General features: G+C 41.4%; 7 protein-coding genes and 3 long non-coding RNA genes across 28 annotated transcripts; 5 read left to right on the forward strand and 5 right to left on the reverse strand.

The window, feature by feature from the left end:
- Positions 1-21370: 21370 nt before the first annotated feature.
- UTP25 (UTP25 small subunit processome component) lies at positions 21371-38728 on the reverse strand. Of its 2 annotated transcripts, XR_010070241.1 has the most exons (13): positions 38574-38728; positions 37314-37353; positions 35868-36117; positions 34876-35082; positions 32659-32747; positions 30872-31282; positions 29570-29789; positions 27324-27526; positions 26154-26336; positions 25396-25508; positions 24730-24975; positions 23206-23948; positions 21371-23111 (listed from the first exon to the last, which is right to left on the reverse strand). XR_010070241.1 is itself a non-coding variant. In XM_063328548.1 (12 exons), exons 1-12 carry the CDS (start codon positions 38672-38674, stop codon positions 23702-23704), a joined length of 2310 nt encoding a protein of 769 aa, XP_063184618.1. In that variant the 5' UTR covers positions 38675-38728; the 3' UTR covers positions 21371-23701. The 2 variants fall into 2 exon arrangements, 1 of the variants encoding a protein (XP_063184618.1); XM_063328548.1 differs by having other exon boundaries at positions 21371-23948.
- A 14-nt stretch (positions 38729-38742) lies between these two features.
- LOC134512797 (uncharacterized) lies at positions 38743-41668 on the forward strand. Of its 3 annotated transcripts, none has more exons than XR_010070242.1 (4): positions 38743-39139; positions 39327-39383; positions 39623-39825; positions 41352-41668. It is a non-coding gene; the product is annotated as an uncharacterized LOC134512797 (long non-coding RNA). The 3 variants fall into 3 exon arrangements; XR_010070244.1 differs by having other exon boundaries at positions 39331-39383; XR_010070243.1 differs by lacking the exon at positions 39327-39383.
- Positions 41669-48138: 6470 nt separating this feature from the next.
- MRPS10 (mitochondrial ribosomal protein S10) lies at positions 48139-56322 on the reverse strand. Of its 4 annotated transcripts, none has more exons than XM_063328551.1 (8): positions 56240-56322; positions 53369-53427; positions 53198-53270; positions 51848-51987; positions 51267-51375; positions 50049-50138; positions 49678-49773; positions 48139-48438 (listed from the first exon to the last, which is right to left on the reverse strand). In XM_063328551.1, the coding sequence occupies exons 1-7, from the start codon at positions 56273-56275 to the stop codon at positions 49687-49689; spliced, it is 594 nt and encodes a 197-aa protein (XP_063184621.1). In that variant the 5' UTR covers positions 56276-56322; the 3' UTR covers positions 48139-48438; positions 49678-49686. The 4 variants fall into 4 exon arrangements, with proteins under 4 accessions (XP_063184621.1, XP_063184623.1, XP_063184622.1 ...); XM_063328552.1 differs by lacking the exon at positions 48139-48438 and adding an exon at positions 54474-54783 and having other exon boundaries at positions 49449-49773; positions 56240-56287; XM_063328553.1 differs by lacking the exons at positions 48139-48438; positions 56240-56322 and adding an exon at positions 55865-56233 and having other exon boundaries at positions 49448-49773.
- A 554-nt stretch (positions 56323-56876) lies between these two features.
- TRERF1 (transcriptional regulating factor 1) lies at positions 56877-159078 on the reverse strand. 8 transcript variants are annotated; one of them, XM_063328545.1, is made up of 17 exons: positions 158998-159078; positions 129344-129399; positions 88259-88356; positions 78881-80528; positions 78210-78256; positions 77347-77497; positions 76164-76412; positions 72469-72838; positions 71808-71868; positions 70933-71072; positions 70099-70202; positions 68812-68887; positions 63864-63952; positions 62920-63033; positions 61925-62113; positions 61219-61427; positions 56881-60559 (listed from the first exon to the last, which is right to left on the reverse strand). In XM_063328545.1, exons 4-17 carry the CDS (start codon positions 80258-80260, stop codon positions 60238-60240), a joined length of 3501 nt encoding a protein of 1166 aa, XP_063184615.1. In that variant the 5' UTR covers positions 80261-80528; positions 88259-88356; positions 129344-129399; positions 158998-159078; the 3' UTR covers positions 56881-60237. The 8 variants fall into 8 exon arrangements, with proteins under 8 accessions (XP_063184617.1, XP_063184616.1, XP_063184615.1 ...); XM_063328540.1 differs by having other exon boundaries at positions 56882-60559; positions 78210-78259; XM_063328541.1 differs by lacking the exon at positions 158998-159078 and adding an exon at positions 158767-158952 and having other exon boundaries at positions 56882-60559; positions 78210-78259.
- A 99-nt stretch (positions 159079-159177) lies between these two features.
- Positions 159178-160875, forward strand: LOC134512798 (uncharacterized). Its single transcript, XR_010070245.1, has 2 exons — positions 159178-159250; positions 160092-160875. It is a non-coding gene; the product is annotated as an uncharacterized LOC134512798 (long non-coding RNA).
- Positions 160876-175879: 15004 nt separating this feature from the next.
- Positions 175880-234912, forward strand: UBR2 (ubiquitin protein ligase E3 component n-recognin 2). 3 transcript variants are annotated; one of them, XM_063328555.1, is made up of 47 exons: positions 175880-176026; positions 180190-180449; positions 183198-183276; positions 184834-184947; positions 188176-188303; positions 189310-189448; positions 191100-191162; positions 192400-192520; positions 195616-195723; positions 197402-197490; positions 198173-198271; positions 200795-200958; positions 201048-201147; positions 202191-202319; positions 203086-203269; positions 204312-204373; positions 205195-205305; positions 207193-207258; positions 208657-208779; positions 209153-209216; positions 209501-209625; positions 210970-211022; positions 211278-211380; positions 211961-212009; positions 212394-212548; positions 213840-213942; positions 214693-214802; positions 215028-215108; positions 215867-216048; positions 216748-216947; positions 217917-218010; positions 219487-219648; positions 220003-220100; positions 220692-220764; positions 221586-221734; positions 221841-221896; positions 222311-222407; positions 225023-225090; positions 225615-225750; positions 226380-226470; positions 226998-227128; positions 228813-228921; positions 229168-229224; positions 230469-230546; positions 230839-231009; positions 231701-231802; positions 232591-234912. In XM_063328555.1, the coding sequence occupies exons 1-47, from the start codon at positions 175949-175951 to the stop codon at positions 232730-232732; spliced, it is 5256 nt and encodes a 1751-aa protein (XP_063184625.1). In that variant the 5' UTR covers positions 175880-175948; the 3' UTR covers positions 232733-234912. The 3 variants fall into 3 exon arrangements, with proteins under 3 accessions (XP_063184625.1, XP_063184624.1, XP_063184626.1); XM_063328554.1 differs by lacking the exon at positions 198173-198271 and adding an exon at positions 198346-198444; XM_063328556.1 differs by lacking the exons at positions 198173-198271; positions 208657-208779 and adding an exon at positions 198346-198444.
- A 10574-nt stretch (positions 234913-245486) lies between these two features.
- On the reverse strand, positions 245487-255585 carry PRPH2 (peripherin 2). Its single transcript, XM_063330976.1, has 3 exons — positions 255000-255585; positions 252009-252255; positions 245487-245723 (listed from the first exon to the last, which is right to left on the reverse strand). The coding sequence occupies exons 1-3, from the start codon at positions 255578-255580 to the stop codon at positions 245487-245489; spliced, it is 1065 nt and encodes a 354-aa protein (XP_063187046.1). The 5' UTR covers positions 255581-255585.
- Positions 255586-267778: 12193 nt separating this feature from the next.
- TBCC (tubulin folding cofactor C) lies at positions 267779-269059 on the reverse strand. Its single transcript, XM_063328563.1, has one exon. The coding sequence runs from the start codon at positions 268906-268908 to the stop codon at positions 267898-267900; it is 1011 nt and encodes a 336-aa protein (XP_063184633.1). The 5' UTR covers positions 268909-269059; the 3' UTR covers positions 267779-267897.
- BICRAL (BICRA like chromatin remodeling complex associated protein) lies at positions 269057-316079 on the forward strand. 4 transcript variants are annotated; one of them, XM_063328559.1, is made up of 13 exons: positions 280026-280513; positions 294662-294710; positions 297452-297500; positions 297584-297652; positions 301850-303550; positions 305344-305443; positions 306615-306712; positions 308542-308603; positions 308730-308875; positions 309037-309131; positions 310569-310671; positions 311483-311940; positions 315888-316079. In XM_063328559.1, the coding sequence occupies exons 1-13, from the start codon at positions 280180-280182 to the stop codon at positions 315897-315899; spliced, it is 3276 nt and encodes a 1091-aa protein (XP_063184629.1). In that variant the 5' UTR covers positions 280026-280179; the 3' UTR covers positions 315900-316079. The 4 variants fall into 4 exon arrangements, with proteins under 4 accessions (XP_063184632.1, XP_063184631.1, XP_063184629.1 ...); XM_063328562.1 differs by lacking the exons at positions 280026-280513; positions 315888-316079 and adding an exon at positions 269057-269096 and having other exon boundaries at positions 311483-315843; XM_063328561.1 differs by lacking the exons at positions 280026-280513; positions 315888-316079 and adding an exon at positions 278909-279285 and having other exon boundaries at positions 311483-315843.
- A 24323-nt stretch (positions 316080-340402) lies between these two features.
- On the forward strand, positions 340403-468175 carry LOC134512804 (uncharacterized). The gene is made up of 14 exons (XR_010070246.1): positions 340403-341738; positions 342015-342300; positions 345309-345388; positions 356831-356897; positions 358827-358925; positions 370956-371078; positions 399583-399723; positions 404321-404388; positions 405436-405568; positions 421133-421215; positions 421361-422483; positions 464873-464979; positions 466925-467080; positions 468006-468175. It is a non-coding gene; the product is annotated as an uncharacterized LOC134512804 (long non-coding RNA).
- The last annotated feature ends 86836 nt before the right edge of the window (positions 468176-555011 follow it).

The following is a 555011-nucleotide window of genomic DNA, read 5'->3' on the forward strand; positions in this document are numbered from 1 at the left end:
TGCTTCTGGAAAGGAAATAAGCAAACATTTGCCATCACTGCCTGCGAATGATGGCAGTAATAAGAGTTATTTAGTAATAGACTTATTTAGTAATAAAACTAATGGGGTGAGCCCTTTAGCACTCCATTATTTTGGTTGCCCAGCTTTCCATATAATATCTTGTTTTCAATTGCCTATAGAGTTTCCAAATTTAAAACATTTGCCCAATGTTTTCCATCTCTAGTCTCAGCTTTATGAGTAACATTTTGCAAAATTCAGACAAACTTTTTTGCTGTTTGTAAGGGTGTGCTTTGGGGAAAAGATTGCTTCAATGACGTTAACCTCTTAGTGCTTACCTTTCTCCTGTCTGTTGGCTCCCCTGCTTCCCTTGTTCAGTACAGGGATTTGTACCAAGTCAAACTCTAAATCCAACAAACTTTTGTAGTTCCCTGCGGAAGACACAGTAAACTACCATTTCCACAGAAGCAGCAGAATCTGGAAGTTTGCTCTGAAAACGTCAGTGCATTTAATTAAACGTGCCCACATTGTCCTGAAGGAACCAAAGGCACCAAAACACATTGTGAATGGATCTTTGCTTTCCTGGTGCATCCTTGTTTTCATTGGAGACTTCTCCGATTCAGAGCACAGACTGAACAGAGCTCTTAAATCAGAATCACGTTTATTTTTTTAAGGAAAGCCTTCTCTGTAAAACTCATATCCTTTATTTTAGAAAGTGCAAGATGTGCACAGTAATAGATGAGGAGCTGTAGGGAAAGAAAGAATAGTGTTCTCAATAAAGAACTGGGCAGGCCTTGGAGAGCTGTTTTTTATTGCCAGCTCCACCACACGCTGCTCATGCTATGCTAGACAAATCAACATTTTTGAGACAGATATTCATTATACAGCTGATAAGAGAAAGAAAAAATGAAGCTCATGGTTTGTTTTAAACAATAGTTTCTCATGGGTTATCTTTACACATTTTCTCGATTTCAAAAAAAATTTTTAAAACGTTGGAAAAGATTGATTTTTTTTGATGCTTTGGGTAGGAATGAGACAAGGAGAGAAAGAAAAAAGCCATGCTTCACTTTCATATGTGCATAAATTAAGATCATAAAGCAAAAAATTTCAAAGGATCTGACTTTCAAGCTTTCAAACGCATTATCCCATCTGGCTTACATTTTGCCCAAAGAAATAGATTTTGCTGTCTGGGGACAGGGAGAGAACAGCACTTCGGAAGCACGTTCAGCAGAGCCTAACCAGGCTTTGACCTGTGAAGCTGCGCTCCTACACTGATCCATGGTGACAGTACAAAAGAGTGCGTAGGAGGCGAGAGGAGGCGTATGGTTGATGAATCCATGCCAGTGTCGTTCCACCGGCAAAATCCCCTCTCGGGGAAGGGAAGCTGCTGCAGGAGCTCCTGCCCGCTGAAGGCTGCAGCTGTGTGCATGGAGTACTTATGCTAATTTTGCCCAACCTGGGAAAGGATCGGGGGCGGCTTTATCACCGACACAGTATACCACTGCTAAACACTCTCATTTTTGCTCGGGGCAGTGAACAGAATTAAGCTCCAAGAACAGAATCTATTAATATGAATGGAGAGAAATAATCAGTTTATTTTCTACCATGCAACTTGGAGATATCGGAGTTTTTCCACTGCGTTTTAAGGTCCTGTTGCCATAGTAGGCATAGAAGTTCAGAACAGTGAACTGCTGAAGGGACCGGCTCCAAGGAGTTACAGAACAGCGGTTCAAAAAAGAACACAAAGGCAATTACAGAAGCTGCAGGGAAATAAAATAATTTTTCTTTTATCACAAGGCTTGCAGTTTCTGTTTTGACACTGGTGGCACAAGAATAAATGCCAAGAAAAGAAATTTAATCTGCATTCAAAGAAATGTGATTTTAAAAAGACAGATCAAACCATATTCTCAATACATGGTGACAGTGTTCTCGAAATCAAGGTCTGCTTCATGTAAAAATAGCCATGGATTAGACCTACCTCCTGAATTTTATCCTAGGATCAGTATTTTATAGAACTACTAAAACTGATGTATTTTCCTCTAAAAAAGAAAAAAAATATTATGGATTATATTTACCTGGTACTCAGTTCTTGTCAGAGGTTATTAATGCACATAACAAGACACTATGTCTTTAGATACTGCTTTCGTTTGAATCATCTGTTATGTAGCTTTCTAAAGTTAATTTCAACACCTGGCAAGCTGAGAGAAATTGCTATTATGGGACCCTTTTACAGCTTGGGAAGGCAAAGTTAACAAACTTATAACTTCCAAGTACTTACACAGGCAGTCCATTTGCAGAAGAACTACATAATGCTACATTTGACTCCAGTTATTCTTAATAACATGTATTTTTTAGACAGTGGTGCACTTCTAGAGGCCAGGCCAAAAGATCTTGTTGAACCAATGCTCATTAAAATGTTGAATCTTTAATAGAAGCAGGATGGGATCGTTACTATAAAACTATATAAAAACATACAGTGCTTTGATTCTGGATATATTCCATTTTGCATCACTGAAGGTAAATCTGTTTTGCAGATGCAGAATGAATATGCCTTTATATTTCTGCTAGCAGCCACCTTAGTTTACTGCTGCTAACAGAGAGGCTATCACAAATGCTGTGGTTTGAAATATAAGAACAAAAACCTCCCAGGTCTCTGGGGTGGGAAACTACAGTAACAATTATCAGCTTCCCGTCTTTGTTCTCGTGAATTGATGTGGTGACACATATTTGCATTTCTCTGATAGCAAATGATAGGGCATGCTAATAGCTATTTAATAGTTGAACAATTATTTAAATTCAGGTTAACCCTAATTACATTTTCTGTTAAATGCAGTGAGCTGTTTCCCCACCTCCAATGGAAAGAACCACGTGGTGAGGCTTACGTGCAAAGGAGGGTCTCTAAAGCTTTTCTTATACCGATTCCTTGGGGAAGTCATTGCTTTTGACTTCTTGCCTCTTTCCCCTGTCCTAGGAAGCTAAAGGATTAGAAAGGATCATTACAGGAACCTAAAGGGACAATATTAACTTTGCTGGTCCTCTTTGGCCTGATAGCCCACTGGACATATCCACCTAACCCAACCAATAAAAAAAACCCTGGGCCCGAACTCTGCAGTAAAAGCTGGATGCGGGGCAATTAGAAGGCAACAGTTCTGTTCCACGCCACTGTCTTTTTTGTGGAAACTCTGATATGACCCTCCAGTGGAGGGCTGCACAGGCAACATCACATCCCCAGGTGCAGAAGACATCTCTAGAAGCCTTATCTCCTAAACAGCTTGAGGAAGCCAGCAGACCTAGAGAACCTCTTTTGCTGACCACAGCTGAGGAAAATTTTATATTCAGAAGCCCTTGCTTATTTTTGTCCAGCAAAGAAGCAGCAAAAGCCTATAAGTAAAAACAAACTCTCTCTGCATCTCAAAAAAAGATTAAATGATTCCCTCACATATTCTGGAATGTCAGCCCTGGTTCTTCTTTACCCTCTAATTAGTTGATTTCTGATGGATAGTTATTGAAACACACACATGATCCATCTCTATTATGTAAGTGAAGGTTTTATTTGGTAAGCTTTGAGATGGTGTAATCAGAAACACGGCCATTGTTCATTCTCACTGTTGACTAATTTAATTTAGCTTTAAACGTGTGACTAATTTTAATACTATGGGAAATTAATTATGTTTGTGTTCTAATGATCAGTATTAACCTAATTAGTGACCATGAAAATTCCCAAGCAAAGCACCTAATTATATTGGAATTAAGATTGTAAATATTTTCATCATGGAAAACTTCCAGTAAAACATTAATGTGCTGAAAGGCTACAACCACAAGAAGATGTGCAGCATTTGTAAAGTGACTTCCGTAATGAGTTTCTGATTGCTAACTCTGCAACACAAGGCAACAGTGTTTGAAATAAAATAAATAAAATCATAGAATGGTTTGGGTTGGAAGGGACCTTAAAGACCATCTAGTTCCAACCCCCCTGCCATGGGCAGGGACACCTCCCACTAGACCAGGCTGCTCAAAGCCCCATCCAGCCTGGGCTTGAAAACCTCCAGGGATGGGGCATCCACAGCTTCTCTGGGCAGCCTGTTCCAGTGTCTCACCAACCTCACAGTAAAGAATTTCTTCCTAATTTCTCATCTAAATTTCCCCTCTTTCAGTTTGAAACCGTTACCCCTTGTCCTATCATTATGCTCCCTGATAAAGAGTCCCTCCCCATCTCTCCTGTAGGCCCCCTTTAGGTACTGGAAGGCTGCTGTAAGGTCTCCCTGGAGCCTTCTCTTCTCCAGGCTGAACAACCCCAACTCTCTCAGCCTGTCCTCACAGCAGAGGTGCTCCAGCCCTCTGATCATCTTCATGGCCCTCTGCTGGACCCGTTCCAACAGGTCCATGTCCTTCCTGTACTGAGGACTCCAGAGCTGGACGCAGTACTCCAGGTGGGGTCTCACCAGAGCAGAGTAGAGGGGTAGAATCACCTCCCTTGACCTGCTGGTCACGCTTCTTTTGATGCAGCCCAGGATGCAGCTGGGCTGTGAGCGCACATTGCTGGTTCATGTTGGGCTTCTCATCCACCAGTACCCGCAAGTCCTTCTCCTCAGGGCTGCTCTCAAGCCATTCTCTGCACAGTAATGCACAGCAAGTAACTTGGAAAGGAGCTGCTGCAGCCTGGCAAACACAAACCCATGAAATGGGTAGAATAAAAGAACTCCCCTGCCAAATCATGAGACAACTGTTTTTGCAAATAAAAGGACAATCTCAAAAAAAAACCAGCATTATCTTCTGTCTTCCAGGATACATATGGCCTTCCTAACCTAAGCACAAGTCTATTGTGAAGAGCTTGCGTATACGGTGCCCACAGAAAATGTCTTAAGTCCACTTTTTTCTTAAAAAATGTTATGCTCTGCTATGTTATGCTACGCAGTCCTTCTTGTAATTAAATGACACCAAATAACCAAAAGAACCATTACAGTTCCCCCGGAATAATATAGTTATTCATACCTGAATCCGACCCTCCTTTCATTTACTTTGTTATAAAAAACATTCTTTTACATTACTTGCTGCAAGCACTGTCCCAGATTTAAGCAAGTTTATAATACAAGGAACATATTGCTCAGTATGATCCCCACAGGCTACCTATCATTCCCAGGTACTGGGATGACTGCAATTAAAGTATTTATTTAAGATAACAGCTTTGTATTGCATTAGAAACTGATCTTCCGCTTAACCAAATGGTATCGTTTTATGTATTTGTGTGCAGGTCTCTTTTGAATGCTTTTGCCTATCTATGCTGCTTGGAGTGAGTGAGTGAGTCTTCCCCAGACATGCAGAAATAATACTTGGAAATCTAACTCCCAGCTTTTGTGGGGCTCAGGCTGAATGGGGCAGGCACTAATTCTCTTGTCACCTCCCAGCTCTTGGTTAAACAATTTATCTCAGTTACCAACTGTATGCAAAGAGTGCCAGAAATGTATCAAGTCAGTATTACTTCTTATCAATTATGCATTGTCTCCAAACACAATGCAGTTCATGGAGTCTAAAACACAAACCAGAAAAATAGAGAATGAGTTCCTCCAGAGCTGCACCTTATCATTTATGCACAAGATAAAGATTTTCACTCTGAAGTACAAATTCCTCTCTTTCCTTGTAGCTTCTTCCTTTTTAACCTTATCCTGTAGTTTATAATCTAAGTTACATATTTAAAACATAGAGACAACTAATCTATTAATTAGTGGAAGTAATATCCTGAGGAGATGCTGGCTCCAGTAAACTATTGGCTTACCCTATGGAAGAATTTGTAAGGAAGATTTTTGGTTTCCTGTTTCTTTACATATACATTAGCTGCATTACATATGCATTTGTGCCTGAGCTCCCCTCTCCTGGGTAGTAAACACACCTGCATCTCCCAGTGTTACTGCAGGTGCTTGTATCTGTGGATTCATTAATGGCTGGCTGTGTTCCAGCATATGCCATGGGCTGTTACTGTTTTATCTTTCGCTCGACTAGCTTTGGTACCTTATGACAGCGTATCGTTGATGGTAGCATTAATGACTTGAGCAGTCCCAAGCTGAAAAGATCTCTAGTAAATGCTTTATGGAGTGCAGGAAATAAGCAAGTCTTAAAATAATATTCCAGTATTGATTTGGGGGGACTGAAGTCTTAAAAATCTGTACCAGTTTTCAATATCCCAAAGTATCCTACGAAATACATCTATTTCCAGAGACTTGTATCATACAAATCTCTACATGCATGGAGGTGTTTTTCAGTCACCTTTAGGTACTAATGGTTGAAATCCATGCTTTGGAAATCAATTTCCCCTGACATGGAAAGCTTGGGGTTTTTTTCCCAAACATGCAGAACATAAAAAGCTATGGGTATTGTGTAGGCAATTCACACATGGAATGAATGTGTTTGCTATCCTGGCTTTTTGAAAATCAACAGGTTGCATCATTAATCATATTTAAAACTCATTATCATGATGAGAAATAAAGCAAAGCCAACTTTTTTGATTGATGGCTATTTATTAATGGAAAGCTTTTATTGCTATATACTTAATTTTGAAGCTACTGACATGAAATGTTTTAAGTACAATGTATGACTGAATTAAAATTTCATTTTAGATAGTGCTGATCCCTAAAACCTCAGTCAGTCTCCTTCAATCACACTCAATAAGTTCAAACATCAGTTTGGCTTCAGCACTCTATTTGTATCAAGCTTATATGCACAGGTCTAAAAAAAAATAATAAAATCCTCTAAGCTCAGAAGAAAATGGTTTTATGTTTGCAGACACTAAACTTAAACAATTGATTAAGACTGCATTGCAGATATTAGTAATAAACTCTTAATTACACCTTGGAAAAGTAACTATAGCTTATCAATTTTGCTATTATTTATCATTATGAAACACCTCTCACTTCATTTTCCACAACCACAAAAACCATCTAGGCTTTAACATTTTTAATTCAACTTGTATGTCCCAAAATGGTGGAATAGCACTTGAATAATTAAAAGCACGAACAGAAAATGAGAGGGCTAAAGCCATTCTGGAGCAATGCAAACACCAAGTACAACTATGATGTGGGACCTGACTTAACATCTTTGTTCAAGTAAATTTTCCAGGGGGAAACAAGGTTAATAAAATAAATGCAATACAGCCTCAAAGGAGCGTAGCCTTCTTCTGGACATCAGTGTATCTACTCTGATACACTAAAAATAAACCTTTGCTTGCTGCTGAACACAAAACTGAGCACAAACATGCAAAGGAAGCCTTGCGTTACCCTGGTAGCAGAGAGGGAATGAATGGAGACACGTTCAGGGACACAGCTTGGATATTTTTGGGCCCCACCAGACCAACTGATTGTTTTCCTTTTCAAGGTCATTTGCAGTGCAAGTAACTTAAAACATCTCTAAATTATTCAGGGAGACTGGACCTGCACATAGCTGATGAACAACTAGGGAGCATTAAGTTTACCTTTGGAGGCTTTCCATAGCTGTCCGGTGGCGTGTCCAGCAGGACTGGATCACCAGGACCATCGTGCTGCTCCTTTTCTCATGGGCAAATTCCAAGAGGAAGCTGGAATGCTGTCCTGCATAGCAAGAGTTTCAAAAATAGTTTTGCACTGCACAAATTAAAGCACTGAGAAGTTTTCTATTTTGAACTGGAAAAAATGAGGATTTGCCAATGCCACGGAAAGGCAACAAGTTGAGGATGATTTTGAATCTTTGTTCTTTCATCCAGATAGATAGAAAAAGCAGCTTTTAAAGTTCATTCCACCAGTATCTGGAACAAACCCAAACAAATATAATGGTGCATATAAATTCACCTTTGAGTCAGCATCTCGTGTTTCAGCACTTCTAGTCACAGCGTCTTTCAAAACAGTACATCATCCATATGCTTCATACACATCTTTTACCTTCTCAGTAAATCAGAAGATGGATGCTAAAATTCAGAATGCAACCTTAAAAATTCCCTTGGTTTTTTTAGCAGGTTTTATTGATACTGCTGGTTGAACATATTTTGTAGTGGGAGATGGCAACCTCTCCTTTATAATTCAGACAAATAATTAATTGGAAATAAGACATTATCAAGAGAGGAACATTTGCAGAGGCTAAACAGGAATATTCTAAACTAATGGTGAAAACCAAAATGTATGCAGAGACAATAAAGAATAAACTCCTCTTCACTGTAATTGTATGCAGTATGAGCGCGGTATAAAAGCATCACATGGGTTCCAGTCCCACAGGAGCTTCAAAATGGTGTTTTTGTTTATAAGGAAAATGGATGGGGTTGAGTTTTTTATTAAAAATCATAATAATAGTAATAATTTTTACAAATGTTTGTTTGGTCAGGATTTTTGCCACCAGGAAATAACCTCAAGATCAGTTCCCAACAAAACAGATTTCCTTAAAACACATTTGATAGTAGTTAGAAGAAAACAGAGACTGGGCAGGACTCATGTACACTGTAACTGGTATCTTCGTGAGCTTTATATTCAATCTCATCCTTTGATCTTTTCTTCACATTGAAGGAGGATAACTGATAAAGTTTGCTAAATTTCATATGGTGCATGATCAAGACCCTTTACTTGTATAACACTCAAATAGCAAACAATCATGTTTTTTAAGGCTTGTTACTGCCACTTTATCCATGTGGACTATGACTGCATTACTGCATGTCTCAGGGGTCGCCCAAACCAAGGGATGACATTCAGTCCTAAGCCACCCTCCCATCCCACTAATACGATGCCCCTTCACATTTACTGTAAGAACATAGTTAACTGATAAAGCAAAATTAAGAGAATGAGGCCGCAGAGTCTCATATCTGGAGCTTGATAAGAATGTTGCGCTAGGTAATCCTACATGCTTGTTTGGGGTTTTATTACAAAATTGAGATGAGCGTCACCAGCTGAGTTGTAATGTACTAATCACGCTACCACTCCCACTTACTTTCAACTGAATTTGAGTATGAACAACCCTCCCAGATCTTGAGAATCACAGCTTAATGCCACAAACATACTTTTCCAACTCTACTCTTACTCAAAAATCATCTGCTTTGTACTCACAGCTTGTCATCTTTACTATCTGCATCTAAGCACCCTGGTGTAAACCTGACCATTTCTGTTAATGTTTTATAGGCAGCAAATGCTTTATACTTGGCATTTTCAAGTCTCGCAGAGGTCAAGAAGGATGGAGGATTTGCTGTATTTCCAAACAATCCCTCTGACGACAGTTGGAAATGTTAACAACAAGATGAAAAGTTATACCTGTTCCTGATGAAGATTCTGAATGCAATTTGGTTTCTTCCTTCCATTAGGTTAGGGAGAAAATTAATCCTATAATTCATCTGGTGAATATGAGCTTTAGGAGAGCCGTCAATTTGCAGCTTGTGACTGAGCTAAAGGGATGCCAGTTTTGAATTGTTTGTTCTCTTCAGTCCAGTCCTCTCTATTTGACTTTGAGCTCTTACATTAAGCAAACATGTTTTTCAAGTGCATTTTATAAATTAAAACAAGTAAATGAATCTGAGGTGTGTGATCTAAGTCAATTTATCTTACATTTTGAAATGCAGCTGTGGGTCTCGGTACTCAAGTAAGAAAGTTTCTTCATCATGTCATTCCTGTAGTTCAAGAGCAGGGAGGGCATAAATTGGCAACGACTCCAACCTCTCAGTTTGACTGCATTAATAAGCTACTTTAAAAATTAATAGTAGCAGTAATACCTAAAGATCCTAAAATTACGTATTTATTAAACTATGTAATATTTTTGTAAGATAAACAAGAGTATATTGGAATAAGTTCTCCCAGCAGTGAAATTTAATCACTTAGAAGCAGAAATTAACTGCTTAACACAGGGGGCGAGTACTATACTAACAGTTTAGGACAGGAAACAAAGAACGTAATTTCCCAATAAAGGTTCACCCAGAAATCTGGGAGGCAGCAGGTTTCTTCAGGAGTAATACCGGGTCTTTAGACCACACACCTGAGCAGCAAAAGGTTCTGCAGACTTTAGGAGGGGGCAAAGAAGTGGTGAGCCGAGCTGCCAGCTGCACAGTGGAAAGCTCCGTCAATCCTTCGGCACTGAAAGCAGCTGTTTCCTCCTTCTCAACAGATATCTGTAAGCACACGATTTCTTTTTTTGTTACTTCTGATTGACACTCTGCTTCCACAAGATACAAATATTTTGTGTTTGCTCATAGAAATAAAAATACTTAACTATAGAATTTGTATTAAAATATATTTCAGAGAATTTAATATAAATTTACTGGATTCTTTTAATATCACTTTTGAACATTTGTTCTCTAAAGTAGCAAAAGAACCTCAAGAAATTTGATTTCCAAGTGTCATCTCTGAGGGGACCCATTGACATAAGCATTTCTTCTATATTTTGGTTTTGCTGTCAGTTATGGCTGTTTTGCAGCATTTTTTGACACAGAAATGTTAAACCTTTTTCTTCAGATAGATGCTGGAGTGAGAACTTGCGTCCTCTCAAGCTCCTCCAGGAGCACACTATTCCTCTTTTCCGTCACAGTGTCAGCCTGCCTTAGCAGACGTCATGAACAGCCTTCTCCATTCTCAAATGTGAAATTTTAATCCTCACCTTCAGGACTGGCATCAGCTAGGAAAACATTAATTTCAAAGCGAAACAAGAAAATGAAATTTACCAGCTTTGTGGGACTCTTCCTGGACATTGTAAGACACTAGAGCCACAGCACTGAGGACATCCAGAAGACTACTCTGGAGACAGCACTAATGCTTACAGGGTAGGTGTTCCTAGTGTAGGTACACCACCTCCCAAAGTCTCAGACATCCAAACCTGCAAAGCGCTACAGCAACTTCTCCCCTGCACACTGCCCACAACGGCCAAAGATACTGCTCTCTTTTTAGTCAGCACTAACATTTTACAGGATAGTGATTTCTTAGTGGGACAACGTCTTTCATTTTTATTCACAGAAAGTCTCCAAAAACTCAGAATAGATGACAGGAATTAGAGAGGAGGATGAGTAATTCAGTGGGTTGTATTTAGTTAGCGAATAATGATATCCTTGCTGAGAGAAGCATGTTTTCTATGTTTATTCCTCGGATGACAGCAAACTGCCTCTAATTATTGTTATTGTACAACTACAGAGTGGGGGGACAGGAAGGGGTAGAGTTGATAAGATTAACTAATTAGACTTCTGGTGGACATGCAAAAAAACTACGAAGGCGAAGAGCTATCCAGACGGAGCCAGTGACTGCAAACCAGCCTTCAAGCCCCCCTGCTAGTCCTCATTGCCCTGGCTTCCCAAGATCATCCATTTTGGTCTAAACTCTGCTCTGTGCCACATATTAAGCCATTTGTTCATTATAATGCTGGAGTAGATCCCACACTGGGTATGACAGGTTGCCTGGCAACTTAAATTAATTTAGCAAAATTTAATTTCCTTTATATTATTACTTTTATTCCATAACATGCAGAACAGAGTAACAAATTCCTACATTTTGCTACCAAGAAAGAATATAATTTCTGTTAAAACTTTGGAGTGAACATAAAAGCAACCAGAAGAAAGAAAGGAGGGAGGGAGGTGCAATATAGACCAACGTTTTGACCTAGCTTTAAGTTACAGCGAAGCAATAGAATGTCGCAGTATGCTAATTATTTAATCAACCCACATCTTCTCTGCTGTTCATGTATTATTCTGACTATCAATCGAACACCATCTGCCCGCACAGAAAAATGTTCCTGCGATGTACAGAATATTTAGCTGGCAAGCAACTACCACCATGTTCGCACTAAAAAGTCATGAACCCTGGAAAGCTTGAGGAGCTTTGGGACATTCGAAACAGCTCTGGCTCTCTCTTGGCCTTCCTGTGGAAGAGGGGGATAAATAAGTTATTTCCACTTAAATTTTAAATAATTAAATAGTTTCATTGATAGCTTTGAATGCAAATAGGAATCCGAGCTTTGGAATCTGGCGTTTCCTTTTAATGAAAAATTTCTGTCACTTGGAGAAGCGTGGGATGCAGCAACGAGGAGGAGAGGAGGGAGAAGAAAAAGGGAGAGGAGGCAGCTCCGGCTCTTCTTGTCCACTGCACTGGAGCTCTGGCTGGCACCGAATGCTCTCGTCCCCGGCCCCACGCAGGGACCCGCCTTGTGTGTCCTGGGAGAAGGAGCTTCTCACTGGATTAATGCTCATCCCTTACCTGGACAGCAAGTCCTGGCAGGGTATGCGTTTTGTAGGGTGAAGAAATAATTCCTGTCTCAAACAGGAGAAACAACTGGCTTTGTCAATGAGATCCTGGTAAAATACTCTAGGGAAAGGATTATGGAAAGGTTGTTCAGTAAATATAGATTATAAGGGGATGTTTACCTCAAATAGATAAAATGAAGGATAAAACCTTGCTAAGTGCAACGAATAACATAAAGCCCATGCCAAAGGTGGATAACCTCGCTTAATTAGTTACATTTTATTTTCTTAACTACTAAAATAGATAGACAATTGTGAAACTGCATCCTAAATTGCTCAAGTTAAAAGTGCACCACTTCATTTTCCAATCAAGTGCTACCTGTTAAGGAATCCCAACCAGCTCTCCAAATAAACAGGTACGAGGATTGCACGGGCTATAAGAAATACCAAGTGCAGAGGCAGCCACAATGCCTTTGGGTGCTATTTAGAAACGTTTTTTGGAAAAAAGGCCACCATCTTTAGTGAATCGATCAGTTATGAGGCCAGTTCCTAGATGCTGAGTCACTCCCTCAGCCTCTTCTGTCTCGCAGCCTGGCATGGAGCCGGTAAACCCACGCCTTACCTGCCAGAACAGCCAACAGCTTTAGAGCAACATCCCCTATACCAGTCAAGAGCTGCCGATAAGGCATGGATGGATCCACCTACCAGAATAAAAACACTGGGTCCCGATGTCTCTGTTGTCCTTATCCTGGATTCCTTGGAGCAGGACCAGGGATTTCCCGTGGGACTGGAATTTGGCCCATTGTGCCACAATCCCATAAAACACAACTGTCTATTGGTTAAACAATGCCAAGCACATCTCAGCCAGATGCCTGTTTACTGACTACTGAGAGGGAAGGAAAAAAAAAAAAAAGCACTCAGATGCTATTGCTTGGGTTTACAGGATGCAGGACATATTAATTATGAACAAATGAAATGATCACAAAACAGAGATGAGCCATGTAACTTGGTTTGGCTGCAGCTTGTGGTATATGGAAAAAAATGACAGCACAGGGCTTTATGAACATAAATTCTGCATTAAAAATATTTTTTTTTTTAATCTAGTATCTATTTGCTTAAGACAGTATTTCACTTTCTTCTGCTATATGGAACAATGGACCATAAAAACGGTTAAATTATTGTCCATTTAGCACAAGTGCATTCTACAGTAAAGGAGGAATCCTTGTTCATCTGGCCAACAAAAAGCTGTTCTGCTAAAAACGTCTACTCTTTCCTAGAAACAGAGAAATCCAACAACGGGAGGTGGCATTCGCTGGGGAAACACTGCTGAGGCAATCGCGGCAGGACGGTGAGCGCCTGAAAGAGTGGCCTTCCCTGGGACTTGACCTACCTGACTCAACACCAAGCCCTTCAGGTGGCCTTTGACAAAGCCCAGAGCAAACCCAGCTCTGCCGGGCTGTGCCACACCAGGGCACCCCAGGACCTCGGGCATCAGGGTCTGTCCCTTCCCTCCCCTGGGGCCCTTCCAGCCCTGGGGCACCCGTGGAGGAGAACAGCAGGACAGGGAGCTGAACCCTTGGGTGGGACAGAGGTGGTAGAGCCTCCTGGTGCCCTCAGGGCCCTGACCACTCTCCCATTTCAGAACATAAACACACGTCCCCTCCCATTTCTCCCACCCCCTGGGCACAGATGTGCAGTTTTTCTTGCTGTGGCAATGCGCACAGAATCAGTTTTGCTTCCATTTATGCCAAGAAGGCAGCAAAGTTCATACAACCACCACCTTCCTGAGCAATCAGTTCCCCTGCCTTCGTATCATCTCCATTAAAATGTTTTTCCGCATTTTGAACCTTAATCTTCTTTGTTGTTTAGCCTGTCCACCATAAAGAGCAGATGTTCCTGCTTTCTGCAATAGGATTTTATGCATTCGAGGACCTAAACATTTCACCTTTCAGTCGCCTCTTGTTTTCCAGTCTTCCCTGGACTAATTGGCCCACACCTGCTCTGAATGCTGTGTCCCAAATTAGATGGATACTCCGGGCCAGACAAAGTCTGATGTTTTTGAGTAGGAGTGATGGATTACTTAAATCCTAAAGATTATACTCCCATAAAGGTAAAGAACTCTGAATTATATTTATTTTTTATCAGTGTCATCATACTGTGGACTCCTGTTTAATCTGTAATCCACAATACCTCCTTGTTGTGTTTTTATAGGTCTTTTTTTTAACGGAGTATTTTGTTACCTTGTGTTGTGCATTTTGTTGTGCATTTGATTATTCCAGCCTAAGACCATGATATTGATCTTGTCCTACTTGAATTTCCTTTTTTGTTGTTGTTGTTCTTTCCCAGCCATTTTTCCTATTTGTTGATAACATCTTGAATTCAAATCCTGCTCATTAAAGACCTTCAAGCTTCTTATCATTTGCAAATGTAATAAGCACAGGCCTTTGTCCAGCAGTGGCTATTAAGAAACCCATTAAAAGATGTACTCCAGAACAGACTATAACAGAAAGCTTCTGATATAACGTCTGCTGCCACCGCTGCCCTCCAGGGATGCTACCCCTCCAGCTTGGCACCAAACCCTCCCCTCCGGCCTTTCAGTGTTTTCCTAGCTTTTCTAACGGCAATGTTGTGCTACACTGCCATAGCCTTGCAAATCGAGATAGAAAGCATCTATGGCTTCTGCTCTGGGCACTCTTTCCTAGAAGGAAACAAGCTTGGTGTGATGTAGTTGTGTGGTTGTTGTTTTTTTTTTTTTAAATAAGTCACATCTCTTGTACGTGCTTTTAAACTGTTTTGGGAATTTGTCCTAAAAGTTTTAAGCAGATGCAAACTGCTTTGTAATTCCCTAACTTTGCTCTACCTGCCCCCAGATATACCTCTTAAAGACAGGCACCGTCTCAGCTTTTCCCAGTCTGCTGGTACCTTGCCTGTCCACAACAAGCGTTCAGAAATCCTGCATCACATCTGCGTGTATTCAGGGACGCAGTCCACCAGGCCTGGTCAATCTTAAAACATTTTGCTTGAGTCTTCTCGTTTAGGCTCACCTTATTCCTTTGCCTCTAGTGTTAGCCGCACTAACCATCTGTTCCCTGGAACTCTCTTTCAGTGGGCACAAATGCAGGATAGGCATCAAACACCCAATTCCTCTGCCTCATCTGCAGATAGCGCTTCTTCTCCACGGACAAACAGGGCAAACCTTTTCCTGGTCTTACTACTACTACTACTGAGATAATGACTTTTTCTTGTAGCAGGTATCTTTTAATAATTGCAGGGGATGAAATATGACCTCCAAAAGACCTTTTGGAAACCCTCTTGAGAGCTGGTTTCAAGGGAGACAATGTCTTGAAGCCCTTAGGAGAAGGGAGCAGCACACAGGGATGAACCGAGCACGGGAAGAGCAAAACAATGGTGTAAAACTCCGACCCTGTTGAGCACCACCCTCTCTCACAAAAAGCAAGCAAGAGGTGAGAGAAGAAGCTGCTCAGTGTAGCCATTTCCCTGCTCCCAAGTCCCCGACTAGTGGCCAGAAAAGTCTCCAGGGCACAGCCTGAGCCACAAGAAAATATGAAAGAAAGAGTTTGTTTCAAAGATAGTAGAAGGGGAAGAACACACACACACCCACACCCCCCCCACACCCTCTTTCTTGAACTTTCCTTAATGACAGAGAGATGTTTCTTTCCCAGATAAAGCTAACTGCTACTCTTGACACGCCTGATGTCAGCTGGAGGAACAGATGGCTCGACGGTTCATTTCAAACTGTTCACTCAGCCAAACAGCACAAATTGCATTAATTGCCTCACAGTACGAGCAGAGAACGGAGCACTCCGCGCGTCCTACCCGTGAATCATTGAGACTTCTCATCATTATTTGCGTTTGACAGGTCAGTTGGGAACTTAGCCGCATGCTGGGAGGGATGGGGGTAGAGGGAGCACAGCACAAGAAAACGCCTCAGCTAAACACTCTGCAGGTAACAGAAAATCCCTGAGAGATGCTTTAGCCTTTGACTTTTGCCTTGGCATTAAAATGGTTTCCTCAGCACAGTACCACTTGCTGAAGTATAATTTCTTAACATGAGAATGTCCACAATGACACACCTACTGACCGGCTCCAGGGAGCAGCAGGAACAAGATCTGATTCATGACCGTCTTCTCTGTGTCCACACTGAGATCAGAAACACCTTAAATGCACTTCTATAGTCTCCCCCTTGCTTTGCCCCCTCCCATGGCAGGGGTAGCTTACACACCATCGGAGGTCTTGGCAGGCCACCTAAGAGAAAGCAGGTGTCCCAGAACCTCCCAGACAGAACACCTGGGAAGGGAGACCACAAGACACCCTCCATACCTGCCTTCAACAAGTCCTTGTATCCAGAAACCAGGAAAAAAAAGAAAATGGATGGAGCCAGAGAGTTTGAATCAAGTTACCCCAATAATTTGTTGTTTCTGTAAGTTGAGAGCCTTGTATATGTTTAATTCACTAGTACACACGCGCACGAGCATCTAAAAAGTTCATGCAGAAGGTGAGTTCAGGCAAAGCGCTCTCCTTTAGCTTTTGACTGTTCCAAACCTTGCCTAATAAAATGTTTTATTTCCATATCCTGTTGAAAAGTCCCGACACCTTGCTCATCCCTTGCAAATGGAAGGTGTTAGCATTTTGCCCACTGAAGACATTTGCCATTGATTCTGTTTCTTTTGACCACGGAAAAAGATTTGGCAAAACACCCTGTAAAACCAGAAGTTTAAGGATACAGCTTTCTGGCTAATATAATCATCAATGCTTCTCTGTTTGTTATTGAATACATTTTCTTTATTTCAACAACTTCAGTAAGATACAATACTGTGAAAAAACTAACCTTAATCTCCCACAGGCTGCTGAGATTCCTGCTGCTCTCTCCTCCCCTCTGCTTTAGAGGGAGAAGAATCACTGCGGTTTTACCAGCCAAGGCAAAATTGCTGTGTATTGCCAAACTCTGCTTCAGCCTCTCCTGCAGGAGATGAAAAGGAAAAGCAACGCGTATAGAAAAGCCCCTGCTCTGCTGTAGCCATCCCTAAATCACATGTTGATGGTAGATCTGATTATTGTAAATGGGTGACAGCTGAGGGGTGGCTCTTTTGCTCCCCCCCAGCTTGGTGGAGGCTCCGTCTGCACCCTCCTTCATCGCTCCCTCTGTGCTAACCTCAGATCCGACACGTCCCTAGAGGAGAGAGGACCTTCACTGTTTTCCTGTCATAACTACAAGTCAACAGAAGGGCAAAGTATTTCAGGGCTCTGCTCATGTGGAAGTTCCTCTATGCCATTAATCACTTTGCCTCTCATTAAATTTGGGGAACAACCCCCTGAATCTAAGTTTGTTCCACTCTCAGCAAAGTTCCTAGAGTCAAGTCTTCTCACGCTGGGAAGCTTTGCTCTTGGTGCTATGTACCTTGCTGCTTCGGTCACGCCATCTTGCTCACCCTTTGCTTACACTGATGGCCGTTTCTGCACCACCAGAAGCACCCCGTCCCCTGGTGCTTGCAGCACCACCATTACTATGGGACCTCTTCCAGCGTGGGGCCTCCCCACACTGAGGGACCTCTTCCAGTAACTAACAGAGACTTTCCCTGTTATGTTTTCCCCCTCAAAAGTCGCTTGTGTGGTGCATTCAGGTGCTCGCTTTTTGAGCGCTGTCATTTGGACTCCCTACTTTGGAAACAGGGCCTTACTGTGCTTGTGACATCTGCTTCAGTTCTTCTCGTCTGTGAGGACAACGTGGCCTCCTTCATGCCTACAGGCTCCCCGTCTCCCATGGACTGATTCCACCAACATACCCAAGCCCGCATTTAATGTGAGCTCTTTCACAAAGCTCGGAAGAGCTTCTGCACTGCAACGCAACCTCTGAATGATCTCTTCTTCCTTTGGACACAAGCGAGCAGCCTCTGAAGGTACTGGAAAGCTTCCAGCTTATAGCAGGAATTAATTCAGACACTAATTTATTCCCTCGGGGCTTCTCGCTGGTTTAGCTGCATTTTACCAGCATTTAACTGCATTCCACCCAGCTCTGCTCACGATACCAACGCGGGAGAAGGGGAGCGAGAACTGAAGTACAAAGCAGCCTGAAAGATCTGGAATGGCAGAAGGAGGGGGCGTTCACTGCCACCGGCTCTTCCCCTGCTCTGGGAGAGGGTAACAGGCAGCAGTAACCGTGCTACAGGCCTGCAACCTCAACCGTTGTTTTTTTCAGTTAATTTAATTACGTCCTTCAACCTAACAGGGAAAGAACGAGACAGACTATGCTTAGCAGCAGATAATTTTAAGTCATAGCGCTGTGTTAAGTGATGTCTGAGAAATGTGAATTGTCAGAAAATCTGGTTTATTCTCCAGCTACTCCAGTTTTCTGTCAGCACTGGCTGTGCCAGGGTAACCCACAGGGTCTCTTTGAGAAAAGGCACAGCCCGATGGATCATCTGTTTCTTCAAGCCCCAGTGGTCTTTTCTGGACAGGCCTACCACGCTGACCCCAGCCCCAAAGAGCTGAAAGGCCAGGTATGCCCCCATCCCTTCAAATTTTTTCCCAGGCTGTAGGAGCATTAATAATGTGATGAAGCTAACGAATAGGGGGAAGTGCCCACACCACCACACAGAATAATGTCGGAGAGGGAAATTTAATAGTTCCTGCTCTAGAGATGGTCAGTAGAGGAGATGGCACTGAAGTAACTTAGAGCCTTTTGCTGTGGTGAGCTGCTGTGATCCTCCCAGCCGCACCAAACGCTTTCTTTAGAAGCCCCTGATGAAGGAACTTTCTCACAGACCTTGTAAAGGCCCAAATAAATTGTACTAGCAGGTTCCCTTTTATCCATTTTTATGTCTATGCTTATGACTTGGTACAAAACTGATTCAGCTTTTCCTGCTTTGATTGAAAAAATATGCATTATTAAAGCTAAATATTCAATCTTTACTATTAATTAAATGGCAATGAGGGCTTTTGAAACCTGACACCCAGGGTGAAGTAAATAACATGGAGATTGCTGCTTCTTGCCTAGTAAGAAACAAGGCACTGGCAATGGTTTTTCAGTTATGGTCCCTGCTTCCAAATTCCCCTTTTGTAAGAGCGTAAAGGAGGGTCTGATAAGAGACCTTACAGCATTCTGATAAACCTGTTTTAGCAATTCTGGCAACATCTCTTTAGATTTATGCCAATATCAGTGGTAAGAGTTTGACCCAGGAAATGTAGTGTCACGTGCAGCACGTGTGACTTTAGTGTGATTTTACTGTTTTGTCTGAAAGACTAAGGCCAAATTTCTGCTTTCAGTTGCAGCGATGTAATTATGTTGTCAACCACTCCAAGGTTACCGTCCTATTTTTGTCCTCTCTCTTGTTGTTTCTCTGTATGTTACCTTGATCTCTCTCATGTCCTTTGCGGAAGATTCCTGCATCTCTCTTACATAATCAAATATTTATTTCTTAAGTACCACTCAACGTTACGACCATTTCAACATCTCCATTTCAGGTAACTAATTCACAGCGTTAGCTCATGCCTGTTAGCTGTTTATCCAGCCGAGAGTCGATGGTCTCAGCCCAGCTTACAGTCCACCTGGTAAAACAAGCAACCCCCAAGCGCAGCTGAAGCTAATGGTTAATTAAAATGTAACGAGCCCTGTGCTATTAATTACCCTTTAGTGTCAAGCTCAGTACAGAGGACGAGATTTAAAGCCACAGGGACTAAACTATGTCTTGGATCTAGTGTGGGCAAAAGCATGCTGTTGACCAGGATGAGAGCTGGCTACAGTAATACGCACATATCCTAAACCCCGGGCTGCGTTCTGCAATTCTTTTCATGCCCTCCTAGCCCTGGGCGGTTGCATAGCCCAACTTGGCTCGCGCCGGTGCCTGCCTGCCTGCCAGCAGCGCCTTCACCTTCTCCAGGGGCTTAAGGGTCACCTGGCATCTCTGGGGAAGGGAAAAAATGAAGCCTTATCCCACGGACCTTCCCCAGGGCATCTGCTTCCATCCTGGTGCAGGGCCTCCGGGAGGTCTCTGAACAGGTTGATGTGGTGAAGAGAGGAGCCCTCCACTGTGCATGTCCCCAGGCAGGGCGCTGGTGGGGCCGCGCGGCAGACTCTGTGACGGGGGGGACTGCCGTCCTCCACTTGCTCGCACCCCTCTCACTCTTTGCACAGCCCCCTCCAACATCCACATATGCTTTTGTAGATGGGCTTTCCGAACCACCACCCCACAAAACAAACTGTTCCATCAGACACGCTTGGCTACCAAGTCCAAAAACCACCCCAAACCCTGGAGAGAAACTCCTGGGGCTGAGGCCACGGAAGCATGAGTAATGCGGAGCTGAGAAATGCTGGCAGCGTGTGACAACACAACTGTAAAATAATTGTTAATTCTGCTGTTGTTAACAAGACTGCTCCAGTTTCTCTCTCACGTGATTCATCCTGTGTCTCCCAATGACTGCTGCAAAACTAACAACCTGCCTCCTTATGGGAAGCAGCTCTCCGGCACTGGAGACAGACTGTCCCTAAGTCACCTTTCCCTCCCTCCTCCACATTAATACAGTCACTAGCAGAAGGCTGGCTCCTATCCTGCAAGCACATTTTCAGAAAAAAAAATATATTGCCTTTTAATCATCTTTGAAAGGAGCAACAAAACATAACAAACCTATTATCCTGATAAGGTTTTACTAGTGAAAAAAGGAGCCATTACAACATTAGCTCATTGGCTGGAAAACAATCTTCCTATAGATACAGGTATGTCTTCCGCTTCGTCACCAATTACTAGGTTTTCGTGAGAGATGGGAGATGCTGAAAAGGAATTCTTGTTTAACATCTTAATCCCGGTTTATTTTTACCCTTGGGTTTGAATTCCCAAAAGCTCGCTGCTAATGCTTCAGCACCTTCAGCAGCCGGTGTCTGGAAGGCCGCCTCCTGATGCCAGGCAGTCAGCTCTCTCAACCTGCATTACGATGCTTTTCACAAATAAAAAGAACACAGAATTAGTTTTCAGTACTCCGAGACTCTCTTGAAACGTCAACAAAAAAAGGATTTTTAAGAAACACCGTCAACCCCCTTAAAGGTATGGTGAAGATACCAAAAGGAAAGGGGTTTGTTTCAAATTTGTTTCCTCAAGATGAGCAATTACTTATCATTGGTGCATTCTTATGAAAAAGTTGCAAAAAAACTCGCCATGCCAAGAGTGCATGCCGTCAAGTAAAAAAAAGTTAAAATACTGTATTTGCTACCATCTTTTCTTACTCCATTTGTGTCAGAATTTGACCTTTTTTTAAAAAGGGTTGAACAATTAAAAAAAAAAAACCACAAACCAACAATAAAAACAAGCCTCAGATGTACATATTCCATTTCTAAAATTGACTCGGAGTGTCCACAAGAATGCATTAGGTTGAGCCGCCTTTCCGAAAGCCGCATTATTGTCAGGAAAATGCATTTATAAGATGAGCTTTTAAGTAACCCATTTGGAGCCAGCAGCTGCCCCAGCAAGCGGAGCATTGGCATCCATGAATGTGCATCCAGGATGGGCCAAACTCTGACCTCAGCGCTTGCCATCTCCTGGTAACTCACTGTCTTGGGAGCCACTCTTGGACAAACCACTTTGCAGGGCTGTGAATCGCACCAGGGAATTGTTTAAAATAAGATTAAAAAAGCAGCAAAGGAGAAGTTTTAAATAACCAAATCCTCTCACCATCTCACTGCAATTCTGCTATCAAGTGGGCCGACACCCGAGGCTGGGAACATCACAGCACAGGGGCAGGAGGAAGCACCTTGGGAACAGAAACTCCTTTACATCGGTACAGAGACAGGCTCCCTCCGTCTCCAAACCTGCCCGAACCACTAGCACGCCTTCCGAGGTAGGATTTCTAGCTTATGAGGCTCCCTATTAAAAGCCAGTAAGATTTTGCCAGGGCAGAAAAATCTCACGCGCAAGCTCCCTAAGAGAAATCACGCATCAGCTTTGCGCCTGCATCTCAGGGCACTGGCTGAAGGCATTTACGTGCTACTTTGGAAATAACTGTTATAATTAGTAATCAATATTAAAAGTGTAACATTTCAAATTTCAAAGTATGCTTGTCTTAGGAACAAACTCAGGTAGCTGATATAAAAATTATAAGGGTCTCAGACTACAATTTGTCCCCACCCCCACCAAGGCACTTTGCTATTAATTTCAGCGGGGGCAGAAAAATCCCTGCATAGTTAAGGCTCTGGCACAAAACTCTTGCAGCTTCTTTAAACAGTAGCTGCACCGCATCGTGTCACCTCCCTAAGCAGCTATCCCACTTTAGCTTCCTCAGAGGTCAGCGATTCATCTCTGCTAAGTACATCCGGTGTAGAAAGAAAATTCCTTAATCCTATTTTGTGTGCTTGTTTTCATACGCACAGCCGCAATTCTCCTACACGGAGCCCAGGCCATACAAGAAAAATCCTTGTTGGCCCCTACTGCTGCCTCTGCTGTACAGGGGACAGATGTTCACAAGGAGAACGTTGCTGCGGCTGGCTCTTAATTTTACATACCTCTGCCACAGCACACATCAACGCAAATCACTACTTGAAAAGCAAAGCAAGAAACTGCATGGGTTTGCATGTCTACTAAATTATTTCAGGACTTCAGTTACTACCTTACAAATACAGGAAGGAAGAATGTGATAAAAAATTGGCTAAAATTATGCGCCTGTGCATTTACTCAAGGAGTTTATTTCACTTTGGCATATTTACTTAAGCCTCCCAGACAAGAATTCCCTCGAAGCTTATCACAGGATGGACGTTTCCTTCTTGCGTTTGGGCTCACCTGCCCCCCTGCTACATGAGACCACAGGTATTTGCAACTGCTCCACCTGGTTTTGTGCTCCACAGTGCTGCTTTGGTGATCGCGGGGCTAGGCAGGCCCGGGCTCTGCTGCCTGCCAACTTCAACTCTGTCTTCCTTTGGAAAAAGCTCATCCCTGGTAAAAGTGACCGGCCAGAGCAGCTGTTGTAAACAGGAGGCAGAGATATTTACATCACTCCGGGGAAAAAAACCCCAGAGCTCCTACTCAAGCACATTCATTGATTCTCATACTCACAACTGTCAGGTTGTAGTAAGTTCAACGCTCATTCAACAATACTTTTGTGCCGCAGGGCCTTCGCCTGCACCTCCCTTACACAAGCTTGCAGAACAGTGCCCGCATTGATATTTGGGCACATTTTTTCCCCTAGATTAAAGGGAAAAGTTGCCTTTGATCAAAGGTGACTTTGCTGCACCTGAAAATGAAGTGAAGCAATCCAACCAGAAGTTATTTATCACAGCATCAGTCTTTACTGACCAGTGGGTTTTTCAATATACAAAAAGAATAGTTCTGGGTTCATTTTGTTTCTATAAGAAGCAGCCTGCAAGCCCTGCTTTCTTGAACGACATCCTTTGTTTCTTGCCAGACAGAGTGCTGAAATGAACAATTTCAACAGAGTATTTAGTAAAAGGGAAGGGAGTAAAAAGTTTAATACTTTTTTAAAAAACAACATCAAAAAGTGCATTGAGAGTAAAATCCAGGTCCATCCAGTCGTCTAAATCTGCAACATCACTTATTCATTTTCTCCCGTAACAAAGAGGTGCACATCTTTCTTGGACTGTAGCATTTGAGCTGTGCGATCTATGCCAACCACCGCAGCCAATTTCTGAGCATCATACTTGGAGTAGAGCACAGTACAGGTCCAAGTAGCATCCGCTCCGTTGTCTGTGGCCTTCATCATATTACAAATCTCACTGTAGAAGTGGGAGTAGGTTGGTAACTCATAGAAAATGAGGTTCCTGATGCCTTTTATCACATACCTGTAGTAGGAAAAAACCAAAAAAGTAACATTGTCGCAAATTTTTACAAAATGTGCACGTTAAAACATCAGTCCTATCTCGATTCTTCCAATTTCCATCAACTCCAATGCACATCAGTTGTAGCTCAACTCTACGAACCCAAAAGACTAAACACAGCCGTGGAGCTGAGCGGGGGGGCGTATCTACCACTGCCAGGCACTGTGACTTCCTCTGAAGTACAGACCACCTCCAGTTTCTGCAATATTCAGCCTCTTCGGCTTGGATTTTAAGCCAGTGAAGCCTGATCAGACTTGACCCTCATGAAACTTTTCATATCGCCAAAACTTCTTCTGCTAATAGGAAAAACTGTTCCATTAGGAACTTCTAAACAGCTCCAGTCAGGACACAGCAAATTTTCCAGGTGGCCTCAGCTTGCTGTATTGCGTTATTGAACCAATTACACATCCTTTTCCAGGATTTTATGCAATTATTGTGGCGCAGACGAACACAAATAAAAGGCACAATGAATCCCATCTTGCAGGCTATATCATCCCGTCCTGACATCAGTGGAACTTGGCAGCGCTTACCTTCCTGAATAAAGCCCTGGGCATACCAAAGTATTAGAGTCTCTGCAAGGGAGTGCTGACAGCATGCAAAAAAATTTAAAGTAAACTGAAAAGCTCTTACTTCAGTCAAAGAAGTCCTCAGAGAGATCCAAGAGATTCAAAAAGCAATATAACCCGTCTATGCTTAAGGTCAGACTACACACGCAACTCAGAGGAAAACTCAGTCCACAATTCACCTTTTGTAAAAGTGGAAGCGCTCAGTCAACAATAAAAACTGCTTCTCTCCCTTGAGAAAGAACCGTCTCGCTCTGCAGACGCCACCCTTCTTAGTGTATTCACAAATGTGAGTAAAATTCAGATCCTCTTTCTTGAAGTAATTTCGAAGACGCACATAGTCAAAATATGACGGAACATAAATGAGCGTGTGCGACATGATGGCATCGCGGTACTCAGGCAAAACTTTGTTGATGAAAAACTGAAACCTGCATTCAGAAAACAAATATGTTTTAACCAGAGTTAACGCTTGGCTTTCCAATACTGATATGACCTCAAATAGGAATATCATCAGACAGCAGACTACAGAATATTTTGACTACGTTTTCCCCCTCTTTAACTTCGTAAGATTTCTACATGTGTAGAAGACAAAAGGCAAAAGCTTTATCAGTACTACAGTTATGGCAGAGACTCAAATTCCTTTCCCAGACTTTATTCTCCATTATCTTTGGCAAAGAGAAGTTCAGTGTTCCCTTCCACCTGTGCAGAGCCTACCCTGCATCTGCAGACTAACGAAGGCGTACTTCTGTGGCGAAATCATATTGCGCTCTGCAGGAAACATTATGCTCAACTAAATCTGAAGTTGCAGTCATTAGGGCATAGCAAAATAAGTCTGGAACACAGAGTACCTTGTCTCTATCACAGAAGTTATATTTTCAGCTTCTAGCCTCCGAAAAACATGAGGAAGCTGGACCACAACGTGGCTAATGGAGCCACTGAGTGGTACGTTGCGGACAGCCACCTGCAAGAGGAAAGCAGGACGTTTAGAGAAGCAGCGTTTCAAAGGCAGCCACGCTCCAGCCAGCTTTCTGCTCCTAACTCACACCTGCACGCAACGCACAAGGCTGTTCTTAAAGAAAGCACCAATAAAAAACCATACACACACCCGATCTGTGAAATATACACGACCACTGCTTATGCTCTGACTTCCCTACATTTGAGACAGGAAAAGTAAAAACCTTTGTTGTCTCTTTCTTTCAAAGTAACAGCAGTTTGTTCTTCTTATACAGTAGGGGGGGGTGGAACGGAGGCAGGCAAACCCTCCGTTTAACAAAATAAATAAATAAAACAAGATAACTTATGTGTGTCAAATTAAGAAAAAACCAAAATCTGATTTCTGACATGAGACGGCTACCCATGAAAGAAAAGGATCAAATTAAGTATCGCTGCAAAAAGAGTAGTTCTTCATGCCTTTGGCACTGCGTTAGAAATTGTCATGCAGCGCCATGGAGACTCAGACTGAAATACTTGGGTACTGGAAGTGATTGGCACACAGTCTTTCTACAATTGAGTTATGGAATTTTTCCATGCACTGGGTTTTCTGTTCTTCTCCCCCTCCCTTACACCAGCATGTAAAAGAAGGCTTGCAGCTCATCTGTGAACTCACCTGCCCCATGTAATTGAAGCAGTGTTTGTTGAAGATGGAGTTAATCTGGGGATCCTGAAGAGCGCTGAACAGCAGTGTCTGGCGGTAGTACTTGGACCAGTTATTGAGATTCAGCATTCGCACTCGGGAAAAGTCTACCCCGTGGGGCTCCAGAGGCAGCAGGTTAATGTGCTTCATCAGATGCTACACAGAGAGACGGAAACACATTGCTACAGACTGACATCCCTGCACCCAGACTGCAGCGAGAAAGGGGGCAGGGATGAGCAACGCAGCACAGAATATAGAACAGCAGTGATCTCCTAAGACATGACTGTCTGGAATTTATTGACCACAGCGAGAGTAATTTACTTGATTTCCTGCCACAGAACTGAAAGCTACCATCGCTTTAGTCATCAGTAACCTCTGCTTCCAATCTCCTCCCATGGGGCAAGTGTAATGCATTTGTTTGTATTAAAGTCAACTGGCCCAAGGTTTCTGAGCTGAAAGACCCATCCATTCAGGGAGAGTTTGGGTGCAAGCGAAGAAATTCACCTCGTTTTGGCCTCACTGAATAATACCTAGGACTGGCATCGTTGCTGCCCCAAAGGGAAAAACAGGAAACCAAAAAGCGTGGGTGCTACTGCATACTAGGCATGATCCCAGAGCAGCATTTTCCTTACATGTACAGGAAAATCTTCATACTGTTTAACTTCAGGCGTGACTAATGCTTAGTATCTCTACAGTCAGTGGAGACAGGCACCAGCTCCTATTGCTTTCTGGAGGAACCTGAATTAGGCTGTACAGATTCGTCTCACACGACTGCAATCTGACTGAGACACTGGGCAGTCAGACAGCTGGCATATTTTCTCCCAGATGTGATTAAAGGAATCATCATTATCTCCTCCTGTAAGATAATTAAAATTGTCTAAAGAAATTTCTGATGAAATATGCCACTAAAGCACAAAATACCAAGATTTATGGAGAACAGGTGCTGAATACTACCCAAAGCCTCTAGAAAGATTATTTTTAGTATAAGGGAAATAAGAGGATGGAGGCAGGAAAAGGAACAAACATACACGTCTGGAATCAAGTAAGTAAAAAACCAGCGATACTGTTCACTGCCAGAACTAAGTTCTATCAGACTAACGAAACACGGTACAACACAAAAATGAATACATACGGAAAACGCACCAGAACATGTTCCCAATTCTGCATCAGGTAAATATCTGCTTGATCAATTATGAGAATTTCTATTGATGATAGGAAATCAAAATCTCTCTTCTTCTCCCCCTCCGCCCCAATAATAGTCCTCATACCCAGGGGAGAGGCAATGATGATATCCGATGAGTAAAATGGTGCATACAGTCTCATACTCTTTTGAAGAATTGCAACCCCTGCCCAACAACAACCAACAACGTTTTCTTAGTTAAGGTCAATTATCAACCATATTCTTCCAACAGGCTCTGTAACTATAACTCCCTATATTTCCTCTCTCTTAACACATACTAAAGATTATAGCTGGACAAAACCAATCTGTCTGAAATTCTTCTTTCCCTGAAAAGCGCTTACCCACCCCCATTTGACAAGCATTTGACAGATTTTCGTGAAGTTCAGCAAACTCCTTCACAAGTACTCTTTTCCCATATTTTTCATAGTCTGGACATTTTTTTTACTGAAACACATTTTTTTGTGTGTGTGATTTTCTGCTAAAAAGGGTGATGAGAGGGCATAAGGAAAAAAGAAGAAGTAGAAATTATTAACTATTCCCTAAATCCTAGACTTTGGTCTCTGCCATTAAGTACTACGGAAACTGTTACCTTCATGTGTCATGAAAGGTTCAGTGTGGACCTCTTGACTATAAACTGCCTTTATTCACACGGCCATGAGAGTTGCTATTAGAACACAAAGGGAAAGGTTCTTCGTGTGATGATGACTAAAAGCATAACCAGTCTTGCACCTTCCCTGGCATTGCCGCTCACACCGCATGTTCCGGTGTACATGCCAAACTAGCTTACACATCACCTCTTGTTTTAAAGAATGAAAAAGGATGGAATCAAAGGCGTTTGTTACCTACACTGTAACTACACGGCGACATTGCTAAGACCCACAGTTTTCTGATCTTAAAAATGGAGGTAGTCTGGGCCATATTCACACCACCTGCTACAGTCGGCCCAACAAAGACGTCTCTGCAACTCCCCTCCCTCTCTGTGTGAAGCCAGCTATGACGGACACAGCTGAAAGCGCTTGCAAGTATTTCACACAGATATCAATAAGGACCCCTCCTGCTATCTATTTTAACCCAATGATAAAAATGGAAACAAAAAGGAAGGCACAATTGGTTGAATTTCCAGGAAGAAGATATCACTTGTCACAGCATATACACACTGTAACAACATCAAGTCTTTTTCCTGTTTGAAAATGCGCAAAGGTTGTTTTAGTAAGGCATAACAAATGTGTTTTAAATTAGATCTTTGTGCAGAAGTAACAGGGTGCGAGGCACAGTAAGAAAGAATAATTATTCTGCTTCTGTGATTTGCTTCTGCAAGTAACAGCGTTGAAAGTTACTTCAAGCATTTCTTCACACCTAGTAAGTGGATCAAGCAGACTGCAGTACGGGAGAGGACTGAAAGGAAAATTATTATGCTACTGAGAGTAAGATGCTCTCAGCCAGGGAGATATTCACTGGGGAAGGAAGAAAGACTGAGCGGGACCTGCTTGCATCTACCACTGTATCATTAAATCTCTTGGGAGGCCAATTTATCTTTCAAGGGGCAATAATTTCAAAAGCCTCTGATCTGTCAAGTTAGATAAACTGCCTACTCATCATGGCAGCTCCAGGAACCAAGCCGCTAGCTAATTCCCTGCATACTGAGTTACTAAACCAGCATGAGATTACAGTATTACGAAATAGTCAAATTCGCTGCTTGTCCAACAGTCCTACTTGCTGGCTACCCCTTTGCTTTCATGAAAATCATCAGCAACACAGTAGAAAACTGCTTTGCTCAGTAACTGAGCTTTAATTTTGTTCCAACCGTTACTGACTGCAAGAGACATTGTGAATAGGCTGATTAAACCTAAGAGTTTGTGGTTGTTTTTGTTTTTTTTTTTTAATAACGTGAAAGACTTTGCTGCTTAATCAAGGCTATCCTCTCTAAAATGAGGTGTGGGCAGTCCTGCTACAATAAAGCAATCGTTGCATTTTAAGTGATTCTGAACTTGATGCGAAAGTCATGACTTTTTTATTTTCTCTTCAAGTTCTGGCAAGGCAAGAAAGATTTTTATAAAAATCCAAGTTGCCAGTGCAAAACGAGCATGAATACTACAGAGCCTAGAGTCTCGCCAGAACTTCCAGCCCTGATAGTTCCTACACATTTAGGAAAACTTGTTACTTCTCAGTTCTTTACAACCTAAAAATCATCTGTTCAGTAGGTCATTACCAATTCTGAAGTGGTCATCAATGTTGCCAGCAAAGACGGCTTCATAATCTTCGGGTCTTTTCAGGTTGGGGGGTTTCTCTTCTGGGTCAAAGCCAAACTCCCCTTTGAAGCGCTTTTTGTTACTTACATCTATTTTTCTCTTTTCATTCACTTCAAGAAGACTGATGAAAATATGCACAATTCGCAAAGCGCATTCCCTGAAGGGCACTATCATCAGCACCTGCGTAGATCAACAGTTACAACAGAAAAACCCATATAATACGAACACTCACAGTTAACTGCATTTTAAGTAATTTTTATTACTTAGATCTGCCCTCGTGGTGCATCCCAACAATCAAGACAAAACAATTCTGACATGCAGCGTGGAGGGAGGATGCGCTGGGACGCAGTGCACTCATGAACAGGTACTGGCCAGCAGCTCAGTTTGGTTCCCCATCTCACACCCAGGGTATCATTGCAGGGGAATTGAAAACTAAGCATGTTCTCCTGTTCTCCCTACTCCTCAAGCAAGCAAGAGCTCCCACACACACAGACAGGGTCAACGGCTGGCTCCTGGATGGGTGGCAATGGCCTCTGCACAGCACTCTGAAAAATAGCCAACTGGGGATCAACACAGAAACCAAAGGCATTTGTCAGATGTGCAGCAAACACTGAAACCCAACTTTGAAGCTGTTCAACAGGTAGTTGACACCACCAGCGACAGGCTAGCCCTAGTTGGAGTCACCTGGTTATCAACTAGAAGACGCTGGGAATCCAGGGAGCCTTGGTTTGAGGCTCACTCCATCAACTATGACAGGTGGCCTCGACAATGGGACTGGGACTCCCTGAGGTCTCCCAGGTACAGAAAGATCCTTCTACGCAGGCAAGTCCTTACAAGTGGCTAAGGGCAAAAAAAAATAATTCTGGGACATCCCACATTGGGTGACAGCTTACACTACCTGCACTAACACTGAAGACTGATGTGAAAGACCCTTTCTGTACTGGTAGATTTAGAAACGGGAGCAGAAAAAGGCAACATGTCAGTCTGTAGCAATAGAGGGACAAAGAAAAAGAGAAGTCAAACTTGTGACTCGGCACAGAAACAGGCTGGCTAACAACCCTGCGCTCACTGCTTCTCACAGGGCGTTTGCCCTGGCCATGGCAAACAACTTCCAGGCACGCTAAAGATGATAAAGGCACAGGAACATGTTCCCTGAGAGAGCAGCAACAGAAATACTTCGGGATAAACTACCAGGATGTTTATATAGCCTGATGAGACAGCCAGGTGGGGATGTGGGAATCACATTAATGAAGCTCCGTTACCTTAGGTCTAGTGAGCCCCTGGTCCCTGTAGTCATCATTGTCAGGCCCTGGCTTTTGGTCCCTTCGTTTGGCATTGTTGCTGAGCACCTGGGCATTTGCCTTCAGAACATGGTTCAAGGCATGCAAGCAGTAAGCATGCTGGATTTCGTCTCCATTTGTTAAAGCATTTCTTTCTGGATAGAACAAGTCCCGGTATGTATTCATGATACAGAAGAGCTCTCTTTGTAGCGGGGTGAAAAAGGCATCGCTTGGTTTGTTCATTGAGGACAGGTACTGTTTATTCACTTTTGGCCAAGTATATTCTAAAGGCTTGTGAAGATAAAGCTGTTTCACATCCACTTCTTTGTCTGCTTTCAAAGTTTTATGTTTCTCCAAAGTGGAAGAAAAAGTTAGTTGGCCCAGCCTTGGCCACTGAAAAAAAACAACAAAGAGAAGTCATATGTACCAAACTTAGTACACTTAAAAGCACATCACCACAGCTAGCAGTCTGATCAAGTTCGTGAAACTTGAGAAATCTCTTTTCATAATACAAGTTTATTTCCCCCCCCCCCCCAATACACAATCTCTTGCTTAGCCTATCAGGGTAAATAACAATAAACTTGAGCTCAGCAGATCTGGATGTATTTCGCAGTGTTGTGTCTATAACTGTCCTCATTTTACAGATAAGAGAACCAAGGAAGGATGTCATTTCTGCCTAACCCAGCCAGCAAATAAATGGCACAAATCAGGGACAAAATGAGAACCCTGGAGTCCGACTATGCTTACAGATCAGCTGCACTGAGGTATGTACGTTGTTTTAAGATGAAAACAAAACCCTGTTAGGGACTAAACCCTGAAGTTGTGAATCAGTTGCTAAATACAATCTTATTGGAGTCTATCTGATTTTGAGAGCAAAAGCTATCAATGTAGTAGTGGAAAACTCTAAACTCTAAGCCTTCTGCCATGCAAGTTGTCCCTATCTATCTCCACAAAGTAGCTACACCAAGTTAAGCAAAGATACATCATGCGTTGCTTCAGGTGGCATTGGTATTTTTGGCTACCACATTCCAAAAAGAAAAAAATAAAATAAAACTTAAAAATCACAGCTTTCTCTCTGACTGACTAACCATTGGATATCTTCCAATGTATGTCACCCAGCATATGGCTGACCAGAATGTAAAGCAACCCTCCAAAACAAAATCACATGTGAAAAAGTTAGGAAGCAGAAGTTTGTCTAAAAATGAGTATTTTAAAAGACAATATTCTCTCTCAAGCAACGAGGTGGTTTTCTGGTACTGTAATTCACCTATTACTTCCAGTATTAACCATATAAGTATTAAATTCCCCTTTACCGGCTTGTAAACGTGTCCAGAGATACAGCTACCTTGTGCCGAAGTAAAGTGCATCGTAAGGATTTGTAAGACTGTGCATGGTCACCTCACAAGTTCAGCTGCAGAGCACATCCCTGGCATTATGCTACCACTCAGAAACCAGTCCTGTTTCTACCTGGTGCCAAGAGTACTAAACCTGTGGTTTTGGGACTACTAGCAATCAAAGTCTAAAACCGTGTTTTTCAGACGTGTTGCCATATGCGTCTCTAACAGCAGACTTTAGATTTCAACTCTCGCTCAGTGCTAGGTGAAGAAGAAAACACTTCAGCAACCACAGAGTGACAAAATCTTGACGATTCCAATGCCAACGGGTAATAACAATTATGAATCTACGTCACTTGTATTAAAAAAAAAAAAAAAGAGTTATTTTAATCCAGGCATCTTTAGGAACTCTGAACGGCTACAGAACACTGTTACCTTGCTTTGACTTGAAGTTTTAGGAAGCGTAGACATTTTTTCTACTTCTTTTTCTTCAAGCTCTTTGTCCATGTGCTGTTTAAATGGATCTATTTATAACAACAACAAAAAAATATCCTGAGAACTATTGTAGCTAATACTGGAATCAAGTTTCAAGACGTATTTGCAAATGAGACGAACAGTTTCCATGCTGGCCAAAGCCACAGTTAAAACTAGTTATTTCAAAGCACTTGGAGATGAGAAAAAGGATGTCAAATTCTCTCTACAAGAACAGATTTGACAGATTGCTTTAAAAAAAAAAGAAAAAGAAGCACTTATGGAAGTACTAGAACTTTCAATCACAAAACAAATGTTGGACAGGAAAGCATTCTGTAGCAGAAAACATTGTGGCAATTTTCTGCCTTAGGCTCTGCCACATCCATCCCTTGCAGGTGACATAGGTTGTCAACAGTAAAGGCCCAAGTGAACTTACTGCCTTTCTTAATTTGTAAACATTTCTGCCCAGGGCTTTGCATCTTTGGCCAGTGATTGACATATATATACACACACATATATACCCACACACACACAGTTTGTGATAAAGCAGAGAAAGGGAGGTTTTGGGGAAGGGTGGCAAAAATTGCCTGAAGTGAGCAAAAGTCTGATTTATCTAATCAGCATTTCTTTTTGGAAAGGAAAGGAGAGGCAAGGAACTGTAAACTCATATTATATTCAAAGACACTGGCATGCATAAGTCACATGCAAAGCTTATTTTGAAAACCAAGTTCTGTACACTGCTTGTAGCACAGCAGCCCTCACTGCATAAAGAAAACTAATTAGAGAACACTAGTGCTTGCCAAAGGATCTCTAGCCCACGTACAAGTTATCCAGGCAAAAGTCAAGACATTTGCTAATTACGACACACTTGAAAATATCTTCCCAGCAAGGCAAATGAAGAGGATACCATTTCATTTTACTACAGGTTCTCTCTTCAGTTGAGTTTTCCCGATTCCAGCGTTTCTCAGATAAAGTAGAGGGAATAATGTGAAGCATTTTCAGGAATTCCAGTGACCCCAGGACCAGAAATCCATCCCGTTTCTGCTATCTTAGGTGACTAATTTTCTGTAATAGATTATAAAGCCACTTCCAAACTACAGGAACCCACTGAAAAGTAGTGCATCATTTAGAGGTTGAACAAAGCTGTTAGGATACTTAGCATGCAGTTGGAGAGCTACGGTTCTCATTAAAATGCAATGCCAACAGCCTAAGTAATATTCTCATGGTAACAAGAACGAGCTGTTTTTTCTATCACATGGCCCTTTGATGCTTCCACACATTTCATGTATCAACTAGGCTGCCTCCCAGATCTAATGTCAGCTGCTGCTCCAGGATGACAAGCCAGCATCACTAGGGATGCTACAAACATATTTCACTCTCTCAAACTATGCCATCTGATATTAAAACCACAGAGCATGAAATACGAATAGAAGCTCTGCAAGTGCCAATGTGTGGCATATCACCAAAACATCACACACCCGTGCACACAGTTATTTGTATTATGCATGGTGGGACGACTCCAACACCGGAGCTCAGATTGCACCCATCAGCGCACTGCGGCGTTGAGATTCTGGGCTACACCCTTAAAAGATACCACGCAGATGCACCACTGGTGCCTCATGCCTTCCCGATCCGGGTGCAGTCAGACTCCTCTCCTCTGCATAACCTTCAAAATTCAGAGAGACCTAAGCATTTGTCTAAATTACTGTGGCTGCTCCAAGCTTCCCAGAATCTCACATCTAACTCCACTGGGTTGTGAAGGATGCCCTCGCAGGTCAGCTTTGTGATTATCTCCTGTGCCAAGAATATCTTCCACAGTCAAGTGCTTGCAGGGCCCTTCATATTACACTAGCTTTTTCAACTACTATTAAAGCAACAGAACAAGATAACACTCTCCATGCACATTTCTAGTTCCTGATACTTCAAGCTTTATCGGCCATAACAGAAACTACGCGCAAATCCCGGTCCACAGGGGCTACAGAAAACAAATGGTTCAGCTACACGTCTGCATTAGCGTTAAGTGTCTCTTATGTAACCATCTCACATGTGGGCAATACAATGAATAATGTAGCGGAAGAATTCAGAAGCTATATAGCATATCATTAGGGTGTTTGATAATTTACACATTTACAGACACTCCTCTAGAGGCAGATGACTAAACACAAACATACTGTGTTTTACCTTCTGAAAAGGCTTGTGAAGAATTGCTGTCTCTCTTATCTGCGTTGCAATCTCCACTCTCCTCTTCCATGAAATTGGTTTCCAAGCTAAATTCAGATTCGTGTTTCACATCAGTAAACTCCTCAATTACTTCATGACTTGGGTCACAAGAGGTATCTGCGCCATCAGCCTGCTCTTGGCCGAGCGTCTGCTCTGCTGTGTCTGTAGCTGTGAATCGTTAGAGAGAGAAAGGGGTTACGTTCTCCTGGAAAAGTTACTGTCTGTAGCTATAACTCCTGCTAGCCTGGTTGTTCCCTTTGAGTTACCAATTTTTTTCTCCCAATACTCTATCCAAAAAGATAAAAGCAGGCTTTGTATTCTACAGTAAAGATGACTTTTGGCTAGTGTGCCAAATGTGACAGAATACACAACATGTGTTTCCCCAGAGAAAATTAAAGAAATAACCTTTTTGGGGAATATAAGTTTTCGTTTCCACTGACCCCAAATAACTGAAAATAATAAAAAGTTGACTCCTGTCTCACAGAATTTCTTTGCAGTCTTCATGAATGAGGATGCCTCGTCATAAAGATGGGGGTTTTCTTCCAATTTATATATTCTTTCCTCTGCTACGAGGCAAACCTTTCTATCCTCTCGGTGGCAGCAGCCAAGCCAGATGCTGTGTGAGAGAACAGCTTGCGTCTCCCATGAGTGGGTGAGAACCCCTGGTATGCTGCTCCATGTGGATTTCCCCTGTGCTGCCGCACAAACAACATCTGAGGAAGCAGCAGCGGGCTGTCTGCCGGAAAATGAGCACAGCTACCCTCTGCCCTGCTAAATCCTTCAGCGGCAGCTGCTGCTCCCACCCACGCAGAGGCAATGGAGCAACAGAGTCCCCACGCCAGAAGAGCACCCAGCCAACAAGCCAGTCTACACCACGATCCTGGCTAAAAATATGTTATTCAAACTTTCTAACTGAAACAACATTTACCAAAGCATAGGAAAAGACAAACTACCTTCTTCCTGCTCCGGTACATCATTCTTATCTTCTTCACCTCCATCTGCCTCTCTGGTGTCCTGGGACCCTTCACTGTCCATTTCTGCCTCGCTTTCCCCAGCTTCTTCTGATTCACTTTCATCATCTTCTTCCTCACTCTCAGACTCAGGAGAGGTCTTCAGGGTAGCCAGGAGCTTATGATATACAGAGACCTGTACCACTTCAGTCTCTGAATCGCTTTCTGCACTTGATTTATCAGAATTCTCAGACTGGAAGGGAAAAACACAAGTGTAATAGCAACAACAGTAACACCCTAATAGGCAGCAGGCAAATACCCGCAACCTCCGGTTCTCATATTATGTTTTCCCTCTCCCATCCTACCCTTATACAGATGCAGTGGAATTTTTCAAAAATCACCATTGTATGCAAATAGTTACACCTGACACCTCCATTTAGATTTTGAAAGCATCTTGGTAGACTAAGGCTGAAGTGCCTCATTCTGCACTGATTTGACTTAGAGCATCACAAAATTTGGTTCTTTCAGTCTCAGCTGAGTGAGGACATTTGATCTCTACAGACAAGACGTTTACTGAACTGGCACTGGATTTTCCTAAGAAAACCACACACGGAGCAAAAATTTTAGAAGGGCACGCATACAAGGGACAGAGCACACTGAAAAAGCTTCTGGCTTTCAAGGAGATAAGTGACATAGCTGTCAGTTGACAATAGGCCACCGGGGAGTCGGTCAGGTTTGGCTCAGCTGTAAAGCTGTAAGCTTCAAAGAAGCCCGACTCAGAGCCAGTTCTGTCCCGGGCTTTCAAAAACCAATGGCAGTGTGCGAAGGTATAGCCAAAATTATAGTGAAACCAGGAGGATAAGCACAGTGCCATTTATTTCTTTCTTAGCTCCTTTCAGCCCAAAGAAGAAAAACCAGCAAATAGGGTATTAATGCAAAAAATTGCTACGGGAAACAAATGAACAAAACTAACTAATTCTTCCACACTGAAACTTTGAAGTCTTTTATTAATCTGATGACAAAGAAGGTTACCAAATCCTGACTGAAGGAAAAGTAAAGCACTGGTAATCTAAAGAAAAGGAATGAGCATTAACATATTTCTTCGTTCAACAGAGAATGAAACATCTCCTAACTTGTGCAACACTAAGTTTATTAACATTATTAAAATAAGTTAAAGCAAGATTGACTTTTCACTGTGGCTAAGTAATATGCAAAAAACCCAAGAAGAGCTATGTTATTTCCTGCTGCTTCTGCCCTCTCATGGTATGACAGTTTTGAGTAGAGAACAATTCAGAGCCACACAAAAATCACATTCTTTTTTTTTTGTTTCCTAAATGCAGGTTTTCTAAAGAGAATAACATTAATAACTTGGTAATGTGAAGTGCTAAGTGTTTCACTTCACTGAACTCCACAAAAATGAAAGTAAGGAAGAAATAAAAAATTTATTACCAGTTCACAGATTTGAGTTGCTTCTGGTCTTCCAGACACCCTGAAAAGAAAGCATTTAAATATCTTACTCCGTCAATGATGTCACACACAGGGTAAAAGAAATGAGGGGGAGAAGGAATTGATGAGTTATAGAAGTCTTAGAAAAGTTAAAAGAAAAGTAATCCTAAGAGGTTACCCTCTCAGGTGACACTGCACTCCGTATGTGAAGCCCACATGCTCAAGCATTATAACTGTTCAAGAAGTGAAATATTTTAAAGCAGAATCTGTCTTTCATTGGAAGATCAGATGTTAAAAGGAATCTAAGGAATCCAACTACAAGGGTAGTTTGTACAACAAAGTTACCTCTAGCACTAAATATCGGTCTGTGAAGTGAGGAAAGCGGCACATACTACAGCATTAATTAACTAGCCTTAGGACTGCAAATCTGCAAACAAGACTCTGTACAAGCTGGGCTTAAACTAACCTCAACTCTTTCAGAAAGACAGGGAGCCTTGAGTGGGGTCAGAGCGTCATTGCACAGGGCGAGGCACAAAATGCTGCTCCCTGTTAGGCCAGGACTCTGCCTTCCGTCCCGAGCCACTAAAGGCATATAATGTTGAAGTGAACGGGTGACCTGACATCGTCTTCCTCGCGGCTTCTAGGACTTTACAGCAGCATATGATCACCCAGCATTCGGACTAAGGAGCGCATTCCTCGCAAGTTCACATGGGGGTCCAAATGTACAGTGCCCTTTGTTTGACAGACGGGCACCCTGCGGGGGCAGCCAGGCTCCCGGTCGCACCAGACCGTCAGTGCTGCACTTCGCGGCACCAGAGCAGCGGGTGGAACGACGGGTGGCAAAGCTGGAGCCCTGATAAGCCCAGGGACTGACCCAGCGCCAAAGGTGGAGCCCACCTCACGCTCCTGCGCTTGCCCAGGCCGCACGGCAGCCGCCGGGCCGCTCGGGAAGACTTCACCACATTCCTCGCAAGCAAACCCGAGCCCAGATTTTCTGCCTTCCCCGCTTCCTTCGAGATTTCAAGCTCAGGAGCGGCAGTGCAAAGCGCAGAGGCGGCTCCCCTCCTTCCCTCGGGAGCACAGGGAAAGGAGGCGGCGCACCGGCCGCCGTGCGGGCCGGCCCGGGGCCGAGCGGGGCTGTTCGGGCCCGCAGCCCCAGGACAGCCGGGCCCCCGCCTCCCACGGCCGCCCCGGCGCAGGCCCCGCAGTGAAGGAGCGGCCCCGGCGGCCGCTGGACGCCAGCCCACCCGTCCCGTCCCTCACTTGTCATAGAAGGGGTGCTCCTCCCCGAACTCCCTCAGGTGCTTCTTCTGCCTCTTGCTCAGGCTGCGCAGCAGCTCCCGCCCGCCCCGCCGCTTCCCCATGCCGGCCCGCGTGGGGAGCTCCGCCGCGCTTTACGGCACGCCGGCGGCGCGGCACCGTCGCGCTACCGTACGGCGCGGCCGGGCCCGGCTGTGGCTGGGCCCGCGTCGCCCCTTCCGCGGGCGGGGAAGCAGAGGCCGCGGTACAAATGAGGGTCGGCAGACGAGGTTGTGAAGATTTGCATTGCATTCGCTGCAACCTGAAGCTGTTGCACGTTATTAGAGTAATATTTTCTCCCCGTATACATTCGGGGATGTGGTTATGTTGTCCCTAAATAAGGGCTCCCCACCCGGCGTGGGACAGGCAGCCAACGCGCCCCGTCGAGATACTCGGGTTTATTTCAGTTCTGCAGAATTGAGTACCAGCTGTTTAACAGCAACCAGCACACCTGGCCTTTCAAACCGCCCGATATTTAGAACGATAAAATACAGCTCATTGGCTAATTGAGCCCCTCAGCACTCCTAACGGTACGATACTCCTAACTGGGCATCCAGGCTCACGTGTGAAACGTTTAGTGGGGTTACCTGATTAGCATGCTCGTTATTCCCAACGGGGTGTGTATTTTAGCGTGATAATTACCCAAGGTTAGCTTAGGAAATACTCTTGGCTTGACTTTGATCTGGAAGTTAAATTGTTTGCTATCTTACCTCTAAGTCAGCAACTGCAAAAGACCCCGTAAGACGCATTGTTTTGTTCTGGATCCTGCTCAAGGTGAGGTACTTTCTGTGATGTCTCAACCACGTCCCAACAGAAACTTCTTCATAAACTTCTAATTTTGTTCTTTCAATATCACTTAGGCAAGTGCAGGGCAACTGCACAAACTCCAATTTGTGCTCTGGAAACGGTCATTAAGGGGAAGCTCTGAGCTTTATTCCTATAAAGGCTTATTTATTTATTCTTGCAGCATTATAATTAATGCAAGGTTACTTCTGATCTCTGTTCCCATACAGACTGACCCTCTGCACACAAAGTGTGCACATTCACCCAGACACTACTTGAGCTACAGCATCTTCCCAAACTGCCCCACGGTCTGCAGCGGTTTGCTGAAAGCTACACGATTTCCGAGAAAACCTCTACAATAAAGCTAGAGGAGGAGGAAGAGGAGGCCCCACAGAAGTCCTTAACGTTCAGACTGCTTTAATCTAATTAAAAGGTAAAACCAAAACCTCCAAATGAAATCACACTAAATTCTGGATCATCTGACTGCTGAATCTCACTGACACTGCTCTAAGGGTGAAGTTTAATGCTTTACCCTGCGCAAAGATACACAATTCCCCAGAAACCACCTTAACATTATGTCAAATAAGAAACTAAATTCAAACATAATTCTTTGTTTTGAAGTTCTTTATATTCCTTATATCCCCGTCCTTCTGCATGACCTAGCAGAAACTCCTCTGATCCTTAGTAAGGAGGGGCTATAAATGGGGTTATGATGCAGCTTACTGATGCTTTCCCTCCTGCAAAGTACGTACCATAGATTCCAGTTTGTCTCCTGGAGAAAAGAGTACCAGAACTACGTGAAAGCCAGGTAATTCCAAATATGTTGGAGGCATAGAATATTTTGGAGAAAAATGTTTTAGCAGGTGGTAATTGTAGCTTCTAGGTAGTCTATCTTGACCTGGGGGCATCCATGGATTTGGCTGAAGCGAGTAAACTTGTTAATTGCGCTTCAGTTACACAGAAGCCTCCAGCAGTTACTGCTGCGTGTTGTTAATATCGCTGCCCGCTCAATAACAGCGGTAAAGTTGGCTGACTTCATGGATAAACCCCCCTGCTGTGCAGGAAGTTGTCTTAATCCAGAGCATTCCACTGACCTGGTTTACCGAGTAGCTCCTTTCACAGTTTCAGCTGGGATGGAGTTGAATTTTTTTGCAAGTAGCTGGTGTAATGCTGTGTTTTGGATTTGGGATGGGAATAGTGTGTTGGCACCCTGGCGTTCTTGATTGTTGCTAAGCTCTCAAGGCCTTTTCTGCTCCTCACACTGCCCCGCCAGCAGGCAGGCTGGGGGGCACAAGAATCTGGGAGGGGACATAGCCGGGACAGCTGACCCCAACCGACCAAAGGGATATTCCATGCCATGTAACGTCATGCTCAGTACATAATGCTGGGGGAAGAAGGAGGAAGTGGGGAGACGTTCAGAGTGATGGCGTTTGTCCTCCCAGGTAACCATTACACATGATGGAGCCCTGCTTTCCTGGGGATGGCCGAACACCTGCCTGCCCATGGGAGGCAGGGAATGAATTCCTTATTCTGCTTTGCTTGTGTGTGCGGCTTTTGCTTTACTTATTAAACTGTCTTTAGCTCAATCCACAAGTTTTTTCTCACTTGGACTCTTCCAATTCTCTCCCCTGTCCCACTGGGGGCCGGCGGGGAAGGGGAGTGAGTGAGCAGCTGCATGGTTCTAGCCATGACACCCCCAGCAGATACACGCAAGTGGCAGTCAGCTGTGGCCCAGCGGTAGGAATTCCCTTAGCAGGCTCTGTCAAAGCCAACACACCTTGTAACACCACTGACTAAAATGAACTGTTTCCGACTGCCAGGTTTTTCTGTGGAGTTGGCAGCCGTGGTCTGTAAGAGGGAAAATATTGCCAATCCATCCCACCTCTGTCACAAGTGTGAAAAAGGAGTGAAAAAGTTTATTTGTATTTTGCAATAATTGTTGCTTATTGACTTCTACAGTTCAGCACTGGGAGACTGCAGGAAGAGGAGTCACTGTTCAGAGCTGAACCATGAGGACTCGGGAGGTTTTGGGGGACTGAAGTTGGGCGCAACTGCTAAGGTAGTGAACAGCTGGCAGTCTGTATGTTCATGTACATATTAAAACAAAAGGGAATTACAGGAACTTGGTGGTAGTAAGGATATAGCTTGGATTTAAGTGTTGTTCTAAAGTGTCTCTTTTCAAAAATTCTGGCTATGGTAATATTTCAGTACTTAGTTGAGTTTCATTCTGCTTTTTAACACTGCCTTCCTTATGAATTAAAAATGTGTTACTCTTGTTCTTTTGTGATGCTCTGAATTCCAGCACTTGCTTCTGTGATCATTTATTCACACTTCCAGCAATTACGGGGATGGTGTTCTACCTGCTTGCAAGATTTGGGACTGTAGCTTAATAGCTCCTGTCCCCCTTTTTCCTTCATCCTGACTTCAATTTCACCCTCAAAACCAATTTTACTCCTGGGACTGCTGCCCCCTTTCTGCTCGACTCGTCCTCCCTCCTCCCCACACCTTGTGTGAGACTCCTGCCTGGGTTGGATTTGGTGCTTAGGATTAAACTGTTTGTGAACTACTTAAAGCATTGTGCTGCCATTCACAAACGTGTCAGAAGATGTGCTCCCCAGGAGATTAACACCTCAGCTTCTCCGTGGTGAGGCACAGGCAGCAAAGCAGCACTGACCTTGATATGCCACGGGAGTGGAAAGCATGTAGCCACCTGCTGTGGTATGATAATCCTTTAATTTGTATTTTTATTTATTAAGTTTTCTCCTGTCAGTGGTGAGAGCTGTACACGGGGCTGGCTGGCACCTCAGCAGTGCGAGTGCACATAAGTGCAGGCAGCTCAGCCATCCGGCACCGACATGCTTTCTAGGCCATGTCCCTTTTGTCGCAGCGGGGTCTGGCAGTGGGTACGCGCAGATCCCGCCTGGCACCCCTGAAGCCCTCCCTGCAGGTGGGAGCAGGGGGTCAAGGGGCAGAGGGACCCTCGCCTTTGCCGGGGATAGTGGGGGGTGCCTGAACGAGCAACAGCGAGTGCCGAATCTCGTTCCCTGCAGGCTCTCTCCACAGCTTTTCCACAACTCCGTTCCAAATGAAACGCAATTGCTAATCATTCCATCGACTTAAAAATTTAAAACCAAGTTGCTAGCTGAACTTGCATTTCTGAAGTGAAATCACATCACTTACACTGCAGCTTCTAGTTGCTAGCATGATAACATGTCACCAGCAATCTTCTTTTACAGACTTCCTATGCAGCAGCGTCTTTGATTCCAGCAATAATATTGGAAAGAAAACCAAGGCAAAAAGCTCGAATTATTTGTAATCTGCTCTGCTGACCTAATTCTGTCAGCAGTCATGATTAAACCCCGTCAGCAGAAGTCTGCTCTGCTACCTGTGTACCTTCAGCACTTTCATCTGCGTGACATATTCCAGAGACACATGGTTTATAAAAGCCGCTTCCTTTATTTTAGAGGACTCTGCTAATTTAAACATAAAGGATTCCTCGTTGTTAGCTTACTGCCTTCATTCTTGTGTCTCATTTATCAGTGTGGCACTCACTTTTATGCTTTTCTACTTCTACTTTTGCCTTTTCCCTCGTGAGATGCCTTTTTTCATTTTAGCGTATGTTTTTAATTGAAATAAAAGTATTGATCACACTCTTTTACCATCCAAATGCATAAATAGAGAGCTAAAGTTGAAATCGTTTTGCCATAAGTTACTTAGGCAGTGGAATTTACACCACGGACTGTAGCATATAGCTTATAAAGTTGAATGCTGATTTATTTACTATATGCTGTTTTGTGGTATATAAGAAAAAGAAGGATGCGTAACTCTTCAGATACTGGCTTGAAGCAATGTGAAAGGCAAGAGAGGAGGTTCATTTCTTCCTTCATCTCAGTCTGTCCTTGCTTAATCTTCTCTTTTGCCTCTTTGTGTACATCTTTCCTGGCAACAGCTGGCACCTACGCAAAAGCGAGAGTACCTTGATGTTGCCCTGATGTGCTATTTGCATAAATGTAGAGAATAACAAGAAAATAAATACCAGTGAAAATAAAAAAGCAGAGCTCTGAGCAAATATAATGTTTGGCAGCTGCTGACTTAAAATAGAAAATGAAATTTTTATCACAAAAAAACCCTGAACTTTCCACTTACTCACAGGCTACTTAACAAAGCCGTTAAGTTCTCTGCACAAGAACCAAATGCCTTTGGCGTTGGCCATTTCAGCAGGCTGGTTCAGATGCAGGACTTTCAGGATGTGGCATGACTTTTTTGGTCATGCCAAAAGAATGATGCTCTTACCTTCTAAAGGGCAACACAATCACCCTTTGAAGCTAGTTGGAGGTGGTATGCTGACCTATGGAAAGAGCAGAGCATGGCCATATTTAAGGCAACAGATTTTTAAAAACTTTTTTATCCCTCTTTCTCTAGCGTTAATGATTAAGAAAAAGTTATTCAGGCAAATATTTTTTACTTACGTATGCAAGTTGCTTGTTTGTTTATTCTTAAGCAAAACTAATTTAGCTAAGAAGAGAACTCATGGATGCTTTTGTATTAAGTATCTGTTCTCAAAGAGCCATATTTAGCCTAATAATTCTTATTTTGCTGATGGAAACTAAGTTTAGAAACTGCTTTGCCACTGCTTTTGTTTTTGCCAGTGTGAGCTGCATTTCAAGTGATGGTGTTGAAAATCAAGCTGCACTTTTTTTGACAAGAAAATTGCTGACATGTTTACTGACACTGTAATGTGTTGTTAATGTAAAAGCCACTACAATGAATTTGATATTCTTTAAAGAACTACCAAGTTTACACACTGAAAAAATACGGAATATAGAGAATAAGAAAGCGTATCTTAAAATTTTAGTCTGGTTTTTCTGGGGGGAGGGGAAGCATTTTAGAAAGATCCAATGTACTCTAATCGCATAAGCTGCCTGAATCCGTGTGTTGTCTATAGCAACATTAGCTTAGAAAACCCCAAACCCACAACCATTTATGTAGAAGCATATATAATTCAGTAGATAGCTCAGCTGACAACTTGGTAGACACGTGTATTCCAGCTTATATGCCAGAAATGAAAAATAGAACGTGAAAGAAGGGGATGAAGACATAGAACTAAACCTTCTGTGGACACCCGTAAAAATGGATGCATTCTTTTCAGCGTTTCAAACTAGTTCTGCAGTACATATTTTCAAACTCTTGATACCCTGCACTGGGACAGATTATTCAATGTTTGAAAGTGGAGGTATAGATTTGAATGAGACGCTAGAGAAAAGAGGAAAGAAATCTGCATTGTGACTTTCTCTGCTTTTGAGTGGGTGCCGATGTTAGGGAAGAACGGGTCAGATTAAAGTTGATCCTGTTTAAAATACTAGAATTCATTTTTCTGCCAACTAGTTACTAAACTAATCTATGCATAGAACATTGGTTTTATTTTTTATGTTCCTTCTTGGATAATATAGAATGATTGTTTTGGTCTGAAAGTTTCATCGCTGCCTTTGATTTTTGATGGCAAACTAAACCTTCTGTTCTTTAATTTCTTAGCAGCACAACCACCACAGGCTAAAGCAGCTCTAATCAGTTCTAGTTGCTGTACACATTTGGAGTCTTGTTGGTGTTACTCAGTTACGATCTCACTGTGTCTCCATAATGTAGGTAATTTAACTTTCTCTGAGCAAAGGGTGAAACTTCTGTACTCTAACGGCTTAGGGAAAAGGCCCTATGAATGTTGTTTTCAGTAACTAACATAAAAAAAAACCCCTATTATTTTGAACTGGAACCATATTCTAATACTGAAGCAAAGAGGAGTTAATATTTACATGGCAGGAGGGAATGAAAGATGAGTGACAATGCACTAATGTATGAAAGACCCTGCATCAGCAGATGTGATACACTGATTGTGTGCTTTTTGATACTATCAAGTAGCATTTCATTGAAGCAGAAATAAAACTTGTACTTTTTATCAATTGTGCTTGTAATTCAATAGATAGCACTTCCAAAGAAAGGTACTTTTTGTTAAGAGAATTATGCATTTTGGATTGAAGAGGGAGATAAAACTTTTTTAGAGGGAGATAAAACTTCAAATCCCATAATGCTGTCCTCTTACTGTACAAAACTACGTAGAAGAATATTATAGAAGAGAAACATTACATGTGCTGTGTGAACCTACCTCAACAAATAAATTGCTTATATTAAAAGGCTTGGGGTTTTTTATGTCTTACTGTAAATAAAATACCTCTCCAATTCCTATATCATGAAGAAACTGGGTCAGCTGAGGTACCGAGTATGTATGGGCATACAGTGGTACACCTATTCCCTGGTGCACTGATATGCTGTCATACACTCAGATCTGTGAGGCCCCTTTGCAATTTATCATGGTTGTCTTATGAATGACTGTCAGAAACGTAACTTCCACTTTTCAACACACAAATGGACAAGGGTGAATACTAATTTTTGTGGAAAAAACACCCTGAACTTGAGAAGACCACAGCAAACTAGTCAGAGAGAAACCTCAGGATGAACCTGAGCCTTCTAACATTGAGGAACTGTACTCAGAAAAGCACCATTTTCTTTCTGTTAATACAAATAGTTTGGGTTGTCTGCCTTAGCCTTCAAATATTTGCTCATTGGTCTGTCTTGAGTATTTTCAGTTCTTTTCTATTAAAGATGTTCTAAAGCGGTCAGTGAGAGTGTATCAGCAGGCTAGAACTGAACACAGCTGTGTGCAAAGGGGTGGAAGGAACCCCCCCTTGGATTTCAGACTAGAGGCGTCTATCCTTGAGTACCACACAGATTACAGGGAAACCTGATTCAGGGAGGGGGGGAAAGCAAAGGTAATTAGCTTAACCAAACATTTTAACATCTCCTCTGAATGACTGACTTAAATTAAACTTGTTTGCTAAATGGGACTAATGAAGTATCAGCCAGGAGTGAGAGCAGCAGGATTAAGAATCTGTGTCCTTATTCTCACCCTGATAGCGTGAGACTGCAGGCTACTGGATACTGAAAGTCAAGTTTTGCTACTGAATGCTGTCAAGTCTTTTCATCTCATCTTTCCTTTATAAAAAAGCCAGTGATATTGAACCGATCCTAAGGATTTCATTCAGTTCCACATCTGAAAATCCCTCTCTCTCCTAAGGGGGAACTGCTAGTTCTCTTAAGTTACATATGAGGGCTTGGACATCAGGAAAAGGTTCTTCACCAGGAGGGTGGTCAGTCAGTGGAACAGGCTCCCCCAAGGGAAGTGGTCATGGCATCAAGCCTGTCAAAGTTCAAGGAGCATCTGGACAATGCTCTTTGTCATATGGTTTAATGTTAGGTAGTCTGGTGAGGAGCAGGGAGTTGGACTCGATGATCCTTATGGGTCCCTTCCACCTTGAGATATTCTATGATACACATACAGCAATACCAACTGAGGTTTGAGACTGTCAGATTCACACTGGTGTTCTAGGAAGGTAGGAATGCTTTGCTGTGATGCACAGAACATCCTGTGACATATGTTGTCTTAATTTCAGGGCATGAAATTGGCAATTCTGGCAATTTTGCTGTATGAATGCAAAAGTGGGCACTTAAACAGATTACAAGTCTGTCTAGGTATCATTTAAGGCTTTGAATGTCTTAACTTGTAATAAAACAATACAGCATGCTCAAATACTGATGTTTATAAATGGAATGAAGCATGGCATTTTTATTAACTTCCTCTAAAATCCAACTAAAAATTTTCAGATTGAAAATGAGATGAGATGGTCAGTAGGTAGAAAGATGACTTGAGACAAGACCTAAAGCAATGATTTGAGTGTTGTGTTGGCATTTGCTAAGAAAGGTGGCAGAAATCAAAACTGGAGAAGCATGCAGTAAAAGAATGGGAAAAGTAGTAAAGAATGGATATAGTTTACACAACAAAATAGTTTATACGAGGTTTTATAAGCAAGGATCAGGAACATTCTGTGAAAGTCAGAAGCCACACTAGTAGATGCAAAAAGATGATCAGAGTCTATTGCATTGTTATGGTGTTATGCAAAGGCATAACCAGAGATACAGACAAACACGTTGTTATGCCTTAGGAAACCCCTAAATGTGAAGGGGAGGACAGGGGAAGCAGGGAAGGATCACAGTCTTAAAAGGGAGGAAGTTTCATACAGGCTAAAATAAGGATGAGAAGGGTGACCTACTGAGGTTAGTAGACAGCAGTGCTAGTAAATATTGGTCTGTAAGAGTCATTCTGCCTTTTTGGGATGGAGATGATCTATGATATATAGTTAGCTATAGTTAGCTATAGTTAGCTATAGCTCTCTCAACACAGTTAAAGTCCAGAGATCACTTTAAACATACACTGGCTTTCCCCAGCATACAACAAGGCTGGAAGTAAGAAATTCTCTAATAACGTACCTTTCTCAAGATCGACTATCCCTTCTGCCAGAGGGCTGCTTGCATAGGTTAATACTTTCTGTGGCTGTCTCCTAAGTCTGTTCCTATTTAGGTCTGATAACTAAACCTGAGCCAACTGAAAAGCCAGGCTGACTGGCCATTTAGCCAAAAACTGCAGGCTGAGAGTAGAACACCAAAGACAATAGAAGACAACCCCTTAATCTTACCGTGCATCAAACCAAGATGTGGAAAGACGTGGTACTGAGCAGAGTCACATTTCAATACTGTATATAGCTTGAACTTGGCAGGTGGCTTATGCAAAACTAAGGCATGGAAGCATGGCAAATTTGAAGAAAATATAATACAGATTTGAAAGAGGCTCTTCCTCTGAAGCATCAGCTTTATTTAACAAGGTCAGCTCACAATTTCTTCCTTCACATCATGTAATGTCTGACATGGCTTTAAGAAATGCTATTATAATGAATAGTAGGAATGAGAGAAAGGAAGAATAGCTTAAAACTGAGGAAAACACACACCTTGAAGGAAGAACTAGGCAGTGTATCTTCCCATAAGGGCTTTGACTAACTTCTTTTTTTTGTTGGTTTTTGAGGCATATTGTAGAAGATGCACAGGCAGCTTATTTTCTATCATGAGTGATACCAGCTATATTGACTGTCTTGAAATATCCCTCCTAAAACAGAAAATGCAATCTTCAATCACAAACTTGGTTTCTTGTCTTTCAGCTATTTCCCACTAAGGTTGTCCATTTCTGTCTGATAATAACACTGGGCTGCTTTTCTTTTGTGACTATATAAACCTTTGAGTGCTCTTGACAAGTATGATCCAGCCTCTCTGGTTGTCTCGTCCTGTGACCCAGTTGGCTATTCTTTCTGTAAATTCTTTTAATAGCAGTCAAATCAAAGGCATTCCCTTAATACCGAAGCAGATTGCTGCAGCCGTGTCCTTCCCGTTAACCTAGTAAAGGCAGAAGTGCTTAATGCAATCTGAAGGTAAACTCGATGATGGCTTTGCACCTAATATTATCTCCTGTGATTCACTGTGAACTAATCTTCAAAGCAGTTGAGCACTCTTTTGCCATTTGTATTGTTTTTCCCCTCTAGTGTCCAGCTAGACTGGGTTTACACAATAACCAACCCAGCCTATTTAGAAAAAGGCTATACCTTCCCCTGTAGCAAACTAAAACACTTAATGCACTGTTTGTCCTACCCACACTGACAGTTTCTAGCATCCATTTGCTTTGCAACATGGTTCTAAAAGCACTTCATTTAAGTTGGACACAAGAGACTGTGGAATTCTCAGGTTTGTGCTGTGATCACTGTGTTGTTCTGTTCGCCAGCAGTTACTAAGACTGGAAATAAGGCTGTTGGAACTGTAGGAGCCTAGAAAAGTCTCAATATGCCTTGATGTCCTTTAAGATTGTAGTTTTTGACTTACTACAGGTTAATATGTAAGCTGTATGTACATCTGGGATTCAGTTACTTCAAAGAAGCAATAGCAAAAAGTTCGTAACAATCTGGCATCCACAACATTAAATAGTACACAAACATGAAGTGTATTTTGCAAGTCTTTCAGAATTCAGAAGCCATTTAGTATAAAAAAGAGACTGGGAATTTTTATATATATTTATATATAGTTATGTATAGATAAAAAAATAAGTAAATGTTACCTTTCTACAATTATATATGACCTACATATTATTATGACCGTAGTTCTTGATCACAGAGTAAAGTTAAACTTCTTCGCTTTATAGTTGTTCAATCTACGTGTACTAGAGTTATGATCAAGAATAATTCAATGAAACAAGAGTTTATGTAATTACTTTATAAGAGAACTTTTATTTAACAGTAGACTGACTCAGTAAGTTAGGCTGATAGGAGCAACTTATTTCAGCACTAATGCAGCCAAGTACCTGGTGGGTTCACGACCTGACTTCATTTTCTTCTACCTGAGGTAGCGTATCCCAAACTGGTTTCTGAATGTGCTCAGGTATTTTCTCTATCTTAGTCTAAAAGGAAAGCAAAACAACCATTTATTATACCAACTAGTTAACATCTAAATACTTTGCTTTATTTATTCTGGTTTAAGATATTTATCAGATTAAAAATGCCACCTAGTGGCGTTTTTAAGCCATACAACCTTTTTACCATTTAATACATTGAAAAAATGTTCCTTCAAACTACACGCATTTCCTACGCTGACTTTCTAAAGACTTCGGTAGTTATTGGTACTTGCATCAGGACTTGGTCTCATAACAGTTAATGAATTGAAAAGGAAACTTACCTTTTTTACTTCCATGGCAACCCCTTCAGGTAAGTTTCGTTGAACATATTCCAAGTAAACTGCAGCAGTACTGCTTGTTAGATATTTTAACTGAAACAGATGTGACATTTTTTTAATGAGCTACTATTATTAATACTTCAAACAGAATACAAACAAAATTAGTTTGCCCCAGCTTCTCTATTTCTTGCTGTGGGACCAAGCACCTTACAGGACAGTAGCTTCCATAATATAGACCAGAGGCAGCTGAACTGTACACAACTCTCACGTAAGTATAAAGCAGTTATTTCACTCCACAGAACTGTACATACTGCCTGTGATTACAAGCATTGATTATGATGGAAGTGGTGGATCATAAAACTCTGGGTATCAGATGAAATTAATTACAGGTTTTGCAAGATTTAGCAGTTTTTATATACTCTCGAAGTTCAAGCTTGTTATAAATCCTGCACATCCAGAAGTCCACTTAATTCTTGATTTTCTAGTTTCTCCTGGATAGCAAAAATAGTGCTTATGGTTTGTGGGCAGCCATTTGTACTGCACTAGTGTCTGGGGACTTAAAGCAAAGTCCCATTTTGCTAAGCACTGTGCAAATATACACTAAGACACCCAAGAGCCACAAAATGCTGGCAGTAAACCTTTCTTCTAAGAAAGTCAACCACAGCTGCATTCTAAACCATACAGAAGTCTGTGTCACCAGCCACAGAGCTAGTGGTTTGTATATGCTTCCTTTCTTGTATTTCTCCCATGCAGTTTTAGTTTGCCACGTGTTGTTGCACAGCACAAAAGTATGTGTGTTCAAAAATATCAGACAAACTCACAAAGAGCAGAACCCTTAGTAACCGGTAATGATAATGGTTTAGCTGCATCTTCTTCCCTTCCTGAGAAAGCTCCTATCCCACTGATTCTCGGAAATCAAAGGCATAAAACACAAAGATAACCCTCAATTCTACCTTATTTTTTAATTGTTCTTTCAGCTGTTAAAATGATGGTCAAAATCAGCCTTTTAATCCAAAAATTACTTAGGCTGCACATTCAGAATAACTTGTGTTACATTTGATGTACCTAGGTCAGTTATTTTCTGCTATTCCCTGCACTTTCCTCCCCAAACCAAGTAAATAGGAAGCTTGTGTTCGCTCCCAAACTAACGTCTATTACCATCTTTGAATCATGCACCTAGAACATAACTTTTTTAAAAAAAAAACACAACATTTTTCTTACCTCTAAACACATGTAATGTGTTCTCATTTCATATTGGACTCTGTGCTTCTTGTAAATGTGTACAGATTTTAAAAGTGTCAATCGTTCTATCTTCTTTGGAGGTTTATGTCTGAAGAAAGCACAAAGAAAATTTCATTTTATATAAAGGATGCCAGTGCAAATTATCTGAAAGATTATGCTGAAATCGCCATTCTTATTTGACATTTAGAAGATCTACTAGGAGGTATTAAACACTGGTACAGTTTATTATTAACCCACATGGGCATGGTTAATACTTGGGTATTAACTAGCATTAGTTCAGGGAAGCTAGAGCACTGACAACTGTACTTAGAGTACTATCAATATCCTTCACATAGTTAAAATGCACTTCTACTACGGCAGTGTTGAGTGCAGAACTGCTGCTGCTTTCTCATCACTGTGCTGCCATCTCAGAAATGTTAGATTTATAATTTGAGAAAAAATGTCAGATTACACCTATTTCTTCCAAAAAAGAAAGAATATTTGTAAGCACAGAACCTTAATTACAGTAGATGTCATAAGAAGCATCTGACACCACATCACTCTACAAATCACTTACTTACACTTTTTCAACAGAGATGCCAAGTTCTTTTGCTGCAAGCACTGCAAAATACTCATAGCTGTCCAACACAGCTTTATCATGGCCTTTAACTAAAAGGGACAATCTCTTGTACAGTGTTTCTGGCTCATCTGAAACAGATACCTGCATTTTTAAAGAAAGGACAAGAGTCACCACTCCATGTTCTCCTTAATTAATACATGCACTGCATATTTTATTAGCTGTGCACCCCATTTGTAAAAGAGGAAAACACTCCACACACTGTTAGCTGCTTATTTTAGTTTATCTGCAAGAGGCTGACAGTTCTCTATTGACAGTTCTCACTTTTATCAGGGAAGGCAAATGTGTGAAGAGATACCTAACTTCTCAATATTTAAGTAAAATTTCCTGATCAGAAAAGGAAAGGGAAAGCCAGGTAAATTTAAGAAGCACAACAGTAGCAAAAGCAAGAATGAAACTCATGTTAAAGCAATTCTGCAGCAGCAATATTTGTATTTTAAATAGCAGTGTGAGAATACCTGAAATTCTCAGACTTCGCTTGGCTATGGACAGTAACTAGAGCATTATGGACAGTAACCAGAATTCTCACTTTACTAAGTTAGTTATAAGGCTACTTTAAACATAGTAGGCTTCCCCAGGCATATATTTCCTTTACATTTGTCCAGGTACAAGTTTATGACTTTCAGTTACAAATTTATGATTTTCAGTTAGAACTTCAATTTCTGATGGCCTGGGCTCACTGATCCTCTGAAAAGCCTTGATGTGTCCAGGAAGCACTGATTTTTCCACAGGTCTACCCCCAGGCAGTTTATCACAGTAAATCCAGCATGTACCAGACGTGGCAGAATGGCTGGGTCTGCGCCGTCTATCTAATGCTGCCAATAAGATTTTTGGCTAGCTTGCACGTATTATGCAGATTGAACACGCATTTCTGAGGTCCGAGATAAAACCAAGGTATTCAGATTCTAAATGCAAGATATCCACCACATGCCTTCATGAACTTCCCACCTCATCAACCCTGGGCTCCCAGCTTCCAAGCCAGAGACAAAGGCCTGAGGCTGGCCAAGCTGCTGTAAGCGCTGAACTGAATTTGGCCAAAAAGCTGATATTTCATAGAGTTACAGCTGCACAGAGAAGGAGGAAAGTGACTAAGAGGCAAGTATGAGTTATAGAAATCCTGCTGGAAAAAAAAAAATCTCAAATACCAATGATCTAAATTGCTTCTTTCTCTACGGCAAATTTGACATCATTAAGACAGAACTTTAAAAAGCTGCAATAAAGGAATTCAAGTTTTTCTGTATACCCTCTTTGTTAATAAGACAATATACGTAATACCATTCTATGAAACACTTACCAAAGGATTAGTCTTAGGCTCCTGTGTATCAACATGGGATCCAGCCAGCTGTACTCTCATCAAGTTGGAATTTCTAGAAATGTGGTAATGGGGAAAGCATAAAACAAGTTGTTAGATTTTTTTAGTGAGTGTGGAGGAGAAATGGAAAGAAAGAGGGCCTTTTATACTTACGGAAGAAAACACTGGTTTTGCATAATTCTGCTTGCATAATTGACAGGAAAAGCTGATCCCTGTATAAAACAAATAGGTTACGGGTTGTTTTTTTTTCTGCCCCAAATGAGAAAGTTCATTTAAGGTTACTTTGTTGCACACCAGAGCATAACACATTCTTAGGCACTGATTTGCCAAATTAGAAAGTTTGGTCTATCAGAAGACACAGGAAAACAGAAGTATGGAAATGTATTTTAGTATACAATAGCACCTAAACAAAAGGAATGCATGACGGGAACAATGTAACAGCATGCATCGATTATTAACCAGGCACCTGAACAGCAATCACAAAGCACTTTTTTAGCAGAAAAATGTATTTTGTGTGGCATCAGATACCATTTCTGTATATGATATTTTCTCTTTCACTTTCATAATATAATACCTATTAGTTTTGACAAGAGACAAGCCTATGTAGGACTTGATGTTGTAAAAGCAATTGAAAACAGTATCCTGTCCTTTCAATATCCTGTCCTAAATGCAAAAATTCAACCTCTGAATTTAACTTGAAATTTCCCATTTTTTCAGCAAAAAGTTCCCTGTGATTTTGAACACTTGTTCTTTTGAAGAGAACATTTAAATAGAAATACTTCTAACAAGTAAATGAACCATATTTAAAAGATAACATGATTTTTTTCTGTGTTAAAAAAGGAATACAACTGTTAACAAAGATGTAACATTACTGTCTTTCATACTAGAAAAATCACTCCCTTCTGAACATTACGTGGCTTCTAGCTTCCCTCCACTATTTCTCAATTTGGCAAAATTATAGACTACTTGAGGGGCAGGGGGGGAAAGGAACAAGAACTCTCACTTGCTTAAGAGAAACTCAGGGCTGCAGCAGAACGCTGAAGCAAAATTAGCTACTTATCCAGCCCCTTGATACTCTTATTTAACAGGTGCTGGAGTCATAGATTTAAGAGAGAAGACAGATACCCCACACATCAGTTATGTAGGTGACTGTATAATAATCAAACATCTGAAAATGGGCAGAATTGATGCTTTTCCAGGTAATCCTAATACAGTTGCTTATAGAGATGCATAACTATGATGCTATTAGGTCTCTAACCTTCTCCAGTATGCATTATATATTACAGATCAGCAGTAAATGAAGCTGTTTTCTGAAGTAATTCTGCATTCAGTAAGGAAGATGACTGCAGGAAGAGGCAGGAGAGTTTTCCTGTTTACAAAACTGACTGTTGTTTGGAGCTGAATGTCTCCCCTTAGGCAGGCCTTGCGAATCCAGATGTTCAAAGACAGCACTGGTGTTACATTCTTAAGTGCATGACACAATAAGCAACTTTAGGAGCACTGAGTATCTGCCACTATAGTTGATGACCATTCAGAGTGTTTCAATGTGTGAACTTGAGCCTTAATACCTAAAATTAAAGAAATACATCTGATTAAATCACCATGATCTTTGCAACTCAGTTCTCTATCTCTGAAGTAAGAACACTGCCTGCCTTTCATACAATACCGATATGAAGTACACTAGCATCATCACCTGACATCACTTCAGGGAGCAGATAGGCCCATGTGCATAAAAGATTGTATTCAGTGCAGCGCATAAACTGTACGTGCAAGTACCTGGCACAGAACCTGACCCCAGACGATAAATGTAAGACTACTGATAGGAATTGTAATTAAAAGTTGTAACTGTTTAGGGTTTTTTTTGCAGGTATGCACTCCCTGCTATGTATTCTTTTACTTCTAACTGTTTGACCTTGTAATGTGCATTTATTATTTGCATGCACTCATTGTACATTATAAGTTTTTGGATAGAAAAATTTCAGCCTTTGTGTAATGCAGATGACTAAAACAAAACATGATGAAACAGTAGAGTTCTATCCCACAAACTAAGCTCCGCAGCCTTTACAATATCCTATGATTGCGCATATTTTTTCCACCACATGCTGTCTCCGTTTGTTTCTAATTCTGCAGATATAGAGTCAAAAGTTTTCTAAGATGAAATTAAAGACGCTCTGTACAAATTTTGACAAAATTGAGTACCCGAGGTAGCAAAGACGGCATTCAGCAGGCAGTAGAGCATATTTTAACAGCTTGCTTCATTCTCTGACATAAAAATACTTGATGTGCTCTTGATAACGACCATCATAGAAGGTGCAAAAGACACTCAAACTGCAACATAACAGAAGTCAGCTTCCCGTGTGAACCAAGGTCTTGCACAAAACAAAATTACCCCTCTCCTAATGCAAAATGGCCTTAATTTTGTTTGGTTGAGAGATCTTATAGGATGCAGGAGAGAAATGCCTGAAAGGTAAGCAAGTCCAGAACACAGCACATATAGACAAGAGTTTAGGGCTTCAGAAAATGAAGAGGAAACCCCTAGCATCAAGTTTTCTCAACCTGAGAGAAACGTATCATTCTTTATAAGGCAAAAGCAGCAGAAAACATCAGCAGTCTAAAAAGTTTTCCTTTTTTTTTTTTTTTTTTTCTTACGTTATAACTTCGAGATCTGAAACTTCAAGACTAGGAACAGGCTTAGCACATGACCTCCAAATCCAAGCCATCCACTCTTCATCATCCCTTACACCCAGAGTAACCGCCGCAAAAACAGGAGTACAGGAAAGAGTTCCGAGGAGCCGCTAAAAAGGAAAACACCTGCGATCTCCCCAGCCGGCAGGAGCCCACCGAGAAGGGCAGGCCGGCTCCAATACAGCTCGCACCGGGAACGCGATGCCGGGGTTTGCACAGCGCCGAGCACCGGCCCTCCGCCTTTTCCCTCTCCCCTCAGGAGTGAAAATGCCGAAGGAAAGAGGAGGAGGACGAGGAGAACGGAGCCCGCCCGTCCTCCTCTCCCGCCACACGCCCCACCTGACAGAGCCGCCGCCACAAGCACCCCGCCGCCATCTTGTCTCCGCCCCCAACCCCAGCGGGCGGCCCGGAAGGAGAAGAGCCCGCCCAAAGGCCCGGGCGACCCCAAGAGCGCCCCTGCCGCTATGGCGGACCAAGCAGCTCCCAGAGAGGCGTCGGGCATGGCAGCGCTCGGGGGCGGGGAGACGAGTTGGGAGCTCGTATGGCGCCGGACGGCGCCATACGAGCTCCCAACTCGTCTCCCCGCCCCCGAGCGCTGCCTCAGGGAAGGGCCGGCGAGGTAACGCCTCTCCTTCACGCGCGCGCCCGAACCGTTGGCCGCCAACGGTCACCCTCCCCCCCGGTCTCCCTCACAGTGCCCCAGTTCCCCTCACACACGTTTCTCCCTCTTATTTTTACAGAAGATACCCACTGCCGGACGGAAGAAAGCAGGAATTGTTAATTTTTGCGACCCCGCAGTAGGGCAGGTGACATTCATTAGGTTGTTTTGTTTGGGTTGGGTTTTTTTTTTTATTATTTTGTTTGTTTGAGGGGTAAACGAGCTTTCTTCAGCTTCTCCCCCCTTTCTGAGAACGCTTTTTACCACCACTCGTTCTTACCAAGAATACTTATGTCCACCCAACTGTATAGAGATGAAAACATGAAATACATATATTTATTTAATTCCCCACCCCCGGAACGATTCAGGAATTCTTTGAAAGAAAATGACACGTGAACTTGGTTTTCAACCTTCTCTCCCTCTTAAAAATACTTTAAAAAAAAAAAAAGAAAAAGGTATTCAGCCTATCAGCAAAACCCAGCCAACTCTATTTTACCAAAGTATAAAACCGACCAGAAATGTCATATAAACCCCTTTCTTTTTACACATATAAACAGCAGTTAATATTATAACACAAGTTCTGATCAGTACCAAATATTTAAAGGGGGAGGATAAACAAGTACTAAATTCATGCCGCTACACCAACTTAATACACACATCCAGGCAGGCCGTAACCTGAAATTAAGCTGTGTGCAAGCCAAATGCTAACAGCAGGAACCTGAAACCAGCATGGATCACAAACGTATATATTTTTTTTTTTATTTTGTAACTTCCTCTGCCACCTAAAATTACAGTCTGCTTTTTACACTACAGCACCTAAAATATTTACAACCATCTTCTAATAAAATAACAGTTAAATATTGAAAATAAGATTTTTCTCATAAAATATGTTTTCTATATGTACAGGTTTTATCAAAGAGGACTAAGTTCAATAGTGAACAGTTTTCCATCATCAACCATCAGCAAGAAAACAACTTTTCTCAAATAAAACTATGTCCAACTTATGTACAAACAGGCAGAACAGCATCTGTTTAACATCAGCCAATGCAACACTTAATAATAATGAAGTCAGTGTTTGAGGTCTAAATCGTGTACTACTTAAGAAATGTGTTTGTTTTTTTTTTTTTCCTTTATGAATAACTTCTTTGGTTATCATTGTTCTATTATCTTCTTGGCTGTACAATAAAACAGCACCCGATTAATGTTACAGAACCAGGCGTATATATGTATATATATTTATATATACTAGGTTTAGCACAGCTACCTGTCCCATTGTTGCTAGAAAAGTTCCACTGTAGATTGTTTAATATAAAGCTGCTCTTCAGAATCAAGCCCACGAGTTTCTACTGTATTTCACTCTCTTCTTCAAGCAGAACTCCCACTGACTTCAATTATTAGTTTGCTTAAACACTCAAATTTTTTCCTACCATTAACAGGGGAATCCGAAAACATTTTCTCCATTTTCCAGTTTAGCGGCCTTTTCTCAGAAAGGTCCTTAAAAGTTCAAAATGATACAAGTTTGGAAGAGAAAGAGTAGACTCTGCCGGGTTGTTTCTAAAAAGTCAACCCAAGTTACTGCTCACAAAAGCCTCCACTTTGCAAACCACTAAGACTTACACAATCTACAAAATTTATTATCAGTGGATCTAGCTGGCGGCATCCAGCTGTCTGTTGAGCCAGGGCTGCATGGCCCCTGTAAAAGTAACATGTCGCAGCACAGGACAGGAACTGCTGGGGAGCGTGCTGCCAGGCAGCTCGGGAGAGAAAAGGCGGCTGCTGCCTGATCTCCTGAAACTCACAGGTACAGTCATTGAGAACATCATCCTTTATGCAGCAGAGGGAGTGAAATTCCACCCCGCTGGTCAAAACCAACTTAAAAAACACCCTTCTGGAACAACCCCCAAAAACACTGAAACAAACCACGTACGCAGGAACTTCACTAACCTGAAACTGAGAAGTGATTTCCATTCTCCTGAAGGGTTGTTCTTTTGTATCAGAACGTTTGACCTTAAGTAGAAACTTCAGGTCATTTGGCTTCATGTATTTGGCTTTGACAGAGAAGGCACCTCCCTGCCAATGAGTCCCACTGGTTTTGAACTTGTGTGGTCCAGTACTCCTACACAAAAGTGCCATGGTTTACCCTCATTTTGCATAGTTATACAAGGAAGAAAGACAGTAGAAAATAAGATCCACCATCTCTCAGATTCTGCTGAAGACATTAGGAATGTGTCAAAAAAAACCCAACAAACAACCAACAACAAACCCAACCCATAAAAAAAACCCAAACAACCCTGAAATCTGGAAGATCTGAAATCAGTCTTACAAAATATTTTATAAAGTTAGCAACACTCTTCTACTGTGCAAAATTCACCAGAAAATCAGTGCTGCTACCTGCAAAAGCTCTAAAATCAGTATTCATATTCTGTAACTAAAGGTCCACTCAACCTAATTCTTCCTTAATTCTTCAGTTCTACAAGGTACAATTCTTTTGAGATCCTACTTACTTAGAGAACCAAATCTAAATTTATGTAAATGGTGTTGGACATGCAGCTAAGGGAGGAGAAACGGTAATTAAACAGTAATGTCAACTCACATTTGGAGTGCGTTTTACTATATAAACAACATTTGAATTTGATGCAATGAGGAGGACTGAAAATGGCACAAGAATAACATTTCATGCCTACGAGTAACAAGTAACACGTGCTGAAGGCATATTCTGTCAACCTCTGTTCCACGGGCAAGAATGTCTCCCTGTATTTGGCTGGTGGGAGAGCAAGCTCCTGCACTGCTCGAGCATACACTCTCCTCAAACCACCAAGATGGCTATTCAACAGTGTGATTTATTGTCACAGCAAAATATATTTCCAGTGCAATCTGATTACCAAGGCAGCGTTCCTGATTCAGTGTTCCCATCAGATGATGTGAACGACAGTACAATCATCTTCTTTCTTCACTCCTTGAATTAGGTCATTTTAAAATCAGCAGATCAAAACCTTGCTAAAATGGAAGCTCTAAAATGTACAGTGTAACCATTGCTTTTACAAACTGCCTAACATGTATGCATTAAGGCAAGACAGAACTGAAAAAGTACTGTGATACTACAAATGATACAGTCACTCCTGTAATTATTTCACAGTTAAATCAGATTATTTTTTTTCCCCTCCACCTCCCTTAAAATGACAGCACAAAGACAAAGAATGTAATCATCTCCTTAACAGAGATGACATTTAGTCTCTAGAAGATGCTGGAAGTGATCCAGTATAGGAAAAAAACCCACAATGTTCCATCAGAAGTGTGTGAAGATAATTCTTGTAATTGGGCTAAAACAAAACTTGGAAGAGTTAAAGATTAAAGATCCTACCGGGAACATCTGGAAGGAAGTGATAGCAGAACCATGAACTTCTATAATTGGTGGCCTTGGAAGTTATCAGCAAAATGAGCTCAGATAAAAACACCTTATAAGAATATTTGTACCAATTATTTATTTTTTCCCCAAAACACAAATGAATAAAAAAAAGGGAAAAAGAGCAGATTTCTTTTTTTTTTTCTAGACCTGGATAAAAGAATTATAATTTTCAACAGGTAGTTTACAATCAGTGGGGAATAAACGAACAGTCCAGGTTTCCTGATTGATCCATTCAGGGTGTGCTCAGTAGCTGTCTTTATCAAACAACTTTATTTACAACTCAGCATCATCCTGCAGTAGATCTGCATCTTCATCATCCAATAAAAGGTCAGCATCCATGACTTCATTCTCTTCCATGACACCACCCAGCTCCTGAACAACATCGTCGTCAATGTCACCGACATTTTCCACATGTTTAACCAAATTCATGTGATCCAGAGGGATCAAACTATGCCCAGCTGGCCCAGTAGTTCTTGCAATAGTGGCTGCCATTTCCGCTGCCACAGCAGCTTTCTGAGCCTTCTGCCTCTGCTGTTCTTCTTGTTGTCTGTGAGTTTTCATATGAGCATTGCGGCTTTTGATTTTGAAAAATACCCTAAATTTTAAAGGGAAAAAAAAAAAAAGTCAGATAAAAATGCATTGCTTTTGACGAAGTGAGCCAAAAAAGACTCAACAACCTATCAGTACATTTGCTTCCTTGTCCTGAAATAGAATTCAGTGAAGTCTTCAATGCCATGGTGAGAATTTCAGGGACAGACTACCAGATTTACACATCCTGACTGTATCAAAATGGCCTACTCAAGACCCTGCCGGAGGTATTTGGTAGCTCCCAGAATTGCTTCAGTATCTCTGCACATCCTAGTTCTGCCTGTACTTAGTTTCACAACGATCTTGCACAACAGGGAAAAGGTGAAGGAATCCCATGTTAGGATGGTCAAACTCAAGCACAGAAACACAGAGAAGATTTCCCACTGTCACATGCAAGTCTATGCTGAAGGAGGAAGCTGGACTGCCAGATGTAAAAATTCCATCAGGTAAACAGATTTCGGGAAAACTGGAGTAAGTACTGTAGGGGAAGCATCCAAAATGTCATGCAAACCAGTCTCTGAAGATTTTGGTAAGAGGACATGTCTTCTAAGGGGAAACTGCTCTTTTGAGACCACCAGAGCAAAACAAAGTTTCTCACAACACTATTCATCTGGAATATGAATAGGCAAATGTGATGCCATACTGCAGACACTCATATTCACTTACTTGCCACACTCCTTGCAAGGAAAGATTGTCGTCGGGTCGGTCTCACCGCTTGTTGTGCTATGGGCAGGTGAACTCTTGATGGAGCAGTACCCGCTCTGCGTACCAGATTTCTGCTTAGTGCCTGGAATGGTGCATCGTGTTTTTGTCACCTGATTCGTACCTCCATGAATGCGAGCATGGCCATTTAGCGCTTGTCGGGAACTGAACACCTGACGGGGAGTAGGGTGGAGGGAAGAAAATAGAAATAAAAATCAAGAAATACTGCACTGGAACAGGAGCTCCAGAAAGAAGTATGCTGAATGCATGCTACAATAGAACAACTGTACACGTCTAATATGCACAAACAATCCACTTGGTAAATGCTGCTTGCTCTCAGCTCTATCTCACTACAGTTAAAGAAACTGAGTCATAATAAAGCAAACCAGTGAGCTATCTTATTATTACAGTTGTATAACAAAAAGGTAGTCAATCAGAGCTGTTACCATATAGTACTTCTACTCAATACAACACCTCAGGATACAATTTTATGTACAGATCAGCATATTGCCTATATTTTGTGATGTGGGAACTAAAAGCAGGGAAAACGATTTGTCCGAAGATATTCAGGAGATATCACTGGCCAGGAACAGCCCAAAACCCTCACTTCCAAAATCACGATTCACTAGAATACAACCCCCCTGCTGTTAAAGGTACCAAATACACGTACAGCGCCACAGTTTGGCATTTCACAGATGAAGGAGGACGAAGAAAGTGAAAGACTCTGAAGGGAAGGCAGATCTATAGGTCCAACAAGAGGGATAGCTGGTGGGTCAGGAGACTTCTGCATTTCCCTTTCTTCCTTTCTGTCTTCTTCTGTCTCCTCATCTTCCTCTAACACTTCCTCTTCTCCACTTGTCTGAAATAGACACTGCGTTTAAGAAATACTAGAAATATGGTCAAAGACAGGCAGTACTTGATAGTAGTACATAGAGAGTACGGGAACAACACAGTGCTCAGTCAAGTCTGCTTCCAGGTTTCAGTATTTTCTCCCATCCTGAATGAACTTCTGGTCTTGCTGGAACTACCACCCCTTAATGGACAAGCTACAGCTCATGAAGCTTCATAGCAGTGCTTAAAACACCCTTCATCTGTATTACAGAGCTGTGCCTCCAGGAATCTACAGATGCCAAGGTGCAATATTCTCCCCCTCAACTGTTAGAATGGCAATGTACACTATATTCATAGTCAAATTAAATTTCTTATTTAAAAAAAACCCAACCAACAACAACAACCACCACCCCCCTAAATATCTCTTAAGACTACTCGGACTACCTGTAATACAGACCTTGCACGCAAAGAATTGCATTGCCAGTCTGTGTAAATGGTATTTGTACTAGAGTATTAGAGCAGCCTTTAGGAGCACACACAGACAGGCACAGGAATAATTTACAGAGGTTTACCTGCTTTATCGGTAGCTGTAATTGCTGGACTGGAGATAGATAATGCTATAGTCAAAACACTTTTATCCCATTACAGTCCAGGAACACAAAATTTTGGTGTAGCCGAGATCACAGAATGCTCATACAGAAGATAATTTAGAATTTTGGAAAAATTGTAGTTGGAAGAGACAGAGCTATGTCACCTAGTTCAACCTCCTCCTCAAAACAGGACAAACGTAACAGTTATCAAGTGTTAAACTTTCTCATATTCTTTTCGACTTACCAGGCATTCCTCTCTTTTTTTCTCTAAACGTGTTCTGTGTTTCCGTCCCAAACGCAAGATTTTCTTCCAGGTATAGTAGTATTCCACACACTGTGCAACTGTCTTAGACTTAACCTGTAGTTAAGTAATTGCAGAAATAGTCCAATTTTTTGTTTTCGTTCAACACAATTTGTATATATATTACAAGAGGCAGGCTGTATTTCTCAAACATTCAAATGGAGAGAAAAAAGACAGTTTAACTACAACAGGAACACTCTTGTAGAATAATTTTATTTTAGTTATTGTTTTTCAGTCAAATTTATGTTGACTATTTCAGCCTTAGTACATTTCTGTGTGATTCTCTAGCCTCTAGTTAGAAAATGACTGAGAATATACTTTTATAGCTCAAGCGTACAATACCACCGAGAAATCTAGGAAATAACACTTGGGTCCCACAAACGCAAATGTTTTTCAACATTTGAACTAACAAGTAAAGTATTCTGCCCTGAGATGTATATGCCTTGCCTTTTCTGCTTTGTGTCAGAACATGAAAATTAAGCCCAAACACATTCTCTCTTTATTAACAGGTTTCAACCCTTTCTGGCACAAGGCTCAATGCCAGTGACTCAGGTACCTTTTAACAAACTGCCAGAGAACACCAAGATGATAGCGGAGCACCATACTTGTCCCACAAATGGAATGCCATGACTTGGACTCCAGGTGTGAAAACTTTCACATATAAAAACAAGAGGAACAGATTTTTTAATTTTTTTAACTGTTTTTTACTGGTGCTGCAGTTGCATGCATAGGTACACCAAAAGGAATATACCACTCCTAACTGCTTTCTTGTAACCACTGTGGACTCTATGCCTGCAATGAGCTTGTCTGGCACTGGAGGGAAAATGCAGGGGAACAGAATGCAGTAAATGGAAAAAAAACAATTGACAGAATAGAAATAACCTTACCATTTTCTGTACAAATATGAAATCTTTACTGTAGGTGGATAATGCCTCTTTGAACAGCCTCCTTTCTTGATGCGTCCATTTGTCGGAGCCTTAAAAAAAGCATGAATTCATCATAAACAATAAACCTCCACCACTTTTATGTTGATGAAGTAGCTGAAAAGAACACCTGGGAAACCTCAAGCACATGCCAGTGATTACCGCTACCCAAATACAACTATGGCTGCACCGATGCAGACCTCGAGCCCATCTAACCCCTATTAGTTCTCCAGCAGCGGTCACAGGCAGTTGCCTAGGAAACAGTAAGATCAGGGCAACCAAATACAATGCCTCTCCCTAATTTTTCCTAACCTCTGACCACTTTCAGCGCAGGGGATTTCCTGAGTCTGTTGCAATTTGCTTATTTAGTAACTATCCTTCTAAGCGCTGACCCACTCTTCCTTTCAACCAATTAAACTTCTTGCACCCAAAACATCCTTTGCCAAGGAGTTTCACAGATCAGTAGACCCTCCACATGAAGAACCACCTCCTTTTCTTTGTTTCCTGGCTCCCAGTAGCTTTGCTGGATGACCCTTCGTTCTTCAAGTGGAAGAGAAAGCGAGCCCAATCTCGACCATCATCTCCACGCTATTCAGGATTGCATGTCCTTCCTGTCACTCCCACACCTTTGGTCATTACTGCTATCCCTCTCTCAACCTTCTCCAGTACTAAGACATTCCTATAGAGATGAAGGGACCAGAAAGGCACATGATAGTCAACATATAAGCAATCCACAGACTTGCACAGTGACATCACCATGTTCTCTATCCTCTTTAACATTTGACTTGGATTTTTTTAGCTGTTGTAAAAGACAGAGCTGATGCTTTCGTAAAACTAGCATTATAATCCCAAGGTCTCACTCTAATTGAGAAGTATCAGCACAGAGCTCATCATTTTATATGTAAAGCTTATATTGCTTATTCCCAAATATGCCACTTTACATTCAGCTACACAGAAGTTCATCTATCATTTTGTTCTCCAGATGGTAATTTTTATAAGGTCCTTTTGCAGCTCTTCACTTGCATGGCTTGAGGTAAGACACTTAAATCCTCTGTGATAAAGGTCACAAGCAGATAGAGATTGTAGCAATGTGCAATATGCACAAAATGCTTTCTGATTGTTTAATGGAAGCTGTATATAAAACTTTAAAATATTGTTATTCTCCATTTGCTTCACCAGCCTAACTGCCCATGAAAATGTGAAATCAACGTTTAAATTGAAATGAATTTGTGTTTCCTCAGTATTACTCAAACAGAAGGAACACAAGATTGCTCTACTGCATCAAAGCAGTGTCCTATTTGTAAGAGTGGGCAGCATTACATACATTAAAGGAAGGATATGCAAGAAGCCATAAAGCGTATGCCTTTGAAATGACTTACACTGTGAGAAGACTCTGCTTCAGTCTGTCTGAGAGTTTTAGAAATTTCAAAAACTTTTATCAAGAGAAATCCTTAATATTCCTGCCAATGTTACCATTCTCCATAGAAATCCTTGCCCCTGCACTGAATTCAATTAACTCAGACTTGGCACCATACATGGTATTGAACTCTACAGGTTACTTATGTCTATATATATATATAAAAAAAAAAAGATTATTTTTATTAACTGCAAATGTTTTGCTTTTCAGTGTCAACTCCCAGGCTCACAAGCTAAGAGCAGGTATCTCACCACTCCATCCTATGCTAAAAACTACAAAATTAACTTTCCTGCAACCTGTTTTCTGCAGGCTTTTCCAGTACTGGATATAAGCATGCATTAGTTATTTCCAGAGATTTACACTAAAGCTCTCTTAAGCATCAGAGAAAGGCACTGGCGTCAAGCCACGAATTTTATTTATTCTGTTATCACCCAAAGATCTTTTTGCTGACACGCTGCCTTGCCATCTTTCCCACCCTGAACCAGCGTCATTCCTTTCTTACACAACTTGCCAGTCATTTGCATTTACCCTCCCTTTGGGCAGGGGTAAATGCACTGATTCAGTCCAGCAGCCTGCTCTGTGCCAAAATGCAACTTTAAAAAGGATGACAACACCAAAGGAGAGATTTTAGTTTTCACCAAACCTCTCTAGTCACGCTCTCCTGCCTCTACCCCACCCTCCTGAAAAAAGAAAAAAAAAAAAAAATAATCACTTCCATGAACTAATTTTATTGTACACCTATGGAGGATTCAGGCCTTACAGAATTTCCCCAATAGCTGTGGTATTAGCAGGGACCCTTATAAGATTATGCGGGTTAATTGGAAGTAACCTAATTAATAGAATAAATCCTGTGTAGGAAAAGAAACAGAAGAAAAGCTGTTTTTAACTCTGGTTGCTGGGAAACCGCTTTTGCTCTTGTTAGCTTGAGGGAGATACAGAGAACGTGTATAGAGAGATATCTGCAATGCAGCAAGGAAGAATTTTTGACTTCGTAACATAGATCAAATTTTAAAGCTGATCTTTTATGTTTAGACATTTATTCTACATTTTGTTTTACCTGCCATACTGGGTTTGCACTGATTAACTGACAATAAATATCTTCTACTAATCTGGGGACTCTGGTCCCAATCTCTGGGTTTCAAGGGGGCTACACCTACACCCACGGAGCCCCCCTCAGAGGTGTCTCAAATCCATTAGATGCAGCCTATGCTGGGTCTGATCCACACCCGATCACAGGACGTAGAAGAAGTTTTCAGACCGCCTGAAGCACGTTATTTCAGAGACAATCTCTCCTGCAATTCTCCCTGCAGCAGAACTTCAGACCTGAGAAATTCCACTGTTCAAATGAAAACAATTCAAGTGTTTGCAACAGCGCTCCTCTTGCATTAGATACATGTTCCCTCTTCCTTCCCTAAAACACCACCCTGACAGATGGCAAAGCATTAGGACAGAGAGACTAGAGCATTCTTCTGAGCAGCCTTGGGTCAGCATGCCCACCTCTCTTGGCACACAACAGAAAATCCTCAAGTTTTACAACTTGCTTCCCTCACAAACCAACAGGTTTCAAAGACGAGCTATTCGCTTGTACCCTCGTTCGAGGGCAATGCTAAGGATGAGTTTGCATGTTTATTATTTGTGGTATCAATTAATTCTCATGAGACAGTGCCATTCTCTGTTTTGGTCTATTCCACCTTTAAATGTGGTGGGGCCCAAGAGCTGTGACTTCTGAGCACGGAGCAGAAAGCCCAAAGAGTTAACCCAAACAAATGCCACTTGAAGTTACATTAAGCTATTCATGCACTGGATTGTGAGAAATTCCCATATGCCTCAAGTGGCTGATTATCAACCACAAATAAACTATTATTCAAGAGCTGCTGCATGGTGCTAGAGTGTGGCTGTCAATATAAGTTGCAATCACATGTTGCATTCAAGAGCATTAGTAAGTAATGCTTTGTCTCGTTATTTTACGGTACTTAAATCCAGACTGGGGAGATTTTGTTTCATGCTGTGATAAGCAGAATCAAACTTCCTTTCCTGCTTAAGAAACAGGGATAGACTGATGTCCACAGGTCTCAGTGCTAGTTAACAAGGATTAGTGTCATCTCATGTGAGAGATTAAGCAAAACAGTCTCTCCTGGCCCCTCCCTGCATCACAATTAAACACTTTCTGAAACTACTGGGAAGTTGCTGCAGTAAAGACTGTTCCTCCTCCTCTGACACACAAGCAGAAATTTCTTATCTGCTCTGCTAATTAGATCACTCACTGAGGATGCGGCTGCCAGGATATCTCCTCATCTTCCTGCTCTCACACATATGATTTGGTGTCACCTCTTCAGACAAGAGACCCTGGTCAAAGCTCCCAGCTGACACTCTCCAACACCCCCCTCCATATCCACCTTTGGACTGCAACAGGGCTGTTACCAAAGGCACCAGGCATCTCCCCCAGACAAGACTCAAAACCTGATCTTCACATTTATTCACTCTCATAATCAGCTGCCATCAAACATGTTTCTGTTCTTGCTCTCAGGCTGAGGGGTTAAGGAGTTGCTTTACAAAAGAGCCCTTGTTACTTGGAAGTCTTTCCAGTGAGACGCTACAGCCTGGAAGTAGCTTGCTTCTATACTTATGTCGTACAATGACTTTAACTGGAAATGAGTATATGACCCTGGACATTGTGATTGATTGACCACCAGAAGATTCTTGGCTTGTTTCCTATTGAGCCTAAACTGGAGATGTGGTCTTAAATCTCTTATGTAAAGCCCTATTCTGTGTGTCCAAGCAGTTGTTAGCCGCTATGAAGCATTAAGCAGTAACACGGAGGGTTAGGGGAGAGACATTTGCCACCTGTGCTTAGGTGACGTAAGTCCAATGGCTTAACACCACGTTGTGCATTTCACAGGGCACTTCATCATCAAAATACAGTTCTTGCTGTGTTTGTTAAAGAAGTCACCAACTCGGACACGTTTCTTTTCGGCTAGATCCACAAAAAAGAGGCTCTATATTCAGTACTATGACACTAGTGAGAGTTAGAGCACTGCCTCTTTGGCAGGATGCTCATGATTATCATATTCATTTATCATTCACCATCACCTCAGAAAAGGAAGGCAAGATAGCAGACTTTTACATATCAGAAAATGAAGACCTCACTGCTAGTAAATTATATTCTATGAATAGCAGCAGTTTTAAAAGGAGATCAAATTAAATTTTAGTTTAAAAGAAAAAAGAAAATTACTTAAGGCAGTTTTAAATCTGTAGAACCCTACACAGCAACATAGATGCAAAGTTTCTATACATCGTCAGTCAGGTGAAAAACTGCCAAACTTGTAACAAAAGGCTCTGGAAGAACCACTCGGCACTGTCCGCATCACCTCTCGATTAGACGCTGCCATCCCTGCAGCAGACAGCAGAGTGTGCAGCATGATCCCATGCTCCAGCCTGGGATGCCAGCCTTAGGCTTTCTATACCAGCAGATACACAGATCGCAAGGAAACCTACCGGCGTAGTGGTAATTTGCCAAAGGGTGACACTTCAATCTCAGTGGCTTTCTCAACAGCAGCTTCTCAAGAGCAACCTAAATGAAAAAGCAGGGAAAAACAGAATTAGCAAATGCAGTCAGCTGCTGCTCACAACTGCATTTAGAAGACTATTTGGTACGAGGATATGAATTAATTTTCTCTCTTTTTTCTTTTCTGTCATACAAAATCACATCAAATTACTCCAAGGCCCATTAATGCTGTACCTCACAGAAGAGCACCTAATGCACACCTGTCCTGCCTGAATTAGCACAAATGTGGCTATTACTTAGCAACTCCCAGCTCTTCCCTCCCTTCTGCGTGCCACATGCAAATATGTTTATAGCGTTTGATTTGATAGTGTTAATCAATAGTAATATTTAATGGTTGATTTGATAGCATTAATATTTACAGTGTGAAGTCTTTTAGATTATCTGTTTAGGTCAACATCTGTCAGGAAAGACAGCAAGTACAGTTAATCCTCCTTTGGATCAGGGAGACAGGTGATTTGTGGATCCCTAAAAATTTTCCCCTGACAATGCAGAACCCCCTATATAGAAAATTTCATGTCCTGACAGTAAGTTCAGTCACCTACCTCAGACCCCTCATATACAGCTAAGAGAGCCTAAGGAAACCGGGACACAAGCTAAAAACTACTGTATTAGACAATCCCGTGAGATTTATTCCAGCTCTGTGTTCTGTTGCATTTTGTTTTACATTGGCTTTCCAGGAACTGGTGCAGGGCCTTGTCTTTCCCTAACACTGGGCAAAACGGATCTTTTGCCCTAGTTAACAACATACCCATCACTAAACTAATGCAAATATTTGAAATGCATTATTTATATGAGAACTGTGTGCAATTACCTCACAGTTCTGAACAAATAAGTAGATGTGACTGCTGCTACAAAAAAGGGTTTTTATAAGGGCTAGAAGAGGACTAAGCTCTCTGTGACCAAACATAAAGCTTGTGAAATATCAGGGCTGGAGCAAGCACTAGGAGACATTCAAAGCCCCAAGGCTATAAACTAAGTAATCTTATCTATATGAAATATACAGTAAGCCTTCAGAGAGGCACTGCTTTGAAATTTAAATTTGTTAAAGAATGAAAGGGAAAAGTCATTCCACAAAAATGTTACAGGATGTTTAAAGCATCACTGCGAATCAATCAGAAATCTCTTTTTTATATAACCATATCTAAATCCATTTAATAAAGCATGCTAATTTATCTGCAGAAGAGGATCATATCTCCCCTTTCAGCTTCTTATCTTACCATAATATCTCCTTTAGCTTCAAAGAGAGAGTGCAAAGCGTATTCTGAGTTAGTTCCTCCACCAGGTAACACACTGGAACAGCTCATATTTAGAAGGTCTTCCACTGTCAGAAACAAGTCAACATTTTACTGCTAATACAGTAGCCTGTCAGTCAAACATCCAGAGCAAAGCATTCTGTAATGCCGCTCAAAGGCCATGTAGTTCACGGCAGCAGCTTTCATACTCTCTCCCTCCCCAGTACCTCATCTCCTGGTTTTAGTATCACTCACTGAGGAGTGGATGTGACAGGATTTGCAGAGCAGATCCTTGGGATGGGACCGGCTGCTGCAGAGCCAGAGATTTAGCTGTAAGGCAGCGGCTTGCACAGGCCAGTGATGTTGCTCTGCCAAGAAGGCTCCAGCCAGGGTAGAGAAACAGAAATAAACCATGCTGGAAGCAGGAATAAACTCTAATCAGGACTGGTAGAAGCCACTGGAGCCTGTCACACTTCCTCTGAGGTATGGTCACAGGACAGGCCCAGGAGCCATCAGCTGCCTCTCATCTATGACCTCTGCCCATCCAGGCAGTTCACTACCAAAAAAAAACCCGCTTCCCAGCAATGACCTTTCCCCCTTGGCTGCCAGAAAGCAGTTAATCCAGACTTCACTTTAAGTGCCACTATATAACGCTGTTACTCCGAGCCTGTAGCGTGCAGTTTTGGTCTCTTGCTCTGCATTCTCAGTAATTAATACTCTCTTGAATATTTTGTACAGTATACACATGAGGAATCAATGTGAATTTCTTCAACAGGCACAGGGTGACACATGAAATTCTAAAACGGCAAGTCATTGTACCTCTTTGTTGGAAGACTTTGTTCTCCAGTTCCGGCCACGGTTTCCACACCAAAGTAGCCTTATGCACATCTTTCTCCATTAGCAATCTGTCCTGCAGCTCAGGAATATCAGCCTGAAACCTGGACCCAATATTGATTCGACTATAAAGACAAATAAATAAATAAATAAATATTCAAATACTACACAGTGTGCAGAAAGAAAACCCAGAAATCACTTTAGCATTCACTTTGTTTCTAACACAACTTTTATTACACTGCAGTGGCCGGAAATTGTGTCAGATTGCTTTACGCAATGCTTTACTCTCACTGGGATAAATACTTTGAAGTTAGAGAGAACTGATCTCTTGGGATCTCAATACACAATTTAAACTACACTGCGACATCACACCTTACGGATGACCCAAGCTAGCCTATACACGTGCTGACTAGCAAAAGGGCTAGATGCTGGAAACAACTTTCTGTTCCATAGAGAATGGCACTCTTCAGCTGAGAGCAGAAAGAGACATTAGAGCTGAGGGACAATCTTGCCCTGGAGAATCTATCAGGTGACACTTCTCCAAAACTCCATGCTTAATATATATAAAAGCGAGAGTACTGGATCAGCATACATTCTCCTCACAGCGCTCCTCCCAGCCATCACTAACCCATTTTTCACCTTCAGTGGCTCCCACCAAGCCTCTCCTAGCATTTTTGAACCACAACATTTGCATCTCCCACAGCTGCTTTGCTACCAATGTCCTCAGCCACCATCCAGATCAACCTTAAATGCATCCAGCCCAATGTGATTTCAGGAGTTGAACACTACCTATGCAGTTCAAAAGACTTCAGGCCGAGCTAGTCTACAAAAGCAGTGACAAAAACAATTGTTTTTCTTACGGTTCAACAGTCTGTTCTCCAGGCCCCGGCGTCACCGGAATGACACTTCCATCAATACTGTCTGAAACAGAGATCGGAGTTTGATTTTAAAATGGTATTTTGGTAACAACTTCATCGCTGCTGGTGCTCCACCTCCCAGGCTGCACTGCCACCTCCCTGTTAATATCAACATTACTCCAGTCTATCAAGCAAAAATTACCCTTTGTCAATATTTAGACAGAAACAGTTAAATTGTTGTAGGTGACAGAAATGTCCTAACTTGCAGAGGTTCTTACTGCCCTGATCATGTATGATTAGGCACCTTTTTTTGTGAAGCACTGAACAACAAATACTTAAAATGAACTCCATGTCTCAAATCAGATCTTTTCCCTCCACTTCAGAAGGCCTAGATGAAATGAGAGGTATGGTGGTCCTTTCTTGAGGCAGACCACATTGAAAGATCACAGCTTTACTTGCTGGTTAGGCTCCTCTATTCACTTTATGCTTTAACGCGACCTCTATAAAATCCAAGGCAAAAACCCTGATAAAGATGGACTTTTCCTATGAAGTAGCAGAACTGGCCATACATGTGAGCACATGTAAAAATCATCAGCGTGGTAACACCTGAAGAGAGGACAGTGGAATTTACTATGTACTGCCACTCTGTAAATGTAATACTTACTAGACCGACACAGGAGCACCCGTGGAGTAGGTGTCAGTGGAGTAAGTGGCAGCTGAGTATGTGAGGTGCTATGAGATGATGTGATAACACTACTGAAGAGACCAGATCCTTGCCGAACTGGACTAAGCATTGGTGGTGGAGTGTAGGGTGGGAGCTCATGTGTCCGGTCTAGCAGATGATCTCCGAGGACACGGGGAGAGCGAAGCTGACTCTGGTACAGGGTGGCACCGGAGTGAGACATGCTGAAGTTGAAGGAAGGAGGAGGTATGAAGAGAGGTTCGGGTCTGTGTCGATACTTCTTCTTGTCCTGCAATGGTTTGAAGCTTTCTTCCAATTTTACAGCACTTTGATGAGGTTTTTTGCTAATTTCCTAAATGAAAACATGCAAAACTTTAGTATTTAGGCACGCTTAAATGTGGTTTGCGCACAATCCCCTACAGTTTAGGGCAACAGCCACAGAAAAGCTGTTAACACCAGGCAGCTATTCAGGTACCACCCTAATAAGCCCGGCCAGTACAGTATCTGGTCCTACACAGAAACCTCAGAGGAGTGAGAAAAGCCAGGACAAATTACCCTCACCTCCCTCAACAATCCCTCTGGATCAAGGTAGGGCTGGGCCACAGGCACAGACATGGAGAGGCTGCACACACAGACTGCTGGGAGTTACTTCATTACACAGTCACAGTTTATTAAAAACTTCACATGAGATGTTTTCCAATGCATTTATTTTGTTTGACTACGAAGGACATGTGAGCTCAGTGAAATTACTGCAGTACTCAGCAGCAGGAAAGGAAGAAAAATGTAATAAATTCAAATTCTTTGCCTCTTATCACTACATTCCCATCAGCTTGAGTACAGTCCAGCTGCAACAAATCCTGAATTTAACTCTATCCTCTTTTCTTGGAGGAAAAAGGGTAGTAGATGACCATTTGGGATATTCACACAGTGTAACGTGCCTAGAATTATAGAATTTGAATGTTAAAAATCATTTAACGGTAAATCTCTGTAGAGTCTACAGAAGCAGAAGGCACAGAATTTGTGCCTCTGGATTTCTGGGGGGTGGGAGTGAGGTGGGAAGAAATAGGTTCTCAAGTTGTACTTTAAGAACACACAAAAGCTGGTACATGAACACAGTATTAAATATACTGCTTTCAGGTGTCGAGACCTTCTTTAGGATAAACTTGGAAAGCAGAAGAAAATTATTGACAGATAGGGTTACTCCGGAATGTCTGCCTCATCTGGGAAATTCTACTACTACACAAAGTAAATTACTACAATGTATGTTTAGACAACATACATCTTTACACCATGGGTGGTTCTTGAGAATCACATTCACCCAATAAAAATCATGTTAAAGGAGCATTAGCACTGTCACCCTTTATTCCGTATGTTAATATGTTCCAGCTTGTGGAAATGTTTTTGATTACAGAGGTCCTGTCCTCTCTGTTAGATCATGGCTGTATCCTCTCCAACAGCTGTTGACATTTTTTCTCTCCAAAAAAATTTAAGTTTAAAAGAGTTTTTCTTTTGCAGGAAAAAATGTAGCTTTACAGAGAATTTTGTTGATAATGACATTCAGAACAGTGAAAGGGCGAGGGTTATCTATAACCCTGCAACCACAGACATAGTCCACCACGATGGTGAGCATTTACTGTTCATGGAGGAGAAAGGGGAAAATCCCCTAAACTCAAGGAAAAAATAAACGAACCAAGACCTACCCCCCTGCCCCAGAAGGCCAGATCCAAGTTTTTGATTAAGAGCTCATTTTGTTCTGCTCTTTAAATGTGAAAGTGCTAGTACTTCTCTCTCACTAGTATAAAGCAAGCTAACCAACCAAGACATCATCTTAGAAGTCTTATATACCTCCATCTCCTACGCTGCTTCAGCCTCAGTGTGGTTATGCCAACGCTACTTTCAAAAAAGATCACACTGAATATCAGGAGATCGTGATGTCCATGGGCTCTCAATGCAGAATTACCCCAATACTTTTCTGAAAGGTTCTCCAGGAACCGATTCCCATTAGCTACGACTGAATGCATCCTTGTGGGCCCTCCTGCTGCACCTTGACAGATACACTCTGGGTGGATTCTGATGGACCTCACTTGCCTGCTAGTTTCAACTCACTGTCCTGTAGCCTTGCTGAATATTTAGTTTCCTTCTACTGTTTGATTTTACTGATTCCGTAAGCTTTGTGGCAGCTTTTCTGGACAGCTCAAAGCACAGTATAAATAAATGCAACACAGCTCCAGTTCTTTGGTATTAAAAAAAAAAAAAAAGTCTCCAATGGCACAATCTCTTTACAGAAGAAGAAGGAACTTTAGATCTTTTGATCTTTGAATGTTTCCAATGCTACTGCTTATATAAAAGATAAGATCCAGAGAGGAAACTGTGTGAGTTTAGTTTGCTTGGGTAATAACAAAGACTGCAAGAATAATTTTTGAGTGAATGAATGTGCATTTGGCCAAACACCGGCAGATTTAATCACAGTCACTTTACATACGTTGCAGAAATACACAAGCCCAAGCCACCTACTCTGATGTCTCTAGAGAAGACCTCCCACTCAGAGCTCAAGGATTCAGAAAAGACTGTCCCTTTTCTCTCCAGAAAATAGAAATAGAGAAGAAAAACTACATTGCTGAGTTACAAGCTAAGTATTGTGAGACACTGGCTTCTGCAGTAAAGTGGAAGCTTATGTGTAAAACCTCCATCTGAAAGGAAGGGAGTAAAAGGTATTTTACGTATTAAAAATCAGTGTGTATGTCTGAGTGAAGGGTCAGGAGGGAGGGTGATAAATACACAAATATTATAGGAGTCACCCACGATATGCTGTCCTGTCATTTGGCCAGCAGCCTCACGAGGAGAAGGAAAAAAACATAAAAATCACAAGAGTATTTCTCTGCCTTATACTGATAATACCATACAGTACTTATACTCCCCAGTAATCTCTTATCATGGCGTAGTCTGCAAGCATGGATTTGAAGGAACGAGCAGCATCTCTTCCTACACTAGAACACAAAATAAATACTGCCTGCTCCAGGACTCTTTCAGGAAAACAATAAAGAGCATTCTCACATCTCATTCAAGTGCTCATCAATTCTTCGTGCTGCCTGACAATTTCAGTTTTATGAGCAAAATGAAAGCACTAAGCACAGCTATTTTTCATATATCAGAATTCCCAGTGATTAACCCATAGATCTGATGCATGCAGAGAGAAAGGAGAAATGACTTCATTGCAAAATTCCGAGTCGGCAAGCTTCATATTGGTTTAGAGCACACACCGTAAGCACTGCACAGTGCTCTCCTATCTTGGGCTGAAATGAGAAGCACATATATCTGACCTTAAAAAACGGGAAGAAATAAAACTGCTGAATTTAAGCAATAACATAAAAACAAAGCAGCCTGAAAAGGAAAAAACAAAAACAGTAAAAAGATACTAAATCCCTTTGTTCTAGTGGGATAAAAGCATATCACATTCCAATTTCAAATTCTTTATTTTCAGCTTAGGCCTTGATTCCCCAGCAAAGGGAAAATTAGTATTTTCAAATCACTCAGGAAGAAATGCTATGATGCTACAGGCCTTTTTTGTTTATTAGGCATCATTAAGATTCTGGAAAATATTCTAAAACACAGACATTTAGAAAGCAAAGGGATTTAACAAGCACAGCACAGTTAGTGGCAAGAAACGCAGCACTCACAGAGGATGAGCAGGGGTTGGCCACTTTTGGACTGCACGGTGGAGAGCAAGTCATCTTCACGAGAACGGGCATCTCATCATCTGACACAGAGTTGGCAGGCTTGTCTTTGACTGTGGCAGAGCTGGCAGAGGGCTGCGTGCTGGGCTCAGGTGACAGAAGCTTTACAGGGACAGACACTGGCATGACGATGGGCGCGAGGCTATCCACCTCTTTAGGCAGCGGCTGCTGTGGTGGTTTCTCTCCTTCATCCTGTACAGACAATTAAAGGCTTTCAGCCCGAGCGAGGGAGGGCTACTTCTGGATCGATAAACTAGGCAACGTATGCACCGTGGCTGAAAAGAAGTGGCCAGGGTTACAAAACACACAACAGCGTTGCTTCTTGGACTCTTTATTTGCCTTGAACAAAGCTGGCAGATTACTTATGACTCCTACATAGGATTCAGCCTCAGTGATAAGTAATCAAATTAAGCATTTTTACAAGACAACTTGCAGGAGGGGAGATAAACACATGCCCTTTTTATCACTATAAAGACAAAATTCCCCATCACCCACCTAAAAACAAAGACACAGATGGCGTAACTCTGGTAGATCTTTGCCTTTGTGGTATTCCCTGTTAGGACAGAATTTCTAAAATATCGGGACAGAGAAAGACTGACTGACAGGGCAAGTTATTTTTATGCAGAACAATTCAAACCCACATTTTTGGTGTGGTATTTGTTGATACCTATAGAACTAAAACACTTGGGAAGAAACCTGTCAAAGATTCAACAATCCTGCTCCTGCAATTAAAGCCTGGGAAGGCTTCCAATAAACATCCCTTAGTCATCCGAGTAGTCCAAATGAAAATAAGGAAGACTTGATGTTCCTGGTATTTCTAATATAATAAACAAACACAAGGGGGGGAAAAAAAAATTTAGATGCTCCTGACATGGCTTTGTAGGATGTTTTTGTAACATGCAAAGAAACAGAGAGGGACAAACGCTGTGCTGTCCTCCACCACAGTCTCGGACTCTAAAGCAAGACTTCTGGCCTATAAACTAGCAGAATTATGTGTATTTCTACATATGCAGAGTGTGACGTAACAAAAAGAACAAGTTTTGACAGCAAAGCAAAGCATGGCAAAGCAAGCAAACATCGACACAGAAAGGAGAGCGCCAAATACTGAAGTAAAACAAACTGCTACCTGTTTGAAGTTCGGAGATGCTCTTACTCCTCCGTGTGACCTCATGTGACCATTCAGAGCAGGCAAACTCTTAAACTCCTTCAAGCATATTGAACACATTAGCTTGTTCTTCGCATCAGCTCTCTCAGGAAGTGTTTCTCTGTTCTGGCCACTATTTTTATTTTCATTTTTTTTTAGCACGGAACAGAAGAAAAGACGTTAGTTTGGCATGTTCCCTTTGTTGCAGGGGAAGCTTTTTAGTCAAGGAAGTCAATAAACTTTTACAGCTACGTGGTTATGAAGTGACAAGTAAGCATGGTCTGAGTGCTGTGGAATACATAGGCAATAACCTAAATCGACTGCTCCCAAGATGGGGAGAAGGAAAGATTCAAGTAGGACAGGCTCATCAAAACATGTCTCTCAGTATGGAAGAGACCAAGAACCGACTAGATCTATGGGGACAGACCTACACTTCCCCGCCTGTGACAGCACCTAACGAGTACGTGGACGTAATCCCCCTACTTAAGGCAGATAACCATGCTGGAGGACACCTCAGCACTTGAGGTGAGACTTCAAGAGAAACAGAAGATCGTGGCTGCCCAAGACACAAATCTAAACCACCCATAGTCTCTTCTCTTACGAAGAGCAAACTGCTCCCTGATTTTTTTTTTTGGAAAGACAAAGCACTTGTTTGATTTTGTTGCTGTGGGGGAGGGTGAAAATCACACAAACTTACATTCACAAAGCTAAAGACGTTTCTAGAAGAGCAACATCTATGACCTACTCAGAGTGCATGCCCCTCCCTCTAAACCACAGCACTCCTCTGTATTTCTTATATTCTTAAACTGAAATTAAAAAGACCAAAAAAAGTCTTTTAAAAATACCTTTGTTCTGGGGAGAGCGGCTGCAGTCTGCCATCTGACAGTTGCACCTGCTATCAACGGAGGAGAGGGGAAAAGAGGGGAAAAAAAAGAGAAAATAATTTTTCAGGAAATATTAATGCATAAATGAAGGTCCTCACAGCATTATGTTTTCATTTTGTGTATGATTTTACTAATATTAAAAGCCTTTGAGCTGAGAGTCTTACACGTTTCTACCAAACCAGTGCCTCTGTGAGCACGGCTAGTGAAAGTTTTCTTACACTCACCCACTCTTTGAAGCCTTCGCTCTGACCCAGAAGTATTAGTTTTGGAAATGGGGAGTTGACTAACTCTTCCTGCACAACCGAGCCCTCAGGCATTGAAAAATTACTGAGAGCACTTTGTTGTAACTGGGTCCCTCCTCTCCAGAAACTCAGGCAGAATTTCCCAAAGCCTTTGCGAGGGAAGGGACAGCCCCGGAGCGGCGGCAGCTCTGTGTTGCCTCCAGCCTGGCCCGAAGCCAACCCAGGGATGTAGACAGGAGAAGCCTGTTAACGCAGTTCCACAAAACATCCCAGTGACACCCACCGCTCACATCCTAACCTTCCCGCTCTCCTGCAACCACTTCCTTTCCACACCTTGCTATTCTTCCGTAAAACAAGTTTGGCTGAGCAGGGATCTAAAATATTACTTACCTGAGGCCACGCGGCGCTGGGAGAGTCTTGCTGAGAGCTTTTGTTGTTCAGATGAACTCCCGAGGGGGGCAAAAGAGTTCGATGAGGGCCAGCATTACCTACAGAATTGATCTCCTGCCGTGCGGGATCCTCCGTGGTCTCTGGTGGAGTGAGGCCAACGTGGGAGTTCAGAGATGGTGCTCTGCTCTCACTCGGGTATTGCTTCTGCTGATCTTGCTGCGGCAGTAAACTCTGCGGGTACAAGTGCCTGTACTGTTCGTGTGGGTCTTGGTAGCAATACTGAGGCACTGCTCCCAACTGGATAAGCTGCACAGGATGACTTGGATCCTGAGGGTACTGGTGCGGTTCATGCATAGTCTTTGGATCGTGTTCCCTGTGATACGGAGGAAGCGGCAATTGCATCTGTTGCTGCTGTTGCTGTAACTGCTGCATGACAGGTTGCGTTTGGTAATACTGAGCTATTTGCATTGGACACTGCCGCTGCTGCTGCTGCCGAGTTGGCTGTTGCTGCTGCTGCTGGATCTCCTGTAGCGAGAGCCGCTGATGTCCCTGCTGCGGCTGAGCGTAGTATTGAGTCTGCTGCAAGTGCTGCATCTGCTGCGGTAAGAGCTGCTGGGACTGCATTTGTTGGACGTGCGTCTGTCCTTGCTGAAACGCGGAATGCATCTGCATTTGTGATAAATGCTGCTGGTAGTCGTAGTACAACTGTTGGTGCTGCATGACTTGCATTTGTTGCTTTTGCTGTGTGCTTGCAAAATTCTGGTGTGTTTGCTGTGGCACTGGTTGATATCTTTGTACAGTGGAAGTTACAGGCTGTTGCTCAACCGCTGGCTTCTGGGACAGCAGCTGCCTGAGCGCGCTGTCACCAGCATTATCCACCATCGAAGACTCCGTGTGCAAAACCTGAGCCATGTTGTTGACTTGAATCCTCAGATTTTGGTTAGCAAATACTTGCGTAAAGGAGTCCAATTTATGCAGGACCCCACTGGTAATTTTTTGTGATCGATTTTCACTGGGTTGAGAGTAAGAATATTGGTATCCGTCGTGGGACTCCCCCTGCCCGAGGGGGCTCCACATTGCGCTTTGATTATTCAAATTGTTCCGCACTGGGACATGGTTTCCTGAGCCAGAATGTGTCCAACTGGTTTGTCTAGATGTATCCATTGACCCAAGACTTTTTGAACCTACAGGCAAAGCTATACTGTCTCTTGAATCTTGGGGAAACTGGGGGGAGAGAGGGGATGCTTGGGAGGCATCCATAACAGATGTCCCATAGCTATGATTTAGAGATGGAAGGGAGTTCATTTGGTGTTGTTGGTAGTACAAGTTCTCGTTGCTGTTGGCAGTATGGTTAGTTTTATACAATTGCTGGTCCCCCATTTTTGGTCACTTCTGTTCCAAACTTACAGGCACGCAAACCATTGAAATCTCTATGAACCCTGAGATAGCTGAGTGAGGGGAAGGGGGGGGGAGGGGAAAAGAAGCTAGAATTACTTATAATTCAGCATGTCCACGTGCATTGCAAGGACTAATATTTCCTCCAGTCTGCCGGTAATTCCAATCTCAGACTCGACGTTGCTTCACATCTTCAATAAATGGACCACAGCGCAAATCCTACACAGATCAATAGGTTCAGTGTGCCAGGCACCTGTGCAGTAAGAGAAAGACAAGGTAAGTGCTGGCTCTCTGAATAAACTGTTATTGTTATTGCCTCAAAGGAAACTGTAAAATCTCCTAGTTTGAAATACATAATCAGATGCAAAATTGTAGCAGCTGGGCTATTCCAGAGCTGTTAGATTACTTCATCTCATCCCATTATCCTGCCTCTTCTCTAGTGCTCTGATAAAAACATTCTGCCAAACCAATAAAGGCTTATTCTTCAAAACTGCTTTTTTTCCCCTAAAGTATATGAACATTCAAGCAGTTTTAGCCAGACAGTTAACTATCACGCCAAGTCACCTCCCTAGTGTTATAGCCTTATTGTCAGAAGCAACATGCCCATTTTATGACACAAAAGCAAGTACTGTGGACACCTCCACAAAGGCCTGAAAAGGCAGGTAAAAAAACCCACATGGCTTTGAACAAAGCTGACTAAGCTCAGATACCAGCATCTAAAGGGACATATAGAAAAGTTAACTGCAATGTGGGATTTTGTACAGAACCTTCCACAGCTTCTCACAATTTCCAAGGTATCTGCAGGGGGTGTCCACTGGTGGTATGAAAATAGAGTGTCACTAAAGAATAATATGCAACACTAACGCTCATTTGCTGTGATGACAGAGACAATTAAAAAAAAAAAAAAGTAACAAGCATAGTTACCCAACTGTATCTGTGCATTTAGATTTGTTTGCTCCATCTATGTGAAATCTGATTAATGTGAAGACCAAACCAGTCCATGGAAATCTTTTCTGATCACTCACCTTGCATCGGGAGTGCTGAACTCCAAATTCTGTTCCACCCTCTCACCCTTCCTCCTTCAGTTTGCATTACTTTAACAGACTAATTTATACCAAATGCAACCTTTTATCATTTTTATTGTATAAACTGCAATTCAAAGTAACACTATACAGATGTCTGTACTGTTTTCTATGAATAAAACAAAATACATAGGCACATTATAGGGTTGTTTTACTGTTCCACAGCATGAAGCAACCACTGTGGCTACAGCCACACACATGCACAGAGGTACAATATGCCTATGCACACACAAATATGTTTTAACATAAAAGTTGATTCTGAACTTTAAAAAGAGCACAAAAATATCAGACCACAACCTGATGTCTGTGCCTCTTTCACATCTGCTCTTCTAAACATAATGCTTTCCACCAGACTCCTGCGTACTGATGTCCTTACCTTTTCAAACTTAGAAGAATCCTTGATCTAGATGGATAAATGTGAAGTCACTGATGGAGAAAATTTTAACCATCGCCAGATGCATATTAACAAGTTCTGTGCTAGCAACAGCAAATAAGGGTAATATATGGCTGCAGGCAGAAAAAAAACCTTTTCCGTTCCAGCATAATGCATGACAGAAAACCATAGCTTCCAATGAAGAGGGCTTTCAGTGGGTACAGAGTTTTTGTGTAAACCATCTGCAGCCATTAGCATGTAACATTTTTCACGTGACAAATAATGGCTGAGAATAATTGCAAGCTTATTTCCCCTTTCCAGAAATATACATTGCTTCATAGTTTCTCCAAACACACACCCTTCCAGACTTTTATAGATACACAATTAAAAAAAAGATAGGAGTCAACAATGAATGGTCAGGCTGCCAACAAGATTTTTCAGCCACAACCAAACTTCAAAGACTTCCTATTAAAAATTATGAAGGGAAACTAAACAAAGCCTCCACAAAACATTCAAAGGGCATAAAAATAAACGCTGTGTGATACTTCACACTGAAAGGCCATCAACTTCTAGAGGAAGAGAGGGATCCTACAGAGGAATATGCATCTCCTCTTATGCCTGCCAAGTTAAGAAAGCTCAGCCGAGATGCTCTGAACACACCATCCCATGAAAACAGGGCACTATTGGATCTGTTGATGTACTTTTTGTATAGGAAATACGTCCCGTTTCACCTACTAACAGTGTTGTAATTTACGCCAAGTTCCTTGGTTTTGGCCCTTCGTTTTAAAATCTGAAGCGACAAGTATTAAGTCAAACGACAAGAAACAACAGTGATACAAACCAGTGAGGGGGAATAAATGTCAATTAAAAGACCACAGGAATTTCAGGAGTAAGGACAGTAAGAGCACTTATTCTTAAGGCAGCAAACAACATGATTTCAGTATAAAAATGAATCAAGTGGCCAGCCAGGCCCCTGACCCCGCTACTCTTCCCACAGGCAGGAGCACCACAGTGGCAGATGCTACCGCCTATACCAGCGGCCACAGCTAGTTTTGTGGTCAAGAAAAAATGTCAGCCCTTGAGCTTGCACCAAACTCCACGTACTGCAGCCTTTCACCTGGAGATTACAGTTCTCAGGGTACTAGCAAACAGTCAAAAAGGTTTTATATCCGAGGCATTAGCACAAGCCTCTCTCTTCCCGTCTCCCAGGAGGAAAATAAATAAATAAATAAATAAATAAAAAATGCTCATAGAAGTTTCCTCTCCAGCAGCTCCAGCATCCTCAACTCACCTCCACATTGGGAGGTGAGACATTCTGCTGTCTGTTAGGTAGATTACAGAGTTATCAGTGTAGTTACACAGAAATATTTGAAAAAATTTGAAAAAATTATAATGAAATATTATATTGAAATACCAATCAGGTCACAAAAGGACTAGAAAGTTCAGTCACTATGAGAATCACATTTGAAAAAATTTGCATTGTTTTCACTCACTCACTCCCCTGCCAAAAAAAGGAAAAAAAAAAAAAAGAAAAAATTCCTTTCAAAAACATCACTGAGCTGGAGGGGGAAAAGTACAAATGTTTAAAAAACATTGTTATTCTACCTTCAGGTAACATAGGGGAAAAAACAGATAGGCACATTGATAAAAGCATAATCAGTAATAAACCAGTCCCTTAGATACCAGATATTTTTTTAGTACTTGAACAGGCTTAAATTCAAGGGCCTGATGCTGTATACGGTGAGCATTTGCAATCAGCTTTAACAAAATGCTAACAGTGTACATTTCTTGTCAGATTAAAATCTAACAGAGTATTTCAGTGCTGTACACAATATCATTAAGTCTTTAGGGTCACCAAAGTTAGTCTCTGGCTAACTGAGAAGCCACTGGCAGCGTACTGAATGATTTGTATTTATTTCAGTGATAGGAATAAAAAGGTGCTTTTTCTCCTTTTTGTTTAGCACTCCTGCCTAAACACCCATCACTGCAATTTATCACAACAACTCTAACTACAAAATGGTTAAATCAAACAATGAAAAGCAGCAGTTTTAAAGCAACAATAGTTCTGCAGTTCTGCATTTCTTCTCTTCCCAACAGTCATTTATGCTACTTAACCTATTACATTTTTGACATTACAGATATATCCCAATTACGCAATCGTTACAATGAAACATGAAAACAAATGCAAAAGGACAGAAACATTTCTGTAGACTGCCTAGAAAGAGAAATACCCTATTTAAGTTTATGGATGGAATCTGGACTCAAACTAATGGGAGTTCAATTGATTTCAACAGAGACAAGGTTTCGCTCCAATTCTTTCATTTCCATCATTTCTGCATGGTCCCCTGCAACTCGCACAGCTCCCTTCCCCGGACTGAGAGCCAGGGACATGCCAAACCGGCTGAAATGCCTTTACACCCTTCAACCGTCTCCCTCTTCAAACACAAGTAACTACAAGGAAATACAATTAACAGTCTCTCCTGGAAGCATGCCATAACCTAAGTCCGGTAAACACGAAATGGAAAAATATTCCAACGTTATCAGTCTTCAATAAAGGTGATCTGATTTTCCTCCTTCATTAACTATATGACTGAGGAGTCAGAAGAAAAGAGAAGACAATAGGCAGTGAAATATCAAGAAGATGGTAGTTATGATATACTAAAAAAATAAAAAAACCAAAACCAAAACTACTCCCAGCTCCATTACACGCCACAGAAGCTGAAACCTGCACAATTTTTCAACTCTAGTAAACAAAAGCTCAAGCCCCAGTCCCACTATTGAACTGCCTGAATCCACATGAATTTCAGGGCAAGACATCCCACTCCAAATCAGGCAGTGCATGAAAGTTGGGCTGGGTATGGGCTGCAAAACCAGGACTGAATGCCAGCCAGTTCCAGAACTGTGTTAATGGAGAAGGATAAGAGATTGTAGGAGAGCAGAGGCTGAAAGAAATAGACTCATTAACAGGCCGTAAAGTTATTACAGCACTGATCTAAGCTGTCTCAGTATGGTGTGTATCAAAAGGGAACTGGATCCTATGGTTTGTCCAAATTATTTCAAGTTTTTCAGCTGTCACTTTAGCAAAAAATCTGCATGCTTTTATAGATTAATTACTACTTAGCCTGAAAAAAAAAAAAAAAAAAAAGACTGGATGAGATGGCAGATGCAAAAAAGACTTCCATGTTCAACCAGCTTTTGCAGGACAGAACACCTGCAGCTACTCACAAGCAACAGTACCAGCAGATGTTCATTTGCTGGGGCACAATCCCCCCTCACATCCCTCCCTCCGGCACGGTAACACGTCAGTTAAAGCAAGTTTAACAACCACTTTTAGCAGTCTAAAATGTTTTTTATAACACCTAACTCAAAGAATGCCTGATACAGAAATGTGTCATTGCTACGTGTTCTCCCAACACTGGAGACATGTTTTAATTGTGCCCTACTGCCCTTCAGTCACGCAGACTGAAGAGAGGGCTTTCTGAAGTGGCTGTCTTTCTGCTATTAGAATATAACCTTCATTTTAAAATGCAGATAAGATGATATCCAAAACCAGAAGTTCCCTGTTCCCTTCCTTCCATTCCCCTCCCCAACTTAGCTTCAAAAGAAACAAAACAGGATTTATCTTGTTCAATTTTTAGCTTTTTTAAAGAGAATGCTTTTATTGGCCTGTTTTGTTATTTAGAGCTGTGAGATCTTCTGGTAAGCTATTCCTGAATCAAGACAACCGTCATTCACATCGTCTTGCTCTCTGATTTCCTTTAGGACAGACATGGGAATATACAGCAGTTCAAGCCCCAGCTCCATGTTTTTTTGGCATGGGAAATAAGCACATGAAAAAGAGCAACACAGTATCGAAACAGAATGAATAATTTCTATGAAAAGCAAGGTGACTGGGTGAACTAGCAGAGAGAGAAAGGGAAAGAGAGGTGAGGAGATAACAACTCAAAGATCTACTTTTTTTTTTTTAAATTCTCTATAGAAACCCTGAAGACATCTGATACAGCAATGAAGAGAGGCAGAGACTGAAAACAAGGGTGAAAAGGTATCAGGAATGATTAGAACAAACACCAAAATAGCACTGTAGATTTCCAACACCAACAATAATTTTATGTAGGATATTTTATAGCTCAAGGACAAATGCTTACAGAGCTGAAAAACTTTTCATCCCAATCCCAGATACAACTGCTACTATGTTTTCTTCTGCATTCTGACTTTCTCAGATGCCTACATCTGCATACAAACCCAAAGGTTGGAGTTCTCAGGCAAAACCAACAACAAAAAAACCCACTTCAGTATATGAGAACACAAGCCAATAAAATAATTGCAAAAGCGAAAAGAGGATGAAAAGGAAGCAAAATATTTAGTACACCAATTTTATAGCAAGTAGGAAGGCTATAGACTCTTAAAATGGAAGGGGAAAAACAGATTAGCTGCTTTTTAATATTAATGCTGGTAATTCTTCAACAGTTGCACAAATTCTTAAAAAATTATCATTCTCTTTGCAGCTGAGCTGCTTCTACAGTGCAGTCAGAAAGGCTGCTAAGTCTCATGTGGCTGCTCATTTAAGCTGTTCCCATTTCCACTCTTAAGAGAGACTAGAATGTCCTAATTCAGTTTAATAAAGAACACATTGGACCTGGGGGAGGGGAGAGCAACAACGGCATTGGGAGGGGAACTGAGCAATTTCTCTACTTCAGTGAAGTTTAAAAGAAAAAAAAAACAACAACAAAAAAAACAGGCAACAAAAAGACAACAGCAAAACCAACAGTTGATCATCTCAGGAAAGTTTCTAGAAAAGGGGGAGGAGAAAGGAAGACAAACAAACAGAAACATTTTCCTCTCCTTTTGATCTAAGTTATAAGTAGAAAACGCATTCTGAGGCACTGGTAATTTAATGAAAACTTTTCTCCCCAAAACTAACAGAATTCTGGTTATTTAAGAGGAGGAGGCTGATTTCTAAATAAAGCCATTAACTCAATTTAGTTTAAGGGAGATACAGTTCCATGAGTCCTGAAGAAACAAAGAAGGTTGCTTCAACAAATCTGATTATCTTTGCTGTCAGTGAAGTGGCATTACAGTTTCGAGGTACTTTGAAGGGTTTGGAGAACTGCGACTGAAGCAGGTATCACATTACTTCTTAAAAATGGCAAATATAAAATTATGTGATCCCCTCACAATACTGATTAAAAATAAAATAAAATACAAACCTTGACTAAGCCCAGAAGGGCACTTGAATTGCATATTCCATGACTAAATGACTGGAAATCTTACAGGAGACAGCATTAATTAAAGGGGCTGGTCACCTGTGATAAACACAATGTTTTTTGGGGTTTTTTTACTATTCACTAATACATTAGTGCATATTTTATCAAGGCTAAAGCTATCTATGAAACTGTATTTGAAGTCTCTTCAGCCAATCTGGGTTTATTGACTGCTTAGATTAAATAAGTTGTAGTACCTTCTGCTGAGCCCTACATCAAGGACAATATTCTCAAATGCTTCCTGGAAAGTAACGATGTCCTATTCTCAAAATTACCCTCAATTTCATATTTTAGTTTACTTCTATTACTGAACTGAGTGACACGTTTTTCCCCGGCAAGGTCCTAGATCTGCAGACGTGACAAGACCCCAGCACAAAGTTCTTAGGACCGAGAGGTTAGCCCTTGCCCACTTATTGTTCGTGGCTACTTTACAATGTCTGGCCACTGCTGTCGATTTGGGGGAGGAGGGGAAATTTTTATGCCTTTCCACTCACACATCAATCCATTGGCTATTGTTGTGACACAGCTGTGACAAGCACACAATTTTTGTATAAGGTGAGCGGTCCGAGCATCCTTATAATGCACTTAACCAGTTGCTTCCTGACTTCCTCAGTGTTTACGCTCTGAAGCTTGTAACGTGATTGCCTTTTTCTTAACTGTAAATGCTGTGAAACAGTCAGAGAACATATGCTAGGATTTGCAAAAACAGGCAAGAAGGAAACATCCTGAGACAGATAAACAATTAAAAAAAAACAGGCAGAAGTAGTAGCATGTGGAAAATAGCATATGGCTAAGCTTTCAGTAGGGAGGGTACAGCTATTTTGAGCCCAGTGTCTCCCCCAAAGGAGACTGAGTTTTCAGAAATGCAGCTGCAGGGCTCCCTGAAAAGTCAGTCCCCCTAAACTACATCTCATTGGTACCTTGCAATGGAGCCAAGTAAAATCCAACGGCTACGTAGAGCTGGCCACCATGGCTGCTGCTTTTTTTAAAATTAATATGCATTTTGCTTGTATGAGACAATATAGCCATGGTAGACCTTTAAGAAAAATCTGAATTTGTGGGGATCTCCTGTGTCATACATACTATGGTACATAAAATAATGTTTTACAGGACACAAAGCCAACACACAACTAGTTATATTTGAGAAGTCCATTAAGAGAGCCACAGAGACGCAGAAGCCCAAATTCTGGAAAACAGTCAAAAAACATTGAGCCTCATTAAACAAGCCAGCCTCACAGGAAGAGGACATACGATGCTGCAACATTACCTGATTTTTGAGTATTTCTGAGACTCCTGTATCTTGCTGTTCTGTCTTCGCCATAACATTTCATGCTGCTTTCATTCTGAGATCTCAAAGTGATATATCTAAACATAAAGCAAAAGAAGGGAAATTAATTTCCCCCCCCACAAGATTACCTTATAAAATATCACCAACTTGCCCCAAACCATGAACAGACCCGCAAGAATGGACTTCCTGTTGTAACACAACCAGGTACTGACTTCTATTCAATAGAGTATCTCCATGCTACTCTGTTCTTCAAGGCACTATTGCAGAGGACATCTATCAGCACTGCAATTCCCTTAAACAACAACAAAGAATCTCTTTCCCCTATCAATAGTGAGAGATTGCTTCATTGTCAAATCTCTGGGATTGATTGATACATCCACGGTCCTTCAAATTACAGACTGAAATATGAGTAAATTCATCTTTTCTTCTTACTCAGCTTGGCGCCTACTGCAAAACGAGGAATGGGTTATGCTGATGCAATAAATACAACAACATTGTGTCTCTATGGCAAAGACTGATTTCACAGCATCTTCAGACGCTGCTTTGACAGCACCCAAAGACTGGCTGGATGCTCTTGCGGAGAGGAGATTTGCTGGCAACCTACATGATGAGTGTCACACAAACAAGAGAAGGTATAGCAATCAGGAAGGGAGGGATTAATGAAAGTCAAAGGTGCAGAAGATACAATCAGGTTGTCACCCGGTGCAGAAGAGATATCTAGACAAGGCATCTTATTTTATTTAAATGAAAACAACACATTTGTTTTTGTAGACGCTGCTGCCAAGACGGCTTTTAGGGAAGGCCCTGAACAGAACAAGCCTGGAAGCTTAAGGTGCAGTTCACAGCTCACTGATGTCAATGGGAAACCCTCCATTTGCACTGAGCCCTGCCAGGTTTTGGAATGTCATTCCAGCCATAAGAAGAAACTGTATAAACAACTGCTTGAGACATGGGCACAGATAACCTCAGTGACCTTGATCAACATTTTCCTACTCTCACCTTCACTCTAGATTCATATGTTTAAATTATGCTTTTAAAATCTCTGATAACAGGTCCCAAGTACTGTGACACTACTACATACAGCAAGAAGCCGTCCACCAAGCCCAGCAGTTCCTTGCCCAGAACAAGTGCCCTCCCTTAGCCCACCAGCATGATGGGGGAGAAGAACCCAAGCAGCTCCCTCGCCCTGCCCAACGCCAGCCTCTGCTGCACCCTTCACCTTCCCCCAAGCCCACACGGAACAGTCAGGTCCACAGCCCAATCCAGACATCAACCTGCTCCATCAAAACAGGCGCCACAGGAGGCAGTGGAGCTCCTTAGAAAGCCTAACCTGCCCAAAACATCTTTATTTGACAGAACACCTCAGCTGATGGGAAACGCTGGTAGCATCATACAGGACACGTGGATTTATTTGGATCCAAGTCATTTTTTGCTTACAACATTATAGCATTGAGTCCCAGTAACTAAAACCCTTGAACGTCCATGTCTTGCTACAAATGTCAGCCGAAATGCTACAAACGTCCCTGAAAGGAAACTGTTCGTTACTTGTGTATATCCTATCTGCTGACGGCTTTTCTCAGCAACTCCATGAGTTTGCCTCCTCATTGAAATAAGGCAGGCTTTAATAAGCCCACATGTACTTAATGCTTTATCTAACTTGTTTTTTATACTGGTATTTAACACCTTTTGGTATGTAACAGCCATATTGAATCTTCTAGATGAATAACAGGCGTACACCATTGCTTTGTAACAGGCAATATTCAGAGACACCGGGAAAACTTGAGGTTAAAGTCAGTGGAGCCATGAGAAAACTTTTTTTTTTTTGTGACACAGTTTAACACAGCTGTTAAAGATGTTTAAATTTCATTTAAAAAATAACTGCTATGTCATGTGCAGTGACCAAAGTGACAGTGTATAGTTTTGCTTTCTTTTTAATTTATCCATTTGCTCTGAAACAACAAACACTAGTATTAAACCTAAAAATGCCACAAAGTATTCTGCAGAGAAACCATCCCTGGCAGCTTGCTGTAGAGGCCAAGCCAATGGACACTGGGAAAACCAACAACAGGAACGACCACGAAAACCCTTTCCTGTTTTTCTTATTTGTTTTGGCTGCCTTTCCCACTATACCATCCTCATCATCAGAGCTACAATACCACACATATGCAGCTGTAATGTAAATTAGCAAATATGTGCAAGGCTCTCATACATAATACCATAGTTAAAGAATAAAACTTTGGGCATTTCAGAGCCAGAGGTAGTGAACTGATGGCTGATAAATACTGAAAACAGTCACAATGTAAATAATGCAGGACAAAACACTGCAAAAGTACATAATATTCACAAATGAGGTTTTAATTCCTTTCATAAATTTTCTGCAGCATCTCATTTTTTGAGGTTTAGATTAAAAAACAATCTAACTTTCTATTCCTTTGCCATACTCTTCAGTTTTGCTCCCATCCCAGCCCCTAGGTTTTGCATATAACTGAAGCACAGTAAGAAGCAGCTGAGAAGTGAAGCCTACAGCAACATTTACAAATTAAGAGCTAAGTCAGAGATCAGCTATCCTATACACACAATATAAATTTTCGTTCTTCTCTCTTCATTAGGATTGATGACACTGCTGGAAAATAAGGAGCACATAATACCTTTTATGGGAACGTAAAGCACAGACGAATTAGCAGAGAGAGAATGCAGCTAAATCAATTTCTCATCTCAAGATAGTAATGGAGGCAATTTCTTGAACTTTACTATGCTTGTAACGTATTGATCAGCAAAGCTTCACACTGGAAGTTAAACTAGGTATTTTTCCAGGGATAAAATGGAGGATGGCAGTAAAACTCCAGGCAACACACCAAAGAACGAGGATTTTCTCCAGCCACGTTGCAGTTCAGAAACTCAAAGTTTCCACCTACCTGCAAGTTACTGCAACACATGAGGGGAAGATTTCTAGATGAAGGCTGAATTAGTCCTGCAGGAGCCTTCGCAGAGCAGATTTAAGGAGAAGCAGAAAGACACAGTGCTGCTCTAGGAGTGGCAGCACAAACACCAGTACTGATTACGCGACCTGCGGCATGAGGCTGTGGCAGCAGCTTGGGGGCAGCACTTTTGTTGCAACGCTTCAGCTCCCCTTGGCTGCGGGTTGCCATAAAGAGCCATTTCCTAGAGGTCTTTCAGCCTCTGCTGTGACTGCGTTGTGCTCCGAGATGATGATCCCCTTCACAAACTTCTGCTACTGCTCTGAGGCCTAACCGCAGGCTAGGACAAAGAGAACCTTCGTCTGGCTGATGAAGATGCCCCACTCAACCACCATGAAGAGCAGTGACGCCAAGGAAGGCTATGCACATGCTCCATGGGCTGGTCAAGTGTGACTGGAACAGGCCATGTGCTTCCAAGGACAACGCTACAGCTGCACGGCAGATTTTGGATATTAAAAGAACAACACAGACCAAAGACGAGGAAACACATATGCTCTACCAAAGTAAAGTGAAATGTTGGACATATACCCTTCTAGAATAGCTATATTTACTTTAACGGGATGGACTTTTGTATCATTAAGAACTCTAATGAAGTATTAAGATTGGGAACTTTTGGGAACTTGGACTTCCTATAGATCATCCATCAGAGCATCCAAAATGTGATTCTGAGATAATAAAATAAAATTAAAAAAAAAAGGTCATTTAAGATTTCTCTTCTCCTGCCCAGTCGTCGCCCAGCTACATACCTAACCATATGCAAACATCAGCTGATAACCTTCCCATGAAATTAATGAATCTCACCTACTTTAAATGAGTGAAACACAAGAGTTTTCTCTACTGTATTTGTCGTTACTTCTGTTACAACAAAGGTGACCGAAAGCATCCTGTTATCTAAATTGGTTGGTCATGATTTAACAGTATTTAATTATTTTTGGAGCAGAAAAGGGGAAAGTAAGACACCTTAAGATAAGAAACATAAGAACAACAACAGAGTACACATATTAAACAAGTAATACCAACAAAGACTGTAGTATCAACTGGCAAAACCAGCAACAAAAAAGTTGAAAGTACCAGAACTATCATCAATCATGTACCATTAATTTGGTTCACTTAACACAGCTACATCAGAGCACAGTCTCTCCCCACATGGTAGAAGTCCTCTCTTAACCCTCAACATCATGATTTTTTTGCCCTTCCCTGGTCCATGTTCAGCTTTCTGGTTGCACCTTATTTCTTAGGGAAATTCCAGAAATTCAAATTCTCTTTGTAGGACAGGATTCTTCATGCATGCAAGATTATTTTTATATGCTCATTTCTACATCTTTGTAATGCTTCAGGAATACTGTATTACATTCATTTCCCCAGCAAATCTCTTAGACAAACAACATACCTTACAGACGAGATGCTATGGTACAGATAGATTACCAATTCCAAAAGTCTATTCTCCATCTCTAGGGTCTAGCACTTCAGACAACAGATACTGTACAATGCTAGATTATGTTTAAAGCAGTTTTGAGTCAAGCTACTGGTCAGATGCCTACCAGTCACACAAAGCAAACAAGTGCTCACACTAGAAGAGACCACCATAGGCATAACTGATGCCTGCCTTGAGCCACTGCATCAGGCACCTGCTCCGTAGCAGTGACCAGAGTATAATCCAGTTCCCTTGGGCAGGGCTCAGCTTGTCCCATCCAGGAGAAAATACTCCTCCTTGCAATTCCTTCCATCTTTCATTACATAACTTCAAACCACCACAGCAAATTTACTGGGAACCCAACACAGCCTCCCTCTACTAGAGTTTAATTTATCTTCACAGCAAATGCATCATATGCACCAAGCTGGACAGGATTTTTGTTGGGGGGTGGGGGGAGGATGCAGTTTACAGTTTTCTCATGAAGTGCATTTATGTAAAACAAGGCTAAAATGAAACTATGAAAGCATACATTCGCTCTGGAGTCTGCTTCTTTCCTTTCTCTTCTTTCCCTAAGACAGTCCCTTCTCCAAAACAGACTCCCTTTTCAAGATGCATTTTCTTCTCCTCTGTCATGCCAGGCATCACCCCTTTGACACCCGGCTAGTCTCCTCTCCTCTGCTTCTACTCAGCTCTCTTCCCTCAGATCCACGACCTATACCTCCTACCACACAATCATTTCTTGTCCTCTCCTTATTGAATTCAGACAGCATCCTGGCCAGCACTACAAGCTTGACAGCCCCAGAGCTGTGAGAGAAACCACCATCTTCCCCTTCACAGCTCTCACACACTCCTTTCATGCGCATCTCCTGGGAAGGACGGTGGACACTCAACTCCCCTTCTCCTTCTTCAGGACGTTCATCGTTTTTGCAAGTCTCTTCCATGTCAAGTACCTTCCAGACCGAGGACTCCTGGTGACTCTTTGTCACCTCATACTTTGGCTCTTCTTCTTTACAACATTTTGTGGACTGGGAGATGGAAGACAGGGAGGACCAGAGCTGCACATGGTACTGAAGACAGGGGAGCACCACGCATTTACACAGTGGCACATTTACGCTTTCTGTTTTGTTTTCTGTTCCTTCACTAACGAGTACTGACGCTTGTTTTACCAATCATTACACTGCCATTTTTACAGGATGACCACAAAGTCTCCTTCCAGAGCAGTACCACCTGGTGCAGCCCTCAGCAGGGCAGACACCGCCTTGTGACCCCCCTCCTCCTCCCGCACACATTGCTTTTGTTTATCTACAAGCAATTTCCTCGGGCATTTTATCATCCAATCATTCAGTACAAGGAGTTCTGCAACACATTTCAGCCAGCCCTGCTTTTCGTTATTCTTAATACCCTAAGCATAGACTCTTGCAAAATTCCAGTTCCTTAAACTATGAGGTGACTAAAACTCAAACAAAATCACCACCAAAAATGACATCAATAAACAACCCTGCTTCCTTGAAAAACCCTCAAACTATTCTTTCCCTTTGCAAAATTACTGGAAAAGAGACACTCTCCTAAATGAAATTCCCCAATCAGTTAAAAAAGAGAATAATAATCCTCAAGCAGCCACTCCCCATAACAAGCTTTATCCCTAATTGTTCGAGTTTGGCAGAGTTGAGAACTCTTCACAGCAAGATCTTCTGTCAAGAGCCCAACAACTTAACACTTGGACCTTGCCATGCTGATGTGCCATCCCTGTCCTGAGATGATGGAGCAGGAGGTCCACAGCTCAGGAATCAGCACTGCCAGGCCAAAAAAACCCAACCCCAAACAAATAAGCAGACGAACCTAAAAAGTCTAACAGCTACTGCTTGGCTCCAGATCCTCCGTGCGGAAGGTAGGAGGAAGAAAAAGAAAAAAAAAAAACCAACCCCATCCCACCCCTCTGCAGACAGACTCCTATGCAGTGCCAAGAATATTTTGAAAGACACAAGATGTATAATAACTTTTCAACTGAATATTCATTTCTGAATTGAAGGGAAACATCTTAAAGGCGAGTGGGCGTAAAGAACGATTCCTCCTCGGCACCGCCGTGCTATTTATTAAAGGCTGTGAATACCCACAAGAATTCAGCTTTGGCCTTCGCACTGTACACTAACAAGCTTAGTTTACTGACATTCACAGAGCATATGGAGCTCTGCTTCAAATGATCCTTTTGAAAGGGACAATTAAATCAGACAACTGGAGATTGAACGACCAACAGAGCTAATTAAATTCTTAAGCCCTGTTTGTATATTTATCCAAATCTTTCTCACCATTCTTGCTGAGAAGGGGAATGGGTTGGCTTGGGAGGTTGAGGGAACAACAGTATGCCTTCCCCCCGCCCCCCCCGCCATAGTTACAAATCTGTTTGGAACAAAACTTGAGACATGAAATCAATGCAGCCGGTGGTGGAATTCATCTTATTGTGACAGAAATATTCCATTTTCCCTAGCTTATATTTTAAATTGCTTTCTGATATACCAGGTTATTATTTTTTTAGCCCCTTTGGTTCCTTACATAATTAAATGCCATGCCATTCAGCTTTTACAATTACTTTTACCATTTTCAAAGGAACATTGACACTCAGCAGCTTTCTCAACTTTCTGTGAAGAATTTATTCCCCACAAGTATTAGCTCCACTGAGTATTTTCTTCTTCATTACATTCAAAGCTCCTAGCCATCCCTATAGAAATCTTTTCCCTTGTACAGAGTTTTCTGTAGAGTAGGTAGTATTTGCTGATCCTCAGTTTCCTTTCCTAGTATTCCACGTCACCAGAAGTAGCACAGAAAAGGGGAAAGGACGATGCTTTGTAATACCATGGTACCTTCAGCTTGCAGACAAGGGAGAAGGGCTAAGCACAGTTTTATGGGTACATTTTTGTAACAAATTCAGATTTTGTATTTAGTACTTGCAAAAATAACAACAATGCTCCCAAAAGGTCTCCCAGCTAAGCTATGGAGATTTAATTTACCCAATTACCCTACAGGTACAAATACACAGCCTCTGAAGCTCTGAGAACTGGTGTTTATGATTTTCTCATAGAAGACCGCCTAAATTTTGGCACATGTATGTTCCCAGCCCCTCTAACTTTGCTTTGAAGGTATTGCCCACACTAAACATGGGTCCAGCAGCACAACACTCTCAGATTTTGCCAACTTTCAACAAAGGACACCTTACAAATAGTACTTTATTGGTACAGAAGTGACAAAATACTTATCATTCTGCAAGGAGCAAGTTCATCCTGCTTAACACTTACCTGACAGAAACGTAACCAGAGAAACACAGATTAGGGTAATGTCTCCCTTCCCAGGTAGGCTAAGGAGAATTATATGGCCAGCGGGGTGGGTGGGTTTGGCTGGGTTTTTTCTTGGTTTGTTTGTTTGGTTTTTTGTACAACTTGGAGGCAGGGGGGAGAGGGGAAGAAGAGTACCTTAAAGAAAGGGCCTTTTAAATAACTTAATGGCTAAAGCTTTATTTCTGACAAATTGCCAGCTTGTTTCTCAGCAGAACAATAGGAAGGAGTTTCCAGAGAGTGCCTAACAAGCACCAGGGAAGACACCTTCCCTATAGAACGCACAGTGGAACACCACAGGATCTTCTCCTGGGAATCAATTATAAGTAGGAAACACTTTGAAGAAGGTGATAAACATGCTTGTCATCTATGGCTCTACCTTACGTACCAGTTGACCAAGTCATCCTTCAGAATTAGTGGAATGTTACCAAGCATCACACTTCCAACTGGAAGCAATGTATGCCTGACCTTTTCATACCATTTTCAGCTCTATCACAGACAGAGCTTGAATTATGGTCACAGACAATTCAAGAACCAAAAGGCTCTGCCCACGTTTCTTCATGACCCAACTGGTGTCCTGGCACAGTGCTTTGCACGAAGGAGAAGGAACTGGGGGCTCTGACACAGGGAGCCCAAGGATCATCTCTCATTTCAAGTCCCAATTTTGTCTGAGGTCACAGTGACCTGAATCTAGCACGAATTACGCATAATAGGCTTCCAAGCAAGTGGATCTGTGCCAACTGAACCTCATAAAAGTTTTGGTTGCTAGGAGGTAGCAGTGGACATATTCTAAAGTCCTGTTTACCCGAGCCGTTGAGGGTCCCCTCTGGAATAACCTTCCACAGTCTGATCACTGGTTTCTCTTTCTCTTCTTGAGACATCAGACTTCTGCTAAAATCTGTGATTTCCCATCTGCTGTCATTTAGAGAAGCCTCTATGAATTATCTCTCCAAACAGTCTGCTAGAGACCTCCAACTTCTTCAGAAGAAGCTCATATCTTTAAACAAACTAGATAACATGCCTAGCCTAAATTCTGCTCAGATAAGTCCTGCATTCAGACACAGCATTGTTCAGATGCTCACGTATCAAGTTCTGAGGCTCAAACTCCACAAGCGGGCACAGCAGACAGAACCTCAGTACCACGTTATAGGGCTTACCTTAGCTTTTCAGCCTGCTCTCTCCCTCTCTAAAAGACTTATCTCAAATGGATACACGATATTTTTACATCAACATTTTTCATCAACTGTTTTATGTGGATATTAAGTTTCACAATGTGCTATCTGGAAATCTAGGCTGCTCCAGATCATGCTTTTAAAGACTTACTCTATAATTCTCCTACCAGTTTGCAGAAGATGCATTTTTATCCTCTGATTTAGAAACGCGTAAAAGGATTTTCCATGGTTATCTTAACTAAGGTTGGACTTAGAGTATTTATTTATTGCATTGTTTACATATACTGTGAGTCACTCAATAAGGAAATGGAGAAATAAAAATAAAAACAACCTCCTCTTTTAGATCACATAATTTCTGACACCGTTTCTACTTAGAGATCAGCTCAGTTTTGTTTGTTTTATGGAGGAAGAGAGTAAGCAAACACAGACTTCAGTTTTTCATCATTTACTGAACCTACGGCACACAAGACATTTATCATCAAGCCCTAGACTCAAGCTGAAATGCTAATTACAGACAAAGAAAAGGTAAAGTTATTTCAATAATTAGTAAGCAAGCAATTCTCAGAACAGCATTATCTGATTTATCACAGGATTCTGGGAAGAAGATGGTGGTGCTGACACACTCGTAGTTTCCCTTCTGTTCACTTTTCACTAACAGCAGATTCAAGCCTCTCTGGAGTATCTACCCGAGAGAGCTGACTGGAAAAGTAATCTGTAACAGGGAGCAGGACGGATGCTAACGTCCCCACCGACACATCCTTGGGAACCGCCTAAGGAGCGGAGACCACAAGCAACATGACCAGAGGATTGAAAAGTAATGCCGCGAACCTCAGGCGCTTTCAGTTCTGACTGTGGACTTCTTCATGACTGAAATACGCAACTGATAATGCCATTTCTAACAGCCCTCATCACCACAAATACCAGAAAACACAACTTGGGGCTGTAGAAGGGGAGTGAGGAAGGATTCTGAGTTGATATAAAAAACACAAATTAAAATAGGAGGTGAAAACAACTGCAACAGAAATGAAAGGTGAGAGACATCGCAAACACGCTGAGCGAGTCAGAAGCAAAAGCACCTCATGCAATACAAGCCAAACGCGAGCAGGCAGCGTTTCAACCTCTCTTGCCCAGAGACAGCAGCTAAAGATCTCCCCAAAGCTTCAACACAGCTAGACACGAGGAAAGGGAGAGTGTGCAGCCCACCAGGGGCACAAGACTGCAAAAACCCCTCCCACGATGAAAAATATTCCCACTCAGAAAGCATAGCTGGCACCCTTCTAAGAGAAGGCTGGTGCCACCACTGTGTGGCCTGAAGAGATGCTAAGCCTTGCCCTTGTTCCCCTGCACTCAGCTCCCACGGCACAACACTAGCATCCGTGTTAAGGAAACACCATTATTCCCCTCGGTCAAACCTCATGGTCCTTAATTTAGGCGCAGGCTGCAAAACTTCCTCTTTAGAGTGGTGGGGCTGTTGGGAGGGGGGGGTGGCTCTTGTTTGTTTGTGGTTTGATGGGGGTTGTTTGGTTGGGTTTTTTTAAGCATCGATGCCAGTTGCCCAAGAAAGACATCTCTTAGAAATTATCTGAATGAGTCGAATAGTTGTGTGAAAATAGATACAGTGATACTGAAAAGCAAAATGGAAGATAAAAAGAATTCTCTTTAAAAAACGTACACAGGCGGGATGCACTGCCCTGTGCCATGTGGGAGCCAGGACTGACCGCAGGCATACAGTGACCGAACCCAGCACAGCACTGGGGTGTTCCCAAACAGGCTTCCCCCAAGGCTACATCCAAAGGGTGTAGATCAACATGCATGAGCGTAAGGCAGGTGTTCAAATAGCAGTCTCATCTGACAAAGATCTCAAGCAGAGACCTCACAGGGAGGGCTACGATATTATTATTTTCTCCAATGCATGTACAACCTTACATTTGTTCCTTTATCTTGCAATAGAGAATTCTTATTACCATGCTTCAATTGAAAGACAATAAGGAGGACAGATTATATATAATGAAGGTACTGCACATATGATTTAAAGTTGCCTCCAAATACCTAATGTACAAACATTTGTTTTCCTTCAGATGTTAAGAATCAGGCCAGAACAACAGTAATATGATTTTGGCTTGTGCAAAACAATGCTTCCTTTTTTAATAAGCAATGGACCTACCTAAAAAAACCCAAACAAACATATTTTCTTTCTTAATCAGATTGTCCTTATGGAATATTCAGAGACCAGCCTTCTGGATAAGAAGTAACTGCATGAGACAAAAGATAATCAGAAGAGTACTGTTTTCTGCTATGTTCTCAGCATTCCTGGATTGCAAATTCAAGCTACAGAAAAAAGTTTGTGTATCAGGTGCTGTACCAGATAATATAACACCACACATGTCTAACCTTTGAGAAGTGAAGAGTCGCAGTGAGGCTAAATTTTTTTATTTTATTTTTTAAATATTGAGATCCCTGCTATAAATTTGATTTTCATTTTAGTTTTCCTACAGACATTGGCCTGGAGGAAGGCCATCTTACAGAAAAACCCTAAGGCCCTCTTTACCTCATCTCCCCCTGCACTAATGTCTCTGGTAATGCAGGACTCAGATAAGGCTATGTAATCCCACACCGTCCTGCTGGTATACTTTCCAGTAAGCCCTAGCTATCTCAAAAGTCGCATCTCCCTCTTCATCTTCTGCCGTATGAGTTTTACCCAGGTCTAGATTCAGTAGTGGACATTCCTTTGCACACAGAATGTTTCAGTTGTAATCTCATTACCTCCAGGCACTGAGTTCTGCAAGGCTGAAATAGTCTGAATTGGACCATCTGTAACAGCCCCTTCTTTTGAGATCTCCTGCCCTTGCCAGAAACAGGGGTGGTATAAAGTCATCTTCCATCACAGGGAGACCTCGTGATTGAATTACCAAACTTTTTGACACTTTCTAAAGCTCTGCAAGTCTGAGCCACCATTTCCCAGAGACCTTCTCTTGAGCCAGCCCACTGGCACACGGATAAGTGTCTTTTCTCAAATACTAGTAAAGCGGTTCTGCACAATGCAAACCACTGTTGAAAGCAGAGGAGCGCCAGTCTGGTGTGCCTTACTTCTAGGCAGCTCCAGCCTTCTCTTTTTGTCCCTGGTCTACCAGCAGAAGTCACAACCCAGCGGCTGCTCTTCCATTCAGGCGCCTTTTGGAGTGCTCTCCTTCCAGACACGACCTATTGCTGGCCACAAAATACATCAGGAGCTGATGATAGAGACAATCTTTCTGCATCTGTATAAGAGGAAAAACATATTTCTGGTACTCATTGTGCACAACTAAATACAGTCAGTGCTGAGGCAGGTGGCGATGCCTCTCTATGTTAACCAGCAATCCAGGGTACAATTACAGGCTATGGTCCTGGAGATCCATCTGGTAAATGATTACATCCTTATTTGCAATAGATATGCCCGTTCTGTCAGGAGAACCCAAAGATGAAATTCTGATGATTTATTCACTTGTCTGAACTATGAAGTCCTGAACTGAAAAATATTTCTTACAGTAAAACATACATTACGAGTAATTTTCTCTGGACAACATAGACTACTTAAGACACGAAATCCTAAAATGGATAGACCTTAGACCTCTCTAATTTGAGGCTTCTGATGAGTTTGTTGAGGAGACAAGATTTAGAAATGCTCGTAGGTATTCACCCTTTTCAAAGCGCAAAGAATAGCGAGTGCGATCTGCGCAACTTCTCCGCTGGTGAGAGACATACAGCTTCACTCTACAAGCTGTGGTTGATCACTATTTTTACTACTTTATGGGGTTACAAAGTCCACTTAATCTGGGGAAAAAATGGCAGCATAACTCTGTAGACGTGATTTTACCAGTCAACTGCCTAAGGTACAGATTTTTCAATAAAAATAAAATCTTTAGCAAGACAGAAGGTTCATTTCTATTTTCATTTTAGCCATATCCTCAAAAGGACAAACTGTCTCCTGAGTATGAGGTTATATATCAGAAGGAACTTGCTCCGGACTTGAGAATGTCACAATTTCCAGTGGGTTCACGTCTTTGGAAAGTCCTAAACTGAAAGGCTTTAGGTAAGATGGAAAATCCTGACACAATGCAGGCTTTTGACTCCATTCCCGTGCCTAAAGGGCCACCAGGGATGGCCAGTTCTGGCCTCATAGGGCTGTTAACATCTGCTTTGTTTCTAATAAGCAAGGGGAAGCAAAGATCCTTGTAGCTCCTACTTCTAAACCTGGCAAAGTAGTAAGAAAAGAGTTCTCCCCCTCTCCCCCAGGTGCTTTAAAAAAAAAAAAAAATCACTCATGTGAATCAAATAACTTGCCGAATGATTCATGACTGTCATATCTGAACAAAAAAGTACCATGTCAATAAAGAGAATGAGAAAATTAAAAATTATAACTGCTGATGATTAGAGCAAAGCGCCTGAGCATTATGAATTCTGAATCTTAAGAACGGATGACATACTTGCTGCATCTCCCTAACATTGGGGGAAAAAAAAAAATAATCTATTTAGTGACATAGCACCAGCCTTTGCAAAAAGGGTAAAAATAACATTCATCACAAGAGGCAGGAATCCAACACATTAGATAGTCTGTGATGAGAACTCTATGAATAAAGCAGATAATATCAAATTACTTAACTAAAAACCCAACAAAACAGCCATTTACAGATAAAAAGAATACTTGCCTATGTGTTTCCAAATTAACTACCAACTGGAATTATGTGTATTTGCTGTTTTAAAATAAGTAAAGAACGAGATACACAAAAAGATCTGGATTTACCCACCCTCTCAGACACATTGGGTTTTAACATTTACGGCATACTGAAGAAAACACCCCACCTCTTTTCTCTTCATTTGCTATTACATTTGGCACAAAACTTTCATGTTCAGAAAGAGATTTGGCTAGACAGCAGATGGAGTATTCCATTAAAACACAAGTGGCAAAATGTGCCCACCTTCCCAGTCAAAAAAAACACAAACCACTTCTCAGTAACATCTGCCTGTAGATCACAAGATGCTCACACGGATGCTTTCCCACAAAATACTTTTTCCTTACTCCTATCTAAAAGTGTTCTTCTCCATAAGTGAATTTGGTAATCACAAAAAAAAAAAACCAAAACCAAAACAACCAACCAAAACCAAACAAACCAAAAAAGTAAAAAAGCAGCCTCAGGTATTCCTCCCAGCACCATCCACTTACCCAGAAAAGCCCACAGGAACACTAACAGCAGAGGCAGGCACACCTGCAGAGGCTATAAGTGTCAAACAGAGGTCTGGAGCACTTGGTTCAGCAAGAAGTGACTATTTCAAGTTAAGCACAACGAGGAGGAAGAAAAACTTGGTTCACTTTATAAAAAAAGATATGTGGTAATATCAAAAAAAAAAAAAAAAGAGAAAGAGAAAAACCAGAGGGTACGTTAATTATAATGGTTCTGTGGTTCTCCTGTATTTCAATTGGAAACCACTTTATTTACAGCTTTTGGCTCAGCAGCAGGCAACCCAACGAGAACATTTTTCACTGTGCGATTTCTAACGCAAATAAAAGTAAAAGGTAACCTTAGAGTGGTTTGCTAACTTACATAACGAGACAGGAAACAAATGGTACATGTGAATAATGATCATGTCAAATGCATTCAGAAAGACCACATGTCTCAAATTCTTTGACAAATACATTTACCTCAAAGAACTATCTAAAATAGCTCTTTTTTCATAAATATATAAACACTTTTCCCAAGATACCATTTTAATAGTAATTTAAATATATATATTCCATCAAAATATAAAGTTAAACCCATTCTCTCCACCCTCAAAACCAAGAAGTGACCACTAGCAATAGAAATCTGTCTTTTCTGCTCAACAAGTCCACATTTACTGATTTTGGACAGAGCGGTGAAGAGCCCCAAGAGTCAACGCTGGGGTCTGCCCAGGCAGCCCCTTTTGCACTTCTCGCAGCAGAGCTGCGTATGGGAGGTGAACGGGAGGAGTGGAGAAGACAAGTGGAAAAACCCACGTGTGGGAGAAACTAGTGTACACAAGGGGGTAACATGCAATTAGGGTCTCCCAAGGATGGCTGAAACCTCTCCCTGAAACCAGGGCAGGTTCACCAAGGACTGGCTTTGCATGTCCGCGCAGCAAACCCCTCAAATTTGCCACCAAATGCAGTTTGGTGTTGGGGTTAAGGCGCAGCCCCCCGCAGACAGTGCCTGACACCCTTCAGATGACAACAGCATGGTTTGGAGTTACACCAGCCGCATCCTTCTCCCCCTCAGCGTAGAGCTTACAGCCGTAAATGACCACTTCCAGCAATAAACATCAGACCTGCTTCTTCAGCAAAACGGGTCACACAGACTTGCACCACATTATTTCTCCCAACCTTTTCCCAAGAGGACGGCCTCATATAAAGCTTCCACCAGTCCGCTACTAGCCCTGTCCAAACGGTTATGCTTTTACTCAAAAATGTAACATCACAGGGGAAGAACTCCTGCAGCCTTTTTTCACTTCATTTTTAAAATGGAAACAAAATAAATTTTGTCGGGTTTAACAGCACTTTTCCAAATCGTGACAGATACAAGATTTTCCATCTTTTCAAATTCACGAGGTTGCACCAAATACTCGCATGCTCTCTCAAATGCTCTTCTCTTCTTTGGCTTGTCGGTTCACTTAGGAAAGAAATACCTACAAGACCATTTTGGGCTTCCGTTCAAGCAGAATGTTTTGAAGCGGTTTCTAATATCATAGAAAACGCCTATCAACAGCTGTTAGTGGCACAGGAGGGATCTGTCTGTATACAGATGCTCACATGCTAGCAAACACTTCACTGAAAGGAGTAAGTGATGCGCGTTACTTTCTGCAACCCATTTGACTATGGGTAGTTTCAATTTGTATTTTGCTCTTAACAATAAGGAGATTCAGGAGCTGACCTTGTATCTCTGTCAATTCACAAAGGCCTACTGCATTTAGAAAAGCAAGAAGTACGTGCATATATATATATACATATTTCTTTAAGATGCAAGCATTCCTTCAAGACTATAAAATGTATTTTGCACTGGGCAAACGATTTAAACATGACTTCAGACCAATGCCTTCATTATCTCCCTCTAAAGATGTCCTACTTGACAACTGTGGGTATAACTGATAACACCACCAGCTTGGTTGGCTCATTTCTCCAGGTTTCCTGTATAGCCAATTAAAAAAAAGGAAGGGGAAAAGAAAAAAAGAAAGTTTTCTGAAAAGTGACCCAGAGCACTGAAATTCAGGTCTTCTGTCTCTACAGATTGCAGAGGGGCCTAATGTAGTCAGGAACCTAATGAAATTAGCTGATCCGTTCAGAATCCTAAACTTACGATAACTCAGACCATCCCGTTACTGATGTCTTTTGCAGTTTATATCAATAAAGCAATAAGTTCAGTTAAACCTTTTTTATAACTAACCAGTATCAGCTTTTTAGGGACCAGACCTCATTTGGTTTGTAGATAGGCTATAACGCATTCCTAACGAACACAAGGTTACAAGAAAGCAGGCTGCGACGAGGCAGGTGCAATGGTGCAAAACACGGAGGAGGTAAAACTTTCTGCAAGGCAAACATCAAAGATCCAATAATCTTTCCACCGTTATGCTGGAGAACCAAGGGGAGAGCCACCTCTGGAATTGTATTTAACACTAAGACAGACCGAACCCACCCAAGCCAGCTGAAATCCCCCCCCAAACACACAGAGCTGCCCACCCACAAGCAAACCACCTAAATGATAACGACCCACTGAACGTACCAAAGCGCTGCCTGTGCTATTAGACCACTGTGGCAGCAAACGCCAAACGGCACGTAGCGAATGCCCCAGCTGCACCTCCTGCACCACATACAGGGCACCGGGCAGCCGGCCTTTTCCACTGGACGGCACCGTAAGGAAGAAATTTTGCGAGAATCTCAGCAGCCCTTAAAGCTGCTGTCGCATGTCTGGAAGAGAAGGGGGGGGTAGAATTCTAACACACGGTACCACTCCCACAAAAAAGGGATAGAGCTTGTTCTTATATAAGTATGTATATTATTTAACACTCAAAAACAACAGTTCCATCACATCTATGTGAAACCAGAAGTAGTGAGGAACTGAGGGAAGAAAAAAAAAAAAAAGAAATTTTTCTACTCTATTGTATCTATCCATTTTGTTTATTTGCCTCAGGGCAAGTCAAGGGCCCTCAACACACCGCAGAACAAGGACCACTATCCATTTTTTTTTCCACTTCCTTTGCTGTTAACACAAGGTGACTGATGTGAGTATAACTCACACAGTATTTGCATCTATTATCTCCTCGGAAATGATCATTTGGATCTGGGAAAGAGTGATTACAAAACACCTTACAGGTGAGATAAACAAACGCACGCCACCATCTTCTCAGGCAAACAATTGTTCCTGCTTTGCAGCCATCTGATCGAGTTTTGCTCTTCCTTAGATTAAATAAACACACGCTACCAAGATGCAGGCATTGCTTCTGAGGTAGATGTGAAGGAGAAGGCTCAGGTGGCAAAAATAACTTTCAAATAGATGTTAGTATATTCACATCGCAAAGAACATAAAAGGAGGCAGGAAGCAGGGGAGGGAAGTGTCTCTCTCTGATATCATATTTAAGTGACTGTACATGTAGCAGTGACTTTTTTCCCTGAACTGCTCACAGATATGGGACCATTGCATAATCTTGCAGTAATCTTGTAAATTCTATTCACATTTTTTCTGAACATTATAAGAATTCACAAATTAAGAGCAAAAATGATGATTTTTTTTTTTCACTCATCACTCAAAAGAAACAGATGCAAAATAGAGCAAGTTTTCCTGTAAAAACAGCTTCGTCCTACTTTATGAACTAGTTATTCCTAACTGCAACAACTTACCCTTGCACAGAATATTATGTAGTGCTAAGAAGCTCCTCCAGTCTCTACAAACCAGTCATGATAAACAAGTTGGTTTACTGCAAATAGAAATCCATACACACACAGGAGTGTAACAGCTGGCTGATGGAAGCAGGTGTGCCCATGTATCCCAACCCTAAACTCATCTGGGCAAGTAGCAGTAGGAAAAGGCACCCAAGGGAAGGGAGAAGAGGCACAACTTGGCGTAGAACTGGAAAAAAAAGAGGGTGAAGGGAATGGATGCATACATTTTTGAGATTTCTGCCATGGTGAAATCTTGGACCAAGATAAATTTCACTGACATTTCTGCAAATACAGAGATAAAAATCTCAAGAGATTCAATGTGAAAAGTTATTTAAGATATGCACAAATTTAATTTGATAGTCAGTCTTTAAGTCAACCTATTTTCTGCACTTCAGTGAGGGCAACAGGGGAAAAAAAGATTTAAATCTTATAAAATAATACGGAGAAACACATTTTCCATTTCAGAATATAACATTTTTAGGACCACATGGATAACGTCCTTCAAGGATACCATCCCTTGGTGGCATCTTAGATGGCCTGCATGACAAGCACATATCCAATAAGCAGGTAACTCAATATCAACAATATAAAGACAAAAGCAAGTCAAATTCAATTTTACTTGAAGATGTGGCTTTCTAAAATACCACAGAGGAACAAACGCATTTCTGCAGTAAAAAGACAGCTGGGGCTTTGCATGGCTTACTTCCAGAGCAGCAACATATAGCCTTTGTTATATCGAAAACCGAAAGCATTTTGCTTGAACCTTTTCCAGACCATTTTTGTTCTCTGGCAGTTTTTCTTCTACCTGATGCCTCTTCTAGTTTTTTCATTCACATTCACGACGGTTCTTGACAGTTGCGCAACATCATCCTGGAGGACTTTTTAAAAATAAACCCAGAACTCGAATCAATGTACTCTTTAGTCCATCTCCAGGCCCCTTTGCTATTTGTCATACCGGTACTCCATCGTCCCAAGCAGTGCCTGCAGAACATGCAACCTGCTTCTCCGTCCAGTTTGCATTCCTGTAAGGGTCCACACCAAGAGAAATAATAATTTCTACTTTAACTTAATTTCCTCTGAAGCTCCTGATGTGTCTTTCATAATCTGTTTTCCTTACCTGGGCTATGCTGATCTACTGTACAAATTTCTGAACCTATCCTTAAGAAATCTGCGAGGCCATTAAATGCACTGATCGCAGCGATACGTTTTCCCAATTTGAGACAACACACAGGAACATAATGCCCAGAACTTCTGTAGTTAATCGCTCTGCGGAGTCTGGAAGAAACCTTCTTGTAATTTTGTAGAAAAGCATGCTGCGTCTTTCTTGCACAAGGGATTTGTAATTCAGAAATAATATGCATTGGAAAAAGTATCTTTTTAACGTGTCTGAGCACACTTTTAAACACATAAAATAAGTACATTACAAAACCATAGTACTTCATGATTTATGAAGTTAAATACACAGTGTTAGTCTCCAAACAGACCAGCGTGCTGCCTCTCCTCCACCTCCTTACCCCCTCACCACCCCAGGCTTTCGAAGTTGAACTGGGTGCTGCCTGGGTGTGCGCGCACACGTGCGCATCCCTGCACGTCTGTGTCGCGTCATCTTCCAAGTGCCTCTGAAAAGGTCTATTCACTTTTTCTCGGGGAAAGCTATGGACTGGAAAGAATAAGCTCTTGCAGTATTAAGTTATTTAATACTTCAATACGGTAACAGATTAAAAAGCAAATAAAAAACACACACCTTGTACAAAGGCCTTTTCCCACAGTGTTTTCGGCAGAACCAAAATTGGTTTACATCAATGAAGCCCTTTATATAACTGGGTCAGAAATTGTCTCTTGGGAAGAAGTGTTGCTATTACTTAACTCCTGAGCTTCAAAGAAACTCTAAGAAAGTTTCTTCGTAACGTTTCCTTCAACGGATCTCAAGTCATCCTCAGATATCCCACCTTACACTAACCCCAACAGAACGGGATGTTATAAAGGGGAACCAAACCCCTCCTAACAACCACGGATGTCGGGAGATCACTGATGGCGAGATACAAAGGCCCCCCACCACTCGCCTTTGCAGTATTTACTTGAAAAAGATAAACTGGCATTACTCAGTAAACTTAGTCCTAGTGAAGGGCCTGGTAAAGCCCACTTTCCAAGCAGGAGAGAAACATACATTTACAAGCCAGGGCAAAACAGCATCTATGTTAAAACACCAGAAGGGTTGAAGTCTCTATCTTGACAACAGAGTAACAGCACTCAGTGGGCTCCTGGCAAGATGGAAGAAGTATGACATTTCTTCTAGGGCTCCAATATTTTCATAAGCAGTCAAAAACACATACAGATATCCTGGCTTCAAGTGAGATGTATGGAAAGGGAATCTTCTCAGCAGAAGGCAGGGGGGAAGAGCTGAGGGATCTGCTACAAGAACCAAAACTCCCTCAATAAACCCAAACCACAATTCTCAAATAGACAAGCAATAAGGGGGGGCAATTACTGTCACTGGAAATAGTTTGAAAGAGGGAAATAAAAGAAAGCCCTCTGCATTCCAAATGGACTGATCCTAAATGAAGGATTAGGATATAACAATGAGCAATGCAAAGGCTCAAGCAACAGTGTCTTGACGGTGGAAGAGACAGAGACTCGATGCACGCAATTCAAGTATTTCCAACAGGATACAATTTTCCAAGGTTAGCTTCTCCAACAGATACACGCTTCCATACTTTTCTGTTTGCTGTTCATGAGTATTTTTGGCTTGTCAACATAAGTATGGATTTTAAAAAGCTGGGAATTGGACTTGCAAACAATCTTTTTGCAAAATCCTTTTATGCTACTAAGAAAATTGAGGTTTATTAGGGAGAGTGTTTATGCAGATTAGAAAGCAGCAGAGAGACACGGAAAATACGTGAGAACAAAAGAAACAGCTTTCAATAAGAAAAAAAAAAATCAAGGGAGAGATGCTCTCAGCTCTATACCGGGGATAGCAGTGTTTCATGTATTCTTGAACAAACTGAAAAGACTTGAAGGCAACACCTCCTCTCCCCTTCCCCCCAAACCTGAACAGCGAAAATCCACAAATGACAAAATTATTTACAGTTGGTCAAAACCAGAGAAGACTGGAAAGAACTGCCGATGAACCATGCAAGGCCAGGACAAGGGGCAAATTAAATCCACTGCAGATCAATAAAAAGCAAAGTGCATTTAAATGAAAAATGTGAAGCACTCAAAACTCATTGTTGGGTTTAACAGTTCTGGAGCAACTCAATATTTGAATCAAGTCTAAATAAATAAATAATAAATGAAAAACACTGCTAGATATGCAAAGTACAACTTCGAAATATTCTTTTTTTTTTTTTTCCATTTTAAAGACGAAAGCATTCGCATGATTATCTAAAGGATAAGACCAACAACACTGTTATGCCACAGCATAAATCAGAAGCGTGTTCTCCATCAGAGTGCTGTGTTCAGCTCTTATCATCTGATCTCTTCTTGAGATAGCAGATGTAGTAAAAGGTTCAGAAAAAGGGGACAAGAATAATTCGTGACAAAGACAGATTTCTGTACAGAAAGAGACGGAGAAGTCTGAAGCAACCACACTAATGGGAGATGGATAAATTATCAAGGATATAAAAAAAAAATTGTGAAAGACTGCAGTGCTCCTATATGCTCTCCTCATGCAGAAGAAAGGGCATCTTTGAAACTGCAGTACGCTTAAAGCTGCTAAAAGGAAACGTATGTTTGTTTAGTTGGTTTAGTTCTGTGGCGGTGCTCTGTTGTTCTTTTTTTATTTTATTTTTATTCAGCACTCAGTTTGCACAATATTTTGCCACAAGCTATGACGAAGACTTCGGAAAGATTCAGAGAAAGACTACAGCTTTATATAGCTCCTGACAAGAGCAAGTTACTTTAGGTAGGGGAAAGATGAGGAAGACCTGCCTGTCCTCTCTGTATTTGCAGGATCTAAGATTTTCATGGCACAGGACCAAACACTAACAGAAAAGGCTCAGAATGTCCCATTTGGGACTTCAACATAACTGTCCACCTTAGGACAAAGGACATGTTAAAGTATCAGGTACTGCCCTCCCTAACAGTAGGCAAAGAACACACACACGGGTTGCAGAACTGGTCCACTGAGATACCTAATCCTCTGCAGAAGCGTGGAGTGGCACGTTCACGCAGTAAGGCAGAGGAAGCCGGGAACAAGGGAACATATAAAGCTTTGTTACGAGGCTTCAGCCTAAGGATGCTAGCTACAGGGTAGTTGCCCTCTCTGTTCAGAAGCTGTCTTTGCGACGTTTGGAACAAGAAACTGCACTGATTTCTCACGAGAGGGCAGACACACTGAAGAAGCTGCTGGGCTGCATCAGGGCAGTGCCATCGCAGTGGTCCGGCACAAACCACATCCCGCAGACTCCATCCCTTTGCAGTGCTCACAAAAGCGCCCACACGCAAGGTATTTACAACGGGATCAAGGTATTTTTGCCATTAGTACTACAGTGTACACTCTTCACCAACCTATTCCGGAGCGTACAAGCCCCATGTTATGCATGACAGGCATGAGAGAATTTTTGTATCTAGAAACCACCCCAGAACTAGGTTAGCCTGGCAGGCTTGCAGCACTTCATTTACATATGAGTCAATCCTTCTGCAATACAAACATTAGTGATGCATTCCCCACTGTCCTTCTATTTATACTCACTATTTAACCTGCAGGCATCCCGAGTTAATTAAACAAATCAATCCCATTGAGATAATCGTGTCTCAAGCAAATTAACACAATTAGCCTTTTAAAAAGAAAATCTAAGTACTACCTGCTACATTTCTTCGTGTAAATCATGTGCGCGTTCCTCCGACTCTAGGTTCATGGCTATCTAGGAATCAGCCTTAAAATGAAAAGTATAATGACACATGAAACTGGCTGACGCGTAACTGTTACAGCCAGCAGCTTCTCTGTTTGCATCATTCACTTCCACTGAAATGAGAGTGCCCATCAGAAATAAACATCCTTAGAGGAGAAAGAAGCAAGGAAGGATCCCACTGCGCTGGACGGTTCACAGCTGTATCGCTTTGAGGACACACAGTTCCTGCTCCAAAACAGTACATCACGCTGGCAGTTGCAACCATGGCGAGATAAGCAGTGAGCTAGATAACTGGTTATACCAGGGGTTTGAGGCATTCTTTGTCCTTTCTTCCCCCCTCAAGTTTACAGAAACCCCTCTGGAACAAAGCTGAAGTTCTACAAATGACATCTTGGTACCCATCCTCTTTTGGAGACCCGTACCTCCATCCCCCATACGCACCGAAGCCGCTGTGGCAGTTCAACAGACACCATCATCCTTAGCCACCCACTGTGTTTTCGGTGTGTTTTTGTTCTCTGGGGCAGCCTCAGAGTAACTCAACACACCCCAGCCTCCCCCGGTCACAGCCCACCCTCCATCCAGGTTCTCAACCACCCTGCCACCAGCGTGGCCAAGGCAGGGGCAGGAATCCTTTTCTACCAGTCCTGGTAACAGAAGAGGCCACAACTTTTTGGCTGAAAGCTGGAGACATCTCCAGCTACTGCAGGAAGATTGAGCAGAGCTACTCTGTCAGAGCCTGCAAGGAAAAGTGGCGAGAAGCGCCGAGCACCCTGCAACTAAAAATGGAAAACTTAAGTAAGAGGCCAAAAAGTGCAAAACCACGACCTTGTCAGCTGAAGTGCCTAACCAACCCCACTCCTTCAAGAGATGGTAAAACATCTACGCAGTACATTTGCGATGCTGCGGACTAAGACCTCACAGCCGCCCACGGGGGTCACCACGTTATTTCACGTGAGACTGCGAGCAGTGAGGGTTGCTTGAATGCTGGAGACTCCATCTCACAGCTCGTGAGAAGCTCCAGAACAGAGGCAGGTAAGTGTGTGTGTGAGTGCGGGAGAAACAGAGAGGAAAAAAAAAAAAAAAAGATGTTAACGAACCTAACCAGTAATAACTGTCTTCTCGTTTCTCTCAGCAGATGATTCAAGGAGGGGCGAGCTGCTCCTCCAGGTGCCTCCCGCTGGCTGCTAAGCAACTGCAGGGGCAGGCGGGCATCCAGCATTAGCTTCTTTCTCTTTTTGAGAGAATTAAGAAGGGTTACAAGTACATTAGCCGCAAAACTCGGTGACTGACAACTGGTACTAAGTTCCTGGGAGTAATTACGGGGGGGGCAGGAAAAAAGGAAGAGAAGCGATGGGTGGGAGAGGGGAGGACAGCAGGGGAGCAGGCTGGCACCATGCACTGATGAGGCAGAGTATATGCAGCAGGTACTTTACCAGAAGACTCCCCATCCTCTTTGCAAAAGGAAAATACAGCATTTCTTTGGGATTTTCAGCATACCAAAACTAAAGCATTTTTCCCTCTTGGCACATTTCTCATCCATGTGGCACTGTTAACCAACCCATCACAATCAGCGCAGCAAACGTGGCTAAGATGGTAATGGTGCTGCTCACTCTGCGGTCGCTCCAAACATGCCTCTGGACCACACTGGCCAGCAACCAGGCCAGCCAGCACCCCACCTTGCCCGGGCTCCACTGCCAATCTGCCCCGCACAGCTTACAGCCCTGACCCCTGCCACCTGCCCCCTCACTGAGCCAGCCATGGACCATGCGGAAAAACAGGTCACTGAAACAGGCTAGGTGACAAATTAGCCTTTTCTGCGCAGAAAATTATTTTTCTGACTTGGATCTTTTTAGTGGCTTGGTTCACCAGACAGCTGTGCAAGGTGGGTCGGTCAGCACAGGCGAGGTCAACGCCTTCAGCCACCCACTGGTGGGCCACAAATCTGCCATCCCCCAAGGTGGCAGCTTCTCCTGCACCACCAAAACGCTCACATGGGAGGGAAATCGCAGGCAGGAGCGGGTAAAGCAGCCTCTTCCACAACCCTGTGGCAAGAAGCAATGCTTGGATGCTTAAAGGGCAATATTAACATTTTCCTGAGGGTATGCAGTTTACGCTCAGGGTTGCCACTGACTATCCTGAAGAGCTGGAGAAGTTTCGCTAGTGTCCTGTTAGGGAACACACTGCAGGAGGGTCCTACACAAATCAAGCCTTCAAGTGAGTCCTACTCAAACTGCACAGACAAGCAAGGGAAGAGGCTTGCCCCGAAGTCACATACTGGGCCAAAAAAGGCAAATCATCCCCCATCTCTTGTATAGCCATTCTGAATTGCACGCTGCACTTAGCATTTCCATTACCTCCACAGACCAGTGGCGTAACCAGAAAGTACTTCTTACTAATTAAAAAGAAAAAAGTACCGTCTTACAAAAATATGTACTCTTCAGGAAAGTTACAAAAGCAAACGTAATTCACGTGGCACATAAGTCTTCTACTAACCTGATTTTACACAGCACAAAAATCAGAATGCTTGCATATAAAGATACCTACTTCTTATTACAAAATGAACATCACACCGCATCAACTCACGAGAAACAGCACAAACTTTTACATATGTTATCTAACTATATATCATTTATGAGTCAGTCTCAAAATGGATAACAGATACAGCAGGAATACAAAAGTACTTTATTACAGGGCACCCTGGGAAAAGGGATAGATATCTTATCATAAAGTGTATTTAGAAAACCAGTTCTGTTACACGGGATCCAGAGACACAGATGTCCTGTCATAAAGAATTCATTATTTACAAATATGCAACAGAACACTCCGTTTACAATGAGGTACCATAAATAATTCACAGCCAGTATGTGTCAGAAGTGAAGGCAGTGGCATTTTCTCCACCATCCTCACAGAGCTCCCCATACTCGGTGAAACAGAGCTCTGCCACAACATGCAAACGCAACAAGTACACCGAATTTTCATTAAAACACAACACTTGATTCTCCTCAAAAGGCCTCACCACCAACACAATTTAGGTAGAGACTTCTACACAAGCATTGCCACTGCGGGGACAAGAAGTGCAATTCATCAGTTTTTAAGACATTAAATTGCACATATGAATTTTATTTTCACCCCTGTAAATACTACCAAATTGCCAACTTGGGTCTACTGCCCAGGCATCGCAGTGTTGCACAACCCTACCTTGTGTCTTCTGCTCCAACCTGAAGAGGCAAATCCAGAGGCAGGCAAGAAACTCAACTAGTGTCACCTCTGTCTCTCTGTGGAAACACAGGGCAACACTTACTGCACAAAGTGTGCCAGAAGTTTGACACGGCGATAGAAACATGCCTCTATTTGAAATTAGGTCACGACAAAATTTATTTTATATGAATAAACAAGCAGTCACCAAAAAAAAAAAAAAAAAAAAGCAACCCAAAAACCAAAACCCCCAAACAGCTGCTACTGATACGTAATGAATCTGGAAAACCTATCTAACAGTGGAGGGTCCCTAGTGCATTAGCTTTTCATTTTCCACGACCCGTGCAAATTCACCTATTTCCCAAAAGATCAAGCAAAAATCGCATAAAACCCTTGATCCTAAGTTCATTTTCCTCTCTATTCTACTTGTACAGTTCTTTACTCCAGCAGGATACCTGCATGGATGAAAAGTTTAATTTCTCTGACCCCCTTCACCTTCTGAAAGAAACCAAACAAAAAACCTCCAACTACTGGAAAAAACAAACCAACAAAATCCCCTTAGAACTCCCCCTGCTCTAACTACAGATGCCCCTCTCCCCATGCGTGGGTAGGCAGGATTAAATTCTGTTTTCTCCCGTTGGAGCCATGAATCAAAAACCAGCAGATTTGTCAAAGAGAGAAAGAGAAAACCTCAGCAGCCTACTAGAGATGGTACTGGGAAGAGATAAGAACACCAGACCTGGCGGGTGCGTCATTTCACAGCATCAGGTGGCCTCTGTCCACCTCTCACAGACCCGGAAAGCCAAACTGACCATTGCCATCACCTCTCTGACCCCCCACCCAAGGGGTGCCACAGACCTACGTGCAGATAGATCACTTGTTAAAGTCCAGAACATTTACATCAGCAATAATTTCTCTTGCTAAAACCACATAGTTCTAACTCACAAGCAAGTAATCAAGAATCCATCAGATCCAAAGGGAGTTGTTTCAGTGAGTAATTCATCCTACTTAATAATTTGTGTGTTACAACTAGCCCAGATTCATCTGGTTTCAACTTCCAGCTATTCAATCTCATTACACCTCCTCCTACTAAATTGAAGAGCTTTGTACTTTCTTTCCTCTATAGATATATACAATTCAGAGACTTCACTTAAAGTAAGCGTGCTAGCTAGGCTTTTTATTTAACAAAATTTTTTTCTAACAGTAAAACAGGTTTTCCAACTGTAATCAATCTCTCAGCTCTCTAAATTTTTTTTTTTTTTTTAAGCATGTTTTCCTAAAGCAGGCACGTAAGAATTGGAGAATTGGATTCCATATTCCAGTAGTAACTCTGTGCTACCGGTAATACTATATACTCCTACAGGACACATTTGACTTTTGCATCCAAAGACTGCATCCATTCTTTTAGTAGTGCCACAAGGGTTTGGTGTTTGTTAGCTTTTTGCCATCAGCCCAGCTCCCTTTCAATGTAAACTGCTCTCCAGAATGTAGCAAGCCCTTCCCTCTGCATCGCGTCCAGAGGTAGACTGGGCTGGGCTAGCATTCACACTACTCAAGTAAGTCCATGGCTTATTCCCTGCGTGACAAAGGACATGGCATTACTTACTATACCCCTGATTTTCAGTGGCGTTCTTGTATTTAGTAAGAAATAACTTTGTTCAGTGTAATTATCAGTGATCTTGAAAAAAATTATCTCAGTTCTACCAACTAAAGGCTTGTAGTTACTTCTCCATTCCCTTTCCAATCAACTACGTTGCCACGTCATCCATTTATACTCACTACCATTATTTCTCCATTTGCCCCATACATGTAGACACACATAAATGTGACAGAAGTCCCAGTATAAATTGTGTTCCTCTTTGCAGAGAAGTGCTGAAGAGCACTGGGTGTATACTCGATGTCCTCACAAGCAACAGTACGGCACACTGTTGTATACTGGTCCATTTTGAGCAGCGGACACAGTATTTTTAAATGCAACCTTCACTTTCCCCTCACAGAAAAGCTTCATGAGTTAAAACATACCCTGCTTAAGCAAATGCAGGATTGCGGTTTGTTGTTTTGGGTTTTTTTTTAATGTAGCATCTAATAAAGCATCAGCAACATTAACATTATGGTTATTAGTTTACTTAATATGATGATGTTCCATTAGACAAAAGATAATACAATTGTAGGCTGGAAATTAACTATGGAAACATGTTGATATGGTTATATGGAGTCATGAAACTTTTTCAAATGCAGGAGCACTGTGTCTACAATACGGTTTAAACAAGTTAACTTATTTCAACTGTATATGCATAATAAACTTTTGCTCTACGCTGTCATATCAGATACTCATTGTTCCAACACAAAAATGTTTTTGTTTTGTTTTTCATATACAATAAAGCATTTAATCACTATTAAAAACTATGGCTGAAGTTGAGTCAGAACATAGTGCTTCTTGTGCTTTCAGCTCAAGAAGGAGAATTCCTATCGTTATTAAACAGCAGCAATATTTATAGACAAAAATACCAATTTACTTGTACTACTTTGGCTTTTCTAGACTAAGAGAACCGCATCTTTTAGACAAACGGCACCAGCATTGCAACAGCGTGCTGAAAAAGTAGCATGCCTAAAGAGGAGCAGAAGACTCTGAACCCACCATCGCAATGGAGCTTGATGTCAGCTGATGTTGCAGCCTACATGAGGGGATTCCCTTGAATAGCAGGGGTCTGGATGCCAGACCCAAGCACTCAGTGCTGCTTTGCCCACATGGATTTATTTAGGGGATGGAAACACCATAACGTAGACCTAAAGGTGTTCTTTTCCTAGGCTAAAGTTTAATAGAGCTTTAACTTTTTAACAAAGGTCAAAGAACTTTCAACACATCTCCTCAGGTTAGCATTGCCTAAGTAAAAACAGTGCAGTCATTTGCTGAACCCTAGCGCAACAGCAGAATTAATTACCAGAATTAATTACTAGCCACAAAGCCTTCCCTAGGATATTTAACTGATTAGCCAAGAGCATAGCCACCGGAGCTCATTTAAAAATAAAGTGTTTCATTGGTTAGAACTGAGAACAGGCGGCCAACTCGTCCATCATAACGTCCCGTTCATCACGTAGCTGTTCCTTAATAGCCAAGCTGAGGACTCACTTCTCTGAATAAGAGGGGTTTGGGTGGGTTTTTTTTGTGTTTTGACCTCCATCACAGAGTTAAAGGGTAGCAATTTCCTCATTTCTGAGCGTGGTAGTATCCCAAGCAAGGGAGAGGCAGGGCTTTCACTTCTCACCTGCTCTCAGGAAGTTCACACCTCACTGTTACCAACTAAAATAACCGAAATCAGCAAGAAGCTCCAGCCATCTGAGACGACGTTGAGTCTTTCCCGTACTCTGTGAGTCGGCTTCAAGTGAACCAAGTAATTTTTGTACGCCCACTTCAAGCCTGCGGCGGTGGCGAAGTGGAGCCTGGGCAAGGCAGACTGAGACACTCCGAAGAAGGGGACAGCTCGGGCAGGACAGCAAAGTTCCCCTCCCCAGCACGAAGAGTGTCTGCATCTCAGTGACACTGAACGGGGCAGAAAAAGGCATCACTTGAAAAGCCCACAACCCTCCTGTGGACATGCAGCTTAAAATGCCACTAATTGTTATTCCGCTGGTGGGTTGCATATTTGCCTTTTTTTCAGCTTTTGAAGCACGATCCAAATGGCAAAGTAGGCCAAGAGACCATTTCTTGTAACTTCAGATTTCTAATAGAGGTTCCAGACAGTCACTTAGCTCTGCACTTGTCTTTTGTGGTTGCGTGTATTTCCTATTTAAGAAAAGGACTATAGCAGTTCCTGGTTTGTCACATTTTCTTCAAATAAAGAGTTTTAGCAGCAGCTTCCTCTGCTGTGCATTACGCTGCATTGGTGAACGCTCTCCTCTCTCTCACCCTGCTCAGAAACACTCAGCCACCTACAAAGCTGATTTACAGACACGAGGCAGCAAGATGAAGGATTTCAAAACCACATCCATGATGACGGTCCATGGGATTTTTTTCCTCCATACCTAGATTTCAGTCTTCCCTTCTCCATCTGCACTTTCCAGCTCTTTCAAAATAACGAGCAAACATTCCTCTAGCTTCACAAATCTGGCACATTTCATTTCCCTTGTCATTTAAGAGACACACACAAACTATTTGGTATTAATAGTAAGAACACTGTGCACTCTGTAAAGCTTTATTCAAAGCATCCTGTGATCTTCCACTGAAAGCATTAATTTAGCACCTTCACAGTACTTCTGAGGCCCATACTATAATTCATCTCACACAGGTGGAAACTGAGAGGCACGCTCAGGCTAAAGCAACTTGCTGTTGGGCTAACCACCACAAGAACTCGTGTCCCGCCTCCCCAATTTCATTCTGTATTTCAGCATTTCTGGCCTACACTTGCTCCAGTGCTTCCTGCCCCACATCTAACTTCAGAAGAAGTCGTCCCTTTCCTCCTCTATTACCACACCTATACAAGTCTCTGGCAGAAATTCCCAGACATCTTTTTTCCAAGGATTTCCTGAGATTAAGTAATTAAATCATTAAAGAAGTTGTTCATCACCTGCTGAGGAATCTACTTAAACAACAGCCTCACCACCAGCAACCTGTATGGCTGTGTTTCTACATCCCAGATAGCAGCCACACTGCCTGAACATGAGAAGCTGATGTTAACCCCTTCCAAATGAAAAGAATACTCTCAGGGTCTGGTCTTTAAAAATAATTTCCCTGGATAAGCAAGAGACTGCTAGTAAAATATCACATAGGTCTCAATTTGTTTTAAACAGGAGAGAAAGAACACAGAAGGTCAGTCTCTCCCTCTCCTTCAATTGCTCTTCAGATACACTTTTATGTAATTGCATAATACTATTTATTTAATGAGAAGTACATATAAACATATACAACAGAGGACAAGCAACCAGAAAAGGATTAACATGTTAATATTATGTCAACATCTGAAAACATAAGGAAATTATTTCAAATTTAATCAGTAGTGAAAACCAAAGTCATGTATGAAAGCAAGGCAGGCTAAGCAAATGTGAACTTGTCTTGCATGACCAACAGCATGGGAGCTCCTAACTATATATGACTCACTAGTGCTTAAAAAGCATTACTTGTTTCGGTTCTTGCACTATGATCCATCAACATGACATCTGGACACAAAGCCCTCTTCCTTGTTTATTTAAAGTGCTTTATTAATGATAGAGAACACCTTGTCACTAACCACTGCCAGCTATGGTTTTGCTGAACAGTGGCCATTGCTACTTCTACTCAAACTTCATGCAATGACATGTCTCACTAGAAACCAATGACAGAACTTCAGATTATCCTACAGACAACCCTTAAGTACCTGCTGAAATCTAAATTAAACAGTATTTTTCACCTCATTTTGTGTCTCAAGTAGTCAGAGCCACAAAGCATCTGAAGACTCCACCCCTCACTAGGGTATTCAGAGCATACCATCTCATCCCTTTCGTTCCCTCATGCCACGTCTGGAAACTAGAGAAACAAGAACACTCCCTCATCGGGCTCCAGCCCTCAAACTAGAACAGAGGAACAACAGGAGGTCTCTCCAAGTAAGTGACATACAGAGCACACATTTACCAATTGCCAGAGAGAGAACCCAGGCAGCCCGCAATGGCTCTCCAACAGCTGCTCTTGGTAGAAAAGGGAAGCACAGTTCATCCAAAAGACCAAAGGAAAAAGTTACACGGCAAGCTGCACAGGTACAGCCCTAGCACATCTTTCATGTTTTTCAATCAGTAAAAGCTTGTTGGATACCCTCCCAGCATTGTGTCAAAAAGCTCTACTTCAATTGAGTTTTGTTAGTGGGATTGATGGTGTAACTAGTTCAACTTCAGAGAACACTTCTCGTGAAGACTTCATCATCACCCCCTCTTAAGGCTACAAAAGGGGAGGATATTTTAAGCTGCAAGCCAGCAGAAGAAAGCAGAGAGGAAAAGGACAGGAGATAATTTGTTCTTCCAAGTTGTCTATTCAAGAAATCCAGAGGAAGTTTAAGTGGGACACTGTCAAGTGTACTCATTTGCTTGTCTCTTTTTAATAGCACAGACTAGGATAAGGGCCAGAGAGTGTACACTTTTTGTTTGTAGAAGGAAAAGTAGGCAATTGTTAGAATAACACTCAAGTTTTCAAACTAGCAATGCACAGGATCAAAGTGACACAACTAATATTTATTAGGGGCAAAATTTATCTGAGCCTACAACAGACAGACCAAATGTGGAGTATCCCTGGCCATCTGAAGATGGCTTTGGTGGGAGGGCACCGTTACACCAGTTCCCACAGGCTTCCCACGCTGCCCTAAGCAGATTACACGAGTCACTTCGGAAATGGGCAGAGTGAGATGCATAAGATGAGGCTGTGTACAACATCCCTATTAAAGTAAAGGTCTTGGCTTTTTTTAATCTCGAAGGGGTGTGTTCAAATACCATACTCACAGGCAACTGTTATAATAAATCATGAAAGCAGCATACTGCTAAGGCTCAGCATTAGAAAGCAAAAGGCCAATGAAGTACTAGAGCAACAAGGTTGGGTTTTTTTTCCTCCTGATAAAATGGAGGAGGAAAAACAAAAACCAGACCCAACCCTGTTGGCACACTTTGTAGGCAAATTCTTTTCAACAATTTATGAACTTTTTTCTTCCTCCTGTTTAACTAAATTACTTCAACAGAATAAAAGCTGGCAACATAGCTATCGCGGAAGAGAAAAGTTGCTCTATTCCTTATTGGTAAGCAGTGTATGCACACACACACACACAAAAAAAACACCCACCCACAGGAAATTGAGAGCTATTCATTTAGTTTTAGCCAAGTCTTTGCGAGACTTTACCTTTTGACTATTAGCTGATGGTAAATGTGCAATTTTCTGATACTTAATCTCATATAAGAACTAGACCAAAAAAAGTATCAACATTAAATTTTACCTTCAGAAAAAGGACACAAGTGGAACGAATACAATTCTCTAGAAAAATGCTACTTAGCAAAAACAAAACAACTACTCCCCCACATCCATGCAAAATTTAAAAGAAAGAATTCAAAGCTGTAATTATGTTCACATAAACCCAAACTGCAAAGTACAAGAAGTTCAATTTAGGGATTCAAAATCCTCTAAGTGTTATCTCTAATGATACCATGTTCCCCACTTCCTCTCATATTTTTCCTTTGGTATTTTAAGGGCCTGATGGGATGCTGTCCATTGCCATTACCAGGAAGCTGAAAGAAAATATGAAATCACTTCTTGTCATCTGCAGAGAACATGAAACCTGGAGCAACAGTAAGCAAAAAACGAATCCGGTTACTTTCTGGTAAAGTGTATTTTTTGCTAGGTATAGTTTATCTGAACAACAGCTGGTTTTAATACAGCAATAACACAAAGTTACAAAATCCTAGGGGGGGAAAAAAAAAAAAAAAAAAAAAGAACCGTGAGAGTTACCCTTAGGGAACTGCATTTGGGAAGGCAACGATCCTGTAAAAAAGACTGGGGGTCATGGCAAACACAATCTAGATGCTAAACTTCCTGCACGAAACTGCAGCTAAGCAAGGAAACGTAGCCTCTGGACGGATAAGAACATTATTTTGTATAAGGCAAGGCAGGGAGGGAAAGGAGAGTATTATCTAAAGAACAATAACAGTAAGGGCAACATGCATTTCTGGTCTATTCACTTCAGAAAAGAAAACACCACAAGAACAGCTAAAGATTCAGAAAATACATCTTATATCAAGAGTTTTAAAAGTCTGCGTATTTGGCTTATTGAAGAGGATAATGGTTATCAGTGACTTACTGACAAAATGGCTAAATGTCTCTACCAAAATTTACTCAGAAGATAAAGAATACATTAGCCAAAATTAGGCCCCAAAAAGATGCTGCTGGGCAGAGGAAAGTGTTTTGAAGAGTTCAGAATTAATCTTCTCTGCCGGACTGTACATAATTACAGTCGATTGATTTGATGTGTGGTATGCTCAGAAACTCACCGACAGCAAGCTTGCAAAATGCAGTATCCTCAAGAACCACTTTCTGTCTCATCCAGCTGACCAAAACCCTGTACAATTCCTCTGGCGTTAACGTTTTCCCCACTTTGCAGCAACGCTATCCATTCAGAAATACAGATCTCTGCACTTAGGTAGCTTCAACCAGTAAGCCTCTTGGAGCGCATCTCTCCAGAAGCACTGTCTGCTCTCCATGCACCATCAGAATATTGAAATCAAAGGTCATTTGTCCTCAAAGTGCTCCACAGCCTCAGTTCAGTGCATTCAAAACTTTTTTCCAGATCTCCAGAACAGCCTGCAATCCACCATTCTGCTGCTCTAGCTGAGGCTCATTTGTGCTGGAGGCTCAAATTTTTGTATGTCTAAACGAGCAACATGAAGTGATTTCCAAGAAGAATCACTCATGGCAGATCTGAGCACTAAAGCTTACGACATACAGATCTTCCTCTCTCCACTTTTTAACTCATAGCAACTTGTATAAAACAAAAACACACGGACAATGCTCTGTATTACATCCCTCCATGGATAAAGAGAAACAAAATGTCTGCCACGCTACGACTATGATCATGAACGAAACACATAAGAATTTCTATTGCACAAAACAGAACGGCCTAAAATTATTCCGGAGGGAAATTACAGTAATTTACAACTGGGACGCATCTCCTGTTATTTATAGTCAGGAGTGGGCATCTCTGAAAGGTAGCAACAGAAGTTATGGACTCACTGTAGAAACTACCAAGTGAGAGTTCATGATCTGCACTAGTCAGACAGGATGAACAGACACCAGAGGCTTGTTCCGGGGACAGAAGCCTGTGAAACGTATTTCACAGAATATGTTTTCTAAAATTAAAGCCCATTCCTTGGAGTTTATGAAGTCCACAAGTTATGAGTAGCCCTTGTGATATCAAGGCGCGCTGGCTGAGCATCAAGAGGGCAACCGGAGAGTAAACAGGAGTCACAGCTGGCTTTGCTTCTCGGGCCGCAGACAGGCACCCACCCAGCAGCAACACCGACAGCTGCCTGCCCCATGCAACCCCACCACCCAAACAGGAGCACCAGGGAGAGCCCTCGGCTCCCTAACACATCACTGCTGTCAACAGGAGCAGGACGTTACCACCTGCAGCTGGAGGTCAATCCTGAACCAAGAGAGTACATTTTTTGTGGGAGCTGAACAGCAAACAAGCATCTGCTGTTCTCAGAGCTTTGTCTGAGTACCTTAAGTAATATTTTGTTTTAACTATTGGGTACCTTAACTAATATTTTCCTTGTATTTAACTATCCAGAGGTTTTTTGGTGAAGTTTAATTGCATATGTGAATTATGCATCTTTTGACTCACTGGGCTCCCCCCAACATTATTTTTAGAGGGTTTTGTTGTTTGGTGTTTTGGTGTTTTTTTGTTTTGTTTTTGTTTGTTTGTTGGGTTTTTTTTGCTTGTTTTTTTTTTTAAACAGCAAGTTACTGGCATGTCTCAGGTTTGCAAGCAAGCCAGAGCCTAGAAACTGCATAGCCTCCATGCGGAATGTATCTCAGAGAAAAAAAAAAAAGCAGAACATTTCTCTATCTCGCTACACCAGCGGCAAACCCTTAGACTCACAGCTAGGATTTCACCTTCAGCCTCAACTAAAATTCCCCTTTTAACTCTGCCTGGCACCCTCTCTTCATTTCATTTAGGAAAGGTCCAACGTGAAGAGTAGACAGTCAAGAAGGGAGTTGCAGAGAGGAAGGAAAGGGGAGGAGAGTGGGCCAAGATTCAAATGGTCAGTAGTGGTGGTTAGCATTTCGGTACTGAGAGTCAATCTGATCTGTTTTTTAAGTTAACAGGAAAAAAAACCCAAAACAGTCTCCACAACCTGTTGTCTTCTTGGAGTCAGGGTTTCTTAATAAAAGCCAAGAGGTCTCTCCTTACCCATCGTAACAATACATGGCAGGACCCTGGCATCGGAAACACAATAAGTAATCATTTCAACAGTAAGTCACAAAGGAACATCATCCCCTTTTTACTGACAGGGGAGCTGACTCAAAGACGACCAAGGGAGTTGCCCAAAACCACAACACCACTCATTAGCAGAGCTGCAGTTAGAAGTTCCTGGCTGCCAGCGCTATTTTCAAGCACCGAAATTGGCGGCCACCCCGCAGCCGCAGAGCTGGTACCCTGCACGCTCACCAGGTAGAGGGTCACCTACTGCCCACACCATGCCTCCGAGCTCCAGTCCCACCACCAACATCAGAAAAAGGAAGGAAGAAGGGTGCGTCCAGCCAGGGTGGTGGGGTAGGCGATGAGCAGCAGCAGCGATGCCCATCTCACCCTGCTGACCTGCTCCAGTGCTATCCACCCCAAAGGGGCAGCTGCAACCCCCAGGGGCTGCCCTGATGCTCCCCTTGTGGCTGCGTGTCTGTTGGGAGCCTAGAGAACCTGGATCAGAGAAATAACCCTAAGTAGTCATCCACGCTAATAGTTTTTGTCAAGTTTAGAACCGTGCATTGGCTCATGGAGTGGGGTGGGGTGAAAGACAGGCAACACGCACCCTGGAGACTGCAATGCTCAACTACACCCCTCCTTGTTTGTGCTTTACATGCTCTGAGGGGAACTTCAGATTAGTTCATTTCTCAAGCAAAAACTGAAATGGCTCTTTCCATCTTAGCCCTATAGCTGTAATACACATTTTACAGTGCTGATTTCAGTTTCTCTTACTTGCTTAGTCAAGAGTGCAAAGTTACTTACATCTCACAGAACCAGCCAACTCATGACAAGGATATTCTACAGTGAAAGGTGGCCTTTTTTTTATAAGGGTAGTTTGAAAAGTATTAAATGGGTTAATTTTCCATCTCAATTTTTACAGAAGCAGCACAATTCTTATAACAAGCAGCTTGAGAAACACAGCGTAACAGAGATGGGGAGGGGGAAGTGAGTATTCCACTTTTACATTAAAAGCAGAACCACAGAAATTCGTTTTTCACAACATGATTAGTCTTAATTTATATATATAAACTTACACGTAAGCCTCTGTTAAGTTAAATGTATTCCCCTGCTTTCTATATTCTGCCTGGTACCTGCCTATACCGAGTTCTCCAGACATTCCTTCCAACTCACTTGATCCTTTGAAGCTGACAGTTATCTACACATTCAGGCACTGAAGTAATTTATTCTTTTAGAAGTGTTAAGCATTTACAACTTGCAACATCAGATTGTGCAAATATTCAAATTTTCTGGAAGAAAAAGAAAAGGAAAAAGCATTTACCTTGATGTCTACATTCACACAGGTATTCCCCTCCCCTCTCCCCGCCCCCCCCAACTTTGTTATCTAGAGGCTTTTCCTTATGCATGAGATATTTCCCATTTTTCTCCCTGTGCTTTCCAGGTACTTTCCACATATCGTGACAAAACAGCTAAATAACACAAGAAAAGGAACTCAAATTACCTGTTACTGTTTTATTCAAATTAGCTTTCTTATTTAGAAAGTTTTTCTAAGATGGCTTCTGTGGAGACAAAAATATTCATAGGCAATGTCAAAGGAAGTTATTAAAACTCATCTAGCAGTGATGCAAGAGCTTTGCGCTGAGGTGCACTAACACAGGAAGAAACTACATTGTACCAGTTCAGACCAAAGTAATTCCTGGACTTTGCCTCAATTTGGTCTCATCAAAATCAAGTATTACTCCCAGTAAAAAAGCAACAACAAAAAACACACCCAAAAATGCAAAAACACACAAACAATTCAACAAGTTACTTCAGTTCTGCATGTGTTAAACTGGGGTTTTCACTGCCAAGACTCATTAAAAAAAGAACAACCAGAAAATGTTTGCAAAACAGATTGCTATTATAAAGTGGATTAACAGCTATTAATAATAGAGTATACATCAACCTACTGTTTTTCAGATAATCAATACTAATTGGCAACCTAATTTGGAACTGTTAAGGCAAGCGACCTTGGAGCTGCAATTCGTCAGGTCTAAGCTAGCAGCGGGTGAAAACAGGCCTGATAACAGTAACTTCCTCGTCATTTCCTTCCAAAAATGACACAATGCCGTTTCAGCGATCAAAGTAATTTTTATCTATCTCATAAACATACCTCTGAAAATAGATTAGGCCTTATAGAATGATTTTATATTTATGATCCGAGCTATCGGGCAGACTTTGTGTGAAACTTGACTTGCAGTTCACAAGGGCCCCGGGTTCCTTGGAAGGAAGTAAGATAAAGGCTCAGGGAAATAAGAGGGAAGGAAAAGAAAATATTGGGTGAGAGGTCTGGCACCTATCAACATGGCTACAAGCTCGCCAAGCCTCATAATTTCATCATTAGGCTTCAAGCATATTAAAAGAGCTTTTTTTTTTTTTTAATATTCGACCCTGTCACGTAACCAATAGGATGGATCCCAAAGGCCAGTCATTCATTACAAGGAAGTCACCATGCCTAGGACTACAACAAGATTACTCCCTGCACAGACTGGACTATCCCTTGTTGCTTTAAATGGGACTAAAAGATAGTAACCCTTTCAACTGCAAAAGCAGCAAGAAACACGCGAGTGCGTCAGAAGTACTCCCCCAGAAGAAGAAACAGCAGGGAACGGGTCAGGAAACGTCCGTGAAAACTGTAAGCAACTAAGGGAAAACATGGACAGGAGGCACATACAGGACCTGAGGGCACGTTTGGGGCAGGATCCAGACACCTGCCTGGAAGGATGAAAATCCAAATGTAAAGGAGGAGAGGGAACACAGAAAGGGAGCAGAAGGTTAAAATTAAAAAACAAAAAACACTGATACCATGGTACTAAGGGACAGTTGAAACACTGAGGGACACCTGGCAACTGCAGCCTTGAGAAGGAGCATGACCAGGACCAACGCTTCTTGGGACACAGAAGGACTGGAAGTGGGACAGTGGTGTTTCTCCAGCCCAGGCTGCTGAGGAAGGGATAAACAAAGCCCTCTCAGAGAAAGGAGAAAGAGATACACACATTCATAGCTCAGGATTAATTTCAGCCCTGAGAAGGTATCACACAAAATGAGGACATAATATTTCCTGCTAGAGGAGAAAGATGAGAGCCTGTGGAAAGTGCTACTTTTCCTCCCAGAATCTCATTTTAAAGCCAGTCCCGCAATTGCTAGGGATCTGGCTCATCATTTGTATGTCCCCAGGGCTGGCAATAAAGCTGTGGCGAGAGAAGGTGTCGTGGCCTCAAGCTGCAGAACTTGCCGGAGAGAGCGCTTCCTCGGTGGTTGTTTTATGAGAAAAAAGGAGAGAGCTCGCTTGCCCCGTGAGGGATGGTACAACAGCAGCCAGCTGCTGTGCCACAAGAGCTGCCCACGTTACAGCACACAGATTTACCAGTATCCACTTTGCAGAACAGAACTTAAACAATATATGTACACTGTATAATACATATATTATACATACATATGTATAACACATATATTATACAACATCTTAGGAAAACAGTGGCAGCTGAATGAGTACGACAGAAGTGCTGTCCCACGTGCACACCAAAAGTCCCCAGCATTGCGTTGACACCCGTCAGATACACTTCTCCATCAACTGACCCCGCTAAAGCAAACCAGCCTGAACACAAGCATCTCTGCCTGTACCACCCTGGCCACGCTGCTTTTCAAGGAGAGGGTATGGGCGCCTGTGGCGATGCGGCGGTGGGCACCACACAGCCCCCAGCCCCAGCCGTGCCGGCAGCAGGTGTGCGGTGGGACGGCAGCTGAACCGCCTGCGTGCGGAAGGGTGCCGGTGCAGGTCGGGCTGAACACACTCTAAGAAGTCCTGAAAGCAATTTTGATTACCCTTTCTTGGAGCACAGGTAGACCGGTTCGAACACGTGCAAGTGAAGAAGCTCGTTTACACAACAAACAAGGTATGCATGTGAGATGCTCTGTGTAACAGCGCTGCAGACTGCCAGACCTCTCACCCAAAGAGCTGTATTTTACCAACTATATACATACAAGACCACCTTTGGGTAGAGAGTAAGCCATTAAATAAAATATTCGTAACACGATTCAACAGTGGCATGAAAGAGGGTAGTTTCAATGGACAAAACGCCTAACACTTGCAAAAAAACCTAAGCAGCAAGCAAGTCTTTGATTCTTGCATACTCCACACAGTGCCAAGAACCATTCAAAGTTTTCGGTTCTTGCTTGGGCAGCCACCCTCCAAAGAGTAACTCTACTTAGCAAACAAAACTCAAGTGGAAAAAAAAACAAACACCAAAACAAAACCTTCAAGAGTGTCTACAAGAGCTAAATCTCTGAAGCCAAGGAAAAAGTAATTTAGTCCTGGTGCTCACGCAATGGTATGATGCATTTAGCTGTTTCCACTACATTTCCAACCAACTGCCAAAAAGAGCAATAAGGATTTTTGAGGCCTGTAAAGGCCTCTGAGGCAGAGAGCTCAGGAAGACAGAGGAGACAAAATGAAACACATGAGTGACAGAGCTGGACAGCCACAGGGTGGATCACGGGTTGAAAGACAGTGACAATCCCCATGTAATACTATTACTGCATTTGGCTGTTAGGTGTTGGCATAACACATTCAAACACCAAAGAGTTTTGAGACATCTACTCCTCTCTGCCAGTTGAAGCCTCTGAACCAGAAACCGAAAGAGAAAAAAGTACCTTTCTAAACACTGCCTTTTAAAAACAATACTATTAAAAAAAGAAGAAAAAAAACCCAGCAAAACTACATCTTCCTTCAGCATATTAGTGACGCCAAATACTCATTTCAAACTCAAACCTAGAGGTTTTCTACTCATATACACTCTGTCCTCACAACAAAAAAAAAGCCAGCTCAAAGATCTTTTTACCTTTCAAATGTCTGGGGGTGTGGTGTGTGTGCGCACGCATGTATGTGTGTGTGCGCAATATCTCAAAACTGAACAAAAACTGCTCTACCTCATCTGTTACTTTAAAGCTCTAAAATAATAGGTTAAGTATGACCTATCTTGTTAGCTCCCATGACTGCAAAGGCATACATTTTTGTCTTCTGGACTTTGTACATCAGTTCACCAGGAGAAAGGACAGGGACAGAAGCAGAGATGGTCCCTGATCAGAGGGTGTCCCTGGTCAGAGGAAGATGCGATGTGACAATAAGTATCTCAATTACTTGCAGCATTCTGTCAGGGAAAGAAACAGTTGTCTTCAACCCAAACAACAAGCCAGTGAAACTGTTATGTGTAGGAATATATTTATCTTGCTCTTTCTTACCTCATAAGACGCATGTCCTTGTCCTATTCAGTGTCCAGCAAGTCATAAAATTCCATCTGTAAGAAAAGGAAAAGTCCATTAATACCGCCTGATAACCTTACAACAGAACACTAATAAGCAGTTCAAGCAAAAAAGTTAAACTGCTGCTGCCATTGCAGTATAATCTACGCCCCAGGCGAGTCACCCGCCCGTCCGCAGCAATCTGGGAAACCTGCATGTAAAAGTATTAAAGATGCTGTAACATGTTCTGTAAGAAACACGCTCTTCCTCCTTCGGCAAGGATAACGGAGGTGGCCAAAGCATACAGGTTGCCCTGCCGAGTCATAAATAAGTCTGCAGCATCCTCTCATTAAATTAAATGAGCATCAAATTACATAATGTGAATGGTTGTAAAATGAGACCAGTGGTAATGGCTAGAAATAATCTCAGTGGTGTTATACATCATGGAGACCATTTTCTATCAGTGTGTCAAACCTGGCTACGCAGCACCTTTTATCTCCAGGCCAAGAAACTGTCAGCGTACAACTTTTCTTAAATACAGTAAAGCTTGCAAGAAATGGATGGAACAAAGCTCTCATGCACAAGTTTAAGTGACGCCTACCCTGAACAAGTACATTTAATTTCTTAACACCTTTACAAACCAACCTTTCAAGGCAACAAAGATGTTTTTATAATACAGGTAAACATGACGCAGCCTGGCATACCTGGGATCAGACGAAAGAGTACCGCACACCTAACCAACAAAACTGCAACCTTGGAATTGTCAATAAAATTTATAGTCACGATAGACTCAGGCTTGAACAAACACTTTTCCGTGGCACCATTAAGAAAAGGAGACATGACCTGCAATCCAGCCAGTCTGTGAGTCACTAGGGCAGAAGAGAGACCTCCCGTCTTTAAAAAGAGTAAGAGGCTGGCTGGAGTGAGAATTTGAATCAAGGATCTAAAAAACTAAACAAACCAACTCCTCCACACACCCTTTTAGCTTTTTCGGCGTCCTGCCCACAAGCCCTAGAAGCCTGTTAGTCCAGTGCCAGGCTGGAAGAGGCCAGAAATATCCAGGAGTGAAACAGCACACTGTATGAGAGAATACTATTGTTAAAAAAATAAAATAAAAACAAAAACCAAACCCAAAGCAACTCTTAATTTTTCAATCCAGTTATCTGGGGGGAGATATGGCAGGAATGGAAGGATTTGAAGCAGATAGTTTTCACATATGCTTACTTTTCCTGTAGTACTGCTTCTAAGAGTATCCCTGTGCCTAAAGTACAAAACTACATGCAAAGAAAACATTGTGTTGTAGTGGCCTGACATCCCCGATTTGCAGCCTTGCTTCCTTTTCCTTGGATGCCGAGCAGCCGCGATGCCAACAGGCCCCAGCAGGAACCACAGGTGCTCAGTGCCACAGGAAGGTGATGTCCTTCACCGTGCTCCGGTGCCACTTCCCTGCCAGCAAAACAGGGACGGCGGCACACGGGTGCCCAGCCAGGAGGGCTGCCTGGGAGCCAGGGTCCAAACTGCCTGCTCTGGGATGCTTCTCTTTTTCCCCCACTTTCTTTAAGTGTACAGTAATGTACATTTTTAAGTGTTAAAAATAACCCTTTCATCCAGTGAATACCATTGTCTGGTCTTCTATCGACGCTCGTTTATTTTTTGGCATTACCAGAATAATGTAACAATATACTTCCATCACTATGGGGTTTTTTGGATTCTTTTTGTTTTGTTTTTTCTATGAAAAAAGAGATCTTTTATTCATGGGACAGAAGGATTTGAACAAAAGAGAGCCACTGACTAAGAGACCACTTGAGTATCCCTACCCTCCAATTCCCCTGCCAACCCAGTAAAATTCCTCAGAGCACAACCTCTTCCTGGCTATTTTCAGAGAAACTGCAGCAATCATACAAGAACAATGGGGAAGTTTGTTTTACTCAAAGAGTAAATGTTTTGCAGCTTCCAATGTAAATATTTTAATTAATGGATTTTTATTTTTTTTTTTTAACTCTCTACTGCCTTAACTTGTGTTCCCGTTCTGACAGAGCTATCAGGACAGAAGCAGCACTCAACTTCTATAATAGAGAGGAAGAGAGAACTACAACATAGCATAATGACACATTGACTTCAGAGAAAGCATCTTCGTAAGCAAAATCAAAAAACTCACTGGGCATTTGCTGAGGGAGATCTGGGATAAAAAGAATTAAAGAAAAATGAGTCTGCTCATTTCCTGTGTCTGGCTGAGGGCTCGTGTTGGTTCCCATCAAGATAGTGTCCCTATTTTAATAGCCAACTTGTAGAAAACCACAACCTAATCTGTTTCCAAAATAACATTATGCCAAATGACCAGGTTACAAGGAAAATGCGATGACTACCTTTTTGCCTCAGCCATCAATACGGTGGCTCCTAACCACCCCATCACTCGGCATCCCCTTCACAGAAACGCCCTCATCTCTTAATGACCCATAAACCAAGCGTCACAGACTCTATCAGCAGGATGGGACTCAGATTCACTCTCTCTGGGCAGGACTGTTTTGGTACTACAGAAGAGGGCTGGGCAGAGATGCCAAGCCATCCTGCACATGCTCTTCTGGTGGTTTCTGGATCCAGCAGCACCCCTAGGTGCAGGCAGCTCTTCCACTCTGAACGGCGCCTCTCCCCGCAGAAACCATCTCCCTCCTCTGCCCCCAGATACAGGGATAGAGTTTGGATGAGATATCAGCAGATGGCTGGCATTCAAGATTTTTTTTTTTTAAATTTTCTTTTCCAAATGAAGTGGGACACAGATGGTGCTGTTCCTGCTTTCCTAAAGCCTGACTGGAACGTGAACGTAGACCTGTCTGAGCTGGGAAGCTCAGCCCCATAGTATATTTCTGAAGAGCTGCAGGAACTACTGCACAGACCAGTTTAGCCTGAACCAGTCCCACACGTGACAGTGTTTCCCTTCCCCTGCTTTTATCTGAATGGGAGGTTTTGTTCCTCTTGCACTGACCTCACCACGCTTCATGCCTGTTAGCAACATCCTTCCAGAAGTTCAACAAGCAACTCCACAGAAATTCCCTGCCGCTGTCAGCAATACGCATGCTACCCTGGGCAAAATCCTCACCATGTCTTTCCAAAAATAATGCATTTGTACTCTTCTGCCGCCTCGTGCACGATGCTGGTTGAGTGCTCGTAAGACTTCTCACATTCTGCGATTCTCACGACCACCATCCGCACCAGCCGCTTCATCACCTCCAAGCCACCACAGCAATGGCACTTGGCTCGTCACATCCCACCAGGCAGTGGCTAGTGCTGGAAAGGATGGGAAGAGGCCTACTGCCCTCTCGCCCTGCAGGGGCTACTAATTGAAGGAGGAATGAGACCTCCTGATCGCAGTTCATTGAGAGCAAACCATCCACAGTCCTAAATTAGTGAATGCTATCAACCACTCCCATCAGGATGAGCAGCGACGGGGAGAAAGAAAACCTGGCTGTTAATTGAGAGAGATCTTCTAATTTGGTAGCAGCAGGAGACACAGGGGACAACGAGGCTACTGCTGTTTCTGCACAGGCAGCTGGAGGCTAGTGCTCCCACAGAAGGAAGTGGACATGAGCAGATATATCACACCCTCACAGTGTGGGCCCACCTCAGCCCCCATCTCCTGTGAGGGATAAATGGCTACCGAAGGGCAACGCCGGCTGAGAGCTCCCCTTGCGGCAGGGTGACTCGGAAACGTGCATTTACAAGACCTTTCCTGTCCCTGCCAATGCCACAAAGCGAAACTAAATCTCCTGATCCTGCATTTCAGTGTTATCAACCACTGCCATGATCGTACACGCACGCCCAATATCAGCTTTAGCTTCCACACCAGCAAAGACTTTTTTTAAAAAAAAAAAAAACCAACCACATTTGTTTCCCCATATTCCCCATCAGATTTCCTAGCTCTACATGCAAAGTTAAAACACAGAGTAAGAGTCAAACTATTAAATATCTCTGCTCAAAACAGAGCTCTTGCAACAAAATAAACTCATACCGCTTTTCATGAAAGACCCCAGAGAGGAGGCAGACTTTGCATTAAGCCCTTAATGCACATGGACTCTGGAAAAAGGAGACCTCTCAGCAAGTGAGCCACCTATGGCTTATGCCGGTCCTTCCATCTTCCTCTCTGACCTCTTCCAGGGAGCCACTGCACTCAGCTTTTTCATGTGCCTACTTAATCAGCAACGTGAAACCCACACAACCTTACTGGTGTCTCTGTGGTCTTCTCATCAGGGCAATGAGTAGAAACGCTCCCCAAAGGAGCGGCACATTCATAAGTCTCCCCATGCCCACGGGATGGAAAAGAGAGCGGGGAGGGAACAGATGAATGTTAATCTCTCCCCCTTGCCTCCAGCAGCAGTCTGTACCCTCCCACGCAGAGAAAAGGGAGGCTGTGCAATTTGTGGAGGCCAAACTGTCTGGAAAAATGTAGAGGGAGAGAACGGATGGCAAATTCTCTTCTCTATAGATTCTCTTACCATAAAGAAAGTGAAAGTCAGTCATTGAGTTGCTGATGGAAGATGAGACCACAGGGTCTTTAAGGGGCTGCTGTTACACAAATCGCAGAGCTGGACTACTCAGGTTTGTATCAGTTCAACCTATTCACTAGCTAACGCGCTCTGCTCACACACTCTTTGCACTGCATGACTTCTTATGGTGATTACTTTTATTGGCAGATCGCATTTTTTCTCTGATCATAGGAACGAACAAAAAGGACCCAAGACCACCCCATTATGGATGTTAACTCACAAACATAGACTCCTCTCTAAGCCTACATGACTCCAAACGTCTGCTTCCTAACCACAAGTAAGTCGCCAATAAGTACAAGAAATACCGAGCTTGGAGCAGTTGCCACCACACATACACTTCTGTAACCGGTTTGTGTCTCAAAGGTGCCTGTCAGCGCGCAGTACTGTACATGCGCCAAACGAGAGCACGGGGGAGAAGCTCTAAGCAGGAAACAGAAGCTCGTCTTAGATTAGCACAGCTCACTCAAGGGTAGTGCTATGCTCAGATTTGGTTTTGATTTGCAAACCTGGCTGTCATTGGCTAAGGGAATGTTTGAAGTTTTGTTAAAAAAAGCCCCCCAAAAAGGCAGAAAGCTAAAACACACAAATTAAGTTGCCCTGGCAGCAATCAGTACCTTTAAAACTTGTGTGTAAGACGCACCTTTCTCAGCCCCTGTTTTACAGCGTGCTGCTTCTTGCTTTCCCTTCTCCCCCTCTAGCTGAAGGTGGCCACCGAGATGGGCACCTCCCCGGTTCTCCAGCAAAAAGATGCAGCAGAGAGAGCAACAGGAGTCTCTCCCTGTTGCAGGGGCCTGAGCAAACACCAGCCACCTCTGATCTCAGCAGTCCCTCCCCACCACCCCCAAATCCCTGCTGCAAGCGAAGCACTTTATTGAGATGTCTTACAAATAAGTGTCAAAGTCCAACTCCAACTTGGCTCCAAGGAAATTTTAAATGCCCTCCCCCAGGTCGGCTGGCAATAGGCTTCCAGCTCTCAACAATTAATTCCGAAATTAGCAGACCTAGAGTCATCACATTGCCCGAAGACGGCAGATCCTACCCTCAAACACACACACCAGCAATTGCAGCCATGGTTTCGATTACACTAATACCTGCCCAGTAAGAACCACTCTGAAAGAGTTCACTCACTTACCCTAACTCATGATAAATCACGGCAGCAGAAACATACTGCAACTAGTAACTTGATCATGGGCAAGGTGAAAGTTTTTCTCTGGGTAATCCAGAGAAGAAATCTGAGCCTTAAACAGAGACCTTAAACAAAGATTGAGGGGGGGAAAAAAAAAATACCCCACTATTTAATGCTACTATTTATTAATATTTGGGCTTCAACTGTGGACGAAGAGACAAGAATCTCTCTGCCTGTGCACATATTTAAGACTGTTTACACATGAAGTCCAAAAGGATGTCCTCATTTTATAAATAATTTGATCCAATGACTACATCAGAAAAAAGTGCAACTTGAGGCTACATACAGAGAGGCAAAACACTTGGCTACTGATATCTAAACGGGGTGGGTGGGAGGGAAGACTAAACATCAGAGTCACTAAAACTCAGCAAATGGTTTACAGTTGCAGCTAAGCACATAACATAGTGCACGTCCAACACACACCAAACTGCGACTCCTCTTAAACCTTCAAAGTTGTGCTTACCAGTAAGTCATTTTAAGTATTCAGTATAAGATTCTCCTAAATGTAAACACTCCATCTGCTACTTATACCTGACCACGTAAGCCATCCGGCAATGCCTTACTCCTGCGATGCGGTAGGCACAACAGATCAGAAAGAGCGTTTGTGGACCTCACACGGCCAGGTAACACACAGGCGGCATTGGGAGAAGCAGCTGAGACTTCTCTCTCCCAGGAACCAGGAGAAAAGGTTCCCGAAAAGATTTACCAGCTGAGCCCAAACCCTGTGGTTTTGTTTTTCTTTGTCACATGCTCCCGTATGTGCACATATACGGTCGTAGTTACAAGTGTATGTAATTTGCTTAAGATCAAGCACTTTGCATGCCCGAGCAGCAGGGGAAACACAAACCCTGCACACAAGAAACTCATTACCCTATAAAGAAATGCTATTTCCAGCTAAAATTTGCTCTTCACTTCAGTCAAATGAACAAACTTAGTTTGTTTCCAGTTTTGTTTCCCAACTGAGAACCTGCAAACAGCAACAAAACACCACAAGCAGTTTCAAAAGATGGTCAAAGAGGTATTTGCTAGGTATTTTGAGAGGTATTTTGAGTAGACTTAATAAACCATGCAAATGGTATTTTTTTGTGATGTTCCCATTGTCTGCTGCAAGCCATAATGCCAGGTCATACTCCAAATACAGCGGGGACAAGGGCATGCTTTGGGTTTAAAGCAAGAGGCAATCAAGAGGTCCGTATGCAGAAGTAAGGAATAGAGGCTTAAAAAAAAAACAAAAAACAAAAAAACGAAGCAAGTGGTATATATGCAATTTTAGTGTAGCTAAATTTTGTACAGCTGATAGTATCTGATATACACTATCAGTAAGGAATATCTGATAATACAGTAGAAGTCTGTGCTTTTAAGAAGACCTACATTTCTGACCCAGAGGAGCTATGAGGACTGCAAGCATTTAACTTGAAATCAGTGACCACATGTGGTAAGAAAGGCTTGCCAGGATGTGATCCTTAATTATGACTTCATCCTGCACAGCTCCCTTGAAAAAGGATCAGCTGAGACAACTTGCCCAAAGCAGCTCCTACAGAGCACAGCCCAACCAAAGAGGAGACTGGGGTGCCAAAAATAACAATAAAAAAAGTTTCCCCTTCAAATAATGAGGTATCCTTTATAATTCAGCCCCATAAAACCGGATTTGTCAAGTTCTAAATTGGGTTGCAGCAGCAATATTTCATTACAGCATAAATCTTCCTCACACCCTAGTAAAGATGCCTAATAATTTAATGCGCCATAATTTTTTTTTTTAATCTGGAACTCATCAAAAATCGCCTGAAATAGGCATCTCTTTTACAGTCCATTTTCCATATAGGTATAGATTCCAAGATGTAACTGGTTCACATTCTTTGCATGGAAAAACGTTTGCAAAGTGCATTTACATGTAGACTAAGAAAGGTTGTAATTATCTCTCTTGGGTTTCTTAGGTAGGTCAGTGCATATCCTACAAAGGCTTCTGTATTATCCCATGATATTCATTGAGCATCATTTTTTTCTGAAAGCATGAACCTCTTGAAAAGAATTACACCACCAAGTAAGAATTTCAGAAGAAAAAAGTGGGATTCCAGAGCCAGAACTTTTGAAACTTTTTTTTTTTTAAACTATTTGTTAAAAGTGTCACAGCCTTTTTTTTTGCTGAAATGGATTACTACACAAAATGCCTACAACTGTCTCATATACTACTATTTCAGTGGATAACATGCACAGATCTTCGCATAAAAAGAAATACAAGAAAGGAGAAGATATTTAAATGGGGGGTGAGGGGAAGAGATATTGCCAGTACTTGTTACTAAAATTTGTAATTCCCATTCCCTCCAACTAATCAGGTCTGTAATAAAACGAACACCATTTCAAAGAAGTTACCACGTCTGTATAAAACACCACTGTAAGAAGTTAAGAATACAACCACATCAAGCACTGCGGAATATATACATTTTTCTTCATGAAATAGATATGATGAAAACACCTACATAAATTTAAGATTGCTCAAAGGCTAAAAAAAAAAAAAAACAAAAAAAAAACACCACACAGTGATGTCATTATTCTGCTGCTTCTGAGAAGCAAGCACGGTTTACATCCTTGCTTCCTGCTGTCTCGCTTAACTTTTCTTAACCCAAGAAACACTGCAGCGCTGGGATCATTGGAGGAAGTTGGGACAAGCCCGTTTTATACCTCACTAAGCCTCTTTTAACAGCAGTTCGGTAAAACTTGCACTGCCAGGAGGTAAAATAAAAGGTGAACTGCCCTCTTATTTGCTATGTCTCTACGAGCATGAATGCTGTTATTATTTTTTTTTTTTTTTTTTTTTTTATTCTTTACCCTGTTCAGACAGGGGTCACTGGCAGCGTATGGAGAAGCTAATTCATGGTCCTGATCCTGGCAGAACCCTGCTAGGAGAAGGCCCCAAAAAGCATCTAAATCAAATATGCAGCAATTAAGACACGTGTGTTTGACTAGTCTGCTTATCGCATGATTGCACTCCCTGGAGTGGAGTCTTGATACAGGCTTAAGTCAAGATACTGAGTGTCACAACCATTTCACAGCTTGCTGTCAGATCTTTGAAACAATTGTAAAGAAGGAAGGAAAAAAAAAAAAAAAAGTGGTAGGTTGGTTTTTTTTTTTTTTAAACTTCAAATATTTTGCACCAGGGCAAGGCTTTAACAAAAAATGTTATTTTAGGTAACTGACTGACTCACTTCTCCCTGAGATTAAATGGTATCAACCAATTCCTAAAGAGCCAGGCAATCTAAAAGCAGTTCCCTGAAACAAAGCTGAGTTCGTACCCTGCTTTTAGACTAACGTACAGCCAGCCCTGCTGCTTCGCTCTTGGTTCGCACGCTTGAAACAGTGGGAGCCTTACTTTCCCCTTTACTTCACTTACCAAACCTCTTAAACTTTCTGTGCTCCAGACTCCCCTCAGGGGCGCTGAGGCTGGGGTGGCCACAGGAGAGCAGCGGCTGTCTGCGGGGCTCAGGCGGGCCAGCTGTATTTTGCTTTTTTGGAGTCAAACGCTGGGACTAAGACTGGTAACGGGAAACTCCTCAGATAACCATTTCTCCCAGCATTCTTAGGAAACGATTTTTATTTTTTTAATTTAAAAAAACAAAACAAAACAAACCACACCACACACAAAAAAACAACCAAGAATCCAGTTATCTAAGATTAATGCCCGGCCAGTTTCCCCCCACACTTTTTAAGAACTGGGTTGGCTTTTACAGCCGAGGAGGACCGGAGGCCAGATTCCGAGAGCCGTTGGGCTGATTCTGGTCTGCAGAAACTCCATGGAGCTCAGTAAAATTATTCTGCATTTATTTATAGCTCCGCCAATAAATGCAAAATCTGGTCAAAATGCTTTTCAGATATTGAAACTGCACTAGCTTTAAAAATATAATTCTAGCTAATTTCTGACTTTTGAATTGCTCAGCTAAAGAAGGGACCTGTCTTAATTCCCGTCTTTCTAAATTCGCTTCCCCAGGCACCTTGGTTAATTCAGCGCATCTGCTACAATTAAAGCTTACTTTTCTTGTTCTACTCTGTACTTTGTATTTTACAATATCTGCAACGTATACACGAAACACATATTAGAATTTGTTTGTTTTTAAACAAGTAGCACATAGTAAATATAAGTAATATAAATTCTGGCCTTACATTACCAAATCACCAATACTTCAAGCAAGGATTTTTATTCAGTTAGCATTCTTTAAAACACACACATATCCCAAAGAAAAACCACACAATACAACACAAGAAAACACAAAAATCTTCTTCCTAGAGTAGTATTTACTTGCTGAGAAAAGTAAATATTTTCCTTAACTGGAACATATAGTTTTATAGCTGGGAAAACAAGGCATAAAGATTTGGCTAAATTCACATGCTTGTAGCACTATTGCTTAAAGTATTTCTTCAAGGAAGTTTAATCAAGAGTTATGTCTAACACACACAGTCACGTAAGTAGTGCTCTCCACAAAATACTACCAACAAAAATATTTGTATAAACATCGGAGGAAAGACATAGTAATGTTTATTACACAGGTGGATCATCTTGCCAATCAGACTTGGAGCCTTTATAGCATTAAGAGCATAAACTTTTAACGATTACAGCTTTGGTTAGTCTTCATACCTGGCAGAGTTTGCATCTACTACTTCCAGTGCATTTAGTCTTGAGTTTGAAATCAAGGCACACCAATTAAATTATTAAAGTCTTCAACATTCACGACTGCCCTCCCTTTCCTCAAATCACAAACAAACAAAAAAAGCCCCAGCCCTTCTCCAACACCTCTTCCCAGAAGTATGCTTTCTAGGTTTTCACATACAAGAGAGGCTGGAACTGATCTGCCCAACTTTGGTGACTGCATTTTCAAAATAAAAGCCAGGAAATTAGTCATGGTAGAGCAGCATCTCTAGGGGCCAGTTTGGGTGGCCACCAGCAAAATGTGCGAGAGAGGAAGATTGGTATCTACCACTTCCTCCCTTCCACCAAAAAAAAAAAAGAAAAAAAATAATTAGAAGAGGCATGAGAGTCCTCCTTCACTCACTGCAGGCACAGAAGAGGGCCAACGCTGGCATTCACGCACAACCCAGAGATGGGGCAAGACCATAGATTTGGTGGGGAAATTCCTCAAAGCCAAAGAACACACGGTTTCACCAGTTTGGTTAAATGGCGATTCTGGAACTGTCTCGGAGAGCAGCTGTTACCAAAATAAGACCACAAACCTGTAATGGATCGGACCTCCAGAAGGACAGTCCTTTCCAGTCACCAGCAGGTACATAGTACTTGTTTAGCTCAGGAAGGTCATCAGAACATCCACACCCATAAAAAAAACACAGAACAGCCTAAAACATACCACCTCCTCCCTACAACAAACCCAAAAAAGGTTCCTTTTTTCCCCCCTTGCTCCCATATACAGGAAGGGGGACACCACCATGCCCCAAATCATCGTAATAGGAAAAAACTCGCTAGGTAGAACAGGCGATTTCTTTAGGAGCTGGTCCACGTCTCAGCCCCAGCAAAAAGACTATACAGTGAAACTGAAGTGTCTGACCAGTCTCGCCCTGCAGGCAGCTGGCAAAAGGCAGCATTCTTCCCGAAGAAATTTTAGAAGCTGAAGTTATCAGCAACTAACCCTTCGACAAACCTGAGCAGTCTTATTTTGGGGATGACCCAGAGCTAAATCAGAGCTGTTCAGCTCTAATCCAGCAGATTTTCACCCGTTACACAAAGTACGTGCCGGCCGTTCACAGTGCCAACTCGGCACACCTCACAAGTCTGCTGTCCTCAAGGACAGCACCAAAACCGGTCAATGCTCAACAGCAACAAAAAATTTTACTGCTACCTGCAAGAGGTCACCATTGCAGGCAAGCAGACAAGCGTCAAGTTCTCCTCCAGAGGCTACTTTGCTTGTCCTAGCACCCTGCCAGACCCGTCCAGCTTTCCAACAGGACCATACCTTACAGATAGTTGGGGTTTGGGCCTCAGAGGCCCCACATCCTCCACCATGTGTCCCACCAACAAGAGCGGAGACACTACCAACACAGGCATGGAAGGAAAAGGAGCGAGAGCAACCCAGGATCTAGCCCTGCTTGCTGAAAGATGAGGAGCTGAGCAAAGGAGTGGCCCTTACTGAGAGAGGACCCACTCCTAGCACACCCCCAGAGCAGCAGCACACCACACGTTCCCATATGTAGGGCCCAGCAGTCATATCCTAGCGAAATGTTTAATAAAACCCCACTTTTCCCCACACTTCCACATCATTCACGTAGGATGACAAAGGAACAAAAAAGACCCCCTAGGAGACAGAGGGAAAACCGTTCAGAAAGGCTTTGACCAAGAAGATGCCTACCTCTGAAAGGAGGAGGAAAAATGGAAACCAGCCGACTGAATCACGGGGCATTAAAAGCTTGGCAGACGGCTGCTCTGCCAACGGAGACATAGGGATTAACTTCCACAACAGCCCTGAGGGCTGCAGGATGGCTAAATGAGAGCAGACCCTCATTTTCCTTCAAAGGCATCACAATTCCTAAGTTATCTTGGGTGACCTTCACACCACTGATCTAACAAATGCATTCCAAAGACCTCAGCCTAATGCTCTAGTCTGCATTACTTTCTTCCATTTGCCTCTTCCCACAACTTCCATCCACCTTCCCTCCTGAGCTCGTGGCTTTTTACATAGGTCTGGGCACAGCACCAAGAGCTGAGAGAGGCAATTTGCTCCTTCCCAAGCCCCAGTGAGCCGAGGAGGAGGAGGAAGGAGAGGCTCACAGCTAAAGAGCCCAGCAGAGATACCAACCTCAGCTGGCAACAATCACAACTTGGCCAAACCCAATTAACCCACCTGCAACCCCAGTTTCTGGTAGACTGGTGACTCCAGACTATACAGGCTTCACAGGAAACTCCATCTTCCTGATCGATGCTCTTTTCATCCTCTCTAACATCACTTGCTTATCACTTCTGCCCAGAGCTCTGTAACACAACTAAGTCTCTGCTTTCCAAGCACTAGTATGAATTTTCCACAGATTTTTAACCTCAGAGTAATTATGCAGACTAGATCCGTTTCTCTGAAACTTCAAGTGTTAATTAACAGTGAAAGGTCCATGTCAATAGCTTCGCTTTTTTTAATCTTTCTGGGATCATTAATTTACTCCAACTTCATACAGCCAGGAGAGGGGGAAATGTACACAAGCGATGACAGCAAGAAGGTAGAACCAGGCTATGAATTAGCGAGAAAAGGAAAAACTGAAGGATGAATAACGTGGGAATGATGGATTGGGTTATTCAGTCGCATGCAGGGATACAACCGTGGGACAGGGCACGCATTTATACCACACACAAATGTTTGGCGACTTGGAGTTTCTCTTTTGCCTTCTGTCATGTTCATTTGTGTAGCCTGCTCCCACTGCCTTCTACCGAGAGCCATGCTCTCCCTCCAATGGCCTGCGCTGTCTCCTGGACATGGAAAAGCCTGCTTTGGGGTCAGTTCCACCCAGTTTCCTCATTTTTCAAGTTATACATGTTTCCATCAGAGACCCTAAACCAAACCCCACAACACACAGACCGTTTCTTGCCCAAATAAGAGTTCACCATTTTTTTCTGGATGTTTTTGGAAGTAAATAAAGCATATTTCCATTAGAAACAATTCTCCTCATCCCAGGATAAAAGATGATACAACACAAAACCACGTAATGCCATTTGTATTTAAAACTCAACAGTTTCAAGATCAGTCGTCTTCAGCTATTAAAACAGATCAGAAAGATACTGGGGGGAGGTGAAAGTTACGCTTCAGATACACTGCTTCTGGTATTTGAAAGGCCTAATATAGATACTATCCCATAAACTCTTCAGCATCTCATTTATGAGCAGAGGGACACATTTATTTCTTTGGATGGGAAAGATGGAGTAGATGACCATCGCATCACTGGTGAAAACTGCTATGGCAGAAAATAACCTACAGCCATCCGAATTTATAAGTTCCTCTAATGAAGTAGCATGTGCCAAGCCAGGCAATCCTGATGAATTACATTAGAAGCCTATAGACTTCTCAGAAATAATTAATTTGCTCAGAGGTGCATCTGCACAAAGGCATACATACACTCACGCTTCTGAAGGAAAATAAATCCTGACTTCTTACATCCACGTATTTTCACTTGAGCATAAACCTGTAAAATTATTAACTATAATAAAGCTCTAAAATGGATGCTAAAATGGTGTTTGAGGGCAGCATCAGACATTCCAAAAACATATATAAGCTGAATTCTATTGCACTATATAAAGGCAAGTTTCAACTAGAAAGCTTTACTGTGATTTGTGGTACTTTAAAAGCACTCTTGTAACAATTTTAATAGTTTAAAATATTGGAGCTTAGTCCCAAAGAGATGTAGCTAGTGCTAAACTGCCATTTTAATGGAATTTTTGCACCCTCTCTCCATGCGCTACTTTATAAATAAACCTCTAGACTTTTTATTGATTTTTTTTAACATGATAGATTGAGCCTCTCTGGCAGAGAGGGCCAAAGAACAGCACATGAAAAATTACAGGTTCACAATTTGTGAAAGGGACAACAATAACAAAACCCCCAAGGGAACACAATTGCAATATAATGCATATATGCTTGTGTTCATTGCTTTTCAGATCTGTGTATGTGTGTAAATACATATCTAAAGACCTCTTCATTAAACTTACTGTCAGAAACAATTAAAAGAATATCATATACAGTCATATCATGTGTAGTACATCTTTTTCAGTTACAACGCATAAACCTGGCTTCAGTATCTGACTTGAGTAGTGCTTGCTCTGAAGCGGTATGGGACATGCTATCAAAATAATCTCAAAAAGTTTTCCAGTAGTTCAAGGCCTAGGTTCTGGAGGTGAAGAAGTAAAACCGTTCAAGAAAGTTTTTATGGTAAATACAGCTACAGCTAGCGTAAGTTAATGCAGTTAGCCGGTCTTACAGGGTGCTGCGCCAGGCAGCTCATTAGGATACTGTCCCACTGACCCAAATTCTGTAACCAGCTCTGCCCGTGTGAACATCACCAAGTGCATTTGTGGTCAAGCTGTGAGATCACTACTCCTCCTGCAACCCAGCTCAGAAAAATACTACAGTGGCAGAATAAAAACTTACTACCCACGTGCATGGATGCAAGTGTAAGGGATTCATAACCCGCCCACACGAAAAAGACACTCTTAGTTTTCTGACACAGAGCAGGACCTACTTTGGTCGTGCGATCCAATTTTCAATTACCAACGTTTTGCAAGGGATAAGCAGAACGGCCAATACCACAGGTTACTTGCTTACAGGGAAGAACATGAAGCACGGCCAAAAAAGAAAAGGAAACACAACAGAATGCCGGGAGCAAAACCTAAACATAATAGTACAATCATAGATATTTAGGAGTATTTTCTCTTTATCCCATTTAGTTCATCTCTCCTTACTGCAATGTATTGTTTTTTAAATCTGGATCTGTTCACTATATATGACTAGATTAGAAAGATTCCTTGAACACATGACTGTGCAATACCGTCTGAATTCTTTGCAGGATCTTGCAAACTCCCATGCGTTTAATTTTAGAAACAAGGACAAAAAAAAATTCAAAAACCCAACAACAACGTCTGCCATTTCCATATGTGCTCTATATTTTACTCGTTCTTTACCAGAAATGAAAAAAACCCAACAAACCCCACACAACAAGAACATTAGGGGCATTATGTCTTCCCTGACACTTTGATATGCAAGATACTTCTGAATTGTTGGTCTCTTAGAAGTCTGCTACACCCAGCTATAAGTTCCCCAACTGATACGCAGAAGGAATGGCAATTCAGAAACCTATTTGTGGGGACGTGAAGATGATGTGACAGCAGTATCAGGGATACTGGGGGATTCTGCCTATGCAATGCCCCAAAATGATTTCCAGTAGACACAGTTGCACCAGAGCGACTACAGCTCTCCCCACATCTTCCTCTCAGCGTTTGTTCTTCAGATGATGGAAGAAGATGCAAGATCAGCATTACTGTCACAGTAGTAACCAATGGGGACCTCATACACATGCATGCAATGGCGACCAGTAATACACCCAAAACAGCTCAGGATGCTCGACAAACATAGAGGGAAAGGTGGGGCCAAAGAGTGTGAGAAACCAGAGATTTCATGTCACATCACCCACCAGCCCACATCACGTAAGTCACCAAGCAGTGGTGCAACACATGTCCAACACAGTTCCTGTGGGCTGGTGCACACACATCAGAAGGGACAGTGCTCTTTCCATGGTTCAGCCAAAACAGATATACAGACCCAAACCCAGACCTCCTGATTCCTTCTTGAAGGTCACACCTCTGCAGTTGAACTGTGGAGCTGACGGACCAGCACTGCTACCAACCGTGCTGTTGCTCTGCGCGGAACACGACCTTCAGAGGCCAACGGTTTCAACCTGGCCTTTTTGGTGGCACGAAACTCACACAATTCTTTATCCCCGTTAAGAGTCTGATCTTTAAATACCACTCCGGCTCAGCTCACAGGCACCTGCTACTGACAATTATCAGAGAACATATGTAAGAAAAAAGAATAGCATATGGCTGTACAAATAACTACAGCAATGAAGTGCTCCTTGCAAGCTCTGAAAAGGACAAGTAATTTCACCAGCGTGTTCCAAGGGGCCACCTCCATGGTGTGCGCTCAAACACAGGCACATGGGTAACACCAACACATGCCCTCCCAAGGCATCCCTCAGCACCTCCCCCTCCATCCCCTTCTCCTCCACTGCTACAGAAGAAGAGCTGAGCCGCAAGAGACATTTTAAAAATTAAAAAAAAAACAAAAAAAAAACCAAAAAAAACCCCACAAAGTGTGTGAATGGACATCCATAGCTTTCACACACCAAAAGCCCCATCCAAAGCTGTTCCTGTGAGCCTTCCCATGGAAGGCTCCCAGAGGCCTCCTCGCCTTCCTCCCAGGGCAGAGCGTGGCCAGCGAGAGGCAGGAGGAGAAGGGAAATCTCTCCACATCCATTGCAGCGACAGGTGGCTTTGTTTCGCTGTATTTCATGTTTTTCATAAAGTAACTGGGATCAGTCCCTTCCCCACAGCCTCACACCTCCCAAATGAATAAATAAAAACATTTGGCATATAGGACATTATGGCTGGAAATTTAGCAAGAGGAGAGTCAGGACAATTGTTATCCTTTTGCTTTGCCTCTGTGCGCATCCGGTACCACCACCACCACAGTACCCAGTCTGCTACATTCAAACGCATAAATTCAACATCACGTTTCCCCCTTTTCTCTTCTTAATGTATTTATTTCTCCTCTGGGAAGTGACTTACTTTAAAAATTGCTTTATGATTAAAAAAAAAGGCAGCAATCAACTTTTCAAAATGTCAGCTTTAATTTGATTTCTGCTTCCCTCCTCCCAGCTCCTCGGGCGCTCACAGGAAGCCCCCCATGCCTCCGTTTCACACCTTGCCACAGCTGCAGCCCTGTGGAGGGCAGCTCCAAAACCTTGGTGTTTCTGGTGGAGACAAGGCACTCCCCAAAGCCCTCGCCACGGAGCTCGGCTTTGCACATGGGACATGCAGGCACAACCTAAGGGCTCTGGTTCACAAACCTACCCCATCTCACGAGGGTTTAACCTGCAAGGCTGAGGGGACATAACCGTGCGACGATGCAGCAAACTCCAGACCCGGTCACCGGACCTGCCAAAAGGCAAGGTGCCATCCCTTGCTTGGTTATGCTCCGTCAGCCATCCCGGGAACGTCGTGACGTTAGGGAGGGTGACCCGGTCCGGTTGCATGCACAGCAACGAAATGAGTTACCTTCCCGTCGATTTCAAAAGGCTTTAGGTCAGGTCTTTATTTCCCTTCGCCATACAAAATTCAGAGCGTTTACGACGATGTTATCAGCGCGGCACAGCCAGTAAAGGAAGACTCTCAGCATAGACCTAATACTCCGTTAACAACCCAATGAACGGGGAGGAGAAAAACCTCTGAATTATGCTGGCTGGCATAAGCTGTGATGTCATTTCCACACAAAGGCTAGTGAGAAAAAAAAAATAATAAAAAAAAAAAAAATCTTTTTTTCACATCCAAGATACAGAGATATGTAAATTGCTTGGCCTCCATTTCAAACAAACAGTGTGAGATAACCCAAAAAAAACTTAATAACGCTTTCAGCCTCCAATCCGGCGCTTCAGAGGGCTCGAAGCCTTCGACAGGCTGAGATGGCTGGGAGAGCAGCGAGCCAAACCACTTGTACAGGCACGCAACCCCCGCGCCGTCCCACCCGGCGGTGCCAGAAGAGTCTGGTTCTCACTCTTCAGCAAGACGTTTTTTGGTTGGGGTTTTTTTTTTTTATTATTATTTTATTTTGGAGGAAGTAATTTTAAACAAACTATCAAAAAAAAAATAATCTTGTTGTAAAGGATTTTTGGTACGATTATGGCTGAAATTAACAATTCTCTAAAGACAGATTGAAGAAGCCAAGCAAAACAGGTGGAGATCAGAGAGAAAGAGCATCTAAGAATAATAAAAGATGCCCAGCTAAATCAACAAAACAATAAACTGAGAAGAAACCACCAAAAGAAAAGTATGAACTATAAAAAAAATAAACTTACTGAATTTGGGTAACTCAGAAAAGGCCGCAGAATAATTTTACCATTTTTAAAAAATATTAACCTTTTTTATATATATAAAAGCCCCACTTTTTCCCCAAATAAGTAACACCTTAACACAAACCTTGCCTTAAGTGCTATGCATACCTATTATGCCAGTAAATAATTTTAGAAGTTGAGAACATTTATGAGAAAATTCAACCTGGAGGGTAATTTTCCTGAAGTTTCTGCTTGGCAAATGAAAATAGTGTTTTCAACAGATGAATATCCTTCCCTGTAATTGTTATTCTGTTACCATCATGTAAATTGGTGTTTTACACAAATGCAGCTTGAAACCTACCTAATGAAAAAAAAAAACCACCCACAACCCCAAAAATCAAACCAACCTGCACAGGACAAGGCAGAACAGCACTAGTAACATGTAAGCACAGGTTCCTAAATAATAATAAAAAAAAAAAAGCTGTTGCATAATTTATTCACTTTCCTACTAGTTTCACAGATTAAGATAGCAGCACCATGAGATAACTAAAAAGATTTCTTTCGCCTTCAGCTCAGTAATTTACAAGTGCTCAGGTTTCACTGGGTTTGGTTGTTGTTCAATGGGACAATAGTGTGGAAATAACGTTTACCTGCATTCCCAGTCTACAAAAGCTCGCTCACTGCAGCTCAGTAACAGGCACATGCCCACCGAGCGCCATAGAGAAAGATTTACAGTAAGTGGTGACTAATCTTTACAGCGTATACTGTATGTGTATCACTGAGTCAGCTTGAAAGTTCGTTCATTCACTCCAACACCGCTTCTTCCATTCTCCTCCTCTCTGAGCTGCGGGCAGATCTGAAATCTGCCTTCCCTTCATTCAAGGAGAGGTTCTTATTGCCTTAATAGGCAATAGGTGCAGGTACCACAAAAAAAAAAAACAACTTACTGCTGTTGTACAGGATTGACCTAAAAAATACTGACTTGCCTACCCAGAAGCATAAAAACAAACAAACAGACCCCCAAAAAAAATAAAAGGTGTCGTATTTTCTTTCAGCAAGAAACTTGTATGTAGGCAAGGAAAGAGCCCTGCAGGAAGGGACACTCTAGGGGGGTATAAATTAACCCCGCCACTGGAAAAACTTCCCAGTTCCAGCATTTGGCAATCTGAATCATACAAAGCCTGCGTGAAACACCCAGTTTAAGTGATCTGGTTTACTGGTAACAAAAGCAGCAGCACAGCACAACACAGGCACACGCTACAGACAGCTGGAATAGCCACATATGACTTTGCATTTGCTGAAGCCTAAAATAAGATGCCCCGCTCTTTTGTTCTCTTTTTTCGTTTCTTGCAATTTACATAATTAGCAGGACGGATTTTCCCGAAATAACCTGAAAGTAAAAGTTCTACCTGAAAAAAAAAAAAAAAAAAAAAAGGCAAAAAAGCTGTTTATGCTAAGGACGGAGTGGGGCTTAAACGTATGGATTTTCTGCACGTAACTGAAGCCTATCATCCCCTTTGTAATTAAGATTCTTCAACTAGAAGAATACAATTATTACCGAGTAAAATAATTACAGCAAAGAGCTGCGTTCCTGCACAGACCCAAGCTCGCACCTTCTTTCAAACAGTCGCACAGGTAGTTCAACTGACTACAGTATGAGCAGGCGTTGCTACAGAGCACTAAAAATTGAAAAAAATTTGGCCCAATACTGAGCACACTTAATCCAACAGAAGCCTTTCCATCAACCAGCTTTACGTAGTCATCTGCGTGCCACCGCCACAATGTCCGTGCTGCAACCTTATTAGTTTTGGACGATCGCCTACTGGCTGAGAGCTAGTCTTTAAAACCAGATGAGGCCATGTTATTTTAATGAACCCCTACTTTAACTTACGATCAAGTAGTTAGCCTAGGGATCCTACGCTGACAGACTTCCAGCATGAAAACTATCGCTCCTTTCATGAATTATCGTAATTCTGTGGTGTTAGTCTGTCATTTATACGTGTGCATTCAACATCCTGATTAAAATTTCTTCTGAAAGTTGGAAATCATTGAAATAGAAGTCTGCGAGGACCTTACTTTATCATCCCTGCTTATGTTAAGCAGTACCTTACTATGCAGACAGCCACATTTGGCTTAACTTACGTTCTTTTCATTAACAAAACAGCACTCAATGTCTTTTTTTCTGCGCACCTCCCTTTTCAGGCATATTATTTCTTTAAATCTAAAGCTGTTTTTAACTTCAAAGACTTAATTTTTTACTACAAGCAAAATGAAGGGTAAAATTCATCCTCTGCAATGCATCTTTGGTTTTCAAGCATATAAATGGCAAAGCCTTTTTTCGTTTTACCTGCAAGGCATATTCTCTTATTCATGATTTTGCATTATAATAGCAGCAACTTTAGAAAAGTATTAAAGTTCATTACGAACCAGCTTTCAAAATTTCATAGTCCTAAAAAAAAAAAAAACACTTCTCCTCACTTCAGAAAAATTTTGCTTCTCATTTTCTACTTTTTATCAAACACATGCAGGCAGCAGCAATACTTTTTCATCATGATCCATGCAGCTCAGATACCAATTTACTGATCTCTGACAGCATAAAACGAGCTTATCCGATGAAAAAATATAGAGAATTACTGTTCATCACCACCACTGAGAAGCCTCTTCCAGGCTTGGAAAAACACAGCATCCATGGAAAAAAGAGGGAGAAGCTGCCTGCCCGTGCTTCTGCAAACATTTTGGCTTAGAAGAATTACTGCAACCTTAAATGGAGATATGTCCCTACCATAGTCAGAAATATGGGTTTAACGTAGTTATGAATATGAATCTCGCTTTTCCAGACATAAATTGCCTGCTAATTTAGAAACCTCCCTCCGCTCCCCCGGCTCTGTACCCGATGCTTTGCCATGCAGGCTTACTGAAACACATGGGGATGGTTCGCAGGGCATTCCTGCGGATGGGGACTAAAAAGTAATTACTGCTTCACCGCTTGTGTTCAGAGACAACCCTCTAATGAAGCAGATACCTGGTTCCTACCACCTGCCTTATCTTGGCGTGATCAGGAGGGTGAAAGTCCCCCCTGGACAGGGGCAAGAATGCCATTTCTGACACTCAAATGCCGACAGAAAAGACTGCATCCTACCCCGCTTGGCATGCTACCGCTCGCAGCAGCTGTATTGCCAAAGAAAGTTAGAACTTCAAACAGCTTTACTCAATCCTTTTATATAAAGTATCCTGGTTCAGCATCTCACCACTAAAGCATGTCAATCTCTGCGATGGTTTTCTGCCCTATTTTTGCCAGGAACTCATTAGGATATCACTGCAAGTACTTGTTTATTATCATTGCTGTGATGCTGAATTCACGTTTTTACACTGATCAATAAAAACTAAATCAACACACTACACACCCAGCCCACACATGAAGAAAATTCATTTAACAAGAAGATCAAAGTTGTCTACCTTCTACTGCTGTAAAATCACAACCAGCCTGTTGGTTTTTGCCAGTTATCTTTGAAGAATGATTGGAAATGAACAAAAATAATCCTGGAAGCGCGTACTGAAATTGCAGATACAAAACAGAGATAGGAGGACACATGCAAATAACCACGTGGGAGACCTTCGCTTGAATTCGAATCGCATGGCAGGCCAAAGATACAGCTGGGGTATCAACGCTCCTGCAAAGCTGCGCCGTTCAACGTAGCTTGCTTCTGCTTGATCAGAATACATAGGGGTTCCTTTGCAACGCTGAATAGAAGCTTTTGAAAAGCAACCAAAAAAAAAAAAAACCCCAAAAGTGAGCCAGTGAGTTAGCAAATGAACTGCTTCCACCCGTTTTCCCCCCAATATATATGGGGCACGAAGCAGCAGCAAAACTGCTTGCGCTCAATGCTAAGCCACACGTGACACGAAGTTGCGGTTCAGGTGACTCCAGCCTCCTGCCCTCAAGCAGAGGCAGCTCTGGCCACGGCCACAGAGCCCTCGGGTATTTTAAAGTCCCACTGCCACCTTGGAGCCATTGCCAAGGGGATGCTTTCTGCCCCCAGAGAGTGTTCAACACGCAGCCCCCTCTCCCCGCTGGAAGTGGCACGTAGGCAGCGCAAAGACCACCACCTCTCTGCAAGGTAAGCCCACCTTTGATGCTCAGGACGAAACAAAAGAGGCAGGCCAAAAAAGAAGCCATTGGGAAGATATTTATGGAACTCTAAGTCAATGTCCTAAATATTTCAGGGCTTTGGCATCCCACATTTTAGAATCATAGAATCGTCAGGGTTGGAAGGGACCTTAAAGATCATGTAGTTCCAATCCCTCTGCCACGGGCAGGGACATCTCCACATTTTGGGGAAAAGAAAGCTCAGTTTAGCTATGTAGGGTCTTCTAAGTACTCATACTTGTGGCAGATGTGAACCACTTAAAGACTGGCCAGCATCCACTTTTTATTTAATTTTATTTAATACACTGCTATTGTTGCTAACAATGCAAATCTCCATGTCATAAAAAGAGCAAATAACTAGCAAATTTGCTTATGAAATAACAATGACACTATTTACCAGTCAGGGTTGGGGTTTTGTGTTTGGTTTTGGTTTTTTTTCTGGTACAAACAGGATCTTCCACCAGGACATCTTCTCCACCAGCAGGAAGAGAGGCAGCGCTGCCAGCAGCAGTCCTGCTCCGACACCCAGCACCTACAGGTTCCGGCCAAAGAAGCCCCATTTACCTGCTCCTTCTTCACGCACCGCTACGCTACCCAAAGGAGTAAATCATCTTTGGTCTCTGATCAAAAGGAGTATCAATAGCATCATATCCTATGGCTCCAAACTTTCACAAATTTATAGTGCAGCACTTGCTAATCTGCAGGATTTAAAAATTGTATTCTGAGTTAAAGTACATGGGATCTCTTTGAAGGAAAAAAAAAATACTACAACATATGAATAACATTCTTCGTAACATATTTCCTGCTCACCAATAAATTGTATTCAATTTTTGCATGCAGAGCGGAGCGCTATTTCAACTTATGCAAAGCTCTAAGAGCATTCATTTCACTAGGACGCACTTAGATCATACTCTTGCAAGAGTACCCGTATGCATTTGTGCCACAGGACAGCAGGGTCTACCCTACTGACCAGCCCAAAACTACATGCCAGGATTGTAGTGTGTGTTCTGTTATGAAAATTAAAGAAGTAACTATTTAGGTCAAGTGTAAAATTAAGGAGAAAAAAAAAAAAAAAAAAGAAAGGAAAAAAGCCTTACTAATATAGCTGTAATTGGCATAATCCTCCGAGTGTAAATAGAGATCCTTCCAGGAAAAGGCATTTCTAGTTCTGATTTGGCATGTGAAACATGACAATACTGGGAAAAACACTTTTCTGCTACTACAACTGGAACTCAGATGGGACTCTTACCCACACAGAAGTGTTGCAAAACCCCTCAGTCCCCTAATATGCACTATTTTACCAGCAGAATTTTTAGTTTAAAGGGGAGAATATATCTAAGGTCATTTCTAAACATACCAACATAAGCTATTTGTTTTCTTCTTTTGAATATAAAAACTAGAACACAGACTTCCCTCCTATCCTCCCTCACATCCCCCCCCCAAACATACATACACTAAAAATATATAAATAAAGGAAATGAAACTTCCCCATCAATGAAAATGGGGGGGAGTGGAGAACAAAGACAAAAATGGGTCTGTACAGCATCTTTTATGGCCAACTAAGAGTCAAATGACTTTTTTTTTTTTTTAAAAGGCAGAGAACGTCAGCCATTATCAAATTTTAAACTTAATAGCCACTTGCTTCACAGGGTTGGGTACTTTTTTTTCCACAGTCCCACGCTGAAGTTTGATTTGGATTTGATATTCACTTAAAGAGAAAGTACCCGATATAAATTCTGCAGCTCAAATGGACCTTGTCCTTTAAGAGCCCTGGTAAACCTCATTCTAGCCAGTGTGAACAAAAACCTCTCACCCTCAGGGATCTTTTAAAAAAAAAAGAGCTGCTGATAATTAAACATTTAACTTACACCTGTTTTGCTGGGGCAACCCTTCCCCAATCCATATTTTTGCAGTCTTTACACTCCAGGGTTAGCTGGAGGTTTTAGTACCTCATTCTGTGCTTTTCCTTATTATTGAGCATGAGATTTTTGACAAATGAAAAAAAAAAAAAAAAAACAAACGAAAAAAGGACCATCTACAACAATCTTGCTTTGCTATAGAGGCAATGAAGTCTAAACATGAAGAGGAAAAAAAAAAAAAAGAAAAAAAGAGAGACAAAGCAAAACAAAACCTTGCAGCACTGCACTTCAAGGACATACCACAATGCAGGCTCTATCAAAAGTCTTACCATGAGCAGCTGATGAGGGGAGGGAGGGGAAAGACAGCAACCATTTTCTTGCTGAACTAAAAAGACAGGAGAAAATTTGTGATAAGGCCCTGGATGGCCGCTTTAGAAAGGTCGAATTGGTAGGGCAGGGGAACTCAAGCGCTTGTGGTCGCTGGAAAGAGACCTACACCAGCCCCGCTGACCGGCGGGTGGGAAGCTGAATATCAGCGATTCACCTGAAATTCTAACAAAGTTTGAACTGTAAATCAGATAAAGACAAACCAAAAAGAAAATTTAAAAAAAAAAAAAATCAACTACCTTTTGACTCTGCATCATATCAGTATTTTGGGTCTTTCCAGAGCAAATCATCAGTCAACTACGAAAACTTAGGTGGGCTGTTTGTGAGAAGCATTGCTCTTTGTTACAGAGTACGCCGAAACCACAAGACTCATTTCACTCAGAACCTCAAAATATACCCAACGCTACACAACTCCTCCAAAACCCTGCAACATCCCCACTCTAATATGGAGAGTTTAAACTTCTTAAAAAATTACTATTATAAGGTAATAGGGCATACATTAAAAGCATGCCCTGGGTTCCCCAAACGATTATCTTCTCAAGAAGAAAGTAACGTAAATGATGTATGTGCCTTCTAGTTTCTGCGGCGGCAGGTTGTAACCCGAGCACATTTTCCAGTTTTTCCCCCCACACCAATTAATGTCTTTTTTCTTTCTGGTGCTGTTTCGAGCAGGGCCAGGTAAGCCCACACACACACCCCCCACCACCACCACCCAGTGACATGACCAAGCCAGAAAGAGAGAAAATAAACCGCTGTCAAAAATACTCTTCCTTCTGCCCACAGAAACCAATATCCAACAAGAACCAGAGTCGACACAACTCACCGCCCGCCCGCGTTACCTACTTTGTCCCCCCGGCCGGGCTGGACCGCGCGCTACCTAGAGACACGCGTGCAACGGCAGCAGCAAGGAGATGATGGTGCAAGAGCCCCTTCTCGGCATCTCCAGATCGAAGAGGACCCTCTCCCCCTGCCAAACTCTACAAGATAACTGGGCGCATAAACGCACGCTGCTCAACAGCAAATTCAATGGATCTCTCAAATCTGTTTGGTTTCAACCAAAGAGTTAAAGGACAAACCAAAACTGATAAAACTGTTGCTACCTTCCTTTGAACCACACTCAGACCTACCCTTTGAAGGAAGAGCCGCCTTTCTTAAAATATATTTGAGTGTGCTATTTTTGTCTTTATCTTAGAAGGCCTGATTTCCCCTCACAGCCATGCAATTGATTATAATAATAGGTTTCTCAGAGCCGGACAAGTTAAGAAGAGGCTTTGTAACTTCATATGTAGCAAAATGTATGGAATTTGCTGCCTTCGTGGTTTGTTTTTTGGGGTTTTTTTGTTTGGTTTTTTTTTAGTTTCAAATGCAGCCCCCTCACTCCTCGCCCTGCAAATACTCACAGGCATAGGAATTCGACTTTTCCAAGCCGCGTCATGGAATTTGGTGCGACCACTCGTGCCGCTCACCTTACCTAAATAATCAAGCATGTGGCAGCCAATAGGCAGAATTCACACATGTGCTTAGAGGATGCTTCTACCTACATCTTACAGGTGGAAAAGAGGCAAAAGGATCTGTTAATTTTAGGGACAGGACAAAAAAAACCATAATTCTGATCATAATTTTTCATTGGAAGCCATGCAGCCCCCCCAAAAAAAACGCAAGGGGAAGAAAAAAATCGTTTCCATATCAACAATTATTTCGTATCTATTAAACACTGCTTGCCTTTTTTTAAAAAGAATAACAAAACAAAACGTATTTCTAAGGAAGCTGAAATGAAACTTCCTTATCTTGCAAATTATTATGACACATCATAAGGAGACACAACCTTCCAGCACCAGAATCTCACAATGACGTTACAGATCCCAGGGCCCTCCTTTAATTTCCTAGTGTCCCGTTACAGAATTGGGAAAGGGAAAGAAAAGCCTTCTCAAACACTTTGACAAGTAAGTTTTTAAGCGACATACTCCCCACTTGATGAGAACAAATAAAAAAAGTAAAATAAGGTGAAAATATTCACAGCAAAATATTATCTTACTGCTTTAGGAGACCTACAGCACATTACAAGACCACTCTTCTTACACTTTCCTCATACCCCCTGCCAGGTGCCAAGTTACAAGCTCAATTAGGGAGTTCTGAGCTTAAAATCTAGGAATTCCTTTTTTCTACCTAGACTAGTTGAGTGCTACCCAAAAGCGAAACAAACCTGAAACAAGGACTCGCTTTAAGGTCTCAAATGCACACCGGCGTATTCTCAGAGACATGTGATCGGCAGTAAACACCAAGGTGGAGAAAATTAAATGGATAAGACACGGAGACTTTTTCAGTCTATCCAAATACAGCATGAGTCAACGTTAAGTAGAGAGGTTAGTCACGCTGTGGTTTATTTACACTCACGCTGGCCCATGCGGGAGCGATGCAGGCACTGGAGGCAGCATGCCCACCCAGCGACCCTCTGCCCCGTCCCTCTCCCCCAGGACGGGATGCCAGCAGCAGGACACGCATCCACAGCAGAGTGATTAAGCTCCGAGTGATTATCATTTCAGCGAGAGGCCGGTTCTCCACTCTTCCCTCACGCCACAACTTCCACAACGAAGCATGCTACCTGTATTTGAGCTCTTTTGGCTTTTCAAGATACGCTAGTCTGTATCTTGAAATACCGACGACGCTGCTCAGTTCCTCGTTGGAGTCCCCCCCTGCTTCAGAAACACAAGCTGCTTATCAATGGCTGCGGAACAGATCGCAAGAGCATTTATTTGCTCCACAACTTTTGAGTAGGGTACAATTTCAGCTTTTTTTTCCCCGAAGTCTATCAGACTATCGGTTATAGAAGAAAAATGCACACAACACGTTCTCTTCATATGAAAAATCACTTCTCTAAATTCTAAATAAATACATATGTGTGTTTGAAGCAAAGACGCACAGCTTAACTTCCATGCAGCACACGCAGGCATGGAGCACTGATGAAGCAACACTTCTGTCGTTAAAATATGTGCCTTGGACAAGCCTTAGGAAAAAAGGTAATGTACCAACCAGGGCACATCACGCCCCGTCACTCCAGTGGGTAACAAAGTGAAAAGGGTTATTTCTACATAGACGCGTCTTATTAAGGAAATGGCTCCATTCTGATCCAATTTAACATCCAAGACAGGACCAGGAGGTAGATAAACGATGCTGGCAAACAGCTGCATATCCCACACGCAGGAACGGTTCACGCATAAAACCGACATTATAGGGACGGGTCACTTCATGGTGCCACTGCAGCCCGAGCAGGGTCAGGGGACAGGTCCCGGGGGGTTCCACGGGCAGGACAGGTACAGGCAGCAGGGTGGCCCCCCCGAGCATCCCTGCTGGCCAGGCCCGAGCTTGCCAGGTAAACTCTCCCCTCTTCCCACACTTACAGCAAAATTATAGCTGTCAAAAGACATAAAACTTCACCCCCAGTGATTACCTGCTTAAAACATTAATCATGCAGTTAAGCACTTTGCGGCGTTTTCCATAAATAGTTTAGTTATGGGTCATCATATTTATTTTGCTGCTGCCGTGTTAGCCTGAAAAAAATCTCTGAGCTTCACCAGTAACCACCCGAGCCACGACCAGTGCTGATGCGCCGGGACAGCAGGCACGGGTCAGATTTTACCGGGGGAAGGCATCAACCCCGCTAAGTTTCCATCTCGAAGAGTCAATCCCGCCTCGTTTGACTGGCGGACGTGAAAACCCGCTGTGTAAAGCCCTCAGAAGGATGAGTAGGCAATATCCATTTATTAACTGGTTAACTGCCAATTAATTTTACTTGCAAATCACCTCTCTGGTATTTAAACATCTGGCTAAGAGTTGCTGGTCGTTACACACACACACACACACCACCACCCCCCGACCTCCCCAAAATATCTTGACGGGCCGGAAAAACGAAGTGCCTCTGCGCCCCCGGCAGCGCCCAGCACGGGAAAGAAAAAGGGGGGGGGGAAAAAAAAAAAAAAAAAAATCCACATTTCTCCAAAATAACTTCGCACCCAGCGGTGCCGCCCGGCGGCGGGGGAGGGCGCCCAGCCCCGCACCGCCTCGCCACTAACACCGACCGGCACCCAGGCGCTGCCCACCGGTGGTGGTCGGTGGGAGTCACGCGTGGACCGGCCACCCGTGTCCGGCGCCGTGCCGGGCACCCGCCGCTCGCACAACTTCCGCGGCCGGCCCAGACGAGCCGCCCTTCCCCGGCACGACGCGACGCAGCGCAGCGCCCGGGACCCGGCAGCGGCGCCTCGGCGGGGCGCCCCGGCACCGGCCCGCCGCGCCCCCCCTCCCCCCCCCCGGCTGCCCGGCCCGGGCAGGTACGGGGCAGCGCCCCGCTCCCGCCGGCGGGGAGCGGCGATGGGTGAGGAGGAGGAGGCAGCGGCAGCGGGCAGGGCCTCGCCTACTCGGCGCTGCGGACCGAAAGTGAACTGCAAACTTTTTTCTTTTTTTTTTTTTTTTTCCTCCCCCCCTCCTTTTTTTTTTTTTTCTTTTTTTTTCTCCCCTCTCCTCCTTCCAGCGCTGCCCCCCGCTCCTGCAAAACCGAAACTTGCGAAGCCTTCGCCTACCTGGCGTGGAGTCTGCAACAAGTGCAAGGCGCGGGGGGGGGGGAAGGGGGGAGGGGGGCGCCGGGCGCGGCTGATGTCGGTGTCGGCGAGGAGGGCGCGATCGCGATATTAATTAATTACAGCGCTGCCCGGGCTGGGCTCTACTTCACTTACAGTACGGCGCTCATCCTGTAAACAAATATCGCTCCGCCAGGAAACATACTCCCCCCCCCCCCCTCCCCAACACTTCACCCCCCCCGGTCCGGCCCCGCCGCCGGGCACCCACCCCGCCGCCGGCACATGGAGCGGGGCGGGGGCCCGCCGCGCCGCGCCGCGCGCGCACACACACACACCCCCCCCCCCCCGGCTCCACGCCGGGGGGAGGCTCCGGGCATCGGCACTTACCTCCGGCACGGCCTCCCCCCCTCTCCCGCCGCGCTGCCGTGATGCAAAAAAAAAAAAAAAAAAAAAAAAAAAGAAAAAAAATTCCCGGTGTCAGCAAATCGCTGTCAAATTTTTTTTCTTGCAGAAGAGAGAGGGAACCGGAGCCGGGGGGGAGGTGAGGGGGGGGAAGCAGAAGCAGAAGGGGGAGGAGGCTGCGGGAGGCGGCGGGATCCCTCCGCCGCGATGGGTCTGGCCCTGGGTAGCGAAGCAGGAAGTAAGGTGTCGGCGGCGCCGCGGCCGCCCGGCCCCGCGGCGGGGCGAGGGGCGCCCGCCGCCCCCCCGGGGAGGGGAAGCCCGCCGCCGCCGCCGGCCGTACGCCGCCCGGCCCGCCGCCCGCTCCGCCGCCGCGCCGCGGGTCTCGCCGGCAGCCCCTCCTCTCAGGGCGGCGAGCGCAGCGCAGGTGTCGGGGCCACCGGCGGCGACCTGTCAGCGGCTCCCGGCCGGGTCGGCGGGAGGCGGGCGAGGGGATGCCGCGGGCTCCCGCCGCCGCCGCCGCCGCCGCTGCATGCCGCAGGGCGCTGGGGCCGGGGCCGGCTCCCGCTCCCGCCCGGGCGGCGGCGGCGGCGCCGGGGGGCGGGGGGGGTGGGGGGGGGGGTGACAGCGGCGCCGCGGGATCCCGCCTGAGGGGGGAGGAGGAGGAAGAGGAGGAGGGGGGGGTTCCCTCATGGCGCCGTGGGGGTGTCGTGAGGGACCAGTGGAGATCGGGGCTGGGGGAGGCCCGGCCGGCAGCCCCCGCCGCCCCCAGCCCCGGGACCCGGGGCTGGGGGCGGCGGGGGCTGCCGGCCGGGCCTCCCCCAGCCCCGGGGGTGTCGGTGGGGGAAAGATCGGTGGGGTAAAAGGCGGTCTTTCACCGAGCGGGGGGGGGGGGGGGGGGGGGGGGCTGTCTCGGGCTCCAGGGTGGCTCCTTGCGCTTGGGGTTAATTTGGAAGTTAATTCTCTCGATACCAGAGCGCCTTGTAGGAACTTGCTCCTGTGGTCACTGATCTTTGCCACTGGTTGTCTAAAATGATCTTTTTTTATATGTATATATATATTTTTTCTTTTTAATTCTACAGAAATGCTTCGGCGAAAATACCTCCAGCCTCCCATGAGCTCGGAACTGGCATTAGATTGCAGCAAAATGTTGCCTTGCAGGGAAGGATTTTGCATCTTGGGGAGAGATAGGTGATTTTTTTACAGCTTGTGCAGTGCTCCGTTTAAAGCTCGTGGACAATGACAGCCAAGTTACTGTAAGAAACCGTTACTGGGAAGAGAGAAACTGGAAGGGGGGTTGTTATAGGGCCTACTTCTGCCTTCAGAAGGGGGAAAAAAACCCCAAAATACAACAGACAAAACTCTCAAGGGTTATAACTGGAACAGAAAAAGATCTTTGGTGTTAGCGTTTGTGATTCGGCCTTACATTATAATGGTTACCAGCAGCCTCATTTTCTTTTTATGGTCATCCTGGCTTCCTGGTTGCATGACACTTCCATTGGGCCACCGTTTTTAATAATTTAACCTTTTATGAGATTGTTTTGATTTACAGTGTAGATTAGAGCAAGAGTGAAAAAGTATGATATCACCCATTGGCTATTAAACTCCTTTGTACTGTACGCAAAGGCCTCAGTTGTTTAAAATGTTGAGAGAAAGGTTCTTTTTTTTTTTCCCAGCCAGCTAGTCATTTTCTAATTTTATTTTTACTTAAGTGAAAAATACCATTCAGATATTGTAACTTCTCCGTGCTGAGCTACGCAAAATCTATGCTGAGTTTTGGATTCAATGGCTGGCTTGTTTGCTTGCTGGAGTCCTAAGTCATATAAACTATGTTGAAAATAGAATTAAAACCACAACTCAACACGTGCCTTGCCTCTGTTTGTTTTTTGTGTCTAGTCTGAAACCCAGAATAGCCCATATTACTTGTGATTTCCAAAATGACCTTTGAAAATAAGCAATGGAATTTAACACAGTCTTTCTAGGTTTGTCTCAGCATCTGGACTTGTCCAGCTAATCGATACAAACAAATCTATATTGAATCAGCTAGGTGTTACTTGATTTACCCGAAACACACAGGTTTGTGCTACAACTCTCAAAATAGAAGCAAATGTCTAATTTAAATTTGAACAAAGAATCGTTATCGAGCAGCCTTCTGACATACTATAAACTCGACCCGTCTTACTCTACCATAACAAATTCAGCTACGCAAAGCTCTTCTGAATGAAGTAAACTAGTTTATTAGCTTTGGACAACATTTCAAGAAAAATGGGGGGGGTGGCTATAGCCGGACTGTGTTCTTTGTACTTGTCCTGCAATTTATGAATTGGTCTGCATCAAAAGCACAAAGCCTTAATTCATGTTCGCAGTTTTCCTGATCCTTCTTCTAAGCTTCAAGGATTTGAGTGTCAAGCTTCCTGGTTTGAAATAATGAATCGTATTACTATTTACAGTATTCAACCTCAAAATAATTTATTGGGCTTGTTGTGATGTTGTTTAATGACATTTTGGCAGAGAGAACTGGCCCTTTGGTGAGTGCTGGGAGCCCTGAAGCTGGGCTGAGATCCTGGCCGGTCGGGCCACCTGCTTGCTGCTGTCAGGAGAGGGAGACCTTGCTCTCTTTTCCCTGCCCACTGGCTTGCCCCTGCCGAGCTGGTTTAGCTCACCAAGCCAGAAGACTATTCCTTCTCTGTCTGTGTTGATTTCCTGCCATTTTGGTGAGCTCCCTGGGAGGTCAGCTGGGTGCCAGGGCAGCCCAAGGGGAGCTGTGAGGATGGAGGTGGGACTTGCAGCAGCATCAAGCTGGCAGGGTGGCTCAGCTGCCTCCCGAAACCTCCCACCGCTTATGAACAACAGAAAAGCAGTAAATGGCTTATGGTAACTGCCGTCGCTCTGTCAGATTTTAGTTAGAGATTATTGAATTTTGATTTTTTCTAAGTGGGGCTGTTTTAGAAATGAAAGAATTACCAAAGTTTAGAAGTGACAGAGGTCTCTGATCCTCCTCCTGGTTCATTCCTTTCTGACACAGGATTGGTGTGTCGTTATCTTCCCAAACACCTTAGTTTTTGTTAGGAGGCTTTGCGTCGAATTTGTGGGCTTTCCAAGACAATGCTGAAGAAAACATAGCATGACTGTGGTAGAAGGCAATGTACCTTCGTTCAATAAACCCCTTAAGACTCCTTAATGAGTCACATTTATGCAAGCATCTTACTGGTCAAAAGAACAGCATCCAAAATCCAGAGGTCCACCTTGTTACTTAATTTTGGATTTGTGTTTCCAGACTGAATTTTGAATTGTGGATGTTATCTTAAAAAAAATAATGATCAGACCTTAATTATAAAGTTGGTTCGACAAAAGCAATGACAGGCTTAGTTTTGTTTTACTATGGAGCTTTTGAGCCATATAGTGTACTGATACAGGATTTAAGATTAAAAGCGAGTTTGTTCTCAGAATCTGACAGCCAATGTCATGTGGACTGTAGTGTTTGTAATTGAGATTATAATCTGCTTAGATAAAGTTTATTTCCCAGAAAATAAGAGAATTTGGAGGTTTCAAGAAATGGCGAATATGCCCCCTGCTACGAGTTGTTCCGGTGTAATTCCTGATCAGCTCACGGTTAAATGGTTGAATTTGATTTTTCGTTTCAATTTGTGAGCTTTTCAGAATGACATCGCTGGTTCTTTCCCTGCTAAATTAGTTTGGTATCATCTGAATCCCTTGGATTTAGTCAGTCATTTGCTTTTGCCTCTTTGCTGTTAGATAAATAAGAAACACTGGGGCCCTACAGGAGTGACACTAGTAGGGTAAGAGTAGTTTCAAAAGCTGAATGTGTGTTTTCTGTGATCCTGTTCCCTGTGCACTGCAAGGGAGGTAGCCACAGCATCCCAGATACCTGAACACCAGAAAAATAAAGGACAGTTGGTGATGGGCTTGCTCAGCGACCAGCAAGTATATCATTCCAGGTATCCCTGTGCTCGGGAAACTCTATACCCCCGCTTTGTTTGAAGGTAATGCTTGCAACCCTTCTCTCTCCTTGGTGCTCCTTCCCTTTGTGGATGTTTAAGTATGGTGTTTCTCCCTCATACCACCTCTCCCCAGGAAGCTCAGGACATTGAGAGCTTCCAGGGTAAAACAGCTTGTGATCTTTGGCATCACTTCTTACCACATCTATTGGAAGTTAGGAAAAATGGCCAAGGTTGAAATGGAGATGGATAATTTTTTAGTAGAATTCGGCCCCTGGTTACTGCAAACTACTGTGTATTTCCCTTTGGCTGCTTCTGCCATCCAGGTGAGGAGCAGGCCTGTGTTGGGCAAGCATCATCCCACCCTTGCTGGTCTGAGTTGCCTCTTGCCCAGTGAAGCGTCCGCTCGGATCCCAGATGTGAGGTGAAGTCACAGATTTCACCAGCAGCCTAAGCTGATCTCAGACCACGGCCACCACCATTTGAAAACTAATACTGGAAGTAAGACTTTTTATTTTTTTATTCTTCGCTTTCAGCCAGATCGGTTTCCTGATTGCACAGCATAAGGGATGGTGCAGAAAATGTGCCGAGGAGAGAAGAGTATGAAAGCCTGCTGCTGTCACTCAGACTGCTGGTGAAAGCCCTGCCCGCCGGGTCTCTTTCCACAAAGGCTAAACCCAAAGTGAATTGCGATGGCGAAGGTCCCACTGTCCCCTCTGCAAGTCACTGCCTCCAGCTGTTTTTTTGCCTGCTGTTTGCACCCACCGCTGACGCTCACCGCTTCCCCGGTCAGCCAGATCACCTCCCACCGCTGGCAGAAACTCTGATTTTTCCCCTGAATTGCTCCACCAAGTCAGCCAGGTGAGCAGCAGAAAAGGAGGCAGGGTTGTGTGCCCAAAAGCAGGATTTGCAACCGCACCAGTTTAAATTGCCTTTAATTGTCACGAAGCCACAACTGCTATCTCCTCTAGCAGATAAGATGCTCTTTAAGAAGGTCGGTCCAGGCAGCGGACCCAAAAAAAAAAAAGGAACAGTGAACTTTTCTGGCTGTTTGCACTGCAGTCAGCTCTGAAAGTCCACAAGCACTAGTTTTCTCTCAGCTTGAACCTCAGGAACTTTTTAACAAAGCTTAGAGCCACATGTCTACGAGTGGGTGGCCAAGCTGCCCCTCCGGCACAGCCTGCAGGAGCTGCTGAGCCCCTGGGACTCCGGTCTGACACTGATGGAGCCGGGGTGCTGCTGGATGGGGACACCTGGCAGCTCTCGGCAGGACCCGGCCTTGACCTTCCCGCATCTCCCTGCAGTTGGGCACGCAGGAGATACGATGCTGCTTCGCAGGGATGCTCTGAAACAAACTGAAGCCTGTAAAGTGTTTAGGAATGTTTTGGTAAAGAAGTTACAGACAGGCAAGTCAGAAATAGTGATGAGACTGAGATATTTTTCAATTACACTATTGCTGTTTTCCAACTGTGTGCAAGCCCTGGAGAGGAACATGAGCTAGAGACTTTGGGATTTTTAAAGGAGACATTCCTGCTTCGTTTGGTTTGTGTCAGTTCCCGTTTGTCTTGGAAGAGGCGCTTATGCTATCATGCTGTCAGGAATAATCTGTGGGCATGTTACATGTGCACGCAAGAGATACAGTGACATGGACCATCTTGCGGGACCATGTCCTAGTGTGCAGCGCTCCCGTTTGTGTGGCTTTTTCACATGCTGGAGAAGAGGAAATGTTTTATTTTATAAAATACACTGACAAATCTATTTATAAATTTACAAACGTGTATTATATATACACATTGTATAAACTATATTACATGTGTTTGTAAATTCTGAATGCATAAACATATAAAACTCATATATCTTTATAAAACTAACGTAAGTGAAAATCTCCTCTTTTTATTTTATGAGTAATTTCCAGTTTTTATGTTGGTGGTGTGGTTTGAGCTATTCTAAACTTTAAAACCACTCACTCTGTTACAGCTTTTTGTATAGGTAGATCTGAGAGGGGTTTACAATCAGGCGCCAATAATACTGTTCCCATTTTACAGACAGGTAAACTAGGAAACAGAGATGGTCCAACATCATCCAGGAAAGTAGCTGCAGAGGTGAAGTATGAAGCCAAATCTCCTAAGTCTTTCCCCTCTGTTATGTCTTAAAGACATATTTTCAAGTAAGTCTTGAAAGCCCAACTCAAAATGTTTGGAGCTTTGAGTGACATGGAAGAATTACAAAGTTTTATCCTCCTGGCTTTGTGTGCACTCCTGGTGGTAACTGCTGAAAACCGATGTATGAAGAAACATACCTTCTTCTAAATGTCCTTCTGTTGTACTACTCGAGAGAAATACACAGTCCCTTTTGCAGACAAAGATTCAACTCAGTTACAGTATTCAATGGAAGCTGCCTTTACAGAGACACCGTCAACCTGAAATCCAGTAAATATAGTGACAGTAAATACAGATTTAAGGTAGTGTCTCCTACAGCTTCTGTTGAGTGCCCCCACCAATCTTTGCGAATTGTTTTTGCTTGGCTTTAAAAATCTGTTATGTCGTAAAACTGACATATAGAAAAAGAGGCTTTAGGACAGCTTGTTACGCAGAGCTGTACTAATTTCTAAGGTTTGTTGAATGAGATAAATCATTCTTTTGAGTACAGGAAGGAAAAATGAAGCTGATTGCAAAAATTTTCTAAAGATAAAAGGGAAACAGTTATGGAAAAGATGTGTGATGAGAGTAGAAAGAAGCCTGTCATCTTTACTCCAAGTTGCAGTTAATCTAAATTGTTTTCTGTAACAGAAGTATAATATCTAAATACAGATATGATTAAGTCAGTCTGGTTCCCCACAATGTGCAACACATCCAAGTCCACACTGACAACTGAGATCAAGATTAAAGTTTCCCAGTGTATGTGGTGAATTTCAGTGCAATGGCAGCAGTGTTATTTTTTCAGGATTTTTTTCCGTCAGGAGTGCATACGATATTAGCAATATCACTCTGCATATTGTGTGAAAAGAGTTCAGGCACCTGTCTCTGATAGAACCATCCCAGTCATCATATCACCTTTCTTTAGCAGTTTCTCAGTTTTCTCTTCCATATTCCTCATCACAGAAACAAATGATTTTGCTGATTTTACGCAGAGTTTCATGTACTCTGTGTGTAGGGTTTGTTGAAGGAGTTTGAAAGAAAACAACCATCCACATCTTCTGTTCTGAACTTTCCCATTCAGAACTGTAACCTGAATTTTCATACAAGTCTGCTATCGTCATATATACCGGTCACTTCTAGGTCTCCCTGCGTCTTACTTGTTTCTTACATATGTGACGGTGGGCAGATACGCATTTAAACTGTAAGGATACAGCTGTCATGATTTAAAAAATACTATTAACTAACATGGCTAGACTCATTTTGTATATCCAATATATATACAATATATTTTGTTTATAGTGATGTAAGGCACTTTACATCATCAAATTCAAATAAGCTGTAACATATTTTTATAGTGATGGAAATGCACTTACAGTAGAGGACAAGCACATTTACATTTCTGTGTCAGTGTTTTTGTTTGGTGGCCCCAAAACACTTGAGGAGGTGAGAGCTGCACTGAAAAACAGAAAGAAGAAAATGCGGTGGGGTTACTGTATGGCTGCAGTGAGACAGGGAACTGCAAGGGACCCCTATAGAGCAGGTTAACAAAATTAATAGTAGAGGAAAACGAATTTGCTCTATAGCTGTGGCAGTTTTGCCAGCAGTAGCTGAAGGGCAGCAGATGATGAGTAAATCCAGGGATATGTAAATACATAGAGTCTTACCGTATGCTTTCTGGTGGACAAATTTCGCTTCTAGAGAAGAAGAAACTACCTCCATCCCATTCAAATCACTCTCCAAGCAAATATGGAAGTTGGGAAATTAAACAGAGGGTCCCCAAAATAACCTCTGTGTGGTGCTCCACACACAGGCTTAGGTTTGTGAGACTAAAAGTCTTAGACTTCTTGGTCTGTTCTGTTGAGAAGAGACCTAATGGTGCAATTGGGAATGAGATTCGTTTTCAGAGGAGAAAAAAAAAAGACTCTCTTCTGGGTCACTGAATTGTGGAATTTTCCTTTAAAAGTCTCCAAAGTTTTCTTCTAGCCATGTGTAGTACGAACTTTTCCTCCTGTACCTGAGAGTTCCCTGGGAACCCACCAGTGATGACTGGATAACCCTAGGGACTGGAAGGTTCATCTCTTAGTCTGAGGTACCCACAGCTTGCTAGAAAAGCTTGAAGAAATATGGGGAGTCACATGTAGGGAGGGAAAAGAGGTTTCTCAAATCGACATTTTCTTTAGTTGATGTGTTGGTCTGCAGAATCCATTTCGCTTCATTCAGAAATTCTAACAGTGACAAGGCATGCATTTGTGTTTCTCTGGGTATATATTTTACGGAGTCTATGTCATCTTATCGTGCAACCATCTCCTCTAAACCCCCTCGGGAGGACAGGTACAGCTCCATGGCTTTCTGGTTTGAGTCCCACACCAGCTGACTAATCTAGCAGCTAGTGCTAGCTGAAGATTGAGACACTGATAATTCCTCTGCGCCCCAGAGAGCGGCAGAGGAGCTAATTATACATTGATTGTATATCAGTTGAGGAAATCCCCAGATGGGGAGTTGTGGGTGTATTTCACTTTCTTTGCACTACTTGAGTGATGTGCTGGGAACAAAGGAGGACAAAAAAATAAATTCAGCCCTAATTATTCATACTGAACCTGTGTCCGCCTTAAAATATGCTCACCCCAGGGAGCGAACCCACGCTTGAGTGAGGCTTCTTCCAGACTTGTTTCACGGCTGGACCATTAGAGGCCATTCTCGCCAAAGCGTCGGCTGAAAACCTCTTGAGTCTGTGTTTAAGCACCAGTCCTGAGTGGAGGTCCTTCCCTAGCAGTGTGCCAGTGTTTTTCCCTTCCTATTACAAGGCTATCTGAAGATCTTGGACCTGTTCCACACTTAAACTCCAAGCATCTTTGTTGTCTATCTGACCTTGCAATACGATAGGCTGGAAACTTTTACTGTCTGGCTTTTTGTAAGGCTTGTTTCACAATCTGGGTAATGTAGATTTCTCTGCTTCCCATTTCCACTTCTGTAATGTTTATTATATTCAATTGTATGTCTGGTTTGGTGTTCATTTCTGCAGCTCCTGCCTACATTTCATGCAATTCTTCATCTTATCTGCAATTGCTATCTGCACTCTCAATCAGCTCATCTCTTTTTATTAGTAATAGATCCAGTCGGTTCATATGCTTGCATACGCTCTAGGATGGAAATGTCTTGCCTTGCCAGCAGACAGAGATTTTAAGGTTGTGATAACCTATATGCTTGTCTGAGGGATGTGAAAATAATGTTATGAATGTTGTTTACGAAAAATGGGTTTTCCACAGCTTTGGTAGTTTTCACATACTGCAGTTGACTGTCCTCAGAGAAGTGGCAAGTAGAACTGACAGCGTTGCAAGCCCATAGTTCACATCTGATCATAACTAATTGAACATGAAAATCCTCAGCATTTTCCCTTGGTTACCTCTGTGCAGATACCACTGTGAGGACAGTTTTCTTTAAATTATCCTACACTTCCTTTGCTCCATTTTTACCTCTGATTATACCTTGTTTCCCTTTCCTAATTTTTTCTCCTACTGACCTTGCATAAACATTCTTCGTAAGGAAATCAGTGAGATATTTGTAGTTAATTTTTTATGTCTTAGATTTTGTGCCCAGGACATAATGATCCAGCTACATCTCAACTTGTGTGCTGTAACCCCGGCTTTCCACTTCTCTCTACAGCCAACAAAGCAAGTTTACTTTCTGATAACTTGAAGTACCTTCTTTTATCCTTAACTCTCTACAGATTCTTCCCTCCTTCTTCCGTGTTCCTTCAAGTCTCTCTGCTTTCAAGGATCCTCTGCCTAGGATTGTGCCTGTCTCCTCCTGTGCCATTTTCTGCTCCAAGACGGAAGGTGACAGGTGGCCGCTTCTGTCCCCCTCCCATTCCTGAGCATCGCAGTAGGAAGAGGCCAGCTTGCCTAAAAGAGGCCCTTGGCTGTGCTTGTAACCAGTTTTTGAGTGAGTGTTTTGAAAACTAGTTAGGCAGTTTTCCCAGTGTAGACAGGCTCATAGAAGGACCATTAATTACTCAGCACAGGCTTAACCGTGGCCAGAAAAAGGGGGCTTTTGTGCGATTGTCAAACCCTCGCCATTATTTGTACATGTTGGTTTTGTATTTAATAGGATTACATGACTTCTTTGCTCTATATGCCAAAATGGATGGTTCCTTTCAGTAATAAAACAAAGCCAATAACCTGAAAGGAACCACAGCTCAAAAGCACAAACTTGACCTCTGATTGACCTTGACATTTACAGACTAAAAGGAACTTTTCTTTGAACAGACAGAAGAAGTCAGGGAGCCAGCAAGAACCAGGAGAAAATGGTTTTGTTGCTTTCTGATTACATTGTTTAAACCAACATACTACATGGTTTACAATACTTCATTACAATGTATTAGGGCCTGGAGGTGATTTAATGTCTGTTTATAACTGAGACTAATCTTGAAATAAACAAATGAATGTTTGGAAAATGGATGAAGCTGTTCTGCTGGAGACAGCGTTAAATGCATCTCTGAAAAGTAAATCATGACTGTACGGCACTTAAATGCTTTTTATTTCTACCTTCAGTTGTATTTCAGTAGTTTTATCTAACAAAATTAATCATGGTGCAGTAAAAAAATTTCTAATTGGTTAGGACCGTCTAGCAGCCATACATTCTATAACAAATTGACAATTTAAAAACTGTTTAGCCCTTTAAAATCAGGGGAAAAGATAAACTAGAAAACACTGTAGCATTGCACTAGGCACCATGGTGATCTAAATTAAATCTGTTACAACCCGTTCTAATTTAAAATTGCTCCGTTGTGCGAATGAAGGGGAAAAGAAGAAGAGTTAGTTCACTTGTTCAAAGCATTTTCATATTCCCAGACAAATCTTTAATCCGCCCTGCCTTTGCCTGTGGGCTGTACATTCCCATTTCTTCTGTGCATCCCCCGCCTAACTGCACATAAATGTGGCTTCAGCCAGAGCCAAGAACTCTTCCTCCGGCAGTTCGGTATCAGTTCTTGCCTCCATCAGCGGAGAACAAGCGATGTCATTGAGCGGCACCATCAATTGCAGTGTCCAGTTGTTCGTGACACCCAGAAGCTCCTCTGCGGTGCTGTAGAAAGGGGCCTTGCTAGAGGAGGTTGCTCCAGTTTCTTCTGCCAAAGGATGACTGCAGTTGCGCTCATCCGGCCGTCCATCTCTGCGGGCAACTCCTTGGCCACTCCTGCTTCTCTCTGTCCCTCTCCTGCTTCTCCTACCAGCCAAGGCCCTATCCATGGCCCCCAAGCATTTCACAGCACATTTCTCGTCTTCTAACACCTGACTCATTCCAAAAATGTCTTGAATTTTCCTAAGTACCAGTCACTAAGCAGTTAAAGCCTGATTTCAGTGAAAAAAAATCTGAAGTCGGATGGCTCCTCCAGTCCCACCGCCCACACCCTTCCGGTTGCAGACTGGAGCGAGTGGGAGCTGACGATGGCTTGGAGTGGAAGCAGCAGAGGACTTCTGCGCTGCCATGCCTGTGCAGCGTATTGCCACCTAGTGCTGCGAACATGGAAAAGCAAGATTTTTTTCCTTCTGCTCAACACCGAGACTGCTGCAGCCCTGCCACTAAAGTGGTCATGACTCAGAAGGTCCTCTTCTGTTGTAGCAGCACTTCTTAACCTACCTACTTCACCATATCCTACATGCTTTGTAACAGATTTAGGTCTCTTAACTTTGACGATGCACTTTCTTGCACTGCAGCTCATGATAAATACCACCACTGCTCTTTCTTAGTGCAGGGGTTTTAAAAGTCTGGTCCTATGGCAACATAGGATATACAGTTACACTTCATATGGGTGGCTACCTGTCTGTATACCCTCCTTCCCATGCAAACACGAGTGGCAGAAGTCTCAAGGATAATTAAGTTTGTTCAAGCTTGAAAAATGGTCAACCACATGAAAGAAAAGCCTGCTAAGGGGAATGTTGCAACACAAGCATCTGCATCAGTGAGTAAGTGAGGGGGAAGGGCGCTAGCTACAGCAAAAATTTGAAGTGGTGGTTGCACTTTCTAGGTGTCAAAGCTGACCACCCATGCCCCACAAACGTAGTCTTTCTTGGTACCAGCTCACAGACCTCTTTGTATTAACTGCTATGTCTAAATATACACCAGCAATGTTCTGAATTTACAGAGATCAGGCACATTTTTGCATGTGGGTTTTTTTTTTCCCTTTGCTCCCATGTTAATTTTTTCCCCCTGTACAACTCATTACTGACTATTATCTTAGCTCCCGTTAAATCTCTTTTAGAGGCTGGCATTTTAACTTACCAGCTTGAGCTCTAGACTGTTGACACGTTACACTGCAGAAAGCAGCGAAATTATCATGGACTGAGTTTGCACTGTATTTTTTTTCTAAGACACTGCGTGATGAGAATAAATCATGTTGTCACCCTGACATGATCCATTAATGAAGACGGCACACCCTCTTGCCCTGCCCTCTCACTGGATGTTAAGTGAGAACCCTTCCTCTGTCTTTTTTCTTCACTTCCACTATGGAAGAAGCTTTCTAATTCTGCACATCGGTTTGCTTAGCAATATTGCGGTTGCCTAATGCCATAAAAATCAGTTATGTAACTGCCTTTGCTAGACTTGCAGAGAGCATTCACCAGACAGGAAGATGGCCACACTATCTTTATGCTTTCCATTATGTCTCCTGTGTTCACTGTTATTATGCAATATGCTCTGCTTTCAGTATCTTTTTTTAATCATTTTTCTTGACATCATGTTTAGAATATTATGCACCTATAATCTAAGATCCTGCAAAGACAAAGCAGGGAAAAGAAAGAAGCTTATTCTGATTTATTGCTGAAAGGGTTGATATTATAGCACTAGTGCCTCCAAGGAACAAAGAATCGCCTACAGTTTGTCAGATAGTATTTTTAATACTCTAATTCTGAACCAAATTCCTAAAATAACCTGTGTTTGCAGATTACTGTGTGCTCTTTTGTTCTGAATAATGTCTTGCTTAGTGAACTATGTCTTATCAATCCACCAAGTACTGGGTGTCATTGTTCACCTCATTCACAATTCATCTTTTAATTAACATTATCACAGGCAAAATTCTATTTTGGTCAGCATAATTTTTCATTGGAATTGGCAGTACAGAAATAAAAGAATTACCGTCTGAATTTATCTGAAGACGATGTAAGAGACGGTGACTACAAACCTACCTCATCCGGCACTGAAGAGGAAGGGAAGGAAACCATGTAAATGGTAATGGCTTTAAAAATTATATTTGCAATGTAAAAATCACTACTTTGGTCATTCAGTATCTGCTAAGCAAACTGTTTTATCAAAATTACTGTTATTGAAAATATAAACCTGAATCCTACACTTAGACACATGCTTTATTTGGTAGAAAGGGTTGCTGACTTAGGGAAGATTAAAGAGATACAAATGTCTTTGCAAGGTGATGATCTTAGATACAGGCACATAATAGCAACTTTATGCAGCAAAATGCTGGTCATTTGATGTAATAGTTAAACTTTGAATTTAAGTTACAACTGCAGCATTGTTTTAGAGAGCAGGCAAGGAAATAAATGCTTTTCAAATATTTTTTAACTGTACCAGGAGATGAGCTTTTCACAAATAGAAACATTTCTGAATCCTTCTCACAAGACTTGCCTTTCATAATGACTACCAGAAAACTCCATTGATGTGGAGAAAATTAAAAAGCATTTTATTTTTCCCAGTCTATAAAGAAGACATCCATCCTTGCAGTCTAGATATGCAATATTTTTCTATTTACATTCAAATTAATACAATGCTATTAAATTGACTGCATTTAAGGTACAGTGAACACGCCAGCAAACCAGCCACTTAAAAATTCCCTGCAACATCCCTTTACCTTGTGATATCATCCATTCCTAGTCACCAATGCAACAGGCCTTGAAGATGATCACATTCAAGCAGTACTGAGCCAAGAGGGCAGTAAACAGGGCGCCTCTTTGGAGCATGCTCTACTGGAGGCCCTTTCAGAACAGCTAGACTTCAGCTTGGCTGCTGCTGGGGACTTCTGTTGGACTTGCATCGAGAGGCAGTCTTCTAGTGTGGAAGATCCTGTTTCATTAGTAGCTCCTAAAACAGTTTTTAGAAAGGAACCATCAGTCTCCGCTGTCATAATTAATATTTGCTCAATTGTGCCTATTTACTTTGTGTTTTTAATGGATGCAGAATGTATTAAAAATACCGGAACCTAATCAAGCTAATTGATCCCCAGTCAAAGTACTATTTAGGTTTTGTTTGTTTGTTTGGTTTGTTTGGGGTTTTTTGTTTGTTTGTTTTTTATGAGGCAAGAGGCAAGCAGTGCTTAAACAGACAGGTCAGGAGGTAAAAGAGATACAGATGATAGCTGCATCTTTCATAACCATAGTCTCTAGCATTCTGTGGGCTCTCTTGTGTGCTGACAGCACAGTGAGACTCACAAACATATCAGCAAGAGTGGGGAAATGCGATGAAGGTTTACTATTAACCCTGTTAAAGCATTAAATTCTCTAGATTTCTTTTCTTTGATTTCTAGCTGATAATAGACCTGGGAAGAGTTAGGCTTTTTGGCAGAAGATAAAGGCAGTCTTCTTAACCTTAATTACTGTTCCTGAATTTGAATAATATCTTTGCTTATGAAGTTAATGGCACAGGCTAAAAGTTATGGAAAATTCTACCCAAAGTTATAAAAAATGATACCCAGGAAGTTGTTATGCTGATATTGAAATAATGGCTTTGCAGCCTAATTTCTGTTTGGGTCACCCACCTTTCTAGATAAAATAAGATGCCTTTCACATTACTGAACCCCAGTTTTTTTTCTAACATTTTCTTAATGCAGCCCAGAAGGAGAGGCAATTAAATCATACAGCTTTCTTTCACCCTCTGCCTTCTTCCAAAGAAGCGTCATGTTCTGTATTCCTTAGGCATCAACAGCGCATGAATGAGAAACAGCGTGGGCTTCACTGCTCTTCTAAGGAATATATAATTATTTTCTGTGTTCTAAGAACAATTATTCAAAAAGTGGCAAGGATATAAAAATAAATACAGTAAAAAGATGCACGCTGCATATAGTAGGAGCACAATTGGATGAAGGGAAATTAAACTTAGAATATTAGGAGGTAAAATTAATATTCTAAAGGCCATCATTTTATGATTCCCTCAGAGCACTAGCTAAACCCATCTTTTTCAGTTCTCGCAATCAGTCTTTCCAGACGTGTATGTTCCCTTCATCTCAAAATTCCCCACAACTCCCAAACACAGTATGTAAGTAAATGCGATGATTTATAAACCCTTGAGGTTTCAGAAACAAGTGCTTATATAGTATGACTAATATGCAAGCGTGCGCTGCTGCCCCCTGATGCAGGGAACGTTAAATCTCTTTGAGAGTAGCCAGGCAATGGCACGCAGCCCACCTTCTTTCTCATATTAATATATGGCCATAGATGTATTTGTTTCTGCTTGGACAGATATAAGATAATGTCTCTCCCTTGGGTAATTCAATATTTAAACTATTAGTTGAGGGGAGAATGAGGAGAAGGAAGAAGAAAGAAATGAGACGAAGGGAAAAAGCAGCTATGCATACCAACTATGAAAATGTTTAAAAAAATTTTAACGAATATAAACTGTGAACAGGAACTCACTTTTAACGCACAGTTTTGTTTTAAGTTAGTACTGTTTGGTAAAGGTAACATTTATGGCCACCTTTGGCTAGTACTTCTGGCAATTATAACTCAGTTTGTCTTTCCTGCCTGTTTATTCCTCTCCCTCCCATGCACTGGCTAAATTTGGGAATGTAAATTATCCGTAGCAGAGACTTTCTCAGCGGGATTTGCTGGTGTAGGTTCTTGCAGGGTGGGTCCTTATCTCCATGAAGGCTGACAGAGGGTGCGAGGTGGAAAAATTAGTTTGTGTGTGACACTTAGGTCCATCGTCACAGAAATCGGCAGCAAGCAAAGGAAGGTGTGGCGCGAAGCCCTCAGCACGGCTCACGCAGGTGCTCAGGTGCCGTCTGGCCGTACACACAAAGTTAAACACGTCTGCTCGGTTTTGGGCCCGGCTGTAATTACCGTGGTGCAGCGCCGACACGCAGGCAAGCCCGTGGGTACGACAGTGGTACAACAGGTTTTCCAAAAGACCTCGTAAACGGAGAGCGTGGATTAATTACAATGAAATAGAGTTACGGGAGATGACTGTTTGCTGGTTTTGGTGGTGGTGACTTTTTTTGAAGTTGCAAACCTGGAGCTCTACCTGAATGAGCAAAACCGAGCCATGATGCTGCAGCCTTGGTGGTGCGCGGAAGCAACAGAAGCAAAGAACCAACACAATTTAGAGTTTCTGAAATCTAGTAACATTTGTCTCAAAGCCCCACTTGCCAGATTCACGTAATTTACTGATTTTTATTTTTCTTTTCGCCCACCCGGGGAGCCTCCCAGGAAGCCCTCGCCGCCCCCTTACCCATGGGCAGTGCTGACAGGCCGGGCCCCTGGGGGCGAGCGGGCTTCTGCTGCGGGGTCCACCCGCATTCGGCAGCGAGACCGAAGGTGCCCAGACTCGTCCCGGGCATGGCTTCGCGTTGGAGGAGACGAGAAGGGCAAATGACCGGGGTGCCAAGCCGCCGGCCCGGCATAGGCCCTCGAAAGCTCCTGCACCACGGCCCCGGGCAATGTGCGCCGTCTCCTAGGAGACACCGGCGGGCGGGAAAAGACTACAACTCCCAGAATGCCCCACGGGCGGCGACGTGCCGGGCGGAGGCGGGGCGGAAGTGGGTTCCCGGGCAGAGCGGCCGGCCGGGCCCGGTTCCGGGTGTCCCTGCTCCGGCGGCGCGGAGGGAAGGGGGGGGAGGAGAAGATGGCGGCGGACTTGGAGGCGGAGGTGCAGGCCATTGACAAGAGCCTGCTGGAGTGCTCCGCCGAGGAGATCGCCGTGGTGAGGCGACGGGCTCGGGGCGGAAGGGCGAGAAGGGGTTGGGGCCGGGAAGGAGCCGGGGCTGGCGAAGCCGGCGGGCGGCACCGGCCTGCGCGGCCGGCGGTGGGTCCGTGAGGGCCGGGGCGAGGCTGTGCCCGGGGAGGGGCGGGGGGGCGAGCGGGCTTTCCGTGAGCTCAGCCCTGGCTGGCAGCGGCCTCCCTGGCTGGCCTGGTCCCGCTGTTGTCGCCGGCGTCTCTTCTGGCAGCAGCCGAAATCGGTGGCCAGCGAGCAGCCAGCTTTTCCTGTTGTTCTGGCTGGCGCAGGTGGCTCCCCAGCAAGCCGCCTGGACCTGGTCTGCCCCAGAGGAAGAGGTCCCGGCCTTCTCCTAGCAGCTGAGAAGTTGGGCTCTCCTGCCGGGTTTGCTGCCTTTTCGCAGCTCTCTGCCGGCAGTCGTGCCTCGACGGGAGAAGATCTGACCCCCTCGCCCCCTGCTCTCCCCCCCCTTAATTTAGGTGGATGTCTGATCCCAAATATGCTTTGTAGTGTTGGAGTTTTGTTACAGGATTCTTCCTTCCTCCCCAGTATTTAAGATGCAGTTCTGGCAAAAGCTTGCACTAGTTAAGCTTAGGACTGTTAGAATGGGACGTTTGTAGAGGAAATATTAGTAAAAACAATGTAATATTTGAAGTAATATACTTTTGTTCATATATTTTTCCTGCTTTTGTGAAAAGTAGTTGAAAGGGAAGAAAAGTCTTGAGGGTAAAGTTTTACGAGAAACCTTTGTTTCTGGCATAAATGTCAGATTTTATAGGCACTTGTGCATTTGAGGAACTGGATTTATATGTTAAAATATTGGGACTGCTCATGGGTGTATCTGTAGGATAAGACCTTGAAGAGCAGTTGTGCGTATTTCAATGAGAATTACAGTGGCTGCTTTCCAAAAGAAAATGAAAGACAATGTTATAATTCAGACTATCCTCAGATTATGTGGGTATACCTACAGCGCAGACCGAGGTATGATTAGATGGGCAAATGTGCATAGTTAGCCGTATACCAGCTAGTTTAGTTCCAGGATTAGTCTTCCTTCCCCTCAACAGCAAACCCAATAATTCCATCAAATACTTCACAAAGTGGCCCAAACTGAGCCCAAATTACCTTGTCTGTGTGAGGAGCAGATGTTTTTTTTGCGTCATACTGTAGATAAACCAAAGGCGAATGTGCACCAAGCGGAACACCTTTAGGAATTTGCTATAGGTTCGAGTGCCAGTTTAAATTTAGTCAATTCTTTCTCGTTTTTGTTCTCTGTCATTACCAGCACAAGCCACAATTCTGAGATCTATCGCTTTCATATCCACAATGTGCTATCGACAAAATGCTGCTGGCACTGCCTGTTTGTATATGTAAACAACGTACTTGGGGTTTAGCATTGTTTTTCTCCCTGCGTTGCTTATAGCACTGCTTTGCTGATAGCCCAATATTAACACAACAAATGCCAGCCTAAATCAATAGTTTTAGTACTTTAGCTTCAGTTTCTCATCGCAACAACTTAACGATAAACTTCTAAATAACAATGATCAAAAGAATAAATTATCTGTAACAGAACATGAGCCTACACTGCAAATATTTATTTGTGTAGCAAAGAAAAACATAAATTGTACCTTTTAGCTTTTGAAACAGTAAACTGAGTTGTTTTATGCCTTGTGTTACATGTTTTGTTCTCCTAGTATCCCTTACTAAAATGTGGATTTAATAGAAACCCTGATTAGGTATTTACTTACATAAAATGTTATTTGATCAGTGCTTTTCAGTTTTTTTTTCCAGGGCAGTCAAAAATTACTACAGGAGAGTAAGTCTGAGGGGGGAGGAAGTGAAGAGGAATACACTTCCCTTTTTAATAAAAACCCCCCTTGTGAGAGTAGAACATTAGCTTTTCTTACATGTGACTTCAGGTTATAAGATAAACAAATACTAGTTGAAAACTTGCCTAAAAATGCTTTTGTTAAAGAACAAATTCCAGAGTTTTGAGTAGTTTTGCTTGGAGTTCAGTGCCTCCCAGGCAGCGATTTAGAAAGGCAGCGCAACATGTGGATGCACATGTATATATTTCTAGTAACAATTTTACATGGACAACAGTACTTTGAGTTGCCTTTCTGGTAGCTCTTGAAGTGACATCTGTTCCCTTGATCTGGTAGCCTGTACTTTCTTCTGATATTCTTTTAGCTGGGATCTGATTTTCAAAACTGTATGCACAGTTATGTGTATAGAACTGGCTCCAGAAAGAGATTTAGGTGTGATGACGTTCAGTGTTGCCACGCCTAACTTTCAGGCAACTGCTCCCAGAATTTTTGGGATGGGAAAGCCGTTTACTCGAGGAACAAGAATTTTCTCTGGCTAGGTATTTGTCTGAGCTTGTAGTGTAGGTAATATGCAATGTGTATTTTCTAGATAGAAATTAGAAATGTACTGCTGAGTTAAAAGACTGGAATTAAACTTATTTTGCTGAGAAAAATGCAGGTGTAATAACTGATATATGCCCTAGCAAATAATCTACAAATGATCTTATTAATTGGAAATCGTGGAAGAAATGAAGTCAGTTTCACTGTGATTGCGTCAGTTCCTGGCGGTAGTAGATATTTGGCACAAATGATGAAAGGAGAGGAAAAGATTAATGAGCTAGGGAAAAAACCTGAATCAAATTCTTAGTAATGCAAACTTTACTTTTTTCATTTTTGTGCTGTAGTCTCTGAATCCTGGTGGGAATGGTGAGATTATCTGTAAACTTCTATATTGTTGGATACAGCTTCTTGGCAACCTTTTCCCATGGATTTTAAGAAGTCAAATTTAGGGAAAGAGAAGTGAGGAAAGCATATTGTTCTACCAAGAGCTGTACTGACAAATAAGTTTGGGGTTTTTTTTGTTGTTGTTTTTTTTTTTTTTTTTTTAATATGGGGTTCTGCTTTAGAAAACATAATCTAGTAAATGAAAATGCTACAGTATATTAAAAAAAAAAAAAGCAGAAATGCAGCCATTCTTAAATGGCACAAATGCTCTGCTGACTGTATGTCTGTATACTGAAGAATTTACTACAACTGTGTTGTCTCAAACATAAGTTCTTTAGTCATAAATAATTCGGAGTAAATCAAGCTGTAACGTTTGATTATCAAACCCATTTATTTTGGTATAATTAATTCTTGGTTTTCATGTACAGTTTTAGGTTGATTCTGAATTCTTTTTCTGAAGTTGCCAGGGGGTATCTGGTTGTCATATTTACAATGAGAAATGGCATACTAAGGCTGTTTATGTAACAAAGGATTTAATCAGTGCACACTTGCAGTATGTGCTTGCTCACATTTGTTTATTCTAAAAACCTTGCATCCTTAATTTACAGTCTGAACTTTTATAAAATTGTAATCCACAAGGCAGAAATAAAACAAATGCTGTCCTAGAGGATTTTTTTATTCTTTGTGTGTATACAAGGGAAAAAAAACAACTAGAAAAAGCTGTGAGGTTTTCAGTGGCTTATAGCAGGTACAGTAGTTTGATGGCTTTTAAAAACTGTCAACATTGTTTTTTTTACAATTGATTGACTAAGAGAATTCATGGCTCTAACATCACACTTGAAATAGTAATTCAGATAAGTTATTTTGGTGGTAGTAGAAACCAAAACCTTGTAATTTTCCTACCTGCTTTGTTGAAATTAAATGAGAGAGGGACTGTTACCTAATGCTGTGTTTGCCATTCTCCTTGTACTTTTTGTCTTTGCCTGTTCCTTGCCAACTCCAGGCTTCTGCTGCTTCTCTGTGTCCCCAGCTGGCAGCATCAGTCTGCACTCCAAAGAAATGCAATCAGCATAGTCTAGGCCTTATTCTAAAAGTCACTGCTAATGTTGGGACGTTTTACTGGTCATGAATCCTGGGGGAAAATTTTTAATTTTGTGGTTTTTGAAAAGAATTTTGCATGTCAAAAGGATAAAATGTGCAAGCAGGGAAACAAATTATTCCTTTCCTAATGTCTGTTTTCTGTGATCATCTAGATTTAACACTTAAAAGGGAGCATGGCTTTCTAGTTTTGCAATGTCATTTTAGATTTTTTATTTAGAAAAAAAATTAATCTTGATGGATAGAACTATGTTTGGTATTTTTATTAATGAACAATTTGTGTTCTCATTCCTTTTAATTTAAAAGAAATGGCTGCAAGCAAATGACCTTCAGAAAGAAGTATACCAGCATCTGGCCTATTATGTACCAAAAATTTACTGCAGGGGTCCCAACCCTGCCCCTCAAAGAGAAGACATGCTGGCACAGCACATTTTGCTGGGACCAATGGAATGGTATCTTTGTGGCGAAGATCCCGCATTTGGTTTTCCAAAGCTTGAGCAAGCGAACAAACCTTCCCATCTCTGTGGACGTGTTTTTAAAGTGGGAGAGCCTACGTATTCCTGCAGGTAGTTCAACTTAGCATTGTGATGTATTTATAATTTGTGAAGTCATGAAACATTTTTCAATAAGAATATACTGTCCTAATGAAAAGTTAATACCCCAAATATATTTTTAAAGTAACCTTGCAGTGTTTCATGACAGGTGGGACCAGGGGAAAACACACTGCAGATCTGTAAATAGGAGAATATTTATTACTGTAATATAGAGTGTTTTCTGTACAATAGAAATGCAAGACTTAAGAAAGTGGTTGGGGAGAACTGTCAGTGTGATCATAAATAAGTGGGCAGGTGTATGTGTGTGTAATTCAGGTGTTTAATATCAGCTGTCAGTGTTGATCCTGTATTTTAGACCTCTTTCTGTGACCTGTTCCTTCCCTAACTCTGTCTCTAGATCTCTCTAAAAATACCATTTTACTTGCAAGAGGACAGTAAGTTACTAACCAATTACAAGTATTTTAAAAATCTTCAGTTTTAAGCCAGTGTATAACTAGCTGTGTATTCATTATTTTATCATCTTCTCTTTCCTGAACCATCTGTAGCTTAAGTTTAGTTTGTATCCTCTCTGTCACAGATTCTTCTTGGTTTGTATGGTTTCTACCACTCTTCTGGAGACTTGAACACTTGGTGGGGTGACAGGGGGAGGGAATGTGTGTCTTATTTCAAGGGTTTATTTTTCTGTGTTTCCGTTGCCTTCGTTTACAAGGAGAGAATGATTGTAGAAGAATTTTACTCTCTAGTGCTCTCCTCTTCTAGAAACATGATACCTTATTTGCCTTATTTGCTGAAGTTCTTATTCAGGTTGGACTTGAGATACTTACCTCAGCAAGCTGCCTCTTCTGCATTTCTGTTTCAGTGATCAGTCAGAACAGGTAGTTTTGGAAATGTTTTGAGACCTCTTATATTGAGATGGATGAGATTAGGCTGGTGGGTACTTCAGATACTTTCAACCACTAAGAAAATTCCATCTCCTCTTAGGTGTTCTTAGGTTCTTCCTTCACACCTGTGAAAAAGTGGAGGGATCTGGGTAGGGAGGCTGAAGACTATCAGAGGCTATAAAAAGAATTTCCGCAGTTTCTTTAGTACCTTTTCATGAAATCTGGTCCCAAAGAACCAAAAAAACCAAACCTCAGAACTAGTGTTTTAATTGCAGCCTAGAAGTAATACGTTAATGATCAAGTGCTCTTCATATGGACTAATGAAAACTGTGGGAGTTCTGTTAATTTCTTCTAAACACTTTTTCAAGACCAACAACTCAATATGTAAAGTGTATATCCTTGAGAATACTGTCAGGTATGATGAAAACATAGACTAATGCAATCCATTGGTGTAGAATTTTGAGAATGAGTGAATGTACTGTTCATACTCAGGGTCTTTGTTTCAGTAGAAAAATGATTTAAATACAGCAATATAATCACAATGCCATTCAGATTAAAAAGGATGGTAGGCCATCTTGTCCAATCTTCTGCTCAAGTCAGAGTCAGCAGTGAGTACAGAACATTTTTGCTGTTGCTGCTATCAAGATGGAGTCTCATCTTAAGTACTGAATGTAGGTGTAAAACTGTTAAAGTTTCTTGTGTGTTAATAATTTTCCTCGATTTATAGATGGTAATGAAGAATGATGAGAGTTTTAATTAAAACTTTTCTGGGGTACAGAAAAGAATTGTTTTCTGAGTCCATGAACTACATCAAAAGCAGTGGCTTTTCTGTCCAGTTGTGAAGTGGTCTGCTTCTGCTTTAGGTATAAGCACCCTTATTTGTTTGAGAAATTACTTGGCAAATGGTACTGAGTTTGTAAGTGTATCACCACAAGTTCAGGGCTCTGAAGAATCAATACACGATATTGTAGAGCTGATCTACCCAAACCTGTAGGCATATTGTTGCAATCAGTGGTTTTGATTTTCTTCTAATAAAAAAAATAAATGAAGAGAATTCTTGATAACATTTCATAGCATCTCTGATGTTTTCTTTTGACCAAAATAAGTTGTTTCTCTGAATTCTTTTTTTAATAATAAACATTATAAGACATTCATTCTCTTTTTTACATCGCAAAACTCGTCTCCCTTAATCTTGAGGTCTCTTAAGTTAGTTGCATTACATAGTTTCATGTATTTTCAGAGTTTCTCAGGGAGACAGTTAAATACAATGCATAATTGCCTCATTCATTTGTTTAGCCCCTTTTGCTAGAAATACCGCTTCTAATATAGCAGTGCTTGTAGACAGGACCTTATTATGGTCTCTGATCTCCTGGTTGTTGAAATTGCATTCTCGGACCTCCTTAGTGAGCTTGTAGGGCTAAACTTAGAAGCAGAGGTTTGATGTAATCAGTTATGTGCTGTCTTTCCAGCATTCAGTGAAAAAAATGTCTTTTGTTTAACAAGATTGTTAATGCTTGTACTCTGTACTTGAGAGAACTTGCTTGGGTTTATACTGTATACTGTCTGTACCATGTTCTGTAATTCATCTGTTTACTTGCTTATGTACTTGTCTCACCTTTTGAAGGCAATGGCTATATTGCCCAAATATACATGCTACCCATGTAGCCTCCTCTTAAAGCCTTTTTTTTTCTCCGTCATTTGTTTCCTCCTCCTTGGAAGCCATTCCTTTCCTCTTTCAGAATGATATGTATGTTAGTCAGAAGGTTCATGTTGGTGATACTTGAAAATTACCTGTTGTAAAATGTCTGATTAAAGGCAAAACCGTTTGTTTAATGCTTCTCCCCCCCCCCCCCCTTTTTTTTTTGGTTGCTTTTTTCAGAGACTGTGCAGTTGACCCAACTTGTGTGTTATGCATGGAGTGCTTTCTTGGAAGTATTCATAGAGAGCACCGATACAGGGTTAGTAATACTGTTGGAATATATGATGTAGTCATTAATCATTAGTAATTTTGTATGTGTATGAAACTCCTTGCTTAAAGTTTAAGAATGTATACATCATTTCAAAATTTTGAATGAGCATAAAATTTGGAATTATGTCTACAATAATCTTATAAGAACTTAAGTGTTTTGATCTGAGTGTAAATTCTGGAAGTTAACACTTTAAAATATTGAGCAATTAACTTTATTGCACGACAGTTAAGCTCACAAATGTATGTTATTTTTAATATATACCCTTTAGTGAATTTTGCAGCAATAGAGTTGGTTTTTGACTTGCTTTGACCTTGATATTTGACTATTTTTAGAAGGTATTGAAAAACCTTTATTAAGAAACCACTTTTTAAAAAGACTGATTTCCTTTAAACATCTGATTTATTACCAAATTCTGTACAATAGCAGGATTTGTGTTTGTTTTTAAACATCAAGTTAAAATATAAAGCTAAAACTGTAGATGTTGCTTGTTTCAGTAATATACTGCTATTAGTAGTACCTACAAAAACCCTACAAAGAAACCCAAGAAGGCAACAAACCTACAAACACCCAAGTGTGTTTTTAAACCAAAACGCTAAGTGAAAACTACCAGTGTAGCCTTTTTGTAAATCTGTTTCTGACAGTACTGCACTGCTGTTAATGTAAATCTGATCACTGCATGCTTACGCTGAGCACTAGGATTTAGGGAAAAAAAAAAACCTCAAACACAACAACTTGCCCCAAGAAACCCAACCCAATTTGCTGATATCAGCATACTTCCTGCATGGAGGTTTTTAGTTTGCAAGCTTAGTGAATTAAAAGGTCTAGGTGACATCTGAAAGTGTAAGCAAATATCCTTTCAAATGTCCGTCTAACTTTGTTGATGCTGTAGGGTGTACCTGTACGTACAGAATGTACCTCTGTGACAAAAATGGGTGAAAGAATAATTCTTCTATGCATCAATTAATATTTGTGATTCAAAAAAATATTATTACACGTACTAATTTGAAGTGATCTTAGCTTTAAAATCAATTTTATTAAAACAGTGTAAATATATTACAGTTTCCAGATACTTTTTTCTATGCTTACTGAGACTTCTGTGAAGAATTTGTAAATTTTGTCTGTAAACTCCTGTTACTGTAAACAGCACATCTTTTACTCACTGTGTAATAGTGCTATATGAAATGACTTAGCTTGTTCAGATTAAAAATGTGAGAATCTGAAATAGTACAAATGGCATTGCAAGGAATAGATTCAGAAAAACTGAAAACCAGAAGAAACCTACAGCCTTCAGGTGGGGCAGAATGGGTGTGTGTGAAGCTTTTTTTTTCTGTTTTCTTTTGGCATAGGCAGATGGGTGAAGTAGATAAGCTTTCAGCCATCATAGAAGCAGGCGTGGTTTCACTGCGCTTTTTTAACAGGGTACTGGCTAAAGCTATCAGGTGTTGTGATCATGCTTTTGTAGTTCAGCTGTGACTACTTATTTCTTAACGTGCGTGTATGTATATGCATATTCACATTAACTGTTTTGCTTTTAAATAATTTTAGATGACAACATCAGGTGGTGGAGGGTTCTGTGACTGTGGTGATACAGAAGCTTGGAAAGAAGGTCCTTACTGTCAAAAGCATGAACTGAACACTTCAGAGACTGCAGAGGAAGAGGTAATAACAATTAAGGCATCATGTTTCAAAACACTGTTAGCTGTATATATATATGTGTGTATGTATATAGATGATTCATATGAGGTTATTTTTAGTCTTGTATACCATGCATGAGTGATGGGAGGAAATTTAATAGTAATACTTGAACCACACTATGTGTTAGACAAAATTAATGTCTTGTCTAACTTTAAGGTGTTATTTCGAATGGCGTTTTTTACTTGAAGGCTTTATTTTGTATGTTCTTGGTCACCTCTGCAGCTTTAGTTCTTTTCTTTATTTTTTCTGTCTGATTCTGCAAGGTGAAGGGAGTCTGCCATGTGAGGGAAAAAAAAAAAAAGTCTGTATGTTTTCATGTGCATGAAGAAGCCAAATTAAGCTGTCTGTGCAACATATGTTCTGATTCTTACCAAAGTAAAGTGCACAGGTTTTTTTAAATCAAAATAACTTGCTGTTACAGGAAAGCTGTAATGGAGATATAAGATAGAGGTCTAGAAAAGCTTGTTTGGTATAGAATCATGGAATCATTTTGGTTGGAGGAGATGTTTGAGATCATCAAGTCCAACCATAAACCTAGCACTGCCAAGTGCACCACTAAACCACGTCTCTCAGCACTGCATCTACCTGTCTTGTAAATACCTCCAGGGGTGGTGAGTCAACCACTTTCCTGAGCAGCCTGTTCCAATGCTTGATAACCCTTTCAGTGAAGAAATTTTTCCTAATATCCAATCAAAACCTCCCTTGGTGCAACTTTAGGCCATTTCCTCTTGTCCTATCACCTGTTACTTTGGAGAAGAGACTGACCCCCACCTTGCTACAACCGCCTTTCAGGTAGTTGTAGAGAGCACTCAGGTCTCCCCAGAGCTTCCTTTTCTCCACGCAAAACAACTCCAGTTCTCTCAGCCACTCCTCATAGGAAGGTAAATAGAGAACATATATCAACCACTTCTCATAGCGTAACAGCTTGGACATATTAAATGTAAAAAGACGTGCTACTTCAAGTATGAATTCAAGCTGCTGGACTAACTGTTACAGAACACCATTGTTAATAGTTTATGTATGTTCAAAAGGAAATTTAACATGTTTGTGGAAGGAAAAAATGATCAGTGGCCATTTCAAATTGCAGATACCATTTTTCATGTGGGAAGTATTAGTGTCTTAAGTTACTGGAGACCAGAGGAGCGTTCTGTCCTTTTCTTATATTTGTCCCTTCTCAGGAATGAGTGGCTAGTGCTCCAGCCACTTATGTCTGTTCTTATGTAATATGATTTCTGTGAGGTTTTTTTGAAGAGAAAATATAAGGCAGATTTTTGGAGTAATTTTGCTGATCTGACGGTTTAAGTGAAGCAACTTAAAAAAACAAACAACTTAAAAACAAAACCAAATCTGTATTTGCGGTGACAGTGGCCCTTCTAAAATCTGTTATCACTGTCTCAACCCTAAGACTCTGACATCTCTGTATGGAGCTACCACTTGATCTACACACCAGTTTACATGAGTGGGTGGCCTTAGAAAACTGTTCTGAAATCTTGGGTGGACTGCTACTTCTGTGTCCAAAAATACTCACACAGTGAGCGTGACAGAAAAATTAAGGTACTGGGCAGGCTTTGTGCTTCTTCCCTGTGAGCGATGGGGATTTAGATCTCTTCTGTTACGCAGTGTTGTGTTTGAGGTAGATCAAGGACCATTTGTTGAGCATTATCAGAGCCTGTTCTCTGCCTTGCCCAGATACGTGTCTTTGTTGAAAACGCTGGGAAGGGAGGCAGTGCTGCTGTTGCTGCCTACGGTTTGCCTTTGCCATTGGTGACTGATAGTTCTCCATATCCTAGAGAAGTTTTAAATAAAGCAAAAAAAAAGAGAAATGGCAGTTATTAATATTCCTGTAAAGCTTCCAAATATTCCTAAAAAATCTTGGGGGATGTGGATAAGCTTTACTGGTATAGGTGAATTGCTGACAGTCAGGGCCTTCCTGTAGATAATACAGACTTAAGTTCTGAAAAGGCGACTGTGGCCCTTTTTATACAACATAAACTGTAGTGAAATACAAAATTTGGTATTATGTAATCCTAAAACAGAAATTGGGCTGCTGTTAAATATTTTACTTGGCTAACAATTACACGTGCTTCAAAATACCAAATGATGAATTGAGTCAGTGACCCAACGTATATGTCCAGGTGACCTGCAGGGCATGCAGTGTTCCCTTTCCAGATTTGTAGAAGAGGTCCTAGTTGTTCTGAGCATCAAAAATTTGAAATAGTAGAAGAGGTTTTTAATGTTTTCTATTCACACACAAATCTCTTGAAATGCATTGGAAGGAAATGGCAGTGATACCTGCACTACCTGAATCAGAGTTGGCAGTGGTTCTCATTTGCTGCTCCAAACAGTAGTCCCTTTGACTTTGCAGGCTGAGGGAGCATTCCTCTTCCTCCCCTTCCTCATTTCAGTTCCCCCACCTGCAGCAGCAGCCATGCTGCTCTGGCAGAGAGAGGATGATGAGTTTATGGTGGCTGCTGCAGGCATCAAATGGAGGGCACCCCGGAGAGTGCAGAATGGGCAGAAGTGGGTGCATGGTCCACATCCAAAAGGGGAACAATTGTCTGTGAACAAGACTGAGCCATGGGTAAATCATTATGAAATACCTAGTTACATTTAAGCATTTAATTATTTATATACCACAGCATGTAAGAGACGCGATCCGGGTGTACTGGATGTTGTATAAGGTTGGATAGGTAAGACTTCGGCCTCTAAATGCATGCTACATATAAAACAAGGCAATAGGTGCATAGTTGTTTGTATTCTGCAGTTTACTAATATTGGTAAGTGGAACAAAAGATACAATGGTTTCAAATTATGTTTTTGAAGGCATTGCAGAAAGAGCAGATATTAATACAGCTGAATTTAAAAGTTCTTCAGAAGAACTATCTTAGAAGGTCTACAGAAATGGGAACAATGAAAGTGAAAATGGAGAGGTGTGTGAAAAATTAAGTAGGTGGTCAGAGGCAAGTTAACATTTAGGTATTGAATGTTAGGTTGCTACTTTGATGTTTGTCAGTGAAGAACTGAAAAAGAAAAAAGGATTGTTATTGACTATTCCTTTCAAATGTAAAGTCATTTAAAGATAGACATCATTAAAGATGCTACATCATCTTTGACAGTGAGAGGTGCAAATTTGACGATTTCTGTTTTGAATGTCATGTAATTTCTCAATTGCTATTTATATTTATTTTCCAGGATCCTCTTGTGCACTTACCAGAAGACATGGTGGCAAGAGCTTATAATATTTTTGCCATCGCATTTAAGTATGCAGTAGACATATTAACCTGGGAAAAGGAAAATGAATTGCCTGGCCTAGAAATGATGTAAGTATGGTATTTGTCTTCCGTCTTTTAAAGGATTGCAGGTATTTACAATAGAAAATGCAAATTCTGATTTTAAGTATCTTTTCCCCCTTTCCCAAAATTGTCAGGAATACTTTGTAGACAGTGGACTAAAATAATTTTAATAGATTTGGCTTTCTCATATGTCTTACTTTTGTGATTATGCAGCCCGTATCTCTGCATAGCGATGATGTAACAATGTTTTTGATACCTTCATTTTCTTAATATTGAAAAGGAAGTATCAGTAAAATACAATACCCTAAAACACGTGGCAGGTTAATTTCTTACGATGAAAGTTACTGAAATTGTGATGACAAAAGTATCTTGTACTTTTGGTGATCCGCTTATTACAAATTTTGAAGCATTACAGAATGTTTAAGTGTATTAGAGCATCATAGTTATCATGGATTCATTTGTGACATCTTGTTAAGATCTTTTACTTGGTGTTGTGTGAGTAGGAATGCTGTGTAAATAAATGATGGGAATCAAAAGATTGACTGAATCTATGTAAGCTTAATAAGTTATGGTTTTGAGGATTGTTGAGTTTGGGCTTTTTAAGAGATTGCCAAGTTTTTGTTGTCTAATAGATCTTTATGCAATACTGGGGAAGCAGGTCTGGCAAAATAATGCCAAGACCAGTCTCTAAGAAGCGCTGGGGGAATGTACAGCTGCACTGGAAGGAAATGTATTTTCCTTGGTAGGAAACTATCAATTCATAATCGACAAATATTCAAAGATAATACTCAGACTTAAGTGTTGTCTTAAGATTTTGCTCATTTTGGACTCAATTCTGCAGGAAAGATGCACATTCCTATAGAAGTTAAGGGGTGGCTTGTCCTTTTCAAATAAATAGTTGAGAGATGTTCTGGTGTAGCAAAGGAAGCCCAGGCTTGGGTTGTCTGCTTGTTGGAAAACTTTGTTAAACTAGAAGTTGATTTTTTAAAATTACATTACTTTGAATTATATCAATTCAATCCTTACTTTGAAGTGAGAAGAGTGACACTTACTACTGCATGCTGTTTAATGATGAAGTCCATACCTATGAACAAGTTATTTACACTCTTCAGAAGGCTGTCAACTGCACACAGAAGGAAGCTATTGGTTTTGCAACAACAGTGGATAGAGATGTAAGTAAATTAAGTAGTAGAACTTCTAATTATACCTACCCTAATATTTATTTTATATGACTAAACTTACTTTAGTTTTTTTTTTTTTCCCCAAAGGGTGTGGTTAATGTAATTGAGCCCTGTGTGCGAGGCCACCCTAAAATGTCTTAACTTATTGGCCAATCCAAACCAGACCTAATATTGAATGTATGTTTCAGTGTAACTGTATTCCAGTAAGTCTTGTGAGTGTTGACAGCAAGGTGTCTGTCTGCCACACACACTGGGAGCAGCTTTGGCTTGTATGCCTTACTATACACCAGGGAGCTGACATTGAAAGAGCCCCTATATTTGCTTCAAGCATGGGAAGTGCTTCTCAGTGTTTATCCAGTCAACTGTGAGGGATAAATCTGTAACTGACCGCTTTTGTTACAGTGTTCATGGAACTATTTGGGGCTGGGGTGTTATTTATTTAATTTTCATAATTGTCAAATGATAACGGCAGGAAAAGCATTTCATACAGTGTTTAGAAAGAGCAATGAGTTCAGAATCACTACGTGCTGAATATAATTTTAACTAATATGTCGGTCTCAAAAGCACTGTCAGCTATGTTTGTATTCTAGCTTGTGTGCATTTTTTTAAGAAAGGGACACTTTCTAGGGACAACTGCTGCTTGTTATTTGTGCCATGAGCCTGTAAGCAGTTGCTGTGAAAGTGAGTGTCGTTTTATATCGTTTTGTTGGCTTGTGGCTTTTTCTGGGGGATGGTGTGGGGAGGGAGTCTCTTCCAAAATGGCAATGAGTGTGTCATTTTGGGTTGTTAAAGTACTTCAAGAAGGTCAGTGGAAAAGGAAATATAACCGCTTTATATTACTTAACACAGAACTAGATTTTGGTTTATCACTAATCTGTTTTTGTGATATCAGTAACTAAAAGATTCCCATCTGATCCCTGAATATGCGCTGATGAGCACATGCTGTGTATTGTAGCACTTTGGAGATTTTTTCCCTACTGTTGATCCCTGTCCTACTTCTAAATACATACGTGTATGCATACATACATGTGCACATGTGTAAAAGAAATGAGGTTATGCCTGAAACGGTGATTTGGCATCAGACCGGATCTAAGATGTCAGTAAGCTGTTCTGTCTACAATACACTATAAATCAAATCAACTATCTATTTTAATATATGTATTGACAGTATAAAAAAACTGGAAACCTGGTTTTGAAATAAATCAAGTGCTTTAGTTGTATGTTTAAAAGACCAACTACTGTTAATACCTACTTTTTAAAAGGCACTGAAATGTCTGAAATGTCTTTAAATTCTACCAAAACTAATGATTGATGCATTAGTACTAAAGATAAGTTTTCAGTATTTTAAATAAAAGTAGTACGATGGTTACATCTTAAAAACAATATTATACACAGAAAATTTAGTATGGCAGGTAGCTGCATATATGGTATAATTTTTGTTTCTTTTAAAAAATACAGGGTGCATTTTGGAAATCCAAGTATGTAACTATCTCCAGTACTTTCAAAAAAGGAAATAGCATGAAAGAAAAAGTGGTTAACATGCATTTGAAACTTTTACTGTATCTTTTATAGTAATGTAAAAAACAGCATTTGAACTTCTTTTAGAAACCGGTGGTAATGTTACTTTTTTACAAATTTAAAGGGACGTAGGTCTGTTCGATATGGAGACTTTCAGTACTGCGATCAAGCAAAATCAGTAATAGTGGTAAGTAATATTATCTACTTATTTGCCTTATCTTAAGAAAAAAGAGGCTTTGCTACACAGTTTTGTGATATTGTTACCATAATGACAAAGTGTTGGAGATGCTATTTACCATATGCACACTAGAGGTATCAAAATACAGGTTTATGCTCTGTTTTTGTTTTTTTTCTTTTTTTCCTACTGTGGTCTACCTTGCACCCAAAATAATTTCTTAAAAAGAAGTTCTGAGACAACCTTTCCCTTCAGAAAACAGACTTTGATCAGAAACTTCAAATGTAATGTTTTAAAATTGTGTGTCAGTTCACATCAGTGAAGTTAAACTATTTTAGTTTTTCTCCTGTAGTAGGAAGTTGTCGGCGTCTTTCACAGCCACAACTACGGAAATTATTACTGATTTAATCCAAGTGTGAAACTACAAATACACTTTCATTTTATGTGTCTGTATTTATACGTGTATATATATATTCATGATACCTATATATTACAAGGTTATTCCATGTAAGAACACGGGGATAATATTTCTATTTAATTTTTCTTTAACTGCTGCAGTGCGGTACTTAATCATATGAAATAAATATTTCATGCATAATACTGCTAACACTGAAAAACAAATACTGCAACTAGAGTTACTAGCCTTAAACTATTTAAGGTATTTTGAAAACATTAATGTATCTTTAAAGATAAAGTTGTGCAATATTTTTAACTTGCCACCTATGCAGTCAAAGAACAAATAGTTTTTATGTGTAATGTCTAACTACTAAGGTTTCTAACACAGAGATGAGGGCAAATTCTTTTTTTCTTGTTGAAACTCTGTATGTTTAATTTGCATTTTTGAAAATAGTCCACGGACAATCAGTTTCTTTCCTTGGTGGACTGCTGTGTGACTTGCATATCATGTTGTGGGGGACAAACGTGCATGGCTGTCTTAGGTTGTGCGTGGGACTGCTTATCAGTAAAATGCAGCAGATCCGTGTGTACCTTGATAAGAGGCCAAGAGTGGAAAATGGATTGGCCTAAATATGTTAATATTGCATAATAAGGTCCTTCAAATATTAATAGGGTAAACAAAGTTCAGACTTTTTTGGCTTTGTTTCTTACCTATGTAGATGTTAGTAATTAGAATATGTATTAGTATTATAAATTATTGAAATTAATCATAGGAATGTTGTGTTTCTGTACAGAAATATATGCTAGTCCTCACTTAAATATGCATCACTTCCTTTTTTCTTTTCTTTTTAAGAGAAATACCAGTCGTCAGACAAAGCCATTGAAAGTACAAGTTATGCATTCATCTATTGTTGCCCATCAGAGCTTTGGTCTGAAGCTCCTAACTTGGCTTGGCAGTGTTATTGGATATTCAGGTGGGCAAACTTGAAGTTTTTTGGGATAAGTTAGAGAGTATTTGTGAGGCAAGCTGAATTCCTGAAGCAATGTTGTCTACTTATTGCAGATATGTAATATATAAAGCAAAGCTATTAATAACATGTTTGACTTCATTCTGTTTTCTCTTATTGGAGTGTTGTTCTGAGTTCTGACTTCCATATGAAAGTGCTACCAGTCTTGCTTCTCGGATACTGTTCTCTGTTTAGTTGCTGTTGAACAGAAGCTAAGAATCGCTGTCAAATGCTGTATGCCAACAAGCTATTTTTCAGTCCCTAGTTCTTTTTAAATGAATGCAGTAAGCTGAAAATAACCTGTCTGATTAGATAAAACAGAATTATTCAGAAGTAATTTGATGAATGATGATGAAAGTGATTGCTTCAGATTTTTTGCTAAGTGGAACAACAGAGAAAACACAAGGATGTGTGGAGGTTTTTGAGTAAGTATAGGAGCCAACAAAGTATTAATCAGACATTTAAAAAGAGGTTTCTTCAGAGGAATCAAGACGCACAGTATCATTTTTATGGGAAGGCTCTGTCACTCTTTTGACTTGGTTCCTCCTTTGTCCTGTTGAATCATAAAGTTGTGAAGATGTGGAGCATGAGGGGAAATAAAACAAAAATGTGTCAAACTGCTGATAAGTAGAAATGTAGATACAGTCCCAAATGCACTTGGTGTTCTATGCATCTGTAAATGTTAATAAGAATTACTAGCAAAGTGCACTCAGCTGTAATATTCCATATATGTTCTGCCTAGTTGCAAGGTTTCTTCAGATGATATGTTTTATTAGACTGATAGCTGAAAAACTAGCCAAGATTTCAGGCACAGGATCTCTATATTATGTTATCTTTTTTGAAAGATAAGTAGTTTATGTTTGTATGAATTAATTTTTAAAGATACATAAATCAGAATTTGGAAAAGTTATGGTAGCAGTTTGTTCAACTATTTGCCAGTGTTGCTGGCAAATAATAGGTATTAATAGAAAGGAGAGACATGAAGATATTTAATTTCTGAGATAAATTTTTCTTTCAGTGCAATGTGTAGGCAGGCACTGTCTCTCTCAATTTCCTAAAGCCCTGTTTTGTGCCATGTCATTTGTGCCAGGTGACAAAGTCACTAATTTTCAGCACTGAATTACAGTTGCAAAAAAGCAACTTGAATATGTTAATGGGGCATGAAATTACAGATTAAAGCATTGAATTTATAGTTTGATTTGTGTGTGTGGTGTTTCTGAAATTCTGCAGAGTTCACTTCATTAAATGCAGTGTCCTTTATGATGCAAAAGGGCAAAAATCATGTTTGATGCTAAGCAGTATGCATACGTTTTGTCTGTGACCTACGTGCTCAACTGCTTGAAATGCCTTACACACCCTGGGATGCAGTCTTGCAGTTTGCTTTGGAGTCTGGTTTTGTGAAATGCACTCTTGAAAAAGTGGCCCCCACCACCCCCAGCCCTTTTCTTTAGTAGGGGTAGGGAGAGGAGGGAGAAAAAGGGCATAAAAAACCCCCCCATGGGTTGAGATAAAGACAGTTTAACAGAACAGTAACAGAAGAGAAAATAATAATAATGGTAAAAGAATATACAAAATGGTGATGCAATACAGTTGCTCACTACCTGATGGCTGATTGCCCAGCCTGTTCCAAGCAGTAATTGTGGATTCCTGCCCCCCAGCCAACCCCCATTTATATATTGAGCATGACGTCTATGGTATGGAATATTCCTTTGGCCAGCTTGTCCTGTCTATGCTCCCTCTCAGCTTCTGTGGGAAGCTGAAAAAGTCCTTGACCTAATGTAAGCATTACTTAGCAACAACTAAAAAAATATGTGTTATCAGCATTATTCTCATACGAAATCCAAAACACAGCAGCCACTAGGAAGAAAATTAACTCTATCCCAGCTGAAACCAGGACACAAACACACCCCCAAACATCTAGATTCTGCTCAATCAGCAGAATCAAGCAGTCTGTAACATGGGGCGATAGAATTGCTGTGCTTAGGTGGTTACACTCCAGTGTCCCTGACCAAAGGGCGATTGGCGGGTGGAGGGCTCTTTTGCTGTGCCACAAAGTTGGGCTGGATGATTGCTGTGAAATGAGTGTCAAACTCTTGTCAGTGAATAAAGGGGAAAACCTTGCTACGGAACTTTGTCACAGCTTGACTACCACATGCTTTCCAGTGAATGGCAGTTCTTCGGGAATAAGCATCCTTTGCCAATTGTTGAACCATGCTGTAGTTCCCATTAGTTTGTTACCCTTCATAACAGTAGTTGGAAGAGAAATCTGCAAGGCAAAAAAACCCAAACCAAACTGCAACAGGGGTTCACAGACTATATAGAACTGCACCATGCAGTTCATGGTATGATATATATACAAGGCACTAAGCCACTGCCAAGTCTAGCTAAGAAGCTGAGATGGCGAAGCAGCGTGCAGAAGTAAGGACTAATGTGTGTAAGTCATATAGTTGTTTTAGTGACTATGCATTACCTGCAGTGCAAACATTGTTAATACGAGCATGTCTGTGTTGTGTTCTGTTGCAGGTGCAGGCTTGTCTGCAAGCATATAATAACTTACATGTTCATATAATAACAATTATTACTTCTTTCCATTAGAAAAAAAATACACAGAGGAGCTTTAAAATAATAGCAGCTAGTAAGTGTAAACAAAAAAAACTCATGAGTATATGAGTCGTTTCATATATGAATTATATTTTCCTTTTGATAGGACTCTAAAGAGGAAAAACATAACCTAGAAGATTAGCCTGCTGTATAATTATTTCTTATATTAGTAGGCCAGCAGTGCTTTTAAGAAAGCACATTTTTATTTGATAACTTTGAAACAAATCCTTGTATTTGGCAATTTTCACAAGGTTCCTAATGTTCCATAAGGTTAGGGTGAAACTTGCAACCTATAAAATATTTGTGTTTCTGTCACCAAAATATAAGCAGCGTTATTCAGTTGGCAAGGAAATGAGAGCCCTATGGCTTCTACTGTGTCTTATGAAAATTCCAGTATGTCAAAATGATGTATAATTTTGTGTTAAAAGTATAACTAACTTATATAATTTCTCTTCATTAAGATGGTCTTCGTCGGATATTGTGTCAGGTTGGTTTGCAGGAGGGGCCAGATGGTGAAAATTCTTCTCTTGTGGATAAGTTGATGCTGTATGATTCTAAACTGTGGAAAGGTGAGTTTTGTCAAACTTCCGGAAAATACTAAGGAATGCTATGCATAAAAGTTTTCCCTTTACCATATCTGCAAATATTTGATAATTTTTACAGTGGTGTATTATAGATAGAACTGCCCGATTTGTTATAATCTGTCTCTTCATGATGCACTCCAAATATATTGAAGACAAGAGCATAAGTAGACCATTTGGAGATGGAGTTAGTTTTAGATGTAATTTTTCAAAGTATTCTGAAATTAGGGCTGACTTGAATATGCAGATGGCAGCGATAGTTAAGGGAAAGCGAGTAAACAATAGAGTGATTTGGGGTTTGTCTGCTTTATAGAATCTCAGCATCTATATCATATCTACCAAAATGCCCCTCTTGCAGGGATAGCACAGAGGTTTTTGATTTGTGTTTGTGTTCATGAGGTACTCTTAAATGTTCTGAGAAGATTTTGTGAAAACTACTGTTCTGTTATTTTAGAGCCCTTAAAGTTTTAAAAGCCTGATAGATATAATGGGGGTGGCTGGAAAGTTGTAATTTTGGGGAAGTGGGGGTAGTTAATTTCTTCTTCCTCATGGATTCTGTGTCTGACTTGATATTCTGAAAGGGCATGTAAGGCCAGGTGTAAGAAAGAGAAGCACAAAGAGAATGCAGAGAATGATGCAATCTATATGTCCTTTCTTTATTTAAACATGAATATTGTATTTTGAAGATTGCTACCTGCCCCCCAGTATCTCCTGTTGCTCTTCAGTGCTGAGGTACAGATATCCTGGAGAGTACTTTTGGGAACTGTTTTGGGAACTTCTTAGAGCAGCAATAAATTAAGTAAGAAGTAAGGTAGAAAGCGTATGGAGAAAATTGCTATTATTTTTTTTAGGTTTTGTTTCTCTAATACGTTTGTCTTGTGGGAGTGAATTCCTGGCATTCAGATTTTTACATTTTTTTTTTCCCCTTGAAAATGTTGTGATCTGAAAGGTATTGCTTTTGTAGACCACTACAACATTTTTAGTACAGGTTTTGTTAGGATAATGTCTTTCATGTAAGCAAGGAGTAACTTTTGCATTTTTATTTCAACACCAATATTTCTGTACTTCTTCATGTATTCCATAGTTACTCTGCATTAAGGAAATAGTATAATGGCTTTTGACTTAAAAGTGACCTACAGAAAGAAATGGTACATACGTGCATGTATTTCCAAACTACAAGCAGTCGGTTCTTATTTGTACTGATAAGATTTTTCTGGGATGCTGCTCAAACAGACTAGGAATTCAGAGATAGCTAAGCAGTTTATTTTGAAGAGTTTTTCATACCTAGCAGAATTTATTGCAGTTCCTGGGATTTCTCATAATAGCATGCTCTTTTTTTCCCTCAGCCATCCAAATCCTCTGTTTATCCTGAGGAGGAATAGAGTTCCAGTCTTGTTTGCCTGACTTGCGTTATATTTGAAGGTTTTTGTTCCTATTCAGCAGCTTGGTGTTATCTTATACAGGAGTAATAAATAATGCCACTTGAAGAATTTTGTTTTATATATTCTTCATCCTTTGCTACCACCTGACAGACTTAATCAAAGCAGCTTCTGCTCTGAAATGCACACTTAACCTCATTCTGTAAAAGTTTATTTATATAAATGTTCCATAATATATGTTGATAGAAAATAGTGACATGCAATATTTCATTCATTTTTCTTGACAGGAGCTAGAAATGTGTATCACCAGTTATTCATGAGCAGTCTACTTATGGATTTGAAATACAAGAAACTTTTCGCTATCCGCTTTGCAAGAGTAAGTATCTTTCTTACAAAGAGCCATTAAATGCTTAAACTGTCTAGCCAAGAGAGTTTAGTTAGCGTACAGTCCTTCAAATTAACTGTTATCCAGAATTCTTTTCCTTTTTTTTTTTTTTTTGGAAGTGAAAAGTTGAAATAAAATGCTGACTACCTTATTTCTGTCTTCAAAATATTAGTTATAATGGCATCTCATCTCCTGGGAAGAAAATGGGTTTTCCAGACTCCCCAGAACTAAAGCAGTTCAGCTGTTTTTGTCTTCACCGTCACCTATGCAGGCTATCACTTCTTAAGAGCTAATCGCTTCTCATTGTTGAGGTGTAAGCTGTTACAGCGCTACTCAAGTAGTGCTGAAATCCAGTCATGCTGATTAGTATTTCTGCAGTAACTAATATTTGAAATGCTTTAAAGCAGCACTGCAAAATTCTGCTCACTCTGCTGAAGACAAATAACTTTTTTGAGTAGAAAATAGAATACTAACCTTTATTGGGAAAATGAGAATGAGTAGATCTCATGTGTGAGCAGATTAAGTTGTCATGTTCTTTGTACAAAATACCTATATAATAATCTGTAAGAGCTACTCTTCCCTTTATCATGGCATTAAAGTTTCCCAGAGCAAACATTTAAATTAAAAAATCAGGTCAGTGTGGATTAGAGGTGAATTTCCCCTTGTTGTTTAGAATTACCGGCAGTTGCAGAGAGATTATATGGAGGATGATCACGAACGGGCAGTATCGGTGGCTGCTCTGTCTGTCCAACTCTTCACTGTACCTACTCTGGTGAGTAGTGCCTGTCTTTCTTTTAAAAACTGATAGTTGGCACTCCTTGCCTTTTTTTGCCTCCTTCTTAATAGAACTATGAGCGATTGCAGAGTGATTTTATGAAAGATGACCACGACAGAGAGTTCTCAATTGCTGACCTCTCGATACAGATATTCACAGTGCCTTCTCTTGTAAGTACTGAAAGACCAAAAAAGGAAATCTTTATTTGTTAAAAGCCACTCAAGGTTCTTGAATCAAGACTGCAGATTTCTTTTAACATTACTGTGGAAATGCAGGGCACTGCTGCTGCACAGCAGTCGGACTGTTTACGGAGATTGCTATGGGTTTAGAAGTTAGTGTTCAGCATTGCAAAGCTTGAGTCTGACTTCCCAGAGTGGGCTGGGTACTTTTGATTTTTCTTTTTACATTTTTCTTTTACTTTTTTTAGAAAGAAACTTAAGTTTTTATTTAGAAACACACACAACACATTTAAATTCCTCATCATACTGAGCCACACTTACTGTTTGTAGAAATCTACGTTATGGTTTGCATATCACTGTTCCAGAGCGTACCATTCTGGTGCGGATTTATAAATGATCCACTTTATGTTAATTTTCCAATCAACACAAGTGCAAGCAAGAATTGTTTCATGATATTCCCTACTTCCTTTGGTACTTCTAGACTCAGACGATGCCTTCTTTCAGGTTCCGAGTTAATTTTTGTTACAGTGCTTCACGCACTGTTACTTCGCCCAGCTCACTAACTCTGCTGGTCTTTCACCAGCTTATCCTTGTTTGGAAAACGTATTTTTTTGCTCCAGTCTCCAAATAAGTCTGTCTTTGCTTGTATTATGAACCAAACAAATTAAACTTTGGAGCTGTACTGGAAATAAAAGTCTGATTTTCATAGCCAGAATTGTTTAAAAAAGAATGCTTCTGAATCTTTCCATATTTAATCAGCTTAATTGAGTTCTACAATTCAATAGTAGCATGGCTGTTATGATACTGAGCAAAGTTGGTTTTCCATTTCCTAGGGGTGAACGTTATTCATGGGAATTCAACAGGACCTCAGGATTTTGTTTCCATGGTTCAGGGCAATATTGTGTTACCTCTTTTAATTTTGATGCTGTCAATAACAACGTTGCCAATGTTCAGACTTACAGTTAGACTTAACCAACTAGTATTATTCAAATGGTTATGGTATTATTTTTTCCTTTGGCAGATGGGGTGGTGGAATATGTGTATTAATACATATATTTTTTTTAAAAAGGAATTTCAGACATTTCCTTTGTGAATAATTGCAGTGTCCCTTTTACATGTTTTCTATTTCAACAGCATGCAAAAACAGTAAAGCAAATTGGTTTTGACTGTTCTGTAGAAGGATAGAATAGACTGATGACATGAAAATAATTATGACAAACTCCTACCATATGAATTAAGAATTATTTTTTTATATATTTAGACCCATTCATTCTTAACTGGATGAATAAGTTGGAGAATGTAAAACCACTGCACCACCCCCCAGTAACATTTCCAAACTGATCTCAGTAATTTAAGAGCTTGAGCTCTCAAGTAACTGAGGTTTTTTGGTTTGAGGGAGGATGGGTGGCTGTGTTGGTGGTGATTTTTTTGGGGAAAATGTTAACCATTAGATTATTTTTTCCCCCTGCAGTAGCATTTTAGAAACTGTGTTTTGGAGTATCATTAGCAACTGTAGAACCCAGAAGGTCTAGTCAACAAACACAGTATCATCGATAGATCGGAGTGGCCAGTCTTCTTGAATCTACCAGCCATATAATAAAATACTCATGAGATCTGGCAACTCTAAGACTCATCCCATTTACCTTGGAGAACCAACAGAATGGGGGAGTTCTGGAAGAGCTCAAGTAGGAGATGGCAGTAACTTTATAGTGCCGTGTACTCTGTTGTGGGGTTGTGTTAGGTTAGGTTGGGTGTGGGAGACGATCAGCAGATTTTCTGATGCCTGTTGATTTGTTTCGTACAACACATGGACATATGTGGTAGCCCTTGAGGGGAATCATAAGTCATTTCACATGATTTCCATGGGGAAATTGCACTATACAGTTCCTTAGCAGTTCAGAAGACGCCCTGTTCACCACAGCGCTTGACAGTTTGTAAACTGAAAACAGAAGAGCTGTCACTCCCCTAAAGGACTCATACTTAAATTATATGAGAGGAGACAACACATACTTAAGGGGTGGTACAAGTTAATTATAAGACACATAATAACGTATGTCTTGTGTCATAATTATACAGGCTAGCAGGAGCCTAACCATAGTCAAACTTCTGTACAGAAGGGGTCTGAAGTAAGAGATCTGGATTATGATAATTTCTGACTAGATTATTTTTTTTCTTCTGTAAACGTTTGGAAGATTGGCTTTCAATATGTTTTTCTGTTTTAATTGTTGATGTAACTATTTTGGATAAAAGGTCATGTATTTTATAAACTTCATGGTGCAGTCTGAAACTCTTGTTAGCTGTGCCTGTTAATTACAGTGAATTTCAATGTACTTTGGCATAGGCTCGAATGCTAATAACAGAAGAAAATCTTATGACTACTATCATCAAAACTTTTATGGACCACTTAAGACACCGTGACATCCAAGGCAGGTTTCAGTTTGAACGTTACACTGCTCTGCAGGCTTTCAAATTCAGGCGTGTTCAGAGCCTTATTTTGGATCTCAAGTAAGTATATTAACTATGTGCTGATTTGATCAATTGAGGAGGGGAAAAAAAATACAAAATTAACACTTGCGTCTTTCTAATCTATCCAGGTATGTGTTGATAAGTAAGCCAACTGAGTGGTCAGATGACTTGAGGCACAAGTTCCTAGAGGGTTTTGATGCATTCTTAGAATTACTCAAATGTATGCAGGTATGTAAATCTGTTAATTACAAAATTTTGCAAAATTGAAGTAGGAAGTTAGCTATCATGATATAAAAATGGAAGAAATTTAACGTATTCTCCATTTTATAACTTTAGTGCAGTATAACTTTTGGAGTCACCATGTTTTCCTGAAACATAATATCTCACCTAACTTTTTAAAATTTAGTTCATTGTAGAAGGCAAAAAAAAAAAAAGAGCGGTTAAAAAAAAATGTGATTTTGAGCATATTTTGCAGTTGTAGAGGTAGCAAGACACAATTAATTGTGTGAGTGAAAGTCCATCTTAACCAACTTTCATAGCGAGAGCTCAGTTTAGAACGTAAGTGTCAGCAGTTGCTCCTTGTGTTGAGGAATATGTGGTTCCTGACATACAAATAGACCTCTTCACTGTGTTGTTGTTGTTCCCCACCGCCCCCGGCCTTTTCATGTGCTATGTTACCTTAGGAGAAGTATTTTAAAAGCAGTGCAGCTTTTACAAGGGTAAATTGACTGTATGATCAGTAAGGTATAAGTCAGAATCACTCCCATTTTTCAGTACTTCAGTAGTGTGCCTTTCTCAATAGTTAGCTTTTCTTAGTCTGTTTATGATAGTCTCTTGAATATATTGTAATCCTCAGATCATCCTGGTTTTTTTCTTCGCATGCCAAGAGTGTAGTACCCAGTCTTTAGTCAGTACTTAACTGAATTTTGGAGTATTCATTCAAAAACCAAAATGTGTGTGTAAGATAATGTATGTAGGCAAGCATTGTTGTACTGCTCATAATACTGAAATCTGTGCAGGTGTTAATGATAAATAGAGCATGTATCCAAAACCTTTCCTTTCCCAGTATTCTTCTCTTCCAATTCCCATTCCATTTTCTTGTTATTATTTCAATGCATATAATTCCTTTTCAAATGGTCCCAAGCTTCTTTTTTCCTGTTCTAGCAACAATGTATTTATGAAGACAGGTAATCACTGTCTCCCACTTATGTTAATGTTGTCAATGTATTTCAGTGAGGTGTTGTTGAAATGCGTAATTCTTTTTGTTCTAGGGTATGGATCCAATAACTCGTCAAGTAGGACAACACATAGAAATGGAACCAGAATGGGAAGCAGCATTTACATTGCAGATGAAATTAACACTTGTTATTTCAATGATGCAGGACTGGTGTGCATTAGATGTAAGTTCCTTCTCAGTTGTTTTTCCATGTGAATATATGAAGAGGAAAAAAACTACACATTACTATGTGCAAGAGTTGAGCTAAACACGTTACTGCACCATAAGCCGAGATCATCTCTGAGCAAGTGCGCATCTTTTCTGTATTTAAACATATCTTTTATGGCTTGAACCAACGAATTCATAAGAATGTAATTAAGCCTTTTAAAAAATATTGCAGGGAGAGTTCCATCACACATCTGAAAGTTGTGATCATCATAGTACTCTCAACGTCACAATTTTCAGAGAAGAGGGAATAGAGGAATAGGCTGTGGATCGACCAAATGCTGCCTGATTATAAATCAGGTTTCTACTCCATAAGTGTTTCAAGTTTTAGGAGTACAGAACTTCAGCGTGGTAAAATATGGCTGTGGAGCAAGTGATTCTAGGATACTTGAACATTTGAGCTGGCTGTAATTTGTCACTATTAGTTAACGTGCAGGTTTTACTAGCCTTAGCATGATCATTGCTCAGAAAGTTCCCATAATATCAGTTACAAAAAAAAAAAATAATACTAGTGGGTGTTTTTTCTAATCGGACTTGCTGGTATGAGTTTTGCAATCTGTACCCCCCTTAATTCAGCTCCTTTTGTTGGATTCCTTCTCTTAATTTTGCAGGACTGTTAATAAAGGTAAAAACCCCAAACGCATCAGACTCTTTTACGTTGGCTGTATTATTTTGCAGAGCTCTGTTTTTTCCATAATCTCTGTAGACTGTGGTCTTTCTTTTAGGAAAAAGTATTAATTGAAGCTTACAAGAAATGCCTGACTGTGTTGATGCAGTGTCATAGTGGTTTTACTGATGGAGAACAGCCTATTGTCCTCAGTATGTGTGGACATTCAGTTGAGACCATCAGATACTGTGTTTCTCAGGAAAAAGTTAGCATTCATCTCCCAGTTTCTCGTTTACTTGCAGGTATGACCTAGTTTGAAAATATTTTGGGAGGTCAAAAATGTTGTAAAAATGTGATTTGTATTTGTGTATACAAAAGGAACCACATCACACTTGTTTAGAGCTTGAATAGCATTTGGCTATTTTCTAGCTGTTGATAGCCTCTAGGCTAAATGTTTCCAAGCACTGGATAAGTTCTTAGCGTTCCAGGCCTGGGGGAGATTGTCTCATGCCTCTGGATTTGTCAGTGGGGGTGTGTTGTAGGCAGTTACTGCTGCTTTTGGCACTTGAGGTGATGCTAAAGAAACGCAACAAAATCTGGACTGTAGTTGACTGTTTTGAAATATGTTCAGCTGTCAGACTGAATAGACTAATCAACATTCTGTTAGAGAACAGATTTATCAAACAGATGTGTTACCAGAAAATTAAGCTGTCTTTCTCTTTGTATTGTGACTATCTTGTTCAACAGTTGTGTTGAAAAAAGGTTGATGAATTTTAGTTTACAGAATCAGAAAGTCATGTGATAAAAATAAATTCACAGGTATTGAAGTGAATGACTGACTGTGCAGCTGAGCTGACTGCAGCCCAGACTCAAATAACTTTGAATGTTTGAATCTTTAAGCAAAACAGTTGTAGCTTTAAAACAAAGCAAAAAAGAAAACCCTTATGTATTTTCTAGGGCTTTCATTATAATTCCTGAGGTGTTTTATAAATCTCTAAGGACTGATAGAAAGGATGAGGTTTCTGTTGTTGATAATTTGTCCTGACAGACCAAGGACTCTTGGGTGTCGCTGAGGGGACATGACAGAGTCAAAAGGAAGGCAAAAATCTCGCTTCTAATGCAAGTTCTATACAGATACAATCAGAAAACTTTAATTCTCCCAAAATGTATGGGTTTTTTCTTCAGGAAATAGCTGTGTAGCTCCAGGATGACAAATCTGCAGACTTGTAGCTGTGTCTAGAAAATGTTTTGATAGTAAATTAGATGACCTTTTTTGTCCTATTTGAATGATATAAAATATTGTGTGTAATACTGTTTATGTCTTTGTTTCATGTATATATGTAGGCTTGCATGTTTTGCTGAGTAAAACTGAAGTGGCATACAAGTTTCCAGAGCTGCTACCCCTGGTATGTAATTAAATGTAGCATATTTATTAAATCTAAATAATGCTGAATGTGAAATTGCTCATGTAAGTGTAGGATATTATTAAATAAAACAAAAGACCTTTTTGCTGTGAATTCTGTTCAGAGAGACTATCTCTATCTTTAGTAGATAAAATTACCTCTTAAAAGATTAATACCTAGATATTCATGACTGGAGAATAAGCAGTCAGTATTGCTCTCTTAAATAACTTTAGGCTCAGGTTTAAGGTTTTTATTTTGTTCTTCATCCATTACCACCTTCTTGTAGTAGAAACTGATTTTAGGAACTCCTGGCAGGACCTGATTCCTTCCCCTTGGCCTAGGTTCTAATTTTTTTCCCCAGCTGTTTCTTTCTTCCTGCATGTTCTTATTGATATGATGTTTCTTTAAGGGGAAGTTAAAAAGAATAAGATAAATTAAAAGAGGAGAAAACGTAAGTGGGCGAAGAAATCTCAGTGTCTTTTGAAATAAGAGTATTTAACCTTTGAATGAAAGAAAGCAAATGACAGTGTTACTAAATTGATAAAGTTGATGTTTTTAAATGTGAAACCTACTGTCTTTAGGAATAAATTAAATCCCTTGTGGAGTACTTCCGTGGGGCAAAGACAGAATGTAAAGTTGCTCAATAACAATTGGATAGATTGTGAATAGGCTTATCAAACTTTTGTAATGCGTGTGTTGCATTTGCTTCTCTTTTTTATTGCCAAAATATTTTAATGAACACAAATATTAGCCTTCTACATTTCAGTCCCATTTTCTTTTATCTTCTCTGTATATATCAAAATATCGCATTTTTTTTAATGCAGAGTGAACTTAGCCCGCCTATGTTAATAGAACATCCTCTACGATGCCTAGTCCTATGTGCCCAGGTGCATGCAGGGATGTGGAGAAGAAATGGGTTCTCTCTTGTTAATCAGGTAAGTACACAGTAGCTCTAGAATCACTGTTTTCTAATAGATAGAACTCCCCCAAGATAATTTTAGACCTCAGAATCTCCCCTTTCTGTATTTATTTCAAATTTCACTTACATGTATCTTATGGAAGGCAGTCTAAGGTGGGCGTTTATGCCAGCACTCACATCATTTGAATGCTTTTAAACTAGTCTTTGATTTCTTAGTCAGAAGTTGCTGTTTTGTTTCAGGACTGCTGCAGTACTCAGTGAACTTAGTGCTCTGTGCATAAAGCAGTTTTAGTGTAGTGCAGTTAGTGACTCCTAGCCTTTTTACTGTATATTGCCCAACAGCAGCATGAAGTGCAGAATTAGATCGGTGCATCTTTGGTAATGCATTCATCACCTTCGTATAAAAGTGTCTCCAACATAAAAATGTGCACCATTAAGATATTATTACTATTTATGTTTACAAATTAATTGAAGTCCAAAGACCACACAGAAGCATTAGAACCAGTGTAGAACTGAGTGTTTCTTGGCTTTTATCTCTCATACTTCTTCCATGCTTCTGGAGACTACTCCATCCATCTCTAAACTTATGTTCTGTGTTTGTACAAATTAGGTCTTGGGTGTTTCAAGCATAACAAGTATAAAATAGGTACGGTAGTGTCAGTGCCACCCACCAGGGTGATTGTCTAAAGTGATTTTCTCAGCAAGACATTAATTACAACAGAAATAGGATTTAGTTCTGTGAGGTGTTAACTTGATTTATTTGCAAGGAAGTTCTTTCCCTCCCACAAGCTATCTTCACTAGATAATTGCAATGCATGTGTACTAGGAGGCTAAATTAACCTGCTCAAACACATTATATTCTGACACTTCTTGCCTCTTAACCTAAAGGATCTTTATACGGCGATGTTCTTCATTGTCATTATTAAAGCAAAAGGAGTGTTATTTATGTACAATTACAGCAACACCCATATTACTGGAGACACACATCAAATCTGAAATTTCAGCATAGCTTTTGATGGAGAAATGTCTCTGTGTTAATTTCCCCTGGTTGTCAGCATCTTGAAGTTAAGAGCCTGGTTTAGTTTAGGTAATGTGGCTCCCACAGTCCGAAATTCCTTTCTCTTTTCTTTGGCAAAGGAGAGCTCGTGTTCAGCCAGCTCCTTTTGTATATTTTCCCAGAACATAGGGATGGGCATCTATGTGTGGATTATTAGTGTGGGGAAGAGAGGGAAGGCATGCCTAGCTCTCTTCCATGTAATTCTGGTGAGAAATGGTGTGTCTCTAGAGGAAATTTTAGCTGAAAATTGTTTCCAGTCCCAGGTAGAAACTTGACAGCCCTCTTGATATTTCCTTAATTGTGGTAGAGTCAACCTTTCCCGCATTTCAGTGCCATGCAGTGATTGTGGTGCTGCTACTGCTTGGTGTGGTACTGTTGAGTTCACTCCCAGGACAGTTTGGGTTAAGTATGGTTCTATCACAATATTAACATTTTGCTGAAACTTGCAATTCCTGGATGATTTTTGTCTCAAATAATTAAGAGCAATTAATGGAGAAAAGAAAGAACATTGCTCCAACTGCAAGGGCTTTATCTCCTGTGAATTTCGAACAGTTAATCGCTAAAGAAGTAGATATATTAAAATGTAGCTCAAAGAGGTCAACAAGGTTTTTCCTTCTATGTTTATGCAATCCAGACCTTAGATCAATACAACCCAGCCAGCAACTGTGCTGTTTTGTGCTACATAAAAATGCTTTTTGCATACAAATGTATTTGTATAATTTTTTTCAAATCATAGATTCATTTTTTGTTTACTGATACTGTATAACTAAGTTTATTTTTCTAGATTGAAAATAGGTTTAGATTAAATATGTTTGTTAATTATTGTGGTTTGGTTTTTTGTTTCAGATTTATTACTATCATAATGTGAAATGCAGGAGGGAGATGTTTGACAAGGACATAGTGATGCTTCAGGTAACCATATGTACCAGCTTGCATTTTTATCAAGAATTTTCAGGATATTTGTGCATTTGTTTTTAGCTCCATCAGAACCTTTAAACGTCAAGGAAAAAATCAAATATTTTGGAAGGACTTCTTTTTTTCTTTTTATTGTATCTGTGTCTTTATGGGGTAATTTGTAAAGGAAATACTGTTGTTGTTATCTTTGTTTTTCAAATATACTGTGGAAAGTGCAGAATTTTCTGTGTAACACACGCGTTGTGCTACATCTTCAAGAATGTAATAGTTTCACTAATGGGTTGTGCTGTACTGGCAGTTGTGTGAGTCTGCAGGTCTTCAGTAATATACTTAATGTATCTGTTGTCTCTCCTCCCTCCCTTCAAAGTTGGCATCTAAAATGATGGATAGAAAGTGGAACCGCATATAGTAGTTTGACTATTTATTTTTTTTTTCCCTCAGAAGAAATTTTACAAATCTGGCAGTCTACTTATCTCTGACACAGAGAGGTCTGATGCATTACTTCAACATTGAGAGTGATGAAAACTAAAATTTGCAGCTTGGGACGCATAGTTCACCTGGACGGCAAAGTGTTTTCTCAGGAAGTCCCTCAAATCTTAGCTAGAATTAGCAACACCCAATATGATGCATACATCCTGAGTTACTTTGGCTTTCAGACATAATTCCCTGAGGCTTCATCTGCCCCTAATTTTTAATGATTATCTGTAGCAGTCCATTTGGGTAGATATCCTTCAGTTTTGTTGGAAATTATTCTGTCTTAAAGATGGTCCCATTAGCAAACTAATAGTCCCCATAGTAAACTAACGACAAATATTTGTAATTGGCTAACTTCGATACATTGTTTAAGGAACAGGAAAAAAAAAAGTTGGTCAATAGTTTTCAGAAATGGAAGTAAATGTTTGTGGCTACATTGAAACATTAATATTCTTCCTTCCAGGAAGGTCTGGGAAGTCTTGCTGAAGCCTTCAGCTTTTGTTTTGAGGATTGGAATTCATGTTTAAAATCTTTACGTGCTATATACTGAGTGATATTATGCCTTCTAAAAGTTGAGCCAGCAGGAAAAGGATTGTAGAGACAAAAACAACCAACCAAAAGTCTTTCATTGAATTGTATTTAGAGTATTTGCAATAGAAGGAATAACCCTAAATATTTTACACTTAAAAGGACATTAGAAATTATTGATAAAGGATAGCATCCTGCTTGTCAAACGTGCTGGCACTTGTGTTTTTGGAGTTCTAAGAGAGTATACTTAAGTAATTAAATTTTCATGCCTGGGATAGAGAGAGGAATGAATTTCATAAAGAATATACTGTGAACATTGTCTATAAATATGCATACGTGCTATAATAACACCCAGTCTATTTTATGTTTATAATATTTTTTTTTCTTTAATAGACAGGTGTGTCTATGATGGATCCAAATCACTTCTTGATGATAATGCTGAGTCGCTTTGAGCTTTATCAGATATTTAGTACTCCAGACTATGGCAAAAGATTTAGCACAGAAAATACTAACAAGGTATTTTATGTACTACTGCAATAGAAAATCTGCCACTTTGTTTTATCAGGTGCTGGTTACCAAGACTGCGCAATTTCTTGATAAAAAAGGAAATCCTATCCTATTTCAATTTCATTTGACCAGTATGAAATATACATAAAGGTTTTTACCTGTCAGACTGGTAAATGTCAGAAACTGATGCATAATTTTTTGCACTATTTAAGAAGTTTAAGGCAGTTGTGATTGCATGTCAGCGTAGCTTAATTTGGGAGGGCTAAGGGTGAAAAATCCAATGTTTTGAAGCACTGAAAAAATATTTTCAGCATATGGAATAATTCTTTTACCCTTAATTAAAGAAGTATATTCTTTTTTTTCTTTGTTTATTTCAATTCAGGATGTTGTTCAACAAAATAACACTCTTATAGAAGAGATGCTGTACCTCATTATAATGATTGTTGGTAAGTTCAGAATATATTACATTAATTTTTAAAATTTAGTCTCTTTAATGGTCTGGAATGAGCATTCTTCATTGTTATCTCAAGTTCAGTTCTGTTTTGAACTTCCTGTAGTTCTGACTTCCTTCTTAGGAGTAAAGCCTTGAAACTAGCTTAGATTATCGTAATAAAATTTAGATTTCACTCAAGAGACTTATTTTCCAGTCTTTTCCGTCAAGTTGCAAAACAAGAGAAGTAAATGTTTAAAATCCTAAAAAAAAAAAAAAAGTTATATTTTGTTTTTGTAGGTGAAAGATTCAGTCCTGGAATAGGACAGGTAAATGCAACAGATGAAATCAAACGAGAGATCATCCATCAGCTGAGCATCAGGCCAATGGCTCACAGTGAATTGGTAAAGGCATTGCCTGAAGATGTAAGTAACTTGGTGGGTGGGAGGAAAGCAGCTTCAGCTGTATAAGGCTGATTGCTGAAAATTTTTCTTATGCAAGTTTATTCCACTTAATGGAATACATCCCATTACGGATGTAATGGGAGCAGCATGATTATGCTAAAAGTAAGGTTAGCATCAGTCCAGATTAATAGTTGTCATGGAGAAGGTAGGAAAGAGCTATAGAAGGAGAAATAACATGAAAGAGGCAAGAACCTGAGAACTCCAGCTCTTTTCTCTTTTTAATACTGTTTCTTATCAGGCCATCTGGCCAGCAGTCTCTGCAGTCTGCTTGTAAATCCTGAATAGGCGTATGGAAGTGGGTTGTTGGAGCTATCCAGAAATTTAAGTTGTTGTATTTTAAAGCCTAACAGTAATTGAAAAGGCATGGAATCAGACACAGTATAATGACTTGTGTAACATAAATGCTTCATTTGCATGGACGGAAGCATTTATCTGAATTCTGGTATGAGTGATTTTGTAGGATAGCAATGCTTGCTTTTTTTTTTTTTAGAATATTTCTGAAGTAATCTTTTAACATGATTTCCGAAGGCAGTCAGAATTCAAAAGTTAGTCTTTTACTTTACTGGTAGTACTTTTAATGATAAATTCTGAAATAGTTCTCATTTTTCTAAGTATTTTAAGCTTAAACAATTTGAAAAGTCAAATTGTAGGGTAGAATTATAGATTTTTTCTTTTTTTTTTTTTTTTTACAAATAATTTAAGGTTGGGTGAAAGAGCAAACTAGGATTTAAGATAGAGCTCTAAATTGTATTGTCAGTCTTTTTAATACATTTTCCCTGGCCCGTTAACTGCTGTGAGTATGTGTTACAGGAAGGGGATGGAAATACTAAAAGGAAGTTTGTGTGTGAAGCAGTGCTACATATTTGAGCTGATTTCTCCTGCTGCCTTTTGTCGCTGTTCTACCGTTTTTCAGTGACTTGTCTTTTTACCTTGCCTATATTTATTTCATTTTTAAAGGCCTAGGAAAAAAAAAACCAAACAGAATATTGGCTGTGTATTTCTAATATACATTGAGTAAGCTAACTTAAGAGTTTTTTTCTGTTACTGTTACATCAAATTTATTAGGACAGGGAAAAACAGTAAAAATTACGCCCTTAAAATGGCATGTTTTTTTAAAAATACTTTTGCAGAGATGAGATTCCTGAATGTATTTTCATGTTACATGCTTTAGCGTTCTCTTCAGTGCCAGTAAAATGACTTTGTACTACATTCATGTTGTATGTTTATCTGGCGTTGTATGATATTTGAATGTGTTTAATCCAGGAGCTATAGTAACACACTGTCTTTCCTTTTCACTCAATGTAGGAGAACAGAGAGACAGGAATGGAAAGTGTGATTGAAGAAGTGGCATGTTTCAAGTATGTTTCCCCTTATTCTAATATTTCAACTTTAAAAATGGATTATGTAAATTAGTGAAAATGAGAGAAGAGAAGAAAGGGGGCTGGGTCATGGTGTTTCCCCATGGCTTTACTCATGTCCATCACTCTTAATACTATTGCTTGATTTCTGGAATGCCTATTGAGCCATGGTTTTTAGCCATCCTAGTTAACTGTGTATGCTCGTATGTTAATAACCAAGGAACATAAGGGATTTTTTTGTTTGTTTTTTTGTAGGAAACCTGGATTAACAGGCAGAGGGCTGTATGAATTAAAACCAGAATGTGCCAGAAACTTCAATCTATATTTCTATCACTTTTCAAGGGCAGAGCAATCAAAGGTATCTAGTAATTTAACTTTCTGGTTTGTATTTTGTGTCTCTTTTGGCTTTTTTCCAAAGCTTAATTCTGTGAAGAAGTATTATCAGCTGGTTAAAAGTTAACTTTTAAAAATTAATTTATTTGAGAATGTTAAAACATTTGCCCAAGATTTTAGGGTGATTTTTCTGCCACCAGATCCTGTACCCTATACAAAGCTGCTGAAATCAGTGGGCCTTTGGGAGCTTGTCTGTGGGTTCTCTCACATCTTTTTTTACTGAAAGTATTTAAACAATCTGTGTTTTCACTTACCTTTATGGAAATTATCATTTTAGCTCAGACTTGTCTTACAATTTCATGCTAGAAAAAGGCTGGCTTAAGATGAAAGATTAATTTTGAAGTTGCATGCCCTACTTCACAAGTAGAATGTAAGACAAACTGAAAAGACATGGAAGCTTTCTTTTTTATTTAATGCTGGGAAAAAGGGGAAAAACGAGTAACAATGTAATAAAACATGAATGCTCTTTATTAGTTTTATATTTGTACAGGTTTTGAGTAATAAATAATTTTGAGTAATAAAACTGAATAATTTTTCTATTTCAGGCAGAGGAAGCACAAAGAAAGCTGAAAAGACAGAACAGAGAAGATACAGGTATTTCTCTTTGAGAGAAGATGGGAGAAGAGGGAAGGTCCTATCAGACTACATGTTGCCCTGACACTTAGACTAACATCCTATTCTTGGGCTAGCCAGAAAGAAATTGGTCAAAAATACAGCAATTTCCTTTATGTCACCCTAGTTATAGACGGGAATCTGATCTGTCATGGAACTAGCCTTCTGAACAGCTTATTCCTTTGGCTTTTCTGTGACACGCAAGCCATGTTGGATGTTACAGCCTGTTATTTGTAATACTACTTATCAAGCAACTGTGTACTGTCTTGGGTTAAGCTGTTAAGCTGTTTGAAAGTCAGACGTTTTATATGGGTGTTGCAAATTTTAGAGATGCTGAAATGTCAAACACACAAATTTCCCTTTCAGCACTTCCGCCACCAGCTCTTCCTCCTTTCTGCCCGCTTTTTGCAAGTCTGGTTAATATTCTGCAATCTGATGTCATGCTGTGCATTATGGGAACTATACTGCAGTGGGCAGTAGAACACAATGGCTATGCCTGGTCAGAGTCCATGCTGCAAAGGGTATGTTTCCTTATTTAAAATTATGCTTATGCTAAAGGAAGGAATATGTACTTTAGCATTTTAATGTGGGTTTATAGATTTGGGTTGTTTACTTGGTATAAACAATTCTGTATAACAAAAAATAAGTTAAAAACGGGGCAATATATCACTATTATAAATCACAAATTGAAGACTGTATTACGTTTAGGTAATGTGAGAATGCTAGGCTTTGGAATAACTGTTTGAACAGAATAAGATTTTATTTTTATTTTTTTGAAACTGAGCTAAAACATGCTCAGCCATTTGAGTACCTCTGTGTTGTTCTCATGGCACTCTGTATTCGCGGGTGCCATGCGTTTGGACTGCATCTTTCCCAAGTCAACCACTCTCGTCTTGGAAGCACCATGCAAAGGTTGATATGAGACATTTGGAAGAGGTGGCCCGTATCTGATGAGACTTTCTTAGACAGATGTGGTAGACTGAGGAAAAATTGACTGTTACTAATTAAAAAAAAAATTAAAAAACCTTCAAGTCTCAAATCAGGTTTTACCACTTTTTCTGTAGATGCTTAGACCATTGCGTTCCAGTTCTGCTACGGATGTACCAGTGATTATCCTTTCCTTACATGGGTTTCGGTGTTGATTCCAGGCATTCAGCAATGCTTTTTGTCTAGAGCATCCTGCCAATTTGTATGGGGTGGCAAAAGCAGTTGGTTGATTCCACATGACAGAGTTCAACACGAAGATTTAAGTGTTTCAGCTTTAAAATGCTATTTGGACCATTTTAGTGCCAAATAGGATGATTTCAGTTTTTAAGTTCAAGGAGATTACAGCTTTTTACTGACCTAAAAGCTAACATTATTTTTAAATGTGTTTCTGGAGTGTTAGAATAAATTTAGTTTAATAATTAAATTTTTGTCAATTAAATTTTGTACATAAAAAGGATTTAAAGTGTGCATCACGCTTCTGTCCAGAGATTTGTGATAATAACATGCAATTGCTAGGGAGAAAGCTAAGAACCACTGACTTCTCACTCACTAGACAAGACAGCAAACAGAAAGACATAAGTGGTGTAATGTGGGTTTTTTTTTATCTGGCAAAGTTTCAAGAGTTTGTAAACAAACGCTGTTACTCCTGTGTAATGTAACTTTGGGATTATATATAGAGAAATAACTTCAAAGTAACTCCAAATACATTCTTATCATATAATTTTATTGTATGACTTCCTTGTCTCTTAATGAATTACACAAACTATATAAAGAGATTATATGACTTACTTAAGAAAAGAACTAAAATTTATAATTTTTACCTAGGTTTTGCATTTGCTTGGCATGGCACTACAAGAAGAAAAACAACATCTGGAGAATCTCAGTGAGGAGAATGTTGTAACATTTACCTTCACTCAGAAAATATCAAGTATGCCTTTCTTTTCAAATGTATATCAATAAATAACTGAAAATGCCAGTATCTCAGATTTTATTCTTCGGAAACAGTATTTACCGGAAGAGTATGTTTGTTTATCCATCACAATTTTACCAAGCTGACTACACATATGTACTTTACATACGTGTAGATTCTATGATAGTAGCAATACTAAAAGGCCTTTTCTAGAGGAGATATCCAAAAGTTGAATAACTTAATTATTATGATGATTCTTAGTATCTTTAAGGAGCGTCTTTACAAAGATTACTGTACATGATACGATACTACAATTGCAAAAACTGCAGTTGTGTTCTTAAATGGTCTTTCAATCTTGACTCTTTTATATCTTCTGACTAGTGGCTCTAGTTTTGCTAAGACGTGGAAGTTCCTAAGACTCTTCCATTTAAAATAGGTGGAAAATAAAATATCGGAAGTTCTACATTCCAGCTCCCAAGATGAAAACAGCAGGGAGCACATACAGTGCATTTGTCTTGTAACAAAATATAGTCAGTAAGCAAGACTTTTAAGAATATTTCCTCTAACTTTTTGGGATTTAGAGGGTGTTCATGAAAATGTGCGGAGGGGGAATGAAAGTTGCATTTTTGTGCCTATTTATTGAAGGAATTCTTCAGCTGCTGAACATATGCAAGTGTCTGTTTTTGGTTTTTTGTTGTTTTTAATGTTAGTGAATGATTAGTTTGTCAGGGAACGGTATAATCAGTTGTCATATTTTTTTTTTCTCAGAACCAGGAGAGGCACCCAATAATTCCCCTAGTATACTAGCTATGCTAGAAACGTTGCAAAATGCACCTCATCTGGAAGTGCACAAGGACATGATCAGATGGATATTGAAGGTAAATCTGTTTTATATAATTGCAGAAAATCATGGAAAGAAGATTTTTGAAACTTCTGTAATTATATTGTGATTTCCTAATTTCCCATGTTGATTTGTTGTACCTACTTTTTTCCTCTTCTGGAATCCAACACTGCTTATTGTCTGGACAGTGTTATAGTATACACAGTTACATTCACATGTCCAAACAAATTAAGTGGTGTTGGTTTTTTTTTTTTTCTTACAGACTTTTAATACTATTAAGAAATTAAGAGAAAGCTCTTCTACGAGTCCTGTGGCCGAGACAGAAGGAAATATTATGGAGGAGGTAAAAGCAAGCTGTAACAATTAGCCGATCTGGGACAGATCTGGGTTGTGACTAGCAAAGGACTGTATTTCTAACTGCAGCTCTATATCGAGAATGGGAAACATCAGTGATTTCTGAAATTCTGTCTCACAGCTTATAGATCAAACCCATTTGTTTGGAAGACGTATTGGGAGAGTCCCTGGACTATTTTTCTTTGCTTTATATATTGTAGTCTCCAAATCTTTGGCAAGTTTACTGCTTAGAACTGTTTGTAGTACTGATCACGGCATTTAATGATTCTGCTCTTCCCATAATTTCAGACTCCTTGGGAAGATGTTAAAAGAAATGGTATTTACCACACGGGTCATTCCAGATAGACTCTGCTGATTCATTTATCTCGACATGACATTCTAGATACTACACAAAGACCTTGGAGCACCATAGTACGTTTAGGAATACACCTAACATGGAGGAAGAGCAGCACTAGAGGCCTGTCACTTACCTTTTTATCTTACGAATGCTAAAAGGGAAGAGAAAAACACAATACAGTTAAAGGTTGAGGTGGAGAAGGTACCCTTCTGGATCTCCAGTTCTACCTGTATTGAACATGAGCTACAGAAAAAAGGGCACAAAATAACTTTTTGTTAGACTTGTCATTTGTCTTTTTATGAGGCTTTCATTGTTTGGAAGTTAGTACTAGTTACGCGTAGCAGTAGCTAAAACAAATTGTCTGTTCCAAGAAGATTTTAAAAATGACTGAGTGAACAATACAATTTCAGAGTTCACGTGATAAAGACAAAGCTGAAAGGAAGCGAAAAGCTGAGATTGCCAGACTGCGCAGGGAAAAGATCATGGCCCAGATGTCTGAGATGCAACGACACTTCATTAATGAAAACAAAGAACTCTTTCAGCAAACTTTGGAGGAGCTAGATACTTCAACCTCTGGAGTACATGAAAATAGGTAAAGGAATCTCATTTAAATTTTTTTCCTTTAACTTTTACATCAGATTGTCCTATTATTACTGCTTTAAAAAGCGCTTTTTTTTTGGCCTTAATGGAAAACGATTCATAAGGGGTTTTTGACACCAAAAAAGCAGCAGTATATGGAATTCTTTCCTCCTGCTTTCTGTCAAGGTGGTGGGGTAAATATTGATTCCTTGCTCATCCCGTCCTCATAGTGCTCAACATAAACAGGCAAATAATTTTTTATATAGAATCGTCCATTAAAATTTTAATAATACTGAAGAGACTATGCTGTTAAACATAGTAATTTGGAAATAACTCATTATATGTCTGTTGAGGGTCTGGAAGAAAATCTGCTTGTAGCTGGAAATACGACTTGAAGCTAATGGTTTTGTGTGGAAATGGAGAGTGTTTTCAGAATTTATGTCAGGCACTTAATGGATGTTGATGGTGAAGGGTTGCAGATGCAGTTTCTATGTTAAACTGGAGTGGGTAATATTATTGTGAGGCTGCTATTGGGAGAGTATGAATTTTTTTCTGGAAAGTATGTTCTATTTCTGGAGGGATAGGAAGTGTTGTATAAATGCCAAAACTATCAGAATAAAGCTTAAAAAGCTCCTTAATCGCATTTAAATGATGATCTGATTTGTAATGTTTTTCAAATAATTTGCTCACTAGTGTTCTTTGGATATTCTAGCCCTGTAATTTCAGATGCAAAACTCACAGCCTTGGGACCAGAGCAAACTAGAGTAGCTGAACACAGACAGGTTGTTATGTGTATATTGTGTCAGGAGGAACAAGAAGTTAAAGTGGACAGCAGGGCTATGGTCTTGGCAGCGTTTATTCAGCGATCAACTGTGTTGTCTAAAAATAGAAACAAAATTATTCCAGACCCTGGTAAGTAGTGTTCATGGTTTTTTTTAATATTAATGAATGTCGGAGTCACTGTAACAGCCGCATGCTTTCTTTTCAGACCATAACGTTGCCTTATGTTAACTGTATAATTGTGAAAGACTTCATTGTTATCAGTGGCAAAACTCCCATGTTTTTAGTGAGGTAGAATTGTGTGTTCTAAATAATGTAAAATCACTGCATAGCATTATCTAAATGTTCTGCCAGCCATTTATGACAAATTATTTGTAGCTATTAAAAAACATTTAAAATCAGAAGTATTTGTTCTTAAACTATTCCTTTAACATTATAGAGAGAGGAGGTGTTGATGTAGTGCTGTAAAGGCACAAGATACATATTTCCTTCCTCTCAGTTATACGATCTGAAATGTCTCTTAGCAATAATAAAAAATGCTTGGATTTGGGTACCTTTGTGAATACCTTTGGGTATTCACAAAATAATACCTTTGGGTATTCACAAATTGGGTATTTTGGGTACCTCTTAGCAATAATAAAAAATGCTTGGATTTGGGTACCTTTGTGAAACAGATCACAACGGTCAATGGCATTGTTACAGAGGTTTCTCTGGATTCTGTATACGTAAACACATAGCAGATTTCTGCCACAGAATCATTTTGCACTGTCACTCTGAAGATTAATGTTCTTAGATTCATGGTTTAATGGTACTGAACCACCACAACTGTGGGTAGATCCTGGGGACTTTTACTAGGGCCCAGCACCTCCAAAAGCTTGGTTTGAAGTCTTAAGTACAGTACAGACGCTCAAAACAAAACTACGTCATACTTGTAAATTATCTTAATAGTTTAAGTTGTTGTGGATTATTAATATGTTCTATGCCTCATCAAATGAGTTGTGATAAAGTTTAATAACAACACGAATGTGGTGACCTTTGTTTGCAGCTAAGTCTTTTGATAAATGTTTATTTCAGAGATGTTCTGTTTTATTTTAAATACAGAAAAGCATGACCCGTTATTCATGCACCCAGATCTGTCATGTGGAACACACACGGGTAGCTGTGGACATATTATGCATGCTCATTGTTGGCAAAGGTAAAAAGCTACATTTAAGTGTTTTGTCCAAACAGCATGTCATGCCATCGGTTTGCCTAATGGCATTAATTTTAATGGCAAAATTACTACCATGTAGTAAATTTGAAAAGGAATGTCATTGAGAGATTAAAACAGCTTTCTGCTGTGGGAAAAAAAAAAAAAGGTAGAAGTCCTTTTAATAAATACTGTAAACATGTTCAAAGTAATTTTCTTTTACTATCTGTCATCTCGGTAAAGAAGAATCCAAAGCCACACATGGCAGCTTTTATTCCCTTTGGTTGTGTATCCCTTGTATCTCTATGCATAATCCTCTGTGGTGCACATCTGTCTGAACACTGAAGCCCAGGTTTTTTTGTTTGTTTGTTTGTTTTTTTTTTTACAGTTCAGTAATAGACATGTTCCTGTTTCTTGTGCTCTTCACTCAAGTTTTAAATGGCAGTGTCTCCCTTGCACTCTTAATTCCTCCATCATGTTTAATTTGAAGTAGAAATATCTGTGATCTAGTTGAAGTTAATCTTCAACGTAAACTCTATTTTATCCTTAGTTTTTTTGTAAAACCTGTTTCAGTTATTTTTATTCTTTGAATTTTTGGAGGAGGGTAAACATGCTTAGTGCTGTATGGTGCCAATGCCATGTGACAAAGACAAACCATTCAAGCCTGTGGCTTTGATTAGGCCTGTGCTATGGTCCTTGGCATGGCTCCTGAAGTGCCTGGTTTCAAATTCTGCCTTGTGTGTGAAGACTGTTGGGAGCTCCCAGAGATTCCTTGGCTGTAACTGTGTGGTCATCCTAGTGCACCTTTCATTTGTGGTCTTTGATATCACTGCTCACTCGAAGATGTGTTCTTCATCTTCTTGTGTAGCTCAGGTACAGTCCTGTGTGGTTGCCATTAACTCCTGGAAATGTCCTTAGATGCCTGTATTCAGACCTTTTTTGGGCCATTGTCGGGCACCCTCTAAACCATCCCAGTGGCTTCTGGAATCGCAGTTACGTTTAGCAAAGCAGTGAATTCAGTTACTTTTGGATACGGGATTCAGACATCAGCCACCATTTTTTTCCCATTGCTGCTCAGTTGTGGTCTGTAATGGAATATGCACATGGATAACGCTCATGGCACCTGCCTTAAAACTTTATGTAAAACTTAAGAATTTTATTTTTTTAAATAGTTCAACAATCTCTCTACCTCTTGCCCTCACCCTTTTTTTCCCTAAATAGAAATTGCTAAAGTTCAGACCTAAACATGATTTTAACAGCCCAGTGAACTTTAGCACTTAAGGGAATTTTGGCTGCCAAAAACTGGGGATAGCCTGCAGTTAGTAATGCTTTATCAGTCAGAGGGTAGAGCTTTTTGCTTCAGATAATTCTCTTATCTATATTTGGGAAAAGGCAAAACAGTGTCTTCATGAGAATTTATTAATGTATATGTTAAAATAATGTTTTAATAATTTGCCACTAATATCTTGCTCTTTTCTAAAGGTATTTTGATGCTGTCCAAGCGAAAGAGCAACGAAGACAACAAAGGTTACGAGTACACACAAGTTATGATGTAGAAAATGGTGAATTCCTTTGCCCGCTTTGTGAATGCTTAAGCAACACTGTTATTCCTCTGCTTCCTCCGCCAAGAGTTTTGTTTAACAGGTCTGTTTGCCTTATACGTGTCCTCAATAAACGTAAAACACAAAATCCCAAACAAACCACACCCCCAAACCCCCTTTCAAAATGTTTATTGTCTTCTGTTTTGATAATCTCAAATGGATTGCTTGCCTGCTTATTTTGGCTGATGGACCTTCCTTGGTTATTGTATAGCGTGGAATTTTAGAGTGTGAAAGGACAGTGAAGTCTGCAGGAAAAGGACTGAAGATAGAGAAATATCTGGGCAACAAAGAGCCTGTTGAGACACAGGAGAATATGGACTGCCTATGAAATACTGAATCTATATGTAGTTTGTTCTTAACTAATGTGTGTATTCTGTTTATATATATTTTTGGACAGGTTAGACTTTTCAGGCCAACCAAACCTAGCTCAGTGGATCAAAACAATATCCCAACAGATAAAAGCGCTGTATTTACTTCAAAATGAAGACGGTGCAAGTAAGTCTGAAGAAATGTGTATATTTGTACGTAGAAATCATAGACTCATTTAGCTTGGAAAAGACCCTTAAGGTCATTGAGTCCAACTGTTAACCTAGCACTACTGAGTCCACCACTAAACTGTGTCCCTAAGCGCCACGTCTACACATCTTTTAAATACCTCCAGGGAGGATGGTGACTCAATCACTTCCTGGGCAGCTTGTTCCAATGCTTGGCAACCCTTTTGGTAAAGAAATTTTTCCTAATATCCAATCTAACCCTCCCTGGCACAACTTGAAGACATTTCCTCTCATCCTATCATTTGTTACTTGGGAGAACAGACTGACGCCCACCTCGTTGCAACCTCCTTTTTCAGGTAGTAGAGAGCAATAAGATCTCCCCTCATCCTCCTTTTCTCCAAACTAAACAACCCCAGTTCATGAAAAAGACCAACTATTATGGTCTTACCACAGTGCACTTGAGAGATGGTGGCAAAAATGGCAAGAGTAGCTTGGAATTTCATTTTCTGGTGATGTGTTCCTGCACCTTTTTATGATATAAAAATTATGTATGGGTGAATAATGGATATTTTATTACTTTTTGTTTCTACAGGCAATTCTGCTAATTCAGAAAAAATGGATCAGCTGCAATTACCTGAAGGATTTAGACCAGATTTCAAACCGAAGTATGTATTTACATCTTAATGAATCATTAAAACTTCATCATTAAATGGTAACATGGAGATAGAATGTGACTTCTGTGCTATAAGATCTCATTAATTAAGGCAAAAATGTGGATTTTGCCTTAATTAGAAAAGTTGATCCTATTATGATGGTGGTATTGAAGTCCAACCCACAAGTAGTAAATAATGCAGTAGAATTTCAGAGGCGAATGTGATGCATGGATGTGCAGAGACGATGCTGCTGTTGTATACATTTCAGCATCAGGATTAAGCTTTCTTTCCCCATTTACTTGTAACTGGATGAAGGACTCACCGTTGTAGCTCAGCACTACAAGTAAAACATCAAGAAGGACTACGGAATGCAGTGTATGTTAATATGTAATTTCAGCTACTATGTTATGTTTGTATTTGAGACTACCCCTTCTTCACTTGAGGAGAAACTAATGAAATTCATTCCGTGATACAGACATTTATATGCCAACTGCACGCAGAAATGCAAGACACCTATCCCAGCTGATGACATTTTTCCATCAGTCACGTGCAATTCTTTTAATTTAGTCTTAACTGTATTATGTTTGAAGACTGGATATTCTTAACGCTAAAAAATGAGATTGGTTCCAATCAAATAATCAAAAAATAATTGGGAGTGTATCTGTCACAGAAAAGAGGTTACAGAATACCAGATCCAAAGAAGTATACTGGAGTTCTCACTTAAATTTTTAAAATCCAGGTGTTCAGCTATAGGGTTGGATGCTTGTGATTAAAAGTACTGTGCTGCCAGTGGAGAAAAAAATGAATTAGTAATATTGTTTTCTTTGTTTCAGGAATCCTTATTCTGAGAGCATAAAAGAGATGTTGACAACTTTTGGTACAGCAACATACAAAGTAGGCTTGAAGGTTCATCCAAATGAAGAAGATCCACGTGTACCTATAATGTGCTGGGGAAGCTGTGCTTACACGATACAGGCTATAGGTACTGATGTATTCATTTTGCTCTTTTATATGTGAATTTCAGAATTTAGTTAAATTCACGGCATTGAAATATTTTGGGGGTTGTTTTTTTTGTTTTTTTCTTTCAGAACGAATTTTAGCTGATGAAGATAAACCATTATTTGGTCATTTACCTTGTCGACAGGTAAGGATCAAATAACAGTTCCTCTCTGAATCAGCAGAAAAAGAGGGAATTCTGCTTCTTTAATGCAAAATATCTAAATTTTAAGTTACAGTTATTTGATAGTTTTATTTGTTGAATCCTACTGTATAGTCGATCAGTATCTGATTATTAATCTATGTAAAAATAATTTTTCTTTTTCTATAAATATGTAGTTTAATAAGGCCAGGGTTTCTCATGGTAACAGTCAAAATAAGAATACTGAAGGGAACTTGTATGTTTGCATAAACACGGTTATCATTGTTATATACTTAAACACTCAAAACTGCTTCCATAAACTCCAGCTGAGGGGCCTGAAAAGAATGCTTTAAGTCCAAAGATATTTTCATATTGAGGAACTTGAACTGTGACAGTTTCTCTTTTTCTTTGTTGTTAAAGGATGACTGCCTTACATCATTAACAAGATTTGCAGCAGCTCACTGGACAGTTTCATCTCTTTCGGCAGTACAGGGTCACTTTTGTACTCTCTTAGCATGTAAGTTCACCACCTTATTCTGTTTTTAACAAAGATACAGATGTAGAAAGTTGCTTACAGAATGATTGTTAGTCTTGTTAGTCTTGACTATAAGAAGATTGTTTTATGTAGTGGATTTAAGTAATAGACCAAGAGCTAGTATTTTCCCATGTGTACCTATATATATTTGATCGTACCATGGGAAAAAACCAAGACGTTTATTTTGGTGTGCAGTTCCAAGATACATTTCAAGAGAAGCATGGGTATTTTGCTGTGAAGGAGTTCTGCTCATTCTTCCAATTTTATAAAGCTGCTTATATTGCTGCTTTTAGGAATGTACCTAGAGCAAAGGAGAATGAAGCATGGTCTTTCCGTGCTTCCAAAGAAAAGTGATATGCTGGAACTTTAAAGAGGAGGAAATTAAGTTTACTACAGTATTGAAAGGAAGTAGGATATTTGCAAAAGTCTGTGTTACGTTTGCAAACTTCTCTGCCTTTGAAAAGTAGCATCTGTGGTAAGGCAGTCCTGATTATGTAATGTCATGTATTAGTTGAGAATTTTAATGAGAACAGCCAAAACGTTCCAAGCTTGGAGCGTTTTTAGATATAGGTGAAAAGTCTGAAGTTCAGCCTAACGCAGTAATTACCCACGAGGGGACTATTCTGAATGGGATAGTTTTAATATTTACAGTCAGTAGTGCAGGGAAACTTTTAAAATGCGTTCATATACTGAAATTACTAGTAGAATTGATACCAACTACTTCAGCAAACAGTTGGCAGCTTTATGGGGAAGAATTTCATTAACATCAGTTCGTAGCAGTAATGATTGAGCTGATTTCTTTGTGAAGCAGAAGAGGAAATGTTGCTAGATATAGAATCACAGAATGTGTTGGGTTGGAAGGGACCTTTAAAGGCCATCTGGTCCAACCCCCCTGCAGTAAGCAGGGACATCTTCCACTAGATCAGGTTGCTCAGAGCCTCATCAAGCCTGGCCTTGAATGTCTCCAGGGATGGGGCCTCCACCACCTCTCTGGGCAACCTGTTCCAGTGCCTCGCCACCCTCATTGTGAAGACCTTCTTCCTAATGTCTAATCTAAACCTGCCCTGCCCTAGTTTAAAACCATTGCCCCTCATCCTATTGCTACATGCCCTTGCAAATAGCCCCTCCCCAGCTTTCTTGTAGGCCCCCTTCAGGTACTGGAAGGCTGCTATAAGGTCTCCCTGGAGCCTTCTCTTCTCCAGGCTGAACAACCCCAACTCTCTCAGCCTGTCTATTGTCTATATTTGGCTGGAGCATTGCAGTATACGGTGTTCTGCATGCTTTGCATTTTCTTGAAAACTGGAACGAATGTTTCTTCAAAGCTCTTCCCTCCACCTCACAGAAGCAACTGTATTGCTTTTATTTTTATGAAGGAAAAGTGTTTGCTATTTAATTTTATTTTTCAAGGCTAGGAATAAAGAAAATTATTAACCTTTGATCTGTCAGTATTCTATTAACTATTTATACATAAAGATAACTTATTGAATAAAAGTTTGGTTTTGGAAGTCCCTTGTTCTAGTCAAGTTTTTGATAGAAGCGTTTTTTAGGCTTTTGGGTTGAGTTCTGTGGCTATATGCTCACAAAAGTAAAAATATTTGAAATCTGAGTGGTGGTGAAATGTTTGCTAATAGAAATAGCTTCAAAATGTCACAGATCTTCAGCTGCTAATTTTCTGGCCAGCAACGCAGCAGTCTTCAGCTGAAGTATTTTTAGGTTATTTTGATAAGACTATTTTTTACTGTAATAGTGTTTTTAAACTTGGCAGCTTAATGCTTATAGCTACATTGTAAAACTTCTCATAGATGCAGTTCGAACTCTTTTATTGTAAATCAGATTTTACTGCTTGGAGTAAAGAAGTTTGCAGCTGTTCCTTGATTGTTGTTTTAAATAGATTGTCACACTTTCAAGACACTTTATTTATGTTGTCTTTTAGATGGAGTTTACATTACTTGGAATTTATTAAGTGCGTGAATTTCTGTTGACAGCTGGAGTGCTTTGGTTAATACTTCATGGTTACTGTGAATGTGAATACTACAGAGATAGACCAATACCTAGCTCTTTCTTAATTAGAGATAAAATAATGAATTTAAGAGGCTCTTTAGGAGTGCATTTTTGAGTCCATAAGGCAAGTGAGTTACATGAGGCAAGTTTAGGGATCCTTGTAAAGCTAAGCGAATTGCAAAAGTTTCATTCAAACAGCTGCCCAACAGCCAACAATTAGTGTCTCTGTTTAGTCACTACTGTTTGAGCTTATTTCTGGGTCAGAGCTTGAGATACTATTTCATTTTATCTCCTACTGAAAACATAAGCAGTTACAGAAAGTCGCTATGGGAGTAGTGAATGGCAGCACTTACTTTGTTATAGTTACTTTGGGTTTGTTTCGTTTCAATAGAGTATGGTCAAGTAGGCAAGAGTTTTTTCCAATAATGTTGAACAACTCTTGAATTCACACCTTTCTGGCCAAAACAGGTACATTTGTATTTTAAGTCCTTTAAGCATATAAACCAAGGCTCTCATTTTGTAACTGAAGTACGCTAAAATCTTTTCATACATAAGTGTTCAATTAATAAATTTATTTTTCTCTCTAAAATACTCAGCACTGGTGCCTAATGAAAAAAATGGAAACCTTCCTTGCATACTTGATATTGACATGTTTCATTTATTGGTAAGTATTTTGTAATATATATTAATAAAGTTTTGATCTAGTAGGCGCTATGTCAAAACTTCATTGGAAACTTTCTCTTTACTCTGTTTGGAACCTTTCAAAATGTTCACGTTTTTAGTATTTTTTCACTACTTAATAGAATTTGAAGACTCTCTTTGTTGCGAGTATTCTGATCTATAAATAAAAAGGGGGTAAAATGAGGTAGAACGTATACTCGTTGGATGTTAAAAAAACCCAAACAAACAGTCCTCCCCCCAAAAAATCCCCAAACCCCCAAAATCAAAAGCAGCCCCTCCCCAACAAACCACAAACAAAAAATAGCAAACACCACCTGCCCCCAAAACAAACAGACCCCCAAAAAATCCTGATAGTTAATCATTGTTCCCTTAAATAATGGCTGAATAATTAGCTTTAGAATTAGCAAGGCATGCTGCCTTCTAAGGGTGTAGTTGCAGCATGAGCAGAGAAAATGGGAAGGTTCAAAAAGAAAAGGAATATACCAGCTCTCTTGTTTTCTTTTACAGGTAAGCTTGGTGCTCTCTTTCCCTGCCATACATTGTCAGGATTTTTCAGGGGTTAGTCTTGGCACTGGAGATCTTCACCTGTTTCATCTTGTCACTATGGCACACATAATACAAATTTTACTTACCTCATCAACAGGTAATGCCACTTTCTTTCAACTTCTATTGAAATAATTCCTCAAATCTGTACTTGGAAAACACTTAAGGTGCTGATGGCAAATGTATGTAGTTTACAGTGGCAAAATAAAATTGCTGGTGCTCTCTCTTTTTCGACCCATAGAAAGTATTGATGGATTGTACTCAGAAAAGTTCAGTCTTTTGCTTAACACTGGGTGATTTTTTTGGAACATAGCTAGTCATGAATCCTAGCTTTCCAGCTAATGTAGCAGTGCCTGGAAGTGTTTATTGCAGAGACTTGGCTTACGCATTGCATGATGAGTAAGTTGCAGTTAGTGAAATAAGGAATCAATGTATCTTCTGTCAAGAGGAACTGGATAAGGTGTAGTATGCCAAAAGCAAAGAACTCCAAGCAAGGAGTTAAGAAACCCAGCCAATCAAACAAGTAAACACAACACCTCTCTAGAGTTGACAGTAGCATAAACTTACCATATAAGATGTGTAGCACAAAACTTTTTTTCCAGTGCATCATAGTGTAGTACAGTGGAATGCTTCACTTAGTTTTGGCCTTTTTCTCAAAACTTGAAAAATTACATTCTTGCTGTGTAAACATGTATATATGAAATAACTTGCTTTTTATTTCTTCTTCAGAAGAGAATGGCATGGATCAAGAAGACACTAACGGTGAAGAGGAAGTAGCTGTGCTTACACTGTATAAATTTCTTTGCCAGTGTACAGGAAGGTAAAAGGGTGATCTTTTGATAAAATTTTATAATATTTTCTCCCTTCTGGACCCAACACTAACTACTGACTGAATTCTATATACTAATGCTATTAAAGATGAGAATTTTAACTTGGGAACTCCGCATCTTGTTTTTTATCTGCTACTTCTAGATAGAATTTTCAAGTCACTCTTCCTATAAATTCCTGTGTTTGTGCTCATAAAGATTATGCTCTGGGAAAAATTTTTTTTAGTCAGTTTGTAGATGTGTAGAATCTGGAATTGGCAGTGTCTGAGTACAGAAAACTTGTTAGGATCTGAAATGCCTATGCAAAATTTTCTTTAATTTACTGTCCCAGTTGCTTACATTTTTATGAATCTCTATTTCATTGTTTTTCTTGGAATTAGCTTTGTAGTAAACACTTTGCATAATGCTTGTTTCAACTGAAGTTAGTAATTTAATATGAAGTATGACTGAAGACTTACTAAATAGACTCGGACTGAAATGATTGAATAAAAGCAAATGTTTTTTAATGTGTTTTCTTAAGTGCCTTGAAAGAAATTTCCTCAGGCTGGCACCTGTGGAGGAATCTAAAAGCTGGAATCATGCCTTTCCTGAGATGTTCTGCTTTGTTTTTCCATTACTTAAATGGAGTCCCAGCACCCTCAGAATTGCAAGGTACTGTCTGCTTTGTATTAAATCAGCTTTTCAAAAGATACAAACATTTAAAGCGTCTCTCTTTTCTGAAGAAGCTGAATGAATGAATATGGGTTTGTCATCAGTGCAGAATCATATCTGCATAATGAAAAAGGAAAAAAAAAGAATTTTTTCCTTTTTGAAAATGTATTTTTTAATATCGAGGCCAATGCTGTTCTGGATCACTTAAAACAGAAACCGATGCTCTTCTGTTAAAAAGTGAAATATTATTTAAAATCTATTGATTACTGTTTTCAAACGAGACCTGTATTTGCTTGCATTGATTTCATTCAAGTCAGCATCCGCTAATAATTAAAATCTCCAAATACACCCCAAATGATCAATGCTATTAACATACTTTACTGTCCCCCACATGTGGTGTATGTAGGGACTGAATGTAATTCTGAAGATACTACTTCTAATAATAAGTAGGCTCACATTGCTTCAGGATTCCCGTGTTTAAAATAAAGCATCATATGTGGTGCTGAGCTGATAGGAGAATGGCTACAGAACTTGTAGAATGTTTCTTTGAGATATAGCTTCTTTACAAATTGTATTTAAAATGTAAATTATTTTAATTTAACAATAGCAATGCTTAAGGATTTGGAGGGAAAAAAAGAAACTCTATTTCTGAACTGTGATTTTTTTCTGTAGCAAGGTTTCTCAAGTTTGTGTTCTGAACCGGTAGCGACCACTTGGGTTCTTTTTACAGATACTCTTAAAGATGAGGTACAAAGTGCAGTTGTACTTCTATGGTAGGTCCGTGGCCTTCAGAGAACTGGTTGTAGGAGAGCGGAAAAGGAAGGCTTTGCTTCACTTTGTTACAGTCCTTGAGTCCCAGGTGCTTGGATGGCCATGCAGGTCCCCACCACCGAGGGATGTCCTGACAGTGGCCATGGCACTGGGTGTTTTGCTTTCCCTTCCACTCCCCTGCCCCAGGAGCCACCAATCCCACAACTGGCCCATATTGTTCTTCTCTGGTGTTTTACTGGGGATTGCGAAACAGCAATCACTTGTCCATGAGAAGGAAGTGAACACAGCTTTTATTATAATTCTTTTCACTCCTTTATTCAGGAGCAAAAGAGGCTGTGCCACGGAAGAGCTACCTGGTACTCTTCATCCTGAGGGTTGGGGTATCAGAAGCCCAGGGAGTCAAACCAATAGACATAGTATGAATGTGGCAGGCTGGCAGTTGTGTCCTACGTGATATTTTAGTGGAGTTGGCATTGCAGGCATTTACACTTGCAATTTCTGTATTTCTGAGGCTGTGGTATACTGCCTGTCACTGACCGCCTGTCTGGGTTTGTGTCGTGGACTCCAAGGAGCACGAAATAGCCATCTAATGGATGACATTAAAACAAACATATACTAAGTTGTAAAGACCACTGAACTCTCTGTTGTGGTTCTTCTATGGCTAGGCTTAAAACATGCTTAGAGGGGAAGTTTGAGCAAAGTTGCTTCTCGTTACTGGCAGTTTTCTAACATAGCTGTCTGATGCCTTTAAAAGATAGCACTTTTTTACTTCATACCACATTTTGGGTGTGGAGAAATACAGTTTAAAAAAAAATACAAATAGCTGTCCCATTTAGGGCTGTATTTCATTTGTTATAGTTAATGTCATTTGAAAAAAATGCAGTTATGAGAATTTTACTTTTTTTTTTTACAGTAAATGGAACAAACCAGTTTGAACACTTATGTAGCTATCTTTCCTTGCCAAACAACCTCACTTGCCTTTTTCAAGAAAATAGTGAGATTCTGAACACATTAATAGAAAGGTAAGCCGTGTTTTTAACCTTAGTTTAAATATAATAAAGAATTCTGTGCAAGATAGTAATGTAAATATCCTCCCAGGAGTACATATATGGAAATAAATAGTAGACTTTGGAAAAAAGCATTTGTGAAAGCAGTGTTTTGAAAGAAATAATTTTGGTTGTGGAGATTATTGAATAGATGTACTTTGGAATTTTTACTTATTTATATAGTCCATTGAAGTTAAAAGCTATTTTTTTTCTTTCTTGTAGCTGGTGTAGTAACAGTGAAGTAAAAAGGTATCTCGAAGGCAAGAGACATGCTATCAGGTAAACATGGAGAATTTTTAAGCAGAGACAGGGGAGAAACTTTAATCTTGCAGTTTTCTCTGAATATTTATTGTAATAACGTATCAGTTCTGCTTTGTTGAATGACAGATACATTAGTGGATAAGCAGAGATTTTTGGAATTTTGTGAGAAAAGTGAAATATTGCTTCAATTAGTAGATTTCAAAGGCAAAGATAAATATTATCACTTTATTTAGACTGATCTGCAGTAGTCAGAGGCCATAACATTTGTTCTCATGTTTCCTATAGTAGATTTGTACCTTCTGATTCAAAAGGTATGCTGTTGGTAAAAGACATTTACAATCCTTGTTTAAAAATACCAGGCATTGAAGAGCTTTTTAAAGAATCCTAATTCTTCAGTGAAATCAACACCGAATCAATTGCTAAAAAGAAAATTTGCTTTTCATACGTTTCTGCATGCCAAGCAATTGAATTAAAAACACATTTAATGCCTAGTGGGCATAGAAAAGTGTTTGGGGTGTTTTTCTTTATGAAAGCTGGGTAAAAACAGTGATTATCAGTTACCCAAATAATTATAAATTAATATGAGGTTCACAGTGCTGTCATTAAAAATATATCCCTGCATTTTAATCTCAGTCAATCTTTCAACGTTGCACATACAATAAGGCTATGTGACAAAAATAAAAATTAATCACTTCATCTGTTAAATACCAGGCCATTAACAGAATATCTCATACAGTAAGAATACTTTGATTGCATAATTAATTTCTTGTTACGTGCGATGATTGTTGGGGCTTTTTTCCATGTGTTCCTTTTGCTGATTCATAACTGCTCATCCCAAGATTCTGTCTAACTTGACAGTGATTTTTTCCCCCTCTCAGCATGTTCTTGTACATTGCTTCTCTTACAAACCTCTATTTACATTTCACAGTCTAATTTGTATTATTCCTAGAGTTGAAGATTTTCAAAATTTAGCATGTAGCATCTGCAAGAAAAATAAGTTTTAACTGTTACTTCTAAAGATATTAATATTTGATATGAAACAGGTCCTTCTCATTGCATGAATATTTCATGCTCTTCAGGATACAAGTTCTCTGAACTTGAGTGTCAGACTATTTTCCATATAGTAGAAGAGAAGAGGAAAACTTTAAAAATTTAATTATTCACAGATGCTGTATAGATAAGTTGGAAAAAACATGAATGAGTTTGAAATCACTGTATTATTCATTGAAATATGAGTGGTTAATTTGACTGCTTTATTCTAGCTATGCAAGAGAATCCAACAAATTGATAGACCTTCCGGATGACTACAGCTGCCTCATTAACCAAGCATCCAATTTCTCGTAAGTTGTATGCAATTAGTGAGGACTCCTAAAGTCTTCTCCTTCTGGTGAACTGGGAAACCTCTAACCTGAAAGTCTCAGGAAGATACTTGTAGAATCGTAAAGTTAATATTGACTTTGCACATATTGACTGTGTTCTCTTCCAGCAAAACTGGTGTATTTCAGTGAAACAGAAATTGCAGGGATCGGTATAAGTGTTAACTGTATAAATGTTCAAAAGTACTTTTGAATCTTTTTGCCATCTAGAGTTAATATATACAATGAATTATTATTTTTTTTTGCTTAACAAAAGGTGTCCGAAATCAGGTGGTGATAAAAGCAGAGCCCCAACATTGTGCCTTGTGTGTGGGACCATGCTGTGTTCTCAGAGCTATTGTTGTCAGACTGAATTAGAAGGAGAAGACGTTGGAGCTTGTACTGCACATACGTACACTTGTGGCTCTGGAGTGGGCATATTCCTTAGGTAAGGAACTGAACACCGCTACTTACATTGCTAGGTTAGGTGGCGTGTGTGGACATGAAATGCATAGTTCTATAAATGTGGTTGTAGGGGTGGTCTGTAAAGGCAGGGGTTTGCTAAATAGCAGGGCTGCCTGAAAACTAGAGTGTGTTCCACTTCCTTGTACTTTGGTGTATAAGGTTCAGAGGTTGTTTCTTTGAAGATAAGGTATCATGCAAAAATTGGAATTTCATTTGAAAGTGAATTGCCTTTTCTCTGTGGGTTTATTTCCACTCAAGTTTTACACAACAATGGAGGTAAATACCTTGATTTTGTAGTTGTTGCTGCTTCTGTTGAAAACATGCAGATTCATTTTAGTTGTCTTCCTGCATACAAGGAAAGGTTAGGTAATGTCTCTTTTCATTTTGGCGAAGATTAGCGATAAGTCAAACTGTTTTATTTTCTCATTGCGGTTATGTTTAATACTTTACACAGACTGGAAATAATATGACATGAAACTACATTGGCTTTAACTGCTGCTGAGGAGTTATAACAGGAAGAGAATAAGATCTTCAGGTGTTTTTTTTAAAAAGTACCTTTAAAAGTCTGTACATGCAGGTTATACAGAATAAAAGTAGGTGAGAATTGGAAAAGCAGTGTCTATGAAAACATGAGAAACCCTTTGCTTAAATGTCTTCTCTGTGTTTCTCTCTAGAGTACGAGAATGTCAGGTGCTATTTTTAGCTGGAAAAACAAAGGGCTGCTTTTATCCTCCTCCTTATCTCGATGACTATGGAGAGACAGACCAGGGACTCAGGTATATATTTTTAAAAGTATATCTTTTAAAGACAGGAGTTTTAAAACTTATCTGTTTTGTACAATAAACGTTCTATGTTACCTTTTTATTTTAATTGTATAGGCAATACTATATTTTTTCCATTGCTGCTGCATCTAATATCTTCAAACATTTTAATGCTAGCATGTGATTTTGAGTTAAAAATATTTAATGGAAGATCCTTCCCAGGTTACAAACAGTTGTCTTGAGAAGCAAAAACTTAAATCTTTTTAGCATCTGTGAAGTTGCCTAGAAACTAAGGCTGAAAATTTTATTTGTATGTAGTGCATTTATTTGTATAATCTGTGCTAATTTAATAGCAAGTGAAAATACTATATTGTGATTTTATTCAGTGTGGTAGGTTTTTATCTTAACCGTATCTCTGCTTCCTACGGGGATAATTGGGGGGCTTAAATATTGCTAATGCTTGCTGCTTCTGAAACTGGTCCAAACCATAGAATATGAGCTGGTTCAGCATGGAAAGAGTGCTGAAAGCCTACGTTCAGACTTCTGTGGTGTGTACATGAGATTCCCAAAGGCTGGAGAGAACTGTTATGCAGTAGGGGTTGGGGACCAGACAAGGTAGCATTCCTGTTTACTAATCAAAATATCTGTCGATCTGTTCTGGAAAGAGAATAATGTTAAAGGGTTGTCTAAATATTTCGATTTTTTTTTTTTAAAGAGTTATCTAATATTTAATATGTGTACCTGGGGGGTTGTGCTTAGTTGCAGTGTTTTGTCATTCCTAATAAGTTTTATCTCCTTTTCAGACGCGGGAATCCCTTACATCTGTGCAAAGAGCGATTTAAAAAGATTCAAAAACTCTGGCAGCAGCACAGTATCACAGAGGAAATTGGACATGCACAAGAAGCAAATCAAACACTAGTTGGCATTGATTGGCAGCATTTATAATGGTTATCTGCTGAATACTGGAACTGTATTAAGATTTTTGTAACTTGGTAAACTTTTCAAAGGAGGGATTAGGAAAACAAACGTCTGAGGAAAAAAAACCCACACAAACCCAGTCCTGTTATTTAATCTTTGTTTTACAATGTATTTCATAAAGATACCAGTTAACATTAATCAAGTAAACTTCTTTCTATGTAAGCAAGTTTTATTAGTCATATAATTTGCACTGTGCTTCCTTCACAGAAATGTCTTGGGTTATAAACCTGGGCAAATGAACTTGAGTTTCTGATAAAAAAAAAAGAATGACTCTTTTTGGAAGTCTGACTATGATTTTTCTTATAAATTGCAAGAGAAAAAGACTGCTGAAACAGAAACTAGATAGAGCACAATTACGGATTGTGTTTTGCCCCTTGCTAGTAATCTGAGCCGTTTTATTTATTATTCTGCATTTTAATACTTAAGCTGTGTGTACATGGAATGGAATGAAGTAAGGAAGCAAATAATGTAGCAAATGGATGTTTCTGTCGGCATCAGTGGATAATTCACTCTTTCACTTGGTGTATCTAAAACAATTTTGTCATTTGTACTCTTGCAGCTTTCTTGCTTCCGGTTGTTTTTTAACTAAAAAAACCTAACACTAGCTTTACAAGTAAAATAATTTAATTTAAAGCTTTTTCCAGAGCATTGCACTCTTTAGAATTATGTAGTTTGTAATTTGAATTTAGCTGGGAAGCCCTTTCACTTTCAATTATGTGATTGGTTATTGGTATTCAAGGGTTGACATTGTGCTTTAGAAGATATTTTAAGATAAAGACAATACGTAAAATGTCATGAAAGCTAACTTTATGTTAATTTGCAGAAGCACAGAGGATATTTTCTTCATTTTTGTTAACAGTCAACTTGTAAGATGCAAATCCCGTCTCCTTTTTGTTGCAGACAAACTGAATGGTTTCCTCTGGCTTTGAAGGGCCACAGTCACACTGCCCACGTTTTTGCATTGATTCATTTTTTTCTGTTGTCCCATCAAGTATATTTACTTTTTGGCTTGATTTAAAGCTCTGTAAAGATGTTTGCATATAGTATATTTTATAAATATATTCTATAACTGCGCAGATTTGCACTTGATATGAGGGTGCCTGAAGGCAGTGAGTTTTCTAGCTGTATGTAATTAGACCTCCAAGGTGTCTCTAAAAAGTGACATTATGCTTATTGACTTAAAATAAAATCCATTACCTTTATCTCTCCTATCTTCTGACAAATTAGTAAAATCTTAATTTACATAGTGCTGTTTCCTTAATAATCTGTGATTCTTTTAGTTAAAAGTCTTACTTTCTGACTATGTCTTCAGCCCGGATAAGCAGTCCCTTTACTGTCTGACGTGTCTTCAGTTACACTCGGTCTGACTGAATTGTTTCTATTTTTACAGATTTAATGCTTCAGATAAATTTTGTATATTCATGGTGTACAGGACAATTTTTCAGACATTCAGTAACAGTATTGAGTGAAGATGTGAAATATGAAATAAAGAAACTTGGCCAATGTTGATTTCCTTTTCTTAAAAACAGTACAGGCTACTTTTGTCTCTATTACCTGTTGTAGTTCTAATCATTTATATATTGCTGTCACTTTTTACAGAGACATGCAGAAGTTGCAGGGGAAAGAAGGGAAAAAAAAGACATTAATGCTTTATCTCTGCCTTCCCCTACTTAAGTTGGTTGATATATCAATGATTTTCTGTGCACGGTACTCAAAAAAAATCACACTTTTTTTTGTGACTTTACTATTCCTTTGCAGAGAGTCTTGCTTCTTAAACTGTGTGCCACAGTTTCAAATAATGTGTAACTGCATTGAAAAACTCTTTTCCTGTAAGCACAGTATTAAAAAAATAATTTATGATACTGACAGATTTCTCTGTGCAAAGCAAAATATTGATAGCAAGAAGGATTTTTTTTTTCCTCTGGGATCAGAGTTGAAGACTGCAAGGTTGAATAGGTTAGCAAAATTGTGACCACAAATAATTGCAAAGTAGGCAATTTATCATTTTTTGCAAGTTTAGTCATTCTTTACTCAAGACTTCTATTTTCTGATTTGGTTTGCATGTATTTATATTAATGTAGAAATATTTATAACATTGTTTCAGTATGAGGGAAATAATGACTGTAATAAATTGGCTATAACTTTAATATTTGCGGATTGTGTGTACAATCTACAATGTATTACGTGTTTGGGGGGAGAAAAAAACAACAACAAAAACCTCACAAAATCCCCAAACCGGAAACCATCACAACAGAAAACAAAACAAAGCTGAAAACATCAAGTAAATTCTTTTGGTGTTGACCTTAAATAAGTACATTTTAAACGTCGTTTTTCAAATCTTGCTGAGCTCGTTCCTTCAGGTGTGTCACCTTGTTAATCACAAGCTAAAAGAAATGCCTGGATGTGCAACATCTGCAATTCCCCGGCTAAAAATGTAAGGTGATTATATTATTAGAGTCATTTGCTTCAGTCAGATAAACCTTTCTTGACCTCTACCAAAAAGTCTAATCATCTTTTTAAAGGATTGTAAATTATATTTTGTAAAGGGATGAGGGCTGAGGTTCACATCAGTAATGTTTTTTACTCTGTTCATACTTCAAGGTAACACTTTGTACTCTCCCAGCCTGCCATAGGAGGCACCTCTAAATGAATGCCTTGGCATCTCATTTAAGTGCGTTTTATTTTATGCTAAGTGACTTGGTGTTTTGTTTAGAAGCTACATCACTGGGATCGTTTTCTCTATGACCTGAACGTGTAGAGGAAAAGCTGGATGCTCAACTTACTGTGAAAGTACCGTCAGCTGTTTTCCTTTCTGGAAAATTAAATTGCATGCGGGGAGTTGCATCTTAAATCTCTTCACAGAAGAGTCCTGTTACAATGAACTGAGTCTGCCTCCCTGATGCCCTGGACTCCCTTTCTCTCCTTTCTGGGAATTACCTTTGGCAAGAAGTAGTGGCTCTGTATTTGCACCCCACTGTTGAGATTATTCATTATTGAGTTAAATATGACAGTATTAAGCAGTTTTGGTTTGAATATGAGCCCTTGGGGAATGCCACTTGTAACTGGTTGGTGTCCAGCTCTTCATTGCTGCCCTCTGAGCCTGAAAATCCAGCCAGGTTTCTGTCTACTTTGCAGAATAGCGTACATCTCCCCAAACTGGTTATGAGGATGTCCTCTGAAACCATATTGGAAGTTTTTCTAAAGTGAGACGTTCACTGTGGTTTAACAGCAACTTTGATTTACTAAGAAGCAGAAGAGAAACGGGCCTTTAAACTAACCCAACGGTTGAATGATTTTGTGTATGACCAGGATAGGGAGCCTATCTCTGATAATAGCGAGAGATACTGGTTTGATCTTTGTGGGGTTTCTGTGGGTTTTCTGATCTTCATATTATCTTACTGCAATCTGTGCTCTTGTTTGGTTGTTGTCAGGAGTGTTGCCTGGCCAGTCCTGCATCTTAGTGGGAATGGGATGGTACTCTTCATATCCTAACTGGCATTAAAGGAAAACTTTCTCAGGGAGGCATCCACTTCTCTACCATTAGCTGTTCAGTTTCTCGGCTCCTTATGGTGAATGTCCCAGAGTCCTACTGGACCCTGCGTGGGGAGAAGGTTGGAGACTTCATGGGAACGACACTGGGTGCAGTTATTATCAAGGTTTGCCTTCTGCAGGAATGCTGCCAGGTGCTCAAGGCGTGACGGCAGCTGGGGATCCCAGGCTTGGCTGAGGCTCTGGGCCAGTCAGTGCTTGCCCCCAGGCCAGGCTCTGGGAGTTCATCCACTGGAAGCCTCTCAGAGGCCTGACTGAAAGCCCCGTGGGGCTGTGCTCTTCAGACTGATAGGCAGCTTTTTCCAGTAAGAGTGAAGAAGGGGGTTTATTATTATCTTTATTCTATTCCAAGGCTAATCATGGTCAGGAGAAATAGCAATTCCTGGTTCTGTTCTGGGAGAGTCACCTCTGTGTCCTATTGCTAATGCGGCTGTGACTCTTACGGAACTGTATTGAGCTAGTTTTGTCAATATTTTTACCTTCTACTGATCAATGCATATTTTTTTAAACATTTTGCAGGCTGATCCAGAACATAAGCTACAGTAAAATAGTTCAGACGTTTACGAAGCAGAGGCTTGTGAATGTGACACGTTGAACGTGTGTTGTAGCCCTCTGATCGTGTAGGGAGTGTGTGGATGCTGTTTAGTGCACCGTAGCACCAGCCGGCTCTAAGAAGTGGCCGAGTATTAATGGCGATAGGTGGAAGCCGCATAGTAAAACATCCTCTTGCTTCGGCTTGAGACCTTATTCAAGGGGAAAGTGATTTTATTTAACTTTCAGTTCACTGTACCCACCTGCACACTTACACCTACAGGCACCAGGGTGTGTGTGTCCAGGTGGCCTGGCCAGGACTGCTGTGTGCTACAGAGGACAGGAGCGGTGGCTGCCACCTCCTCCCTGCGTACCGCAGACTGGCTGTTGGAAAGGTCTTTTGTACCTGTTGGGATTCAGCAGTAACTGTGGTGCCATGTTTTGCCTCAGTATCCTACTTCACCCTTCGTAAATCCTTAAGTAAGGCTGCCCACTGTCTTTTCTTTCTTGTTTTGGGGTGTCTTGCCTAAAATACAGTAACGTGAAGAGGAATGGCACACGTAACACACTATAACCTCATTTTCTCCCTCTTGTTACCAAAGAGTAGGTCTGCTGCTGAGAAGTCAACTGCACTGTGGCCGTTTGGAGCTCAGGCTTCCTCATCTAGTTGTAAACAACACATTTCTCAGCATCTAACTGCTTTATTGCTGTCAGTCACGTCCCTGTTTATCAATACATGCAGCTCTTTAAAGGCTTGCTCAAGTATTTCTTCTGCTGTTCCATACGTGCACGTTTCTATTCATACTTCATTTGTAGCAGTTTTAACCTTTCTTCTACAAATCTTTGTACCAAGTATAAAAACTGCTTTGCATATTTTTATCTTGAGGCTGTAGCATATTCATCCTCTATTTTTTCCTGCTTTTCTGCCACCTTTCCCCCTCTCCTGGCATGCAAACCTTAGATGCCCAAATCTTGTGTCTTGAAGCAGAGATTTGTCAAATGCTTCTCTTGAAGAAAACCAGAAGAGGGAGAGTATGAGGTGTTTCTGCAGTGCACCAGGTGTGGGAAATAAGAAGTGGCAAATACTGGTCTTCGTCTCCATGACAGCAGTGATTAAATGTTACTTTTTCTTCAGTTTGTGGAATATCTATTTTCAGTCTCTACAGACAGCATGAGCTTGGAGGTGTTGAGTTTTCCAGGTTGTCCTTTGCGTAGGATCCTGGAAGGAAAGTCAGACTGGCTGGTGTGCCCCGGGCAGGGTGGGACAGCTGAGCTCAGGTTAGTGATGGCGTCTGCAGACCACTGCGGGATGCTTTAGTGACTTATAAAACCAAGGTGTTGATTTGAAATCAGCCACATGTTTGAGGAATAACGTGTGGAACCTGTTCCTGTACTTGCAGTACTCTCTACACGTGGAGGATGCTACAGTGTGTTAATAAATTGGAGAAAAGGTAATATAAACATAACGAAGGCAAGGAGATCAGCAATATGTTCTCTGATGTGATTCACTGATGTTCTCTACCTAGAGACGCCTGCACAGAGGGGTGATGTTTGGTTCCTCATAAAGACAGCTCCGAGGAGCCTGCGTTTTCTTGCAATGGTTGTATCGGAGTCTTTTGGAATGAATGTGCAATTCGGCACAAAGTACACTAGAAGAAGAAAAAAATTCTGCAGTAATTGTTGGAGATCCATTTAAGGCTGTTGAACTAGTCGGGCCATCTCATCTGTGTATTTGAAGTCTCCATGTCCAGCTTTGGTAATTCATGAAATGCTGCAGTAGCTGAAAGCTCATAAGATTGCATGAACTCTGAAACGAAGTATTTCGCGTTGCATTTTCTTTTTCTGTACACTCAATGTAGGCTTTAAGCTTTTAAGCTTTCAGCTCGAACAGGATGGAGATGAAAATAAGAAGAAATTTTGAGTGGTTTGTTTTTTTTTTATTTAATGGAGAGATAAATGCTATGTGATAGCAACATGTGTGGCGCTTGGAGCACGCAGAAGCACACAGTGTTCGGCTGGGAGGCCAGGGGGTAACTACTGTTAAAATCAACATGTGCGAGATAGATACTCAAATAAAACAGCACGGGTAACGTTTCAAATGGCTGGGCGTCGCGTCCGCAGGTGTCACGTCTGTCTAAGACAGCAAACGCGAGAGCAAACGTGGTTGCTTCATTGCACCGGAGCGTAACACGTGCTGGGGGTGGGAAGCCCTGCTCCGGGCACGGCCAGCGAGGTGCTCATGCTTTCCCATGGCAGTAGTGGTGGTGGTTGTAGTGGAAGAAGGATGGGGTTATTTCCTGCTCTCAGAGCTTCGGCATCCACTTGTAACTCTTCCGCAGTGGCAGAGACCTAGTTGTGACATATTTGAAGAGAGCGTGTGGCACTGGGAATGTGGACCCGCACGAGCAGCACGCCTGGTTGAGTGCCCGCTGGCAAAGAGGGAGGGGACAGAAAGTCATTTTGTCCCCCTGGAGTTGGGGACATGCTGCAGTAGTGATTATTTGAAGTCTAGATATACTATTGTGAGTCTCTTCCTGAATAAAATGCTTCCTGAAATGAATTTAATCCATTTTTAGTATTACTTAATCTCAATAATAATTTGAAGTACTCTAAAATTTAAAAAAAAAGACGAGTAGAGAATAAATGTAAATTTTAGGACCTAATTACACTTAAAATTCTGGGATGAAAACAAGAAGTGCTGTCATAATTTACTTAAAATATGCCTACAGCAACATTACAGAATCCATGTTACTTCTGCTTTTGATTAATTCATATAATTAATGAGGATTCATCCATACGAACTTGCGAAGTCACCTTGTCCTCGTTTGTATCTTCCACCTGTGGGTTTTTTGTCTTTAACCTTAGTCTTATGTGTGTCAGTGGGGTAAGTCACACCCATTTGAAAAAGCGTTTGCCTAAAGCAGAGCTGTGCTACCCTCTGAACAGGTTACTGGGGCCGTTGAGAAGGCAAAAAGTAATTTTTAAAAGGAAAACTTTGCGTTGAGGGACTATGCGTGTCTTGGAACAGATGACCACAGCGAGCTATCTCCTTCTAGGTCGCATGTGCCGATGTTTCCACCTGGCTGGAGAGTGGGCTCGGTGTGCCCCCAGCTGGGGGGGACGCCATAGCTGGCAGGGACGGCGGTTCTTTGATGCTGCTGTTAAATTCTGCATCGTCGCATATTTGAAAGGGACTTCTGTGGGTTTTTTTCAAGAATTAAGCCTCCTGTTCACCCTCTTGCCAAGACTGTCGGTGTGAGAGATTGTGTGCCTCAGACTTACTGCCCTCTACTTGCCAACCTTTTGGTCTCCTCCTTTCGTGGCCCCCCACAGCTGCAGTTGTGCCTTACTGAATTTCACGTGCCTGAGTCTCCCTATTTCGGATTTGTGCTGCTTGTCCCTCTGTCATGGTTTCAGCTGGGATAGAGATGACTTTCTTACTCACAGCTGGTATAGGGCTACGTTTTGGATTTGGGACAAAAATAGTATTGGTAAAACGCTGGTATTTTTGGTTGTTGCTAGCTAGTCAAGGCCTTTTCTGCTCCTCACACTGCCCCGCCAGCAGGCAGGCTGGGGGGCACAAGAAGCTGTGAGGGGACACAGCTGGGACAGCTGACCCCAACCGACCAAAGGGATATTCCATGCCATGTGACGTCATGCTCAGCATATAAATTCGGGGGAAGAAGAAGGAAGGGGGGGGACTTTCGGAGTGATGGCGTTTGTCTTCCCAAGTAACCATTACACATGATGGAGCCCTGCTTTCCTGGGGATGGCCGAACACCTGCCTGCCCATGGGAAGCAGGGAATGAATTCCTTATTCTGCTTTGCTTGTGTGTGCGGCTTTTGCTTTACTTATTAAACCGTCTTTATCTAAACCATGAGTTTTCTCACTTTTACTCTTCTGATTCTCTCCCCCATCCCAATCAGGGGAGTGGGCGAGCGGCTGCGTGGTCCTGGTTGTCAGCTGGAGTTAAACCACAACACCCTGTTTTGCCTGGGAACGTGATGTAAAATGCGTGGAAGCTCGTGTGCCTGGTTGAAGCGGTGTGACTTCGTCAGGCGACGGGCTGCAGACCTGCCCTCGGGTCCTAGTTTTGCTGAGTTTGCCTGGTACCTCTGATTCTTGCGCCACCCTTTTCTCTGGAAAAAATCTGCTTTGAGAGCTAACTGTGGAACTTGATAGTTAACGTGTTTACGGACTAGCCTGCTTGTTAGTAGACATGGGTTAATCAGGCAAGACTTATTCTGTGTGTGTTGCTTTAGAAGGGGCTGGTGGGAGGTGGGAGCCCTGCTCAGCCCTTTCTCCAGCACCGTGCCCAAGGGGGAGGTGGCAAAACGGGGTGCGTTCCCTGGGGAAGGGTGCTGTGGGAGTGGTGCCCACAAAGCTGAGCTCCGGGCCAGGGTTTCTTACAGCTTTCCCACCTCACAAACGTGCTTTGGATCAAAATTCAGCAATACTTGTAAAATGACACAGGATCAGCCAATGCAGGTGCTTTACTACGTCAGTGTTTGTCAGTCACTGAATGCTATAGGTCTGATATAATTTTATTTTTTTTTTTTTAATAAAAAAGGTTTCACGTACACAGTACTTCAGCCATCCAAATGAAACCTGCCTTCCTGTTACCAGAAATAAATTCGCCTAAGCCTTCATCTCCCCGCAGGGGGTTGTTATCACATGGCATCATTCTATTTTTCTGGCTTTATCTCTTAATTGACTAATCTCTAATAATGCTCTTTATTCTTTTTTTTTTTTTTTTTAAACAGGCATTTGTGATCCGTCCCCATTTTATGATGATTATGGTAAGAGCAGCGTTTCCTTCTTTGTTTTACAAAACAAACAAGTCAGGTGAAAATAAGTAGTTGTTTTGCTGGGATGCCTTTTTCTTTATATCAGCCTTGAAAATCTTCCCTGACCGCTAGCTGTAAGGGCACGGTGCTTGGGAGCCCGATATAGCATTCCCATGCTCTTCGCTAAGCTGCACACATGCATTTGTCTGGTATTATAAAATGTCCAAGCTCATGTAATGCATGGAGGCTAATCTTATCAATTGTATTAAGGCTACTTAGGAATTAATAGCCTTAAGGAAGCTGTTTTTTATTTCCTCCTTTAAAGCACTTCAGTGAATGTTCTGTGTCCCTTCAAATAAATGTCACCAGTAACATGGTGCACTTTTTGTCATTTCTTTTAAAAAAATAAATTCTGTTTCTTAAAAGTTGGCACTTCAAGGCCTTGGGCTGGCTCTCAGATCTGGGTACTTGGATTTAAGCCGGTAATCCATTGGAGGTACCTAAAAAGAAGTGGCCTGGTTAGTATGAATTAAGCTCACATCCTTCTGAAGTTTATTAGTTTGAAAATCAGGGCGCGGGTCTGGGAGCTGTTGGGTTGCTGCAGGCAGCTTTGACTATGTGAGCTTTACTATGTAAATTTAAAATAACAACAATGCTTTCTTTTAAATGTCTGCTGCAAATTAGATTTAAAATGGGAAAAAAATCAGGTTATAAACCCAGTGTAGCTGATTGTCAAGGATCCTGTGGATGATGGTGGTTTCACTTGTTGAGCATGTCTAGAAGTTAAGGCCTGTGAAGATGTTTTAATTCCAATGTACTACAAGAGGATGCTACTAAAATGGTCCAGCAAATTCTGCTCTTAGTAAGAGGCAAGTGATTCAGGGGGTCTGTTTGCACATCCTGAGCTTAGCTGGGCACGTGGGAAGAGGAAGGTTTGCTTTCTCTCAGACCATTATGTAGAGGGGGAAAATCTTCTCACCTGTAGGAACACGCAAAATGGGTCCAAAAAAATGAATTCAGAAGCAAAAAATTGCATCAGTAATGCAAATTAAAGAAATCTGTATTAAATTGTATATATTTAAACATTTTCTTTAAAGAGATCTTTACTTGCAATATAATTTTTAATACCTAAATTTACATTTGCAGGCAGCAGAGATATCTTTATCTAGAGCAGCATTTGCAATGTCACAAGAAAGTGTATTTAAGATTGGACAAATGATATATTACAGGTAATATTTTACAAAGCAGTCATGTTACAATCTTGTAGTAGTCATAAGATGTTACATAGGTCTTCATTAACCAGGAGGCTTTATTTTAGACAGCATTAGCATATACACTATTTGTTTTTATTTGTATGAAACCTTGATTCTGGTACTATTCTTCATAAACTTGTCTCACATGGTCTGTCTACCTGCCGAATGCCGTGAGACCCTCGACTCTGGCAACTGGCTTCTCCAATGTGGCGTTGAAAGAATAATTTGACAATTTGTTATGTTGCTCTAGCAATAGGCTGAAAAAAAAACCCAAAACCAAAACCAAAAAAATAGAGACCACAGATAATTGGAGAGTCCTGTCTAAAGCAATGGCCTAAGCCAGATTTCTAGGGTAGCAATAAATCTAGATCTCTTTGAAAAAAATCAGATGTCTAGTTAAGTAACCAGTATAAATTACAGCACACTGAAGCCTCACAAGGAAAAACTGTAATTAATCCTTGTGATACAGCTCCTCTCCATACATGACTCCTCCAAAAAGCTCTTCTCTGATATATGTGGCCACATGATGCGCCATCCACAATCCCGCTCTTCTCTTAACTGACCAGCTGAGAGGAGCAGCCGGTCGTAGTGATGTCTTACTGAGAAGGAAGGAGTTGGTCTGGTTTGTACAGTTCTGCCATGCAGAGTGTCCCTCAGCAAAGCAATAGACGATAGGCTGTGGTGAATAGCAAGTTGGCTTGTACGGTCGTGCCCTTGTTCTAGTCACTCTTACGCACAAAAGAATAGAGTTGACTTTATAATTCGCTATCGTAACTAAAGTTAAAAGCTTTGACCAGCTTTGAAAAAGTGAAAGGATGCCACAAATACCTGTCAAAATCAAACCCTGGCGTGCAGATGGCTTGAAACAGCCTGGCCACCGAGATGTAGACTATGGCTTGAGGTATGGACGCGTCCCCGCGTGTCCCGCTGTGAGCTGGTCTGTCCAACCTAGACCGAGTTTGAACAAAAGCCAGAGGAGCTGAGGGCTGCTGGGGCAAGCGCACAAGTGATTAAGAATGAAAACTAACGGGCTGTGCAATGATTAGGCAGCTGCAAACACGGCTTCATTGGAAGACCGGCCAACAACCAGGTGGAAGGGACCTGCTGAGAAAACCCTCCCAGGTAGGCTGCAGAGGAGGAGAGCTTTTGCACAACCGAATTAAAAACAAATGTGGTGGCTGGCTCCTAGCTGAGGGACTGAGGTGTCCGCAATTGTTCGTGCAGGGGCTCGGGGCTTGCTCTGTCGGGTTTCTTTCCTTTTAGCTAATTTATCTGGCAGCTGCAGAAAAACTCAAGATGATGCGCTGTTCCCTCACTAGAGGCCACGCACCACAGCAGACTTTTTCCACGTCTTATTCCAACTTTGCATATGAGAAGAGGGTCCTCCAGCTACGACAGTATGTTTGGAGAGATGCAACATATGCAGAACGTGCCTTCCCTTTGACTTAAAAGATGTAATGAAGGGTGCCCAATCACTGATAAAGGAAAAGAAAAGTTGCAAAAATTTGCATGCTGGGGACTGATTTGAACTTACTTTTCCCTGGCCTCAAAGTTTGAGGCTTGAAGTACTTGCAGGTGAATGGTGTCCCTTTGCTAGGACCCTGGAAAACATTTAAAGTGTTACTTCTAAGTAACATTTTTTCTTTTTTTTTTTTTTTCTTGTTTTAAAAATAGTTGGGCTTGAATACTCTGGAGCAACCTATGAGACTACACACTTTTAAAAATGTCCAGAATAACCATAACTGGCACATACTCATAGCATTGATTCCGCCCACTGCAAGAGGAATCTTCTAAGCTTCTGCTTGTTTAAATACAAGGTGAAGCATAAGTCTACAACACGCTCGTTCAAGTTACACAGCCTGAAAAAAAAACCCTGAGAAACAAACCCCATAAATCTTACCTTAATGTCGTTTTCATGATACTTGTGTTGTTTCATTAAATTATAATTTTTGCTTAGTACATAAATTCTCAGCATAAATTTCCTTTTTTTTTTTTCTATGTACATCTTAAAAATACAGCAGAAAATACCATTGCTTATCACATTACCAAAAACCACATTATATTAGAGGTTTGTCAAAATACCTGTATACTAAGTTATATACAATTCTGGAGATCCTTCTTCCTTTTAGTTAGCAGTTAGTAACTGCTAACATGTTACTCCCCAGAAAACCAATCTCTTTGTCTTTAAAAGCCGAAGTACGTAAAGTATGCTGATAAAACAACTTGAGCAAAAAATATTCGCTTTTCAAAAATTCCACTTTTCATTTCAAAATAAGATGGAATGGATCACAGCGTGATGCCAGCAATTTTTTTTTTTTTTTTTTATTTTTTTAAACTACCTGTCCCTGATAAGGGACCACATGAATGTTGCAAGTCCTAGTGGGGTCACTTCCCCCAGAAGTTATGAATATGGTGTACTCACGTTGTGGATAAACGTATTATCCCAAGATGCACTATGTTGTATACTCCCATATGCAAAAAAAAAGCATGTGTAGAAATGTGTATTCTGATGGTTGATACATAGCTTTTAAAATGTAGATATTCACAATTCTCAGTTTTTTTTATTCCTCTCTGATAAAAAGTCCGCATCAATTAGAAGCTCAACTGACCGTTGTGATGGCTGGCGTCTTCCCACCTTCCTCTCCTTCGGCTCCTTCGCCATCTGCTTCCACCTGATTGAACTTACCAATCTTTTTCAAATTCTCCAGCGCAGACTTCAAAGTGTCTTTCAGGCTGTTCTCCAGGATCCACCCTTCACTTTCACATTCAGGGTCTTCGGGATTTGCGATGCTTTCCAGAGAGGTGTGTAGGAGACGCAAGCCAACCATCACCACCATCTGCGCCGTGCAATGGAAAAGACAGAGTGTGTCAGGCAAATTTTTGTAACCTTTATACCCTCGTCCACATCTTTGCCACCTTCTGCTATCAGCAGCCCGGGCTGCTGGTGTGAACAAAATCCCAATGGCGCCAAACAGACATGGTTTAAGAGCTGTGGGAATCCTCCAAAGGAGAGGAGATCCTGAGCAGCCTTCCCCTTTGGATGGCCAGGAGGGGTGAAGGAGAACTGGCAGGAGGAAAATGCCCCTTCACGAGTAGGAAAGGAAAGGGTGGAGGTCTGAAATGAGTGAGCAGCACGGAAAGCGGGACAGTTGATAAGCGATGAGTGGATGCATCAACTTACGAAGGAAGTACGTGAAACATCAGCCTTGTGCGGCCATGTGCACGAGGGGGCTTTCCACATACCCCCGTCACAGGGTAGATGCCTCCGGAGAGATTTTAATGAAACCTCTGCTCCTGTGCACTCAACGTCCGTAAAGCTATTTGTATGTGCAGCAACGTGCTCTGCCACTGCCCACTTAATTTCAGCTCTAAATATTTCTCCTTCACATTGACCTTCATATGTTTGGCAAGTATATTAACCTGTGGCAGGTATATTAATCTGATCAAGGAGACGTTAACGAATCAGCATCTGTGCAGAACAGAGCAGCATTAGGACTTGAGCCATCAGCTTGTCTACTTCAAATTCTGGTTTTGTTTTTTTATATAGGTATGTGCAAATAAGGACGGCAAGGCAGGAGGTGATCTGTATCTCTCACTGGTTCAATCTAAAACAGATTTCTGTTTCTGATAAAATATTTACCAGTCCCAGCAGCCCTGACTGAGACTCTTTCTACTGTACTATGCTCGTGTAACACCCTTGACACTGGCAACACCCCAAACCTGCCTCCAGAGAGAAAGAATGTTTTTAGCCAGTCTCCTGCCTTCTGACACTGTTCAGAACAATCTGACTTCCACCGTTGTGGTGCTTATGAAGAAAAGTGATTGATCTGTCACGTAGAGGAAGAAAGAAAAGGCAGCAGCCAGAAGAGCCAGCTTGATGAGGTGGTAGAGCAGGTGGCCAGGATAAAGCAGACGACTAATTTAGTCTTTTGTGCAGTAGGTGAAGCTAAGATCGAGACCGCTTGTTGTTGATAATGACCTCATAGGATTTGTTCTGTAGGGGAGGAAGGATGCCTCTGTTACCCTATTCAAATTCCCAAGGAAGGATTACCTCTGGACTTCCTAAACCCTAATGGTTAAAGAAGTCAGCATCCCCGTGTGCTGCTTACCTGGTGGCACAGCTGAGGCCCACGGAGAGCTTTCCTGGACATGCAAGGTGCTGCTTTCTGTTGAGGCTTTTGAACTAGAGCTGGAGGAAGCTTGCAAACTGTCATGCAGGATCACAGCATCGGGCAGATTTGAAGTTGGGATTCACCCACATAGTGTGGCCAATTGGAAAATTCACATCTGGCTTTTGGACTCACGGGACTGCTCAAGCATGTGCTTCTGTGGACTGTTCGTTAGCCTGTCTACCCTGGTCATCCTGCTTGTGTATGATCAGTGTCTCCAAACTCTTGGAAGACTAAAGGGTAACCATTAGATACACTTGAAATTTTCAGATGTTGATGTTTCTCTGTCTTCATTCAAAACCAGAAAGTGAAAAACACTGGTCCAACAAACAAGCTTCACCAAATACTTCCACATCCAAAGGCAAATTTTTGTCCTGTTCAACATAAGAATGCGTGACTTGCAATACCTTTGTCCTCAAAGAAGTCTCTAATGGCCCTGAATCTGGAAATAGTCTCATTTTGTTGTGGATCTGCCCAATACCATGGTGACTTAAATCAGTTGAAGACCTATTCTATAGAGGTCACAAAAAGCAACAGATCACATCACACTAGTCTTGGGATTTAAAGCCTTTGACACCTTCCTTTCAATCTGAGCCCCAGTTCTACTGCTCTCAGTCATGACACTAGTATCTTTCATATTGATTGCTGTGGCAAGTAAGGATTAATAGGACTGGACACAAAAGATGGCCTCCACTTTGCTCTCTGCTTGTGCTACCTCACTGCATGTCAGCAGGACCTTTTTTTTGTGACTGACTTACTAAGTCCCACTATTTGAAAGCAGAATTAGCTGTATTTACAGGCTTCCTGGAAGGCTCTAAGTCACTAAATATGGTCGTGCTTTAAAAAAGGAAGCTGTTTGTGCAGAAGAGAGCAGCTGACCTGCCCTCGGATGAGATTCTGTGACGTTTTCTCTCAGTTTTAAGACTTTATTTTCTTAAAAATTTTGCTCAGAAAGATTTTGGGTCCCTGGGGCTGAGATTTCCTAAAAGCAATGCAAAATGTTCAGGCTGTCATCACCTCCACTGACCTGAGCCTGCCTTCTCTGCTGGGTGAGAAGAGAATCAGCATCTGGAGACAACTATCTGGTAAATTAGTCCATCTCCTATATGATAGCATAGAGCCTTGGACCATCAGTTTTGCTGAAGTCCTGCACTGTGGAAGGAACAACCCCGTGTACCAGTATATGCTGGGCGTGACTGGCTGAAAGCAGCTTGGCAATAAAGGGTCTTGGGGTCCTCGTGGACACCAAGTTGAACACGAGCCAGCAATGTGCCCCTGTGGCAAAGAAGGCGAATGGTATCCTGGGCTGCATTAGACAAAGTATTGCCGGCAGATTGAGGGCAGTGATTCTTCCTCCCTACTTGGCACTGGTGAGGCCACAGCGGGAGTGCTGTGTCCCGTTCTGGGCTCCTCACTACAAGAGAGACGTGGGCATAGTGGAGGGACTCCAACAAAGGGCCACTGAGATGATGAAGGGACTGGATGGAGCACCTCTCCTGTGTGAAGAGGCTGAGACAGCTGGGAACGTTCAGCCTGGAGAAGAGAAGGCTCAGGGCAGATCTTATCAATCTATATATAAACACCTGAAGGGAGGGGTAAAGAAGATGGAGCTGGGCTCTTTTCGGTGGTGCCCAATGGCAGGACAAGAGACAATGGGCACAAACTGAAACACAGGAGGTTCCCTGTGGAAATTAGGAAACACTTTTTTGCTGAGAGGGTGACCGAGCACTGGCACGGGTTGCCCAGAGATTCGTTCGAGTCTCCCTCCTTGGAGATATTCAAAAGCTGTCTGGCCATGGTCATGGGCAACCAGCTCCAGGTGGCCTGCTTGAGCTGTGGGGCTGTGGGCAAGATGACCACCAGAGTCCCTGCCAACCTCAACCAGTCTGTGACTCTGAATTGTAGACCTGTACTTAAACACAATCCAGCAGAGAAGGCCTCGGCACCAAGGTCACAAAGCTAGCCCTGATGAGTGATGGTTTCCCCGGCCAAACTGTCATGAAAACTCTTGTCGTTTTACAGCAACTTTAAAGTGTCAGGAAGAATAAGGCCACTGTGTTTCTCCAGGACTGGCTGTGGGCAGACTGGTCTGGTGCATCCCCCCGCACGCCCAGCCCCTCCATCTGTGCCAGCAGAGCAAACTGTGTCCGTCTGGAGCATCCCTGCTGCCTGTGGGCTGGGTTGGAAGATCATTGTGGGAGTTCACTCGTACTGTTCAGTGCATCAGAGAGAGTTTACTCTCCAGCGCGTGATGTGCAATGCACCTCCTGCTCCTGTCTCACTGTTCTCCTGGGTTCCCACCTCCTGGAGTTCAGTGCTGGGCTCCCTCTCTGGCACCACATGTGAGATGAATCTCAGGGTCGCGGCCACTGCGGTACCTGTGACCTATCGAGAGCCACATGTTTATACAGGTGAAGGACCTGGAGCATCTAGGGAACCAGCTGCTGCCCTCGCTTCCTTTTGAAATTCTCTATTCAGGGCACCCTTGGACCCTCCATTTCCTCTTCGCTGGCTGAGGCAGGTCAAGAAGAGAGCTAGGCTGGCTCCGCTTGACCTTCTGCAGCAAAGCCCATCTGTTTGCCAGGGTTTAGCCTGAGGCGGCTTAGCTAGAGCATGGGGTGATCTTTTTTTGTCACCCTCATGACCGGTTGTCCCTCATGGGAAGCCTACAGCTTTTGCTAGTAAAAGCGGCGTGTGGATAATAATGTATTTATTTTCAAAAAATACGACACACTACTTTTTTTTCAAACAGAAGTTTTGATACTTCAAAATAGATTCATTCCTCCTTGCACCTAATATGGAAACGTTAAACCCAAATGGCCTTCCCTGAGGTCCCTACACCCATTTGGCATGCGATTTTTTTTTTTTTTTTTTTTTTTCCACGAAAAGTGACAGCTGCGATGAGTGTTTCCCTCCGTGCCCTGTCCCCCTTCCCACACCTCTGTACCACCAACCCGGCTGGAAAGCATCCTCCGCCGGCCCCCAGAAGGGCTTTGCTGGGGAGGTTGCTGTGGCCGTGCCGCTGGCGGGAGTTCCTGTTGTCCCCGGGTGCAAAGCAAACCAGGGCGCTCCTTTGCTTTTGCACTTCCCCGTAATTTCTCAGCAAGCCACTCCACGGGAAAATGAGAAGCACGGAGCCAGCACGCTAAATCCCCGCTGGGTCCCACCCTGGTCGGATCGTCGTCTTACTTGGCCAGGGGTCGGGACCTCTGCCGCGCTCCTACTCGATATAAAATTGTTTCCTACCCTGATTGCGATTTAAAGAAAGCGGTTATGTTTCAAAGGGAGGCTAAATTAATGTCTGCTTCCTGCGTTGCTTCCTTCCTTCAAAGTTTGCCTTAAAAGTGGAGGGAGTTTTGAGACCCAAATCTGGACCCTTTATGGCAGAATATCAGGCGAGTCATAAATATTCAGGAGGGCCCAATTAATGTAACCCAGGGTTGTGATATTTCTTTAAAGCTTTGCCCTGAGAGTCCTCTGATTGCCTGAAGAAAAATTCACCTTGTATTTTGAAAAAGACAAAGGGGAAAAGAGAAGATCATATTTCTTATTATGCCACAGGTTGGAAAAAGTACCCGGGTGTACTTTGAAGAGTTAGAATTAAATACTGCATTTTAATCACTGCTATTAATGTTAACGTATCACTACCATTAATCTCCTACAAGTCAGCAGAGGTACGTTACGGGTTCCAAGTCATGATTTTTCGCAGCTAGCGTTAGTATTTCTGTGCATTTTTCCCCTGAGTTTTTTTTAATTTCCTTTGGAGCAGTTATTTTCAAAATAACACAACATGAAGTAGTTTTATGATATATTTTTTTTTTTCAGTTCATGGATTGTCTGGGGAGGTGTTTGTTTTCTAAAAAGCACCTTCATTCCTGGAAGGGCGTGGGCCAGTGCTTGTATCAAAACTTAACGCATTGTTTAGGTTTATCAAAATATAATGCATCTTTTAGGTTTATGCAAATTTTTAAGAAGCCAGCTGAATCATAAGGCAATGCCATTTGCAGCAGCTGTTTCAAGGGTTAAAAAGGGTCTCCGTGTCGCACAGCGAGCTGCCCCCTCCCTGTCGGCCATCGGGTCCTGCTCTACCTCCACACCCCCCGCCTCACACGCCGGCTCTCGTGCCACTGCCGTCTCCGTGTGTTAATATTGATCAAACACCCCGGCTAGAGAATTGGCCATCTCCCAGAGGCAGAAGGACATGTTTGCCTTGCATCGAATGGATGGTATTTTAGCAGCAAAGCTGCACTTTGGGCAGTGGTACCCACAAACACCTACAGTGGGCAGCATCTGCACCTGTTTGCGTGCACACTGTGGTTTTGGGAAGCAGAATAAAATAAAATTAATCCACCTGCTTCACCTAAACCACTTCTTGTGTCCAAAACCAGTGATGGAGCTGATGAAGGACCTTAAACCAAATGCTGCCCTGAAGCTGGAGACTGCGCGTGGCTCCAGGTCTTATTTTCATCAGCACATAAAGCCCTTAATTGCACTTTCTGTCCCACAAATTACTGCCATCTCTTTCTGACGTGCCGCTTTGCGCACTTTTCATTCACCACTAATGGTGACGCACATAAAATTAACGCATCTGGACAGCTGAGCCCTCCCACACCCTTCCCTGCTCAGCACCCTGCATTTGGCACAAAATCGGTCCTTTTTTCCCCTCTTGCTGTGGGGATACTTGAGGCTCTGGCAGGACTACTCTGAAGGGGGGGTCTGCAATCTAACCCCCATCCCGTGCTTCCCAGCTGTGTCTCCGGCCCGGGACCTTTCAGGCCTTACGTAGATGGTCACTATTAGATGTTTTCTCAGCCAAAGAAGGACGGCGGACAGTTTATTTTAAATAGATCTGATATTTAACTTGGAAGCCCATGCTGAAAAATGCTCTGCTCCTCTGGACCTGGCGCTTCAGCACAGCATGGCCTGGGGGGGGAGGGGGGGGGAGAGGGTTACCTCAAAAAGCCAGACGAGGAGGACGACGGCGCCCATGGAGCTCATCATGCTGCTGTAGTAGTGCAGGAGGGCTTCCCGGCAGCCGCGGCGCCAGAGGTTGAGCTCCTCCGTTTGGTAGTCGTAGCTGTAGTGAGCCGAGTTGTTGGTGACCTGGTACTGGATGCAGGGTCTCGGGGAGCTGGGGTTGCAGCAGCTGAAAGGGACGCCGTCCACCAAGTACCTTCCGTCCACATTGCTTTTGATCCGACTACGGGCAAGGGCAGAAGGAAGCGTGAATACACACAGACACATTTAAAGATATATATATGGAGCATACCGGAGCAAACTTGGATAAGAAAGGAAATCAAAGAGAGCGTGGATCTTCTACCGTTCCTCCTGGCCATGCCATTTCTCCGCATCCCCTGTGTATTTAGCGGCGTTTGTCCCGGTTGTTTTTCCTCTCTGAAATCCTTTTCTATGTCAAGGCTACACTGAGTCTATAATTAACTTTTCATGATGGAAATGCACCCTCTTGGGTCACTTCTTCAAAGAAATGAATATTTAAGAAAAGCAAATGGCAGAGAGAAAGTTCAGGAGGGGCGGTCATAAAAGAGGGATCACAGCATAGTTAGGGAGATGTTGAAGGTGACCTGAGCTTGGAAAAGGACCCACAACAACCTTAGTACCCACTATACCCAGCTAGACCATTGATCCAGCAAACCTAACAGCTTCTCTTTGAGGATAATAGCTCCGGGAAGGGGTTACACATTTATTCTTGGCTTGGGAAGGTAGGCAGTATTTAAAACGTAAAATGGGCTTCAGCAACAGGATGTTGAAAAATTTCTGAAATCCTTGCAGGAGCTCCCCAACTCCATAAACAGCCATTTAGTCTGGTGCCTTAGGAGATGAGAGATGCTTAGAAGGCAAATAGTTCCACTGGCACTGCAGAAAACGACTACAAAAAGAGGACTGCAACTCTAACAAACGTCATTTTGCTTAGAAAATGACGGAATGGAGAGCCCCAGTGATCTAGAAAGGTGAAAAAAAAAACCCTGAGAGTAGGTTGTAGCATTCTATGTGGATATTTTAAAATTGAGTCAGGGAGAGAGAAGTGATTGCAACAGCCTGGTGAAGGAAAATTCCACTTTGCGGTCGTGACCTAAATATATCTAAATGCCAAGTGCAGTTGAGGTTTTATCTCTAGATGTAAAGTGTGCTCTGCGTTGGGTCTAATTCCCATTGATGTGTAAATGCTCCACCAGTTTCAGAGAGATTGGATCAGGCCTCTGCTCTACAAATAATATAAAAATCACATTGCAGGGGGACGGACTCCCACCTTCGCTGGAATTAAGGAGAACTTTGCTATTGACTTCAAAGGGACGAAAATATCCCACCAGGAATACGAGCAGAGTTTGTGCACCACTGCGCAGTTCAAACCCTGAATTCACTCATTAACATACGTTTGTGGATTTTTAATGCCCTATTTCCTGCCTCAGTAGTACAAAGAAATTGCCCCAGGTCTCAGCCCCAAACAAGACATCATTTATTAAGGACAATATAACCTTGTTTTCCCTGCGTGCTTTGCCCTTCCACTGCTGCTGGATTAAGTTACAGCTCTCAAATCTCCACATAATGCTGGCAAGGTGAACTTATTATGTTTTCAAGTAGTTATTTATACCCATGGGCATACCTTCGCAATGCAAATACTCCCTTATTAAATAGCGAATGTATTTATTTGTTACAACCCCCGCAGAGCAACGGGTTAAGCCTGTCACAGTTTTCACTACGAAGTCCCAGTTCAGAATCGCAAAAACAACCCGACCACCCAACAAGTCTAAACAATACGCAGAGAGACATGCACAACTGAAATACTGTTTACACAGTCAGGCAGGGATCCCACGAGATACACAAAGTCCTTTTCAAAATTAATTCAGATGTTTTTAACGCGGGCAGTACATTTAAAAAGCAGATTGCTTCCAGTTTACAAGACCCTTTGGGCAGCCACAGAGTATGAACGTTAACCAGCGACGTTCACAAAGAACTCTGAATAACGATCTCTTCCCCCGATGCTTAATCTATTAAAAGGTTGTGGGCATTTATGCTCAATGCTTATTTTTTAATTTCAAAAGTTCGTTTGTTCCCATGTTTATTTTTTGACTTGCGCTTACTGCGCCTAACCTGATTTTGAGATTACTGCCTCTTTAGGCACTGACATCAGAGCCATTACGGTGTTTCTCATCAACAGTCTGTTCTGGTTTGTATAGAGGAAACTAGTGCTGTTTTCATGTAAGATTTTAAAAAAATTAGGCACAAGCATATATATTGAGCATGTTTTTATACGGGAGAGAACATAAAATGCATTTGGCTGCACTGGGCATTGCATGAAGCTGGGAACGTCAAGCTAGGGTGCTGACGGCTCAATATTGTCACACAATCCATTGAATGAATATAAAAATAAAATTCTAAAACTGAGGGATTTAAAACACATGAGTTATCGGTAAAGCTTTACTGTTTCTATTTGTTTCCATGAGATTGCTTAATTGCCAATGTCTAAAGTGGCGTTTTAAAAGTGCTGTCAGCAGTATATATCCAGGGAGGTCTTTTTTTAGGAACTTAATAAGTCCCATTGAAATCTGCTTTAGGAATAGTGATGTTCTCACATTCCCCTGTCGATTTTGGGAGTAGGTACGTGTGGCTCAACGTAAGGGGTTTATAAAGAGGTAAAAGGGATTAGAAATTATTATTGTAAGTCTGTCTACATTGCACTGCATAAGAGTGAGAATTGTATTTTAGTGCGTTATATTTTATGGTCTGGATAATGCTAGAGGAATTTGCCAGGGGAGGAAGCAATCTAGCTGAACGTTTGGGATGCTCATTAAGCAAAAGCAGAGAAAACCCCCGTTTTATACAACCCCCCCTCCAGTCAGTGCCTGTTTCGATGTACAGTTCTTTAGTACGACACTGATCAACTAGTTTGATACCATGCGATACGAACCCCACTAAGTCACTTACTCTTTCACTTCTTTGGAGCTGAAGTCCAGGTATCTGTTGCTGATCCACTGAATTTCGAACCAATCTTTGAAGCCGTTGTTCCCACAGCATTTGAACTCAATTTGGAGCATGTCAATGGTCTTCTTCATGAAGCACCTTCCGGGGGTGTCTGTGTCCCGGTAGAACTTCATGCTGTTCTTGAGCCCCTGGGCCAGTGTGCTCTCCAGAGAGCCCCGCATGAGAAAGCAAATCAGAGCAACGAAGAAAATGAGTATGTTAAAGAAGAAACACAGTGCCAGGTAAGGTTTCAGCAAAGGCTTCCACTTGGCAAATTTAGTGGGATCCAAAGAATCGTAACAAATTTTGCCAGCAAAACCATTGAAGGCGCAGGATAATATACCCATCAATATCAAAGAATTGGGCACAAAGTGGCTTTCAGAATTGTCCATCACTTCGCTTCGCTTCCGGAGTTCAATTTTGAGGAACAACCCCATACTAAAAACAATGATTCCAGCAAACACTGAAAACCAGTTCATGAGCCATAGTCCCTGGGCTAGTTTTACCCTTTTCTTCTGGTTGAATTTAACTTTCAGCAGTGCCATCTTCGTAATGGGAGATGTTGGAAGATTTCACAGCCTGGATCCCTCTTCTCGGCGTAAGCAACTGGAGGAAGAACCATTCAGGCGTTGGAAGAGACCCCGAACGGCACGGTGGGAAGCGAGCCACTGCACGGTCCTTCCATCTTGAGCTCCCCCGCTTAGGATTCAAGCAAGTAAAATATTCAAAGACCCCAATTAACAATTTCACATTAGTGAGAATAATGGGCAATTAGCACCTACAACTATTTCTGGTGGTTCCTTCCAAGCAAAGGAGAAACAGTCTCAAGGTTTCAAATGATTTGATCTGGATCCGCAAGACGTCATTCTAATACCTTTAATCATTTGATCCAATTTGGAGAAATGTCTGTCAACAGATGAGTAGAAATAATCCCTCATTTTACTATTTAGTAGATTTGTGCTTTCTTATGATAGGCTGCTGGGCAGAACGTGAAAACCCAGAGATATAAAAAGATCTTTGTTGCCAGAACAATATGGATCCTTTGAGGAAAAAAGAAGAGGGCTCCGAGATAAAAAAGGCTGCTTGAATACAAAAATATACTTCCCCTACGTGATCCTGATTTATCCATATCTACAGCCAAAAACACCTTTCTAGTCTTTATCCTTCTGTGTTGACCCGAGATGACATCCTGTGGCTTATGTGTTCTGGAAACAGATAAGAGTGTAGTTTACAGTGACCTAAAAAACCTAAGCTTGGCATTTTCTATTTACTTCCTGGGCTTGTACCATCTCTGAGCCTTGGCAGGAGAGAAGAAGAAAGGAAAAGTTTAGAGAAACTCAATGAATAAACACCAGCCTCACATCTAGAGGTGCTTTTATAAAAAGTGAGCTGGCATGAGCAGCTTACTGGATAATTACTGGGCCAGGGAGGGGAGCGGGGCTGCCCAAGGAGACCCGGGAGCTTACACCAGGGAGGAATTTGACCCAGCGGCTGGGGAGGGACCCTTGGGCTGCTGTCACCAGCCACCCCAGGGTTCCTGGGGTCTGCTGAGGGATCTGCAGCCTGGCTCTGCTTTCACGCTGTAGCGGGCAGAAAAGGACAGATGCAACCCCCTCCTTCAGCGGTGTCTTCCCTCCTTATGCCGCACAGCTGTTTTGGGCAAGCAGGGATGCTGGGCATCTGCTGTTTCCAGTGCTTTGGGAGTTTTACTCACTCTGAAATATCACCTCCTGCTCCCCCCTGGCCCCACAGATGTTCCAAACTATTGTGAAAGTCCTGCGCTGGCCCACCACCTGCTGCAGAAATGCAAAATTAGCCTCGGGCAACCTTGAGCAATGCAAAATTAACCTGCAGGTGTGCGAGGGTGTGGGTGCTAATGCCGCAGGTGAGAAAGGAGCATCCCCAGGAGAGGGATAGGGAGGCTCTGTCCCGACCCAAGCCAGCCTGACCTGCTGCTGGCTGAGTGCCCTGGGGGCATCCTCTAGTGGCTGCCAGCAGTGCGGTGCACCAGCCTCGAGGGAAAGGTGAAGGGACCTGCCCAGGAGGAAGGCAAGTGCGGAAAATAATAATTAGTACAAAAAAATGTAGCGAAAAATAGTATTTTGATAGTCTGCTGCTGTGCGGTACCATGGGTGCTGCTCAGTTCCTGTTTGAGATCCTGGAACGCTGGAGGCCTCTTCAGTAAGGACAAAGGCTCTCAAGCTGCTACTTTTTCCTGTGCTAATGGAAGGTTTTTGCGATGGACCTTTCCTGGCCCATCCGGGCACTATTGCAGTGACCTGGAGAGCAGCCGGTCACTGGGGTTTCCCTAAAGTAAGCCTGGCTGTCAGCCCTGCTGCTGCCCTGGAAGGTGAAGGGTGGGTGTGTAAGAGGAAAGGAGGAAGGCACTTATCCATCGGGGACTATTCTCTCTGCTTGCCATGAAGTGGATGAGAAGTGCTGTTTCTTGGGAGAGCCTCTTAAGTATTTTTGTGCAATAAGCCATAGCACTGAAATAACATCTCTCCTGGCTTCTCGGCAAAATACCCCATAATTCTGCCGTGCATGTTACCACGTTTCGCTGACTCCTCCAGGGCTCAGTTAGGAAACACAAGATAGCTTGGAGGGTGCATATATCTGACAGCCTGAAGTTAATTCTACGTAAGTGACCTTGAAACTATTTCTTTTCTTGTCAGTGATGAGAGTGAAACTCTAGTTAGCGTGCAAAAGAATTTTCTATCAGGTCTGTGGATCACGAGGATATACAGAGAAATATGTTCTGCATATTCCGTACAATTAATAGGACAAGAAATAGTAAATCTGCCCACAGCAGATGTAAGCCTGGTGCTGTGCTGGATATGGGGAAATCTGTATTCAGGAGCACAGATGACAGTCTAAATATGCGCTGCCTTAATAATTTAGCATTCAGATGTCCACGACAAATCTGATGCAGCAAAACCATGTCATTGTATACACTAGGGTGTTTCCTGTTAATTCAGGAATAAAAATAGTGAAATAGAACATGCAGCATATGCTTCAGAGCTCACTGATCCCTCCAAATTTACTCTTCCCTTTAAACAAAGGTTTAATAAATCATTCCTAAATAGATAGTGTTTTCTGGGAGATTATCAGTGACCCACCTGATGCTCAGGAAGGGACACCCAGGTACTAATTAGACCTTTAAGACTTCAGGTGGTACCTTTAAAGTCATCACAGAGGGCAAGTGACACAACAGAAACAACCCAGATCTGGAAATCTGCTGTTTATTTAAGTAGTTTCAATAGTTCAACACCAGCTGGGGAACTACAGTGGCAAAAACTACCCACCTATCAAGTTAACTCATCAGGCCTGGAAGCTTTAAAGGGGATTGCTGACATTAAATCATACGCTATACCTGAGAATCACGCACTATACCTGAAGGAAGGGGGTGCTTCCTTCAAAAAGGAAGTTAATGCTTTTAGAAGTGGGGATTTAATGCTTCCTGCTTCTCCCTGATGTAGAACTGACAAACCTTGTGCGAGCTTCAGCACAAACTGATCACTGAGGGCTGTCCCAAGCAGAGCGACCTGAGGAAGAAGGTGGTTACGGGGGATCATCACAAACTGTTTTGGGGTGTGGACAGTACAAAAAAGAAAACTAGTTTTGCCTGGCATCTGCTTTTCTTGTAAATCTTTATCTTGGCTGGGATTCGCCTTTCATTGGGCAGACTTACAACTGCTTTCTACTTCAAACAGAAAACGTTGGAACTGATCCATAGCAGACAAAAGCTAATTGCAGCAGGGATGCTTGAGTTAATGGTCTCCTCAGAGGTTGCAATTTAACTCAAATGTATAATTCATATGCCATTTCTGAGGAAAAAAAAAAGTTAGAATAAAATATTCAAATGATTATTGATCTGATAGAACTCAGCATGAAGGTGTTCAAATTCAAAATACTGTTAAAAAATGTAATTTATATGGATAACAATGCAATATCGATACCTTTACGAAGAGCTATGCCTGCTAACCTAAAAATAAGCCACAAACTTGCCAGTTAATGTTATGAGGGAGGAAAAAGTTGGTTTTAATACAAACAATTCAAGCAGGTATTTGCTATACAGTCTGCTGCCCAGTCCGGGACTAATTGTGTTCCTTTCACCTCCAGGAATATGAGATATAAAAGGCGAATTCCATTTATGTAGGTATATCCTACGTGCCTAAACTATGGAAATACTCTTAGTTGGCAATAATTTCTTGACCCAATCTTTTTTTCACACTGCTCTGTGGAACATGTGGCCTTCTTGGGTTCTTTTTTGTTTCCTTAGAAATGGTTAGGTTTCATTGCAAGGATGAAACTCAAATGAAAGAAGGAAGTTTACAGCATGTGGAAAAAGGGACTGTCCACTTGGGAGGAATACAGGAATGTTGTCAGAGTATGCAGAGATGCAGTAAGAAAGGCTAAGGCCCACTTGGAATTAAATCTGGCAAGGGATGTCAAGGACAACAAGAGCTTCTTCAAGTACATCAGTACCAAAGGAAGACTGGGAAAAATGTGGGCCTGCTGCTGAATGAGGTGGGTGCCCTGGTGACTGAGGATGCAGAGAAGGTGGAGTTACTGAATGCCGCCTTTGCTTCAGTGTTTACTGGTAAGGCCGGCCCCCAGGAATCCCAGACCCTGGAGGTAAGAGAAACAGTCTGGAGAATGGAAGATTTTTCCCTTGGTTGAGGAGGATCAGCTTGGAGATCATTTAGGCAAATTCAACACGCTCACAAGTCCACGGGCCCTGATGGGATGCACCCATGAGTGCTGAGGGAGCTGGCAGATGTTATTGCTAAGCCACTCTCTGTCATCTTTGAAAGGTCCTGGAGAACAGGAGAGATGCCTGAGGACTGGAGGAAAGCCAATGTCACTCCTGCCTTCAAAAAGGGCAAGAAGGAGGACCCAGGAAACTACAGGCCAGTCAGCCTCACCTCCATCCCTGGAAAGATGATGGAACAGCTCGTTCTGGGTGTCATTTCTAAGCATGTAGAGGAAGAGAATATTATCGGGAATGGTCAACATGGATTCACCAAGGGGAAATCATGCTTCACCGATCTGATAGCCTTCTATGACAGCATGACTGGCTGGGTAGATGAGGTGAGAGCAGTGGATGTTGTATACTTGGACTTCAGCAAGGCTTTTGATGCTGTTTCCCATAAAATCTTCATAGGTAAGCTTAGGAAATGTGGGTTAGATGGGTGGACAGTGAAGTGTATTGAGAACGGGATGAATGGTAGAGCTCAGAGGGTTGTGATCAGCAGCGCAGAGTCCAGTTGGAGGCCTGTAATTAGCAGTGTTCCCCAGGGGTCAGTACTGGGTCCGGTCTTGTTCAACATATTCATCAATGACCCGCATGAGGGGACAGAGTGTACCCTCATCAAGTTTGCTGATGGCACAAAACTGGGAGAGGAGTGGCTGACACACCGGAATGCTGTGCCACCGTTCAGTGAGACCTGGACAGGCTAGACAGTTGGGTGGAGAGGAACCTAATGGAGTTCAACAAGGGCATTTAGGGTCCTGCAACTGGGGGAGAATAACCCCACGCACCAGTACAGGTTAGGGGTTCACCTGCTGGAAAGCAGCTCTGTGGAGGAGGACCTGGGAATCCTGGTGGACAAGAAGTTGACCATGAGGCAGCAATGTGTCCTTGTGGCCAAGAAGGTCAATGGTCTCCTGGGGCTCATTAAAAAGAGCGTGGCCAGCAGGTCAAGGGAGGTCATCCTCCCCCTCTACTCTGCCCTGGTGAGGCCACATCTGGAGTACTATCTCCAGCTCTGGGCTCCCCAGTTCAAGAAGGACAAGGAACTGCTGGAGAGAGTCCAGTGGAGGGCTATGAATATGGTCAAGGGACTGGAACATCTCTCTTGTGAGGAAAGACTGAGAGACCTGTGTCTGTTTAGCTGGAGAAGAGAAGACTGAAAGGGGAGCTCATCAATGCTTATAAATATCTAAAGGGCAGGTGTCAAGAAGATGGGGCCAGACTCTTCTCAGTGGTGCCTGGTGACAGGACAAGGGGCAACTGGCACAAACTGGAACACAGGAAATTCTGTCTCAACATAAGGAAAAATTTCTTTGAGGGTGGCAGGGCACTGGAACAGGCTGCCCAGAGAGGTGGGGGAGTCTCTGTCTCTGGAGACATTCAAAACCAGCCTGGACGCGTTCCTGTGCAACCTGCTCTAGGTGACCCTGCTCTGGCAGGGGGTTTAGACTAGCTGGTCTCCAAACGTCCCTTACAACCCCTATCGTTCTGTGATGAAGATGTCTGGTTTTGCCTATGATAGGAAGTTATTGTGTAGAGGTAAGAGGGTTTTTTATGCACTCTAGTTCATGGTTTGGCTTGCATTTGTAACTGTGTGGCGTGTACAGGGACACTCCTGAGGAACAACGTGATAAAATGGCTGAACCACATGATTAACAGGTGGAGAAAGGTCTGATTTATGACATTTTTTTCCCACTTACATGTACACAAGTAACTTGGTGGGCTACTGTTTTTGTGGCATGTGAAGTGACTGCAGGTCCTGAGCCTGGAAACAGAGGCAAGTGGCTAAATTCACTCCTTTGGTTGTTGTATACCCTGGGGAGGGTGATGTGATCCGCTGGACCCCATGGCTCCTAAACTACACTGGGGCACGCTGTGGGGTTTTTAGTGTGGTTTTCCTCTGCGTAGTTCCCAGCATTTCAGCCATCCTCATTCAGTGTGGCTAACGTGTTCAGAAAACAGTTTTAATTTGACCCCTGAGATGCTCTTTATGAGTATTTGCTTGTATTACTGTGATGCCTAGAGTGTAGTGTTCACTGCTGAAAGAATGAGAGTTATAAATCAATGTTTGTACTAGCAGAAACAGGAAAAAATATGTTGGGAATTGAAAGAAGCTTACAAAAGGCTCTCAGAAGTCATTACTGCTGGAAAACATCTCAGCACAACAGACAGAACCTCAAGTAAGTCAGATAAATTAGATCACGATGTGAATGGAAATGCTGAAATTCCACAAGTTGCACAGGTATTATTATTTTTTTTTCTTGCTGTTTGTATCTTTCCTTGTGTGTGATGAAACTGGCTTTTTAGTAGAGTACAGGCTGTGAGATGTCTTGTGCAGGTCCGATGGCTCCAATAGGAGGGCTGCGTAGAAAAAAAGGCCACACTCACTAGAACTGGGGAGAGCCTGATGGAAAGTAAGAGGTAAGGGGGCAGAGCTGAGCAGCAAAAAGATGATGCGTAAAGGAGGTGAAGAAACGTACTTGTCTGCACACAGCTCTGGAATCCAACAAGTCTGCCCTCAGATCCCACTCATACACTGGGAGAAATCTACTTGGAAAGACAGAAGCGGGATGTGTATGAAGGGGGCAGGGAGGAGGTTCGAGTTATATACAGAAAATCTCCTCCCGTTCAAGAATTCCTAGGTATTTTGTAACACCTGAAGCAATTCCAGGTAAAGCCACTGAGATTTGATCCCTGTCTACATATAGCTATAGCCTAAATAGGAAAAAGTTTTTAAAAAAAAAAAAAAACCAAAACAAAAAACCAAAAAAAAACCCAAACAAAACCCTGCCTAATGTGTATTAAAAAAAAACAACAACTGAGCCCTCAAAAACATAAAGCATAAAAGTGTGTAAGAAATTGTCTTATGCACTTATTTCTTACCTGTTTCTCATGCAAATATTTTGCTAGACCCCACACCAGGATCTATTTAAAGGAAAAAGGGCTGGATAAAGAGAGAATGCAAATAACTCCCTTTTGTTCCTGGTATTCAGAGAAGCAGGTGCAGATAGAGGGAAATGCCTGGGCTTCAGCGGGAACCGAGGGGGGCTGGCCCCTCTTGAGATGGACCTCCAGGTGCGATGGTGGCCTCACTGGAAGCAGCAGCAAAGCTCTTGGCTGCCTCTCTGGAGGCAAGCTTTAGTCCGTGCTGCCTCTCACAGCCTCAACAAATGCTAACACTCAAAGCTCTGCGTGGAGCTGAAGAATTGTCTCCGTTCTCTTCCGAGGGTTCACAGTTGTCTATTTTTGCATAGAACTATTTTATTTCATTCACAGACACATATGAGCTTTAAAAGGTTGAGTTACAGCGCTGTGGTGAGCTGAGGAAGTTGCACTGGCTTTAAAGATTCTGGTAAGGCTGGAGGAGGGCTATCCAACCAGGCTGTCTTTCAAAAATGTTTAAACCAAGAACATGCTCTTATGACTTCCTACGGAAAATGGTTCCATACCTCAATGCCCCATACTGTTTAGAAACTCTCTGCCTTTCTGCCAGCGGGCCCTCCCTTGAGTGCCAATTTGCACCTAGTTTATGGTGCTGATGTTTCTGTTACCCTCTGTTACCATAAGGTCTTCATAACCATGTCCTTGGCAGGTGTTTGTTTTTCAGCCCCTTCTGATGCCTAGCAAAATTAATTTCTTTAGGATATGTGCTGTGAAAGAAGTTCCTCAGTTATTCTGGTGGCAATGAAATGCATACCAGAGCTGAAGTTCTTGAGGAGACTTTGCTTCAGCCTTGCCCTGTGCAGGTTATGTGAATCTGGCCAACATGTGGGTCATGCTGACAAACCTCTGTGGATGGAGGCAAATTGGTGCTGGTGCTGCTACTGCTTCATCCCCCGGCCAGCCCTGGTGCCACTGAGGGAACACCGTCAGTCTCGGTGCTGGCTCCTGGTACTCCCCCTTCCCAACTGGTTGGGGAATTACTGGCCCTGAACATGCTCATTCAACGGGCTCCTTGAACCGTCTTCTCCCTTGCATCATGTTTTCAGTCCTCCATCTTGCTACTAGGCGAGGTAGCTTGAAACCAGCTATTTTTCACAGCAGTTCTGGCCGTTCCTGCCCTCCCCGTAGCAGGATGGTGAGCCTGGTTTTTCCTGCTATACCCATGCAACAGGAAACCCGCTCAGCGCACGGGCTTGCACAGAGCCTCCCCAACGAGTCGCCTCTTCCCCAGTGGTTCTCCAGGAAAGGTTGGACAGAAGGCAATCCTGGCTCCCGGCCTGGAAGAGGCTGCCAGGCGTTTTCTTCATGTTAGCATTGCTTCTCACTCCGAGGGAAGAAACCGAGCATGTGCCGCCCTCCTTTCTCCAAGCTGCGATTAGCGGAGAGACAAAGCGGCTCTGCCCAGGCTGGCATTGCAAGTCTCCTTGACCCAGGAGAACGGAGACAGCCTGGCACGTTTCCTCAAACTGCTGCACAAACTATGCCCAACCTTCCCTCTGAATATTTCTTCGTCACAAGCTTCAGAAGGGGAATTTGGGAGCCCAGCCACTTGCCACTGGCAGCTCAGAGCACGTCCTGACACACGCCGTACTCTCTTGGAAGTAGCTTTGAAGAAGCTTTGCTTCGGTGTGATGTACGAGATGCTTCATCATCAAGTCATCTAGAGACAAGATAGCACAGAATTCCTCACCTGTTGGAACCCAACGCTCTCAGTAAAACTATTTCACCACTTCCACGCTTAAGATATGTTTTTGATCTCTTGAACAAACAGCTTAAGGCTCACCTGCAGACAGGAAGCAATTTTTCTGATGCCTTGTGAGCTGAGGCAAAAGGTAAACAAATATGATGAAGCCACAAATACTGTGGACTAGACTTGTAGCCTTCCTGTGTTTAGTGTTTACTCTGTAAGTAGTTCCAATGAAATGATCTAGATAACTCCATAGTCTAGACCTGCCAAAGTATCCCCAACATCTTATTTCCGCAACATTCAGTATGTGTCAAATAATTTTTTTTTTTTCCCGAGATAATAGGTGCTAAGAAAATGGCTTAAGGAATAGCTAAGAAATTTTAAATACAGATCATATACATCTAACTATTCTATAAAACACTTACATATGTATATACTCACGCCTACCACGCTTTTACATAGTTTTGTAAAAATGTAATAAGAACATAATTCTCAATAACATCTGAGTTCTCACTTTCCACTAGATTTGACTGGAAAATGGATTCTCAAATGACTAACTGTACTTTTGGGGCATCAGCTAATATTCTCTTACTCACGTGGGATTTTACTTTTTTCTCCCCTCCAGGAGCCGTCTGCGCTGGTCTTGTCAGGAGCAAGTGTTCTGGGACACACGGCTGACAGCCTGCTAGTGCTTAGACCAATTGTGACTTCCTTTTCCATATGTATTTTTAATAAAAAAATAAGTGTTTCTTAAATAAGTAATTAGATAGAAATGCTTAGGTGTTTCTCTTCCAGACCTAAGTTGCAATTTCTATACTGATAGAGCCTACAAATATGCTACCAAACCTTTTCTAGCCCATAACTCGTGGTCACATACTACATTACTATTAACATAACATACTTCTCTTTCAAAATAGTTTTGAATTTCTCCTAGCATGGTTCTACATTAGTAACTTACTTAACATTTTAAAAAAGGTGCATGGAAACACATGCAACTGTGTGTGTGTGTATATATATGTCCATATTTAGAGCTATAAATCCCATATAAGTATTTGCCTAACCAACTTTTTCAGACTTGCTGTTCTCAAATTGAGTTTTCTTGTTCTGTCTCATCCGTGAGATCAAGATCCAGTTGTCTGTTTTGTATCACAAAGGTAATGATGAATCTTTAAGGGAAAGTAATTGTCTGGAATATCTTCAGCAGCCTCCTCTGAAGTCATGTTCCTGATGAGTATTATGTAATTTTGGTTTAACAGAAGTTAAGTAGTTGGAGGAAAGAAAACATTAGGAACTGGGATGTCAGTAACTGACCTCTGAAAAATGTCACTGAGGAAGCATTTTCACACTGAAATTGAAGTCTAAATTTCCTTGTTTTGACCGATACTCTGTTTATTCAGGCAATACTGCATGCTATGGGGCACCAGCTGACACAGGAATGCACTTACATACCAGTCTGAAGTGTATTGAGAAGCGCACACCTCTGATACCTGCTACAGCTGAGCAGCAGTCTCTCCATTTCTAGATTTGGCAGTGTCCATCACCATTATAAGTAAATGCTCACAGCTTTTGGCTAGCAGAACAAAGGCACTTCTGGAGTTCTTACAGGCTGAACAATTTGCAGTTCCAGGACTAGAGGACGCTAAGGGGATTGTCACTACCAAGATATATGGGGAAGAAAGATTAACTACAAAATCAGGTTCTGTACTAAGATGGATGTGTTAAAAAAGAGTTATTTGAGAGCCTCATCTGATCACATCCCTTTAACAACAGATATTAAAAATTCTGTACATTAAAGCAAGACTAAGGGTGTTTTCTTTAAATCATTTTATGATGCTGTTAATGCAAAGGAGAATCATTAGGAAAGGGACAACTGAAACAATTCAAAGTATTTGAAATGCAAAATCCAATTCATCCAGAAAGTATACATTAACATAAGTAAACAATATATAAAATGAAGAATATACAAAAATTTCCTTCCCTCCTCCCCCTTTTAAATTAAATATGCTGAGAACAACTTAGGTAAAAAGTTTCTCCGCTCAAAACCAGTCAAGTACTCAAGTGAAGTTTCAAGTACTTCTCATAGCGATGATGCAGTTTTTGATGCTTCAGCTAGTATTAATTTTCTGTTAGAGGCACATATATGATGGTAGGGCAGCAAAAATATTTTGCCATTTTTAAAATACAACTCTAAGCTGATTCTTAGGCAAGATAAACAATGTCACAAGTTAAGGAGTGGGTTTGGAAACCTAGAATTACTGTGTATACTTTATGTATGGGTAGTGGTCACCACCACTAACGAGGCATTGTATTCCATAATGCTGCTTTTTCTTTTTTTTTATTTAGCAGGAATGAAGAAGTGGGACTTAAGGTACTGTGCACCTAATGCAAGAAATTTTGGAGCTGGAATATAGCATCTCATCTTTCCATTTTACTGACTCCCTCTGTCAACGCTGCACTTAGGCAGCAGCAGGGTTCTGTAAGTTAAGGCTGCAGCACCATGAAGCCTGTTGTCTGGTAGAGAGACACAACAACTAGTAGGACATACCTGAACACCTCTCCCCTTAATTTTCAGACTGCAGTAGAGCAGTTTACCTAGCTTCTCTAACGTTATTCAGTGCTTTTTGTATGCCCCCCAAAAGTACACTCAAGGCACTCATTTTATCCATCTCAGGTTAAAACTGTTTACAGAAGGAGCACCCTTTCATGTAATATTTTCAGATTCTGACAGTTTCATATTTATCTAGGTTTGTTAATGTCAAACACTCATAATATACTAGGAGAGCATTAAATGTTCATTAGGAGACTTTTTTCCTTTAGACTTATCTCACTCAAAGTAACAGCCTAAATAAAGACAACTCACAGATTTCACCCATATCAACAGAACCTGGCTCATAATTATAATCATAGCCTAGGATTCCTCTCAGTCTGCTCCACTGTTTAGTTACAAACTCCTCTAAATTAACCTTTTGTCCCCATTACCTCACAAAAGCCCTCTCCCATACTCGCCAAAAGACATAGTGTACTGTCATCTGCAGCTTGAGAACCACAAAAATATGAAAAATTTAGTATTTGATCTTTCCATTCCAGTACAGCTTGTACTACTTGCCGCTAATTCAGATTTTGCCTGGGTGAGTGAAACCAGAACAACAGCTCTTAATAGAGGCTTACTGCTGTTTGTGTATAGGTGCCCCGTGCCCCACCTTACGTGAAAAAAAAAAATGTCAGCAATGAGGTACTGCAGTAGCTGGTAAATTCCACAGTGATACATAAAGATTATAGCAGCAACTTGTGTAAGAAGAGTAAACTACATTTGACTGGTATTCTCCAATTTAAAAAAAATCCAGTCATACAATATAATTCACAATTTAAATACCGAATAGAATCATTTAATGGCATATCAGGGATGAAGTCCCACAGTTTATGAATCAATGCGTTTACACCAGGATTTCTTGCTCCGCACCGAGCTGCCTCTGCAGTCAGTCCCAGCAGCTGATTCTTTCCTGCTCGGGGATCAGGCTCCAGTTGGGCGAAGGCTTGTCAGTCGCCAGCCAGTCAAAGTCATCCACCAGCTTCCAGTTGTTTCTGTTTCTGTCCAGCCCAGAAGACTCGAAGTCTCTCTCCATACCAGGGTAGCTCCAGGTGTAGGGGGCGAAGGAGACCTTCGTGCAGCCCTCGATGACCGCCCGGCTGGTCACCTGCACGTAGAAGCGGCTGTCGCGGGTGCGATGGGTGCGGAGCTGCTGGCAGGCCAGCACCAGCAGGCAGTCGCTGCAGCCATCCACCAGCACGGAGGTGGACACGGGCCCGCAGAGGACGGTGCAGCCCCGGCAGTCCCGCACCCGCAGCGTGTTGGCGTTGCCGCGGAGCCGCACCCGGCAGCCGCGCAGCTCGGAGAGGACCACGTCGCGCTGCAGCAGCTCAGCGGGGCCCAGCTCCAGCTCCTCGTCCTCGGCGCGGCTGAACCCGCACAGCGGCGGCCCGCCCGCCTCCCCTTCGGCGGGGCCGGGGCCCGGCGTGGCGGCGGCGGCAGCGGGCCGGGCGGGCTCGGCGGGGCGCGGTTCGCTGCCCGGCGGCGCTTCTTTCTTGAGGGCCCGGAAGGCGAATTTCTTCTTGGGCTGCAACTGCTGGCGCCGGGCCGCCAGGTCCCCCTGGAGCCGGGCCACGGCCTCCTGCCCCTGCCGCACCTCGTAAGGCGCCAGGAACCGCACGCTCTCGGTCAGGAGCTTCTGCAGCCCTTGCAGGCGGGCGGCCGCCTCCTCCAGCGACCCCACCGTCAGCAGCGCCTCCACGGCCTCCCGCTCCCGGGAGAAGGCGGCCACGAAGAACTCGCTCTGCTCCTCCTTAACCACCTGCGCCTCCTTCTTCTGCCGCTGCCGCTCCACGCCCTGCTGCCGCTCCGCTTCCCGGCGCTGCAGCCGCTCCGGCAGCACCACTGCGGCGGCGGCCTCAGGCTGCGGGGGAGCCACGAAGGCGGCCGGCACCTCCATCTTGCCTCCTCACCTCCCCTCCGGTCACTAAGCGGCCCGCCGATTGGCTGCCGGCAGCCCCGCTTGCGTCACCGCCGCCGATTGGCCGGCTGGGGGAGGAGGGGGTGTCTCCCGGCGGGAGGGGAGGAGGGCCGGAGGGAGGGGTCTCCTGTGGTTTTAAAGGGGCCGGCGCCTCGCTGCGGGATGGGGTGAGTGCTGGCGGCGGGGGCCGCGCTCCGCGGGGCGCCTCAGCCCGCGTCCCAAATTAGCAGCCGGGCTATAAATAACCTCCCCCCGCCCTTCCCCTCCTCTGCGCGCGCAAGTGCCCGCTCCTTCCCACCCTTCTCCTGCGTTCCCCCACCCTTCTCCTTCCCCCGCTCCTTCTTCCCCTCCCAGGCCGCGCCTGCCACTGGTAGCCTGGTGGCGGCCGTTGGACTCGTTGGCTCTTGTCGTAGGGGCGGCCCCGGCTGCCGGCACCCCGCGGCCCTTCCTGAGGGCGGCAGAGCAGGGTCGGTGGGTCTTCTCCCCATCTCAGGGGAGGGCGGCTCCGTAGGGGGGACCTGGGCGGGGCGGCCGAGGGCCGCCGCCTCAGCCGCTCTCCACCTGCCGTTAGAAGCAGAAGTCGGGCGGCGCGGGCAGCTCGGGCCCGGGATGAGGCGGGCCTGGGTGTCTGGTGGGCGTCGGGCTGTGCCCGCTGGTGGCGTTGCCCGGGCGGGCCCGAGCCGCGGGGCTGGGGCCGGCTGGACGCTTCACAGGGCCGGGGGCTGCCGGGGCGGGGGGGGGGTCTGAAAGCTCAATGTTTTATTAAACCTTCCCTACTGTTTCCTCTTCTGCACTGAAGCAGTTATGAAAAAGGCTGTTAATGCTTGCAGGTGACTGCAAAGGTGCTGCCTATTCGATTTCTTGAGTGTGGTGTTCCGGAAGAGTTCAGTTCTTGAGGGAAAAGGCAAGCGTGGTGCCTGTAGGTTACTTGCCTTTGAAGGAAGGCTGTGTGAGAAACCCACAGAGGCCTATGTGGAAACGTGGCAAGGAAGATATTTTTTACGTGTTTAAGTTTTATAAAATTGTGAGATGTGTTTTAAGTTAATTTGCAGCAGGAACCAGAAACGTAGTACACCTGGCTACAAAGTAGAAAAGTCACCATAGTTGTGATGTATTCTTTTGAGAACTGCTCTTCTTATTTGCTGGAATGTTAATTTTTGCAAAGAAAGTTAACACAAAGCACTCTTACAGAAACATATGAAAATAAATTTATCTCCTGCCCAGTTCTAGAAATATCATCTTTCCCTTGGTGTTTTAAAGTTCCCTATGATAAGTTAACAGGTGATCTAAAACTATCCATTGAAACAAAAAGGTACTAAACCCAAAGAAGATATTCCGATATAGATAGTAGATATTCTGGAATAGATAAATCCTCTATTACAGGCTGGCATGGGTTTTTTGTTGAATGTTCCTGTTTGGAAGTACAGATTGTTATGCTACTTATGGTTAGCATTTGAAAGTAGCCATTGCTTTCTGTTTCTTGAGAAATATGGTTGAATTTCTGTGTTAGACGTGATAGAACATCATTAGAGGGTAGAGTGTACCTGAACCTTGTATGTGATAATGTCAGCCCAGTTAGGATGACAGAAGAAAGGCAGTGAAATGCCTTTAATCCTTTTAATGTACAAAGGACTTCACTAAAATAGAGACCGTTCGTTCCTTATCATGGTTACAATATAAAGTTGGGGGATTTCATGGGATTGTTGTATAACAGTAGGACTCCAGAACAGGTTGGATGGGGGGGCAGCAGAATCGGTAACATTGTGGTTAATGCATTACAGCTCTTAACTGTCACAACACTGCACTGTTAATGTGTCCAGAGTTTTGTTTCTGAAAATTTAGATTTTGAGTCTTAAAAACTAAAACCTCTTACCTTGTAGAAAGGGAGAATGTTCAATCATGAAAAAGGAAGAATATTTTGAATTATTCTCACTTGATTTTTATTTTTTTTCCTATCAATATGTTTAAATGATGCATTTAGTAAGTCTTAGGCATTTTTGCTAATAGTCAAATCCACTCCTGCAATAATGGCAGTATTAGGCAGGAATATGTACAATTAATTAACTGTAAGAAAAAAAATAAATCCTTATTTCCATCTTGTTTCACAAGAAAGATGTGTAAGTTTCATTTTACATAGCATGCTTTTTTTACCTTATGCTCCCGTGAGTGTAGGTAATACACATGGTAACAGTGATGTAAGTGCTTATCCTGTATGTGAGAATATAGACAGAAAAAGGCTTTTGCTGTTTTTCAGTATGTACAAATGTTACTGGAGTATGACTTTGGTATTGTTACAGAGATGTGATCCAGTAGATGAACTGCAGTGGATAAAACAACTTTATATATGAAAAGATTACAAGAAAACACTAGCGTACACAGCTCAAAATAAATGTTAAGTATTTTATGCTGCAGTATAACGATTACTTTTTATTACATTTGGGTACTTAGAAAGCTGGTATTCTAAATTGTTTTTTTTTATAGAGGTGATTGGAGGTTTAAATTAATGAGGACCAAATACACTTGTGAGTAAAAGCTTCTGGGAGAGACTGGAATCTTTTCACCTTGCTAATGTGCACAAATGATTTTTGGGTTAGAAGCAAAATAACACCAGATACAAGAAGGTGAAGTGTATGATCATAATGAAAAATTAAAAAGGGAGCAGTAAAATTCTTCTAACCATCTCATCTTGATGTTCCAAATTTACTTTCCACACTTACAATTTGAGGTTTTGGTATAAGTGATATTGGTGTGTTTTGGTTTTTTTTTTGTGGTAATACAAAGACTGACAATTTGCTTCCTGACTTTGGCAGCCACTTTTATGTTTTACGGCTGCTTTGTGTGCTCCATTATAAGCGGTAGAGTACAGAAGATTTACAGTTACCCAAACAGTAACCACCTGAATAAAATGTAAGCCTTCTGGCTCAGGCTTGTACTCATTTTGGTAAGCTTTAACAAGCAGTTTTAGCTGTTTGAGGATATTAGATAAGAGTAAGGTACATAGTTCTGTCTGTGTTATAATTTTTTCGTACTTTTTTTTTCCCCTGGATGTGCTTTAGTTCCTCTTTGGTTTGAAAGCAGACAGTGATCATTTCAGTAAGACCTTTTGCTGTTGCTTGGACACTGTTACTTGTTTTATGTGAAGCTGTAGGTTGCACATGCTTACTTGGATCTAGTGCTGTGAAACTCCAAAATTTAAGCTCCGTTATGCATGCTTCCAGGTTTCAATCTGTATCACGTAGTTATATCTCTTGCATGCTATCTGAATGAAATATTTTGTACTGATTTAAACTAGCTGTACAGCATGACCTCATAGCCTTTTGGAGTGAGATGTATTGCACAGTTCAGGTGAAGGTTCAAGATCCTGTCTTACACTGTCATGTTAAGAGGAACGGGGAGTAAAAGCGAGATCCACAGAGGCAACTGGGTGTCTGGCCTCATAGTAATGGATTTTTAAACCTGAGGTTCCTGAGCTTGTGAAAATCAAGAACCTCATAGTTGTGGCGTCACCTCAAGATGTAGATTTGCACGCTCTCAAGCAAAGGAAGGAAGTAAATACAGTTATTCCTTATCATCAATATGTATTCCCAATGCTGACGTTTTTTATTCCAAGGGGTGTAATGCGTGTGCATTGCACTGCCACACGCAAAAAATGCTATTTTGTCTTTTAGCTGTGTTTTCAAGAAAAGCAGCGGCCCCTATGTCTTGCATGGAGCTCTTATCTGATAGATGTGATCTCTGCCTGTTAGATTGAGTTTCTCCAGAAGAGATTAGCAGATGAACGTAATTACTTCTGGCTACAAAGTAGGTACTTCAGTGGCTTGTGGAACCATCCTGTTCTACTGACGGTTTTAGTAAGGGCCTTTTGAACTCCTCTGGCACTGTGATCAGGCGTTAAAGATGTAAGATATATTATGATTTACTTAAGATACTGTTGACTGTACAGTTTTCACAGTGGTGCAGGGCTTCAGTAAAAGCGACTGTCTAGTCACTCTGTATCTCAGTGTTCTTCTCTTGGAAAAAAATAACAAATTCCATTAACATTACGTTTGGCATACTGATTGCTTTTATAAAAGCTTTTGTTTGGACTAAAATGTTGTGCTTTATATATTTGGCCATATGGAAAGGCAAGACAATGTAAAATATGTGTGTTTTTAAATCACTAATTGGAGAGTTAGAGCTAAAACTATAAAACTTACTTGGTGCATCTTAATTGCTGTGAGTAATGCAAGAGCTTTGAAATGCAATCCTTGGGAATGCTTAAGATACTAATTATATTCTGACCAGTCAAGGTGCACTTGTTCTGAAATGACTCTGAGCTGGTCCCTTCCAAGAACCTGGTAGTCCCAATGCCAAAGGTGGAGAAATAAATTCCTTTCTATGAAAATGAGTTATCGTCCAAAACCAGGAACAGACTTCAAAGCATAACATCTTAGGACAAGAGGCACTTCAAGATTTACAAAGCATGGCCTGAATACCCAAAACACAAAAGCTCAAGAGCAGAAGAGCACTTAGGTTTGGTCCAGACCTAGCTGCTAACTGGTATTTAGAATCATAACTTGCTAATTGACATTAGTTAAATTCTGAAGACCAAGTATGTGAACTACAGATGCTGTCTTATGGACTCTCCCTTTGAGGTTATTCTATTAGTTCTGAAGTTCCTCAGAGATTTTTCTCAGTGCGTCACTTCAGATTTGAGACGCTTTTACATTTATTTTTTAAATTTTAAGGCATTTCAGAAAACTATGTGTGGCTATTGGACTAGCCAGTTCAATGGACTGCCTAGGTTCAATAGTATATCAAAGTTTTCAATTTTGGAATTGTGACTCTTAATTGCAAACATATTCCATTTATTTTTCTGAATAATTTAAATAGAATTAACTCGAAGACATTGTGTCCAAGTTTACTGATTTTCTGTTAGTCTTCCTGTAGTATATTCATTAGTTAACAAAACTAAACTTGTATGCTTTTTGCCTTTTATTCATCTTATGAAAAAATCTGTCAGCTATCATTTTGAAGGAGGACTGCCGCCTCCTATTATTAGCATTTCTTCTTCAGTCTAAATCTGTGAGAATAAATTCTATTCATATCGATATACTTTCTAGCGATAATATTAAGACTTATCTTACAGCAATCTTTATTCATATTCATATCTTGATAAGATTATCAAATCTTATCCAGTTGGTTTCTAGTAGGGTCTCAGAAATACCCAAGTGAAACCATTCTTTCACAAAAGTTGTGACTTAGATGGTGCTTTATTCATAATGTCCTTTCTGTTACTCCATTTTGTTTTGTCCTAATACAAGTATAGCTTAGCATGTTTGTGTTTCTTTCCTGAACCTGAATGCTTTTGATATAGTTTACTGTTCCACTGTGTTTCTGTTATCCCTATAATGCCTGGTTCCATGTTTTAGGCCACCGTTTTTTGCTTACGTTCCTTTTATTAATATTTATTTGATTTTTTTTTAACTCATCCACAGCACCTCAGTTGCATTAGGGGTGGCCCTTTTGTTAGCTTAATTGCCTGGGTGCTGTTTTTAATTACCACTACTTTTTTTAAAAAAAACAACAAACACCTTGTGTCCATCTACTCATTAACATACTCGTATGTATTTCTGTATCCTTACTTACCTGATTTTTTTTTTCCTATTCATCTATGCTAACCAAATGAACTATGAATATTATGCAGGCTTCTCCCAATTTCTGCCATCATTTTTAGTTTAAATTTCTTCTATAAATGTTGGCAGTGTTAGTTGTGGAAGATTATTTCTCCACATACCGTAGTAAAGTTCTGTCTCCAGAGGTATTTTTTTTTTCCAATACATTTCAGTGGCTGAATATCTTAAGATTATTCTAAATTGGAAGTGAGAGCCATTAATCTTTCAAACTTAATTTTCCTTTTTAAGGTACTCTAAGCTGAAGAATGTGAGACACTATTTAAATAACATACAGTATGATATAGTTATTCTTGATCTGTTGCAGTAATAATTGTGCAATGTCATTTGTTTCAACGTGAGGTCCAGTCACCACATTTTTCTCTGGTTTTCCTTGACTGTCTTCCATACCTCGGATCCACATCTCAGAGGAGCATAGTTCTCCAAAATCTGTTCGTTGGATTCATCACAGAACAGCTCTGCTGGCCTTCACACAGTCTCCAGTCATAGAAACCTGTCTGTTTTCTGGTATTGGTGTAAGTCTCTTGTTCTGAGGTTCACTCTTAGTTACCTCCTCTTATGACCTATATGCTAACCAATCACCCTTTAAGATATGTATTGGTTAGATAGTCCTGTGTTTGGTATGATGATTGATACTGGAGTCATACAGCTTTATATGTTACACCATGCAATTATGACGCTGGCTTTGTAAGTACTGGTTTGTGTAAGTAAGACATGCTATCAAGCTGAAATTTGTAATGTTTAGGAATTTTTTACTGGTGGGTCATCTAAGTATTGGTGGCAACTACTCAAAATTTGGCAGTTCAAACAGATGAATTTTTCATATTGCATTTATATTCCAAGTTAAAGTCCTTGTCTCCCTTCATGCCAGTTTTTGAGTGCCCTATTTTTAAAGTGTTGTGACCTCTGCCTTTCTATTGCTTGTGCCTTTTAATGATTTGTTTCTGTGCCTTCAAGCTTAGAGTTATTTATTGTTATCTAAATTAGTAATTAATAAAGCAGTATGTAGTTGGATAAATGGTGTGTCTAGTGATGAGCTGGCACAAGAAACGTGTTAAGGGATGGAGAGGTAAAGAAGCATGGGAGGAAGAAGTGCCATCGATACCGCTGCAGCACTCAGTCTGAGGAAGCAAGGCTGCAGTGGAGTAAATGGCATTCTTTCCCATCCAGTACCTCAGAGAAGATGCAGTGAGTTGAGGTTACAAAACCAACTATTCATGGAAGAATCTTGTGATGACTGTGGAATTCATTCTTTTAATGCAAATAGCTTAGTCCTTAAATTCTTTCTTATGAATCTGCTGCTGCTTGATCTTCTTTTGGGGTACTAATTTATGATTGCCCAAGGATTGGAATGCTTGTGATGCAGGCCTGGAAAAATGGGCTGAATAATAATGAAGTGGCCTGATCTAGGAGAAGCCTGGAGACAGAATGAATGGGGAGGGTGTTTTGTACACCCTTATTTTCTCCCTCTCAATATCTAAGCCTAGTTTTCACATCTGCACAATCTGTCATTTCAGAGCTATGTATTTCAGCTCACTGCAAATGTCATGTGGTGTCTTTGCACACCTATGAGAGTGGTAGTTGTTAAATAGCATGGTCACAGTTTGACAGCTGATGTCAAAATATAGCCAAGTAGTATGTTGTGTGATGGGTGCATGTGATGTTCCCGGTAGCTGTACTTAAGAATTATCACGCGAACGTCTGTCTTCCCCTATTCCTTTTTGATGCTGGTCTTGCCTTTTTTCTTACGGTTATTCCCTCTTATTCCTTCTGAAGCTGCTACAGGAAAATGAGTGGGAAAATGAATGAATGAATGTGATTGAGGAAGCTCAGGAGAGACAGCAACTGAATGTCCATTGTACGTAATTTGGAGACTAGGACTCTGACCGAGGATGATGGCTCTGGGCAGGTGACCTTGGGGCAGAAGAATTTTGACATATTAGGGTCTTTTGTGTTAATGCAGTAAGGCAGTGAGAAAAGGGGAAACTTCCTGGGGCAATGATACTCAGTTCAGAAACACTATGTGATCCTCTTAAAAAAGCATGAGTACCTCATGGCAAAAACCAGTATTTCTTTAGAATCATGGTCTGGAAAATTCTGTAGTACACCGGAAAATAATAACACTACAGCTTGAAGACCACATTCAAACTTCTTAGTATTAAAGGTAACATTAATTTTAATTTAAGTGCACACTTCATATAAAGTCACATCCAACTCTTGGGTTTTTTTTTTAGTGAGTGTTTTTACCTGAGCCAATTTTGCTTCTGAACAGATATAGCAAATATAGAAATAGATGCAAATTTACTTCTGCAGAGGGTACAGTATGTTCTGGTTTTGTTTTGTCCACTCAGTGGCAATGTAAAGGGTTTTCGTTATTAAAGTCACTGACTTGCGTAGGTCTGTAGAAATCTAGTTGCTTCAGGGTGCTTCACCATGTAGATGTTAGCTCTCCTTCCATTTGTGTAATGCCCCTGCAAGGTTATTGCTGAGGCTGCTTTGAAGCATCCTTCAGGGAAAGCGAGTTTAAATTATGGTACAATTGTGGACAATTTATGTGGCTTCCTTGTGTTTCTTATGATAACGGAATCTATTCAAAGTCATTTGTCCTTCTGCCTCCTGTTCCTTCTTTGTATTGCCTACTTCCTATTTGTGGTTTCTGTAGGACTGGGAGAATAATAATATACTGATCAGATATTCCGCCTTGTAACCTCTGAAGCAAAGTTCCTTCCTGTTAACCAAATCAGAAGAATGCTTGTGGTGTCTCTCCTGCTCACAAGTTCTTACTTGAGCAACATTCTTTAAAGCCAGTAGGCTTTAATTCAGGGCAGGGTTTGGCCCCTTGAAGTTAGGAACCTTGAAGTTTGGCCTTTTCGATTTTCTAATGCTAGTGTCAGGCCTGCTATAAGAGCTCTTTGACACGTGGTATTTACTTCCATATTGTTGGCTATTCAGGCCCATACTGTGTTTATGAAAGGTGAAGTTAATATGTTGGCTGATGGACTAGGCAGCACCATGCTTGTGTTCAGTGTGTCTAGACTGTGTAAAGGATATGTTGGACTCATGCTAAGGCCTGTTGGCTACGACTTGACCTTTCCAGTTAGGGAGTGATTTGAAACTTCACCCGAATTCCCTACTGTGGGCATGCATGTAAACAACAATTGCAGGTAGGTCTTGGCTTTGGCAAAGGTTTGGAATCAGGCTTAACCATTGTTTCCCATATTATAATACAAACTGGTTGATTACTTAAAAAATAATATAACCAGATTCTAACTGGTTGAGTTGCTGACTTTTTTTAAAACATAAAAAATCTGGCCAACTTCTTGGAGAAAGTCCATTTAATACACTGCCCATAACCGTTTTCATGTCATTGTATTTTAAAACTAAAGTTGAGCTGTAAACTAATAAAAAATAATATGCTACTAAATAAAGTCTTCAAATCCTTGTCTCTGAGGAGTTTTAACAAAGTTATTTTTTCTTAAAAAAAAAAAAAAAATAGAAAAGGTTGCTGTGTGCAAGACCTTGGGAACTGCAATTACTAGCAGAAAAAGGGTCCTTAAAGAGATTTCTTGTTTTAAAAGCATTAACATACGTATCTCTACATGCTAAGAATCTAACTTGTTTTCAATCAAAATGTTTTTGCTTCAAATCAACTAGGCTTGTAAGATCATTTGAATGAAGAATTTTTAGTTATATTTGTAATGAATAAAGCCAGTATTTTGAGTTAGTTTTGTATAACCAAAAAGCTTTGAATAAAAGTAACACTTTTAGTAAGTAATGTAACGCATTACTTACTAGTTACATTACATTACTTACAAAAGTAACACAACTGAAATAAATTGTAGAATTGTATCAATGAACTCTCAGTGCTATAAGCTTTGACTCCAAATTAGCATTTTTAGGCTACCCAAAACTTTGACTGAAATGCCTGTCATTTGTTTCCACCAAGGGTGATAAGAATGTATCTTAGAGTATTCCAAATATTACAGCTTGTAAGTAGATCAAACCTTATGTTTTTAAAGGTGACCTTGCATTTTATTTTTCTGGCAACCACCGCCCCCCCCGCCAAAGTGTGTAGTGCTTTACAACTTTATTATGAAGAAAATCAACCAAGTTGTTAATATCCTTTTTAGTGGGGAAAAAAATGTTTTTTACTTTTATGTAACCCAAAAGACACCCCAACTTTTAACCGAAAGTAAAACAACTGAAGCACGTATAGCTCTCCATATCTACGGCTTTCTCAAAAAAAAAAAAAAAAAAAAAAAAAGAAAGCAAAAAGGCTAAACTTTTTAAAGGGACTGACTGTAGAAAAGGCGCAGCGAGGATCGCGCCGGAGCCCGGGACTCATCATGTCAGGGCGGCGGTGCCCGGGCGCCGGGCTGCGGCACTCTCCGCCGGCCGAGCCGAGCGGAGCGGCACGGCCGGCCCGGTCCCCGCCGGCGCGGAGCGGTGCGGCGCGGCGCGGTGTGTGTCGGCGCGGGTGCGGTGCGCTGCGCGGTGTGGCGCGGCGCGGTGCGGTGCCGCGCTCTCCTCGCTCGCTCGCTCTCTTTCTCTTTCCCCCTCGCTCGCTCGCTCTCTCCCCCCTCCCTCCCTCGCTCTCTCGCTCTCCCTCTCTCTCTCTTACACTGCCAGCCCCTGATGTGATGGCGAAGAAACCCCGTTGACAAGGCACTGCTTTTTCATGACGGTGAGTTTCCCTTTGAGTGTATTATAATTTTGTGATAAAAATTTCAAGGAAAAAAAAAACACACAACCTCCTTCCTCCCTTCCTTCGGGGAGGGAAAAGAGAGGGGGGAAATCTATCTCCAGACAGACAGAAAAGAAAGAGGAGCAAATTAACAACCAGGAGTTGCCAAAACCAGGATATTAGGTTTCAGCCCAGAGAGCTATTGGCTCTGGGGCTATGTATATAAATATATATCTAGAGAGAGAGCGAGCGAGAGGGGAGACGAGGAGGAAGAAGAGGGATATTTTGTGGGTGGCTGTTGTTTGGGCAGATGTGGATTCACATGGAAATGAACTATATATTTCTTTTTTCGGCGAGGCTGGTGGTGGTGGCGGCTGCTGAGGGCACTTAAAAAAAAAAAAGTTGTTTCTTAAAATAAAGGCGGGGGGGTGGGGTGGGGGGGTAGAAGGGAGAGATAAGGTTTCAGGTCCAGGCTGATAGCTGCAGAGAGGGGAGAGGTTTGGGGTGGGTTTTTTTTTTTTTTTCTTGCTGATGCCATGCAAATTCAGGAGAGGAGGGAAGAAAAATCTCTTTTAATGACTCATTGATTGAGCCGGTTTAAAATTAGTTGTTGTTGTTGTCTTTTTTTTTTTTTTTTTTATTTTCCGCCCCCTTGATGGCCATCAAGAGAGGGATGGAAAGAGGAGAGGAGGGAGAGAGTGTGTGTGTGTGTGTGTATGTGTGAGTGTGAGAGAGAGAGTGAGAGGGAGAGAGGGGGATAGAGAGAGTGTGTGAGGGAGAAAGAAAAATAATCTTTTCAAATCTCCTCCCTCTTTTTTTTCCCCCCTCGTTTCTTTGCTTTTCTCTAAAGCTCTGTGGTCTGTGAAACACTCTTTCTTCCTCCTCGTCGGGAAAATGGAGACACTTCGTCTCTCTCCTAGCTGCGGAGCTGGGAAGGATTTTTCTTTTCTTTTTTCCTTTTTCACTCCTGGCTTGATTTTTTCCTTTCCCCCGTCCACTCGCCGCCACCCTAATCTTGTCGTTTCTTTGAGCCGCCGGTGTCTCAGATTTGTGCCTTCTGGGGATTTATTTTTCACTCGTTTCCTCGTTTTCGGTGTCGCCACTCGATTTGATTCGATTTGTTCGGTTCTTTTATTTGCGATTTCCTCTGAATGGCTCCGTGCCTCCCGCTCTCACCCGAGGAATGGAAGCCGTGCTGCTTTTTGTGGGTGCGCGACAGGCTCGGGCGGTAGGTTTGGGTTAATGCGCTTTTCCCCCCCTCCTTTTCGGGACCGAGTTTTCCGCTGTGTGTGTGGTTTTTATATATATATTCCCCCCCCCTCTTTTGGAGAGAGAATATTTAACTGTAACGCCTCGCTTTTTTTTTTTTTTTTTTTTTTTAAATAACAATAAACCGTCTCTTTCTGGAGTAACCCGCTTCGCTTTGCTCTAGAGTGGATGCGAACGCGAGCCTTTGTGCTGCTGCTGCGGTTATTTTCTGTGAAAAAACCAACGTTTTACAAGTAGATTTTTATTTGTGGCTAAAAGCGGTGGGCTGCGGAGGGGATTTTCTGCCATCCTCGCAGTTCGCATTTATTGGGTTACGGGGAGGAGCAGAGGGGGGCTTCAGTACTCGAGTTATCAATTTGTTTCTATTAATTGCAAAATTCACTTACGGGTTATGTCAGAAAGCAGATCTAGTGATGTTAAAAACCGGGCAAAATTAAACGACGTGTAGAGGACACGTTTGCATTGACTTAGAACTGATACTAAATAATCACGGGGGGAAGGGGAGAGATGTGGAGGCCTTCGCTTTTCCCTGGTTCCCTGCTCCCCGCTCCTCCCCTGCTCGGGGCTCGGCGGTAGGGAACGAAACGGGGTATGGAGGAGATGGGAGAGCTCGTGGGAGGCGGCCGCGGCCGTGCCCGGGCTCGGCGGCCGGCGTTGGCGGTGCCGCTCTGGGCGGGAGCGGGGGGAGAGGGAGCGGGGAAGATGGCGCTGCCTGGCTTCCTGCCAGCGTTTGTTGCGCAGTTTCGCTCCCGACTCTCCTCCCCCACGGGCGCCATTTTAAGGTCCTTTCTGCTGTCGCCGCGCCGTGTGGGGCGTTGCCTTCGCGCCCCGCTCGGGCCATTTCTTTTTCTGTCGCGGAAGCGAGAAGTCCTCTCCGTGAAATCACAGAAGCTGCTTGCTTCTCCCCCTCACCCCCCCTTTTTTTTTTTAAGAAATTTCTGTAGGGAGTTTATTCTGTGTGTGCTTTGTGGAGAGAGGTGACGGGTTCTTGGCTGTGGGTGGTTTTTTGGGGAGGGCCCCGCCAGAGTTGTCGCTCCGGATCGGTGCCACCTCAGGCGTCCCCCGTCTCCCCAGCCGTCTGGGCCGCGGTCCTGAGAGGAATTCGGCGGGCTCGCTCCAGAGGGGCCTGCGCTGCCAGCCTAAAGCCCGTAAACATCGCTTCAGAGCTTGTTTTCATCTCATTAAAACATGCCTTTCGTGTCACGAGATGCCTTCCGAGTGCAGGAAGAAAAAAAGAGTTGAAAGAACATCCTCTTCTGTTGAACGATGACCAAAAAATACAACTTGCCATTAAAAACAAGAAATCCACCTTTAAAAAGCGCTGTAGTGTAGCATATAAGGCAAAGTCATCCTCTGTCAAGAGCCTTCAATACCTCTAGAAGTGCTTGCAAAAATACAAGGGCAAGTAACGTTTAGGTGGGTGGGTAGATAAGTCATTTTGTTGCTATTATTCTCTTGGTAATTTTTTTTTGTGAAGGGGGGACTAGGATCTTTTGAAGTTTTTATCACTTCTTTATGTCGCACAGGAAACAGTGCTTTTTCCAAATTACTCAAATTTGGCGGTTCCACTTTAGCAGGCTTTTTAAGTTTTGGGTTGGTGCTGTGTTGAAAATGGTCTCCTGTTTTTTGACCAGAACTTAACACTTTTTTTTTTTTTTTAACATTTCTGTGTGATTTCATCAGTGCTCATGAGGCTTGAGTTTAATACCAACAACATCTGTATTCAGGAACAGCAAGTATGCTGCCAGACCAACTCATGCTGCGCCCGCTAAGGAGTATGGAATGCTTGTTTAGTTTTTCGTTTCATGATTTTTGACAGATCAGAGGAGGGCTTTCCCTGTGCCTCTTGCTCATTCCTGAAGGAAGGGAGATTTTTTTTAAATTTGGGATTAATTTTATGTTTTTTAAAATTCTTTGCCTGTTGGTGTTGAAGGGTTTTAAACAACGTTTCTAGTGACATACGCGTTTTTATTGCTTGGAATATACTAAGGAAATTGCCTTGATAGTAACTCTTTTCTGAAGACTTTCTTGGGGATAACCTTGTTAACGTTTTAGCTTTTTAAACAATACAGCTGCTAAAACTTTAATTGTTTGAAAATCAAAGAATTGTGTGGAGTACAGTTTTTGTTCACACATTTCATTAAATCTTACTACATGAAATTCACTCTTGAAGTGATGATTTTTCATTTTCGATGACAGTAGTCTGGGGATTGAGGTAGTGAATTTTTAGTGGTAGTGTGTTTTTTATACAATAAAATTAATCTGTCATGTACTAAGGTCTGGCAGATTGTGTGTTGATTTTTTAATTAATTTGTGAAAATACGGAAGAAATGACAAAAATGGTATAAAACCGGCTAGTTTATATCCTCTCGGGGTGTAACGCTCGTCCGATGACTATGTATACTCTCTACTCTGACCTGCTTGCATTAAAGCAGATGTATTCTCATCTTGAGTTGAGATCTTTGGCAGGTAGTATTTAAATATACTAGAGCTATTCTTTTTAGATCTGTTTCTTTGGCCAGGTCTGAGCCTAAAAGTTTTTTCTTTTTGTTGTCCTTGCAAGTAGTACTTCCTATTTTGCATAGCTTGTTTATGTTGATGGAGGAGTGCAGAAACTCACTATGTTTATACACTCTAATAACCCAGTTGTGCTTCCATTGGTGCCCCTTGGATTATTCACTAGTGTGATACTCAATGTATTTTAAGCGTGTTCTTATTTTGTTCATACTTCAAGCACTTGCCTTACACATTATACACGTACCATGAGTTGATAATACTCGTATTACATGTGTGGCTGTAGGTGAGGTCAGTGCTACATAGTTGTGCCCTTGACAGAGACGGTTCTACTGTAGCTAAATACCTCACCTTACGGATATGCCATTTTCCTGTCCACCCATGTGTCCTTTTCCAGTAGAGTTATATATTTAGCTTAATTGTACTGAGAGGAAAAACCCACATAACCACAGTTTAAGACACATTTCCAATTTTGTCTGAGGATCCTTTCTGTATCCATAAAGTTTTGCAACAGGGGTAAGTCCATAGTCTAGAGTTGAGGAGCCTTGCAGGCGTGGATGTGTTGCTGTGCTGCTTGGGCGTTCATTGTACTCTAGCTGTTTTTTCAGAGTTTTGCTGGTATGCTTCCACATCAGTTCCAGAAAAGTCGGATCTGCATAACTGCAGATTATGTTTTATAATGTGGCTCTAATGGACAATGATCATGACTTTTCATACTGCATTAGGCTTGTGATAAGTCTAATGGCTGGTGCATTTTAGCGTAGATGTAGCAGTGAGAGCGTGAAAGTGTGTCATCGCTGTCTAAGTAATAGATACAGTGCAGGCGTAAGAGCCTCTTTGATAATGTAGTTCATTCTGTTCAGAGCGTTGACATAATTTCTTCTAGTAGTTCTGGAATAAGCTGCATCTCTGCTTGAAAGGTTTTTTTATGGTGACATGCCCGGTCCAGCGTAGATACGGGAGTTGTCTACAAAAGCAAGCATGTTTTCCTTTCTTACAGTAGAGGAAAAGCAGCAAGATTAATAAACAGTTCTAACATTCATTGTGACCTGCGACTGTTCTAGTTTGAAAGTTGGAATAAGCAGTATCAATAAAGACCGTGTTTCACCAACTTAAATGCATAAACACCAACCCGAACTGATGTTTTTTCAAGATCATCATGTAGTTAAATGAATGTGTGTGTCTTCATTTTCAAATGTTCATTTGCCCTTGCTTTCATTGTTGAAAAAACAACTACTGTGTCTGTATTATTTTTGCTTTATTTGAGAATCGCTGAGGTTTTAGACAAATAAAAATTAACACAGACTATCAAGTTTTTGTATTGCTTTATTTTCTTGCACTAGTTTTAAAATGTGCTAGAGCTACTTCTGATGTTACTTTGAGTAAGGGAATACTTACCAAAAGCGAAAGTAAATGGGCAAATCACTGTCAAAACTTAATACAATAGCCTTTCTTTCATTGAAGGTATTAAGAAAGGGCGGTGAAATGTAGAGAAGGGGGGGTCCAGGGAGAAAGTTTTAACTTCATTGCAAGAGATTGATCATTTCTGTAAGGGCTGATCTTATGCCTTGTCTCAGGTGGAACTTACAGTAGTTTTACTGTGAACTTGATCTGAGGAGTGTGGAACGTCAAGACCTGGTGTTGAAGCTTGAATTTATTGAGATGTGTCGACCACAGAAAATACCTTGGCCCTACTGAAAGAGGTGGCACAATCTCCGTTGGCATCAGCAAGGCATTGGCTTCAACAAGGACAAGATTCGCAGTGTGGCTGACTTTCAGTCTGGTTTTGGGGGCATTGATAAGGACTGCACTGCTGAATTAGTTACACATTTGTCAACTCATCATATTCAGATTTCAGTTGATTGCCCAAACATAGTAACTGAAAGGAATATAAATCTCCATTCAGCTTCAGTTATTGTCAGTTGTTAGCTGATACTAGCTTGTGTGAACCAAGCCTGTGGCAAGGTAGCCAGTTTTGTGTGGTTGGTTTTTAAGCTAGTAGTATGGACTAGAGGGGCAGTGAAAAGATATTAATTGGACATTGGTTTATAAATTAAATGAGAAATCAGTTCATAAGGATGTTACGCTATGTATTTTATCAGAATCTTTGAAAATTTTATGCACAGAATGAGAAGCATGATACACAGGTATTCTGTAGTAGAAGCAAGGTAAAAACATCTGAAAAACTGACTCTGCCTTTCTTGAAGTATTGTGTTGCACAAATAACGTATGTAACAGGCTGAGAGAGTTGGGGTTGTTCAGCCTGGAAAAGAGAAGGCTCCGGGGAGACCTTATAGCAGCCTTCCAGTACCTAAAGGGGGCCTACAGGAAGGACGGGGAGGGACTCTTTATCAGGGAGTGTAGTGATTGGATGAAGGATAACGGTTTCAAACTGATTTAGATTGGATATTAGGAAGAAATTCTTTGCTGTGAGGGTGGTGAGGCACTGGAACAGGCTGCCCAGGGAGGTTGTGGATGCCCCATCCCTGGAAGCGTTCAAGGCCAGGCTGGATGGGGCTTTGAGCAGCCTGGTCTAGTGGGAGGTGTCCCTGCCCATGGCAGGGGGGTTGGAACTAGATGGCCTTTAAGGTTCCTTCGAACCCAAACCATTCTATGATTCTGTGCTAATAGACTGCATTATTACATGCAGTAGTTTCTAGAAATACTTAAGAACTTCATTTGAGCAGGTGAACATTTATTTCTTAAGGAACTGTTCAGATTACACCTCCTTTTCTTCTTTTGGGATGAAGCCAGGACCTTTCAAAATGTTCTGTGAATATTGAGATTCCTGAAGAATTGTGTATGCGGTGAAGCAACTTAGAAGACAAGAGCCCAAAATAGGCCATAGCGTAGCGATGAGGATACTCACTGCAGGAGAAATGGGCTGAGCCGAGCGTTCAACCTGGTGAATCCCATGGGTTGGTAAACATCCTGACCTGCAGGCTGAGAGTTACTCTGAATTTTCTCTATGTGGTTTAAAAAAACCTCTTGTTTACAGGTGAAAATCTTGTCAAGATTTTGATGTTGCCAAGAGCAGGTCTGGATGCCGTAGGAAAAAAATTGCATTGGATAAACTAGAAGTTCAATGCTGAACATGTGTGTCTGAGGGAAAGCGGATTTTAGACAGCTGCACTGCAGGTTCACACATGTGCTCGGTGTGCTTGAGAGTAGCTGGATTAACCTTTACTATCATACATACTGTTAATAATTGAACTGCATGTTTCCATTTTTTCTTAATATATTAAAATATCACTGTAGTTTTTGGAAGCGTTGTAAGTTGCCACATTTACCAAACTCAAATTCAAAATTTTTTTTTTCTTTATGGTCTACTAAAGGGAAATAAAACTTAAGAGTTGAATAAACAACCTATTGTAGGTTGTCGTGCTTTAGTGTGTGGGTTTTGTTTGCCCTTCTGTATATGGAGCTGGTACTTCACAATTCTGTAGGGACCCTGCTTGTCCTCTTAGCTGTTCACCTCCTGCCAGATCTCAGAAACCATGAAGATGTCTAGCTGTTCATGAGAGGTAGAACTTCTTGTATTTCTCTTCTGTTGCTATTTTTCTGACTCCTGAATAGCTCCCAGTTTTTGTAGAGAGGTTTTGCATCGTTCAGCAAATGTCTGCTTGTACTGTCGCATACAGATGTCTCTGAAATACTGATGATTAAATTCAGTTTTACAGCTAATTTCAAACATTGCAAGTTCATCTTAAAAGTACTGCTCAGATTTAGAATCTTGGAATGAAAACACTTGCATATTGCGCTCTGTTACTAGGTTAGAATCCCAAATTTCTTGCTTCGTTAGCTCTTTAGAGCACAGTTCCTGGTAGATTTTGCAACAGTATAGTAGTTACTTTTTGTTGATTACTCTGGAAGAGAAAATTTTTGTAAGGAATAATTACATGTTGTAGAATATAAGCACAGCATGGTTTACAAGTGAGTAGTTAAATCCTTGTGTTTTACAAAGTACATTTTAAAAATTAATTTTGCTTCCTTATTCCTGTTGTCCTGAAATGACAACTTTTTGATAATTATGCCTCCTATATTTTTGCCTAAGTAAAACCGAGAGTAAGATTTTAATTTGCGATCAAGTTTTTCAGTATTTACCTCTTTTCCATTGAATACTCCATCATTATTCCGCTGTACATCATTTTTACAGTTATGGGAGGGGAAAGTGGAAATACCTCTTAATAATTGTTTCTTTGTATTCCGTCTGTGTAAAAAATCAGTTTTTTGAAAATAAAGGGCTTGATGTGGTAAGCAGCTCATAAGTTGATCATAAAATACATGCTTGGTTAGTTACAAGAATCTGAAATTGTCCAGTTTGTAAGATATTAGATTGTTCAAAAGTAGCATGGACTTGAAATGTAAGAGTAAAATATATGGTAATAAGGCTTTGAGTTTATACTTCTTTCTTGCACTCCTGTGTTGTAGAGAATGCAAATGTGGTGCGGTTGTTCCTCTATAGGTAAGTTTCCTTCAGTGAATCCAAGGCTGCCTGTTTGGTAGGAACCTGAGAGATAACCGATAGTGTAAGGAAGGCAGTAGTTACAGCATCTTAGCAACCTGAAGTGCTCACTGCTTAAGTGATAGGCATTACCTAATATGTGCTAAAATGGCGTTTTTTTCTTTTTTCCTAGTTCAGAAGCACATTGAGCAAAATATTAGCACTGTGAAAAGTAATGAGAGTCATGGTGGAAATTTGTGTGAGGGAAGGACTTCAGCTCTGGGCGTTTTGCCTCTGCAATCAGTGTGGAATCACTTAACGCTGCTATGATCCTTTGATGTAATTTAACAAGGGATGGATGCTTGTATTGGGTTAATAGAGTTATCTTACATCTGTATTCAAAAAGAATATGAGGGATAAAGACGTCATAAATTGGATGTAGCACTCGTGAGTTCACTACAATATAATTCTCTACAGTGACTACTACAGTAACTTTGATTTATTCCATTTGTGTTGTTCTGATGATTACTGTTACAGTGACAGCGTATTTCTTAAGATATTCCATAGTGAAGTTACTATTAATGTTGGGATTTTAGATTAACATTCTGGAGAATGGTGTAGAGCAACAGAACAGCACAGATTTGATGGCTCAGATCCATTATAAAGCATGACAGAGGTGTCGTCAAGAGCTCCTGCTGACTGGATGTGTACAAAGTCTTACCGAACCTGTGAGGATTAGTGGGCGTATCTCGTACCTCAGACAGTAGTTGCTTCAGGTGCTATGTATGTTACTGTATGCAGGTTTGACTATCTCCCACTATAAAGCTGTAACTACAGCAGACATTTCCGGGCTTTAATGCATTGATTTCCAAAGGTCAGTGTTCACTCTTAGAAGTTGTTGGCCAGCATGCTGCCAGTCAGGAATTGATCCCATGTAGTTGCATGGAAGTTATGAGTCAGTAGATTTGTACAACGGTTTTGCAGATAAATTTATTTACTTGTGGCTTACCGAGTTTTGCTGGTGATCGTATCACACCTTTGGGAATTACTGCTCTAAATGCTGCTTTTCTAAACTTGCTACTATCTTAGGATCTTAGGCTTTTTACAAGATGTGAAAATAATACTTTACTGCTTTGTATCTGAAGTTATATATTAAGGTTGTATGAAATTATAAATGACTTTGAGAAAGGAAAATAATTATCTGTGACAAGCTTATGTACATTATATGAAGCGTATATGAGTAGTTGGACTGTTCTGGACCAATCCAGTTTTAATAACTCTGCAGGTTGAAGACCCTGCATGTGTTGCATGATACTGTGGGTTGTGTAGCATGATTAAAAGTTTAGTCTGGTAAGGACCACGGGAGGTTATCTGGCCCTGCCCCCTGCTCTGAGCAGAACTGGCTTCAACGTTAGGACAGGTTGGTCAGAGCGGTTTGAGTTTTGAAAATTTCTAGAGAGGCCTCTTGCTTGAGCATTCTTTTTTGTGAACTTCTTTTTTTCTTATATCTGGTTGGGGTTTTCTGCATTGTGTGTTTTGGCTCTTGCCTCATGTCTTGCTGGGCATTGATGAGAAGAGGCTGGCGATGCTTGTCTCAGTGCCCCTTTTAGCTAGTGGCAGACTGCAGGTGGTGCCTCGGTTAACCTTCCGTTGTCCAGGCTGAAGAAACATAGTTCCCTCAGACTTTCTTAATGTGATGTGCCCTCAGGATTTTATTGGCGCTCTGCCGGACTTGCTTTAGTTTTTCTGTATTTCTGTTAAAGGGTGTGTGTGTGTGTGTCAAAACTGGACACAGTATTTGAGATGGGAGCTCACAAGTGCTGAGTAGAGGGGAATAATTGCTTGCATTGACCTGCCGCCTGTGCTGCAGCTAACGTGAGGGTAGTGGCTGTATTAACTGTACACATGCGGCTACAGTCCAACTGCTTTAAGCTGGCTGAAGCACCGCTGCCTTCCCCCCTCCTGAACTGCCCAGCTCCCTCCTTCCTATTCCCTCTCTTGTGCTGGCAGTAGCACTCTTGTAGCTCCGTGGCAAGCCGGAACCAAATCAAGAAGCTAATCCAAGTAGAAACAGATCAGTGTATTCTGTCAGATCAATTTTCTGTTCCAGGTGACTGTTCAAAGCCTTGAGCTGGCTCGGGGAAGGTGGATGAGGGGGCGCAGGTCTGCTCCCTGCCTCTTTTGTTGGTCTTTGCTCTGTAGCAGGCGAGAGCATTGAAAGGGAGGCAGAGGCTTTAAGGCCAAGTAATAACAGTGTCCCAGAGGACTGGCCTGCGTAGCTGGGATTTCCTTGTCAGTTTTATTACTTTCACCTTTTCTTATATTCTGTTTGGGAGTGTGTGATAAAGGGCACTCTGGTTATTTCCCAAAAGGGATAGGCAGCGCTGCTTCCACAAGTACATGGGACCCAAATTGAAGTATATACTGGGTTCACCAGTGCTGCATAGCAGGGGTATGAAATAAAACAGTAGAGGCTTTGCTAATAATAAGTTATGGGGAATATCTGTGCTGGGTTGTGACTAATTAGTAAGGATTGCCCTTTGTAAATTAGTTGGATACTAATCCAGGCAGGGCTGAGCTTGGCCTACTTATCAACAGATTTTTTTATTTTTTTTACTTTTTTTTTTAAAAGACCCTGTAGAACAGTGTTGATCATAACTAAGTATTTGTTAGGCTACACTGTAACAGCCCTCCAGCAGCTTGTGTGAACCTGCCCAATGTGTATTTTCCCCAACTGTGTCTAGTGTGGGCTCTTGTCAGGGCCCTGGTGCACTGATGGGTCCCGATGGCCCAGACAAGCCTCACCTGGAGCCTCCACACACACCCCTTGCCAACAGGCTGAAGCCCCCGTCAACTGATCCACATACAGAAGTGGGTCAGTCTTCAGGAGTCTAGGCCAGTGGTCTCCAGATGTTTTTGCACACTCCTATTGGTAAAAGCTTTTTGATCACCCCCAGGATATGTACATTTATTTACAAATTATATGCATGTACTCCTGAGGTTCTAATATTTTCTTCCTGCACCCCAGTGGATTGTCTTGTGCACGCCTTGTGGTGCACACACCCCCCTTTGGAGACCACTGATCTAGGCTATGTTAACTCTAGTCCTCTAATTCCACTCATTGTGTCAAGTTTTATTTTCAAACTGTGTTGGTTTAATATGGTTTATACCCATTTCATACATCAGTCATTGATTTGGCCTACTATGTGTTAACAAACAGTGAAAAGGACAGAATTTGTATAACTTGTGTATAGAAAAACTGAAAAGATAGCAAGAAAAGCAGCAAACTTTTCTTACCATTTGTGCAGTAGAAAATGTGTTAGAAAATTTCACAGGATAGGCTTGCTTTTATTAACACACTTTTAAATGATCATCTGTGTCAAGGTCATGTGTTGCTAAAGTTGCTTTCTTTTCTAAGTAGACTGAATGAGTAGTTGCTTTTGGGCATGTAAGGACTTGGTCTGATTGTGCACCTCCTCTGTTTGTGTCCTGAATTTAACAGGACACTAATCCTCATTGAAAATCTGCATCAATTAAGACGATTTAAACCTGCAGTTACATGGTTATGTGATCTCGGGTATGTGTGGCAAAACAGGAACAGAATTTAGTCTAAATTGGTAGGTTTGTGGCATGGTTGTGATCTTGATGGTGCTTTGATATACTGCTGTGTATGCTCTTTAAATTGCATGTTGGTCCTGTGGCATTGCACAAAAGCACTGTCATGCAGCATCGTGTTAGTATAGTGTTACCTAACCCTCATTTGTGGGGATATTGAGATGGTAGCGATCTGTCTGTGCTTTGTTTGCAGTTTTCAAGGTGCAGAAGCCTGTAGCGCCTTAGGCTGCGAATGCTGATCAGAACAACTTCTGAATGTAGCAAGAGCTGTGTATGAAGTGTGTTTGTGTCTCTGTGATGGTACATTGATCAGCTGGTTTTATACAGGTTGGGTCTTTGGTAAACCAACACTAAAAAAACCAAAAGGTTGACATAATACTTCTTTTTCATCTGTGTATAGAATTCTGCTAGTGATGGCAAGACTGTTGTTAAGGCTTGTTAGGAAGATGCACTTCTGGAGGGAACTGGTGGCGATTCTTGATGTTTATCAAAAATGTAGCTGTTTTCTTTGGGTTTTATTGTCTGTTGTAAACTGGTAGGAGTTTACCTTGGGTAGACTTTTCTTGTATCATACTTGTGAAATGAGGAAAAACAACATTATTTTTTCTAATAAAGCCAACTGCATGTTCATCTCAAGGGCTGAATAGGGAAAAAATGTGTATTACCATTAAGATTTTCTCTCTTTGGTGTTCTCATACAATTTATTTTCCTTTTGATCATTACATGCAGGTTTTCAAGAGTTTAGTGAACTTAACAAATTTGTCTAATTTGTGGTAGTAGTTTTCATACCTACAGGAGTGCTCATTGAACCAAGTTCTATGTGGTTACTTTCCATGGTGTTGAACCCTTGTTGTAGTATAGTCACAGTATTTGGATTGGTAAAGCAAAGACATTTTATTTTATTCAAATAACAGTGTCAGTATTGCAATATGGGATGGTATGGCATTTTCAAAACTAGGCATGCAGTATGAAAACAAAGATTCTGTTGCCTTTTGGTAGAGCTGATTTTTATGTTTGGTTAGCTAGGAGTCTTTGAAACCTTGCTCTTGAGACATGGAGATGCTGTTTAGTTGGAGGAAGTAAAAGCTTTCTGTAAGTAGTACCAACAATGCAGTTAAAGCAGAATGCTAATCACAACACTAATCTCTTGTTAATTTGCTCTTACTAATGCACATTTACATTTAAATTCCATGACATCATAGAACATTTTGTTACTTATTTAGCATTAAATTGCAAGATCAGTGCGCATGCTGGTGGCTGTATGCAACAGTGAGCAGATGTGCTGCTGAATCACGGGAGAAATTATTTTTCTTAATGATGCATAATCAGTCAGTGAATGCTGATTTTGTCAACATCTGAGGTAGTTTTCTGTAGCAAGGCTTTGTTTTCCTGTTCTCCAAGAGAGGTGATACTGAGGGATCCTTATAGTGATGTATCCTCTGGTTCTGCTTCAATCTGTCTGTAAGCTGAAGCACAGGAGATTGAAGAGAAAACCTGAATGAGGCTATGCAGTATAGAGAACAGGGAACCGTCTGCTAGTCTAAAATACAAACAAGTTTCAGAACCAGTGGAGTATAGAAGAATGTCAGGAAAGAGGTCACAGAATCACAGGACAGCTGAGGTGGGAAGGGGAGGTCTGGAGATTACCTCCTCCAATGTTCTGCTCACAGCAGGCTCAGCCAGAGCAGGCTGCTCAGGGCTGTGGTTCAGCTTGTTTCTGTGTCTCTCCAAGGATGGAGACTTCATAACCTTGCTGGAAAACCTGTTCTGGTATTTGATTACCCTGAGAGTTAAAAAAAAAAAAAAAAAAAAGTTTTTTTCTTGTGTTTAAATAAGTTTGTTTGCTTGTTTGTTTTGATTTGTGCCCCTTGCCTCTTGTTCATTTACTGGATAACACTGAGAAGAGTTTGGCTCAGTTTTCTTTACACCTTCCCACCGGCTACTTATACACGGGGATATGCCCCCATAGACCCAAGTGGAACCATCCTAGTGCTCTCAGCCTCTTGTATAACAGATACTCCAGTCCCTTCGTTGTCTTGATCATTATGGAGATCTGTATGAGGGAGAGCCTGAGGAATGATTTGATGTGGATCTGGTCAGGTACAGTAAGTTTGTTTGGCAAGAAGTAAAAGAGAGAGCAAAATGAATTAAGCCAAAAGTATATTAATAAATTTGAGTGATAAGTTTGATAACAGACTTTTTAAGGGAAGTTGAGAAAAAAACAGGGATGTGATGCGCAGTGATTGGTTTGATGTAATTAGAAGATATTGTGAAGAAGATATTGGATAACTGAATGGAAGCCAGGGTACCAAGAGGCTTAGGAAATGCTGGTATCAGCTGATAATTCAACTGGTGGATTAGCACCGGCTTCCCAGGGAAGTTGTGGATGCCCCATCCCTGGAAGTGTTCAAGGCAAGGCTGGATGGGGCTTTGAGCAGCCTGGTCTAGTGGGAGGTGTCCCTGCCCATGGCAGGGGGGTTGGAACGAGATGATCTTTAAGGTCCCTTCTAACCCAAACCCTTCTATGATTTTATTATTACAGAGATAATAAGGGAGGATAAAATGGTCCTGAGAGTTATGGACAGGGGAAAGGGAGAGGGTATAGTCTCAGATCACATTTTGAGAGTTATGGTGAACAGGAGAACCAGGATATGGAAACATAAGCTTCAGAGGAACAGCGATTAGAGGAAAGAGCGATGGAACATGTTTGGTCCAGGCAGCACCTGACTGAGTAGGCAGCGTTTAAGAGAGTTGGTGGTCGTGATGATGTGAGGCTAAAAAATTCAGTTTGGCTAATGCAAATTAATTCCTCACCTGTTGTTAAAAGGATTGTCAGAACTTTGTACTATTAATCACAAGTTCTTTTAAGTACTCTTCTGAGTATTGTTCAGGAGAAACTGGAAGTGGCCATTGTCACTAGCGATAGCTAAGAAAAGTATGCTAGAAAATAGTGTTCTTTTTACTGCTTTGTAATGTCTTGGCTATAGTTTTGGTTCTAGCCTATAACAGCACTGCCATGATACTAGCCTAAATTTGTTTACCTTTTTGGCTGGTCAGTATTATAGCCACTAATTTGTAACAGTCTTTGTAGGTTCTATAGTGTTCGGTTATTCCCTCACTGGCATTAGCTGGGAGTAAATTCCTATAGTATCATTTTAATTGAAGTCTTGAGATAGCATGCAGTGTTGATTTACTTATGACTTTTTTTTTTTTATTTATAGAAGTTGGTTTTAATCAGTTTGGTTAATCATTGGTCTCTCTCCAATTTAAAATTCTAAAAAAACCCCCTAGATGGTAAAACATTAGATGGGATTTTGTATGTTGTTATACGTGACTGAATTTGATTTTGAGATAAATCAGTGGACCGCTGTAGAAGGTGCAGGTTTATTTAAGAACTTTGTCAATAGTGGACATCTGTCAACTTCATAAATTGGTTAATAAAAAATTTTGAGATAGTCTAAATTCGTTTTATTGTTGAAAGCAATCTGTTGTCTGGTACATATCAAATATCCATCCTCTCCCTTTTTGTTCTAGTTGTCATGGATGATGACGATGATGAATCCTGTCTCCTTGATCTTATTGGGTAAGTTTTCCTTAAGCAATTCTTTCATAAAAGTTGGGAAAAATTGTGCAAAATCATCTTACAGAAGGTGATTCTATCTCAGTATTGTCTCAAGACTAGGTGACTTGCAAATGAAATGAGTAGCTTTGCTTCGCTTCCTCCATGTGGAGATGAGTGTATCGCAAAGCCGTCAGTCCCAGTGTGTGCCAGCTGACAGTCCACTTCCTGGCCTTCTCCTCAAGAGAGGCTAAGGAATGAGTGTGCATGGAGGTTGGGTTCTCTTCTCAGCTAGTGGTAATGTCAGGTCAGTGTTGAAGGACGTTACTAGGGATGTTGTTACTAACTTCATTTTTTTGATTAAAAAAGTAAAGATCTCAATTTTTTGAGTAGTGGAACTAGATACTTTGTTAATGCTATGCTTGTATTTTAAAGGGAAAAGTAAAGGTGTTCTTAATTGTAAATACTTGATTTCTACTATTAACATGGATTTATGTAAAGACGTTAGAAAAATTGAGTTACTACCCAGTACTGTTAAGTATCCACAACAAATGAATTTATCATCATTTTGCACAAAGATACTTGATTTTAAGAAAATTGGGGATTTTAACTGGTCCTCCCCCTCCCCCCCTCCCATCATTTCCATAATGGATTTATCTGGAGGTTTATAATTCCATATGGGAATCTCAAAAAATAATTAGGATATCTGAACCATGGGCAAGATTTTTGTAGATTGTATATGTAACAAGTTACCTTTCTTTAGCTAACATTCATGTCAGTATTCAAGAACAGATAACATGGTATAGTGCATTTAAAACATAAGAAGAAAATTGAGTATTTCATATATGATACTTTGTTCAAACTCTGCACGAAATTAGTATGACATCGGTCTCGTGGCAGCTACTAAAAGATTGTCTCTGTTTCATACAAGAATTTTTTACTGTCTTAAATGTAGTAAATAAATAGGGCTTTTACCTTTCTCATGCACTCGAAGCTTCCAGCGAAACCAGTGAGAACTTTAACTTCTGAAAACCGGAAATATCACCACAGTGGCTACTGTAATTTGGGGGTGACTGTGGATGCTATAGCAAAAGCATTGCCAGTAATGGCTGACAGTTACATTCTGTGAAGTATACTGTGCAAGATAACTAACTGATGGTAGCCATATGAAAACACATCCTGCTTGGAACATAAAGGTGATAATTGACTGCATGGGACAATTAAGTGCTCTGTCATGAGCATGAATCATGAGGATCCTGGTACAGGCTCACAGGTGGTCCAGAAAATTAAGTGGTCTCCTTACAGATGAGTGTTTGTGTGGAAAAATTACAATGTTCTTCCTGCTGCTGGCAGCAGTTACTTTCTTAAGCATCTAGAAGAATGGAAGACAGCATTTTTTTCCATCTGATCTTTGATTTCAGTAAGTGCTTTCTAAAATTCCTTCCCTACTAAAGACAATATTTAAGGTGATGAAGTGTTCTTCATTTTTAATTTTGTTTTTCATGATTTAAAGCTGGTGAGCGTAATTAGTATTAAATGGCCTGGTTATTTATCAGTAAAACTCATAAACAGGAGAGAGCTCTGTATGAGATCATGAGCTCTGCTCTCCTTAACTTGAAATTTAGTGTAATCTACTATGAAAACGACATTTTCATTTGAAAATATGTGTAACTACTATGTTGTAACTGTAATTGTACTGTAAAGTGCCTGTCAGGTACTGTTTGTAAACACGTGAATGCAGTTTTTTTTTCAGTGAAAAAAAGAGGAATAGAGGTGTATTTGTGCTTTTAGAAGAGTAGTTGTAAACTGAAAGATCTTTAACTTGTTCCCTCTTTATTTTCTAGGAAGATCAAGAGAGGAGAGGTGTTTGTTTCAAATTAATATTTTTTACATGAGAATCTCCTGCTTCTCAAGAATGTTCTATTATTACTTGTTAATCAATAAAGATGTTTTAAAGTCAGAAACCTCCGTGTCATTTTACTCTTCATGCTAGTGGATGTGTTGGGAAATGCTGTATAATTGTTGTATTAAAATAATCCCATTTAACATAACCTTCTAATGTTTTTTACCTGGTCTATATGTGCAGTTACATTAATATATTTTTGATTTGTTTGAATTTCCAACACTCGTTCTGTCAAACCACATTTTTAGTCTTGAGCTTTATTCAGTGGTAGTGCTAAGTTAATGAAATACACTAAAATTGTATTTCATAATATTTAATGAGTTATTTCTGTGGTTGGTTTCACTTGGAAAAGGCACCACTTTTTTCTCCCGAGTGAAGAGACTGTTACTCTGGGAAGCATAGGGTGTTTTTTTAACTTAAATTAAGGGTGGCAGAAAACATGTTAAAGATTCAGGTTTGTAAATACCCTCTTGACTTAGATATTAGCTAAACAGGCATTATAATTCATCTACTTGTTTTAGTTCTTGTGTTATTTGGTGGTAGTATTTTCCTTAGGTTGTGTGCTGTCATAAAATACTGTGTGTTGTAAGAGAATACAAGCAATACCCTCATAAAAGGAAGTAAAGTAGAATGCAATTAAAATTTTGTAATGAACATAATTTATTGCTTGAAATGTGTTGGTACAATGACAGCAAATACGATTAACATCTGAAAACTGTACTGATACAGGAACACAGATCCTCAGATGGTATAAACTTTCAGCTTTGCATTGGAGTCAGTGAAATAAATTAGCATCGTTAGTAGAAAGAGCTTCCTAGAAGTGGTAACCTTTTCTTTTCTTTTTTGTTTCCCTACCCTTAAGGGACCCACAGGCGCTGAATTATTTTCTACATGGACCTAGTAGTAAATCTGTAAGTAGAATTCCTGTGTATTAGACACACATAAGCTTCATTTAATGTATTATTTCTAAACGTGATTTTTTGTCCTTTACCAGAGCAATGAAGACTTGACTAATGCAGAATATTCTGTAGCCAACTCAAATTCAATTTTCGCCAACTCCAATGTAAGTGATCAGGTGATAAATTATATTTGTATTGAATTGCATGCTTCTGTTATGGCTCTAGTTGGCTTTTATAAAACTGAACTACGTACATGTGGGTTTTGACCTTTTCCGTATGAAAATTCTGAATGCTAACATAGAACCACCTCATGCTGTTAATAGAAGTATTTCATTGGGTTTTCAGTGGGGAATTAATCCGAAGATGCTGCACTGTTTGGCCATGTTTTGTAAATACATTAAACAGCTTGCTGCGCAGTGAAAATACTCTCCGGTGTAACTCTCTTCAGTAAACTGGACTTGTAATTTTAGTGATTGTAGATTTACTGCTCAAATGTAGACCTTAAAAGTTAGTCATTCATACATTTCCTCTGTGTGTTAGGGTAGATTTTTTTTAATTATTTCTAAGTAGATTCTGAGCTAGCAATTTTTTCAAATTAACGAACGGTGGATTTTTTGTTCTATCGACTGAATAGCTAGTTTGGGATCTTTCCTTCCTGTAGGGAAGTCACTTTAAATTCATTAGGTGTTGCAAGTAGTCTTCAGTATTCTTTCTTGACCAGGAGTGTATTGCAGCCCTGGACCAAGTTTTACCCAATGAGGCCGTGGAATCCCCATCCTTGGAGATACAGCCAAGGCTGATCTGCTGTAGTGCTGGCAATAGTCCTGCTTTGAGCAGAAGGTTGGGCTAGATGACTTCCAGACATCCCTTCTGATCCATGATTCTTTGATTTCATTGGTGTGTTTTTTTTTAAAAATGAATTCTTCATCCCACAATTCAGTTATTTGAATACATAGGGTAGGGTTTCCTTGGTAATTCCTCTTTCTGTTGTACTGTTCTCTTGACTCTGTCTGTTTGTCCTATGTTCCTAAGGGGTATATGGATATGCTTGTAGGTTTTTAGGGACCTTAAATAATTAGCATAAATAAATCCTGAAAACTGTTTATCTGTGTGTAGAGAACTAGTGACTTTTCTGTAGCCACAGTAGCGTGATGTGAAGTGTTTGCCCTATCCTTCCTCTTTCAATATCATTGTTGATAGATAGAAGAAAAATCCATTGAGTTGAGTTCTTTTTCCAGATAAACTGGTTGAGCTAATGGTGGGGGAGTGGGGTACCAATAGTAATAAGGTGTGCCCAATTTTCAGCTAATTGGGAACAGTGGTTTCGATGGTACCAGGCTAGCTATCACTGGACAGCAGCTTCCTGTATGCAACATGGCAGAGGTGCGTTTGCGGACTCATCCTGAGAAAAATGAGGTTATGGGGGCGAAAAGGATGGCATATGACATGCATTTGTCATAGACTTCCTAATTGTTCTTTGTAGAGATTTTTCTGATAAGCATGAGTAGGTGGGCAGGAGTCAGGGGTGTATTGCTGGTGTATTTTCACAAAGAGAGATTTGGACTAATCTTGAGAGGGAGTGGGAGATTCTGGGCAAGGTGGGATTGTTGCATAGAGAGTAGCGGTTGGGAGAAACAAAAATATTTGGTGAAAGCCAAGAGAGCTTTCTGGTGTATGAAATTGGGGGGGGGGGGGGGCGGGGGTGGGTAATCTAGAAGGCAGGTGATCAGAGGAACAGGGATTTCTAGTGTGTATTCCTAGGATGGCTTACTGTGTTTTTATTCTCCAGGACTTGTTCCTCTTGTGCTCTATTCTCATCCTTTTGTGTCTTCATAATGAATACCAATGCAGTCTTCCCCTCCCTCCCTCCATCACGTGAGAGGCCTGTGCTGACCTAAGTGAAGCATGATTTGATTGCAAAGACAGCTTCTTATAGTGCATTGTGAAGGAACAAGTGGTATCTAAAATATAAATAGATGGTTCCACAATTCCTGCTTATAACATAAGATATGTGAAAAGTTAAAGGCTTCTGAGGTTGTTGTCATTAAAATTTTTGCAGATACTGAAAGTTCTGTCTTTGTATGTATTCAGAATTGCTACCATGAAGTAGGATTGACTGTCTTGATGCCCGTCTCATGCCTTTCAGTGGCAGAGTTTACAAATTCAGTGGCAAGGGTTCAGTGCCTCAGCTGTTAAGCATGCTCAGCCAACACCTGACACAAACAAGATGAAATTTCCTGCTGACTGAAGGATGAGAAAGCAGTGTCCACTCTTCCCTCTCCCTCCCTTTCCCCCTTCTCCTCCGAGTTGAGTGATTGCATATCACCTCAACTGATTTCAGGTTGGTTTCCTTGGAACGGTCGTCAGTCTCTGTTATAACCCTCATGAGAGAGTTCCTTAGCCATTGCCCTATTACGTGGCTTGTACTTGGTGACTGCTTCCACCTTCCCATTAGAGTAGAGTAGAATGAGAGCAGAGTATTCATGGGGTCAGCGAGAATAAGACTGTTATTGGTGAGCAGATTCATGAAGTTGCAGAGGCACTAATTTCTTGTTGGAGTTAGTATGGTGTTCTGTGTGGCTGTTCTGAATCTGGGCAGCAGTGATTCAGATGTTAACTTGGAAGGTCCCTAGTTCCAGCTTATGCACATAAAATTGTTTTTGGATGTTAAACAGTCCTGGGAGCAGGGAATGAAACTTAGGATTCTTCTTTCCATTGGGAGAGTTTCAAGTTATTAGTCGTGATTGCATGTAATATTATTATTTATTATTACAATTGCTATTACTAGTAGTTATATTGTTAATACTAACTGAAATAGCATTAACGGGAGCCCTCCAAGTTACACAGCCGTGAAAGATTTCTGATTGGTCATTGTCACTGGACACAAGTTACAGATGCGATAGGGAATTCTGCACAAGAACCTGACAGTTAAGAGTCCTAGTAACAGCCTAGTTAGTGACTCCTTTTTGCTCTGCCTGGTGGTAGCTAGGTACAGTTGAGAACGCGATTTGTAGTTGTAGGTGTTCACGAGCTGCAGACATAAAGACATTTAAATACTAGTTTAATTCCCTCTATTAACATTAAATGTAAAGTTTTTATTGTAATCTTATAATTGTATTTTGAAAATATTTTACTGAGAACAACCTCATAATATTTTAAAACATGATGGAAGTTTCATAAACTACACAGGCCGATTCAGAAACAGATTGGGCTAAAATTCTGAATAAATACGCTTGTGGAACTGAAGTTAGGGTCGGAACATTCTTGCATGTGATAATTATGTCTTGCAGCATATTCACACTGTTTATATGAGGTGAAAACGAGCGTCTCTGACTTTCAAGGAGTGAAGGCTCAGAGTTTGAAGGTGACTGATAATTTCACGCCCACATCCTGACCTAAAAAGAAACTGCATGTTGTCTTTGAATAGTTGAGATACAATTTTGCAATTTAGAAAGGTGTATTCTGTCGAACTTAAAACTGTTACAAGTTATTATTGTGTGTTTAAATTTGTCGTTCCACCTGTAGAAACCTGATACTATTGTTATGTAGTTTCTGGACATAGTTTTGTTGTAGGAAAACGTTATTGACAGTAGGCCAGAGTGAAGTAGGTTCTGCTTTTCCTTATCACAGTATTTATGGATGTAGATTAAAAGGATTTTTCCATTCAAGGTGCCACTTAATATTTGCTGTAGTTTCAATGTTTCTAGTTCTCCATAATCTTTTTACTAGCATAAACCACAGAGTCTGTAGCATTGGTTTTGTCAGTGCTTTATTTCTAAAATTTTTTTTAAACAAAGTATCAATGTAATTCCTTAATGTTATAAAATGGTCACTAGTTTGCCCTGTATGACTAAAGAAATATTGGTACAATTTTGGAGATGGATTTTATTTGAGAGAGGAGGTCAGTGAAAGAGCAGCTTTCTCCTGCCTTTTCCCTGCTACTACTGTTGCTGCTGAAACCTTGCCCCAGATTGAGTTACAGTGGAGGTCTTTTCACTCCTCCTTTCTTTTATCCTTTTATCCATACAGTGCTCAGCTTGAAGAAGGGAAAATGGTACTTTTAGAGCATGTCACATCCTCTTGAAACCGTGCAGCTGCAGAGCTGAGTGCCGTGGAATTGGGAGATTTGAGAAGTGAGAGTAGTCTCTCCAGCAGTTTGATACAAGGGCATGAGTGGGATCTAGGTGACGCACATGTTTATGCTGGCCCACTGTATGGGATGAACATCACCTTATATGCCTACTAGGCAAAGAATATAGTTTTGCAAAGAAAGTTTGCTTGCAGGGAGAAAAAGCTTAATGAGGAAACAAGGTAGAGCTTGGAATTTCTGAAAATGATTTATTTCTTGTTTTGCATTTCAGAACACTGATCCTAAGTCGTCTGTAAAAGGTGTGAGCGGTCAGCTTGGAGAGGGGCCTAGTGATGGACTGCAGCTGTCCAGTAGCCTTCAGTTTCTTGAAGATGAACTTGTATCTTCTCCTTTACCTGATCTTACTGAGGATCAGCCTTTTGATATTCTTCAGAAGTCCTTGCAGGAGGCCAATATTACTGAACAGACTTTGGCAGAAGAGGCATATTTGGATGCCAGTGTAGGTTCTAGCCAACAGTTTGCACAAGCTCAGCTTCATCCTTCTTCATCAGCATCCTTTACTCAGGCTTCTAATGTTTCTAATTACTCAGGTCAGACGTTGCAACCTATAGGAGTTACTCAAGTGGTACAGCAACCTGTTGGAGCATCTTTTGCAAGCAATACAGTCGGTGTGCAACATGGCTTTATGCAACATGTCGGAATTAGTGTTCCCAGCCAGCATTTGTCTAATAGCAGCCAGATTAGTGGTTCTGGGCAGATACAGCTAATTGGTTCATTTAGTAATCAACCTTCCATGATGACCATTAATAACCTTGATGGATCTCAGATTATCCTGAAAGGCAATGGTCAACAAACACCTGCAAACATGAGTAGTGGCCTCTTGGTTCATAGACAAACTCCAAATGGTAACTCACTGTTTGGTAACTCAAATTCAAGTCCAGTAGCACAACCTGTAACCGTTCCATTTAACAGCACAAATTTTCAGACGTCATTGCCTGTCCATAATATCATCATTCAAAGGGGTTTGGCACCAAACTCTAACAAAGTTCCCATTAATATCCAACCAAAGCCTATCCAGATGGGTCAGCAGACCGGTTACAATGTGAATAACTTGGGAATACAGCAACATCATGTACAGCAAGGGATTCCGTTTGCCTCTGCCAGCTCACCTCAGAGTTCAGTAGTTGGTCCTCATATGTCTGTTAATATTGTTAATCAACAAAATACAAGAAAATCAGTTACACCTCAGACAGTTAGCAACGCTGGAGGTAGTATTGTTATCCATTCTCCTATGGGACAGCCTCATGCACCTCAAAACCAGTTTCTCATACCTACAAGTTTGTCTGTTAATTCTAATTCAGTTCATCATGTCCAGGCCATAAATGGACAACTTCTTCAGACTCAGCCTTCCCAGCTGGTTCCTAGCCAAGTGTCTGCTGAGCACGTAATGCTCAACAGGAACTCTACAAACATGCTAAGAGCCAACCAGTCGTATTCAGGACAGATGCTGAATAATCAGAACACAGCTGTTCAGCTTGTTTCTGGCCAGACATTCACAGCTCCTGGAAACCAAGTTATAGTAAATCATGGAACTTCACAGATTGTTGGTGGACAGGTGCCACTGCAGCAGGCGTCACCAACAGTGTTGCATTTGTCACCCAGTCAAGCGAATGTTTCTCAAGGTAGATCGAGTTTTACTACGTTGTCACCTGGGCAGTCTACAGTCTCAAATATGTCAGCTTCTAATCGATTTGCTGTTGCAAGTTCTTCTGGTTCAGTACATCCTAGCTTGGGACCATCAGTTCAGTCTGTTGCATCTGGAGGAAACTTCACTGGAGATCAGCTCACACAGAACAGAACTCAAGCTTCTGTCAGTGCATCGCATCGTCTTCCAGCATCCTCTTCCAAATCTGTCAGCACCTTTAGTCACACGTCAATTGGAGTAACACAACAACAGTTTGCCTTTGGTCAGGTACGAAAGTTGCTTGAGAATATAACCAAAGAAGTGCTTCTAAGCTGTGCTAAAATCTGGTTAACAAAGTATTAAGGTTGGTGTTAATACAGAAAACATTAATTTTGCTAATTTGTATTGTTCTAAATACTCTGGAACTGCTGAAAATTACTGTAACCTGGATACCTCATTTCACTTTAGTCTATCACTGAGTGAATGAGTCTGTCACTTTCATTAATTCGGAAGATTTTGGTGATTTGTAGTCATATTTTCAGAACTGTTTAGCAGTGATCCAATTCCACTGCTGCTTAAAGGAATGGGCATTGTAAGATTACACAGCTACAAGCTCGCCTGAAAATCTTACCATAGAGCTAGATATAAAGGCTTGGGTACATTCTTAGCACTTGCAAGTCTTCTGACCTCACTAAATACTATGCGTGTGTTTTCAAAGTTTGACCTATTCAAATTAGAGATGAAAAGATTTCTTGGTTTTCTCTTTGTTATTTACCATACAAAATCAATCTGTTAAACCTTAACCTTTCTGGCATTTTTCCCACTGTAGTTTTGTGTGCCTAGAGCAGTTAGAAGTTTTCAAATTTGAAGCAAAGACAAGGCAAGAGGTGTTTCTTAGAATCTTTAAAAGGAAATACCTTTTAAAGCAGTTTGTAAAAGCATAACATTTTAAAAATATTTCCTCTAAGAAGTCTACTTAGTAAGAATTAAAAAAAGAATTCTGAATTTACTTTTAAGGTGAAAACTGGTCTTTTGTTGTCCAGTTGATGCAGCTGCGGTATATATTCAAGTCAAGTTTGTCTGTTTTCATAAGTGAACTTCCAAACTCTGCCAATATTTAACTCAGTGACTTGTCACATAATTAGCAACAATATATTATTCCACTTCTGTACTTTTTTTGCTTTTCATTTTTTCCTTGGTCATTATAAAATACTGATAATTGTCTTGGAATGCATTTCTGTTATCTATCTTAGATCTTGCTCTTCTCCCAAAGGTCTAATGGATTTTTTTACTCAAGACCAAAATGGGCAATGAAATAATGTGTCTTAGGAAATAATGTGTATTTAGAAAACAAGGGCAAATATGTTGTAGAACCACATGTTTGGTCTTTGCCAAAATGACTAGCACAGGTTGTAACATTTTGTTTGCAGATGAGTAATTTGAGGCCTGCCTGTCTTTCTGTTCATGTGACTGTATCTTCCTATTTGTAGGTTTTGTGCTGGGTCAGTGAGTTTCAGCAGTTACAAACGCATAATATTTCTTATTGCTGTAAAAGATCATTTTGGTTTTGTGCTGAAATTTCAGAGCTGGAAGTGGGAACTACAGAGAACAAATTGTACTGTTTATCAGAATCTTCTTAGTTTGTTTGTACTTGCATTTTAAATATTGTACTGTATTGTAAACCATGTATCATTTAGTCACTAAACACTGGACAGTTTGTTCCACTGTGTATTTTTTTGTTGTGGAGACACCTTATTTAGTCATCTTGCAGTTTTGAGACTCTTAAAAGCTGAGCTTTCTGAGGGCCACTTGTAGTGGTAAGTCATGGGTCTTCTAGAATGTAACTGGTGTATATTTGTACTGTTAGTGTAATTTCTCTTCCTCTCTGATTTACTTTATAAAATTCTTGAACTTAGGAGGAATTGGGATGTCTGAAATTTCACCACTTAGGAGTTTGAGGTTGAAAAAGGTTGTGTAGAGCTGAATTTTAATTGCCTTTTTTGCTTTTTTCCTCTGTTTATTAAAGCTTTCAGTAAATATTTGACTGTTTTTTTTATTTTTTTTAAATGTACGTGGCACAGAAAAAAGCTATGAGCCAGACATCACCAGTTTCTGCATCGAAGACACAGGATAATTTGAGGCAGCCTCAGCTAACGAGTCTTCTGAGCAACACACTATCAGGTCAACTAAGGTCTTTTTAAAATAATTTCTTAATTTTCTCCAGCAACAGAAATTGGTTCTTCTTTGATGTGTCAGACTTGCATTGATGGCTTACACTGATAGGGTTCTAAAGTTTATCACAATTTAATTTTTAGAAGAATGCAAACTAAATTTTTCAGTGTTTAATGTGTGCTTTTATTTTTCCAATCTATGGCACTTCATTTTGTAAAGTGAGTAGAGTGAAAAGTGGAATCTCCACAATAACCAATTATTTTTCCCCTCTATAAAATCCAAAATTGTACATTTTTTACATTTTTTCATTTTTATGCGTTTTTTTTCAGCTTAGGAAAGTAGAAATAAGTAATTTTCAAAATACGGACAGCTGCTAAAAATTCTATGAAACTTCTAGACCCTCTCTTGTGATGGCTGCTTCAGATGCAGAGGAAAGAAAAAATAGCGATGACAAGGTTACGTGCAGGCTGTCATCACTCGATTTATTTTTGAATGCGTCAGTTTTGGTTACAATAGTTAATGCATTGTTCATGGCAAAATACTGGCCTTTTCAAGCAGCACCATGCTACTAAAAGAACAAAACCAATATATTCAAAAACAGGAAAATGCAGTAACCTGCATGTTCTGTTTGTACATAAGTAAACCTTTTGAATAAGGTCCCATAATCTGCCTACTTTTTTTTTTTTTGCCTTGTGTACTGTTACGTGCAAGTTGTCCAGGCAGTTCTCTACAATTAACACAGTATGGGCTTTTTGGGGGAAAAAAAATTCTCACTTGTGTTGGTTGCATTGTAGCACAGCTGCTAAAATGCTGTTTGAATTCCTGAGCAAGGCAACTGAAGGCAGTCTGCCCATCTAAAAAACCTATGAAAAAAACCCTATGATGCCTGCTGTGTAAATACTTTTAGGAGCTCTAGAAAAATTAGGTTCGTGTGCTTGAAGGGAGTGTTAGTATCGGAAAGCTTGATAAAATGTACTGTGTGATTTTCAGTAGATTATTGGGACACTTTACTTACGGTACCAGTTTCTCCATGGGGTTGTTTCACTAATGCTTTTAATCATATGAGATGTGTCTCTTTCTCCTAAAAGCTAAAAACTCAAGAAAAATGATCAGTAGAGGTACAAGAAATTACTCTGTTCTTGCTTAGGGTGACAGAGTCTTTTTAACGTATGTTTTATAGGACAGGACTCTGGAGGAAAAATCATACAGCAGTCTCTAGGAACCGCACAGCCACAAGAAAAAGTAATAGTGTCATCATCAGTTCAACAGAGTATACAGGTAAAGAATACTTCTATTTATATGTTTCCTTTTCCCTTATAATTTTAGTAGTTAGGAATGTTTTAACTCCATATTGATAATGTAGGAGTCCTTGCAGGTTTTTTTAGTGTATATGAAGTCACTCAAGCTTGTCAGAGTCTACCTTGACATAATAAACGTTGAGTATTTTGCAAGTTGATATTCTGAAAGCTGTTTTGAGATTTAATTCAGTAAGTGGAGTCTGACTGTACTGTTCCCTGAAGATAATTTCATATGACATAGCAATTCTTCGTTGAGTTGGACATAAGTTAAATCTACTCTTATCATTAGTTCTTACAAAGTTAGCTATTCTCTAGCTGATTGGGAGGGGATGGTTTGTGAAAAGTAGCAGAAAAAATCCATCTGGTCTTTATCTGTTTTATTCTTTACTGCATTGTCTTCTTTCCCCAGTATCTTTTCTTTTTCTTTGCTTTTTTTAATCACCAAAAGTTCTCCTGTATTATGGCAACTCTGTACAATAATTTAACACTATGGCCAGGGTTTGGGGCTGGAATGGAGACCAACTTTTTTGGAGAGGAAATACAAGAACTTCTGGAGGGAGGAGACAGTTGTTGGACTCATGGACTGAGTAGCTGAGGGCAAAAAGGCGAGGGTTTGAAGTAGTCTTGAAAATGTGGACTTCCTTGTAGGTGGAACTAAACTTACACAGTCATGGAAGAAAACAAGGGAGGATTGATTTAGAATTTTGGTTCCTTGCTGTAAAAGTATTTGTTGACGTAGTATGACGTGAATGTTTTACCCTGCCTTACCAATGTACATGTAGAGCAGAAGATGCTCCAGTAGTGGTCACCCGTAAGTTCAGCCTGGTTTTGTAATTGTTGGTCAGGTGTTCTTTCTCCTGTGGTGGTGAATCCTTTTTATGCTCTGAAGTTAGAGGATTTTTGGCCAGCAAGTACCATTACAGTGTGCCTGCTTCATGCTGCTCCTGTTTTGCTAAGAAGGATGCTCTGTACCACATGCTTTTTTGTTCCTTCTAACCATGTTGTAGTTCAAAAGTGCTTTCATGCAGTCTCTTTAAAAATCGTAAGTAACTTTTGCTCTGTGGCCAATTTCATTAGAAAGGCTAGTTGACTAAAAAACCCCAACAACTTCATATTAAACAAAGACTGTTTGATCCAGAATTGCTTCTTTGGGAGAATGTTTAGATTGCATTAATGCCTCTCATTCAGTAGGAACATGAGCCTTTACCGCGTCACATCTAGGACAGTATTTCCTTGAAAAACCTTGGCTTCATAAATGTCTAAGGAAGGGAGAAGATGACGTAGATCTAGATGGGTATATCTATAGCATTGACCCTGAAACAGAATTCCTAGAATCGCTTTCACGCCTCACCCAGCCACCATGGCCTTTGAGAATTTAAGTACACAACCGTAGTCTGCTTTCCTGACAGATACTGTAATCCATCAAAAGCAGGCAAGATGACATTGGCTGAGAAATGCAGAGACAGTTCTTGAGAGCAGATTTCTTTGGAAAAGTTTTTAGTGGTACCTTTTCTTCTCTTCACCTGCTAAATTTGATAACCAGCCTTTTTCCTAGTGAAGCATAGATACGCACTACAGTGTAGTTGGCCTACAAACAGCATTTCAGACCTTTGGCTTATGTAAGAGAAGTAACTTCCCTATTTCATTGAAACAGTGCCCTGTGAAAACAGGAGATAATTGAAAGTGTTTTTGCTTACGTGGTGGTTACACTTAGTATTGGTGATATACTTAATAGGCAGAAATAAATGCTGAAACTTAGGCTTTGAAAGGAGGGGATATATTGTAATTTGTCTTTTATTTTGAACTTAGGTGGATGGTCATTTAGTTGGACAGAAAAGACCTGCTGCTAAACAGTTAACTAAAGGAGCTTTGTAAGTCATTCTTCTGTAATTTTGTTGCAGATATTTCCCCTAACCTTCATTTCTTTTTAGTTTTTGTCAATGCATAAACTTCTGTTAGGGTATGTGTTAATTATATATCATTAATTTTCCTTGTAGTATTCTGCAGCAATTACAGAAGGATCAAATGCATGCTGTGACACCAGATAAAAGTCGGTTCAGATCATTTAATGATGCAGTTCAGAGACTCCTTTCGTACCATGTGTGCCAGGGATCACTGCCAACAGAGGAAGACTTAAGAAAAGGTAATTTTCTTTTTAACGATTGGCAATAAAGTTTGTAGTCATTGTATTGAGAGAATTCTTTATGTAAGTTAGAGCAATAAGATTTTAAAATTTGTGTAAGTTACTGAACCTTCTGGGTTAGTAAAAGAACAGTATTTGAAAGTATACTCTTATCTTTCCAGTGGACAGTGAATTTGAATCTGTAGCTACACAGCTTCTGAAGAGGACACAGGCTATGCTGAACAAATACAGATGTTTGCTTATAGAAGATGCAATGGTAAGGTGTATAACCCAGGTAAATTATATAGGGTGTGATTGGGTTTGTTAAAAAAAAAATACACCTACAAGAAGGTGAGAGCTAGCATTACAATTAATTTTGTTGATACTATTTATTGCCTTATGAAGGTGATAAATATATGTATGAAGGTTTTAGAGAGACATATATATATATATGTATCTCCAGTTATTGCACAATCAGTCTCAGTGGCCACCCTGCATTTTTAAGTGTATGCACACATCTTAAAATCAGTGAAATGGATTGAATTTGTATTTCACATACCACCTACATACTGCCTCTATACATAAGAGTTCGTAGACATTTAAGACACATGAACTTTTGAGCTCTACTTACACTTTCCTCTTGCTCAGAACAGACTGTGGTAGTCAGGCAGGTGATTTCTGTATATTTTTGTGGCTGATAGAGCCCGAAAGAATGTTGAAGAGCTCCATTCAGAGGCCTCCAGCCCTATTATAATTGGAACTAAGTCATATTACCACTTAGGGAATCATTACTTCTTAGAAGCTAGGTGGAGCCTCACATTTTCGTCAGAAATGCTTCTGGTTTAAGTGCTTTCACAATCCCAGGCGTGTTGTAAACAGAAAACTGACAAAGTTACTTTAAGCATGTATTTTACAAGGATCAGGAAATGTCATGTGGCTTCAGAAATGAGAGTTTTCAAGCCTGGAAAAGTTTTGAATTTGAGTATAGTAGACATTTAAATCACTCTGCTTTAGAGACAGGAATATGTAATGAAAATGTTAGAATTATTATGGTTTTGGAATCTAGCAGTCCCATTAAAAAAGATACTAACCATCAAATATTTGCAAGTAATTGCAGGTGCAGAGGGGGGATGGAGATTAAAATCTGTTCTTTTAGCATTTCATATGTTGTATGGTAAATCCCATACGGACATTTTGAAGACATTATTTCACTGTTCAGGTTTGGAACTAGTTATCTGTGTTGTGACTTAGTAGCCAGTGAACTTTGTTCTGTGATGGATGGATCCAGCTGGCTTGAAGGCATCGTCAGCAAAATGCAGCTCAGCACCAATTAGCCAGAAGGATGGGAGAGAAGTGCAGGGAGGAAACATGATGATAGGGTGGTGCTTTTGTCTCCAAAAGATACTGTGTGATGTAAAAGATTGCAGTGTACAGTGGTAAGCATACTCAGTCTTCAGTTCTTAAAATTGGAATAGTAATTCCGTGTTTTAAAGTCTTTAACAAATAAAACGTACCATAAAATTTGAAGAATATTTTATGGTAGAGTTTCAATAATGGTTGGGGTCGTCGAAGGTTCTGTGGAATTGTGAACATCCTCTGCAAATACCTAATGAATGACATTCTTTTTCTCTGAAGGGTAAGCTGTAAATGTCTTGATTTGGTACCAACATATGAGTGACTACAGAGATGGTTGTTTTTGTTCCTTTTTCTGCAGCGGATAAATCCCTCTGCAGAAATGGTTATGATTGATAGGATGTTTAACCAGGAAGAAAGGGCATCTCTGACCCGGGATAAGCGTCTTGCACTAGTGGATCCTGGTAAGTAAAGTGATGGTTAACTTCTGAATCTCACAAAAGCAGCGTAAGTATGGAGTGTTTAAAAATAGTTGTGGCCACAATGAGGCACTGATTACTAGAAATTCCAGTAATTGAAATACTGAATAAACAGTCGCAAGTTAAATTTTAATAACTCCCAAGTTCAACAGTCTAGGAACACTGTAAGGTTGAAAGCAGTTATTTGGGGGAAAAGCATATTTCACCTGAGAAATTTTTCTGAGTTTCCTTTGACAATAGGCATGACTCCTGCACGGTCTGAATTCTAGTAGGGAAGAATGAGTTTGCTGGCAGTCAGAAAGAACACCGCTGTATGAAGCATGAATATTCTTGTTCATCTTAATGAAGTGTTGCTTTTGGAATGTCATGACCACTTAAATGGCAGCATTTTTAACCAGACTGTTTTTGAACGTAGCAACTAGAAAGACATTATTTGTGTAAGGTAACAGTTACTATTTGTTTAAATGTTCTACATGCTCTGCATATTTATTCAGAGGATATATTGAAGAAGGGATTCGTCTTCCAGATACCATATTTGCATATCTAGAAAGTTAGGAAGTGCCTTAGTCTGGTTTTGCAGTGCACATCCGTGCATAGTATGCTGATTAATTTGGTGACATTACACTGGACGCAGCAGAACGCTTAAGCATGTGTATGTCTCTTCTAGACGCCAATCTGTAGCTGTGGATGTTATTTGAATTTTAATACTCAGAAACTATGCTGGAGTGTCTGATGTATTGATGTATATGTCTGGTGTATAGGTGATTTAAGTAAAATGTTGTTACCTACTTTTCAGATGGTTATCAGGCCGATTTTTGTTGTTCTGCCAAACAATTTGATAAAACAGCTGAAGAAGCACAGTCCAGCAAAACTGACCATCAGTCTAGCAAAACATTACCTTCTCGAAGTCAGACTACCAAAACCCAAGCCAGAGACCGACCAAAATCCAGCTCAGCAGAGTCCACAAATCACAGTAAACCTCCTCTAGTGCCTAACAACATTCTGACATCACAAGAAGGAATTGCTTCTACTAAAAAATCGGAGAGCCTCGCTAAAGCTTTAAAGTTTGAAAAAGCTAATTGTTCTTCTGAGAGCCAATACGTGTCCCTTTCTGAAGAAAAGAAGGCTGGGAAAGACCTTGCCAAGTCCACGGAGAATTCTTCGAGTTCTGAAGACTTGTCAAAAACTGTGTCAAGAGGTGGTCATGGAACACACAATAAAATATCAAGGAACACAGTTCAATCTTTCTCAAAGGTAACGTGTAATAATTCCCTCCAAGACAAAACTCTGAGGAGCTCTCCAAAGAATGAGGTTTTACATCCTGATAACAGGAAAGGCTCTGGTGAACCCCAGCAAGACTTACTGCTCAGTAAGAGTTTAGAAACTACGTTTAAAAACATCTTGGAACTTAAAAAAGCTGGGAGACAGCCACAAAACGAGGCGACAAGTAGTGGCTCAGTTGAGTTAGAGTTTCCTAATTTTTCACCTATTGCTTCACAGGAAAACTGCCTGGAAAAATTTATTCCAGACCACAGTGAAGGTGTTGTAGAAACTGACTCTATTTTAGAAGCAGCTGTAAATAGTATCTTAGAGTGTTAATAGTTGCAGTACCATGGACAAGTTATGTTTCTCTTAGCAGAAGCAAATGTGAATGACACCACAAGTACAGCCTGACATGCATTTAAGGTTAACCTTTCTAAACTAGATTCTGTTCTGTGTTTGAGAGCAATACTCATTGTGGTTACAGTGAGATACCCAAGTAAAGTTAATCCTTGTTAGAATGCAGTCTGTTAGGGCCTTACTATTTCAAGTATTACTATGATAGTGCTTTTGATAATTGTGCAGTACTGCAACATAACAAGGTTGCAGGTCGTTAGGCCCTATGTAATACGGTAATATACTGACAATCACAGTCATTTGAAAGGATATATTTATTAAGAAAATGTTTTTAAAAAGTGATGGAAGCAACAATTCTCCCCTACCCTTCTCTTCCACAAATCATTAAATCTTTAGTTTTTCTGGAAAACCCACTGTACCTCTATTCAGAAGTGATTAGTTGCTTTGTTAATGAATCTGTGTTCTAGGATTCTTAAGTTGGAAGGATATCATCAGTGTGTTTACAAGGCTTCATAATTTAAACTTAAAGTGCTTTTCTATTGCTTTCTGAGCAGAAACTAGTACTTGATGATATATTTGTAGTGGGTAACTTTAGTCTGTGGGATGATATTATATGATCTTAGTCACAGTGGCATGATATGAAGTAATAAATGCTTGACTAAGGAAGGTAGAATGGAAGCCAGTAAATGGCAAAGTGTACAGGATGAGGCCATGATAGAGCCATGAATTTATATATATAATACATATATGTTAACTCTTGAGGAAAAGATTTTGCATTTTATAATTGGATGTAGTCAGCCTTGAGTCTTTCTGAAGTGGTATAAATGTTTTTTTTCTATTTGTTGTTTGTTTTTTTTAGACCAAGTGTCAAAAGCACTTTTATTTGAAAACTGTTACGATATTTGTAGCTTATATTTTAAGAAGACATTAGCCTTACTCTGATTAAATTTAAAGGCCAGTGTTTATTTTTGATTTTTTGCTTTTTGCTGTCAGAGAATGTTAAATCATCCACCGTAGCAGTCATAATTATCAAGATATGTACAGACCAAAGTCAATCATCAGTCCCATTGTTTAAACATATCGAAAAGTGTGTAATTATTAATTCATATTGTAGAGCCAAGTGAAACCATTGCATGGTTTGTATTTGGCTTGCTGTCATGTTGTTAAGATAGAATCTTATTATTTTATTTATTTATTTTAATCTATGACATCTTTTTTTTTTTTTTTTTTTTTTTGCTGCCCATGCTGCTTTTTCTTAGTTTACTTTGGTCATGAGTGCTTTTATGCACATAAGTACGCTGACATTCGTCACGTTCGTGTAGTACATATGTCTGCTCAGGAGGATATAGCTTTTGTGGTTTCTAATGTATGCTCTTGTTCTCCCCCAGACCTTCTCCACAGTTTCTTAGAAAAATTATCAGCCATTTTCCAGACTTGCTGATTACAGTTTTCATAATAGAGAGGCTCATCGTGACAGGCTGTGGTTGTCTGTCAGATTGCCAGGAAAGAAAACAGAAGGTTTTGCTGTCATGTAATTCAGTCCATCTGTGTAGTGCAAAAGAAAGCAGAATTAGATCCTTGTGACAGTAGAAGATTACAGTGCAGCTCAGTGTTGAGCTACAGTCCACTGTCTGACCACTAAAGGAAATCAAATCTAGAAAGCAATGTGAGAAAGATGAACTTCCTTAAAATTCATTTCCCCTTCAACATGAGTGGAAATACTGGTTTTGTATGTTACTAATTGCCATTTTAAAAAAAATGTGCCAATTTTAAAGTTCATGTTTGTAAAAACCCATCATTCCCAAGTGTTGTATAAAATATTCAAGATAATAATAAGTATTGCCAGTTTTAAATTTTTAGTTAAGTGTCCATAGAATAGACTCTCAGGCGGTTAGTTGTTTTCTTATTGGCAAAACTGACAATATAGTCTTCACCTATTGCCTTCTTAGATTTAATAATATGCTCATGGCCGTGTATTCTGATGTGTACTTTATTTTATCATTTTGGAAATTTAACCATTCTAAACTGTCTAGGAAGGACAACAGTAAGTTACACAGCTGTATGTTAGCTAGTTACGTTTTTCATTTATAGGGAAAAAAAAGTAAAGTTGCACATTCATTGATCCACTTGCTTTTTGTACCACCTCAAAAAGCCTATGGGATTTCCAGCCTCTCTACAACAAATACATAACTGAAGTACCAGGCGATGTGTCTTCTATTGGATCTCATTTGGGGATGGGGGACAATGGTATATAAAAAATGACAAATTACAAAAAGTAATCATGGCTGATTTGGTCAGACACATTTCTCTGAACTACTTACGAGAGGAACCCTTCGGTCCCAGCAAGATTAATCTTAGATTGTTAATGTTCTGTTGTTCACTCCTTTGAATTCAATTATAAAGGAATTCTGGTACGTGGTGAAGCAGTAAATGAAAAAATGGTATTTTTGTTGTGCTTAAGAAAAAGGTATGAATTTATTAATCATATGGGCTCAAGTCCAGCAAAGTATTGTGAATGTGCATGACTTGAAACATGTTTTCATTATTTTGCTGGATCAGCATTGTGATTTCAATGTTATTTAATACTGCCTAATATTAAAACAAATTTTAAACTGGCAATTAAGAAAACTATGTTTGTTTTGAAGATTTTAGTATAATTTATCTGTTAGATTAGGGAGGCCTTACAGACTGACTTCACTTAAAGAGGATGTGTCACTTATTGTCAGTGTGGTATGGACTTTATTTGCTTAAATACCTTCATTTGTAAAGTATGTCTCACTTGAAATTGCTTTGTATACATTTTGTAAAAATATTTATAAAATGTTTTGTAAAAAAAAAAGTATAACAAATTGCAGTTTATTTTGTTATGTTGGATAAATACTGTTAAAAGACACAAGTCAGTAAATATATTGTTAATCCATGGATAGGAAATGTTTAGTTGGAGATTACAAATTGAAACAACCATTGCAATACAGCCAAAGATTTGGGAAAAAATGTCTATCTGTGATTGTCTTGATTTAACCAAGTTGAGTATTTCACATTTCCAAAAGAGGATTGTTCTTAGTTTTAAGTAATATGGTTGCAAAATATTCTTACTCCTGCGCTTCTTATAATGCAGACCTGTTATAAAAAGAGTATTCCATACTCTTTATTATTTTTTTTTTGAACATACGCTATTAGGACTTGGTTTGTGTGGCATTACACCTACATATAGTAGTCGGTCTCCAAATAACAAGATTGCCAGTGGTCCTGCTCTGTTGTCATTAGAAACCTTGCCGTGGTGAGGTTGCTGAGACATGCTCTCCTTCACCAGCATGTTTTCTCAAGGTAGAGGCAGCATCTTCCTGATACGTCAGGGAGATAGAAGAAAAGAGATGGATTTGGTTACTCAGCTGGCCGCCTCATCCATGCTGCAGGTTTCTGAGTTACACCAGTTGTATTTGGTTATGGATAACCTGTCTCTGCAGTGTTTCCCATTCCTTCCTTTTGGCTGTGAGAAGATAGTGCAATTGCTGGTGATGTAATGCTTCTTCCTACTTTTAGAGAGGTGATGAACCTTTTCCTACTGTGATTGAATTTTTCAGAAAGTACGCTGAGATTCTGATCTAGTAAAGCTGTTGTGCTTGGAACTTCAACACTTTATTTTTGGAGGCTATGAAAACGAAGGATTGGTGAAGTGCACTGCCTCTCAACTTGGAGTAGGGCCTGCAGTGTTGAAAGGTAGAAATCTTTATGGTTAGTATTCATTATTTTGTCAGTGAGACAAAATAAACATGCATTTTGAATGCTTCTTACATGGATTCAGACAGTAAAAACATGAATAAAATCAGTTATATGTTATTTTAATCTCCGTTTCAGTTAGGATGGCTAAGCATCTGGAATTTTTTTTTTTTTTTCTCTTTATCATATCCCTGTAGAATTACAAGGCAAACTTTCTGGGTTGGGAAACATTTGATGTACAGTTTATCGTGCAGCTGTCTTCACTTCAGAGTATCTTTTTGTTACAAGAACACAGTGTATTTTTTTAATTGCCTTTCAATAGCATTTTTATGGTGGGGTTTGTAATGTTTATTCCAACATTCAGAATTTATGAGGATTTGGGCATGTGTGTTAATGTGTTTATTTAGGAAAAGTTAGGACACCTTTCGTTTTGAGGATCTGTGTAAAGAAAAAAAATAATTGCCAGAATAAGCTTGGCACAAGGAAAGGCATGTAAGTAATTTTCAACCTTACAGAAATTCCTCTTCAGGAAGTGTTTTCTTTATAAGCCTTTGAATTTTCCCTTTAGAATTGTACACGCTTTTTCTTGGAGTTTTCACAGTGATGTGTTTGTCAGACAGCTTCAAGAAATGCAAGGAACTGACTTAATGACTTGGGGTCACCTGTCACTTTTGCTAAAGAAAGTCGTTGCAGAAAATAAGCAAGTTCCAGTGAAGATCTGAGCAGCAGCAGCTCTGGTGCGCTGATACAATACATTGCACACAGATTTCAGATTGCAGTAGTGGTGGGTATACTGAATTATTTCTTTATAATTTAAGGATCGGCATTTGTCTCTCCGTGCTAATAGTCTTGCAACTCGTCGTTGTACTGGAAATTGAAAAAAATGTATCTGTAATAACTAGTTGCAATAGCAAGCAAACTTGAACAAGTTTGCTGTGCTAGGGAAGAGAAACATAAAAGGACGCAAAGTGTCCAGCTGAACCAGTATTTTTGGTGTAAAAGCAAAAGCCTCTGAAGTTGCCCCGTTGTGTCCTGAGCATAAACCCCTGCTTTATTTTTTTCTAGACTTGTTATCATACAGTTTTGTGGGGAAAAATGTTTCACAAATGGAGGAAGAAGCTAAATCGGAACGTAAGGCTCTTCTGTAGTATACTCTTCACGTGGCCTTGTACACGAGCTTTTGTATAGGTTGGTGCCATGGTTTCTGCAGATCACTAGCCTTCAGGAATAGTGCTCAGTCTCTTTGCTGCTTTTGCACTGCAGGATTTTTTGGAGGAATTTCTTCCAATTTTTTATTTTTATTTTTTTTCCTTGAGGAGCAAATCATAGAATTGCTTAGGTTGGACAAGACCATTAAGATCATTGAGTCCAACCGTTAACCTAACAACTCAAGTCAAATGAGGGGTTCATGTTTGATGTAAATTGTTGGAATTATATTAATGAAACGACAGCAATTTTAGAATTCAGTGGTTTGAAGAGTAAGTAAGCTTAGTTAGTCCATGCTTATACATCTGGACAGCTTTTTATGTTTCAATTAGCTTTTGTGTCTGCATAGCTTTACGTTACATAGTGTAGTCATACCAGAGGCCAAATTTTCAAAATTATCCTGCACTCTTGGCTGTACAAGCGCCTTACTGTAACGTGTTTATTACAACTTGTGAAGATAGTGATGTTTCATTCTAATTAGTTTACGGAAACATCCTTGTCCCGATAGAGCTCCACTATCTCTGCACACCACTGAGGTGGAAGTAACGTAGACCTAACTCTGATATTCCTTTCTAAACACCTGGCATGTAGGGCCTGATCCACAGTCTGTTAAATTAGTGGAAAGATGATTTTCAATTAAGGATTATGGTGGTAGTACTTCTCTTTAAAAAATAAAAATTAAAAAAGCATGAAATTTGATTGATGTAATACCGTTGGGTGGAAGGTGATGCATGGACTCTCAGACTCTACAATGATGAGCATCTCGGCACTTAGGTAGGTACCATTATATAATTCATGGTATGACTTGGGATGGTGATTGAATAAAATGTTTTCATGTAAGTAGGCTGCTATTTTTTCCTCTAATGATTTTACATTTTTAATAATTGCTGCAAAGTTCTGAAAATACCAAGCTTTACTCTCGTCTGTGAACTTTGACTCCAAAAGTTTATACAGACATGTGAAACCATGTGCGAGTCATGGTGAGAAGTCACTTCAAGTAGTTCATTTCAGGTAAGGGCTACAGTGGCTGGAATTATAAAAGTGAGCTAAAAATAGTTGATATTTATATGAGGCTACAGTCCTGTCTGGGTTATTGTTACCAAAAGTCAAGTTCAGCAGCTGAGATTAAATTCAGAAGTTACAAATTGTGAAGTTTAATTGGAGAAGTACGAGATTGAAATTATTAAAAAAATGCATGTCATTTCTGAGCCATGTCTCAGCAATTGGATTCTCATCGACTTCAAACTCTGGGAATTGCTTCAGATAACACTCAAAACTGACACCTTTTTGAAATTTTCATATGGCATCTAAATGACACTGGAAAAAGGTGCTTGTTTTTTAAACTTCTCATATAGCTTCTAAGCTGCAATCACGAATTATGCTGTTATTTTTGTGAGTGAATTCCATTTGCTGACAAGTCAGGCAGCTGATAGGCTTCACGAGAGCTGCATGCAGCATGTACTTAATTTGCATACAGAAAAACCTCCGTTAAAGAAACTTTGGCTTCAGTGATTATTGTTATTGGAATCAAGGGGCTAATATTATAAATATGGGTATTTAGATGCTTTTCATACACTACAGAATTCAGCCACTGGGCCAGCACTGACAAAATTTGTATATGAATGTCCATTTTGTGTTCTCTAGAGTACTTTAAGTGATGTAAATGAATTTTTTTCTGCACTACTATTGAATTTGAGTAACTTAAAATTCAGTTCTAAGCTAATTTAATCTCAGAATTTCTTCCAAGGTCTCATTCCAAAGTGCAGTAACACACTGAAACTATACTTCAATTATCTAATACATGTTTTAGGCTCTTTTTTTTTTTTTTAGCCATACTGTGGTTGATGTGTGTGTGGTGTATATCCTTTACGTGAGCAGCAGCAGAGTGCGACGCTGTTGGAAACCTGCTGTAGTTCATTTCACAGCCTGATACTGGTAGGTGTACTTGGGGCTGATAAATGGCAAACAGAATAAAAATGCACGTGGTTAGTAATGCTTGGGTTGAACAGTTCAATTTCACCTTGCTTTCAAGGTAAAATTAATCAGGGACTAGGGGATTTGGAAAGCTGCTATTAACAGAGGCCAGTAACAGACCAGTCTGCTGTGCCTGTGAAGGGTTGGATACCAAGTGCTCAGGAACAGGGACTTGGAAGCCTTTGCGTACAGAGAAGGAAATTCAGATGAAGAAGACGAGGCTCCAGGGTTTGGAAGAGATGATCAGGAAGGTAGGTAGGGGGGTGTGGGGGATGGATTTTGTGGGGACCCTTAGGGGTTTGAATGTCTAAACTTGATTTTAAAAAGACAGAATGTACTGTACACACAGGAAGTTGTACGGGATTGTATCCGTTTCTGTATTGGATCACATTTAATTATTTACATATTAAAAAAAGTATTGAACATACGGTCTTTATTTTCCCCTTGCACCTCTGAAAATACCTGGGTGATACTGGGTGAAGAATTAATTCAACAACATAGTGAATATTCTGTGTGGATGTAGATTTGTATGTCTTACTGTTGCGTGGATGGGCTCAACGCACAGTTTGAAAGCTGCTTGTGAAATAGCTAATATGCAAGGTCTGGTTTTAAATTGAGCAAGAACATTAGTAAAAATTATCGGTAAACTGCGAAATATTGTGGAATTGGGGAAGTGTCATCCTGATTCTGAACAAACATCATTGGCAAACGTATTCCTTATCAAGAGGTAGAGAAGGTGTGGAATCTATTTGCTCCTGAGCCGTTTTTTTTCTGAGGTTTAATTTTCCCCGTTGATAGAAAAGAGTAAATTTTGATATTTTAGTGAGAATGTATACAACCTTTTGACACCTGCAATAATTAGTATTCACTTTATGAGAATCGGATATGTTACTCTTGCCTATTGAGGCAATATTTGACTTGAAATCTGGTTTTGTTGTGTGTATAGAGAGGTAGAGGTGAAGCAGCAGACATAAATTGTTAAAGGTGTGTTGTTTTGTAGAACAGCCAAACAAATAAGGATTTTTGCTTGGTTCTTGCTTCCCCTCCTTTACTTAACGAGGCTGCAGGAGCTTTGGTATTGATGAGTTGACTTAGTCTTCCGTAAAAGGTTTAAAAAAATGAAAGAGAGGGTGGAAAGCAGAGTACTCAGCGCTGTGTGTGTGTGTGTTTGTCCATTCCAGAGGTAGTCAAATAACATCAGGTTCTGTGCAAATAAACAGTAGGTTTCAATTGTCTGCTGCTAATTATCACCCAAATTTGATTTGCACGCTCTTCAAAGGGACTCATATCTTTCCATTTAGTTATTTGTTTCAGTGCGATGAATCTTTAATTCAAACCAAACGCGGGTCAATTTCCAACTGGAAAAAGAAATGCGAGGAATGTGTTTATCCGCGGTCATATCAGTGTGTCTCTTTAGTTCTATATATGTGGTGATTCATGGCCTCAGTGGGGAGGTGAATTTGTGTCAGTCCGTGAATTGGCTTTGCCTGTTTGGCAAGTTTGTAAAGGGTTTGGTCAGTTGTAGAAGGGCTTAAATAATTGTGCCTAATGGAATGGTTCTGGTGGGCTTTAAGTAATGAGGGGAAGTTTTAAAGTTCTACAGATGTAACAACATCTCATTCTGACTACATTTTTCCCAGATATTGTTTTCCCTTAAGCAGCGTCATGTCAGTTGGTCCTTTGTGTGCACATTTTTTTTCCTACTCTAGTAATTTTCTTCTTAATCTTTATAGGCTGGGTATTTATTCCTCTCTCTGTAGTGATGCAGCCTAAAATCTCTGAGGGCATTGAAATAACGGTTGCATGCCTTTCCTCCACCAAAAGCATCAATTACAAGATAGGGGCCTATAATGAGAAAATAAGGCAATTTAAGAAACTTCTGATGCAGTGGTTGAGTAAGTAAAAGTCGAGCAATACCTTAGAAATCTTGCAGTGCTGCGTTGTCTGGATGTTGTCCTGGGTAGACGGCTGTAGCTGACCCTGCTTGAGTAGGGGTGTTGGACAAGATGACCTCCAGTGGTCTCTTCCAGCCTCAACCATTGTGTGATTCTGTGCCAATAACATTCAGTAAAAATTGTGAAGAATGGATTTTTAAGTGTGCAGTACTAAATGTAACTTTGGTTTCACTGACTGTGGTTTTGAATTGAACTTTTGGGGGCACACAGGTGATGGGTGTATTGAAAAATGCATTGCTTTCAGTTGTGTATAACCTAGAAAGAGAAGATATTGTTAGAAACATGTTGAAAGATTGTTGCCAGTCAAAGGTATTTTAGTATTTCAGAAAAAAACCAAACCAAAACGAATAGAATTACAGCTGCCTGTATGACTATTTATCCTGCATAAAGAGCATGTTTTTAATTTTTATTTAAGTGCTGTGAACACCTTAGCACTGCCCTGTGCCGGTGTCATACAGTGCATTCACATGCTTACACACACTCACCACATTACAGCCTTTTGGACATGCAATTATCCTTGCCTGTCAGCTGGCTTTTTAATTACATGACTGCCTGCCCTTCTTCCAAGGCTGGCTGTCTCAGTGTGCAGGGCAGCACAGGAAGAATAATAGAATCATAGAATTGTCCAGGTTGGAAGGGACCTTACAGATCATCTAGTCCAACCATCAACCTAACACTGACAAAAAACATCACTAAACCATGTTCCTCAGCACCACATCTACCTGTCTTTTAAATACCTCCAGGGATGTGACTCAACCACTTCCCTGGGCAGCCTGTTCCAATGATTAATTACCCTTTCGGTGTAAAAATTTTTCCTAATATCTGATCTAAACCTCCCCTGGCGCAACTTGAGGCCATGTCCTCTTGTCCGATCGCCTGTTACTTGGGAGAAGAGACTGACCCCCACCTCTCTACAGCCTGCTTTCAGGTAGTTGTGGAGAGCAGTAAGGTCTCCCCTCAGCCTCCTTTTCTCCAGACTAAACAAGCCCAGTTCCCTCAGTCGCTCTGCGTAAGACTTGTGCTCCAGACCCCTCACCAGCTTTGTTGCCCTTCTCTGGCAATGCTCCAAGTACCTTCTAGTGTAGTCAGGTCTATCTAAAGGCTTGTCTGCCTGCTGTGTAGAAGTTACACCAAGTCTAATGAGGCTGAAGCTCCATCTGAACAGCATCTCCGTTCCCTAGGTAGGAGTCTTGTCCCGTAGCAAAATGCTTAGCATTGATTCCCGGTTCCTTAGCCTTCCCCAAGAGTCACACTTCCTTCTCCGATTGACTCCACTGGGAGGAGACTGCTGATCTCCCAGATCCCTGGGTACTGCCAGTGCCAGTCTTCGTGAAGCCAAAATAGCAACTGGCAGTAAAGTAGGTGTCATCTTTAGCAGAGCTGGCTCTTGAGTATTTCCCGAACACCGCAGCTACTGATCCTCTGTTGGGGGGTCTGATATATGCTATAGCTCCTAACTCCAGGCGGTCATAAAGTGTTCGCTGGATGGAGTTGAATGCTCCTCATTTTAACAGGCCTTGCCTGTTTTCACCATTAAAAATATTCAATGTCCATCCTCATCCACAGCCTCTGTCAGTTCCCTAGTCTGTCATCTGCTGCTGCAGTAGCTGCCAGCTTCCCTCTTGAGAACAGTCTTGATCTCTTCCTTCAGCTCATGGTGAAAGCGGTGCTGGCAGCTGCTCTCTGAGCACAGATGGCAAACTTAGAAGGTCCTTGTTCAGACATTTGAGCCTCTGCTGCTTTTTCTGCACCTTGAAATCGGTCTTTGTGATAGAATTTATTATTTATTTAGTGCCTTTGTGCTGTAAAGGATCGGCCAAAGAGCAATCTGCCATCCAGCTGGCTAGGCACTTAACAGCCACAGCAGGGAAAAGGGTGAATCCAATCAGTGAACTGCTGCCTATAAAGGTGGTATTGAAGTCCTAAGCCAGCCCTGCTAATTGGTAACAGCTATTTACAGTTGCGTGTAGTTTTGGTACAGATTCTTGCAAAAAATTGTTATTACAGACTCCTGTTTCCTCTTGTGCCTGTAGGAATGTATAGACCTTCCAGGGTCAGGGTCCTCACGAAGCAGGGGTGCGTGGTGCCGGTTTGGTGGAGGTGTTGGAGCCTGCCCTAGTTGTTGGCGTGCCCGACTGCACTGAGCCCCATGCAGGGGTCTGGCCCCCTTTACCCCCAGCCAGGTGAGTGAGTGTAGGCTTAAATCGCTTGTACCTCTGGATAATGAGTATTCGGGAGTGTTTTTTATTTTTGTTTTCCCAAGAGAAGGAAGAAGGAATTTGGGGCAAGTAAAAACTACAATCTGGGTAAGAGCTAAAATTTGCTCTGCAGACCCATTTTTTTTCTGCAAAATGCAGAGAATTTCTACTTCTCAGAAAGAAAGAACGTGCATAGATTGTGTAAGCAGACAGACACAATGGCACTGCAAAGTGTGAATTTCTCCCAGCTGTTTTAATGGAGTGTTGATTTTAAAACCTAATTTCACTGCTGCTTGCTATGCAATTAACACCCAGTTAATACATTTGGTTAGTTCAGCTGTGTGGTACCGTACTTTGTGTTGGGGTGGGTGTCAATATGGACACTTTAATGAAAATATCTGTTTGAGACAAGTGAGTAGTCAAAGAGCAAACAAAATCTCAGGCAATGGAAGCAGGAATAAGCTAGGAAAAGCTGGTCATTCTGTAATTCTATTAAAATTAATTTTAATAAAGTGTTAATTTCTGTTATGCCCCCAAAAAAACTATGGCAAAAAGAGAGGGAGCTGAGAGACAGGAAGTTAAAAAATGTTAGAATCAAGTAAAAGGGAACCCGACAAAATAGTGGCTGATTCAGAGAAGGTGAACTGGCTGCCTCCAAGTAAACTTGTCATACAGGAGAACAGGACAGCTAACAAAACGAATATAAGCATCAGGTGAGGTCAAAAAACTTCTATTAAGAATATCAAATTCTGTTGCAGAATACTAACAGAATAGTAATTACTGCCTGGCATAACAGCAATGGAATTTGGTGGTACAAGGTTTTGAAACCTACGGCACAGTGAGATGAAAACCCCACCCAGATTGAGGAGACTCTGCACTTTTTAGTGAGAAAATGATTCGCAAGAGTCACAACTTCCAAGGCAGTTTAAGATCTGACCACCTCTCAGCAGTGGTCTCTAAAGTTGCTTCTCTGAATCTCCTGTAAATTTAATGATGTTCTATACTAATAAAACAAAAACAGGGTTTTTACTCACTTAAGGTTGAACATGCGAACAGGAAACTATTTCCAAAAATTCTGGAGCTTTCTGTGCTGGGGAAGGGGTATTTCTCTCGATTTAAAATTTCCGTGTTTTATCAATTCTTGGTGACTGTGGTTTGTGCATCAGTTTCACGATTCTCCACGAGGTGGAGGAAGCAGCTTATGCTTCGGCGTGTGCTGGGGAGCAGGCTCTGGCGTGGGGAAGGGGCTGTGGGGCGGCTGTGCAGCTGTGCCAGCTGTGCAGGGCTCCTGCTCCCCTCCTCTCCCCGCGCGCTGCCTGTCGGACTGCACACAGGGAGGCTGCGAGAGCAGGCTCTTAAGGTTTCTTGCTGGTTTGCTCCTTTTAAAAATGATTAATGTAGATGTCAATACTAGGATTCCTCAGGAGGTCTTTAAGGGCTTCGTGAAGGGTGCCAATGTGATCACGTCTGCTCTTCCATCGGAGGAGCTTAGTCCCGCAGCTGTGCAACGCCTGTCCTGTGGTCATACAGGCAGGTCGTGGCTGGGCTGGCAGATAAACCTGGTTCTCTGAGATTCAGTGTGCTGCAGCGTATTCACTCCGGGAGATCAATTTAATTATAAAATCAGCGTTCTTTATGGATAAAATACGGATGTGGATATGGATAAATATGGATAAAATAGGAGAAAAACCAGCTAGTGTCTGTAATTAAAATGGTGTAACTTGTATCAGGTTTCTGCTAAGGGCTCTGGTTTTGAGAATAGTGTTTCAGGTTTTCTGTTGACCATGGTGGGATTTGGAAGGACCTAACCTTGCACAATTAGCCCCAAGCTTGTGTGTCTCAGAGTCCTGCGCTTTTGGTCTTTGCAGATCCTAAAAATCAAAACCCATGTAGTTTGCAATTTCCTTTCCTTGTCTTAAACGCTATCATCTGATTTTTATTTTTGCCTGTAATGAAACAGATCAGCCCAACATAGAAAATATTGGTTAGTTTTAAAATTAAATTCAGTTGATTTCCGTTGGAAAAAAGTTCTCTCTTAATACTCGTGTATGCACGACACAACACTACTTTTGTTTTAGGTGGTCATCTTATGGCAGATCACATGAGTTATTTTTCAGGACATTAAAGCGTATTTGCAGTTGTGCTAAGGTTGTTTCTGAGTTGCACAAGGCTAACTCAGTTGTATCAAAATAAAAAGCCATTGGAATGGGATGTTACTGGAGTGATTTACAATAAGTGAACACTGAAGTAGAACTGAAGACTTAAATAGCAAATTGCTTGGAAAGAAGCCTGGAAAGGGTTTTTGAGGAGCCATTTCATCCTTGATACGTGATTGTACAAGGTCATTTCACTTCTCTTTAGCCCAGACGTTTTCTGTGAGCTGCTGTTTCTGTGTTCCCAGAAGCGTCGTGTTGCCATAAATGAAGCGTCTGTGAGCTGCAGTGTGAGGTTAGAAAGGAGCGGGAGGTGACGAGGGTGCAGACTTGATAAATGGTGTTGCCATCAGGGAAAATGTCCATGAACCTGTTCTTAAATGTACAAAGGAGTGTATTCTACAATGTCCCAAAGCTTTTATTTTCTGGGGGCGAGGGCAGATGATTGGTATACCTTTACTGGTATTATATGTGCCAGTTCCTTAAAGGAAATCAACAACAATATTTATTTTTCCCAGAATGCATGATGGCTTCTTCCAGCATAGCTTTGCCAGTTAGGGCTACAATTTCTTCTTGCTTGTGATTGATATACCTATGGTAGTAACTCATCTAGCTCATAGCCGGGACTTTGACATTTCTAACAGCTTGGATATGTGATCTGTACTTCAGGTGAGGTTTGGTCTCTGTTCTTTTACATATGTTAGCTTGTGACAAACTAAATAACATTAAGATAAACTTTACTGAAAGAAGTTCACAGGAGTCAAGCTCTTCTAGCTTCTGTGGCAGCTAAAAGAATATATTTTGTTACTGAAGACTCAGTTCATTAGTGGCAGTCTGTTAGTGTGGTAAATCAGTCAGATAACCAAGCCCCAATTCCTCTCTAGAGGTTTAAAATTGAGGTGACTGTAGTTATTAATAGAATCTTAGCTTTAACAGAAATCACTCTGCATCAGTAATATAGAAATTTAATAGTAACCTGCTTTCTCTGGGTGGAGGGGTAAATATATGGGAACATCCTCCAAACTACTTGAAGAAAAATGCATTTATCCTGAAGAACACAACGTTGGCCAGAGAAACCTGATCTCCGGAGCTGTGCTAAATTCTGTGAGTTATCTGTCCCAGAAGAGGCAAAACTTGTCTCCAGAGACTTGAAAGAATATATTGGCTTTGCTATTTTATTATTGATACAGGACTCAAGTTGGGCAATACCTGCATGGGAGGTAGGTCACATTGAGTAAGATGGGCCAGCAGTTGCCTTAAAGCTTTACTCTGCTTTCTGTCTGGGTGAGAAAGGGAGGGACTGCCTGAAATTCTCCAGCAACAGCAGGTTCAGAACAAAAAACTGATGGGGAGCTGCAGAGAAAGCTCTGTCGATTTGCCTGTGGGGTGCGGGTGGAGTGAGGACCAGCCTGTTGGTCTGGTCCTCTCTCTCCTCGACGGGGGATGGCTCCTTGCTGATCCATGCCCAGGGCTCCCTCCATCCCTGTCGTCATGGACGATTGATATAAAAATGAGGCAATAACAAGCTATAGGAATCAAATTTTACTGGCGTAGTTCAGAATTCCAGCAAATAGAAGCGAGCGTGAAATGAAAGCTGTCTCCTTCTGTTGGAATGATGGCTTTAGTAGCTCAAACTGCGACCAGTCTCCTGATACAGGAAGATCTGTTTCTCAAAGCCTGCAACAGCAATTTTTTTCTTGTGTGATTCATTATCCTGTCTGCTAGTTCCCTTCATCACAAAGATGCTATCACTTCTAATCTTTTTAAAATCTTTATCAGGCCTTCTTTTATTTGCTGGTAGCTCAGGCTGACTGAAAAAAAATAATCTATAAAACATGTGGTGAAGTGAAAAATACACCAAAATTTCACTTCAGTGCTCTGGCCAAATGTATCTTATGGGAGTTGCTACTCTAGCCTGCTCTGTGCTGGAGAGCCATTTTTCTCATCTTCACTTGTGCTGCAAAATTGTGCTTCCTCTTACGCGGAGGCCAAACGCATCTTGAGAAAAAACTGCTCGGTTTGCCAAACATGCAGCTGATGACACGTGTATTTATGCTCCCTGGCAAAGTAAGTTAAACAAACAGGGACTAAGTTGGGCAGACGTTATAGGAGGTAATACTTCATTATAACTCGACCATGAGCAGCTTATTCTCCTTTCCAATTATGGCATCCCTATGCATCACTTTCCCAAGAGAGGAGTATTCTGGGACAAAAAACTTACGGCATATAAATTCATGAAAGCGCAGTAATTGTACAGTAGGGGACAGTAGCTGGAATGAAGGGTCTGAGCACATGTACATCTGTCCCATTTTGTTATAAAAGCATGGTTGTTTCTACCTCAGATATTAAACTGTTAAATTAATTCCTGAAAACTCAGTCACTCGTTTCTCGGTGTGCCTGAATTCAAGCCGCGTTCCAGTAACATCAGGTTCTGTGCAAATAAACAGTAGGTTTCAATTGTCTGCTGCTAATTATCACCCAAATTTGATTTGCACGCTCTTCAAAGGGACTCATATCTTTCCATTTAGTTATTTGTTTCAGTGCGATGAATCTTTAATTCAAACCAAACGTGGGTCAATTTCCAACTGGAAAAAGAAATGCGAGGAATGTGTTTATCCGCGGTCATATCAGTGTGTCTCTTTAGTTCTATATATGTGGTGATTCATGGCCTCAGTGGGGAGGTGAATTTGTGTCAGTCCGTGAATTGGCTTTGCCTGTTTGGCAAGTTTGTAAAGGGTTTGGTCAGTTGTAGAAGGGCTTAAATAATTGTGCCTAATGGAATGGTTCTGGTGGGCTTTAGAGTAAAGAGTGCAAGTCCTGAAGTTACACAGGCACAGAAGAATCTCGTTAGACTTCAATTCCCATCCTACCTATAAAAAGATATCTGTGCGAGGATGAAATGGAGAGATGGGATAACGCAACATAGACTATTTTCTACTGATTGAATCTGAACTTAAAAACGTGTATATTATATTTTACGCAGTCTCCTTGGTTGTCACTGTGACCCTCTGCCATGTGCACGGCCATAAAATTTCAGTCACAGAACTGAAGGAATTCTGGACATTTTTCTTTGTAAAATAAACAGAAAGCACCAAATGCAAGCAAGAGGGCTATAGCAACAATAAAATTTCATTGTAATAAATACCACATGCGATCACGATTTACGAAGCAGACAATAAAGACTAATTTAAAAAGAGAAATCCTTCTATTCTCTTTCATGTGGCTAAAGGCAGCATCATTTCTGGCTGTCTTTACTGGAGATTGATTCAAAGATTTAACACCCCCTTCTGTTTTTCTTCTCCTGGAAGCTTGGAGGAGGATACTTTATTAACTTGCTATTCTTTAGATTCACATCTGACCTCTGTTTTCTTTTAACATGGAGGTAGTTGGTAGGAGTTTGGGTTTTTTTTTCCTGCAAAGAACTTTCAAGATAATTCTGTAGTATGATGTAGCATTTCCTGCATTTATTTATTTTGTTTCTAGTGACTGGAGTAAATGGACCTTATTTTAGATAAGTCCATGAATACTGAAAAAAACCCTCCTCAAAATCTGTATGTTGTCTTTTGATACTTTCAAGGTAGGTTGTTTAATGTCTCAGCAAAAGAAGAACATCTTTTGGTTTGGTGCCCAAACAGTCATCTAAGTCTGAATTGGTGACCTAATGTAAAAATGTTTGCTGCTGTCAGTGGAGGAAAGATTTAAACTTTATGGCAAGTATTTCTTACACCTCACTGTTTCGGGCTTCTGTCAGTCACAATTAAAATCAGGGTCCTTCTGAAGTGGAGCTGTAGTTACAAAATGAACATCATGTGCATTTTTACTGTGGCTGTATCTATAAGGTGCATCTCAACAGGGTTTGATACGGTGAATTCTTCTTTGATGAATGGAAACTTTTCTGTTTGTCTGGATCAGTGTTTCTGGATTCCAGTGCTATGTGACTGGTTAATCTCCATAATATTTTTATGGTTTATTTTCTCTCCTGCCAAATCCAATCCAAATAGTTGTATGTTTTCTTCCTACAGTGGAGGTAGACTATGTGCTGGTAGAATAAGTACAACATGCAAGACACATTAGGATGTATAGGATAGTAGCTTTCTGTTTGGATTGTCTCAACATTGTTGGCAAAGGCAGGGGATCTTATTTAACAAACATAAAAGTAGTAATAGACTTAGGAAAAAATGCTTGCCTATAATGATAGGAGTGGGATAAATCTTAAGGTAAGGATGGTCAGATTTGTAGATGTATTTCATGTAAATTCCATGAGTGTTTTGTAAGGTTTGGTTGTGATGTATGTGGCTATATTGTGATGCCTGTGGCTATTCTGCTCAGATATGAACAGCAACATGGGAAAAACTTTGTCTTTTTATATTCTCAGGTCCTTCAGGTAATATCTAAAATTACTTGTCTCTATTAGAGCGAAGCCCTAAAGGAATGGTCACCTCTGTGCCAGAGATTTTGAGTATGGATGGTGGTGGGCTCTGTTAAATTATTCAAAGGTTTAGCCATAATCTTCATAGCAGTTGAAGCTCACTTTAGTAAAACCTTTTTAAGGAACTTCTTTATGTAGGTTAGCTGCCTGCAGCAATGTTTATACCATATGAAGCACAATACCATTGCTGCAATATCTTGGAATGACGCTGTTTTGTGGGAGGATCTCTGTTCCTGTTCTCATTCCACTAAAGACTCGGAGTCGAGACTCTGGGAACTTGTGAATGTGATGGATACTGTTGGGAATCAATCACCAGTTCTGAATGAACACACGGGCTTTCTCTTGAGCCGTTGTATAGCAATAACTGGTACCCTTCAGGATTTGCATTGCACATGCTTGTTTCACAGTTCTCCGCAGTCTAGAATTTCCCTTTGAATTGAAAAATCAGAGAAAACGAGGGCTTGAAAATGGGGTCCAACTCATATACCTTCACGGGTAAGCGAAAAGACATGGGAGAAGCCCCTAATCGCACGGTTTTCTGACTTTCAGATCATCTCCTTGTTGTGTATCTGGCTCTAAGTGCAATCATTTCTGTGGGAATGATTACGAGCTCTGGTCCTTCATTTTTCTTTCTTCCAACAGGAGGAGAGTGACCCGAAGTTCTCTTCTAGCTAAGTGGTATAGAGTAAATCGATTTTAAAGTAAAGATACATTTTTGAAGAGGTGTTTACTTTAAAATTCTTCTGCTTCAGAAACAAGTCAGGTTGTGGGGTTTTTTTTCCAAGATTACCAGACTGCTTGAATTTTCCTTAATGCTTGCTGTTCGTAATAGCATGGAGGAGGAAGCTTTCCCACTCTGTAATCTTTGTCTCACTCTTTCTGTCAGTCCATCTCCCTAGATAGCTTCTGTGACCCCTTTCTCGCAGAAAGCTTTTTAACTGAAGTGGTCTTTTGATGTCTAGTGTTTTAGCCAGCTTTGTTACTTTGGCCAGGAGCCTTATGTTGTTGACTCATCACTTACGAAGAAGATACTTAACCACACACACCCTGAGGCATTCTTGGTAATTCAACATATAGATCAGTTCAATCATAGAGGAAATACTTCTGATTTTCCAGACTAGACAAGAAACTAAAATACTACTTTACTTTGTGTATCTAGTAACTTTAGTTCGTTGACTATTTTGATCTAGAATAATTTGCATCCCTATCAGATATTATTGCTCATAAATCAGTAACGTAGTCAGTCCGTGTGTGCCAAAGCTTGTGTCCCCAACTTTGTGCTGGACATTTGTACCTGAACTATCTGAGACTCAAATTGCCTTTATGTATGTAGGAATATACTCTACAGTATTTGTTTATTTCTGCTTTTGGTCCAGCAAGTCTGTTAGAGCAAAGTGAAGTACTACTTCAGATTCTTCTCCAGTCCTTATGTAATTTGTCTTGTTTACGTAATTACAGTCAGAAAGTTTGTATCAAAAGAAGAAATGTGGAGAAAATCTGCTTCGCTGTGTATGATTTTAAATAGGTTTTCCAGAAAATACTACTTGGTACAGCTCAGTCCTGAATTGAGAATGCGGAGAAATTAACTGACCTCCACAAACCTTCAGTGGGCCCTGGCAGAAATAAGCTCTGTGCAGAACAAAGACAGACGTTTTCTCCACTAAAATTTCTCCAGTATATCCTAGCTAATCTTCACAACTGAGGAGTTTTGGGGCTGATGTGACCGCCCAAGCAGCTTTCACACCTAGGTAACTTTATTAATTTCATGAGGGTGAGGTCAGGAAATTCTCAAAGCACAGAGCAGGTCCAGGTCCATAACCAAACTTTTATAAGGGCTCCAAGATTAGTGGTGTCCAGGGCATAAAAAGCACTTTGAGAAAAGTCTTTGACAAAATATCCATGTCTTTTTCCCTCAGTGTTGCTATTAAGAAAAACTGGCCTTTTCTATCCAGTGGAGAAACCTTGTCGCAGTTATCCATGCCTTTGACACCTTGACGCTGTATTATGTTATCGCCACGCGCTCCGTACGGGGCTGTGTGCTGAGACCCTTGGAAACTGGAGCCGGTGCGCATTGTGGAGCTTCATGCCAAGAACACTTTAGATCAGCTCTGCTGGTTGTTAATAAGTTCCTGGGCAGAATTCAAGGTGTTAGTTTGAACCTATAAAGCCCCAAATGGTTACCCAGGAGGCTGCTTCCCTTCCTGCAGCGCAGCGCTTGTAACTGGGATCAGCCAGAGACGCTTGACCTCAGCTTTGGAATTCGCTTCCCAAATCCATCCACCTGGGCTGGGGTCTGTCAAAAGTTAGTGTGTGCTGTAAGCTCGGCTTCTCTGCCTGATGTCCTGGTAGGGGATGGTGTGAGGTACCGGGGGTTTGCTTTATGCTGGTGGTGGTGTGTAATTTTACCTGCTGGTGAGTGATTGGTTGTTTTGTTTTTTTTTTTTTCCTTTCTCTTTATGCTAGAAAGAACGGTATATTGTTTTTGAAATGATAGCATAGCTGGAAGTTTATACCTGCAGTCACATGGCTGGAACAGAGGCATTGCCAACTGCATTTTAATTAATTACATTTCTGATTCCATTGAAATCAGTGGGAGTATACAACTCATTCCCCGGCGCGAGGATTTATTTCCCTGAGCAAAGCTTTTGAGATCAGATAAGAATCTATAACGGAATTCTACGTAAGGATGGGCGAGATCAGGAAACCCTGATAACAGGACTTCTCTTTAAGACTGAGATCAGTGACGTTCTATTATCGAGCAGAAACGTCAGTTGGAGAAAAGAAAGCAAAGACAAGCAATAGTATAAGGGGAAGCAAAGTCCGTGTTGATGTTTGTCATACAATGTTTTATTCTCAGCTCATTCAACGAGGTGCAGAAGACGGGAAGCTGCAAAAGGATGGAATGTGCTTGATCTTGATTTCTGGTGGAGGGAGGTAGGACGTGCGGTTACAGTTCTGCAGTGCGGAACACACAGCTTGCAAGCTGAGTCGACTCCTGTTCATGCCATGAGGTGCCATGATACGGTCTCACAGGGCGCATCAAGGAAATTAAAGCTGGAAAACTAAACCGGGGATATTCGGGCATCTAAGTAATTTTGCATGGCTGTGCTGTGCCCTTTAAGAAAGTGTCTGTAAAAGTAATTTTGGGGTTTGTAATGGTGTAGTTCGTGAACAGGAAGAAATGGTGACAAATGAATTTGTCATGTTTAGCAATAGAAAAAACAATACAAATAATAATACATAGCTGTTTTAAATGGGAAGCCTAGGAGAAGTCCAGTGACTTGATGAGAGAAAGATCTGTTGCTTCTCTGTTTGTTTCACCTGGAACTGTTAGGAGAGGGAGGATAAGGTGTTAGAAAGCTGAGAGCGTATATAAATCCCAAGGCTTGAGTGTTTTATTCATCGGTGGCTCATCCCTAATATTGTTTGGCTGTAGACCAAAGTTCCTACCTGATAAGACAGGATGTAAAACTCTTAAGTAATCCATCTACTAAACAGCACAAGCCAGATTTTCCTGGTTTTGCATACATAAACAGTTTGTCCCTGCGTTTTTATTCCGGTTTGTTTAGACAGATCTCAAATTTAGGTGTTGCACTATGTGGTCGTCCACAGGAGAGAGGCACTGAACCTCCAGTGAACTCCATGGGCCTCCCACCCACAGACCCCCGAAAGCACCAGGTCCCAGTGCAGCACATTCCTTCATATAGAAAATACGTCAGATGCTCAATCAGCCCAAACTTAATCTTTTTCTGCGTTCAGCCTCCCAGCTATGGGGATATAACTGTTTTAGGCAACCTGGAAAACTGCCTCTCCTTCCTAAAGCCTTTACATATTCACACGGTGAACAAACACCACACGTCTGTCATGACAAAAGACTTTTCTTCAGCGTTAGAGCCATCCCAGCGTACTTGTGACTTTTCTAAACTGTTCGTTCATTGCCAGTAAAGAACTTCCCCCCCTCTAGGAAAACGCATGTCCCAGCTCTAATAAGTTTATTTGTAAGTCTGATTGACGTATGATGGGACAAAGTTAGACTGACAGTGAGTGTTTCATTGATGTGAAATTTTACACCATATCTGGACATAGTATATACTTGGTTTATGATCCAGCTGGGCATGCTTGTTAGTTATTGTTGAGGTCAATCAAAGTGTAATTGTAACATAGGGAAAGACGGTCCCAGGGCTACAAAGATTTGTTTCCAACAGCTGCTATTCATTATTCATTAAACTCTACCTTCTGTTTTTGAAATTAATAACCCTTGGCCTTCTAACAAGGCATCAGACTTTGATTTTTAAATCTATATTCTTAAAGATGCACTAGTTTCATCCACAGACAAGTGAGAGCACAAAGCACTTTAGCTAGTAATAGTAGTTGGCTGCAGAACTTAGTATTTCTGCTTGTGGAAAACCAGATGTGAGTTAATTAACCTGAAATTTACAGGCACTGTATGCTGGATGTGAGAGAACTGACTGGTGTACAATAAACCCCAAACTTATGGAAGTCAGGGGGAACACTTAAAACTTCAGTTAAATAAAATTGCATGAAAATTAAGGCTAAGTACCGTATCACAAGTCTACAATGGGGGAATATCGGCTTAAACAGAGTTTATTCAGATTGGCACTTGCACCTCCATTAAATAAGCGATTTTCCAACTTGCATTTGCCATTTTGTGTCGGAAGTAGAGCACAGGCTTTGGCTCAGGACGATGGCGGAAGGAAGCACGTGATACTTGTCTTGTGAATTCCGTTCCTGTGTCCCCGTGGATGTCGCTCCACAGATTTGGCACATGGGAAAGGTCTCAGGACAGCTTTGGAGCGTGGCTGGGGACAGGGACAGTCCTGTCAAGCTCCTGTGCAGCTTCGTTTGTTGCTGCTGAAGAGCAGCTATGGAGGGACCTGGAAATTGTGGATGCAGTCCTCCTGTGCTTATTTGACAAACCGTGTCATCTTGGGAGTGCTTTCTGTAGCTGAGTGACGGATGTGGTTTTTGATTCCGTGAACCACAGAAAGAAAGCAGCGATATCTATGAGTGACTTGTTTGAATGAAAGCTGTAATTCTTGAATTGCAATATTAGGTGTCTTGTCCACTGCAAATTTCTAAACTCTGCAACAGTTAGTGACTACTGCTTCAACTGATCTCAGAACAAAGCAGTCAAATGTATAGCTATCTGTGATATTATAGGATTAAAAGACAACTTCTTTAATTAGCTGCAAGGAAACTTTGTGACGTGCCTATACCCACCTATCTATATATTTGCAAAGAAAAATTTTTTAAAAAACATTTACTTTTTTTTCAATGGAAAAACAATCTGATGAGGGAAGACATTCTCTTTGAATTCCACCCTACCAAACCTCCACTGGAACAGACAAAAATTTTCTAGGGTTCATGACTAGACAACACCATCTTTGTTGAGATTTCTATTGTTGTGAGACACCCACCTGCTTGAAGAGCGGTGCCCTTTCACTGCAGCATCCTACCTATACATTGGTGGTGGGTGACTGTGGCAGGACTCATTACTCTCTCTGAGACATTTTGCCTTCCAGACGTGTTGGGCACCATCACTGAACAGGGGAGTTTTAAATCCTATGTATAGCAACGGGCCCTATGTCTCTTTCTCCAAAACGTCAGACTACTCTAAATTGGCATGAAACAAACTTGTGACAGTTACAATTCCCCTCCAACAGTTATTACAAGTTTTAACGAATTCTAGTAGTGAGCAGCCCAACTTGTGCTTAAGTTTCTTCTTGAGTTTTACGTCAAAGTCTGTGGAAAACTTATTTCAGTTGACTTCAGAGGACTCTGGGTCTACTCCAGGCACATTTTCCCCATTTCATCGCCTTGTCATCACAAAGGGGTAATACACTGTGGCTAAAATATGTACAGGACGTTGTTTTGAGGCTGGGTGTCTCAGTGCAGGCCATCTATGGGAAATATGATTACGTTAACTGTGACGCATGATCATAAGACCGGTAACTATCGGTACACCAATAGTGTATCATGAAGTTAATTAAAATTTGTCAAGAGTTGTTAAAGCAGCCATCTCCCCACTCTCTGAATCAGTCTCTCATATCCTTTTATTTCCTGTGTAAATTCCACTACTTATTCAGGTGGGGTACTTTAAACCATCACTAAATGTTACATTTATGACACATTTCTAAGCAAACATTGGGATATCCATTGTACATGAGCATGTTTCCTCGGCTCTGCCGGCCTTGTTGGGCAGCTTATCTACTGTTCTCCCTAAGTCTGACCTTTCATGTTTAGTTACTTTAAAGACACTAGAAAACCAACTATCTACTCAATTTCCTTGTAGCTTGGGGGTAAGGTTAAAATATCATGTAGCTACCGTATGTTTGACATTACACAGCCACAACTGATAAGCAAATATTTTCTTTTTAAATACACAGTACATTTTGCAGGAGTACATAACAAGTATTCTCATTCCCATTCTTTGTCCTGGAGAAGGCCTCGTGTTGTCAAATATAAAAAGTTGCCACTGGTGTTTATCTTACTAAAGCTGTTCACATCGATTGGTTCTGCCTACTCCATATTTCAAAGCAAAGTGATGGGGAAAGGTCGTACAGATTGCCCTTCTCTTCAGTTCTTGGCTTAAGGGTGTCCTGTTTGTAATTAAGGAACAATTTCTTTTGTGATGGTAGTCAGGAATTTTTTCTTTCTTTTCTCTCTTTCTCTTTTCTTCACATAATATTTGGAAAGGTATGTGGAAGTCAGAGAACAGTTAATACAGTTGGAAAATTTCTTGCTACAGAGGTAGTTTGGTGGTTTGTTGTTTTTTTGTTGTTTTTTTTTTTTTTTGAGAAAATCTGAAATAGCTTCTGTGTTGTGTATTCAAATTCGAATCCATACAGTATCAGAGCAGCAAATTTGGAGGTAAAGGGCTGAATGCGAAGGTTTTGATTGCAAGGCCATCTGGCATTATTATGAAAAACGTTCTTGAATGCTTAAAAGAAACCTAAACCGCATTGCTCAGTAGGTGCTGACTCCAATGAAATTGAACCATCTTGGTGCAGGTTTGTTGTCTGACTGTTGGAGAGCCTGTGGGAAAATCAGCTATTTCTATACTGATGAAGTGCCTGTGGCTGAGAATCATGATTTTAAGGAAAAAATGTGAAATGGAATGTCTGGCGCATTGAAGCAAAATATTTAAATTTTTTTTTTTTAAAAACTTCTTGCAAGGTTCGTGCAAGATGTACCTTTTTAGAAGACCAGAAACAGACAGTGAGTATAGTGTTGCTCCAGTCTCATCCTAGAGGGATAGACACCGAAGAAAGATAAATTCTACTTGCTGTCACAAAATGGTCTGAAAATGTTTGGGCAACACAGCAAAATAAGCTTCTAGAGAATATGGAGGCTGGTATTACTGGGGTCGATCCGCTGAAGCCTGAGTTTTTAGGTTTCTGTGAAACTCAATTTGTTTGCCTGCTTTACTTAAAATCTATGTGCTGCATTTGCTTACAGGCTTCGCTGCTCGGATGGAACCGAAGGGATTAGCAATGGGATGTAAGGGCTTTTCTATCTAGGTCAGATTGGATTTAGCACTGACTGAAAATGACACCGGTTGTTTAGTATTCTGGATCAAATGTACAGTGGCCAGATTCATAGCAGTCTGGGTCATCTGAGGTCATAGTGCAGCTAAAGTTGAGAAAACATAGCCAAAGCTGAAGCAGCGTTTTCAGACTGCGAATCGGGGAAGAACAACACTGACTGTTCCCACACAAGGTTTCATTCGTATGTATTTCCTCTTCCTTTTTTGAGGCTGAACACTTTATTCCTAGATGCCACATGTAATGCATTTACAAACTAGGAAGGCGTGCATCAGGCCAGGCATAAATCCGATGAATTGTTTTTAGTTTGAATTCTGCAGTCTGAATTGCTTTGTCACTACTCCGAATCAAGAGTCTGTTTCTGAGGCTGTCAGCAGGTTCAAAAGGTCCTCCTTTAGGATCTGGGGGAGGGGAACAGGAGATCTTTTTTATCTTTTCACTTTGGACAAGTTTTTTTTAAATGAAAAAAAAAAAAATTAGGAATGAAACAGGTGGCAGGCAGCTTCCCAGAACTTCCCACCATGCTGTGCTGGAGCTCCTGCCACAGACACGGTCTCTCATCCACCCGAGGGACTGGGAAGGGAGCACACAGACAGTCAGGAAAAGAAAGGGAAGATGGAGTCAATGTCATGTTAATCTTCTGTGTGGATGTTTCTACCCCTCCCTTGGTTCAGCAGAGAAGGGAATTGGAAAGAAAAAGGAACCAGTTTCTGCTTTAGTACCAAGGACCTGCCTGCACAGCAGTTCGGTAGCTTGTGAAAGGCAAATGCTGTTTGCCCTGGTCTCCTTATAGAATCGTAGAATGTGTTGGGTTGGAAGGGACCTTTTCAAGGTCATATAGTCCAACCGTCCGTTCCCCCCCCCCCCTTTTCTTTTTCTTTTCTTCAGTGTTTAAGGAATTTCTATTAAACCAAGAATTTTGTAATCCAAATTGCCAATCACACAGAACCACACAGAATCACAGAATGGTTCAGGTTGGAAGGGACCTTAAAGATCATCCAGTTCCAACCCCCTGCCATGGGCAGGGACACCTCCCACTAGACCAGGCTGCTCAAAGCCCCATCCAGCCTGGCCTTGAACACTTCCAGGGATGGGGCATCCACAGCTTCCCTGGGCAACCTGTTCCAGTGTCTCACCACTGTTCAATCACCATCCAATCGCCAGGCTGGGTTACTTCCATCATGTGTGGGAGAAGGTTCGTGCTGTAATGCACTGGGTGACAGCAAACAGCCCAAACACAAAAGATTGGGGATTTCAATTTTGTTATCTGACTTCTACATACCAAGCCGGGTGTATCCACTATGCTTGTTGCTGTGGTATCTGAGAAGTACAATTCATTTCTTGTTTGAAATAGTGGAGCCCTGATTCAAGGTCTTTGTTTTTTATTGGTGAAGTAGTTCAATCATGCAAAAATTAACCTCCTAAGATTTATAAATTTGGCAAAGTATGGGTCCTTCTCTGTAACTGAGATCTTTTTCATGTCATGGGACAACGAGCCTCAGTGACTTTGCAGTTGCAGACAGGCTGAGCTGTGTTGGTAGAGTATTTCCTGTTTCAGTCAGATGAGATGTCATAAATCTTCATTCTCTCTGTGATAAATTGTGTGTTAATGAAGATAGAACTTGCTTTGATATGAAACCAAGTTAAAAGAAGAATTCTTCTGATGAGACAAACCCAGAGATAATGAAAATAGCAAATTAGGGTACAGGGGAAATGATGGATTCTCAAGAGGAATTTTTGTGTGGACAATGACAAATTGTGTACAGCTATACTTGAATATTGTTAACATTTGAGTTAAGATCTAAGGGGTGCATATAAAAGCTACTGGTACAGATAATTGCTGAAAAATTTAGTGCTGTATTTTGGGCACGAGGTGGATTTCACTATAAGCACGCCTCCACTGTTCCCATAAAACACAGCCTGTCTCTGTAGGTATAGTACCTCTTGCCCTATTCCACAAAAAGGGTCTGCAAATGAGTAACTGAAAGGTAGAAGGGATAATTCAGCCAAAATGCTGTGTGTGGGGTTCACTTTGCTGCTCTCACCGGTCTTATGTGCAGTGTGTCAAGAAATGAGCCCTCATGTTAGCTGACTCACTGCTGCATTTTTCCAGTTTTATGTTGATGTAACACCGTGGGAGTGACCTCCAAGCGTTTTCTCTCTTGTGTCTCATCAAGGCATTTATTAAGCATCCAGTCATCTTATTACCTGAGTGCCTTTCAGTCCTGTGCGTAAGGCTGGCAGCTCTGACAAGGGTAGAGCGTGGGTTGCTGTTGTATATCCAATGCATCTTCAGGACCAAAACGTTCAGAGCTTGGTGGTAGGCAGAAGATATCTTGAGACCTGCAGATCGGTCACATGCATCCTAGCATAAAGCACACTGAAATAACTAGGGACTTTATTATAGACTGAAAGGTCACCTTCAATAACAATTATTCCCTTTTTTACAGCTCACCTTCAGTCACGATCAAGCTGCACGTTTTTGTGTCGCTTTCATTTCTCCCACTGATATTGGATGTTTTAAGGAGGTAAACCCTGGCCTCGTCTTTCATTCTGTCAAATGCTGAACATCAGACCTGTACTTGAATTATCAGTTGCATGTGGATTATGTTACCTGTCTCCGTTCTGTTCTGTTTCTGTTTTCCATATGATACAGCTGGTGTAGGGTTTTTTATCATATAAAAGCTATAACCTGGAAGAACCAACATTAATTTCCTCTGGAGCCTTATGAAAAGTATCAAGGGTGCGCCTGACTTGTGGTGACAGAGCTTTTCAGCATACTCTGAGAAAGAACTGCTTCTGGGCACACATGGCAGCCAGATATAACTTACACGCACAGCGGCGTACGTATAGTACTAGTTCATTAACTTTCCCTTCATGAATCTGCTAACCAGATACTTTACTAGCACTTTTAATGTACCATCGCATGTCTGGGGTCAGATACTAGTAATACCCAGCTGCAGGTCAGGCTGAGTTTCCATACGACCTCAAACACTAGTGATTAGGTGAAAGCTTAATACCTTTAGAGTCTTGTAAACCCTCTGTCTCATATATTACATCAGGCATTCATGAAAGGGAAGACAGAATAAATTAGTCAATGTAAAATGTATCTGGAAGCCTAAGATAATCCTATAATTCCCAATATTATCCCTAATAACGTGACCCTAGAACCGGTGATGAAATGGAGCAACGAGGTCATTGCATGCCAGGGTTCAGATAAGATCTTCTGTGGATTCTTTCCTGCAAAATCTACCCAAAAGAAGTGGAAAGTAATTTGAAAAAACTCTTGAAAGCAGTCTTTAGCCTGAAGGGATTAGGAGCTCACAGATGAAGATGATGTTCCTCAGTCTCCCTGAAAGAAAATCTTTGCTGAGACAGCCTCAAATCACGGCAAAGAAATCAATATAATTCAGGAACCTGGGGTCTGTTTTATCAATTCCCAGACACAAGGCAGCAGATATTGGGTGTGATTAAGAAATGGTGCAAGGGGACTTTAAATGGACCCTGCGTGGGCAGCTGATTGAAAAAGCTTCTGGAAAGGACATGGCATCTGGGCTTGGTTTCTGGGAAAAGGAGAGCAGCTTTTTGGAGTTCCCTTTATCTTCCTCCCAGAGCCACAGCAAAGGCGGTGAAGGTGTGAGGTGGCTCTGAGAAGGGATCACAGCCGTGCAGGGGTCCTCAGATGGAGGGCTTGCACCCTGGCCTGGTGAGCCACCTGCTTGTGGCTCCTGTGTCCTCTGGCCTGTGTGGTGTCAGCTCTGCAGCAGAGGCCTCTTCATGACTGCGGTGCTTTTTTCTTTTTGTGTAGGACAGGTACCATCATCAGGAGCTGACAGATAGAAAGGGAAAGGGGGAAGTGGTTGGTGTGAAGGCTTAGCTGATGTTCAGCCCATCCTGTGCCCACAGCTGTGTGTGGAGGAGAGGGGCGCCTGTGACCATCTGGTTCTTGGGATCCTGGATGGCTGTCCCAGCAGCTGGGACAACAGCAGTCTGATGGGCAGGCCACCAAAAGTGCGGTGGCACATGACCTGAGCTGAGAGGGGACACTCTAAAACCAAGAAAAACTTCTTTCTTGTTTTCTCTTTGCAGACAGAAGAGAGGTACCAGAGCAGAATTTGATCCCAAGGTGTCTACTTACAAATTATTGGTGCTGGTGATGTCTGGGGCTTAGTACCACGTAGTCTTCCTTGAAACCACTCCCTGTTTGTTCTTCCCATAGGATCCTAGGAGGAAGGGTAAACAAGAATTTCTTGTTCCCGCTGGAGTAGACTATGAACGCAGGAGGACTTTCTGTGATTTTCTCTGGAAAGGAACTGCGGTTGGGACATATGGTCTTTTAATTTGGAAAAATCTTATATTTTCCAGGGTGCTTGCCATAAGTCAGGGAGAGTTTGGGCTCACGGCAAAGATGGGTGGGTGGAAAAGCTGTTTTTTGTTTGGTTTGTTGTTGGTTTTTTTTTTTCCTCTCCAGTTTGGGCTCTGACACACAATGTTTCACTCTGTTGTTTGAGATTTTGCCACTAAAACCTTGGGAAAAAAGGAACCTTCTTCCCCATTGCAAGGCTGGTATTGTTTGGGATGCCCTGCTGGGCTTCTGAAGAGAAGTGATGACAGACACCCTGCGACAGACGTAAAAACCAGCTCTGGAATCTGAACAGCAAATCAAGCATGTGAGCAAAAGCTATACTGACTTGTGTGTGTCTTCATCATCGCCTGCCAGCTTGAGAACAGGCTATGCAAGTATAGCACATTAAATGCTTCTTGGCTGCTTTGAATAACTGAAGAGAAATGTGAAAGGTAACTTACAACGATGAAATATATAATAGTGCAGTTTCTGGAGAAACAATGCAATGTAGGGATATGGAGATCCGAGCTGTAAAAGGCTGGAAGTCAGATAAGCCACCAGGGATTCACTTTTACCATAGTGAGAAGACTCCCAGTCCTCAGTACGGATGTGAGACGTCTACGCCCAATCAGAAAGAGCTGAGCTCCTTAGACAATTACAATTAGATCGTTAAAGTTAAATGCCTGGCTATATCATTAACTTTATATTGTAATAATAAAAGGGGAGTGAGAACCTCCTGTAAAAGAGTCAGATGATGTGCTATTCCCAACCTGTGATTCCTACGGATTATGGGCAGAGTTGCAGCCAACGCACGGCGCAGTTCCCACGTGAACAGATCTGGTTTCAAAATCACCGCTAGGAAATAAACACAAGAGTCTCAGGCAAGTGAGCTCTAGTCCAGTTTGGTTTGACAGCACGTAAACATTTCCAGTGCTGCGGGGCCCGAGGGGGCGTTGTGTTCGGACCTTGCCTCATCTGAGAGCAAAAGGATGAAGTAGTAGCTATGTTCATGGCAACCGAAGAGTGGGAGCAGAGAAAGAGCATAGGTCTAGCATGGATAACGCAGGCTTGGTTAATTGGGGGATGTCTGGGATATGGAGAGGCAGCCTCGAGGAGGGTGGCAGTAGCAGCTTTCACTCCCCATAGTGAAGGGAGCTGTGTCTGCTAGATCTACCCATGCTGAAGGAAGAGGAACCTTAGACTACCGTACCTTGTCAGATCAAACAGCAAAATTTGGTCACTTAGCACACCTGAAAATGCTTGTCAGAATCTTATTTTTCTGTTTTTCCTGTTTTGAGCTTGATAACCAAATATACTTGCATACTTACAAGTTCTACAGGGGTTAATTCATTGGGACTACCTTGGGGATAGAAATATTTGGAAGCACTGGAATTCCTGTTTCTCCAAGTGTGAGTGGATGTTATCTGTTCATGTCCGACTGTGTCTTTGATATCGTCAGATGGAAGGTGATGGTGACGCCCCAAGCCGTTTCATGCCAGCCATATATCACCGTTCTGGCACCAGTCCTCCTTTGACATCTGACCTGAGTACTATCAGTTGCAGTGCATTTAATTGCCTACAAAAGCCAGCTTTTTGCTGCAGGGAATACCATTTCCTGTAGCTCCTGGCAGGCCCAAGGGGCCAGAGAACTCTCTGGGCGGCGCTCTCCCCTCGAGAGTGTCCGAAATGCCTGTTTCCATTGTAGAAGAGGCCCTCTTTGCTCGTGTGTAGCTTGCACCTTTGAGGGCAGCTCAGCTTTGCACAGGGGACAGGATGGATAGCACTCACGGGATGAATGAACAGTTGCTCAGTGTCTCACTTTATTATTTCATGGTTTTCCCAGCTCATCTGGGTCATATATGATTCCAAAGTATCCTTTATATATAAAGCTTTCTCTTTTTGTGGACTTTTCTACAGTGGTGATCATGAAGTTATCTGAGACTTTCATATCAATGCATACATTTTTACCCTGCCCCCGTGAGGTGAAAAAATGGCCCAAACCAGTGGTAGAGGGGATTAAGACTGCAACAGGGGTGTTGAGAGTCTCCAATAATTTCAGCTGGTTTTGTGAGGGATTTGCACCCTAGACAAATGTAGTCCAGACTCTCACCCCAAAGTGAGACTCCCAGAATTGGTGACCATTGGTGGGGAACTGGGAGTACCTGAGCTGCCTAGAGCCACCTGAAAGCATTGCCCATCAGCAAGGGTAAACTTGGATGGCTGAGAGCAGCATTCATGTGCCCGAGCCCTGAAATGGCTGTCCCTGCATTCACTTGGCACCCTCCAGTCTTCCCAGCAAAAAGGCGGAACGAGGAAGAAAGCAACAGAGACATAAAAACCCGTGAGTCGTAACTAGGCAGTTCATCTCCGTGGGTTTTTTGAAAATCTCCCCCAGCAGTGTCAATGTTCAGTAGGGATTTTGTTCGGCCCCACCGATAATAATACAAACTTTTGTTTCCCCGCTACCTTCAGCTGGAACTTCATGAAACCTACTGACCAAATCCACGTCATTTTGTGCGCCAAAACACTCTGAGTGCTCAAGTTGAGAGCCTTAATGCTCTGACTTAAATTTTTTTTTTGTAAGTGTATACTCTTTTTAGTGTGATTCCTGGGGAGCTTTGCACAAAACCCTTCTCCCTACACATTCGTGACACAGACTCCCATATCATCAGCCACCAGGTCTGAACTGTTGGAGCCAAGCATAAGCCTGACTCATGTGAGGCAATATGCTCTCAGACTGAAGATGCCACAGTCTTTCTGAAAACTTGGGAAAGACTCTCTAAGAGCACTAAATTGTGAGAAAAATCAGTACAGGACATCCCATCCTCGCAACAAGAGTAGTAGCTGAAAAATTATTTTTGCCAATGGGCTTCCCACTTAGATGCAAACAGGGGAGGGCTTCTGGTTCCCGACTGAGGTTTAATGGCATAGGAGAGTGGGATGTTTCTTTCAATATGGTCCTGACAATAACATCTACTAAGTCCCATTTGGCAAGGCTCGCAGAATAACGTCTGCCAGTTAACCTCACCTGGACCACTGGAATTTTTGCCCTATGTTTTGAAATTATCTATTCACTATATATGTTTTTTTTTTTCTTTTTGAAAATTGCAGAATTACTCTATTTCTGTTCACGCTGAGGAATATAAACACATAAGGAAAAACTTTGCTTTTTTTCCAGACTTCATTATTTAATGCAAACAGTTTTGTCTGTCCGAGAACACCACTTCCACTGAGGCCCAGTAACTCGGTGCTGACTTTGCTTTTAAGCCATATTTCGTCTAATGTTGGGAGAGAGCATACTTCTCTGCTCCTCTATAGCGAAAGCTCATAAAGAGAAAAGACTGAGCTTTTCTTGCTGACAGAGTACTTTGGAAATTTAGGTTTTGAGGCTTATATTTTTAATATTACCATCCCATGAAAGTAAATAGATAATTAGCACTTTTTTTTTTTTCTTTTGCAGGGGAAGAAATGGCAAAGGGGAATGAGAGAGAGGCCCAGATCTCAGCCTGACAACAGCAGTCTCTTGAAAGAGGCACTGTGGTGGGCAGTTTCAGTATGGTGATTTGTTTGATCTATTATAAAATCCTCTCTACCACTGTGTAGCTACCACCCACTTATATTTATTATGCAGTTTTATTTTTGCTTGGTAATATTTTTCTTGTGTTTATTTTAAAAGGTCTACATTTTGTGGTGACAGTCTCCCATTTTCCAAATTAACTGCTAGCAGATGTTGCTGTGTGGTGTGAAGCACACACAGCAGCTTAAACCGCCAAGGTCTGGATACTGGCTTAGAAAAAAAAAATCTTTGTGTTATTAAAGCAAGCTTCAGGAGTGTCTATAAAGTGCTTATGTAGAATCTTATTCAGAAAATAAATTACTGTTGTTTTTATAGCTTTTAGATGGTTTTAGTGTTTGGAATTACTGCTGAAACCTAACAAGTCCATACCATGCTTTAAGAAATGAAATATCATTTGAGCAGTGTTATTTAGGAAAGCAATAGCTGCTGATACGTTATGTATAGGCAAATGCAGGTAAGTTGTACTTAAAGCTACAACTGCTTAGTATTGTCCCTTAAAGTCTCTGCTACTGTCGCACACATCTGCTAAACCATAGGTTTTGGAGTGAAAAGCTTCAGTGTGAGCAGAGCACTTTGAGTAGGCTACTTTTGAAACTGTTGCTGAAAATGATCTGGAGAAATGGGGATTTGTGCTTTTCCCTTTGGAATGAGGTATTGCAATTTGGCTGGGGCATCGTCCCGTTGCCAGGGATGTGCTGTTTTGCTGCCTCTGTGAAATTTCACCCGGTTTTGGACAAACCGCGTGTTTGTGAGAAGCTGAGGTTGCAGAGTGACTTGCTAGGCAGGTAACTAACCTGTCCGGACCACTTATGTATCATGCTACAATTGCTCACCCAGGTAACTAGGCAAGTTATAAGCGCTCACTGCTCTCCCTGCCTTTCATGAGTAGGTCAAGAGAGAGAAATAAAGGGGTTTACAGTGCAGCAAGTAATTAACTGTCGAACTCATTGCTGGGGTGCTCAGGGGGAAGCGTGGCTGGTGCCGCTGTGGCTCCGTCACAGGTTTTTAAGATCTGTTTGTGCGAGTGTGAGTTAGGAACGACACAGGTACAGTTGGTTCTGCATTAGAGCAGGGAGATGGGCTAGAAAACCTTTAAAGTTTCCTTTGAAATCTAGCATTCTCTGCCTCGCTCTGTAGCCTCCCTCAAAGAGACGGGAGGGTCGCCCGTGTTTGCCCCGTTCGGTTCGCTACTGCAGGAGAGCCGTCCGCTAGATGTCACTGGTACTTCGCTGAAATAAGGTATAAAAAAAGCCTTTTCTGGTAGGCCGGTAAAGAGACGATGCGCAGGTGAGCCGGCACCGTGCTTGCACCCCTCTCAGCGCCGCTCCTGCCCGAAGGCCTCCACGGCCTCTGCACGGCCGTCCCGGGGCTTGTGTGTGGTGGTGGCTGATACCTCCTCGCACAAGTTCCAGGCCATAAAATTAGGCTGTTACGCCTGAAGGTACTGGAGAGCCTGTGGGTGGGCGCAGTAACGCTGCTGGGATTCGTGCTGCGCAAGCGCGTGAGGGCGAAGGCCTGTCGTCTTGTCAAAGTATTTCGGCGGCGCTGTGTTTACCAGGATTGCTAAGGATCTTATTTTCTTATCTTCTAAATGCAACAACGAATTCTGTGTTTTATTCTGAGATAAAACTTCCTGCCGATAAGGCATATATAGACTCTTTTATGCTTTTTCCCTTTTAAAAAAACCTGTCTTGATACATCCAGCGGTCTTGTTAAAGAAGGGTTATCACAAAGATGGCAGATAAACAGAAGCTGGTCTTCACCAGTGCTTTTAATGCATAAGTTGGACAAATTATATCTGCTTTATTTCACTTGACCTACTAGAGGTTCCCTCCAGTTAAATCACCTGTAGTTGGCCTACGGTTGACCCTTTGTTGACTTGTTTAATCATCTGCCTAGTTTTCAGAACAGGTTGTGAGCATTCAGACCTAAATCAGTCCTTGAAAAGGTCCTGTCATTAGGCAGTAAGGCTCATACCTGATAATCTGCCCGTCACACAATATGAACACAGATGACAATCACTTATCTCTTTTATGTCATGATATAAGGCCGAAATTGCCTAAAATGAGGAAGAAAGCCATTATTTAATCAATGGAATTGCGTCAATTGAGTAAAATTTGTCTCTAGTGTAAACAAATGGAATGTCTTTGCGCTCTGTGAAAACAAGACTAAATTACTTGCAGATCTTGCAGATAGAAAAACATAGGAAGTGGACTTGTAGGCTGACACATTCAGGGTTTCAGAGTATGCATTTAAAATAATTATCCAGATTACACTGGATTACTTAATATATTTTTTGCATCATGTGTATGCACTTGTACTTTTCAAACAATAAAAGCAATATTAGTCTATTTTTCAGTCATGTTTGATTATTTGAGAAATTTCTTAGGATTATTACCAATAAATGTACAGTAGTTAAATAAGAAAATGTCAAAAATCAGTTTTAACTATTAAAGGTGAGTTGAAGAGTAGTCATCAGTGTGTCCCAGAACAGAGAAATTTTTGGTATGCGTACATATAAGAGACTTGATGTGAGAGAATGATCTTTCATTAAAAATAATAAATAAATAAATAAATCTAAGTTTCCTCCTCGTAGTCTCACACATACACAAATGGTGGAACACAATAAAGAATTTAGCAATTTCTAGATTAATTCATTTACCCAATTACCCAGCTTTTAGTACTACGAACACTCAATATTTAGTGGCTACCTCCTGAAGAACAATCTATTTGTTGGAAAAACAGAAGCTGAGTGGGCTATTGGGATATCAGCCTGCAGGTATTTTTCATATCCTTTAAGTTTTCCACAGGTCCAATGGAAGAAAATGCATGTTAAAGATGTATGTTTCTAAGCTATAGACACCATAATTTCTTACTTGCTAAAGTAAATTTTATTTGCACTTTTGTAACTGGCCTAAAGTGACCAGCTGGAGTGAGTTCAGCCATGCCTCTAGAATGCAAGATAATGCCTATGTAAGTCTTCCTTACTGATTCAGAAGTTGGGATTGCTCCACAGAAAAGTTTTTAGGAAGAAGCTGATCGGGCAACCAGGTATTTAGTTTGTTGTTTTTTTTTTTTTTTTAAAGCTCCAGGTATTTAGTGTTGTGGGGTTTTTTTGTTGGTTTTTTTTTTTTTTTTTTGGAGGTAACGTTGGGTGATTGGAGGAAACACTGTGGGAAAGGCAATAACTGTGGGTGTAACGTGTAGATCTTGATTCATGGGTGTAATGTGTAGATCTTGATTCAAGAGGCTTTCAGGACAGCCCCTTTACTCAATGAATGCCTGAAGAACCAAGCTGAAAGACATTTAATAATCTTGGCACTTTGAGAGACTGGTCCTTAACTGTGACACACGGTAGCTGACAGGCAAAAAGTAGAGGGGTAGGCAAAACTTCAGCACCAAAGATGACAGAAATGGTATAGTAAATATGCAGTGCATTAGTCCTCCTGTTCTTCTTCGAGTTGCATACAGCTGTCATTATGCAGGGATTTTGAAGGTGTAGGATCCACAGCAGGGAAGGAGCTATCAATTGAAAGAGTCTGCACCTCGCTTCTAAGGCGTCCTCTCCTGCCGCGGTCTGTGCCAGGCTCTGACTTTAGGAAGCCGACTCCCCTGCTTTTATGCTAGCTGTGTGCAGAAGCTCCCGTCAGCGTGAGGGTGCAAGGCGTGACTGTGGTCTATGCAAAGGTGGGACTGACTGCCTACTGTCTTCATCATCTGTCAAATTACACGACATGGAAGAGAGCATTTGAAAGATACTGGGCTGCATCTTTTCCCTAATTGTGGTTAGGGAACAGCGGTTGTGGTGGTGTTTTCTTTGCAGATTCATTTTCAGGAATATAAAAGGAGAAAGAAATGGCATCTTGGTGGAGCTGGAGATTTGAAGTCAGAGCTCTTGGTTCTTTCCTTGACTTTTCCAATACAGGAGGTGCAAATTACAAACCAAAGTTACAGAAGAAACAGTGGTTCCTTGCTGCCCCAAAGCGTTGGGTCTGGATTTCTGACAATGCACAGAGCGTGAGCTTGTCATCGTGTAATTCTTTGTCATGTGTGATAGTAACTCTCATGCTCTCTCCCTGCACCGTGGAGGTTAACCCTCCGCAGAGGGATATGAACTTGAAACTCCTTTGGTTTATTTGAACCTAAGACATCTACAGCTCTCTCCCACGTCTGTCTTCAGTACCAGCCCTAAAACTGCAATCTGGCTAAACACAAGTCAGCAAGTTTGTTGCCACAGGGGTTCCTGTATAGCCGTTTATCCACAGCAGCCAGAGTTTCTGTATTTCCACAGTGGCAACTTTAACTGGACCAGATCTCAGACTCCACGGGTGGGCTCTAGCAATGGGGTGTGTTTCCCATTTTACGCTGGTGGTATAAACTAAGTGGTCCTTTCTGCAGGCAAATTGTCTGGGGAGGAGAGATGGGTCCATCCAGCTGAAAACAGAGTGGAAGGGTGTGAGTGGCTTTGGGTAGGAGGGTCTGTAAGTCCTGGGGGACAGTTCATATTATTCTGGAATTTGAGAAATCAGCAGGAAGGCGACTGCCAGCTCCGGTTTCATTAGGGTGATGCTCCCTGAAATACTCTTGGCAGTTAGCTTCGTTTACAGGTCAGTGTAATGATAAAGTTCACTTCCTTTCATTGGAGGGTCTGCTTTGGATATCTGAATATGTTTATTCAGAAATGCCTGACATAGTAGCTGATAAAGAAAACACTATGCTAGATTTTCATAAAATAAATACATCTAATAGCCAATAATCAGAGTGACATCTCTCTATTTGTCTGAGAATCTGATTCCTACCACTTCTAATTTCATGCTCAAGGGTCTTGTTTCTCTTCTTTTGTCATTTAAGGTAATTTATTACCTTTTAACTGAATTTTAAAAAAAAATGCTCTTTATTGTTATGCTCTGCATAGTAAAGCATACTTAAGCAGCAAGGTAGAGAAATCTGCACCTTGAGAGAGTATCATGTTGTACTGAGACTTCTGAGAGATTAGCTTTTGAAGAACCTCTTTGTTTTTATTCCGAATATGATCCAGTCCTGGGGATTTAATTTTCTTCTCCAGGCCTTTATGTTTGCATGTTTTCTTATCAAAGAAGGAATAAGTTTAGGGCATGAGCCTGTAAATCTGTTTTCACATAATTTATTAAGAGTCACATGGTACGGGTGCCATTGAAGGGAAAGATGTTGTTTATCTTTTAATTTTACAGTGACATCTAGTCCTTTCAACATGGTTTTCATCCTTAGAGCTCAGTGCATTATTCTGGTTTCCCACACTATGATTGTCCAGGGATCGGCAGGTCTGTGAATAAAACTCACGTAAATTTTGGTGAATAAAAGTCCTGTAAATTTTGTTCTCTTTCTGCTTGGTCACTCCCCTTTCGGCATCTGCTGACAGTGCCAATGAACTCAAATTGCATTTAGTAACACAAGATCGGCTCTTTGCTGGATAGCCTTGGTTGGGTAGAGGAGCAGAAGTTTAACAGGATCTTTTAAGTCATTTGGGTGTTCTCTCAAGCCAACTGTCTGTGTTCAGAGGCCAGATAATTATCCTTTTGTTTGAAAGACTGTTCTCCTCCATTTTCCACAAAGAAATCTGAAGAGTTTATTTCCGTGTTGTGATCCCTTAACAGTTGCTGAGGTTTGTGAATGACTATTTCTATCGTGCAAATGCTATGGAATACTTTGTGGGATTTGCAGAAAAATGTTTCTGGTTTCCTCCTCCTTCCTTCCATTAACACTCTTAATATCCTAGGGAGATATTTCAGCTGTGTTCAGAACCACAACCCGTAACAAATGACGGCGTGCTGGTGCGTCACGCAGCCAGGCACAGTGTGACCATGGGAAATCGCCCCACGTGTGCCACATATGAAGCAGACTGCTCATGGTTAGGGCTGATACTCGTGTGCTGTAGAATGAAGAGCTCCTCAGGCATCGCAGCAATGTGGAGGTGCAGATTGATAATGGGCTGCCATCGCAATGGAGGAAGAAAAGTTTGGCTTTTTAAAAATAAATGCTCTCCTCTGAAGGATTACTGCTCTACAGGAAAACAGAAAAATAAACTTGACTTCTTACTTGAAACTGAGACAAGGCAAAATCTGACTGTATCATGTCCTGTCTAAGGAGAAGGTAACGCCTTTAAAATGTTTTGTTACAGGAGACATGACACCTCTGCTGTCTTTGTGGGGGTAGACAAACAGTCCAATTCACCTTGCACAACCTGAAGCCACCCCCTTTTGAAGAGGGGAGAAGCTGGACCAAAGTCAGCTTAGAAAGTGGATTTGAAAGCTGTGTCTAGTTAATTTAGATGCAGTTCTTATCTGGGGTTCAAGCATTAAGGGATGAGAAGTGGAATGATCCCTTAAGGTCCTTAGCTTCTATGTCCATCTCCTGTTGATGCTAATGAAGAATGGGCTCACAAGGCAAAAACCAGTAAATATCGCCTCTGAGGATGAGCACGGTTGGGATTTCCCAGGCCTTTGGATCCTACTGGGAAACTTTCAGACAAAAAGGCAAAAAAGCTTTCCTATTGCCAAAGGTTCACGTGCTATGTTTACAAGGGGCTTCCTCCAGGTTTCTAAAGGCAGGTGATCAAAGTGTGGCTTTGTGCAGAGAGCACAGCGTGCTTTACATGCACTCGAATTGAGCTGCTCTCCTGTGGCGGCAGCAGCAGCGTGGCCAAGCGCGAGCCCATGCTTCCCAGTGAGCCTGCTCACCATGTGCTCCCTGGCTCTGAGGGCAGCAGCTCTCAGCAGGCAGCTGCCTTCTAGTCAGGTTGTTTTTAGGTAAGCTTAATATAAAGATTGCAGTCTAACTATGGGGAAGAGAATGCCAAGGTTTTGGTGTTTTTTTGAGTGCTTGTAAGAGTAACTTGTAAACTTAGTTATATCAGGCTCCAAAGACTGAGAAATGGTGGCCTGTCAGTCCAGGAGCTGGGTCTCCAGTTTGACGTTGCCAGCTCAGCTCTGACACGAGCGTGCAAATGTCTTGCTTGGAGCAGAGGAGCTGTACTCCAAAGACATCTTTTGGGCTGGGTCTGAAACCCTCATTTTCATACATCTGAAGGAGTCACGGTTCCTGCAAGAATTGACAAGAGCTGCAGGTGCCAATATTGGTGAACAGCAAGACTTGATTCAAGTTGGACACTCTTGGTTTCAAGTTGGCAGTAGAAAACGCTGCTTCCAGTGTCCATGCACTTCTCTTGCGGATGTGGGATGCTCTCAGCCTTGGCTGGCAGACTGACACTTGCCAGTGTTTTTAGGACTCCTCAAGGGATTGAACAACTGTACGTTACTGTTGTTATTACAAATCAGAATGTATTTATTTTATTATAACTTGGGCAGTGTTTTATTCAGAGCAGCTCAACCCCTCTTCTAATATCTATGAGTTATGGTTTGGTTCCCTGTCAGTCATTTCTTCAAAAACTTGGTGCTGGAGATTTTGCCTTGCTCAGTGAGACGGTCTGAGCTCCTCTGGCCTTGCGAGCAGTGAACATAAACGTGTAACACTACAATCCTCAAATGGCATTGTATTTACAGTGCAAGGCTCTGGTTCATCTCTCTGTTTCTGTTCATGCTGCCATAACCCCCTTTATTTCAACACAGCCGATCTGGAAAAATACAGATGATGGAGAAGTTGACAAAATGCCCATAGGCCACTACAAACAGTTAAAGTAATATAGCCACCTGCCTCAGCCTCTCAGATGGCAAAAATTCCTCCGCTGCATTAAAGTTAGGTGGCCAGTGTACTGGGGTCCATCTTCATTACTTGCGTATTTTATTGTGTTTAAAATGATGATTAAGGGAGAGTCAGTAAGGTAGAAGGAGGGAAGTAAGATAAAAAAAAAAAGCAGAATGCTTGAATTCATTAAGAACCAGAGGACATTCATTAACATGTGCTTTGCAACCCCAGACCAGTTCCTACCCGTTCTGCAGAAACACAAGCTGTGCCTTCTTTAAAATCCACTGCCAAGAGAACAAAATGTTGCTGGCTTTCACTTTCCTTTTTTCTTTCTGTCTGTCTGTCTGTCTTTTTTCATACTTTAACTCTCTGATTGGTCCTGTTGTTTCTGTATGAATAAACCTGGCTGCGTGTCCACCTACAAACGCATGTATTGTTACTGACACAATTCAAGATTCTTCATCTTACGTCCTGGTTTCTTTTCAAACTAGAATAGGGATGATGATTTATTACTTGTATGACACTAGGCCTAAAAGACCTTTCCTGGGCTCTTACTCAGTTACTCTTACTTCTAGGAACTGTACAAAAACCAGAACAAAGGCAATATGTGTGCCTATTGTATACTTTTTAACTGGTTATTCTGGAAGTGCAAGAATTCTTCTGAATTGTGAGACAAATTTTCTTCTGTTCAACTCCACTAGCTCTATATCAGGATTGAAAAGTCTTGACCAATTTCATTTAACAGTAGATGCTCTTTATGCCGCGCTTGATAATTCAGTGCTGAGAACGAATTAAATGAGAGCTTGCCTGCTGCAAGAGGTTGCATTTCAGAGGGTACCTTGATAATTAATTTTTCCTGAAAAGGACACCATGTCTTAGTATTTCCTTGCAGGAAATTCTGGTTCCTCGAAGCCTGGTCTCCTGCTTTGTTAAGTTCAGGTTTCACAGGAGCATAAAAGACCAGACATTGGGATGTCACAAGAAGTTTTTGCAGGGGCTTAATGCAGCGTGAGCCAATTTAGCAAATATTATTTGTATTTATTTTTCACAGCTACCTTTTGAAGGCGGAATTAATTTTTAGTCTAACCTGTTTCTAGCTGCTCTTGCTTGTAGAGAACTTTCCAGTTATTTGGAAGCTTTTTTCTACTGATAATCTTTATGCTGATAAATAAAACCAAATACTAGAAGGCAGCAGAGCTCCTAGAGAGTCATCTTGCTTATATAGCTGTTCCTTCCCTGGGTATCTGCCACTGCCTCCAGGGAGGAGGATGCAATGAAACCGTAGACGCTCCTTTGAGGGATTCTCACTGAGCTGTTGACAAGTTCTTCATGGGCTGTGGACAATATACCACTATGCACTTGTGTCACACCACAGGGCCTCCCATTGACGCTTATCCGTTTCGTTTGGCCTCTGACCTCCTCTGCTTGCCACTTAGTGAGGCGGCAGCTCAGAAAAGAAAGCAAAAGTCAGGCCAAAGTAGCTTTCCATCTACCTTGCATAGCCTAACTGGTACTTCTTGCTATTTTTCAGATTGCTAATAATTAATACAGATCTTATTTATTTTTCTCATTTTGAAATAAAACCCATTCCTGAGTATAAATGGACAAAATAGCATTGTTTCCCTGCTCCCCAGATGTGTGAATTTTCCCTCTGACATCATCATTTTCCCTTTTTTTTTTTTTTTTTTTTTTTTTTTATCAGAGGTAATCCAGAACCAACCCCAGAGAGTTAAAAAATGTACAAATGTAAATTTACAGGTTTGGTCCCTCTGCAGTTTCTGACTTTCACATGTGTTAGTGATCTGTACTTGGGCTTACTGGGCTGAAAGCAAAATGTCGTGTCGAAGTACAGGTTAGACAATCCATGCAGCAGTGATTTTTGAATGTGAACATCTCGTTCATTTGGTTAATTAAAACACTCCATTACAATTTTTCAGTATATAAATACCGGTCTTTGAAGCCTGGAATGGAAATAATTGCATTATTCTGGATCTGTGACTGTAGGGCTACGGCACCCCAACTCTTCGCACAGTGATCCCAAAGAATAACTTCAGTGGCCTTCAAGTCTGTTAATTGAATTACTGGGTTACAGGAATGTTGAAAACCCTCTGCATTTAACCAGGATTCTGTTGTGTTCAGGTGGTGTACAAAATCAGAATGAAAAATCACCTCTCTTGACATGGGGGTCTCGAAAATAACCCAACAAGCCTCCTCCGTACCCCTCCTCCCACTGATTTTGGAAGTGGTCATCAAAAGAAAGGGTAGAGCTGCAGGGAGGGGAGATGGTGATTTAATTAGAGATCTAAGGGGTCATTTTCCCCCCCCCCCCAGCATGTAGTATTGTAATTCAGCACGTTTCCAGTGACAGCTATTGATGTGTGATGATTACAGGCAGACAAGAAACTGGCCTCTAGGTTCACCCTTCTAGACTTACGATGGCAGAGACAGAACCCTTTGCTTTTAAGAATTAGCAGTTTGCCCGCTTTGTTGGCAGTTAAACTGATCTAGATGAAAGATTCAGTGAAAATGAAATTAGATGAAATACACAGAAAGTCTAGCTGAAAAGGCAAAGCAAGCATTAAAAGTGCGCAGTGGTCATTTACAAAGCAGGCAAAACTTTGGAAATAAGTTCAAGAGATTTAGGAGCACAGATTTTATTCAAAGTCGGCAGGATTTGTGTTCTAAACCCCACGTAAAGTTTTTGAGTGTTTTCTCTATTATTTGTACTTCAGTTTAACAGAAAGAAAATGTATTTAAAATGTTTAGCTTTGAAGTTTAAAATGCAGGACTTCAACTGGGAAATGACTAATTGAACTTTAAAGATGTTTACTTACTAAATCTTTGGTTTTGATCAGAGCTTTCACAGTTTTACCTAGTGCTGCTGAAGTCAGAGTATGACTTGGGAAGTTATGCTTTCTTTCATTCATTCAAAAAAAGAAAGAAGATTCTGACTCTTAACTGGCTGGAGGAGCTCATGATTTAAGAGGTGATCTTGTATGTGAGGGTGGAGAGCTGTGTGAGCTGTGATTTTTAAAAAAAATTTTTTTAACACTTGCTTTTGGCAGGAGCATTACAAAAAATGACAATCAAAACAAAACGTTTCTTAGTGATGATTAAATATCGAGGCATTAGCGGTGAAAGGAAGCCGCTGGATATCCTAACAGTTTAAGTTAACGCTGTAATCAAGTTACCTTCATTTGCTCCTTTGTTTCGTTAGGATAGAAATAGCGGCCCATGCTGAGCATTTAATCCTTTTGCATGCCTCTCAATGAGCTAAGAAGGTGGTCCTTGCTTAAAACAGATAGGCAATCATCAGACCGCTAAGGCGGCCGGTTGTAGCTTCGTTCACACTGGTGCTCAGTGGATGCCAAGTGTTTGCAGGATCAGGGCCAATATTTATAACTTCAATCAACTGCGTAGCTCCTTTTCAGTTCTTGATTCTTAACAGGTGCTCTCCCCCCCGGCCGGTGCTCTGCAGACTGTGAAAGCAATTGGGGGTATTATGGTTAGACACTAAATACATCATGAAGATTAACTTGATAAATGATCAATTCGGGCCTCATGCTTGAAATTTAAGTCAATTGTCTGGATGAAATGTGTAAATCCCTGTATAACAGACATTTATCTCTTTCCAGACTTTTCAGTGCTCTGCACAAGATGAAAGCGAGCAAGTGGATAATCTTTTCTGGAGGTGATTCTGTATTTTTTTTTTTTTCTTTCACTAGGAATAATTTCCTGGGATGTGGCGTCCAGCTGTGTGCGTACGGTGTATGTCAACAATAAGGGACACAGGTAATTTGGCGAGTGTTTCCACCAGATAGCCTAGGATCTGATAGACATCCCAGGCAGAAAATGGGATCTGCCCTTCTAAGCGGTCCCGCCAATGTCCTATAGGTCACATCCCTGTGCTTGGGGCTTGCCCCTGACAAGAGTGATGGGAGTATTTATTCTTCCTGATAGCCTGCAGGAATTGTGCTGCATATACTTTGGTGGGAATATTGTCTTTTTCTCTTACCTCTTTCCCTTCCCCCCTCTCTCCTGACGCTAGCTTCTCCCTTTCTTTTACCTTTTCTGGGTGGATTGTACGTTTTCAAAGTTTAATGCTTGCTTACTTTCCCTTTGCTCCCTAAGTGGCACAGCTGAAGTATTACAGGCTGGTCATCAAAGCACCTTTAAAAAGGGAATAGTCAGGAATTCACATCTGTGTGAACTATGTGTCTTTGCATAGCAATTTTTGTGGGTTATCAGAGCAAAATATGACTTGCTTTGACAGTGGTCCCATCATAAGCTCTTACCTTCAGGAATTCAACCTCCTACTTTTACAACCTATTCACAGTCCCTTTGGAAATTTTAAACACAGCATGTTAGGATGTTGGTTAACAGCAAATAAACCTGTGCGCTGACCTGCCCATGTGCTAATAATAAGTCATGAGCCTGCTTTTTAAGAAACACTGTCACAAATGGTGGTTGAAAAAATAAATGAACGACGGAATTCCTACAGATAAGACCATCCAGATGGGACTGCTGGGGGGTAGGTTAATGAGTTGGCCCTGCGGCCTTGACAGTCTTCCTTTAAAAAAAGGGGCACGTGTTGTTCAGAGGAGCCTGTGGCCTCTATTTTCCAAAGGTGAAATTTGCCACGGAGTGAAGGGCCAGCGAAAGGTCTCTGCCTCAGGCTCGCATGGGGCTTGACTGATAGATACGGCTTGTGCTAGCGAACCTCATTTTTAGGGAGTAAACTAGCCCTTTTGGTGAGTTCCTCAAGAGCAATCAAGCCTAGGAGCGAACGTTTTGTACAGGATTTTTGATACAGTCCTGGTCCTTAAGGATTTGCAAAGAGGCGTGCGTTTATGGGTTGGATAGGGGATGTAAGATTATCTTCCTTGTATCTTTTAATGAGTGTGCATAAAGGCTGCGTATGTGGGAAACACACCATCGTTTTTTGCAAGAATTGGATGGCTTTAATTTCTAGCTTGGTTTTTTTGTTGTATCACTGTACTAATTAGTTCCACTTTTCCATAATACTAATCAGTTCAGCATTTTCTGAAAGGAGTTTTCGTACTGCAGAAATTACTTCCATTTGCATGGAATGTTGGATTTGCTTAAAATAAGATATGACGTTTTTGGCCAGTAGACACACCAGATATTAGGTACCTTTTTTGGCGGGGAGGGCGGGGAGAGGTGGCTAAAGAATAGCACTAGTAGAAGCCACAACGATGTGCAGCTGTTGTCCCTATTGCAATCGCAGTTCAGTTTCTGAGTGGGGGTATGTGGTGACTCTCTTTGCTTTATGCCTTGGACAAAAACATAGCATGGATAACGACAACTAAACTCCTTGGTCTTGGAAGTTGCTTCCTCTTTTGGCTGATGGACAATTTACAGAGTTAGTTCCATGATTTCTAGTGTCTCAAGAGTGCATTAGAGTTTCACAGCAGGAGATTTGTAAAAGGGAAAGGGATGGTGTACGGGGAATTAAAAGGTCTGTAAAACTAGAGGCTTGCTCTCCTGTGAGGAGTGATCTTGTCTAAATCAATAAACGTCCATGGTCTGTGTTTTTCAGCTGTGATTATTAGGACTGTGTGTTCAGTCAGTGTGTTCTCAGCAGAGCCAATATCGGCTTAATAACACAAAAAAATGTATTTACAGCTATTTGTCCAAATTCTGAATAACTGTTCCTTTTGTTCTCTGTCCTTTGCTGTTCCCAAACCATAATGCAAACAGGTTTTGGCTCTGAGTCCAGTGAAGTATTTCTAAGCACGCTTAACTCCAGGCACATGACTACTCCAGTTAACATTTGTAAGACTTTTTGCAGGCTTAAAGGTAAGCACATGCTTAAATGGTTTGCTAACCCCGAGTCTCATTTTTCCCGAGTATTTAGGAGAACATTATTTTTAATGACTGTGCCGTGCACAATAAAAGATGTTCTTGAATAGAGATCATTATTATCTGTCATTCATTTTCCTTTATTCTGTATTCATCATTACCTGTGCTCCTGCTGAACTGTTTATCTGAGATCAAAAACTGGAGTAAAGGGGCATCAATGGGAAGTTGCACTTTGATATAACAAGTAGTCAAAGCCAATGACTAAGCAAAAATCTTTAAAGTCCAAGATTTCTTTTGCAGAAATGTGGTGTAAACATGTGGAAAAATGAAATACAGCTAAAGAATAAGAAAGCGGGAAAGAAGTGGCTATGTGTATGTTTTTACTGCAAAAGGGTATTTTTTTTTACTCCCGCGTAACTGGTGCCTGCCAAGTCTTACCCTGCAAGGTCCTACAGACATTACAGATTTCTACCACACGGTAGCTACGCAGGCTTAACCCTCTTGCACTCAGCAGTGACTGACTTTGCCTACTCCAATCTCTTAGAAAAACTGTAGTGCTTAGCTTCTGCTAAGCGGGATAGCTAACATTTAATACTGTAAAGTTATGCAACTACCACAGCAGAACCAGAGTAATACTGGCAGTGAAGGGAGAACCCATTTTCATTTACAATAATTATTAAATCAGTCTAATTCCAGGGTAGCAGCTGGGGAAATGAAATTCACAGGATTTAGGCAAAGGTGCAGTCACAGCTGAATTCTTAAAAATAAGAACACGAAACAAAAACCCAACTAGCTGGTTATGAGGAGGACAAGTTGTTTATGAGCTGTTCGGTTACGTTTTATGCTGATCCATCTGCTTGTGGAAATCCTTTGCCATCCCTTGAAGACTAAAATATCATTCTGAAGATAGAGGCAGGATTCAAGCAGTACCATTCTCCCCCGATATCTTCTGATGAGGTGTCAGCTTCCCTTTGGCAGAGTCTGGAGGATAGATAAGGGACTGTGGTTACAGGCACAAAGGGCTTTTATGACAAGGTGAGAAAGAGAAAGCTTCAGATTAGCAGGAATTTGTATCTTTATTGTGCTTTTAACTTCGGTTTCAAATCTTAAAACAGATTTTCACTGGTACAGAGGAACTCAGTGAACTAATGTCCTATTGCATTTTAATTTCATCACTCTGACTCCAAAGCCTATCCCAAGTCTGGAGAAAAGTTCACAATCCACTTGGTTTGGCTACAGAAATGCGGGTTTTTTGTATGTGGTCACAAAACAGGGAGAGCTCTTCAAATAGATCAGCCGAGAATAAAAAAAGGCTACTCTACGTTTTGAAAGATCCATTGTATTTGTACCTGGATAATGAATAATCTTAACTCACTTTTCACTCTTAAAGTTAGGACTCCTAATTTTTAAGGAAACAAATAGAAGCCTCAGAGGTAGGTGTTTAAACTAATTGAAAATAAAATTAAGTAAATCAGTAAAAAAAATTATAAAAAACATACAGGATGTGTTTCTTTCCTCTCCCATAATTGTCTTACTCTCTTGTTTTATTCATCCAAAAATTTTTTAGATTTGCATATCTGTTCCACAAATTCAAGTTTTGGAGCTTTAAAATTGCGACCTGTCGAAGTTCACTCTAAGCCTGAGGGATATATCACATTCTATAAAATTGCTAAGACTGTCCATCAGATCAGATGGAAACCTAATAAGTGCAGTAGTATCTCACCACTTAGGAATCATGCTCAGCATTTTGTGTGGTCATTTTGGAGATAAAAGTCACTGGTATGTGAATTCAATTATTTCACATACATAAAACTTTCCAAATGACTCCCAAGTTCCCATGTTTTAGCTGTACCCATATCTGTTATGTTACTTCAGGGAACATCAACCGTACTTTGACTTTGTGGGAAATGAGATCAAAAAGAAATAAGATTTGCTTCATTGGGAAAGGACAGTTAGAGACAGTGGAGCTGGTGAAAATTCAGGAGGGTAGATTTTAAATTCCCTTTCCTTAGGTTGTTGAAAGAATCCACGGAGACTGAGGAAATGATATTACTACTACTGCACCGTATAGAAACTGCAGAGCAGAAGTCAGCAAAGAGTATTAAGGAGAAGACCCCAGGTTTTGGCCTGGAAGTTTCTCAGAAGTGATAAGAAAATCAGGTCACTGTCTTCTTCACTAGAAACTTGGATGGGTCCAAATACAGTGCCTGATTCAGGTAGTAAGCTGGGTGCAAATATTGTTCTTGTGATGGTCCGTCAGATCTACCAGTCCGTTCTCATTTATGGCGGGGCGCTCTGTACAGGAACAGTAATTTGGCCCCTGGTGCTTTGGGGCAACTTCCACCATGAGGCAAGTAGTGGCCGATACTGATCATACCTGAACTCTGGTTCTGGGTGTGCGTATCAGCCCACAAACCCATCTCCATCAGAATCTGCTGAGGTAGATGAGGGATCCAGTGCTGAGAAATGCCACTTCTCTATGTGGTCCAGGGGAACTGCTGGGCACCCAAATGTTTTTCAGAGCAGGACATTTAGAAGCATAAAAAATAGATGCAGTTTCCAACTTCAGGGGCTTACTTCAAAAGTTTTGGTAGTCCGTATTTGGGCAAAACAAATACCAGCTTCTTTGGAGTTTTGATGATGTAAAGGCTGCTGAATAGGCATATGGCTATTTTTTCACTTACTCAAAAGCAATTTGTTTATTTCTGCTATATCTTAGTGTATAATATTATCATTCAATGGTAGGTGAATATATAAACAATCCTAGGTTGGTGTAAAACAGCAGCATCCATCAGGAGTCTGGCCCTGTGTGCTCACTTGCATTATCTGAATTTCTCTAAACTTTTCCTTTTCTGTGTACTATATGAAGTCTCTGCTCCTCTCATATCTGTGCAAGGAGATTTATTTGGCAGTAAAAATGTCTGCTTAAATTGAAAGTTCATTTATTTACTTTATAGAAGTGTATAGCCTTCAATAAATCAGTCTTTCTTTCTCTTTCCTATTATTATTTATTGTTTACATCACTGTAACAGACATGTCTCCTGTAAAGCCTTTCAGCTTTAATCCACCAAAGGGGGGAAAACGTGATGTTGAAGTACAATCGAAGCAAAGGAGCACTTGGACCTCTGAATTTTATTCCCCACCAATGGGCAAGGGGCTGCTCTCTGTGTTGTCATTCAGTACCAGTAAAAAGCAATTTTCACTTGCTTTTTGAGGCAAGAGTTATTGCCTCTTCATAGGGGTGCTGAGGGCCAAGAAGGGAAGGACAAGGCTATCTGAGAGGGATGTGCGGCTGCTGTCACAGAGGGAATGGCAGAAATTAGGCTTGTGCTGCAGTAAAAATGCTGTATAAACCTCCTAAGTGGTTAGGAATACCTCATCTAAAAATCCAGATGCCCATTTGTAACCTTAGGCACCTATGTGTTTTAAAAACTTGACTCTAGAAGTGTCTTCTGGGAGGAAGATTTAGGTCCTTGGTCACAGCTGAATGCCTTGTCCCTTGGAGTGCTGTGGTGTGGTGTGGGGATGGCAAATCCCATGCACTCAGTAAGGAGTTGTTGCTCTTAAGGAGAATGTAAATTACTTTCATTTTATATGCTTTCTGCTTTGTACATTGGAGTTGGTAACTCTGCGCCAATACAGACTCTCATTATATGATTTAAGTGCATTCTTATTTAACCTCATTGACGTCTTGGGTGACTTCATCCCTTCTGTAGATGTTTCACCTCTTTGTCTACACTTATTTACAGCTTGTACTGCTGAAAATCATTCAAGCGCACCAGTGATTGAAAGAGCCCGACTAAACGTTTTCTAAAGAAAATCAGGACAAGTCTGTAAAATTGGTTGCAAAATGTACTTATCAGTGCGTGCAGTGGTATGGTATGTACTCTGTGTCACGTGGCAAGAATCCCCGGTCTGTCCCCGCAGCTCTTCCTTATGTTGAAATTGTTTTCAACCGTGATGTTATTTCTGTCTTTATTTTTGGCAGCAGGGTTAGCAAGTCAAAATTTTGAAAGGCGGGGAATGAGAGAGATACAGAACTGCTTGGCGAAGGGGTCAGAAAGGACAGGCTAGCTGAAAGCAGTCGGGACTGCTAATGCATTCCTCTTCCGTCTCCTCACGGGGCAGAGGAAGGCGAAATCCTACATGGAGCCCAGAGGTCCCTTCACCCCACTTTCATCTCACCCAGCCTATAAGCTTCGTGTCAAAGCCAGCCTCTTCCTGCAAGAGGAAGACTGGATGTGATTCCTTTCAGAGGCTGTCAGCGCTTCTCCTGTAACTGCCCCATGGAGATGCTGTTGAGTGACATGAAACACTTTTTCTCCTGACAGGATTAGCAAGCCGTCTCTCCACGCTGCCCAGCTTCCCCTTCTGCCTTCACTGGCTCTCTCCATGTGGTCAAAGAGGCGTGCCTGGGTCTTCGATAGAAAAATAACATTGGGCCACTTCTCCCACATTTGATACTGACAGAGGAACTCTGTTGTTAGAGGAAACTTTCCCTCTTCACGCAGCAAATTAACCCATTTTTGGTGCAAGAACAGGAATTGTTAGTTGATATCCATTTCTTTAATGCCTCTCCATTTAGATCTTGTGGAAGTGTAGGCATTGTCCGGCATTATGCCCAGTCTGCAATCCTTCCAGATGAGTTCCTTCTCTGACCACAGTCTCATCAGGAGTTCTGTAGGAGGGAGAATATGACAGTAGTGGTTAGCCTGTCCCAGTGGAAATGCCGTGACTGATCTCTGATAACGGAAAACTTCGCTCTTTCTGGGAAGATGTATGATAAAATCTTGCCAACAGGACTCGCACGATAAGGATTTTTATCCTGGATGTTCATTTCGACTCCCTGAGTAACAGCGTAAGATGGACAGAGAGATGCACAAGAAGGACATGGACCTGTTGGAGCGGGTCCAGAGGAGGGCCACAAAGATGATCAAAGGGCTGTAGCACCTCTCCTATGAAGACAGGCTGAGAGAGTTGGGGTTGTTCAGCCTGGAGAAGAGAAGGCTCCAGGGAGACCTTACAGCAGCCTTCCAGTACCCGAAGGGGGCCTACAAGAAAGCTGGGGAGGGTCTGTTTGCAAGGGCATGTAGCGACAGGACGAGGGGCAATGGTTTTAAACTAGGGCAGGGCAGGTTTAGATTAGACATCAGGAAGAAGTTCTTCACAATGAGGGTGGCGAGGCACTGGAACAGGTTGCCCAGAGAGGTGGTGGAGGCCCCATCCCTGGAGACATTCAAGGCCAGGCTTGATGAGGCTCTGAGCATCCTGATCTAGTGGAAGATGTCCCTGCTTACTGCAGGGGGGTTGGACTAGATGGCCTTTAAAGGTCCCTTCCAACCCAACACGTTCTATGATTCTATGTTTTTTAGGCATGCCAGAGAGTGATCAGTCTAGCAGTTTGCTGGAGGGAATCAAGAAATTGGTACTAACTTGCCTCTCCCCTGTGCCATAGTTGATGCTTGGTTATTCTGCCCCTCTCTCCATTGTCGCCTTGACCAGTTTGTACTCTCCATTGTTATTTGGCTATATTGGGTTACCAGAGCAGGTCTTATCTTTCATTTAACTGCTTTCTCTTCATCCCGAAGTTACTGTGCCTTTTTTGAAAGAGTGTCTTGACTGTGCTTCTGTTAACTTCTGCTAACTACACCATTGCGCCTGTCAGGTCTTCAAAGACCAATTATCTTAGCCTGCATTTAAATTTATACTTCTCTCACGGCTGAAATATAGATGCAAGTATGTATGAAAAAATACATTTGTTACATGACTACATAAAAATAACCAGAAATAAGCAGCACATTTTTTTTTCATTGCATATATAGTGGGGTTAGGATGTATTCAGCCAAGTATGTATTCAGATTATTCATTCAGCTTGCAGTAAGCATGTATATTGAGATCAATGTTGGGTCTGCTTATAGGTTGAATCTGGCTCTGCAAATTTACAGTTTTATGTTACTACATTACAATATGCTGTCATGTTCAAACCTTTGAATTTATTAAGCAGGATGTAATATGCCAAATCTTTACAAATTACTCATTGTTTTGGTACTGGATGTTGGCAGTATTATCATCAACATACCAAGCCAAATGACCCTTGCACTAGATTTTCCATGTTATTTTCCAAGCAGATGTCAATGCAAGAAACTAATCTCAGTTTATCTCAAATTATTGTACTTTCAGATGGTTATTCAATCCGTGAAGTATGGGACAGTCCATATTCACATTATCCCAAGGGAAGCCCTTTGAAAGAACTGTGATCTCTTTGCTCTTGATGGTAGAGGAAAGCATTTTCTTCCCACTCTTTACAACTCTGCTTCCATATGCTGCCAACTCTACTAACGTTTTTGCCAAGGAAAAACAGCCCTTTCCTTTCTGACCTTTTCCACCTTTAATTTGCTCTGTTCAGGCTTATTTCTGGAGAAGAGGACTCATTTCTTCTCTAAAGAAGCAATCTTTTTTTGCAACAACCACTCAAGCATTATGGCCTTACCATGACTTGACTCTTTTGGAAACACTGAAATGTGAAAAAGGGCACTTGGATCCCATGGTGATGAGCAGGCTTAAAAACACTTAGGTAGATCAAAAAGGCAGAGTTGCTGAGACTTTGTGGCTTCTGTTTGCATTTTTTGTTTCATTTAACCTGCAGTGTCAACAGAGCCAAAACTCTGAAAGGCATACCAGACAGGAAAAGCCAGTTGGGAAATGACCTGAAACTGTTGTTGGCACCGTGCTTTAAAAGTGAGTGAGCCTTTTTTTATTGTCTGCAAAGCAGTGGCTGCAGATCGCTATCCTTGTGTTATGCAATGCTGCGGATACCTCTGAATAGTGGCATTTCATGTGCAAAAAGAAAATCTGAGAAAACTCTCATTTCAGACCACAGGTTTTGATTTTCCTATGGCAGGATTTTTTCTTCTGATTTTGAAGCCAAAGAAAAATTGTGTCACAGGGCCTGACTTTTCATCAGACACTTGAAATCAATTACGAAGCATGCCAAAAGGACTTCAAGAGTGCTTCAGAGAATCCAGATTATTTTCCGGAAACAAGCTTCCTATATTTTGTAACTAGCATCACTAAGAAAGACAAAATGGTTGTCTGCTATGCAACAATTATGTCATAAAAAGAAGAAAAGGAATGAGAAAGGCAAAAGTTTTATAAACCTACAAAGGAAAACAAGCAGAGAGTGACCTCTCTTGATCTTTACTATCAAGGCACCAAGTATGTGTTTCTTAATGTCCAATTCTAACTAAATTTAATCTACACACTGTCTACCGTATTCCCCCTAGGGAATGCAATGCCAAATGAGCACACAGTGTTCTTACATTAAAGTCTTCCATCAGCATTGCTGTGGGCTGGGGGGGATATTAAGTCAGCCCGTCTCCTTGCTGCTCTAGCCTGAAGAAGAGGCCAAAGTTCACCAGTTTCATTAATTCGTTCAGGAAGAGAGGAAAGTAAAAACAAACCGAGTATGTGTTTTCGTTGATTGTCCAGGTTTCATTGATTGTCCAGACAACCAGTTCACTTGGTTGTCTTTTTCTTTTCCCCTTTCCCCTTTTCCCCCTTCTAGAAATCAAAGGGTTATGGAATTTTAAAGAAGTCGGCAATGAAGATACTTAAACAAATCATTCCATCATATTCAACTTTTCTCTCAATGTTTTAATTTTTGCCTTAAACTTCCTTTGCTTCATTAGTTTAATTTTATCAGACTTGATAGTAAGTTTTAAGCATAAACTCTTCATTTGATTATGGTTCTTCATCCAATGAAACATTACTAATTTTCTTTTCCTACTAGTGACTGAACAAAGACTGCGTTTCATGAATGCTGGCTGGGTTGCAGAGCTCTGGCTGTATGAGATAGCTCCTTCTCTCTCTGAAAATGCAACCTCACGTAGCATACAGCAATTAAACTGTTGGGAAATCTGAGAAACCCTGTGGTCACAGGAGATGCAATCCTACATTGACTGCAAAACTCCCTGCCAGATGAAATAAAAATAGCTATTAATTTCACCATGTTAGGAGCTGAGAGCACGTATGGGAGCCAAGCTCAAAAGCCATCCCTTTGTACAGGCTTTCCCCCAAAATGTAAACGCAATCATGCTGTCAAATAAAAACAGAGGCAACAATCTTAATACAAGACACTGCTGTTGCACTTGTGTAATCTGAAGAAATGCTCAGTCTGAGACTGATGTGTACCAGGTTGAGAACCCCACTGGATACTCGGAGATCATATTCGCTGTGGTAAAACATAGTTCAGCCTTACAAGTGTACGAAAGCTAGAGAAACGAGACCAAAGAAATGAAAGAAGGGCTGGACCAGAAAGATCGAGAATAGCAATAGATTACCTTGGTTAACTTGGTAGTTCAGGAGTTCATGAGAAGTTTGTGACTGCTGTTCTTTGTTTTTTTTCTGTAGAGCAATTTCCCCTGTCCTTTTCCGCCTCTTTCATGTTATTTATTTTCTAGTAACACTGACCTTCTGCATTGAAAAATAAAAAGAGTTTCCTCCTCCAAGACAGACTCTTCCATGTGAAAAGATTTTTCTTGTCTATGAGTTCACATTTTGTAAATATGTTTTCTTGCAGGCTTTTCTGACTTGTGCATAAAACTTTAAAACATAAAAATTTACATTTTAGGTAAATGCTGCAAAAGTGTGTTACTTGGAAGTCTACATTCCCTGGTTTTCATTAAGATCTGCATTAGTCTTCTAAGTCAGATGTGAAAATAAAGCTATGGCTCATAAGTCACTTTGGTGCTCTTCAAATGTGCTTTTAGGGTAAATCCTGAATGAAGCTTTTTCCCTGTGTATTATTTATAACGATAATCCAATGTTTAGCCAATGCTTGGCTGTGGAACAACAGAGAGTTGTGAGATGACCAAGCTCATTTCCTGAGTTGCATCTTTTTGTTTTCATAACAAGTCTTTATTTAACATTTCATTTAACAAGCCTTGTGGACTATCTCTTGATTAGATTCTGCATGTTTCCTGCCACTTGCATGAACTGAGAAATGTAATCTTAAAGCCAGAGCCAATATAAATATTTTTTCATAGAGTGATGTAACAACCAGCTTTTTGTTCCACAGAATTCAGACTTACTTGAAACTCTGAAACTTTCGTCCGTCTTCAGTCTGTCCTGAAAAATAATTTCAGGCAGTCACTTATATAAGTGAGGAAGTTGTGGATTTAGCATTGTAGGAAATTATTGCAGAATCATTATTAAAAAAAAAAAAAGGTTAAATTTGTGGGACTAACTTTTTAGGGCCCATACTCTGCTCTTAGGCTTCATAGTGAAAACCTGGAGTGAACTTACTCTGCAAATGTGCTTGTGTGGAGACCAGCAGCTAGTCCAGGAGAAGAGAGTCATAGTGAGTATTTCTGGAGAGTCTGAACAAGAAATTGTGGTTGATGGTAATATCAAGACCAAGAGAAAATGGAATTGGATTTTAAGGGAGAAGTTTGTGCTATAGGCATAGTTTTGGGCAAGAGGCCAGCTGAGATGGTCAAAGCCAAAGATTGTCACCATGGGATATGCCCCAGAGAGGTTCAGCCAAAGGACTTGAATGTTGGAAGTTTTTCACTATTGGTTTTGTGTTTTTTTTTTTTTCGTCAACCAGTGTAAGATTAATTTACAGTGTTTGGGCAGGGGGGAAGTTGGGGGATGGGGTCAAATTGATGGCAAGCTGCCAAAATCTGCTTAACTTCTTTATCAAAAGAAAAATAAACTTTCATCTGCTTTTCTGATGTCTTTGAGTGTGAAAATGGGTGTCTTGCAAACTGAATGCATAAGCTGCCCTGCTGCAATGAATTTCAAATTCTTAAAGTTTATGGGACATTATTAAACCTGCAGTTATAGTGGTATGTTAGCAATTGCTGAGTTTTACTAGCTTTACTTGAGTTCACTTTAAAAAAAAAAAAAAGAAAAATCTTGGTGAATTGCTGCTGCACTTGGTTTCCAATGGTCAATGTTCAATTGCTGCTTGGACTTCTCTGCTGATTGTTTTGATTTGCTGCTCAAAGGCCAACATGTAATTCACTCAGTCTGGTTCCTGAGTCTGATTATGATTTTTATAGTGCCATCTCCCAGTCTCAGTCTTCATAGTTGGGTTTTTTGTTTTTTGGTTTGTTTTTTTTTTTTTGATTGGCCGGGGGTTTTTTTGATTGTAGGGCCGTTGCAGCTTCATTTTCTATTGTGATCTTTCAGTGAGATGTGCCAGGTCTGCAAGATGGACCTATTTTTGACTCATCTCCCATCTGATTGCTGTGAAACTGCACTTCTCCAAGGATGCCAAAGCTTCCAAAATATTCTAATTTACTCAAATTAAATGTGGTCCTAATAAGTTTCCCAGTTATTGTATTTGTCTGACTCTTCTGACCATTTTCATAAAACTATTCTTGTAAGACCCCATTAAAGAAGGACCCTATTTTCACAGAATCACAGAATTTCAGTCACTTTAACTTTGCCAAACTTTTAACTGTTAGGTTTAAATTTTGTAAAGTGTCTGCATCAAACAGAATGTGTTTGCTTAGACAAAAATGCACCAATATATTCTAGCATTTTTCGGAGTAATGCAAAGGAAAAGAATACACTGTTTCATTTACATTTTAACTATTGAGTATTAAAAAGATAAAAAAATAAGCATTTGTGGCCACGTGCTTTGAATCAGAGACCTGACAAAGCCAGAGGTTTGAGTACTTGGGCCAGAAATATATCTTTTGACGTCTACCCTAAAAAATCTTACCTTATTTGATGAAATTATCAACTTTTTTTTTAGAAATCAGGATTCAAATATATTTTTTGTAAATCTTCTCGTTTATAAAGTCAGAATTATATGGAGCATTGACGTTTCCTCGGTGTTGAAAATTTTAGTTTTGCTCAGCTATTACCAAGGTAATTTCTTCTTTGATACCATGTGGTAAAATGCTTTTGGATATCGCATTTTGAAGCTACGAGGGGTACCATTGAAAATGCTAAGAGGTCAATTCCCATTTCTGATTTCTGGAAGATTTTAATTAAGCATGGTAAAAAAGAAAAGGAAGTCCACTGTCATGTGAAGACACCTTCTCTTCACTGATGGTTAAATTGCTTCATGGTGGACGTGGCGGGGTTGGGTGGTGAAGGTGGCCTGCAGCCGTGCAGTTGAAGATCCTGTCATGTAGTGAATGCACTGGAAAGGCTGAATGAAAACACTGGAGAGGGACAGATAAGGATTTTCCTGAATGGCAAAGTAGTCTTGACGTCAGGAATTTTACTTAATTTAACTTATTGCCAATTAACATAAACTTTTAATTACTTGATTCAAGTATTGAGGAAAAAAGGACAATTAAATGAACTCTTAGGGAAATACGTTTCCTCCCCCTTCTCCAGGCTCGGCTTCAGTCCGACTCCTCTCCTCCTCCTCCCTGGTCGCAGCCTCCCCCATCCCCACACGTGTTGCCACAGCCTCCCAGTCCCCTTGGTGAGGTGACAGGTGGCACAGCAGGTTGGGCTCTCCTGCCGAATGGCTTTCTGCTGCCCCTTACTTGTTCTCCTCCGTGCCAGTGTGGGTCAGCCATGGCCACAGTCCCTCAGGGGTGTTCCTGGCCTGGTGTGGGGTGACCTCAGTCCCGTGGGGGTGTCCCTCCTTTCTCAGGGAGCACCTCCTTCTGAGAGCGTGTCTTCAGCCATGTCCCCCATGATGCTGCCTTCTGCATGTCCCCTCCATTGTGTTTCATTTTCTTTCTCAAAATGTGTCTCTTCCTCACGTGTCTCCTGCCCCAGTGGCTGCTTTCTTTAGCTACGTCTGAGCAGAGGTGCGGTGGGCTGCCCTGACAGACTGCAGTTTTGGGGTGCTCATAGTGGTGTTGGAGTCAGCAGGACCTTGTGGTGACCAGCCTTGGACCTCCTCCACACAGGGCCCTGCAGACCCCCTGCTACCCACACCCTGCCATTTAGGCCCAGTAGAAATTTAAGAAGGTTTCCTAACTTACCAGTTCTTGGCTTACACCTTAAGTATATTTTTGATAAATACAGGGCTTGTTATAAATCTATTTTCAGAGCGTCCGAATGTGAAGTCGTATAGATGGGTGTGTTATTTGGAATTGGACTAATCTGAACCAAAATGCTTTCAAGCAGTGGCACTATGCATCGTGGTGATGGGCCAAGACACCTCATGCCCAGGTGAGTGCTAATGAAGCTTGGCGTGATTAAATGTCCTTGAAAAATCTGAAGACAATTTGTTATAAAAGAAAATCTGAAGGTGTTTTGTTACAGGAATTCACGTTGCGCTTTCCTGATTGGGATCTTTCTTGATATCAATCATCTGTTGAATAACTTGAGCTGAGAGCAGTTCAGATGAGCATACCCTAAAAACTGAGTCTTAGAAAAGGCATTCAGATTTGGTACATTTGGTAGAGAGCCGATTCATTAAAACCTCTTATGTTTCGCTGCTGCGTGGAATTTTGCTTTGCCAGATTTTTGACGCCTTTCTGCAAAAGTCACAGATAAAGTTTTGAGGAGAAAAAGAGACATCAAGTATCTTTTCCAATATTTTCTGGTTCTGGGACTGAAGAGCTGCTACAGCTAATTTTCCCTCTAAACATTAGGCACTGCTATTTGAAAACACGAGGAGAGAAGTAGGACGGCAGTGTCCACTAAAAGCATGGGTTTAGTGGAAGATGTGAGAATACAGGACTGGCAGAAGCAGGGGTGAATATTATAATATTTTAATCCTGCAACTTTGTTATGTTATGTTGTTTTTTAACTACAACTTCAATGAAAATAGTATCCCTGCTTATAGTTGAACTGCAGTCAGCTCCCTTTGTGCAAAACACCAATTGATAAGAATGAGTTATGCCAGCAAGAAATAAAGACAGAATGTTACTTGAAAGCCATGCTTGTCAGATAAAAGGGGGAATAATTTATTAGGATTATATCTTACTGTACCTTTGAAAAAAATTACATTAAAAATACAAACAGTGAAGAGAGAAGCATTGGGTGAAGAAATACAGTTAAAAGAGCACATATGTTTCAAATTCTTACTTGGAGAAAAAAATCCCCACATATGTTTTTATTTTAATTTGCATGTGTGTTGTTATCCTTGTGTTAACTATTAGGTAAATAAAAGTATTGAGAATCCATTTTTCGGTGAAGTTTGGTTAGGAATATTTGTACACATTGTGAGAGATAATTTGAAAGCTAATTGAAGCTTTGTGAGGAAACAATTCCCTGCAGGTCCCTTGTTTTAAAATACCTGTCTTTTGTGTACTAGTGTTGACCAAAGGCACCTATTTATTTCGTAAATGAAATCATTTTACCCTTCAGTTTGCATTTTTGACATACCTTGCTAGAGTACAGCATAACACAGAACCATGTCACAGCTACAGCTGTAGCAAGAACTGAACTGTAGAGGAAAACACATTTGGTTTTGGTTAATCAGGTACATGTTTTCAGCCATGATTTGTTTAGATAGCGATTTTAGATACACTCTTGTAAATTTACTAAGTTTTCTACTGAATTGATAGGGGGATCTCATGCTAATAAACCCAGCCATTTGGTCACAAGTAGTAGTGATATCCCAGTGCCATTGAAATCAGTGGTAAAAAACCCATCAGCTTCCTTCAGTGGAACTTGGTTGTTGTCTCACAACTATTGTATAGGTCTCCTGATCTCAAGTCTGCACTTCTGTAAAGATTTCTGGTGAAAAAATACTCATTTTATTTTAGTTTGCAAGACCCCTGACATAAGAAAAACTGCTTGTGTGATGATGGTCTAGAACCATCCTGTTCTGCTTTTGTCATCAAATTAAAGTGCCTAAATTAGGAGCCTTGACCCTTTTCAAGGTCAGCTAAGAGAGATGGGGCAATTTATCCCACCTGGGATCTGATTCATCCTCTGGAGGTAGCTGTGCTGTGCTCTACACAGGTGGGGTAAGGCAGGCTGAGGACCTGCCCGTTACTTCTGCGCTTCCCTGGAGAGCATGAGATCCTCAGGTGCTCAGGGGGGCGTTGATCTGTTCTGTTGTAGGCACTCTGAGGAGCAGTCACTGGAATATCACAAAACAGAAGTCGAGGTGGGACTTCTGAAATTACCCCCCAAGTAGCTAGGCAGTGTGAACTTACCTCTTGATGTTAACTAGAAGAGCAAGCAGGTGAGAAGGAATTTTTACTCTGTGCCTTGCAGGAGCTAGAAATGTGTTGGGCACTGGCCTTTGAATGAAAATAACTTTATGGACTCATTATGCTCCTTCTTTGCTGCAGAAAAGCCAGTGATTTGATATTGTTGCCTCTGCCACTTTATTATTCCAAGAAATAGTCATAAAAAGTAGCAATAGAGTCATTAGAAAACTCTATTAAAACCATCGCTGTGCCTCTAACTGCTGCAGGAAAAGAAAAGGCTTCTGCACCAAAGTTTTCTATCCAAGATTTTTGCCCTCTGTAGAGACGAAGGAGGCTAAAAAAGAAATCCCTGTCTGTAGTTCTTGCCAAATAGGCATGGCTTCAGTGTTTGGAGAACCTCTCCTGGGAGATCAGGAATGGTTTGATGTAGAAAGATTTATGGGCACTTAAAATGTATAATGAAACTGTTATCTTTGCTCTCTCTCTTCTTTCTAAATCATATAAAGTCAGGTGGTATGTACTCACAGTAGTATTAATAACTGTCAAGTCAGGTATAAAGCAAAAAATATTTCTAACTCGGGGAGAACTTAGAGCTGAGGACGAAAACTGTCAGTGGAGAAGTGATTTTTGTGTTGTCTCCAATAGTAAGTAAGGTGCGGTGCTGCTCTTGCAAATCATTCTCTATGAGAAGATCTTGTGCCAAGCCTCGTTAACTTCAGCGGGAGCTTCATGAGAGCCTGGGGATCCTGCCTTTCAGAGCAATTTATGTGACTGAGGCCGAGTTGGAGAAAGAGCGTTGTGTGTTGGAGGGCAAGGTGTGGAGCTGCTGCCAGAGGGAAATAAGCAGGGAAGGAGTTGAAGGGGGAAATAGAAAGGTAGTAATGCAATACTATCAGAAGAGTTTTCTTGGATTAAAAATCCAGCTGAAATACATTCTCTTTTCTATTTAAAAAATACAGCCTTATTAATCCTGGATTGCCAGGGATCAATCCTGCCTCCACTGAGGGCACTAAAGTCTGTTGCTTGGTTTTACAAGCCTGGGGTTTCAGCCCCTTTCAGATCATTCACATACGTGTATTTCTGACTTGCACAAGGTTGCCAGAGCATTGCAGTGTTGGTTTATACCCTCCCGTATTTTCATGCTAAGATGGAAACGTTTTGAAACTCAACTCAGAAAAAGTGAAATTCTGAAAGAAAACACAGAAGTTCCTGTTAAATACTCTGGAACTTGTGTAGAATTTAAAAAATTCTCCAAAGCTGGCTTGAAAAATGTGTGACATTGAGGACCTATCACGCTATCTGTGTTTTTAGACTTTCCTCACCTTTGGCCATCCAAAATTGCTGCTGTGGTAATCATTGCAAGTGATGCTCTTGGGAGTGGAAACTCAATTTGTCAGACTGAAGTACCCAGAGAGAGAAGGTGAGAATATACATTGAAACTCACAGTTTCCCTTTTCTCCGTGTATTTTCTTGCCTTCTTTATTTTCTCCTAGCCTGTTTAAGATCCTCAGTTTAAAAGTTGTTTTGCTTACTGTCGGGACTGGCCTGCTAATCTCTTCTCCAGCTCAGTCCTACGTTCTGTTTCATGAAGGCCAGCACCATTGGTGCTGAGATAGGTGTTGCTGAAAAACCTGTCTTTAGGGTAAGTTTCTTCTTTCCTCTCACCCCCTTTAATAAGAGTTTTGCTGATGTAGTGAAGTCTGAGTGCTTGTCATTAATAATAATTAGAAAATAGTGTCTACAAGTTTGAAAAGGCTGATTGAAAACAGGAGTATACGTGATTCTTGTGCGTTCAAAGTTAATACATAATCTATTTGTGCTGTACTACAGTATAATATAAATTTGTTTTAAATAACTTTTTGTTGCTTTTGGAGATTTGCTGTTTAAACTATCTTTCCCCCCTCCCCCCCTCAGTGGCTAAACACTTTTAACCTCCCTTTCCTAAATCTTATTCTGTGCTCCATATGTATGAGATCTCATTTTGAACACTTATTGTTAATTTTTATGATTGGTGTAGAAGAGAAGCATGGAATCCGGGTCAGTTGGATTGAATCCATGGGAAAATGCCACTAAAAATTAATTTATGATGGATGAGAATGATGCTGAAAAGGCTGACTTAATTTGTTTCATTATGTTTGGGGAATGAAGATGAAGGCTTGACAGCCCCAAACTGAGGTGGGCACAGCAAAGCCCAGTTCTTGGCAATCTTCACGCACAGCTTTGTCCATGTGTCTCTTTGATGATAGGTAATATGCTGCTCTTTGGCAACTCCTGAACAAAATCCTGAATTAATTTTGCACCTAGGGGAGAGTACAAATCATCAGTGTGATGCTGTTTATGGTGTTTATTTTTCAGAAACTTCAGCAGTGCAAAGAAATGGTTCTGAAACATAGGCCGGGGGAGGGAGGAACAGGAGAAATGGGGTAGGCAGAGTAGGAAAAGAGGATGTTTCACACCACTGTGTCCAAGGAAGAATGGAGACCGAGGGCTGAAGACTGGGCAGTGCTTAACCTGCGGAAACTCTGTGTCCTTAGCAGGGATTTGTCCTTCCACATACACCATAACTGTTTTGTACTTTGCGTGCGATGGTCTGCTGGTAACAAAAGGATATCAGTAAATGAATTTCTCTTCGGGATCTGAATCATCTTTAAGCTTCTGAGATGGTGTAGTTTCTCTTTTTATGCCAGATCAAGTAAAAAGTACGGTTATTTTTTTTAATTTAATGTCTGAATAGCTCTCATATACGTTATTAAGAGAACTTCTTTCATGAGCAGAAGCATTAAGTGCTGCCTCTTCTCATTTCACTAATGAAGGGAATGACTGATGAAGTGAGAGTGTGAGAGTTCACACATAATTTCATTCTATCTGAATTTGAAAATGCTGAGCTACGAAAGTGCTAAGAATTTCCATTTGTGGAATAAAGAGGAAGATGACTATCAGAACAGGGCTCCTGCTTCGAACTTACTGCAGTGATTTTCTTTAGCATAACTTCTTTTGTTGTAGGAAAATGTAAAGATTCTGAAAATAGTTTCCATTTTAAACAAAGGCAGCTGTGTTTCTGGGTTAGTGAGTGCTGGTGCTGTGTGTGTCTTCATATGTGATCTTGACGCTCTGGATCTGTCACAAAAAAAAAATGAGGATTTGGCATCTAGTTAATAATGATGGGGATCTACCTTCTTTGTCATCAAAACTCAGTTTTGGGAAAAAGGAGTTTTCTTTACAAAATAATGTTTAAGTGTATTTATAGATTCAGCCGAATTTCAGCAATAAAGGCATGCGTAACTGCTTGCACCTTGTGGTATATCAGGCATCAGTGCTGTAAACTGCTATTCCCCATGCAAATGGTGTTGCCGTATGCAAACATGGAGAAGTCTATGGCCACTTAGGTGTTTACAAGCACACAAACGTGTGCATGTTTATGACTATGCAACAGTCCATGGACTTTGGCCGCGGAAATGTGGTCAATAAAGTGCAAAACCATAGATGTATACATAAGCGCATTCCCTGCTTATTAGCAACCTGCTATAAACCCCTGTTGACATAGCTATTGGTTGTGCGTAATCATCGTGCGCATTTTTAACTATCACGTTAAGATTCCCAGTTTCTTGTAAAATCAGTCACTACAGTATTTTCTTTTTTTATTAATACCTGTGTGTATGAGGTGTCTGACAGAGTTATTATCCACTTTGGTGATGAAAAACTCCTGCTGAGGTCCAGGAGAACAAGATTGCAAAGACCAGCATGATGTCTGTCTTATAAAGCGCTCATTCTTCTGACTGACCATCTGTGTGTGAAAAAGGACTGCTATTACGCAGCAGTAGTTTTGTTGAGCTTGGCCTTGATTTCTTTTTTCCAGATTCTGCCTAGCAAAGAGGGAGGGAGAGAAGGGAAAAAGAGAATTTCATTGGGGAATGGGGGAGGTGGGGGTGGAAGGAAGGAGGGCTGAAAGCTTAAAAAATGAGTGGCTGGTAGAAGAGTACAGTAAAGGCAGTGAATAATTTTACTGTCCTGGTCTAGCAGCTTGGGAACGTGCCATGTAAAACAATAACATCTTCCAAGTGAGAAAGGTAGAGATGGAGAGGAAAGTTAGGGTGAAGCGTGGGGAGGGGACTGGAGGGAAGAGAGGGATTGGATCCTTGAGTGCAGTCATTGCCAGTCCTTGGATCAGCTACTTTTTCTTTTTCTTTTTTTCTTTTTTTCATTAAATATTTGACACTGAGTCAATGCCCAGGATATAAAAATCTGTACTACTCTGTTACCATTGCTTGACAAATAACATTACAGGTAGGCTGCTGGCTTCGGGTTTTACCCATATAAATTAAATCGTTATTGCTGCTTTGGAGCCTTATGGACCTCACCTCTCTAAAATCATCGTATGGCACTGAAGGAGATCTAGAGGCAGGGCTCCAGGAAAGATGTAGGGCTGCTATGCAACTTGGCCAGGGCCTTTTTTCATTTTCTTTTCATACGTCTACTGAATATGTTATCCAGGGGCTTTTGAAGGCTTCGTAGATTGTTTTCCAAAAGTTTAGTAGGCTTATCAATTGAGACACTTTCTGCTAGTTTGCTCTTAGCCAGGACTACAGTGGATGTCTGGGATTCTGGCACAGAGAGTGTCTTGGTCAGTGTGCTGAGGTGCTGGGAAAAATTAAGGTAACTGTGCATGAACTGCACAGTGTTTGGGTGCCTTGGCAAGAAGTATGCTGCTTTGGGAAGCTTTGGGCTAACCTACGGAGCATTTCCTGCTCTGTTCCAGGCTATTTTCTATGCCTGGTTAGTTACAGCGATGTGCTGCAGGAGTGTTGGTTTCACGTGTGCCATGCAGGATAGAGGAGGCTTTCAGGGCATGGTGGCCCAGAACAAAGGGGCTGTCGGTTCGCTGCTGGAGAAGACTTCTTGTCCTGACAGAGATGGTATACGAGGCTTGGGCAGTGGCCACCCGCAGCCCGGGTTTGGGCTCACATGAATACAATTTTTGTGGTATCTTGGAGACATCTGGTTTGGAGGAAACTGATGCTGTGACTGAATGTGGCCTTAGTTCTTAGTTTAATTAAAAGTTAAACTCCAACAGGTCTGATGCACCATCTGGTGAGAAGATGTACTGTGTCTGCCCCTCTTCTTCCCCCACTGTCAACGCGCTGGGGACAGTGACACTGAGCTGCCACTGGATTCATGGTTAAGCCTGCCTTTCATCAGCGACTGAACAGACCCCATGGGACACGTTTCTCTGGAGAGGTGCAGCAAACATGAGTTTCAACTGCCAGTTTGACAAGTAGGTTTTTCTGGAGGGTGTGAAATTGTAAGCAGGCTCCGGGCTTGCTGCGCAGGAGGAGGTGCAGGGCTGAAAACCTGAGAACAATGCTGGGGATATTGGGTCATTTCAGGCATTTGAGCCAATGGTGATAGGCGGCAAGCCCCGGAATGACAACAAATTGGTCTGAAAAAAACCAAAACAAACCAGAAAGTCAACCAAGAAAAACAAAAAGGATAGAGGAAGCTGAGCTTCCTATATTAGGTCTTTTCTTAAAGAGCTAACATGTATCATAGCATTGATGGAGACCCAGCAGGGAGGTAAGAAAGAGAAACGTGTTCCTTTACTAACTCATAACCCATGTTAGTTAAGAGGTATTTCGTGCTTTTATGAGGATGGATGTGGCAAGCCTCCAAGAAATGGGTGAAATAGAGAACTCTTCCCCAATTAGCTATAACATCACAATAATGCAATAGAAGGAATGGTAATCACAGGAGGAGGAAGTAACTGACAAAAATCTGTTCCACGTTATCCAAATTATTCCTGATCTAAAAATGAGTATAAGCAGTAAAAGGACAAAATTTGCTAATGACACAGAACTATTCAGGAAAATCTGAACTCAAATCAACCCTGGGGAATTGCAGATGCTGTTATAATGCTGAATGGCTGAATCTCTTTTCTCAGGTTATTTTCTAATCTTAGTAAATGGAGAGTGAAGAAACTAGTGTAGATTAAACATATGTTGTTACTAGCAGGAAAAAGCTATTCCCGTCTCAGGGGAAGCACCTCAGGTGTTACTATGGCTAGCTCTGACAATGTCATCTCAAAACAATGACAGAACCAGCTGGAATGCTTAGAGTTCATAGGAAGGGAATAAAGATCAAAGTATAGAGCATCGTGCCACAGAGCATTCACACCTGGTGTTCCATGTGAAACTCTGGAAACATTGTAATTTAAAAAGGATTTTAAGAAAAACTGGAGAGATGGATCATAAGGATGCTATGAAATTACTTATACGTGGCAAAGAGCTTGATGGACTTCCTAGGCTGAAAAGAGTGACTCTGGGGGAAAGATGATCATTATATTTAAAAGCAGTGAGTGTGAATGAAGAAGCGTAAGGAAGGTGAAAAAGGAGCTATTTCTCATCATTTCTGACTAAACAAGAACTACAAACACTCAGTTAAATTCTAGGATACCTGATTTTAAAAAAGCAAAAGGAAGCGTGAAGAAGCCGTGGATCTTGTTGCCCCAGGATGTTGTCCTGGACAAAAGCATAATTGTGTTCAGAAAAGGATTAGGCGAATTAGAGGAGGCTGGGTTCTTGAGTAGCTATTAAGCATGATGGCGCAAGTGCAAGCTCTCATTCAGGAAGTGTCTAAGCTTATATCTTGCTGGATGGATACAGCAGGGAAAGAATTACTCTGTATATACCCTTTTTCCTAGAGCTGTTATTAGACTGGACTATACAGACCTTTGGTTGGCTCAGTATGGCAGTGCTAGATTGTGAAATATAGGGGTTTTTTCCCCACTTGGTAGCATAAGTGACTTCTTGTCAGCCGTGTACAAATGGCACAACACATCACTGAGTGAACGGGGAGAGTGTTTCCGGAGGGTGTTCCGTGACGAGGTGGGCTCCGCGGAGCGTGCCAGGATGACCGTGCTCGTGGCAAGGGTGCCCGCATTCCTCTCTGGTTTTACAAGTGGAAGGGGTGATGGAAAGTACTACAAGGCAACGTGCTCTTCATTTAATACAGATCATCTGTCTTAGTCCCAAAGGTGATTGAAAACACATTTTTACAACAGAAAATGAATGGCCACAGTTAATTTGGTAGATGGGAATCTGCTCTGGGAAAGTGAACAACGGCTGATCACAGGGTCACGTTCTTGCTGATAGTGCGGCTGCTGATGTTTTTTCCATATCAGTGTCAAGGAGGGAAACCAGCAGCTCCTATGCCAATGAGAGACCTATCTGTTATGAGTGTCAGCACTTTGTAAACTACTTCACTCTACTCCCTGTCTCTTCCCTTCACCTCTTAGCCTCCGCTTTAATAAATATTTTAGATGGAGAGATATTCTCTGCAAGACCTCAATGTGCTGTGTAGATGTACTGTAAATGTGTAGAAGAGATGAGCCTCCTTTTACCACCTGCTCTGGATTCCACTCACAAAGATCTGATGGTAAAAATTAGTAGGATAGACTGGGAAGGCAGGTGAAAAAGTAAATATGCTCCGATTCAGACATAAAAGCTGACATTAAAAAAAGGATCACCAAAACACTTGATAAGAAATCTGTGTGAGTAGACTCTGACTTTTAGAATGTAACTTAAATGAGTTGTGCTGAGGTTTTGCAATATTTAATTCATGTTAATTGTTTTTTTTTTTCCTTTTTTTTTTCACTTCTGATTTTTGTCCAAAAGTGGAAGTGCAGGAAATCCCCCAAGAAAGGCAGTTCTGGAGATTTCCAGCTCTTTTTGGGGCTCCAGAGATTCAGATAGTTTGGGTAAACCTGTGAACTTTTGGATGTTTATCTGAACTGAACCTGAACTCTAAATCTTCTAGGGTTCACCCAGCTAAGTCAAAGGGAGGAAGGCCTATAATGATAATTTTAATGTTCTTTTCTCATTCAGCCATGGATATGACCCTCCCCAGCCTCCTGAGAATTTCTATGTGCTGCATTAAACAAAGAAAAAGCTAAATAACGTGTTTCACATATGCACAATTAAACATTGTACGCACCATTACAGCTTCAGCTGCTATACATCCCAGTTGCTAGCTGCTCTCTTTGTAGGAGGATTTAGCTAGAAAACAGATGACTGTTTCCAACCTGACATTGCCTCTAATGACGTCTTTCATGTCAGACGAAGATAACTTACAGAAAAACACTAGAAACAAAATTACTGAGCTGTAGTAAGTAAAGCAATAGAAAGAAAAGAAAGCTCATTAAATAAACACGTATGTGAATACGTAGTGTTCATTCTGTCAAGTTTTTAGAAGTGAATATAGTAACTTTTTCTTTGTCTGACCTTACAATCACAGCATCTGGGTTCTTGATGTTTATCTATGGAGACCTCTGGCAAACAGGGGAGCAGTTTATAATCTCCATTCTATAAAAAAGAATTTTCCGTGGCAGATAACATCATAGCCTTCTTGATGTCAAAGGCAAGGCACTATCTGATTTTTCTTGCTGCAGGATTTTACTAATAGAAGTTAATGTAAGAAATCCACAGGAGAGTGAGAGATGGAGACAAGGTTTTCATCTACTTTGTCAAACTATCCACACATAGCCCATCATCCAAAGCAGTTATTGCTGGCTCAAATTCCTAGTCTTGTATTACATGCAATGAAACTATGATATGTTCAGAGGGTTCTCCAGCTTGAAAACACCCAGCAGTGCTACCCTGGCCTAGCTCTCATTATCTTCTGCCCTTTTTAGACTGCATCAGGGATGACAGGGGTCTTACACTTATTAACAAGTAGGTGTGACGAAAACACAAGGCCTGCTTTCAAGCGTCCTTCCAGATGCAAGAAAAGTAATTGCCGGAAAAATGCATAACTAAATTTCCCTTAGTGAACGCGCAGATTAGCAGTTTGGTAGCAAGCCTGAAGAGACAATGCTCTTCATTATGGAGGTGTCGGAAACATGGTGCCCTCTGTTCTTGTCACCTCCCTTTGGGCACCTACGTGAGTACTACTGTTAGGAGCTTTCCGTGCTTCCTGCAGTCTGTGGAGAGAGGGCTAGTGCCCATGCCTGTAAGATCTGCCTCACTTTCTGGTGGTGCCAGGATTTACAAGGAATAAATCTAAAGTTTACTTCCCAAATGCCTTCCCAAGTTATGCTTTTAATGTTTATGGAATCACTATGACTGTGTTACCACAGCAGCAATCATTTATGCCTTTGGAGCTGCCTGCCACTGCAGGGGAAATTCGGAAGAGCCTGTTTTATTTTCAAAGGAATTTGGAAACCGTCGTGCTCCATTTGAGCTCCTGGGTTTTCCGCAGAGCTCAGCGTTGAACAGGGGTATGCTGCTCTCGGCTTCTCTCTGTGGGAGCAGATGCGTGTTGAGACCCCTACAAAACTTTAAGGACTGCTGTTAGGTCCTACATTCATAAGAAACGTCTGTTGCAAAGTTCAGACTGGGTTTGTTCACAGATTTTTTGAGAGGGCCCTCAAACAAATTGCAGTTAATTTATACTTTTGAACAGGAACTGTGTGGGATTCAGTAATTTTGTGGGATTTTCAGATTTTTGAAATTTGGCTAGCTTTCTGTTTGCTTCTGTGTGCGGATCCATGCAGGCATGAGGTTCATAGATATGAAGCTATGAAAGCTGCAGCTTAAGGAATTGTTTTCATCAGCCCTTGAGAATGGAGACTTCCAGTCTGGCATACTTATATTGCATAACGCACTTCACATTGCACTCAGTCTTTCCAAAATACCATCTCCTGGAGTGTATGCTTGAATAAAAACGCTCTCCAGACTCATTCAGTTTCTAGGAACATCTTATTGGAAAAATTGTTGGGTTTTTTTCCTCCTAATGAAACCAATGCAATGAAGCACTGAATGGGAGAAAGATATTAATGAACAAATCCTCTAGAAGTAATGGCTCAGGAGAAATGTCCATGCCAGCCGGATGCAGGAATGCCTCCTAGATACACTGAACCTGGTATGTGCAACTGTGTTTACGTAGCAAATCAAAGAAGATTAGCTTCTATACACAAGGTCCAAGGAGATCTGAACCAGGGGAGTTATACTTACTTGAAGGTACAGTGAACTTTTTATGATCAAAGATTACTTTGGGGCCTTTCCCATAGATCAAACTCTTAGCCTCAACTTGAGATATAGGTTGAGATAAAATTGATTCCAATGTTACAACGTTCCAATGTCTGAAACCTTTTTAGTTCATGTAAATATGCGTCGTTCCTCTGCTTTTGTCCTAGTATCGATAGTATTCATTTTGCCATCGAAAGAATGGTTATGACTTTATTTTGAAGCCGGAGTATTGGATGCAAGTTTACAAAAGCGAGTGCTTACTTGCAAAGTATACTTAGATGTAAGTTTTGTAATTTCTTGTATTCTGGAAATGCTTTACAGGGAAGTCCCACTGAAAGGAGGTCACCATCAGCAGTAAGATTCTGGTGCTGATGTAGCTTTATCTCAGAGAGAGAGAAAAGCCAGGCAATAAAATGGGATTATCAGTGGAAATGAAAACATTTAAAGGAGTGAAGCATAAGAATAAACAGTCTCTCTCACACGCCCACAAAAGAGAATCTTTCAACTGGGCCTTCAGATAAGGAAACGTTTCCACTAGAGGTGCAATTAGAAGAAATAATTGGGTCAGTTGAACTCTGGGTCAGTTGACCCTGGGCCTCTTTGTGGCACAAGTCTGATTCTGCCCTGAGCAGGAGCAGAGCAGGGAATGTGACTATACACAATCCTCGTGGAGACCAGATTCATCGCTTTCTGAGTCCAAATGCCACAGGTTGAAGCACTGACTCGTAATATCGCCAAACACTGGGGGAGCTAAGATCCAGATCTGGGTGGGGATCTACGCAGCGTGATCTGGATCCCCTTTATCCCTTAGGGCACTGTAGCATGCTGTCACACTTTTGCTTTCCCTTGTTGCAGTTACTTATTTGTGAGTCATACAATTCTGTCAGCTCACAGCCCGGTTTCTTCTCTCCTGATAAAGTATGAGAATAGTGATTAATGTCTTATGTTTTGTTGTGCCATGAGTTGCCATGGGAACGAGCTCGAGGTTGCAAATCTAATGAAGTATCCTATCTTGTGGAACAAAGGAAAGCGGGAAGCGATGGTACTGTGGGCAAGAAGCCTTATGTGAAAGTCTGTTGTCTGAGATCAGTTTAGGTCAGTTTGGCTGTCCCGGTACTTCCTATCTTGTCTTTCAGTGCATCAGGAAATCTTACTAGAACTTGGTCTGATTAGGAATTATTCATTACTTAAATATGGACATTAGAATCTAATTTCCTATATGCTTTTTAAAATAATGGCTGTGGAATTTGTGTTGTTTATTGACTGAAAGTTTTTTTACTTGCAGAAAAAGGAAGAAAATATACCCAAAAGCAAAAATATATGGTGCAAAAATTCAAGAACTGCTGAGAAAAATGCCAACACCTTCCTTTCTAGCCCAGGATACATAGTCCGTGCTCTGTAGCGTGTGCACTGAGAGGAGTACATCCTCAACCAGAGCAATGTTAGAGTGATGCTTTCATCGTTAGACTGTCGGAACAGCTGGTTATCTGCAGTGTAGGAACTTCCCGGGGCAAGGGCTGTATCTTGACCTTTGTGTTTTATAGCCAGTGGTCCTCACTTCCTTCACCTCTAATATGCTTCAAAATTATACAGGATTTTGCAGACTGGAAGAAACATCTCATTCTGCACAAAGCTATTAGAAAGGGTGGTGCAATCTCTGAACAACCACTATTATTGTTTCCTAGTCAGTGATACTGCCAAGTGTGTAGGAAGCTGAATTCTTCCTGTACAAGCATTTCCCATAATTTGTACCTTAATTTCTACTACGCTAAGTAAAAACACTTCCTCTCTTGGGGTGGGCTTTTTTTTTTTCTCTTTGGGCGTAAGAAAAGGCTGGAAAACTGTATGGATAACACCATTGCTCAGTGTTGTCCTTTTCCAGAACTCTGGTCCGCGTGGCGTGCAGGATTGTGCTGGGAATTTCCCCCCTCGCGTTTGGGCCCTGCCTGCGATTTATAGGAGAAGGATGGAAGTCCTGACATTTGGAACACAGCAATGCCTCTTGCTTATTTCCCAGTAGAACTTTCGACTTAAAAGATTTAGATGCTTTTCCTTATTAAACAGAGTGAATACTTCAGTGTTTTCAACTCAAAGCCCATCAACATATCTCCATATTTTGTCAAGGGGCCCAGCTGCCAATTCTCAGTGGAAGTGCTGTTAGCAGTGGTGGTAATCCAGCATGGTGGTCTAAGAAAAGGATAGCAGCCAGACATTTGTGTTCAGGCTCCAGTTTTCTCTCTTGCATTTGGCTACAGTCACCGAAACCAAAGCTTTAAAAAAAAAGTCTTTGGTTTATGATAAACAAGATGGTCACCCCGGAATTAGGATCCCCTCGCTTTTGAAAAGGTTGTCTCTTACCTTTGTGCTTGTGTTTCTTGATCTGTCAACTCTCGGCGATGCTATGTTTCTTAAAACAGACTTGTCTGTCTGGTAAACGTTTGCAATGCAATGGTTAAATCTAAGACAGTAAGTGTGCAGATGGTAGACTAGGTTATTAATTTTGGTCTGTAATTGCAAACTGAGAATAGGGTAGGAAAAGTCATACAAAACTGGATTATATATTTGAGGCTTTAATCTCTGCCATTGAATCTCCATCTCTTTCTGTCTCTTTCTTTCTCTCTTTCATTAGCACGCATGTCCCCAGAGCTCATACTCTCTGCTCTGGCTCCCAGCTCATCCCCGCTGTCACCACAGTGGCATTTGGCAGTCCCTGAGGTGAGAGAGGGAGCTGAAAGTGTGCTGTATGGTGTCCTGCAGCTCTGCCCCAACACAAAACACATTTCCCACCTACAGGACGCTTTTTTATGTCTCCCCTTTCCGAATGTTCCCTGTTTCTCTGCCCCCGCAGGACAGCACTCCCTGTCCTTTAAGAGAAGTTTTATATTCAGATTACTAATTTTAACCTGATTATTGTTTGTGAAACCAATAATTGGAAGAAGTCAGTTATTGGTTAACAGCTTTAGCGGTAAATCAGTTCCAGCAGCTTGCTGCGCTGCTGCTAGCATGAATCCACGTGCTTCTCAGCTAGAAGCTCTCGTCTCTCTCTCCTCCCCTCTCTCTGCGATCCTTTGCTGGGTCCATATGGTGCTAGGGATGTTAGCACTTCAGAGGAGTGTTTCAATATACAGTTATGATTCTAATTTTTGGCATCAGCTTTTTATTACAAGTTGATGCCTGGCTGGAGGCGTGAGAGAGTGGGAGCAGAGAGGGCTCTCGACCATGTGTGAAGCAAGGAGACGGCAGGCTGCGGTAGCAGAAATAATACAATAGCTTTTCTCTGGAGCATGAAAATGGGGTCTGGAGCAATCCCCTTGGCCCTTAATCTCTTGCTAATCGATATCTGTTGCTAACCCTGGCGTTTATAGCAGGCACCATGACAGTTTTGCTGGGAGGAAGGGTCAGGATTTCAACTACAATAAAAGTTGCAACTCAGGTTAGTAGCATGTAAAGTTTTTTTGTCTGACATGGGCGCATAAAGTATGAAATCCAAAGCTCTGTTTGAAGATAAGACCAATTCTAGGTACCGGTGCTCATTTTCTATATTGTCTTCAGTTTGCTTTTCATGTAGGTCTAAAAATATAATGAAAATGTAAGCAGATGTGTTTCTATGATAATACAGAATAAGCTCCTGATATGGAACAATTTGGTTTGTATTTTATATTAGGCAGAAGTTGGTACTTATTTATAAGATCAGCAAATGCAACCATATTTCCAGATAAAACCAGTAATAATTGTAAGAGATTGTGTGAAATTATTAGTAAATAGCAAAGAAGCAGAGTAGTATCCTCTGATTAGCAATTACAAAACTTAGAGATACAAAATTAAAACTAAACTCAAAAAGGAATGAAAAGATGTTAAGGATGGATATCCTAGAATGGTTTAGGTTGGAAGGGACCTTAAAGATCATCCAGTTCCAACCCCCCTGCCATGGGCAGGGACACCTCCCACTAGACCAGGCTGCTCAAAGCCCCATCCAGCCTGGCCTTGAACACTTCCAGGGATGGGGCATCCATAGCTTCTCTGGGCAACCTGTTCCAGTGTCTCACCACCCTCACAGTAAAGAATTTCTTCCTAATATCTCATCTAAATCTCCCCTCTTTCAGTTTAAAACCATTACTCCTTGTCCTATCGCTACACTCTCTGATAACGTGTCCCTCCCCATCTCTCCTGCAGGCCCCCTTCAGGTACTGGAAGGCTGCTGTAAGGTCTCCCTGGAGCCTTCTCTTCTCCAGGCTGAACAACCCCAACTCTCAGCCTGTCTTCATAGCAGAGGTGCTACGCTCAGGTTTAGGCTCTGTCCTGAAGTGTTCTTGTTGTAGTAGCCTTATAATATCAGACATTAGCACACGCACAATACCACACACAGCTCTCCCTAATGAAGGACTGATATACCGTGGTTGGTGGGAAAACCAGAGTAACAGAGATTGCCTAGGGCACAAAGGGGGCAAAAGCATCAGCCTGACCTAGCAGGGAGCCAGGTCTGATCCAGCTGAAATTATTAATTCTAGTCCAAAACCAGCCCTACTAAGCATAACCCGGGCACTTTGTCATTATGTGGATCCCTGTGTACCATGTTGCCCTGTGCTCTGGGTCATGCTGGGCTTATAAATAATCAGAACGAGAGCAGCCATGTTGTGTGGGCTGAGGCAAAGAGCACAGGTATGCCCTGAGGAGGTGGTTGAGGGCTGTAGCATGCCGTGAAGCAGGCAGACAGAGGCTCCTGATGGGCAATACTGGAGATCAGGGGTTCCCAGCACGGTGCAGGTGTGAGGTGTGTGGGTGTTTTGTATCTTACTCTCAGGTGCTTGTACCTCCTCACAAACTATGCAGGGAGCCACAATGCCTTAAATGAGGGTTAGAGACCCCACTTAGGAGTCAGGAGTGAGGTAGACTGCATGATCTTGTGTATTGCACTTGCCCGTAAGAGAAATCTTTGTGGTCTGTAAAACTTCGGAAGAGTTTTGGGCCTTTCTGAAAGTAGTTAAGGAACAAAGGAGTGTATGGAGTCCTTCTGAAGGAGAAAAGGATGAGAGTATTCCATGGAGACGTATTAAAGTCAATCCAAAGTGAACTGGTGACTTTACAACCCTCAAGCAAAGTACCCCATGTCGTTTGTTTTATACAACAGCATCGTGTATGAAATATGAAAATGTGTACATGACCTTCTTTTAAACTGCTGTGATTTATTGCTGCCAGAACCATGAGGGAATCAAGACGAGCTTATGAAGAAATCAATGTTATGTGGGATTGCAAAATGATGCTAGGTCTGACGAATCCTTTCCGAAGCCCTTTAACCCCAAGAAATCTGCTGCTTTACTCAGATGTTGCAGAGCGGATATCTCATCCACTCTGATTCCAAAAAGCCTTAGGTCTCTAAATGTTTTTCAGGAAGGTGATGTTTGGCTTTTTTTAGTATTAATGTTTGTGTTTCATGCAGTCTTCTGCATGCACTTAGGTTTTGTTGTCATGATGTCTTTTCGTTGCTGAGAAACTTGAATGACGCTGGTTTTATTTTCTTTGGCAGCATAAAACATCCCATTTTTTTCAGATTATTCAGTAATCTCCATTTGCCTTGCTCTGCTAAACATGCTTTAATTTAAAAGCTACTGTGTTCTTTCATATTTGTAATTTGACGTGTGCTTCTCCCATTTTCCCCAGCCTTCTCAATACTTCTGTAGCGCAGCTGCTGTCTTCAGATTATAGTTCTGAAGCAGGAGAGAAATACTGGGGAGAACCAAAATTTTTTATTTGTTTTCTTCAGAAGATACTGTTAATCTGCTGAAGTAAGAAAAGTCTTTGAGCTGAAAAATGGGTCAGCACAGCCTACAAATCATAATACAATTATTTGTGTTTGGGAAGGTGCCATAGCATGACGTATGATTTTCATTGCCTATTGGTGTTTCCTACAGTATAGGAGTAAACCTGTCTGATATTTACAACTCGGGTTTTTTTCTCTCCTTTTCTCTGTGTGCTTTTGTGAAGAATTAGTGCATCAAGTAGCATACCTGAAACCTGAGATACCTCAAGCAGGTGTTGTTTTCCAAAAATATTGAGGTCTCGATCTGAAGCCTGCTGGGTGATTCGAAGCAGGGGCCCAAAATCGCAGATTACTTTCAAAAATCTTTAATGGGTTTTGACCTAAGTGGAATTTTGACCTATTCAAGAACTAGCTTATACACAGGTATTGTGGTACGTGAACCGTCAAATGTCTCTGACCTCTTGGTAAAGCAATTAAGTGGTCTGCTTTGCACCGTGCAGAGCTAACCTTTGTGGAGGTTGTCTGTACAACCTTTGGGAATGTGAGCAGGTAGTATGTCCTCATTAGGTATGATGGAAAGTCCCCATCAGACAGATGTAACACACGTAGTGGGTGTCTCAGAGTGCAGTGACATGGCAGGTATGCCACCAGGGGGATGTGCTGCAGCCTCAGCACAGCAGTGTGCTGCTGTAAGGCTTCCTGGGATCAGACCTCCTTCCAACCCGTTGAGCCACAGTCATACTCCACTGCTGTGCTTCACCCATCCTCAAAACCCGCTGGCATTTGGGGTCAGTTGGTGGCAGTAGTCTACATGGCCCTGTGCCAAACTAGACTCTCGCTTTCTCCTCGCTGGGGCCATCAAAACATGATGAGGCTTTATTAGACTTGACTTGGGAGTTTCGGTGGCTTCTTCTCAGGTCTCCTACATCTGCCATGGAAAATTCTCTGTTGCTACAGAGTCCTCCACTGTAGGGCTGTGAGAGCAGGAGAGTGCTCCCCCACAGCCCCAATGATGTCTGCTTATGATAATGTTCCTACCAGAGATGCTGGCTGAGAGCCTTGCCAATGAAACTGTCTTCGGTAGCATGTTTCCCTTCTTACGAGAAGAGGAGGAGGGTGACATTTCTTTCCCTGAAGCTTCTGGCCGTAGGGCTTAGAATAGGCAGAGTTTCCTTTGCTTCTGGTAAAAAATAGTCAAGATTATGTATGACAGGGCTGTGTCCTGTATGGATCATGTGAATTCTTTATGCGTCTTAGCCTGAGGTAAGTCTGGCCTGACTCACCATTACTTTGTGGCTGTGTATGACAGGCAGGGATTTCTTGTTCTCAAAAAAAAAAAAAAAAAAAAAAAAAAAAAAAGAATAATTAGGAAAACTGTGCTCAGACAAGATAAATCATTCTAGTAAAATTTTCCAATGTTTTGATGAAAAATCAGTAATGTTTATTTTATTATTAGTGCCATGTGTTATTGTTATTACCATCATTTTCAGTCAAACCTGCGAGTTTATTTTCAGCCTTATTTTCAGATGAAAGTTTTTGCCCTAGGACCTTGATTGGAAATGATTTTTTTTTTTTTTCTTTGGGCCTGGTTTGGCAATGCATTGTCTTTCAATAGGCATGAAATCAGCTCAGGAGGCGCTTGGTTCAAGCGTCAGGATTTCGGGACAGGCCTTAGAGTAGAGGAGTTGCTCGGGAGGTCACATTTTGCTTCTTCTCCCCCTGCTCCCATGTTCTGCTCGTGTGAACAGAGCAATTGGTGCTGAGGAGCTGGTGTCCGCATGAAGAACACTTCAGGTGCTCTACCTTGAACTATTTCTAATCTGGTCCTGTAGGCTGCGTATCCGTAACTGGTTGGAGTGCAGTAGGTGCACTGCTGGAGCAGATCTTACAGTTTAGTTTCATAATCCAGTTTGTGAGCCCTAAGGCTGTTTGAAGTGCAAACCAAATCATGGTAAGTGGGATGATAAGGACATTTTCTTCAAAAGCTTACTGCTGATTTGAGACAGAAAGCGAATGTGAGCGCACTTGCTTTATTTCTTGTGCTCAGTGATTCCTGACACGTTACCCTCTATGTAAATATCCCTGACATGGTTAAATCATCAGAAATGCAGCCATACTCTTACGCAAACTTAAGCATTATGGGCCTTTATACAGTAAAAAAAGAAAAAAAATAACCTAGTATTTTAAGAAATCCTGTGCAATGTGCATTAAAACTGTGTGAATGGCTGTCCTCTCTGTGTTTCAGATAATTGGTAAGTCATCTGGAGCAAATATCTTGTGTGCTGATAAAACATAATCGTTTTTATCAGTTCAAACTGTGGACTAATTGTCACACATTCAGTGGCCTTCAGCAGGAATTTTTTCAAAGCCACATGCTATCTACGGTGTCGGCTACTTTTTTTACCTGGTCTGGATTCTCTTCCACTTACATTACACCCTCACTTCTATGTAAACTCTGCTTCTGCTCTGTTTTGGCTTATCACCTGCAAAGTAGTCACCTACCTTCTGAAATAAAAGCACCGATGGTAACAGTGTGATGTGTCTATCCACCGCAGCCCAAATTCAGTTTAGGAGTAAAAGGTGTCCTGTTAAATTCAGGTTTATCTTCATCTGTCAGTCACCAGTGTAAGTAGAGCTACAAATCCAAAGATTGTAGTACGATATTAGCCATATTTTTCTACCCCTGTATGTTTATAAGAAAACTATGGTCTAGCCTGTTTGGATGTTTCTACTATGTTAAATATATGCAACAAACAACCATTAACGAGTTTTAAAACTGTGATGCTTATTCAGTGCTCTTGAATGTGAGCCAACATTAATTCAAGCTCAGTTGATCCTAATAAGTAACTAAGACCCCATTTCATAAACATGCAATTCTAGCTTGTTATTTCTGGCTCTGCCATTAGGCAAAATTCTCTACCCTCAGAACGACAGAATCGAGGGATTAGGGATAAACTGAAAATCGTGAATAATTCACAATTTTTTCCCTCCTCTTCTCCCTACCAAAGGCAACTCTAGAGGGGGTCAGTAACTGCTCTCAGTTATACACCCTTTATTCTGTGAGTTATGCACACGAGTGTGACCTGCCAGGGCAATGGGATTTGCTCATATGAGTGGAGTCTGTGGGATCGGATGTAATATCTGATACTTTCTATTATCATCATAGGATCACTAGGACAAAGCACCAATGCCTGCACTGAAAGCTTCTACTTACACTTAGCCATCCTGAACAGGGATCTTTGGTGTCTCCCTGTTGTATGTTGTCCCAATACATATTTCTTTTGAAAAGAAATCTATGACATTTCAAAAGAATCTATTACATTTCTTGCTAAGACGCAATCAGTGTAATTTCTTACGCTGGTCCTTCAGATAATCCGGAACATGTGTTATGCTTGTTCCTTAAATAGATTTGTTTTCTACTTCTCTGATTTTGAAGAAAGATATTTTATGAAGGTCTCATGGAGAAGGAGAAAGTTTGCGGAAAATTATCAGGAGATGCATTTTATTACATAAAATCCAGTGATGTAGGACTTCAGATTAAAACAACAAAGACTGAAAAACAATGTATTTCTCAGTAGAGACATTTCTTAGTCAACCTTTGTCTCTACCGTGCCACTGGATATCTCATGCAGCTGTAGAATATAGGTTTAGGACTGTCCTTTTTTGTGTTTGTACAGTGCCCAGTCACTGGTGTCTTTGGGTCTCTGAGCTTCTAGGCATGATGGTGGTATGGAGGAAAGTAAGAGGTAAGGATATATTTCACCTCTCTCCTGCAGTGAGAATTGCTTGCTTGCATTCATAAGGTCTGTGTTGCTAACATACTCCTTTTTGCTCAAACTCCAAGCCTTCTGGCCTTCTGGCTGATGCTGCAGTGTTCATGTAAAGCTGTTGCATTGTTGCAGCATTATGCCAAAATTTTAAAAAAGAACTCTAGTTAAATTAAAAATTAGGGTACTAGTGGCCTTATAGACTTGCTGTCTTCTTTATTCAGTGTCAGTGAATGGCTGTGCTGTTTGGCAGCGCTCATTAATTTTTCTCAAGCGGTTGCTGATGTCGTTATTGTTCTGGGCTTTCTTTTTTCTTCATGTGCAATTGTTATTTTTATCAAAGCATGTGGGGAGAACGCTGTGCACACAGCTGTGTGAGGAACGAATTCAGAAAAGGCCAAGTCAGTTTATAGGAGAAATCAGGTGTATTGCCATCAAGTTTTGGGTCAGTAGCAGGGCACCAAGTGACTTAGCTTTCTTAAAAAACATACTAAGGCTTTTAATTTCTGAACAGAACAGGGGAATGCATGCAACCCACAGAGACTGGAGTCTCTCCAGGCCTATCTAACATAATGAGAGAATTCTTTGTGAAATGCACAAAAAGATGACATTTTAGTGGTGAGTGAAAATATTTGATTACTTTTTCCATAACCTAAAATAATTGGAATGTTCTTTTGCAATCCTGTTCCCGGTGAGGACTCAGAATGTGTAACCTCACCATATATCTACCTCAGAGACATCTCTAGGGCAGTGTGGTGATACAGGAAAAAATGGGTTGAAAAGTCTTTTTTAAGCCCCGAGGAAAAGTTACAGGCATATTCATCTGGGAAAATATCCAGAAGATGAATTCAGAGTCATGACCACAAGTCTGAGGAGAGGAAGGATGGTCTGGGCAAGATTTGGTGAGCACTGCGGTGGTCAGCGAGATAAGGGTGTGCGTCTGGAGCAGTCTGGCATGTCTGTGCAGCCGTTGGCAGAAGGGGAGAAGGGGCACACTGCTGGCTGGCACCTGGAGGCAGGGCAGCACAACCTTGGTCTGGTGCACCCTGCTCCCTGCCACCGTCCTCAGGAGGTCCGCATGCGTGCTGAGCTCTCCTGGGGCTGGTATGGTTTCTTCTCAAGTTTGGAAACAGAGGTCTCGTCCCTGTGGCTGATAGGCAGGGTCTGTCTGTGCCAGTTTAGTGCCAGATCCCTGGTTGGCTTGCCCCTGTGGCCTTACAGGGTTGATGCTAGAAGGATGGTGTTTTCCCAAGGAGTTTTTACAGTGAAGGGTGGACAAACAGAAAGGAATAAAATTGTACTCGCTCCTGGTTGAGGGCTGAAATGGCTACAAGACTTTGTGATCTGTCTTACTTCTGACAATCATTAGTATTTATTGGTGTATGAGGAACAAGTGAATAATACAGAAGGGGTTTAGGCACTTTGCAGCGCAGAGGAGGTTTTTAACAACATCTAACATCTCTGGCTAGCATGAGTGGTGGGTTAGCGTGGTCTTTCACAGCAAAGCTTATTTGGTAGGTTGAGAGGCATGATTTAGCATTTCAGCAGTGGTAAAGAACAGTTAAAATCTGTCAAATTGGTCCTTGGCATTCAGGACATGTATGCTTCTGCAGCAATTGGAGCATTCCTAGGTACAGTGCTGGGTATGTGTATACAATGCGTGTATTTGGGGAATGGAGGCACTGAGCAGTTCTGACACAAGGCATAGCCAACCACGGAAGAAAAGCATAGTCTCTGCTCTGTGGAAATGGCAACTGGACATTCAGGAGGAATCTCATGGGTTGAGATTCCCAATACACTGAGAGCTGAATTGGCATAGGAAACAGGAATAGACAGGCATTGGGCGATATCTCTTTGAACAGCTTGGGATTGCTTTAAAGGTAGACCCAATCTTTCTGCTCCCGGTAATGTCATACCTCTGCTAGCAGAGGACTATGTATATTTAGTTGCTGAGGACAGAGAATGTATTGCCCAGCATGCTCTTTTACCACACTGTTCGTGGATAGTTCTTTCATATTTTATACTGCGTGAACACAGAAAGACCGTTTCTCCGAGAGTGGTTCGCAACTGGACTGTGTTGACACAGCATTTCATGAGGACGCAGAATACCCCGAGTGGCTGTTTCTAATGTAAGAACATTAAACCATTTAAAGCTGGACCAGTTTCATTGATGACTTGGACGATGAATAATATGGAGCAAAGGAGGTAATATCTGTAAGAGGTTGAAAGTCTGGAAAGGGATGGTAGGAGTTATAGATTGACAGAAGATGAGCCAGGCTACATCATGCCTGTTTGCCAAATTAATTATTTGTTTCAATATTTATAAAAGTGAATAGGAAACAGATGGTAGAAATAGAGATGCCTGTCAGGTTTTTGTAGTGGAGAAAGGAGAAAGAGTGAGAGGAAATCAGAATCCCACCATAAGAGGGGAACAGGAAATTAAAATGTCAGACAACTGACAAAACTGCAGGACCACACGCAAATATAAAGAGGTTTCTCTTAGGATCTCTAAAGCATTTTAAATGTAAGTCTTCTCTCTTTTGCCACCCAGAAATCAGAAAAAAGATTTAAAAAAAAAAAAAAAAGGAAAAAAGAGGGAAGTCAAAACACACGCTCAGCCCAGTCTGTTAGAATACAGTATATTGAACATTTATTTGGAAATATATCTGAGTAGTTTGGAAAGGTATTGCTGTAATATCCAGTAAGAAGACACAGAGGAGAGGAGAGGAGAGGAGAGGAGGTGGGGAGTTCCTGGCTCATGTTTTGAGTTTGGTGGTATCTACATCCTTGTCCTCGGCAGTAAGAATTCATAGTCTTTACTCTGCAAAGGCTGGGGACGTGGCAGGCAAAGGTCTTGCAGACTAGGGTTAACAGGGAACTCTGGGTTAAGTTAGTTCTCTGCAGCTGTTCCGAGCACCAGCTGATGTGGTGTGTCCTTACATTTGGCTGTGTTTACACTAGTAATTTCACCTGAGGTGCAAGATATGAGAGATGGGGGTAAGGGAGTACTGCTGGGTAGAGGCAGCTTTACAGTAAAAGTTACACCTAGAACGTTAGAGTGGAGGAGGAGGAAAATAAGGGGTAAAAGGATAGGAAGCTTTCATGTTGAACAGATTTGGTGGAAATATTCCAGGTGTGGCAGGGATCCTGAATCCATGTGGGGTTCTGATAGTGCCCCTCCAACCAGCATGCAGCAGTGTATTCTCCATGCCCGTCAGTAGAAGACAGTCCTGAAATGCCAAGTTGCTCTTTGCAGAAATCTATTTGTGCTGCATCATTGTCTGAAACAGCTGAATTTGGAATGGGCTTGTGAATCCAGATAGGGTTACTGGTCTCTTCTCCTCTCAGAATTGCTTCTGGTTTTCAGTATCCATGGGAGCACAGGGAGATATGTGCTTTGTCCGGCACCCTTCCCAGCTGGAGAGGGTTTGCGGCCGCTCTAATAATCTCTACTTCTTTAGCTGCCCCTTGCTTATGTCTCTTCATATTCAGCAATCATCACTGAATAAGGGCTGTCTGCTGACCTTTCCTTCAACACTAAATTCTGAGCCAACTGTGCTGCTCTGCTGAGATATGGATGTTTTTCTTTCTGTCTGTCTTGTGGTAGGGTTTTGTATGTCTCACTTTGACTTTGGCCAAGTGCCTCAGAGCCTATGGACTCTGAATGCCTTATTTGTATAAAAATGTAGGCTTTTCAGTTGGCTTGACCTCCCAGTAAGTTTCCTACTCTCCTTTGACCTTGTTTCTGCCTTGCCAGTCTTTGTATTAAGCTTTTTTCTCTCTTTCACATGTAAGAGTTCACCGATTCCTCTTCCTTCCCCAATAAAAAGAAGAGAAAATTTTAGTAGCAGCTGCTAATTGTGCCCCAGTCCTTCTGCTGGTGTGTGATGTTCATCTCGGGAATAAGACACTTGCAAGTTCCCATTCACACCAGGTCAGCAGATGCTGCTGCTGAGGGTTGTGTTGAAACTTGTAAAATAGCTTACTTCAATCACGAGTATGGCCTGCCCCATAGAGCTATTGCCTGCTCCATTTTAGCATTAGCTGGCAAATTCAGGCCTTCGCAAGCAGGATCTGTAGACACTCCCTGAGAAACAGTCTATTGTATCTTCATGTTTCAGGAGTAGACTTTTCAGGTCAGTATTGGTGAATATAACTGCAGTTTTGGAAGCAAATGCTAGTCCATCAGTTGGATCAACGGGATCAAGATTAAACCCTTTAGATGAAATGTAGACCACAGCCCACCAGTAAAATGACATTTTATGCAATCAGCTCTTCCTCCAGTTAGCAACTGGTAAACCACAAAAACAAAGTCAGGAGCAAAACCTGGCCCGGTGGAGTCCTTGGTCAATGTCAATAAGGTGCCTGCCAAGAAGATGGATTTTGTGATTTCCTCTCTATTGGCTTTCCAAAGAAGATGTGTTGGAGGAAGAGAAGAAGTGAGAATGCAAATCAATGGTGCAGCAGTTCAGGGTCAAGCGGAGTGTCGGATGGACCCGTTCTTTATTTGTCTGATGGCATAAAGTGGGAGCTTTCCATAAATGCATGTCTCTATATGGCATTTGTTGTAAGCAGATAGTGTGGAAGCAGCAAATAGATTTGGTTTTAGCTGGATACTAGAAGGAGGAGTTAGCGTTTTTCCTGTTTGCTTTTCTCACTTCTTCCAAACACTGTGAACTTTAGCAGGTGCCTCCTTTGGCAGATAGATATCTCAGGAACTTAGCGTTTTCCAAAAGACCTGAACTGAACTTGCCTGAACTTTTCAACTTGTTTGAAATTACCATTTAGGAATAAGGGACATTCAGGTGTGGGATGTGACTAGGAGTCAGTGTCTTTGCTGATCACTGAGTGAGATCAGACTCCCCCTTGAAGCAGGGTATGAAGGATTTTTTTGTACAATTTTAATCTACTTTTCCTTTGACACTACTTCCATTAAAGCTAGATCTAAATTCATCTCAGGTGCTACTCCGAATATGCGTTGTATTTGGTCCATTAAATTTGTGACTTAAAAGCTAAAAAGAAGACATACATGTTACAGAAATGTTGCCTGTGACTGACTGGAGAGGAAAAAGAGTCCAATCCCTTGTCCCAGCATGTTCATCTCTGTGGGGTTTTCCCCTTATCCTTTATTTTTTCAAGGATCTGACTAAAGCTAATGGCCAGCCTGGAATAAATCTTGAAGGTATTGTCTTCCTTTCCTCTCCACTTCACTGAAGCCTGAAATGTGTTGTCCTGCCTGTCCCCCCACCATTGCGCTCGCACAGGGCTGCAGTTACTCACAGAAGGTTGTCACTGTGATGGATAGGAGTGACGTGACTCAGGCTCAGTCCTGCGGAGGAGAAACGCACTGTTGGACGGGGAAGGAGAAGGATCAGCATCAGCACAATATCCCAGGAACTGATGTCTTTTTCAGAGTTACGCTCATCTGTCCTCTTAAAGCATGCCTTTCATAATGCTTCCTTCACCTGCAAGCCTTGCAAAACCCAGCCTCTGGTGGGCTGCCTCCCTTTGCACCAGTCCCCATCTTACCACACAGCCGCTGCTGTCTGTGTGGTCTTTGAAATTCACAGGGCTTGGTGGCAACCAGTAGGGAGGGAAAATAACGTGTTTTATTTATTTAGAGTCAAGCACAGTTTAAACTCCATTCTAAATAAATAAAAACTCTTAGCCAGATCTATATAAATAAAAAAGCAGATTTTCCCCTCTCTTTTGGCTGCTGTTGAACAGCATCAGTTTCGAGACCACACAAGGAGCTGTGTCGACAGCTCTGAAATGTGCGGTGGAGGCAAAGGTGGGAGGGGTAGGAAGGACCTTGATAACTTGCTTTGGGCTTCTAATGCACAGAGGTTCCCTGTGTACATAAAGGAGCCAGCCTGACTGTGGTGGGTTAAAAGGCTAGAAGAAAACTGGGGGCATCTTATGTCTTGAACAGAGGAAAAATTGTATAAAAGACCAGTTTTCCTTCAGATTGTTCATCCACTCTACCGAGTCATCTGTGTGAGTGGAAGGATTAGTTGGCACAGCTGAGGACTACTATCTCAGTCTTTTGGTATAGCCTAGAGGTGATAGAGCACCCATAAAAGTGGTGATTTGAGGAAGAAACACTTTATTCTTAGGAAGCTGATCACATTTGGCCTTTGAGAGTTGAGTCTGCATTACACGAAGGTTCCCACTTTCCATCAAATGGTGCTCCCACACAGGTGCTGACAGTGCCGTGTCTCCTGTTACAACCATCACTTAGGGAAACTCCAAGCATGGTTTCATTTTCTTGGGAATGAAATGTATTACGTCTGCACAAGGTTTCAGATCTCCCTTCACTTTTTAGACCTGCCAAGCTATCAGGAAGGGTGACAAGCGGCAGCTATGTGGAGCACCTGGGTTTTGTTACTCCAGATGAGAGGTTACTCTAGGCCCTAAACAGATATCCGCTTTAAGTGGGTTCTCCTCAGGGCAGCACCCACTGATCATGGATGAGGATGGGCTGGAGGACATGGTTCTGCTGGTCGCAAGATTAGGCTGAGAACAAAAAGGGCCAAATTAATAATCGTCATTTTGTGACTGGTCAGAGGCCACTACAATTATGACAAAAAAAATCAAAGAAACACTCTTGCAAAGTAAAGCTGTACTCACAGTTCATTACCTCTTTCATATTCTGAACCTCCTTGGGCTGGCGGACAAAATGACCAACAGATGTTAGTCACATTGAGGAAAATTTTCAAAGAATAATTTTTTAAACGTGTCCTTTTATAGCTTACTTTACCCACTTTATGTATTAATTTAGAGTTATGTACGGTTATATGTCCCACAGTGCTTTTGGGTTGTCTTGTTCTGTTAGTAAAGCATCAATTCACTTTTCCCGCTTAATGGCACAGCTAGGGTCACAGCTCGTCGTAGGCAGTGGTATCAGAACGTCACAAACTCCTAAATGTCTTCTCAAAACCCTCGTCCTTAAGGTAGTACATCTCAAGGCTGTATTGCACTATGGTCCAATTAGCGGTAAAATGCCATTTTTTCTTTGCACAGATGAAGTCATCATCCTACTCCTACTTCTGCTGTGACAACTTGCTTCAACTGCCAAAAACCTTCGACACAGCAAATGGTCCCAGTCTCCTCAACCCAGAGATGTGAAGAGTTTCCCTCATGGCTCCAGCTGGTGGTGGTTTAGTGAGTCTTTTCCCTTGAGAACACTGCTTACCTTAATAGAAAGAGTGTAAAAGTAGCATTCAGTGTAAAAGTAGCATTTTGAAAATGCTACTTGGTGCATGAACATAGATATTGCGGCATAGGCTCACACTGACTGCCTGTATGAATTTCAAGGCCCCCCAAATTGTTCCATGCATAGGGGATTGGATTCAATTTTTATGTGTGTGTGTATTACGCTTTCAGAAAGAGATGCTGCGTTTTGAAAACCTGAATGTAGGAGAGCTAGGAAAGACGGTGCAAAATACTTTCAAACCTGAATTATATTGATCTTTTCCATTTTCCTCCTTAGAAAAGAAGAAAAAAAAGGGGTTTTTTAATGCTGTCTCCTCTGAAAACATAGTGTCGTTGGCAATGTACTATACGTGCAATAAACAGTTTTTCATGGTTATTAAACACCCCGGCCTTGCCTTACAATTTAACCAGGCATAAAGTCATTTATTGCATTATATGCTGAGTTGCCGTGAAGGATATCACCTACTTATCACAGCATTCTACTTAACTCCACCAAAGAGACTCTTCATTTTCACAACAGAGAACAAAAATAATTTACCTGATTTTAAAACTCTCAATAGTTTACGGCTTCGAAGATAATTTAATGTGTGAGTTTTAATTATTTTCTAAAAATTGTAGCTGAGCTATTAGACCTGAAGCAGAAAGCACATGGTTCTACACCTCTTGTAATAGTGACTATGAATTATCATACTATTCGGCAAGAACGTACTTCTGGAGAAATTTTGTGCAAATTTAGAGAAAACAGCCATAAAATTACAAATACTAACAAATCTTAGTCTTGGGATTCTGAGTGAGTTGGAGCTGCTATTCATTTTTAATTATTTTACTGGAATTCAGTGTAGATGTTAGCTCTGAAACATGAAAGAAATTCCAAGGAATAAAACTAAAAGCCTATGGGAGGCTGTGTTTAAGAAGAACAAACAGAATAATCTGTTTAACTGTAGGCAGGCTAATCTGACACTGATTCTGAACAAAAATCATTAAAATCTTCTTAGGACATACAATTAGCTAAAGGTTATAAAGAAATTGTTGCCAATGAGGATAGCTTTATTTAAGTCTGCTTTTGCCAAATAACTAGATTAAATTTCAAATATTGTTGGTAAAGTTAAATGTGATGACAAGCTGCTCATTTAGCAGACTAGATTAAGATAATGAGTAGGAGATAAAACCACTCACCCTATATTGCAAGGATTAAAAATATTTTGTAAAAAAGTATCTATTAAAAGTTTATCATCGTCATCGCAAGGGTAGAAAGGGTATTCTTATTCAGGAAGTCAGCCAGGCTGATTACTAGCCCAGTGCTATTCAATTGACCCTTTTCTTCCGTTTATTTGGAAATAATTGTGAATTTATTTTTAGAAAAATATCCTGAGGTAATCACACTTTGTTCTGGTAGGACTTTTTTGCTAACCAGGTGGGACTGTTTGATAGGGTATGTTTGGAAAAACAGGCGTTTTATCACAGACAAATGCAAGCACAAAGGTCTGTATTTAAGAGGAAGAAGTCCCTGCACGTTAAGAGTTGTGCATGCTAGAAATCAGCAATTTTAAAGTTCATGGTGGTCACCTAAGTTAACATGAGGTTTTAGGCTGCTTTTAGGAGGATGACTACGGTATTGCATGAGCAGGTGAGAGAATATTATGTAGGATTGCAGAGGTGATTATTCTCATAGATAGCACTGATGAGCTATTTATTAGAAAAGCAGGTTAATTTCTGGTGCCTGTTAGGAAAGGGGGATCATAAACCAAGGAAATATGGGAAAAAAATTTCTGGGGATGCTCTGAAGGCCTATCGATACCATAGATCTTTATGACTCACAAGTGCACCGTGTATAACTTACATGTATAGCGCATAATGTATGCCAGTATTTCTGGTACTGTAATTTTTATCTATGAATATATGTGTATTTGTATAAAGAAGTACGCGCATATATATATATATATGTGTGTGTGTACGTTTGGGAGGTTTGTGGTAACATATCTTCTAAGTTACAATAGTGTCTGTGTAAGAATCTCAGCCATTTAAAAGAGCAAATTAATTCTTTTATTTAGCTGTTGTAATTAATCTTGCTTTACCTCACACAATTTTTATGCTTAAAATGCAGCAGTATCTGGTGTGACTAGTATTGTGTAAACAACTATAGCTCCAGACTAGCTTCATTGATCTCGGTAGCATAACGGACAGCAGAACTCGGACCTCTAAAATTTAATGTCAGTCCTAAAATGATTTTAAAAGGTATTTATATATCTTCTCCTCCTCAGCACTGCTTGTAACCTGAGAGCGTCCATGTGGCTAAGAATACAGACTTGTCTTTTCTAAATTGAAGACGTTCTGCTCATACCACTGGAGAAACAAACTAAAAAATAAGGCAACCAGATGTTTAAAAATGTTGAAAGTTCCTTTTTTTGGAAAGGTAGCTACGTTAAATAAACATTAAAATGCTATTTTTTCTATATAACTATTCATTTTAATGGCACCCCAAGAGTTCATCCAAGGGTCTCTGGGTCACCTGGGAGAAAGTACAGTATATTTTGGCTCCGCGGTCTTTGACTTGCTACAAAGAGCTAATTCTTCCAATTAATGAAATAAATGTTGCTGATGTAGGTGGATTGACAAATTATTTTAAAGGCTAGTTTATTCAAGCAGATGGCAAGTCTGATACAACTAGAATGCTTTAAGAGGCCTTCCCTGGCAGGAAAAGCAGCCCTTGGAAGAAAAAGATGTGGTGACTGTCCACCCAGGTGGCACTTACTCCTTTGGGTATCTTCTGTCTACAGTGGCACTGCAGTGACGCTAGGAAGTATGAAGACTTTTTTGTCCTGTAGGGCTTTCAATAGAGCTTTCTGTTTAGGGCAAAAGCAACCCTGTTTGGACAAGATATCAGTGGTAAACATTGAGAGCTGAGGCAGCTGTAGGTCTGGGAGACCCTGCTGGGCATACTGTAGTTCGATGGGATATTTAATAGAAAAGCAGGTTAATTTCTGCTGCCTGTTAGGAAAGGTGATCGTAAAGCAAGGAAATGTGGGAAAAGAATTCCGGGGATGCTCTGAAGTTTGTCAATACTTGCTTTACGATCGGATGCTGAAAAGCTAAATAGAGCAAGGAGACTAAAGGGAGAATTTCAAGGCTGCAAGTCTGTTTATGTGGGTAACACATAACTTTTGGGAACAGTATGTTTTCTTTTCAAAAATATATTTCTCTCTTTGGAACAGCATCCTGAAATAGCCGCATTTTAATTCATTTTACAGTAGTAGTTCATGAGAGCAGTTGTGTTGCAGTGTTGATATTTCAGGAGTGGATCAGCTCCACAGATTAATTCATTTACATGCGTCAGTAATGGTGAAGGTGGGTTACTGCAAACCTGAGACCCTCTATAGGGTATGTTGATGTCTGGCTGCAATTTCTGAGCTTTACAACTTTAGCTAAACTAATGTGATAGCCTCTGTGTTTCCAGACAGGAAATAACACTCACTGTCAGCTGTACTGTACATGGTGATGGAAAGTGTGTTCCTGCCTTGATACCTAAAGACGTGAAAGGGGTTACAGAGAAAAGCTTCTCATCTCTTGGGGAGCACATCTAGCTCTCATTATAGCTTGAAAAATAGAAAAAATATGAGTTGAAGAAGTCAAATGCAGGATTCCTTTTGCCTTCTTTGGAAGCAAGACTTGAGGCTCTCAGCTGATGCCCATCAGTGTAACATCAGAGGGCTGTAAGCTGATATAGGATGTTGCACACTGCAGTAATCGGAATATACCAGAACAGGCGTTAAATGTACTACCTGAGGTACCACAGCCAGGCCTTCTACACCATAGTGCTCAGCGAGGTCTTTGGCAGAGCACGAGGGTGTATAATAGCATATGCAGGGCTCCACATTGCTGCAGCTAAGCTGCTTTTCTTCCCCATATATTAGCTTGTTTGGAACCTGGTCAGCTGTCTACATGCTGTATGCCGTGCTGTACTATATACAAAAGACAAATGTCACAGCTGGGCAGAAAGCATCTGTCCCTGTAGTGGAGTTAACATCCATGGTCTCTGGGTCTAGCTCAGTGAGAATAATAACTTCAAGACGTGGAATTAAATTGCTTTGCTACTGTATGAGCTTTAATGTTAATTAGCTGTATGAGTGGACATCTGTGTAGGACTAGCTAAACCTCCAAATCCTGACTGAACATTACTCTATTGGGAAATGCCGGACCTCGGTCTGTGTAGATAGGTGAGGTTTTCCTTTCTTCCTGTTTACGGCAAGGGAGCTTTTGGAGGCTGTTTTGTTTTCAGTCACTTGGAGCTCAAACATGAGCTGTCAACCCGGAGAGCAGTGTAATATTACAGATAGTTGGATGTTGTTCACGGAGCCCCAAAGGCTAAATCACCTCTGGTTAAAATATCGGTTTTCAGTGTTAGAGAAATTTGATTTTTCTAAAGAGAAATGTTGGGAATATATGGAAGAAACTGGCTTATCATTCGTGTTCTGGTAGTAGCTTAGTCGTAAAAGCAAGTTGTATTTGCAGTAGATGTGGATAACCTCTTATAATGTGTTGTTTACAGAGCCCAGGAGAGAAATTTCAGCATCATGCCAATGCAAGAGTTTTGTTATCCCTCCTCTTGGGAAAAAGGTATACAAAGAAAATCATTCATTTGTTGTTTTAAGAGGAATATATTTACCTTCCAAGAATTACGCATTGCAGATTGGTTTGATTACTACCATTAGCCTATCTGCTGCTGCAGAATGTTTGCTTTGTTTCTTAAACAGAAAACTAAATATGGTGGTGCGGCTCAAACATGGGGAATATGAAAAGTACGGATTTGCATTAAAAAGGCTGCTTTTTCTGGCTGCGTCTATTGATAAATGTTAAGAAAGCAGCCACTGAGGTCGTTTCAGCAGAGAAATTGGCGTGTTTTTGTCTTTTCCTTTTTTTTTTTTCAATTTGTAGACTGAATAAAACACAATCCCCAATTTCTCCAGCTGCGCTCTGTCTACAGATTGCTCCAGAATTTCTGTGCCTTCAACCTCATCTCTCTCTCTTTTTCCTTTTTTCTTTTTTTTTTTTTTTTCCCTCTAAACACTTCCAAGAGCTAAGAGGACAGTTGCTGGTATGCGGATGAACACTCTGAAAGGAAAAGAATAAATTAACATCAAATGGGCTTCTCCTCCTCCCACTCTGCATACAGAATGTCTTAAGGAGACCATAGCACAGTATCAGTACTGCCTCCCAACACACTCTGTATCCCAAGAACCCCTCCTAGTCCTCTGCAACCTCCAATAACTTCGCTTTCACTGAAAATAAACCTCCTACTTTGGTCTTTCTTTCATGAAATTATTGGTGGTGTCTTCTGGAAGGTGCAAATTGATTAATTTCCCGAGTTCTTTTTTATGTCTAAAAGAACTGGCATTGTAAGGTGCTTTTCAGGGGCTACGTAAGGATGGCATCCTTAATTAATACCCAGTTGGATTCAGCTATTGACATCTGTGATTTCATGCTGTTAAAGAACTGGTATGTGCTTGATGTCACCTGTATTTTCAAAGGTACCCTACTTACGTTTTTTCTATCCAGCCTACATATTAAAGGAGGAGCGTTAGTAAAATGTCAGCACTTACTGCGTTGTTGTATCGGTGAATACTCTTCAGTGAATCAGAGGCTTATGGTTACTTTACATTTCAGGCCACAGAGATGAGGACTGAGATGTGGAAGAACACTTTCCCAGGCAGGGCAGCAGCCCTGGTCGTGGCTCTCCTGTGGTTCCCCTCCCAGCTTCACCAGAGACCTCTCGGATACCAGTCCAGCTGACAAAAAGGTGTGTGTAAAGTTTAATGTGCAAAGATGGGATTTGTTTCTGAACTTCAAAATGCCAACTTGTTTTGCCATGGTTAACAAGGAATGAAACCTCTGATGCTCATGGTAAGAGAACGTGGCTGAGAGAGTGGAGGAATGGAAATTCAGCTGTGCTGTGATAATGTTCACGGCTTTTCTTTATCCTGTATGAGGCAACATGATTATGTTTAAACTTCAGTGAAAACAACCAGAAAACTCTTGTCGTTGTATCGTGTCAGCTTTGATCTGTTATACTTGAGTACGTGTTTTTTGTTTGTTACAGGCTCCCAATCTTTGCTCTAAAAACTACGCTCAGCGTATTGGATCACTTTTCTCCATATCAGTGAATCTGCTTATTGACATCCTGTTAGAGGCCTGTGCAAATAGTCTTCAAAAAGGAATAAATGAAAGACACTAGTGAAAAGCGAAGTTTGACCAGAGGGCAAAGTTCTGTCAAAAACACTTTATCTTTCTTTGTTACTGAGACACGACCAGATGTTTGTTTATAACAAAATGCCTGAGTTGGGATTTTTGAAAGCCCAGATGAGGAAAACTGTATCTAATTGCTGCTAGGAGTGCAGCCATGTCCTAGCTGCAACCTGGGTTGGTGTGTCCTAAAATGCTATATTTGGAGATTCTGGGAGTGGAATAAAAGTGTATATGTTTTCGCTGAAAGGAGATAGGGCTGTCAGTTCAGAAACGCACTGAACATCTGCTCTGGCTGAGCCCTGTGGTTCAACTAGATTAAAGCCCCACATTAAAATGATCATCAGTCAATCAGAACACTTCCTCAGTCTGAGAAACATAACATCACGCTCAGTGTTGCAGTTTCCAAAGAAGCTGATGTGTCGTGGTAAGAAAAAAAAAAATCAGAACAGTGAAATTTGTCACAATTGTGGGGCTTTTTTGGCTTGTGTGACATCACAGACTAGTGTTTAACCTCGGATCAAAAAACTTGGAATTTGTTGTCCTAAATGACTTTAAATCCAGCTAATTATTTTGACCATATCTTGGTTATTAACTCTAGTTAGCAAAATGAAACGTAATTTGTGTTCTTCTAGCTTTGGGAGTGTTTCCAACCAATAAATCTGTAGCACAGACCACAAATTTGTGTTGTTTCAGTGGCACAGAGATCATTTTCCTTTTATTTCAACCCCTAGATAGCCATTTGGGACTACCAGACTATAGGTCTTATAAATTAGAGGACTATGAATTGCCAGGAAAGTTCTGTTTTATGAATAAAAATAAAGCCACCATTACAAAAAGAAAACTCTACCCTGCCAGACAAATCAAGATAACCCTCTTCAGTTGGCATTTGGCTGTAAACTAGTTGTATCATGTATTACAAATAATCCCTTGCATAAACAAGTTGATAACAATTGAGTAAATGTTGGTCTGAAGTATCTTAGATGATGATTTGTGAAGCCTTTTGCTGTAACAATTTTGAATTACTTAGAATTAAATGTCGTTTCATTTACTAATGTGTTTGACTGGTTTGGTTTTGTTGTAGTGAAACAGAGAAGATAGAAGTGTATTTTTTTTCTGCACAGGGCATGTAACAGCATAATTTTTGAAGTTTATTTAATTTAGACCAGCTACAGAATGTATTCATCATTGTGGAAACACAGTGTTAATGAAAAAAATTCTCTAAGTCAATGTACAGCAAGTTGATGGTCTCTTTCAGAAACGCCCACTGCATGTTGAGGAAGCATCTGGTGCAACTTGGATGTTTTTTGTCAGTGATTTTAATCGCCAAATGTGCAAAAGAGCTTACTGCAAATATTTCATGATTTTTGCTGATGGAAGTTACAGATGTGAATTGAGAGACTGGAACCAAGGGAGAGATTTTGGCTATTTGGAGCCTGAAGTGCATTATAGTATGTGGAACCTGTGTGCTTCTCCTGTCCCCCTTCTCATTCCTTCCCTCACACGCTCTTGGAACTGCAGCAGGAAGAAGGCTTCCCTCTTGGGAAGCATCAGTGATCCTTTTCCTTTGCAGACAGGGAATTTCTTGGAAGACAGACAGCTATGTTCCTCCCTCCTTTGAAGTTCTGGCTTGGCCTGGCCTGCTGCACTTTCCTCCTGGTAATATTTGTCCAGTTCTTTATTGGGATGATGCTGAAAGCGACCTTGCAGCAATAGTTCTCACTGAGATGAGTGTTTATATCGCAGACCTTAAAAAGACCACACTAGATCAGATAAATGTCACGTTGTCTATTCTTTTTGGGAACATTGTGAACTAGAATAGTTTGAAAAATAAAAAAAGGAACTGGGAGTCCAGTATTATCAGATGATCTTATGATCTGGGATGGTAAGGAGCAGCATTAAGGTGTCTGTGCGTTAACTTCTCCTACCAGAAGCTGCTCCAAAAAGTCACATTTACAGGCAATGCCATAGTTCTACGTAAAGTTCTGAGAAAGAGAGCTCAGTAGCTCAGAGAGAAAGGGAGGAAGGTGATGGCAGAATAAAACAATGAAAAATAAAAATGAGATAATTGTTATTTTCTCACCTTAGATGTTTTGGTTTTATTGATTATTGACCATGTCAAATTACTGATGTCATTTCCATGCATCCCAGCTCCTCTTCTCATAGTAACCGTTACTGTATTCCAAAGGAAAAAAACAGCGTGGGGGCAGTAAGCAACTTGTTGACAAAACAAGTAAGGTTCTCATTAGAGAGGGAAACATTCTCTATCGTTTAGAGTGAAATTTAAGTCTACCAAATGTCTTCAAATGTCACCATGTGTTCATGGTGACTATTCTCTTGGAAGGCATAGCATTTGTCTGATCAAGGGCCGAGTTGCTTTGTCATGTGGTTGGCATTACACCATGGATGTTCAAGTTACTGATAACGCTCTTCAGATGCATATAGAGATTTGGTGTAGTTGGCCTAGACTTGCACTAAATGTCAGGTGCCACAGAGTGGCTTCGTCTTGGGAGAAAAGCAATGACCAAACTGCTGAAATGAAGGAACAAAGCAATTGTAGGAAAAAATGGTATGTAGAAAGGTGATGTTGCTGGAGCTTCTATTAAAAAGGTAGACATTCGACATTTATCAGATAAAATGAGATTCACTATATGTAGAGTTCTACAAAGAAATCAACACCACTGTCTGTGAAAAGCATTGCACTGGTGTCAAAGGAGAAATTTATAAAACTGGTGAACTAGAAGCATTACTCCCTGGGCTGGCAACTACAGGCTTAAATGAAACATTTGCTATAATTTACCAAATGATGCTATGATTTGCTATGATTTAGCCCTCCAGAGGTCTGGAGCACCTCTGTTATGAGGACAGGCCGAAAGAGTTGGGGTTGTTCAGCCTGGAGAAGAGAAGGCTCCAGGGTGACCTTATAGCAGCCTTCCAGTACCTAAAAGGGGCCTACAGGAGAGATGGGGAGGGACTCTTTATCAGGGAGTGCAGCGATAGGACAAAGGGTAACAGTTTTAAAGAGGGGAGATTTAGATGAGATATTAGGAAGAAATTCTTTACTGTGAGGGTGGTGAGACACTGGAACAGGCTGCCCAGGGAAGCTGTGGATGCCCCATCCCTGGAAGTGTTCAAGGCCAGGCTGGATGGGGCTTTGAGCAGCCTGGTCTGGTGGGAGGTGTCCCTGCCCATGGCAGGGGGTTGAAACTAGATGATCTTTAAGGTCCCTTGCAACCCAAACCATTCTATGATTTCTTCAAGAAATGTCAGGTATAAAGAAAAATTATTCTAAGATTAAAAAGGTAGAGGGACAACAGAGTATGAAATTAGAGTATTTAATATGGTTACTTATGGTGGGAACTTGAGAGAGGGCAAATAAATTGTGAAAAGACAAGTAGAAGCCTATTAGAGCAAGCAACCAAGTGCGGTCCAATTTGAAGAATGGACATTGTCTATGGGGATATGGTCGGGCTGAGCAGAATGGAATAACAGTATCAAGGTCTGAAAGAACAATGACACCGCGTTGTTCCTGAGATCTGCAAATCTGCTTCAGATCAAAAGAAAAACAGGCCTGCTAGCACACGGACTAGTAGGAGAATATTTTATACCTTGATTTTCTAACTAGAACTCATCTGCAATTACATTTCTCATTTCTGTGGTATTTTCAGCCAGTAAAGCAGCCACTTGTCTAGCAGTGCCTATAACCCTGCATCAGTCTCCAGCACTGGACTCCCCCAAGAGAGGACCCTGAAAGCAATTCAGCCACGCAGCAAAAGTACGTAATGTGCGACTACCTGGGTTGGAGATGCCCTGAGTTAGTTTCCCAGATTACCACCACGTGGGGTGGCCAGAGGTAGCGCAGGCCAACTCCCCTGCAAGAATCTGCCCTCTGACTCAGGCTGGTGGCTCCAGATGGATGGCGGAATGTAGCTGTGGTCACCATGTGTCACAGGGTCAGTGTGCCTGGCAGAGCGTGACAGCACACGGCCAGTCAGCTCTTCTCCTCCAACTGCCCCACCACGTGCTCCCACCCCACACTTCTGCTCAAGGGCAAATCTGACGCGGCTATGCACAATGCTGAGCACACGGGCAGTTATTACGAGAGCAGTTAACGCTCTGAAACGTTACTCCTGAGCTTGCCTTGTGGTATCTTCTCTGTGCTGTCACACCGTGTTCAGTGTTTTACTGACACTTGAGGATTTTGGAGAAGCGTGCAGTAATTACTGTGTATTATTATAATCTGCGTTTCTGATATGTAGCTTACCATAAAACGCCTCTTAAACAATTTCTTGTTTTTTCTTGAAGGGTTGCTGCAAATGACATCATTTGTGTGTGAACTTCAGTTGGATATGGTAACACCTTGTAAAGTACTTTAACAAGACAGAAATGCGTAAATAAAGTTTGGGTTTGGTTTCAAAGATCTTCCCTTTAGGAGACTGTAGTAAATTCAGCCCCCAGATTGACACCCTTTTCTCTGTATAAATTTAGTTTTCCAGGGCTAACATTTCTTTGTGGTGCAATTTAATTGCTTTACAAGGAAAGACTACAATAGCGCTATATATCTACAGTGGCTTTCCCTAGCTTTTGGAAAGTATATGGTTTTACAATTAGGCAACAGGGATGCTCTAGTCTGTCATGTATTTGGGTTTGTTAAATCCATTAGCAAGCAATAAAATCTCTGGTATTCAATCTTTTTCACTATTTATATCTTATTTTTATCCCACCCTTTCACCCTTGGCTTTGATTTTCTTTCACTTTTGCCATTTTATTTACAGCCACTAAACAGAAAGGATGCCACTCCTGCTTCACAGCTCAGCAGACAGGTACCGGTGAATCACCGCGCTGGGCCATGCCTATTCAGCCTCTGCTGCCTGTGCAGTTTTTCATAACTGAGCTTTCTCCGTCACACCTCTAAAGCCCCTCTGAATGCAGTCTGTCCAATAAGGCCAGGCTCTTAAAATGGGTGCGAGTGCTACAGGTTTCCTGTATTTTTCTGGTTTCAATGCTTTAAGCACAACTGTTTTTCACAATATCCTTCTTTAACCCAATGTACTCCTGCAGTCTCCGGCTCAATGTAATCCTTCAAGTGCTGGGCAGGGCCTAGGATTCCCATGTGGTTCACTGAGATGTCAGTGTATTTTCAAGGCCCAAACTGAGGGTTTGTTTTAAAAAAAATTAAAATAATTAAAAAAAAAAAAGAGAGACAGGCTAGAACTGTGTACACACTTCAGAAGTATGTGTATGGAAAGCAAGACTCCTAACTAAAAGTCTTCATAATTCCTTTTCCCCATGTTCTGACTAATCCTGGACAGGATTACACAACACGGGGATGTCTCATGTGTAGGGTTTAGTTTTATGAGATCAGGGCAATGTTTATCCTCACTCAATAGGCAAGAAAGGGAAAGGACCTCACCCTGTTAGTCACCACGGTGGTTAGAACATTTGCTAGTTGTGGCTGGGCAGGAATGATGCACAAAGCCTGCTCCCTGTGAACGTGTTAGCCACTGGACTGGTTATGGGGAGTGGTGTCCTTTGCCACAGCCTATTGTGTAATGGGTAAACTTGGTTTTCCATCAGTTAGAAACTCCTCTCTGGAATGAAGCAGACCTCTAACAAAAACTTCTCTGCCTTGAGCAATTGCAGATGACATCCACATTGATACCGAGGAGAAAAAGCTGAAAGAGGTCCTAGGGTAGCATCCAGAATTTGCTTGGGCAGGCTTCAGAATGAAATCTCTGGAGAAAAAAAGGAGACCTGTGTGGATATTTTGGTGAATCTAAAATCTTACAAAGAAAAAGCAGAAAAATCACAAGGCAGGTGAAGCCCAAAGCCTGCCATTTGTTTTGTGGCAGTCTTGAGTCCTGATGATGCCTGGCGTTTGGAAGGATGTGTAGGAACTGGAGGAGCTACCATCACTTGGAGAGAGTTTGGAAGTGTTCACTGAGAGTCCACAGCGTGCAGAAGGGGGGGTGATAAAAGTGCCAGTAAACAAGACGAGCTCCTCGGGGGAGCACTGAACACCAGCACAGCAGGTAAATTAATCTGGAAACAATTTGCTAGCTGTTGGCTGGGGGTATGACTAACGCAAGGACTGAATACAGAGGCAAGAGCTTCTTTTCAGCCAGACCATGTAGCAGCATAAAATATGATGTAGGAGCCTCCTCCGAGTCTGAAGTGGACACAAAGCTGGTACACAAAGCAGAATACAGATTGAGAAATACCACTCTGTGTTTAACTCGGCTATGTTTGTTGGTGGGGCAATTTTAGAGGACTGGAACACTTTTAGTTTGGATGTAGACAGTGTGATGATGGGATACACATACTGGGCTTTCAGGAAAGGCTGTAGGCAACAAGACGTGAAACAGAAACACAAGATTTACAACTAAGGGTTTTACAGCATATAAGGGTAAAAAAAATTATGAGGATAAAATTTGCAATTGTATATTTGGGGAAAAAGCATCTTTTACTAGATCAAAACCACATCAACCACATCAAGAGGGCATGCTTACTGGAAAGACAGGGGACTTAACCTACTAAAGCCTTTGAACTCATCTTTCAGGTAACAGGGATGCTCCCATCAGGGTACTAAGTGGTCTGAGGAATGAGTTTGTCTCTAGAAGACTTCCTTTTCTATAGAGGTGGGGTTTGTAAAAAGCCTGGTAGGTGCGTTGCGCAGAGCTCATAGACCAAGTAGCCAAACTGTGGTGTCACGGTGGCAAATTTGGCTCCACTGGCTACAGAAATGGAGTGACTGGGCTTAACTCGTTAGCATGGTGTGGGGGTTTCTGAGGTCCAGGCTTGCTTAGAGGACTGCTCCTGAGAGCTGAGCTGGGCCTTTTAGGCCTTTCCTTCACCTGCTGAACTTCTGGTGACATGGCAGTGCCCACGCACAGAAGCATTGCCTGAAACCCCTCCCCTGCATGACCGGTGAGAGTCCCAGCCCTGTCCATGCGGGAAGCAATCCGGTGTGTCAAACGGCAACCCGGCAGCTTGCTTCCCTCCTGCAAGGCAGGGCGTGCAGCACGTACATGATGGGCTCAGCTCCCCTGTGGGGCAACCTCAGCTTTCAGGACTGTTACTTTTCAGGTTACAGTGAGTTCAATGAGATTTAAGGTGACTGTTTCACTCCAAGCTGCTGATGAACTGGCAACTGCTATCTTGATGATGTGTTTGTGATTATCCTACTGAGAGTTTAAATTTATTTTATTTTTGCTGGTTGATATTTGCTGTCCCAGGGGCAGGGCATTACATTGTATGCTCTGTGTACGACATTATGGTTACTCTTCAAATATGTAAATAGAAAGAAGTTATTTCTCTTAGATCTCTAGCTATTAGGACTCATTTTTAATGCTACATACATTTGCTACACTTCCCTTGGTTTTTGAAGCCCCTATTCTCAAATCTCAGTCTTTATTTACAAGTGTTATTAGAGTTGATAGCTTGTAAAAAAAAAATAATAAAATTATAAATTGTTTTTGCTGACTAAAGCAATGTCCCTAAGCACAGCAGATAGATTCTTTTCAATGATGTGTTCAAAAACCTTCAGGGACTGCTTGGTTTTTCTACGTACTATTATTAATGCTGTAGTTTTGTTATCAAGACTGTCAGTTTCTTCTTGCAGCAAACCTTTATTACAAGGCTGACCCACCTAACACCTCCCTATTAGTAACAGAAACAAATAAGAGTTGATTGTTCAGCTGCTGTCATTTAAAAAGACTAAATCAACCTGCCACAAAAGAATAATTCCCTCTGGTAACTTTATCCATTTGCCCTTGGTGGTGACACTGTGGATACCACCCTGGTTGAACTATATAGAGAAGCACTTTGAAATATATAGCTTTGCACAATGTTGTAATTGAAAAAAATTGAAAAGCCATACATGGTTCAGTAATCTGAAAAGAATGCAAAGGTTCAGTTCTAATTGCTTTGCACAATTTAATACCATTTTGCTCCGCTTTCCAAATGGGTTTATTCTGCTGTTCGACGTATATCTATTATATAATTTGGCAGCATTGCCTATATACAGGCAGCACTGTTTTTTTTAAAAGGATATGTCAGCATTTTAATTTTATGTTCTGACCACATTTTAAAAAGACTTACCTAACCAAATGACCCACTCCAGGTGTTTGCTACTCCAGCGAGAAGGGTGGCTGCTCCTCCAGTGTCCTGAGAAGGGTTCAGTAACCTGTGAGATGAGTTAAGGCCCTGACTTTAAGCTTAGTAATTAAAGCAGTCTTTCTCCTATTGTGTCTTGGAATCAAGTCTCTAAATTCTCTTTGGATTGGGGAAGCTTTAAAAGCTGTCATGAAATATGTGCTTTTCATAATTTACTTTGTAACATTCACTCAGATTGGCTTCTATTTATTTTACATACCATTCTTCTAGGCGTTTCTGGATATTAAAGCTGGTATACTGCCTATCTGTGAAAAGCAGCTATGCTGAAATCTAAGGACAGATGACTCTGAACAGACAGTCATCAGAATGGAACTTCATCTTTAACTTACAATTCCTTTTTTTTTTTAAACACATGACATTATTTTAGTGTCACATTTTGCTCTTAGTGCATTCCTCACATAAATCCCACATAAAATATGACCATGCCTGAGACTACTTTTTTTTTTTGGCAGATAAGTTTATCTAAAGAATTGTTAATAGTATTAATATCTATAAATACCACAAAGACTAAATCACCATGCATCTTTCTAAAGCAAATTATCTTACTACTGATAGGGATGGTAATAAAAGTTAGTTAAGATGTAATTCAGAATATATATGTATTTTTATATATATTTCAAGCCTTTTCTTCCAACTAAGTAGAGGATTCTTTCAGTTGATGGGGTTTTGCATCTGCTTGTTTTAAGGTTTCTGTGTTGGTTTTATAATGATACAAATGAAAAAAGAGTCATACTGGGACTTAAAGCAGGCAACACCAATAGGGTCGAATTGTTAAAAAGCTTAGGAAAAAAACTTGCAATATTTTCAAGGTCTGTATAGATGTATATATGCAAAAGGCATGAATATAAATACAATCACACATTTCATGTGTGCCAAAATGTATGCTAGTAAATATTACAGTGCTTTTGGGAGGCTTATTGGAAACACAATCCCAGATGAGGGAAGTGTATGAGAATAAGTATATTGTCAGACTATCAGGATGTGAACTGCACAATGGAACAGAATGAACAGCAGAGAGAAGCAGCTTTCTTCTAAAAAGTAAATTTAAAATCAAGTACATCTTCTCCATTTGTGGTGGGAAAATCAAAGACAAATGGAGATAAATTAATAAATGAAGATACGCTGAGGTAAAAACAATTGATAGTTGAGACAGCTGAGATTGAAACTGCTTTTGGATGTCACTTAGTGGCATTGCACAATGTTCTTTGTTCTAGGGCAAGCAGGCTTTAGAAAGCCTGTAGGAGATAGGAAGTTTGTCTGGAGTTTCTAGATGTCTAGAGTCTATTTTGTATATACGTCACTCTCCACGTAGTGCTAGATGTAAATTCTTGAAGCATACTAACTTTCAGCATATTTGTATCCCAATGATATTGGCTTTTATTATTCAAGAATTAAAGTCTTTTATGCAAACTACTTTCTGATTACCTATCAGTACGTTAATTATAGGGCATTATTCCGTTTTTAAGAGAGTATTTCTTAAAATTAAGCTAGCCAACGGTAATTTTGTCTCTCTTGCCTATTTTGACTAGTCCTGCAAACAGTTTGGAACTGATCACTCAGATCTTGGCCAAGCAATGGTCAGGTCCCGACTGCTTTCTGTGGAGGCAGGTGTGGAGTCCACTGAAGATTATTTCACTATAGCTGAAAAAAGAAGCATTGAATTGGGAATCAATAATAAGAATGAAAGAGTTAACTTCTACGGTTTCACTGCCGCTCTGCTGTTGCAGGGACATTATTAACAAAGGCTGGATTGTTGTTTTGGCTACAAGTATTAAGTACAAAAGAACTTTATGAAGGTCCCAGACACAGACTGGCATTTAGACCGACTGTCCTTTTCCAAAGCAGCTTTTCTATTAAATGAGTCCATTATTAAAACATGGCAGCTTTAATTAAATCTCTATAATCTCCCATCAGGAAAATGGCATTAGCCTCCTAGCCAGGAAAATATGGTAAGTCCAAACAGTATTCCTGTTATTAGCGCTTGATTGTCTGTTGGAGCGTTTGATCAAAGGCATGGAGATTTTGATGTTGTTTTACAGTAAGGCTGGCCCGATGTACTCAGGAGTGCGTGTATGTATGGTGGGGGTTTATAACAATTGCAACTCTTTCTGAATACTGGACTCAAATCCTAAAGGCTGCACAGAATACTCCTCTTGTACTGGCCTGGCTCCTCCTTGTGTGGTGCAGCTGCGTCACTACAGAAGTGCTTCAACTAGCTGAATTTATTGGCACATGAGAAAAAAGAGGAGCGTGTAAGACGTGTTTACAAAACATAGATGTGTCTTCCCCTAAGGGCTGTAGTGCCGGGAATTGTAGGTATATACAAAAATAAAATTATTATTTAATTTCCTTTTTGGTTAGATTATGCTAAATAACTTGATTTAAAATCACACCTTTAAATACACCTCACCTTTAAACGTGAGATCAGAAACATCTCTAAAGGATTTCGCCCATCTCTCCGGATAAAAGCACTAGAGATACAGAGCTGGTAAATAACAATAATTGATGTGGTTGTTTAATGAATGGATTTGTCTGCATGTTTCTGTCCAACTTAGCTTTAAGATTTATGCTTAATTCTTGTCTATTCTCCACTTTTGTGCAGGTGACATAGTGACAGCAGATTGAGATGGGGGGTGGTGTGCAGGAGATCTGTTTGCACAGTGTCCGAGTACACACTACCATGGAGAAGTACTCAGGTTGTCTGTGTCATCAGATGAGCTAATTCTTTCTTCTAGGGAAAGGCAACAGAAGAAAAGATCATGGGGCTGCTTGTGCTGGAAGTCCACTTGTCACTTACTTGTCCATCATCGCTTCCCTTCCTGCTCCCACTGAAATCACTGACAGCTGCTATTGACTTCAGGAGAATGAGCATGAAGTCCCCTGTGACAAATATGAAAATGATGGTAGTCCTAGACTTCTGAGTTTTATAGGAATGCAATTATCTTAAATATGGGCTGTTACTACCACCACAAAAAAAAGGAGGAGGGATGCAATTACCCAGAGAACATGTGGCATGCTTTTCATTGATTAGACTGTCCTGTTTGATTAAATTCCTCAGTATTTTTAATTTTCTAGCCCTAATTGCTGCCTTACATCTTTCTTGGGTCCCTTTGTTCTAACTCATCTGCTTTCAGGTCCAGATTTATTTTTTCAATGCATTCATATTCTCCACAAACGTATCCTGTCATTATGTGTTTTATCTGTCTCTGCAGATGGTTATTTGACAGAAACTTTCCATCGACTCCAGAGAATGGGTCCTGTAAATACCCTTTGTGGTTCTCAGGCGGAGAACTTGCAAAATGGAATTGATTAAAAGGTCACAAAACATTACTGCTGCAATGTCTGAATTGCTCCATCAAAGTGGTAGTGTGACAAATGTGTGCAAATCTTTTCAACGGTCTAGTCTGGATTTTAAAAAATTGTTGTATCTTTCAGATCAGCTTTCTGATGTTTCCCAATGAGAGAAACACTTTCAAATTATAGATACAAACTAGTCTCTCCTCTTACACTAGTGTCAATTAGTAGTAACTCTGGAGGTAATGAGGTTCCCTGACTCTGAGTTACAGTAGGATTGAGATTTATCTGTTTCCCAAATTCTGTCTCTCAGTTGTTCCAAATAGCCATTTTGAAAGCAACAGCTTTATTAGTGTAACTAGCTAGGGAGAGACTTCTTGCAGAAAGTGCAAGTAAGCACCTGGGTTACTGAGTAAATACCTGGGACTTTCAACGTCAGAATGACTGATGGGGAGCCAGTGAGTATAAGTAATTCTAGACTTGTTTCACATATAGTACCTGACACAGGAGAAGAAGTAGCTATATGTCCTCTCCTGCTCAGAAAGTCATAGAAGGCCAACAAAGTCTCAAAGTTGTGATGATACTAATTTATAAGGATATCTTGGCCAGGGCTTGGCAAAAGGCTCATTCTCAGCTTATCTTCACGGCAGTCTTTACCATCTTGTTATCTAGCTATCCTACATCAGGAATATAAATTTGCCCCTCACCATTCAAAATAAATATACCACAAATAATTATTAGCCACCGTGTCTAGTTATCTGCGTTAAATCCCAATGGAGACAACATAATTGTAACTTGTATTGTCAGCTAGGTAAACCCCATATGGTGCCTCCTCCTCCTGGTTTTTCTATCAGCCAAACCTCACTGATCTGATGTGTACACTCCATGGTAGAACACAAACCTTTCCTCCCTGCTGAAGGCAAAGCCTCAATGTGAATAACCTCTGTGTCTCTCCATTCACTTGAGACTAGAGAGAGAGAATTTATGTCTGTCTGCAACATCATTAGTGAATTGGGCACTTGAACTAAGCTTCAGGGACTTGAATAGGGAATTGTTTCTACCTTTCTTTATGTGCTCTTGTATAAGCAGAACTTCTTTTGGGATGTAGTGAGTCAGTTTGTCTCACTCTTGGTTTAGGTAAGCAGTCACTAGGCAGATGGGCATCAAACTGGGAACTGTCTTCTTGAAAGTTTGTGCACATATTCTTTGCAGAGTTTATAAGTGGTTTGGGTGGATTTCATAATGGACTTTACACAGGAGTTTGAGGTAAGTTTCTTTCAACTTCTGCTCAGGTTCACGGCATGGTTGAGGTTGTAAGGGACGTGTAGAGGTCATCTGGTCGAACCATCCTGCTCAAGCAGGGCCACCTAGAGCCAGTTGCCTAGGACCATGTCCAGACAGCTTTTGAATATCTCCAAAGAGGGAGACTCCACAACCTCTCTGGGCAACCTGTGCTAGTGCCTGGTCACCCTCACAGTAAAAAAGTGATTCCTGATGTTCAGAGGGACGCTCCTGTGTTTCGGTTTGTGCCCATGGCCTCTGGTCCTGTCACTGGCCACCACTGAAAAGAGGTTGGCTCTATCTTCTTTGCATCCTCCCATCAGGTATTTATTTGTACACATTGACAAGATCCTTGATCCTCTCAGAACAGCAATTTCAAAAGGAACAGGATTTGTGAGCAAAAATCAGTTTGCCTATGGGTTTGAACAAAGCTGCTTTTGCATGAGTTCTGGAAGTGGAGTACCTATATCTGTAGGATGTGTGGATGTGGTGCCTAACCTCCACTCCGTAATCTGCAACCATTTGCAGAGTTGCCTTTCCATCACAAAGGAGTGCTTCGCTGCATGGGCAACAGAGCTGACGGGCACACGCACAGTGAATTTCAAGTACATTGTCACATGCGGGGTGAGGGGAAAGATGATAATGGAGAGCAGCCACTAAGCACTCAATTACTTTGTCTGACTAGTAAAGAGTGATGTGCCAGATGACCTGTTGTGGTGGGCAGATGGCAAGAGCCTGGGTTGTAGGACGATAAGGAATGTCTTATTGAACGAGACAAGTGGCATCGTTTCTTGAACAATGAGAAGTATTCAACATGTGACATGATTCTTCAGAAACTTGTGGAGGTAGATGGTGTTATTGCAGTTTATCTAAATTATTTGGATGACAAAAAGTATTTACAAATAAATGTGACTTTGCATAATCTTAAAGCAATATATAGAGATGGTAGAAATATTGCAGTTCAGTAGAAAAGAAAAACTGAATTGTAAATGACAGGACAGTCCCAGTTCTGTATTTTGCAGTGTCTAATGAAACGACAGATGCAGTACAATCTATTATAGATGGCAAATGTCAAAGATAGAATATGGTACTACATAATTCTCTCACGCACTTCTAGGTTCTCATAAGAATTAATTCATTTTTCTTTCCCAGACTATTACTTCATAGCAACATTTGTGATTTCTCATATAATAATATTGCTTCAAAAAAAGTTCCTTTGGATAAGTGTAGGCTGTGAAGTAACACATTGCCAAGTTAGAAAATACATCTTTTCAAAATGAAGTCCTGTAACAGGAGAAAATAAACAAACAATACTAAGGAGCAACTGCCAGAGTGGTTCACCAAATTCTGTCACCACTGGAGAGCGAGACAAATCTTTTTCTTTTGTAGTTTTTCCTGGCTAGCAAGAAGAGCTGGACACAAAAGCTTCCCTGGGTCTCTTTGGTCAGCTCTTACATTGCCATGTACTGGTACCAGGTCTGCTCATAGAATGTGTTGGGTTGGAAGGGACCTTTAAAGGCCATCTAGTCCAACCCCCCTGCAGTAAGCAGGGACATCTTCCACTAGATCAGGTTGCTCAGAGCCTCATCAAGCCTGGCCTTGAATGTCTCCAGGGATGGGGCCTCCACCACCTCTCTAGGCAACCTGTGCCAGTGCCTCGCCACCCTCATTGTGAAGAACTTCTTCCTAATGTCTAATCTAAACCTGCCCTGCCCTAGTTTAAAACCATTGCCCCTCGTCCTGTCGCTACATGCCCTTGCAAACAGCCCCTTCCCAGCTTTCTTGTAGGCCCCCTTCAGGTACTGGAAGGCTGCTGTAAGGTTTCCCTGGAGCCTTCTCTTCTCCAGGCTGAACAACCCCTACTCTCTCAGCCTGTCTTCATAGGAGAGGTGCTACAGCCCTTTGATCATCTTTGTGGCCCTCCTCTGGACCCACTCCATGTCCTTGTGCTGAGGGCTCCAGAGCTGGACACGTAACTGGTGGCCTGTACACTCATGCTAACTCCTAACTTTGTGCCTGGCTGTTCTTGCAAAAAACTCAGTGTCTGCCCAAATAGATGGGCAGTGCACCTGCATGTATCTTAACGTGCAGGTCCTTACCTTCTTTTTACTCTGTTTAATGTTCCTGCTAGAAATTTAAATCTTCTCTTTTGGATTTACAGTGCGGGAAGCTTGAGCATGGGAAAGAAAAACATAAGCATGTAAACAGGCAATGCATTGTAATCTAGGTGCTGAAGCATGGCTGTCATCCCTCCAGTTCACCTGCTAAAACAAGCTCTGGTGGTGCTCAGATGTCACATATGGCTGTTGCGGCTTTGCCAGCGGCGTTGGTCTGCCCTCATAACGTTCGTGTTCTGTTGTTGTTTTGGCAGGCTACTAACATTTTCCTGAGGAAGGAACACATCATACAAGGGAAGGAAAAACAATGAATTCAAGAGCATTGAGCTACTTAAAAGTAAGGTTCGCTGCCCCCTCCCCCACAATACGTTGCTGTGAGTAAAGCGTCAGCACCAGTGTTATGTACAGCAGTTGCAGGGGAGGGCTGTCACTTCTCATTATGTAGAAACTGAGCAAATGAATTGCATTACTTCTTCAAACAGTCTTCTGAAATCCGGCTGTCGAACAGAACAAGAGGCACCAGTGCAGCTACAGACTTTCACATGGTTTGAATTGAAGCAGTCGTCTTTCCTCCGCTCTCCCTGCAGCATCAAGGAGTGACAGTGTTGGTGGACTAGCAGGGAAGTACTGAACTGAAATGCACAGTAATTGTGCTCTATGATTTTTTAAAACGAAAATGTGGCTATTTTCAGTCAGTCCAGGACTGAAGTGAAATATTCAGTTAGGAATAAGCCTTACAAATACAAAAATATAAAGGAGACCATAGCATGCACTGGAGATGATAGCCTTTTGTTGGGATTCTGCAATATTGTGGTTCTGTGAAAAGTGTGAAATTTGTGACGGTCGCAGTAAAGTCATGGAATCAGTTTAATGGAAATTCCTGTCACTGTGGAACATTTGTAAAAAAAACTCACCAGACTAGGAGTTCCCATGTGTTGGAAAATTTAATTCTTATGATGCTCTACTGCCATTTATGTTTCCTTAATGAATTACCACTCTGCAAATAATAAAGCAGCAGTAGGGTAAAATTCCCTTCAGCCGTAAGAGGGCAATGGGTACAGAAATCCATCATTCTGGTTACGGTGCTAACTTACAAACGATGAAAGTATAATGATTTCTTTACATACACTGTTTGCATGACCCAACTTTTGTTAAATGTGTGCTAAACTGTACTGATATCACAGTTCCTGAAATATAGTATGTGTGACCCAAAGGCAAGGCTATCTATCAGTAGTTTTTCAGATCTGTGGATATTTTGCTTCTGTGGGACTTTGGTGGTCAATGGCAGTTATCTCTATTCCTTTCTTTTGGTCTTTTGCTTAGGGGTTGTGCAGAGCCTCAAACATTTTAAAATAAAGTTTAGCAGAGAGAATCTCTTTTGTAACAGCCACACCGTCTTGCAGCTATAATTTGTGATTAAAAAAATGTGAGAAAATCACTCTGCATATAAAATTCCTTGATATCACATCGTTGTCAGTGTTGGCTTCGTGTTACTGTTATCAGCTTCTTTTCCAGTTTACAGATTAGCAGAGATTGTCTTTTCCAGTGACAGTGGCAAGAGGCTGGGTATGAAACATGACCATGTATGCGTTTAGAAAAACTCAGGTATTTTTGTGTACAGAATATTTATGTTTTAAGTGAAAATGAGAAGAAAGCTGAGATGAGAATAATAGAAATCATTCTTCAATTCAAAAAGCACAAAGACCACTTTATTAAACCTGTGTAAATAACCCCTCCCTTTTACTTAAAGAGAAAAAAACTGAGTACAGCTTCTCTTTTATTGCTCTGATGATGCACAATGCTACAATTTCTTTCCCTAATGATACACTTTTGTACCTACCTGCTCTATTGCTCTGATGATGCATGATGCTGCAATTTCTTTCCCTGCACCTTTGTACTTACCTACTCACGTGCCTGGCAGATTGTGATGTAGAATACAGTTTTATGTTTGTGACTAAAAGCCAAGTTTTAGTTCTTCATGTACTACCTTCTCTGAGGTGTCATGCTCATTCAATAATGCTGTGAACAAATTGCTTCAAGCACGTATTCCTCCTTCTGGTATTATTTACTTTTATTTTGACAAAAAAACTAGAACCAAAGTAGTCTAAAATTCAAGCATGGATTCATTTTCAGCAGGTCAGCCTGTAATAAAAAAAATGTTTAAACTTGTTAGTGAGAGGCATATCAATGAGAGTAAAGGAAGTCCAGAAGGCTAGGAAATTAATTTTATTAATCCAATATGGTGTATATATGCTCTTTCACATGAATTTTAGTTTACTCTGTTTCTAAACCCACTAAATACTGATGAGGGGAATAGCAGTGACTTCTGGATCTACTCCTTTTGTCTCTTTTCTAATATACTGCTGTGGGGTAAAAAACCAGCAGATATGCAATGCCATTGTAGGCACCAGAGACAACAACTTGAAACGCATAATAAAAATTCTCCGTTTATTAGATTTGTCCTTCTGTGATTAAAAACATATCTTAACAGCAGACATCTGTTGGACAACTTACGTGGTTCCTTATTGTCTTGGTATGTGAGAAAATACTGCAGGCTGTATTGCTCAGCCTTGTTAGACCCTAGTACGTTGCGGATGCACAGGAAATTAAGCATATGCTCAGTGGTGGAGTTGTAATAACATGCAAGTTTGGTGTAATCTGTTGAAATGAAAGAGTGCCATTCCTTGTGCTGTGCCCTATGGAAAGTAAAAGGATGAAATGATAGGCGCCCTCTTCCATTGCCTGATTTCATGTGCTATATCTGATTGGCTGTGAATCAAGTTTGACGGAAAAAAAAATAAGCGTGTGATAAGCAGCATGTTAACATGAAAATAATTTTGCAGCTGCTCCTTTGAAGCCTTGTACTATGGCCATTTCGTGAAGAGATCCCTATACAGATCAGTGTTACAGAGCAGAGCACTGCTTTCACTAATTTTCACGAGAGAAGTCAGATTATTATTTTTTCCCCCTCAGTAAACATACTTCTTTGAGGCTTCCTTAAATGGGATATCTCATTCCTTAGTATAAAGACTTTTCTCCCTGTGAGCACAACTAACCCATCTTTTGAAAGGTGACTGCTTTGAAGTCAAAATAGCAAAATAGTACTGTGGGCTGCCAGCATGCAGCAGACTTTGTGTGTAATTTCAAAGCAAAAAAGACCTTCATTGTTATAACAAGGCGTTTGAGAAATATCCAGAGCCAGCTCTGTGTTTTGCAAGTAAATATGCAATGATGCCCATGAAAAAAGTCACCAAGGGCATAATATTTATTTACATACCCATGGTTCACCTGAAATTTGTGTGCTACGAGGGTATCAAAACAGGTAAAAAGTGTTATGAGCTAGATTTCTAAATGTTGAAGACTCGTATGAATAAAAGTATATTTAAATTTATGTTAGAGAAGGTTTAAATCTTCACGTTACAGGACACAAAACAGCCTCTATGGAAGTTTAGTAAGGAACTCATCTTGAGTCTAAATTGAAGTACAGAATTGCTGAAGTACTGGGCTATTTTCCCCCAAATCCAAGTCAAAGATGGACTACATAAGAGCAGTGGCCTACTATTTTGATATGCTATGGTGATTACCACAGATTTGTATCTCCATATACTTCCAGCAGGACATAAATATATCTGTCCTTGCTGACAACCTGGGAGCTGCAGTAACTACTGAATCCTTTTTACAGTGAATACCGTATTTTCAAAGTACTAAGATTCAGAAATGAGGCTGTGTGCCTCTTCGGGATGTAGACAACAATTGAGGTTAAGCCTCTAGAGCCCAGGTCTTGCATCAAGGTATCGTGTTGAATAACATAGGAAATACAGAGGTGAAGGTATGTACTGGACAGTGATCAGTCTAACTTTTTAGGACTGATGATCATTGCTGCCAAAAGGCTCATCAGAGTTAACAAAGTACCAAATAAGTGGTGGCTTCTCCATTTCTTGACCTTCTCAAGTTAACACTGGAGACATATGGAATACCTGTTGCTAAATCTGAATGCGACGGATTCAATACCAGAGCAACTGGGTTAATTCTATGCCCTGTGGTATATATGTCTTAGAGAGCGTGAAAGTCAAACTGAATGATTTTATGATGCTTTCTTGCTGTTTATTGGTAGGTATGAGAAAGGCCCAAGAGAATGCCCTCCCCAGTGGTTGTGTCTGGCTCCAAAGAGTTAATTTCATTTCAGCTGGATTCACCCTGTTAGCTGTATCTAGACAGAGTGATAGAGAAATTCCTTGGAGCTAAGCTGTGAGTGTAATGTGAAGAAAAGTCAACACATGCTATGAGAAATCAGGGATGTCTTTTTCCAGTGTTTAACTTGGTACGTTGTATGAATGAAGAGTTTTCTTTCTGAGACAGTGCAAGTGGTATGGTAACATACACGACAGCGAGCTTTAGGACTTGGCAAGGAGTAAGTGAAAAAGATTGAGAAATTCTCCTCTGGGAAGTGATGAAGAAGAGGCTAATACTAGCAAGTATGGAGAACTTTTATCTGATTTGTAGGACACAGGCTAGAAGCTCCTTTGGGCTATGTTTTACTGAACTGCATGAATTGAAAGGTGCTTATTTTTTATAAGATTTGGAACTTTTCCTTTTCCAAAGTCTTCCAGACAAGTGTTTGATAGCTAACCTGCAACTTTATTACGTGGTACAAATATTATTCCATCCACAAGATTTCCTTTCCCCATGTTTTTGTTTAATTTTCCCTGTGTCTGATTAAGCAGGTGAATTTGTGTACAAGTAGTATATTTTTCTTAAAAAGAAGGCCTTTGATAGTGCTCCGTTCTGACAAACTTAGTAACTGTATATGCTACCTGATGTCAAAACAATTTACCTATTTTTTATAGCTACAGTTAGAGCTGATTTTTATGGTTACTTTAGTCCAAATAAATATTCCTGGCTAAGTGGATCAAGATAAAACCACAATCCGTAGTTGCTTCTTTCAACAAATACCAGATTGGGACAGTCATTTGCCCATTCATGGGGTTTCTGGCTCCTTTCTTAGATATTATCCAGCAGTTACCAAAAAAGTCTAGAAGAAGCTTACGCGTGCTTTTTGGACCTTGGTCAAATCTGACCATATTCTGATAAGGAAGATTTAAAGCAGCAGGTGTGTACATAAATTGTACATATTTCAAGTAGAGTTGTGGGGACCGATGTAACAGTTAGTCCACACAGGGGCCCTGCTTTCTGATGTAGGCACGGTAAAGATGAAAATCCCAACGTTTCTTCTTCTGATCTAAGGAATGTAGAAGGTAACACGTAGGAGACGTTTGGTAAAACCAGGAACTGCTCCCAGTCCTGCAGACTCTGGCTACCATGGAAATGGTTATTTTGTCTTTAATGGTTGACTAAGTGATTCCAGGGTGTTGCCCAGCGTAAGGAAGAAATGTAGACTCTGATTCTGAACGTAGTTGTCTCAGTATCTCAATTTTCATTACAGAACTAGAAAACTCTACCTCTTTTTTTCTGAAAGGGGAAAACCCCCCACTTTTTGGTGTGCCTCCTGACTTTTAATAATACCACAGACGACTTTGCCTTGCGGTGAACCAGTTCCACAAGGAGATTGCCACATCAGATTATGTGAGTTTGCTTCATTTCCAGGCAGTGCTATTTAATATACGTCTGCTGTGTAATAGATGCAAAAAACCGAAATGATTTTCAGTTGCGTTAGTCTTTATTGGATCTGACCTCTGGTCTAGGAGGTGAAGGGAGAGTGGAAAATGAAAGCTGATTTGGTATTAGCCCACTATTCATATTAGAAAAAGTAAATGCTTTTGCGGTTTTCCTTACAGAGGTGTCTTTATTCATTTGACATGCCTTTAATAACTAATTCTAGTTGTCTGGTTGCCAAGATAGATTTCCTACAGGCAGACTTAAAAGTGATTTTGTCCTCTTTGAATGCATGGCTTCAAATGATCCCAGCACAGCAAACATTAAACTTCCCCCTAGACCTTGAGATTTTCTGAAGCGCTGTAATAAAATAAAAGGATAAGACTATTAGAAAAAAAAATAAATTAATTAAGTATGCTCCTTATGATATGAGCAGGAAAACAAAACTCGTTTTTCTTTGCTAGCTAGTGTCTTCTTTCTAGTGTTGGACATAAGCTGTGGATTTCTCACTATGCCCCTTTTATGGACTTCAGTATCACCATTCATAGATGCCTGGGGATGAGAATGTGTTGTAGGTTTCATCTGAAAGCAAGGAGCCAACAGACCCCACAACCTTTCCTTTCACAGATGGCTTTGTTGCTGTTTCTTTCTTACATTCTTACAGAGCTTTAAATATGTATCTGGTATGTCTATGAGCATATGTAAAACTGGCTTGTGAGCTGTGAAGTAGGATGTCTTCCTTGTCATCTAACTACTATGCACATAAAGCAATTGGGAGCAATTTTCAGACTTGGCTTCATACAAAAACAAAAGAGTTTGGCTCTGCTTGTTGCTTAGAGAAAGACCATGAGAAAGAATATCGTCATTTCCAGGCGCGAACTCACACTGTCAAGAGGTATATCTGCTATGGGGCTGTCCCCATGCATTTTGGTTAAAATTTGGAAGTTGGCTTTCTACTGTACTGTTAGCCAAAATCCACCTGCTCTTTGGGTTACTGAGTTCTAATAAGATACTAATTACTCTACAGGTAATTACTACAAAGCTTTATACCTCAGCTAAGTTTTAAATGAGCTTGTTTTGGTAATAGAAGCAGCCTTGCAGCTAACGACTCAGGCAGACTTCATTTTCCAGCTGAGGATCTTGGTGCTGCCATATACAGGTTGTGCTTAATGACCAGGTCACCTCATTCAGTGCAAGGAGTTTCATCTCTGTCCTGCAAGGCACTGAGCAGACAGACCAGTCCCAATCTCTCCCTGAAGTTGAGTCATTTAATTGTCGCCTTATGAGAAGCGATTTCATAGGATGCCATACGCTCTTCCTCCCAGGCCGTGCCCACCAGGTATTTGTCCATTGCTCTTTTGAGAAGCTCTTTAAGCACTGTTGACAAGAACAGTATGTTTTGAAATAAGAGATCACAGTAATAGCTCGTGCAATGCCCATGCCTTTCCTTTCACTGCAGAAAATACCTTGTGGATAAGCCTTGGGTTCATCCCGTTTACGTTTTTAATGGTTCCATCACAGTGACAGCTCAATAGCATTGGTTTGAAGACATAAGTTCATAGAAATAACTAAAGAGGACCTATTTCTGGCAGCCGAATGCACTGCTTACATCAGAAATTCTTGTTATTTTTCCTTCCATACATTACCTTACATCTCATACAATGCAATTTAATGTCCTTTTTGTTAATTGGGTGACCTTAAGGCCTTTCGAGATAGCATTCTGACACTTCTGTACTGCCAGTGCCATGATCATCAGCAAATTTTGTCAGCATAGTTTCATGTTTTTATGCCAAGGACACTGCTGAAAACATCAAACGTGCTCAGTCCGAACTGTGAACAACTTCATGAGTAGCCTCCCATGGAGCCGATATTACTTCTCAGTTACTAGCTCCTCTTAGCTGGTTCCCTGTTAATCCTAGTTTTTTTTCTTCAGTTTTTCTAATAATTTACTCTCTGACCCTGGATTGAATGTTTGTAGAAGCACAGACAGATGGGATCTTCCTTTGTCTGGGAGACTGATTTACTTTCTAAATGAAGTTACAAGATTTGTCTGGGTGATCTGTCTCTGGTAAAACAATGTTTCTTATTACCACATTTTCTAGATATTTCCACGAAATTATTTTTTTTTTCTTAAAAATTTGCAGCTTGCTTGGTGCCCATGAAGCAGTAAATGTCTGGACCCTGCACTCAGTGGTGCAGGGACTCTGTGACAAACTAAATTTCATTTTTAGAGCAAAGCAAAGTCACGCTACACCTCCTTCCCTGCAAAAGCAAGTTTTTTAATGCCAGGGATATGATAAATGACTGCACTTGAAAGAGCCTGCAGCTTATAACATTACCCTGCCAAAATAAAACTACAAAATCTAGCTTTTACAGTACAAACCTGCTTAAGGAATTGCAATTTTAAAAGCAGAGCAGTTGTTTTGAAATGCAATTAAATATTTTGGAAAGCTTCTAATAAATATTGTATTATTTTTACAGGACACTGATTCTCACACCATGCAAGTCATAGCCATTTAATTGTACTTTATATGGTATCAAACTTTCTGCCAAAATGCGGTGTTGGAATGTTTTTCGTTGTTACGGGTCTATCAACGTTACATCATTTACTCACTGCATCATGTGTGACACACATGTCTGCTCTTAACCTTTACAGTTAGGATATTTGAGCCTACTTTAATCAAATGTTATGCTACTAAATGGGTGTTATTCTTTAAAGCTTCCTTGCTGAGGAAACGGGTCTGAGTTTTCATATGTCTACCCACTAGACGTTGCTATCAAATTTAATAGAATCATAATTACCGACAAATTGGCACGCACTAGAGGCCAGAATTTAAACTTGGTTGCCTTAGTTCTGTTCCCTTAACCCTTCTTTCTCATGCAAGCATCCAAAAGCTGTGGACTGGAAGATGCATGTCCACAGTCTCAGGAAACTAGTAAGACCAGTGGCTTCTTTGCAGGAGACAGATGGGAAAACACTGAAGTTGTTCAAAATGCAGATATCTTTCTTCCCTTATACAGGTGTCTGTGGATGTCCCCAAGACACTCTGCCCCTTCCCTGTTATCAATCTAGAGAAGAGACAAGCACCCCCTTCAAACAGCCCTTTTAATGCTGCTGTGTGCAAGGCTTTTGGGGTTAGATTTTATACCCCTCAGGACGACTGGGAAGAAGATACACTCAGTAATTGAACCACACAATGTAGCTACCAGTAACCTGTCCCACAGGGGCCTTTATTCTGGGATCCCTTGATTAAGCTGATGACTATTTCTCCATTCTGAGCCTTAGGTGATAAGTTACACAGCAATTTATGCCACCTTTTGGGAAACTCAGGTAACTGGGAAGGGTTTCTTTGGTGAATGTGACTGTCGGTAGTGTGGGAAGAGATCAGCTTTATGAGCACCTTTCAGAACAGAAGGAAATCACAGCCTACATAACGAAAAGCTTTGGCTTAGAAAAACCTTCTTCCTGTCTCTTCAGTCAGTCTCCTCAGGTGTTTGTCAACTGTGCAAATGTATAATACATATACATAACAAAGACTATCCTAAAAAGCAGGTGCAAGACTATGATGAGAGTCCTATCAAGTTTCTACTTCTTTTTTTTTTTCAGTAAAATTCAAAAGATAGTGTATTGCAAATCCCAGGCCAGCACTTCAACACGGAGGTAGCACCGCAGTGCTGCACAGGGAGGATACCAAAAAGCCCCCACGCATGCCAGTGACGTAGACCCGCATTGTGCAGAGCTCACTGAAGTCAGTGAAAAAGACTCTGTGGGACATCTCAATCAGGCTCTGAAGCAGAAGAATGGGGCCACTGAATTCAACCTGATTTCACTTGCTTAAAGTTAGTACTATACTTAGGTATGTTGAAGAGTTTGAACTAAATGTTCAGTCCTGATGGTAGTGAGACTAGCAGAGTCGCCTCGAACAACTGCTTAAAGAAAAGCTCCAAATCCGAGGTCCTTCCCTACAGATTCCTGTGCTTCAAGCTTCTTCTGCTCTGTCCTAGCTGACATACAGACTTTGGGAAACAAATGGAGGCAGCGATTTGCTTTTCTGGATCCTAGAAAAAATCTTTGCATCAAAGATAATGTATAGATAGCCATCCCAAACTCTTTTTTCCCGGGAAACAAGGAAAACAGAGCATGGGTGAACCGTCAAGTTGAAGTTCTTCTCTTGACTAAGGTCGCTTGGTTTAAATAAATACAGATTTTAAACAACATTATTAAAAGTATCTTTTGCCAGATCGTCCGTTTGTAAATACTAAACATTAATTGAGAAAGACTGTTACCTATGAACCTGTGTGAAGCTAGAGGAATTATTGGAGGGTGAGGTGTGGGGGGTTGGCTGGTTTATTGCTTGACTAATCAAAACATTTCAGTGCCATTAATTACACTCAATGGTTAAGCCTGTATGTGGGTTAGGCTTAAAAATTATCTGATTTGCAGCTCTTTTCTATTTCATTTTGTAGGTAGTGTAAGTGAGTCTGTGTCATGAGAAAATGTATACAACACTGATAAATCCATAAAGTATTTGACCTTTAATCAATCCTAATATTTTCAATCCGCAGAGCCTTCTTAAATGCCTGTAACCTTGGCCCTTCCACTCCCATTCATCACAATTACTGTTTGAGCTGTCTGATGCAATGCACAAAGCATTGCACGTTGACATCCAATATTTTATCATTAATAAAATAAAAAAAAAAAGTAAGAAACATTCCAAGTATTTTCGCTGTTCTGATATTTTCCAGTGCAGTGCCCAGGAGAGGAAAAGGGACAGTTTTGATTTATGTTAGTGCTAGCAGATACTGTTAATTAGTGTTTACTGTTAGCAGAATGTATATATAGTTGATTCTCTAAACTTGATTCTTGATGCTATGCTAATTTTCAGTGATTGTTAACCTTTTCATACTGAGAATAATGTTTATAAAATAGTCCAATAGACAGTATGGATTGCATTTTAAACAAGACTATAAGGAACCTGGAACAGTAGCACGCATGAATTGAGAAAGCTTTGGACCAAATCATGCACACCTTATTCATGAATACATGAGTTAGGGCTAGTAGGATTGTTACAAAAAATCTAACATTTTCTCCCATCCCCCAAGACTTTTATTATTGTCTTGATCAAAGAACGCTGCAGTGATGGATGGAAATGCTAACAAAGTTTACCCACAGAGGGGCTGGTTTCCGTAGGCGGCTGAATGATTCAATGCAGAGAACACTGGACCCCTCGTGAAGGAACTTACAGTTCTGCTGTGCACCCAGGCAGCCACTTTACCTTTCTTGGGCCTTTTACTCTTTGTGCACGTTGCCAGTGAGGATTTCAAGATTTTTTTCTTGGACAGACTCCTTCCACGCACATTCCTGTGCCAAGTACAAAGAATAACGCATTTGGATTGAGATAAGTACGATAAAAATAACTATTACTGAAATTTTCTCTTGTGTAGCATAGGCTTTCACATCACCTGTGATTCACAACCCCCTTGAGGCAGTAGGTGTTGCCCAGGATTTTTGCTGAAAGAGAACTTCCATTTTCTTTGCGTTCTGAATGAAATATGAGTCCTTGGACCTCTCCTATATAAAAAGCACCATTTGGATATGTTATCGTGTTGCTATTTGTCCAGTTTCAGACCTATAATATGCTCCCCAGATCTCTCACACCCAGTACCAGAATACTCTAAAGAATATTCTTTACATATATATATATATATCTTTATACCTTTTTATATATATGCATTTATATGTCTATATCTCTCAGAATAAGGAGATATCATGACTACTTCAGCAGAGAAAGGTCAGAAGTGCAAAGAAATGGCAACATTCATGGTTTTATACATATAAGTTCCATCTTAGCTGGAAGAGTTTTATGTTCTCTTTCTCCATCTTGCAGATTTTTCTTAGCATAGTTTTTATAGGTCTTAACGATTTATTAGCAGGAATTATACTTTTAACGGAAATAATGAAAAAATGACATGGGAACATGATCTAAGTCTCCCCTCTCCCCCAGTGATAGTTCTCTGTTGTTTTTCCAGCTATTTTGCCAAGCCAAACAAAATTATTATAGCTGAGCACTGATGTGTAAGAATTAGTATGACATGTCTCTGCAATGCCGGATGGAAGAATGAGCATGATTTCATTTTTACTGCAGTTACCCTGTATACTCTTCCTGCCTCTGCAGTTTTGTGCGGGTGGAAGTTTCACAGGAATGCCATAGAAAGATTTACAGACTTTCTGGCCAGGTTGGTCACTAGCCTCTCTGACATCCTGCCTATGTTGACAAGACTGTCTGATATTAATTACAAGATAAAAATCTCAGCCTGCTTCAGAGAGCTCAGGGATCACATCATTTGAGTGTGGGAAATATGGACTGTGGCATTATTGTGCACAGGATACCCAAGTGCCAGACCTTTAGCTCTACATAAAAGAGGTTCTGAGAGAACATTGCAAGTGTGGGAGCAGACAAAATTAGTTAATTCTTCTGTCTTTAGTGGAACTAGAGAATGCTAAAGGAGCTGGTAACCTATTCCAAAATAATAAAACTGTGGCAGCAATTCCATTCTGCTGAGTACTGACTATCCTTAACTCTCAGAAGAAAATAGCTGATCATTGGAACTCATGTTTTCTGCCATTAATGCAGAAGACGTGAAGTTTGAGAGGTCCCAAAGAACACCCATTCCCTTTACTTCATTTATGCACAAAAACTCTATTGTGAAGATTTTGCACATTTTTATAAGGGTTAATCAGATAGTTCTTGCAACTTTGTTTCAACCTGGCATAAAATGGAGGGGCAAAGGTTTTTGTCTGTGTCTATGCTGATCAGGTTTTCCGTGATAGAAGCTCTGCAAGGAGCCCAACTTAATAGCAGTTCCAGGTACAAGACTGAAAATAGCTGAAATTAGGTTAGAAATCATTTCACAGTTTTGTGGAACAATTAGGTCTTCTCCATGCAATGATGCAGGATACTAGAAGTAGTCTCAGATACTTACCAATATGTGGCTAAATTGTTTTCTATACAGTGGCTAATTGCATGGCTGGTCTATGACTCCACATGCGTTTCCACAAACTCTTCCACATTGTCCTGTGGAGGGAAAAACCTAAAAGAAGCTCTTCCTGTGATGCCACCATACTGCTGAAGAGGCTTTAACTTTGGATCAGAAGATCTGACATATACTTGAGTACTGTGACCTCTCCTTCCTCTCTTTGACTCCGCAGATATATACATCCTCTAAGAAATCTGTTGTTCTTGGCTGCTGTAACTCAAGTTATTAGTCCCATATTTTAGGGAAAAAGGGTTGCTCATATTTGTGAATAAGGAGTACTATTTCATAGCTCTTGATTGTCCAAAATTCAGTTTGCTGCTGAAACTGCTTTTTGCTGCTTTATGTCAGAGAGGCAATGCTGGTGAGACTGATGTCTTGTTACAGGCCTGTATTCATTAGTTTCATTGCACACTGGACATATACCTGCTACTGAAATCCTCAGTTATTACTGCATGAAGTTGTGCCAGTTCTCTAGGAATAGATCTGTGAAAAATGTCACTGGAAGTGTTTATCTGGAAGGCAAATGATCTGGGCTCAGTGACGGGCAGGGTGTAAGCAGGGAGGGTATCAGGGGAATGGATCCCACTGTCTGATGCAGTCCTCCGCATAGGGAGATTTTATGATGGGGTTTCTGAGCATCTGCATGTGGCAGCTGTTTCCCCTGAAGCCTGCCTTCTTTTAAATCCCCACCCCAGTGTGCAGAGGAACTGTTCAAGCTGAGGTGAGGACATGCAAGTGGTCATAAGTTGGCTCCTCAGGCAAGAGTTTGGGATGTTACTAATAGTGTTGCCTGAGTAAATGGAGCAAGATTCATCCCTCATGCTCAACTTTCTTTTCCTCTGTATGTGTTTCCTTAGTGCTCGGAGCCAGTGTCCTTTCTCTTCCCACTCCCTGCCTCCTGTTTCCTTTCATACCCGACACTCATTTGAAAAAGCCAGCCATATACAGACACTGAAACTGTTTATCTTGGTAGAGTGAGCATTATCTATGCTTTCCAGCTTTTTGCCTTAAGTCTTCTGTGTCTCCTTTTTCTCAACTTAACTCATTTCCTTGAGTCTTGTTGCTTAACAGCCTGACTTTTTATCCAGATACTAAATTCATAGCAGGCGACCTTCCCCTGTAACCTCTTTCTCTCCCAGTCTGAGTTTTTCTGAGTTCTTGTTCTTTTTTCTTTTTTCTTTTTTTTTTTTTTTTTAATTCTCCTTTTGACGAAGTCCTGAAGCTGGTTTTGGAGGTCAGTGGCCTAGGACAGGTTATGCCTAATTGCTCAGCAAATATATTCTCAGGCCAAAGTGTGGTTCCAGACCAGAGAAGAGACATCTGGTAGTGTGGTAACAGTAATCTCTGAAGAGGAGCTGAAGTTCATCTATTCCTGCATGAACTTCCCATAGTTTTATACTGAATTTTCTAACTCCAGTCCTTTTAAGCTGGATGACCTCCCAAGAGTAGGGCCAAAGAAAATGTGTGTCATTTTTCCAGGGCCTTTAACGTTCAAAGAGTTTTACAAGCATCTAGTTGAATACGAGTCTTTCTGTGTATTCTAAATTGTGAGTTTAGGGTGCCCCCCTTCCCCTGTTTTGTGCAAGGGGAAGGGAGAGGTAAAAAGATATATTTCACCCAGCAAGGCAGAAAATGTTCATTTTGAAGATATTTATGAGTATGTGCTGGTACCTGAAGGTCTCCTCCCGAAAGTTCCTGTAAATTTGCTTACAATGTCCCTTGAAAAACTCAGGAGCCCTAAAGTAAAAATAAATGCAAGTTTTTAGTCTGTAGAGCTGCTGGATTTGTCCTGTGAACTTGGCACGATCCTGTGGACCTACCTCCCCTTAGCGGGAAAAGACAGTTGTGTGGGTAGTGCTGCATCACATAGGAAAGTCAGTGAAACCAAAATAAGGAGATACAGCTCTTTGCCAGGAATTAGTAATAAAATGCAACTTGCATCCAAGTTTCTATGAGGAGTGAAATGATACAGTTCCTTTCCAATAGATGAGTCTGCAGAGGCATTGCAGTTGTTCATGTCTACACATATTTATATATGGCAGCTTTATCATTGAAATATCAACAGCTCAGAAACAAAAATCAAATTAAATACATTTTCCTTCATTTTAGTTCTGTAAACTGTTCACAGCTGTTACTTTAACTGTGATGTTGCAATATTCTGTAAAAGGAGAGAAAACTTCATGGGCTACAGTTCAGTTCCTACGTATTCCTCCAGCAGTCGCTTACGGTCGTGGCTTGTGCATATGTGGAGGGGCCTGAATTTCCCCCTTCTAAACCCACAAAGCTGCAGAAAGCCTGGGCCTGTACGGATCCGTACCTTATAAGAGTTTTATACTGCTGCTAAGTGAGCATGAAGCCCCGCTGTGCCTACGGACCTTTGGACAAACATGCTGTGGTGGTCAATGAACTTTACTTTTGAGCCTCGCACTGTCTGGGTTACGTGATGTGGGGGACAGTGTTACGTTTCCCACGGGGAATCTGGAGGAACCTGTTCACCTCCTTTTCCAACCCTGTGATGTGTTCAGTGCAGTGGAATCCATTACACAAAGGTTTCTCCAGGTACAGGACCATCACTCCCTGCATTTACCCACCTTCCTCATCCCTCATGGTAGCGGCTCTGTACTCTTTGGAGACTTGATGTTCCAGAAATACTGACAAAATCATATGCCATTGTGAGATTTTCACACACACGGTTATGAGATTTGAAAACACATACATCCACGAGCAACAGGACTCAGCAACCCTGTGATGATCTCTGATGTAAACACATGAAGCTGTGGTTGAACCTTATGAGGTACTTTTCTCTCCTTAGAAGACTCTTTTCTACCACGCTGTTTCTTTTTGCAAAAGCCACAGAAACTGAACAGCTCAGAGATGTGGGTCTTCAGGTGGGACTCGGCTCCAGATGTGCAGAACTGAGTCCACACGCACAGTATTTAGACTGGTGTACCTACAAGAAAGCCGTATGCTTGCCTAGGAGCTACGGCTGAGCTCAGCTCCCACTATTGGCAGCAGAGATGCAACCAATATGATCAGTGCCTCTCACCAACCAGCTATAAGTGACTGAATTCATTGTCTCGCTGTTGGCAAGAATGGTAGATCAGACATATATATGGCTCGTGTAGCTGAGCGTGGGGCCGATCCCACCCTTTATTTCAAATGTGGGTGAAATTGGTCAGAGGGCTGTAAAGCTGTTAAGAAGGGATTCAGTAAGATTATATGAGAGTAGGCATTTACCGCTGTTTTCTTGGGAAGAGAAATATTGTGTAATTAATCCTTTTTAATTGTTTTGCTTCTGATGCCTTCACATGTGTTTGCGTCATATAATCAAGTTTTCCTCATTACCACATGGGATAAATTTGACTTACCTGTCAATCAATAGAGACAAAACCAAAAACCTGCTCTTCTTTCCGGAAGCTGAAGATGTGAAAAACAACCCCACCAAACAATTAAACCTTGTAGTAAAATACCGAGTCGGCAATGCTGCTGCTGTTCTCTTATACTAGGATATATAGAGCACGCTCCCGCAGAAAGCAGCAGTGTTTAGCTTCCAGAAAGCGCACCCAGACTTCTCTAAGAAACCCGGCAACCACAGCAAAGAGGCAGATTGAAAGGATCCCCTAATGAGTGAACATATCCAGGGCTTTTAGCTCCCCATCTGCTGTTTTGACAAATGCGTGTGAGCTGTTTTGCCAGCAGATATCACTATGTGTGTCCAAATTACAAGCCAGAATGAGAGAGAAAAAGCATTTCTCTACTCATAAATGACAGGCAGATTTAGGAATGCCTGCTGGAGTATATGTGCATTATTAGGCACATTTTTAATTCTTTTGTCAACCTCTATTATGAGGTCGTTTCACTTCAATGCAAATTAAAAAATAATTTTTCACCTTCCTATGTTCTCTTTTTTCATTACACATTTTTTTTAATGTGTAGCTTGATCATGGCCCTTAGAACGATATAAAAGCCTTTAACCGTCTGAATTGAACTACTGTGGCCTTTCTTGTCAAAAAGAGCTCCTGGATTTATTTCTGTGTACATTGACACTATAAAATGTTACTTTCTTTTCTCTCTTCTGCAGGCAAAGAGCTATAATAATCAATTGTCATTTCAACCTTTGTTCTAAAACATTATGATGTGTAGAAAATTGATTAACTGGAATTTAGTATATACAACAAAAGGAAACTTTGTTGAAATCCAGAGGGCCATTTCTGTTCATTTGATAAATGTATTAGTTTCTTTGGTTTCCTGAATTACCAGGTAAAGGGCAACATTTTCCAGATCTAACTAATTTCACTGAAACATATGAAAGACAAATACCAGAAGTCAAATCTAACATATTCTTCCCAGGGGCCCTAAAAAAAAACCACCCCAAACTCTTTATTTTGAAAAGCTAAAGTAAGAGTTCAAAATTAAATGGATGATTCATGTGGGAGATGTGAACTGAACAACACATCAAGCTGTTGTACCAGCTGAAATGGCCTGGGTTTCCTCAGCACCATTAAAGAAAAGAAACAAGAGGTGAAAAAATAGATTGCTGTTTTATTCCATCTACGCAAGTGTCGCCGTATCTCAGGCTCGCAAGAAACCAGACCCTCTACGACGAGCTCTCTGTGCAAGGGTGAGGGCATTTAGCCTCATGGCTACAGAGACAAACAAATTTTGCTTCCTTTGTCTCTCCCGGGTGTGGAGGAGCTGAGGGTTGGACGGGGTCTGTAAGAAGAGGATGCTGCTCAGCACTGTGAAGCCTTTACTCACAGCGGCAACCCTACTGCCTCCAGCTGCGGCTCTGCGGTCATATGTTGTTCCTCCATAAACCTATTCCCTCCTGCTGCTGCTTTCCTGGATGTGGAGCACAGCAGAAGTCTACCGTCCCATCCTAAGGGCATTCTCGGATGTGGATACTGAACGTCACATGCAAAGGCACCTACTGGGCTTTGCCACGAATCTTGCAAGTGTGAGGCATGCAGCAGCCTCTGCAGTCAAGTAGCAGGAAGAAAAAAAGCAATTGTAAATAGTGCAAATATTACTTCTCAGTTTCCTGACGTGATCATGGTATGTTTCTTACTGAAGGTAAATAAAGAAGAATTAATATTCTCATCTCTGATATGGCAGAATGTAAACACAGCAAAAATTATAGCATATGCTGATGCTTTTTTTTTTGTTTGTTTGAGTAACAATAATTTTAAGCAAATGTAAATGTTCCCAACTGGGAAAATGAGAATCCTTAATTCAGTCTTCTGTAGGAGATACATTATAGTCCCTACCAAGCATTAACAACCACCTCTTGATGCACAAAAGATCCCTCTCACCAGTGTCAGTCACATTTATTTCAAGTCTAGACAAAATAGCTCCTACATGTTGCACGAAGAAACAATGGCGTCTGAGTGCCTCCTGGAGAACATTCAGATCTCGAGCATATTTTGTTTTGCACTGCAGTTGAATTTGATGTGATAGGTCTGGAAAAATATAGAGCTGACAGTCTATATACACAACCAGGTTTTTAGTCCACACGGGTAATGAGACCTGAGCACCCAGCCACTTTTTTCATGCCTCTGTCAATTTAAAGTGCATTTTTAAATGAACAGTGGGGTTATTTGGGTCTATTAATTACAGTAATTGTTTCCTGCGTGGAAACCACATGTATGAGATATGAAAGGCGTGTGTGTGTGAGAGGGAACGCTGGCGTGTGTGAGACTGGTGCAATTCCCCTTTGAAGACTTTTTTTTTTATCCCCAGAGAGGGAGCTTGTAATGAGCAACAACATTTACACTGAAGACTTCAATGCTCCTTGTTGCCCCATCGTTGCCTTGACTTTCACATGGAGATTAAAGCCAGTGGTTGAAGCTGCTCCTCCTTTTCCCATGTGGCTGATATAAATTCTACATCAAATAGAAAGGAGGAAGGGCAGGTTTGGCTGTCAGCAAAAAACGAAGGAGAGGTCTGACAGCAGCAGGAGCAGGGGCTCGCTTCTCATTAATCTGGAGGGCACCAAAAGAGTAAAAATAAAACCTTGGGAAGATGCCGACTGTGCCCTTTAAACAAAGAGCCTGTGATTGGCATAATAAGAAGAGCAGCATTGATAAGTACATGGAAAAATGCTTTTCATAAGGCTCGCCTACTGACGGATATGATGGGAAACTCATGCAGATTTTGATAGTTTGTATAAAACTTAAATGCTGTGGTTTGTGCATTATGGAAGTACAATAATGATTCTGTAGTTCAATTTCTAACCTGTTTTCTATTACAAGTCTCTCCCTTTTAACTTTCACAAGAAAGCCTTCTTTCTGCCTGATTATGGTATTTTTTCCTAGTGCAGAATGATGCCAGAGGAAAATGGTTTGGGGAAAGCTTGGGATGGGATTAATCTGGAACTTTGCTGCAGTGACACATCTCAAATGTGGCTGAGCCTGTGTGCTTTCCTACCCTTCACCCTGTGGAACAGCCTAGTTTGGAGAGAAGAGGGATGGAAAAATATTCAGCAACACATCCTGATAGAGGGCAGCCAGACAGCATGGTTTAGTTGAATTAGGGAAGAGCTATGCTAGGAAGACACATAGATCTCCCAAGATACCACAAGTAGGTAGTTAGCCCTTAAACTGTGTAGATAGTTTGTGTGTTGAAGTCACATCACAGACTTAAAGCACTCCTCAAAGGCAGTAAGGTTCATGCTTTATTTTGTCATTTTCCCAGCTTGATTTTAGAAACACTTGCATATTATCAATTCTGGTTATTTTCTTCTGTGGTGAGGTCCTGTTCTCTGCTCCCCGCATGGTAGATGAGTAGCAGAGGCTCTGTTCTGTTACACCCAGAAGTATAAAAGCAAGAGGTGCAGAGGCAGCACAGGGTTTTTTATCCACCTCCTAGTTTGGGATGGTTCCTGTGCGTGACCATAGCAAAACTTACTCTTGACACAAGTGGGACAATGAATGGTCAGAAATCAGCATTTTGGCTACTCTAATCAATGCTTTTTCCCCTTCTTTCTTTCACCTTCTTTCCCGGGGAAATATTTATAGTTGTTAATACTGCTCCTTTTATCCCTTCTCACCCCAACTGAAGATATATGTAAAGACTTCAAGGTTCAGAGACAAGGCTATGAAATAAAACTCTCTTTGTTAGTTAAGCTAGAAATTTGAACCACCACAGAAGATTACTAGAAAGGCTTTAGGCCAGGGGAAACTTTGGTACTATTTGAACACAGAAGAACCCAGCTTGTACATCAGAGAAGATTTGTGTCAGCAGTGAGACCCAACTAAGAGGAAATCACAACATTTTCTTTCTCAAAAACCCTGTTGCTATCTCATATTGTTTATTGTCTTATTAGGTAAACTATTTCAGGCTTTTGCCAGAGTTTAACTACAGGGCTGATGATATTTGAGGCTCTGCTGCTTTTGATGAATAATAGGTGGTTCCTTTGAAGCCACTCCTTTAGTGCCAGGTGGCATCATGTCACATGAGCACTAAATATCCAGCTGGGCCAAATGAAGAAATAGCTGGGCTTAATGGTAGGGCTAGGGGCCCTCTCTTCCTTTTGTCAGGAGGTAAATTTTTTAGCTCTGCCTGATGTTCATTCAGTGAGATCAATGACAATCTTTAATCGTTTTGGCTCTGTTACTTGCGCACTGGTTGATGGGACAGGTTTCTCATGGCGGTTCTCTTGTTGCAAAGCCGGAACAGAAGGAAATTTGTTCTCAACTGGGCTTGGTCATCAGAATAAGGAGATTGAGCTGCTTTTTGTGATGTGAGTGTTCCATGGGAGAAATGACTCTGGTAGATACTCTCATGTTAGTGCACTGATACACAAAAGGATAAAGTTCTTGTGAGCTCATTAAGTGTGGGTACCAGAAAGGGTAAGTCAGGAAGAGATTAATCTGACAGGGAATATGTGATTGATTGTACCATGTGTTTTGGGTGAGAGGGAAAAATAGAATATGTTCTTCCTAAAATTTTTACTTATTTTGAAATACTGCATATTCAGAAGTATTTTTGTGATGACCAAGTAATCTACACAAGTCTACTATAGTAAGATTTAATTAAAGTGAAATAGCTGAATAAATTCTTTTAAAGGCATAATTTAAAATAGTGTCTTCAATCAAATGTATAGATATAATAGTCTCTGTAAGTGAACTGCATCAGCCTAATGGCTTGCTGTTTTTTATTGGCTTTATTAACTAAGAAAAAACAAACTTCTTTATGAGTTATTTTATGTTTAGGCATGATTAAAAGTTCTCACAGTATCAGGGGATAATAACGGGCAATTATATTTTGAGTTTAAAATGCATTGATTACTCCTTTCCGAGAGAACACCAATGCACAGACAATCTGCACAGAAATAACATGTCAGTAATATCACACTACTGTACAGATTTTAAAGATAAATTTCCATCTGGCAAGCAGACATTCAGGAAGGAACTGTTGCTAATGCTGCTTTCACACAGACCAAGTTCGTAAGGGATAAAACCCGGCTTGAAGCTTCAGTTCTGCTTCTCACAGTTGGCAAATGTAAATATACTGTAGACGTTTCTTAAAGAAATTGAGCACAAATAGCCGATAAGGAAAAATCTGGGTCCTACTGGAATTTTTGGACTACTCAGATGGTCTTTCCAGACAACAAGAGCCAAACAGAAAAACAAAAAGGAATTCCAAAAACGACAATTACAAACCAAGAAGGAAACATGCTCTGTAAATATTAATACTTCAATGTGCTCAACAAACATCAGTTAATTTAACCCATGTGAGGGAAGATAAATAATAAACCCCTCATTTACAAATGGGAAGGCAGAAAGACAGCCTGAGGCTATCGAAATGATATCCCTGTTGACTTCAGAGGACTTTGGAGAAGGTCCCCTCTGATCTGTGCAAGGTCAGGGCTGATGACTGCCACAGGATGCACAACAGAGCCAGGCTCTCTTCTGTTCTTCACCACAATACTAACCCAACATTATATGAGGTAAGATAAAGGAATAATACATAGGTGTTCACTACAAAACACGTTGAGTTTGACGGTTTCCCTAATGTACATGCCATTGATAAACATGAATAATAATACTTTCTGTTACTATAGTGCCGTTCGACCTGAGGTATTCGAGGATTGTTTACAAAAGATATTTTGTAAACACATATTCTGGGAGGGAAGAAAAACCAATCAGACAAAAAACATATGGTACTTTTAGTATACATACTGTAATCGGGAGTTGTCTTCGCTAAGAGTAACTGCTACTGGTAAAAAAAGTAAATACTAAATCTGGCAGAAGGAATGGATAGGGATGGTTGAAAGATACAATCTCAAAGTGGAGTGGTAGCTGAAATCTCTAAATTTACTTTGTGCTGAGCTGTAATGAAGTGTCAGTCTCAGAATTTCATTTAGGAAAAAAAATAATTAGCAATAGTATTGAAATATGTTCAACTGTAGTGAAATGTTTCATTTCAAATGGTGATGAAATCAAGATATAAAATATTTTGACATTATTCATCCCTATTTTGTAAAGGAAGAAAGGTTTCCTCAAAGTGTTTGATTATGTCATTGATTTTTATAACGCTTCAGCTTCATAGCGTAAAGAATAGATTTGACTGACGCTTCCATGCTTAGTCACAAGGAAGGACGCAACTACTGATTCATAAGCACCCATGGACATTGCCTTTGAAGGCCACCTGTACAAGTGCTCATGTTCCAGGCTGCTTATGAGATCAAATAGTTCAAGAAAATAGGGTTTGTCGTCTTTAGCGCTAATAAGAGTTACACAAATGTATCTGGGGAAGAGTGTGCCTCGTGGATATTTTCTTACTTATGTTCAGCATTGCCTTTCCAATGGCCACTGTAGATTTGTTCTCCGTTTTGTGGAAACCTGATTTATATGCTAATTGGCTCACTGTGGGGTTCACTGAAATGAAGGATTATTTTAAAAGGGAACAATATTGTTACTCAACCTGGTAAGTGTGGGAGACAGCTGTCTGCGGTTCATAGTTTGAAATATTGTTTTAACAATTGTTTCTTTCCTTTTCTTAAATCAGTGGTAGAATACCGCCATTGAGGGATTTTAGATACACCTATTTTTTATAAGAGAAACAGACTTGCAGAGAGTGGAGCTCGGAGATGGGGCACCTGTTAGTTATTTTCTCAATCAGTCGCAAACTGGGATCTGAATTCTAACAAATTTCCCTTTTCAGTTGCAAAAGTTCTTCAGGAAATGGGATTACACTGAGTTTAGAAATGTTGACTGTTTAAAACTGGTGCCAAGCTAAAAGACATGTGTTAGCCTGTGGCAGTGGTGTGGCTCCGTGCTTGGCTTTGGGGAAACAGGATGTTGTACTTTGGGGTCACGTACAAATCCACCCCAGATCTGGATCTGAAAATAGCTGCTCTTTGAAAACTTCTTGCCTGTTCATGTGAACTAAAGTCTATGTCCTGAATGACAGTCCTTCATCATAAAACTTACCTGTGCTGTGGGAATTAACTGATGCTTATAAGTCAAATCTAAATTTGGGCTCAGCCGTCTGTTGTCACCATACCTTGAGCCTTGGTGCTGACTTTGAAGTTGTATTTAGATTCCTTACAGTTAGACTCGGAGCGTCCCTTCATCTGTCCCATGCAGGCTCTCAGCCTCATGTAGGCAAGGACAGCCTCCAGATGTGCTGGCGAGCATTTGGTGATGGCAAACAGTGGCTCGTGTGCAGATGGCCTTTGACGGAAGGGCAATTATACTTAGAAGCTGTTAGTAGGGAAGCAAGCAGGCAGGGAGGGAGGGAGGCAGGCAGGCAGGCATCTGCAGAATAGCTTGGATGCAGTTCAGGCACTTGCACAAATGGAAAAAAGGAGTTAGCCAGGAACAGCCAAGCTAGAAAACCCTGTCTCTGCTTGGGCAATGAGCTTCAAAATGAAGGAGAGGAGGAACAAACAGGGCATATTTCCTCTGCGTCAAACAAGGGAAGGATAGCTGAGTTGGAAAGGCCCGGTTGGGCAAGTAGGTCAGCAAATAGGGCTACATGTCAATGCAGAGGGTGAACAGGTTGGGCACTGAAGTCAAAAGTACTTCGTCTCTGTGCTGGGAGCTGGAAGTGCTCACTGAATCTGAAAATTTGTCAACCTACTTGGAAATCTGAGTATGCCTAATTTTAGCTAGCCAAATTTTAACACTTTGCCCTAAAGCCCATTTGTTTTTGTAATCGCCTACAGAATTACTGCAAGGCATAAAGTTTTGAGTTTAACAAATTCTGGAAAAATAAGCGCTTGATTCTTCAGTATTTGCCAGATTAAATAATTTCTTAGTACACATCTTTTAGACCCCAAGATTTCTTAAGGTCCTGCATAATAAACTGTTTGTGGAATTAGCAATAAATTTTGTCACTGTAAGTTACTCTTTAAAGCTGGGAACAAGTATAACATTTATTAGTGTGTTAGAGTTTGCAGTTAAAAATAGCTATCCTGTTTTCATGTAGTGAGTGCACTTTCAGGCTTGTTTTCTCCAGCTCTGTAGATACAGGGAAGGTGACAGAATCAGCATGAATATGTAATAGAAAACAGTATTCTTTGTATAGAAATGAAACTTATTTGCAGCATATTTTGATAAAGCAAAATCCACAAATTTTGGCTTCATTGTTACCTCTTTCAGCATTGTATTTTGGGCTATAATGAGTGTTTTATGTTACCTGTTCTAATTGCCTTATCTGAAATGTGCAGTCTGGTGGTATTAACGTTAATACATTATACAAACATGTAATGTTAATATGTTATGCAAAACCAAATGCCAACTCGTGCTCAGCACGCAGCTTTAGCACTGAGTAATTAACACACAGTGAAGGACTGAACTTCACGTCTGGCATGGGCCCCTCAGGTACCAGTCTTGCAGATGTCTATGCACCGAACTCTAGAGGAAAATTACTGAGATTGCTGCATGCAGTACTATGAATGGCAGTTAGACTATGTAGCATAGACATTTAATTTTCATAGCATTTACTAGAACTGATGGTTATTTATTTGGAAATCTCAGACATGAGGTGTTATTTGATTTAGGGAGCAGTCTATGCAATTTATTACCTCTGGTTATCCCTTGGCTCCTTGGGAAATATCTTAATAGCATTTTCTTGATTAGCTGATTCCTAATTACATTTAGTATACTGTGTATGTTTATTTCATTCAATTTAATTTTGTAATAAATCTTCCAGGCTACGTATCACATGTCTATTAGCTTTGAAAAACTGATGCAATGTATGTTTGTAGAGGAAAGATTTAAGCTCACTGTGGGCTTCAACCTGTGAGAGGTTGAGGAATCTCTCTTACATCAGTAGAACTATTGGAGCCCTCACCCCTGTGTGGAGGGTGGTGGTGGAGAAAGTTGAAGACTGAGGAGGAAGAGGGGGAGACTTGAGGCAAGAAGGATTCCAAAGAAAGGATTTAATTATATTGGAATTGACTCTAGATCATTCAGCTGGACTGAAACAAAATTAATTATAAAGCATTTGTTTTGAAGAAACCGAGCCAGAAAAAGCACCATGCTGCCAAATAATATTTAATAATTGTATTCAGAAATTAGAAAAAGAACCCTTTGGGACTCTTAGTAGATCATTGAAACCAACTGCTCTTTTGATGAAGTATGTGTCTTTCTGAGATTAAATTACAAGGGCTGTCTCATGTTCTCATGAGATTCTGTAAACCCGTATTACATTATTTTAGTAAAAGCAAAATAAAAAGAATTAATTGGTGATCACTGACTTTATAAGAAAGGCAGAGTAGAGTTTTAACGAGCAGTTACTCAACTGTCTGTTCCACTGCTTTTCCCCAACCTGAGCCTCACGTTTTCTATGGCGCTGGGAGAAACTACTTTTCTTGAACAATTTCACATTTCCTGGCCCTGTTCATGTCTTGTAAGTGATGACGTGTCTTAGAAAATAGAGCAACAGAAAGAGAATGATGGTTCTTGAGTGAGTTGGGAAAAACACAAGGAAACCTTTTCAAAGAGAGAAAGGGATGTGTTTACCTTTTGCTTTGGCTTCAGCAGTGTCTAGACACACTTTACGTGCTTAATGGTAACCGCAGAGCTTAGGGGAGAGTCATCTTGCTCATTAATGCCCAAAATAATTCCTCCTTGAGGCATTTGCTTCAAGGAAGTGATAGGCAGTGCCACCAAAACTTCCAAAATCAGGTTTGGCAGGACATGGCAGCATGATTTTGGCTTCTTGAAAACAAAATCTTGAATGCTGCTGATATGTACTGCCAAATGCCTCTAGCCCTGGGACAGGATGTTCACACACAATGCAATTCTCCCTTGAAACTCCATGGGTGCGTATTCACTGCTAACTAATTTTAGGCAATACTTCAATGTTTATGTTGATTTGACGGATAAAGCTTTCTGAGATGTTTTGTGTAGAGAATTCAAATGTAGTCACAAATGAGAAAAACGTTAATTGGATCAGACAGCTCTGTGTTAGATTTCAGGTGCCCCACAGCTGTGAGCCTTTTTTCTTTTCAACAGTGTTTTAGTCAAGAAGTGGAATTAATGCTGGGTTTATCTTAACATTTCTGATTTTTCTGGCTTAACATGGCTCCTTTCTTGCCCAGTTTGAGACTCCCACTGGGAAATAATTGAAGTCCCTCCTGGGAGGGTTTCTGCAGCAAAACTCTTTTCTTTTCAAGCTTCTTTTCTGTTTTGCCTCACTTAAAATTGATGAAGATATGGCTGGATGTGTTGACCGATTTTTTTTAAAAGGGCTATGGGTGACAAAGGTGGGCAGAATGGCTGATGTCCAGCGATACTTGGTGCAGGACTTCTTGGTAAAAAACAAGTATCACTCTCAGATTTTTTTAAGTGTTAGATTTCTAATTTTTTTTCAGTGTTAGGCAGATTGTCATGTCTCACGTTTCATGAAAACATTTCGTGACAAGGTATGCTGTGAAGGGTGTGCTGTGTGTGGAACAACTTGGAGGATGGAAAGATTAACTTGGCATTTGAGGATCTGGGCCTTTTCTTAACGCTCTCCTAATGGCTGTCACAGGAATTACCCTCACAGGCACTTTTCTCCCAGGATCTTCCCTCTGTAGGGAAATTTGTACTGCCTCTTCCAGATTTCAGTGAGAGAAAAGGCAGTGCTGACTCTCCTGACTTTAGCTCTACAAACAGAAGTTAAATCTCTGCCTGAAGTTCAAATCAGGAACTGTCCCTAAATTAAGAGGGATTTGTCAATCTCTCACAGGTTCTGTCTTTGAATGTGTTCTGCTGTCTATCGCAACAACGCGTGATCTTAGAAACCTCTGTGAAAATAATGGCATAACAAGGTGAAAAGGAGTGGAAATAAAAATTCACAGCTGGGCTGATAATTGCTGAGCGACGCCTTGTGTGTAAGCACTCAGCCAGTATCCACGGCCCTGTTTTGGCTGAACAGCCTTAACCCCACCTTGGAAAGGCTGCAGGGTTCCTGGAGGCCTACAGCAAACTCTCTCCCTTAATCCCATAGGAGTTCTTTTTTTGCCAAAAATTTCATTTTATGGATCATAAGGAAATAACAGCAAGGTAAAGCTGGGAAATGAAGAATAAAATGGAGGAAGATAAGAAAGCATGTGTGCTGTATCTTCATGCTAGGCCTTGCTTTCCAGAGGAGCCACCGTGTCCCCCAGCTGTTAGGGGACCCAGTGCTCCTGTCTGGCTTTCTGCCACAGAACAGGCAGGGCAGAGATAACATTTCAAGGACATTTAAAAAAAAAACCCTATAACTACTTAGAAAGCCTGGTCATTCTTGCACATCTCAAACGATCCCAGCCCCTTGGAGCAGGCTTGGATACAGAGCAGATCCCAAATGGCTTCCCCCAGGGATCATGGCTCCTGCCGCTGTGTACATATCCTGACCGTGCTCCTCGGGTACTGCCGGGCGATTGCTACATATCAATCAGTACAAGTAAATCTATTACTGCGGCCATTATGACGGCCATAAAGTGGCTATAGAGAGAAAGTAACACCACATCACTGGGGTCTTGCCTTTGAACATGTTCTCAAAGATATAATTAAAAACACCAAGTGCTTATTTCAAAGCCAAAGTTCGTAAGTGATGGGTCTGGCATCATGCCTATTGCAGGAAGGCTAATTACACCATAAATTAAACCTTTTTTTTTTCTAACCAAACATTATGACCTTTAATAAAATTGTTTTTACAACCAGCTGTCAATAAATCATCCAGGAAAGCCAGTGAGAAATGTTCTGTGAGCACTCCACTTCTGTGAATTTCATTAGCTGCAGTTTATTTGATTTTGTGAGCTATGATGGTTTTTAAATCTCAAATTAAAAGCCCCGAACTATAAAAACTAATTCAAGAACATTAGCATCTCGGTCTCTGAAAATGAGCCTCTCTAATTGCAGAAATTAGTCAAGATTGTATAACGATCAGGAGGTCATTAAAAAAAAGAATAGTGCGTAGGCAGTGCTTGATTTGGCTACAGCAGCTCCAGAAAAGCTTTTTTTGAACGTATCCTTAACAACAAAAAATATCTCCAGGTAGGCTGGTTTGAAAGCACTGTGAAGCCTTTTAACCTAGTGGTTTGATTTCTTAGACATCAGTTTTTGGACCTTATTTATTCTCTTACGCGCATCAAGCCTTTTGAGTTTGGACACGTGCAAGAAGTTACGATGCATATTGTACCATTGTGTGTGTAGCAGTGAAGTATGAGGTAACATCGATAGTCTTTACTTCAGGAGCTCTTTTTGTTTTGCATTCTTAAGGCTCCTGTACTACTTCATGATAATTGCAAATATTTGTAGGAAATATACTATACTGCTTGATTTGTGACTTTAAGATGGACATATTTTAAAGCTAGGCATTTTTATTAGATTTGTACCAGAAAATGAAGCTGTTAACATTCTACTCCTCTGCCTCATAAAGCTTGTCTAAGTAGAAGAATGGGTTTATTTTATGCTTTAGAAACATTTAGAAAAACTTTAAGTTTAAATCTGATAAAACAAGATAGCAATCCTTATTCTCTGCTCTTTTTTGGAATGACAGGTTTTGTCACATTTCTGTTTACTTCTTCATATTTTTTGGCATGGTCATTTCAAAGTCTTCTTAACCGTCACTGTTCAACTGACTTCCCATAGCTCATTTGTGTGGAATACGTATCATAAAAGTCGGATATACCCTGCTGAGCCACACATAGCTTCCATGAGTCCTTGTTTATACAGTTGCTGACATCTCACACAGACGTCTCTATTCTGCCCTGTGGTTTATATTCAGAAGGTTCCCCAGGAGTTCATCTATAAAGTGTGTCCACTTCCTTTATCTTTTTTGTGTTTTTTGTTTCAGGGACCCTAAAATGAATATTTAATTGTAAGGTGAAGATGAAGATGAGACTTTCTAGCACCTACTTTTTACTAGTGAATTTTAAAAATGACCTGTTTTCCTGTACTCTCCCTCTTTTGTTCTTCCAGACTTCTTTCCTGTCCCCTGTGTCTTGTCTCAAGTACTTGTACATTGCCTGAACCAAAGGCCTTTTGGCATAAAATATGAAAAAAACATAAAAAAGTTTTGAATCTTTATTCACCATTGCAGGTTCCCTGGGAAACCTGTTGGTGTGCATGGGAGGCTTTGAGATACCCACTCCCCTCCTTCCATGAGCTCTCCTGAGTCTCACTCTGAGACATCAATTTCCCTGCATGTTTTCCTTCTCTGGGTCCCACAAATTGGGCCACTCACGTATTTCTCACCATGCTTTTGATGACAGTTGCACACATGCATGCGCACTGTCAAAAATAGACATTCACATTGTGCCCTAACTTGTGGTCCCATGTGTACCAGTGCCTAAATGCAGACATACACATGCACACGCTTGTCTTTGTTGTGGTGATTGAAGAGTCCATTTTCATTATATGGCTTGATTTTACAAAGTAGGTTACTTCCGAAACAAACAACCTTATGTTTACATTCCTCGCATTTGATCTTTAGTTGGAGATTCTTATCATAGGTATTCTGATGATCTTTAATGTTTTCAGACTGAATTTCAATTAATCCAGTGTTTTTTTCCCCCTAGGCATTTGCTTGCATGACACGTAACTGTCAATTAAATGCCTTGGAAAACCAGTTTGAAAAACAGGACTCCTGCCCCCCAAAATCAAATACTGAAACATAAACTCACTTATTGTGAGAAAAATAAATCAATTATAAATTAATGCTAAAAGCAAGATGTAGGCTACTGACGGGGGCACGAGAAATCAGAATGTATAAATATCAGTTACTTGAACTCCATGAAATATACACACACGCGTGCCTGCATGTTCACACGCGCATAATGTTAAACTTGATCTGGACTTTTTCCTTCTGGCTTCATTAATCAACTAGCCAGTTAATCTGAAATATTTCACTTCAGCTTCACAGATCTGTTTTATGTATATACATTTTTCAGCTTTTATTTTGTTTGAGATTTTTTAATATTACTTGGCTTGCCCTTCCATTATTCTTGAATGTTTGAGGTTGGGGGAAAATAAAAAGTAAATTACAGACCCCCATGGGCTGGTGTAACACAAGAAGGCAGATGTTTTTCCCTTTTCTCAGGTCACACGTTGTTTTTAAACTGGATGCATTAAGTTCAATAAAATGCTTTAAACAAAATACAAGTTTCATGTAATAGTAGGCGTCTCTTTCTGCAACCATGTTTATCGTATGTGGAAGCCATAGGCACTTCAGATTAATGACTCCTATTTAGTTCCTATTAAGTACTACTTTGAATAGGTATAACTTCATCCATATGGAATATGCATCATAACTGTCAGAATTGCCTTATATAGGGTATAGTTTTCACAAGTTTTCTACCTAGCGGTCTATTAATCTATCTTAGGTTTTATTCATTCATTCATTTAAATAATGAACAATTGACTATTCCAAAGGTACCAAATAAAAAGTATTTTTCAGAAAATATTTTATCCCATATTGATTTAACAGTTAATCCTATAAAGTGAGTACTCTCTGGACACATTTTCACCATGCATGAAAATGGAAACTCTGGCAACTGAGAGAAGAGTGTCAGCGTGTATGACTCTTGCTGTGTGATATGACTTGCTTGTTAGGATTTTGTATCAAATTACTGCGCTTTTTTTCCCTTTTTTTTTTTTCTTTTTTTCTTAACAGCTTTAGCATTAGCGGAACTACTCCTTTCATTATAATTGGGCTTTTCTTATAATTTGGTTTTGTCTTGCAGCAAGACTCGGGAAGTTCCTAGAAGAGACAGTATAAATTATAATTATATCAATAGAAGGCAACATCTGAAGGAGACAAAATGCAAGGACTTGCATTTTCTGTCCAAATTGGCATCAGAGTTTTCAAGTTTGGATTTAAGGTTTTAGGTCAGGCCTGGTACTAGGAGAGCTTGAAACTCAGCACTTATTACTGATTACGTGATTGCCGATAGCCCCAGGCTCATCACAATTGTCCAATTTTAAAGAAGTTTCCATGAGACTTTTCTGAACTGATGTCCTTTTATTGCATTTTTACCTGGGCAGGACATAGAAGACGAGTATTACTTTTGTGGGTAAACTTTTTAGTTGCTGAGTGCATACCTGTTACTTTATACATGCTCCATTATTTGCCTTCCATTCTAAAGTGAAAGTAAGAGTTTTCTAGACTGCTAAAGAGTCCCTGGATTGTGGGAGTGCTCAGGGAAAGCCAAGATACCAAACACCTGTTTTTCACTAAACTTGAGGATGTTGGGTAGGTCAAGAGGGGAGCTGTGGGTTAGCTCATTCCACTGTAAAGCAATGAAAGCCATAAAATATTATGAGCAAAAAGCCACCTGTTCTTGAATTAGTGCTCGCCGTCTACCTTTGTGGTTTAAATTGAAAGTTCAGTATCTAGGCAGCCTGTTTTCCTTTTGCCCTGACTTAACCACAGTGTGTCAATTTGTACGGTGCCTTCACAATCAGCTCCATCTCAAAGCTCTCTGCAAAACATAAAAGCAGGTGCACACACACATCCCTTCCTCTCCCAGGCAGAGCGCCAGAGCGCACTAACAGTAAAGCTACTTTTCTGTAAACGAAGCATAAAAATCAGGCGAGTGTCAGAAACTAAATTTGATACCAAAGTACTAGAGAAGATTTTCAGAAAGATACATCCATCATGATGGATGGCTGAGTCAGCACTCCTTGATTTATTTCAGGTGGTGTATTCTACAAATGCAAATGCTTTCCAAGTACCAGCTCTGCTCTGGCAGCTTCATAGTCTGTCTTTGCTGGACAGAAAAGCTGATGGCCTCAGTCTATACTGCTGTGTGTCAGTGTGGTAAAGCACGAGCTGTTGTACAATTTGGTTGGTTTTGAGGGGATATTTGGTGTTTGGGGATTGGTTGGGTGTTTTGTTTGTTTGTTTGTTTTTGCCTGGCACCACATTAGTTTGTTTAGCTTCAAAATGTAAGTGTGGAAGAAAAGGAACTGACCTTATGGAAGAGCCACGAACCTGATGAGAGGTACTCTGTAGTCTGAAGGGGCAGGGCCTCGTCATCCCATTACTACATTGACCAAAAGAAAACTGTCTGAAGGCAAGAAAAGCGGATAGAGAAAGTTTTATCGTGACATGCCTGAGGAGTTGGAAGCCCAAACAGATTTTACTCTGTCCTACTCTAAAGTTAACGTCAGTGTGGCTGACTCTTGGGGACTAAATGCCATACAGGTCTCTTTTTCTTTTTTTTTTTTCAGGTTTTAGTGTATATGCTTTTATTCTTGATCTTCCAAAAAATGCTTGCTGTTACTGAACTCAATGATGCCTCTGTGCCTGTTTTTGCTTGTGGCAAAGGCTTTTTAATGTGTTGTATTTGCTCAGTTAGCATCCAGTTCAGTGGGCTCTGAAGTATGAGGCTGCTGTGGTATGTTACGCTCTCAGGAGCAAGTCTGTTTTTTCATTAAGTCCTTGGCTTTTAATATATTTGGGGCAACAGTTATTTTGGGCACTTACCTATGATAACTAGGTGAGAGCTTATGCTCATCCTCCCCTTCCCACGTTGTCAGTGAACAGAGAGAGCGAGCATGAGAGCACGCTTGGGGCAGTGATTCAGATACCACATGGGCTGAGGCATCGCGTCTGGGGATGCATCTCCTCTCCACAGACAGCTTGTACAGCAACTGTGCAGCAAAGCTTGGGCTAGAGTCCCTTTTAATGCTCTTTTGTGAAAAACACGTGAATGTAAGGCTCTCCAGCCTCCTCTTGGTGGCCATGGGAGGGTTGGTAGTTTATGCTAGGTCACATCCGTACACCTCTGCCACTATATCTAATGAAGCCCTAACATTAAGAGTGCAGCTTTTGTGAGCACTCTACATAGGCAGCTCTCGTGAGCACTCTACATAGGCAGCTCTCTGCCATTTCCACCACAGATGGCACAGTCTAAAACCATGGCCTTGCTACCAGATGAGCGCATTGGAAATGCAGGTCTGTGAAGGATGCAGGCTTCTGCAGTGGTCCATGTGCACTCCATCAGAGGTTGTTGTGAACAGGCTGGTTGTGCAGCTCCACAATGAAATTTGCACCTACTATATCAAGTTCTTGTCACTCATCTTCTGGTGGACATGAGAGAGGAGCTTTATCTTTAGCAAGAAAAAAAAAAAATATTTTTTTTTTTTGCAATGTGGTATGTTGCCTTAAGGAGTATCCATATGCAGTTCAGGCTTGTTGAAAGTCATCTTCACTGCTAAAATATATTTGCCAAGCAGTACAAAATGCCCAGGAGAACTTCAGCTTGCCTGTGTTTCAATGGTTTGATGTTTTCACATTTCTCTGTGTTTTCATTTGTTTAAAAAAAAGTATTGTCTAAAGCAAAATATTCCTTCAGATGATGTTATAAATTTTAGTCTTGCGTTGATTCTTCTTATTTCATTATTTCTGGCTCATTTAAACTCCAGGATCAAGTAAGACAATAATCAGTTTACTTTTGCAAGCAAAGGAAACAAAAAGAAATAGCTAGGAATGTTAGAAAAAATTCAAAGGAGTTGTCTCGGTCTCTGTAAGAACTACACACAGATTAACTGATGGGTTATAATGCCAGTATTTCAAAGTTAGCTTATATGACTTTTATTAGAAAAACCTTAGAAAACCATTAAAAATTTAAAAAAAAAAAAATCACAAAAAGATTAATGAAGTGGCTATTTGATTTAGCCTTTGTACAGGCTATTTACCTAAAGCGAAACCTCATATTCTGCTCTGCATACTCCAAATCCACTTCCTCAGTTTCTGAGCTTGTGCTGTCAACCATTTCCAAAGCTCTGTGGTAGCACCATTAATAATCCTTTTGATATTCTTTTCTCTAATAAACTCATCATGAACTCATTTGGTATTAGCATGGATGTCATAAGTATTTCTATGGTATTCCATCACTTAATAGAAACACCCAGTTGTGGATCTGACTAAAACTAAAGCAATAACATTGCTGTGGATGAAAACTTGAAGGAATCCCATCTCATGTTATGAATATGAGTGCTGCTGCATGCTCTGATGTGAAGTTTGACTGCATTGTGGCAAGTGGGACCATGAGGGAGATAAGAGACCGATTCCTGTCTACACCAAGCTTGGCGGGTGCTCCTGGTAGCATCCAGGGCCATAGTGGGGCTCCAGGCATTACACTCAGGGTGCAAACCCTCCCCCATACAAAGGCAAGGTCAGTGTAGCTGGTTCTGTGATTTATTTTTTTTACCCCAGCGAAAAGTACTGGGCAGTGGCGACCTGGGTACTGACACTGGACAGGCACTGATGGCTTTTGGTCGCTCAGGTCAGTGGTGGCAGAGGCATCTGCCCTCCGGCATGGCAGCTGCTGGCCATGGAGCTGAGCTGTTGCTGTTGGGTCTTTCGTTTGTCTTAAAGCTTCTTCTCTCAGAGCTGAGATGGTGTATGAGAATCGTGGCTCTGATGCCGCTAGTACTTGGGCTTTTGCCATGAGCAGGCCTGGAAGTAGAAAGAGGAGCAAGAAGGTCCTCCTCAGGTGGCTTTTCAACCAGGGTAAATTGTTGTTGCACTGTGGCAGTACAAGGATAATTCCACAAAGGAAGGGTTTGCCTGCTTTGGTTTTTAAGCAGGCCACCTCATTAATTTCAACTGGAATTCTGCTTAAATTTCATAGCACAGGGCAGTGCCAGGCATACAGCAGCCAGGCAAAGGAGGAGGATGAGCCACTCATGCTCTGCCCTTCCAGTCCCGTACTCTGAATTTACCTGCTCACAGCAGCATTTCTCCAGCTGTGGGGACAGGCAAGCTGATGGGCAAAGTAGGGCACCGCATGCAGTATCGTAGCATATTCGCTGCCTTTGGCAGGAGGAAAAAAGGCAGGCTCGGAAAACTTAATGAAGTCAACAGGACCAGGATTTCCCTATTTTAACTTTGAATTTGGTTTCGTACATGGGTCTGCTAGCTGTGATTACTGGTCCTTGCAGTGAAAATAAATCACTGCCATAGATGAGAAAAGGGAGATGAAACTATGGTGTTACTTTAGTCCAGCATCATCCGTAAAGGCAAATTAAAAACAAAAGTAGAATGACTCATTTAACGCGGCAAAACAAAACCCCTGCTCTTTAACATTGCTGAACAGACACGTCTCTCCATAGTCACATCAAAAACAAAGCCTATATTGAAATTGCTGAGGGGCAATTTAAACTTTGCTAGTGATTCATACAGTGCCTTTACATTGAAAGTCAGGGGTTTTTTATACATTTTGGTTTTGCTTTTTGGAGGATTAGTAATTTACGTTTAGACTGGGGAAGCAGAAGGCAGACTGGTTTATAAACTTCACATTACTGACCATTTTTTTCATACAGTGGGCTTTTATTTTGGCAGTAATTGCAAACGATCTTTGCACTGCAAAGGTATAAAATGTCAAATTGTCGACATCTAGTCAAAGCAAAGGAATATGTCAGCTTTTTAATGAGTCCAAATATTGGTCTGCGTGATTATTTTATTTATGTGATTGAGGTCAATTACATCCTTTTAGAACACAAACAATAGTAATCATTTAAATTTTTCTGTTAGCCTTTTAACTGTGGTTAAATGTTTTTTCCTAAACAGCTTCTTCTAATATCTTTAATTTGCAATATTTTTACTGGTGCCAATTGTTCTGCTAAAGTTTTGCAATGGATATAAACCACAGTGGTTTGTTCATTACACTAGATGCCTACAGATTTCTTTTTCTCTGTAGCTGTGCTGTATGACTTTTATGTGAAATTGATTCTATACAACTGTAACTAATAGGATTTTCCTGGAAACAATCAGAACATCTTGTACCAATGTTTACAATAAATATATAAGAAGAAATTGATAGCTATCTAACAGTTTCCAGGAAGATGTGAATTAATCCAAAGCCACCCTCCGAATGTTTTTCAAAGGGAAAGATTGGGTTTTATTTTATTTGTATTGAAACTTGTCATGTTATTTGAATTCCCTTGACATTTTTTCATACTTTAGAGACTTTTTTTTTTTTTTTACATTGTCCATCCTTCGAACATGCTGGTCTTACGTTGGTGCCTGGAAAATGTTAATTGAACAATTCTGAGTTTAACCCCTCCTTCAAGTACTTTGTAAAAATACAGCTGTTAATAACGTTTATTTGGCTTCAATTTAGATATGAAAAAAATCCATTTCAGGAGGTTACTGAAAAAAGGTTTTGACTTAATATGTGTTCCCCACATATTAAGAGCAATGGCATGTGCTGTAAAGAATAAAAACCACAACACACAGACATCAGTCCTCATGGGCTAATGGAAATCTAGACCTGATTAAAAACCCATTTCAGGACTTTTTTATTGCAGGGGTGGGTTTGATAGCTGTCAGTGTACAGGAAAATAGCACATCTGGAATCTTACTGTGTACTTGTGCTGGCTGGTATAACTCAACCTGTGTGTCAGATATTTTTTTTTAATAGCCAAGATTTATTTGGTTTCTATTAATTTTTTAAAAGTCTTTGGTAAGTATGCTTATTAAGTACTAAATTTTTACCCTCCACAAATTAAAAACTATATTTTAGTAGTGAGCAGCTTCCTTTTGAGAAAAGTAAGAAAGCCAGAAATATGCATTAGTAATGTGGAGAGTTAAGTTATTTGATTACAAACGTACCCCAGTGGGTTCTCAGGGATGACTATTTTGCAGTTTGTTTAATGAAAGTTGCATTTTTCTTGTGACTTTTCTATCTAGTTCTGGGAAGTCTAAAATGAGATATAAAACAAGTAGCAGACTGTGACTCACTATAATATCAAGAGTTTATTTTCCCATTAGGACAGTGTATATGCCTAGGAAATTGTAAATATAGTTTTAAAAACACTCAGACTTGCTTGTAAAATATGAAGCTTCCATAATGAGGAGGCTTTTTTCCTAAGATGTGTCTTGGAGAAAAATGAAGTCAGCTACAGATCGAGAACTCCAGTGTTGTTTTGGTTTCAGATCTAAACAAAAATTTAATGAAATATGTATATTTGTAATCATCCTTAAGTTAAAAGCAAGAACAGAGCAATAAAAGTTCTTAGACAGTCCCCCACATCCTTAGATTTATTGTCTAGTTAAATTTTTAATAGTGTAGTTTCAGAACTTTTCTATTTTAATTCCTCTAGAGATTTGTACAGCTGAAATATTTAATATATTTAATATATTTTCATAGATTCAAATCGTGGTCTAAAATCAACAATGACCTGGATGTTGCCTGTCTTGGATAGTCCTAAAAATCTCCAAAGATTGAACTATGCATATGAATTATTAATCTTTTGGCTGATTTACTCAATACTGTCATTTTAGTCCTCTCCTACTTGGCAAAACTACAATATTTTAAAGCTCTTTCAGGTTAGAGTTACCAGGTGAAACTGTAAGTCTTCAATGGGAAAAGAGCCAAAAGGGGATAAATTCTAATCGCATTCTATTATCTTCAAGATGGCAACGTTTTTGAAGCAAATTATATATTATTTATTCGATTTATATACAGTATAGATGGATACATATTTAAATGTCATTCCAGTGTTAAAATGACTAGTTATAAAAGCCATAACAAAGGACCTCTAGAACGTCACTACAAAGCGACCAGAAAAGTTCAGCCAACTCATTTGGCTGAGGTGGAGAGAAAAAGTACACCTTTCTGGGCTAGAGTCACCCACTGGAACAATCATTCAGCAAGCAGTCATAATCTTGACATAGCAGTGTGTCTGTCAACTTTATTTGGACCAAAATCAAATTAAATACCTGCACATGAGCTATTTGGGAATTTTGTGGGATACCATATTATTTGCCCCCAAATATACCAGTCTTTTCAATTTCTTACAGGCTTTAGAGCAGAGTGCAGTAGTGACTTCTCAGATAATTATTTATGTTTTACAAAATGTACCATGTGCATTTCCTTAGGAAGTAGTATGCCTGAGAAGTAAACTGTACTTGTCAAAATAAACGAGCAAAGCATATGTCATGAAACAAAAGCCTGGCCTTTGGGTTTCTTACTAAACAGGTATTTTCAGAAACAGGTTTTAGAATGCTGTGATTCATGGGTGGTCAGTGGGAGATATTCTGGGCATTATTTTTTTTTAAGAGGAATTGAACAATCCTGGCTCTCGCTGGACCCTAACCTGGGCTCTTGCCCTGGGTTCCTACCTTCTTTTGTTGATTAGTCTTAAGAGGTGTAAAGCTAGAAGCAGAAAATGTTGATAAGCAAAGTCTGCTTTTTCAGACAAGATCCGCCACATGTCCACGTTTTAGCCCTCTAATCAAACTGAACAAGGTATGAAGTTACTGACAGGATTATGGACCTGCAAGGACAGGAGTCTGCAGTTAGAAATTATTGGGAGGTACCATTTTTTTTTTTTCATCTCGTGTAGCATGGGACTTCTCTACTGGTTTCTGACAAATAACAATTTGTAGTAAAATTTTGCATTGTTTTGTTGCAGCGGGTCCACCCGGCGTCAGTGTTTCCATTTTTATTCTCAAAATAAGCTTTAACAGTAGGACGTGTGGTTGACAGGACTTTCTTGAGGCATGGATCCGTGTTAATGGGCCAACGATTGTGTTTTTGAGAGGTGCTGCCTGTCAAAGCACTGCTGGTCTAATGCTGCGTCTGTTGGACTGTTGTGCTTCTCTGGGCAAGGGCAGCCACTTCCAAACGAGCCGGTTTTGCTCCACAGACCACAGTGAGTAGCTGTCATCAACACAGCCCTGCTAGGCTTCTGTGGTGCAGGTCTGACAATACCTGGGCCCGATGAGTAGATGCTGGTGTGGAATGGGTGATCTGACCTTGGTAATCCAGTGGGAAATATGGAGTCACCCTGCTTTTGTGCAGCACCACGCTCCCAAATGTCGTGCACAGAGCCTCTGCTCTCAGCAGGAGGCTTTGGTAGAAACCTTATGCTGGGTGTGACCTGCACCACTGGTGTATGTCACTCAGTGGGCTGCTGGTCACTAATAGATCAGAACTGTGTTGTCCATGTTTGTGGTAGTTGTTATAATTCTGTGGTGAATGAGGTCAAGTCATTCCTTTTGGATGCTTGCAGAGCATCCCCATAGGACTGCAGCTCTTGTGTAGATTCCTGCATTTCAAGAGAGAGGACAGATCCTAATGATGACCTCTTAGACATTTCAGCCAGCCATTCTCACATCAGGCTTATAGACCTGAATTCAACCAAAGCTTATTTTTTTAGAAAGACATTTGGTTTTGCTATTAAGTCTTCAAGTGACAGGGAATATATTATGTCCTCAAGTAGACTATTTTAGTGCTAATTTACCTCCCTAGTAAAAATGCACATTATTTTTAGCCTGATTTTTGTCTGCTCTAACCATTGGACTTTCATATCCCTGTCTACAATTTTAAAGTAGACTTGATGATTTATAAGATGAGAAATATTTTTGGCATGGATGAGAGTATAAACTGTGATCAAGTCAAGCATTCAAATTACCTTGGATAAGTTCGAATCTCTACAGTCATTCAGGAAAAGACAGGTTTTCCAGCCACAGACCCATCCCTCTAACCGTTTTCTGAACTGTTCCCAGTTTCTAATATCCCTTTTAAGTAAAAGTCTGCAAGAGAGCTTAAGTTCAGAGGTGCAGCAGACCTTGTCCTGTGGTCTTTTAGTACCCATTATAATTTAGCCTGTGATCCTAAGATGCCCCAGAGTACAAAATTTTCCTTTCAAAAAACTGCGAGCTTTATAAACCTTACAGAGCTCTCTTTCAGGACGGTAATTCTCATCATTACAGCTGTCACACCATATTTACTGCTGTCACTGTTTTCTGTTAAAATGATGAAGCAAAGCAATGTCTGCAATTGTTAACGTCATCCTGGGTACAAAACATCTCATGTTTCATTGCAGACCCTAAAATAGAGAGAAGTAAACTGGGGAGGAAAGCTTTGGCAACCCTGAAAACCAAGAACAGAAATTTGCTGCCTAGTGACAGTAAAATGAGAGAGGACATAAGGATGACAAAAGGGAGTCTATGTGTGGGACACTTCAGGACACAGCTATGGAAAGCTCTTGTGTGGGGTGGGATTTTCCTGTGTCCCCACGTGGAAAGTCTGGGTGCAAAGGTCAGAACTGCAGGGCCTGCTTGGCAAAATACAATTGAAAGAATCATAGAATTGCCTAGGTTGGGAGACCTTTCAGATCATCTAGTCCAACCATCAACCTAACTCTGACAAAAACCATCACTAAACTATATGTCTAAGCACCACAACTACCTGTCTTTTAAATACCTCCAGTGATGGTGCCACTTCCCTGGGCGGCCTGTTCCAATGCTTAATAACCCTTTCAGTGTAAAATTTTTTCCCAATATCCAGTCTAAACCTCCCCTGGTGCAACTTGAGGCTGTTTCCTCTTGTCCTATTGCCTGTTACTTGGGAGAAGAGATCGACCCCCACCTCGCTACAGCCTCCTTTAAGGTAGTTGTAGAGAGTGATAAGGTCTCCCCTCAGCCTCCTTTTCTCCAGGCTAAATAATCCCAGCTCCCTCAGTCACTCATAAGACTTGTTTTCCAGACCCCTCACCACCTTCGTTGCCCTTCTCTGGACCTGCTCCAGCACCTCAATGTCTTTTTTGTGGTGAGGGCACCAAAACTGGACACGGTATTTGAGGTGGGGCCTCACCAGTGCTGAGTACAGGGGGACGATCGCTTCCCTAGTGCTACTCACCACACTGTTCCTGATACAGGCCAGGATGCTGTTGGCCGCCTTGGCTACCTGGGCACATGGCTGGCTCATATTCAGCCGGCAGTTCAACCCCTTCTTGGATGAACCAGGGTTTCTGCTCCCAAAAATGGTATAGGAAGTCCCACAACAGCCGTGTCTGTCATCCTAGTAGCTCTGACAGAACCTAGTAGACATAAGGCATTGGCTTGTTGGTGTCAGCTCTGATTATGTTTGAAAGATTATTTTTTTTTTTTTAGCATTCATACTAGCTCCTACTATTGTACATTTTTTTAAAATGTGTATTCTGTAGAAACTTCACATTTGTTCTTCATGGGGAAAGAGTTTGTTGCTACTAAGGTGAATCTTCTATTATATACCAAAAAAAATAAGAGATGCCCCATCTAAACTAAACCCAGTTTAGCTGTTATGCTGGTGGGAATGGCCTGTGCTTGTAAGCAAATGCAGAGACTTCTTGCCAGAAGGGGGTAATTATACAAATGCCTCTAATAAGCTGTAGAATTTGTTTCATTGAGTAGAGATTTGAAAGCTGAAACAAATGATAGACTTCCAGAAAATATCGGTTTGTGACATTCAAAGCTGGAAAATATTATCTCTAGTTTATAAACTGGGAAACGAAGTGCGGAGATGATTATGTGATTTGCCAAAGATTTCAGAGACAGTGTGGAAGAGAACTTAAGTGTGACAACGCTTCCAAGGAGAAAGGATACCTCTAATGTATATAGAGTTAGCTTAGCTCCTTATTGCCTAGCAGAGTCCTACACTTCTCCCCTTTGTGGCTGTGAAAAAACACCTAATCAAGATGGTAGCGTTTTTTGTGTATTCACTTTTCATAGGTGCAAATGAAAGCACCATATGGAAAACAAAATTTAGCTGATGGTGGATATTTTAATAGCTATATCAATATGAAGCATTCTTTTTCTTTACTCTGTTCATATTCAACAAGGACACAGATCTACTACTACTTCCCTCAACAGAAAGGGTCACTGAAATAGTTCAAATGATGGTGCTTTTCTAAGCAACCTAAGAGAATTAACTGCACTAAAATGCTTCCTGACTTGTGTTACCACAAAAATTGTAAAAACAGTTTTACAAGCTGTTGTGCTTTAGTGCAAAGCAAACACATTAAAAACATTTAATGAGCATTGCTTCTTGCATCTTCCTGTTAATTTATATAATTTAGTCCTATAAAAGAATCAAGAGCTGTTTGTTTGGAGCAGCTTAAGCTGTTTATTAATAGTTGTTGGTCATGCTGTAGTTGTAATGTGAGCCTAGATAGGAACTCACAGTTGTAACAGTTCTATGATACCAAGAGAAGTTAACTTTGCATTTGCTTAAATGTGTAGGACGCAGGTATGACGCAGTAGAATGCAGCTAGATTTTTTTCCTACCAGGAATTTGATATTCTGGTGCAGTGCATCCTCAGATTCTGAGCCTAAGGGACCTCACACCTCCACCATGCCTTTCAAAGTTGGTGTGGAAGCCCCCACGTGGGCTACGGAGGGGTGCCTGCGGTCCTGCAAAAGAGGCAGCACCACATGTTGGGAAGCACAGTGTCAACGCCAGAAGGTTCAAAGGCCCACTTAAGAAAACGACCCACAACTGTAAGGGGATGGCACAGACGACCTCGGAGATCATCTCCTTTTTTGTTTCCAGGGCTGGCTGGCTCAGGGCAGCGCTGGTTCCAATTAAAGCTCAAGCACAGCTGCAAAATTCCAATGGCACCCACATCTTAGGCTCAGCTTTACTGCCTGCCTTCCTGTATCACCGGGCTGATACGCAGTATATGCAACTGATTTGGCAGATATCTAGATTCAAGAATAACTTGGCATCATCTGTACATATTGTTGGCAATTTTTCAAACCTTTCCATTCGTGTGGATCTCAAAGCCGGTCTCGCTTCATTTGTAAATGCAGTTACTTGCCTAAGTCATGCGTGATGCCCTGTAATATAGTTATTTCTCCAGTAAGCTCAGACCTGTTGGACAACTTTGTGCTGGAACTAATTATGCTTCCTGACATCCACTGAGGAGTGACTCATAATTTGCATATGCTTGCCTTGTATCATAATTCCTGAACTGCCAATTGAACTCATTCTGTATAATCACATTGTATAGTAATGTGTTTTTTCATAAATCATGTAAATTGTACGTTTTATCATCTATAGTTTCTTTGTGTCAGAATCTTTGACTGTGTTGGTTTTTTATATCTCAGATATAAACGAAAGCTAAAGGCTCAATAAGTAAGGTTTTATGACTAATGCTGAAAGTTTTCTACTATGTCGGTTTAAAAATACACTAAAAGGAACAATGTTATTTTATGTTTTGAAATTTTGCTCTAGTGGAGGAGAAAAATTATGAAACAGGAGAGAAAGAAAATGGTTGGTGGTGAGAGAAATGTGAAGATGAGAGATGTGAAAGAGACTGAGGCAGCACTTTCTTTTCTCTCAGCCCCCTGCACAGGGCTCACACCCAGTTCTACACACTACAGGGAGTTACTTTTGGTATGTTAGTGGGGGAAAAAAAAACAACAAAGTGGTGCATAAATTTTAGGCTGGCTTTTAGGCTGGTGTGGTGCCAGTTTCACCACTGTTCTTCTCCCTTCTTTACTGTGCTCGGCATCACAGATGTCAGCTAGAATTTATTTTGATAATTCTGCTTTCTTCTGTTATGAATGACCAGGCTGGGCTCAGTTCCGACTGGAATATTAGGTAGCAGCTGGATATGTGAAACTAAGTTTAATCATGGCACAGTGCTTTCTGGTAGCTTAGATGTACTAGGAAAAGAATGTTGTCCCTCAAGTGAGGTTAAATAGGTCTGCAGGTGATACTGCTGGAGCAGTAACACACCCTCTAATTCACTGAGTGTAGCTTGTGATAGGAATGTGATGTGCCAGCTGGATAGGATCCTGCTAGGAATGACTATAAACCTTTTTATTAAACATGATTCTGCTTGTCTGTACTTCCCTCTCCCCTCCACTAGTTCTCTGAATTGCAATTTCTATCCTCTTTTTTATATGGCAGGAAAAATAGCCCAGATGAAAGCTTTCATTCTTTGCCTTATGAATCTCTTTCCTCAGACCCCCTAAAGGGAAATTGTTCCTGGAAAGTTTGGACAGTTCCTTTATTTTCCTTAATACTCGCAAACACTAAACCACTGCCTCGGAAGAGATATTTGTATTTGCCATTTGCTGCTCGGTGATTTTTTTCTTTTATGAGTTTTCCCTGTCTCTTTCCCGTCTTCCAGGGCACAGCTTGTGGAAATATGTCACATTTCTGTGGTGCAGCAGAGTGGGAGGCAGCAAATCTGGATCTTATTACCAGTTTGGCCATAGTCTTCCTGTGTGAACACTGGTAAGTTATTTATTTCTGCACTGATAATACAGCGATGTTAATCACTTACTTCATGGGGCAAGGGTGGCTGATTTGTAACACGCTTGAAGAGTTTAAGCAGTTCAGATGGGACTCCCAAAGCCAGGTCTCTGTCGTGTGTTTGGCTAGCATGGAGACTTCTGGGCAACCTGAAGCTCCTCTGTGGGACAGAGTAAGTGGCTACAGCTGGTAATGCTGATAGCCCCCAGATGCCCTGGGATTCATCTGCAAGGCAGCCCAGACCTGCTCTTCAACAGGTCCTCATGTGAGTCATCCCCACATCCCACCCTGTTGAGATTTTTGGTGCAAAACGTGTAGGATTAGCAGGGTTGGCTATTTTTGTTATGCGAAAATAAAAGGAAAGGAAAACAGGCTGAGGTCTGGTGAGAGGAATATCAGGGCCACAGCAAAAAGGGCTGGGAAAGAGGAGGTGGTCCCCGCCCTGCCAGATGCAGGTTTATTCCTTCATGTCCGTTTAAGCCATGCATTAAAAAGTGCCAGTGATGGACCAAGCTGGTACCAAAATATTAGGGTTGATTCATATTATAATGTACCTTTCAGCCATCTTCTTGTTCCTCAAGATAAACAAACTGCATGGGTTAAGGAGTGCATTCCTCCCCACGAGTGTCAAAAATCTCTGGCTCTCTCTGTTTGCTCAGTTCCCCTGATCCTATAAATTACACAAGCTGTGTTCGTCTTGGATTTACACCGCCTTATTTCCCCACTCATTGCATGGCTTGGCAATGGCAGAAGAGACATATTTTTCCTCTCCTTCCTTCTTTTTGTCTTTTTGTTGAGCATTTTATTTAACTGGGACTGTAAAATGAAAGCATTGTCAGTCTGGTACAACACTTCATGCTTTATTTGACAGTGGGCACCACTTATACCATAGTCTAAAGGTAGTTTAAAAGACATGCTAACCCACTCCTTCAAGTACAATTCAATAAGAAAATGGCCACACTTGGCACTGACAGGGGTTAAGAACAGAACTGGCAAAACTTCACATTCTTGCCCTAGAAACCTCTTGGTCCACCAAGAGAGTGAGCAACCTCCAGGCTCACAGACAACAGCTGAGCTTTGGGTTTGGATTCGCATGCCGTGCAAAGACGATGACACAGCCTAGGAAAAAGGAAGAAGAGGGAAAGCTCCCTCTTGATAATTAAGCTATTCCCCAGTCCTTTCTGGTTTAGATCCCCATCCAGCAAAGGCTCCTGGATGGACTTTATATACTTAAATAGTTCCACTGAGGCAGGTGTGATTTTGGGGTGCTGCCCAATTAATCTTATTTAAAATCACGTCTGAAGATTCAATTACTTCCAGGACTGTGTCTTTGCTGACAATCTATGGATCATTTAGAAAAAAAATGCATCTTCTCATAGCAATCAAGATACTAGGAGGAAGCCATAATACGGAAAATGGACCTGGTTTTCCCCAAATTGTCTAAAATTAAAGATTGAAAGTCCGATTTTTACAGTTTCCCACTGCTAAGCCTTCCTTCATGAGAAAAAAATTCGCAGACTACATTTGACCAACTTCTGAACAAACAAAATTGGAGCAACCTGTTTTGCTAAGCTATATTAATAAACGCTTGCTGAGAATCTTTAATTTCTTAAATTCTCCACGCTCCTTGCTGAATACGTGGAAAAGAAAAATTGTACAAGTGTTATTTTGGTTTAAATGCAGCCTTATCCATTTTGTGGCCTTAGTCATGAATTCTAATCTCTCACACTTGGAGGTGTTTCCCTTAATGCTAAACTACACTGAAGATTACAGTTTTTTTGAAGGTGCAGGGATATATGAACAAGTTCAAAGGCCTTAAAATTGTATTAGTTGGTAGGGTGTAGCTGGTTTACCAGAGTTACCAAAACAATACTTAACTTCTATACAAGCACAACATGCAATTAAATACATTCATCTTGATCTTCAGAGTGAAATTGAATCAGCTTCCAGAATTTAGCTACGCTTGATATCTGCACGTAACACGAGATGGTCTGAAAAAAGCTTCCCAGGGCTTTTTTGTCTTCTCTTCCTTGATATACCAGGACCTGCAAATCGAAGGGAGCAATATAATGTGAATACGGAGGTAAGTGATGCCAGTTTAATGGAAAAATCATGGCAATGAAGGTGTTTTCGTTCTGCTGAAAATCACCTTAACTCCTCATGCAAGACTTCTGCTTTTGTGACTAGCTTTGTAGGGTTTCATAGTTGGAAACATGATATTGTCTGTGGCCTTCATGGACGAGAGACCCAGTACGACATGCTCACATTCTATCGATTTTCCAGATCCAAGAATGCTAATATTTTTCACATGCAATCACACTGGTGTTTACATTATTTGGGGAGCTGAAGTCTGTTTTGATGCTTTATGAAGTCTGACATTGCTTGAATAAACAAATTCTTAATAATTGATTAAAAAGCATAGTTGTACCACTTAATCTGTCTGTGCGGAGAGAGGCATTTTTCCTCTGGGACAGGAATAACCCAGCATTTAGTTAATCAAGTTTTAAAAGCTGTGAATTTAAGCTCTTTGGGATATATACATTACCAATTGCAGGAAGTTGGGAAATAAAAGGAACTTTTCAAATAAAAAGATGTCAATTTAATAGCAAAGGAGCTGGAAACAGATGTTTCACGCAAAGCATAAGAGTTGTGTCATTCCTTTAGGTTTTCAAAGTCACTTCTTGTCAGATGCATTGGTTAAGAGAGAAAATTAATGAGCTGTGTTAAGTTTTATTACACAATCTTCTGATGTGGGAAAGCTTCCCTCCAGGAACAGCTCTGTGCATGGCTTAACTGATTTAGGCATGCCTGCTGCAGTATTCTCCAGAATGTGTTGGAGATCAAAGTAGGGGGAGTTGTTCAGGTTTTATGGCAAGGTAATTAAAAAAATATGGGGATTATTACATATAAATCATACTTGCATAAATTTGCTGGCAAAATAAAATCAAATAAACACGTTTAAAAAATGAGATCAGGAAAACATTCAGCCACATTTTTTACCATTACAGATGCAAAGCTATACCCTGAAGTCTACACAGTTGACCTCTTTCTTCCACTGCAGAGAATTTGGCCCGGTTCCATTTTAGCGGTGTTTTCATTTACATAAAAGAAAAAGAAAAAAGAAGAAGAAAAAAGGCATACTGAGCTCTCCTATCTTGTGACAATGTGAAGATGGGCCCTTTGCACCAGGTACAGGAGACGGAGAAGGGGTCCCAGGGAGGGCGGTGGCAAGACTTCCCTTGGTTTCTGAGGCGATTTCATCTGTAAATTTATTCTCCTAGAAGTAGACTCGTGTGCCTGCCTGAGCATTTATCTTTTCAATGCAAATGTTAACATTATACAAAACAAGACACAAGAGCAGACCTTGTTCCTGCTATTGTTCCGCTGCAGACTGTAAGCAAAGAGCAGGTTTGGACCAACAGCTTCTGGAAAAGGGGGTAAAAAAAAAAAAAATCCCTAAAAAAACTGCAAAGACTTTCTGTTCTCAGCTACATAGAACTTCTGAGGGGAGTGCATATGAGCTGAGGAAAGACCGTAGCTCATCCTTTCTGGCCACATATGGGAGAAATGGATGCATGTGCTATGCTCCAAACAAGGGCTCAGAAATCGCAGTCTAGAAAGAGGGAGAGATGATCCAGTTGTAAATGTTGGAGTCCTGATCGCAAAATGCGGAAAACGTTTCTCTCTGGGTGGGAGAGAAATGAAGAGTATTGTGAAACTTCTGTTTAATCAGAGGAGAGCTTCCACATTTCTGTCACATAAATATGCAGAAAGGATAAGCTTATAGCTTCAGCTGTCCTGAATGCAGCGATACCATATGATGACAGAACACACATGCACATGCCTGTCTAAACATATACACAGTTGTAGCCAAAACGTATAACACTGTCAGGACTGAGCTTTCTCACTCTAAGGATGTGCATATGCCCTCTTTGGTCTAATTGGGTTTATGACTACATGTGCATGTATATGCAAGAGATATAAAATACAAGTACAGTAGCTTTTGATGTGAAATAACATTTATTTTCTTGTACCAACTACAGGTCCCCGAGAGAGTACATGTAAAGTTCACACTGGAAGCTGCACAACTGAAGGACTAGCAACAGAATAAGCAAGCAAGCAGAACTTGGCTGTCATTTTAACAGTCTTCTCTGCTGCAGTCCTAACGTGCATGGAGGAGGGGCTATTGACTGGCAACTCCATGCAGATGAAACAGTACAATTGTGACAATTAAAACCTATGTGAAGTATCAGGTGAAAATTCCCCTGTGCTTTGGTCTTCTGGGTGATGAAATAATTTCCTGAAGGAACTGAAGAAATCCCCCTCTGATGTCAGATTTTTTAAGGGTACTTGACTGTGAAATATAGAATCACAGGATAGTTTGGGTTGGAAGGGACCTTTAAACGCCACCTAGTCCAACTCCCCTGCAATAAGCAGAGAACATCTTCAACTAGATTAGGTTGCTCAGAGCGCTGGCCAACCTGACCTTGAATGTTTCTGGGGATGGGGCATCTACCACCTCTCTGGGCAACCTGTTCCACCGTTATTGTCCATCTTAGACTTGTCTCAGTGTTCGATATGGCAGGTCTCTTCCACTTCTAACCTTTTTCAGAGAATCAATAGACGCTGTGTCTAATAATGATAATGAATATATATTAAAGATATATTATCTGAGTCTGGAAGTTGAAGGCTGGATCTGAAAGTATTGCAAAAGTTAGTTGTATTTGCATGCTTCCTGAATATGCACTGCTGTTAATCACATGTGCACAATCTTGAAGACAAGGACCAGAAAACTCATTGAGATTTTGAAACAACAATGATATAAAGCCCATAGCAAGATTTAATATAAAATCTGAACAGTAAAGAATTCTGTGATGTATCTGGTTCTTGTTTGATGTACTTCTACTGCCACAGTTAATATAGTGTTTGCAGTGCGCACATAAAGCAGATACGCCCAGATTCCTCTCTAAGAGTTAAATTATTTTATAGCCATGTATGCTGTCTTTCCTGTTATTTTTTCCCCACAATTTCTATAGGCTGTATTTAGTTTATGTAAGCTCTTCTTAACAGCTTTCAACAAATTTTGCTGTAGTGTAATGGTAGAGGAAGATGGTTACAAAAAAGGTTATAAAGACTCTTCTAAGAAATTTCTAAGCACGGGGGCAGTCCCTCTTTCTTGGTAATTACCAAAGTCTATGAGAAAAATAATCTCCAAATGAGGTATTCGAAGACATACTATTCTGTTCTCAGGCACTGGTGAATGTGTATTTCACTACAGCAAAATAAAAGTAACCCTCCTACACAACATCAGTCAAAGTCTTCAAAATATTTCAGCCCCTGAAGTAGAAATGAAGTAGTTTCCTAAAGGTTGGTGCCGGGCCCTCGGAGGTAAGGTTCAATTTCAGCCTTACTTCTTTGATATGCTTGAAAACATCAGTGAGCTGAGGGTTTTCTTGTGTTTGCTGCAGACGTGCTGCATTCATGTGTGAGTGTTTTCTGCAAGATCTGCAGAAAGACAGGAACATAAAAAGCCTGTTGTACAAGCCATAATAATGTCTGGCCAAGGTCAGTCTGAACTGAGTATTCAGGATGCTTTAAGCAATAGCCCCATTAATATCTAAGTCCTCGTGTCCAGTAGGAAGCTGGTTACTTTTACTGGCTTATTTGTGGCTCTCAGTGTCTGCAAGCCTCAGGAACAACATTGTTGGGAAGTTCATTTGTGTTTGGGTTGGTTGGTGCATATGTGCTCCACAGTTGCATCCTAAAGTGCTTTGTTTCATAACTACTGTGTTGATGCTTGTCCTACTGCCACTGCTGCTGTTGCTGGCCGTTTCTCCCCTTCCTGGTTCTCTTGCTGGCTTCCTGCTACACTGTGGGGGAAAAAAGAGGCAGTATGTTGGGGATAACCTCCATTAAACTCTCTGCTCTGCTGAAGGGACTAAGGAGAGACCAGGGGAGAATATGGACTGTCAATCTGTCAACAATTTGTGCCTCTCCAGTGCTTCCTGGAAGTAAGATGATGAGTCTCAGCACAGAGTATGAGTTCCTTGTTCCTCTGTGCTGCTCTGTGCTTGCTTTTCCAGGCAAAGTGGAGCACTCCAGGACCATGCAGCAACCCCTGATGGTCAGTGTGACATATGTGGTCTGCTGTGCTACTTCAGCAGAGAGGGAGGGCGCCCTGGGGGCTGCGGGCCAGGAGCCAGTGGTGGCCTTCGCACTAAGCCCCTGAGATGCCTGCATGCTGGTGGAGCCCCGGGAGACAGAAGCACAGTGCCTTCTTCCCAAAATCAGCACGAATCCTCACTGCAGTTGTGTTAAAGTCAAGGGCTGGACAAAGCCGACTCTAAGCAGTTAGCTACTTAACATCCTTGTTTCACCCTTGTAAAATGGCATTGTCACTGGGAAAGGCTTTGAAATTCTTATCTAGAAGCTGCTTTAAAAATTGGAACATTATTATTATTAGGTTACTGTGCAACTAGAAAAAAAATTTACCCTGGACTTTTCTTCATATATGTTTATGCCTAGAAGGCAGCCTACATGGGCCTGTATCTAGACAGACTCACGGGCACAGTGTTTCTCAAGGTATAAATCATTTTAGAGGCTCACTAGGTTTACTTCAGACAGTTCCATTATCTCTCTCTGGAAGAAGTTGTGTTATCAGCTCAATTGCAGCTGTTAAACCATTTGTGGCTAGAATTTTCTGTCTGTGTGCTAACGTCAGTTTTGGTAGGAGAATGGTCAGCAGAGGTGATGCTGACTATCAAATAAGTCATTGCTCTCCAGTGACAGTGGTTAAGGGCTTTAAAGCAGAAACAGGACCTTTAAAAAACTGCTTATTCTGATTCTAAAAGTATCAGATAAAATGAGGAACTTGCTCTGAATTGGAGGGATGATTTTGTGATGAGATACATGGCTTGGGGAGTCTGGTTATAGGCCATCTGCATCTCATACCTCCTTGAAGGATAAATTTACACTTTGCCAGTTCTTTCTTTGGGGTTGCACCATCTTTTGCTTTCAGCTATCTACACAGATGAGGTTCAGATACCCTCTTGTACAAAGCAGTGCCATTTAATGGTTTTTCCCTAACTAGAGCTATCTTAGTTTATGTGAAGCAAGGGTATGCCTTTCTGACAAAGATCTCTCTAATCCGTTGAGTACGTTGTGTGTTTATTGATTTATTTTTTTTTATGAGAGAAATGATTTGGTAATTATCTTTGAATTCTTTCACTTCTGAGTGTGTAGCGTTTACTGTATGGTTTTATTGATTAAATAATGGCATACATTTATGTAAGAGCAGCGTGTTCCTGCACAAGATCTTCCACACTTATAAATGAGGTGCACCATGTATTCAAGCACGGCATCAGTTAAGCTGACTTGCACTGAGGACGTTGCTGTCCCAGTTCTGGTACAAGTGTACAAACAGGTATGTAGCACTGTGCATTGAGATGATGAATACGAATTCAATTACATCAGCCAAGCTGCTGTAAGAGAAGAAAATCTTTTTAGGAAACATTGCTGAGGGCGAGTGTTTTTTAATGGTATTTTCACTGCTATCAGGGCTGGTATTGTAGAGATAACTGGAATTTCTGGTGTGACTATGCAAAGGCACAGAGAGTCTGCTCTCCTACACATCATGGTGTGCTCAAGAGTTAGAACACAACAGTAGTTTATGGAAACCAAAGAGAAAATAAATTTAACAGATGATCCTAAATATTTTCAGTGGGATGACTTAGTTTCCCACTCAAATTATAACGTGCTTGTCTAGGTACCTCCCTCTCTTGCGACACCATTGCCAGTTATTCACTTCTCTGTGTCTTTAACGAATAGCCTTCATTCAGTTGTTACATAATCACATAATCATTTACCTTTTAAATATACATTTACAAAATGCTAACGCAATGTGAGTTTAAAGGCAAAGTCCAACCCAACAAGGGGTGAATCAACACACTGAAAGTCGAAGAGTGGCCACAAGATGTGTTTTCAAAACATGACGTTCCTCGGTCAAAAGGAGGAATTTCAGTTCTTTGCAATTAACCCTACACTGGTAATCCTTCTGCAAGAAGGCATACACATCTGTTTGTCTTTCCGTGCAATGTGCACTGTGGCAGGATAAAAATCAGAAGCAGAGCTAGTTGCCCTTCCAGGAACTCCCAGATCTAATGTAAGATTATAATCTTGGCATCTAGGCTGTTTGAAGATGGAACAAATAATAACAGAGAACAAAACCCAACCCAATTGTCCCTAAATTCCAGTACAGAAATTATGGTTAAACCTCCCTTGATACACTTCAAAGCCGGCTTGTGTTCTTTTCTGTGCTTGTTCCTTAGGTTCACTGTAGGTAAGTGACTGCTTTTCAGCTTTGAACCAATTCTCATTCCTGAAAGCATTTTCCAGACCACAGCCGCTTTATGGGCCAGCTTCTGCTCTCAGTGAATTACAGGAGTTCTGCTGGTGACTTCAGTGGGAGCAGGAGCAGTGTTAATGAAGTAGTACCATAAAAGAAAAAAGTGGGGAAAAAAGAGGTAAACTACTTTGCCAGTGCTTTGAGGTTAGGGTTAGAAGGTTGCTATAGTCATTACAGTAAAATGATTCATTCTACAACTTCTTCTTTAAAATGGAAGTATAACATTGGCTTATTATGCACATCCTGACCTCTGCCTGTGTACATACTCTCGCTGCATATTCTGATTTTGGCAGGAAGCAAATATCGGAGTCTTTTTTGCTTTGCATTTGCTACAGACAACTTTTTTGGACTCCATGTGACAGATCAGCTATTTCTCCCCTGCTGCTCTCAAAAGTTTTTATAATATCAGCCTTAAAAATCGCATTTCTTTGGCAAATTTCTCCAGGATAAAATCAACCATAAAATGAAAGAAAAATGCCTTTAGGCTTACGAATTCTTCTTTCTCTCAAGCAGCAAAATGCTGTTATTTTGAGAAGTGTCTGTGTTCATTGTTTCTCTGAAATTTGAACTTTTTCCACTTGGATACAGTTAACTCCCTGAGAATCTCACAGGAACAGTATTAGATGTTGCTCTCTTCGCAGGAGAGCAGGGAGAACCAGACAGCCAGGCCACATCGATCCGGGCTGCAGGACGTGTTTAGTGAAAAACCTATAGAGCTCAGCTTCGGGTGTCAGCTGTCAGTCTGCAGAGCATCTGTCAGAGGAGTATTTGCTTCACTGCCGCTGAATGTGAGTAATGCTTTCACAATATGGCAGTGCGATGCTATAGATTACAGTTGTAATGGAGCACATCCTGAACAGCTGAGCCTGCTCTCTCTCGCTCATTCAATAGCAAGAGTTGCCTCGCTATAAGAGCTTGGGGGATTATGTACTCCAAACAGCTGTCTATAGCACCATGGATTTATTTGGGCTAAATGAGAACTTGCTTTCTTTAGCTAAATCAAACTTTATCAGACAGTTTTACTGTTGGCAGTTAAAATAAAATGTGTTTGCTGAACAGTAAACACCTTGTTACTGTTAGGAAGGATTATATAAACAAAAGGCATACACAATGAAGTCTTATGCCAACTGACTTACTGTCAAAATAATATACTGCTGTTAGCAGAATTGTGCTCACTTGAAGGAAATTATAGGCCTAAAAACACATCTTGAATGACAAAGAAACCATTTTTCCACAAATAATCTTTAAAAAGTTTAATACACTGTGCCTTGTAGAAGTGGTTTCAGAGACTGAGGATGCTGTATCCTCATAAGGGAAGGTTAGGAAAAACTGGGTGAATTGCCTATAATCTTCAAAGGCTTTCTGTATTTGCATAACGCACTGGATCAAGTAGATTTAGCATATTCCCCCCTACAAGATATATGAAAGTTGGTTTTGTCCAACAAAAACCCCCTACAAACCTTCTCTTTCAAAATAGGATACAGTGCTCTTCTTTCACTTATTACACTACGTAATCTATGCAACTACAGAACATTCAGGAGAAACCAAATACATGTTACAATAGAATTGGGCTATTTATGCACTGCAAATCAGCTTCCTTTGACTCCTCAAGAAACTGAAAGTAAGGCAGATATTCTGTTTTATAATCACAAGCAAAAAAGGCAGGTCCAAACCCAGCAGAGTCACTGAAAGGAATAACGCTGACTACGAGTTTCAGATTATTCTTCGGAGAGTTTGAAAATGAGTTTACTTTCTTTGTGTTAAAAACAGAAGTCCCAGTTCAGGAAAGTGTAGGGCTGATGCTATTTGCACTTTCTCGCTCCATTCTGAATTTTACTGTGCAAAATGGTTTGCATTTCTTTCTACATATGTACAAAGCGTTTCTTTTAACAGACTACCCAAGAGTTAAAATATCAGAATACAGCTGAAATGACCAGGAAATGTCTTCTGCTAGTAGAACCCACTATGTGACCATAATGTAGACTGCAAAGACAGACAGCACCTTGAAGGTCAAGAGCTATATAGGCTGAAGCTGGGCTAATGAGTTCAGATACAAAGAACTTCTCAAGGATAACTTGAGGAAAGATTCATAAATCTGAAAATTCTTGGGGAAAACTCTATACAAAAATATGTTGTAGAAGATCAGTTAAGCATTTATTGGTATAATTAGGCTTATTCATTACTACTTGTATGTATCGTACTTTGGAAAACTTATTTTTCTAGGAAAAGAACTCGCTGGAAGGTTGCAAAGGGGAATTTTAATGATGACTTATAAATTTTCCTTTAGCCAAAACTGGCTCCAGGTGAAATTAAGATGAAGCTTTCCACACGTTTCCCAACAGAATGTGTCTTGCTTCCTCAATGCCATGCCTGACCTTAGAAATGCTCCTTTTCTTTTCCACATTCTCAGTGAAAAGCTCATATAATATTATTCTGTGGACAACTACACCAATTTTGTCACAATTACTTTTTCCAGTTCCTTAGGGAAGCTTGAGGACCTAGTAATTATCCCTCTGTGCTGCTTGTCATGGCTGTGTAGCTTATAGTGCAACAAAATGTAGATAGGTTCCTTAAATCCACCTTCTTACATCTTAAAAAAAGTCACAAGTGAAAAGATTTATTCTATTTTATCTGTCAGTAACAGTTAGAAAAAGATATCTGGTTAATATATGTTGGTCCTGTAAATTTCAGCACAAGTGCTGTAACTTTCATTTTGTTGTATTAACTGGAAAGGGTGTTTAGGTGTCTTTCCATGGGAAATCAAGGATAAGGTGACTTCATGAGGATTTGCTATTGATCTTCCTTAAGTAAGTATATAATTTATGCTGGTACACAAGTGCTCTACCTTGGCTAATTAATTAGGGTCAAACCCATTACAGGTTCACACTGTTGACCTTTGACATAAACCTGAAGGATCAAGAAAGATGATAATCTCTTTTAATTATTTCCTAAATTCAGTTTTTAAAAAATTCAACTACAGACAGGGTATTTTACAGAGAACACAATACCTTAGAGTTTTGTTCTTCCTTCAAACCAGGCATTAAATGGCTCACCATTCAAAGAAAAGATCTGTCATTTATGAAACGGAATGCAAATTTGCACACTCTGCTTCTTTCTTGCGTGTATCAAATTGCTTTCTATGGCATGTGATAGTAGAACAGGACTGTCACAAAGGAAGATGTATAATTAAAATCAATTCTCCCATGCAGCTAACATTTCCTGAGCAAGTTGCTCTGTAAGCAGTGGCTCAAGTAAGGCGCAGTTGCCTTAAATATTTATTTTCTTCTGTCCATTAAATGTCTTGCACTGTAAAAACTCCTGACACTTAGTGAGGAAGATACGTGCCATGACTATTTAGAGCTACCCATACCTCAACTGTCCAGTTAGTTCATGCATTCTCTTTGGCCAGGTGCCTGCTGCTACACAGAGGGTTTAATTGCAAAACTCCGACTGCCCTCTTGTTTGGACTATTGCACTGACCTAGCTACTGATTATCACTGTATTTCTAGGAACTTAGTTATCTCTGTGACCTGTAATCCTTTGTCAAATGTGGCTGACATTTGGAAAAGATTTCAAAAGTTAGAAAGAGATCAAGTGTGTGATTGCACAGGCTCATTTCCTTAGGGAAGAGTAATACACAAATATATATATGTATTTGCAGTGATTTATCTGGTAACATATGTATCAAAGCTGTAGGTAATTTGAGATTTTGTGGTACATATAAATGCTGTGTTCTGAGAGTAGCGAAGTGAATTGAAGTTAAAAGTTGAAACACAAAGGAGCTTGAAAAATTCTTACTTTGGATCTGCTGCCAGAAACATAAAGTATGTTACCTCTAAAAATAAGAGCCCTGTCTTCCAGATGATGTGTGTTTGGCCTTTAAACAGGGATCAGACTCTTTTCTTCGTAAAAAAATAAATGGACACCTATAGTCTGGCTACTATCTCTCATTATTCTCCATGGGAATTAGGCACACGGTCTAAAAACCCCTAGCGAAACTCACCATTGCCTCCAGGTAGCTGCTTTTCTGGACTTTCCTAGCCTGCATTTACCTTACTTTTAACTGTTGGTTAATTTTAAATTCTCTACGGGGCAGTTATCTGAGTCTCGGCCATCTTTTGCTGCCACACCAATGTCCTAGTGGTCCTTCCTCTTGTTCACCATTAAAACAATGTCCAACAGTTTCATTTTTAATCGTCTGAGAGAGTCAGTGGTTTGCAGCTGTTCTGGGTTTCTACCTCTGGCGAACAGACAAATGCTGTTTGCTGTACCGTGCGTTTGGCTGAACAGAATCTGGTTCCTACACCTGCTGCTATAGTGCTGTCCTTCAGTAACAGCGCTGGATTCCTCTTGCGAAGCAGCCTTTTCAGTGTTTCACAGGTCTGGTGGTAAAGGCACTCACTGTTTCATCAGATGATTTTAGTCCTCTATTGCTCCACCTGCAAAACCACAACCTAGCCTTTGGTGAAAACAGCATTTGAACTTTCTTTCCTAGATCATAAAATCCACAATTATTAGTGCTCATAATCTGGCTCCCTGAAATCGGCGTATCCTCTGGTTTCAGTAAGAACAATGATCAGGGACAGCAGAAAATTCAATTAGGTCTGGTTCCATTAGTTGACTTGAGGTGTCTGCTTCCAAGAGGAGACTTTAGAAAGAAGGTGCCGGCTTGCACACAGCTGGTCTCACAGGGAAAGGACACAACTGTTAATCAGCAGACAGAACATTTACAACAAAAGGGTATTTCAGGAAGACACGCGATATGAAGTACATTTTCTTTCTGATGGACAGGCAAATTAAGACATATCAAAGACACGTTATATGCTTTGAATTGTTAAAAGCACCATAGCTCTTTAAATAACTGCCAGCGAGAATATGGGTTTGCATGTTTTCCGTAATGCACATTAGTTCTGACCCTCCTCCAACTGAAATCAATGGGAATTTGTCCAACTACATCAAAGGAAACAACACTGGGACATGTAAGTTTGATGCAGATGACTGATTATTGAAAAATATGTATTTGTATGCGTGAGAAACAGGACAAAATAAAAACCAGGAATACAATCTCCATTAGATTTAAAGAAGTGCTTGGATTCAGATTTTTTTTCGATTCTGCTCCAATGGGTCTTGTTCCAGACCAGATTTAAAACTACACAAATAGCTGCCCTTCTCCATTTCCCACTTTTCAAGATGGCAAAAATTTCAGGAAAATCAGATTGATCTGTGAGATTACTGGCACTGTGGAAACTGAGAGCATATCAGTATGATTAGGACCTTTTTCGTGATTACTGAAACATCAGACTTTCCCCTTGATTTGGCCTCAAAATGTAAACTTTGATCCTGAGCCTAAAATATATCCTGTTCTAACGTAGTTATCTCTAACCTGAACCACAACCGGCATCCTGAAATGTATGCTCTGGGATCAGCAGCGAGCCCTCTAAGTCACGCTATCAGCACAGAAAGGCTTTAAGATTGACTTAAGTAGGCACTGGGAAAGCCGGGGTGCCCCTGTTCTCCCTGTATGTAACATTGAGGGAAACAGCCTGGGAAAAAAGGGACCACGAGCACAACAAGGCATAATCCCTGCTGGGTTCACATCCTCCTTGGGCAGCAGGCATCTATATGCAATTGAGAGCAAGAGCTGAACTAATATCCAGATGGATTCCTCAAGGTACGGGGAAACTCTTCACCAGACAGAGGCATGGCTATGCGCAAGAGACACGATCGCTTTTTATTTCTCCCTCTCTGCCTTCCTACAGAAGCCCTAATCACAAAACGTGCCATTTTTGTCTAAAATGATTTTGAGAGTAATGCTGTGGATTTATGCGGATTACTTTATGCAACTGTTGGCAGTGTCAACAGCAAAAGATGACCTTTCAGTGTATGTTTCTATTTGCAGTGTTCGTAAAACCTGGACAATCTGCAGTTACAAAAATGAACAGATAGATCTGGAGGCGTTTGATTTACATTCTCAGTCTTGACTGTCTACTAATATGCTGGTTCTCACTACCTGTATCCTTTAAATTGTCACAGACACCCCCCAACAAAAAAAAAAAAAAGTCTGCACTGCACTGAAAACCTTTAAAATAAATAGAAAATAACTCTCTCCCCCCACCCCCACCCCAAGCACTCACATTTGTTCCTTCAAAATTAGGACTCAGCAAATAGTTGGAATACATCTGTACTCAGAGGAATCCACATCAGATCATAAATTTGTTCATGTTAAACACAAACATATGAATGCACTCTTATATCCAGGGACTATGGAAGGGTTTAGAATTTGCACACTTCGCTCTGTGTAATGCCAGGGCAATGTTTCACTCATCTATGTAAATAGAAAGCAGGCTTGTTGCATTAAAGGCATAAGTATCCTTATGCTCTGCATAAACATCACAGGATTCAATTTTGAGAAGGAATCACATAACTTGTCATATCTTTTATTGTGACTGACTTTGGTGATGGGCATACACAAACATATGATTTTCCACTCAGTGTATCAGCGTGTCTTTTGGTGTGCATTTGCTGCTAAAATAACAGGAAAAAAGATTAACCTCAGATATGCAAATAAGCTTAATTGAATAAAATGGGACAAATTACCCCACTGTGGGAGCAGTTCCTGGTTTGGCTGTGCTGCACACACCACTAGAGCACCAGGAGAGGGCTTGTGTGGCTGCCCCTCACTCCTTCCCTCTTTTTCTGGGGGTGGTGGCAGAGCTGTACTGGGGTGACAGGTACCCCAGCACAGTGAAGCACTGTAGTACAGAGAAAGGGACACCAATTGCATTATGTTAGCCCACCTGAGTGTAATTTAGAGACACCTGAAATTACCTGTCTCTCCTGAGAGCCCCAGTTCGGCTACTCAAAAAAAAAAAAGAAAAAAGATTTCATTAAAAATAACAACTTCCCCCTTAAAGTTTATAACGCTTGTCATAGAATCATGGAAGCATAGAATGGTTCAGGTTAGAAGGGACCTTAAAGATCATCCAGTTCCAACCCCCCTGCCATGGGCAGGGACACCTCCCACTAGACCAGGCTGCTCAAAGCCCCATCCAGCCTGGCCTTGAACACCTCCAGGGATGGGGCATCCACAGCTTCCCTGGGCAACCTGTTCCAGTGCCTCACCACCCTCACAGTAAAGAATTTCTTCCTAATGTCTCATCTAAATCTGCCCTCTTTCAGTTTAAAACCGTTACTCCTCGTCCTATTGCTCCACTCCCTGATAAGGAGTCCCTCCCCATCTTTTCTGTAGGCCCCTTTTAGGTACTGGAAGGCTGCTGTAAGGTCTCCCCGGAGCCTTCTCTTTTCCAGGCGAGAAGAGATTTTATAGCTGTGTGATGCAGATCACAAAACCCTAGCTTCGGCCTCCTCTTTGTCACTGCAAAGAAGAGGGGAAATGTGAAAACAGTTGACACGCAAGGCCCCAGAATCGAGTCTCTGCTAAGATCATTAACGACGTGTTTGTAGGTTTTCAGTGTTTGGCAGTTGTAAGGTGACCTTGGGCTCTTGGCTCATGTGGGGTGGGCAGTGCTGGTGGCGTGGGAGATGCCTTTGGAAGATCTCTCTCAAGCCACCTGGAGCTGCAGGAGGAGGGCAAGAGATCGTTGGTAGAGCCTGTCCTCAGGCTCTCTATTTATGTTATACCATTTAAAAAAAATTTAAAAAAAAAAGGGTATGGTTCAGTATGTTCATAGTGTTAAAGAAACGTGTCTGAAAACCAGCCACTTACTGATGAGGGAAAGAAATCTAGAGGGGGAAAAAAAGTCTACTTTTAGAAGTATTTTTCATGGAATGTCATTTATAACTTTCCCACCCCTGAAGCTTTATACTTCCTCCCTTCCCTGGAAAAACTGGAAAAAAATATGGAGTCTAAAGAAACCTACTTGTATGTGTATGCCAGATTCAAGTTTTTTTAAGCCATCTACTTCTTGTGAGTTGTTTCCCTTGGGGCTATTATTTATCATCTTTTACAAAACAGATAAAGAGGATTTCCTGCTTCAAAAAATGTACAGCTTAGGGCCCAATACTAAAAAACGTTATTTAGAAGAGGACTCCCATTGAAGTCAATGGAATTCCTTGAATGAGAAAGCATTTGCAAGATCAACCACTAGGAAGAGAAAGAAGTGTACAATAGATGACTGTAATACTGGGATAAAGTAACAAAATGAAAAGATGAGGAATGGTAATTTATAGTTGTGTAAAATTATGGAAGATAATGAGAATATCTAGGGGCACGAGCTTTAAAAAACAAATTGTCTTCCTCAATTCAGCTATATGTCTCCATATGGTGAAGAAGTAGCTATGGGTTTTATCAGCCTTGCTAAAATAGCATTGGAGAAGTCACTCCAGGAGAAAATATAATCTAATCTAATCAAGCTAGGGTATTGTGGTCTGCATCACACAGCTATAAAATCTCCAATACCGGTTTTTCTTTATTTCATATGAAAATTAGTTTCTGAATCTGAAAAAAGATTTCTCTGAAATAGCAAATCAAAAGGGAACTTATGCGTTTCACTCTTATTGTCAGTGGGTGCCTCTCCTAGCATCAGAGAGTGATGAAGACAGTGTGAGGAGGAGTGGGTTGCCTTCTCTTAAAGACTCGCCCATCAGTCAGTTGTACAGGCAGGACACAAGGGCTGGGTTTGATCATGTAGCAGTCAGGTACGGCCAATTTCATCACTTTTCAGCATCAGAGATATTAATCTCATCTTCATAATTCTTACTTGTTCTTCAATTTTACTTAGGGATGTATGGTCTTTGTTTAAGATTGCGTCAAGATTTTCTTGGGTGACCTGGATTTACTTGGCCAGGCTGGATAGTGTTTTGGCTCTCTGGGCCAAAGTCGTTTCTTCATGAAACAAAATGACACAGATTGAAACCTTGAAGAACAGTTGCTAACAAAAGGCCTTTCTAGACTTTTAAAATGCTGAGCTTCTTTCTCGCCATCACTGCCGTTAAGGCAGTAGTAGCCTGTTGTTGTAGGTCTATGATGGGCTGAGCGCACAGGACTGGTGGGACTCAGAGGGAGAAATAGCTTGTGTGCAGATGTGAAAAAGGATAAGCTACCAGGTATACAAGCTCTTCTTTAAGTGCGCAACATAAGTGAAACTTTGGAGCAATTATTCCCAAAATGTATTTAACTTGACATTTTTTCCTTTTTTTTCAAGCTCCAAGAAGGGATTTTATACTTATAAGTGTGCCCATTTGCTCAACAATATCAGGCAATCTGACAAAATATTCTAGCAATCTTGCTCTCTCTTGAAAGGACAATCACCATCCTAACGCATGTCTTGGGCTAAAGCTGGTCATAATAATCCCTGCAAACTGTTTATTCAATGAGCCCCTTTTCTTGGCTCTTGAAGAGTTTCTTTATAATCCTGCTTTTGACATTTGTAATTCTTGAGTTTGTGAGGTTTGCAAACACGTTTGATCTGGGAACTGCACCTACACAGTTTGTACTTGCTACTCTGAATTCACTTATCCAAGGTTTGTGATTGATCGTAACTCCATTTTGCTTGTTGGGCTGGATGATTTATGTGTGTATAGAGTATCTCTGCTTCTCTGCTTCCTATGCATTCAATTCAATTTATTTATTAAGCCAACTTCCGCTACTGGCCCAAGATACATGTTTTACAGATCTTTACAGCAAAGAATTTTCTTTGTGAGCACACAGAAAATGAAACACAACTAGAATTCCCCCAAAGCTAAAGGGCATTTTAACTCTTCTTTTTTTTTCTTTTTTCCCCACAGTGTTTAGATACTGGAAAATTCAAACACCTGAATTCAAACAGTGTTAAATATATGTACTTTGCTTTTTTCTTTCTCTGTCCTGTCTGTCATACTAATGCAGAACTATAACACTCTAGAAATAATAACAGCAGCTAGGATTATCAGTTTGTTAACAAGTTTTTGTTAAAATGCATGTGAAACGGCACACTGTAACGGCTGAAGTAAAAGACACTGAAGAGGTTTGGTCAACACCAAAGGTATATGCTTCAAGAGAAGCATATACCTGTATTAATCTCTGCACTATCAGAAATCACTTTATTTTTTCATCTCTGGTGCAAGTTTCATGTAACTTTCCTGTGCAAGGCACCCAATATTTTTATCACCCTTCCTCTATGTAACCTCAAGCTTTTAAGTTACGGGGACTGTGACATTCTTGTAAAGAATATGATGAATAGGAAAATAACTCCAAAAAAGGTGTAGCAGGTTAAGAAAAACCTTTGCATGGCTGAATGCATTCACCTGCTTAGTTCCAGCTCTGTAGAGCCTTCCTAAGGAATTGAATTTATGTGCCTTACTTGCAAAGTGGCAGATGAAAAAATTCTTGTATTCAACTCTTACGAGCCCTTCGTGGAGCGTAGCTGAGAGTGAGTACTGTGTTACTGTCATTCTCAGATTTGTTTTGGAGTGGTCTGCTCCAAAATCATAGAGATAGATATACATATATATTTATATTTAGGTGTTTATGTTCGTAAATATACATATCAGCTCACACGCATGCTCATACTACAGAAAGAAAGTCCAGGCAATTAAATAATCACGAGAGATAGATTTGTTCCTGTGCATTACCAGAAATGAGAGTAACCATTATGCCTGTGGTTTCCTTCAGTTTCATCATGGACAGTTCTGTTAGCAAAAATACATCTGTTTTCAGCACTATCAAAAAATAAAATCTATGGTTTTAACTTAAAATGTGACGGGATATTGCCTGGAATGTTTTCTCATATAGACAGTGTTATCTGAGTCCTTCCTTGGCAAGAAGTTCAATCTGAAGACAGTTCTCAGATGGTTTCGGCAGCTTAGTTTGCAATGCCTCTGGAAGCAGAGCGCCGTTGTCCTTGTAAGGAATTCCCCCTCCCCAGTCCCTCAAACTTTTTCATCATTTGGGAAACAGACACTTGACCATGAAATCTCTTTCAACTACTATAAGCAGTTCTGGAAATTAAAGAATTACCTGTTTACTATAGGCATTACTGACATAATCTGTGTCTAGAGGGACCCATCTGCATCGTGTCATCCACATGGCCTTCCTTGATAGTGGCAGCGTGGGATGCTGCAGCCCGGCTCAGCCCGCAGCCAGTGCCGAGATCCCCAAGCCCTCATGTCCATTAGCTGCGTTGGGGGAAGCCGCTGTCGCAAGCTGTGGCACTCACGTGTGTGGGGATAGATTAAGCCTTTCGCAACCTACAAAGAGCAACCTAAAAACAGACCACATGGAAGAGCTATGTCACAGATTTCAGAGGCTTTTCTTTTTTCTTTTCTATTTTTTGAGAGACCAGCACTCATAAAACAGTGTTGAGAGGGCATTATAGTAAGGAAGCAAGCAGTAAATTTGTAGGTTTGCATCTAACAGCTGGTTTGGGAGGGGCCGGCCATTAGGACAGAGAAGGAGAAATGTGGGATGGGGGAGGGAAAGGGAGATTGTAATAACACTCATAATTAAAATGCTGCATTCTAGCTGCTGGGGAAAACAGTGCTGCAGATTTCTGGAAGAAATTTGATTCCAAGAAGTGCAAGAGGCCATGAGTGAAAATTCTTTCATAAGCAGGAAGTGAGAGAGGGAACTATAAGGAAATATTCTGTTTATTTTGGCCATCATTCTGAAAAAAAACTGCAGTAAAAGCAAAGAGAAATGGAAGAAAGAATATTGATAAATGATGTGTGAAAAGTACCTAGAATTTCGGGACAATGCAAAGCCTAATTATGAACATGAGTAATTTATTCATGTGTTGTCCCGGAACTAATCGCTATTTTGCACTTTATTAGGAATGGAAACTTGCGTTGTCTCTTTCAAACATACGGTAGTTAGCTGATTAATTGAGTGGTTTGTTCAGTAGTATGACCAGCTGTTATAAATGTTTTAGTAATTTTTTTGGCATTAAAAGTAAACAGGCCCTTTTTTGTCTTTTTGGCTTGGCCGAATAGGAAAGCACATAGCCAAACCTAGATCTTGTTTCATATCCTGAATTTTGTTTTGAAAGCATAGTAAAGCTAAATGTGTTGCTGTGTTTCTAAGCAACTTCTCACAAGATGCAAAAAAAGGTACTTATTTTGCTATGTTTAAAAGTCCTTTTGATGTTGTATTTTGCTTTACCGGTTACCCTCCCACCGGCTGTAGCCACAGCTTAAGAGACATTTCTTGTAGACCCTTGAGACCTGGTTTTTGAAGGATCTGAGATGTATTTTTGGAGTAGGCCTCTTTTCCTGCTGGATTAATGTCAAGGAAGTAACTGGAAAGCGCCAGAGATTCTCACTGATTACGAGTCCAAGCCCTCCGAGGAACACCCCTGCTGACATTGCAGGTTACAGTTGAGATGAATGGAGGCATATTCGAAAGTAGGAAAGGCTGTGTGGCAAGGGGCATGCGATTTCTTCTAGAATACTGAATCTCCTAAGAAGTTTGAGAACGGCTTGTGGCCATGAGAAGCGAGTTTGTCCAAATGCATCCCCAGCTGTGGGATGGCATAATTTGAGTGTCAGACGCCGCCTTTCGTTCAGATTTGGAAAGCTGAAGGCCATCCACATTTGCGCTTGATTCCTTGCTGAGCCTGAAGATGCTGCTGGGCTGAAGAATGTCATTGTGTAGTTTCCATTGTCGGCTGTCACACTGCATATGTTTTGGGACTGATCTGAAGTTTTGTTTGACATCATGACTTTTATAAGAATCAAAACCCCCAAATCCCTCAGATGAAATCCATATGGCTTTGTTCACAGGCTGAAATAAAATCATGCTCACAGCCTTTACTGCAACTGAGGGATATTTGGTGGGAGTGGTTTTTTGCTTAATAAAAGTATAACGTTCAAATGCTTGAAATGTGGATATTATTAAGTACCTGCTCTGTGAGAATAACTCAAATGCTGTTTTATTCCCTGCCCCTTTCGTTAGTTCATATGCACAAGAGTCAGATCTGAGGCTGACATGAGGAACGATCTCCGCAGCCTGGCATGGACCCAGCTTCGCTTGAACTCTGTTTTAGACATTATTGGGTTTTTGTCTGCATTTTGGCTCCTTGCAGCTCAGTGCTGAACATTTGGCATGATGTGTGGTAAGGGTTATTACGATGCACAGAGGTGAGGTAATTCACATCATTTCTGCAGTGTAGGCAAGTTTGCTTGGCTGCTAGAGCGGTTAAAGCAGGAAGCTTCCCGGTGTGCCGAGATGCTGATTACTAAGGGTCAGGCCTGCGCTCACCATGACATCATAAAACACAACCAGGGTCTGATTTATTTAAGAACTGTCATATCACTGGTTCTGTCAGGAGAAAAACAGAGGACAGAGAAGGTGAGGGGGAGCAGCAGGCGTTCACAGCGCGGGATTTATGTTGAAGAAGAAAACATTGACGGGTCCTTTGCCAATGATACAAGAAAAGTTTTAGATACGTGTGAGGCTGAGGTACAGAGTGGCACTCTTCCCTCCTTTTGCCGAGTCATTTCCAAAATGAAGAAAACATTAATAGCAAGTCTGGCATGAGAGGAAAGACTGTGACAAAGCTCTGGCCAAATATTTAGGCCTCCTTAGCTATTGCTCTGGGCAAATCCAACACCATTTGGCATGTGGGAAAGTGTGCAAGATTTGTGTACACATAAAGAAGCATTGCAGTCCCTTTTGAGGTAGCACATGAGAAAACCTCACAGGGATGTCTTCCAGACACAGCCACGGGCAAGTGGTTCTTCCACGGTCCCACTGCTGGGCTTCTGCGCCTCCTCTTCCCATAGAAATATATTCCCTTATCTCTCCTCACAAAAATTATGTTTGGGTCCTGAAGATAACTCACACAAAAAACCTACTTTGTCAAGGCCATTAACACGACCCATGCACTCTAAAAGCAATGGAAATTCCCATTTGATTGAGACTGTAGCATGAGTAAGGGAATAGATTTATAAATGGACAATGCAAATCTCTATACTGATAGAGTACATCTCAGCTTTTCCATACAGCCAGTTGTAAAAGCATCTGCTTGGTGTAGCTAACATCCCACTTTAAGACCATTTTCCTGATTTGATGTGCTAGATTTCAGTTTCAGCTCTTCAGCATATCACATGGAAAACGTATCACAGGTTCTTATGCCAAAGAGTACTCAGCGTTTGGTTTGATACCCTACTGAGTTATTTCTGTAGTTCTAGTACTTCCTTTACTTTGCTGTCTCAAACACTTTTCAAACGCAAAGTAGAACTTGCAACAGGCAGGTGGTACTGCTACAAAGGGTAAATTAGACACAGGCAGCTTCACTGATTTTCCTGAAGACCTCCCAGTACAGGGCTATAAAGGCAAAAAAGGGTACTCCAGATTCTCTGCTCTGGTCACGATACTACACAGCCCCTCGTTTCCATGGTGATCAGAAAACCTGTCTTGAAAATCTTAGTTGGATCACAGGACTGAGAGTCCACAGACGTTAGAAGTAGAAAATAGTAAAGAACACCAACTATTGCAGGTGGGGACAAAGCTCCAGAACTCACATCAGTTCTCTAGGTCACTTCAGAGGCAGCCCTTCAGGTCCCGAGTGCTTAATTAAAAAATTAATTAATTAACTTTCATTAGTCTTTTACAAGCTATATAGATCCCCACATGCTCCCCACCTTTTTCCTTGCTTCTCTCCTCCTCAAGACTTGGATGAGTGTCCTGCACCCAGGGGTGAGTGAGTAGCTCTGAAAGATGGGTCTGACCCATCTGGGTTTTTTACGGTAACCTGGGGGAAGCACAAAGGAAAGCTGAAGTTGGCACTATCAGAAAAAGTAACTGATGTCGTCTGGAAGGTTTTGATTATTTGTTAATAATCTAAAAAGCAATTTTACTGTGTATTCATTTAGGACTTAGCAGTGGCAGCTGTGCTACCTGGTACTTTAAATAAGCAGTTCTGCTGAAATAAATGTGTATATGTAGCCCGGTACAAGAGAACTTCCAGAGAGTAAGTCTCATCTGGGCTGATGTACATATCTGAGTTTCAGAATGCTTTTTAGGAGGAGAGTGCTGAGGAGTAGAGTGAAGAAATGATTCCTCTTAAAATGGATTTATAAACCACTCTTGAATTCACCTGCAATAGATTTTCCATCTTTAAGTGAAGATCCTGCCTCAAGGTGATGAGGGCTTGCTCCAAACACATCCTTTTTCCATAGATCACTCCCATGCCCAGTTAAAGGCAGTGGGCATAACAACTAAATTTTTGTTCGTTTTGTACAAATAGCCCCGGTACTCTAGAAACACATTTGATGGTGAGAGCGCATTGATATCTTTTGACACTGTTACCCACAGGGATGCTGAGGAATATTTTTCCTTTCTATATTGCGTGCAGCAAAGACAGGTGGAGACCATTACAGAGGTGCTAGAATCTGTTGTTCACTTTTGTTATTTGTGATGATGACCTGAGCCAGGGAAGGAAACAAATGCATGGGGTGCGTTTTTCTCTTTGTACGCACTGAAAGCGTGCATTTTTTAGGTGTAGGAGAGGAGATGTCTCTATCCCGATCCCATTCTGTCAGCCTAATGTTGCCATTTGAGCTTGTGTTTTACCTCTTTTCCTCTGTTTAAAAATGGCTGTAACTAAAAACTGGCTTGCTACATTCGTTTCAGAAATGAAGAGGAGAGCAGTGACTTTTCTTTATACACCCTGAAAATTCTCTGAACTGCTCAGAGCTGTTCCCAGCCCTGCATCAAGAGGAAGGTCTGGCTTGAGGGAGGAGTAGGCAATTGAAGCCTACTCCTCCCTCAAGCCAGACCTTCCTCTAATTGAAGTCAGTGGGAGCTCCAGATGCTTTACCTTACAAATCAGAACCTACCTGTCTCTAGTGTTATCTCTTTTTGATTTGAGAAATATTTAGGCCTTGTCAGAATCGTTTCACTAAAAGTAAAAAAAACCAAAAACAAACAAAACCAACAACAACAAAAAAACAACCAAAAAAACAAACCCCAAAAAACCCCCCCACCACCACCAAAAAAACCCAAAAACTAAACAGACCCCACCAACTGTATAATTCAAACATTCCTGCTGCTGCAATCCTGTATTTTTATGGAGAGCGTATAGGAAGTCCCGTGTTTCTGCACGCAGTGAATGGCAGTGGGTGGGTTATTTTTGCTCAGAAATGAAAGGCTGGCTTTGCAGGGGTTATCTCTCTCAAGAAAGCACTTGCCTTTTATCCTCATTCAGGGTTGAAGGATGGGGAGCCAAGCTGTGAGCCAGCAGCAGCCAGAGTGTTGTGGCTGGCTATCGGAGCCACAGCCTGGCTGTGCCTCTCCCTGCTCCTTCCCTGGGGCTGGTAGAGACTTGCAACACAGTCAGGGTAAGGGAAAACCCTGGTGAGAGAGGGAGAGAGGCTAAAATCAGGCCCCTCTCACTTCCTTGGAAGAACAGAGATGCTCAGGCCCTCGTCCCTGCTTGAGCAAATATTGCCATGCTGAGTGATGAGGCGAGGTTACTGCTGAACTGACTGTTAAAGACTTTTATTTCTTCCAATAGAATGCACCCTTGGACTGTATGTTTGGTCCAGACAGGAAAGAACAAAGGGGCCAGACAGAGAAAGGCTTGCTCTTAAAAAAATCTCATTCCTCTGTATTTCTGTGCGGCTTTAGTTGGCAAGCAAGTATTTAATGGACAGGCTATAAGGGGCCTCCCTATGACAGTATAAAGAAATTGTGTCTTAATTAACATTAGTCATTAGAAAATCACCACGAAGGACTAATTTTATTCAATTTTAGTGGTCCCCATTACATCCTGTATATAAATCACAGTATTTTTCTTAAATTCACAGTCTTTGTTCCAGGGCTTAGTTGTATAGTAATGCAGCTAGGGAATTGCTCCTTGCATATTAATTAGATGAGGATTTTTATGTCAGATGTGAAAAACTTCTAAAGGACTTGTGCCAGTTCCCACTGTCCCCTTTTTGACTGTAACCAATTTAAATCTTGGGCTACTGAACTTTGGACTGGTAGTATCATTAATTTGCAGTATCACTTTTTCAAAAAAGAAAATATTAATTGCAGGAGGGCAAGAACTGGCAAACTCACTCACTAGATGGTGACTTGAGTTGGTGGTGACCCTTGGTTGTCTGAAATCAGAAGCCCAGAAATACAAGAAGACTTTTTCAATCTTGATCAATGGTGTGTGCAAACCCTGTTTATTTAAATAATAGTGGATAGTTTAATGTTCATCATTCAAAGGGAACTTTTTATAACTTTTTTCTCTAGGTTCATGCTTGCTTTCTGACCCTACTGCTCAAATGAACTGCAGGGTTTGTTGCTCTTTACATACCAGCAGTTTAAGTTCTAAAGCCACTCTTACTGACCTGAGATCAGATAAATATTCTCCTGGGAAGTTTTAAGTTATTTGCTGACACACAGTTGGATTAGGAAGGGTACAATTTTGTGCAAAAGCAGACAAAAGTAGAGATGTTCCTTTCCGTGAAAGATCTTTGACCCTTGGTCTTTGCCCTGAAAGGAAAGGTTGAGGAAGCATTTTTGCAGGGTGTATGAAAATGGTCTAGCAGCTTTCTTATGAAGAAGCTTAAAAAAAATCTACTTCAGCTCTATGTGAATAGAAGACCCCAGAGTAAGCCTCACTGGAATTACTGGAGAAACTCTAGTGGACTTCAGCAGGCGTCAGATCAGGTCCAGGAAGCAAAACTTTGGGACAGGGTTTAGGCTTTTTTAAAAAAAAAAAAAAAAAAAAAAAAAAAAACCATCTTGCAAGTTGCCAACTTGGAAAATGTTGATAGTCATGAAGGATCTCTTGCTTCTAATTCTCACAGCATGATAAAATTACAGAGGCGGTGATTGTAGAGCTAAGAAAACTAGATCTTCATACGCTTCAGAAGGGACCTGGGTGTGGCTGGCAATGGAGGGTGCTGCACAAAATAGGTTATTTTCTTGTTGCAAAAGTGTTCTTGAGTGGACTGAAAAGAGAGCATCTCTGTAGTTTGAATTCATGTGCTTTAATATATTCCTCCTTTCTGCCTCCTCCCACTCTTTTACTTTAGTATGTTCTTGGAGAGGCTTTTTACTGATCTGAATTAAAGCAATAACATTTTATACTCGTAGGGATACTTGCCTGTTTTGCATCTCTGGATGAATGTTAAAAAGCTGCATTACTGCTTTTTCTTCTTTCTTGCTGTACATATTTGAGTGCCAGATTTATCAGTTCTAGTTCTCCCAATGCTGGAAAATGAATTTGCTTCAAATTATAGCTGTTTGAATGAGACCAGTGCACAAATGAAACCCATTACTGTGTGCCTACAATAGGGCCAAACCTCTGATCTCAGTTTCAGTTTCGTAAATGAAGAGTCGACTCTAATAACTTCAGTCAAATCACTTTGGATTTACACCAGGGGAGCAGAAATCAGAATCTGGACTTTCATGTTTAGTCTGGGAAGCATTTTGAAATTCTTGTGGATGAAAGATACTAAAAATGTATGTTATTATTATGTTATTCCTTTTCCATATCCCACTTCACATCATAGGACTGACCATATAGCCTAGGATGGTTCAACCCACACTTTTCCTAAATTTTAGCCCTTTAATTTGATGATTATAGCTTTTTCATGTCATAACTCTACAGTTAAGGTTAACCAATCATTTTGATTTTAAACCATTCTCTTCAGTAGCGTCTTGGGAAATGTGTATGAAACCTACTCCACCATTTTTTGAACTACAATATGGAAAGTTAATCTTTTTTTCCCATTTTTAATTTATTTAGCCTTTTCTTGCCAGCAGTTTACTTGAAAACTTCTTAATGCACAGTCTGCCAACTTGGCGTGGACATCTGAGGAATAACTTTGTACACGCTAAACCTTTGTTAATAATAGTCCCGAGCAAACTGCAAGAGGAGAAACCGCTGGCTTAATGTATATTAAATATAACAAACACCTAGTAGAATAAAAGATCTTTGGAAAGATAAAAAAAAAACAATGCTGAAGTCACAGGACTTACTATTGTGCAACCACATGAAGTTATCTCTTCAGAAAAATTTGGATGCTGAACACAGTAACTGTCTTCGGCCTTGCAGCTGCTCTGTCCAGGTCTGGCAGTCCAGGAATGTGTTTCTGAAAAAGAAAGCTTAGGAATATAATGAAAAACTGGAGTTTAAGGATTAAATGGATGAAAAGGGGAACTTAACCATGAAGTTATGGGTCTGGAGCAGGCACACCTGAGGCCAATCCTAACTCTGTAGCTGTATGGGGAGCTGGACCCTGCTGCATGCAGGGCCTCTGACCCAGCTGCCACTGAAATCCGTGGGGAGCAGCCTGTCAGTTTAGATTAAATTTCTCTCAATTAGGCCAAGTTTGGGGAAGTTTTGAAGCACATTTTCAAGCATGAGCTTTGGTCTTTTTGACCAGAACTTGCACTGTTCTCATGCATGACATGCGCATGTTAAATTTTGTCCCAGCAGCTTGGCTTTCAATTTCTAAAAATAAGTTGACCGGCCCAAACCTTTTTGCGTGGCTCAGTTGATCTTCAAGTGAGCACCAGAATGAAATTCTGGAGCTCTTTTGAATTTTGGGTAGTTTTAGGTGACTTTCTCGTTCTTGAGTTAATGGTTTAGAAATAAAAACAAACAAACAAAAAAACCCCACAAAATAACACTGCAGCCATTCTGATACATATTTAAATTTTCTGGAATGATGTCAAACTTTGACATCTATCTGAAATCAAACGAAGACAAGCCAGGAATATTAGCACTAACGATATTTCCAGCAGTAGATTTTGTAATATCTTCTGCTAATACAATTGTAGCAAAAAAGTTCATATCTGAATCTTCTACAGGACTTTTCCTCTTGAAGTGCTTTACAAAAAAGACGGGTGATGCTAAGCTCCTGTTAAATGAGAAATCACGGAACAGTGTGATGGAAAGGTTATCCAGCAAACTAACGGCAGGAATGGCACTGGAACAGACTCTTCATGTGGCGAGTGAGCTGTTACGCCACTTGCTGGTGTACTGTCAGAGGCAGCTGGGCTACCGTCTGCTCCTATACAGCCTGTTCCTCTGGCCCTACCTAAAGAGGAAGGGAGCTGTCTGCGCTCCTCTTGCGGCTCATGTCTTCTCTTGAAATGAAAGCTCACTTTCTCAATTTAAAATTCTTCTCTGAGAGAAAACTAAAACTAAAAATGTCAAACAAGGGACTGGGGCCAGAGGGAAAGCACCTGATGCAAAGAGTGTTTCAAGTGGCTAGCAGTTTGCGTGAGACTCCATGAATAACAGAAAAAATTAGATCAGAGGCCTGTAAACCATAATGGGTATCACTGGAGGCCTTAGAACATAACATACTGCATAACAGCAATCACCATTTAGATTTTGTTTGACTAGGTACTCAAGCATACGAGCCAAATGGCAACATGTGTAGTAGTTTTCACTGCAGATCAAGCATAACTTTTTACCTTGGAGATGTGACAAGACTAATAGAGGAATGTGTTATCTTGAAACCTCCTTAAGAAATAAGCAGCAGACGTTCAACGCCTCTGTTTACTATTATTCCGTTAAAAACCCAGTAATTTCTAGTGCATTTGGGAAACGTATACACATTGCATATAGTCTTTTTTTAAAGTAGTTGTGATGGGAAATGTCCCTGCTCACTGATAGTGGTACAGAACAGCTTTCCCACAGGTGTGATCTATAGAAAGTCTCTCTTCTGCCACCTCTAGCCAGTCCTGACAGCATTTAAATCCACATTTATCCTTTTACACTCTTCACAGAAGAAACAACTGGTATAGTTGCATCGGTGCGTATTTCAAATAGCCTTTATTGCAAATCTTTTCCAGGCCTATCAGTTTCTTCCGGGCTTTTGCCCTGCGAAAGAGCTATATTATGTAAACAGGAAACATATAGCAACTTGTTAATTGCTGGTTTATTTTTCTTCTGCAGCAACATAGGCTGGTTTTCTTATTGTCACTGGAGGGATCAAATTACGGCATGGAGTTTGGATGCTGGAGAAGAATGTTAAAACAGTAAACTGGTTCAGGCTGGAGGAAGCGGGGGAAGGCTGGGTCCTGCTTTGTTGATAAAGCCCATCAGTTTTTTCTTTTAAAACTTGCTTATAAATATTGGTGAAAAGGTAGTTTGGGAAACTGCCCTGAAAATCAAGGTAGCTTGGGAAAACCACTTTCTTATCACAAGGCAATGCTTAATGCTGAGGTTTAGAGCTGTTATCATTGCCTGCGATGGCCAGCATATCTGTGAGGGCTACAGAGCGGTTGAGATATTGTTTTTTTGGCTGTGCTGGAATCGATATGCAGATGCCACCTCAGCCTTGCTTTCATCTGAGGTACACTCTTGAGGCCTTGTGGCACTAACACACACACACACACACACACACACACACACACACCAAAAAAAGGACTAGAGTTGGCTCTTACTTGAAGAAAAGACAGAGGAAATGGTGCTCACTGATAATGAAAGCTGGAGGCAGCTTCCATTATCCATTTGTGGTTCTCCTGTTCCCAGTTCAGAAAACTCCCCATTCAACCAGGATGAGTCCTTATATATAATCCTTTAATCTCAGACCAAGATAAGCTCTTAAACCTATTGTGACCTTTATTTCGGGGAGTAGGTTATTGTTATAATTTCCCCTGGATTCTCACTTTGATTATTGCAAGATCCTCTACTACAAGCATAAGGCTCTCTACATTCATTTTTTTGGTGCCGTTGTGTGAGAGGTTGTGGTTGGCTTTTAGTGGTGGATGTTGTCCCTTTCTGGCTTTGCTTTCATCAGCAGGCACTGTGAACCAACTGGAAGAAATCCTTGAGAAATATAATAATCGTGTCCTGATACACAGTTTACTTCCATGATGTGTCATATAAGATACTCCCAGAGTTTGCGTTGCAGTGGGCTGATGCATGACTGAACGTAACGTATGCCTCGAGATTCATGTCTGAGAAAATACATAATTTTGTTGCCCTGCTAATAATAGTTTTCTTATCTGACAGGAAGCCAAACCATTACTGCTGGTATCTTTAGGAACCATCGTAACTGAACAGGAAAATAACCCCGCAGTGAGGGGCGATGGGGTGTTCCTTGGAGCACATCCAGTCAGTCTCCCCATGGGGGACACCCCTCTGAGTACTTCTAAGAGGAAAATAGTGGCGTGAATGTATTCCTGGGGAAGAGAAGAGAGGGTCTGTTGTCAGTAGTATACTGTCAGTGCCAGAATCAGGATATCACATGATATTGTGAGATATTTAGTGGCATTGGAAGGCCTGAGGAGATAGGACTGTTTCAAAGGAGCAGTGTGTTACAGAAAATAGTCATTGGATCAAAGTGAAAAATGTGAGCTAATGAGACAGAAGTGATGATACCATGAAGAGTTAACAAGTAATCCTCAGACAGTGATTTCTACTCCTTTCTGAAATTTTGTCAAATTCTCTCACTATTATAGTAAAACACTTCTGAAATGAAGAACAAGACTCCACATAAAACCAAAATAAATCATGGGCCATAATGAGGAACTCGTCAAACATTTTGAAAAGTAACAAGAAAGTAGCAGGGAATGTTTTACTAACCTGATACTTCTGGTCGGTTACAATTATTGATATAAAAACTTCTTTGGAGGTCTATGGCTCTCTTAGGATGGCCACCTCTTATGCTGAATTGCATGTTTCCCAGGCAACAAATGCATTTTACTTCTGTGCTTTAAGGTTTTTATTTAGGAAGAAATGAGCCTGTCAGGATGTAGGGGACCTAAAGAGGGGACGGAAGAGGAATAGTTGCAACAGGAGAATATCAAACAACAAGCAGAAAAGAGAATAAGCTTTATTTTCACTCAGAGCTGGAACTGTGTACCTCAGTCCAAAGAGTAGCCCTGGTGAAGTTAGTGGGAAGACCAGTGCAAGGCAAGAGCGAAGCTGGCTCCAAATCGGAGGCATTTATCTGAAAATGCCTTAAAAGTAGAAAATCTATCAGATTTCAGTTAAAATAACAACAATTCTTTGCAGGCCTGCCAAATGTCTGCAGGCTTCGGGTGATTTATTGTCAAATCAATGCGTGGCGAACGCCAAGGTCTGCCTTCCCCTCTTTCCACGCCAAACAGAGGAACCTTCACAAGACCTTGGCACTTGTCAGATTTAAATCCTTAGGGCAGTATTTCTCGCCTCAAGTGCAAAATTCACCACTTCCCTGTGAAAATCGGTACGGTTGAGAACTGTGCAGGCAGAGCAGAGCTCACTGCTAGCACTTATACAAGATTCATTATGGGGGTTTGGGGTTTGCGCTTGGTACAGAAATGGGGGGCGGGGAAACTGCTAATTCTCCTCCACCCCCTTCCCCATTAAGCCTAAAATAGTTGTGTTAAAGCGCAATCTGGGCCTGCCTAATCTCAGCGCTGTTTTTTAGAAATAATCTTCTCTTTCCCACTCTCTCAGCTTCTTTGAAACATAATGAATTGGAATTACATGTAAATGCCAGCAATATTTCAAAGGGAGGCTGAAACACAATGTCTGGTCTCTAATTAGTTTTGCAGTGTGTGGCCTGTAAACTTGATGATAAATGAAGCAATTAGCCATCAGTGGCTTCAATTAGATGGCAGTAAAAATGGTAACAAAATAAAGTCACCAGCGAGGAAATTTGCTCTGAAAAGTGCTGCTGTGGGTTGGCTTCAATCTTAACAATGAATTGGGGCTAATTGGCTCGTTTGTTCATTGTTTCTCGGGGGCAGCACAACTGCCTAATTAGTGAGCGCTTTCCAGGGCCCAAAGTAAACAGGAAGGGAAGATGTGATGCTGCTCCTCTCTGGAGGAGAACCCTATCTCCCCACGCCAAGCAAATCGCTGTGGGGAGAGCACGTTCTTCTCTTCCTCCTCTCTTTTGGAAGAGCAGTGAGTTGGTTTTTACCCTTTTCCAGGCGGTCGCTTAAGCCTTGGATCCCAGGGCACTTCTCAGATGTTTATTGACAAAGAAAACTTCAGAAGAGCCCTCTCAGACCCTGTTCTTGAAGCAACAATCAGAAGCCAGGCGCTGGCTTGCTGGCATCGTACTGGGATGAGAAGGAAAAGGCAGAGGGAGCCCAGCAGTGCTTTCCAGCTATGCTCCGCTGTGTAGCGTGTGGCTCTGTTGGTTTTGACGCTTAAGTGGGGGACTTTCCTAGTGAGAGATTCACCAGTGTTTTCCCACTTTGACTGGTATTTTTATTCCAGGACGCTCTCCTCTGCATAAACAGGACAACTTAATTGCTACCCAAAGTACACAATAGCAGAAAGAGCCAGGCTGCTGGTAAAAACTGTTTTCTGCCTGTGATTCTGAATACATTCCTCTGTCCCCACCTGTGAAGTCATGCCTATCTACTGATGATTATCATTATTTTAATGGGAGATATCGGGGCCGTCTCATTTTCCATAAATGCTTTTCAAAGATGATGAAGTGAAGAAGCACAAACAAGATAAAAGGGAAGTGTGAAAACACAAGGGATTTTCAAATCGGGGTTTACGTTTTCAATTAGGAGACTTTGTTATTGAAAACAAGAAGCCAATTTGTCAGAAGCAAAGGCTAATTTGTCTTCACCTCCGAAGGCTGGAGAGAAACAATACACCCTGCTCACTCCAAGCCTCTGGCTGGGGAAAATGAAAAGGCCACTTGATTCCTGTTCTCCCAATTCAGCCTCTGTAGGGACTGCAGTACGTGTTTTAGAGAATGGTAATTATTCCTTTCCAATGCTCAGTGGTATCCTAAAACACATTCTAATGAAAATACAGCAACTGGAGGGGGGAAAGAAGTATTGTAGTGTCAACACTGGTTATGTGATTTGGGAGTAAACCAGTCTGGCCCTGCTGACTAATTCATTTCTGAAGGTGTTAAGCCCATCTGCTTCCAGAAATGCAATTGTCTTTCACTACAGATTTTACCAGACTGATACCAAGATGACTTGGAGAGTCTCAATGGAAATTTCAAATTCAGTTTGACAGTAGAAAAATGTTGGTATGACATGTTGTGATTACACTGAACTTTCTGCGTGGGGTTGTTTTTGTTTGGTTTTTTTGTCGCCTCCAGGTTGACATCTTTAGTGGCACTTCACCCATGGTGCATTCATTGCACAGCACCCTTCATGTTTTTACCTAAAGCAAACCAGAACTTTTTACCTGCTGATCTGCAGTGCTGGGTGTCCCTGCCTGCTCCTTAAGGATCCTGGCGTATGGGCTCTGCCGGAGCAGTCTGGGAGGGTCTCCTGCCCACATCAGCCAGCCTGTGGTGTGGGTCAGACCCACACCATGCTCTGCAGAGACCGGTGTCCTCTCGGGAGATAAAACCAAATGTTCTGGAAAGGCAGGACGTGCTTATGTGCACAGTGATTTCCACTTACATATCCTGAAACTCTATTGAATATCTTTAAGCTCAGGAGGTCCCTCGCTATCACTGGCGTTCCCTGGAGAAAAACCAACAACCCTACGTGCTCAGAGAACTGTGCCTATTTCTCCCTGGGCAAAATGACAAGCTTCCAACAGTACCCTGTTTATTGATGAAAAACAACTAGCTGAAGAAGAAAAAGTAAAATTTCAGTGCCATTCCCTGAGCAGTTGAGCCGTGGTGTTGTTCCAAAAGGATTTGTGGCCTTTCAAAGAGCAATCTACCATTTTGCTTCTCTTCAGGGAAGTGTGAACCGACGCAGTTAGCAATCCTGGCTGACATCTGAATTCTTAACAGGAGGAGTATGTTCTTGCAGAGCCGAGTGAAATAACTGAGGCTGCGTTGCATCCCCTGCTAGTTGTGGTTATTATCAGTATACATATATTACTAGCAAACTGCTGGGCTGGACGCTTAGCCCATAAACTAAAAATACTTTTAATGTTTTGCTCCTCTGTTCAGAGATTTGCAATTGGAAAAAAATAAGGTTGTTATTTAAAAACAGGCTGCTAAAATGAGACACATAAAATATTGCAGTATTTTTATTATATATAAAATGAAGTCTCTGCATTTGTTTTTTATTACTGACTTACACACAACAAATGAATATGCTCTGAGCCAACAATTTCTACTCTGTTACACATGTGCACTGTGTTCCTCTGCAGTGGGGTTTGACTAAGCCCTTCTACCCAGTTGAAAGAGTAGGCCGAATGATATTAGCTTAAGCAATGAGAGTCAACAGGAAATGGGGGATTTGGGATCTGAATAGTAAAATGAGTTTTGGAGCATGTCATTTGCACAATGGCAGTTCTTGGCATCCAGTGGCTTTGTGCTAAAAATGAGAGTTTATTCCTCAAAAATCTCCAATTTGGGGAATGTATGGTGGGCTTGAAAGGGCTCAGAACCTCTTGTCTGAATGACACTGTTGGGGCTGGAGGGCAGATGAAGACTTTAATCGCTTCCAGTCGTCTGCTTTGTATGGTTCAACAGGAATGAGTTAGCATTACTGTGAGCAAAGCCAGCGTGTGAGACATTTTGAATCACTGGTATGTTAAAACTGGTCAAATCTTAGAGTTATCAGTATTAAAAAAAAAAAAAAAAACAAACAAAAAAAACCAAAAAAACCCCACTATGATCTTAACTGTTTCATCTGCAGCAGTGACACAATACCTTGCCTACCCATTCCACAGCTCCCTGTAGAGTAGTGGCTGAATGCCAGCTAAAATTGCCTAGGAAAAAAGCCTTTTTTTAGATTCATTGCAGAAAGACAATCACAACAAAATAAAGAACAAAGTCCACTCATCTTGAAGTAGCTTTTAGGAAGCATGCAAGGTCTGGACCTCCTTTCGCTTACTTCAATATTGGAGTGTCATATCTTTGGAAAGATTCCTGATGTACATCAGTGGAAGCCTGTAAAGAGTAAGGTCTGATAACTTCATGCAGAGATGAATAACAGAGTAGATTAACAATCACAAATCTTGCAATATTGGAGGAGAACAAAGCTTTTCATCGCAAAACTGTATCTGGATGCAAGCAGCAGAATAGGGGTTTGTCACATCAGAGAGTCTTCAAAAATATATAAAGCAAACAAAATTATGATCAAAGAGAAAATTGGGAAGCTGGTTGTTTGTGTTTGTGGTTTTTTTGTTTTGTTTTTTTTAAAAGGCTCTGAGCATTGCCAGGGAAGTTCCTTCTACCACCACCCCCTGCCCTAATCCATTGACTATGGTAAGACCCTAAAGGTAGGAAGCAAGTCCATGACCCTTTCCATGTTGGCCCATAGCGCAGGATTAGGCTGTGTAATACATAAACCATATGTTGTCAAGCAACAGCTTGGCTCATCCTGCATGCTAATATTAGAGTGGACTGATACCATTCCACACAATCTCCACCTATAGCTGTGCCTTGAAGACCTGCATTAAATTGGATCTGAACCCTTCAGCCCCACTTCATGCCGGGCTTAATTCACATGTACCTTCAGTGATTACTATCTTCTCTCTTTAGCAATTGCTGTTACTACTCAGTGGGAATAAAGACTGGAAATGACTCTTCGTGCACATGTGCCCATGTCCTGTGGTCTGCTATTCTCCCCGTTAATGCAAGATGGGATGTTGAAGATTAGTCCCGTGTTCTTTCCCATTATGGTCTCTTTCAGAGTGAGCTGTAAACCTGTTATCACTCCAGAGGGATTAGTTATTATTTTGTCTGATTATGAGATTAAAGTGTGATTAAGAAGGTATAAAATGGCAGGGGGTGTAAAGTCCCTAACATGAAGAGAAACTTAATTCCAGGATTAGACCATTACCCACCACAGGCTCTTCATCCATGGATTCACCTGCCAAATGCCTTAGTCGGATATTTATTACTTGACTCCATTTACTGTCTGGACAGGTGAAAATGGCACTTAGTTATAGCCAATGGGCATGGAAGCCAATTAATTAGCATATGGAAGGTGAAAACTCTTTCCTGGCGGAGTACAGATGAAGAAATCTTTAGATGGGATGATGTGGTGGAAGACATGAATATTAATATTCTCCAGGGCTAGCACAATTATTATGAAGGATGTCTGTCTAAGTCCTAATAGTATTTCATGAATATAGGGTTATTTAAGACAGATTACTTTCCTAGGAACAAGGGCTTGCTAAAAAACTAGCTCCCTAGACAGCAAAATGTGAAACATATAGGTTTCTCTTGCCCTGTCTTTGTATAAATCTAAATGCTCCTTGGTCACACATAGCATTCTTTTCATGTCTGCTCACCTGCTTCTGCAAGTGTTGAAGCGGAAGTATCTCTGTTTGGAGTTTATGAATAAGTTGTTTATTTGTATTTATTGGTAACCTACAAACTACATTAAGACGAATGGAAAAGATTTTCCATTCTTTCAGGGTGGCTGTCCTTAAATTTGGGATACAGGAACATGCACAATCCCTTGACACAGTGTTCCAAGGGGAAGCCAAAGGTTAGTGGGGAACCCTTCAAAATAGCTACTCATACTGGTAAGATGGATGTTCAGGTGGACCAAATATCTTCTGGAGACCATCATGGGCTAATACGTTCTCCACCTGCATCAGGATAGTGAGGAAGAGCATAAACCCTGGTGGCTGCAAGAGAATTTGTTTATTTGTTTGTGTGTTTATTGAGCCTGTTCTGTTTTAAGCAACTAGGACAAGTTTCAATAACTTCTCTGGCAGTAGTCATGACACTGGTGCGAACAGTTTCTCAGAACTCAGAGATTTCTTGCTGCTATCCCAAACATTTCCTCTATGTGATTTGATCTCAGCACTCCAAGTGAATTAGGAAATTCCTAGAATCATAGAATTGCCTAGGTTGGAAGGGACCTTTCAGATTATCTTGTCCATCAACCTAACTCTGACAAAAAACATCACTAAACCGTATCTCTAAGCACTGTGTCTACCTGTCTTTTAAATACCTCCAGGGATGGTGCCTCAACCACTGCCCTGGGCAGCCTGTTGCAATGCTTAATCACCCTTTCAGTGTAAAAAATTTTTCCTAATTTCCAATCTAAACCTCCCCTGGCGCAACTTGAGGCCATGTCCTCTTGTCCTATCGCCTGTTACCTGGGAGAAGAGACCGACCCCCACCTCTTTACAACCTCCTTTCAGGTAGTTGTAGAAAACTACAAATTAATAAATGACAAACAGTAGTTGAGCATTTATTGCTTTTACTTACGTCAAAGAGTTGCCTCGTTGAGCAAAGGCGGCATTGCACTGATAACGTTACACATAAGTTTGAAGTTTGTTGCAGCAAGTGTGAAGTTCTGCCTGTTCATGGCATGAGAGTGTGTTTTTCAAGCTGCTTGGTAAAGGGTGGATGATTGACTTTGTCAAGAAGAGCTTGGATCTACTGAACCTAATTTTCCTTGCGGTCATTACTTACCTAACAGAAAAGTTGTATTTTGGGGGCTTGTCTGAGCCCCCCAGTTTCAAAAAAACAAGGCCTGACACTGCCTAAAAGACATCAGCCTCTGTGAGCACGAGACAGCTAATGGCTCGAGGATTGTTGGGACAGCTCTGCAGCTCTGTCCCTCAGCACTCTTTGTCACCGCTGATGTTGGGCAGAGCCTGAGGGAAGCATTAGAGACAGCTGCCCAATTGTTTAGTTAAGGAAAGCTGATGTCCAGTTAGAACTGTCACTGAGATGCAGAGAGCTGGAGGCATCTCAGGAACAAGAGGCAGGTGGTAGGACAGCCACTGGGGGCGTCCCTTCTAAGGGGCTACGCAGATGCTTTGTAACATGCATACATTGTTAAGCAGCTATTCATGGTAGTAATGCTGTAACAAAAGTTTCTTCCTTTTTTTTTTCTATTACTCCACTTTCATTATATTTACTTCTGTGTGCTGATAAGAACCAAATTTCAGTCCTTTGAGGTTTATCTTTAATGAGGGAAAACAATGCCTAGGTGAGCGATAACTGAACGCTTTGAGGAGCCATTCACTGTGCACAATCCTATAAGAAAATAAAAATAATAAAACCTCTTAGTTATCAATGAGATTAGTAAGAGGAGACTGGAAACCCCTCTCCCATCTCTACCCATAGGACAGAGGAAAAAATGCCAGGCACGAGTGCTTGCTTGAAAATTAGTAAAAAGATGGTAACAGGGGTAGGCTACTCAAAGCACCTCTCTTGTATGGCAGATGCCGTGTGTAATCAAGATACAGGACAGTAGAAGGATGGATGGTTATCTCATTTAAGCTGCAGTGAATAAAGCTCTGAGAAGGGCTGCCAGGCTCGCTTTTACATACGCGTTTTCTGCATCCAGATGAAAGTCATTTTCTAAGAGCTGGCAACTGCTAACAGGGTGTGCACCGATGGGCTCTGGCCAGAGGTGAAGGTCTTTTCCACAGAGGCTGAATGCATTTTTGGCAGCTTATGTTGCTCAGAGAAATCAGTGGGTTTTGTAACTGTTTGTTATCTGAAGGCTCTGTGTTATGCTGTGCAGTGGTCTTTAGAGCAAGGTGGATTAGAAGTAGATTAGAATTGCCGTAAATAAGGCTTTGCATCAGGCTCTTGCTGTTTGAACTTTCTGCAGTGCACAGTGCAGGTCTTATGGCTGAGCTTCTCCCAACCAGGAACCTGAGGAAAAGATGTGTTTGTAGTTGATGGGCTGCTTTTTTTAATTCTCATTACTTCTATTACAATATGGAGCAGTGTCCAGAAATCTGACCCCAAATGATTTCCTGGTGTGCTAACGTAGTAAAGGCAGATAGTGAGCCCATACCCTAAGGAAGCTTGCAATACAAGAAGATAAGTAAAAAAAAACTGGAAGGGCATCGAGAGGCATGCAGAGATGATACGATTTTCTTCTGGCTTTGCTAGAAGAAGGGAAAGAAGAACTTGGATTTGTCCTGTTGACATTCCAATATGCTGTCCATTGGTCCACATAAAAAGTAAACAAGGCTGATGTTCTTTTTTCACACAGTTACATGCTGTTTACAGTCCAATAGCCCCTGATACTTATACAAAATTCCCAAAGATTTTGCAGGGCGTGTGAGTCAAATCCTAGCTCTTGGATATAGATGGTGCCGGGCCAGGCTTGTGGGACGAAGGAACTGGCTGATGAACAAGGGCTGCTGGCAGTGACTCTGGACAATGCAGGCGTTGTGGGGCAGCTGGGTGAAATACATAAAAAGCTGAACATACAGCAGACAACTGGGTCTTCAGCTAAAAACCACTGAGAAGAAGAGCTGGTCTGAATTGTAACTATCATCCTGTGAAGGATGCAATGAGCAGACTGTGAAAATAATGAGATTTGAGAATATTGTGCTGGTCCAAAAGACACTTTATGAAACACTATTAGATGGATGTATGAAAGAAGTAGTATATATTTTTGTGATATCATTGAATGTTGGACCAGAGAATATGGATTTTCGTACCAATGCCAGGAGAAGGCCCTGCTTGTCATATGAACACAAAATGCACTGAAAGATGACCAAACGAAGGGTGAGCTCGTTAGTGCCAGCTCATGGTGTTATTAGTGTATGTGGTATATTTTCTCGTGGTTTTAAAGTCTTAGTTCCTGGACATGTGTAATTACATAAGAGTCTCTCTTAGGGTTGGTTTTTTTTCTTCTTATTATTTTTAAGTGCACCTAGTCCTTAAGGAGCAAAGCTGAAATATGCTATGTGAACAAAAGTTGCTCAGAAACCAGAAGGCAAATGAAAGAATTAGAAGGGGTTGATGCTTTGCTTTGGTATGTTTTGTTTTTTAGAGACATTGTGATTTTTAGGCCAATGTCCTGAATATTTTAAGACTGATTCAATATTTTTTGAATCCTTTGGCTTGTCTCTGACCTGGTTCTGAGAAGTCTCTGAAAGAGGAGTCACACAAACCCGCAGAATGGGCCTGTCATCTTTTCTCTCTCTGATCTGCTTTTGCTGCATTTCATAGGAATCTTCATTCCCACCTGGGGAGGGTGAAGTAGAGTTTGGAGGCTGGAGATGAGCTTTCCTCAGGCACCAAAGGTTCGAGGCTTAGAAATGCTTCCGTTCATTCCTGAAAGGCATTATGACAGTGATAGAAATGGGAGAGGAAGAGAGAGTTAGGAAAAAGGGAAAGAAAAAGTTGTTGTGATACATTCTGAACACAACTATGCTATGCCTTGGCTGCTGTCCTCTAATTATTAAAACATGCTGTTGGCTAATTCATGTGCCTTATTTTCAAGGGGTTTGCACAGAATTACTCACACTTATGCATTTTATATCTCATAAGCCTGGATATGAATAATAATGGCAGACACCTGATGGTCCTGAGCAGCCTAATGTCAGTCAAATGAATTCTCCAGTTTAACAGTTAGCAGTAGTTTCTGGAAATGGGATTTTTTGATGTGGAAGCAACATTATTCAGGTCAGATGTTTCAAAATATTGATGGTGTTGTCTTTAGCTCTTTTGCTTGTGGATAGGTATAGTTGGCATAGCAGTCATAATACCATTAGTAGACCTAGGGCCCTCACCTCTGCTAGCACAGGCAACCAGACAATATCAGTCCCTTACTCTGTGCAAGGCATAAGGCAATTCTGACTACGGAAAAACTGATGACCTCAAATGGATCTAAATGCTTGCTTACTTTTCAGCAGTTACACTGAGGCTATGGGTTGGATTAGAGCAGCAGCTTCATGAACCTTTCTACCTGTGAACCTCCCACTCCTTAGGTGTGAGGTACATTATCTTCCTCAGTGGCTGGCTCTGATCCATCCTTCCTTGCTGTCTTGATATTTCCTCTAGGACTCACCTAACAACAATACTGTTTGTCCAGATTAAAAAAAAAAAGTGATTAAACAACAAACCTCACTAGATTCCCTATGGATATTCCTCCCCACAAAAAAGCCCAAACACAAAGCTTCTGCCTTAAGGATACAATTAAGCTTCCAATTAACAAGTACACAAAGTCACACCAGAGCGAAGCTATCTTTGTTTATTGGGAGCGAAGCTAAGTAGCTCCCATTAATTCCCCTTGGCTGAAACCGTTAACACCTATTGGGGTTGCTTTGCATTTCCCCACCGGTGGTGCGGGATGGCCAGTCCCTCCTGTGGCAGGCAAGCAGAGTACTCCTTCATCTCCTTGAAGGATAATTAAGCCTGGCTCCAGATCTGTCCCCCAGCAGTGTCTGGCTGCCTGCCTGGGCCCTGGGGAAGGGCTTGAACTGCTGGGGCACCTTGCTGGCTGCAGCACGCGCTCCTGGGGGGATGACACTAAGTTGCTCCCTCCTCACTGGATCATAGAATCATAGACCATAGAAGGTTGGAAAAAGACCCTTAAGATCAAGTCCAACTGTTAACCTAACACTGCCACGTCCACCGCTAAACCACGTCCCTAAGTGCCACGTCTACATGTCTTTTAAATACTTCCAGGGATGGTGACACATCTCCCTCTGCAAACAGAGGGCTGCCATCCCTTCCACCTCTACTGGCCTACACAAATTGTAAGAGTTTCAGAGCATCTCCGCCAGTGCAAAAATTCATATATTTTAGAGCCCAGTACTAAGAAGGGGAGGAACATAAGGTCTTCGATGTGGCACGTGATGCTATGGTAATGCACATGTGCATGAAGAAATAGGGAGTAGGAAATAGCAAACAGTCTTTTCCATCTCACTGTGTTAGATGAATAAAACTGAGCTCCATAGACATGGTCACACATAAAAGAGAACCTCACCGACACAGAAAAAAATTGTCAAATCAGATTTCCCTTATGGGTGTTCAAGTGCAGTGTCGTAAGGAGCTGAAGATGGCATTGTCCAAGTGGTTCCCTGGGCATCGGGAGGGGGCATGAGCAGTGCAGGGTGCCTGGCTCTGTCTGGGGGCAGCTCTGGGACCCTTCAGGAGCTTTTGCCCCAAATCCACTCACTTTCTTCTGAATGCCAGGTTTAGGATGTGTCCGAGAGATGCTACCTTATGTTTCTACCATGAGGTTTTATGGAAAAAGTCTATCCATAGATTTAAGCCTAACCAGACTTTGCCGTATTGAGACACGGCTGCTGTTTCCTGCTGGATGATTTGTCCTGTGACAGCTAAAGGAGAGGCTAATGAAAAATGAGAAGAATGTGCTGGCCATCTTAGCAGCCATATTTCACAGTGTGGTTTTGAAACCGTTTGTTTTCTTAACTTCCTGAGGTCAACGGTTACGGGAGATGGATGTCACCACATGTGCTCGTTTGGAAAAATAGCGATGGTCAGGCTTTAGGTTAGTGAACAGTATTATGGAAAGGCAAAGAACTTAAAAAAAATACAATAAAACAACTTATTTGTGACATGGTCAGGATTTCAAAAATCTCAGTTCAGGATGTTGATTAGGCAAATTCAGCAGGCCTTTCAGTTAATTTATGATTTGTTCCAGAACTGAATAACCAGTGCATGAATATTCAGAACTACTTTAGGCTTTTTTTCTAATTAATATTAAGGCCTTCTTGAATTCAAGTATGACTACAAACAGACTCCTATCTCTTCCAGGAGGCTTTTGATCTTAACTTAGTATGAAAACTTGTTATTATTCCTCAGGTACTGGAAACGCACTCACTTAGGGTACCAGTTGAGCACTTGAACACATGAATTATTAGGGAAAGTAGTCACTGATGTTGTCTACTGAAGAGTATAAAAGCTAGGAGGTTTTAAATAAAATACCTCCATTTAAAATGTTAGGATTCAAGCAGCAAAAGTGCACTAGTAATGTTTTTAGCATGTACATGATATGCTCACTCCCAGCTTTAAAATACTTCCCAAACGAGGATACACATCCTCATTTTACAAATGAGGAAGCCCGATGTGATTTATTTATGCTTAAGCACAGGGCTAAAGACCCGGGCTGTTAGCGGGGCCATGAGGGAGCTCTAGGCTTCGGGCTCCCGGAGCGAGTGCCAAGCCTGGGGAGCAGCCGGTCACCCGGCGGGTGGGGGCATGTGGCAGCATCCGAGCCCCCGGGACTCTAACAGCTTTAAAGCCCAAATTGGCTTTGACCTTGTGGCTGCTGGACGGAAGTAGCTCTGGGCTGGACATGCTCCCTCCCTGCGGTGCAAGACCCCCAGGCACAAGCGGACTGCGATGGTCCACGCTGAGTTTGCAACAGCAGTGCCTTACCTGTATCTGATTCAGTGCCTGTGCGGTGCTCCTCTTGCGTGGGCACGCTATCCTGTTATTAGCCGTGGGATTTATCACATGATATCCACTAGCTCCCCTGGAAGCGATGGGGGCCGGTCCCCCTAGGTAGGGAGCTGAGAATATACTGCTTCTGGCAATAATAAAGAGCAAGGCGATGCTCCCTCCACTACTTCGGTTTCCTGGCTGCGTCATGCAGAGCATTTGTGTGATACTCGGCGCTGGCTAGCGATGAAAAAGAAATGAGCTGGAAGGAAAGGGTATGACAAAAACGAATGGTATGGTATAACAGAAACTGGTTATAACGCATGAGACGCCAATACGGAGCAGTTAGGCTTAAAAATGCCGAACAGATGGCATAGGACAATGCAAAGATTGTTTAGCATTACCCTGAGGTATAGTGAAATATCGTCAGAGGTGTGGGAATGCAGTGAGATTTTTCCAAAGAGGTCTTCTGGGACTGCTCACACACCCCAGTGTGTTGGCAAGCGTTGGGAGACAAATTGAAACTAATAGCTGAGCAGGTGAGACCAACAGGATCTGCACTCATGTTGTTAAAATGAGGCTTTAATAATACAGAGTGGGACAGTGCCGTATATTCGATAGCTATTTTTGTTGCCATTACAAGTAATTTATTTTATGTAGACATCGGAAAAGATAAATTACTCGGAGCAGAGGCGATTAATATGTTAGGCAGAAACACTGCGGCTCTTCTTTCAAATGCCGGTGTCCATACATAGGAAAATTTACAGGGAGCTGCGAAGCTATGGCAGCCACTTTAGAGTGCTAGAAATGAAGGCACTTACTAGATTTAAACTAAACTTGAACAAAATACGTTTAAATGAAGGAAGAAATCCTAAACATCCTACTAATGTTTTTTTTAAAACTTAACTATTACAATTGGTTATTCGCACAAGTGTTGAAAAAGAAAAAAAAATTACACTGGCTTTTTAAATGTTAATTCCGATATTGCATTAAAATAATTAAAGGAAAAGTACTACTTCTTTCTTGACTGCTGTCTTAAAGTATAAGACAAAAGTTGTCAAACATTTGCATGTGGTTTCTGTGGAAACAGCCTAAGAGTGTTTTCAGTTAAAAGAAAAAATGCTCTAACTTTTTGCAAATTATATTGGCTTGGGATGTGATGATGCTGGAGAAGTGTTTTCTGTTTTGTTTGTAAAAAGAAAAATTTTCAGAGGTCGTATGTCAAGCTTGAGTTTTTCTTGTTTTCCACAAAACCAGCAGGTGGTACTTGCAAGCAAACTGTATCTTCAAATTTGGCAAAAATTCCCAAGAAGCAAATATATGGGAGATCTGCAGTTTGTTTCAGTGTGAAACTTGGCAAGAAAAATTTTTGCCTGCAAAAATCAGGGCTTACTTATTACATTAGGCGCTTTTTCTTTTTCAATATGCAATAAGGACATGAAACGTCTCCTGGATGCTCCCTAGAGATGGACAAAGTTCTCCCTTGAATTCTTTCTTACGAGAAATGTATGCGCATAATTTTTTGAAAGGTTTCTGTGAAATAAAAAAGCGAAAGCTGAAAATGTGGGGTTGTTTGAGGTTTTTGGTTGTTGCCCCAAACAAAAACCCAAATAATAAATCACTTTTTGACAAAACCCCAGAAATTCAAAGACTGTTGTTTACTTATTTAATTTCTGCTGAAAGTTTTCAGGAGCTGTTTTCTCTCTGCCTGTCAGCTCTCCTAACCTCCTCCTCTCTTCAGGAAGCATCTCAAGTATCTTTTATTTCAGGATTGCTTCATAAGCCTGTGTTATTTTTTACAAAAATTGAAACTCTCAACGGGACTATACCATTCCTATCAATTCCTGCCTACATTTATAGAATTAGGCGCCTTGGCTGTTAAGAGTTTGATCCTGCAGTTCTGGCCAAGAAAAAAAACCCTTCCCCATCAGCGTCAGACGTTAAGACACCAGGACCAAACCAAATTCCTGTTGCCCTGAAATTCCTTGGGTTTATGATCCTCCAGGAGAGCGTGGTTTGGAGGTAAACTCTGGCGAAAGGCTGTGCCCGGGAGGGGGATTTCACGCCTGCAGAAGTCTGGCAGGAGCTGGCTCCGGGCATGGTAACCCCATCAACCTGCCCTCCTGGGACCCTCTGAGCTCTCAGCTGCCCTCCAGAGCTCGGGGAGGCTCCTCTAACCCAGCCTCCAGTATTTGTAGGCCATATACTATTTCTTCTTGTTATTCCCGAGGAGAACCGTTGCCTGCTTTGCTCTCTAGCCTTTGCGACCTGCGTTTCAGGCTAGCTCTCCTCATGCACGCACAAGAGTCCAAGCAGCCCCTTTCCTACATTATGGCACCTTCCGAGAGCTCCCTCCACAGCCCCACCGAGAGCCACCTCCTTCCCACGACTGATTTATTGCTTCTCCTCCCCCTCTTGTCACAGTAGGTCAACGCCACACTGAGGCAGTGACAGTCTCCCTGCTGGAGGTGGCCCCGTTTAACACGGCTCTCCTCGGGGAGGTGGGTGGCCGGGCTACGCTGGTGCCAGGGCTGATGTCTGACAGACAGATGAGGAAGTCAGCGGGACATCACTTTGCATCTTTTTTTTTGCCTTTTTTTTTTTTCTTCTTCTTCTTCCACAGAGTTGTCAGGCTTTCTGCTCGCCGTATTTTTAAACCAGGCTTCCGACAGCTTTTCATGGGGGGAAAACTGCTGAAGTAGTTTTTCCGTCTCTTTTGGGGGGTAGAATAGTCCAGTGAAGTCGATGATGAAAATAAACAGCAAAACAACGTCAAAATGAAACACGAACATTTCAGCAGAGCTTTGTCACTAAAGTCTTTTTTCGAGTAGTTTAAGAAAAAATTCATAGGAAGCAGAGTACTTTTTTTTTTTTTTAAATGCAAGCAACAATAAAATAAACAAAGCACAGCACGTCCAGCAGAAAATACAGCTGAGAAAACCTCTACAGCAAAGCTTCATCTTTAATGCTGATTTCTCCGCGACTGTGGGCAGGGACAATTTGTGTCCATAAAACCGAATCAAGCTTAAAGTTAGAGAGAATTAGATGGTCCTACATCTGATTCTTCCCTGCCTTATACCAGGATACGCAAGTAGCATGGCTGACATTAGCGGGGCTAAAATCCAACATCCAAGAATAAATTCTTACTCATGATGCACTTCTGCATTGGCTGAATAGCGCAGCTGCCAATATTTTTAAAAATTGAATTAGCAAATTAAGATAGCGATTGTTTCTCATAAAATAAACTATACTGTGTGTCCCAGACAACACATATGTGGGAATTAATCTCAAGCAGGCAGAGGCTTACTTAATTGATTAACTTTTAGATATGGTAAGTAACCACACTGGAGTCAATGCAATAAGTAAAGCCAAACATATGCTTCATCTTGCAGGGCTGGAGCCTTAAAGCTGCAAAGGTATAAAAGAGCTGCTTAGCTGGAAGCCACCGGATTCGAAACCTTTCTCTCTTTTACCATGTACAAAAGAAAATACCTTGCATTGTCCTGCAACAGCTTCATTTATCCTGAATTTAAATGCAGTTCCCAGAAAATAGCTCCCATTAGGATTGAATTAGAAGGCACTGACACTTTTTCCAGCACGTGTTACTCTATTCCTCATGATGTTTGTGGGAGTTAAGGGTAGGGAACACATTTTATCTTGAACTGATGCAGGATTCAGCCTCGTACTGAGTTGTAAAAATTGTCCCCTGACATGTTATTCTCAGATACTTGTAAACGCTTGTTTCAGCATGAAATTTCTATCGGAAACATTCGGCATAGAGAAATATAAAAGTAAAAAAGTTATTTTGTTGTTCAAAAATTCTCCCATCTCACTTCCAGAAGCGGCTTGGATGCAGCTGGTACCTGTGAGACGTCAGGAACTGCTGACAGCTGAGAAGAGGTGCGAAGGCCAGCGCCTCCACGAAAACCTCTTCAGCGTGCAAGGCTGGCAGCATGTCAGTACCTGACTTGTAATCAGGTGGAATATTAGGATCTAGATGCGATGTTCCAAGGTCTTCAGCTTTTCCATGGTTTTTACTTGCGTGCCACAAATAGGTGGCTTCCCCGAGCAACGGCTGTGAAGTGTAGTAAGAGATGCCTGCTCTTTCCCCTTACCCCCACTGGCTTGTTTAGATCAGGGTTTCAGAGCCATGCTGATGAAAGGTAATTTCAGCTCAATTTTCAGCTACATCCAGAGAAAAAAAAAGTAAGTGAAAGCCCTAATTTTGCTATTTGTGGATTTACAGTGTGCTGCTTATTTTGGATCATCTCTGTTGGCAGCTTGGACTTACTTTCTCATTACACACCATTCTGCAGTCATGATGACATCTTGTACTGGAGTGCAAATAACATTTATTTTTCGGGAAAAATATAGACCTAGTGGTTTCTAAACGTTGTGCTGCTTCTTTTTTTAAGGTTTTTTTTTTAGATTACATTGAACCTCTGTCAGGAGTAATGTTTTCCTGGTGTATATAGTACTTGTGGCAGGGTGGTGAGGCTGCTGTGCTCGAGGTACATTAGGTTTTTTGCAGAGCCTGTTGTGTCCTCCTTAGCCGTTCCACCGGTGATGTCTGGGCTGGGGCTCTTGGGAGCGCTGGATCTGGCTACCTCTACGCTAAACACTCAAATAGAATCATAGAATGTGTTGGGTTGGAAGGGACCTTTAAAGGCCATCTGGTCCAACCCCCCTGCAGTAAGCAGGGACATCTTCCACTAGATCAGGTTGCTCAGAGCCTCATCAAGCCTGGCCTTGAATGTCTCCAGGGATGGGGCCTCCACCACCTCTCTAGGCAACCTGTGCCAGTGTCTCACCACCCACATTGTGAAGAACTTCCTAATGTCTAATCTAAACCTGCCCTGCTCTAGTTTAAAACCATTGCCCCTTGTCCTGTCGCTACATGCCCTTGCAAACAGCCCCTCCCCAGCTTTCTTGTAGGCCCCCTTCAGGTACTGGAAAGCTGCTATAAGGTCTCCCTGGAGCCTTCTCTTCTCCAGGCTGAACAACCCCAACTCTCTCAGCCTGTCTTCATAGGAGAGGTGCTCCAGCCCTCGGATCATCTTCGTGGCCCTTCTCTGGACATGCTCCAACGGGTCCGGTAAGCCACCATCTGATCCCTCAGCAGAGCAGCTGTATGGCATGTTTGCTGGTCCGTGATAAAGTACACGGAGGGATTTTTGGGAGGGATGTGTTAGCTGGTCAGGTACCATGCTGAGAGTTTACCTGGCTGGCTGGTAGCCCAGGGCTGTGCAAGCCTGCCTGCCCTGGCCCTGAGCAACCAGCCCGGGTATCTGGGAGACGGGCCGTAGGCAAAAATTGCTAAAATTGAGAAGATGGAAGCGCTAACACCTGGAAAACAAAGACAATCACCTGAGAGTGCCTGGAAATTGGTATCCTCGTCCAGCTAACAGAGACATTATCAAGCGACAAAAGATCTCTTGCCAAATGCTGTTGTATCATTCTCTCCCTTTAAAATATTAGGGGAAGAAAAAAATTATGCTTATTCCAGTACGTAAAGGAAAATTCAACTAATCCAGACCTTCTATATTGCAAAATATTTCACACGGCCAAATTATTTATTTACTTGTACAGAACATGTGTCACAAATCTGTTAAGTACGAGCCATCCAGGGTGCATTTTCTTGTTTGAATGATGAGTTTGGGCTCTGCTTTGAACAGTACAGTTTGAAAAACTCTGAAATGAACAGATGTATCAAATAATTATATCAATATCATTCCAGCTTTTATATTATTTATGCATAAAATGTGCATGTATGTATATATATATTTTATACAAATCTGTATTTAGACAGGTTATATATAATTGATTTGGACCATATTCTGAACTGGTGCAATATTGGTCTTGTTTCAATGAATGCTATGCAATATATACTAAGGGTCTGGCTTTTTTAATTTTAAACTACCAAAATATATGCTTGACTTCACACATTCAGCAGACCCACTGTGCACATAGAACATGAAATAAAGTATGTGCAGCACCAGTCCTGAATTTCTTAAGTCAAAAGCTCGTATGACTTAGACCACTCTATTCCTTTGTGGAGCTTTCCCATTTTTCATTAAAGATGACGTTCTGTGCTATAAATGCAACCACTCCAAAAAAAAAAACAAACCCAAAAAAAGAAAGAAAAAAAAAAAAGAAAACCAGAGTAAAAATGAAACAAAATATTCCTCAAAATTAAAAACAGGATGATATTCTTATGCAGGCTGTAAATGTTTTGGACTGATATGTGTGTGTGTGTGTGTATATATATATAAACACACAGACAACTAAATGCTAGTCCAAAACATGCTTAGTGCTACGTCTGCCAGAAAGGAGTCTTGTTAATGTGTGAATTTGTGAACCGTTATACAATCAGACATTTTTAGGTATTTTTTTATAAACATGTAGATAGTTTGCTGCGGGTACTGAAGGGTGTAGGAAAATATCTCTGTCTATCGTCTCTGCATTTAGTCTGATTCAGTGGTTAAGATTTTCACACGGTTGAATTTGGAAAGCGGTTGGAAAAATGTAAAAAGCCTAATAAAAGCTGGTAGTGCAGAGAGAGACCGTGGGATGCGATTCCATGCCTGTAGTGCTTTGCTGCTATAGCAATAAGCACAAGTTTGTTCTCTGAAATGCTGCAGCATAACCTGCAAAAGCAGGTTTTTCCCCAACTTTTTCCATGTTTACAACTGGATTCCTCTAAGAATAAGATCTGCGCGTGGAGAGGAGAGAGAGAAAAAGTGTTTAACAGGGAGGAGGGAGAGCTTGTGACAAAGGAGCACTATCAGCTAGAGGACAGACACTGCAGCTTTTGAGTGCGTGAAGGTAAGAGCAGGATGGAGAGCTGAAAGGCCAACGCGTTTTCTTTCATTGGAAACCCCCCAGTGTAGGCAGTAATCCTTCCAGTCTCTTATAACTCTGCTTCCCTTGGACTGTAGACTTTCCCTGTGATCAGGACAGGCGGAAAACATGAAATCAGTTAATTAGCCTTTCAGCTGGAAGCGTTTAATCTGATGATAAAAATCAGCAATTGGGAAGGGCGTAATGAAGCAGCCGTAATGCTTAATGATATTTTTTTTTTTTTTGTGGGATATATAATTAAATCTCACCTGGGTTTTTCTTACTGGTAAAACATTATTTGGGGAATTCAATCAATGTGTTACACATCTTTCAAGGATTCTGGTGCTCTTTGTAAACTGCTTCCCTTACAATGACGAATTACTGATCTATCACTCCGGGTTAGTTGGCCCCATGCTCTTACGCAGCGCGGACAGACGAGGCATGTAATTTCATTCCGACTTGCTTTGCACACTTTGCCTTGGCCTGCTGGCAAAAGCCCTCTGGTGCCAGGGCTCGCGTTCCAGCTGTTGTGCATTTATCTTACTATTGGTCAAATACTTTATCATACCATAACATTTTTTGTAATGGGGCTGCAGGGCAGACAATATTTGTGGGAAAATCTGTGGAGCCTGGCTGCGCCTTCTGGTACGCTACGGGATGAAGTGGTTTGTCTCCCTGCCGTTTAGAAAGGTCATGTACAGACAGGCATTTGGCTAAAGACCACCAAAAACGCTTTGCTGAGCCCAGTTTCTGCGTGTCCTTATCAGATGCAGCAGCATCCTGCCCTCAGGGATTCGGATGCTCCTCACCTGACGGTGCTTTCTGTTTGCGATACGAGCACGGTCCCCACACCGCTGCTGCTCACAACCTCCTATCTTTCACTGCAATTGCCTTCTGACAGCTACCTGCTCTTCCTCATCCATTTCCCCCTTTTCCAGTGAAACCTGAAACCAGGTGAAACTTGCTCAGTGTCTGATTTCACTTCCAAATTGAAATTCAAAGCCAAAAGAAGTCGCAGGTCTTCCAAGGTTCACCAGCCTCTTGTCAGCCAAGGACACAGACATGTACGACAATTTAGGGCAGTATGTGGAAATAATGTGACTCAAAGTCTTTCCTCGTTGCTTTTGTCCATACCTGCCTTTAAAAAATTCCATTTACTTTGTACCTTTCTCCTTCCTCTTTTGTGTGTCCTCTGTCTGATAGAGTATATGGATTGTGTTATTGTACCAAGGGCTTGACACGTCTTAGGTACAGGATAAATGCCCATTTTTTAGCGGGTGGCATAACGATATAAGTTAAAACGCATGACAGAAGTTCACAAAATTTATAACCACGTCCAAGACAAACCTCTCACTGAATTGAGAAGTTTTGCTTGGGTGAAAATAAACAGGTATGTCCAATTAGGCACAAAGTCTGCACATGGGGATTATTTTTGGTTATTTTAAAAACAATTAATTTATGTTTGTAAAAAGAAGGAATACCAGTGGTAGTTTACTTTGGATAATTCTGCTAAGCATCTGGACTTTGAGGAGATTATGTAAGCTGAACTAATTGCCAAACTTCTGATGCTTTTCCTTGCTAGTCATAATTTAATTCTGTATTCGAGTTTCTGGCTTTCACCCCTAGTTCCACATGATCTGTGCTTTGTGTAGGGCCAGGGATGGTGAGTAAACAGTAACTATGGTAATCCTGAAATCCCTCTGTTCCTATGCCAGCTGTTCGACCCATCCACCTCCTAGGTGCATATTAGAGCTGCCTTAAGGCTGTTCTAACTTTATGCCTGCTTGACTCCCGCAGGAATATTCGCACAGCTGGGAAGAACAAGACTGTCATTACTGCATAGGTTTTATTTATTGTTTCAGGGTAGTATTTATGCCGGCCATATTTCACATTTATTTTGAAATCAAAGGTTTTCAAAAGTGGTAATTTCATAAAGAAACCGGACAGTTAAAAACAGGGGAGCTACAAAACTTGTCAGAGCCCAGTATATTGAAGGTATCCAATTCTATACATAAGCTGCACTAACGATAGCAATGGGAAAAGTGGAAAAAGCGCCCATGTGATAAGGCACCAGCTGTGAACGGTTCAGTGGTCTACAAAAATGCTCCTACTGTTGCAGCCGCTAGCAGAGTGACCCAGGGGGTGAGGGAAAGTCATGGTAAGAAATCTGAACAAAAATGCGAACACGGACTCAGCCACAGAGGCATATTTTATCGTTGTTTAAGACTGTGACTTTTTCCAGCATATTGAAATGGCTGTCCTATGCTGTTCCAGCGAGAACTACTGTGAAAGTTCAACATTTGATCGGCCCTCGAAGGTCTCACCTGGTGCCTGTGACGGGAGTTTGAAGTATGAGAGCAGAGTTAAGTCACTGTATCGAATCTGAGAAAAGATTTTGCTAGGAGAAAATAACTATATTCTTGAGTCCCATTGCTATTCTTTGAGACACTAATGTTTCAGTCACAGCTGGATCTCAGCTTCTTTTTTTGTCTGGCCCTTGGGAGGGTCACAGGCAAGTCATGAAGTGTGCTGACATCTATGGGGCAATTTAGCCTAATGAACTGAGGGGACAGACGCAATCAGGGCAGAATGATGGTCTGTGTTTGTGGTTCTTACTCCCTTCTGTGGTGCCTGGCTAGCGCCTGGGTGCTGCTCCTCATTATCTGTGTTCTCATTAGCATTTAGCAAGGCTGTTGCCTTTAATTCACACCCACAGTTGGTAGTGTAGCCCTGGGGTTGCTTCCTCTGTCTCTCCCCATCCTTCTGCTAGCCTGTCTCTGAGGAAGGCAGGTAGGGCTCTGAGTGTACAGCTGAACTGATAACTAATTAATAATGCTGGGACAGGTTAGATGGCAATTTTTTTTAAATGAACTATCTTAATATTATGGTCTACTTTGAGATCTGTGGAGACAAAGAGTGATTCAAGTGTTGCCATTACTCCTGAGAGAGTGTGGGGTCAGGGATGGAGATTTAGTTATGGACAACTTGCCAATTGCTGTTTGCTGTTTGCGGTGGAAGATTGGTTTTCCCTTCCTCAAGCAGATAGCCAAAAACTCCAGCATGAGAGCAATGACACACCAATACAGAGTGCACAGCAAAGAACAGTGCACCACATCTCTTCAGTGTAAACGCATGAAATCTTCTGGCTCTTCCCTGAGCATCTGAATGGAGACCCCAGGGCTGGTGGGTATGGGCAGTAGGCATCTGAGAACAGAGTCACTGTCAGCCTCACTGAGAGCTGCATGTCTGCTCTGGGCCTCTGAAGCCCTCACAGATGAGTAGGCATGATGAGAAGGCAGCAGGTTCTTCCTTCAGTTCCTTCCCACCTGCAGTGGTGGTAACACAGGACCTTGCCAGCTAACTGACCCGTTCATTGTTTTTAGCACAAGCATGTCTTGTACATCTTTGGATTTACGGCTCTTCAGATATCTCCTGCCTTCACAAAGTGACAAGTGCTTGAACTAGATTTCATTGCCGGGCAGCCCCCAGCACAACTCCTCCAAGCACATCCTGCCAAAGGGAAAACTGAAACTGAGCCTCTGGTTCTGTCCATCCTGCAGCGGACTGATCCCTTAAGGGATACAATGACCTCCCTTTCCACCTGGTAAAAGCTCATATTCCACTTGGTGGCCTTGTACTCTTACCTCCCTCATCTCCACGCCTTCTCTGAAAACATGAAATGTCAGGCTGCTGCGTCCTCGGGCACGGAGGACACAAAATCCTGTGCTAAAGAAAAACCATCCCAGCCTTTGGTTCTGCCAGCACTTTTCACAACTGCATTCAAGCTGACCTCTGATGAATGTCTGGCAACAACACCTCACAACTGCGTTCAAGCTGACCTCTGATGCTCTGATGAATGTCTGGCAACAACACCTCAGGTACGGCAGCTGGTGACCAAAATGAGCCATTCTGGGTACCACAGCTGGGACTCATTAGTCTCCCACTGGGACAAGCACCGCAAGGCAAAGGGAAAAGTCCTCCAAGCCAGGCACGCTATGGAGGGAAGGGGCCAAAAGCTTTGCAGTGACCTCACTCCTCCCCCGGGACTGAGGCGGAGCCACACGCATTTCCCTGCCGAGGCAGCCACCAACGTGAGAAGAGCACCGGGAGTGCTCTCCGAACTGGTGCAGCTCCTAGAAAAAGCCCTTTTCTTCCCATAACCCAGGCACTCATCTTTCATCACTACGACACCTCTCTGATGAGGCCCATCATTTGCTCCTGCCTGACCTACATGTCTTTTCTGTAGGCTCTTACCTCCACTGGACTTTTGACACCGGCTTTGCCCAGCCAACACGCTGCGACTCTTCTGGTGTGGTGTCACCACGGCCCTGCTGGGGGTTTTGGGACCTGCTGTGCAGACAGCAAGGACTGGGTTTCAGTCACTGAATACAGAGTTGTTTTTCCCCAGAAAGTCCCTGGCCGGACTCCCACTACCAAAATAGCAATGGGGTTATCTACACATTAAGCAATGCCAGCATCATGTCTTGTCACCTAGCGTCTCCTTGCCATAACTGGATGTAGTGGAAATCCCAGCATGGGTACAAGACAGCTTAAAGGACAAATGATTAGGATGTCCTATGCAGATGTGAAGGGCTGTGGGATAAGATTTTCACCATCCCAAAGAAATTCCATAATTTGGAAAAAATCCTGTCCACTCCTCATCCTGCCTCCCCTACAAATGGTAGGTTATTAGAATTTGAAACTGTTTCAAAGGACACTTGTGAGAAAAAGAGATGCCGGGGGACCTGTCTGGGTCATAAGTATTTTCCCCGTAGCTTGATTTGAAATCTTTCATTGCACAGGAAAAACTCAACATATGGGGAAAATCACACTGAAGGACGGAGTACCAGACTTTTCCCTCTGTCTGCTAAGAAGTCACATTCATTGCATCATTACAGCTTGCCTTTATTTTCTATTCACTCTGTATTATTCACTAGAAACCTGTTTGCTATTTATTATTAACTAGAGCATTAAATGCCAAATTAGGTCTACAGAAAGAATCCTTGGAGTGGGTCATATAGCATGGGTCATATAACATGTCCCCACCTGCTTTGGTGGATCAGGTACCTCGCCTTTGGACTTCACCACAGGCTCTATCAGAGCACGAGTGCCTTTGCCAGCCTGCGCCAGCCTTGTGCCCGTCTCCCGTGTCTGCAGTGACCAAATCTGCGCGAAGCACCAGCAGGCGGGTGAAAGACCAGGTTCAGAAGAAGAGCAGTGCAGTCGCTGACTTGCACACTGGAAAGCCCTTACTCCTACCGCCAGGAAAGCCGTTTCTTACCAGTCACCTTTAATGACGTCTGCGCTAATAGGTACTCAGAAAAGAAAGACTGCTTATTTGCCCTGTAACCTCAGTGGCTCTTTGAGCTCTTGTAGCCACCGTGGATCCCCTGTCTATTTTTTACCTTATGATTTATCTGTTGCCTCCACTTTTTCAGAGCCCTCAAAAAGCTGGGTGAGGCACCCAGAGGACCATAAATGCTGGCAGAACCCCTCAAGAGGCGATATGTGCAGTGCTGGAAGATCCTGCTGGCAAAATCCTCCGTCCTCAAATTGGTGTGCAAGCCGACCTGCAGGAACTGCCGTGAGCAGCTGTGCGGTTCACATTTGCACTAAGAAATAGGAATTCATCTCAGTGGCTGATGATAGTAGGCAATAGGACTCCCCAAAACAAGCAGCTTGAATTCAAACTGTTTATTTATCAACAGATTGGTGAATTTGTTTACTAATGATCTGAAGGACTCCCTCTCGTATTTTGACCCAAATATGTCGGTAAGGCGTCCCTGCTTCACATTTATGCGTGGTGGATTTGCTTTTCATGCACCTGCTATTGCTGTTAGGTTTCACTGATGAGCAGAGGCAAAGCTTTTCTCTTCTGAACAGTTACTGAATTACATTTATTTTCTCATGCTTTTTACTTGTCTCTCTGGAAAAGATCTCAGGTTCACAGGCTTAATGCTTGAGTGATCCACGGAGACCCATTTCCTGCACATTTCAGTGCTCCAGGTAACAAAAGTCATCTCTCCCTGGTCTCTGAAGTGGAAAAGCTAACTGTTCCCTTCAGAGAGAAACCCCCTTTTGTTCCTACGTTATTACTTACGACTAACGACGTTATGAAGGGTTTGCCGCTGTGTCTACGCTCGTGCTGCCGCTGCTGGGCTGTATCACAGTGCGCATTCATGGGCTTTTTGCTACGCTCCCAAGCGAGCGTGCTCTCCACGGCATCACTTTGGGCTGTACGGCATGAGCCCCATTTCAGGCAAAATCCTCACTACTTTGGTGAGACTCTGCGTCCTCAGTACTCCGGATGACTCTTCCCTGCTCAGGGAGGGTTACCCCGACAACCTCAAGGGTGGGTTTTACGAAGCAAAGGGTGCAGCTATTGTCTCTGCATCTGCCTAGGGCAAGAGTTATCTTCAGTTCACCGCTGCCTGGAATTGCTTGTTATTGATTCCTGTAAATTGTCTTATTTGTCTGAGGGCTGCCCAGATGAACAGCAGACGCTTGAGAACTCTAAATGGGAGTCAGCCACAGAGTTCAGAGATTAATCTGTCCCTTTGGGGTGCTGAGCAGCCAGCAATCCAAACAGCTTGTTGTAAGAGGCTTAACAATGCAGAACAGCTGATTTCAGATTCATCCATTGAAAACATACATTCATGTTGTTGGATGTTGGAATAATGCTAAATCACTTTAATCTAAACCACATTTGAATACGACTCCCACAGTTTAAAGGGCACTGAATTAATCTTGTGAGTAACGGAGTTGCCTTGTAAAATGCATTTGTGTGATGTTGTAAGAAACTTATAAGAAACTTGACTGTGAAGGGGGCAGCTCTTTGAACTTGTAAACCCTCACTGTTTAGAAATATATAGCTGTTTGAACACACGTCTAAATGCAGCAGAATTTGAACAAACTGTTCCTCTGCTTTCCCATATTTTAATGTGCTCATCAGCGAATATTTATGTACGAAGCCTGTAGTAAGCGCAGTCGTCATTTTTCAGCTGTCTCCAATTGGCAGATCGATGAAAAATTTGGTGTGCTCCCACTCAATTGAAAAAAGTAACTAACAGGCTGCTAGGTCATTTTCTCTCAACGTTAATCCATCATTATCACCTGAAGTGCATTACTTTGAAGACTGAAGAAGGTCCATATTTCAATTTAAATGATGCCTAACAGGTATAAGCTTGACATTTTCAGTTCCCACTAAGGCTTAAAGAGCTGACAACATTTTATTTTGCTGAGAATATATCTTTTCCTCCTCAAGGACTTCTATACAAAGACCTAGCAGTAGGCACGCCTTTATGCTAACCAGACAAGTCTAGTCAGTTATTCAGAAATGCCTTTGTTTTGTAGGGCTTAAAATTATAGTTGTGTCTGAAAGAAGTTTTTTCCTTTTTTTGCTGTTAATTCATGTTTGAGATTTTTGTTTGTTTTGTTTTGTTTTTTTCTTCTTGTGGTCAAAATCTTCATGATCTTGGAAAAGAAGGCTGATGCTGGTAGATAAGATACCTGCTTTGTTTGGGAAGGAAATGCAGGAATTTGGTTTTGCAGCGGCCAGATGGGCTTCAGTTTGGATCTGTCCTCCAGCAGAGGTAAAGGAAGGCAGTAGCTCCTTTTGGGTGAAATGGCAAAAACAACCTCTATGGAAATCCTTTTGGAGGTATGACATGGGTTCTTCAAACTTGCTGTGGACCAAATCCCTTTCTGTGTGGACATCAGGACTGCCCACAAACAGGAGAACTGGTTTGTTGCTGGTACCCTGTACCCAGAAGGAGTTTGGAAAGGGATCACACTTTACCAGAATAAGTTCAGCCCTTCCTCTCCTTTCCCGCAAGGCACACGTATGCACAAATGCATGCCAGGCGTAATACAGTTGCCAAAGGTTGAGAATGTCAGGTTCAGTCAGGTCTCAAGAACCTACAGATGTTTCAAATCAAAATGTTACCTTAATAGGAATAATGAGGTGTCTGAGAGAATATTTTGGTCTGTGCCATTTGAATGGGAAAAATTATCTTTTCTCTACCTTGGGCATTCCATTCATCTGAGCATCTTCAGCTCAAGCCCCTTCCCATAAGTTATCTGGAGAAGAAAGATGGTGATTTTTTTTTCTCTATGGCAACAATGGGTGTAATTTACTACCTTAAAAGTGTACAGATACACAGTAAGGTATTCTGAACAAATGTCAAGTGGTCTAATTCCAGCGCTGCTGGGCTGGGGTGCAGGCCCTGTTCATGGTACGTACTCCACAGCACCAGGCATCAGGTGCAGAGACGCCCGCAGTAGGAGGAAATCCAGGAAAATGTACTCCCAGGTGCACTTTCTTTCACCTTGGGCACAGCAAAAGCACATCTTGCAGCAACCAGGTGGACTCCAGTCTGGATCTGTCACGTAGGGAAGATGGTAGCTCTTTTTCAGAGAAAGGAAGGAGCTGCAGCTGTTAGAACCTGCTGCTCAAAAGGTCATGGGAGAAGATGGAAAGCATTTTTACACTCCATCCCGCTCTTCCTGGGAGAGACCTTGGAGCCTGGGCCACAGCTTTTGCTGGATATAATTCACTCTCTGTTTAACTTTGAGGATTTTTTTCCTCCTCGCTCTACCATTCCTTGGAGAATCTATCTCATGCTGGCCAGTTTTGCATAGTCAATTATTAACTAGACATCATTTCAAAAAAGTGCTTTGAAATAATTTCCTTTGGTTTATTTTCTGGAAAAAGGGGGGAAAAAAACCCTTTCCCCCCCCCAATTACATTGTTTCCTTTACTAACATATTTTGCATGAGATGGTTGTTTTATGGGAAATTACACAGCTCATTAACTTCTGGAGTAATTGGTATCCAACGGTGTAATCAAATCACAGGCTATAAATAAAAGGAATTTTGATGTACAAAATCTTAATTGAGCCTGTATCCCCAAACATCCAATTTTTGGATGCATCTTGCCAGCTCAGCAAAATCTAATTTACCTGCTTTGCTAAAATGTTTACCCATCAGAATGATCTGTTCCTATGGGCAGCAGAATAGTAAATATTTTTTAACAGCCTGTATTAATATCATATGAACACACTGACCTTTTAAAGATTATTCTCAAAAGGGACTAATGAAGACACACACAACAATAACATTTATAAATAGAAAGGCTGAAGGGAGACAGGCAATTGAGCAAGAATACCATTTTTTGCACCTGGAATTTTGTACAACTCTTTTAGAAGTTACTGATGTACATTTTCCAGTCTTTCACGAGCTGTAAAATCCCATTCTGTTTTTTCTACCCATCTAGATTTATACTGCATTCCTCAGTGTGGTAGCTTACCCTTATTATCTCAATGCATTATATCTATTCAGATATATCATCATTAGGTGATAGGTGGCCTATGAAAATAAAATTCAGTAAGATGAATCTGTAGCTACATATATAACGGTCTGATCCTTATGAGATATGATGAATTTACTTCCACCGCCTGTTCTGGTGGTGCACATCAGCTAAGAGCTGACAATAAGTACTTAAGACCATTTAAATATATATCTGGAGACAGGGAGAGACATATAAATATATATACGTATTGAGAGATATAAATGTGTACAGGTTCAGATGACGTCTTTTGAAGAAAAATGTTTCCAGGGAGACTGTGGGTTCCTCAGAGGCTGAAGTAGAGGGCCTAGTAAAAAGGGTCAAGCTTAGGCTTGAAAAATAGTATTTTACAGGCAAGGAAAACCATGGATTAATCAACGTATGTGTATGTATAAACACATATGCATGTATATCTTTAGATCAAAATATATCTTTACTTCCTTGCACTGAAGGCAGAAGACCCAGCCAGGCAGGTAACATTGGCCAGACTTGTATTAATGCCCCAAGTGTCTGCCAAGTGAAAATCTGCTGAGTCTCCGAGAGTGTAAACCAGGTGCTCTAATCTCTGCCTCCCTCAGCCTCCTCGCCAGAAAGGACACACTGCTGAGAGTTCCTCTTTCGTGGTGCTAGAGCTGAGACCTCTGAGGGAGTATCCATAGATATATCATTCCTATTCTTCCCACGTGTTTTAAAATCCACACTCCAAACCCTTGTGCATTGTCCGTTTCTGTCCATCATTCACAACCGAGTGAAATGAAGGACTGTGAATAATGGTAATGTAAAAAGCAGCAGGCAAATGTAATCTCCAGCAATGCTGGGTGGGGAGCAGCATCTCTGACTGGACTTGGCTTGTGTTTATAGGGGCTGCTATTAATAATAAACAAAAGTCTCTACCCCTTTGCCATATGATAAGCATCATGTTCAGTATAGAGTTTCAAGATTTGGATCTGTCATTGAAACCTCTGAAACAATACATACATGACCAGATCTGAACCATCTGAACTGTTAGAAATACAACTGTTCTGCAAAGTCCACTACAGAGCCAGGTGCTGCTGCCGCCAGAGCAGCATTTACACGCTCTCCGGAGAAAAAAAGGTCACGCTGGGCCAGGGTGGTTTTCGGTACTCAGCTTTCCTTTGGTGATATTGTTAGACATGGAGAATATTTAAACAGGGTTTATGGCAACTGGCAAATCAACTGCCTTGAAATGATATGTATAACAAGGGAACTAAGGAAAGACTAAAAATATAATCCCTAATCTAAAGCATCTGACATGTTTTCTGGACAGTAGTTTGGTATTACCCAGATGTATGCTCACAGAGCTGTCTATGCAAATCAAAAACATCCATCATACTGAAACGAGTTTAATTATGAAAGTTTTGCTTTTCTAGTAAAGCTTTAGTTTCAGTTATTCCTGATTTCACACTACTCAGCTGCTCCTTTTAAATTACATTCTGCTTCACATCCATCATGCTAAAGCTGTTGGAATCACAAATGCAAAAGAACGCAAAGCTGATTCCTAAAGATGGAGATGAAAATCTTCAAACCCCTGTGCTTCTAATGGAACGCATTCCTTAATCATCGCAATATTTTTAATTTGTGAATTTATTAAAACAATGGTTATTAATGAGTATGGGTACAGTGGTGCTTGTGTTGTCAGATCCCGAGGCTGCTTGAGACCTTCCACCACCCCAGACGGCAGTGCAGCTTGCACAGACTGCTTCTATAAGCCTTAGCGTCGCTATTTGGTAATACCAAAATACTGACCTTCCTGAGGTGTGAGCGCTGGGATTCGGTAACCCATGCGCAAAACCCCACCAGCCTAGACGAAGCCAATGGCAAGGTTACCTTTGCGCACGATAATGTCTCGTTTGTGCTGACACATTGCCCCGGTCGGGGTCTCAGCTGGCCATGCCTGTGCTGCTAAGAGGTTTGGGGTCAGACTCCTGCCCCAGGGAGCCCTGTGCACACCAGCTCACCTCCCCATGGCTCACAGCTGCCCTTCCATGGCCACGCTGCCTCAACAAACGCCAGCCAGGGTCCCCCAAAAGCCAGAGGGGCACTGCAGGCATGCCAGGAGCTGAGTCGAGCTCGGTCCCCAGCCCCTTTTCCCGAGCAAAGCAGGGCAGGGCGCATAGAGCAAAGCTGTCCTTCCTCAGCCACCCCGATGCTTTGCTCCTGTGTGGGAAGACATTTACACGCATCAGAAAGCTTCACTGCAGCCTGAAATGCTCCCCAAAGGCTACCCGTGGTTTAAATCTCAGAAGCAGAATCATGCTGGCTTTCTCTAACACGTGAGTAGTAAAAGTAGATAATTCCAGGCTGATTACTTAAAATTTTTCAGCTGCACAGTTTATATTGATACAACATATATTTAGCTGTGGCCCTGCTCATCTGAGACCTTTAAAGGATTTAATTAATCCACAGAAAACCCTGAAGACTGTTGCGCTTGGCCGAAATCTGTACTGCCGTGACAGAAAAGTACCTTCATCCTTTAAACAAATGACAATTAGATCACCAATATTCTCCTTTAAAATAGCTGTATCACTTCCATATCCACTTGTTTTGAATTTAAGATGCTGCTGAAGACTCCATCTGGAAATTCTAGGTTAAAACACTCCACGCCATAAAGTCAAGAATACAATAAAAGCAGCTTAAAGCAGCTCTGCTGTGCTTTCAAGTAATTATTTGCAGCGCCAGTTTGGTGGGGGACGTTAATGCCCAGGATCCTGACCTGGCTGGCACAGGGGTGCCCGGCCCTACAGCAGCTGCAGAGAGCGGCGCATCACCTGCGAGGGAGGACAACCACAGCACGGAGGTGATGGTGGCCACGGTGACCTGTAAAAAGGGAACAGTGGAATACCGCTTGCTTGCTGCCCTCCCCAGTCTGGGAGATCTCACTTGAGAGTTGCAGTCTTTGGCAAAGAGATAATCAAAGGATTTTTTTTTTTTAATGTGAAAAAATTGTGTAAGGAGAAAGAATAATCTTTATATGCATATATACACCAGATAATATAATACATCAGATAATATTAATATTAGAAAAAACTTGCAGGTTTTCAAATTCTCTTCAGAGTTTTGTTGTAAATGAGTTTTTCTACATTTTTTTGCAAGTGTGACCTATTAGAAGCACACCTCTTCTCAGGTGACCCTCATCATTGCTGTCTGCCCGTAGCTGGCTATCTTTAGTGCTGTAGAGGAAATAGGGAGCAGCTGTAATTAACAGATCTGAATCTATAAACCCACTGCAGAGCCCTCAAGGAGCTGGGATTTACTAGTGGCTAAAGATGAGTGATTGCGCCCTGGTTAGTGAGTGTAAGTATTTGTAGCAATGCCTGATTTCTCGCTTTTCTGTCCTTGAGGAGCTGAGCTGTTGACAGTAAGAGTTCATATAAATTAATTATTTTGCTTCTTAAATTTCTTAACAATGAACAATTATAACCAGTACTTTTAGAAATGTATAGTCTTACATAAACTGCAAGATGCTTCTGAACCTTTGTGGGCACCTTTCACTATATTGGTGGTCCTGACCTGCAGTTTAAGAAATACGGGGGGGGTAAAGGATTAAGCAATGAAGTTATGTGAAGTTCTCTTAATAACTGGTAATCCTGTGGTTTGGGATATGACGTTTCTTACAATATAAGGGTAAGCTGGTACATACGGAGTGGTGCGGGAGACCACCAAATCTAATAAATATACACAACTTGCTTTTTCTGAGTACCTGGGGGAGTGCATTTACTGGGTGCTGATACAGGAAGCGCTGGATAGTCCATAATATAGAGCAGTGATGTTTCTATGTTAATTTTCAGTCAGTCCTAAAGGTTCAAATTTAGCTTATAATTTTTAAGTCTTGTTCTGGCAGTAACTGTTCTGCCTGTGAGGTTTCATATTTGCTAAGGAGTCTATTTTTTTTTTCCTCCTGTTATCATTTAGTATTGAAGTAAGCTTATTTTAATGGTGCATTTTATTTTTCATTTTGTGAAAACGTAACTAAAGTAGGATGAACACAGGTTTCCACTCTCAAAAGCCACCTAGGGCATTTCTTTCGCACAGCAATTTGAGGCAAAATCTTGTTTTTTGTAATGAAAAGACAGTTACTACCCCAAGCAGGGTTGAATGGTGCAGCTATTCTGATAGGCTCCAGGGTAATTGGATTCTTAACATTCACTCCAATCAATTCCTATGAATAGTTAAACAGAGCTCAAGGTAGCTTTAAAATAGTGCAAAGTGTCATTTTTGCTGTGAAACCTTCTTCTTGGTTTCTCAAGAAGAGAGAAATCTCTCATTCTCAACCAAGAATGAGAACTTGGCCCCTTCAGGAGACTAAGGGGAAGACTTCAGCCTGCTTTCCCCTCTGACTCCCTATTTGTAACATAATTATTTTAACTAACTTTTAATTTTATTTCCTCCTTTTGTTTAGAGCTAGCGACTGTAACTTAATACAGTATGGTTTTATTACTACTGCTAACCTTCCTCTGCCCGATTAAAAACTGGACAGGTGGTTAGCCACCATTTTATGAGCAGTTAAAATATTTAGCACATCACCACTAGTTTCGCATTAGCACCAACCCTGGGATTCATTACGCGGTTCAGCAATACAGAAACCTAATGCATTATGCCCCAGCAGGGTTCACCTCAGCCTGAATTCCGGCTGATTTTTACTCTTGGTATGGATGCAAAAAGTCAACCGCCTTGCAAGAGGCACGGTTACATTAGGCAGCTTGTCTTTGGACCATCTGGGTACGCTTGCAGTGAATCCAGTTAGTGAAAAGTGCTCAACTGACACCAAACCAGAGTCCTCCATCCACCCCATGAAGGTGCAGATGCAGCCTGAGTGGCTGATGTGCAGTCCTTGCTGGGAGGGTGTTTCCCATGGGGAGGGGGGGGAAAAAAAAAACCAACAAGAAAATGTTCATGTTCTCTTAATCACTTGCCCCCACACACGCCACTGAAGCTTCCAGCAGTTAACTGCTAACCTCCGAGATGGTGTTTGTCATGTAGATACGCAGCCATTAGAAATATGAGAACCATCTGGTTCCTCTCTCCTTGGAGAGCAAGCAGCTATCTGCCAAGGTGGGCTGAAGTCAAACGGATTATTTCAAGATAAAAGGCTTGTTTTCTTTCTGTAGTTTCTCTCAGCTACCCAAAATAACTGTATCTATTTTTTTTTCCCCTGCCATTACTGAGCACGGCTATACGCAGGTTCCCCTTTTAGCCCTCTTTTCTATCAGTTTGCCCTCTGCATCCCCTCTCTTCTTTTTCACTGTTTCTATTTAACTCCAGTTCAGTATTTACTTCTCAGTAAAGCAGTGAAATAGCCATGTAGCCAAATCTACCATAAAGATTAATCTTGATCTGTAAACTGAATTTTAAAGGATTTTTTTTATCTATTTCTTTAAGAATGGCTGGGATTTTCAAGGAGAGAACTGCCTCTCAAAGGAAAAAAAAAAAGGCGTTAGTCTGAAAGACCGCTGTTTTCTCATAGACTTTTACCCCAAATAAAGAGTTTTCTAAGAAACAAGACAACTTTTCAGGACAGTCCAGTTTTTAAAGATGACTATATGTGTAATCACGTATGTGAATGTGGTCAGTTTGATTGAATTTTTTCCAGTGGGAAGGTTTGAAACTTGCAGAATCCCCTTTGGGATGTTGGGGCTGAACCTGCCCCCGCCACCCCGAGGCTCCTTCAGCCCCTGCTGCTGTGCTCCTCCTTCCCCTGGCAGCCTGATTTTGGGAGATGCTTCTCCAAGGGCGCAATGAGGGCTGCGAGACACCAGCAACACCCCCTGGCACCCTGCTCTTCAGGGAAACTGCAAACTGTGCGACGCCCAACTTCCAAGAAATTTGCAAAGAAGAAAATTCTTGCTAGCAAGCAGAGAAACAACAGCTTACAAGTTGGAAATATACGTATTGACGTTTGATTTCTTGCTGCTGAAACATACTTCGGGGCTTCACGTAGCCCGAGCTCAACTGCTGGTTGTTTATATAGGCTACTGGCTGTTTACATTAGGTCAACACACAGGACGGGCTGTTTATACCAGACCAGCAACAAATTCCACAGCACAGTCTGTGTCTACCACTGCTGCTCTTTTATATCTGCAGAGCTGGAAATAAATAAAAAAAAAAATCGGCTCTGGAAATAAACAAGCAACAAACCCTCCTATGTACGGAGTGTTCCCTCTTGCCTGAGAAGTGACCAGCACCATAACTTTTTTATGGTCTGTTCAAAAATATGCAGCATGGGGAATTAGTCCAGCACAACAGGAATGGCAAATGATGGGGCAGAGCAGAGAAGGAAGTGAATGGTCCGAGTTGATGTTTGTCTCCATCTATAGGGGACACAGAAGACCCATTTGGAAGCACTTCTTGGTCTTTATTTCAGCTGCGAACCCAGGTTTGCAGTGCGCATAGCTCATGGTGTAGCTGGTTCCAACTCCGCAAATGCAAAGACGCCTATGTTTAATTTAATTCAAGTGTTTCTCTTCTAAATGACTTCATGGGTTGCTCTGAAAGAGCTATGGACAAAGCTTGGATCTCCCACCCTGGATGAGCAATGCTGTTTGTATCCTTCATGACACTGATAAACATTTGCAATGCTACTAAAAAGCTTTTTGGCCACAGATAAGTGGATTCCCGTAAGGCTGCGAGAGAAGGCGGGTTTCTGTCCCACTACTCTCAGCAACCCCTGCTGACCTGAGCTGCCAGGGTCCATCCCTATGGGATTCATCCCAAAACGGAGGATGTCTTGGGCCTCAGCTCCCCACCGACCACCCTGGAGTTCCTCCTCTGCTCCTGGGCTTTCCCAGGAAGGGTGCTGCCAGCTGGAGGGAAGACAAGGGAGAAAGCCCATCTTTTAACTTGCTTATCTTGCTGGTCCCAGCAAACCCGTCAAGGAAGGTTCTGACTGTCCTGATGCTGCTGGGGACCTTAGTCCTATGCTGGGTGATCGCAGATCCTCAGAGATCAGACACGTCTTATTGTTTCTGGTAAATGCATGCTTGATGTCTAAAACCTTCAGATCTCTATAATTTTTGCACACCTCAGCAGTTTTGTTTGCGTTTGACACTTAACTCCAAATGCAGTTTGACTTTCTTTTGATTCTGGGCCCGCAGCTGCCTGTGTGCTTTCCCAGCTGTGACCCTAGGGAGGAGTGCAATGAGAAAGGGCAGAAGGTTGAGCAACACCCATCCAAACGGGGATTACTTCACCTACCACTAGTCAGCTAGGTGAGCTGTGGCTAGTCAGCTCTGCGCCCTTAACAGCTGATGAAGAGAAGAGGTATCTCCCAAGGGTGACTCTTACAACTAGACACGGAAATGGGCAAAAAGCATCTGAGCAGTGTCTCATCCCACATCGTCTATGGACTATTGATTACAGAGGAAGCCTAGATGAGTAGCTTGCATTAGATATTTGACTTCTCAGTGACTAAGGCAAAGGCAGAGGAATCCAATCCCGTCCCATCCCACCTCTCCCAGTCCTCTGCAAATGCCTACGTGCACCAGCCTCACTGGGGCTGCCGAGTCAGGTAGCAGCAAATGAGTTTTGTGAGGATGCATGCAGAACTTGCAAGTCTTTCTTCCTAATAAGCCCCATCAACTACTTCGTGTGCCCAATCTTGCCACCACGGAAGGGTCATCTGGAAACTCCCCAGCCAAGCTCCCATGTCTGACAGATCTAATTCCCCCGTGTCTCTTTCTTGTCTTGATTGGGGTTTTTTTTGTTGTTTTGTTTTTTGGTTTTTTTTCCGATGTGCCTTTCTATACCTGTGTCACGCAGGATCAGACATGAGTTATGATGTTAATGGTAGATTTCTTTTAATAAATAAATTGCTCCAGGAGAGTGCAACTGGTTTAGCATAGCTTACTATTTCCACCAGAAACTGGAAGCCTACTGGGGGTCTCCACGCTTGCCCTCAAGCCGAGAGGTGATTTAATGAACTGCCTACTCTAAGGGTTGCCTTACACTTAATTCTGAACGAGAAATTACTGCCATGCCAGTTCTTCTGTTTTCCCTGCTATAATATCATCGGGGTGAATTTAATACAGTATCAAGGTTTTGACTGGGTTTTAAGTTTCAAGTGAGCCCTTCTCAAACACCCCATCGTTACACAATGCTGGGTCACAAGGCACCTCATTTTGCAGGTCTCTCCAAGGGTGATATTTTTTTTCCTCTACCTGCTCTTATTGTGACCATTGCTAGCAGCCTGAAAAGTCCCCATCCTGTGTATCTGAAATCTTCCAGTTAAACGATAAAAGAAAATTGTTCATGAAATAGGCAACGCTGGACGCATTCCTGATGGTTACACAAGGAGGAACTGAAGCTCGCAAAGCAACAGAAGCTCTTAAATTTTGGCAGCATTCAGTAAACTGTCTCCCATTAATAAATAACTGACATAATTTTCAACTTTTTACTCCTTTACAGATGCCTCTCACTTGGCAGCTGGCCTCATCCCAGCCAAGTCAGGAGCAGTAAAACCTCCCGATGATTTCAGCTGGCCGAAGGGTCAGGAGGCTGAGGCCGGATAGCTGGATGCTGCAGTGCTCTGGGAGGAGCAGCAGCCACTCCGTGAGTAAAAAAGATTCAGTTTGATCTTCCTTAGAAAGCTTTTCGCTGGTTTTTACTCTCGGGCATGGATGCGCTCTGTGGGAATCTGCTTCCAGCGCTGCTTCGCAGGCTCCCTTTGCTCATATTTCACGCTAAAGAAAGCAAGCTGCGTGGTCCGTGGGTCAGGTTTGGGGAGGTAGAGGAGTGTGCATCCAGGCAAATCGATGCTTGCCAGAGGGGAGAAGGCAGCTGTACCTTTGTTTTTTTTTTCCCTCTGCCCTAAATCATTTGCCCTCAGCCCAGACGCGGGCAGGCTCACGTGTTGGGAAGGGATGCCGTTGTGCAGCTGCCAGCGCCGCATTCGCACCGGGGCTGCGTCCATGCCTCCGCCGACTTCAAGGGGAAGAAGTGGTCCCCCCGCAGCTTATATATCTATAGCTGGCGTGGAGCGGCACAGGCACACCTGAAAAAGGAAGAATAAAAACCCCGCCCCAGTATTTAAGCCTCGAGTTGCAGCCCTGGCCACTTGCCGTTTGTGGTATTTTTTTATTCCAGTGGCGGAAGGCAGGTAGGAGCAGCACAGGGGCTCCAGGAGGGTGCCTGCTTTTCCCCCAAAATTCAGAGCCCGTTGCAGCAGCGTGTCGCTGGCTGGTAGGAAGCTCAGGGGATCTCTTTTGCGCTGTGCGGGACTGGGCCCGCAGCTCCCACGCTGGCCTCTTGGTCCGGTGTAAATTCCGGAGCAACTCGGGATGTGAAGCATGGGGAAGCTGAAGCAGAAATCTGCCCTCAGCAAACGCGCTACTGTGTGATAGGGCTCCGTGCCTGCGCGTTTAATGTAACCACTGCACCGGTTTTCTAACAACAACTTTAAATGCCATTCATCAATAAATCCATTGGGCTGCTCGGCTTGTATTACATGCCACTGATTAACTACCATTAAATTAGCAGTTAGTGTAATCAGATATAAACATTCCTTTGTGGCTAAGCTGTTAAACTTTTTTTTCCTTTTTACAATTGCGTGTAACACATGTCGGCACGAGACAGGCTCAGTAATTTCACATTACTGCAGCTAAATTATGTTTGTGGGCTCCAGAAACGCTTCTGGTGCTACCAGGCTCGTAAACACCTACCTGGCAGGGAAAAGCTACAACTCCTGCCCCAGAGCGTTCAGGGTTTAACGGGACTCGGCGTAGTACAGTGAGGGAATTTATTACATAAATATGTGCATGGGCTATGGACAGGCAATTGGTAGGAGGAGTTCAGAACTAATTTGCTGGCATTTGCTGCTGATTTTTTCACCCTGGGTCGCGTTATTAATTGGCGTAAGTCAGCACCCGACTCATTACAAGGGGACGTGAAAGAAAGGGAGGCGTCTGCAGCTTAAAAGGAGAGGGATGTGGCTCTGAGTGGCTTTCAGCTCCGGGAACTCCAGGCTGTCGTAGTCAAAAGTGGATTCTGATTTTTCAAAAGGAGAAATTTCATACGTATTGATTTGTAGAGTAGAATTAACTATATTTATTTTATATGTAGCTCTGAATCCTCTCCATTGCTAGGTACTTTTGTAACTTTTAAAGACAAACAAAACACACAGCTGCAGTAATACTCATCGTCCACTTTCGGATATGCCTGTGCGATACAGCACACAATGAAATTATTACTTGAAGTTGCTACCTCAGTGCCAATGTTAAAGGACAAAAAAATAACAAGCAGTAGAATGTCCCCATCATAGCTTTCCATTCCCTCTCAATGCAAGAGAATAGCTAGAACTTGCAGCACAACCAGGAGATGGACAAACTTGTCTTCAGACAAAAAAATGCAGTGGAACTGAATTTTTAAAGGTTGAGGTGGTAGGGTTTTTTTTGGTCTGTATTAAATCTGATTACGTTTCTAGCATTTAGATGTCTTGTATTGGCTTCTAGAATCTTACATGCTTAAGATTACACTTGCGCATAATTACAGGTTTTGCATCAACAGCTATTGGTGTAAAAAACGTGTGAGCTGGAAGCTGGACTACTAGATTAGCTGTTTCAAAATTCAGTCTTGCCTCTTTAAAAAAACATCACATCCAGAACATCTAATTCAGGTTGCTGGGGTTTGGTGTGGTTTCTTTTTCATTTTAGTTGTACTGTTTGGAAACACTATGCGGATTGTTACACTTAGATAATATGTTGGCATTTGGTTTCGTGGAAACCTGAAGTTTCTCCAGCTACGTTCAGATGGCTTTCCAGAGCCATCAGCCTTAAAAATGGGAAAGCGAGAGAATTCAGCTCAGCTGCACGTGTTGTCTTACATTATGTTTGATGATTTGAGAAACATATGATACAAATGACTTGGGTTTCCAAAACCTAATAGTGGGCCACTCTCCAGACGTATTCTCCCTCACTCTGACTATGAGAAAGGGGAATTTATATGGCTGCTCTTAATATTTTCTTCAGGGGTGTAAACCTGTAGAAACCGGATTAGTATGTTGACTCCCTCAATTAACCTTAATCTAATATCCTGCCTATTTAAAATAGTGTAAACATTGGTGTATAGGGTTAAGGGAAAGAGTTGAACTGAAAAAGATTTATTTAAGGATTAGTGTAGTAGCTAAATTAGAATTAAATCCAGGAAGTAAACATCCCAGCAATGCAAGTTGTGGGAAACAAGAGACCACAGCAAAGACCAGCGGTTTGAAACAATAACGTGCCACCATGGGAAGAGAAAGGAAGAAGGGGAGAAACAAGTAAACCAAGCATTACTGTACAAATAAGACTCTAAGCCTATTACTGCCACACAGGTTGTGGGGAAACTCCCAATTAAATGCAATGGAAAGAAACTTTTATCCTTTTCATCTTTCTTCTTGATTTGCTCGGTTGAACTACATTGTGAAGTGAAATACTCACAGCGATTACAATAAAAGGATACATTTGGAGAAGAATCCCTGAAGGTACAGAAACCGTCAAATTTGCTGGCATCAGATTTGCTAAAACGTCTAGCGAGGGTTTGCTAGAGCCTTTGGATGAGAAAACAAGCAAAAAAAAAAAAAAAAGTCGCTTCACTCTCTGTTAGGCAGCACTAGGAACCAAATTTCCCCAGGACATACATGCATGAATGTCTTCTCTAACTTAGCAGTGATTTTTATCTCTGTTCTGTCCAGCAAGGCCATGGCACTTTGTACGGGCTGTGGCATGTCTCAGGACCAGCCAGAGGTTGCTCCACTCGTATCTTGCTCCTATACAAATAGGATGGGTTAAAATCTGAGCAGAGTCCTAAATGAAACATCTTGGACTCCAGGAGTTCTCTGTCTGCCGAAGGCCGAAAACAGATGACTACGCTCTCAGAACATGGAAAGCTGCCTTCCAAATTTCAAATAAAAGTACTAAGCCTGGCTCTCAGTAGTTGCTTAGTAAAACCCCGGATAGAAACATGCTATCTACTAAATTATCACTTTCAGGCCTGGATTTTTGTTGGCAATTTGCCTTCAAGGTATCAGTCTGATCAAATCCTACTGAATTGGTGAAAAAAATCTGACAACAATTCAGCCTGGGGTCGTACAGCTGAAGGCCGCTCTGGCTGACCGATTTATAAATGAGATAAGAGCTTGTTCATTCAATAAATGCAGGTTTAACAGGTTTTCTTCCTATATACCCAACAGCCTCAGCAAATGGCAGATGTCCTCTTTTACCGTCAATCCTTATCAGCAGAAAACCGAGCCCCTCGCTATGGTGCCGCCGAAGACAGCGGGGCTCCTGTGTTAATGGGGCTTTGCCCACCCTGAGCCAAGGCAGCAGCGCTTCGGTGAAAGGGCTGTGAGAAGCCTGAGGAGGAGGAAAACCTGGAGCTGTGGGCGCCCGGCTGGCAAGGCAGAGCTGGGAGCACGCGTGGGGTAATCTTTTCCAGCAGAACACACAGATCGCTTCCCAGCCACATATATAACTCATTTTTTAAAATCGTTTTGGCAGTTTCTTTGCGCTTTATACCCCCAGAAGACTGAAATGATCCAGCCAGCTTATTCCAAAGGAAAATATCTGAATTTCAGCTCCTATGAGCTGTTGTCTTGTAAAGGCAGGCAGCTTAGTATTTCATCTTTCTGACTAAAGCAGCTTTTAACAAGCTCGTTCTTGGCAGAAGGTTTTGGACTTAACCATGACTCAAATGCATCATGTGTCTTAACAGCACGCTCTGTGTGAACAGCCACCCTGCTTGGCAGGAGATGCAAAGAAATGCTGGTCCAGGGGTGACTTGAGCCCTCGTAGCGTGTCTTCTGAGGGGTCAGTGAGGAGGAGGGAAGACTGCAGCGTCACTCTTCTTGCAACATCTCCTTGCCGGACAGGGGAGATAGTTCACAAGGCTGACACTTCACAGGACAAAAAAAAAAAAAAAAAAAATTAAAAAATCACAAGTTATTTACTCTTGTTCTAATTCTCTTCTCCACCTGCGAGCTGAGCACCCTGTCAGGCAAACCTTCTGGGTGGATGTGGATGGCAAATACAAATGCGACAACTCAGTGTTCCTCATTCGCCTCAAAAAAAGCACAGTGACATCAGCAGTAGTGAACAAGATCTCTGGGTAAAAGCTCAACAGAAGAGTTTGCTAACAAACCTCCCTCGTCCGTGTAGTTCAAGCTTTCCCCCTGCCTGGCTCCAGCCGAGCTGCTCGGGTTTAGAGCTTCATGATATTTTCAATAACGTTAAGGGCTTGAGCGGGTCCTCAGTTGAGGGGTGCCGCAATGGCCCCAGGACATGACGGCAGTGCTGTGTTGGGGGCAGAGGATTGGGCACCCCCCGTCGGGGCTGGGGAACCCTCACGCACCCCTGCTCGGCACAGGCTGCACTGCCCCAGCTCGACAGTGCCAGGCACCGGCTGCCCTCGCATCCCCCGCAGCAGGGACGGAGCAGGCGGATGATGGGGCATATGTCCATCCCTAATCACCATCTGCTTTAAGGTTTTGTTGCTCTTTTTTTTCACGGCGCGCAGTATCTCGCTCTGGGAGCTGTGCCCCTGGGCCAGCCAGTGATACCTTCTTCAAGCTAAGCAGATTTGTATTTTTCTGACAATGTAGGAGGACTTATGTCTTTTATGGGTGTCCTTTTGTCAGATGCTGGGGAAGAGAGGTCTTACTATAAGCATGAAGTCGACCCGGTCCGTGTAGAAGGGGCAAAATCGGTCCATAGATCAACTTAGTGAAGTACCACAGCATATAAATAATTTAGCTTTGCTTAAATTATGTTACCTCAGGGCCCTAAAGGATTACAGGGGGCCCCTTAGTTTCAAATAGATTGTAAAGAGTACTATTTCAAGGCTAAGTCCCATATACCTGTCTCTGAAAATCAGATATGGAGAGGTCTCAGCTAGAGTATTAACCCCGAGATGTTCATTGGGCACGTTGGGCCAGTCTGGACCCATTTGTTGGCATCCAGACAGGCTCCCCAAGAACATACATATTGTGAGTTTATATTACTTAGACTAACAGAGTTTGCTGCCTCTACCAGTGTCTGCCATCTCGCCAGCTTTACAGTAGGCTGGCAAGAAGGAGCTTTTGCTTTACAGCAAGAGAAACTTTAAGCTAAGCTGGCAGCACCAGCCCTGGTCGATATCTGCTGGTATTGGTTCTCCCCGTGGCCACAGCGGTGCTCGTGCTGGCCGGAGGGAGGTGGTTCATCAGCAGTGAGGTGTGGTGGCCGGGGCAGGAGAAGGCAGTGCTGCCCCTGTGGCTGGGCTCGCCTGTGCTCATTTACAGGGCTTGTGAAAGTACAGCCTTGATGCAGGACCCACGCAACTCAGTGGGGCTTTTTCCATTGACACCCATGGATTTTTCGGAGCAGGGCTTTGGACAGGATCAGCAGGGGAGAAGGCCAATTTACTTGTGGTGTCTTACTGCCCGTTGCACTAATCCTGCATATGAAAAAGAAGGATCACATCTGAGTAGTGGTTTCCTTCCCTTGTTTAAATAAATTCAACTGCTCGGCTTCTGAATTCCCCACCAGAGCTCCACGTCGGCTGGCCCTGTTTGTGGAAAAGTCAGCAAGCACGTTCCAGCCAGCGTGGGGTATTAATGAAGGAAGCCAACGCTGGGTCGGTTCTCCTTGTTCCTCTTACCGGCTATAGAGTTTCACAGCCTGGGATATTAGTAAATATTTATGTTTAATTACTTTCACTTAAGAAAAACAACCACAGCCAAGAAAACTACAGAGCAATTTAATGGGTTTTAACTTGCCACACTAAACCGCCTTCTTAAACATAATGAATTATATGAAGTCATCCGGTTTCAGACTCTCTTAGAGAGGAAATTCAATTCAAATAAGGTTGCATATTACTAGCTTCAGTGTCTGAAAACATTTATAGTGCCAGTAACTGTTCCATTGCCCTGAGTTATTCTGCAGCCTGAAAGACAATAACAAGCTCAGCTTAGAGGAGTGTGCTGTGGCTTGGTGTAACTGATAGATGAAATTGCTAGGTTCGCTGCCTCAGGCGAGAAGCGGCGAGTGAGTGTGTCGGAGTCTCCTTTTACGTAAGACAGTCTGGGTTAAAACAAAAACAGGGAAGTAAATATGGCATTGGCTGCTCAGCAGCATTGGGTTTGCATCTTTTCCACAAGAAAACAGCCTACAAAAGGGCTTCTTCCCTCTGGGTCCTAGCTACGATGCTGCCTTTCTTAAGTACAGTGATTAGGTTCAGGTATATGTCCTTCGGTCCATTTTTGCAGTATAATATAAAGACACTTCTGTTCTCGGGCACCACTGTGGGGCTCATATTCAGGGAGAAGATAAGGGGAACGTTAGGTGACCTACACAACTCTTTTTTTTCCTGGCAGGTAACTAATGGAAGGAACTAAAAAAAAAATACCTGTACTCTTCCACCTAGAGATCCCAAACTGCTGACCTATGTGTAGGATTAGGAATATCCATCAGGGTGGGTATTTTCCCTCATGAGACAAACTGTTATCATTGGTCTGAGTTTGGCAGTTAAGAGCCCAAAGGTCTTGCCTCAAAGGCTGTAAAACTTTGTGAGGCTTTCAGTGTCCTTTAAATGGTTGTCCTTTAAAGTAATTGCATACTCTAAAGCTCCTTATAGGGCTTAAGGGCTTTATTTGCCTAGGACTATTGCACACCTTGTGAACAAAGCTGTAATCCAAATCCCGAGCTTGGTTCTGCCAACTTCCCAGATGTTGATTGCTAAACTTGAGAAGGCTGCTAGGTGTTGATTGCTGAAGTATGTAGCCTGCATGTATGTCTACCAACATGTTAGACAGAAGATGCACAGGGAGAGCCCCTGTATTCCTGATGTTTCTGCAAAGTTTGGTATACAACTCACATTTGGCAACTTCGCTCATCTACTACGAGCATGTATAAAGACTGCAAAACTGAGGAAAGATTGCTATATTAGAAAGCGCTGCAGTGTAATAAAAAGTCCATGCATAAACACAATGCCATCACACTTTAACTGTTTGCCATGACTAGCTGTGAAGACTTTGCCCACTTTTGAGTAGGACTGTGAGCCCAGACAGGCAGCATTCAGTGGAGCTAGCTTTGATTCCAGAGCTTATGGGGTCCCACTGAGATTACAGTACAAATTTATTTGATGCTACGTTTCCCAGTCACCTCCTACTTCAGATACTTTTTCCCATCGATTAGAGTCTTATCTGAGAACACATTCATTCCTCTTGATTCATACTCCAACCTTGAAGGAATTCCATGAGTTTCAAGTCGACTGATTGAAGAGTGAACCTCTGATCAGTACTTGTATGGGTTACAATATCAGCTTTTAGATCATTTAAAATCCTTGAAGATCGCCTCACAGGATGACAAATAACAGACTTTTCAATAACAGACTTGTGGGACAGAGATTGTCCCCTTCCAGGAGTCACACAGCATCTGGCTGAATGGATCTGTAAGCTCCCAGGCTATGCAAACTACGTGACTGTATGAATTTGGTCTGATCTGATTGCAAGGTCTTCACTTCCATTCACATCCAGCTAGCCCTGACTACTAATGAATTATGTGCCTTAAAGTTTTACTCTCATAATACAAAAGTCACCCCTGGGAGAGCATTGCTGAACATGCTTGATGAATGTATGATCTCTTCTTTAAAATAAACCTCATATAAAGTTGCTTAGGTGTTCTTACAGAAGATTTCTGATAGGATTAGAAGTGAACATAGAGCAATGGAAAAAAAAATATTCTTCATTAGAAGGGATTACATTTAAACCTTTCAAGATGACTTTTAACTTACACTTGAGTCAGCTGTTGAATGGAGCTCAGAGATTATTTCTTGTCAGGACCTATCAAAACCCCCTGAGATCACTAAGGCATTTGAGCATGTTGAGCATGAAATTTTCATTGCTCTCTATGTTGCATTTTTACTATGTCTAAAAAAACCTGTATTCACTTCTAAGGGTACTTAGCCATCTTCTAGGAGAACTAATTTCATTTAAGATCAGTCAGTAATCATCTGGAAATGAAACCATTAATTTTAATGCAGTAAGTGCACGTACACATTAAATTCTATTGCTTTGTCTGAATTTAAAAGGCGAAAGTAGGGCAATTTCAGGCCAGTGTAAAGTTGCAGTTGCCTGTACTTTACTGCTCACCTCTTAAGAGAGAAGAGTACAGTGTTTCAAACCTCTAGTCCCCTATGTCACTGAAATAAACCAGAAAGGTTTCAGGAAGATGTGGATCAAGCTTTTGGACTATACCATTTACGCATGAGGATCTTCCCACCTAAATATACATCATCTGTAAAGTGCACAACAGACTTGACGGTGAACTACCATTGCAATCAGTAACGACACAGATTTCACGAGTCCTGAAACTTGCTACCCAAACTTGATAAATGTAAAGATCTATTGCGCCAACTATAAATGCATTAAAGAAAGCATAATAATAAGGGCGCAAGCAAAGCCAAGAATATTTCCGTTTTTTCAAAGGCTTCCAAACATTTTATATGCCGTGAGATCGTATGCAGAGTCAAGGCATCGCATTTCAAGTTAAAATCAGACGTTCAGCTGTAACTTTGAATGTATGGGTTGGAATCAAACACAATATTTTCACATTACTTGAGTTTAGACTTTCTTTGTGTTTTTATGTTCCTGTTCAAAAGAAAGGAAATCCCTGATACCAAGACAAGTAATCTGTGTTCTGAGCCAATAAATCCTCAGGGAATTTGAAGCAGGTAGATTGTAAGAGGCCCTTTTAGGAGTCTGAAAAGCAATGGGTGACATTAGACGGATCTTAATGAGAGTTGCAGGTGCTCAGCTTTTAGGACGAGGTCATTTCCCGCGTGTTGGCACAATGACAAAGATGGAAGATTGAATGGTTCTTCTAATTCACGACTCAGTAATATATACTCCTTAACTGGAAACGGCTGAAAAGATACCTTTGGAATGCTCTTGGTGCCCTAACATGTCCTAAACACTGCAGCCAAGTCTCAACATCATTAAAATAATAGATGCAAATAAGAACCTGCTAGCCGGTAATCAACAGCAGCTCCTTTCCCAACCCTTATCTTTTGGTTACATGTTTAAAAGAGATGTTCTGTGGCTTTGTTGCCATCCTAACTTCGGGGCAGGGCAGGGGGGAACCCACAATCAAACCAGAAGTGCCAATGCATGTCTTTGTATTTAATTTTAACAAGAAAAATTGCACAGGTGGAGACTGGAGAGGCTGAGATGTCTGTCTCTGCCTTATAGGAAAGCACAGCGTTGGCACCATGTCCAGCCATGGGCCAGGCCTAAAACACCATCTAAAATCACCTCAACTTTCTTGTTTGTCTCTTGACCTCTGTTTGTGGTGTCACAGCTAAATGATTCAATACAAATTCCCTTGAATGAACGTGTAAATAAGACCAAGTGTTTACATTTCAAATGGATCGTCATTAAGGTTTCAAGCTGTCAATAGGACCAGCACAGGAAAATGTTATTATTAGACCTGAAAGTCTTCAAGGGAATGCGTGAGAAGAAAAGCTAATATCAGGGGACCAGTAATCTGTTCCTAGCCGGCTTTTAATTCCGCTTTGCAAACATGAATGATTTGGAGTGTTGAATGAAGAAGCAAGCTACAGAACCTGCACCATGCGTTTAAACTACAGCTGGCTGGAATACTATACGCCTGAAGGCATCATTTTTAAGTTCAAAGGTAAACATTTGGTTTTTTTATAGAGAAAATTAGTTGTACAGCATATTTGATTTAGTATACCGCTACCTAGTCCAACCTGTAATTGAAATGTATTAAAAAAATAACCCTGCTTCCACTGACAGCATGCAGTTTCCTAGAGAGCCGCATGCTTGCTAGTAAACATCAGTCCTCTGGGCCAGGTCTAGAAGACAGAGGTCAGAACTTCTATAACTTAATATTTTTCAAGGCACCCTAAAGACTTCCTCTTACCTCCCCAAGTAAATTGTTTACAGCCTGCTCCAGAAAGGAACTCCCCTGCAGGACTTTGACCGTGCCTGTAAACTGATAAAAAACCTCTCCCTGGAAACTTCCCCTGGTGAACCCCGCCGTAATATTTTATTGTCTTCGATCCTAAGTGCATACACAGGGATCCTTTCTGGTAAAAACGCAGGCAATAAATAACGCTGAGCAAGGAGAGGTCTATACATTGAACCTTATTAAGGAGCGGTGGTGGCATTTTGTAGTTCTTCTTGCTGTTGGATTAAAAGGGTAAATGGAGCTTTCTAATGCCAGCTCACGCTGACCTGCAGAGCTGTCACATAGCATTTACATGTGATTTTGGACATTTTAGTATGGCCTGCTTAGATTTTTTTTTCTTATAATTGTGGGGCTATTTTTGTTAAAGTAAACTTCTTAAAAGTGAGGAAAACCTATGCTGCACAAGGGGGTATTGAGAGCCATGTGTTCCATGGTACAGAAAGATACGTTATGATTCTTATCTTCGTGGGACTGTGAAAAAATAGTTCTTTGTCCTCAAACTCATTAAAAAGTTATTTAATAAAGAACTTGAAACCATTATCAATATTTACAAAAGAAATGCTTGAGAGCTGAGTTATGTGTTTTGAAATTCACAGAAGGCTCAGTGCATTGAAGCAACAATATACGTGATAGGAAGTATAGCTGACATTTTCCAAATATAAAAACCAGATGATGGAAGGTTTAATTTCTATGAATTGGAGCAGTAGCTGAGAGCCTACTAATCTCTCAGGAGTATTTTCAGCCCATCGGGGTGCTCAAAGAATATAAAATTCTCAGCATTTCTGGAAAAGCAGTTGAGAACAACGTGATTTTCCTAGATTCAAAGGTGGTTCCAGTCTTTGACCTAGATGTGAGGACCAAAACAATTTTTAAGGGTTGTTTTTTTTCCCTGAATAACAGCATATTGTGTTTGGGTTTGTTTGGTTTTTTTTAATTCTCAGGATAAATAGAGCCAAATTATCAAGGAATATTTTATGAATAATAAAGGGCATTTTTTACATGAGTATATGGTTTTTCTACTTGCAAAACAATGCTGCTGACTTTATTGGCTGGTATCTATTATGCTTTAGAGAAAGGTGGGACTAAAAAGCCCCCTGCAAAGCGTAACCACGTTTGACTGCGGGTACATCCACAAGGCATCTGCAAAACGCTGTGAGAAAAGCAACCTCCAAAGAGAGATGTAGCCATTAATTGACTCCCTAAGTACCTGAAATCTTTGGAACCTGAAAAATCCTCAGAAATCCTTTCAACCCTTAACCCAGAGGTGCCCAAACCCTGTTGGCAGGTCTGTCTCCGCCAGCCGAGGCTGCGGGATGCTCCGGTTCCCATGGGGCACAGAGAGCCGTGCAGGTGTGAGCTCCTGGGAACGGCCAGGCTCTGCAGCCATCCCTGGGCTCTGCAGCCATCCCCGGGCTCAGCCGGACCTCGCAGAGCGCTGCCGGGCTTCTCCCCGGGGTCTGTGAGTCAGGGCATTACTTTCCTAAAGCTGATGTCAGCAAACTGGCCTTTAAATCCACCTTTTTCGTTAGAAGATAAATGTGCCCCAGCTGCTGGAAATGTGGGTCCTGTGTGTTTCTGTTTCTTCTGCTCATCATTTAACCAGGGGCTGACTCTCAGTCCTCTTACACAGCAGCTGAAAAAAAACACCAGAGTACAGAGTAATTTCTGTAATAGTTTTTAATATACAGCCCATTGTGAGTAGTCATGATGGAGGGAATCCCATCTTCTACTCTCCTGCCTGAGCACTCCAGTAAAAGGTGAGGGGCAAACTCTGGTCAGGCAGTACAGGGATCCAGGTATGGTGGTCTCCTGGATCGCAGGATAATCCTAACCACCAGGTTACACGATGAGGTAGCAGTACTAAGCCACAGTCTCTCATCTTTCCCAGGAGCTACCTGCTCAGGGGTGGCTTCCCTGAATCCCAAGTGCAGAGAGGCATCTCCTTTCGGCCTTAAGCCAGGCACCTACCTCTGTATTGCACTCTGTACTTGCTGGTGAGTTTAAGAAGCTCTTTTCTCAGTCTGACGGTTGTCCTGACCCCCATCCATGGGCAGTTCTCCCTCCCGGCATGCCCAGGCTCTTCTCGTGCATGACTTGAAGATAAAAATCCTATGAGTGACATGGCACTGTAAAGTTGGCTGTTGTGATGCCAAAGTGCCTCTTCTACGTTTATAGCCCCAAAAACCTTGGTCTAGTCTTACTCACGCCAATGGCACTCAAAAGTAAGAGATCGGTACTGAAGCACGTTAGGATGGGAATCAGGACCAAAAATACTAAGCGCCATGTAATAACAGCTGCAGCCTGGGGCATGAGCCCTGCACAAGCACAGCAATGCCCTATTGCCCCTGTACTTAATATTGCTGCAGGCGTATTTATGTCTGGCAATTCTCATCTGGGATCCACACACACAAATACTCAGTTACCAGAAGTAGCTATGTGAGATGTTCATCCACATGATGTGTGAAAATCCTGAGCTGTTTCTGACTGCAGATCCTGAAGTGCTTTTAAACGCTCTGTCTTTAGCAGGCAGGTGGGGTTTTATACATGCTGCAGCGTTGATGCTGTGTTTTTTCACCGTGAGCGTACTTCCCTGCTATTGCTGTCAGGGCTACACGTTTCCTACACTATAGCAACAGTTGATTAAAAAATAGTCAGGTAGAAGACAAAAAAAACCCATCTGTTTTGTTTTTCATTTTTAATTACACTTCAAGAACTTTAAATCTACTCTTTAGCAGGTTTGAAAATCATCTACCTGGAATGAAGAAATGGCAACAGGGTCACGGAATAGACACAGAGACCAGTATCACGGCAGAAGGTGGGAGCCTGACCACCAAGTGCATTAGTTTTCCCAGGAGTTTCCGACTCGGTGAGTATTCAATCAATACACTAAGGCTGAGCTTTAAGCAGTAGTTGGATGAGGTCTAATCCGTACATCTGGAAACAGCCTGTGTATCACAGAGAATACGTGCAGAGGGGGCTGCTCTTATATTTGTCCCATGTGTTTGCTTTTATTTGATTTTGTATTTGGGTGGGAAAGGGAAAGAGGAAATTCTCTGACATTTTCACATGCCTTTTTTTTTAAGTGACTCTGAGAAACAATTCAAACATCTTGTCTATTTAAATGAGAGGCTGTAAAGCGACCTGACAGCTTTTGTGGATGCAGTCTTGGGTAGGAAGTACCACATTCCCATCTCTGAGAACCAGTACTGCGATTATCCTGCCAGCATCTTTGGAGGTAGATACCAAAGGCACAGGAATAAATTACAGATCCAGGTTTTCCTCTTTGCCATATCTTTGTGAACTAGTAGACAGCAAGAAATTGTCTTCTGAGTACAAAATACTCTGCTTCTAATCCTTTCCATTTTTCTATGCTGCTGGAACAACTAAGATTCAGGTAACATCCTTCTGTACCTCTTTAGTCTGGCCCTTGTATTTTAATCCAAAATTGTTTAGCCCCTTCTAAAAAACTAATACTAATGTAAAGGATTTTATGGCCTGGCAAAATATCTGCATCGGTAGCTTCTACAACCATGTATAAAAGCTCCCAGCTCCTAAAGCCCTTCAAGACTATAGAAACAAAGGAATTGAAATAAAAACATTGCTGGTGATTAATTACACCCGGGTTAACAAAATGCCAGCCTTTGCTAATTGTTCCGGGAACCAGGAGGAAAGAAATCAGCGTTGCCCTGCTGGAAGTGGCTCTGTCACTGCAGCCCTCAAAAGCCCAGAGGAGGAGGAGGGTTGAGAAAGTGCTATTTTCTCTGCTGGCAGGAGGAAGGAGCAGAAAGGATGACCGGAGGGGCTTGCTGCATGGAGAGAAAAGGGGGTGTGCTGGGAGAAGCAGGCTCAGTGGTGAAGACAGGGAAGACAAGAAGACCACAAGTGGAACCGGGAGAGAAGAGCACTAAAGACACAGCAGAGGCAGCCAAACCTCCCACCGCCCCGGGGCAGCGAGGCAGGCAGAGGGCAGCCACTTCCAGGGACACACCAGAGCTCTGCCTTGGCAGTTTGAAGTCAAATAGTTGAGTTTTAGTCTTTCTTGCTTTAATGCTGCAGCTGCCCAGAGCCACGGGTTGCCGCCAGACTCCGGCTTATCCTGATTCCTCAGAACAAGCTCCCAAAGCTTTTTCTTGGATGGCAGTTACGGAGAAAAGTGATGGTGGTAATGGTAAAATACACCAATTTTAAACCATCGATCCCAAGCCATTCAGTAACCTTCACGTTTGCATGATTGTGCACTATGCTCATGTAGTATCAGACTTCTCGCAAATGTTACCGTGATATTGCCTGGACATTTTGCTTCCCGTAATAACTCAGTGAGCCATGGCCAGAGAGAATTGCGCCCCGGGCTCAGCAGCAAATCCAGCACGCACCCCTGCCCTGCAAAACTGCTCCTTTCTGCCCTGATCCTTGACAGGAGCCCTGGTTACCCATGCTGGGTGGTTAGACCCCAGGCTGCTGGAGCTGTTCCTTCACTTCTGAGCAGGTTCTCATTTGATGTCAATTCATAAAGCTCCACAAATGAAGACTATTCACACCCGGAGCTCACCAGCCTGCATTAAAGTATTAGGCTATTGTTTATTAGGCTGAATGGATATTATGTGCATGCGTGTATGGTTTTTCATTTTAGATAATGAAAAAAGAAAAAGAAAGAAGTAAAAGTAAGAATCCTGAGAGTGACGATGAACCTCGAAGAGCTTGCTTTGAACTACAAGTGCAGGGACGAGGCAAGGTGGTGTGATTCACTGAGAGGAGGGAGCCCTGGGTTGTCTCCTGGGTGGACCAAAGAGAAGTCATCATCTCCCACTTGCACTTGGGCTTCTTGCTTCCCACTTCCCACCCGGGGTGTGACGCCTTCCAGGCCCCTTTGGGAACAGAGCCCTCTGTGTGCAGCACTGGCACCCCATCTACTACTCTGGGGTCCGGACGCTGGGGATGCAGGGCATTTCTAATGTAATACAAATCATCAGATGAAAGAGGGGATTTAAAAACAATTTCTTTTGTGGCTGGTACTTCAAAATACTTTACAAGTCATATCAAGAGGATTTTTAAAAATCTTTCTTTATGAGTTGCTTTCTTTTCCAGAATAGTATCCTTGGAAATGACCCACTGGTTAACAACAAAACAATAATAAAGCCCTGTGAAAAACAGCCGTTTGAATCTCCACGAATGTCATTACCTTCAAAAGCCATGGGAGCCAGCACTGTGTTTGGATGGCACTGTGGAGAAGACAGAACAGTTGGAACAGAGGACTGGCAGCAATGAGATTACACAAAGATACCATCAGATGTCATCCAGACTGCTGGTAAGTACATTTGTCGGCATGCCAGGCTCAAATAAACCACTTGCAGTGTGAATTCAGGTCTGCGCCAGGTTGTGATGCTACAGTTCACACCAACGTGGTCCAGCAAGACACAGCCACACGGCAGGAGTGAAATCAGGGGGAAGAAAAAGCCGGAGAGTCAAGGACTCACCTAAGCAACTCCCCCAGAGGCTCAGTGGCAGTAAGTTCAGGCAGCTGCCCGTGCCTTTACCCCGTTATGCACTAGATGATGTGACTGCTATTTGCATATAGACATTTGCACCCCAGCTGTGCTGGCAGGTTTTGTTTTTCCAGGTGCCAGGCAGCACCCAGGAGCTTATGTTCTTAGACTAAGCGGACTTGAGGCTTGCTGCCATGCCACTCGCATCAGACCAAACACGTAATTTTTGAAATGCCTGTGAGAGGTGACCTAGAGCCTTTGGCATGTCCTCGGGGAAGGCTCAGCCATGGGAACTGACATCAGCTTTTTCAAACAATTACTGGAGGAGTTTGCAGGGTTATTATTCACAGACTAGTCGAGGGGCCTCCCATATGGGAGCTCAGTCTTTCCTCCTGCCATAATGAGCTAGGGGAGCTGGGCAGTAACCGTGAGGAGTGAAAAAGTACTTGGGATGCTTGGAAACATCTGCCTGTCCTCAGCTTGCCTACCCTCAGCTTTGTAGAGACCCGGGACAGGCCCTGTCCTTTTGCCAGCCCTGGCGTGCCAGGAGGAGCAGGAGTGCTGCTGAAGGTTTTGAAGGCACTCTCCAAGCCGCCCTCATGCTTCTGCACATGGTCCTGCCATTTTATTAAATTCTTCTGAAGTTGCTCCTGACCTAAGCTAAGTACTTTTCTATTGACATCAACTTTTGCCACTTCACTATTCACCCCCAGGTTATTAATAAAGCATTAAACAATATTGGTTTGAGTCCTGCTCTCTAGGGCACCTCATTATTAATCTCTTTCCCTACTAGAATTGGCCATTTATTCCATACCCATTTATAGCCAGATTTTAATCCATGACAGGACTTTACCTCTCACTCTGTGGTTACCAAGTTTCCTTAACAGTTTCTTGTATGGGTGTTTATCAAAAGGCTTTTGAATGTCCAAATAAATTATATCCTCTGGTTGTTCTTTACCCACTATTTTATTAACTCTTAAAAGTGTAAAAGGTCTGACTGGCAAGATTTATTCTTATAACAGCTATGTAACTTTTTTCCTTGGCTTGGGACTTGGTGTTTCCCTGCAGATTGTAAAATATTTAGAGCAGTGACTCTCCGAATCTTGTGGCTTGAAGCAGCACCAGATACGTTGTCAATGTTTAATTAAAAATAAAAGCAAATGTAATATACTGCTGAGTTTCTCAACTACTTCCTTGTAATGAAGTTAAGCTAATAATGTAAAATTTCCATGAGCTCGCTCTGTCTGTGTAAATATTTACAAGGTCTTTATCGCTGCAGTACCAGATTTCCACACGCATTAATGGAGTTATCCTTGTAACACCTCTCTGATACGGGGAAGCTTTAATCCCAGCTGCCTGAAGAATCAGGGCACACTGACATCTGGCACATAAAAACCAAACTGCCGTGCTTTGAGAATACAGGTTAGGAGATAAAACACCTTCTCCCACTTACAGATGCTGTATTCACAAAAAATGCAAGGCTCATCACAATTCACAAATGTAATCAAACAGGCACGGTGCCCCAGCATCTCTTCACAAGCTCTCTAAACCCCAAAGTTCATTTTTCCCTTTGGAAAAATGCAGAGCACCGCAGGTAGAGTCCAAGCTTTTCCTTTTTTGCAGACTGTCTGTGCTTGCAGGTTTTTGCTGGCTCTGCTAGTGACCATTTATTTTGGACTCGCACCACAGATCCAGTGTTTCATTATGCATTTTTGCTCCAGCCAGAACTAATACAATTGGCTGCATCTCAGCTTGCTTCAAATATACAAGGGGGGGGGGTGTTCCTGAGAGAAGAGGAAGAAACAACATCAAAAAAAGAGATCTTGTTTAAAGTAAAAAGCACTACAAAGATTTTGCCATGTGAAAAAACTTGCAAAAGGCTACAAAATAGACACGTGCAAGGGCCCACTGCTGGCCCCACATCCCTGAGGAAAGAGAGGCTTTCCACCCTGCCCTGAAAGCTGACAAGACCTTGGCAAAGCAGGGAATGACGGAGAGGTTGGACATGGAGGGGCCCTCAGCAAAAAGGCATGCAGGACATGGACTTGTGTTTTCAAGGGACTTCTGGCCTCACGGCTGAAGCGGCGCTTTCCAAAAAAAGCTCTCCTTCCACAAAAGCAGCCAGAACAGGTGGCCAGGAATTCAAAAGTCCTTTAAAGTCCTTTTAAAAAAAAATTAACTCCTAAGTATCAAAGGGGAGTGATGTGAGCGCAGAACACTTCTGGAAGAACAAACATGCCCAGCAGAAGCTCTGAAGGATTCCAGCTCCCACAAACATGTTTCCAGTTGTGGTTTTTAAGCGAGATCTTGAAGCTACCCACGCTTGAAAAAGTGGGACTTCTTTGTTGGGACCTGGAATCAAAATCCCTTGAGACCAACAGTGGGACTCGCTTGAAGATACCTGGTTGTGGATGTAAAACCAGGGATAGTTGAGCTTAGCTTGGCAAATTTCATTGGCTCCATAGAGCATCGATGCCCACGCAGCCAGGCTGGGAGCACAGAGGGGGACAGGAGCACTCTGGCTTGAGGTTGCTCCTGGACGGGTTTGGATGCAGACTCCCAAACCCCTCTTTCCCATCACCCATTCCTGAAACACAAGCTTTGCCTCCAGGACGGCCATGGCTCCCGCAGCAACAAAATGATTTCCCCCAGGAGCAGTCAATATATTGCCACGATCTTAATCTTATTTAGCGTGGTAGCATGGTTTTAATTTTTCCGTGTTTGATCCCTCAGCTTTAGGAATATTGATAGAAATAGGGACTGCGAAGATCAAATAAAGAGCAGCCTGTTGCATATGAAAAAATACCCTTCAGTCCTCACTCTCTCCGCGGTGATTCAGCTTTTCCAACTGCGCTGCCGAGATAAAAGGCTCGCATGTGAGGAGAAGTGTTAGCAAGGTCTGTAATGCTTTCAGCGCACCGCCTTGCAAAAAAAAGGAGAAGGGCCTTGGCTGCGGGAGCAGATCTCGTCTACTCCCAAATCTCCTTCAGCGGCGGGGGGGGGTGCGGGGGTGCGCGTTTGGATGCCAAAAAAAAAAAAAAAAAAAGGCTTTTTCTCCGTTTTCACGCCGGCACGGGCTGTTTGCTGTTGGCCGCAGCTCGCTGTTGACTTTAGTCGGTAGCTCTGTTTATACACCCGTGTTGGTTTTCCTGGCAGCCCGGTTTAAGGCGGCTGGCAGCCCCTCCTGGCCCAGCCGGGCAGAGCAGAGCCGGGCCGGGCTACCCGCCCGCCCGCCCGGCTCGCCCCGGCACCGCCGCCCTAATCAGTGGCAGGCCCCGGGCGCGGGGTAATTAGAAACATGGAAGGGGCTTTTCTGTCTTTTGAAATCTGTCTCTCAACATCAAAGTGCTCGGCGCAAGTCGTCCTCCAGAGGTCGGCTCCCATATCTAAATGAGTGATGTATTTCATGGTATCTGTCGGGGGGGATATAATGAAGAAAACCGGCTTTGAGATGGGGCGTGATGTGAAAAACAGGTGGCCCGCTTTAATGGGTTGCGGAGCATCTGTTTTGCAGCCCGGTTGTATTCCCGTAAACCGCGCAAACAACGGCGAACCGGCGGCGGGCGCGCAACCTCCGCGGGCGCGCAGCCTCCGCGGCGCCGGGCGCTGCCTGGCCCGAAGCGGCGCATTTCTGGGGGGGCAGGCAAAGGGGAAGGCAGAAGAAGGGCGGCTCGCCCTCCACCCCGGGCTGCTCTCCTTTAAATCTCTGCCTCCTCACGGTGACAAGCGAAGCCCGACCCCCCCATTCTGCTCCTTCCCGTCCCGCAAGAAGAGCGGGCACTACCTCCACCTCGCGGAGATGTACACCCCCCCACACCAAACGCACCCGCCCCCCCCATAGCATCCCGGGGTGCAGGTGCCATGCGGGGAGGTACCCGGCAAAGCCAGCTTCCCCCTCTCTCCGCGCTGGCCCCGCCGGGCGCCCCCAGCCGCTCCCCCGGGGTTGCCTGCACCCCACGGGGCTCCATCCTCTTTCGTGCGGAGCACGGCCCCTCGGAGGAGCCGGCTCCCCCCCGCGAGATGTTGTTGGCCTCGGGTCGCCCCCGGTTTGGCCTGTAAGAACTATTATTCCGCTGAGATCACACCGCTTGCTTCCAGGTCCCCTTCTTTTCCCGGCTTGCACAACCGCTGCTCCGACTTTATCCCGACTCTATCTGCGCGGTAATAGAAAGTGTTGGCGAGCATCAGCCAAGCCATAAATCCAACCGAGCGTGCCCTTTTCAAGTGTTCACGGGCAAATCGCCGTGATTTCCCCGGCGGGGGCGGGGGGGCGCAGGACGGCGGGCTGCGCGCCTGCTGCGCGGTGGCTGCGCTTGGCTCGGGAGGCGCGCACCCTCCGGGGTGGCTTGACCCGCAACGTGCCATTTAAGATGACCGGCTGGATAATATCGCATGGTGTCGCCTGGGGAGCCCTCTGCCCTGCCGGAGGGGAGGTCCGGTACCTTCACATCTCCAACCCTACGCCGGGAAGCCAAGCCGAACTTCCAGCCGCCAGCGGGGATGGGGGGGGGAGGGGGGGGTTCCCACTCAAAACGAGGAGGACTGCAGGTGTCCCACCGGCTTTAGAAACGCATTTCGTATGTTATGAACCCGCTTACTTTGCAAAAAAAAAAAAAAAAAAAAAAAAAAAATTATCCCGGCCTGCTCTACCGCGCCCGTGAATTCCCACTGAGCACAGCAGGATCAGGGGCTGGCTCGGGAAACCCGCAGCGAAGCTGCCCTGGCGTGGCTGAAAGGTAAAAAACCCGCTGCTCCCGCTAATAAGAACAGAAACGACTGGGGGGTAAAGACCCCAAATCCCGCTCCAAAATTCAAACAACCAAAAAAATCCAAGCTCCCTCCCCAAAAAAACCCCAAACAAACCAACCAACAACAAAACCCAAAAAAAACCCCAACCCCCCCACCAATTCCTACGGATACATCAAGCATAAAAGCCCGGCTATTCAACACCCCCACGGTGCTCCTCACTCCCCCCCCCCCGCCCGTGGTGCCCTGCAGCCGCGGGAGGGCAGGTGGCACCGCCCCGGCGGGCGGAGCGGGTCCCGCGGAGCGGCGCGCAGCGGCCGCGGGGCAGCGCGGCCGGGGGGGGGGGGCTGGGCGGCACGCCGTGCCCGGGAGCTTGCTGCCCCGCCGGGCACAGACACCCCCCCCTCGACCCCCCACCCGTGTTATTTTTATTTTAATTGGTGATTACGCGCTCCCCGCTATTTTTATGCGGTGGTTAGTGCCGGCCTCCGGGAGTCCCGCCGGGAAGGGGCGCCTGGTGCGGCGTGTGGCGAGCGGGTGTGTGCGGGGCCGCGGGTGGGCCGTGCCGGCAAGGCCAGGCTGCTGGGGAGACGGCGGAGGTCCCACATCCCCTCCGCGGGCTGCCCCCGCCCGGCTCCTCCTCCCGCTCTCGCCGCCGCCTCCGGTCCCCGGGCGCCGGCAGCGGGCGGGCGGGCGGGGGCTGGGGCTTAGCTTCCCGAGCTCCGCTTTCTGCCGGCGCTGGGGTAAACGCTGGCCATCACAGCACGCACGCTGGCTCCTGGGAGCCGTCGCCGCGGGTTTCTTTTCTTTATTTTTTTTTCCCTTTTTTTTTTTTTTTTTTTTTTTTGGAAGTACGATGTGTATTACCCAAACGGCTCGTTCCTTTCCCTTATTGGAAATGATTTCCCGCTTCCATTGTGGTGAACTTTGCCTCGCCTGACTCTTTACGGCTTTTCTCTTGTTGATGGGCTTTCCTTTGTGGAAGTTTGGCGGGCTGATTGTGTTTGTTAATTAGTTGCTAACAGCATCGTAATGCGGGCTTGATGGATAACCATGTCATTAGCACTCACCCCTGCAATTCACATTTCCAGCAGGGCAGGGGCTACCCCATGCCGAGACCGTGATTTGTGGCTGTAGTCTCGTGTGGGTGACACGCACCCCGTTCCGCTGCCCAGTTCTCCTCCCCGCCCTCCTTCTGCCGTTAAAAGGCATCGGAACCCCCCTTCCGTGGGTACGTGGGTGCTTGTGTTTCCCCTCCCTCCCCCCCCCCCCCCCCCCAGCTGCCACGCGCGGGAACAAGGGCATCACTTTCGCCGCACGGACACGCGTGGGAA

The sequence above is a fragment of the Chroicocephalus ridibundus genome, chromosome 3 (assembly GCF_963924245.1).
Source record: "Chroicocephalus ridibundus chromosome 3, bChrRid1.1, whole genome shotgun sequence".
NCBI lineage: Eukaryota > Metazoa > Chordata > Aves > Charadriiformes > Laridae > Chroicocephalus > Chroicocephalus ridibundus.

Excerpts from the sequence above, each read along its gene's own strand:
- UBR2 (XM_063328555.1), top strand. The coding sequence starts at position 175,949 with ATGGCGGCGGACTTGGAGGCGGAGGTGCAGGCCATTGACAAGAGCCTG. Across the intron at positions 209,626-210,969 it reads TAAAGGCATTGCCTGAAGAT|GAGAACAGAGAGACAGGAAT; the intron begins GTAAGTAACTTG and ends CACTCAATGTAG. Across the intron at positions 216,049-216,747 it reads TCTGGAGTACATGAAAATAG|CCCTGTAATTTCAGATGCAA; the intron begins GTAAAGGAATCT and ends TGGATATTCTAG.
- TRERF1 (XM_063328544.1), bottom strand. The coding sequence starts at position 80,260 with ATGGGGGACCAGCAATTGTATAAAACTAACCATACTGCCAACAGCAAC. Across the intron at positions 77,498-78,209 it reads CCGCTCTCCCCAGAACAAAG|TGGCCAGAACAGAGAAACAC; the intron begins GTATTTTTAAAA and ends AAATAAAAATAG. Across the intron at positions 68,888-70,098 it reads AAGCTAAAGGAGATATTATG|GTTGCTCTTGAGAAGCTGCT; the intron begins GTAAGATAAGAA and ends TTTTTCATTTAG.
- MRPS10 (XM_063328551.1), bottom strand. The coding sequence starts at position 56,275 with ATGGCGGCGGGGTGCTTGTGGCGGCGGCTCTGTCAG. Across the intron at positions 50,139-51,266 it reads CACATTACATGTGTTTAGAG|TTAAAATATCTAACAAGCAG; the intron begins GTAAGAAAAATG and ends CATCTGTTTCAG. Across the intron at positions 49,774-50,048 it reads TTGCCATGGAAGTAAAAAAG|ACTAAGATAGAGAAAATACC; the intron begins GTAAGTTTCCTT and ends CTTTCCTTTTAG.
- UTP25 (XM_063328548.1), bottom strand. The coding sequence starts at position 38,674 with ATGGGGAAGCGGCGGGGCGGGCGGGAGCTGCTGCGCAGCCTGAGCAAG. Across the intron at positions 27,527-29,569 it reads TGATGACCACTTCAGAATTG|GGGTTGCAATTCTTCAAAAG; the intron begins GTAATGACCTAC and ends GTTGTTGGGCAG. Across the intron at positions 26,337-27,323 it reads AGAATTGGGAACATGTTCTG|CATCTGATGAAGCACATTAA; the intron begins GTGCGTTTTCCG and ends CTCTCTGTGTAG.
- TBCC (XM_063328563.1), bottom strand. The coding sequence starts at position 268,908 with ATGGAGGTGCCGGCCGCCTTCGTGGCTCCCCCGCAGCCTGAGGCCGCC.
- BICRAL (XM_063328558.1), top strand. The coding sequence starts at position 280,180 with ATGGAGACACTTCGTCTCTCTCCTAGCTGCGGAGCTGGGAAGGATTTT. Across the intron at positions 297,653-301,849 it reads CAATTTTCGCCAACTCCAAT|AACACTGATCCTAAGTCGTC; the intron begins GTAAGTGATCAG and ends TTTGCATTTCAG. Across the intron at positions 308,604-308,729 it reads CAGTTAACTAAAGGAGCTTT|TATTCTGCAGCAATTACAGA; the intron begins GTAAGTCATTCT and ends TTTTCCTTGTAG.
- PRPH2 (XM_063330976.1), bottom strand. The coding sequence starts at position 255,580 with ATGGCACTGCTGAAAGTTAAATTCAACCAGAAGAAAAGGGTAAAACTA. Across the intron at positions 252,256-254,999 it reads AGCTCCAAAGAAGTGAAAGA|TCGGATCAAAAGCAATGTGG; the intron begins GTAAGTGACTTA and ends CCTTGCCCGTAG. Across the intron at positions 245,724-252,008 it reads TCCTCGTCTGGCTTTTTGAG|ATGGTGGTGATGGTTGGCTT; the intron begins GTAACCCTCTCC and ends TGCACGGCGCAG.